The sequence below is a fragment of the Artemia franciscana genome, chromosome 8, assembly GCF_032884065.1.
Source record: "Artemia franciscana chromosome 8, ASM3288406v1, whole genome shotgun sequence".
Taxonomy (NCBI): domain Eukaryota; kingdom Metazoa; phylum Arthropoda; class Branchiopoda; order Anostraca; family Artemiidae; genus Artemia; species Artemia franciscana.
The window spans coordinates 4,364,812-4,941,527 of NC_088870.1; the positions used below are offsets into that span (position 1 = coordinate 4,364,812).

The 576,716-nt window shown below is 34.6% G+C and overlaps 2 protein-coding genes and 1 long non-coding RNA gene across 11 annotated transcripts; 2 read left to right on the forward strand and 1 right to left on the reverse strand.

Moving 5' to 3' along the window:
• Positions 1 to 12,713: 12,713 nt before the first annotated feature.
• Positions 12,714 to 281,427, forward strand: LOC136029892 (uncharacterized). Of its 6 annotated transcripts, none has more exons than XR_010618136.1 (10): positions 12,720 to 12,917; positions 58,692 to 58,763; positions 86,541 to 86,710; positions 126,860 to 126,960; positions 163,434 to 163,503; positions 198,371 to 198,518; positions 211,871 to 212,017; positions 234,333 to 234,391; positions 261,160 to 261,313; positions 279,375 to 281,427. It is a non-coding gene; the product is annotated as an uncharacterized LOC136029892 (long non-coding RNA). The 6 variants fall into 6 exon arrangements; XR_010618135.1 differs by lacking the exon at positions 279,375 to 281,427 and adding an exon at positions 273,138 to 275,186; XR_010618137.1 differs by lacking the exons at positions 234,333 to 234,391; positions 261,160 to 261,313; positions 279,375 to 281,427 and adding an exon at positions 205,173 to 205,351 and having other exon boundaries at positions 12,714 to 12,917; positions 211,871 to 213,015.
• Positions 281,428 to 384,098: 102,671 nt separating this feature from the next.
• On the reverse strand, positions 384,099 to 420,991 carry LOC136029893 (uncharacterized). Its single transcript, XM_065708377.1, has 3 exons — positions 420,859 to 420,991; positions 407,781 to 408,085; positions 384,099 to 384,901 (listed from the first exon to the last, which is right to left on the reverse strand). Exons 2-3 carry the CDS (start codon positions 407,857 to 407,859, stop codon positions 384,255 to 384,257), a joined length of 726 nt encoding a protein of 241 aa, XP_065564449.1. The 5' UTR covers positions 407,860 to 408,085; positions 420,859 to 420,991; the 3' UTR covers positions 384,099 to 384,254.
• Positions 420,992 to 493,208: 72,217 nt separating this feature from the next.
• On the forward strand, positions 493,209 to 567,167 carry LOC136029895 (ceramide synthase 6-like). 4 transcript variants are annotated; one of them, XM_065708378.1, is made up of 11 exons: positions 493,209 to 493,287; positions 505,740 to 505,989; positions 515,262 to 515,391; positions 518,174 to 518,286; positions 520,751 to 520,813; positions 534,527 to 534,638; positions 541,249 to 541,470; positions 546,045 to 546,163; positions 557,771 to 557,915; positions 563,700 to 563,797; positions 566,955 to 567,167. In XM_065708378.1, exons 2-11 carry the CDS (start codon positions 505,796 to 505,798, stop codon positions 566,959 to 566,961), a joined length of 1,203 nt encoding a protein of 400 aa, XP_065564450.1. In that variant the 5' UTR covers positions 493,209 to 493,287; positions 505,740 to 505,795; the 3' UTR covers positions 566,962 to 567,167. The 4 variants fall into 4 exon arrangements, with proteins under 4 accessions (XP_065564450.1, XP_065564452.1, XP_065564451.1 ...); XM_065708379.1 differs by having other exon boundaries at positions 493,212 to 493,283; XM_065708380.1 differs by lacking the exon at positions 520,751 to 520,813.
• The last annotated feature ends 9,549 nt before the right edge of the window (positions 567,168 to 576,716 follow it).

Genomic DNA, 576,716 nt, shown 5'->3' on the forward strand with positions numbered 1-576,716 from the left:
AATTGGTAAATAACGATCTCATTTTCGGATGTTGAGGGCCTACCAGAACGTACTTCTCTCTCTACTGATGCACGGCCATCTTTTTGGTGATTGTACCACTCATTTACCTGAGTGGTACCCATTGGTTCGTCTCTGATCATTTCCGTTCGGAAATTGCCAAGCTTTGGAAAAGATATAGTGAAGTAACATTGTCCCCGTTTTTCTGTCAGTTTTTTAAAAATCCGACGGCAATTAGTACACTTTTTCGCTCATCGGCGGTCTGCCGCAATAGAAAGTTTGTTTAGGCAGAAAAACAATCCAAGCGTGCTAATCGGGACCTTCTGCATAGGTGGGCCAAATCTTGCCTCCCTAGATTCATTTTTTACGCACATGAATTTTGGTTGGATACTTTTTCAACAAATCATGGTTGTGCAAAAGATAAACTGTTTTATCACGATGTTTCAAGAATTTAAGGGTTAATTTAGCTGTATTTGTTTCCAACCTTAAAATTTTGATTTTTAATGACGATAAAGAAAATTTGCAAATAAAATGCCTATTTTGGCATTTACTGACTATTTTGAAATTGATTACCAAATTTTGAAGTTACCAAATGGCTATTTTTATTGCATTCTGGAATGCTTTATTGAAAACCCCTCGTAATACTTTAGTGCAAAGAGCAGAGGGTTGAGGGAAGCTCATACTTAGGATAATTCGTTTTTTTAATTTGTTGTTAGTTTTATTCGAAAAAAACTAGTTTTTCGTACATAATTTCCAAAAAGGGCCAGCCCTCAGGCGGGACTGCGTAAAGAATTTCCGTTTTTCTGAAAATACTCCCTTGAAACAACAATGATCTCAACGGTGCTCGTTATGTCCTACATAGGGACTCCCTCTATTTGGTTGCTTTCTTTTCTCTCGGATTGTTGTATTTTATTATTGATCTTTAACATCATCATCTCTTTGATGACGTCCTGCTTTTCGCATGACCCCAGAAATAAGAACAAAACAAAATTTGGGCACCCTATCATTGTTCACCCTTAAAATAAAACCTAGCTATCTAAATCTTCCTGTAATTGTAGCCATAGAAAGTGAGATTGACCACATTTCTCAGACAGCTTATTGTTTGATATAAGGTCTTCCAAACATATACCTAAAACTGTCCTTGACCATTTTCCCCTAAAATCACCTAGCATATCTTCATCATTCTTTCGAAGTACTTACCGTTCTTAACCGCACTTAAATATTACCAAGGTTGTGCGTATGCATAGTTTTTGTAATTTAGTAGTTGATAATTATTCATTCAAATATCTTAGCTCAAAGACTTGTGATTTTGTTAGTTTGACGCAATATTACCAACAAAACAATCGACGAAAGTAAGTTCTTCCCTTTGTTTATATTATTTAATATAAAAAAAACTTCTAGTATATTTTACAGAGCATCGTGATTTTCTATTATTTAAAAAATTATTAAATAATATTAAAAATTATTAAAAATTATTAATTATTAAAAAATTATTAATTAATAAATAAAAATTATTTAAATTATTATTTAAATAATGTTATATTATTTTTCTATTATTATTTTGTCTAAAATTACTACAAAAGAAAGTGCAAAAATGTTGTACATTTTTATTATTATTATATTTATATTATATTATATTATTATATTTTATTATTATTATTACATTTTTATTATTATTATTATTATTATTATTATTATTATTTTTCATATTATTAGAAAAATAATCTAAAGTCACCCTCTCAGTTTTAAGTTGCCTGTGCAAGGTTTTTAGTTTGTTAACTTTGTTGCTATCCAACGATTTTTAACGTTTCAACATTTGATAGTAACTTTCCAATCACTCGATAGCTGAGATTTGGGTGTATCCATCTTCCGCCTTATATTTTTGGAATTTTCTTTTTTGTTTTCTTAGATTGAATAAAAAAAAATGAACTTTTGGAAATAGGATAATCATTCTCTGAGAAAAATTCTAAGTAACATCATATCATAATTCCTACCCGGTAAATGGATATATCTGAAACTAATGAATCAAACAATAAAATATCTTGTCATCTCCTTGTACCTGTAAACTTGTCATAACAGTGCATTTTTCATATCCATATAAACCTCAAGTCAAATTTTCTTTGAAAATTTGACCAGAGAGTATAGGTAACTTATATAAGTGACAACTGGTGCTGGTATTGAAAAAATTTATCAACGCTGTCTTGAGTTCGATGACACTTGGCATTTTTCAATCTTTGTAACAGTTTATTTTTTACCAGGAACCGAGGTCAGCCACTTATTATAACCACAATTCTGCCAATTACACTTACTACATTAACTGTTCTTATTTTTATATTAGAGTGCCAAGCGTCACCAAACTCTAGATGGTGTTGAAAGTTTTTTGTCCTAGCGCCAGTTTCCACTCTAAGTTACCCATACTCTTTGGTTCGGACGCTAGTTTGTAGTATCCTGTTGTTTTGATACAATTTAGAATCTTAGGGTTGTCTTACAATCTAACGTTCCACAGGGAGGATACCTAGGGCTATTGCTATCTAATGAAAACAGACCTGAAAGAATGTCCCAAACCCCAGATAGAATAGTGTTTTTTAAGGCACAGGCACTAAAATATACGTCCTTCATAATCGTTCCAGTTAAATGACCTCTTAGCAATAAATGACTTAAACTCTTTTTATAATAAGCAAAGTAAAAAAATAAATGAATGATCCGTCAAGAGACTATTTTACTTTATGTAATTGGTAAGTGGCTTTACCTTTAGAAAAAGCCTGTGTCTTGGAACTTTTTTTGGTGTACACTAACGCACCGAAGTTGTAAAGACAACTAACAAGTCCAGCTAGCTCAGATGGTGGATCATCAGATTCTCAACCTCAGGTTCACTGGCTTGGAGGGGGAGACGGCTTTAAATTTTATTTAGGGGATGAGACCATTGCTCTTCGATCCTCACAAATGAATATTCGCTATGCTTTTTATTATTTAATGCCTGTCCTCCACCAGTATTTGCTGCTATTATTCTCTACGATGCTCCAGCGCCAAGCTATTTAAGGTGGAATAGAAATAAAAAAAAGAAAAACAGATGCCGTATATGCAGTTTATCGGGGTTGCAGCCACTTTTCTTAATTTTAAAGCTAATATAGTTCCCGTGTCATTCAACCAAAGGGATGATAAATTTCTTATATAAGGCTTTCAGACAAGGCGGTTCTAATAGCGTACTTATTGTATTGTTCTGACTCTATCCTTAGGAGCTATGGTTATTAAATTTCTTTGTATTGGAGGTAATTATCTCTTCCTAAGTTGATAGCTACCCCTGCATCCCGGATTGGTAGCTACCGTTGTAACCTGGATTTTGGCTATGTCTGAAGAAATTAGCATAGTCCCGATTTACAATGAACTATATCGATCTTTTATGTAAATCCTTTACATCAAACTATCTTAAAATTATCTCCTTGAAAGCCTGAATGGCGCAGTAAAAACCGTGTTGGTATTCTACTTCGAAGGTCGCAGGTTCAATTCCTAACGCAGAGAATTTGTACACATTTGTCAAATTAAAGTCTAAACACAACTTTTACTAATAACTCCTTTACTAATGCCATTTATGAAGAACTACGTTGATCCCTTATGTAATTGATCTGACACTATTATCAGGGTTTATGGGGTTTTACATTTCTTATGGGGTTTCGTCTTTACTTTGGACGTGATCGTCTTTTACTAGGTTGCTAGCTACCACTGCAACCCGGATATAATGAACTATGTCGATCATTTATGTAATACTTTTGTTATTATTGGCTATAGTTCGTTTTTTAATATAATTTTAAGAATTAAATTAATTACTATGGGCTAGACCTCGTTCTTTACCATAATTACAAATTGGAAAAAACGTATGGCTTTTTTTTATTTGGAATATTAAGAGACAAGCTTAGGATAATGAGGCATCAAATTAAGCCTAATTGGTGTCATGGACTGTTCTTTACTAGGTTTCAGCCATCTCTACAGCTACGATACCCATGAAACTTATATAGTCACCATTATAATTAACCAGACCAATTCCTTGTATGTGTTTTTAGTGCATTAACGAATTTATTATGAAGTCTTATCTATAGTTTATATTTCATAAGTCTCTGATGTTACAATGGTAAGCATATCCACTTGTCACGCGGGGGGCTCGATTCCTGGTCGAGAGAACTTTAATGTATTGAACTAGCTGTTGGGGTGGCGCTTCGCGCCACCCAAACACATAGTCGGTGGGGCGCTTTACGCTCCCCAAGCCCCCCCGTGCGCGTAAGTCGTTACGCGCCATATTAGTTACGCGCCATTGTAGTTGTGTCCCTGTGTCCCACCTGTGAATAGAGATAGATATAAATATATGTTTTTAACTACGTAAAACATGCGAATACACAACATTCTTCGCTGTCCCATTGTCTGTGCATATAAATATATTGTCAGGTTTACTGACTCTTGAACATGTAACATACAATTGTCCATGGGAAAAACAATCCGTATTCAGATCTATACCTCATTATTCTAATGATGTGTCCCTGTGTCCCGGTCGTCATTTATATTCCCTGTGTCCCGGTCGTCATTTGTGTCCCGGTGTCCCAGTTTGTAATTTCTCTTTGAGTGTCCCGGTCGTCATTTATATTCCCTGTGTCCCGGTGTCCTGGTCGTCATTTGTGTCCCGGTGTCCCGGTCTGTAATTTCTATTCGAACAAACCCAATCATCATCGCTATCATTTTCAGTTTTGATATGTTTTGACTCTCGCTGTCCAGGTGGATTTTCATCTAACTGCGCGGTTTTGCGTTCTTTAGCCGCAAGCCTGTTTTCTTGCTGTTCTTGTGATTCCTCGGCATGCTTTCTTTTCTTACTTTCTCTATCAGCCGCAAGCCTGTTTTCTTGCTGTTCTTGTGATTCCTCGGCACGCTTTCTTTTCTTACTTTCTCTGTCAGCAGCAAGTTTTTTGGCATTGAGCAGCTTCCTCGGCTGTTACCATTGTAGGTTCTTCAGTCATTTTACAATTAAACATTTTTCCGTGAACGAATGTCTTAAATATCTTTAATGACGTCATCGTCATAACAAACATGACGACAACTAGCTTCATGACGTCAGTCGACACACAAACATGACGTCACTTGACACACACACACACACAGACAACTTATTTATATATATATACTAGCTGTTGGGGTGGCGCTTCGCGCCACCCCAACACCTAGTTGGTGGGGGCGCTTCGCGCCCCCCCCAAGCCCCCCCGCGCGCGTAAGTCGTTACGCGCCATATTAGTTACGCGCCATTGTAGTTGTGTCCCTATGTCCCACCTGTGAATATAGATATATATATATATATATATATATATATATATATATATATATATATATATATATATATATATATATATATATATATATATATATATATATATATATATGGTTTTAACTACGTAAAACTTGCGAATATACAACATTCTTTGCTGTCCCATTGTCTTTGCATATAAATAGATTGTCAGGTTTACCGACTCTTGAACATGCAACATATAATGGTCCATGGGAAAACAATCTGTATTCAGATCTATACCTCATGATTCTAATGATTACCCTTGAGCTTTGTTGATGGTGATTGCTAATCGACCATTCCCTGTCCCGGTGTCCCGGTCGTCATTTACATCCCCCTGTTTCCCCCGGTGTCCCCGTTGTAGTTGTGTCCCTGTGTCCCGGTCGTCATTTATATTCCCTGTGTCCCGGTCGTCATTTGTATCCCGGTGTCCCGGTCTGTATATACATTCGTTTTTTAGTTTTGTTTTTCTCCTTTATTTTTTTCCTTTTTTTTCTTTTTTAGCTTATTTAGATTTTTAGATTTTTTAGTTTTTTTATTAGTTTTTAGTTTTTTTTCTTTTTAGTTTTTTTGTCCCGGTCGTCATTTATATCCCCCTGTTTCCCCCGGTGTCCCCGTTGTAGTTGTGTCCCTGTGTCCTGGTCGTCATTTATATTCCGTGTGTCCTGGTCGTCATTTGTATCCCGGTGTACCGGTCTGTATATACATTCGATTTTTAGTTTTGTTTTTCTCCTTTATTTTTAGTTTTTTCAGTTTTTTTTTTAGTTTTTTATTGGTTTTTACCTTTATTTTAGCTTATTTTTCAGTTTTTTCCTTTTTTTTAGTTTTTTTTAGTTTTTAGTTTTTTTAGTTTTTTACCTTTTTTTAGTTTTTTTAGTTTTTTTAGTTTTTTAGCTTTTTTATTTTTTTTATTAGTTTTTAGTTTTTTTGTAGTTTTTGCCTTTTTTTAGTTTTTTTAGTTTTTTAGCTTTTTTATTAGTTTTTAGTTTTTTTTGTAGTTTTTGCCTTTTTTTAGTTTTTTTAGTTTTTTAGCTTTTTTATTTTTTTTATTAGTTTTTAGTTTTTTTTGTAGTTTTTGCCTTTTTTTAGTTTTTTCAGTTTTGACGTCACCTGATCCAGTTTTTTCAGGTGACGTCTCCTGATCCACGATCCACAGATCCACAGACAACTTATTTTTATATATATAGATAGTTTTTTTTTTTACTTATGTCCTGGTCGTCATTTATACTCCCTGTGTCCCGGTGCTTTGTTGATTGCTAATCGAACATTCCTTTTGTCCTGGTCGCTTTCTCTTTGAGTTTCGTCATTTATTTTTTTCTTTTTTAGTTCTTTTAGTTTTTACCTTTTTTAGTTTTTTTTAGTTTTTTAGATGAAAATTTTTTTTAGTTTTTTCCTTTTTTTCTTTTTAGTTTTTTATTGGTTTTTACCTTTATTTTAGCTTATTTTTCAGTTTTTTCCTTTTTTTTAGTTTTTTTTTATTTTTTATTTTTTTTAGATTTTTACCTTTTTTTAGTTTTTTTAGTTTTTTTAGTTTTTTATCTTTTTTACTTTTTTTATTAGTTTTTAGTTTTTTTTTGTAGTTTTTGCCTTTTTTTAGTTTTTTCAGTTTTTTTTTAGTTTTTTATTGGTTTTTACCTTTATTTTAGCTTATTTTTCAGTTTTTTCCTTTTTTTAGTTTTTTTTAGTTTTTAGTTTTTTTAGTTTTTTACCTTTTTTTAGTTTTTTTAGTTTTTTTAGTTTTTAGTTTTTTTGTAGTTTTTGCCTTTTTTTAGTTTTTTTAGTTTTTTAGCTTTTTTATTAGTTTTTAGTTTTTTTTTGTAGTTTTTGCCTTTTTTTAGTTTTTTTAGTTTTTTAGCTTTTTTATTTTTTTTATTAGTTTTTAGTTTTTTTAGTAGTTTTTGCCTTTTTTTAGTTTTTTCAGTTTTGACGTCACCTGATTCAGTTTTTTCAGGTGACGTCACCTGATCCATCCACAGACAGACAGACAACTTATTTTTATATATATAGAAGATATAGATACAGTTTCATTTCAGTTTTTTTTCTTTTATAGTTTTTTCTTTTCTTATTTTTTTCTTTTTTAGTTTTTCTTTTTTAAGTTTCTTCTTTTTATTGATAATAAACCTCAAAATTTTGGGTATCTGTTTTAAGGTTTTCGAATTACCTTAATCTTTTGTCAAAATATATTGAAACATTTGTGGAATTCCCAGTTTTTTTAGTTTTTTCTTTTTTTTTAGCTGTTTAGGTTTTTTTTAGTTTTTTTTCTTTTTAGTTTTTTACCTTTTTATTTTTTTTACATTTTTCCTTTTTAAGTTTTTTTCTTTTTTTAATTTTTTATTTAGTTTTTTTTTAGTTTTTTCTTTTTAGTTTTGTTTTTAGTTTTTTACCATTTTTGTTTTTTCGAATTACTTTAACCTATTGTCAAAATATTTCGAAATATTTATGCAATTTCCAGTTTTTACATTCTAGTTTGTTTTCTTTTATATATATAGAAGATATAATCTGGCGTAATGGACAGACAACTTATTTTTATATATATTGTCAAAATATATTGAAATATTTGTGCAATTCCCAGTTTGTTTAGTTTTTTCTTTTTTTTTAGTTTTTTAGCTTTTTTAGTTTTTTTTAGTTTTTTATCTTTTTATTTTTTTATGTTTTTTCTTTTTGGGTTTTTTCTTTTTTTTATTTTTTCAATTTTTATTTTTTTTTTTAGTTTTTTCTTTTTAGTTTTTTTTTAGTTTTTTACCATTTTTCTTTTTTCGAATTACTTTAATCTAGTTTTTACCTTTTTTAGTTTTTTTAGTTTTTTAGATGAAAATTTTTTTTAGTTTTTTCCTTTTTTTCTTTTTAGTTTTTTATTGGTTTTTACCTTTATTTTAGCTTATTTTTCAGTTTTTTCCTTTTTTTTAGTTTTTTTTATTTTTTATTTTTTTTAGTTTTTTACCTTTTTTTTAGTTTTTTTTAGTTTTTTTAGTTTTTTAGCTTTTTTACTTTTTTTATTAGTTTTTAGTTTTTTTTTGTAGTTTTTGCCTTTTTTTAGTTTTTTCAGTTTTTTTTTAGTTTTTTATTGGTTTTTACCTTTATTTTAGCTTATTTTTCAGTTTTTTCCTTTTTTTTAGTTTTTTTTAGTTTTTAGTTTTTTTAGTTTTTTACCTTTTTTTAGTTTTTTTAGTTTTTTTAGTTTTTTAACTTTTTTATTTTTTTTATTAGTTTTTAGTTTTTTTTGTAGTTTTTTCCTTTTTTTAGTTTTTTTAGTTTTTTCCTTTTTTTAGTTTTTTTTATTTTTTATTTTTTTTAGTTTTTTACCTTTTTTTAGTTTTTTTAGTTTTTTTAGTTTTTTAGCTTTTTTACTTTTTTTATTAGTTTTTAGTTTTTTTTTGTAGTTTTTGCCTTTTTTTAGTTTTTTCAGTTTTTTTTATAGTTTTTTATTGGTTTTTACCTTTATTTTAGCTTTTTTTTCAGTTTTTTCCTATTTTTTAGTTTTTTTTAGTTTTTAGTTTTTTTAGTTTTTTACCTTTTTTTTAGTTTTTTTAGTTTTTTTAGTTTTTTAGCTTTTTTATTTTTTTATTAGTTTTTAGTTTTTTTTGTAGTTTTTGCCTTTTTTTAGTTTTTTTAGTTTTTTAGCTTTTTTATTAGTTTTTAGTTTTTTTTGTAGTTTTTGCCTTTTTTTAGTTTTTTTAGTTTTTTAGCTTTTTTATTTTTTTTATTAGTTTTTAGTTTTTTTTGTAGTTTTTGCCTTTTTTTAGTTTTTTCAGTTTTGACGTCACCTGATCCAGTTTTTTCAGGTGACGTCACCTGATCCATCCACAGATCCACAGACAACTTATTTTTATATATATAGATAGATATATAGATTTAAAGCAATATCTTTCAAATTTGAAATTTAAAAAAGAAATTTTAGTTATAAGAGATCGTTATATATTATAGTCTTATTATGGAACGTGATCGTCTCTTACTAGGTTGCAAGCCACCGCTGCAACCCAGAGCGTAAAAAGTGGAGGGCTAGGGGTGGTAGCCTTTCTTATATGTACGACCATCTCTGTTCGTTTCAATTTTCAACTTCTTTTTTTAAGCTTCAGTTGAAAGCAATTAGTTTAATCTGTGGGGAATCCAGTACCATATTCAGTTATGCCAGTTATTCTTTACAGTTTTCTGTTTGTTTTAGTTTATATCTTTATACCCATAGGTTTTTTTCTTTTTAGGACTCAATTCTTCCTTTCCTTGACTGAATTCTTATATGCATTTTGCTCCTAACCTGCTACTAAACTGTGTGCACCTTCCTCCTATCTCCTAGCCTGCACTTTGAAATTTTGAACATCACTCTTTACTTTTCTCTCAAAACACATTGTTTTACCTCCATAATCAATTTAGTAAGCTTGAAAGCTGTGTCATAGATATATTCCCGCTACAGTTAAAACTAAAACTGAAGCCTTTTAAAATGAATTATTTTCGACTGCAATATTTTGAGCGAAAATAAGCCATGCTAGAAAGCATATAAGAAGGGCTCGTGCCACCCCTTCTTCCTCCCTCACTCCTACTCAAAAATTTTCTGTATTGTAGGCTTACGTCCATATGTTTCCTACAACCTGCCTGCCTTTTTTTTTTCAAAGTTACCCTTTCTTCCGAGGTAACGCCAATCCCTCGAAATAAACACCTATGTATTGTAATTCCTAGCATATAGCAATGACACATCGGAGCCAAATCGCAGGCTTCGGGGGGGATACCTCAAACTTCCCCTCTTGTAGATTGTTGTCACATTATTATCTTAATCTATATATATATAAATAAGTTGTCTGTCTGTTATGTCTGTTACACTTTGTCTGTTACGCCAGATTATATCTTCTATATATATAAAAGAAAACAAACTAGAATGTAAAAACTGGAAATTGCATAAATATTTCGAAATATTTTGACAATAGATTAAAGTAATTCGAAAAAAGAAAAATGGCAAAAAACTAAAAAAAACTAAAAAGAAAAAACTAAAAAAAAAAAAATAATAAAAAACTAAAAAAAGAAAAAAACCTAAAAAGAAAAAACGTAAAAAAATAAAAAAGATAAAAAACTAAAAAGAAAAAAACTTAAAAAAGCTAAAAAACTAAAAAAAGAAACAACTAAAAAAAACTGGGAATTGCACAAATATTTCAATATATTTTGACAATAGATTAAAGTAATTCGAAAACCTTAAAACAGATACCCCAAATTTTGAGGTTTAATATAAATTGTTGGATCTTTAGCATGCTTGGCACGTAAAGATTTTTCCAAGTGTCAATGTTAGAATGAACATTGACAATGTGAAGAAAACAAATCAATAAAAAGAAGAAACTAAAAAAAAGAAAAAACTAAAAAAAGAAAAAAAAACTAAAGAAGAAACTGTATCTATATATATAAAAATAAGTTGTATATATGCATGTTTGTTTGTTTGTGGGTTTGCATTTGACGTCATTATAAGTATATAAGGCTTTGTATATGACGTCATTATAAGATGACACTACAGACCGGGACACCGGGACACAAATGACGACCGGGGCACAGGGAATATAAATGACGACCGGGACACTCAAAGAGAAATTACAGACCGGGACACCGGGACTTAGGGAATATAAATGACGACCGGGACACTCAAAGAGAGATTACAGACTGGGATACCGGGACACAAATGACAACCGGGACACAGGGAATATAAATGACGACCAGAACACAGGGACACAACTACAACGGGGACGCCGGGGGCACAGGAGGATATATAAATGGCGACGGGGACAGAGGGAATGCTCGATTAGCAATCACCATCAACAAAGCTCAAGGGCAATCGTTAGAAAAATGCGGTATAGATCTGAATATGGATTGTTTTCCCATGGACAATTATTATGAAACCTGACAATCTATTTATATGGACAGACAATGGGACAGCAAAGAATGTTGTATATTTGCATGTTTTACGTAGTTAAATATATATATATATATATATATATATATATATATATATATATATATATATATATATATATATATATATATATATATATATATATATATATATGTATATATATATAAATATATATATATATATATATATATATATATATATATATATATATATATATATATATAAATATATATATATATATATATATATATATATATATATATATATATATATATATATATATATATATATATATATATATATATACATATTCACAGGTGGGACACGGGGACACAACTACAATGGCGCGTAACTAATATGGCGCGTAACGACTTACGCGCGCGGGGGGCTTGGAGGGCACGAAGCGCCCCCACCAACTAGGTGTTGGGGTGGGGGCGACCCCAACAGCTAGTATCTACTAATAATACCCTTACCATTTTTTTTTAATTTTACACTTCAAAGGAAAAACCATACTGCTTAAAATATGACTCCATATTGTTGTTAATAATGCAAACATTTTTTAGCAATGATTTTTACAACAGTCTTGACAAACTAGGCTTTGACCGAAATAAGGGGAGTTTGCTAGGTATTTCATAATAAAGCGAGTTCTTATGCAATACCGTGTTGGCAGCAAAACTTAGATACTTTTGTATCAGATTAACGACGCTTCTTAACTACTAAGGTCCCTGCGTCGGCCCTGCAGTGCATTGCTGCAGCATGATTCGATCTCTGGGTCCCGTATTACCAATCTAAGGTCAAACCCACTGCACCACCACAGGACTTTGGACACTTTTTCTTTGAAGGGAGAGGTCTTTCAAAAAATTTGCTCTATTAGTAACAAGGAATACATTCTAAGTTTTTGATATTGCAGGAAAAAGATAAATGTACGGTTGTTCCTTTAATTGAATTCTAAAGCTTATTATAATAATATCATTTTATTATCCATGCTGCTATAATTTCCAGTTTTTTTTAACTAAGGTATCAAGACATTTAAAACAGACAGGGGCTTGGGATTTTTTTAAAGGTTTCCATAATGAAAAATTTTTTATTTGTTAGTTTCAGTAAGATTGGTCTGGAAATTTAGAAAGAATGGGATCTTCAGGGGGCCGAGTCTCAAGGCCGTGAACTTTACGAGATGTCTAAAAAAAACTGTTGACCTGATTTCCCTCTGAACTAGATACTCGCTTTAGTCTCGGTTCTTATTTAACGAAACATTTTCCAGGCATAAGCACACAAATTTTCGCTGTATTTAGATGAATTAAAAAATTTTTTTTAGCAGTAACTATTTGAAAAAAAAATTAACTAAATTAGAAACCTATCTCTTCATTGAATTTTGCAATTGTTAAATCTCAATTGCAAAAGAGCAAATCTAGTTTGCAAAAGAGCATACTTGAAGTAAGAACCAGAATCCTAGTTAAATAGTCCCTTCTTAACAGCATCATCCCCTATGTAGTCCACATTTTTCACACAATTCCTTTTCTTTCAGAGCTTGCCGCTAGCTACACTTTGGGGTGTTGCGGCTGCTGAAAGGTGACCATTTCTCTTTTTCCTGGCACTCTGGAACTAGGAAGACTAAGGTTCATAAGAAACACTCCTCAGTTGCCTGGAAACCTGGGACCAGTAAGCATCTTCCTTTTAACACACATATCAGGATAGAAAATGGATCTCTGTTGGCAAGTAAGTTACTCAAAACAGGTAGCAGACACAGCTATATTGCAGAAAATACACTCAATTGTAACATAACTTGTTACGAATACAAATTCGTTAGTCAAACGTAGCCAGATATCAATACGATTCCGTGTTTTATTCCCTTCATTCCACCCTTTTTGATCATTTTATTTATGTATTTCAAGGCTGGTAAAGTCATATACAAAACTGATACAAATAAGCATAATATACAAGCATAATAATTAATCATTGGATATCTTATTAATACAAATAAATAAAAGGTAACTCGAGTCTTTAAACCCTTTAAAATAAAACCGCCTATTGCCACTATATATCTAGGAGATATGGATTTAAAGATCCACAGCAACAGCTCATCATTTCTACCATTTAACAAATCTCCCCACGTCATTAGACTTAAAAAGAAAATTTCCCAACCCCCCAGAATACCGCTTAGTTGGCAAATTCGCAATCTATTTAGAAAATTAAAACCGCTCTTTATTAAAAGTGGCATACAATTGACTCGCACCTGAATTCAAATTCTAATATATTTTATTGGTAAAATTAACTTGAAACAATATTCTTAACTGAAAATCTTTTGAAAATTTTTATCGAAAAATAAACTAATTGAAGCATTTGTGCCAGCACCCCAATTTCGAATCTATCCTTTATATTTATTATAAAGGACGTGCTTAATAATATTTATTCCTTATAATTTTTATAACGGATGTATTTTATTTTGATGTATTATAACTGATAAAAATTTTTAATTATAATATTTATGAAAACAGACTTAAATTTTTATTCAGGGTAAAGGATATGTTATCCCTGCAATGGATACAAAATAGTTGGTCATAAGTATTCAGATTTCAATACAACACTGTACTTTATCCCATCATATTACCGTTTGTAATCTATAACGTTAATTATAAAGAAATTTATTTCATAATATTTATTTATAACAACTTTTAGATGGATATATTTTACTTTAATATATTACAACAGAAAAAATATTTCGATTATATTATCTACCGTAATAGGCTCGTGTTAAATAATTATTTGTTGTGATTTGTTATAACTGGTACGTTATTCCCGTAATGAACTCACACATTTTACCCGTAAATGTCCAAATATCAACAAAATATCAAATTTCTCTACTTCATTTTTTTATTTTCTAAGTTTAATAATCTACCGAATCCTCCCGAAGATTTTGTCCCAGCCCTCAAAACCCTCTACCCCCCCCCTGTATACGGCCTTGAGCCCTATTTGTGATGCACGTACCAGATAGTCTCAATCTCTAATTTTCATACAGGACCTGTGGTATCTTATCACTAAGTGGTATCCTCAAACCACAGAGAGATAGAATTTACTTGTAAAAAACGGTGTAACTCAAGAATTAAATGATTGCGCAATCCTTTCCAAACACTTTTAAACTAGTAATAATAATCCCAAAATTCTCACCTAATTTTATAAAAACTGAGTAATAATGTTTATACGATTGATTATTTTACTTGCTTTAAGTTTTATTGTGCCTCATCCCACCAGCCCCTCCTCCCCTAATATCTGAATATAACCCCTTCCCTAAGGTATGAATATAGCCCTAAGCTAAGCATTGAGTTTTTTTCGGGGGGTGGGGGTAATGAATGGACTGTTGATGAAAATAAGTGCAACAGAATAAGAATGCCAAACAAAAAAAAATCAGCAAAATTAGTGTTAGAACTTAAAATTTAATGTCTAATGTTTAGGGTAGATCTAGCTATTAAAGGAAGAGGGGGAGGAATTGTTGACTGAGAGGCCACTAAACTGAAATTGAATACACAAATCAGTTTAAATTGAGGTTCTACCGTAAGAATGAAGTAAAATTTTGTTCCTATTGTAGCTAGTCTAGGAGGGCAGTCTTTGCCAAACATTACCGCATATTTTTTCTATCTTGAATCCTTGACGAAAAGTTGTTTTCATGAAAAGCTTGAAACTGTTCTTGGCAAAAAAAGGAAATTGGTTGATACAACGGTTTTTCTTGGAAGCCATGATATTCTTGGAAGCTATGGTAGTGGTGAAAAAAAAAAATCCTCTAGCATTTCACTTCAACTATTGAAACTATAAATATCGAGATGATAGATATGACAGAAAGATGATGAACTTGTGACCACAGAAATACAATGACGAATAGAGGTCAGATTCCCGCTACTTTTTGCTATTTATTTCATTTTTAAATTTTAAGATTACTTGAATCCAAGAAATCATAACTCAGGGTAACGGCAAAATCTTATAACAAAATTCTCCGAAATCTACCCTCTATTTTTTTCGTCACGGTTGTAATCCCCCCCACAGTCTTGAGTTTGGATGACACGGGATTCTGGCCGGGTGCTTAAAAGACAGAACACAGCTGACCAAACAGATGATTGTTCAGATGATAGCGATAAATGACAGATGCGTATTGCGCATAAGAAAACCCCCCTTTTATCTCCCCCTAAAATATTTGCAAGCAATTTTAGGAACAATTCAAACAAACTCCTAGTTTTAGAGATACTATAGCCACCCGTTTTGGTCAACTAAGATCCTTTCAGCTTTTAGAAGGAAACACGCAGTTTGAACAAAGAGAAACAGAGATTTAACTATAAAGAAATGTTGTGACTCAAAAACCGTTTTGGTCAACTAAGATCCTTTCATCTTTTAGAAAGAAACATGCAGTTTGAACAAAGAGAAACAGAGATTTTACTATAAAGAAATGTTGTGACTCAAAAACTTTTTTTTCCTTTTACTGGCTTAAAAGTTCATACAGAAACATCAGCTTTTTGTGGACTCTCTACTGCCTTAAAATCGAACACTTAATTTATGAGTGAATATAATACAGATCAAAATAATGTGATAAAGAGATAAGTGTGATTATAATTTGCAAGAAAAAAATGTGGTAGTTTAGGTTAAGTTTATGACGTGCGAAAATACATCACAAAAATAAGCCAATTAAATCAAATCAAACTTTTTAACATGAAGGTATACTAAAAAAATCTTACTTTTTCTCTCTGATTCATAGCCTAGGTTTGTTTCAATGCCTTTGGTATATATTTCGTAGATTAAAATTAGTAAAATTGAATTAAATAATAAAGAATTAAATTCAAGTATTAACTAAAAATTAAATTAAAATAAAAAATCAAATTAAAATTTAAAAGTTAAATCTTTATTGAACTTGGATCAGAATTTTAACAAAAGTATTTATTTAAAAAAATAAAGATTAAAAAATACTTTCCTAGGAAAATTTTCCAATATCAGCTGCGGGTAAGTACTTTTACAGATAGGGGTGATTTCTAGCATTTGTATTAAGGGGTGGGGGCAAGAGGGTTCCATATCTGAATAGTCAAGGGGAATAGGATATATAATATTTTTCTTAATGTTATTGGGGGGATCTGCCGCACCCCCAACGACATCCCTTTTACTGACAATTGTTCTTGATTTTCTTAGAGTTCTTGTTTCATGTTTAGAAGACAGATTTAGGTTAAGGGAAGAATCAAAACTTCTCACACGATCTTAGGTAGAATGCCTGTTATTGTATTCTGAACCAGCTCACTTTCTTGTTTACATTAGCAAGCCCTTGATTTATATTTTTAATCTAAATTCTGAGCAAGCAATTAATGCAAATTAGAGATCGTTAATGTCAGTATTTCTTAATTATGATGATAAATGTTATTCTTTTAGTTAGTGATTACGCAGGCTTAATGGTTACTTTGGGAAAATCTATCAGTAAATTAAAAGAAAACTAATGTTCATAAAGAGTGTGAATATGCATGCATGTAACGTGTTCTCTTACAGCTAAGATAATACTGTTCATGGTAATGGACGGTAGGAAAATACTGACCCTTGGCAAAAGAAGCCAAAACCGTAAAAGAAATTTTGGTAATAATATACTTAAAAAGTACACCTTTTCAATATAATTCTAAACATGTGTTAAAGTTCCCCCAGCAAACGTTAATAGAATGAAAAATCTGTATAATATCGTAATTCGTATTATAATTATGTGATATTGGAAGGTATATTCCTCCTCAGGAAAACACCCTCCGAAAAGAGTTTAGTTTGGATGATAGTTACATCAACAGATTAAACATGTCTGAGAGCCCTGATATAAATCATCGTAAAATGTTACGATTAAGAATTTAAAGTTTAATATCTTATGTTAAGTTGCGAAAGATATCCTTAGAACACAAGAAACATCTGAATCCAAACTGCTTTAGCAGGATAATACGAGGCAAAAGAAGGATAAGGGGGTGATTTATAACCAGTGAAAAAAAGAATGGAGATGCGAAAATTTTGGCTGACATCTCCGCTCAACTCCCCTCAATGTAAGAAGAATAAAATAAAAATTTCAAAAGCAAAAATAAATGAAAGTGAAGAATTACCTTCTTACTTTACCGATGGAAAGGTGAGAGAATAAAAAAAAGTTTTCTTTTAAGAGTTAACATATGTCCAGGATTTGAAATATCCGAGTTTTCATCAGGTTGCAAAACCTGATGAAGTAGAAAATTCAAAAAGTTAGGAGTAATCAGAGCTTTAATTAATCCTTAGTGTTATTATTGAATTAAGTTTTTTATTCAGTCACTTTTTACCGTTTTAGTGAGAGGGTGACCCGTAATTTTCACTACTTTATTTTTGTGGTTTTCCCCCTTGTTTTTGCATTGAGAACGGCTGAGGAAACAAAGCTGTACCTATAGGAGAAGGGGCAGCAGGCTTAGGGGGTCTGACCATCCTCCCGAAATATTTGTCTGACGCGTATAGGCGTAACAAAAATGAATATAAACAAATGTATGATGCATTTTAAAAATGTTTTTGTAACCTCCCTCCCTGAAAAGGACATTTTGTAACCACCCCAAGCCCACCACCAAAAAATATTGGATACAACCCTGAGTGGAGATGTCAGCTTACAAGTACATACATAGGATTCTGTTTTGAAGTAGGGGAGTTTGGGCTTTGACAAAAGTGAAAAAAAAAATATCAAGACTCTGGAAGGGCATAGACCCGAAATTTCCTGACACATGCCCAGAAATTTACCTCCTATGCGAACACACTTAATTGCTTCTAAAGTAAACTCCTCATTATCAAACGGTATATAATTCACCGTGTGGGTTGTTTCCAGTCCTCCAAGGAACCAGAGTACATATATTTACGAGAAACAGTAAGAAATACTTAGTAACCTAATTGGGTTATGATTGTGATTACCCTATAATAATAATCCTTACTGTATAAGAATTTAACTTTAATTAAATACTAATAGAGTTCAGAATTAATGAATAGTAATAATCTCTTGTCACCGACAGAATGTTTTTATGTTGATTTTAAGTTCTTTCATTCCATTTTGGATCTTCCACGAAGTTCGCTTTACTGTGGTTGTCCCGGCAATAAATTTTGCAGATAATCAAAAGACTACTGAAGAAGTTTTGACTGAAAAACTCATGTTCCATCTGACATTTAAGATCTATTAAATAAGTTATTACCATTTACCATTTAGAAAATCCATTTTCTAATGGTAATTAGTAATTTCTAATGGTTTACCATTTACCATGTTACCATTTAACAGTATTTACCATTTAGAAAATTGGCACTGTTCCAGTTCCGTCTGACATTTAAGATCTATTAAATAAGTTATTACCATTTACCATTTAGAAAATCCATTTTCTAATGGTAATTAGTAATTTCTAATGGTTTACCATTTACCATGTTACCATTTAACAGTATTTACCATTTAGAAAATTGGCACTGTTCCAGTTTTTGTTAATTGGAGTAATTTAGCATTTGATTGAATTTTTAAACTTATTCGCAGATTCATGTTCCATTTCTACTATAATTTTTCGTTTTTTCTATACGCCCACACCCTCTCCGCAAATTCATAACGAACTGTTAAAAAACAGTCTGCTCAATTTAAAAATGCTTCAAAATATTTCTGAGGAAAATGCACAAACATAAGCCCTCCTTAGCATACCTAGTAGCATATGTATAATGTATTGAAATTTTGTATACTTTACTTGTAAAGTATAACCACAGCAAGAACAGAGAGTTTACTTGAAAAATATGTTGTGACTTATCCGTTTATACTTTTCATTGGTTTAAACTTTCATATAAATGAAATAATGAGGGTTTGCATTATTTTTAATTGCTAAAAACTTCACGTAGCAATAATGGATAGAAACAAAAGCGGGTAAATACTAGCGGGTAAAGAAGCGGGTAAAATCGGTAACAAAGCGGGACTACCAAAAATGCGCAAAAAAATCTCTGGATAAAAAGATTTAAAACAGATTTTTAGAAAAGCATGTTTCTCCTTGTTAAAATGGCTCACGTACTGGATTCCTGTTCTAAAAGATCTTGGTTCCTAAGCTATGGTACCATATGCTCTGACAATTTGGTGCTCCACAGATTTAGCTCCACAAAGTCTAGCTTTTTTTATTCGATTGATGTTTGTTAACAACTTACACTATGGATCAGTGGTGTCAATATACTGCTATAGAGGGTGGGGTTGTAAAAACGTATTTCTTGTTATCTAGGTGGTAATTATTTTTCTTTCAATTGTTAAGTGAAAATACCATAAAAAGGTATTTTAAAAGTGAGAGCAACTAGCCCCCCTCCCAAGCCCAAACTTTCCCCAAAGACATCTGACCAAAATTTTCATATAGCCATTCGATTCAGCATAGTTGAAAGGTCCAAATACTGTACTATAACGGAAGACAAAATGCCCCACAGTACGGGGAAAGGGCTGTAAGTTGATCAATTTGCCAGTAGTTTATATACGGAATATTTGTGAATAAGAAGTATACGGATGTTTTTTTTTTTGCGTGGAAGGGGGTTTCTGTGAGGGAGAACTTTTCATGAGGAGAAAATCTTTTCTCCTTTTATAGGGGAAATTATACAAGGGGATAGGTAAGGAAATGTTTTGGTATGATGTAAAAAAAGGCAAGAGATTCAATAAAAAAATAAAATTTCAATGGATAGTTAGGAAAGACATTAAAACTCAAAACGAACAGGTTCTATTCGGTATATGAAGGGGGCTGTGCCTTCCTCAACCCTAGCTCTTCACACCAAATTTTGACTTTCAACTTAATGTCGGTCCTTACTTTGAATTTAAAAAAACTTGGTTTTATATTTAATTTCGTATGTGATACATTTTCAGTAATTGTATATACATTTAAGTATTTATTAGAGATTCAATTTACTATTCGTGGACAAATACATAAGAAGCCTGTCGAAATTAGAATCTAGCAAAGGCCACGTTTTAAAACAAATAAATAAAAGTAACTAAAAAAAAAATCATTTTTTCGAACTTTTGTCGGCTTTGGGACATTAAAACTTTTTTGCAATGGGTTCGGGACACTTTCTATTGTAAATTTAGTGGCAACCTTGACTACCGGTCACATTTTACTTTCTTTTCTGCAAGGGGCTCCAAATAAGGCAGAGTTTACAGAAAAGATCTTTGTTTACCACCAGCTTTTGTCTCCATGTCGAAAACGCTAAGTCACTTTTTATTGTCTTGCCAGGGTGTCATGGAAATGTCCAAATCATTTGAACATCCCCTTTTAGCTACGACTTATGGAGCGGGACAGTTTCCATTTTTGCCATGAAGCAGGAAACATGGGAACATAATTCAATTTGTAAAAAGGGACATTAAATACCAGAAATAATTACCGAAACATTTCCGGAGAATTACCGGAGATACCTGTAAATACTGGAGAATTTCGAAAGGACCCACTCCAATTTTTCTAAGCCCTTTGGTAAACAAAGGATCTAAAGCCGAACTTGCCAACCTTCGGTGGTGCTGGTTCACGAAAATCTGGAGAGGGGAAATCCATTTTTCACAGCCAGGGTGGGGAGGGGCAAACTTTTTGTTTTTCAATGAAAATACAAAAAAGCCATTCAGTTGAAAGGTTTATTCAACTGAAAGTAATGAGCAATATTAGAACTTGAAACGAGCAGAAATTATTCCTTTACATGAAAAGGACTGCCTTCTCGTCAATACTTCGCTCTTTACGCTAAAATTTGACTCTGTCACAACTCTGCTTTTTAAAGTAATAAAAAAAACTTTCAACTGAAACAATAATTTGGTTTCATCGATTTTTCTTCCCTTTTTTGGTGTTAGGTTCTTCCCTTTTTAAGAATATTTTAGATCTCTTTGAAATCATGCAAGTTCCTTGTATGATTCGCTTTAGCTTTGTAAACAAGGAAGTGTTTAAACTCTTTTGACTGATTTTTGTCAGAGGGTTAAATGTTACCCATGGGATTGGTTTTAAAAATGCAACTCCACCATTTGTTTGGTAATTTCTGTTTGTTTAAATTCGACTAAATTTTTCATTTTGAGTTTTGTTCAGTTTAAGTTTCTTTTGTTCTTCATTAACTTTTGTTTATCTAAGCTGAGTACAATACAAGCTTTATTTTAATTTATTTTTATTTTAAGTTTAACTTAAGGCTATAAATATTGATCTGAACAGAAAATATGATTTGATCCTTTTCAACCTACCAAAAGCTAAGAACCAGAGAAAATTTGCCTGATTTTTGAAAAAAGGCGGAAACACAGCCAAAACTTTAAGTGACCTTAATGAAAATCATATTCTCAGATTCAGCATGTCAGAGAACCCTTGTATAGGTTTCAAGCTCCCGTCGTAACAAATGTGGAACACAAATTTTGTTTTTATAAAATATATCTTTTTTTCTCTCAATAAAATATTTACGAAAATAGTTCATAGTAATTTTTTTCTTTTTATGCATGAGCTAATTTCCTTTCTTTTTAATGCTTAAGTTTGCTGTTTAATTTCTGTTAAAAATTTACTTTTGAAAATTTGATTTTGTTTTTAAAGGATAAATACTCGGCTTATAAAATTTTTCCCGAATGTATTTCAGAAACAGAAAGCGAGGTCGGAAGATTAACTTTGACGGGAGCTAATTAATGAACAAATGCCAACATGTTAAAATCTAAGCTAAATTGGATAACATTACTACTGTAAAAAAGGCTGTTAAACTGGAATGTCTTTTAACTCCAGTTAAATGACTTGTAGAGGCATCGCAATAGTGACGTCAATTCACGGAAATGTAAGGTGGGGGGGGGGGCAAATATGCTTTTTCAAAATTTATCAAAGCTATAATCTGTATATATATATATATATATATATATATATATATATATATATATATATATATATATATATATATATATAATATTCTATATATATAATATATATATATATATATATATATATATATATATATATATATATATATATATATATATATATATATATATATATATATATATATATATATATATATATATATATATATATATTGGGCGACAAGCTTGCTACTTGTTCCTGTAAAAACACCCAGCAACTGAAACGTCAATTCGACGCCCTATGCGCCAGCAATGGCTCTGGAGGATCCTTATCCTATGTATATATATATATATATATATATATATATATATATATATATATATATATATATATATATATATATATATATATATATATATATATATCTATCAGAAGCTATAATAAATACAAAAAGCTATTTTTCAATAAAAATTAAAAAGAAATATTTGTAATGAAATGCCAAAGAATTTTTTTTTTTAATCGGGGGAATAAAATTCCCCTATATGTCGTAACTGAACTCCAATTGGGAAAAGGGGTCAATTGTCCCATTTTTAGATATTTCAATTTTTGGATATTCAATTGTCCCATTTTTGGATATTGAAAAATACAAGTTTTGTTTCTCCAGTTTTGCATTTTAAAATAAAAAACAATCCCTGTCTTTCTTTCCCTGTATTTTTGTGAGTTTGCACCAATGTTAATATGGTACTAACAGACTAAAAATACAAGCGTAGTATGCACCACATTCTAATTCTTAATATAAAACATGAATGTCGGTAAAGCCAGTTTTTTTAATCGGCTAAACGTAAGTCCGACTATGTAGAGCTTGGATATGTCTCGATGCAAAGACTGAAAGCCGATTTTTCGTTTGCTGATGCACGAACCATCACCTGAAACTTCCATAGCTAAACGACAAGTCAAGAAAAGACTTGAAATTTAAATGCAAGTCAACGCAGCACTAGATTTTTACCCTAACTATTATGAACGAGTTTGATATTTCTTTCTTTTTTGTTATTTCAATCCTTTGCTAATGTAAATTAAATAAAAAAAAACAAGTTTTTTTAACTGAAAGTAAGGAGCAACATTTAAAACTTAAAACGAATAGAAATTATTACACATATGAGTGGGTTCACCCTCTCGTCAGTACCTTGATTTTTACGCTAAGGTTTTTTAGTACTTTCAAAAGAGGGATTTATTCCAATTAAATGGCCTTTGCGATTCAGGGGTCATTCTTAAGGAATTGGAGCAAAGTTTGAACTTTGCTTAAAGACTGAAGTAATGACTAGGGGACGAAACCACTCATTTTAAGTTTCAAAGTTGCCCCTTACTTTCAGTTGAACAAACTTTTTTTTATTTAATTTCTGATCGTTTTTTAAATAACGCTTGGAAATCCGACACCCCCTTCATGGAAAATTTTCTTCCCCCATGAAAGTTCCTCCATGGAAAGATCTTCTCATGTAACTACTCATGGGTAAGACTAAACTCGATGAAATTTATCTATTTAAAGTCAGTATAACAATCTAATTCTTTCCATGCATCTATTAGTATTAAAATGTCGTTTTTAGAGTTTCGGTAAGTTTTGAGCCGGTTTGCTCCTTACTTACAGTTCGGCACCACGAACTGTTTGAGATTGACTCCCAGTATACCCACCTAAGTATCAAATGCACATTGTAGAAACCAACTCCTCTGTGCATGCGCATGGGATTGAGGATGTCACTGTATCTACTTAAGAGAACATGACACCCTAAAATCATTTTGCGAGTCTCAGTGTTGGCCGACCGTCATAAAGACAACGGGGTCCATTAGTAAATAATCTTAGGGGACTGGTCATCATCTAGAGCAATTGAGAATCTATATTTTGATTACGAAATTAGATTGAAAAAAAAATGAAATTTAACGTCCCTTTTATTGGCAACCTTGTCAGTCAAAGTCGGTGGCAAAACAAAGAACAACCAATGCTGTTAAATCGCAGTGTTTTCTAGCAGGTATACCAGGACTATGTACTGTCCTTTCATGAATTTTAAATAGATAATTCTGCCCCGTTTCATCGAAAAAAAACAAAAAAAAAACAACATTCATGCTTTCTGATGATGCAAGTTTCATTAAAACTGAACATCTCCATTTCCGGCACAAAACGGAAGGAGTTAAAGATTTTTTTAAGTTTACCGGGAAAGTAGGTGTTGGCTTTTTGTTTTCTATACCTTATTCTGATCTTTCATCCAAGCTCTATAAATTACGGTAAGACCGTCCAATCAATAGTTATGCCAAAAAAAAGAGAAAAAATTATAATGGACGAGAGCTGGTGATCCTTTAAGGTATAGTATCGCCTTAAATATATCTTATTCGGCTAGTAATTAAATGGAAGAGTAAGTTTTTTAGCCTGAAATTCAAAAGCAGTGTTAAAGCGATCAGAAATAATCTTGCATTTAAGGGGGCTGTTACTCCCCTTAACTCGCCTCCCCTCCATGATCTGTAAACGAATACTGACAAATCCTTTACTTAGAATAAACTACTTCTTAACTACTTCCCTTGGGAGCTTCTCCTCCTCAGAATAAAACACTGTAAAATCCTGAAAAGAACTTCAAAGATTGAAAATACTTACTTATGTCATTCCTAAAAGGACTTCACTTTACTTTCTCCCTCCCCCAACCAAACTAATAGCATATACGCCAAATAATATACTCTCCGTGTATTTTTTTTTTTTGTTTCTTGATTTCGTCAATGTTGCTTCTTTGCCGTTAAACCTTTTTGAAGAAAGGATTGATATATGGCCAAATGCATGGAAAATATATAATTTGGTTTATATTTTTGCACATTAGGCAGTGGCGCGTAGAGTAGAGTGGAGCGTTTTTAGACTGCTACTAAGAGAGCGTTTTTAGGAATGCTACTAAGTAGTAAAGCACTACTAAGCTACTAAGTAGTAAGCTATTACTAAAAAGTAAGCACTTTAGAGGTTTTTTAAATTGTTTTCGGATTTTATAGGTTTCCTTTCTAAAGAGTAAACAAGGACCTTTTACATCAATAACCTTTGCCAAAGGTACAGTTTTTGTTGCAGTTGACATTTTTTCAACTTGCGTGGTATCAGGACACTTTAGGGTCTAAAAAGCTTTATATAAAAAGGAGGCTGTTTGCAGTGTATTTAAAAACAATCCCTTGTACTTAAGTATTATATGAAAAACACTGGAGAAGTGAAGTTTAGTTAATGCTATGAAATATACCTAAGTAAGATAAAGATATAATAGTTTATAAACAAATGTGGGGCATATTTTTGCACATTAGGGGTTGGGTCGTGATAAAGCATAGCGTATAATAAATATGTAACCTAAACAAACTTATTAAAACCTAACCAAACCGAATTATCAACTAAATAATTAATTAAAATATACCTATCCATGGTCAGACACTATATTCTATCACTATACATGGCAAACTAATCGGGAAGAAAACCAGGTAATGTTTCGAATGTTTCTCGTATGATACGTAAGCGCCCAATCCCTCGTTAGTTTCGACTGGCGCCCTTGTCTTACTAAAAACTGTGCCAGCACTTTTCTGGTTTGTAATTGCATAAGTATTTTGTTTTGGTTTTTCTGTGTCAATGGTATGTTCAGTTTCTTTCCTTTCTTGTTCGTAATTAAATAAAAAAAACAAGTTTTTTAAATGAAAGTAAGGAGCGACATTAAAACTTAAAAGGAACAGAAATTACTCCGTATATGAAAGGGGCTTTTCCTTCTCAAAGCCCCGCTCTTTACGCTAAAGTTTGACTCTTTCTCTTAACTCTACATTTTAAAACAGTAAAAAAACTTTAGCGTAAAGAGCGGGGCGTTGAGAAGGAAAAGCCCCTTTCATATAAGGAGTAATTTCTGTTCGTTTTAAGTTTTAATGTCGCTCCTTACTTTCATTTAAAAAACTTGTTTTTTTATTTAATTTCTGAACGTTTTGAATCAATGCATGTTTTGATTTTGGCTCTCCGCAGAGGGATAATTAAAACGAAATTTGCATATTTATTTTTTTTTGGCTAAATGGCTTTCTCATAGTTTTGATCGAATGATTTTGAGAAAAAAAGGAGCGGGGGAGGAAGCCTAATTGCCCTCCGATTTTCGGTTAGTTAAAAAGGCAACTAGAACTTTTAATTTTTTACGAATCTTTTTATAAGTAAAAGATATACGTAACTTATAAATTTGCTTACGTAAAGAACTTTTGTATTCTTATGTTTTTATTACATATATGAGGGGGTTTGCCCCCTCGTCAGTACCTCGCTCTTTACACTAAAGCTTAAATTTTGTCCCAATTCATTAAGAATGACCCCTGAATCACAAAAGCCGCAGAATAAATAGTTGAAATTACCAGAAATACTTTAGCTTAAAGAGCGAGGTATTAGGAGGAGGTGAGCCCCTAATATGGGTAATAATTTCTGTTCTTTTTAAGTTTTAATGCTGCTGCTTACTTCCAGCTGAAAAAAAACTTTTTCATTGTTTTTTTTTAAGTAATGCTAGTAAATCCTGCGCTCCTTTTATGGAAAATTTCTTCCCCCATGACAAATTCCTCGATGGAAAGTTGCCCCAGCATATCCCCCTCTTCTCAACCCCTGCCTCCAACCAAAAAATCCTCCTGAAAACGCCTGTACACTTCCCAATAACCATTACTATACGAAAGCACTTGTCAAAGTTTTGAACTTGTAACCCCTCCCACGGGGACAGTGGGGGAGTAAGTCGTCCCCAAAGACATAGTTATAAGGTTTTTCGACTACCTCTTAGTTCGTTTATTTTCCCGTTAGTTTTCACCTGTTTTCGATTTATAGTTGTGTTATCTCTTAGCAGTTCTTTCGTTTTTTGAGTTAAGGTTGTGGTATATATGTTTTATCGCTCGTATAGTTGTGTTATTTTCAAATTATACTCCATAATAGAGAGGCTCCGAACACCCAGCATTGTATATTAAGCTCTGAATTTGACGTTTTTTTCTAACGTGACCAGATTCGTCCTGCGCCCTGCGCCCTTTTCATTGAATTTTTCTTCCCCCATGACATATTTCTCCAAGGAAAGATGCTCCCACATAGCCCCCTCCCCTCGACCCTACCCCCAAAACCGAAAAATCCCCCTGAAAACGTTTGTACACTTCCCAATAACCATTATTATATGTAAACACTGGTCGAAGTTTGTAACTTGCAGCCCCTCCCCCAGGGACTGTGGGGGAGTAAATCATCCCCAAAGACATAGTTATTGTGGTTTTCGACTATGCTGAACAAAATGGCTATCTCAAAATTTTGATCCGTTGACTTTGGGGAAAAAATGAGCGTGGGAGGGGGCCTAGATGCCCTCCAATTTTTTTGGTCACTTAAAAAGGGCACTAGAACTTTTCATTTCCGTTACAATGAGCCCTCTTGCGACATTATAGGACCACTTGGTCGATACGATGACCCCTGGGGAAAAAAAACAAACAAACAAATAAACACGCACCCGTGATTTGTCTTCTGGCAAAAAATACAAAATTCCACATTTTTGTAGATAGGAGCTTGAAACTTCTACAGCAGGGTTCTCTGATACGCTGAATCTGATGGTGTCATTTTCGTTAAGATCCTACGACTTTTAGGGGGTGTTTCCCCCTATTTTACTAAATAAGGCAAATTTTCTCAGGCTCGTAACTTTTGATGGGTAAGACTAAACTTGATGAAACTTATATATTTAAAATCAGCATTGAAATGCAATTCTTTTGATGTAGCTATTGATATCAAAATTCAATTTTTTAGAGTTTTGGTTACTATTGAGCCGGATCGCTCCTTACTACAGTTCGTTACCACGAACTGTTTGACTTTTTCAAAATCCGTATATGCTGAAAAAATTCTACTCAAATAAGAGGAATTGCATTTTCAATTCCAACAGGCATATACCTGAAAAGTTGAAAAATTCTGAAGACCCAAAAATCTGAAGAGGGTTAACATCACTGAATATCATCACTGAAATACACTTGGGGCGGGGTTTAAGTGTCGAAAATGAATTTCATGGCTAGGTCTACAGGAATCAGAAATTAGCTCTCAAAAGAGTCAAGAGGGGAATAACAAAAGATGGATAAAAATCACGAGTAAAACATCTGTTTCTTCATTCATTTTCATTCGTAAGTGCCCAATCCCACGTTAGTTTTAACTGGTGCTCTTGTCTTACTAAAAACTGTGCCAGCACATTTCTGATTTATAATTACATAAGTATTTTGTTTTTGTTTTCTGTTTCGACGCATGTTCAGTTTGTTTCCTTTTTGTAAAATGACAACCCTGTCCAGGAATTTTGAACCTTGAAACATGGTTAAAAATCAGTATATGCCGAAAAAACGAAAGCAAGTAGTTAGGACTAGAAGTTTTGGGTTCGGGTTCAGCCAAGCCACCAGTTTTCTGGAATGACACTGAAAATATCCAGTTTTTGCTCATTTTAAACTCAAAATTCAAAAGTTTTAGCAGCTCCGTCTGGAATCACTCACCGAACTTTCTATCCTTTCTACTTCCATATACAGCTATAAGTCAATACCTGTGATTAATTAGGCAATTAATTGAGAAACACCTGGACCACCATCGTGATAAAATAGGGGAGGTTGATGTAAACCAATTAGCACCATTTGACAGGTGAGTTGCCTATCTCGATTGCAGAAAATGCTGTAAAAGCATTAGGGACTTGCAACTCTTATCAAAAGGTGAGATAAACTGGTTTACTTAACTCTTCATCAATAGTTTCACACCTGGCGGACAAATTGACCGGAAATTTCTTTTTCAAAATGCTAACATTGTAAGATGCTCAGACGCCAAATTGATAAAACATATTAAACAAACACCGGCGAAAATTCACAAAGAATATACATTCCTAAAATTTAGTCATAATGGGTTATGACTGTGAATCATATTCAGGAAAACACTTCTGTTTATTTTTTTTTTTTCACTTTCAGTAGAAGGAAAGCTGTAAACAAACAGGTGAATTACATGCAAAATAAGAAATTATATACTAGCTTGAAGTGAGTCTTGTGAATTAGGAATGTGTCTACTCCCATCCCCCTTCCTCAGGCTATCGATTCACAAAAAAAAGGGGAGGCTTTATTTTATTTAAAAAAAATTAAAAAGATATTACTGATAATATAGGGGGAAATTGTCCTTCTAACCCCTCTCCCCACCATTGGAACCCTTATTGCCCTACCCCTTTCATCTTTGTACATATCTGTGTAGTAACTTGCCAATTGCAGAAATTCTTTATAGCAGTTTTTATAAAAATTAAAGGACATGTCTTTTATTTTTATTTTATATTAGGTGGGTCTAAACAATATATTATGAGATAACTGATGATGAAACTATATTCTATGTTGTCAAATTGGGGGAGACACATCTCTATATTCTGAAAAATACCCTTTTTAAAATTTTTATTGAAAATTGGCCCATTTGGTATTTTAGTAGAAAAAATTAAAAAACAACAAAATTATCCCCACCCCATCCGTAGATAATGCAAATCAATATTTTGACACAAATTTGTCAAAACACATTTTGAGAACAAATTCACACAATTAAATTTCTTGAAACAGTTCATACTGTTTCACTACCTTAAAAAATTTAAATAAGCTGATAGGTATATACCTATGTTACCGTGCATGTTCGGTGTTCGTGAAAGTCGACATTCACGTTTGGATGTCCGAAATATCTTTTTTTTCTCCTTGGATTTAGTTAGCGTTACCAGTGAACCTCCTGAATTTAATGCAACGCTTGATTATGACAGATTAGGTCAGGTTAGGTTGGCTTAGGTTAGATTAAGGTAGGTTTTTAACCCATTTCTGATAGTTATAACCAAATTTAACATTTTAACCCAACTTTAACCTTTATCATCATAGCTTGCATAAGATTGAAAAAGCTGACTTGCAGAGCTAATTGAATCCAAGCAGAGAAAAAGAATTTTGGACATTCACCGGTGAATGTCGACATTAACCAGATTTCGGAGATTCACGGTAAAATCTACACAAAGTAAACAATAAGCACCCAAGTGTGCTATATAGGTAATGTGCTCATTGGCACCGTAGGGGGTGTAGGGGGCATAAAAATTTCCCCGCAGGGAATTTGGGACTATAAAGTCCCGAAGAAAGAAAGAGAGCATAAATAGTGAAAAACTATGGATAAAATGTGCGAAGCCCCATTGCCTGCCAATTTATTTTGACCCTTAATGAGGAAAATATAAGTTTTAATTTGTGACTGAGTGACCCCTTTCCAGTTTTCCACAAACATTTTTCTATATGATTTGGCCAAAGTAACAAAAAAAAAAAAATCAATTTCTCCATAGTAATGAATGGTAAGTAAATAACGATCCTTGTCAGTGATGGAAGCTTAAGAGCCAAACTATCGATAGTGATAAATCTAAGAATCAGATTTTTATGGTGATCCTAAATATATATTTGTTTATTAGTAATTAGTGCAGTTGTTAGAACACAAGAAAGTTCGTAGTATTAACGTATGCACAAAGAAATAACTTAATCAGCGGTAATTTCGGTGAAAATATGCCGTCAACTTTTGCCACTATAATCAAAATGTTTCCCCTGAACGGAATACAGGGAATTTTTGTATTTTCCCCTTGAACAGAAACGTTTTTTGTGCTTTATTATCATTTTTTTCCAGGGTTGATTGTATTTATCTAGTTGTCACTTTGAAAAATGTTTAATTTTTTACAGTTACGAAGGATAAAGGTGTCAAATATATTGTTTTTCGTATTCAAAATCAAATCAAAATATAGAATAAAAATTTTTCTTTGATTTTCATAATTTTAGTTTTAACTTTTTACTCAAAACAAACTAATTTGATAATGTGCTTCATTTTACAAACACTGAGTTTAAAGGTATTAAATATTTTGGAATTTTTACTTTTTTCATTTTCATATACTTTTACTTTAATTGACAAACTTTCTCCATTGTCTTTAGAAACATGTTTGTCTCTAAGCTTCATTAAATAAAAAACATTTTTTTTTCAGCTAAAAGTAAGGAGAAACATTAGAGCTTAAAACAAGCAGAAATTATAACGCATATAAGGGGTTTTCCGCCTTTTCAACACCTCGCTCTTCACGCCACAGTTTTTCGTACTTTACAAAAGTTACTTATTGTTCTAAATAAACGACTTTTGTGTTTCATCAAGAGTCGTTTTTAAAGAATTTGGATAAAATTTAAACTTTAGCGTAAAGAGCGGGGTGTTGTGGAGGGGGGGGGGTAAACCTCTCATATACGTAATAATTTTTGCTCGTCTTAAGTTTTAATGCTGCTCCTCACTTTCAGTTAAAAAACTTTTTTTGTATTTAATTTCTGATCGTTATTTAGATAACGCCAGGATATCTGGCTCCACCTCCGTGGAAAAACTCCACTGCCCACAGAAATATCATCTGGACAATTCAATCCTGGTGAAAATTTACCCCAGACAATTACTTTTAACATCTCTTCGCGTAAAAATCGAATCGGTAAAGAGAAAGTAAGACATATAAAGAAATTTCATATAGGGATTCTGGTAATTTCAGCCAGTATAAAATTTCCCCTGAATAACTTCGGCCCCTGCAAACTTCCCTCGCCATGGAAAATTCACCCCGTGTAAAATTCTTTCAGGAGGAAATTCATCCTCTACTCCCTACCGAAAAATGTGTACATACTTCCAAATAACAAATACTATACGTAAACAATGGGCAAATTTTATAACTTAAAAACCTTTCTCCGGACTTGTAGGGGGCTATTTTATCTCCAAAGAAATAGTTATCGGGCCTTTCAACTATATCGAACAAAATAGCTATCTCCAAATTTTGATTAGACGACTTTGGGGAAAAAGTAGCTTGGGAGGGGGCTTGTCTTCCAACTTTTTGGTCACTTAAAAAGAGCACTAAATCCTTTTATTTTCGTTAGAATGAGCCCTCTCCTGACGTTTTATGGCCCAGGGGGTCAGTACAATCATCCCTGGGGAAAAAAACAACAAATAAACACGCATCCGTGATCTTTTTTCTAGCAAAAATAATAAAATTCCACATTTTTGCTGATTTGTGCTTGAAACCTCTACAGTTGGGTTCTTTGATAGGCTGAATCTGATGATTTGATTTTACTTCAAATTTTGTTACTTCCAGAGGGTCTTTCCCCTTTTTCGAAAATCAGACAAATTTTTCTCGGCTCGTAGCTTTTCTGGGTAAGTATAAACTTAATAAACCTTATATTTTTGGAATAAACATAATAAGCCAATCCTTTTGATACATCAAAAGAATTGGTGTTGAGGGGGGAACCCCTTCATATACGTAATAATTTCTGTTCGTTTTAAGTTTTAATGTTGCTCCTTACTTTCAGGTGAAAAACTTGTTTCTCTATTTAATTTCTGAGTTTTTTTTTAACTAATGGTGGGAAATCCGGTGCCCTCTTCATTGGAAGTTTTCTTCCCCAATGAAAAATTCCTCAATGGAAAGATCTCCCTAGGTAACTTTTGAAGGGTAAGACTAAACTTGATTAAACTTATATATTTAAAATCAGCCTAAAAATCCGATTCTTTTGGTGTATTTATTGGTATAAAGATTTTGTTTTTAGAGTTTCGGTATTTATTGAGCCGGGTCGCTCGTTACTTACAGGTTGTTACCACGAACTGTTTGATTACCCATGAAAATCCAAACAGAGATCATTGGAATATTGACAACTTTTTCTGCATTACCAAAAGTATTGTATTCATAAAACTTCAACACCTTGCTCATTAGTGCTTTGAAATATCTTTTTTTTTCCAATCGCAAATTTTCTTTAAAAATTTGGAGAAAACCCAAACGTCATAGTAAAGAGCAAGGAACTAAGGAGGAGACAGCCCCCTTCATATAAAGAATAATACATTCAAATAGGTTTCAAATCAAATCTATTCCCTGCTTTCTTTTTTAAAATTCAATTTCTGTTTGTTTTCCAAATCATACCCAGGCCTAACCAGATTTAATTTGAGGTATCGATCACTTAAATCCCTGGTTAATTGCTTTTAAAATGTGTAAGTCAATAATTGTACGTTCATTAGTACCATCCTACGTTTAAATTTGCAATTTTAATTTTGGATAAAATTTGAATATACTTAAAAAATTGGTGATGAATAGTAATTTTGGTAAAAATTTCTTGTTAATGTTACTGCTAAAGAATTTTGGTTGGATGAAAAGAAGTATTATTGTTTGTATGGATTGAAATTCTGTGAGACCTTTGGTCTTCTACATAACTAAAGCCATCACAACCTCTACAATAGTATGTTCTTATCGATATACACATTACATATATCTGTTTAAATACATTAAAGTACTTCATATAAATAGAAAAAGACAAATATTACCATTTAAAATGGCTGAAAACTAAGTTTCTAGCAGCATTTGCCACCTCAAAGAAATTTCCTGGCGGGGTTGATGATGGCCTGCCTTGCCTTTTCCACCTCTGTGCTGGTAGATATGATACTGTAACATTTTAGCTGTAGAAAGGAACATTTTAATTAATTCCTACTCCCCATACCTCTTTACACATTTATCTGCCGCTTCATGAAGAGTAAGCAGTTTGTCCATTAAAATGTACCTTTCTAGGAATCTACCCTACCCCCAACTGAACAATGACTCACCCCTACCCCTTCATTATAGATGATATACAATTGCAGATCAGCAACCGTAGCCTAATTTAATTACAAATAAAGCGAATCAACTTAGTTAAATCAAGTACTGCCACCGTGTGGCAGTACTTCTTTTGCAACTGGGAAGCCTAAAATATAATTATTGATGCTTATAAATCAACTAGCTTTTCAAAATTTAAGTTAATTTCAATTTCGTCCTCTTTGTGGTAAAATTGTAGTTTGGTGCTCTAAAATGGTAGAAAATGAGACTTGTCTCCGGCCCAATTATTATTATTATTAATTTATTACCCGTCAAAAAAGGAAAAGACGGAGTATATAAAAGAAAAAGAAAGAAAAGCACAAAAATTTAAATACACTTCCACTACAAGTATTATAAAATAACACTAGTCCAGGGGTGGTTGGCTCTTAAAACATTGGTACTGAATTTGGAGATTCTTCTCTCTATGGCCATGGAAGGGTTGGTGACCTTATATTTCCTGGAGATGTCGCCATTGCTGTGCCACAAAGGGAGACGCAGGAGAAACTTAGCATATCTGTAAAATGCGATGCAAATGGCTTTCTTTTCGGTAGCTGTGAATATTTTCCAGAAGGGAACCAGAGCCAGTAGATGGGGGTAGTAAAAGCATTGTATAGCCGGGCAAGGAGAGGACGGTTGAAACGATACTTATTGGCAACAAGTAATCCGTAAGACGCTCGTAGACGGGAACAGAGGTCGTTTGTCAGTGCTGAGCATGTGTCCTTCAATGTAGAAGAAAGAGGAAGGCCAAGATAGGTAAGGGACTCCCAAGGCTTACTCAGAGTGTCGCCAATTTTAACGGAGAGGTTAATTGAAAGCTCATGTTTTGAACCATTGAAGAAAAGAAGTTCTGTTTTAGATTCGTTGAAGGAAAGTCCGATCTGCTTGTAAGCGGCTGCAAGTGAGTCGTAATTTTGTTGAGATAAAGATATCGAACGAGAAACATGAAGAATGTCATCAACAAAGTTCAGCAGCGAAAGATTAATCCCACGGAAAAGGCACGACGGCTTTATTAGTTGCTGTGCTTCGATAATAGCGTTATTAAACAGTGATGGAGAAGTTTTGCCACCTTGACGTACGCCTTTCTTGACACTCAACATTTCTTTAGAAGGAAAAGTGCCGGACGGAGAGGGGATCAGGATGACAGCCGAGAGCTTGTTGTACATACTGTAAACAGGGGAAAGGATAATCTGTATGGCTACTTAAAAATGAGCTATAAATTTAGGTTTGAATGAACTCCTTCCTAATTATCTTGCAGTCTTTGATACATTATCTTTTGATACATTTGATACATTTGATACTTTTGATACATTTGATACTTTTGATACATTATCTTGCAGTCTTTGATGTATCTTTGATACAATTACCCCAGGGAAAAAACAAAACAAATAATCATGCATCGACGGTGCTTCTTATAAAAAACAAAAACAAACGAAATTCCACATTTAGAAGATTTGAGCTTGAAACCTCTACGGTAGGGTTCTTTGATGTGGTATCTGACAAAAGTATTTTTCAATAAGATCACTTGCTTTTTTGGAGGTGTTTCCGCTTTTCTCAGAAATCGAAAAAAAAGTTTCAGATTTTTGGTTTTGGGTGGGTAACAATAAACTGAAAGAATTTTATGTATTTAGAATCAGCACAAAAAGCCAATACTGCCGGTGTAGCAATTGTCATGGGAATTCCATTTTTAGTTTTGGTTAATATTGGTCCAAGTCACTTCTTATTGCCTGTTTTTTTTTTTCTTTTTTTTCACAAACTATTTGATAAGATTCTCTTGTGACAAAACTTTTTTCCAACCTTTTCATTTTATTTCGTTGAATAGGATAATAAAAAAAGTGGGTGAATTTGATAGCTGGATAGTAAGTTTTTCTTTCGCTATTCTATTTTTTTAATGTCTGGATATATAGAGGATTTAAGTTCAAGGGGAAGAATTGTCCTGTTATGAAAAAGGAACATTTTACATGGCCGTTATAAAATTAAAACATGGTATCTATGCAGAAAGGATGATTTTTGAGTGTCTCTACTCCTTCTGTAAACTATCCTAAGGCGTAGGAAATTGTATAAAGAAAAGTTGGCGTCATTTATAACCTATCAAAGCAATAAATCTTTCTGTAATTTTGGTTTGAGTTTCATTTTCTTTTAAGATTAGATGCATAATAATTATAAATATATTATTGATTAAATAGATTGATTCCTTTGCCAGGAATCCTTGTCGATTAAAATTTACTGTATTTTGTTTCATTTTACATACAACTTAATTGCTCCTAATATTTGAGAATTTTTCCTAAAGGTATTTAAAAATAAACTTATTCTTACGAAAAAATATCCTGAAATATAATTAATATCACGCAACCACCACCACCATTTTGGCCTCTACCCCCCCCCCGTAAAATTTTCTGCCGGTACCCTTGAATATGCTCCGAAAAATTCGAGGAGGGCCAAGAATAAAAAAAAATTGGAGGGCCAAAAATAAACAAATATTTGATAATTTGAACATGAAATGTACTGAAATTTAAGAGCCTTTAGGAGTACGGGACCGAGGCCCCTTCGAAGTATGTCCCTAGCCTGTTTCTGTAGTAGGCTAAATCTATATTTGCAGGCTACATATAATAGGCTATATGTAGGTTGATATTTCAATATAGTCTATAGACTATATTTTTCTCTATAAACTGAAACATAATTACTGAAAATTATGAGTACGACTCCCGAAAGAGAGGAAATATCTAGTGATTTTACGAAAAAGTTAATTAGATGCTTTTATAAGAAAGTATTTATTTGTAAAATATATATAAAATTAAATAAATATTTCAATATAGTCTATAGATTACATTTTTCTCTATAAACTGAAACTTAATTACTGAAAATTATGAGTACGACTCCCGAAAAATGGAAATATCTAGTGATTTTACAAAAAAGACGCTTTTATAAGAAAGGCGATAAGAGTGAGTGTGGTAGTTACAGAAGCATTAGCTTGGTTTCCATAGAAAGCAATTTACTTAGCAATTTACTACATGATGATACCTATTAGAAAGGTGTTATAGACAAAATTAAAAAAAAAAATAAATGTATGATGTTAGGAAGTGGAGGGGTTTGCGTTGACCAAATTTCCACTTTTAAATTAAAAATTCTTGAATATTTAATAAAGCTCAAAAGCCTTTGATTTTTCGACCCACGGTCATTTTAACAACGTTAAATGCTAAATAATTATTAATAAATTATAATAATATAATAATAACATATTAAATATAAATTAATAATAATTATTAATAATTTATTCTCATCTCTGCTTGTTTAAGTTTTCCGAAGTAAAATTCGAAGTATTACTCTTTCTCTTGTGTCAAGTTCAGAAAGGAACATCTTGAAAAAAATGCACTGCTTCCTTTAGCACTCAGTAAATTGGATACCAGCTACAAATGTAGAAAGTATGATCTTAGGTCAAGAAAAGCAGAAAGCCATTAGAGTCACTAGACTTGAAAAATCCCCTCTAAAAAGCTTGTTTATGCAAAGAGGGGAAACAAACGATTTATTGCTGGTATCAGATCATGTCTGAGCGCTTTTAACTAGACTTTAATTTCCATAAACGTTGTATAAGTGTTTTCCTCTGTTCTGTTAAGCGTAAAGCTTTTTTAAAGGAGCTGTTCTAACCTTCTACTGTTTTCTCCTTAAGCTATCAAAACTTACTATAACTCTTCCGGCTTTTTAGAATGTAAAAACATTTGGCCCCACCTTTCTTACCATTTTAGTTTTTGTCTACATTGTATATAAAGGCAACTACTGCTTACCACGGTCACGGTACTCCTTACCACGGTCACGGTCACTGAGCGTGATAAGCAACAGCAACGGCTGGGATTATACAAAATGGAAAAGCAACTAAAAAAGGTTAAATTTCATTTGCATGATTACAAGATTTATATCCGTTTCGATATTTCTGAGGATATATATATATATATATATATATATATATATATATATATGTATATATATATATATATATATATATATATATATATATATATATATATATATATATATATATATAAATATATATATATAAATGTATAACATAAATATATATTTACACACACACATATATATATATATATATATATATATATATATATATATATATATATATATATATATATATATATAAATGTATAACATAAATTATAAAGTTATATATTAGCGCTAGGGTACAAAACAGAACTTGAGAACAAACCGGTTTCTTCGTTAGTTTCTTCGTTACTGTAACAACAAATTTGGGCTATATATTTGTACATTAGGGGTGTGTAGCAGGGTCTAAATGCGTTAAGTACAATTATTCTAAGTATATTTCTAAGTATATTCTAAGTATTATTCTTAAGTATAATTATTCTATTATAAGTAAGAACTGTTTTTTGACTTCAAACTGTCCAAATACTTTACCCCCCCCCCCTCATGTGTAAATATATAGCCCGAATTATAGATTTAACATCTATTCTGTCACTTTTCTTTGTCTTGTCTCACGCTAAGCTGAAAGTAAATAACAAAGAAACCCGTTTGTTCTCGAGTTTTACACAGCATAAACTTGAGTGAGTGACAAGTACCAAAATTCCTCCCCCAACCGAAATAAAAAAAACTCGAATAAAATTCTCAAGTTTAGAAAATCTTATTTCCCACAAGGGGAATGGGCATTTACCGTGGGGGGTATTTTCCACAGGGGTATTTTTCAGGGGGTATTCCCAAACGGATGGAGGGGTCATTTTCCAGGGGGTGTTTTTTGCAGGGGGGATTTTCAAGGGATATTTGTCGCAGGGGTATTTTGTTTTTTTTTTGGGGGGGGGGAGTGTGGGAGGAATGCCTACCTTCTAGCGCTAGGTAACTTAACGCTCTTTTTAGTAGCCTTCCCTAATCTACAGCACACCTATTTTTTAAGACTCTTCAAAATTTTGGGGATTCTAAAAAAAAACAGAATCCTGTCCAAGTTAGTCTCTGCCAATATTTTACCGAGCTATCCCAAGACATTTTGTGACTCTGCAAACTCAGCCACTTCGGGTATTTCAAATACACCCTTTTGACGACCTGGAAGTATATAGTATATCTTGATTTAGTTTGACATTCCCCTAAACCTTACCTGAAAATTTAAGCCTAACTCTCTCAGATCTTTCCGAGATCTTACAAAAATCTTTCCTAGACCTTAGCCATTCCTCACATATTGCAGACACCTAGAATGTAATGCAGAAGGTATGCAGAGGGTAAAAACAAATAATTAATTAATATTATTGATAATTTAGTTTAGAAAGACCCCACTAGACGTTATAATAGCATCCTCACCGTTGCGTATAACAAAAAAAAACGAGTAAAACACCATAAAAACAAGAAATTTCGGCTACCGTGAGATTTCGAGCTGCGTCTGCGCAATGTCAAAGTATCGGTAGGCCAGTGTGTAATTTACTTAGATTCCATGAGCTATTAAACAAAAAAATACATTGATATTTTTTCAACTAAAAGTAAGGAGCAACACTGAAACTTGAAACGAACAGAAATTATTACGTATATGAGAAAGGTCACCCCCTTGTCAATGCCTTGCTCTTTACGCCAAAGTTCGAACTTTGTCCCTATTCTTAAGAATGACTCTGAATCACAAAGGCAGTTTAACTAGAATAAATAACTCCCTTAAAAGTACTAAAAAAAACTTCAGCGTAAAGAACAAGGTATTAATGAGGGGTTGACCCCCTCATCTACGTAATAATTTCTGTTCGTCTTTATATTTGAAAATTCCTGCTTACTTTTAGCTGAAAAAACCTATTTTTTGCTTTGATTTCTGATCGTTTTTTAAATAATAATGGGAAATCCGGCTTCCATTCCATGGAAGTCCCTTCCCCATGAAAAATCCCTCCTGAAAACCACTGTATACTCCCCAATAATGAATACTATATTAAAACAATGGGCAAAGACCATAACTTACAGCCCTTACCCCAGTGACTGTAGAGGGTTAAGCCATCCTCAAAGATATAGTTATTAGATTTTTCGACTATGCTGAACAAAATATTATCTCAAAATTTTTTGTCAGGTGACTTTAGAAAAAAACTGAGTGTGGGAGTGGGGCTAGCTGCCTTCCAGTATTTTTGACCACTTAAATGAGCAATATATCTTTTTATTTCCTATCAAGTTAGCTCTTTCCCGATTTTCTACGGTCACTGGTTCAGTAAGATCACCCCCTGGAAAAAGCAACAGCAAATATACACGCATCCGTTATCTTTCTTCTGGCAAAAAAAAAAAAAAAAAATCAAAATTCAACATTTTTGTACATAAGAGCTTGAAACCTTTACAGCAGGGTTCTCTGGTATGCTGAATCTGATGAAGTGACTTTCATTGAGATCACTTAATGTCTTGGGGTGTTTTTCTCCTTTTTCAAAATTTGAAAATTTTCTCATCTGATGAATTTTACATATTTTGAATAAGTATCAAAACTTGATTCTTTTGATGTATCTATTGTTATCAAGATTCCGTTTCTTAAAGTTTCGGTTACTATTGAGCCTTGTCGTTCCTTATTTAAAGTTCGTTACCACGAACTGTTCGATTGACAGAACTTGAGTTAAAATGATTAAAGTTTAAACATAGACCATTAGGGTTCTTAAAAAATATATATATTTTAAAGATTTAAAGGACTGAGGTGAATTTTTCTATCGGACTGCTGGCGCAGTCACCTGGAAAATAGGATGAAAGATGAAGGTGCCACTGCATGGTGGTATATCCTCAATGATTATGAAGTTACATGCATATCTTTTTAACACGGTTGAATCGATCGACTATCTCAGACTTTTTTTTTCTTTTTTTGAACAGAAGCGAAAATGGTTTTGCCTTGTGGTGCTATCACTGTCTTTACTACTTATTATACCAAGAACACTGAAAATGAAGACTAATTTTACAAAATTCAAATTCTAAAGGCAAAGAGAGCCATATTCAGTTATGCAAATATTTACAGTGGCAGGTTTCAAGTATGGACAAAGAAATATAGGTAACTAATCAGTAAAAAATAAAAACAGATGGTACCCAACAACCTAAGATCGTTTGATCGCTTAGCTATCGTTTGAAGATGTAGTTGTCTTCAAGTTTCATCAGATTGTCAATATATGAAATTCTATGGATGAAAAATGTTGTTTCGTTATAAAATTTCATAATTCTGAACTAACCAAAAGAAAAATCTTTTGGTTCAGGTCACAATGAACCCATGCTGGTTCCACGGAGGAAAATATTTTCATTTTGATGTCCTTGCTACTTCAAAAGGGGCACTCTCACGGTACACTTTTTATTTCAGTTTGCCGCATGTTCATGGGTTTCAGGTTTTTTTTTTTATTATTCTAAAGAGACTAGTGAACTACAAATGACAAGCAAGCCGGACCTAAATAAAATATCTACCAAAGTCAATTCAGGTTAACAGACAATCTTTTCACTCAAAACAGTTTCTGCGAAAGCACGCTTTTTTTTAATTATCAGTTAGTGTGAGCCAAGGTTTGCTGGCTCTTGGATTTTGGTTACTACTGCAACCATCAAATATACCACTCTGCATTCCTACTACCACAGCCAAGTGTTTCTAAGTTTGTCAATCTCAGATGAATTCTATCTGCAACGGGTTTGTGGCAATAGTAGTCAACTTGGCTATTGTCTGCGTCATTCTGATTTGGGCCTCCTCAATCTTTTTTTGGTGATTATGTTTTCAATTTTATATAATATAGTAATGTCCATGGTTCCAATGTCCATGTCCAGTACTGTGGCAATCTCATATTTCTAGTTCCGATAATTAAGGTGGTTGTGATGACAGTCAGAGTTTAAAACACATTCAGACACTCGATCGAGATCCAATCGGCAAATACACAATTTAGAAAACTGCTGAATGACTAGTTAACGCACACCCAAGGTCGTATCCAGGTTTTTTTTCTAGGAGGAGGGGTTACAAAACTTTTTTTGGGGGGGGGGGGTTATAAAAAAAATTAAAGACGAATCAAAATTAATTTATATTCATTTTTGTTACTTTTTACGAGTCGGACAAGCATTCCGGGGGGAGGGTTCAAACACCCTAGGCCCCCCACCCCTGGATATGGCCTTGCGTACACCATAGAGCCATCTGAGGTCTTTCTTCATCTTCTATTACTTTCAAATGTCAATAATCTTAACAGCTGCCTTTGCTAACTTCTTTATTGAGTTCTAAATTAGGTATACAGCCTTATCAAATCCAAAATAAAAACGGCTAACCTAACTGAATTCCCTTGAACGAGGGAAAGGGCAAAGAATTAATAGAACTAATCAGCTAGGAAATATCCAAGAGGTATGTTTCTCATTGAAGTAGATCCATTGCTATAAAGTTAAAAAATTTAGGAATGTCTCAAATTTAAAGTCAGTGAGAAACTGCAATGATGAGGTTTTTTTTAAAGATTCAACAAATCAAGATGTACGAGTGTAAAAAAAAAGGCTTTTTAAATATTTTTTGTTGAGGGGATGTTGAACTAAATCAAAATACAGATTGTTCATTCAAGCTATCAAAAAGGCGTATTTGCAATGCCTCATGAATGGCTGAGAGCGTTAAGTTGAAACTTCAGGGAATATTCAGGAGAGTAGTGAATTAAATTAAAATACTCTAAGGCCGTTTATTTTGTCAAAAGGATCGTAAATGCAACATCACAGGAGTGGCTAAGGGTTTAAAGTTGAAACTCGTATTCTTCTTTGAATTCAGATAGTAATAAAAATAAAAGGATGGTTTTTTTAAGTTCAAATTTTATGTTTTACAGGAACAGGGTAACATGTAAAACGGAATACTCCGAAGAAACAGAATATTTATTTACGATAAAAGTCCACATTGTTCTTTAGTATGTTACTATTATTACTATTAAGCTTTCCAAAAGGAGTGACATCTATTTTCTGTTTTTTCCTCTTGTAAAATTCCAAATTGATAAATTTTTCAGTTTATGCTTAGTAATTAAATCTAACTTTTCTGCATAAATTGAAAAATGGTTTGGTAAACTTTATCAGATTTTTTTAATTATTGACTAAGTTTTTACTTTTTTCAGTAGTTTTTTTTTTTGCTGTGTTGACTGCAGTTTGAGCTTATTTGTTGCAAGGCCTTATCTCTTGAAGAGCGGCGGCCCTCGAGTTAAAGTTGCCTAGGAAATCAAAATAAAAAAAATTTGGCCTCTGGAAGTATACTAAGCATATTCATTTCTGAAAAATTAGTTTTATAATTTTTTTCTAAATTCATTTTCAAGATTATGAAGTTTTTGGGACAAAATTCCTTTTTCGTCAGTATTGTTACGCTGACCCGTGAAAAAAATAAGCAAAATGTAATACTTAAATCTGAAAAAACTACTAAATTAAAAATTCGTCTGCAAAAATTCAAAGTTTAACACTCGATTGATTCCCAAAGACAACCATACTTTCAAAGGAACGGAGCACATTGCACCTTTGCACTTGTTCTTTGCACCTTTTTAAGTTGTCTGGTGTAATACTTTTTTAGCTTTTTTGCTGATTTTTAATCCATTTTATTCAATTTAAATAGGCACCCGCCAAAACCTGCTTAACTGCGTATGGAGATTTTTTTTTCATTAAAAATTAAATTCCTGATTTTTGTTTGTAATTTATTAATGTATATATGGTTGCTAAAGTTTCCACGTAAGAAATTTATACAACAAGATTTTATTTTCATTGCCCATAGTACTGTAAATGCAGCAAAGAAACTGACATTTTTTTTTCCCTATTTGGCCTAGGTTGCAGCATACTGCGATGAATCAAACACATCGTGGTAACGACCTCTAGTAAGGAGCGATCCGGCTCAATAGTAAACGAAACTCTAAAAAACGGAATTTTGATGCTAAAAGATACATCAAAAGAATCGAATTTTTACGCTGATTCTAAATATATAAGTTTCAATTAATTTAGTCATTGTCATCAAAAGTTACGAGCCTGAGAAAATTTGCCCTATTTTGGAAAAAAGGGGGAAACATCCCCTAAAAGTCATAGAATCTTAACAAAAATAACACTATCGCATTCGGTATATCAGAGAACTCTAAAGCAAAAATTTCAAGCTCCTATCTAAAAAATGTGGAATTTTGTATTTTTTGCCAGAAGACAAATCACGGGTGTGTGTTTATTTGTTTGTTTGTTGTTTTTTTGTTTTGTTTTTTCCCAGGGGTCATCTTATCGACCAAGTGGTCCTAGAATGTCGCGAGAGGGGTCATTCTAACGGAAATGAAAAGTTCTAGTGCCCTTTTTAAGTAACCAAACAAATTGGAGGGCAAATAGGCCCCCTCCCATGCTCATTTTTTCCAAAAGTCAACAGATTAAAACTTTAAGATAGCCATTTTGTTCAGCATAGTCGAAAATCATCATAACTATGTCTTTGGGAATGACTTACTCCCCCACAATCCCTGAGGGAGGGGCTGCAAGTTACAAACTTTGACCAGTGTTTACATATAGTAATGGTTATTGGGAAGTGTGCAAATGTTTTCATGGGGATTTTTTGGTTTGGGGGTGGGGTTGAAGGGAGAGGGCTTTGTGGGAAGATCTTTCCTTTGAGGAATATGTCATGTGGGAAGAAAAATTCAATGAAAAGGGCGCAGGATTTTCTAGCATTACTATAAAAAAAAACAATGAAAAAATAAACATGAAAGTGTTTTTTCAAATGAAAGTAAAGAATAGCATTGAAATTTAAAACGAACAGAGATTATTACGCATATGAGGGATTCTAAAAATACTTTAGCATAAAGAGCGAGGTATTTAGGAGGAGATAAATACCTCGCTCTTTATGCTAAAATATTTTTAGTGATTTCAACTATTTATTCTACGGCCTTTTTGATTCAGGGGTCATTCTTAAAGAATTGGGACAAAACTTACGATTTAGTGTAAAGAGCGAGGTATTAAAGAGGGTACAAACCCCCTCGTACACATAATAAAATTATAAGAATATAAAAGTTTGTTACGTAAGTTAATTCTTAAGTTACGTATATTTTTTACCAATAAAAACGTTCGTTGAATATTAAAAGTTCTAGTAGCCTTTTTAAGTAACCAAAAAATTGGAGGGCAGCTAGGCCTCCTTCCCCTCCCCTTATTTCTCAAAATCATCTTATCAAAACTAAGAGAAAGCCATTTAGCCAAAAAAAATTAATATACTAATTTCATTTCAATAATTTATGTGCGGAGAGCCAAAATCAAACATGCATTAATTCAAAAACGTTCAGAAATTAAATGAAAAAAAAACTAGTTTTTTAAACTGAAAGTAAGGAGCGACATTAAAACTTAAAACGAACAGAAATTACTCCGTATATGAAATGGGTTGTCCTCTCCGCAGTCCCACGCTCTTTACGCTGAAGTTTTTAACTGTTTTAAATAGTAGAATTGTGGCAAAGAGTCAAACTTTAGCGTAAAGAGCGAGGGACTGCGGAGGGGACAACCCATTTTATATACGGAGTAATTTCTGTTCGTTTTAAGTTTTAATGTCGCTCCTTACTTTCAGTTAAAAAAACTATTTTTTTTATTTAATTTCTAGCAGTAGCAGTATTTGCTTTAGCAGATATAGCAAAAAAACTGAGATATTTTGCGGTTTTTTTTCCTCAGGCAGCGGTGTGCTGCAGTGAGCTGCTAGTAGTAGCAGTATTTGCCTTAGCAGATATAGCAAAAAACTGAGATATTTATGCGTTTTTCCCTCCGGCAGCGGTGTGCTGCAGTGACCTGCTTGCAGTAGCAATATTTGCTTTGGCGGATATAGCAAAAACTGAGATATTTTTGCTTTTTTCCCCTCTGGCAGTGGTGTGCTGCAGTAAGCTGCTAGCAGTAGCAGTATTTGCTTTAGCAGATGTAGCAAAAAATGAGGTGTTTTTGTGTTTTTTCCCTCGGGCAGCTCTGTGCCGCAGTAAGGTGCTATCAGTAGCAGTATTTGCTTTAGCAGATGTAGCAAAAACTGAGATGTTTTTGCGTTTTTTTTCCTCAAGCAGCGATGTGCTGCAGTTAGCTGCTAGCAGTAGCAGTATTCGCTTTAGCAGATATGGCAAAAAACTGAGATATTTTGCGTTTTTTCCCTCAAGCAGGGGTGTGCTATGGTCGAGCTGCTAACAGTAGCAGTATTTACTTTAACAGATGTAGCAATAAACTGATATGTTTTTGCGTTTTTTCCCTCAGGCAGCAGTGAGCTGCTAGCAGTAGCAGTATTTGCTTTAGCAGATTTTGCAAAAAATGAGATGTTTTTGCGCTTTTTTCCTCAGGCAGCGGTGTGCTGCAGTGAGCTGCTAGCAGTAGCAGCATTTGCTTTAGCAGATATAGCAAAAAACTGAGATTTTTTTGTATTTTTTCCCTCAGTCAGCGGTGTGCTGCAGTGAGCTGCTAGCAGTAGCAGTATTTGCTTTAGCAGATGTAGCAAAAAATGAGGTGTTTTTGTGTTTTTTCCCTCGGGCAGCTCTGTGCCGCAGTAAGGTGCTATCAGTAGCAGTATTTGCTTTAGCAGATGTAGCAAAAACTGAGATGTTTTTGCGTTTTTTTTCCTCAAGCAGCGATGTGCTGCAGTTAGCTGCTAGCAGTAGCAGTATTCGCTTTAGCAGATATGGCAAAAAACTGAGATATTTTGCGTTTTTTCCCTCAAGCAGGGGTGTGCTATGGTCGAGCTGCTAACAGTAGCAGTATTTACTTTAACAGATGTAGCAACAAACTGATATGTTTTTGCGTTTTTTCCCTCAGGCAGTGGTGTGCTGCAGTGAGCTGCTAGCAGTATCAGTATTTATTTAGTAGAAAGCCAATACGCTCCAGTATATTGTCCATGGTCAAACACTCATTTAAAAACAGCTTTTCATTTTTTAGGTTTAGGGGCTATAGCCCCCTCCCCCTCTTTTATTATTTTCATTGGTTAGAAAATATTTAAGGCTCGAAAATGATAGATTTTGTATAGGAGACACTGTGAATATATGAAGGGATTAACTGAAATGTACACACAAAAAATGACCATTAAAATATATGAATGATAAGGTTTTCTGCATTGAGAAAATAGGGTTAACTCGAAATAAATGATTTAAGACAGGAATAGAAAGAATTGCAGAAAATACTTGGAAAGGAGTGAAACAAAACTAATCTCTGCGTAGTTCATGACCACAGTGTAGACTACAGAGGCTGCATTGTGCTATCTATTCCTCTGCTTTTGTTGGGTAAAGTTTTGGAGAAGTAGCTCCGCCTATTGAACAGTTTAAATCTTTTTAAGACAACATTAGGTTCTACTGAATAAAAATTTAAATAAAATTAGGTGTATGGGGATTTTTTCATCCCACCCTAAATCAACCGTTTAAATGAAACTAAAAAGCGAAAGCAGCCGAGTATTTTAGTATTAGTTCAAACATTCTTGGGTCTTATTTGGAGATTAGAACGAAACATTTCTCAGGGTAGGGGAATCTGATACGAAAAAAGTGCCTTATAGGCCAGAATATTAGTAGGGGTCTCAATGAACCACGTTCAATGAAGAACCTTCGATATTCTAGCCCCCCTGCTTTTTGGCAGGCATGTGAAATCGGTATATACGAGGCTGTATCCAGGATTTTGTCCGGGAGGGGTATTTTGTCTGGGAAGGGGGTTACAAAAAAACTTTACAAAACGCATCAAAAATTTGTTCCAATGCATTTTTGTTACTTTTTTGTGATTCGAACAAAAATTTCGAAAGTGGTTTAACCCAGTACCCCTCCTGGATACGCCCTTGTGGTCTTGTTCGTAGATCTTTTTCTCTTTTTCTTTCAAAATCTAACTACAATACCAAAGCCAAATAAGAGTTGTAGATTACACTGCAATTTTCTTTCTTGACTGAAGCCTTTAAAGCTATGCGCTATTAATCTTTTTTTTTCTCTCAGAATACAGGATGTACAATTTCCTTGAGATTTCATCATGGCAACAGTAGGATTCCAAGAGCTCTGCTAATAATAAATAATTTGAACTGTGTTTTCTGGAGAAACACTAAAGGCTCGGGATTATTTTTCATTGAAATAACTGTTATGCTCGTAAATAGCATTGGGTATTTTCTAGAGCGATGTACCAAAAATGATAAATAACCCGACCTGCGTTTTCTAGAGATTAAATAAAAAAAAAGTTTTTTAACTGCAAGTAAGGAGTGACATTAAAACTTAAAACGAACAGAAATCACTCCGTATACGGGTATAGAAATTAACCCGTAAAGGGTTGTCTCCTCCGCAACGCCTCGCTCTTTACGCTAAAGTTTGACTCTGTCACAATTCTACTTTTTAAACAATAAAAAAAACTTTAGCGTAAAGAGCAAGGTATTACGGAGGAGACTACCTCTTTCATATACGGAGTAATTTCTGTTCGTTTCAAGTTTTAATGTCGCTCTTTACTTGCAGTTTAAAAAAAACTTCTTTTTTTAAATTTAATTTCTGAGCGTTTTTGAATTAATAAATGTTTTGATTTTGGCTCACCGCACATGAATAATTAAAAAGAAATTCGCATATTAATTGCTAGATGGTTAATTGCATTGCTAGATGGCTTTCTCATAGTTTTGATCACATGATTTTGATAAAAAAGGGGTGGGGGAGGAGGCCTAGTTGTCATCCACTTTTTGGCTACTTAAAAATGCAACTAGATTTATTTTTATTTTTGTACGAACGTTTTTGTTAGTAATAAACATACGTACCTTACGAATTAACTTAAAGAATTGGCAAACTTCTATATTGTGTATTTTTATTGCGTATATGAAGGGGTTTGCTCCCTCGTCAAAACCTCCCTATTTACAAAAATTGAATCTGAGCGAATGACGGTAAAATTTTTAAGGTCATGATTATGAAAACATGGTAAAATTTTCCAATTTGTGATTGTAGGGCAGAACAGTAGTTCATATAATCGTGCTGAAAAGCAAGATAAGTCATGGCTAGGTTCCAAAAAGAGCTAAAGCCAACCAGTGCTTATTCTTCTCTAACTGCTATAATATAAAAAAAACTTTGTTTTCTTAAAGAGTTAAAGAGACTGCGTCCCAAAGTCGAACCTTAAAACGTACAAGATTTATACATTGTTTAAGATTTATACAAAAAGTTTATACATTAATCAAGATTTATACAAGATTTTTATACATTGTATAAAATAGAAAAAAAAATAGATAGAATGACCGAAATGTTTCTTTTGCTCATAAGAAGATAATATTCTGTTATCTCTCAAATGATAAGCAGTCCAGGTGTTATCAAAATTATACACTTTTATTTTGATCTTGTGAAAAAAAACGCCCGATAAGGGACTTGAACCCTTGACCCGAGGATTAAAAGTCCCACGCTCTACCGACTGAGCTAACCACCTGCATGTGTGTAAATGTAACTTTTAAATAACTTTTAAAAAATTCAAATTAACATGGGCTCTTATGGAGAAATGGGTTAATTAAATGGCTAATGCGTGGAGTTATCGGATCGAGCTGAAATTTCGCGGATAAGCTCCTGGGTCGTAGGGGACCTTAACTTGTGAATTTCAGTCCGATCGGACAACGTTAAAGGGGGGGTTGAGGGGGGGGGGTCGAAACTTTCGGGGGGTTAAGATTTTCCTACGAAACTTTCAAGGGTACTTACTCGGAGAATTCCGCATCGAGTGAGTCTTCGTACACCCAGATCCGATGTCGGCTGTGACCTGTAGGCGTCGAGAAAAAAAAGAATATGAAAATTAAGTGGCTATGCGTGGTTTCTGGAAAACAGGGAAGGAGTTATCGGATCGAGCTGAATCTTACTGGGCCCTAGGGAACCTTAACTTGTGAATTTCAGCCCGATCGGACAACGTTAAAGGGGGGCTGGGGTTGGTGGGTCGAAACTTTCGGCCAAATTTTCCCCATGAAGGAAAAGTCGGAGGGGGATGAAATTTGGCAGGTTTCTTAGTTGGAGCTCGGGCTACGAAATGCATTCCTCCCCATCCCTCTGCGACCACTGGAACCGAAGATCGCTTAACATTGTCGTGGTTCGCCTCTTTATAGAGGCACGAGTATGCCTCCTTGATATTTTTAGCAGGTTGATAGGCAGGTAGCACCTTGTTTAAATTGCAATCTTGCAATGATTTTTAAACTGACTGAAGGATAAAAACTGCCCTTGGCCCCTTTACCACTTTTCTCCTCCAACAACTCTCCATGTCAGCTCATTTTCAGCAAAAATGTAGGCGTGCTTTTTATTACTTATTGGCCTGAAGCTCTTTGAACCAATAGAGCTTGAGATAGTTTTCAGAGCATATACGCCACTTCTGGCCTTTAGTAAAACTACTGAGGTCTGTTGGAAATTATGAAACAAGTATCTTGGGCAAAGTGGGCAGAGGGGTGGCATATTCTAAAGTGCGTGCCTGTTTCGTGCCCCACCGGCCATCCACACGAAAAAAAACAAATCAAGCCAATTTTATATTACCTCAAATAACAGCCGGGAAGCTTCCCCTTCAAACCTTTCTAAAGGAAGAAACACTATTTGTGCATCACTCAAAAGCAATCATATTTCTATGCGCAATTACTTAATAATTACATTCATAAATGTAATTACTCACAGAGACAAGTCAAGGTTCTGGCCACATAGGCCCAATTTCTCCAAGAAAATGGGGATGTTATTTGATGCAGATGTCAACGTAGGGTGTTCTAATATCGTAGATGCATCTTAAAATATTTTGGTGATTAAAATATATTTAAATAAACTTCATCGGAATGGAAGTAAATATGTTAATGATGCCAGCAGTTATGGCCGTCATTAGAGCTCGTTATCCACATGAGGCATTCCAGAAATGTATTTATGTATTAACTTTTTACAGTAAAGAGTATTATCGAAATAAATTTAATAAAAAAATAGCAGTAGATTACACACTTCATATATAACTTTTTTATAAACCTATGTCAGAACTGAGGTCTGTTTTCGTCCAGTCACAATTATCAACAAAATAGACCTCCAAAAAGGCACAATAAATTTTACGTGTGTGAATTATCACTCAGTGATCACCATTGTTATCTTCATATCACTCAATGATTATCACCAGTATTTCTACTTCTTCTTGTCAGATATGTTTATAGGCTATATCGAACAATGCAGATTCCCGTGGGACCATTAGCCCTGGTTGATCCCATTGCCTCTTTTTCTAGTGGAGTATATTCTTGTGTTGGTACTATATGTTTAATTTGCTTGAAATTTTCACTTATTATTTATGATCCTACTCACCCTTGGTTATTCTGCTTATATTGTATTTTCTTTTTCTTTGCTGGTGAAAGATAGTCATATAAGAGTAAGTCTTCTTTCAAGTTTATTCTTCTATTTTTATCAATAAAAGAAAGAGTTTTTCCCCTTTTTTATTAATAAAATTCAACTGCCAAATTTATTATTCAATTTTTTGTCTTTTTCTCTCTTTGCTGTTTTTTCTTCGAATCCGGACAATTACTCTCAACAATACAAATTTTCAACAATAAAATTTCAACAATAGTTTCAACAATAGAAATATCGCTCCTTACTTTTAGTTAGAAAAACTAATTTTTTTTTATTTAATAATATATATGCACTGATAATTGTCTAAATTGGTTATATGCATGCTTATGCTTACACAACCCTGTGGATCTTCAAAAATCAGGAAAAAAAAAAGCCGAAACAGTTTTTTAATAAGAAAAAAACCTCCAAGTGCAGCTATGCAGTTGTTGGAAGTGAGGAGAGCTAAACTTAAAAAGAGAAACGTTAGTGAAAATCGGCAAATAACAAGAAGCGTTAAAGAAACGATAGTGAAACGTTAAAAAAAGAGAAACGTTACTGAAAATCGGCAAATAACAAGAAGCGTTAGAGGAACGTTAGTGAAACGTTAAAAAAAGAGAAACGTTATTGAAAATCGGCAAATAACGAGAAACATTAGTGAAACGTTAAAAAAAGAGAAACGTTAGTGAAAATCGGCGAATAACGAGAAATGTTAGTGAAACATTAAAAAAAGAGAAAGGTTAGTGAAAATCGGCAAATAACGAGAAACGTTAGTGAAACATTAAAAAAGAGAAACGTTAGTGAAAATCGGCTTTTAGCGTATGGTTTTCACCACATATTTAAAAATGCGTAACTGACCTTTGAAGGTGTAGGCTTCTTTGGGGATCAATATAGTATCGATGTTTGAATTTGACGGACGAAAAGTGCTGCGAAATTTAGTTAGTTAGTTTTGTTGTAGCCTCAGTTGAACGTGGCAACACAGACAAAAAAAAAATAGTACTATCCTAAAAAAAATTACAACTTGAAACCCCGAAAAGAAAATTGTTAGAAAATCTTGGTTTCCTGGTACGAATAGACCTAAGTTGGGTTCAGAGGGCAGCGCCTTTTGACAGAGCCTTCAGTGCCAGTTCAGAGCCCTTTGATATTATCAGGGGCGATTCTCCAGAATCTTTATTGAGGTGGGGGGAATAACAGGGGTCTAAATCCGGATAGTCAAGGGGCGTGGGATATATAATATTTTTCTCCATGTTATTGGGGGAAGCTGCCCCCCTCATAAACTACACCTCTGTTTATTATGTCTTTGCATTTTAAGAGATCTGGCTTTTTGCAATGTCATAGTGAGATTGTGTCCCATTTGATGCCATAATCTGAAGTTAGCTTTTCTTCTATAATTGTGAATGTGCAATTATTGCTGTTTCTCATTTTTCATCACTTTCTCTTTTCTTTGATTGCTCATGACTTCTTGGCATTCTAACATTACAATTTTATTAATATTTTCTATTTCGATATAAATGACTGATGTCCAAGTAAGAATTATGTTCCATTCAATGTATCAGACTGGCCTTTGAACCATTATGGAAAATAATGACTTAGATAAGAATGAAAAAAGCACGTTCGTATGATCATACACTGATTAAGTGATTCGAACTTCCGATGTCTGTGTATTGATTTATTGCAAGAAAAGGATTTTGCCGTGAAATGTTTGGAAAACTTCCAGAATATATGACGTCGTTTTCTTTCATATAATTTGAACAAGAGAAAAAAAACAAAAAACAATTCATTCGTTGAACGCCATCAACGTGTACCCGAGGAGTTAATCTCCTGTATATCAGGTGTTGCCTGCCATCAGGTGGCGGAACTGTGCAGCACGCGTGGAGTTCCGAGATGAAAACGTAGTGTTACAATTTCTCTGGATTCAAGTTTGGAACTTTGGGAAAACTATATGTCAGGGACTCACGCAGGGGGAGGAGCCTCGAGATCCGACCTCCTCCCCCTAAGATCCCAAATTTGTCCAAATTTCTGTGTAATTTAAGTTTAAATTATTTAAAAAATGTATTTATCAACTGTCCTTCCCCTTAAAAAATACAATATACATGTTAAGGGTATGTGTTAATTACCATCAAAACTATATTAAGTAAATATATTATTATTTATCCCGGAGTGTTCGTCTTACCTTTGGGTATTTTGCAACTGAATATAAGGATCAAGGTCATCGCCTGGAAATTGTCTTAAGGGGAAATTATGAGAGGTACGTATGCATAGTGACCTAGGGGAATGGACCCAGTTGAATTCCTAAAGTTTCCACGATTTTTGAGGCACTCCAAATGCAAATTTCCCTATAATTTTTGTTTTTCCAATGATACCTCCCCCCAGTGGCGTAATTTCGTAAAAAACCTGGTGGGAGGGCTGAGTTGAAGCACGTTTTCCCAAATCAAGTAAAAATAACAGTTATAACTGGAAAATGAGTCATATACTACCATAAAGGCAAAGATATACTAAAAAAAACTTGCATGTTTCTCTTGATACTTGAATTATACAGGCTTATCTTAATTTTTACAATATTTTTTGCAGAGACTAAATTTCAGCTGGGGGCAAAACTGAGGCTTGGAGGGGCCAAACTTGGGTCTGGAGGGGGTAGTTTTTCCCCGAACCTATAGAAAATTACGCCCCTGTCCCCTCCCAAGAAAGTTCCTGGGTACAGATGTATATTAAAAATTAACATAAAAACGGTATTAAGTTAATATATTATTATTATTCATCTCGGGATATTTTTCTTATCCTCGGATTTTTGCAACTGAACTTTGGGATCAAGGACATTGTCAGAAAATTTTCTCATGGGTAATTATGTCAGGAACAAACGCAATAGAGCTCCTTACGAAATACTGAATTTTACATGATTTGTGGGCGCTTCTCATATCAGTTATCAAATAAGCTTTGTTTTTCTAATGTTGCCCCTCCCCCGAAAAATGTATCTGCATTGAACATTATCATTGAAACTATATTAAGTAATTATATAAATATTATTTACCTAAAGATGTTTTCCCTACCTTTTGATCTTTTGCAACTGGATATAGGGATCAACAGTACCGTCTGGAAATTTTCACTGAGGGAAATTTTCCAATGAAAAGGTGTGACGGTAACAAATTAAAGCGTTGTAAATATGTTGATAGCTAGTAGGTCTATTATTTTCATGGAAACAGATATAAGTACAACAAATTAAGGGGGATGAACTAAAATGAATTTAAAACATTGATTATTTAAATGGAACTTTCGACGTGTGTTTGTTGATTTATTGCAAGAAAAGGATTTTGCTGGAAAATGTTTGGAAAATATCCAAAGATTCTAGCGTCCTGTTCTTCCATATAATATTAAACGATAGAAAAAACAATGCGTTTGCTAAAACCAACATTTTTTTTGCGTTAATTTGTTTTATCTGTCTTGTCGTATGTAAAAAGCCAAAATTTAGCATAGTTTCTTTAACCATATGACCTGATTAAGTTTGCTGTATGCGTAATTTTTTGTTTAGGCTATATTCGTTTTGTTTCGTTTGAGGTTGTCACGTTTTCCTTCTTCTTTTTTTAACTGTTACTTCAATGTTATTTCAGACTTGGATGTGTTTTGGGCCCATCGAAACCCATGATAGAAACCATTTTATTTAATAAATCTAACATTTCATAAATCTTCTTTATGATATAAAGAAGACTGAATGCGGGAAGACTTTTTTTAACGTGTTAATTTTTTTCGATATCAAACAGTTCGTGACAACGAAATGTAGTAAGGAGCGACCCGGTTCAATAGTAACCAAAACTCTAAAAAATAGGATTTTGATACAGAAAAAGAATTTGATTTTAATGTTGATTTTAAATATATAAATTTCATTAAATTTAATCTTACCTATCAAAAGTTACGAGCCTGAGAAAATTTGCCGTATTTTGGAAAATAGGGAGAACACCCCTTAAACGTCATATTATCTTAACGAAAATCACACCATCACTTTCAGCTTATAAGAAAACCCTACATTAGAAGTGTCATGCTCCTATCTACACAAATGTGGAATTTTGTGTTTTTTGCCAGAAGACCGATCACGGGTGCGTGTTTATTTGTTCTTTTTATTTTTTTCCCCACGGGTGATCGTGTCGACCGAGTGGTCCTAGAATATTGCGAAAGGGCTCATTCTGACGAAAATTAAGTGACCAAAAAATTTGAAGGTACCTAGCCCCCCTCACATGCTTATTTTTCCCCAAAGTCACCGGATCAAAATTTGGAGATAGCCATTTTGTTCAGTATAGTTAAAAAACATAATAACTTTGTCTTTGGGGATGACTTGCTCCCCACAGTCCCCAGGGGAGGGGCTGCAAGCTACAAACTTTGACCATTGTTTACGTATAGAAATGGTTACTGGGAAGTGTACAAACATTTTCAGGGGGATTTTTCTACTTGGGGGAGGGGGTAGAGTGGGGGTGGTTTTTTCGGATGATCTTTCCATGGATAATTTATCTTGGAGGAAGAGAAATTCCATGAAGGGAGCACAGGATTATCTAGCATTCTTTATAAAAAAAATTGAAGAAATAAATATGCAAAAGTTTTTTTTTAAACTGGATGTAAGGAACATTATTAAAACTTAAAACGAATAAAAATTAATACGCATATGAGGAGGTTAGTCTCCTCCTAAATACCTCGCTCTTTCCGCTAAAGTAGTTTTGGTAATCTCAACTATTTATTCTACGACCTTTGTGATTCAGGAGACATTCTTAAAGAATTAGGATAAAATTCAAGCTTTAGTGTAAAGAGTGGCGTATTGACTAGTGGGTGAGCCTTCTGATATACGTAATAAAAATATTCGAATATAGAAGCTCGTTGCGTAAGTTAATTTGTACGTTACGTGTATATATATATATATATATATATATATATATATATATATATATATATATACATATATATATATATATATATATATATATATATATATATATATATATATATATATATATATATATGTTACTAATAAAATTGTTCATAAAAAAAATCAAAAGTTCTATTTGCCTTTTTAAGTAACCAAAAATTGGAGGGCAAATAGGCCTCCTACCCCACCCCTTTTTTCTCAAAATCGTCCGATCAAAACTATGAAAAAGCCATTTAGCCAAAAAAAATAATCAATATGCAAATTTCGCTTTAATTATTCATGTGCGGAGATCCAAAATCATAACAAGCATTGATTCAAAAACGTTAAGAAATTTAATAAAAAAAAAGTTTTTTCAACTGAAAGTAAGGAGCGACATTAAAACCTAAAACAAACAGAAATTACTCCATATATGAAAGGGGCTACACCCTCCTAAACGTCCTGCTCTTTACGCTAAAATTTGACCTTTTCTCAAAACTCTACTTTTTAAAAGAATAAAAAAATTATAGCGTAAAGTGTGGGGCGTTTAGGAGGGAACAGTCCCTTTCATATACGGAGAAATTTCTATTCGTTCTAAGTTTTAATGTCGCTCCTTGCTTTAAGTTGCAAAAACTTGTTTTTTTTATTTAATATACATTAAAGATACATTAAATAGTTAGTTATGTCTTTTGGAATTTTACTTGGTCACTATATGATCACTTTCGGCAAATTAGTAGAAAATGTTAACTGAACATCTACATTATTTTTTTTTTTATTTTAAGAATTCCATAGTATTTTTATATTCCTTAAATTCTCACAAAAAAAAGAGTTACTTGAGTTTTCAAACTTGAGTTCCATATTTTACATAAAAAACTAACGTTCCACCTTTCTCGGAAAATAGTTATGAAATTGCATCAAACCAACAGTAATAGAATATGAGGATAGAGGGAATTCGCTTCTAAGTAGCAAAAAGGGTTGCGTCGTAGAATTCTGGCGTTTTCTCCCATATTGTGATGCAAAAACTTTTTTTTATCTTGTATATAATTTACCCTACTTACTATTTTTGTATATATTCTGTTGTTATATAGTTCTGTTTCTTATTTTTGTTTCTGTCTTTGAACCGATAAAGAAATCTCAGTAGATGTTTATTAAGACAAAACAAATTGACATAAAATAGGGTCTAATCTTTATATATATGGCTATGCTGTTTGACCTATGTGATCGTATGGATGAGTAGGGTTAAGGCCTCATTCAAGTGCTAATCTATATTAATCACTAATGTAGGAAAACAGTCTTCCTTTTCTCCTTATGTCTTTTTTTAATGTGTTTGTGCTGTTGCATTGGTGATTTCTCTTTTCATAATATATATATATATATATATATATATATATATATATATATATATATATATATATATATATATATATATATATATATATATATATATATATATATAAAAGAGAAATCACCAATGCAACTGCACAAACACATTAAAAATAAGTATTACATAAGTATAAAAATAAGTTTTATATAAGTATTATATAAAACAAATTCTAATAAATCAAAAATCGTATCTAAGCTGTAACATCTCGAGTTAACTGTAGTCTTAAAGCAGTTTGTCCATATAGCTTTTTTATTATAAGTGTCTATTTTTAAGAACCTCTTACTAGATAAGAGGAAAGATTTCTTGATAACCGTTTCTTGATATATATATATATATATATATATATATATATATATATATATATATATATATATATATATATATATATATATATATATATATATATATATATATATTATATATATATATATATATATATCATTTCTACCCTAACCATGTATTTTTATAATTAATCGCTTTAATAAGAAAAAAAATTCCATTTTGACCGGCTACGAATAATAACTGGAGCAAGGAGGTAGTTGGGATTTTGTTGGGGGAAGATTTTTCTTTTCTGGGGGGGGGGGGGGTACAAAAAAATTCATAAACGAATCAAAAAATTGTTTTATTCTTTTTTGTTACTTTTTTTTGCAATTTAGACACAAATTTCGGGGGGGGGGGAACCCGGTAACCCCGCCCACTGGATACGGCCTTGGATTGGAGAGTACCATTTACCAATTAATAGCAACTTGTAACCTGTACCTGAAAGTTGTCCCAGTCAAATCGGATTATAATTTATAATTTTCACCAATATCTCGCCTTTTCCAAAGGTGATTTTCCCCCTTTCCTAGAGCAGTACCGATTTACTTTTGCTGATTACTTTTGATGATCAGCTTTAAACTAAATAAGCTGTCTTGGCTAAGTGGCTGGCGCGCGGGTTTGAGAATTATCTGTCCAAGGGTCACGGGTTTGATCCCAGGCGTAGCCAGTAATTGGGTTTGGGACGGGGGTCAGTTTCATGACTGTAAGCTCACCAGAGTGGACCCCGCTTTAAATGGGTACATGGATAGATCTAGGGAAGTTAAGCAGAAAGGGTGTGCGAAAGCACATGATGGCTGGTCTCCACCCCCCCCCCATTGCACTTCCTGGATGAAGGGCCACGAAACGGAGATCAGAACTGCCGGTTATGACCTTAAGGGTCTATTGCTCTCATACTTACTTTACTTACTTATTTAGTTACTTTTAAACTAAATAGAATTTAACTTTTCGTAATTAGCATAATAAGCAGATTTGTTTGAATTATCCATTTTTATTTGCTACTATTGACACACTTCACTTACCATTCACTATACTAAGAGGTCTTTAAGCGGTGGATGGGGGGCGGGGTAAGTTTTTAAAAAATGACATATTTGGCCACAGTTATTCTATTTTTTCTAAGATAACCCCTGATCTATCTTAAAGGAGGCTTCTCTACCCCGTTGCACACAGGTATGTTCAAGCCTTTATCTGTTTTGTTTTATGTGGAAGACTTCTTGAGACGACAAATAGTTTTTAAAAACTGTATCATTTACCATAGCTATATAAAATCTTACCTCAATTCTTTTTCTAGGTAGATTACTTAAAATGTCACGAAAATTTATGCAGAAAGCGAAATCAATTTTCTTCCTCGAAAAACTCCAAGGTAAGTGGATTAATTTAAAGAAAGAATTATACTCAAGGGTAATTAGATAGAGCTGTAAAAGAAATGTTCAAAAAGTCTTGGGAAAGTTTCCCTATTCCTCAAAAAGAAAGCCATCTAAAGTTAACATTTCCAGTGATGTGAAATATTCACTCATTTCAGTTTGTAATTACATGGATGTATATATAAATTATTTAAAGAGATATAAATTTTGAAATTACCCTAAACCTGGAATAAGTGGTTTGACTGCGGTTAATCAAAATAACTTGGAACAAGAAGAAGGGGGAAAATGAACTTGAAAATTGTCCCTTTAAATATTGTAGAATTTACGAGGTGAAGCAGTGTCATGGGGGCAGGAGGAATTGGATCCACAAACTTCGTCCTTTGTTCACAGAGTCAACGTTTTGTTGCATTTAAGCACCGAGGACACCAAAATAAAATTGTATACTGGCCCATGAACTCACCACAGGTTAGTTGATACCGGAAACCGTGATTCTCTAAGTTGTTTTTTTTTTTCTTTTTTTAAACATTACAGAGCTTTTGGGCAGTTTCAAATTGTTGGCACTGTTCCAACGTTGAAAATAAATAAGAAAAGCTAAATACTGAACTGTGACAATCAATTCATCCGAAAAAAAATTAAAAACTTGTAACATGTTGACTCCCAAAAGGCAAATACACCCTCAAAGGAAAGCTGGACTTTCTACTTTCTATTTCTTTTTCTTTTTCTTCTTTCTTCTTATTTTTCTTTTTCTTTCTATTCCTTTTTCTATTTGGTGCCGCCTTAAATACCTTTCTTGCCTTATTCTTTTGCTGATTTTTCGCCCATGTTTCAATAATGCGAATTTTGCATCCCCTAATGCCAAAACTGCTTAACTGCATATGAGGACTTTTTTTTATTAAGAATTGTTTTTTCCGTTTTTTATTGGTTCTCCAAGATATATGTGATTGGTTAAGTTTCTGTTTAAAATTCCATTCTCACTGTCTTGGAAATCACAGAACCTACCCAATGAAGGTATACTGGCCAACCCTTTTGTAAACTCGTGATTTTCCGTAATTTACCGCACTGTCGTTATGACGCACATTTCCTCATCAGTTTCGATGAATCGCTGCTCTCATGGTAAGAGGTCGTACTCACGCCTCTGAGATTATTACCACAAATTTTTGACTAAATTGTCCTTAAAGGTCAATAAATAAATAAAAAAGTTTTTTTTCAACAGAAAGTAAGGAGCAACAATAAAACTTGAAACGAACAGAAATTATTACATATATGAGTTGGTTCGACTTCTAGTCAATACCTTGCTCTTTACGTTAAAGTTCCAATTTTGTTCCAATTCTTTAAGAATAACCACTGGATCGCAAAGGCCATTTAATTAGAATAAATAGCTCTTTTGAAAGTACAAAAACCTTTAGCGTCACGAGCGAGGTATTGTCAAGGGAGTGAACCCCCTAATGTACGTAATAATTTCTGTTCGTTCGAAGTTTTAATTTTGCTCCTTACTGTCACTTGAAAAAGCTTGTTTTCTTAATTATTTTCTCGTCGTGTCACAAAACACTCTCGTGCCACAGGTGGCGACCCTGTCCCCTTTGCCTGTCAAATGGGCTTCCAAGACTGTATATGGTTCGCTATTTTTCATTAGTGGCCCATGTGATAGCCTACTCAAAAATATAATCTTTGAGATTCTCAGGTCTTTCAAAAGGCATTAAACAGAACTGCTAGTACCCATCCCAAGAATGGAACAAATAGCTCTTGCGACAGATAATAGGGGGAGGTAAGAAAATGTGAAGAATTACGGTTTAACGGACCACATTTGGTTGTATTTCTGTTTTACATAGTGTGCATAATATATTATGCATAAGAATAGTTCTATATTATGTATTTTTCCAAAAAATCGCCGCAACCTCACCAAAATTCAACTTTCTGTACCATTCAAAAAACTTTCAGATTCAGCAAGATCGTTGATTCTTCTTTATTTAAAAAATACATAAAATTATAATCAGATTTTTTTAATTCTTTAAGTTGATCAAAAATCCAAATATTAATGAAAAAACGCGTTTGTTTTTTTCCGATTTTTTTGGTTTTCGATGAAGCAGGGCCCAACTAGCCAGATGCCTACCACTTTCCATCCCATAAATGAAGAAATACATTAAAAATGTTTTTATATTTCAAAAATATTAAAATTTTATTAATATTAATATATAAAATAAATAATTTTTTTTTATTTACAATGTGTTTGAAAAATAGTCAATTTATTTTCAATTTATCATTGAATAGTCAATTTATTATTTCTCACTATTATCAATTTATTTTCAATTTATTAAATAGTCACTAATAATTTTTTTAAATAGGAAAATTTCTCTTTTTGGGGGCAGAGAGAGGGAGAGGGGGTATGAAGGATGGATCCATCCTTTGAGCCGTTAGCCTAGTATGCGCACGAAATTCTCCCTGAATAGCACTCTGTTTAATTTGAAGCCTATTCAGAACCTCAAATCCTCTTTAACTTTTGACTCAGAGCCAACTCACCCTCTGTCTACACTCCAGTACTATGAAAATGCTCTGCAATTGTCAGACCTACTGGCGGCATGGAAATGAAAGGATGTCTGTTTTTTTTTTTTTTTTTTTTTTTTTTTCATCCTAATTAGCTCCTCCAGCAAAACACGAGTCCAAGACCGTATCAAGAACTTTTTGGGGAAGGGGAGGTTTTTCGCAGGGAAGTTACAGAACACGATAAAAATTTATACATATGCATTTTGTTACTCTTTTAAGGGTCGGACAAAAATTTAGGGGGGGGGGTTCAAAACTAAGAATTCTCCCTCGGATAAGACTTTGCACGTGTCTATGTTCATAGGTCAATACTGTATTGCTGCCTCTTATTTCTACTCCAAAACAACATGGTAGAATATCATCGAATTAATCTCCTTGGAAATCCCTATCACCCCCTATTTTCGTATCACTCCTGTTTTCCAGGAAGATAATTTGATAAGAATGTCAAGCGTCTCCTGCATACGGAATATACAAGTCAATAAAATGTCTTAAAGATTTATAGTCGCATTTTCCATTTCCTTAGAATTAAAACTTTTTCGTTAAATTTGATTATATTTATACAAGAAGTGTAATTACCTACGATTTATGGATTTTAGTCTGTTGAAAGAAGGATTTTTGGATCACGTTTATGCTTTGAAACTGAAAGTTTTTAAATCTCTGACTTCATGAAATTTTATTGAAACATCGGGCACGAGGAAACGTGAGTCATGCTTCAGTTAACATTAGTCTATTCAAACTTAAACAAGAAAAATCAGTCTATCTGAAATAAAAAAAAGTACTAACTGTCTCTGTATCAGACTAGTCAAGATTTTTTTTTTTTTTTTTTTTTTTTTTTTTTTTTTTTTTTTTTTTTTTTTTTTTTTTTTTAAGAAAGAAAGGATTTATTCTTCAATAATAATTTGCTCCATTTAGAATACCGAAACTATAAGCTTTCAAAAAATAGCAAATTACAAAAAAAGGAATTTCAAATCTTTACATACCCACATTTCCTTTTTTGGAAAATTTCTCGTTGCCAGTGTTTTACCGTTTAAAATAAATTATTATCCCACATTGGGCCCCAGGGTCAAAGGGGGCCATTAAGACGCTGCTCACCATGAGGTCTTATCCAGGATTATTTCGGCGGGGGGGAACTACAAAAAAAAATTAGAAATGCGTCAAAAATTGTTACGTTCACTTTTGTTACGTTTTTACGAGTTGGACAAACATTCCGGTAGGGAGGTGGTCAAACCCCTTACCCCTCCTGGATACAGTATTGCTTACAATACCTAAATAACACAATTTGCCAACGAAATGTACCCTTTTATTTGTTTCTTGGGGTAAGAGGGGGGGGGGGGGTAGCGTAAGTACGTGCTGTTGAAACACATTTTTGTCGTGGGAAGGGAGTTTGGGGTTATCTGGAATGATACCATGAGGCACCAGTGCAAGCTATTAATTATCCATAATTTTGAATAGAATGTGTTCTTATTACTATATTCTCCCCTAAATTGCTTATTCTTTGGGGGGGATTGGTGTGGATTTGCCGATATTGACTCTCCGTCAGATGGTACAACTGATTTTCAGAAGTCCTTGGTTACCTTCTGAAATAACTTTGCAATTGTTGGAGAATAAATACTTTTTGGTCATTAATAATCTCATAAACAAATATCACTAAAAGGTTTTTCCCTAAATTGTAAACGCAAAATGAGCCTGAAGTTCATGAAATCAAATTTTACGTTTGCGTTGAAAGAATTTTGTTCACTTTTACGAGTCTAGTGGAGAATGAATGTGTGTTTTTTAGAAGTGCTTTTTCTGACAACAAAATTCACTCTGAAAAATTTTGTAATTTTTTGCTGAGGAATTTTTCTAAGATATTCAAAAGCTGTTCGTAGGATTAGAGTCTAGTAACGCTTAAGAAATATTGACGATAAGATAGCTTTTAATTATGCTTGAAATATGGTGTATCCAACTTTACAAAAGGAAGTATCTAAAAGGGAGGTTTATGTCTAGATCCAAAGACAACAAACATAATTTTGATGTTAAAAAGCTCAAAATTCTAAAATGTTTCAATAATTCGGAAATATATTTTTGTAAAAATAGAAACTCTTAACTATATTATTACGGACTAGGATACAAAACCAAGCGTACCTTGGTTAGGATAGCTTAGAAAAACCCTTTCACAAAAATGGTTTCTTAATTCCTTTTGCATTACTAAAGATGAAATGCTGCTAATAATATTTTACAGCTAAAATTTGCACAGAGAATAGTTGAACCAACAAATAGTATTAAAGAATCAAAAATTGTGTCACTTGGTAAACAGTGTGTAAATGGGAAGGGAGCAGGGGGACCCTAACCTCTTACATTTTAAAAATTACCTTGTGGACAAGCAGAGCCGTCTCTTAGGGGTGGGTGGGTTGCACCGGGCACTATGGAATGTGGGTGGCGCCTTAGATGGGGAATTACCCACTTTGAATAATTTTTTGCTTATATTTGTGCCGGGAGGGGCGCCGTAACTAATTTTTTCCCTGGCCCCCTCAGCCCTTGTGGACAAGGTTTATATTCCTTGGCTTAGGTATATCGGCTTAATATTGCATTTTGCATTCATTAAAAAAACAATCCTCCCTCTGTATTTTTGTGGATTGATGCCAATATTAGGATATTTTACTATCAAGTTATTATTGACAGTAATATTGAGGCAGTGGTCACTTTAGAGGTGATTTTAGATAGCTTACCAATATTGATTGGTCAGTTAACTTCTAGAGGACTACATTAAACTTTTGAAAAGGCAACTTATTTGAAATTGAGGTTCCTTGAGAGTAAAGACAAGTGTTAACACGTAGATCTTACGTGTCACGTAAGTTGATACGTAAGTTGAAATCTTAGTTGATACGTAATCTTAGTTGACACGTAAATATTAGATTAAAAAAAAAGTTTTTCTTAGCTCAGAGTAAGGAGCAACATTAAAACTAAAAACGAACAGAAACTATTCCGCATATGAAGGGTTACCTCCTCCTCAATACCTTGCTCATTATGCTAAAGCTGTTAGCACTTTAAAAAAAGCCTCCTTTTCTAATTAAACGGCCCCAGTGTTTCAGTAGCCGTTCTTCAAAAAGTCGGGATAAACAGTCAAACTCTAGCGTATAGAACAAGGTTGTGAGAAGGGGGTAACCCTTCATACATGGAATAATTTCTGTCCGTTTTTAGTTTTAATGTTGTTCTTACTTTTGGTGAATTATTTTCCTTTATTTATTTTCTGTTCGTTTTTCAAGTAATTCAGGTAAATCTGGCTCACTCTATGAAATATATCCCCCCCCTTACAGGAAGCTCCTCAGTGAGAAATTCTTCCAACATAAAGTACACATTCCCTCAAGTTCCAACCAGACAGTTCCATCATCGCTCAAAATCTCCCCTCCCTATAAATTTCTTGCGGACGATTCAGCCTGAAAAATTATCCTTAGCATACTTTCTTTTGAAAAGACTTTAATCTCTAGTTGGTTTTTGATCACACCAGAAATACCACCTTCCGCATAATTTTTTTTCCGGAAATCAAAACATGCGGAAAATAGCCCCCAGATATTTCCTCTGGAACATCTCCACATCTCCAAGGAGAATGTAAAACACTTCAAAACAATTTCGTAGAGAAAGTCTGTCAAATTCTCCCAGTTTAAAATGTTCCCTGGAAATCCCCCCCCATCCATTCGGATTTTTCCCTCCCCGAAGAAAAATCTCCGAATGGAGACCCATCCCATGCAAAAAATCCTCCCTGCGATAAATGTCTGTATACCTCCTAATAAAAAATACTATACGCAAACAATGGACAAATTCCATAAAACCAAAATCTGTGATCTGTCTTCAGACAAAAATAGCAAAATTTCACATTTTTGTATATAGGAGCTTCAAAGTTTTACAGTAAGGTTCTGGTACGCTGAATCTGACGGTGTAATTTTCATCAAGATTCCTTGAATTTTAGGGGATGTTTTCTCCCTATTTCCAAAAATTAGGCAAATTTTTTCAGGCTCGGAACTTTTGATTGGTAAGACTAAACTTGATGAATTGTACGTATTTGAAATCAGCATAAAAATGAAATTCCTTTGATGTATCTCTTCTTATAGAGGGGGGGGGGGCTATCCAACTAATACAGTTGTTTTTTCAAAGTTTTTTTTATACTTTACCAATGTTGATAGACAGGCTAAATTTTGGGGGCCCATGCAGATTCTAGCAAATGGGGAACTTCTGAAAACTGAGGTAAAACCATTAAGCCATTAAAACATGATATCCAAATATTAGATGCAGGCTAGATGATACGTCAAGTCCTTCTATGTCATCGGCATGCGCTGGGGGTGTTTTTTTTTTATTATTTCTTTGTTTAGGGGATTTTTTCAGCGGATTTTTGTTGAAAATTTTTTCTAGGAATAGTTGGGGAGGGGAAGGGTACTTTCAATTATCTCTAGAGAAGGTACATACCTCTCCTCTGTTTAGTTACGAACAGTTTAGTTACGGCGGATATTAAGCAGTTTTCATTACAAAAAGATTTGTAATAAATTATTTTTAAATAAATAGATTTGTAATAAAATTATTTGTAATAAAAACATCAAAACTGCCCCAATTAGATTTTAAAGAAATACACTCCCCCGCTAATTTTCATGGCTTGGCACAACAGTTGTTTGTTTTCATATTATGAACACAAAAACAAAAATAACTCTTTTTTGAAAACACATCCTTCATATATTACTGTGGCCTTGGTAACTCTCAACATCAATATCGTCATAATAGATTTAAAAAGTCGAAAATTAACATGAAGATTTGCATTAATTCCTATTGCAATCAAGATAATCTGACACATTTATGACTTTTTTTCTTGATTCTTCAAAATGAAACCAGGAAACTTTCTTATTATTTAAAATAGTATTAGTTATTAACGTGCAAGCGGAGATAATAAAGACGCCACGCCGCCATAGATTATAATACAGCGTAGATTTGAATTTGAATATTGAAAAATTATTCTCAACAGTTTGGTTAGCTGCTATTAGTCCTTTTGAAAAATACTAGCACTTGGTGCTACTATTTTACTGACTCAAATTTTTACTGGCTGTCTTAGAACATTGGAGGGGGTGTCCCCATCCACCAAAATCATACCCCTGGTTGTCAAAGATAAAAAGTTCAAATTGGGTATGTATTTCACCACAGCTAACTTTAAAATAAAAAATTCAAACAATAACCTTTCTCTATTTAAGCCGGGGATAGTTGGGGGGGAGGTAGTGGCCCCCAATAATACGGAGAAAAAACTACTATGTATCCCATGCCCATTGACTATCCGGATGTGGACCCCTTCTTGCCCCCCTCCCAAATAAAATCCAAATCCTCCTCAAATAAAAATGCTAGATATTTTCCCTTTATTTAAGCCTTTTGTTAAAGTAAAAAAAGTTAAAAGTGAGATAGAATTTAGGTTTGTCTTAAGTGTTCGGTAAATTGTTTCATATCTGAATCTGCAAAAAGGATTGAATTTGAATCTAAGAGAAGGAAATCTGAATAATACCTGCCCTTTCCTGTTTTAGCTAGGATTAGGAAGAAAGTAAAACAGTTCAAAACAGGGATGATACCTTTTTATTGACAGGGAATAGATATAAATTATTTAACTGGATATTTCGAACACATATAGCAGTGTTCATCATCATCAGCAGAGTTTTACTGCTGATGATGATGAACACTGTATATGTGTTCGAAATATCCAGTTAAATAATTTATATCTTTTCACTGTCAATAAAAAGGTATCATCCCTATTTTGAACTGTTTTACTTTCGTCATGGAAAGGCAGTGTGGTCTTCGAAGTTATCTAGGATTAGGAAGGCTATTCCTTGTGAGCTGAAACTAGCTTAAAAACTATTTTCTTCATAGAAAATGTTTTTGTAGTGACTATGGCTTCTGAACAAGATTCTGGCAAAAAATACAAAATTCCACATTTTTGTAGATAGGAACTTGAATTTGGGGGCCGGTTAATTCGGAGAAAATAGAAAAAATGAAGTATTTTTAACATACGAACGGGTGATGGGATTTGAATGAAATTTGATGTCCAGAAGGATATCGTGTCTCAGAGCTTTTATTTTAAATCCCGACCAGATCCGGTGACATCGGGGGGAGTTGGAGGGGGGAACCTAACATCTTGGAAAACGCATAGAGTGGAGGGATCGCGATGAAACTTGGTGGGAAAAATAAGCAGAAGTCCTAGATACATTATTGACATAACCGGAACCGATCTGCTCTGTTTGGGGGAGTTGGGGGGCGGTTAAGTCTGAACAATTAGAAAAAATGAGATATTTTCAACTTACGAAGGAGTGATCCGATCTTAATGAAATTTGAAGTTTGGAAGGGTATCGTGTCTCAGAGCTCTTATTTTAATCCCGACTGGATCTGGTGACATTGGGGGGAATCGAGGGGGGAACCTAAAATTTTGGAAAACACTTGGAGTGAAGGGATCGGGATGAAACTCGGTGAGAAAAATAAGCACAAGTCCTAGATACGTGATCCACGTAGCCGGAACAGATCCGCTCTCTTTGGGGAGTTGGGGGGGGGTTAATTCTGAACAAATTAGAAAAATGAGGTATTTCTAACTTACGAAGGAGTGATCGGATCTTAATGAAATTTGAAGTTTGGAAGGATATCGTGTCTCAGAGCTCTTATTTTGAATCCCGACTGGATCCGGTGACATTCGGAGGAATTGAGGAGGAGAACCTAAAATCTTGGAAAACGCATAGAGTGGAGGGATTGCGATGAAACTTGGTGGGAAAAATATGCAAAAGTCTCAGATATGTGATTGACATGACCGGGACGGATCCGCTCTCTTTGGGGAGTGGGGGAGAGGTTAATTCTGAAAAGTTAGAAAAATGAGGTATTTTTAACTTACGAAGGAGTGATCGGATCTTAATGAAATTTAATTTTTTGGAAGGATATCATGTCTTAGAGCTCTCATATTAAATCTTGACTTTATTTGGTGAAGGGGAAGTTGGGAAAGAGGGGCGGAACCTAAAATCTTGGAAAATGCTTAGAGTGGAGGGATCGGTATGATCTGGGGGGGGTTTAATTCTAAAAAATAGAAAAAAATGAGATATTTTTTACTTGAAATTTCATTTCATTTCATTTTTTTACTTGAAATTTATAAAATTTCATATTTAGAAGGACTTCGAAACTCAGATCTCTTTTTTTTCCCGACCGGATCCAGTGTCATTAGGGGTAAGGTAAAGGTAAAGGATACGGCATTAGACTTTACAGTCCGTACCGGCGGTGCTGATCTCCGTTTCTTGGCCCTTCAGCCAGGAAGTGCAATGGGGGGTTGGGGGCCAGCCATCCTGTGCTTTCGCACACCCTTCCTATTTACCTTCCCCAGATTTCTCCAGGTGCCCATTTAGAGCTGGGTCGACTCTGGGTAAGCTTACAGAGTCACGCCACTGACCCCCGTCCCAAACTGAAGAATTGGGTACACTGGGATTCGAACCCACGTCCTCTCAGACAAGGGATCCCGAATCCAGCGCACCAACCCACTCGGCCAGGACGCTTAACGCTTAAAGCGGAGAGATCAGGATGAAACTTCGTAGAAAGAATAAGCACAAGTCCAAGATAGGTGATTGACATAATCGGATCGGATCCGCTCTCTCTGGTGGAGTTGGGGGGGAGTAATTCGGAACAATTAGAACAAATGGGGTATTTGTAACTTACGAACGGGTGATCAGATCTTGATGAAATTTGATATCTAGAAGAATCTTGTGCTTTAAAACTCTCACTTTAAATCCCGACCAGATCCGGTGACATTGGGGGGAGTTGGAGGGGGAAGCCGGAATTCTTGGAAAACGTAAAAATCGAGGTATCTTACGAATGGGTGATCAGATCTCAATGAAACTTGATATATAGAAGAATCTTATGTCTCAGATGCTCCATTTTCAATTCAAATCGGATCTAGGGACATAGAGGGTTGGAGGGGGGAAACAGAAATCTTAGAAACCGAAAATCTTGGAAAACGCTTAGAGTGGAGATATCGGGATGAAACTTGATGGGAAGAATAAGCAGAAGTTATAGATACGAGATTGACATAATTGGTACGGATCTGTTCCCTTTCGGGGAGCTGAGGGTTGTTAATTTGGAAAAATTAGAAAAATTGAGGTATTTTTAACTTAAGAACGGGTGACCGGATCTTAATGAAATCTGATATTTAGAAGGAACTCGTGTGTCAGAGCTCTTGTATCAAATCTCGACCAGATCTGTTGACATTAAGGGAGTTGGAGGGGGAAACCAGAAATCTTGGAAAATGCTTATAAATGTCGTAGATACGTGACTGACGTAACTGGACTGTATCCGCTCTCTTTGGGGGAGTTAGATGGTGGGGTTTACTGCTTTGGCGAGTTTGATGCTTCTGGACGTGCTAGGACGATGAAAATTGGCAGGCGTGTCACGAAGCTGTACAAATTGACCTGATAAAGTCGTTTTCCCCGATTCGAACATCTGGGGGGCTGAAGGGAGAGGAAAAATTAGAAAATTGAGGTATTTGTAACTTGCGAGTGGGTGATCGGATCTTCATGAATTTTGATATTTAGAAGGTCACCTCGTGACTCAGAGCTCTTATTTTCAATCCTGACCGGCATTAAGCCTCTGATTTTCTTTTTAAAGCAATCTATTGATTCTTAAAATTTTGCTAGAGCTCATACTATATGAGCTCTTGGTTCTTCCGACCTCGTCACAAGTGCCATATGAGCTCTTAGCTCTTGTTTTTATACCCAGTTGAAATTTGCTCTTTCAAATTCTTAGCTATTTATTTAGCCTACTCATTTTAGGTTCAATAGAGAAAAAAAAGACTATGTTCAGATTTTAGGATAAATCAGTGGCACCAATGTACAAAAATGCAGAGGAGGGTAAGATCTTCTTGATTTGATTTTTTTTTTTTTTTTTAATGAAAATTCATAAAAGAAGTTATCCAAAACCTAGGGTGGATTTTCAGTTTTTATTCGGTTTGTTAATGAAGGAATTTTTTTCAAATCTAGGGGGTAATTTCCCTTCCCATTCCCCGATTGGTGCGCCTGTAGTCGATCTAAACTAAAAACTAAAAATTGCATGCCACAAAATTTTGAATGTCCAAAATTAATTGTGATGTTAAAATATAAACTCGAAGATGCATAAATCTTTTCTCGAAAATGGCACTATAATGTTTTGCTAATTGACATGCGATCATATTCTGTGTTGAAAGACGATCTAGATAGGTTGCAACTTTGGGAAAGTTTATTTCCCACTCCCAGGTCTTTTAATACTATTCAAAATTTGTCGGCTGATTGAAATTAGAAATTCTCGGAGTTTGTAAGCATTGAGCATAAGTAGGAGGATGTAAGAGCAGTTTCAAGAGGCAATTTGTTTTTTGGCAGATCAATTGATTCCGAGCTTTTAGGGAAAGACATCCCCGTTTGACAGCATTAAATCGAGTGCTTCGCTCTGTGATTATTGGTCATTTAATAAGATTGTTCGTAATAAGATAATTGTTCGTGTCCCGGTGTGAATACATGATCTCGATAGGTTACAACTTTGGGATAATTCCTTTAGGGCCTTAATTAACTTGTAAAATATATTTCATATGAGTGAAGTCAACCAGACGTCAAATATCCTAATGATTTTATTTTCTGAAAAAAAAACTAATAAAGTTGTTTTGTGAAGTTCGCACAAATTTCAAGTTTTATCTTCTGCAATTAATAGTCATTTAGGACACTGATGAATACCCAGAAGGTACAATACAGTTAAACAATGGAATGAGAAATAGTTTTGATTAGATTTCTTGGATCAATAGTTTTCCATTGTTGAAAGTGGCACTGAATGCCTCTTCCATTTTCAGATATAAAGGATGGGGGAATAGTCACTTCCAATGATAAATCGAAAATCAGGCACAGAAAATTATTTGCGCTATTCGTTTTTATTTCTTGACGAGAAATAAATTTATTTATTTTATTTTTTGACGAGTGAAAATAATTTTTGGGTGCAATCATCAAAAGTTGGTACAAATTTAAAAGTTTAACTTTTTGTAATTAAAAGTCATTTTGGACACTGATGAATATCCAGAAAATATAATACAGTTAAACAATGGAATGAGATATAGTTTAGTTAGATTTTATGTGATTTTCTTGGATCAATAGTTTTCCATTATTCAAAATTCTGGCGTTGACTGCCTCTTTCATTTTCAGATACAAAGGACGGGGGAATAATCACTTCTGTTGATAAATCGAAAATCAGGCACAAAAACTGAGACAAAACTTATTGACATAATGTCTTGCCACAGGAACCCTGTCTAGCATATTAATTTTCAAATTCGTTTTTATTTAGTGTCTCTATGATTTATTAATTGTGTTTGTTCACTTTTGTTTTTAACATTGCCATTTTTATTTTATCTTTTCTGGTAGCCTATTTACTTGCTCAGTCCCCTTTTTTGTTTGCTTTTTAATGTTTTTTTTCTAGGTTTTGTTTTGAATTTCGGCTCACACAAGCTATGCTTTTTAGTGAAAGCTAAGTAACTGTTTATGTTTTTTAAATAAATAAATTGATAGATAGAAAAAAACCAAGACATTTTTTTGTTTATTTATCTATGACCCAAATACATAAAAAAAAAATGTAAACATGGAGTAATGGGAAAAAAGGCATTTTAAATTGTAAGAAACTTTGTAGCATTGTAATTATGACACTTGGTATTAACCAAGTGACATATAGCAATCGCCAATTCTGTCGGTCTGTCTGTCTGTCGGTCCCGGTTTTGCTACTTTAGGCACTTACAGGTAAGCTAGGACGATGAAATTTGGCAAGCGTATCAGGGACCGGACCAGATTAAATTAGAAATAGTTGCTTTCCCGATTTGACCATCTGGGGGGGGGGGAGTGGGGGGCCGGTTAATTCGGAAAAAATAGAAAAAATGAAGTATTTTTAACTTATGAGCGGGTGATTGGACCTGAATGAAATTTTATGTTTGGAATGATATTGTGTCTCAGAGCTCTTATTTTAAATCCCGACCGGATCTGATGATATTGGGGGGAGTTGGAGGGGGGGAACCTAAAATCTTGGAAAACACTTAGAGTGGAGGGATCGGGATGAAAGTTGATGGGAAAAATAAGCGCAAGTCCCAGATACATCATTGACATAATCGGAACTGATTCGCTCTCTTTGGGGTAGTTGGGGGGGGGGAGTAATTCTTAAAAAATAGAAAAAATGAGGTTTTTTCAACTTACGAACGGGTGATCGTATCTCAATAAAATTTGATGTTTAGAAGGATATCGTGTCTTAGAGCTCTTATTTTAAATCCCGACCGGATCTGGTGACGGGGGCGGGGAGTTGGGAGGGGGAAACCTAAAACTTGAAAAACACTTAGAGTGGAGGGATCGGGACGAAACATGGTGGAAAAAATAAACACAAGTCCTAGATAGATGATTGACATAAACGGAACGGATCTGCTCTCTTTGGGGTAGTTGGGGGGGGGGCGGTGTATTTCTGAAAAATTAAAAAAATGAGGTATTTTTAACTTACGAACGGGTGATCGGATCTCAATGAAATTTGATATTTAGAAGGATATCGTGGCTCAGAGCTCTTATTTTAAACCCGACCGGATCTGGTGAAATTGGGGGGGGGGAGTTGGGAGAGGGAGACCTAAAACTTGGAAAACACTTAGAGTGGAGGGATCGGGATGAGACTTGGTGGGAAAAAAACATGAGTCCTAGATACATGATTGACATAACCAGAACGGATCCGCTCTCTTTGGGGTAGTTGGGGGGGGGGGTTAATTCTGAAAAATTAGAAAAAATGAGGTATTTTTAACTTACGAACGGGTGATTGGATCTCCATGAAATTTAATATTTAGAAGGATATCGTGTCTCAAAGCTCTTATTTTAAATCCTGACCGGATCTGGTGGCATTGGGGGAAGTTTGGGGTGGGGAAACCTAAAATGATGGAAAACGCTTAGATTGGAGGGATTGGGATGAAACTTGGTTGGAAAAATAAGCAGAAGTCTTGTATACGTGATTTACATAATTGGAACGGATCCGCTCAATTGGGGGGAGGGGTAATTCTGAAAAATAAGAAAAAATGACGTATTTTTAACTTACGAAGGAGTGATCGGATCTTAATGAAACTTCATATTTAGAAGGACCTCGTAACTCAGATATCTTATTTTAAATCTCAACCGGATCAAGCGTAATTGGGGGGGGGGGCAGTTGGGGGGACCGGAAATCTTAGAAAATACTTAAAGCGGTGAGATCAGGATGAAACTGGATGGGAAGAATAGAAACCTGTCTAAGATACGTGACTGACATAACTGGACCGGATCTGCTCTCTTTGGTGGAATTGGGGGGGGGGTAATTTTGAAAATTGAGGTATTTGTAACTTACGAAAGGATGACCAGATCTTAATGAAATTTGATATTTAGAAGGATCTTGTGCTTTAAAGTTGTAATTTCAAATTCCGACCAGATCCTGTGACATTCGGGGGAGTTGGAGGGGGAAACCGGAATTCTTGGAAAGCATGAAAATTGGGGTATTTTTATCTTACGAATAGATGATTGGATCGTAATGAAATTTGATTTTTAGAAGGAATTCATGTCTCAGAGCTCTTATTTCAAATCCCGACCAGATCTTTTGACATTGGGGGTGAGTTGAAGGGGGAAATCTTGGAAAAACACTTGGAGTGGAGGAGTCGGGATGAAGCTTGGTGGATAGAATAAACAAATGTCCTTGATACGTGATTGACAGAATCATACTGGATTCGCTCTCTTTGGGGGAGTTGGTGGGAGGGGTTCAGTGATTTGGCGAGTTCGGTGCTTCTGGACGTGCTAGGGCGATGAAAATTGGTAGGCGTGTCAGGGAGCTGCACAATTTGACTTGATAAAGTCGTTTTTCCAGATTCGACCATCTGGGGGGCAAAAGGGAGAGGAAAAATTAGAAAAAATTGGGGATTTATAACTTACGAGTGGGTGATCGGATCTTAATGAATTTTGATATCTAGAAGGACTTTGTGACTCAGAGCTCCTATTTTAAATCTTGACCGGCATTAAGCCTCTTATTTTCCTTTTTAAATCAATTTATTGATTCATAGAATTTTGTTAGAGCTCATACCATATGATTTCTTGGCTCTTAGCTCTTCTCGCCTCGTCACAAGTGCCATATGAGCTCTTAGCTCTTGTATAATGTTTTCTACATTGTAGTATTGATTCCTTTATGTGTGTTACTAAATATAATCAGTAATTCCGCTTTCTTACCGCGTGCGTAGTTTTCTCTGCTGAGTAGTTGAGTTATGTTACGTTAAATATTACCTTTCATACATAAACACGTCCTTTCGGAATAGGCTGAAGTGAAAATCCATAAAACAACCATATTCATCGTCTAAAATCATCAACATTATTATCAGCCAACGTTCAAATGGGGATAAGCCCATTTAATAGACAGTAAAAACAGATACAAAAGTCTGGAAATTGTCACTGCTTAACAATTGGACTTATCCCCCATTTGAACTTTTATTGTTTCTGCTGTCTAATAAATGAACCTATCCTTATTGGAACGTTTATTTCAATATATCCAGACTTTTGTATCTGTTTTCAATGCCTAATAAATGGACTTATTCCCATTTGAAATTTTCTTTTTTTACCAGTAAACTATTCAAAAATTAAAAGAAACGGAATAGAGATAAAGATTCAAGCTCTGATCAAGTGTGAAAGGCTTTCTTGGAAAAGTTTGTTAATCTATTTTCAAAATATAGCAACTTCTCATCCAGAAATCCAATTTTTACACCGCTTTATTGAAGGTAATTTTGTAGATCACATAAGCCTGCTGCCATGGCAAAAACAAATTCAAGAAATAAAGTTCTGCTGTTTTAGTCCATGTTGTCTGGTTTTTGGATTTCACTTCCTCACATTTTGGTTTATTCGTTTTTTCTCTTGGCTTTCCCTATTGTTTGGTTATACGCAAGTTGTCTCGTCCGCATTTTTGACATTTTCTTCTAATTTCTCGGATAGTTCAGAAGAAGAGAGGCGGTTGTCATCCTGAAATATTAATTTTTGCGTCCAGTTTGCGTCCAATTTTTGCTTTCTTCGGCATAAAAAAAAACCGTCTTAATTTCTTCAAATTTATTTTTGCATAATTTACATTTCTAAACAGAAAAGGAGAAAGTGGAAAGTAGAAAGGGTTTACTTATTCTACTTAACACTGGTTACGGTACAGTCAAAATCTGCCCCATTAGGTAGAATAACATAACGTAAAGCCTTAATTTATGTGAAAGGCCCTACGGCTTAGTGTGAAAGAACTATAACTGTGGGATTTGAGTTTTGTGAACAGGCCCTTGCCTCAATTTAGTGGTGATCAGCCATTGCACGACGTCATTTGAAGACAAGTCATTTGATCTTAATTTTATCTTCCAGTACAGTCGTTTTTATAGTTTGCAGAAATGCCACTGATTTCAGAATTATTTTCCAATGTTTCATGTTTCTAGCTTGAATAGTTCAGCCGTATATTCAGTATTCAGTTTATCCAGTATAGATAAGTTCACTGAATAAACCTTCAGTTTTTTTAAACTGAATATTTATTTAGTAAACATTTATTGAGTATGGATATGGGTATGTCATTATTAGTTTCTTTCTTCAAAGTAAGATTCATGGCGCCAACAATATTATGTGCGAGTTATGTGCCATTCGCCAATTACTAGTATTGAAGGCAATTATATAATTGTCATATGGGTAAATAGTTGGCTAATTATCAAGTAATTGGCCTTATGAGGTACATCGAATAGTATTGTAACATCTTGGTAAACTGCTTGTCACCCATCCATTTTTAGATCTGAGAAGGTGTTGATGCCCAGTTATGTAAAAATCAGATAAAAATTCAATGTTTAATTTTGAAAGAAACGCCCTTGGGAGGGGGGGGGCTGTAAATTGTTTAAAACAGGTGGGTTAGATGACAGATTCATTAAATCATGATAAAACTTATTAAAATCTTAATATTTTAGGGGAGGGATGTCATGAAGCCCTTTGCCTTGCTCTATGGCGCCTAATTAAATTATAATTTACCTTTTTATAATTTATTTGGTCAAGCGGTACCTATGTGTTAGTGAGTACACACTCGAGAATTAGGTTCTATAAAATCATACAACAACCAGTTTTTTGCTGTTTGTATACGGAGACAACTAGCTTCGGCTCAGTGGAAAACTATATTGTAGCTATATTTCAATAAATATTTAGTTGGTATTTTGGTTATGTTAGGCTACATCTTGCATGCAGCCATGCTATACTCGACCTCTACCCCCTCTCAATGTGCAAATATATAGCCCAAATTATATATATCCTATCTATATTCCAAGCGTCTCAGTTGTTTCAACCCCGTACCTGTAGATCCAAATTCTCAAGTGCGTACTGGCTAATAGATAATTACCGGTCTAGCTATGTCAAATCACTTTTATCACGAAAATCATATAAAAAATGGCATTCATACCCCATACAAGTTTTGTGGTATCAATTTCAATTGATGTATAAACTTATTTAAATAATTATAAAATTTAAGCTTTTAAGTTTTTGTTCGATCTTGTGACAGACCTTGTGGCATTCGGCGATCTTGTGGCATTTTTTGAAAAACATTAAAAAGTGTAATCCCAACTGCACTTGAAGATCTAACAAGCTTTAGCTAGTACATCCAAAATTAATTGGCAGAAATGGTGCCACATTAATGTGTGAAACAGAGATGGATTTTAAAATTTGTCTAAGTATTTTGGTTTATACTTATGTCGGGAAAATTATGCAATAATATTTGATAATGAATATGTTTGCCTCGCCAAAAAGAGATATAAAAACAGCTACAGCTTGATTTAGTTACATAGGTCAAAAAGGTTGTTCAATTTATTCACGTCCTTAGGAGTTATTTAAAGGAAAAACAATAATGGCAAATTAAAACGTCAGCCAATGTGGCACAATCTTTGCCAATTAATTTTGTATATACTAGCCAAAGCTTGTTAGATCTTAAAGTGCAGTTGGGATTACACTTTTTAATGATTTTTAAAAATGCCAATAGCTGTCTGTCACATGATCGAATAAAAAAATAGAACAGCTTAAATTTTATAATTAGTTAAATAAGTTTATGACATCAATTGAAATTGATGTCATAAAACTTGGATGTTGTATGAATGGCATACTTCATATGCTTTTCGTAATAAAAGTGTGTTGACATAGCTAGACCAGTACTTATCTGTTAGCCAGTACGCACTTGAGAATTTGGATCTACAGGTACGGGGTTGAAACAACCGAGACACTTGGAAGATAGATAGGATATAGATAATTTGGGCTATATATTTGCACATTAGGAGGGAATAGGAGTCGAATATAGCGTGGCTGCATGCAAAATGTAGCCTAACCTAACTAAAATACCAACTAAATATTTATTGAAATATAGCTACAATGTAGTTTTTCACTGAGCCGAAGCTAATTGCCTCCGTATACAAATAGCAATAAACCGGTTATTGTCTAATTTTATAGATCCTAATTCTTGAGTGTGTACTGGCTAACAGATAAGTACCGCTAGACCAGATAAACTATAAAAAGGTAAATTATAATTTAATTAGACACCATAGAGAAAGCAAAGGGCTTCATGACATCCCCCCCAAATATTAAAATTTTAACAAGATTTTATCATTATTTACTATGTCTTTCATGTCAGCACCCACCTTTCAGAAACATTTATTGTTACTGACAGGAATTACTCTTGAACAGCCTCAGTTTCAGCTTCAAAGAGAAATTGGCACTTCTCCAAACGTTTCTTAACTTATCAAAGGCGCTTCCTGCGCATGCTATACGCTGGAAACTTCATACTCGGGGCTTCCATCGATGCTCACTAGAATCCCTGGATATCTAAACATCTCTTCCTCTTCAATTTCCTTTGCTTTAACTGTCAGTGGCTCAGTAGATAGTTTATTCACAATATTGCAGATGAGTTTCGTCTTTTGCGTGCTTATTACCAAACCTATTCGTTCACCTACTTTCGAGGATCCATTTATGTAGTGCTGAAGCTCTCTCTTAAGTGAGAAAGGAGCGTTATATCGTCTGCGAAGTCTGCATCAAACAAAGTGCGATTTTGATTCAACTGGATGCCACCTAGGAAGTTGCACCTCCGCAGGATAAATCAATGAGCATTGTAAACAGTACTGGGGGCAGAATGCAACCCATGTCGAACGCCTGAGTTGACTTTGAACCACTCTGTCAAGCCCCCATCATCAGTTCAAATAGCACACATTTCTTCATTATATAACGCCATCATTATTCTGACAATTTTATCAGGGAAGCCATTGTAGCGCAATACTTTCACGGTGAATCTTCATTAAGTATTCTAAGACTATAGATCAAGTCACCACATGACCTACTTAGTTGGATGATTATGGCGTTAACATTTTTTTTTGGATGCGATTCAATAGTACTTGGCAGAGGACTTTGCTTCTTGCAGACGGTAGGGATTGCATCACCTCGCCAGGTGTTGCAATCAATAGTTCTACCCTTCTTAAATAGTTTCACTATATCCCTTTTCTTCCAATCTGTGGGAATATCCTCACTATCCCATATCTGCAATAACACTTGATGAAGCGGCTCAGCTGGAACACCAGTACCATATTTCAATAGTTCAGGATGTATACCATCGATGCCAGCTGCTTTTCAATTCTTTAGTTTACGTAGTACTGTCTTTACTTCATGTGAACTAATTGGCTCTGTACTCATGTCTAATTAAAAAAGGGGTGGACCATCTGGGCGTCTGTAAGATCTGCAGGAGGGGCAAAGCTAAATATTTCGTGGGAATACTCTTTCCATCTATTATCTATTTATTCTTTGCATTTTAGCAGTCGTCCCGATTTACTCTCAATCACAGTAGCAGGCTTTCTGAAATCTCCTGTGATCCCTTTTGTTATGTGATATCTCCTGCTATCACCTTTACTAGGAGCAGCTTAGACTTCGGCAGCTTTGGCCTCGAAGAACAGACGTCTATTTGCTCTAGTTGACCGTTTTACAGCCTTGTGGGCTTCTCTGTACTTATTCCTTAGATGGTCCTTATATTCAGAAGAGGCACTGAGGTCACAGGAGTCTAGTTGAATTTTCACCTCTTTCCTCACCGACAGAAATTTCCAAGAAGAATCATTTATCCACTGTTCCCTTTTCTTTTTAGCAAAACCAAGAGTCTCTTCATCCACACTTTGCACATTTTCCACGATCTTGGTCCATATTTCACCAGCAGATACTGTCCTCTTCTCGCAAACAAGGCTAGAAAACTTATTGGAGAGGAATAGACAACAGTTTTGTCGAAAGTCATTGTCCCTTAGCTTCTGCACATCAAATGTTCTAATAGTTCTTTTGTACTTCACAATGTTCTTTAGCTTCAGCTTGAAACAGGAGATCACTATTTGGTGATCAGAGAACAAATCAGCACCACGAAAGGAACACCCGTCCTCCAAACATGGTCTACATTGCTTCCTGATCAAGGGGCTGATCCTGATCAATTTGGCTTCTTGTCACTCCATCAGCAGAATTCGAAGTATACTTGTGAATTTCCCAGTGGGGAAACGACCAATAATTAGGCCACTCCTATTTAATAATAAGAGGGGGACCTCGATGAGCGACCTGAAAAACGTCATAGAGAATTGGGATTGAGAATATGTTAGGCCGTGATAAAGTCCCAATTACGACTGACCTCCTTAACTCCTATGCAGTAAATATGACGTACCCTTACTGTGGCAACTTGTGATAACGTTTGATTGAGTGGTTTGATTTGAATTAATCTATATCTTTTCTTTCATTTTCTTTTATATACCCCATCTGTTTTTCTTTGTATGATGGGAAACAGGATAACTACATACACATTTAAAGGTAAGAAAAGCTTTCAATACTAAGACAGTCTCAAGTTTGTTTGGTTTGTTCGGCAAGTCAATTATCTAGAAGCTATGTCAATTGGCTTACAGAGAGGATTCACGGAGGTTGGTTATGATCGACAGTAACAACACTTGAGTTCAAAAAACTCTATTACTTCCTTTTTTATATAGTGAGCTCCTAGCATTGATCAACCTTATGCTACATAGCAATTAAATAAAAACAAATTCTGTATTCAGCAATATTACAACTTAAATATTACAACTCCGCCTTTTTGTATCCAATTTTTTAGTGAACCAGCTTCTGCAGCCGCAGCCACTGTAGATAACTCGCTTAAGCCCTTATAAGCTGCTTAAGACTTTATCTTGTTGTTCATATTACACCGTAAAACACATCCTATTATATTATAGCTTAAGACTTAACGCTGCGTTAATTAATCTTACGGATCAAACTTTGCCCGTGACATAAGCAGTTCTAGTAGATCTGAGCTCCTGATAAAAATCAATTTTAGTTTATGCTACGTTGTGTAAAAGTCAGTGTGGTAACAAAACAGTGGTATCCTTGGTTGGAATCAACAATTTCTTAGGATAAATTAGGAAAATTTTCAAGAAAACCTCTCACCCTTAATCTAAGTATTCAATCCGCTGTTTAATTTTTAAATAGTTTACTTTTGAGGATTGTGAAGGTCTTAGTCATTCACTAATATGGTTTTGCGGGATTTTTTTATGTTTGCCTAATGTTGTTGGGACTTGTTTAGCTTAGATTAAATAAAAAAACAATTTTTTTAACTGCATGTAAGGAGCGACATTAAAAGTTAGAACGAACAGAAATTAATCCGTATATGAAAGGGTTTGTCCCCCACTCAGCGCCCCGCTTTTTACGCTAAAGTTTGACTCCTTCTCACAAACCTACTTTTAAAAAAATTATCTTAGCGTAAAGAGCGAGGCGTTGAGGACAAGCCAATAAAATGTGAAAAAAATTGTCTAAGTATGAAAAGGTATACTTAGCATACCGTAGATTAACTGCTTAGAGTAGAAAATTAAGTATCTAGTGTGAAAGACGTTAATTCTGAATTGTTTCTATGAGACATTAATCTATTCTTTTAATAATATATTTCAATTTAAAGTTATGAACGATATTAAATCTTAAAACGAACAGTGATTATTCTGAATAATCTGAAAAATGCCTTTCCTCTCAGTACCACACTCTTAACACTAAAATCTTAATATTGCTTGTGAAGTTCTGATTCGTCGCTCTTTGCTTTATATAAATTAAATAAAAAAAACAAGTTTTTTTCAATTAAAAGTAAGGAGCGACATTAAAACTTAAAACAAACATAAATTATTTCGTACATGAAAGGGGCTGTCCCTTCCTCAACGCCCCGCTCTTTGTGCTATAGTTTTTTATTGTTTTAAAAGGTATCAGTACCGCACTCTTTACACTAAAATCTTAATATTGCTTGTGAAGTTCTGATTCGTCGCTCTTTGCTTTATATGAATTAAATAAAAAAAACAAGCTTTTTTTAATTGAAAGTAAGGAGCGTCATTAAAACTTAAAACAAACAGAAATTATCTCGTACATGAAAGGGGCTGTCCCTTCCACAACGCCCCGCTCTTTACGCTAAAGTTTTTTATTGTTTTATATATGAATATATGAATAATTCACATATGAATAATTTTTGTTCGTTTTAAGTTTTAATGTCGCTCCTTACTTTAAGCGAAGAAAACTTGTCTTTTTTTATTTAATTTCTGAACATTTTTGAATTAATGCAAGTTTTGAATTTGGCTCACCGTACATTAATAATTAAAACACGATTTGCATATCAATTGTACTTTTTTTTCGGCTAAATGGCTTTCTCAAAGTTTTAATCGGACGATTTTGAGATAAAAGGGTGGGGAGAGGGCTTAGTTGCCCTCCAATTTTTTGGCTACTTAAAAAGGCCCTTTGAACTTTTAACTTTATTTACGAACGTTTTTATTAGTAATTAATATGCGTTACTTACGAATTAACTTACGTATCGAATTTCTATGCTCGTATAGTTTTATTATGTTTATGAGGGGATTCGCCCCCTCGGCAATACCTCGCTCTTTACGCTAAAGTTTGAATTGTGTTTCTGTTCTTTAATAATGACCCTGGATTACAAAGGCCATTTAATTAGGATATATAGCTCCTTTGAAATTACTAAAAATACTTCAGCGTAAAGAATGAGGTATTTAGGTGGGGATGAACCTCCTCGTATACGTAATAATTTCCGTTTGTTTTAAGTTTTAATGTTGCACCTTACTTTCTGTTGAAAAAACTTTTTAAACTTTTTAAAAACTTTAAAAACTTTAAAACTTTTTTTATTTAATTTCTCATTGTTTTTTAAATAATGCTGGAAAATCCAGCACCTCCTTCATAGAAATTCTCTTCCTCCATGATAAATTCCTGCATGGAGAGATCCTCCCGCGTAACACCCTCAAAAGTCATATTTTACAGCCCTTCCCCCGGGGCTCCGGGGGATTAAGTCGTCCTTAAAAATGTAGTTATTAGATTTTTCGACTATGCGAACATAATGGCTATTTCAAAATTTTGATCCGGTGACTTTCGGAAAAAAGCATGGGGAGCCTAGTTGCCCTCCAATCACATAAAAAGAGATACGAACCTGATACGCTGAATTTGATGGAGTGATTTTATTATATAAGTCTTAGGCGGTGTTTCTCTTTTTTTGAAAATAAGGCAAATTTTCGCTGGCTCGTAACTTCTGATGGATATGACTGAACTTGATGAAACTTATAAATATCTATTGGTATCAAAATTCCGTTTTTTAGAGTTTTGGTTACTATTGAGCCAGGTCGCTCCTTAATACAGTTCGTTACCACAAATTGTTTGATACAAAACTTTCTTTGAATTCAATAAGGAATTCATTGCCAAGTAGAACTTTTTTATTACTGCTTTATACAAACTCGGTGCTTTTGTGCATACATTCCAGTCATAATCTAAACAAATTTTTATCTAATTTCTTGAATTTATATTGAAATTGCACCTGTTCAGATTCTATACTGTCCCTCGCCCTTGTTTATGTTCTCTTTGAATTTAAACTTGAAAGTTTATTTTTCTTTGGAAGTCCACTTTCAAACATCAGATTACGTAAAGGAAAGAACTGTCACGTCTTACGTCTGTGTTTGAAAAGTGCATCTTGATTGCTTATAGAGACTCTCACCAGAAGATATTTCAGCACGAGGCAGTGAAGGATTATTTTTTAAGGCCCCTACCCTCTGCATAGGTATTATTGAAGCTATTAAGAATACTCAATTAAGTTATACAACTAATTTCTGATAAGGTTGTTAAAAACAGTGCTGAACTTAATGGTGTAGATTACATCAAAATCATACTCTTTTTGGGAGATAATTTCCTTTTTGTGTAATTACACATATATTTTCTAATCTTTTTTCCAGCGACAACTTCAAAATTTATTATATTGGAATCATGTTCAGACTTGGTATAGACAGTAAATTTTTTTACATATTGTTATGAAATCTACTTTTCAAGTGTTACAGTTTTTGTTAACTTAGACTACATGTTAAGGTTTTCCAAACTAAAAAAGATAGTTGGCGACGGGTTCCAAAACAATCAAGAGAGTACCTTGACAAAATGGAATTTATTACTTTGACCCAAATTCATCACTTTGCCCGGATCAATCTTAGTTTGAAATCATACAAGGTGTAAAAATTAGATCTTTTTTTTATGAATTAGAAGTGTTTAGTCGCTATTGATTGGTGTTGCTCTTTACTTATTGTTTATTATCATTAATAGATTAAAATATGCATTTTTGGAGACTCTGGGTGACTCCAGCTCTTGCGTTAAAATTATTTGGATGGCTCTAGTATCAAATATACGATTGAACATATAATTTGACCAGAAAGCATTTTTGTAACATTCATGAATCCCATATGGGAGGATTCACAGTGCTCCGTCCTACGACTCCTACGGAGCGTCCCTTACATCTTAGGATTTTAACCTCCAGATCAATATATATATATATATATATATATATATATATATATATATATATATATATATATATATATATATATATATATATATACATATATATATGTATATATATATATATATTTATATATATATATATATATATATATATATATATATATATATATATATATATATATATATATATATATATATATATATATATATATATATACTAGCTGTCAGGTTTACCGACTCTCGAACATGCAACATATAATTGTCCATGGGAAAAACAATCTGTATTCAGATCTATACCTCAGTATTCTAATGATTGCCCTTGAGCTTTGTTGATGGTGATTGCTAATCGAACATTCCCTGTGTCCCCGTCGTCATTTATATATCCCCCTGTGCCCCCAGGCGTCCCCGTTGTTGTTGTTTCCCTGTGTCCTGGTCGTCATTTGTGTCCCGGTGTCCCCGTCTGAAATTTCTCTTTGAGTGTCGCGGTAGTCATTTATATTCCCTGTGTCCCGGTGTCCCGGTGTCCCGGTCGTCATTTTTGTCCCGGTCGTCATTTGTGTTCCGTTGTCCCAGTCTGTAATTTCTCTTTGAGTGTCCTGGTCGTCATTTATATTCCCTGTGTCCCGGTCGTCATTTCTGTCCCGGTGCTTTGTTGATGGTGATTGCTAATCGAACATTCCTTGTTTGTCCCGGTCGCTTTCTCTTTGAGTGTCCCGGTCGTCATTTATATTCCCTATGTCCCGGTGTCCCGGTCGTCATTTGTGTCCCGATGTCCCAGTCTGTAATTTTGTGGTAATATACGGTGTAAAAATTCACCGTATCTGGTCGTATATATATATATATATATATATATATATATATATATATATATATATATATATATATATATGTATATATATATATATATATATATATATATATATATATATATATATATATATATATATATATATACGTATAGATAAGTATAATTTTATAGGCCAACAGAACTGTTTAAAAAACAACATCACAAATAGGTACATGTTTCTTACGGGTAAAGTTCAGAAAGCAAGTGCTACAAATGTAAAACAGAAAAACAAATCAAAGGAGAGATGCCCAAAAAGGAAATCAAAAGAAAATGGTGACAGGGGATGTTCAAAAATGAACGCCACCTGAGCAAATGAAAGTATGGGAACACACAAGACGAAAATCAGTAGGCAAAAAGGAAATGTGGATTTGATAAAAAAAAGAAGCATGACTCAGATAAAGATGAATAAAAATGAAAAAAACATGAACAAAAAGAAGTTTGATTTGAAAATGGGTGTTGGTAGGTGCCATATATGGGGTAAAGGAAGAAAAGTAAAAATATATTCAGAAAAGGAAAATTCTAAAGGAGAAACGGACAAGGTGATGACCAATAATGAAGGCTACTTTTGCAAAAAAGAAATTCTAGTGCACTGAGATAAAATGGTAAAACGAAAGTAAAGAGATTTGAGAAAAAAAAACAGACGTATACAAAAATTAAATTACAAGAGGAAATTGAAAGGGGACGTCAAAAATGAATACTCCATTCACCAAAAAACAAACGAAGATTCACAAACAGGCAAGATAGATCTGAAAAAAGTGAACGCCACGCAGGCACAAAATGACTACAACTGAAAAAAAAAAACTCACATAACGTGAAAAACCACCATAACCCCTGGAAAAAATCCCCTTTACTTCAACTTCCTTCTTCAACCTCGCTCCTCTTGTTCTGCTTCAACGAAAAACCCTTTTCCCAATAAATGTTCCAGTGAAAGATAAGGAATAATTTCCGTCCCTTACATTGTTGAAATGGTAAATAAATGAGCCCCCCCCCTCTTTAGTCACTTTATAATTGTTATATGTTTATTTTGCAAATTCTAAGCTTTCTTCTTATAGTTTTTTTTTTATAAACCATGGTGTGTTTTGCAGGGTTAAATCAAAATACTAAATTGTCTCTGTGTTTTTATTTGGCTTATTCCCTTTTAATAGCGCTAATTTAAACGTTTTTTACTTTTTTTTACCATCTTTTTGACATTTTGATATTTTTTTTCTGGACCTTTGTGTTTGATTGTTTTGTTTGTGTGATTTTTCACTCCAGAATATGAATTTGGCCCATTTTTCAGCCAGGTTTGTGATAGCCATTATTCAGAAATAAAATCCTACATTATCCTTAGTGAAGCTTTCCTATTTCTCCCAAAACAGACATTTTTCTAGGATTTTTAAGAAATGCTATAATTTCTTCATGCTTAATGAACCCCTCCAAAATAATTGTTCCAACATGTCTCTAAGAACGAAGTCGTTCCAGTTGTCTTTTCCTTAATTACTATAAGAAAAACATTCAAATAAAGCAGAGACGAAAGCCTTAATCCCTATTTTTTTTTCTAGGTTTCTCGTTAAGCGACAATCGATGAAAGACATTAACACGGAGCCATTCAGCTGATGGAATCTTTTATTTGACTATCGAAGGGCTGTAAAGAAGAGAAAATATGGATGGGATAATCTCATTCATTCTTGACTTCCTTTCGTCTTTGCGGTGGAGATCATTTTTGAATAAGGTAAGTTCAGAGATTGATTGGAAACATAAAATTGTCATTGTCATCATCGTTGTAGCATGTCTGATATTATTTTCCGTAGTGACGGTGGTAAGTTACTGGTTAACCATGTGACGATTGTTCGCTACTGCTTCTTAGGCTCAGATTGTTTTGATCTCTGTAAGTTTGAAGAGGGACTTAGACATAAAATTGGTGTTATAATCATAATTAGATTTGTGATGACTTTTAAAATTACTTTAGTGGTAATGATCATGAAATGGTTTAGACTATGTCCATAAGGTTGTTCATTGTTCATTTTCATTCCTACGAGGAAGATCCCTTTTGAATGTGGTATGATAGGAGCATAAAATTAGCTATTGTTAGCGTCACAATATCCATTATAAATTTATTATGGTAAGTTCAGAGATTGATTGGAAACATAAATTTGTTATTGTCATCATCGTTGTAGCATGATAAGTTTTTACACCTGATAATATTCTCCGTAGTGACGGTGGTAAGTTACTGGTTAACCATGTGACGATTGTTCGCTACTGCTTCTTAGGCTCAGATTGTTTTGAACTCTGTAAGTTTGGAGATGGACTTAGACATAAAATTGGTGTTATAATCATAATTAGATTTGTGATGACTTTTAAAATTACTTTAGTGGTAATGATTATGAAACGGTTTAGACTATGTCCATAAGGTTGTTCATTGTTCATTTTCATTCCTACGAGGAAGATCCTTTTTGAATGTGGTATGGTAGGAGCATAAAATTTAGCTATTGTTATCGTCACAATATCCGTTATAAACTTATTATGGTAAGTTCAGAGATTGATTGGAAACATAAATTTGTTATTGTCATCATTGTTGTAGCATGATAACTTTTTACATCTGATATTATTTTCCGTAGTAACGGTGGTAAGTTACTGGTTAACCATGTGACGATTGTTCGCTACTGCTTCTTAGGCTCAGATTGTTTTGAACTCTGTAAGTTTGGAGATGGACTTAGACATAAAATTGGTGTTATAATCATAATTAGATTTGTGATGACTTTTAAAATTACTTTAGTGGTAATGATCATGAAACGGTTTAGACTATGTCCATAAGGTTGTTTATTGTTCATTTTCATTCCTACGAGGAAGATCCCTTTTGAATGTGGTATGATAGGAGCATAAAATTAGCTATTGTTATCGTCACAATATCCATTATAAATCTATTATGGTAAGTTCAGAGATAGATTGGAAACATAAATTTGTTATTGTCATCATTGTTGTAGCATGATAACTTTTTACATCTGATATTATTTTCCGTAGTGACGGTGGTAAGTTACTGGTTAACCATGTGACGATTGTTCGCTACTGCTTCTTAGGCTCAGATTTTTTTGAACTCTGTAAGTTTGGAGATGGACTTAGACATAAAATTGGTGTTATAATCATAATTAGATTTGTGATGACTTTTAAAATTACTTTAGTGGTAATGATTATGAAACGGTTTAGACTATGTCCATAAGGTTGTTCATTGTTCATTTTCATTCCTACGAGGAAGATCCCTTTTGAATGTGGTATGATAGGAGCATAAAATTAGCTATTGTTAGCGTCACAATATCCATTATAAATTTATTATGGTAAGTTCAGAGATTGATTGGAAACATAAATTTGTTATTGTCATCATCGTTGTAGCATGATAAGTTTTTACACCTGATAATATTCTCCGTAGTGACGGTGGTAAGTTACTGGTTAACCATGTGACGATTGTTCGCTACTGCTTCTTAGGCTCAGATTGTTTTGAACTCTGTAAGTTTGAAGAGGGACTTAGACATAAAATTGGTGTTATAATCATAATTAGATTTGTGATGACTTTTAAAATTACTTTAGTGGTAATGATTATGAAACGGTTTAGACTATGCCCATAAGGTTGTCCACTGTTCATTTTTATCCCTACGAGGAAGATCCTTTTTGAATGTGGTATGATAGGAGCATAAAATTAGCTATTGTTATCGTCACAATATCCATTATAAATTTATTATGGTAAGTTCAGAGATAGATTGGAAACATAAATTTGTTATTGTCATCATTGTTGTAGCATGATAACTTTTTACATCTGATATTATTTTCCGTAGTAACGGTGGTAAGTTACTGGTTAACCATGTGACGATTGTTCGCTACTGCTTCTTAGGCTAAGATTGTTTTGAACTCTGTAAGTTTGGAGATGGACTTAGACATAAAATTGGTGTTATAATCATAATTAGATTTGTGATTACTTTTAAAATTACTTTAGTGGTAATGAATATGAAACGGTTTAGACTATGCCCATAAGGTTGTCCACTGTTCATTTTCATCCCTACTAGGAAGATCCTTTTTGAATGTGGTATGATAGGAGCATAAAATTAGCTATTGTTATCGTCACAATATCCATTATAAATCTATTTTGGTAAGTTCAGAGATTGATTGGAAACATAAAATTGTTATTGTCATCATCGCTGTAGCATGATAACTTTTTACACCTGATAATATTTTCCGTAATGACGGTGTTAAGTCACTGGTTAACCATGTGACGATCATTCGCTGTCGTTTCTTTGGCTCTGTCGTTTCTTTTGGCTCGGGTTTCAGATTGTTCTGAAACCCGTAAGTTTGGATATGGACTTCTAAGTCCTATATCTTCTATATCTATAGACTTCTATATCTAAAGATATAAAATTGGTGTTATGATTATAATTAGATTTGTGATGACTTTTAAAATTACTTTAGTGGCAATGATTATTAAACAGTTTAGATTATGTCCACGAGGTTGTTCATTGTTCATTTTCATTCCTACGGGGAAGATCTATTTTGAATGCGGAGCATAAAATCGGTTATTGTTATCATCAGAATATCCATAATAAATTTGAAATTACCTTTTTCTGCGGTGGTGGTGATAGGTGAATGGTTAAGGTGTAATGCTTAGCATTTGTAAATGGTTAAGCAGTGTTGTCATGTGATCACCGTTTATTACTTTGGTCTAGATTCTCCTTAATTAGGTAAGCTTGGGCATGGACTGGAACATCAAATTTGTATTCCTATCATGAACGGAAGCTTGACATTTCTTACAGTTTCTTTTTTGTCTTTTTTTTAAGTTTTTCAATCAATCTGCAAACTCTAAGAACAATTTTTCAAATTTTGATAACTTCTATGAAATAGATTCATTTAGCAAAATCATGAATGTTTCTTAGAACACTCATTTGGAATTTTATTATATTGGGTAGGTTGTATATGCCCTTTTTCTTACCATAAGTCCAGTTCTTGTCTTTTGTTACAAGCCAACAAAGTAGAAAAGGTCATGAACCACTGAGAAGAGAAATTTATACCAAGGGTTGTAATCTTTTTGGGCCCCTGACAAACTTGAAAGCAAAAGAAATCATCAAAAATTAAACCACGCCCATTGTTACTCTGTTTCATTTTTTAGTCATATAATGAGACAAATTTTATTTGACATATATCAGTAATTTTCATGATTTATTTATCGTTTGCTCCTACCTATTGTTTTATCTAAGGATTGGAAACAATGGGTTATTATGCTTTAAGAAGCACATAAGTCTGAGCCTGCAGTCCCTCTAAAAAATTATCAAGATGAGTTAATTTTTATTATATTCTGTTGTATTTTCAGTATAATTGGCAGTTTTTACAGTTTTACTAGCCCCCACCCTCCCAAATTTCCTCCCTTCAGGAGATATACTATTGCTTCCATACCTGGTCCAAGGTAGCAGGGTTACAGGTAGGTACAAAATGCAATAAAGAGGGTCTACGAAAGTATATCTGGGAATTAGGTCAATAGCTAAGGCAGAACTGGGAGTCATGGTAGTAGTAGTATCCTCTTTCATTCAAATAATCGATCATATGCGTCCAAGTAGCATTCAGTTGTTCAATTACAACTCAAGAAATCGGCCTTTACCTTGGTATTTTCAATGGAAATACCATTTCGAACATTCGTCTTCTCCTAACAGAGGGCATGAGACGTCACATATTAGCTTCATATGCTTCCATAGTCTCTGCTAAGCTTCATTTCAATCGTCGTTATCTTGCAACGCTGCACAACATTGTTGCTATCTCTCACATCCTCTACATTATTGTTATTTTGCAACGCTGCACAAATTGTTGCTATCTCTCACATCCTCTACATTATCGTTATCTTGCAACGCTGCATAACATTGTTGCTATCTCTCACATTCTCTACATTATCTTTATCTTGCAACGCTGCACAACATTGTTGCTATCTCTCACATCCTCTACATTATCGTTATCTTACAACGCTGCACAACATTGTTGCTATATCTCAAATCCTCTACATTATCGTTATCTTGCAACGCTGCACAACATTGTTGCTATCTCTCATATCCTCTACATTGCACGCTTCTGGAAGGTTCTTACTATTGCTGATAAATTGAAAATCCGCTCCACTTTCTTCAGTTTCGCAAAATACCTACTTAGATATCCAATTTGGACACACAATTCAAAGCTCATCAATGGTCTTTGCATAGCAGATCCTACTATAGCCCTTACTAAACTTACGGAAAAACACAATCAAAAGATTTCAAGACGTGCTTGGAGCCGACTATTTCGTCTCTTAGTTACGTTTTCGTAATTGTACAGTGATATTTTACTTTTTTTTCTTTGTAGTGTTCCGTCATTTATTTTTGTTTGAAGACGGGTTTCCAATAAATAATAACAATAATAATAATAACAATGATTGTTCAGTATATTCATTAGAACGTATCTTTTTTTCATTTTTCATTTCCTGAAGTTCAATTGAAACGAAAAACGTGTCTGCGAAAGTATCTTTGGGAATTTGCTCAAGAATTAATGCAGAACTGGAAGTTATGGTACGAATTATATTCTCTTTCAAACAAATAACCAATTATATGCATCCAAGTAGCACTTGTTCCCTTACAACTAAGATCCTGATGAAATGATTGTTGAGGATATTTCTTAGAACACATGTAAATGGATGAAGGATATTTAGTCATCTCTGGGAACATTTCCTTTTGAAATTATATACCAGAATTAAGAGCAATTATGTTCTAAAACGAATATTAAGAGAATCAATGGTAATCCACTTGAATGTTCCAAATCTCTCTTTTTGAAGAATGAGTCAGTTCTCAGCTGTCTACTAATCTATTAATCTACTAAGCTAATCTATTTGTCAAAGCTTTTCCACTCTATGATAACATAAAGATTTGACAAGCTGGGCCTGCTTAACTCGCGCTAAGTGTAAAATTAACCATATACAATTAGTCTATAATTCAGAAAACTTCCAAAAAATTATAACTCATGACACTAGCAGAAATTTACGTAAAGGAATAAAGAAGCTTGTACATTATTTTTTAAAGTGCTGGGGCTAGAAACAAATAGTATTAAATTAAAAAATAAAATGATTTAAAATAAATAGATTATTGAAAATAAAATTAAAAATAAAACAGCATAAAAATGATTATACTCACTGCATTACAAAAATTATGAGACTTTGAGACTTCGCTGAGACTATTTAATCGAAATTAAACTGGTAATCAAAAACTGACTAGTTAAATTCGTGTAAATGCCCGGATTAAGGTAACTTCTAACACAATTTAAACAGTTTTATTGCACATGGGTTACCAGGGTTCGCTGTTCGACATAATCTAATAATTTTGAATTTTAAACTACAAAGAACAGTGAAAATAAATTCGAATTTTGGACTTGGTTAAGTGGGAACTTATACAACCACATATCAGAGGTGAGTCTCTAGCGTTGCATATAATAAAAAGCTATAAGGCTTCAATGTATTCGCTTTTTTTCTGAAGTCACTTCACATGGAAGGGGTGGCTGTATAAACTTTGGAGGGGGCTCATTCGATGGAAATTAAAATTTATAGTGTCCATTGTAAGTTTCAAAAGTGATCGGAGGGCATCCAGCCCCCCTCTATCCCTCTTTTCCCAAAAGACATCTGATCAAAATTTTGAGTTAGTCAGTTTGTCCATAGGTCAAATAACTATACCTCCGGGGTTGACAAGACACCCCACAAGCCCTGGGGTAAGGTATTCAATGTTTCCAAATGTTAGTAAATGGGGACACGGGGCACGTTTGATCCTCGATCCTTAGAATGGCTTAGAGTATTAAGGCAAAAATTAAAGGAAATGTTGAGAAGGATAACGGAGATAGTCTAAACGCAAATTGTGCATGCTGGTTGTCAAAAGGGAATATCAGCAATATCTAAGGAATGGCTAAGGGTAGGCTATTAAGTTGACGCTTTAAGGGTATGTTAATGGGATGTTCACGAGGGATCGAAGGACAACCAGTTCCCTATTCCCTTTTTAGATACCCCATCATTTACGTCAAAGTAGTCAAAATATCTAATAGCTATGTCTCAGTGGATGCAACACCCCTCCCGAAACCCCTGGGGTAGTAGTTGTAAATTATATCTTGTCCTAGATAACTTCGAAGACCAAACTGCCTTTCCATGACGAAAGTAAAACAGTTCAAAATAGGGATGATACCTTTTTATTGACACTGAATAGATATAAAATTATTTAACTGGATATTTCGAACACATATACAGTGTTCATCATCAGCAGTAAAACTAAAAGACATGAATAAAAACAAACAAAATTTATACCTAATAAACTAATTACATATAGTTTATTGCTCTTATTTTTTTTCAATGCAACAGCGGAGGCAAATCTCTTTGACCTTTTCGGTTCCGGTTCTTTAGAATTATCTGACATATTACATGGACAGAGGTCATAGCTCTTAGGTGAGGTGATATGTACTTTATTTGACCTCAGTAAATTATCATAAATTGAGTTCAATCCAAATTCACCTGTATCTCTGTTTATGGAAATTCTGTTCAACAATCGAAATTAAAAAAATTCTATTCAAGAATAATTGAGCAACGCTGTTGCATTGAAAAAAATAAGAGCAATAAACTATGTAATTAGTTTATTAGGTATAAATTTTGTTTATTTTTATTCATGTCTTTTAGTTTTACTGCTGATGATGAACACTGTATATGTGTTCGAAATATCCAGTTAAATAATTTTATATCTATTCACTGTCAATAAAAAGGTATCATCCCTATTTTGAACTGTTTTACTTTTATATCTTGTCCGTTTTCTACATACAGAATGTATCACTAGAAAAAAAGGGGGATGTTTGCTTCTGGGCGCGTCTGAAAAGGCTAAACGTATTAAGGTAAAAGATCATGGAATGCTGAGGAGCATGTTAAATTGAATCGAAAGACACTATATGCATCCAATGTATCAAAAAGTGCATCCGTAAAAACAGACCGACTGAGGCATTAAGTATTGAAATTTTTGGGCTATGCTGAGGGGGACGTTAAAAAGTCGTTGGGGTAGCCAGAACTCCCATCCCTTTTTTAGCTGCTCTTCCTCAAAATATTCAATAATAATTTTGGAATGGCTCTCTTGTTCAAAGCAGGCCAAAGGTCAAATAACTGAGTCTTTGGAGACGACATAATGCACCATAGCCCCTAGGTCAAGGGTTGTAAGCTATATAAGTTGCCCATTGGTTAAACATAAGGTTGGTTATAAGGAAAAGGAGGCATGTCTGAGCCTGAGTCTCGAAAAATGGATACAGTATTGAGATGAAATTTGGGGGAATGTTGAGGGTATGATGAGCTAAATTAAAAGATGGTATGCGCATTCAAGTGATAAAAAAGGCGTATCTGCAATACTTTATAAATGGTTAAGGGTATTAACTTGAAACATTCAGAGCCACTACCACTGCAGCTTCTGTTGATAGTGACTGCTACTGAGACTACTTGCGACTGCAACTAAGATGACTTGCGATGGTGACTGTTGGCGACTTCGACTACTTGTGACTACAACTACTTGCAGCTCCGACTGCTAGTAACTACGACTGCAACTGCTTTTGACTGGGACTACTTTTTTTAAATACTTCTTCCGGAAACTGTGATAGCTCAAATGATTATATAGCTCTTAAGCCCAGATGTAGTTCAATACCCTATACACCATCACGATACACGATGCACGTGTAGATCCTACACGATAGAGATAAAAATATTGATTTTTTTTGCTACCTTTAAATTTTGCAAATTTCTCAAAGATCTTTGAGAAATTGTGAACGACTTGATACTGAAAATTTTAATTTCTACTAAAAAATGTAACCCTCTCGTAACAAATATTTTCAGCTGAGCTTTATACCTTTTTTAGTAGGAGTATACGCATAGGGGTAATTTTGGTGTTCACTCCCAGAGTGAAAATGAAAATTGGTACGCTCAGCAATTAATTGTTAAAAACGCAAAAATGTGTAAAAATGTGATCTATTCTTCCCTTAGTTATTGTTCTGGCTAAGGGTTTTTATTTTCTTCTTTTATTACATAAATTATGTATAGTATTTTTGGTTCTACAGGAATAGCTTCTGAAAAAAGACACTTCATAGTCATACAACTACATAAGAATCCCTAGTCCCTTCGTTCCACCTTCGAAACCCAATAAAAGTTTCGAAACCTCGCAATCCAAGCTATCGAATATTTCTTTCAAGGAGTTTCTTGACTTGAATATTTTTTTAATGTCTTTTTCACAGCCATAAGCTATAATTTACGGATGATTTCCCCTGTTACCAACGCTTGGCCTTATCCGACCTACACTTAATCTCAGATGCTTCTCGTTTAATCTACAATTTCCCTTCAGAGTTTCACAGTTCAGTGGAAGAACCATTTCCTCGAATCTCGTAATGGTAAATTGCTTTATGGAAGAAAGATGGAATGAAGTGCTGGTTTTCTTAGGAAAACATTTTGTTTTTCTCATCTGATCGATGATAGATTATATACACCATATTTTAGGAAAGTGAAATAATTCCAAAAGAAAACTTTTCGGTAAAAGACGGAGAAACTGTTATAAATAAAATATCACATACTCGGATATATGAAACCAAGGGTAGAACCAAATATTCATTTTATCTCGATATTTTCAGCAACTCGAAGAATGTGTATTTTTTTAAGTTCCTTTTCTTATTTTTTTTTATACCAACTCACTGCAACATTAAGTCGCCTGAAGCCACCATAGCTATGCTCTTCTGCCAATCTCTTCTTCAATCTGTAACCCATCCAAAGAAGTTTAAATTCCCTTCAAATCCTTCTTCATGGCCTCTTCCCATCTGATTCGGGGATGGTCTGCTTGTTGTTTGACACAAAGTGGTTGGCTAAAAAGAATAATCTTTGTTGATCTATCATACTTCATCCACGAAACGTACTATCCAGTGATGAATCTCCAACAATTTTATTGGGGGGGGCAAGAGGGGTCCATATCCACATAGTCAAGGGGCAGGGTTATATAATAATTTTTTCTCACATTAATGGGGGCGGCTCCCTCTGTTCCCCTCCCCAAACGATGCCCCTGGTCCTATCCAACCAAAACTTTCTTTCATTATAGCCCTAGGAAGTGGGATAGAATTCATATTTATACAGCTGGTTATTTAACATACGACCAACAAAGTAAAAGTGGTACCTGAAACTATCGGTGGACAAGTTCCTTTGGAAAACATTTAACGATTCTTTCTCTGATTTCAAGAGTGCCAATATTTCAGAAATATACTCAACCACTGTCATTACCGTAGCTGCCAGTAATCTAGTCTTGGTTCGGAGACTTGTCTTCCTATTCTTCCAAACTTTTTCAACATCAATAAAATGTCCAGAGCCATGGCTAATCTATTTTTTATCACTGCATCAACCAGCCTTACTAAAAGTACTACCTTTGTAACTGAAGTTATCAACTTAATCAATTTCTCGTAACCTAGCATCAGCTCTTCGACTTCACTTCTTCATACTCTAAACGACTCAGTCTTCTTAACATCAATTAATAAACCTATTCTTGCACACTGAACTCTCGAAGCCTCCAAAAATGTATTCACTTTGCTAACATTTTTATCTAGGACACTCAAACCATCTGCATAATCGAAGCATATGAGAGTTCTACCTTCTCATTCAGTTCAATACTCTCTCTTAGCCTTTGCTGCTTTCATTGGGATAAACTCTATCAAAATAATTCATATATATGGAGATTTATATTCACAGAATCAAACTAAATTGGGGCCACATGTAGATACTACCAAAATAATATCAGTTCTATATTTTACCATCATTTTTTATTCTGGCACAGATCCCATTGCAACGTTTGATATAGTTATAACTTGGAGGCTTATCGGGTTCCTGATTCAAAGTAGTATCTTTTTTTATACTCGAGTAGTAGACGCTCATTTATGAATGCTCAATTCAGGAGTAGATGCTACTACTCCTACACTGGCTTTGCTCCTAACAAAAAAGAAAGTTAAATACATGGTCATTACATGAATTCAAATTGCTTCTATCTTTTTACACCATAACTAAAAATTTCAACAGATTTGATATCATCCGTAAATACACACAGAGTCCATTAGAAACTCTCTGCTATTATAGAACACTTCTTCTGATAAAACTAACAGTTATAGATTATTGCATGGTTGCGCAGCAGCTGTTAGGACGGAGGCCAGAGGACTCTTTTATAAAGAGGGGAGGCACCTAAGGCTCTAAAAATTTACTTTTAAGTTCAAGCCAAATTTTCAAACTTTTTATTAAAGGTGCTTAAAATGAATTAAATCAACAGTAACGTGAATATGGGTTTACTTGACTGTTAACCTCTAGCTTCCTTTCATCCGGAATATATATCTATATATATATAAAAATAAGTTGTTTGTCTGTTGACTGACGTCATGTTTGTGTGTCGACTGACGTCATGTTTGTCGACTGACGAAATTACAGACCGGGACGCCGGGACACAAATGACGACCGGGACACCGGGACATAGGGAATATAAATGACGACCGGGATACTCAAAGAGAAATTACAGACTGGGACACCAGGACACAAATAACGACCGGGACATAGGGAATATAACAGGGGGGTATATAAATGACGACCGGGACACAGGGAATGTTCGATTAACAATCACCATCAACAAAGCTCAAGGGCAATCATTAAAATAATGAGGTATAGATCTGAATACGGATTGTTTTTCCCATGGACAATTATATGTTGCATGTTCAAGAGTCGGTAAACCTGACAATCTAGAAAAAATCTAAAAAACGAAAAAACCTAAAAAGAAAAAACTTAAAAAAAGGAAAAAAATAAAAAAGGTAAAAAACTAAAAAGAAAAAAAAGCTAAAAAACTAAAAAAGCTGCAAAACTAAAAAAAAAGAAAAACTAAAAAAGAAAAACTAAAAAAGAAACTATATCTATATATATAAAAATAAGTTGTATGTATGCATGTTTGTTTGTTTGTGGGTTTGCATATGGCGACATTATATGTATATAAGGCTTTGTATATGACGTCATTATAAGATGACACTACAGACCGGGACACCGGGACACAAATGATGACCGGGACACAGGGACACAACTACAACGGGGACGCCGGGGGGCACAGGGGGATATATAAACGACGACGGGGACACATGGAATGTTCGATTAGCAATCACCATAAACAAAGCTCAAGGGCAATCATTAGAATAATGAGGTATAGATCTGAATACAGATTGTTTTTCCCATAGACAATTATATGTTGCATGTTCAAGAGTCGGTAAACCTGACAATCTATTTATATGCACAGACAATGGGACAGCCAAGAATGTTGTTTATTCGCAACTTTTACGTAGTTAAAAACACACATATATATATATATATATATATATATATATATATATATATATATATATATATATATATATATATATATATATCATATATTCATATATATATATATATATATATATATATATATATATATATATATATATATATATATATATATATATATATATATATATATATATATATATATATATATATATATATATTCATATATTCATATATTCATATATATATATATATATATATATATATATATATATATATATATATATATATATATATATATATATATATATATACATATATATTCACAGGTGGGACACAGGGACACAACTACAATGGCGCTTTTTCAAGTTTTGTTTCAAACGAAAATGAGGAATGAAATCAAAACTTAAAACCCACAGAAGCCATCCTATGTTTGAAGGGACTGCCCCCCCTTATCAACCTCCTGTCTTTTGCAATAAACTTTGACCTTATATCCTAATGCTTGAAGAACAATTGCCTAAAGAGAGAGCGAATGAGGTAGAAAGTACTTCACATTGCCTCAAGAATGGAGTAGAGTTTTACTCCACTAAGGCTATGAAGGCGATTGGTAAGCAAAAAGCTTGCACCTACTACCCCCCCCCCGCATCTATATTTGTTGCCCTCAGATTTCTCTTCAGTAAAGCCCTTGTAAAACTCTAGCGTACTGGACAGAAGGTTAAGGAAGAGGTAGGACATCCCCCTCAAATATGGAATATTTTCTGTTCTTTTTTTGCTTCAATATCACCCTTTACTTTCATTTGAATAAACTAAATTATTTTATTTATTCAATGCTAGCAATCAATGTGCCCCCAAAACCATTTTTTGGCCGTGATCTAAAGTGGTAAAACAGTCAGTAGTCTTATACTACTGACTTATACTCCGCTTCCCGGAGAAGCGGGACTAACATAAATCCTTAGACTCTGATTACTTTTTTGCTCTCAGTAATGTATGGGCCAGGAGAAAATGGAAAGCATAAAAAGTTGGAAGATAGGGTTTAAAAACTATTAGCGTCACACACGATGTAGGGGGTGGCGGCTTCATTAAAACGTATAAAATATAAAAAAAAATTGGATATTTGATATGATTAATCTACAATAAAGCATTATTTAAACCTAAAAAATCTATGTGATTATTAGCTTGTATTTCTTACATTCAAGAACTATTTTCTGTCAAATCCAGCCTGGAGAAGGTAGGCTAGCTTGTGGAAATGTTGACAGACCAAGTTGAAATAAGCTGTTAGGTCTACTGTTTATCGAATTCTGCTTATTTTACCCTCCTTTGCATTTTGAAGTACGTAAAAAGGCTAAGATGCAGCAGTTTTGAGCCAAACGCTAGATGGTGCTGGTGATTCTTTTTTTTCAACTCTAGCTTCGGTTCCCACTCACAGCAAGTTTCCCATTCTCTTTAAATTTTTCTTTTTTTCGTAATACATGAGCCTTCAAACCTTTTACTTTGGTCCCATTCGACCAGTAACCTGGTCCTTGTTTATTTATATATAATAAATAAAGTTTATAAATATATAATAAAGTTTATAAAATAGTTTAAAAATATATAATAAAGTTGTGGGCGCAGTTGGGAGTAAGTATAAGCAAATTGAATCCGAAATTTCTATTTTTCCCGTTTCTCCATCTCCATCCTTGAAAAAGTAAGTAGACCGAATTGAATTAATTTGATTTGTTATAATATTTGCATTCAAAACTGTTCGTATTTATAGGATAATTAATAATTTTGCAGAGGTTAAACTAAGATAAGTCAGATTTAAACAAATGGAAAATTGCGCTAATAAATAAAAATTTCGCTAAAATTAGGCCTGAAAATCTTTGCAAGACAAGGGGGCTTAATCAAGGTTTTTCCCCGGGCTCAAAAGATATCAAAACCGCCACTGTAACCAAGAATGTATCCAGGATTTGTTTTCGGGGAGAAAAGCATATTTGTTTGATGGGAGGGCTACAAAAAAAATCCATATAAAACGCATCAAAAAGTAGATTAAATGCATTTTTTCTACTTTCTTAAGGGTCCAGAAAATTTTTTGAGTGGGGTTCAAACCCGGTAGTCTCCATCCTTTAGATAAGACCTTACAGCTCACATAAACAGGGCCGTATCCAGAATGTTTTTCGCGAGGGGGATTATAGAAAGGAATTTTTTTTGGGGGGGGGTGGGATAAAAAAATGAATAAAAATTGTTTATAATCATTTTTGTTACTATTTCAGGGGGGTTCAAACCCCCAACCCCCTGGATGTGGCCGTGTGCCTAAATTTAATACTTTATTCTTCTACCAGATGAATTTTGTCCACAAATAAAAGCTTGATTTAATAGTATTATAAAACAATAGCAAATGCTAGAACAAAGAGTCATCAATTTTACTAGCGGCATTACCCGCATGAAAATGATATTATATTTTCCGTTAGCCGCAACAACTCATAATTCTAGAAGATGGGTATGGGTAGAGTTTTATTTAGGCACGTTCGCAAAAGATCTGGAAACTGAAAGGTCATCTTTTATATAGTCATACAAAAAAAAATTGTTAAAAAATGAGCAGGTAAAACTTTTTGTAAGACACTGAAAAAAAAAAAGAATAAGGGGCTGAATATTCTGACGTTACATTCAGAAGCCTTTATCAACCAAGAAAACATTAATAAATTAGCTTAAAAAAGCAAATATAGATGCGATCAGATAAAAAGAAATAAAAACACTAAAAGATAACAAAAGAAAAACGGATGAAACTTTTCCTTTTCGTTCGTATACTTTTTACAAATTTTAGTAGCTTTTGCAATAGTTCCAGAGAGGTTACCATCAAGTATAGTGACCCAAACCAGACTTTAAAAAATATCCATAGTGTTTTCTGGTCCTCAAATTGATTAATCTCCTAAGCCTACCATTGGCCTTTATGAATGGGTTTATCTTATTTCTAGTTCCTAAGTTTAAAAAAAAATCATAAGACATAAAATTACTGCTAACAAAGTCTAATGAAAAGGTTTCGTGCCGGTTTGGTTGACAATTTAAAATGAGAAAACTTAAAAAGAAAAATTATTTCTTATAGTTTCACAGTTATAAGAGTGCTTCAACTTCATTGGTTTACGTTTGTAACAGATTTTTGCAAGCCAATCACACTTGAACCGTATGCCAGATAAGGAAATTGAAATTGAAATTGGAAATTGAAGATAAGGAAATCTCCTAAGCCTACCATTGGCCTTTATGAATGGGTTTAGCTTATTTCTAGTTCCTAAGTTTAAAAAAAAAATCAAAAGACATAAAATTACTGCTAACAAAGTCTAATGAAAAGGTTTCGTGCCGGTTTGGTGATAATTTAAAATGAGAAAACTTAAAAAGAAAAATTATTTCTTATAGTTTCACAGTTATAAGAGTACTTCAACTTCATTGGTTTACGTTTGTAACAGATTTTCGCAAGCCAATCACACTTGAATCGTATGCCAGATAAGGAAATTGAATAAGTCAAGGAAACACTCAACACTCAACACTCAACACTTTTTAACACCTGGTTTTCTTGAATCCCGTTGTGAAATACTAAACCAATAAAAAAGCGAAAATTTTTGGATGTCAGAGGTTTTTTAAAAAAATAGTGTCTCTGTTACTTTGAACTCATGTTTCTTTCACATATTGACTGTTGTTGGCTCTTACTATAAATTTATGTAGTAATTATATTAGTTAATTTATTAATCAATATAATATAATAATAATTAATATAATATTAATTATTATATTAATTAATTATATTATATTTATGTACATAAAATTATAAATAATGTGTACTCTATGTGCATAGGCCCAAGCCTTAAAGAACAAAGGGCATTAAAATCGAAGCTTGTTTGTCTCCTGTTCCTATCTTAGGTCTGTTCATACCTAAAAAAAGATTTTTTAAGATTATTCTTTTGGCTGTTTCCAAATGATAAAAGTTTTTACCGTAATTCCTTGTTTTTTCATTGTTGCCACGCTGAGCTGTGAAAATAAATAAGCGGTTTGGTAAAATAAATTTTTGTCAATTTTTGGCCGATTTTCCACCCTTGTTTCTAACTGCATATGGGAGTCATCTTCGTTAAAAATGAAATTCCTGATCTTTTTTTCTTTCCTAATTATTTACAACATGTGGTTGTGCAAGTCTCTGCTTAGGGAATTCAAAAACTCAGATCGTATCTTCAGAGTTCTTGGTACTTTCATTTCGAGATGAAAAAAAAAAACGTAAAGAAGAGAGAAACGAGGATAATATGAACCAGTGAAAAACGCAGATTACATTCCAAATGTTTCGGTCAAAATTTCCGCTTGACCATCCTCAGTGCGCAATATTTAAAAAAAAAAAAAAAAAAAAAAAAAAAAAAAAAAAAAAAAAAAAAAAAAAAACTACTGATAAAAATCCAAAGATAATACGAAAAACCAAAGCCTAACACAAATACAAAAACAAAAATATGAAGACCCTCTCAAAGTAAAGGTGAAAGGGTAACTGAAAGAAACTGCACCACTGAATGGCAATTCAATTTTTCAATTTATGCACAGCATTTGTAAATGCCAATCGCTTCCCAGGTAAGATGTTATCACAGATTCTGTTAGGTTGTAAAGTACGATTTTGTTAAATTATATAAAAACCATTAGAATTAATTAGTTCATTATAAATGCGGCTTAAATAGGTTTCTTCAGTGTCTCCGTTGAGAGCTACCTGTCGGTGAATGTGATTTTTTTTTTTTTTCATTTCAACTGTTTTATCTCTGGATTTTGGTGTGTCCCCATAGCTATGTCAACTGGGGACCTGTGCTCCGACAGCCTCTCCCCTAACTGCTGGCTGTTAAACCCAAAATAGAAACAATCACAAGAACAGGGAGCCCTATAAACACCACTGCCTACAATGGGGCTGGTTTTATCTTTGCCACTGTTAAAAAAGCTCTGTATTGTATTAAAATCTTTAAAGATGACATTTGGGTTATGTTTTTTTAGAATTCTTTGCAATTTATCGCTTAATTAGGGATAATAGGGTAAAACAGTGAAGAATTTCTTATCACCCACCAAATTGATGATATCTATTGGGGGTTGTGGAGCTGATGCATCGTGTTCTGCCTTTTTTGTATTTTTTCTATGATAGATTCCAGTAACTTTATGGTCCTTTAGATAATTCAGTTCTGGGACTACAGGAGCTTTTGAGCATATTCTTATTACACAATCGACCAAAGATTTTCATAATTTGACAGTCTTCTTATTTTAGTTTTTGTGGTTGTTTAAAGGTTTGGTTTTTTATAATATCTGGATTTTTATCAGTATTTATTTTTCAATATTGTGCACTGAGGACGGTAGGTCTTGACTGAAATATTCGCATTACAATCTGCGTTTTTCAATGGCTCGCATTATCCTCGTTTCTCTCCTCTTTACCATTTTTTTCGTCTCGTCATGATTAGCCAGTGTGGTCTCAGAAATTATTTATTACGAGTTACCCTGAAACATCTCATTTTTAATTAAATTATTTATTCAGAATCCAGGATTATGTTTCTGTAAATCTCAACCCTAAGGAATATATCTTTCAAATCTCTGAAATTTCTCTCAAATCCCTGAAATTTCTCTCAAATCTCTATAATTTCTTCAAATTTCTTAATATTCATTTTGGAGGATTGATCCTTATGTGGCAACTCCGTTTTCTATGGAAAAATTCATCCAGTTTATTTACCTTAGCAACACTTAAATGTAGCCTATATTTTCTTTTCTAAGACAGGCTTAGAAGATTGAAAGTTTAAAACTTTGAAAGATTGTGGAAGAAAAAACAAGAGAGCAAAAGACATAATATTAATCAAAAATGACATGAAACCCAATGAACTGCAGATTCTCAGGTTAGATGCTTAACAAATCAAATTTCCATTTCCCTTGACATATTTATTGCTAAAACTTAACAAGAGGTGACATGTGCAGTTTTTCATTTATCACTTTATCATCTAAGTAATAACTTCTCTAGAACTAGTTTGAACAAATACTTCAAAACCAAGCCATCATTAAATTAATATATAAACATAAATTTCCAATCTCTAACTGATAATTTTGAAGAAATGAGCTCCAGGTGGCAGCACTGTTTTCAAGTAAACAAATATTGTTTTCAGGACATTGTTTTCAATAGATAGATAGATAGATATATTTATTGACACGAAAAGCCCAATTGGGCCATGGTGACATACGCAAAAAAATACAGCAACAAACATAGACTGAAAAGACATTAAACTAATTTTTTAAGAAAACATCACGATACCTCATACCTACCCGAACGAACTTTCCAATATTATTTATAGTTAAGTAATACCTACTTCTCAAAATTTCCGAAATCCAGTCTCTCCAATCTAAATCCAATATATATGAGGTAGAATTAAAAGATTTAAAGTCTAAAATATAAAATTGTAGAAATAAACACAGTCAAATGCCTCACCAAGCTACTTCCTTTTCCTTATGATTTATTTTAATTCTACAACTGTACAATACATGATACTATTACCATTACTACTAACAACTCTTCCTCCATCCCAATCTGTTTAAAGCCTCCTTCTTTACAACCTCCCATTAAGTTCCCATTTCCTTGAAATCTTTCTTTATGACATCCTCCCATCCCAACTATGGACGACCTGCTTTCTGTTTAGCCCTAGACGGTTCACCGAAAAGGGCAGTCTTTGGCAATCTATCATCCTTCATCCATAGAATGTGCCCTAGCCATCTCAAGCTTTCTCTCATTATGACCTTAGATAGCGGGATTGAACCACACTTTTCATCCAGCCTACTGTTTGAAATACGGTAGGTCACCTGGGTATCCAGAAAAATCCGTAGGCAACTTCTCTGGAAATCATTAAGCAAATCTTCATCTGCTTTTTGGAGCGCCCAAGCTTCAGAGCTATACTTGACAACTGTCATCACTGTAACTCCCAGTATTCCAATCTTGGTTTGCAAACTCATCTTCCTATTCTTCCAATTTTTTTTTAACTCTGAAAAAAAAACCTGAGCCTTGGCTATTCTACTTTTAAAATCTTTACTGCTCCTGCTCCCACCATATTTACTAATAATACTACCAAGGTAAGTGAAGATGTCCTCCTGATCAATTAATTCGTTGCCCAACGTCAACATTTCATCATTACTTACTCCTAGCCTTAGTGACTTAGTCTTCTTAACATTTATTTTCGAACCTATTGTAGCACCCTGCACTTGCAAAACCTCTAAAAGTTCATTCATTTTGCTTACACTTACATCTAGGATTATTAAGTCGTCAGCATAATCTAAGTCCAGGATACCTTTTCCTCCCCATTTGATTTTGTGGTCTCCCATTGCCTTCCCTGTGCTTCTTAAGGCAGAGTCCATCAAAATGATCCATATAAAAGGTGATGATTTAATATGAAACCAGCTGCTGACCTTCCTGGCTAAGTGGTTGGCACGCTTATTTGAGAATTCTTTGTCCAAAGGGCACGGGTTTGATCCCTGGCGTAGCCAGTTATTTGGGTTGGGACAAGGTCAGTGGCATGACTCTGTAAGCTCAGGCAGAGTTGACCCAGCTTTAAATGGGTACCTGGAGAAATCTGGGGAGGCAACCAGGAAGGGTGTGCGAAAGTGCAGGGTGGTTGGCCACCAGCCCCTCGTTGCACTTCCCGGCTGAAGGGCCAGGAAACAGAGATCAGCCCCGCCGGTTTGGACCTTAAGGGTCTAGTCCCGCCATACTTAATTACTTTTTTTCGGCTTCTGACCTCATTTATTTTTTTTTTAGAGAGAGAGAGAATTTATTTTTAAGAAACACAAATAAAACAATACGAAAAAAGAAAAATGTGCAAAAAAGCCTCACATCTTGGTGCGGCCATTCTCAAAACTACAAAAACAAATCACTCAATGGACTCCCCTAAAAACAAACTAAAAAACAATTCAATTCAATTCATTTATTAACAAAAAACAAATGACACACTCTAAACTAACTACATCCGAAGAGAGCACTACCCGTAACGGATGACAGTAAAACGTCACCCGTAAAATGTCACCCGTAGGTGACAGTAAACGGGTGACAGTAAACAAGCAAAAACATTACCACTTGAGACCCTGTACTATACTAATCTAATAATATAACAACGCTATTATATACTATTTCCCTACTTTAACTATATATATATATATATATATATATATATATATATATATTATATATATATATATATATATATATATATATATATATATATATATATATATATATATATATATATATATATATATATATATATATATCAGAAATCATAAATACCAAGACAATGGTCCCTAGGTAACCCACGAAAAGTTGGCCTATTAGTCTCTTGAACTATATGAAAAGGAAGGGTCTCCCATACGGAAGGAAGAACATAGGGAATCGAAAATGCAGATTTTGTAGACCTTTTAATCGGCTTCCTGACTGTTGACGAATTCTTTGTCTCATATTTAGGCTCATTTCTCTCAAACACGCCAATCAAACGTTCAGGTGCATTTTTATGCAATATATCAAACATAAACAGAGGCTTATAAAAATTAGAAAGACCTGAAAGTGGTAAAATATTTTTTTTTTTTATAGCTAACTCTAACTGACATATGATTATCACAATTAACAAGAACCCGGATCACCGAATTTTGGAGAGCTTGTAATGCCTTCCAATGTGTTTGAAAAGTAGATAACCACACCGAACAACAATAAATTAACTAAGGGTGGACAATAAAAAATGTGTAAATCTAAGTATATTAATTGGGAAAAAACATTTCAAATTCCACAGAATCCATACGTTCTGAGCAATTTTAGCTGATATAAATCGTATGTACTCTGAGACGCTAAGAGTCTCATCCACTATTGCACCAAGATATCTCACAGACGGTACACGCTCAATACGGTAAGATCCGACATTTAATTCCTTTATCCAAGGTTAGTAATTTGGTGACCTAGAAAAAATTACCTAATCAGTTTTCTTTGAATTCAGCTTTAGGTGATTAATCTTCATCTGCTTTTCTATCCTTGACATGCTATTTTTTGTCATAGTTAGTAATTCACTTTTCTTGCTGCCACCGTGATATATGTATGATCTGAAAACAGCAATAAAGCTTGACTAGGGTCCTGTTGTCTTTGTGCCCTTCCAACCTCTATATACAGCCCACCAAATGGTATGTATAGGTCATTTACATATATTGCAAACAATAGTGGTCCCAAGCGGGGCCCATTTGGGACTCGACATCTTGCTTTGTTGTCTATTGACGGACCTCCAATTTCTCAACAAAGGATTTTATCTTTAAAATACGAGGCAAAAAGTCGTATTGCACTCCCGCAAATGCCTCCATTATCTAGTGTCTTAAATATATAGAAACACTGAACCAAATTTAAATTTACTATCAAGGCCATCATTTACTGTTGTAGTAAGGAAGTGGATAGCATCCTCTGTAGAATAACCTTTCAAAACCAAACTGAAAAAAAAAACATCCTTACTCAAAAAACTATCCACTTTCACCAATATCAATTTCTCCATCACTCTTGAAAAAATTAGTAGTAGTGAAATCAGTCTAGAGCTATTAAAATCTTTTGGGTCTCCCTTTTTAAATAATGGTACAATTTTACTCTTTTACAGGCACTAGGGAATGAACCTTCTTTAAAACAACCATTAACCAGATCAACAAGATTTTGCACAGAAAATGGCAAAATCGATCCCACCATCCTCAAAGATATATAATAAGATCATGTAGCACAGCTCTTTATTGAAGACACTATGTCAATCACTTCTTGATCAGTTACTTTTGTAAGCCAAATGCTCACATTACTTGAAAGACCAAGAAATTGATTAAAATTCCATCCTTAGGACAAATTACAATCAAATTTTTATTTTGCAACCTATATATTAGAAAAGTGAGAAGCCATTCCGTTGGCAAGTTGACCTGGGTCAACTTGTCAACTTGAATCAGCTGGGTCCAGCTTATTTAAATATAAGGGCTTACTAGCATTATTTCCAATGACAGACTTGATTGTCATTCTTTGCTGGATTATCCTGACAGTTTTTAAATTCCTTAAAATAATATTCCCTTTTAGTCTTCCTCAGGAGTTTATTGACAGCACTATTATAATTCTTATACACTCTACTCTCACTCTCACTACCACTCATCACACCCAACTAATAAAGGCTATATGTTTAATGTGTTTGTATGGTATACCGTAAAAGGATAAAGCCTTTGCTAGAGCTCTTCTAACAACAGAATCAAGCATTTGCTCATAACCCATAAAATTGAGGACCAAAGGATTTCGATAACTCATTCACATCTGAAGTACCTAAGCTAACTTAAGAGTGAAAATTTGGTCAACGTATCCTCTACTTTTTCTAAAACTGTCCTGTTCTTCTCTTAAAACTTTGTCTACAGCATCTCTCAGTAGAAAAAGTATCATATTACTAAGTAATTTGCTACCTACAGAGACCAGACTATCGCCTTGATAATTACCACACTTACTCTTATCACATTTCTTATTCAGTGATTTAATTAAGACTTCTATAAAATAGCTAAGTACTTTCCCTTTTTCAAAATCTTAAAGTTCAAGTTCAATCTTTCTCAAATCAAAATTCGTAATCTTCAGTACTTTATTTCTAACCTCACGGCCACCATTTTTAAGAAATCGATTTACCACACTATCAGCACCTCGAGCCTTATTATTTTTCAATTCTTTTAGTAATTAAATAAAAAAAAACTAGTTTTTTTTAACTGAGAGTAAGGAGCGACATTAAAACTTAAAACGAACAGAAATTACTCCGTATATGAAATGGGTTGTCCCCTCCGCAATCCCTCGCTCTTCACGCTAAAGCTTTTAATTGTTTTAAAAAGTAGAATTGTGGCAAAGAGTCAAACTTTAGTGTAAAGAGCGAGGGACTGCGGAGGGGACAACCCATTTCATATACGGAGTAATTTCTGTTCGTTTGAAGTTCTAACGTCGCTCCTTACTTTCAGTTAAAAAAACTAGTTTTTTTTTGTTTAATTTCTGAACGTTTTTGAATTAATGCATGTTTCATTTTGGCTCTCCGCACATAAATTATTAAAATTAAATTTGTATATTAATTCTTTTTTTGGCTAAATGGCTTTCTTTTAGTTTTGATCAGACGATTTTGAGAAATAAGGGGTTAGGAAGGAGGCCTTGTTGCCCTCCAATTTTTCGGTTACTTAAAAAGGCAACTAGAACTTTTAATTTTTAACGAACGTTTTTATTAGTAAAAAATATACGTAACTTAAGAATTAACTTATGTAACAAACTTTTATATTCTTATATTTTTATTATGTATACTAGGGGGTTTGTACCCTCGTTAATACCTCGCTCTTTACACTAAATCGTATGTTTTGTCCCAATTCTTTAAGAATGACCCCTGAATCAGAAAGGCCGTAGAATAAATAGTTGAAATTACTAAAAATACTTTAGCATAAAGAACGAGGTATTTATCTTCTCTTAAATACCTCGCTCTCTATGCTAAAGTATTTTAGAGCCCCTCATATGCGTAATAATCTCTGTTCGTTTTAAGTTTCAATGCTACTCCTTACTTTCAATTGAAAAAACGTTTTCATGTTTATTTTTTCATTGTTTATTTTATAGTAATGCTAGAAAATCCTACGCCCTTTTCATTAAATGTTTCTTCCCCCATGACATATTTCTCCAAGGAAAGATCCTCCCACATAGCCCCCCCCCCAACCCCTCCCCGCCAACCAAAAAATCCTCTTGAAAACGTTCGTACACTTCCCAATAACCATTACTATATGTAAGCACTGATCAAAGTTTGTAACTTGCAGCCCCTCCCCCAGGGATTGTGGGGGAGTAAGTCATTCCCAAAGACATAGTTATTAAGGTTTTTGACTATGTGGAACAAAACGGCTACCTCAAAATTTTGATCCGTTGGCTTTGGGAAAAAATGAGCGTGGGAGGGGGCCTAGGTGCCCTCCAATTTTTTTGGTCACTTAAAAAGGGCACTAAAACTTTTCATTTCCGTTAGAATGAGAACTCTTGCGACATTCTAGGACCACTTGGTCGATACGATGACCCCTGGGGAAAAGAAAAGAAAAAAAAACAACAAATAAACACGCACCCGTGATTTGTCTTCTGGCAAAAAAATACGAAATTCCATATTTTTTAGATAGGACCTTGAAATTTTTTTTCTATATGGTCCCCTGATACGCCAAATGCGATGTTCTGATTTTTGTTAAGATTCTAGGACTTTTAAGGGATGTTTCCCCCTATTTTCCAAAACAAGACAAATTTTCTCAGGCTCGTAACTTTTGATGACAAGGACTAAATTTGATGAAACTTATATATTTAGAATCAGCATTAAAATTCGATTCTTTTGATGTATCGTTTAGGATCAAAATTCCTTCTTTTAGAGTTTTGTTTACTATTGAGCCGGGTCGCTCCTTACTACAGTTCGTTACCACGAACTGTTTGATGCCGCTAATTCTTCCCCACAAAATAAATCTTTCTTCGCATCCAACGTATCACAAACGTTTTCATTTTCCTCTATATCTTTTCCTGCAACTCTATGTCGGTTTTGCACATTTTCAAAATGTCCTTCCCATCTCTCTTTAGCCCTTTCTTTATCAAGAATTGTGTCCCAATTCCTATCTATAACCGGGAAAAGTCCAGATTAACAACTCCCTCTCAATTTATTAACATGCCGATACAATATTTTACTATTATGCCGTCTAGCTGCATCTTCGAGATCTTCAGCAATTTTATCCATAGCCTTCGCTTCACATTCCAGTAATTCACATATCAAATCTTTCTCTACTTTCTTTACACTCCTTTTGCTTTAATAAGATCTATCACTCAGATAATTCTTGTACAAGCCCCGTCTCCTCTCAATAAATTTAAAGCTTTTTCTCTAATATTCCTAGCTGCGGTCTTAATTGTTTCCACCAAGACACCACCAACATGACAAATTGTTTTCCTAAAGTTAATCCATCCATCTTCCACATTGTCAAATTTTAAACTCTCCAGCTCAGTATTCAACTGTTCCTGGAAAATTTCTCTCAAACTCTCAACCTGGAGTCTACCAGCATCATAGCTTCCTAAGAAATAGTTATTCTTCCGAAATTTCAGCTTTAAATTAACCCTAGACACTACCAGATAGTGGTCTTTACTATTCACATCGATAACAGTACTCCTATATATGTCTGTATCTTGTATAATCCTGCCAATCTTCAGCTTGCAATAACAAGTAAGGTTTGCTGTCTTACCATACAAAATTGCAATAGTCTATAGTCATTGCTGTTTTCTTTTCCTACACCAGATTTATCTAGGTTAGGATACCATAATATTCGTGATTACCAAGTTGCGATTTTCTCGTGTAAATATTTGAATCGCCTTCTCATTCCTGCTTTTGAAAATCTTTTTACTTTTAATAGAGACCGTCATGATCATAATATAAGAAAAGCTGATAACTTAACTCATGAGTTTAGGAGTACTACTCGGGCATCTTCTGTGATTCGCCATTATGGTCCCCATGTTTGGAATATTTTGCCCGAGGGTGTGAAAAATGTGCCTAGTCTTCCGGCTTTCAAGTCAAGGGTAAAGAAGTATCTTTTATCTCGTGAATAATTTTGATGTAAGGCCCGTTCCAGGTTGTCATTCTATTCAAGGCATTTCCCTGATTTACTTGCTGTTAATTTTTTTTTCTGTTAATTTTTTTCTGTCTTCTTCTTGTCTTTTTCCTCTTTCTCTTTTTTTCCTTTCTTCCTTCATCAGTTGAGTTTCTTTTGTATTGAGTAGCGTGATATGAATGTGGTTTAATTAGCTGAGGGTGATAACCTCGCTTGCCCTTACAAGCTTATTGCCTTTCTTGGCAGGTGAATGGCGAATAGTGTAATAGTGTAAATAGCAAATTTTCTTTGGGTGCCTAAATTTTTATTCGACTAAATGAGTTTCAGGTGGCAATGCTGTTTTCAAAAAATGGGAAATTCAAATTAAAAATTCTTCGTTTTCATATCCTTAGTCACACTCAAATGTATCCTATATTTTCCTTCCTAAGACAGGCTTAGAAAATTAAAAGAAACTTTAAAAGACTGACAACGAAAAACAAGAGAAATAGATATTAATTAAAAACAACACGAAACAAAATGAACTGTAGCTTCATAGGTTTGATCTCTAAGTCCTCAAATTTATACTTTCTATGATTTATTTATTGCTGTAACTCAAGGTAGTATTCAGAGAAGGCGGGCTCGGGGGCTAATCCCTCCATAGAAATATTTGTCCGACTTGTAAAAAACGTAAAGAAACTGTATATAAACAATATTTCGGTGTATTTTCTATTATTTTTGTAATCTCCTTGAAGATAATAACCCCCCCTCAAAAAAAAATCCTGGATACGCCCTTACTGTGCCTTGACAAGACGTGACATACAGACTTAAGCATTTATGATTTTTCTGTCTTTACTATTAAATTTTATTTAAAAGTGGTCTTAATTAATAGTTCAAACGAGATCACAAAATAGAATAGTAAAGAAATGAAGTTTATTGATTTTGAAGAAATGAGGTTCAGTGACAGTTATGTTTTCAAGACATTGAAAATGCAAATGAGAGGCTTGATCAAGTTTATTTACCTTAGCAACACACAAATGTAGCCTACATTTTCCTTCCAAAGACAGAATTAGGAGCTTGATAGTTCAAGCTTTGAAAGTTTGAGAGAAAGAAATTAAAGAGTAAAGACATAAATTATTCAAATGTGACGCAACCAAATCCACGCAAGTACCTAGTGTAAGGGCGCATCCAAGATTTTTTTTTCAGGGAGAGGGTTACAATAGAAACTTTAAAAAACACCTCAAAAATTTGTTTATATGCATTTATGCTATGTTTTGTCATGAACAAAAAATTCGTGGAGGTCAAAACCCCACCCCATGGATACGGTATTGACCTTAGTTTAGATTTTATTAACAAATAAAAAAAAATAATTAAAAAATAATTCTATGATAGTAATTAAAATAATTAAATACCACAAATACTAGTAATTAAATATTGTAAATAATAAATAGAAAAATAATTCAAAGCTAAATTATTAACTAATTAGTAAACTGAAAATAATTTTGTTAATAATGCAAATTTGGTTAAAATTATGTGAAAATTCTTGGAGGCATGAGGAGGGTCTAATCAAGATTTTGTCCCAGGTGCAAGAGAGGCCAGAACCGCCACTGCCTTTGTAAAATGTAAGTGAGGTCCTTTTTTCCTTCCAAAGAAAGAGTTAGAAGCTTGATAGGTAAAAACAGGAAAGTTTTAGAGAGAACAACCAGAGAATAAAAGACATAAAAATAAATCAAAAGTGAAACGGACAAATGAGCCCAAATACTTCTAGCCAGATTTTTAACAAGCAAAATTTCTGTACCGAATGATTTATCTACTCAAACGACTTAAAATGACATGACATATGCAATTCATCATCCCTATCAATAAGTTTTCTATAAAAGTGCTTGAGACCACAGAGATCGTTGATTAATCTTATATAAAACTAAAGTTTGAGATCTCTGAATATTTTGAAGAATTAATGTTCATTTAGCATCCCTGACACCAAGGCATCGAAAACGCAGAGAAAAAACTCATCGATTTTATTTACCTTAGTAACACATAAATGAACCAAATATTTTCCCTCCTGTGACAGAATTAGAAGCTTGAAAATTGAAACTTGGAAAGTTTGAGAGAGAAAAAACGGGAGTAAAAGACATAGAAATTAATCAAAAACGACGCGAACCAAATGAACTGCAGTTTCTCAGGTCAGATGTTTAATCAATCAACTTATTTCTTATGATTGATTTATTGCTATTACTTAACAAGACATGACATGTGCACTTTATCACTAAGAAATTCTTTGGGAATTTATTATATGCTGATGATTTTTCGAATAGTATTTTTTTAGTTTATCTTTAATGCAAGCACCAGTTAGCATGCTTTAATAATAATAATAATAATAATAATAATAATAATAATAATAATAATTTATTTATAACCCACATCATAACAAGTTATGGCACTTGTGGAGTAACAAAAAGAAAAGAAATGAAATACACTGCAAGTAAAATACACTACAAATAGAAAAAACACTACGCTACAATGAGATTAACCGAACGACGGACCAAAGGATGATGAGGCGATAAACGATAAAAAGCTGATTCCGACAACCTTCCATGCGGGAGGGCCAATTTTGCACTTATATCAGGGACATCAAACTTACGAATTATCTTCCCATGACTGACCGTATTTCAAACAGTAGGTTGTACGAAAAGTTTGGTTCAATCCCGCTTTCTGGGGCTATAATGAAAGAAAGGTTGAGATGGCTAGGCCACGTTCTACGGATGAAGGATGACAGATTAACGAAGATTGTCCTTTTTGGCCAACCGTCTGGGGCTACACGGAAAGCAGGTCGTCCTTGTCTGGGTTGGGAGGATGTCATAAATAAAGATTTAAAGGAAATGGGAACTTCCTGGGAGGGTGTAAAGAGGGAGGCTTTAAATAGATTAGGTTGGAGGAGGAGCGTGCGTAGCTGTGTTGGCCTCAGGCGGCTTGGTGCTGCAGTGAGTTATTAGTAGTAGTAGTAGTAGCTATACCGAGGGGGAGATAAAGTAAAAATTTACAATATCTGAAATAAAAATTCCGAATCTGATTAACATCTTTTTTCTTTAGAAGGGGATAAAGAACAGAAAGATAAAGGACAGAATGATCACAGAATCTACCGAGTCTACCAAGTCTACCGAGTGCACGTCTATTATAATTCCCTCGATTAGCAACTATCTTAGAATAGTCCATTTGAATTTTCTTTTGGACATCACGAACAGTGCACTGCCGTACGCAAGAAATTGAATTCGTAAAAAAAATACCCAACCACCGAAAGGTGGAAACAAAGGGTAAAGAAAAGCCGCTACAAGCTAAGGGAGCATTAGAGGAAGTCGGACCATTAAAAACTAGAAATTCACATTTCTCAACATTAAGAGAAAAACCAATATCAGAAAATAGGCGTGAAACTTTTGAGACCATAAACGAGAGACCTTGCTTATTTTTACACAAAAGTAAAAGGTCATCTGCATAAGCAAGATAAGAAACATCTGAGAGTCCAATAAAATAATTTGATCTAATTTCATCTAAAATACCAGAAATGCAAATTTTGAATATACTAGGTGATAAAACCCCTCCCTGCTTGACACCTCGACATAAACTTTGGACTTAATTTAAAATAATATGAAAAAAACTTCGTTTTCTTAAAGAGTTAAAGAGGCTGCGTCCCAAAGTCGAACCTTAAAACGTACAGGAATTAGAAGAGGCAGTTGGGGGGCTGCCGCCCCCCAAACCCCCAGCTTTTAAAGACTCTTTTGTACAGGTTTTTTTTTGGGGGGGGACTTCATTGTTACTAATTACTAGTTTCGGCGCAATGGTTCTCCTGTCCTCTTGTGTTTAACATTTTTCGAAGTTATTCCATTATTCATTCATTTCAATTTTTTGTTAATTAAAAGAGGGCCTTTCCGAAGCCAAGAGCTGGGGGTTAGCAAAAAAACAAAAAACCTGTACAAAAGAGTCTTTAAAAGCTGGGGGTTTGGGGGGCGGCAGCCCCCCAACTGCCTCTTCTAATTCCTGTACGTTTTAAGGTTCGACTTTGGGACGCAGCCTCTTTAACTCTTTAAGAAAACGAAGTTTTTTTCATATTATTTCTGTACGTTTTTCTACAATCCATGGTGGATGTAATTTAATAATTCCTGTACTCCTCGTACAGGAATTAGGAGAGGAACTTGGGTGGCTGCCGCCCCCCCCCCGCTTTTAAATCATTGTATAAAATAGAAAAAAAATAGATAGAATGACCGAAATGTTTCTTTTGCTCATAAGAAGCTAATATTCTGTTATCTCTCAAATGATAAGCTGTCCAGGTGTTATCAAAAAATTTTCTGGAATGGAGCTGGATTTTTATGATGCTTGCAGTCATTCTCGCCGTGCCGAGCTGATTATTTTGATGTACTTGAATGTTGATATTCGTAACTTTTAAGAATTTCAAAAATTAACATGGGACTATTAGACTATTAGGACTATAAGAAGACTATTAGGAGAGGCAAACCCCCCGCTTTTAAAGACTCTTTTGTACAGGTTTAATTTTTTTTCATATTAATTCTGTACGTTTTTCTACAATCCATGGTGGATGTAATTTAATAGTTCCTGTACTCCTCGTACAGGAATTAGGAGAGGAACCCACCCCCGCTTTTAAATCATTGTATAAAATAGAAAAAAAATTAGATAGAATGACCGAAATGTTTCTTTTGCTCACAAGAAGCTAATATTCTGTTATCTCTCAAATGATAAGCTGTCCAGGTGTTATCAAAATTTTTTTGATGTTGTGAAAAAAAATCGCCCGTAAGGGACTTGAACCCTTGACCAGAGGATCAAAAGTCTCACGCTCTACCAACTGAGCTAATAACTTACATATGTGTAAATATAACTTCTCAATAGCTTTTAAAAATTTCAAATTAACATGGGCTCTTATGGAGAGAAGTCCGTTAATTTAAATAGCTAATGGGTGGTTTCTGGAAAACAGGGAAGGAGTTATCGGATCAAGCTGAAATTTCGCGGATAAGCTCCTGGGCCGTAGGGGACCTTAACTTGTGAATTTCAGCCCGATCGGACAACGCTAAAAGGGGTGGAGGGGGATTGGAGGGTCGAAACTTTCGGGGGTTAAGATTTTCCTACGAAACTTTCATGGGCACTTACTCGGAGAATTCCGCATCGAATGAGTCTTCGTACACCCAGATCCGATGTCGGATGTGACCTGTAGGCGTCTAGAAAAAAAAAGTGAATGAATTTTAAGTGGCTATGCGTGGTTTCTGGAAAACAGGGAAGGAGTTATCGGATCAAGCTGAAATTTCGCGGATAAGCTCCTGGGCCCTAGGGGACCTTAACTTGTGAATTTCAGCCCGATCGGACAACGTTAAAGGGGGGCTTGGGTTGACAGGTCGAAACTTTCGGCCAGATTTTCCCCATGAAGAAAAAGTTGGAGGGGGATGAAATTTTGCAGGTTTCTTAGTTGGAGCTCGGGCTACGAAATGCATCCCTCCCCATCCGTCTGCGACCACTGGAACCGAAGATCGCTTAACATTGTCGTGTGTCGCCTCTTTATAGAGGCACGAGTGTGCCTCCTTGAAACTTCGGTTATGGAAGTTAGGAGTTACCACAGGCTTATGATGATGTTCTCGGAAATACCAAATGTTTGCCGTAAAGTCTTAGCAAACCAATCATGGAACGAAAAAAGAGAAATTTGAGAATAAAGGAATTTAATTAAAAAAAAAAAAAAAAAAAAAAAAAAAAAAAAAAAAAAAAAAAAAAAAAAAAAAAAAAAAAAAACTCCATCATAAACTGAGAAGTGTTTCGCAGTAACCAAGCAGGCACACCAAATCTTAAAAGTGGGGGTGAAACGGTGAAAAATTTGCAGAAATAAAACTGAAAAGCAGTGGCACCATCAGCATAGGATGGTGCAGTTTTTTTGGGAGGTTTAGTTTTCTTTGGGAATACACAGATCGTTAATTATACGGGAGTTATTTATTTTGACGGTTCAACTAAACAGCACTGATGAAAATATGGTAGAGCCCTAAAAACTTACTATTGAAAAATCAAAAAGAAAATCTTATTAAATCATAGTTATAGGACAGTTCGTGGTAACGAACGACCCGGCTCCATAGTAACTGAAACTCTAAAAAGCGGAATTTTAATAACAATAGTTACATCAAAAGAATCGAATTTTTATGCTAATTTTAAATATATAAGTTTCATCTAGTTTAGTCCTACCCATCAAAAGTCACGAGTCTGAGAAAATTTGCCTTATTTTAGAGAATAGGGGGAAACACCCCCTAAAAATCATTGAATCTTAACAAAAATTACATAATCAAATTTAGCGTATCAGATAACTCTACTGTAGATGTTTCAAGCTCCTATCTACATTAATGTGGAATTTTGTATTTTTTGCCAGAAGACAGATCTCGGATGCGTGTTTATTTGTTGCTGTGTTTTTTGGTTTTTTTTCCAGGGGTGATTGTATCGATCCAGTGGTCCAACAGTTTCGAGAGGGCTCATTCTAATGGAAATTAAAAGTTCTAGTGCCCTTTTTAAGTGACCAAAAAATTGGAGGACACCTAGAACCCTCCCACGCTCATTTTTTTCCCAAAGTCACCAGATCAAGATTCTGAGATAGACATTTTGTTCAGCATAGTCGAAAAACCAAATTATTATGTCTTTCGGGACAAATTAACCCTCCACAGTTCCCGGGGAAGCGGCAGCAAGTTACAGATTTTGACCATTGTTTACATATAGTAAGGGTTACTCGGAAGTGTACAGACGTTTTCAGGGGGCATTTTTCGTATTGAGGGGGGGGGAGAGTCGTGGGAGGAGTATTCGTGGGAAGATCTTCTCATGGAGGAATTTATTATGAGGGAAGAGAGTTTCAATGAAGGGGGCACAAGATTTTCTAGCATTATTTGAAAAAATAACAATGAGAAAATAAAAAAAAAATTCAGCTGGATTTAAGGAGCAGCATTAAAACCTAAAAAGAACAGAAACTATTCCGTAAACAAGGGGTTTATCTCCTCCACAATGTCTCTTTCTTACACTGAAGTACTTTTAGCAATTTCAACTATTTATTCTACGGACTTTGTGATTCAGGGATCATTCTTAAAGAATTGAGACAAAATTCAAGCTTTAGTGTAAAGAGCGTGGTATTGACGAGGGGTTGAGCCCCCTCATATACGTAATAGAAATAGAGGAATATAGAAGTTCGTTACGTAAGTTAATTCGTAAGTTACGTATATTTACTACTAATAAAAACGTTCGTAAAAAAATAAAAAGTCGTAGTTGCCTTTTTAAGTAACCAAAAATTGGAGGGCAATCAAGCCTCCTCCCCCACCTCTTTTTTTATCAAAATCATGCAATCAAAACTATGAGAAAGCCATTTAGCCAAAAAAGAATTAATATGTAAATTGTGTTTTAATTATTCATGTGCGGTGAGCCAACATCAAAACATACATTAATCCAAAAGAAATTAAATAAAAAAAAAACAATTTTTTTTAACTGCAACTAAGAAGCAACATTAAAACTTAAAACGAACAGAAATTATTCTGTATATGAAAGGGGTTGTTCCCTCCTCAACGCGTCGCTCTTTGCGCCAACGTTTTTTATTGTTTAGAAAGTAGAGTTGTGAGAAAGAGTCAAACTTTAGCGTAAGGAGCCAGAAAAATTTGCTCAACTATTTTTTAATATGCTTTTTAATATTATCGTTAGAACAATCGATCTTCATATTTTCAACCAACTGTACTAGTAAAAGGCATAGGCCTTTGAACTTTTTTGTCATATCCATAGATTTATTACCAAAATAGATACCAAGTAATATCAACATTACCAGATAATATAGATCTTACATAAATAATATACATTTTTTTCTGCCATATCCATAGATTTATTACCAGAATAGATACCAGATAATGTAGATATCTTATAGTTAACACAGCTTCTTTTGTCAAATAAACAGATTTAATACCAGAATAAATACCATATATTTATAATATTATCGGATAACATAGATATTATTCGGAAAATATTGACTATTTTTTGTCGATAGATTGAGTTCATAGATTTATTACCTGAATAGATGCGAGATAGCATAGAAAAAGCATTGCAAATTGTGAGTAGGTGAAGAGCCCCTCGGCAATGAACAAAGATGGTGGTAATCAATCAGGTACCAGAGACATAGACCTGAATAGCCAGTTTTGTTTGCTTCAAACACCTTAGGAAACCTTTGTTTGTGATATATAAGAAAAAACACAAGGACCTCGCCAAAACATATGCTGTCTGTAGCAGACACAAATACATGACTTTGGTGAGGGGGGGCAGCTATTAAAAAAATATTTCATTTAATAGATTTATAGGAGGTGTCCATAAATTTACAAAAAATTAGAATATTGGAGGGGATCAAGCCTTTCCCCCTCCGCGTATGTCTCAGATCTTTATTCTATTTTAGATTAATATGTCTATAGTCAAATCAAAGTGATTACGTATGTGTATATTGTTAGTTTTGGAACTGAATTTGTTAAATATTATATTAATATATCAAAGATGCCTTTAACTTCAAAATCATGAACTTCTTTTTCTCTTTTGTTTCCATGCCCCAGATTTTAAAATTTTTTGTTTATTTTAGCAAAAGGAATATGACTGCCTGTCCGTTATTGTATATTTATGTTTCTAATGATAGGAGCCTTTGAGCTTGGCATTCTAGCCAAACGACGTGTCTTTAGAATATCAGTTTCCTGTTTAAAAGTACATTTCCAAAAAAACAACACCTCACAAAGCGTGAAAGCTTTTTACTGGAACGCGACTAGAGCTAATATTTGTTTTGGAATTATGTTTCTTTCATATTCTATGTTTTGAGCCGTTGAACTTTTTCTATTTTCTCCTTCAAATTTCATCGAATTATATTTATCAGAACACTGCCACATTCCAAGTTTTGAACCTCTAGTTCTGATTTTGAACCCTCCACCCATTTTTCGGATCCAATTTTTTAATTTTGATTATTTGCTTGTTACAAGTGTGAGAAATGCGTCTGCCTGTCAGTTTTTCTTCCATCGATAGTAACATTCACTCTTAGAATTCTAGTCAAATTTTCTTTTTAATTTCTTTTTAAATCCTGCTATCTCTCCTCTCAGCCTTTTAATCTCACCTCCTCTCAAATCCCTCTTTTTATCTTAAATTCCCTTCATTTGCATATACTCACGAACACGCTAGATTCACTCAAAAGCACACTTTGTCTCTAAATCATTTAAAAGAAAAATACTCATTTTCTACAAGCTTTTTCGCTTCCATTTTTTAACCATTCCCAAGTATTATCACACAACTCTATTTATAAGTCATAGTCAGAAGAGGTTTTCTTAGTGCGACCATTGGATGGTTTCCGTGTTGTGGTAATAATAAATAAATAAACTAGAACTACTAAATAACAATTTTCTCATTAATAGTAGAGTCTAGTAGTTTTACCATTATAAAAACTCCTCGTAATAGCCAAAAATACTTACTGAAGCACCTTAAGAAAAATATTTTTATTTTATCGATTAAAACAATGTCCAATTCCATAAATGCATCCGAGTCATGCAACCATTTTCCAAAAACTCCTAAATTCAGAGAATACAAAATTTTCCTTGACATTGTATTTAAAAGACCTTTTTTTTGTAATTTTCACGAGATAATGAAAGTTGACATCAGCTTTTATTGTTATTTCATTACCAACTTTTAAGATTTAATCAATTTATTCATATATCTTATATATATTTATATATATATATATATATATATATATATATATATATATATATATATATATATATATATATATATATATATATATATATATATACTATATTGTAATTATATATTTTATATTTTAAAATAATATTTTTAATTATTTTATATATTAAATATATAAAGTCAAATATCTTATATCATAAATATTAATATAAATTATTATATTATTTTGTTTAATATATTAATATATATATTATTTATTTATTTAATTTATATACCAACTTTTATTTATAGTTATACTATTTTATTATTTATTGTCGACTTTTATATGTTTACTATGTTTTGTATATGCTTACTAACTGGATCCACGTTCTCTTTTGTTGTTTTATTGTCTCTGTTGTTTTATGAGTCATCGATCTGAGCAAAACTGAGATAGGCAATGCAAATCAGATAAAGCAATCCAAGCGCTAAGTTGAAATCTCCCCAAGAATTGCAAAAAAAGATCCCCTCCGAACTACCAGTAGCTTCGAATCGACAGGTTACTGATCGCTGCAAACAACTGTGGGGCACCAACAGAAAAATTTCACTCTATTTTCCGATTTAGCTTTCTTCTGACACAGCTAAATTTTTCTGTTCAAAATATAGAAAAGCTGAATTTTATAAAGAGCAATAAAAACGTCAACAAATGATCATCCAAATCACCAAGCTGCTCAAAATCACGAAACCATGTAAAAGAAAAATAAATTTCGTTCTTAAATTCAGCGTACAAGACCGTATTGTAAAAATTTTTAAAACAATTAAAAAAAAAACTTTTTTATCTGAGACGCCCAAATTTTGGAACATAAAATAATCAATACAACCATTAAGAATGGAGATTTTGTTTTTAGACTCAATTCAGCATAATAATTAAGTTAACAAGATTTTTTTTTAAGTAAAACCTACTTTTTCCAATTTTATCTGTCATGATAGACGCAACAGATACAAACAGAAATATAATTTTCGCAGTTTTTTGTTTTTATGTTATTTTATGTTTCTAGCGGTGGGAATTTCGATGATTAGAATTCAATGCAAGACGAATCTGTTTCAAAATTCATTTCCTGTTTAAAATGAAACTTTTATATAAAATCAGTTTAATAGATAAAACATTTACTTAAACTTCATTAAATTTTCCACTGGTTTACAGTTCTTCCGCATTCCAACTTTCCGGATAAAAAGAAATGCAGCATAAATAGTATAACATATAAATTATGTGAATAACTATTTTTCATGAAAAGTTTCATTATAAAAACACTGAAATACGGGCTTAAGAAAAAAAAAGACAAATGAATGAAGCTAATATTTACATTTAGACAAATTCTCAACAATGCATGAATGACCAGTAGAGAGCACTATGAACCATAGCATCACAAGCTCTTTAGCTATTCACCATCTTTCTATTTTGGCCCCCATTTGATGAAGTTACTGCTCACTCAGGATTGACTACTCAAAACTTCCGAGCTATTCTTAAGTTTCGGCCAACGGATGGTGATGAATCTGATGCTTGGTATACCTGGTAAAGCATGAAAAATGTTTCTTTTTTCTGACTGAGTAAAATATTCTGAAATTGGGGAATACAGAGATGTGTGAAGAGATAATAAACTGAAATAGATGCTAGAGGTTGTCAACTCGAGCGTTTTTTTTTGTGGCAACTATGGATCCATATTTGATAGCAAATTTACGAGAGATATAGCTTCTCAGGACTTGACGTGTGTGAGAATGAGTTGAGCTATTTGTAAGGTTTGTATCGGTTATATATGCTGTTGACAGAGCCAGAGAGGAGCAAAGGCTCGCAGAGAGGACGAAGCTACTTTCACGCCTATTGAAATCGAGGAGCCACACTTCTACCAGCGTTAGATTAAGACTAAGCTTTAGGCATTGGTCTTACGAATTTTTCAAATTTTAAAAGTCCTTCGATAGCTCGACAGCTGTTAATGATGTGAGAAGGCATATAAAACAGGAGAAGCATTGATGCCATCGAAAATGAAGAAGACAGGCAATGTGGTCAAATATAGTTCTGAAGCGTGGGCACTCTGAAAAACGGAGGAAGACTTGCTATATGTTTGCTAGAGACATTGCCTACGGTTTGTTTTGGGTACCCAAGTGACTTGCCGTATTCCAAGCAGTAGGCTGTCCGAAAAGTGTGGTTCAATCCCGCTTTCTAGGACTATAATGAGAGAAAGGCTGAGATAACTAGAGCACATAATGTGGATGAAGGATGATAGATTACCAAAAAGTGTTCCCCAACCGTCTAGGGCTAAACGGAAAGCAAGTGATCCGTGGTTGAGGTGGGAGGATGTTGTAAAAGAGATTTAAGGGAAATGGAAACTTCTTGGGACGGTGTAAAGAGGGAGGCTTTAAATTTATTGGGATGGAGGAGGAGCATGTGTAGAAGTGTTGGCCTCAGGAAGCTTGGTGCTCCGGTGAATTCTTAGTATTAGTAGTAGTAATTTCGTATACTTCTAGGCAAAAGTTTCACAGTTTGTTCTACCGTGCGCAAACTCATTCTATTTAATCTTCAAAAGATAGCCAATGCCTGGTGAAACCAACAAAGACTTAAATTGGTGTTAAATCACTTCTACAGCTACAGTATTGTAGCGGTGTTTAGCTGCCTAATACCAACATGCTGGCGAAAGCTCCTTCAGCTTACCTTGTTTATGGCTTCTAATTCCGCCATCTCATAATATATCCCCATAGTTATGTGCTCATAAGTTTATTTCAGCCTAAAAATAATAAAGAGTTTACTTAGTGTCAAGAAAAAATGTATCAGCGAACAAAAGTCAAAATTGTTAAGAACTTGACACTTATATACTGTTTATAAAATGAGCCCTTGAGAGATTTTTATGAAACCTAAAGGGTATGGTTAATAGTCCAACTTAACCAAATTGCACCCCTGTTAAAAATTTGCCTGAAATTCCATTTCAACTTTAGGCTCAGTTTTAATCTAGTTATCTAAATACACCACACCAAACGTTGGATTATACGGTTCCCCGGGTCCACAGCTTAGATGCGAATACAGTTATGAAAACTCGATTTATTTTTGGGACACAGTGCGCAGTAGCGATGCTAGCAGCTAGAGACAGAAAACTGGCAGCACAGCTTAGATACGAATATTGGTATCTAAGCTGTGTATGTAACAAATCAAAATTGCGTTCCCGCCTATGGTGTTGTAGTACAATCTACGTGTCAGAGCGAGGGCTTGAAGGAGGCGGCAAGTTCAGAGCTCTGTACCAAAAGCTGCTCATGGGGAAGATAGGAGTTTTCATAACTGTATATTGGTATCTAAGCTGTGATTGGTATTTAAACTGTGCCCGGGTCATATTCGCTCTGCTTGCTCTGTTGCCGAGCAAACGAAATTTGCAGCCATTCAAATGATGTTCCTATTGGGTGCACCACTTGTCTGGTACCAAGAGAAAGAACCTTGATGATTCAGAAACAGTAAAGAAGCTTATTTTTCTGATAAGCTTAATAAGAATTTTTTTAAATAAGACCTTCTGAATTTGATTACTCTCCTCCAAAACAAAAATCATTTATTATCTCATCCTTTACTCTACTCCTACGCAGAGCTGTTCCTGGGATTTTTGGCGCCTGGGAAAAAATAATTACAGCGCCCCTCTCAACTCAAATATAAGCATCAACGGTACTTGTTAATTAAACGAAACATATTCAAGAAGGGAAGTTAGCTTAATCCTAATGAAATATAACCGTCATATAAACTTTAGTTTATATAGTGATATAATTTGGTTATATATATTTGCAAATTAAGGGGTTGGAGTGGGGGTAAAATATATATACCAAATTATACAAATGCAGTACATTGTCAATCAGATAGACCTGAGATGATTCAAAAAAGAGCTGTAAAAATTATGCTTGGACATAACTACTCAACATATGATAATGCACTAAACACCTCAACTTGAATTCACTTGATAGTCGTAGACATAAGTTGACATATTCATTTAGACTAAATTATTTGAATTCCCCAGCTCATCCTAGTCTGCTACCCAACCTTGAGAGCCACCCTACTGAAGGACCAGTCACTAGACTCCGACAAATAATCGAAAAAATAATTGTCCACGGTTAGTGACTCACCCAGCCTCTAGTACCGAGAGATATTGCAAATCAATTGTCCCTTATTTTATTTGGTATTTTAATAATTTTTAATAATGTTACCTTGACAAATATTTAATGTTCGATGCAGTTTATTTCAGCAATTTGCCTGTGAGTATTATTAATCTACCAACCATTTACATCCTAAATTATTCTGAAATATTCTATATAAACGGTCGTTATTTTCACGGTTCAATGTGGCAACACTGACAAAAACGTGGTAAACACCTTGGTAACAACGTGACAAACCTTGGTAACAAACGTGGTAAACAACTGACAAAAACGCCCTAAACACCTTATAATTTTGAATTACAAAAAGATAAATGTCGAAAAAATACGGTTTTCAGGTATGAAGAAACCTAAGGTAGGTGCGAGGGACAAAAATTTTTTGTTTTGATGTCCTTGGTACTCCATGGATAATTGTTAATAGATATTGTGGAATTGTTTATTTTCTTTTCAACTAATTCCGAGTTAGTAAATCTAGCAAACGGTAAATTGCCGAACTATCATGCCCTCTGGTCAGGGCCCTTTATTTCGCCTGAATTATTTTCTCTATTAGCGGATAATTTCTTTCACGTTATGATTTTCCCACTTAAGATCAATATCCCTCGAAACTTGGCCTTTTGCCATTTATTTTTAATTGATCTATTCGTCATGTCACCACTTAGCGTCGTAGTGAGTAGTCGGCAATTTCTTATCAATTTATTGGTTTTTAGATGTAGATTTAAATTGTGTCATTTAGTATAGCTACCGTGAATATATACATAATGTCTAGATATATAAATTTAAATGGTTACATTTAAATCTAAACCATTTAAAATGGTTCCATTTATATATCTAGATATATAAATTAAATGGTTAAATGGCAGCTACTAAAATTTGTAGCTGCAACACAGCAGATACATTTTTTATGGTAATAAAGTAGGTTTACCCGTAAGCATAGGGAGGGAAGAGTTAGGAAATTGCCCAATTCCTAAGAAAAATAATTAATTTTTTTTACAGATTTTGGTAAAAGTGATAGATTTATGACGTATTTTAAATTTTCTCCTTCTTACCTAGGGAGAGCTGCCAGTGCCCTTGGATGCACCTCACAAGACAATTGCCTTCAGTATATTGACTGCTTATATTTGCTGCACTAGAATAGTTCGTGATATTGAAATGTAAGTAATATTTTATTCGCACTAATAGTCATCGAGACAAAAAAAAGGAACTCTAGAAAGTTTGAATTTATGGAAGTTATTAAGTTTAAACTTACCCACCAAAACTTACGAGCCTGAGAAGATTTGTCTGATTTTCGAAAATGTAGGAGAACACTCCCAAAAAGGCGGATGATCTTAATGAAAACTTTACAATCAAATTCAGCATATCAGGATACCCAGTTGTAGATGTTTCATATCCATACATAAATAAAACTTAGAAATTGTATATTTTTTTTTTACACGGATGGGTGTTCATTCGTTTACTTTTTCCGTCAGAGTGATCGCATCTAACCAACGATCCTAGAATTTCAAGAGAAATCAGACTTGAAAGGAAATTGAAAGCTCTAGTGCATATTTTGAGCAGGACAAAAAATCGCCACGACGAAGCAATATTTTCTGCTTTTTTTGTGGCGCGAAACGACAATTTTGGCCTGAAGGGTTCCAAAAAGCCGTTGAATGAAAATTTCGAGATGGCCCTTCGACTGATAATATCAAAAAACTACATATTTATCCCGTTCAAAAAGGCTGATATGCAAATTTGTTTTAACCTGAAGGTGAAGGCAGGGCGTTCAGGCCTCAAAAGGCTTATGCCCAAATATCCTGTCTTCGTGAGCCTCTAGTGCTAATAACTCACTGTAACCCCAAGCCGTCTGTGGCCAAAACAGCTAAGTACGCTCCACCTCCATCTCAATCTATTCAAATGCCTCAGTGTTTACACCATCCCAGGAACTTTCTATTTCTCTCAAATTTTTCTTTACAACATCCTACGATCCCCAACCGCAGAAGATCTGCTTTCCGCTTAGCCTTAGACGGTTGGCCAGAAAGGACAGTCTTTGGCACTCTGCCATCCTTTCTCTGCAGACCATGCCCTAGCCTTCCTCTCATTATAGCCCCAGAAAGCAGGATTGGACCACAATTTTCGTACAGCCTACTATTTGATATATGATCGGTCAGTCCAGTACCAAAAACAATCCGTAGGCAATTTCTCCAGAAAGCGTGTAGCAAATGTGCCTCCGTTTTTCGGAGCGCCCATGCTTCAGAACCATATCTTACCACTCTTATGAATGTTGCTTCGAATCAGTGTTTAAATTCTAGGGATTCTCCACCCCCCCTATACTAGTGACTTTTGAGGTTTGTTAGGGGCAAACTTTTTCATTTAGGGATTTAGGGATTTTTACAAGTCTTCGGGATTTTTTAAGGAATTTCTAAGTTTTTTCTAAATATAGTGATTTTTCATGATATAGCACATAGATTCATTATTCAATCGAATAAATCACACAGGAAGGTAACTAATAAAACAAAATGGAAAATAGTGGTTCATTCCACCTCCCAATATGTGATAAATCAGCATTTATGCAAATATACCACCTATGAAACTTCCGATTTCGCACTATATCAGATATAGACCTTAAAGCGTTATCATCAAGAGGATAGGCGCACCTAGTGAATTGCAAAGTTGCAAATATTTCACAACATTTGTTTAGCTCAATTTTTCTTCATATTTAAGGTTTTTTACTCTATAATATATCAGTTCCAAATTAGATTTTCTTCTGTTAAAATCTTTGAAAGTGGATTCGATATGAATACACCCTCTATATCTGCAAATAGATCAGAAATGGAGTCATTAAAAACAAAGAAGATAGATGTACATTTAATATAATTTTCTGAATGAAAAAAAGAAATTATTGAGAAACAATAACACTTGGTGCTTTTCATAATAAGATTTGTAACATAACTAGATAGTTTAAATCAATTAAAGTTTGATGATAAAGTCGGTCGAAGTAAGGGGGAGACACTCCAATAATTCCCCAAATCCTCTTGTTTGTATTGAAATCCCTAATAAGCAAGAATAACTTCCTATTCTATGGAGGTTTCAAGCTCTAATCTGCAAAAATATTGAATTTTGCATTTTTTGCCAGAAGAAAGATCACGAATGTTATTTTCCCCAGTGATGATCTTATCGAACCAATAGTCCTAGAACATCAGGAGAAGGCTCGTTTGAACAGAAATTAGAATTTCTAGTATCCTTTGTTATGTGACCAAGAATTGGAGGACAACCAGCCCCCCTCACACGTCCCTTTTTTCTCAAAAATCGTTCGATCAAAATTTTGAGATAGCCATTTGTTCCGCATAGTTGAAAGGTTCCAAAACTATACGCACATATAAGCAGTATCAACCTATACTCTTTTTTTTATTTACTTACTAATTAAATGTTTTCACTTTAATAACATTAATAAATAAAAAAAAGTATTAAGATTTTAGAGAATAAATATGAGCTTATGCATATTAAACTGACAATGTATATTCGTTTGTATTTTTTTAGTTGAGCGTAGATTATGTTCAGGTCTTGATAAGGCATAGGGCCTGTGAGCCCTAATTCTACTCGTTATTTTATGTTCGTTTTGAGTTTGACTCGATTTTTATTGTAATTTCTGTTCGTTTTGGGTTCCATTTATTTATTGATTCTGATTTGTGGTAGTTTTACGCTTCGTAGAGTATTTGATTTTAGCTTTCCTCATTTTTGGTTTAATGGAGCTCTTTACTCTCTTTGAAAAACTTATTTTGTGGAAAAACAGTTTCTTAATTAATTGTCAGTGATAAATGGAAATATATTGGGATAAAAACATTTTTTTTGGATCTTTTTTTTATTGTAGAAACAATAACACCGATGTTTACTAAAATTTGTCAAGGGCGGGACACATTTTTTCCATAAAAATATAAAAAAGGTCATTTTCGAAATTGACACTAATGTCCAGTAATTACACTAGACCAACTAGAGTAAAAGAAAATAGTTCCCATAATTGGTGGAAAAAACTTGAGTTTTGAATGGACAAGGAAAAAAAATTTTAAAGCAAAAGTAAATTTCTCAATTATATTACCAATTACCAATTTTCACCGATCGGGGGATAAACTCCTGGGTAGGCTACTACAGGGAAATACAGGGAGGACACAAGGATTTTGTTTTATCCTCTGCATAAAGATGCGAAAAAGTATTTTTCAGAATTTCAAAGGTATTTTTCGCTTGAAAAAAACACCAATCTAAAGGTATTTTTCCACATCTATGGGGATAATTTTACATCTTTCCCATTCATGCGCCTGTAAAGAACATGGTAAAGAAGTCAAATAACTATTCATTACACGGATAAATAGAATTATAATTCTAGTGATTTTTGTTTTTGCTTCTTCAATAATCTAGTGACTTATGTGCTGATTTAATGATTTTTTTTCAAGAATCTAGTGATTTTTTCAACGGCTAGCAACCCCAAAAGAGCCTTCTAGGAGACAGTTCTAGGCTTTAACCCCCTCCCCCTGGTAAAATAAGATTTTCTAAATTTGATAAAAAAAAATCCAGACATTTTTATTAACATAAGCTCAACTCAATATAAAAAAGAAAACTCAAAACTAAAATAATGCTTAAAAAGCGACCGGTCGGATATCATTCATGCCAATCTTTCGTAACAATACAAAAAAAAATGAGGGGATTGCGAAAATAGTAATAGACAAAGAAAAAATAATGGCAAAAAAACAAATAAATAAAATATATTCCTATATATATAAATATATATATATATATATATATATATATATATATATATATATATATATATATATATATATATATATATATATATATATATATATATTTATATATATATATATATATATATATATGTATATATATATATATTTATATTTATATATATTTATATAATATATATAAAATATACATAATATATATATATATATGTATATATATATATATATGTGTGTGTGTATATATATATATATATATATATATATATATATATATATATATATATATATATATATATATATACAAAATATACTAAAAATATAATAAAATATATTAAACAAAATAAATAAAACATAATGAAATAAAATAATAATAGTTTCATAATAATATTTTATAATAAAATATAATAAAAATATACAAAAAATATATATTAATTATATATTTATATGGTCCAGAATCGGAGATCTGGCACAGGCATATATAAATCAAAACTGAACTTAACTAGTCGATAAATGCAAAGTTGAATAAAGAAAAAGTTGAGTTGAGTTGATAAATGCAAAGTCTTATTTTAGACTTTAAAAGAAGGTATTTTGGCAACAAGTGAAAGGTCTAGTAAAATAAGTCGTCTTGAACAATTGCTATTAAAGGTCAACATAATAAGGCTCTACTTGTGACTTGGAAAGAAGTCAGAAAAATGGGGAAACTTTTAGAGATTTTGGTATTATCCTCTAATCCTGGTTCTCGCACTTATCATCCTATTCACCCAAACGTTTTTCAACTTAAAAAAAAAAAAAAAAAAAAAAAAAAAAAAAAAAAAAAAAAAAAAAAAAAAAAAAAAAACAGAGCCTTGGTTATTCTACTTTTACCATCTTCACGAAACACACCATTTTTACTAATAAAGTTAGTAGAAACTGTCTTAGTGAATACTACCAAGGTTAGTGAAACTGTCTGCTTGATCGATCTTTTCGTTACCCAGCATCACCTTTTCATTTTCACTTATTCCTAGCCTTGGAGTCTTCTCATCATTAATTTTCAAGCCTATTCTAGCACCCTGAACTCGCAAAACCTTTAAGAGTTCGTTCATTTTGCTCTCACTTTCATCCCTGATGCTTAAATCATCAGCATAATCCAAGTCCAGGAAAGTTTTTCTTTCCCATTCGATTCCATTATGTCCCATTGCCATTCCTGTGCTTCTTAATACAAAGTCAATCAAAATGACCCAAATAAATGGGTAAAGAACACAACCCTGTTTAACTCCTGACTCAATACGAAACCACTTACTAGCCCCATTTCCCACCTTAATCGCGTAGTATTATTAATCTCGCACATAACACTAATCACTTGAATGTATTTGTCTTGTACACCATGCAAGGATAAGACCTTCGTTAAGGCCCAGCCAAAATCCAAACATTTTACTCCCTAGTCAAATCTTTTCTGAGGCGGCAACTCGGTCAAAGACAAAGGTATCATTTTTCTTCGTCGCTTTAACTAAACAAACATGAGAAGGTTGAACCTAAGGGGTTTCTCACTCAAAATTACGATTATTACATATTTATATATAATTATGCAATATATGATTATGACATTGTTGTATACAAATATATTTTTTTGTATTTATATTTATTAACCGGTAGTCTGGTGGCTACACGCTACTTATTCTCCAGACTCAGTTTAAACCGATTACAACTAACTAATACTTCACTGAATCGCTCAAGAACAATCCGAGTGGTCAGTTCCTTGGTCTAATTTATGCATTCTCACGTGCTCCGATTACAGCTGCATCCAGTCTTTTGAGGGGAATTTTTGGGTTTGGAACACAAGTATGTAAAATATTTGAAGGGGCTGTAGCCAGCAAGAATATATTATAGAGTTTCTAATTGTTGAATAGGAATTTTATTACTCTATTCCTTGATACCAAACAACAACAGTGCCAAGTATAGCAATCTAGAATACAAACCCAAAACAGATTTTATAATTATTTTGGAATTATAAAAAAAATAATTGTCGACTTTAAGATTTGATTAGATCAAAATATTCACCAGGTTTGTTTCTATCTCTTAAAATAAAAACCGCCGAAATCACTAATTCAGAAACGTCAGGCAAACTCCAAATGTTTAACATTGGAGGTATATGAAGATTTGTTGAGAGTCCGTCCTGCCTTGAGGCTATTCTATCAGCTAAATCGGACGCTTGCTCATTACATATAAAACTGAGGATTAAAAGTATCTGGTTACTCAGGTGCTTGGCAATTATTAACCAAAGAATGAAAAATTGGTCTACACATTCTCTAGCTTTTCTAAAACCGCACTGTTCTTCTCTTAAAACTTGGTCCACAGCATGTATAAGTCAAAAAAGTATAATCATACAAAGTAAATTGCTACCGACTTAGACCAGGCTAATGCCTCTATAATTACCACACTTACTTGGGTAATTATACTTGGGTTATCTTTCTATACATGGGTTTAATTAAGGTTTTCCTAAAATCGCTAGGTACTTTCAACAACTGTATTCAAAATCTTCACTAATTTATTTCTAACATCAGAGCCAACATATTTAAGAAACTCATTTACTACACTATCAGCACATGGGGCCTTATTTTTTTCATCCTGACTGCCCCCTCCTCAACCCCGGCTCTTTTCGGAAAAGCTTGATTCTTTGTCCAAATTCTTTGAGAATGACTTCAAACACAAGGGCCATTCAATTGAAATAAGAAGTATTCTTAAATAATTATAAAATTTAGTGTCCTGCTTGACACTTTGAAAACATTCAGACCCCAACCCCGGGGTTATCAGACCCCGACTGTTATCTTTTACTCTGTTATCTTTTTTAAGTTGAATTTATAAAACCAGATGGGAAACCCATATTCTGTTTAGAATTAAATTGTATATAGAATTCCATAGAATTACATACATAGAAACGAGAAGTGTCACACAAGGGGAAAGCAAGACATCAGAAGTGAATTTGACCAAAATCAAGAAACCATCCTTTTATCCATGATTCTTATTTGTTTCAAATAAACAGCATTGGTTTAACGAACAGCTATATGGCCCACATACATGTTTATGTTTCTGTTTCTTCTATATCTTTCGTTATGTTTCTGTTTATGTTTCATGTATGTTTCCTTACATGTTTATGTTTCTTCTGGCACCATTATACAGAAAGGATGGTTGTGGAAACCTGGGAGAGAGTGCACTCAATTGCACGTTAAAAGCTCCAGAGACCCAAAAATGATCAGAACCTTATGATAAAAGAACAACTTATCATTAATTTCAATACACCATGTGCCCGGATACTCCTGCGGCCCCCCATTGCATGGGATCGTTCAAGGTATTCAATTCAAGCAACACAGTTTAAAGATTAAAAATACATCACTGAGGATATCGCAAAGGATTTCCGTCATTACGTTCTATTTAGAAATACCAAAAATATTCACTTAAATTTTTTTTTTATATCTGTCCGTAATAATTTCTGTTTGTTTTAAGCTTCAATATTGCTCCTTACTTTTAGTTGAAAAGCTTTTTTTTATTTAATTCAATATAAAATCGATTTTTTAAGCAGAGTTTTTGCGTATATTCTTCCAAAATGTCGACAAAACTGTGTATGTGAAGATACCCTTTTTGTCCATAAATTTAAGATGCTAGATTATAACTTAGGGCGTTTCCACGTTTTGGAAATCCCATCTAGTGAAGGGAAAGCATTTTTAAACTGTCAAGTTCGGGAACGACAGATACAGCCGAGTTGGTACCAAAATTATTAATCACTTTAAAGCGGATTCTATAATGGAAAATTGATGGGTTTTTTGGCGATTGGAAAACAAGTCTGGTTTAGCAATAAATTTAAAATGGAGACACACTGCCTGGAAGTATTTTTGATTGCTTAATAAGAAAATATGTAAATAAAACTTGTCATAAGTAAATTTTTTGTGTAGTCGTAAAAGTTATCAGCAGTAAAGAGATTATGAGTAACTTCCTCCTCTCCATTACCTGGTGCAAATCTCTTTGTTCCACTTGTTCTGTCACGCACGGCTCACTTACTACCATTCTGCATCTCTTCACTTCACCCATCGCACACTTACAACAACAAAAAACTTTACATAATATGTGGCTCATAAACGCCACTTGTCGCATATACCCCTTTCTGTACATTTTTTTAATGTACAGCCCTTTGGAATAAGTAGGTGAAAATCAAAGGAAACTGGTTTCAAATTAAGGGGGATTAAAGGCAGGTTAGATTCACTGAACTGACAGAGTGGCGAACGTCCAGACGAGGACAGATACTGAACAATCACTGGTTAGCCGCTGGTGATCAATAAGATCCGAATGTGGAGCAGGAGATACAAGGGATATATGACCTGCACGAATGAAGGACACCTCCCACACGAGTTATTAGATCCCGTCGGGTCGTCAAAGAAGGGGAGGGCAGCATACACTAGGTTGGTCCGTGGAAAAAGAATCAATAAGTCTTAAAACTACCCTGAATGAGATATTGATTGTGGCTCAAGAACGGCCAAATTAGAAATATATTAAATAAAAAAAGTAGTTTTTTTCAACTGATACTAAGGAGTGACATTTAAACTTAAAATGAACAAAAGTTACTCCGTATATGAAAGGGACTGTTCCCTCCTCAACGCCCCGCTCTTTACGCTAAAGTTTGAACCTTTCTCTACTTTTACGCTCAATTTTGACTCTTTTTCCGACTCTACTTTTTCATACAAAGTAATTTCTGTTCGTTTTGAGTTTTAATGTCGCTCCTTGCTTTCAGTTTAAAAAAACTTGCTTTTTTTATTTAATTTCTGAATGTTTTCCAATTAATGCGACTTTTGATTTTGGCTCTTTGCACATGAATAATCAAAACGAAATTTGCATATTAATTTATCTTTTTTTGCAATATGGCTTTCTCATAGTTTTGATCAGACGATTTTGAGAAAAAAGGAGTGGGAGAGTATGCCTAGTTACTTTCCAATTACTTGTTACTTAAAAAGGCAACTAGAACTTTTATTTTTTACGAACGATTTTATAAGTAAAAATTGTCGTAACTTACGAATCAACATACGTAACGAACTTCTGTATTTGCATGTTTTTATTACGTATATGAAAGGATTCCCCCCCCCCGTCAATACCTCGCTCTTTACACAAAAGCTTAAATTTTGCCCTGATTTCTTAAGAATTATCCCTGAATCAAAAAGGCTGTAGAATAAATAGTTGAAAATAATAAAATCACTTTAGCGTAAAGGGCGAGGCATTAGGAGAAGGCGAGCCCCTCATTTTTGTAATAATTTCTGTTCGTTTTAAGTTTTAATGCTGCTCCTTACTTTCACTTGAAAAAACTTTTTCATATTTATTTTTTCATTGTTTATAAAAAAATGCTCAAAACTCCTGCGCCTCCTTCATGGAAATTATCTTCCCCCATGACAAATTTCTTCGTAGAAAGGTCCCCCCACATAACCCCCTTGCCTCAACCCCCCCCCCCACAAAAAAAACCTGAAAGCGTCTCTACTCTTCTCAGTAACCATTACTATATGTACACACTGGTCAAAGTTTATAACTTGCAGCCCCTCCCACGGGGACTGTGGAGGAATAAGTCACCCCCAAAGACATGGTCAATAATTTTTTCGACTATGCTGAATAAAATGGTTATCTCAGAATTCTGATCCGGTGACTTTGGGAAAAAATGAGAGTGCGAGGGGGCCTATGTGCCGTTTAATTTATTTGTTCACTTAAAAAGGGCACTAGATCTGTTAGTTTCCGTTAGAATGAGCCCTCTTTCGACATTCTAGGATCACTGGGTCGATACGATCACCCCTAAGAAAAAAAAACAAACAAACAAATAAACACGCATCCGTGATCTGCCTTGTGACAAAAAATATAAAATTCAACGTTTTTGTAGATGGGAACTTGAAAATTCTACTGTAGGTTTTTTTGATACGCTGAATCTGATGGTGTGATTTTGTTGAGATTCTATGACTTATAAGGGGTGTTTCACCCTATTTTCTAAAATAAGGCAAATTTTATCAGACTCGTAACATTTGATGGGTAAGACTAAACTTGATGAGACTTATATATTTTAAATTTGCATTAAAATGCAATTCTTTTGATGTAACTATTGGTATCAAAATTTAATTTTTTAGGATTTCGGTTAATATTATAATTTTTGGTTTAATAAAATAATATTATATCTTAAAAAAAACAGAAAGTCGAAGCGAAGCCTATTTCGCTGTAGCTGAGTATTTTTTTAGCTGAGGTTTGAAAAAACAGCCTTATATCTAAAAAAAACAGAAATTCGAAGCCTATTTAGCTCTAGCTGAGTATTTTTTGTAGCTGAGTTTTAAGAAAACAACCTTATATCTAAAAAAACAGAAAGTCGAAGCCTTTTTTGCTGTAGCTGAGTATTTTTTGTAGATGAAGCTAAAAAAACAAAAACTTATTTATAAAAAAAAAAAAAACAGAAAGTTAAAGCCTATTTCGCTCTAGCTGAGTTTTTTGTAGCTGAGATTTGAAAAAACTAACTTATATCTAAAAAATCAGAAAGTCGAAGCTTATTTCGCTGTAGCTGAGTATTTTTTGTAGCTGAGGTATAAAAAAAAACAGCCTTATATCCAAAAAACAGAAAGCCGATGCCTATTTTGCTGCAGCAAAGTATTTTTCGGAAACTGAAGTAACTTACAATTCCAAATTAACAAGAGATGTCAAAAAGGAAAATAGACTAATACTGAAGAAAGTGGCAACTCAAAAAGATGGTTGCCTAAAATTAGCTTCAGTCAAGAAATGGCCTTAGAAACTGTTTAAAATTTCCTTCGAGGAGTCTAGCGGTTTACGTAATTCGATTGGTAATTCGTAATTCGATGTAATTAGAGAAACTATACATTATGCAGAAATTATTGACATTATTAAACCCTTAAACATACCAGAAGCCCATTAACCCTAAAAATACCCTAAAAATTATCAAGCCCTAAAAATACGTAACTTATGCGGTGGAACCGGGATTTCTTTTAAACCTTGAGTTAAGATTGGAATTATTTTGTTTGAATATCTACTATTTTAGCTTACAGACTGTTCCTTAGAATATAATTTTAAGAAATAAAGTTTTTCTTACGGAAGTAAACAGCAAAATGTAGACTTAAACAAACAAAAATCGGGGCTTTGTAGATGACTTAGGATATATCTACGAAACCAGCTTAAGTAAATTGATTCATGGATTTTGATTTTGAATCAACTATACTGAAAACACAATATTTACCCCCTCCCCCCCACAAAAAAAGATGTCCACTATGCTTAGGTTTCTACCTGAACAGAAAAACATTTTTTACAAAATACAATCAGTTTTCTACACATGTAAACAATGCAGAACGGTCATGTAAACGGTCAAAATTTCAACGCTCTCTGTCTGGTTTTTGATGGGTAGCAAAGCTTAGAGACAGACACTGTTTGAAATTTGTAAAAAAAAACTGATTTGAAATTTTGAATTTCATAAAGCTTTCTGAAACTACAAATAAACTCTTCCTATGAAAATACTGAGGTTTTTGTTTGCTTGCAGCATAAGTCATTTTTCTCAACTCTAATACAATAAGTAATAAAAAACAAAAAAAAAGAGAAAAAGATCCAAACAAAAACCAGACTCACTACATTACCATTTCTATTACCCACCCATACTATAACCCCTGCCACCCCCTCTCCCCACCAACCTTCCTCCATGACACCCCACCTCCCTACCACTCTTTCTCCCTACTAACTCTATCATTATAAACTATCAAAAACAATATTCAAAATAGTCCTCTTCCTCCTCCCTACCAATAAAAATAAAATTGTTGTTATTTAATATTGTTTAATTGTTTAATTATTGTCATTATAATTGTCATTTAATAAGTGCTCATTTAGCAAACCTTTGTCTTATTAAATAAAAAAAGTTCAGCTGCCCTATGCTCCTCGGTAATGAGTTCGACTCAGAAGTTCCAAGAGTCTGGGCCGTGAAATCCAAATCTGGGCCGTGCTATGCTCCTATACTCAACCACCAAATTGTCACTAAACCTAGTCTCATAATCAATATTAGCACACTAAAAAAAAAGTTGGGCTTAGATTATTTGCACACTGGAACACAAAAACTGCAACTTGGTGATCGGGTAGTTCCCCAACATTAAGCAACCCAAACACCTAAAACAACCACGTGTGTTTTACTTCCTGGGAGCAGATAATTTCATAAGCAGCCACAAGAAAATTGAGGACTCATATATAAGAAATTTTGAAACTCTTTTGTCAACCATGATAAAACTATCTACAAGACCGTATCCAGGGATTAGGGGATTTGACCTCCCCCCTCTGAAATGTTTGTTCCACTCACAAAAACGTAATGAAAATGTATAAAAACACGCTTTTGATGCGTTTTTAGTTTTTTTCTTGTAAACAGTTCCCCCATTCCCCAATAAAAATCAAGGATGTGGCCTTGCCTATTTATACCTTTTGTTTTATAATTATAATTCTTTAAAAAGCTCAAGGAAGCTCAGTTTTTGGAAATTGCTAGTCTTTAGAATTCCATAGACATGGCGAAGTATAATGTGCCAACTTATTTGAGATTATTCTGTATGTATATCTGTACGTACGCGTAATTTGCGAAATAACAGTTTTTGTTCGTTTGAAGTTTCAGCTTCACTCTTTCAAACAGTTCGTGGTAACGAACTGTAGTAAGGAGCGACCCGGCTCAATAGTAACCAAAACTCTAAAAAATTGAATTTTGATATCAATAGCTACATCAAAAGAATTGCATTTTAATGCTGATTTTAAATATATAAGTTTCATCAAGTTTAGTCTTACCCATCAAAAGTTACGAGCCTGAGAAAATTTGCCTTATTTAGGAAAATAGAGGGAAACACCCCCTAAAAGTCGTAGGATCTTAACGAAAATGACACCATCAGATTCAGCGTATCAGAGAACCCTACTGTAGAAGTTTCAAGCTCCTATCTACAAAAATGTGGAATTTTGTATTTTTTGCCAGAAGACAAATCACGGGTGCGTGTTTATTTATTTATTTATTTTTTTTGGTTTTTTTTTTTTCCCAGGGGTCATCGTATCGACCAAGTGGTCCTAGAATGTTGCAAGAGGGCTCATTCTAACGGAGATGAAAAGTTCTAGTGCCCTTTTTAAGTGACCAAAAAATTGGAGGCCATCTAGGCCCCCTCCCACGCTCATTTTTTCCTCAAAGTCAACGGATCCAAATTTTGAGATAGCCATTTTGTTCAGCATAGTCGAAAACCATAAAAACTACGTCTTTGGGATGACTTACACAATCCCTGGGGGAGGGGCTGCAAGTTACAAACTTTGACCAGTGTTTACATATAGTAATGGTTATTGGGAAGTGTGCAGACGTTTTCAGGGGGATTTTATTTTGTTTGGGGGTGGGTCTGAGGAGAGGGGGCTATGTTGGAGGATCTTTCCTTGGAGGAATCTATCATGGGGGAAGAAAAATTCAATGATAAGGGCGCAGGATTCTCTAGCATTACTATAAGAAAACAATGAAAAATAAACATGAAAACGTTTTTTCAAATGAAAGGAAGAAGTAGCATTGAAAGTTAAAACGAACAGAGATTATTACGCATATGAGGGGTTCTAAAAATACTTTAGCACAAAGAGCGAGGTATTTAGGAGGAGATAAATACCTTGCTCTTTATGCTAAAGTATTTTTAGTAATTTCAACTATTTATTCTACGGCATTTCTGATTCAGGGGTCATTCTTAAAGAATTGGGACAAAACTTAGGATTTAGTGTAAAGAGCGAGGTATTAACGAGGGTACAAACCCCCTCGTATACATAATAAAAATATAAGGTTATGAAAGTTTGTTACGTAAGTTAATTCTTAAGTTCCGTATATTTTTTACTAATAAAAACGTTCGTTAAAAATTAAAAGTTCTAGTTGCCTTTTTAAGTAACCGAAAAATTGGAGGGCAACTAGGCCTCCTTCTCCACCCCTTATTTCACAATATCGTCTGATCAAAACTAAGAGAAAGCCATTTAGCCAAAAAAAGAATTAATATACAAATTTCATTTTAATAATTTATGTGCGGAGAGCCAAAACCAAACATGCATTAATTCAAAAACGTTCAGAAATTAAATAAAAAAAAAAATAATTTTTAGCTGAAAGTAAGGAGCGCCATTAAAACTTAAAACGAACAGAAATTAATCCGTATATGAAATGAGTTGTCCCCTCCGCAATCCCTCGCTCTTTACGCTAAAGTTTGACTCTTTGCCACAATTCTACTTTTTAAAACAATTAAAAGCTTTAGCGGAAAGAGCGAGGGATTGCGGAGGGGACAACTCATTTCATATACGGATTAATTTCTGTTCGTTTTAAGTTTTAATGTCGCTCCTTACTTTCAGCTAAAAAAATTATTTTTTTTATATTTAATACTTCCATAAGATCAAGTTTTCTTAATTAATGTAAAAAAGCCGATTTGGTCTCTCAGGAAATTATATCAGTTGCACTTTGGAACACACCTTTTGTAAACGGAATTTGGGAACGTCAATGTGTAGGTAAGATGGAAATTTATGGTTATCACTTGTCCAGAAAATGTGAATTGAAAGATGAAGTAAACCGAGTAAATGAAAATAAAAGGTAGTTAATGAAAGAGATTCCGCGTGCAGCAGAACCGAAATCGTGCGGAATAAAGACAGGGATAAATACAAAATTCTTTTCATATCGAGTCAATTGTTTCAACAGATTTTGGGGGAGGAGGGGGTCAAATAGGCAAGAATGCTCTTGTGCGGTTAGCAGAAACTACATAAACCATGTTTTTTTCACCTAATCTTGACCAAGTTATTCTCTTCTAAGCACATTCTTTATGTTTATTTGTTATTATAAATTTATAATGTTAATGTGAAATTTTGAAGCACGAATGATAGGCATGTTACTTCTAATTTGAAAAGAATCATGGATAACTGTACCAATATGAATCCCTGCCGCTCCAAAGACTTTTAGCTTAAAGATGCACTGGACATGTTTACCTTCTCTAGACAAGAATCATTGTAGGTTTAACATCCTTGCAATTTTGGGATTAATATAGTATAATATTTAATTTAATCGAAAATTTGCCTAAAAAGCCTGATAAGGGCGAAACATAAATGGGAAAAAATACCATACCTTAGATACCCTAGCTCTTCCAACACCATCCAGAGCGCATAGGGCACCAGTGAGACTCCGCCATTCTTCTTGAAGCTGGGCAGGAGCTAAGTCTGGCATAATAGCAGCGTTTATTGTCGCTCGGTCTTTTTCGTACAATAGAGTATTCATCGGCTTGCCTCTGCGTCTTGAGTCCCTTGGATCCCATTAGAACGTCATCTTCGGTTGTCTACTGTCCAGCATGCATAGTCCATGACCAAGAAAGCGCCAGCGTGTATACTTGATTACTTCTGTGACGGGTGGTTGCATGGTGTGGGTTCGTATTTGGTCGTTGGTGACTCGGTGGTACCAGCGGACGTGCAACAATCGTCGGAGACAGTAATTATCTAAGGCTAGCAGACGTTTCTTTAGAACAGAAAAAACAACAGAGCATTAACACTTGCAAAACAGCAACAGCCTTAATAAGTTGCATCCAATAAGAGACAAATCAAATATAAAAATCAACTAAAAATTTTAAACCGTGGGTGCTCTGCAATTTTCTTTGTGTTTTTTTCACCCGGCTTTGGAATTCCGATTTCTCGGTTAAAGACTGCACATTTGCCAATGAATCTAAAGTTAGGAGTTGATGTAGAGTTGATATTTGACAAAACCAAATATGGCGGAACAAATTTTTGCTTTATCAGTTTTATTAAAAATTTTCCAGAAAGGCACTACATACATAATATGAGGCAGCCCCAAGTGTTATAAAAATCGGTTAAAACGAGGTTTTTGGGAAATACTTAAACTACTGGAGGCATATATTCGAGAAGAAATGCGAGCGTTAGGAAGCCTGGAAGTAGGCCTATGGTGAATATTGGTAAGCTAGTTTCAAAACCCCTCATAATTTTTGTTCTTTGTTTCCTTATTTTATGCCAAATTCACGGATAACAAAATATATATAAAAAATGAAATTGATAAGTAGGGTAAGAAGTGATAAGAGATTCGGGGTGTCATTTCAAGAGAATTTGAGGGGGACAACATTTATTTTGAAAGTCTAGGGGGGCACGTTTTTTGTTTTTGATTTTTTAATTGTAACACTAAAACAAGGTTTTTCGAAAAAAATACCCAGAAAAGGAAGATAATTTTTACAAGTTACTGAGGGATATAGGGGGCAAATCCCCCTCCCCCGAAAGATTTCATTTTCTTGCTTGCTTGAACGAGGCTCTCCAATCAAAAGCAGAAAGATGGCTCAAAGGAACAAAGGCTTGGGAGAACAAATTCAGCTAGTCTCTTCTCAGATAGACTATAAAGTTCCACTCATTTCTTACACTTCTTTTTCTGGGTCACGAACAAGGGAAAAGTATCCTTTCTGGTCACTGACAAGAATTATAAACAGCTTTTTAAAAGGCTATATCATATTCATGTTCACCCGTCCGATCAGAGGTCCTTAATTTACATAATACCTGTAACGGTTTGACCTTAACCACTTTCTTGTAACAGATTGAAATTGGTGGCGAGGGGATAGAATAAACAGTACAAAACCAAAGTATCACTCCCCCAATACTTCCAATGCTCCAAACCTTCCAAATTAAGCATAAGAACTACAGTTGTAGGGGGATACTCCAAGGAACAAGGGATACCCCAAGGGGTTTTAGCTTTTCTTAGCTTTTCTTAGGCTACACGGAAAGCAGATCGTCCTCGTCTGGAGTAGGAGGTAGTCATAAATAAAGATTTAAATAAAACGGAAACTTCCTGGGAGGGTGTAAAGAGGTAGGCATTGATTAGGTTAGGCTGGAGGAGGAGCGTACGTATCTGTGTTGGCCTTAGGCGGCTCGGTGCTGTGGTGAGTTATAAGTAGTAGTAGTAGTAGTAGTAGTAGTTTTGTCGAGGGGTTACCCATTTTTCCACAATGTGTTGTTGCACAATGTGTGCCACATGTTCCACATACTTCTGCCATATGTGGTGCAGTTCTGGCACAGTCTCAACAGCGCTTGGCACAAATCTATTACGCTTGGTAGGACATTTCTCCCATGCTTGTGCTTTAACTTGGGTTTAAGAATAATTTAAAGCAGCTATTGCCATTGACAGTGCAAAAGTTGATGTTTATTTTGCTGACACCTGATTTTTTTTTTTTCTTTTTACAAATCGGCCCTTTTTTTAACCATCATTTGACAATTATATTTTTGTTTTTATTATTGACAGAAAAAGAGACTACTATCGTAACCTGTAATTTTTTTTCTATTTTTTAGAATATCAGAGACTCGGGAACCAATGCATTTGGTTCCTTATAAAAACTAACTACTTCTCTTTGCGAAGCTTTGAATAGTTTCTCTATGCAAAGTAAATTCTATTCCACTACCCACTTTACGTTTACCATTACTATCTACTATTTCACTTTACAAGTCTCTGAATATTTTTTACTATTACTTACTGAATATTCTTTACTATTACTTTTTACTATTTCCCTATTCCATTTAAAATTCACTGTTACACTATTTTGGTTTATAAATCTGTGAGTATAGTCATTCAGCCAAGTACGTGTTACTTCATTCCTCCAAACTAGATTCACTACTCCCCTTTATTATTTCTCCTCACAAAACTTCCAACACTCTCGAACCATTTTAATCATACAATTGTAATTGACGATTCGATAAATCACTTTACGTTCGCTATTAAATAAAAAAAACAAGTTTTTTTAAGCTGAAAGTAAGGAATAACATTAAAACATAAAATGAACAGAAATTATTGCGTATATGAGGGGGCTGCTTCTCCTAAGCACCTCGCTCTTTAAGCTGAAGTGTTTTGGTATTTTAAAAAAAGCTTCTTTTTCTTGTAATTAAACAAGCATCGCGTTTCAGGAGTCGTTCCGGCTTTTTCACTTTAGAAAGAAATGCATAGAACCCCTTGAGCAGGGAAGTTCTATTGTAGTTCTTCATTTCACTTTGTTATTTCATTTTAAAAAGCTCTAAATATAACCTTTATCAAGAAAGTTATATTCACCTTTTTTTGCTTTTCATTCGCTTTTCCAGTTTGTTATTTCACGTTAAAAAGCATTGAACTGAATCTGGATTGAAAACTAATAGTTTAGAGTTTTAATTCTATGCATGAAACGTATCACCATGAAATGCATTGTTCAGAATATACTCTTAGTATCAATTTATGTTTAGGGGTGACAAAGAAAGAGGAGGGGCCTGATAATTTACTAACAGGTACTTTAACCACAGCTAGTTTAAAAGGTATATGGATGAACATTTTGCATGAAAAATGATTTTAGTTTCTTGTTTATTCAACGAAAAAACTGTCTATGTATCTAGTGTAGTTTTTTTTTCTAGTATCAAGGACATAAAAATGTCCTTGAAACCTATAACTGTAATTTTCTAAGATTTTTCTTTCGGTGTTTCAAATTATGGATTATTTAGGGCAGCACCACATTTTTGTCAGAGCTGCCAAATTGAACCCTGAGAATAAATCAGCAAAACTAATTAGTTCAATTTGACAACACTTCTCGTCTGTGAAGATTTAAACATTAACAGCCTGTTAATTCCCAAAGATAACTACGTCTGCAAAGGAAAGCTATAAATTCATAAGCTGGTTAGTGTTTTACGTTTTTAGCTTAGTTTTTGATACCCAAACCATTTTTAAAATATGCACATGCATATTTTTTATTAAAAATTGAATCCTCGATTTTTCTTTATTTAAGATGTATGCATAGTTAAATAAGTTTCCTTTTAACCAATCAAACAATCAAATATCATTTTCTTTGTTCTTGGTACTCTAATATATTCGATAAGGTAAGTTAAAAAAAAAAAGTTTCAGTCCTTTCCCCAACAAAAAAAAAGGATAAGAAAAAGATCACATATCGTTTCTTTTAAACAGTTATATAAGTTATACTCCTACTGAATGGCGATTTGTATTCTTACCCTCCTGGGTCCTGGTATAGGTGGTTTCAGTGCAGCAGAAAGCCCAGTTCTAGGGATCAATTCCTGGTGGAACCTTAAATTTTACAGTTTTTATCCCAGCAGAGAAATTTTTTGTTGTTTCTGCCAGAGTAATTATTATACTGTCGAAAATTTTGAGATTTTATGTGAAATTTTGATTGATTAGTATTAACCTTTTTATTAGTTGATCCCCTACCCCCATCACACACAAAAAAATCTAGGCTCACAATCGGAGAAAGAAGGGGCAGAATTAAAATCGTATTTCATCCTTGAATTATACAAAAATGAATTCTGAGAACAGGCTTTAAATATCGACTCATCTTTAGGGGGTAATGCAAAAGGAGGAAGGGGTCTGGTTTTAAAAACAACTATTTAAAAAAAAATCCAATATAGAGGACATAGAGGATGAACTTCCTACGAAAATAACTTTGTTATGCTATCAATTCGATTTAGGAAACTGTCACTATAACTGATTCTTAATTTCTTTTAAGAACTTAAGTAGAGAAGATGTAATTAAGTCAAGTAAAAAACAGCTCTAAGGGATGCACATACCAGCACATATCCTGTTTCTGCACCCCCCTCAGTCAGGCACTTACTCAGGATTTTTTGGGGGGTTGGGAGGGCCAATGATTAATTTCTTTTGGATTATTTGCGTGAGAAATGCCGAGACATTTAAAAAAAATAGTGTTTTGGGAGGCCCCCCACTGTTTGGCCCCTCTAAATAAGATTTCAATTCTTGTTTAATCCCTGCATCATTAAAAAAATCATTATTAAGAATAGACTCTTTATATCGATTTCTTTTCCATAGAGAGATAGGATCTAATGTTTCCCATAAGGACTTTCCTTGCTTATGACCTTAATCTCGTAGTTAGAAGCTGAATGGCTTAAAGACTTGCACTTTCCTTCCACAATTTAGTAATTGCAACTGGAATACTAATAAGATAGAAAAACCAATTCTCACTTTTATCATTTATATACGGTTTTTTGGAAAATAGTTCGTAACCAGTGATGCCTTCTTTTTACATAGATGCAGATGTCCGGATTCAAACTATTCTAAGTGAAAATTTAAGCTTATATAATTAACTTGGATATCATATTTGCAGCAACTTGAGAGAAATAAAAATTGGAGGACACAATCAAAATTTCTATTCTGTTCATCAGGTCTATTCTTTATAAAATCAATTTTTTTCATTTTGACCAAAATTTCCCCATTTGAGTGGACCTGTCTACCGAGTAGTTTTCCGCTAGTGATTCATTCTTGGGGAACGAATTTAGATTATTGGCCGGAATTTAGAACGATATTAGATTATAGCGCCGAAGACCCTATGCTTGTCCCTGCCCAATGAATTAGAATAGAATTCCTTTCCACACTGTTCTTGTAGTTCAATTGTAGTGGTTCACAACCGATTTGTTGTTTTTATGAAATTTTAAATTATTGAAATTAAATTATGAAATTTTAAACTATTCACTATTCTAAGTGAAAATTTAATCGGATGTCCAAAACTAAACTATTATTAAACATAAAATTTATTATTTTTCAAGACTCTTCTTGATTGACTTTGCTACTTGTGCACAGACAAGCAAGGTTTACTTGTAACAAACGCTATGACTAAAAACAATTGTTCTTTTTATGGTTTAAAATTTCATAAAAAAAAAACAAATCGGTTGCGAACCACTACAATTAATAAAACTACAAGAACAGTATAGAAAAGAATTAATTGAGCTACTCTGCCTGTCTTTCCGGAAGTAGATGGGGATAGTAGATGGGGATATTAGGAGATTTCCGGAAGTAGTATGGATGGGGAAAGGGAGTTGGTAACTGAGGAGCTTATAGCCCACATAGGTGCCTTAGAAAATATACAAAGGTCATTGATCAGGGGTAGCGGCTATATTTTGCCAAAAGAATTGAAATATATGAAATCTATAACAAAGCACGCAAATAAATACACAAAAATGAAACTTTAGCAGGCCTAGTTCCCTCGTCTTTTCTTTCATGTCTGCCATAAATGTTTCAAGCAACCATTACTCGCTTAAGATTTAATGTTGAATGTCTTTTACCACAGTTTGCCAAGTACAAATTTAGTATTTTGAAACACAATCCTAAGACCAGTAAATATTAACATACTACAGAGGATTAATAGTAAAATAGTTGATGGCCACTGTACATAGAGAATGTGTCAAATACATATAACCGGTATTGGGAGTTAAAAATCTTGAAAAAAATTCACAGAACTTAGACACTTTAAGCACATGAAAGACACTTTCTTCGTGTTGGTCTCTCAAAATTTTGCAAATAGAGAGCATATTTTAAATTGTGTCAGTTCAAAGTGGCCAACAATTGTTGGCCTTAAACAAGAATCCTGGTCAACCAGGAGAACGAACAGAAAACAGAAAGCTTTTAATATTAATTTGGGATCATGTTTCCAGTAGAAACGAATAGTGATGATTGAACATGCACAAAAACAAAATAAAATATAGAGCAACAATCAAGGGTACGTCCAGATTATTTGTCCGGGGTGGGGGAGAGTTACAAAAAAACTTTGGTTACGTTTTTACTAGTAAAAAAAAAACTTCGGGGGATTGGTTCAAACCCGATAGCCCTTTATATGGCCCTGACAACAATCAATGCCTAAGATCAAGGATATGAAGTTAAATAGTTTAAATGAAATCCTTAATAGTAAGCTAAAAGCCAAACACAAAAAAAAATTAACTAACTTTCAACAGGAATAAAATTGCTACTCAAAAGGCGTTTTTTTTTTTTTTTTTTTTTAGACCTTTAATTAGATATAGATCTTCTTTTCCTTTAAGGTAACCTTTTTCAAGAAGCAAACAGCTAAGAAAGGACCAGTCCATCTTTGCCATATTACCAGATGAATTTAATCATTTCCTCGATGATATCTTCACCAAGCTTTCAAGATTACTCTGCTGCGGGCAGGGCCGGTTCTAAAAGGGGCAAAAGCGCCCCGGGCAACTCACCCAGTGGTGCAAATAAAGCTAAAACTGTAATCTTTATGGGCAAAAATTGTAATATTTACAGGATTAATGGTGCAGCAAGGGGCAGCAAGTTTTTATTTGCTCCCCCCTGAAAAAATCTAACTCCGGCTGTGGCCACAGGGTCTGAGCGTATGTAAATCAACAGCACCTGTTCCCTCTGTTGGGATCATATACTCTTCGGCTGTGCGTAAACGTTTAAGCCGTTTCGTTTTTTTTACAGTTACCCTCACCCTTGAAAAGAAAATTGTCCGCCTAGCCCCCTCCCAGGACAATTCTGAAATATTAGGTTGTCACATTTTTTAAATATCCAATAAGTCCAAAATAGTCTAAAGATCAGATATCAATAACTGCGGGGTTAAAACAATCCCCTAGAGCCCGAGGGCAAGTGTTGCAAGCTATAGCCCGGGGCATACAAGATTCCAGGTCGTATGAGGTTTGTAGAAGGCTCATTTGATTGAAGATTGGAAGTTTTAGTGCCCTTTTTCAGAGTCAAAAGTGATCGGAGGGTAGCTATCCCTCCCCCACACCCTCTTTTCCCAAGTACATTCGATTGAAATTTTGACATAGTTACTCTGTTCAAAATGATCCAAAGAACAGATAACAATAATAACCGTGGGGTCGACATAGCCCCTCAGAGACGAGGGCAAGTATTGTAAGCTACATCCTGCGGGCATATAAGGCTTTTGCAGAAAGGGTGGTCGTATAGACTTCGGAAGAGGCTCATTTGATTAGAAATAGGAAGCTCTAATGTCTTTTCAAGAGTCAAAAGTCATTAGAGGGCAACTAGTCCATCCCACACCCTTGATTTCCCAAATGCAATTGAATGAAATTCTGATATAACCATTTGGTTCAAAATCGTCCAAAGATCAAATAAAAATGCCTCCGGGTTCACCCCCCAGAGCTTGGAGGCAATAGTTCAAATGTCAAATAACTATGGTTCCAAATTTGATACTGTTATCATATAAGGCTTTTATATAAGGGATGGTAGTATTAACTTTAGATAGCACTATTTTGATTGGAAATTGAAAGTTCTAGTTTTTTTCTAAGAATGAAAACGATCAAAGGACAGGCAGCTCCCACCCACTTTTTCCCAAAGTAAAGGCCAAAAGGCTTCAATGTTTTGTGGTATTTTTTTCACAATGGCACTTTATGTAGAAGGGGTGTTTCAGAGCCAAAAGGGGTTTTCAGAGCCAAAAGGGCTCAGAAGGTAGCTAGCCCGCCCCCCTGTCCTTTTTCTCCAAATGCATCCGATCGAATTTGCATCCGCTCAACAATAACCGAAACTCTAAAACAAGAAATTTTGATATTAATAGATATGTAAAAGAAATTGGCTTGTTATGCTGATTTCAAATGCATAAGATTCATTAAGTTTAGTGTTACCGTCAGTAGCTAAAAGCCTGACAAAGTTTGCCTGATTTTAGAAAGGGGGGGGACCCCTTAAAAGTCAAAGGATCTTTGTGAAAATCGCATCATCAGTTTAAGCGTATATGGGAGCCCTATTGTAGAAGTTTTAAGCTTTCATCTGCAAAAATGTGGAATTTTGTATTTTTTGCCAGAAGAAAGACCACGGACTTGTGTTTATTTGTTTATTTATATGTTGTTTCCATGTTTTTCCTAAAGGTGACTGCGTTAAGCCAATAGTCCTAGAATATCGGGTATTAGCTCCTTCGAATGGTAATTAAAAGTTTAGTGCCCGTTTTAAGTGACCAAAAAGATTGGAGGGCAACTAGCCCCCCTTCCACCCCATTTTCTCCTGACAGTCGTCCGATCAAAGTTTTAAGGTAGTCATTTTGTTCAGAACAGTTGGAAGACCCAATAATTATGTCTTTGGAGATAAAAAAGACCCCCTGAGCCCCCTGGGAAAGCTGTTTAAGCTGTAAAATTTTCCAATTGGTTCGTATAGTGTTTAGTATTTATTGGGATATTTAGGATTTATTGGGACGTATAGTATTTGTTATTGGTAATTATGCATACACTTTTCGGGTAGAGGGGTGATGAATATACTAATAGGAGGTATTTTCCATGGGAAGAATTTTCCATGGAGAAGGAAGTTTCTGGGGGGGGTGAACTTTCCAGGGGAAATTATACACTAGAGGAATTTGCCAGAATTCGTATGCTTTCCTATTCCTTTCTATTCGTCTTACTTTCTCTTTGTCGACTCAATTTTATACGTGGAGATGTTAAGGGGAATTGGCCATGGGAAAAATTTTACGAGGTTGCAGATGTCTAGCATATCTTTCAGTAGGGGGGATTTTTCGCGGGAGAAATTCTCCGAGGGGGGGGGGTCCACAGAACAAAATCCTGAGAGAGATTTTTCTGCGAGAGTAAATCTCTACTAGGAGACGGAGTATTTGCGGGAAAGCTTTTCCGTGGTGGAGTTTCCTGCTTTATTTTAAGACAATCTTTTAAAATCAAAGTGCGATACAAAATTGATCCGTTTGTTCACCCTGATCCGTCCGCCAGAAATTTTTCGGTGGATATTTTCAGCTAGATTGGAATTGTCTGGGAAGAATTTTCCTGGTGGGGGGAGATGGGTTATTTTACGTGGCAATAACTTTCCGTGGATGAATTTTATGTGGGGAGAATGGATTTTTTATGGAGGAAGAGCCTGATTTCCCTGCATTATTTAAAACGATCAGATATTAAATAAAAAAAAAAGTTTTTTTCAGCTTAATTTAAGGAACAACATCAAAACTTAAAACGGACAGAAATTATTACCTATTTAAGGAGGGCTAGCCCCTCTTCAATACCTCACTTTTTACGCGAAAGTTTGACTTTTTGTCCCAATTCTTTAAGAACAAATCCTGAAACACAGAGCCGTTTAATTAGAATCATAAGCTTTTTTAGATGTTCTAAAAACACTTTAGCGTAAAGAGCGAGGTATTGAGGAGGGGTTAGCCCTTATCATATGCGTAATAGTTTCTGTTTGTTTTAAGTTTTGATGTTGCTCCTTAATTTCTGTTGAAAAGACTTAAGTTTGCATTTAATTATGTTACTAAGTAAAGAAGACAAATGCCCATTAACGAAGAGATACGCGATGATTTCAGCAACAAAAAACAATGGATACATATATTTACAATATTATATGGCAAAATTAGGGAGGCTGGGCCTAATTTGTAGGCCCAGCCTACAATGGGAGGCCAGCCCAATGGTAGCGACCACTATATTTGGAAACAGTGTTGATTGGGAAATCGAAGACCTGACAATCGAGGAATTGAAATATTCTGAACTAAAAAATACTCTCCATATCTTAAAATTCTTATTAAATCCATTATCTTAAAAATAGCCGTCCTGGCCGAGTGGGTTGGTGCGCTGGATTCGGGATACTTTGTCTGAGAGGACCCGGGTTCAAATCCCAGTGTACCCAATTCTTCGGTCTTGGACGGGGGTCAGTGGTATGACCCTGTAAGCTTAGCCAGAGTCGACCCAGCTCTAATTGGGTACCTGGCAAAATCTGGGGAAGGTAAACAGGAAGGGTGTGCGAAAGCACAGGATGGCTGGCCCCCAACCCCCCATTGCACTTCCTGGCTGAAGGGCCAAGAAACGGAGATCAGCACCGCCGGTAAGGACTGTTAAGTCTAACGTCGTATCCTTTACCTTTTTTTATATCTTAAAATTACTATCAAGCTAGTAGCCTTTTCTACGACCCCTAATAATATGGTACGAACAATAATTCATTACAAGTTGGCTGATTCATTTATCCATAACAGCTTATAAATAGCCCCTTCTAATAATACCGAATTCCAAAAATGCGGTTACGGCTGATAATTAGGGCTAGCGAATCTTTGTCACCAGCAATTATCGGCTAATAAATTAAATAGGTGAGGAACAGACACCTAATGCTGGTATTTGCGGTTTTACAGAGTTGGAATGCGTGCCTGTGGTGCAATTTGTTAAATACTCGTGGGTTTTCACGAGTTTTGTAACTAATTCAGTTTTGCTTCTACTTTATTTTAATTAAATTTTGATGTTATTAAGTGGCTTTCACACCAACTAAAATTAAGTGGCTTTCACACCATGTTCGTAATTTTCTATGCTAAAGCCTCTTTCGCACTGGCCTCTCATACTGAACTATGGAAGCTCTGCGTCACATTTTGCCATTGCAAAATCGAGTTCAGCAAACGCATGAGCGGTAAGATCGTTCCAAAAAATAATTTGTGTTTCAATTTCCAATTTACTCTTAGCCCTGCAGGTTTTTTACATCACTGGGCTATGAGAAACACCCAAAATATGCATGCATTCTATCCACCAGCCAACTGAAGTAGGATTGGATGTTTGTTCAACTGGTTGAAGAATTGGATCTATCATTAAACCGGAAATTTATCATAGAAAGTTGATATGAATTTAACTAAAAATTGTATAGTCAATGGAATGAAATTAAATTTAATATATTGGGAACTTCACAGAAGAAACCAGAAAAAAATATGTACAGCATATGCTTCCCACGTGGATCGGAAAGACTTCTAAGCAACGCAAATGCAAGACGACCTCAGGCGCATCACATCGCATTACCGCTTTAATGTGAAAGAGACTTGATTGATTAAGTTGCATTACGTTAAGATGTTCTCTTTGAAACAAGCGATGATACTTGTGAGTACCAACAAGCGATGGTGAATAAAATTTCCATCTCGGAATTTTGATCCGGTGACTTTGGGAAAAAACTAGCGAAGGAGGGAGCCTAGGTGCCCTCCAATTTTTTTGGTCACTTGAAAAAGGGCAATAGACCTTTTAATTTCCGTAAGAATGAGCCCTCTTGCGACATTTTAGGACCAGTGAGTTGCTACGATCATCCCTGAGAAAAAATAAAATAAAATAAACACGCATCCGTGATCTGTGTTCTGGCAAAAAATGCGAAATTCCATATTTTTGTAGATTGGAGCTTGAAACTTCAACATTAAGGTTGTCTGATACGCTGAATCTGATGTTGTGATTTTCGTTAAGATTGTATGACTTTTAGGGGGTTTTCCCCCCTATTTCGAAGTGGACGACTCATTGACGACTGTGAAAGGATATGGCATAGTATGAAAGCCCTATTATGGTGAGCAGAAACCAACTTGTTCTAGGTATTTGTGTTAAATCGGACTTACGACGCATCTTGACTAGGAAGGTAGTAAAGCCCTGCAGTTTAGACATAATTTTCCGAGTTACAATTCTTTTTTTTTGCATCTCCTATCTTTTGTTTTATAAATACTAATTTAATTTATCATAGCAATAGCTAGGATATGTATGAACAAATGGAAACCAAGTTATTGGATGATTGGAAATTTTCAAAAAAGGTTATTATTCTTGTTAAACAGCCTTTGTGTTTTAGTAGTCTTTCTTAAGGAATTGAGACAAAAGGTCAAAACTTCAGCGTAAATAGCAGTCTTGAGGAGGAGGCAATCCCTTTCATATAAGTAATAATTTCTATCAGTTTAAGTTTTGATGCTGCTCTTTATTTTCAGTTAAGGAGGAGTCAACCCCTTTCATATACGTAATAATTTCTATCAGTTTAAGTTTTGATGCTGCTCTTTACTTTCAGTTGAAAAAACGTTTGCATAGCAATGGCTGGGATATGTAAGAACAAATGGAAACCAAGTTATTGCAGGTTCTATCTGCAGAAACTGTTGGCGTGTCGAGAATATTAATTAGCAAATTAATTACATAAATTCGGTTGTCAAAATAGAAATTAAATATTGAAATATGTGTCAGTGGTGGATAACTTGTAGGAATATGGGCTGAAATTTGTGCAAATTTACTTATTCCACTGCTATGTGGATCTTACTTATTGACAAAGTTTCTCGAGTCACCTTTATTTCACAATTACTATCTGTAGTTACTTCGATACTTAATAATTTTGCTTGTTTTAGCAACGTCAAGGGTTAGTAGGCATAAACTGAAACCGATTTAGTCAGGGTTCTCTCACACAGTAACAGTTGGTAATAATACAAATGTTAACATAAAAAAAAAAACAGTTTCTTGTCATAATAGAATCCAAATTTTGTAATTCAGCCCCATCTTAATCAAAGTTTGTACGACCAACCGTTCAATAAAAACATTAAATTCCCTGGGGCATAACTTATAATCCCTGTCCATGAGCTTTGGGGGACTATGTCTACCCAAAGGATATTGTCGTATGATTTTTGACAACAAAAGACCATCCCAAAATTTCTATCAGATGAATTTCTAGAAAATGCGAGGTTAGGGGGGAGGTATCCACCCTCCGATCACTTGAATATTAAAAAGGCACTAGAATTTATGAGTACCAATTAAATAAGCCCCCTCCGAAGTTTACAAGATCACCCTTTCTATATAAACCTCATATTCTCTCAGGGCATAACTTGTAACCCTGGTCCTTTGGGCTGCGTGGAGGGGGGGGGGGGGTTGAAATCCTCAAAGACATAATTTCTGGACCTTTTAACTACGAAAAACAAAATTGGTATCTTAAAAATTTCATTGGATGTGTTTGGGGAAATGGTGGGGGTGGGAAAGGGGTTAGTTGCCTTCCAATCACTTTCGACAATCGATGGTGCTCTTTTCTAAATTTATATGACAACTCCTTCCATATTATGTGCCCTGGTCTAACACAAACAAACAAAAGAAAAAAATAGATAATACATTGTGCCCACATCGCTCTTTACTTAGGCAGCGCCATTGCGCTGCCTATGAAGCCTTATATGTCCCGGGAAAAGCCTTATGTCTCTGCGATAACAGTAATTGGTAGTTGTTTGGTGCAGGTTGCACATAAGGCTAATTTAGCACTTGAACGTTTGCGCAGTTTTACAGTAGGTAGTTCCCTAGCAGTTAACGCATCTAAAACAAATTACATTATATTTAGTAGAACAGGTAGGTTACTTAATGATAATAATAGCATTTTTTTTTTGGACATTTACCCATTAAACAAGTTTTTGAAATTAGGTATTTCGGGTTTTATTTAGATAATAATATTAGTTGGAAAAAGCATGGTAGTGTTATGGTGCTGAAATGGCTAGGGGTCTAGGAATTTTGAGACGTGTAAAAAAAACTTTTCCGTTCAAGATTTTAAAAATCATCTATTTTCCCCTTATTCATCGTTATATAGATTATGGTTGTGTTCATTGGGCTAGCAATTTCTTCTCTAATTACAAAAGGATCCAGATTTTGCAAAATAAAAGCATTCGATTGATTGCGGACATAAAAGAGCAGGTTGAATCCAAAACTACTGCTAGCTTTTCCCGGTGTAATGTTTTAAATGTTGGTCAGATTCGTGACTACCAGGCATCAATTTTTGTGTTCCAGAGCATGAAACATATATGCCCTGAGTATTTTCATGATTATTTTTCCATGAATCAGGAGTACCATAATTATGATACAAGAAATTCACAACTTTTAAGCCATGAACAAAGAAAAACAGTTCGATCATCTTATGTGGTTCGTAATCTGGGGCCTTCTGTTTGGAATAGTTTGCCGGCTGGCATCGGGGAGTCTGTCACTTTATATGGGTTTAAAAATAAATTGAAAACATTTTATTTAAGTAATAGATTTTGAAGGGCAGGAGGTTTTTGATGTCTTTTTTTTGCAGTTTAATGATGTGGGGTGGGGCTGAATACCGGTAAATGATATTTAATATGATTATTTTGTTGCATTTTGTTCATGTGTATGTGTTGTTGTTTTTTATATATAAGATAGGCTAGGTGGTTAATCATGAGATGTTATGTTTAGATATTTATTTATAAGATGTAAATCATAATATGAAAGTGCAGCACAAGTCCTTAGGACTTTCTTTTTGCTGCAATAATTTATTGGTGTTGTCATTTTTATTTATGTTTATATTGTGGATAAAATAAAACTTACCTACCTACCTACCTACCCAGGGTGTAACTTAAAACTCTGACCTTGAGGGCTGTGGCGGAGGAGGTTGTCATCCTCAAAGGCCTAATTTCTGGACCTTTCAACTACGCTGAACAACATGGATATCTCCAAGTTTTGACTGGAGGTAGTTTGGAGAAATGATAGGCGTTGGAGGGGGTTGATTGCTGATTTTTGACTATGAAAAAGGGCACTGTTCCCTTCAACTTCCAATCGAATGAGCCCTTTTCGAAGTTTCCGAGACAACTCCTTTCATATAAAGTGCCGGGATCTGAAAAAAAGAACACAAAAAAAATATAAATAATACATTGTGCCCTTTATTTATGCAGCGCATTTGCGGTGCCTATTGCGGTGCCTATTGCATTTGCGGTTCTCTGGAAATTCCAACTTAATACCCAAACTAATGCTTGAAATACGCTATTTTGACAATTTGCATACCTATAGCGTCTTTTGATTTGGTTCAAATTTCCTCTCAATGCTGTAAATGGAGTAGTCTGGTAGTAGTAATGGTTTTAGTTGTAGTAGTATTGGTAGCGTGCAAATATTGCCTTTTCGATCGTATCCCTTATTATTTCCTAAATATTCCGAATTAGTATACTCAGTTATTCCTGTGTTACAACCCTTTGACAATCTTTATGCACATAACGTGCTTGGATTTATTTCAACACTTTAGTTAAACTCGGGGCACAGCCATTGTCCATGGACTTGGGGGATTTTGTCTACCCTAAAGACATTGTTGTATGATTTTTGGACTATTGGTAACAAAATGGCTATCTCACAATTGCAATTGAATGCATTTTCGGAGAAGAGTATGTCCGGGGGGGGGGCTAGTTCCTCTCCCTGTTTGAATCAAACAGTTCGTAGTAACGAACTGTAGTAAGGAGCGACCCGGCTCAATAGTAACCAAGACTCTAAAAAATGGAATTTTGATATCAATAGCTACATCAAAAGGATCACATTTTAATTCTGATTTTAAATATATAAGTTTCATCAAGTTTAGTCTTACCCATCAAAAGTTACGAGCCTGAGAAAATTTGCATTATTTAAGAAAATAGGTGAAAACACCCCCTAAAAGTCGTAGAATCTTAACGAAAATGACACCATCAGATTCAGCGTATTAGAGAACCCTACTGTAGAAGTTTCAAGCTCCTATCTACACAAATGTGGAATTTTGTATTTTTTACCAGAAGACAAATCACGGGTGCGTGTTTATTTGTTTTTTTTTGTTTTTGTTTTTTTTTGGAGCGACATTAAAACTTAAAGCGAACAGAAATTACTCCGTATATGAAATGGGTTGTCCCCTCCGAAACCCCTCGCTCTTTGCGCTAAAGTTTGACTCTTTGCCACAATTCTACTTTTTATAACAATTAAAAGCTTTAGCGTAAAGAGCGAGGGATTGCGGAGGGGACAACCCATTTCATATACGGAGTAATTTCTGTTCGTTTTAAGTTTTAATGTCGCTCCTTACTTTCAGCTAAAAAAATTAGTTTTTTTTTATTTTCTTAAAAGAGAACTAGAACCATACATTGTCAATCAAATGAGCGTCTTCTAAAGTTCACACGACCATCCCATCCATAAAAACTTTATCTACCAATGGGGCATAACATGTAATCTTTACCCCCTCCCCCGACTCTGGGGGATTCTGTCCACCCCAAAGACCTTATTGTACGACCTTTAGACTATTTTTTAACAAATGGCTTTTCCAAAATTTAAATCAGATGCACCTGTGAAAATAGGACGTGAGGGGATGGTTGCCCTCCGATCATTTTGACTCATAAAAAGGGCACTAGAACGTCTGATTTTCAATTAAATGAGCCCATTCTGGAGTTTTTACGACTACCCTTTTTCACAAAAAACCTCATGTGCCCTGGGGGCATAACTTACAACCCTTGTGCTGTGGGCTCTGAGGGGAAGGGAGTTGTCATTCTCAAAGACATAATTTTCAGACATCTCATCTAGGCTGAACAAAATGGCAATCTAAAAATTTTGATTAGATGTGGTTTGGAATTGATGGGCATGGGAGGGGGGGGGTTACTGTCCTCTAATTATTTTTGACTACTAAAAAGGGCACTATCCCTTTGTGAAAAAAGGGCTATTGCACTGCCTATGATTCATAGGAGTCTGTTTAATCTATTTATTTGTTTTCTCTCCAAATTATTGCTTACATGATTTGCATGTCTACCCCTTTATTACAGGCAATTGATCCGTTTTGGGGCTTATTACCGTATATTCATTGTATGCTCGTTTTATTGTGAATAAATCTTACCATACCTTTAAATAATTTCAAAAGCTGTTGGAACGTTCGACAGTTTTTTTATACATTTTTTTAATATTTTTTTTGTATATATTATTACATATTATTACATCTTTTATTTTTTTTATTATTACATTGTACTATATATAATTTGATATATTATATTATATACTAGCTGTTGGGGTGGCACTTCGCGCCACCCCAACACCTAGTTGGTGGGGGCGCTTCGCGCCCCCCCAAGCCCCCCCGCGCGCGTAAGTCGTTACGCGCCATATTAGTTACGCGCCATTGTAGTTGTGTCCCTATGTCCCACCTGTGAATATAGATAGATATATATATATATATATATATATATATATATATATATATATATATATATATATATATATATATATATATATATATATATATATATATGTTTTTAACTACGTAAAACTTGCGAATATACAACATTCTTTGCTGTCCCATTGTCTGTGCATATAAATAGATTGTCAGGTTTACCGACTCTTGAACATGCAACATATAATGGTCCATGGGAAAACAATCCGTATTCAGATCTATACCTCATGATTCTAATGATTGCCATTGAGCTTTGTTGATGGTGATTGCTAATCGACCATTCCCTGAGTCGCCATCGTCATTTATATATCCCCCTGTGCACCCCGGCGTCCCCTTTGTAGTTATGTCCCTGTGTCCCGGTCGTCGTCATTTATACTCCCTGTGTCCCGGTGCTTTGTTGATTGCTAATCGAACATTCCTTTTGTCCCGGTCGCTTTCTCTTTGAGTGTCGTCATTTATTTAGATTGTCAGGTTTACCGACTCTTGAACATGCAACATATAATTGTCCATGGGAAAAACAATCCATATTCAGATCTATACCTCATGATTCTAATGATTGCCCTTGAGCTTTGTTGATGGTGATTGCTAATTGAACATTCCCTGTGTCCCGGTCGTCATTTATATTCCCAGTATCCCGGTCGTCATTTGTGTCCCAGTGTTCCCCTTTTAGTTCTTTTTTATTGGTTTTGACCTTTTTTTAGGTTTTTCAGTTTTTTTCTTTTAGTTTTTTTTGAAGTTTTTATCTTTTTAGTTTTTTTATTTTTATTTATATTTTTTTAGTTTTCTTTTTCTCCTTTATTTTTCAGTTTTTTTCCTTTTTTTAGTTTTTTTTTCTTTTTTAGTTCTTTTAGTTTTTACCTTTTTTAGTTTTTTTTAGTTTTTTAGATGAAAATTTTTTTTAGTTTTTTTCCTTTTTTCTTTTTAGTTTTTTATTGGTTTTTACCTTTTTTTAGCTTTTTTAGTTTTTTTTCGTTTTTTCTTTTTACTTTTTTTTTAGTTTTTATCTTTTTTATTTTTTTTATTTTTATTCTTAATTTTATTAGTTTTCTTTTTCTCTTCTATTTTTCAGTTTTTTCCTTTTTTTTAAGTTTTTTTTTAGTTGACGTCACCTGATCCACAGATCCACAGATCCACAGATCCACAGACAACTTATTTTTATATATATAGATAATATAATTATTCAATATTATTATATATAGTTATATATAATATATTAATTCTATATTAAATATTAATTATATGTTTATAATTTATATCTTAATCAATTATAAGAAATATATAATTTATTATATATTATTTATTAATTATTTATTAATTATAATAAAGATATATAATATATTATGTATAATCACATATTACATCATATTATATTGTAATTTGTATATTATATATAATTTATACTTTTTATATTGCAAAAGGATGATCCCCTCTCCCTCTGTTCACTCTGGGATTTCATCTACTTATGGTTTTCCTCTTCGTGTTTCTTTATATTTGCACGGATAGAAATATACTGACAGCCATCAATTCCATCATAAATACAGCCCGAGCTATAAAAAAGAAACAAAAATATTGCAAAATAAGTTTTACGAGCTGGTTTATTACAGGTTTACTGCAAAACTGAATTACCGTACCTTTCTAGGAAGGGGAGTAATCATAAAATATCTTATTCCAAACTTTTATATCCAAAAGTTAGTGTGGTCTTTTGAAGTTTCAGCCGTTTTTGAAAGAAGTTGAACATGTGTTGGCAGGAGTTTTTCTCGGCCAAAATTGTTTTTGGGGGTGGATCTCCATAACTTCACAGTATCAATATGGCCATGTGAAGTTTTACTTCACACAGTCATCTACTTCACAGTTTTACTTCACAATCGGCCGCGAAAAATGAACACTTAGAAAGTCTCAAAAGGATATTCTAGATGTTCACAAGAGGAATTGTCTAGGGATAGTTCTAGGTACCCTAAAGGGATAGGTACCCTAGGGATGGCTAGATATAGATAGTCTTAGGTACTCTTTCGGTGTAAAAAACATTAAGCTATACTAAAACGATAATTCCATCCACTTTCTTGGGCTATAATGAAATAACAAATAAGATGGATAAAATGTAACACTTCTTTCAAAAGTCCTAAGGCTACACGAAGTTCCATACAAGGTCTTATTGTGACTCGTTTGGAGCAAAATTTTTGCTACATCTGTTGCTCTTGTATAGTGTGTGTTGTTATAAAATATATTTCGGTCTTGTTTTTAATATTGTAACATTTAGTGCGAAAAAACCTGGTAAAGTTTGCCGAATTTGGTATTAATAAGTAAATACATGTAATAATGTAAGTATTGTTAAACAGTGCAGATGCCATGTATACTCAAAGTGTCAAACTCGTATTCCAATTAAAATGAATTTTATTTTATTCTAGTATCAAATATAAAAGACAAGAATTACGTTGTAAGGTTTCTGAGATGCAGAAGGAGGGGGGAGTGGAAGTGAACCATTTTTATTTGTTTTAATCACAGCCTATATAAAAGTTCATTAGACATACCACTTAAAACTAAATTATTTGTAACCTGAGAAATGTCCCTTTCTGCACCATATTTTCGAGTTTGCTTAATATCGAACAATGGAAATCACAAATTAGCCTAATTGTAAAAAAAAAATATTTGACATATTTACAATCATTATATTTACATGAATAAGCAAGTAAAGAATGTCTGCCTTTTAGATTTTGGTAAATAAATCTCTATTAATGGTAGTACAGGGAGGATATGAGGAGGACAAGTAGGCTTCTAAAAACAAGCATCTCCAAATTCGTATTCGGTGTTTCCCCATGCCATGCATACAGTGTTTCCTTAAGTGTGCACCATCTAAAATAAAAATAGTTCCTTGACAATCGGATAAACAAAAAAAAATAAAAAAAAAAAAATAAAAAAAAAAAAAATCGTCATTTCATTCAAACCATTATTCTGACTAATTCCTCACAAAATTACCAAAATAATTGTATTCTCGTTTGTTGATGAAATTTGATTAGACAAGAGTTTTCGAAATGATTTGTAACTTTTAAGCTTTAAACAGGAAGTGTTTCATTCGGTTTAAATTAATGTTTGACTTGCGCTGGTTTTCCTTATTTTCAAATCGTGCATGCCATTCTTTGTTTCATGGCAAGGAGATTTATGTACATTAGTTAAAAATAAATAATAAACAAAAAAGAGAAAAAAGGTAAACTCTACATGATGGGCTTGTTGTTATTTTGGAAAGCAGCTGAGTTAGGAGAAAGAAATTTCCAGGAATATATTCAGAGCCTAAAATTCCAAGCTACTTTCTCCGCTCCTTGTCTTTTTCTAAGGCTCAGAATATCATAATACAGGCACATCTATTGGGGGTGGCAGGTATATAATTGCCCCCCCCCTAAATTAAAAAAGAATGCTTTTTGATATTTTTATAAAATCATTTTTTTATTTTGACTTTAAAAAACCCTAAAATAAAAAAATTGGTCACTCCCTAATCTTGAAAACACGTTACGCTTACATTATATTTTCGTGATTTGACACCCCTCTTGTAACGTGGTTACAGCAGTAGCTACACTAGTAAAGAGCGAACTAAACAGCCAGGAGTGACTGAAAGTTATCAAATATATTTTGGAAAAACTGTCTAGTGAGGAAAAAAAATCCGTTTCAGGGTGTTTTAAGAATGATATCCGTTATAATAAGTTATCTGAATAGTGAAATTGTATTGCTAATGCAAAATAGGTACCTGTATCCGGCTTGACTTTGGAAAAAAATATTTCTTATGTTCATTTTGTTTTGAGTCTTCTTTTCTTTAACTCTACCTTTTGAAAATATAATTCTATTAATTTGAGGAGGATTTTCAACCATATTGGATATTTTTCAATAAAGTATTTCTTTTAGTTCGAGACCTAGTAAATTAGAATTCAGCAAAGGCGTAAGGCTCAAAACTTAGGCTTCACTTGTGCCGTAGAGCTTTTTGTAAGAGTTCCATTTTTAAACCTAAAGCTCTTTCAAAGTTCACCAAAAGTTACCCCCCTTTGAATGGGGAGAGTAGAAATGTAAACTTCTAAAGAACAACTAGGGTAAAATGTAGGTTCTTAATGTACTCCTGGAACCAACACTTTTACAAGATTTGCTATTTTTTATTTAAATAAGTAGCCTATATATTCGTTAATAAATAAAATAATAATTAAAAAAGATAATATAAAATAAAAAATAAAAAAATAAAATAAATCGAGAATAAATTTGTATAGCTTTTATTCGACTTTTTAAGCACCAAATTTACAGTTGGCTCCATCATAGGACCTACATCATAGATTGTGGGAGGCTCCATCAGATACTGTTAAAAGTTTCTTCATCATCCATCATGGGAGCCTCCTTCGTAGATTTTTTTTTAGATGGCAACTCTATCCAGAACACCCCAATTCAGGGCAAGATAATCATAGCCGCTTTATCAATTTGTATTTTATTCTAGGTGACCCTCTTAAATCTCCTGACCGGAGCGTGAATCACTGACAGAAATCCAAAACTTTTCTCCTTCCCTGGTAAGTATGTTCAATCCACTTACCTTTTCAACATCTTGCAGACTAAAGAACCGTATTAAATCTCAAGAAAAGAGACTTTTGCAAAGAACATCAATAGAAAAAAACCTCAAGTTGTTTTAAGTTTTTGGTCAAAAAATAATTGTAAGGAACTAACAAGTGGAAAGAACTTCAGTAGAGGGAAAAATTAGAACCTTTCTTTCAAGAAAATGGGAAATGGTTCTCTTTCTTATTTTGGTATCTCTTAAATGATGCAGTGTTTTGAAGAAAATCAATGTGAAAAGCAAGACTTAAAACTCAAGCATAAAGATGAAAGTAAAACAGTTCAAAATAGGGATGAAACCTTTTTATTGACAGTGAATAGATATAAAATTATTTAACTGGATATTTCGAACACATATACAGTGTTCATCATCAGCAATATTTACTGCTGATGATGAACACTGTATACGTGTTCGAAATATCCAGTTAATTAATTTTATATCTATTCACTGTCAATAAAAAGGTTTCATCCCTATTTTGAACTGTTTTACTTTCGTCATGGAAAGGCAGTGTGGTCTTCGAAGTTATCTAAGCATAAAGATTGGTTGAATGTGAAATGTCTGTTTTCACAGAATGATAAAAACTGATTTACATGAATAAAAACTGGTTTAAATTATTTGTTTTGTACTTGTTTTGTTTGGTGTCGGCAAGGGAATCAAGACTAAATATTTGTCCCCCAGCTTCACTATGACAAGACCAAAAACTGATGAAAGAAATAATGACCAAGCAGTGGCGCCAATTGGGTATGGGCAGGAGGGGGCGTTCCCCATAGATTTTTATCTTTTTAGATTTTTCGGTTTTACAAATTTTGGGAAATAATCCCCAAGAGCGATGAAACTGCCGCCATATAATTTAAAAAGAACATTTCTTCCCTAGACTTTCGTGAACTGGCTCTACTGAGACCAAACAAGTAACATTTTCAAACAGTTCGTGGTAACGAACTGTAGTAAGGAGCGACCCGGCTCAATAGTAACCAAAACTCTAAAAAATGGAATTTTGATACCAATAGCTACATCAAAAGAATCGCATTTTAATGCTGGTTTTAAATATATAAGTTTCATCAAGTTTAGTCTTACCCATAAAAAGTTACGAGCCTGAGAAAATTTGCGTTATTTTAGAAAATAGGGGGAAACGCCCCCTAAAAGTCATAGAATCTTAACGAAAATCACACCATCAGATTCAGCGTATCAGAGAACCCTACTGTAGAAGTTTCGAGCTCCTATCAACAAAAATGTGGAATTTTGCATTTTTTGCCAGAAGGCAGATCACGGATGCGTGTTTATTTGTTTTTTTGTTTTTTTTTGTTTTTTTTTCCCCAGGGGTGATCGTATCGACCCAGTTGTCCTAGAATGTTGCAAGAGGGCTCATTCTAACGGAAATGAAAAGTTCTAGTGCCCTTTTTAAGTGACCAAAAAAATTGGAGGACACTTAGGCCCCCTCCCACGCAAATTATTTTCCCAAAGTCAACGGATCAAAATTCTGAGATATCCATTTTATTCAGCGTAGTCGAAAAACCTTATAACTATGTCTTTGGGGACGACTTACTCCCCCACAGTCCCCGTGGGAGGGGCAACAAGTTACAAACTTTGACCTGTGCTTACATATAGTAATGGTTATTGGGAAGTATACAGGCGTTTTCAGGAGGATTTTTTTGGTTTGGAGGAGGGGTTAAGAAGAGGGGGATATGCTGGGGGAACTTTCCTTCGAGAATTTGTAATGGGAGAAGAAAATTTCCATGAAGGGAGAGCAGGATTTACTAGCATTATTTAAAAAAAAAACAATTAAAAAATAAAAGTGAAAAAGCTTTTTCAGCTGGAAGTAAGGAACAGCAATAAAACTTAAAACAAACAGAAATTATTACCCATATGAGGGGCTCACCTCCTTCTAATGCCTCGCTCTTTACGGTAAAGTATTTTCGGTAATTTCAACTACTTATTCTACGGCTTTTGTGATTCAGGGGGTCATTCTTAATGAATTGGGACAAAATTTAAGCTTTAGTGTAAAGAGCGAGGTACTGACGATGGGGCGAATCCCCTCATATATGTACTAAAAACATGAGAATACAAAAGTTCTTTACGTAAGCTAATTTATAAGTTACGTAAATCTTTTACCAATAAAAAGATTCGTAAAAAATTAAAAGTTCTAGTTGCCTTTTTAATTAACCAAAAAATCGGGGGACAACTAGGCTTCGTCCCCCGCTCTTTTTTTCTCAAAATCATTCGATCAAAATTATGAGAAAGCCATTGAGCCAAAAAAAAATATGCAAATTTTGTTTTGATTATTCCTCTGCGGAGAGCCAAAATCAAAACATGCATTGATTCAAAAACGTTCAGAAATTAAATAAAAAAAAAAAGTTTTTTCAACTGAAAGTAAGGAGTGACATCAAAACTTAAAACGCACAGAAATTACTTCGTATATGAAAGAGGCTGCTTCCTCATCAACGCCCCGCTCTTTACGCTAAAGTTTTTTACTGTTTTAAAAAGAAGAATTGAGAGAAAGAGTCAAACTATTATAAGACCGGATTTTAACGCTAATCTAACTATTTTTCTTGCTTTGCTTTGAGCATACGCATTTTTATCAATTATTTTTATCAAAAATAATAAAATATTACTTAATATTTATCTGAAACAGTCAAAAATAGGTAAATTCCCAGTAAAAACAATGGGTACTCTTCAGTCTTGCTATTCCTTCAAAAAAGTTTTGGCTCTCCGCTTTTCTTAGAAAGTGTTGAAAAGGACATCTGTTCTAGCCTAGTCCTAAACTAGTTGGGGCATAAGAATTTAAATATTTTTACTCCTGGATCCATACTTGGTCTATTCTTAACTGAAAACCATGGTTTTCTAAACCAAAAATTTGCGGTCGTCGAAATTATGATTTTTTTTTCAGGCATTGCCACATTTTTGTCAGTGTTGCCACGTTGAACCATTAAAAAAAGCAAAACTAATTACAGTAGTTAGATTTAACAACACTTTTGGTCCATAAGAATTCAGACATTAGAAATCTGCTGATTTCTAAAGACAGCTACTTCTTAAAAAGGAAGCTTGTTCTTGAATTGTTGGTGCCATGTTTTTTGCTCTTTTTTTGCCGATTTTTCATCCATATCTTTTTTCTTCTTGGGTAACCATAACTGCCAGAACTGCATGACCGTATATGAAATTCTTTTTCACAAAAAGTGATTTCTCGGTTTGTAATAAAGTTATAATTATTATAAAATCATTATTATTTATTATTATATTACATTATAAAAGTTATAACAATTGTTATATTAAAAATTTTTATATATTTATACAAACTTATTATATTATAAAAGTTATAGTAATTGTAAATATGCTGGTTACATAAGCTTCCGGTCAACCAATTCAAACAGTCAGATTTCATCTTCACTTTCTTTGATAATTCAAAAATGTTAATTTTTGTGCAAAAAAAGGATAATCATTTAATTTTTCACTGAAAACTGTAAGATTCTGAACAAACTAAAAAAGCGAAATAGCTCATCCAGACAGACCAAAGTAATTTATAAACTCTGATCCCAAAATATAAGGGGAAAAAGCTGAATAAGATCATTCATGAACATTAACTATTTAATCAGAATTTGTTCCAGAAAAGAATTTCCACATTAAATTATAAACAAGGATGTATATTTACACGATTAATCTATTAAAACAGTGACAGTATTTTCTAGACAATTTCCGGTTCAGTTAAAATTCCAATAAAAAGATAACAGCTGAATCATTTCTGTGGGTGTTGGGAGAGAATAAAGAGTTGATTATTAACAGCACGTGTTAAACGTGTTACACATGATGATTTTATTCCCAAAATTGATAGAAGAAGCATTTATGCATTTTCTAATGCCCGATTCACACTAGTAACTAAGAAAAAACAAGATTCATGAATGACCTTCGTTGTTAGTTGATTTTAACTTCCTGTTTTATGTTTTTCTTTCTAAAAAACAAAGAAAACTTTAAAAAGCGCATCGAAATTTGTTTATTTGTAATTTCATTACGTTTTTACGAGTCAGAAAAAAATAATGGGGGGTCAATATTCTTTCTCTAGATGCGGCCATTTCATTCTCACTGTCATTGGTACTTTAATACCAGCTATTTTAAAGGAGTTCTGTGGCTTTTGTTTGCTAATCAAAAGGAATACCCAACTTCTTACAATAGACTTCATGCCTCTGATCACTACTAATACTACTAATAATAACTCACTGCAGCACCAAGCCGCCTGAGACAAACACAGCTACGCACACTCCTCCTCCAACCTAATCTATTCAAGGCCTCCCTCTTTACAACCTCACAGGAAGTTTCCATTTCCTTTAAATCTTTATTTATGACATCCTCCCAACCCAGACAAGGACGACCCACTTTCTGTGTAGCTCCAAACGGTTTGCGAAAAAGGGCAATCTTTGGCAATCTGTCATCCACTGATTAGGCCGAAGAACTCATAGAGACTATTCCAAGTTGCAAGACTTATCCTTTTGTAGCTTCTAGAGTGGCTTGGAAAAGGAAGCTTAAATACTAAAGCTACATCTTCGGAGTGTAGGAAGCCTAAAAAAACACTCTTAATAAAAACGGCCAAAAAAGTCAAACAGCTCTAAAGCCATTTCAAGTTTTTGTTTTATTAATTAAAAAAAACAAGTTTTTTAACTGAAAGTAAGGAGCGACATTAAAACTTAAAACGAACAGAAATTACTTCGTATATGAAAGGGGCTGCTTCCTCATCAATGTCCCGCTCTTTACGTTAAAGTTTGACTCTTTCTCTCAACTCTTCTTTTTAAAACAGTAAAAAATTTTAGCGTAAAGAGCGGGGCATTGATGAGGAAGCAGCCCCTTTCATCTTACTTTCAGTTAAAAAACTTTTTTTTTTATGTAATTTCTGAACGTTTTTGAATCAATGCATGTTTTGATTTTGGCTCTCCGCAGAGGAATAATTAAAACGAAATTTGCATATGTTTTTTGGGGGGCTAAATGGCTTTCTCATAGTTTTGATCGAATGATTTTGAGAAAAAAAGGAGCGGGGGAGGAAGCCTAATTGCCCTCCGATTTTTTGGTTACTTAAAAAGGCAACTAGAACTTTTAAATTTTTATGAATGTTTTTATTAGTTAAAGATATACATAACTTATAAATTAGCTTACGTAACGAACTTTTGTATCCTTATGTTTTTATTACATATATGAGGGAGTTCACCCCCTCGTCACTTCATCGCTCTTTACACTAAAGCTTAGATTTTGTCCCAATTCATTAAGAATGACCCCTGAATCACAAAAGCCGTAGAATAAATAGTTGAAATTACTAAAAATACTTTAGCGTAAAGAGAGAGGTATTAGGAAGAGGTGAGCCTAATATGTGTAATAACTTCTGTTAGTTTTAAGTGTTAATGATGCTCCTTACTTCCAGTTGAAAAAACTTTTTCATATTTATTTTTTCATTGTTTTTTTTCAAATAATGCTAGAAAATCCTGCGCTCCCTTCATGGAAATTTTCTTCCCCCATGACATATTCCTCGATGGAAAGTTCCCCCAACATATACCCCTCTTCTCAACCGCTCCTCCAACTAAAAAATTCCCCTGAAAACGTTTGTACACTTCCCAATAACCATTACTATATGTAAGCACTGTTCAAAGTTTGTAACTTGTAGCCCCTCCCACGGGGACTGTGGGGGAGTAAGTCGTCCCCAAAGACATAGTTATAAGGTTTTTCGACTACGTTGAATAAAATGGCTATCTCAGAATTTTGATCCGTTGACTTTGGGAAAATAATTAGCGTTGGAGGGGGCCTAGGTGCCCTCCAATTTTTTGGTCACTTAAAAAGGGTACTAGAACTTTTCATTTTCGTTATAAAGAGCCCTTTGGCAACATTCTAGGACCACTTAGTCGTTACGATCACCCCTGGAAAAAAAACAAAAAAAAGCAAACAAACAAACAAATAAATACGCATCCGTGATCTGGCTTCTGGGAAAAAATATAAATTCCACATTTTTGTAGATGGGAGCTTGAAATTTCTTCAATAGGGTTCTCTGATACGCTGAATCTGATGGTGTGATTTTCGTTAGGATTATATGACTCTTAGGGGCTGTTTCCTCCCATTTTCTAAAATAAGGCAAATTTTCTCAGGCTCGTAACTTTTGATAAGTAAGACTAAACTTGATGAAACTTATATATTTAAAATCAGCATTAAAATGCGATTCTTTTGATGTAGCTATTGGTATGAAAATTCCATTTGTTAGAGTTTTGGTTGCTATTGAGCCGGGTCGCTCCTTACTACACTTCGTTTTGATTGTAAAATTATGTTCTCAGGATGGCTTTTAGATTTCCATAGCCTTCCTCTCTAGGAGTAGAAAAACTTTGGTGTATCCTATATATTGTACCTAAAGGTAATTTTCATTTATTCCAAACTATATTTAATTTTACCATTTTTACTTTTTTCTACTGTCAGTATCTGACAAGATAAGACACATAACATATATCATAGGCAGACCATTAAGCGCTGCATAAGTAACGAAACATGAGCCTCCAATGGATTATCTACTCTTTTATTTTTTAATCTCGTCACTTCGCATAAAGGAGTGGAGACTTTCAAGGTGTTTATTCGATATGAATTTAAAAGTTCTAGTGCTCTTTATAAGAGTGGATAATTATTGGATGGCAAAGTACCAATGACTTTATGGCCTTTAAAAAGTTTAGAGGCAGTAGTTCTACTTATGTTAGCAGTAATTTATGTTAGTTTCAAGGTTGACTTGATTATTAATTTAAAGATTAATTAATTATTAAAATTTTATTATTAATTATTAATTAATAATAGATTATTATTAATTTTGTTCCTGTCCCTTTTTGAATCCATTTATTCATCTATAACAGTATCTATTTTATGTTTGATGTGACTGTTGATTTTCTTTGTTTTGGATTTCACTTGACAGTATATTCTGTTATTTTTAAGTTTAAATTATGTAGATGTTTATTTTTATACACCTTATTTTTTGATATCACTCTTTATTTTTATTTCAAAAAACTTTTTTTTCTAAAGACGTTTTCAAAAATTAATTCTACAACAAAACAAACATTGTACAACAAATTCAAGGCAGTACAAATACAAGGCAACAAGTACAACAAATGCAGTAATCCCCAAAAAGGCTCCGTGGTCTGTAAAGGAGGAGTAGATACACGCAGTACTTAAAAAACTAACTTATAAATTATTATTTGGAGGGCACAGGGAAAAATTGACCGACTCCCATGGAGCCTAAACAACTAATAATAATAATAATAAATAATAATAATAATAATGATAATAATAATAATAATAATAATAGTAATAATAATAATAATAATAATAATAATAATAATAATAATAATAATAATAATAATAATAATAATAATAATAATAATAATAATAAAGGTAAACTCCGAAAAATACTACAATAAAAACAAATCCTACGGTAACCGAGCGTTTTTTTCTTACTTGTCTTTTGAAGGTACCCAAAGTAGGTAATCTAACCTGAAATCAGAAATTAAAATGTATCTTGGGTCTTTACTAGTATTAAATAAAAAACAAATGTTTTTTAACTGCAAGTAAGGAGCGACATTAAAACTTAAAATGAACAGAAATTATCCCGTATATGAAAGGGGTTGTCCCCTCCTCAACGCTTCGCTCTTTCCGCTAAAGTTTGACTCTTTGTCACAGTTCTACTTTTTAAAACAATAAAAAACTTTAGCGTAAAGATCAAGGCGTTGCGGATGGGACAACCCCTTTCATATACGGAATAATTTCTGTTCATTTTAAGTTTTAATGTCACCCCTTACTTGCAGTTAAAAAAAACTTGTTTTTCTTATTTAATTTCTGAGCGTTTTGGAATTAATGCATGTTTTGATTTTGGCTCACTGCACCTGAATTATTAAAATTAAATTTCGATTTTATTTTTGCTGAATGGCTTTCTCATAGTATTGATCGGACTATTATGATAAAAAACTAGGTTGGGGAGGAAGCCTAGTTGCCCATAAATTTTTTGTTTCTTAAAAAGGCAACTAGAACTTTTTAATTGTTCTACGAACATTTTTAATAGTAATTAATATATGCAACTTACGAATTAACTTACGTAACGAACTTATATATTTGTATATTTTTATTACGTATATGAGGGGGATCGCCCCCTCGTCAATACCTTGCTTTTTACACTAAAGCTTGAATTTTGTCCCATTTCTTTAAGAATGACCCCTGAATCACAAAAGCCTTAGAATATATTGTTGAGATTACTAAAAATATTTTAGCGTAAAGAGCGAGGTATCGTGGAGAAAATGAGCCCCCTTCTATGCGTAATAATTTCTGTTCGTTTTAGGTTTGAATGCTGCTCCTTACTTCGAGCTGAAAAAACTTTCTTTCTCATTGTTTTTGTTAATATTGTTAGAAAATCTTGCAGCCCCTTCATGGAAATTTGCTTCCCTCGTGATGAATTCCTCCATGGAAAGATACTTCCAAATAACCCCCTCTCCGAACCCCCCCCCCCCCAACGCAAAAAAGTCCCCCTGCAAACGTCTGTACACTTCCCAATAATAATTACTATATGTAAACAATTGTCAAAGTCTGTAACTTGCAGCCCCTCTTCCGGGGACTTTGGGGTTTAAATCGTCCCCAAAGACATAGTTATTAGGTTTTTCGACTATGCTGAACAAAACGGCTATCTCAAAATTTTGATCCGGTGACTTTGGGAAAGAATGAGCGTGGGAGGGGCCTAGGTGCCCTCCAATTTTTTCGGTCACTTAAAAAGGACACTAGAACTTTTAATTTCCGTTAGAATGAGCCCTCTCTCAACATTCTAGGACCACTGGGTCGATACGATCACCCCTTAAAAAAAAAACAAAAAATATCCATGATCTGTCTTCTGGCAAATACTACAAAATTTCCCGTTTTTGTAGACAGGAGTTTGAAATTTCAACAGTAGGGTTCTCTGATACGCTGAATCTGATGGTTTGATTTTCGGTAAGATTTTATGACTTTTAGGGATTGTTTCCCCCTATTCTCTAAAATAAGGTAAATTTTCTCAGGCTCTTACCTTTTGATTGGTAAAACTAAAATTTATGAATGTTATATATTTAAAATCAGCATTAAAATACGATTCTTTTGATGTAATTATTGGTATCAAAATTCCACTTTTTAGAATTTCTGTTACTATTGAGCCGGGTCGCTCCTTACTACAGTTCGTTAACACAAATTGTTTGATAGCTCTGGTGGTTATCTGCACCAGAAAAGCCGTTAAAAAACATATTTGAGAACAACTTTAAAAATGACATTTTGCTGTAACAGCAAAACCGTTTTTTATTATTGCTGACAAGTTCAGTAGATTATAATGTTTGAAGGTTCTTTTTTTCCAGTTTCACAGACTTCTAAACTCGATATTGATAATTAAAAAATAGAAATAACTACTCCATTTACTAATTACTTCCTAGACACAATTTTCTTTGAAGTTACAATTCATAATTGCTAATTTAGTCGATGTATCATCATATTGCATGTCTATTCAAATGATGATTAATTTCACAGCACATATTTATAATGTCAGTTGTATAATGTTGTTAACTAATTGTTCTTAGACCGTTGATAAATTTAAAGACAGTTATGGTACTTGGGTATGATTTTGAAGTTTGCAAGAGGTGATTACTGTGCGCTTTTATTGGCTGAAGCGGGAGGAGTAATGTCTAGCGAGGCTAAATTGCACTGAATATACATTTAGACAGTGCAATCATTCCCTATCTCAATCATTAGACAAAGCCAGACCGAGATGCAAGTGAACCGGAGAACACGGGTAGACAAGTCAGATTCCTCTTGAACCCGAAACTTGGCTTCACCAATGTAACACTAATTTTTAAAGAAAATAAATTACTAAAAATACTGTAGCGTAAAGAGCGAGGTATCTAGGAGGAGATGAACTCCCCATATGCGTAATAATCTCTGTCGGTTTTAAGTTTTGATGCTGGTCCTTACTTTCAGTTTAAAAAACTTTTCATATTTATTTTTCAGTGTTTTTTTTAAATAATACTAAAAATCCTGCACCCCCTTCATGGAATTTCTCTTCTCCCATGACAAATTCCCCCAAGGGAAGATCCTCCCACGCAGCCCATTCCCCTCAATCCCCTTCCTACCAAAAAATTCCCCTGAAAAGGTCTGTACATTTCCCAATAACCATTACTGTATGTAAACACTGGTCAAAGTTTGTAACTTGCAGCCTCTCCCCCGGGGACTGTGGGGGAGTAACTCATCCCCAAAGACATAGTTATTATGTTTTTTTTACTATATTGGACAAAATAGCTATCGCAAAATTTTGATCCGTTGACTTTGAGAAAAAAAGAGCATGGGAGGAGGGCTATATGCCCTCCAATTTTTTGGTTACTTAAAAAGGATACTAGAACTCTTAATTTTCGTTAGAATGACTCCTATCTTGACATTCTAGGACTACTTGGTCGATATGATCACCCCTGCGAAAAAAAACAACAAACAAACAAATAAACACTCGCCCGTGATCGGTCTTCTGGCAAAAAAATACAGAGTTCCACATTTTTGTAAATAGGAGCTTGAAAATTCTACAGTTTAGTTCTCTGATATGCTGAATGTGATGGTGTGATTTTCGTTAAAATCCTCTGACTTTTAGGGGGTATTTCCCCATATTTTCCAAAATAAGGAAAATTTTCTCAGGCTCGTAACTTTTGATCAGTCAGACTAAATTTGATGAAACTTATGTATCTAAAATTTAGCATAAAAATCCAATTCTTTTGATGTATCTATTAATATCAAAATTCAATTTTTTAGAGTTTCGTTTACTATTGAGCCGGGTGGCTCTTTACTTACCACGAACTGTTTCATGATGAAAAAAAAAAGACATACAATGTCCTATTCTCATATGGTAGAAAGTGCACACCAATTCCATTGGTTATTTTGATACCTATTTTTGCATGCCAATAATATTTTTCCTCATTTCTGGAGAGTCAAACAGTTCCAGCTTTTTGAATCCGCCTAAGCTATTGCCTTGGGATGACTGATACTGAGCGACCAATATGGATAAATGAAATGCAATTTCTGGAGAGATAAACAACTCCACCTTTTAAAACTATATTAGCCTTTAAAAAAAACAAAAAAACATTCAACCAGTGGAAAGACCAAAATGTTTTTACGTTATTACACTTTTTAAACATATACTCCCTGTTTCTCTGTCAATCACTAAGGACTCTGTCAATCACCTTAGGCTCGTTGTACCCTTTTCACTTCCCCTAACTCCACAGTGCAATGTCTAATGCAACGAATGTTTAAAACGGCCATGTGCAAACATTTTTTGATTACTATATCATTTTTTATATCGTTCTATATCATTCCATATCGTTCTGTACTATTTCTTTATATCTAGATATAAAATCTGTATGATTTCAAACAGCCATGCGGAAGAAATTTTTTGTAAAATAAACTTCAAATTCCTGCTAAAATGTCATATTTAGAGAATTAGAAAACTTTATATCTTTCAGCATTTGACATGTTCTGAATTCAAGAATTAAATTACCAAAATCCGTCCTCAGTTTAACACCAATGGTGTTAACATGACATTTAAGTGTAAATTTCATTCTTTACCTTTAACAATTTGATAGTTTTATGTGACATGTGACAGTTTGTTATGTGGCAATTTTAAGTTCTTCAAAATTAGATTTTTATCTTGCTTCCTCAAAATAAAACGCTTTATCGATTATTAAACGTGTTTCCCTGGGTTTATGTGGATTAGGAATATTCAGAATTTCCGCTTTTTTTCAGAATCTCTTATATTCCTGCTTTTCATGTGCGGAGATAGTAAAAAAATGGATCTTAGCTTGTGTAAACAGCGGTTTACTCATATGAGTGAAAATAAACATACAAATTTTTCAGTTTCAGCTCTCAGTAAAACTTGTGCTATGTCACATAACACTTTTTTTTTAACTGTCATTAATGTTTCTGTTAAATTCAAAAACTCTTGCCTAGAAAGATTTGATAAGATGGCTGTACAATAGGTCTGTTTTAGCTAATTAACCAGTTAAAACTTTTATTTTGAAAACAATTCTAATAGGAAATTTGAGGTTTCTGGTATGTTGCAAAAAAAAAATGTTATCGTGACATTTGACAATTTTATTTTATTTTTCAAAATGAGATTTGTCTCCCACTTCTTTTAAGAAAAACCTTTATCATATTCTTGCATCAATGAGCTGTTTTATCGGATTGTTAAAATTGTTAATTGTTAATTGTTATTGTTGATTGTTAATTGTTAGATTGTTAAGAATTTTCAATTTTTTATTTCCAAAATCCGTTATGTTCCTACTTCCAACGTTTATGTTCCAACGTTATGTTCACTTGCATAGATCGTCGAAAAATGGATATATGCTTGTACGAACAGCGGCTTATTTACAAGATTAAAAATAAACAAACAAATATTCAGTTTTTAACTAAACATAAAAGTTGTGCTATGTCTTATATTGCCTTTTGAACTATCTTGGCTGTTTTCGTGCAAATTATATATCTCCTGTGAAAAATGTTACAAAAAATGGCTTTGCAACAGGTCCGTTAGTATCTAATTAAACTGCTAAGACCTTGCATCTTTTGATTGAAACCATTTTAAAGAAAATTTAAAGGGTCTGCTTTGATCAAAAAAATTTTTTTGACACAAGACAGTTATTTAGGTGACCATTTTATTTTTTTACACAATGATATTAATATCTCAAATGCTTAAAAAATATTTTTGTCCATTGCTTCAATCTGTTTTCTTATGTTAATGTGAATTTTAAATACTTGGATTTTTTTTTAGAATCAATTATGTTCCTGTTTCTCACTGGCAGAAATTAAGGGGCGTATTTTGCTGTGGAACAGGGTTGACCCCTCCCCAGATCCCAGCTTGCCCTCCCAGCAGAAATTCAGTTTCTTGCAAAATCTTGTCACTGTACACTATAAAGGTACTATGAAGTACCTTTATAGTAATTTTATAGTACTAAATGGTATGTTTAAGGTATCAAATGGCTAATTTTTTAGTTTTTACTGCCATTTTAAATTGATTTGTGAGAATTTGATCCAGCTTTGCCCCCCCCCCCTCCCCTCGGAATTTTGATGAAACTATTCCACTGGTAGAAATAATCGAAAAATAGATCTTTCCTTGCATAAGCAATGGCTTATCTATAAGAGTAAAAATAAACAAACAAAATTCAGTTTTCAACTCCCTGCAAAAATTTTGTTATGCCGCATAAAGTCTTTTGAATTGTCATAGCTATCGTCTTTTCAATTCAATATCGCTCATCTGAAAAATTTTAGAAAGGATAGCTTTACGCTAAAATTATTTATGAGCCTTAATTTTTTTGGGGGGGGGGGAAATATGTGAGTCACGTCATTTTCATATAAATCACAATGACAATGATGTTGTCACAAAAATGTGGAAATATTGAAGATTTTATGCATGAAGAAGTTTTTAATAAATTCCTTAAATAGCAAAAACTGGTAATTGCTAAAATATGTCCATATGTTTTGATAAGGGAATGTAACGATTTAAAAACCTTAAAAAAGAAAAAAAAAGTTTGAAGCCTAGTAGAAATCGTTGTTAGAAATCAGACTTGCGATAATAATCAAATATCTTTGAAAAGATGAAAAGACATTAAATAGCGTAAAGAGCAAAAAACTGGTAATCACAAAAATATTTCTATATATTTTAACAAGGGATTACAAAAATTCAAAAACCTTAACAAAGAAAATCAAAAGTTTGAATCTTAGTAGATATCATTGTTAGATATCGGGCTCTCTGCTCTGTTTCATAGTCTAAAGTAGGACTATATCCCATGGGGGGGGGGGCTTACCAGATTTGAACCCTCCTTCTTAATATCTCTCTAGCTCTTATAATAGTGTTAACAATGCAAGTGTATAAAAAATCTTGTAAAAACAAAAATATTTCTCCGACTCTTAAATTTATGTTTCTAAAAATATATTTAAGACTGTTAGATAAATTCCATGGGAGGTAAACTCCTTCTTCTTCACTCTTTTAGTATATCACCTGAAAAATTCTCTTAGTACACCTTCCCCTGAACAAAAATCTTGGATATGGCCCTGGTTTAAAAATTTTAATAAGAATACTATCAAAGACCTTTGTGGCCCTATTGGGGAGATTTAAATGATTTTGACTGAAGTCAGAACTAGTCGTTTTTATTCAACAAAACTCGAAACTATGTGCAGAATCAAAAATATGTAGAACACAGCAGGCTAATGTAACTGGCAAATTTGGATTTTACTGGTTTTGACTTTTCGCAATAGACTGATAATACCACAATTATAAAGCACAAAAGATAGCGTGAACTTCCACATTTAAAATGCCGTAAAAAAAAGAAAAAAAAAAAGAGACAAAATATACTAATTTTGATGACGCAAGGGAAGTGGGCGAGCGTTTCCGAATCTCTTGCGCATGTTCAACAGCGTAGTCATCCGGGAGTTCTCCTGAGTTTTTGGCAAATGTTTCAGTCCAATATTGAAAACCAAGCTGGTCGGATTAAAACAAGAACTAACGATAATTTTGGATACATCCTATTATTTATATCTAAACCACTCAGTTAGGTATGCAATTTTTATTTGGTGGTAATAATTTAGTGTGATCAAAAGTAATCTAGAAAATAAAAGTTTGTTATAGGGCTAATATCAGTTAGGAAAAAAATGTGGCCCAGGGTAAATTCAGTTTTAAACGCTATTTTCAAATCACTGTCTTTGAACATAATTACTTATGTCATTGCTATATGTGGACTACTTCATTTAACCCCCCCTTCTGGTAGACAAATATATAGCCTGAGTTAAATATAATAATTTTATTTTCAATGGCACAACTCTTCTCACTAACTTACGGTAAATAAGCGGTGAGAAGAGTTGCGGTATCAAAATTACAATGAGTAGGCTAGGCTATATTTAATTAGGGCTATATTTTTGTCCATTAGGGAGTGGGAGGCGGAGGGGGGACTAAAATGAAGATGTCCTCATCTCGGAATGATACAAGTAAGTATTTTAGAATGTTCTAAAATAATTTCTAGAATTTTTTACTGTTTCTCTCTGGAGAGTGTGGGTATTAGCTGGGCCAGATATAACCCTATACTTTACACAAAAGTTTTTGTTGCTTCGGTAAGTTTTTGTTGTTATTGTCTTTATTAGGTATGGGGATAAACCATTCTATAATAATTGCTGATAAGAGCCTAAAAAAGAGTAAAAGTTAAGGTCTGGGCTACAGAAAATATACTTTTTTTTATTCTTCCTTCCTTGTTTCAGAATCCAGTAATATCTCGGATGGCGGGATCCTCGATTTTCTAATTAAGGTTGTGTCGATTTTTAATAAATAATAATAATAAAAGTAATGTCTCCGGTGTGCACAATATCTTCTTTTCTTAGGCTTACTTGACATATTTGGTAATTATTAGATCACGTAAACTTATCTGTATTAGCCAGGTTATTGCGACATAGCTGATGGACCCTGCATTTCTTGGAATCATAGCAAGGGATAAGATTAGGGCCAACATTTTTTTTGATAAATTCTGTAGCAAAACTATATATTCACACTATTTTTAGAATTTTTTTTTCTGTGAGATACATAGTCATCTGATGGCTGCCACGTGGATAATTAAGATAGCTGAAGTCCGACATTGAAGTCTAACTTTGCACTTTGGCTGATATGACAACCATGTACATGGTTTATTTTCATTGGTGAATTAATGCCGCATTTGCCAAAGGATTCCATTCAACTCCCTCGCTCAACTGAAATTTCCCGTTCGGCTAAATGGCTTTCTCCTTTGAACTGTCAAAAAATGTGTTTTCCGTCAAGTCTGTCTAAATGGCATTAATGCCATGAATATAAATTATAATGTAATTTTATATTATGCCATAAATTATAATTTTAAATTTTGCGCAATAGAAGTGCACTTTACCATCCAGTTGGAAATGCCACACTTGATGAGAACCAATTTTGGTAATTTTTGTGCAATATCCCTTTTCTTAACTAACGAAAATGACAAGGAAGGAGTAATAAGATTTGATTTCTCATTCAGCACTTTTGGCAAATATAATATTTGCTACCGTGGCAAATGCGTCCTAGACCTCCCCCTCCCTCTAAAATGCCTGGAAGTCTTCTTAGCCTGTATGCAAAAGCTGACTGACTTTGTTAATGTCCTTCTTTTTATACATGTTTATTATCAAGAATAGCTTTATAACGCCAATTCGGGGAAGAAATTGACAAAATTTTGCATATAGTCTAGTGCATAGCCTGTGACCAAGAACGTACTTGTTTGGTGGTAGTGGGATCAAACCCTGTCCCTCCCTGGGTGCGGGTTTGACCAAAGGGTATCGAAATAAAAATATTTTTATCCACTGGATCAACCTTAGATTTATTCATATATAAAAACTGTGATTTTCTAAGACTTTTCTTTTGATTTTTTGAAAAATATGAAGTTTTTAGGCTAGCACCATGTTTTCGTCAGTGTTGCCAGGTTGGACTGTGAAAAAAACAAACCTGAAGTAATTAGGTAAATTTGACAACGCTTTTTGATCATAAATTTCAAATACCATAATGTTCACTAATCACTAACAGACTAGTGGTTCCCGAAGACAACAACACCTTTAAAAGAAAGCTATGGGCCTACACTTCTTAAGTTGCTTGGTACCTTGTGTCTTGCGGTTTTTTCAAACATATTTTTTTCTTTAATTTGCAATATGCTACTACCAGAAACTCCAAAATTTGGACATTGAATCCAATATCAACGTTTATTATTAAACGTTATCATTTATAATTTATTTTAATATATTATTTATAATTGGAATATATTATTTATAATATTATTTATAATTGGATATAATTATAAAATATCAAAAGGAAGCCGGGCTTTCACTTAAAAGTATATGACCTGAGTATTTAGAATGCGGAAGTCATGTTTCTTTAACAACTGTCTTTCTTTAATACACGTGCAGTAAGTTCTCAAAAGAAATTGTTCCTTCAATTTTCCTTGTCCGTTGATCCGCGGTCAGCTTTTTCTATGAAGATTTTGTAAGTCATAGGAGAAATACAATAAATTTTTGCCAGAGAAGTTGAAATAAGACATTTTAGAGTGTAAAGCATATTTAATATATATATTAAATACAGATAATTTTTTAAGCATTAAAATGAGTTACTCTCAATTCCAAGTTTTAAACTTATGGCTTTTAAAGTTTGATACTCTCAATTTGGTTTGATTCCGGCACTAGAACTTCTTAGCCATGAATGAATGATTTTATTTAGTGACTTAACCCATACATAGCATTTCACTATCTAATCTACAAAATACAACACATGGATTATATCACAAACACAGCTACAAAATACAATCTACTAAATAGCACAAAGGGAAAAAATACACAGTATCTAGTCTCTTACTCCTTAGCCATCTTAAAACATTTACTTTGCTTTTTCATTTACTTATTTTTTTATTTTGCACATTATATAGAATGCATCAAACACCTTAAGAGGGGGGGATTTTTACAAAAAAGACATAATCTTAAAATTTCTAGATGAAGCTCAAACACAACTTCTTTCATGTCAGCTGTGTGCCTATGGTTATTTATGTGCCAAGAAAATGAAAAGTAAAAACTTGTTTTGTCCCTCGACCTATTTTTCTATTTATTCGAACTATTTAGGTCTATTCATACCTGAAACCGCGATCTTTCTAAGCTTTTTCTTTTCGTTGTTTCGAAATTATAAAGTTTTTGGGCAGTATCATGTTTTGTCAGTGTTTTCATGCTGTTTTCAGTGTTGTCAGTGTCTTCATGTAAATAAATAAGCAAAGCTGATTAGTTGGATCTGACAACACTTTTCGTTCGTAAAAATTCAAACATTAATTATCTGTTGATTCCCTAGGACACCTACGCCTTCTTAAACTATTTAGTTGCATATGTTTTTGCTTATTTTTTTTGACGTCCGTACTTCCAAAACTTGCATACCTGTTTGTGTCTTTATCAAACATTAATTTCCCGATTCTTCTTAATTTTTAAAGAAATATGTGGTTGGGTAAGTTTCTACTTTAATCAAACCATTCATGGTAATAAACTGTAAGTAAGGAGTGCTGTGGCTCAATAGTAACCGTTAATCTAAAAAGCAAAACTTCTATATCAATACAATCGAATCAAAAGAATCGAATTATTATGCTGATTCTCAATATATAAGCTTCATTAAGTTTAAGATTGCCCATCAAAGGGCACGAGCCTGAGAAAATTTGCCTGATTTTCGAAAAAGGGGGAAACACCCCCTGAAAGTCAAAAAGTCTCAATGAGAATCGCACCATCAGATTAAACATATCAGTGAACTCTGCTGTATAGGTTACAAGTTCCTATCGACAAAAACGTGGAATTTTGTACTTTTTGCCAAAAGAAAGGTCACAGATGTGTGTTTATTTTTTCTGTTTGTTTTTGTTTTTCCTATAAATGGTTGTGTCGACTCTAAGGTGCTAGAACATCAGGAGAGGGCTCGTTCGAACGGAAATTAAAGGTTCTAGTGCCCTGTTTAAGTAACCAAAAAGATTGGAAGGCAACTAGGGCCTCACCCCCTTTTTCTCAAAATCGTCTGATGAAAATTTTGAGATGGCTATTTTGTTCAGCATAATTGAAAAGCCAAATATCTATTCCTTTGGAATTAACATGAAAAAAAAAGCCTTGATATGGCTCGGTAGGGTTCCATTGCAACTGAACCACCTTGTAAATAAACCCCTGTAACCGAGCCCTTGTGCAACTGAATGCCCATACAACTGAATTACCGTGATACTAAACCCCTTTCACTCAAACCCCCTTGTAACTTAACCAAATTGCAGCTTAACCATCGTGCATCTGAAAACTCGTGTAACTGAATCCTCGTACAACTGAGCCTCGCTTAACTGAATCATTGTACAACTCAACCCCCGTACAACTCAACCCCCGTACAACTCAACCCTGTTTAACTCAACCCCCGTGCAAGAACCACCGTACAACTGAACCCGCTTGCAAACGAACCACTATGCAGCTGAACCGTCGTGTAACTAAACCCTCGTGCAACTGCACCACGTTACTCAGTTTTCCAGTATTCTACAAGTAGGAGGCAATAACATTTGGTAAAATACAAGTTTAAATCCTTAGATGTCCAACCTTGTTGGAATTGTTTTTTTTTTTAGTCATGATATAAATGTCTGTCAAGATGATTAAAAAAAAAATCTCAGTTTTGTTGTTACAAAAACAAAGAAAATCGGACGTCACAAACCATTAAAGCCAGATTTATTTCTCCTTTTTATGTCCGATAATGAGGTTCCCTTCATCCTATCGCTGTCTATGGGTCTAGGTATTTACCTTCCCCCTTCCAGAAAATACCTCTCGCGGAAAATACCTCTCGCGGAAAATACCTCCTCCCGGAAAATACTCCCCCGCTGGAAATACCCACTCATGAAAAATACCTCAATGGAAAATGCAAAAAAACTATCATTTTGGTGTGCTCATCGAAGTAACTCTTTTAGTGACAGTGACCTATGTTAATCTGCGGCTTAAATTTTAGTTTATTAGTATTGGAGGTGTTTTTTTTTTGTGTTTTTAGTTTTTTAATCTTTGTTTCTTCTGCGCTGAAGATGCCTCGCTTTATACGGGTAAAATACCCGCGTCGTTTTGATTTTCATCTTTTTTCTACTGGTCGTAGTCTTGTTTTGTTTGTTTCTTCATTGGGTTTTCTCTTTGTTCTTTGTCATGGCTGACCAGTTTGGCTTTAGGTCTTTCCCTTTTTGTGACAAGAAAACAGAGCTTTTTTATGAATCTTTTTGACAGGCTTTTATGTCATGATTTAAAAAACCAACCATTTCAACAAGGTTGAAAATATAAAGATTATAACATGTGTTATACTCAATAATATTGCCTCATATTTGTAGAATACTGAAAAACTGAGTAAGGTGGTTCAGTTGCACGGGGGTTCAGTTTCACGGAGGGTTCAGTTCACAGGGGGCACAGTTGCATGGGGTTCAGTCAAATGGGGACTCAATTACACGGGGCTCAGTCGAATGGGGTTGAGTTGCACGGGGGTTCAGTTGCACCATGGTTCAGTTGCACTGTGGTTCAGTTGCACGGGGGTTCAGTTGTATAGGGGTTCAGTTGCACGGGAGCTCAGTTGTAAGGTGGTTCAGTTGCAAGGCGGTTCAGATACAGGGGTTTTGTAATTGAATTACCGGCAATTAATATGTCTCGCATGCTACTACTACTACTGACAACTCACTGCAGTATCAAGCCGTCTGAAGCCAACACAGCTGCGTATGTTCCTTCTCCATCCCAATCTATTTAAAGCATCCCTGTTTACAACCACCCAAGAAGTTTCAATTTCCTTTAAATCGTTCCTTACGACATGTTCCCGCTCCATTCGGGGACAATCTGCTTTTCACTTGGCCCTAGAGGGTGGGCCGACAAGGACTATCTGTGGCGATCTGTTATCCTTCATCCGCATAATGTATCCTAGTCATCTCAACCTTTCTCTCATTATATCCCTAGAAAGCGGGATCGAACCACATTCATAAGAAATCATAGCATATTTAAAAAATCTGCATAATAAATTGCCAATGATTTATTGAAAGGCAGACTCTTAAATGCTGATATTAACCTTGAGAAGAATGACAAATAAATCACAACAACGGGCGTTTTCAATACTTGTCCCTGTTCGTGATTACTCGTTACGGTTATATACCTTGTTAAACAGGATGTAACTGAAAAGGAATCACAGCAGTAATAAGCCACTTTTTGCCGAGTCCCATTTCTTTCTTTTTTTATGCTTATTTCGTGATATCTAGAACTTTAGAAATCATGGATGAATATAAATAAAATTTCAGAAAAAATTGTAGCATAACAGTTTTTGAGTACGTTTTTCTCATAAATTGCTTGTTGTTGGGAACCAGGTAAGTTTCCACGGAGTAAAATATCAATTGCAAAAACAGAGCTATATAAAAAAATAGGCCCCTGTTTTTATTTATACTCCAAATTAAGTTTCGTGAGAAAAACTTGATTGCTTGTTGTTGAGACAAACTTGCTATTATTCTGCATTGTGACTCTACTGATACAGACAAGGCAATATCCAGGAGAGAGGGGATAGGGGGTTTGAATCTCCCCCCCCCCGAAAATGTTTGTCGGACTCTTAAAAACGTTACAAAATGTATATAAGCAAATTTTTGACGTGTTGTTTAAAGTTTTTTGTAACACCTCCCCTCCCCCGAAAAACTCCTTTTGTAACCCCCCCCCCAAAAAAAAATGCTGGATACGGCCCTGGATATAGATACTCTAAAGTATAAAAGATGGTTATTTTTGCCATGTGTTGCAATCAAGGGGCTACCCCCTCTCTGTCACCTGGTGTAAATCTCGGAGGCATTTTGTTTTTATGGGAGGAGCTTCGACCCAATTAGGTACGTCTGCTCATAGAAAAATATATCTCAAATTGCGACTTGCTCCGCGCGCAGCACACTCAACACGTATCGCAGTGCCTCTTCGCCCCACACGTGGCATATTTATGCCAAATGTGACTGTGCCATCTAGTGTACGTAATTTTTGATGCCCTTATGTTTTGTGTTTAGGTTATACACATACACAATTGTATGTGTTTTAGGTTATATCTAAATTTCCATTGGAGGTAATCGCCAGATAGATTTTCTACTGGGCGAGGAGCGGGGGGGAGTCTTTTGCGAATGAATTAGAGAATACAAGCAATATTTCATTAATCTACTTAATTCAATTTCATGCTCATATTTAAAGTGACAAAACAAAAGAATCCTGGTGCATTCTAGTTTAGAGACTGGGAGACCACGTGTATTTTTTCTTAAATATTTTTGACCAAGTGCAACAGAGATGCCGGCTTTGCCTTGAAGTTGAAGAAAAAAGAAAAGAGATAAGTCATTGTTTGTTCAGAGGCCTTTGGGTTAGTCATAAAATTAGCCAGACGTTGCATAATATCTCTAGCAATTAAGGTTAAACTTTTTAGTGGGATATTATCTTTACCAGCGTGTTCCATATGCTTTTGAAAGATAGCAAAAAAAAGGAGAAATGCCAGCATATATCTTTGATTAATGATTTGTCCGGGGCAAAACCATTAAGTCAGAAATTTAATATATTGGTAATTTTACAAAATTTTGCAAAATGGTGTTTTATTCTACTTATTAAATCAAATTATTTCAAACAAACATACCTACAGGGTTAACAGCCCGGCCCTCCTCCTTGGCTGTAAGCTATGCTTATTGGCCACTGTATATATTAAGGCTTTTTTGGCGTGATATTTAAAGTTTTTGTATAACACCTCCCCCTCCCCCGAAAAACTCCTTTTGTAACGCCCCCCCCCCAAAAAAAATGCTGAATACGGCCCTGGATATAGATACTCTAAAGTATAAAAGATGGTCATTTTTGCCATGTGTTACAATCAAGGGGCTACCCCTCCCTGTCACCTGGTGTAAATCTCGGAGGCACTTTGTTTTTATGGGAGGAGCTTCGACCCAATTAGGTACGTCTGCTCATAGAAAAATATATCTCCAATTGCGACTTGCTCCGCGCGCAGCACACTCAACACGTATTTCAGTGCCTCTTCGCCCCACACGTGGCATATTTATGCTATCTTTCATTATTTGAAAGATGATACTCTTTTACTTATAGCTGCCCCATCGTTAATCTACTTTTTGGAAAAATGAGAAAGGTATTGGTCAAGTTTATTGAGTGGGCAGATTTCATACTTTTGACATTAAATTATATCAAAACTAATTACATTCGTTTTTTTTGGACATTGAAACTAACTCAGAGCTAATAGTAAATGGAAATCAAATAAAAAGAGTAAATTTAACAAAGTACTTGGGTTTTAAGATGAATGAAAATCTATCATAGACAACACTGATGTTATGGCTTCAAAATTGTCAAGATCTCTGAGCATGCTTCACCAAGTTAAAACGAGGTTTTGAAGAAAATTCTTTGATTGCTTTGTTTGCTATCTTTTACCTCTATACATTTTCTGTGGTTGCTCTGTATGGGTAAATATGTTATAATCTTGTCATGAAAAATTCAGTAAATTGAAAATAAAGCTCTAAAATTTTTTTTAGAGGGCGGGTAAAACTACACTGCTTGCAGGGTCAGAAGGGCGAAAAATTACCATGAGAACCCACATTAAAATCGGTGCTCCCTCCAAATATTAATTCCGCATCCGCCCCTGAATAGTACATCAGCAGCTGTGATCAACCCGTAAAATTGATGTTTTGCCCGAAATAAGTAATATACGATTTTTTATTATGATCATTCATTTTTAGAAATGTAAAAATAAAATTTATCGAAAAATTTTTAATGGATAAATTTACTAAAATATTCTTCAGAATTCTGAAACTTCTTTTTCGTTGATAAGAATGCAAGAAAAGAAAAATATTGTCCAATAGGCCTACTTGTTATGTGAGATCCATAACAAGAACCTACAAAAAGGTTCTCTGACACGCTGAATCTGATGGTGTGATTTTCGTTAAAATCGTATGACTTTTAGGGGGTGTTCCCCCTATTTTCTAAAATTAAATTTTCTCACCCATCTTTAATTGTTAGTTTTTGACACAAGTAAAAGAAAAGAAAGTAAAAAAGAGTAAAATAAAAGTAAAAAAAGAAAATGACAGTAGAAAAAGAGAGGGTGGAAAAACAGAAGAAAGAAACTATTTCGGAGCACAAACAGAAAAACAACAGGCAGCTTAAACGAAACGTTCTTACCCATCTTTATTTGTCATCATGTTATTTTAAATCTAAAGCCCCCTTCCCTCAATTGGAGTTAAGATACTTTTCTGATAAATGAAAAAAAAGCACCACCACTATATGCAAAAACGACTCTTAAGTTGAAGATGTCTTTTTTTTTATTTTAATAAAAAAGAAAAATAAAATGGCTGTGGATTGTCAATTTAGTATACATAAACTAATATATTCCATAAAGTTTTATTAATTTTTTGTTTATTACAGTTAAAAGAGTTAAAACATTTTAAACGTATTTACAGTAAATAACCGAGTCAAACTCAAAACGAGCAAATTTAACATGAGTAGGGCTGACAACCCCCGTGCCTTCTCAAGACCAGAATATAATTTACACTTTACTGAAAACAAAATACATTTAAAATGTTTTCACTTTGTCTTTACTTGTTTAAAATGTGTTTTTACTAGACATATGAAGGGAGAAGTCACCCCCTTGAACTCCAATTATAGCGTTAGTGCCTGGTGCCCCTTTTAAGAGTATTAAATAAAAAAAAAAACTAATTTTTTAGCTGAAAGTAAGGAGCGACATTAAAACTTAAAACGAACAGAAAATACTCCGTATATGAAATGGGTTGTCCCCTCCGCAATCCCTCGCTCTTTACGCTAAAGCTTTTAATTGTTTTAATAAGTAGAATTGTGGCAAAGAGTCAAACTTTAGCGTAAAGAGCGAGGGATTGCGGAGGGGACAACCCATTTCATATACGGAGTAATTTCTGTTCGTTTTAAGTTTTAATGTCGCTCCTTACTTTCAGCTAAAAAAATTAGTTTTTTTTTATTTAATTTCTGAATGTTTTTGAATTAATGCATTTTTGGTTTTGGCTCTCCGCACATAAATTATCAAAATGAAATTTGTATATTAATTCTTTTTTTTGGCTAAATGGCTTTCTTTTAATTTTGATCAGACGATTTTGAGAAATAAGGGGTGAAGAAGGAGGCCTAGTTGCCCTCCAATTTTTCGACTACTTAAAAAGGCAACTAGAACTTTTAATTTTTAACGGACGTTTTTATTAGTAAAAAATATACGTAACTTAAGAATTCACTTACGTAACAAACTTTCATAATCTTATATTTTTATTATGTATACGAGGGGGTTTGTACCCTCGTTAATACCTCGCTCTTTACACTAAATCGTAAGTTTTGTCCCAATTCTTTAATACTGACCCCTGAATCAGAAAGGCCGTAGAATAAATAGTTGAAATTACTAAAAATACTTTAGCATAAAGAGCGAGGTATTTATCTCCTCCTAAATACCTCGCTCTTTATGCTAAAGTATTTTTAGAACTCCTCATATGTGTAATGATCTCTGTTCGTTTTAAGTTTCAATGCTACTCCTTCCTTTCATTTGAAAAAAACGTTGTCATGTTTATTTTTCATTGTTTTCGTATAGTAATGCTAGAAAATCCTACGCCCTTTTCATTGAATTTTTCTTCCCCCATGACCGATTCCTCCAAGGAAAGATCCTCCAACATAGCCCCCTACCCTCAGCCCCAACCCCAAACAAAATAAAATCCCCCTGAAAACGTATGTACACTTCCCAATAACCATTACTATATGTAAACACTGGTCAAAGTTTGTAACTTGCAGCCCCTCCCCCAGGGATTGTGGGGGAGTAAGTCATCCACAAAGACATAGTTATTATGGTTTTCGACTATGCTGAACAAAATGGCTATCTCAAAATTTTGATCTGTTGTCTTTGGGGGAAAAATGAGCCTGGGAGGGGGCCTAGATGCCCTCCAATTTTTGGTCACTTAAAAAGGGCACTAGAACTTTTCATTTCCGTAAGAATGAGTCCTCTTGCGACATTCCGGGACCACTGGGTCGATACGATGACCCCTGAAAAAAAAACAAATAAACAAATAAATACGCACCCGTGGTTTGTCTTCTGGCAAAAAATACAAAATTCCACATTTTTGTAGATAGGAGCTTGAAAATTCTACAGTAGTGTTCTCTGATACGCTAAATTTGATGGTGTCATTTTCGTTAAAATTCTACGACTTTTAGGGGGTGTTTCCCCCTATTTTCTTAAATAATGCAAATTTTCTCAGGCTCGTAACTTTTGATTGGTAAGACTAAACTTAATGAAACTTATATATTTAAAATCAGCATTAAATGCGATTCTTTTGATGTAGCTATTGATATCAAAATTCATTTTTTTAGAGTTTTGGTTACTATTGAGCCGGGTCGCTCCTTACTACAGTTCGTTACCACGAACTGTTTGAACAAGAGATTGGAGGGCAAGCAGCCCTTCTCTCAAGCCCTTTCATTTTGCAAACGCATCCCATGGAAATTTTGAGACAGCAATTTTGTTCAGTATAGTAGAACGGTCCAGCAACTATATCCTTAGGAATATTAGGCATGTCAATCCCCCACAATTATAGAATTGGCCCATTACGCTTTAAAAATAAGTGCTGCTTTAAAATAAATCAAAAAGCATTGTGTTAAATGGTTGCCAATAAATAACTTTTTCCTCAATACAAGTTTTTCAAAGAAAAGTAAAGAGCTCCATTAAGCCAAGAATGAGCAAAAATAAAGTAAAACAATCTTCCAAGCGTACAAATGCCGCAAATCACTATCAATAAATAAATGAAACTCGAAACGAACACAAATTACAATAAATAGCCGAGTCAACTTAAAACGAGCAAAAATTGGCGAGGTTTCGAATCCTAGTGTAGCCTACCCAATTATTTGATTTGGGACAGGGGTCAGTGGCGTGACTTTGTAAGCTCAGCCAGAGTCTACCTAGCTCTAAATGGGTATCTGAAGAAATCTGGGGAAGGTAAACAGGAAGGGTGTGCAAAAGCACAGGATGGCTGGCTCTCGCTCCCTCCCCCTCCCCATTGCACTTCCTGGCTGAAGGGCCTTGAGACGGAGATCAGCACCATCGATTTGGACCCTAAGGGTCTAGTGCCGCATCCTTTACCTTTTTTACCTTTTTGATAGTCGAAAGTGACTGGAGGGAAACTAGCCCCCTCCCACGCCCGCTATTTCCCCAAACACATCCGATCAAAATTTTGAGATAGCCATTCTGTTGAACGTAGTGGAAAGGTCCGGAAAGTGTTTCTTTGAGGATGAAAACCCCCACAGCCTTTAGGGCAAAGTTGTAATATATGCTTTGGGGATATATAGGGTCTTTATAGAAAGCATTGTCATGGAAACTTCAAAAATGGCTCATTCGATCGGTATTGTAAGTTATGTCCAGGGGGGTTTTAAGGTTTTTATGGAAGAGATGGTTGTATAAACTTCAAAGAAGGCTCATTTGGTTAAACATTGGAAGTTTTAGTTCCTTTTTAAGAGTCAAAATTGATTGAGGGCAGCTACCCCCCCCCCTCTGACTACCCCTCTTCAACAAACGAATCTGATTAAAATTGTGAGATACTGATTTTGCTCAAAATAGTGCAAAGAACTAAAACAATGCCTCTAGAGTTGACGCAAGTCATAGCCCGAGGTCATATAAGGTTTTAATGGAATGAGTGGTCACATAAACTTCAGATGGGGCTTATTTGATTTGAAATTGAAAGTTTTAGAGCCCTTTATAAGAGTCAAAGTAAATAGTCCAAATAGTCCAAAAAACATTTTTAATGTCTCTGTGGGTGACACAACCCCCCAGCGCCCTTGAAATAGGGTTGTAAATTATGTCATGATGCATATAAGGTTTTTATGGAATGGGCGGTCGTATAAACTTCAGATGGGGCTTATTTGGTTTGATTCTAGAAGTTATAGTGCTCTTTTTAAGAGTCAAAGTGATTTGACAGCGAGCAGCCTTCCCCCTCCATGCTCATCATTTCCCTTAACATCCCCAATGAAAATTGGAAGATAACAATTTTGTTCATTGTAGTTGAAGGTTTAGGAAATTATGTTTGTGATGAAGACAACCCCTCCCCCCTATATCTCTCAGGGAAAGGGTTGTAAATCATGCCCTGGGGACATTTAAGGTCTTATAGAAAGGGGTGTCGTATATGCTTTGGAGGGGACTCATTGGATTGGTAATCAGAAGTACTATTGATCTTTTTAGGAGTCAAAGTGATCAGAGTAAAAACTTTTTTGTGGAAAAAGTTTTTTTTAATGAATCATTAGAAAAGAGCAATAATACAAACTAACACGGATTCGATTTGAGGCAAAGTGCAAAATGTCCTTTTTCTCCAAAAGTGACCTTTTTAGACCCTAAAGTATCCCGGTGTCACCCAAGAAAAAAGTGTAAAAAAAGTACCGAAAATATTCGATTGACAACCGTGATAACTATGTTGTATGTCTAATCCAAGTGATAATTTGACTAATATATGCCACATAATGACACAAGCTAACTTTTAGCCTGCAGATCAGATAATCCGAGGGAACTTTTCGCTATTTTTGATTAAAGAGCAAAGAAAATCAAGAAATGAAATGTCTAGAGAAATGCGAATGAGTATGCTTGATTAATGATTCGTCTAGGGAAAAATCATTGAGATATGAAATCATGAAGATACCTCAAAGAAATTTTTTCCGGAAAAGTTTCCAAATCTTTGAGAATAGACAGGTCCAAATAATTCTCTCGTCATTTTTTAAACAGAATGATAATGGTTTCGTAATTTTACGTACAAAATTCTGGAGATCATGGATGAAGATTTATATATTTTGTCCTACAAACCCTACTTTATGAAATCTCATGTTTCTTCCCCAAATTTTGTCTAGTTTTATAATCTTCATCTATAATTGTTGTGAATGATAATCAGAGTTGAATTATAATTCACACAGGACTTGCCTCTAAGTAAATAAAACAAGAGTTTTCCAGCATTCGCTCGGGATAAAAGTATTGGGCTAGAGTATTTTTAAGGTAGCTCAAGGTGCCTTAGTCTTTCAATTAGCAACTGTACGGAAATTTGGACAAACATAGGGGCTTTGAGGTGGAGGCTCCAATATAGATAAAGTGGTTGCTATATTACAATTTTTGGCTGGTATGGAAAGTAAGTCTAAAAATAAAATGAGGCTTTTGGGAGTAGCCACGCCCGGTGAACTTTCATGACGCCAATGGGCATATGCATAATGCCAATCCAAAAGGCTATAAATTGCAAGTTCCATTATTTTGATTGGTTACAAGTCGAATTCAAAAAGGGTCTAGTCTGAATTTTTCTTTGGCCGAGGCAATGGGTCTCCATGAAAAGGGATAGCGGTAGGTGTACGGTATAACCTGCAACCTAAATGTCTCGCCTCCGAAACTCTGCAATGCGAGGATCAAGACGCAAACTTGCAGTGACTTTCTGGTGTCATCAGGAATTAAGATGTCCCGCAAGGTTGGAGGATGGTATGCTGTCAGTAGCCAGGCGCATCTAAAAAAGAAAACCATAGAAAATCAGTGGTGGGATTTCACTTGGGGTCGCCCACTTTCTACCGCCTGGTGCACATTACAGAGTGTCACCTGTGCCGCACAGTTCTGTGACTGCGTGTTACAGGCCACTATGTGTGCCACAGTCCCTGCAACGCTTGGTATACTTCTATCACGCTCACATGGTATACATGTTTTTGTAAGTCGGTGACTCTTCAGAATTTCTTGTAAATTTGCAGACAACACAAGACGTTTAAAGAGAAAAGAACGCACAGGAGGGGCAACACGCTAGAAGCCTTCAGTTGCTGAAATGAAACAAATGTTGCAGAAGTGAAAGAATTTCTAGGCTTAGTTAGTGATAGAATTAGTATAATTATTCTAGCTTTTTTATAGCCTATCACACTAAATCTTCAACCTTTGGTGATAATTAGCGGTAAAGATTAAGGATTTATACTGCCAATGGGCATTGTCGTTGTCCGGTATCCCTGTCAAAGGATTGTATCAAGTCACAAGGCAATCTCTGGATATGTAATGCTTGACTACCCTAACTCAAATCTCTACTCTCCAAATATGACCTGGATTTAGTTCTTTGTCTTCCTGCAGAATTAAAAATAGCCGGGCAACGGGTAGAGAGCCAGGTATCGGCTCTCTACCTTGTAGGAAGATTACATTTAGTCATGATCAAACAGTTCGTGGTAACGAACTGTAGTAAGGAGCGACCCGGCTCAATAGTAACCAAAACTCAAAAAAATTAAATTTTGATATCAATAGCTACATCAAAAGAATCGCATTTTAATGCTGATTTTAAATATATAAGTTTCATCAAGTTTAGTCTTACCCATCAAAAGTTACGAGCCTGAGAAAATTTGCCTTATTTAAGAAAATAGGGGGAAACACCCCCTAAAATTCGTAGAATCTTAACGAACCAATGACACCATTAGATTCAGCGTGTTAGAGAACTCTACTGTAGAAGTTTCAAGCTCCTATCTACAAAAATGTGGAATTTTGTATTTTTTGCCAGAAGACAAATCACGGGTGCGTGTTTATTTATTTGTTTTTTTTTTCCCCAGGGGTCATTGTATCGACCAAGTGGTCCTAGAATGTCGCAAGAGGGCTCATTCTAACGGAAATGAAAACTTCTAGTGCCCTTTTTAAGTGACCAAAAAAAATGGAGGGCATCTAGGCCGCCTCCCATGCTCATTTTTTTCCCAAAGTCAACGGATCAAAATTTTGAGATAGCTATTTTGTTCAACATAGTCGAAAACCATAATAACTATGTCTTTGGGGATGACTTACTCCCCCACAATCCCTGGGGGAGGGGCTGCAAGTTACAAACTTTCACCGGTGCTTACATATAGTAATGGTTATTGGGAAGTGTACAGACGTTTTCAGGGGGATTTTATTTTGTTTGGGGGTGGGGCTGAGGGGAGGGGGCTATGTTGGAGGATTTTTCCTTGGAGAAATCTGTCATGGGGGAAGAAAAATTCAATGAAAAGTGCGCAGGATTTTCTAGCATTACTATAAGAAAACAATGAAAAATAAATATGAAAACGTTTTTTCAAATGAAAGGAAGGAGTAGCATTTAAACTTAAAACGAACAGAGATTAAGACGCATATGAGGGATTCTAAAAATACTTTAGCATAAAGAGCGAGGTATTTAGGAGGAGATATATACCTCGCTCTTTATGCTAAAGTATTTTTAGTAATTTCAACTATTTATTCGACGGCCTTTCTGATTCAGGGGTCATTCTTAAAAAATTGGGACAAAACTTACGATTTAGTGTAAAAAGCGAGATATTAACGAGGGTACCAACCCCCTCGTATACATTATAAAAATATAAGATTATGAAAGTTTGTTACGTAAGTTAATTCTTAAGTTACGTATATTTTTTACTAATAAAAAAGTTCGTTAAAAATTAAAAGTTCTAGTTGCCTTTTTAAGTAGTCGAAAAATTGGAGGGAAACTAGGCCTCCTTCTCCACCCCTTATTTCTCAAAATCGTCTGATCAAAACCAAGAGAAAGCCATTTAGCCAAAAAAAGAATTAATATACAAATTTCATTTTAATAATTTATGTACGGAGAGCCAAAACCAAACATGCATTAACTCAAAAACGTTCACAAATTAAATAAAAAAAATAATATTTTTAGCTGAAAGTAAGGAGCGACATTAAAACTTAAAACGAACAGAAATTACTCCGTATATGAAATGGGTTGTCCCCTCCGCAATCCCTCGCTCTTTACGCTAAAGTTTGACTCTTTGCCACAATTCTACTTTTTAAAACAATTAAAAACTTTAACGTAAAGAGCGAGGGATTGCGGAGGGGACAACCCATTTCATATACGGAGTAATTTCTGTTCGTTTTAAGTTTTAATGTCGCTCCTTACTTTCAGATAAAAAAATTAGTTTTTTTTTATTTAATATAGAGTCTAGAACGGTAACATGTCCAGCTAGTAATTTCGTGCAACATGTCATCAAGTGCCATTAAATGCTGAGTGTTTTTTTTTTTGCTGAGATTTTTTGTAGTCTAGCAAACTTTTCAAGTTCTCACTTTTTTTTTAGATTCTTTAGTTTCTCATATTAATATACAAAATTTAAATAATTGTTAGAAAAGGGATAAACATACCCAAAAAGGGTCACGATCATGATTAAAACTGTGCAATGAAATTCAATACACATGAGAACCCCACAGCTATTATGTACATACTATGATATTTGTTTAAATAGTAATAACTTCAAGTAAATTTGCAAAAGAACGAGGTCTATCCTTTTGCGACTATTCACCTCTCATTCCTTTTGCTCCTTTTTCTTCATATTGTTTTTTTTTTTTTTGTAATTTAAATGATAAAACTAGTCTTATCTGCAAGTAGCACTCAGCTCATCTCAATAGAAATATTTTTTTTCAATTTCTTAAATGCATAATATTTGTTTTTGAAAAATTTTAGGAAATATTTTATGATTTAATCAGGCTATTGGCCGATTCTCCAGCCAAAAGGCTGAGGACATACCAGATATCCTTGTATATAGTTCCATAAGGACCTTGCTTTGAAGTTTCTAAAATCCTAGCATGTATTTTCCTTTAATTCTATTAATTAATTCTGATTAGTCCTATTTTTAATCCTTCTAAAATCCTAGTAAAATTCTTGTGCATGTATCTTCAATCAACTTTCCCCTTGTGATTGTAGTCTAGATACTTCTGGGACCAACTTTAGCCTACATGGTTCAATAGGTTCGTTTGTCGTCCCTGTTTGTTGTCGTTTGTACAGCTCAAGATCGCATCTCAAATTTTCACGCATCTGAGATAATTGGAAAAACCGTTTGCGGAGCATTTCTCAGAACTGCATTGTTCTCTTAATCTCCCTATTAGAACGGCTCATCACACGGTTTTTTGCAGTTATCACAACGGTTCTAAAAGTGGTTTGAAATGCGAGATACGACCTTAGGCGAGGGGTTGCCCATCCTCCAAAATGATATACACCAGATGGCACCTACTAAGCGTAGGTTACTATGCCAAGCGTTTTGGGGAATATGCCAAGTGTTTTTGGGAGTGTGCTAAGCGTTATCGGGACTGTGGCAAGTGTGGCAGAACTGTGAAGTAAGATTGGCTTTTTGAAATGTACACCAGGTGGCGGGGAATGTGCAACCCCTCGCCTTTAGGCGTCGAATCAAAGTTATCTTAAACTTTACTCATGACATTATAGGATATCTGAACCCTGCTAGAATAGATTCTTTATCAGATTAATGCTTCGTCGAAATCTTGAACAAATTAACCGTAAATCAAGTTTCAAAACCTATATTGACTATTTATTTCGACATCGAGACGATTTCATCAGGAATTTCCGTCTCATCGATTTTTTAATCGCTCTTATCAAATCCCTTATTGCGCGTGTAAAGTCACATCCATTATCTCGTTCGGTAAAAACCTAAGCTATTTCATATCAGCAGAACTCAATCTTCAGTATTTTAATTAAAACCTTCGGAGGAAATGTTGGGCCAAAAGATCACCACAAAAAGCCTTGTTGCGGTAGTCAGGCTGATGATATCGTGTCATAGAAAGTCCCTGCTTTCTAATCCAGGTCTTTTAATTGCTTTGTTTCCCTCGGTTTTATGAGACAGCTCTTGTGTGTTTATTGAGAGCTCTCTGATAAAAATCAATTACAACATTGAAAGATACAAAGGAAAAAAATCGTAGAAGAGAATGTAGATAGAATTTAGTTGACAGTCAAGTAAAGAGCTCTCCACTTCCAAAAGCCGTGTATGCCACTGTATACCATGTGTGGCGGAGATGTGCTGCAAGTGGTGCAGATAGGTGTTATAGATGGATAAAAAGCGTGGTACACGACGAGTGTGGCGGAGATGCGGAAAGAGGTGTGATAAATGGTGCGCTCCTTGTGGTGGGGGAACCTGATCTCCAAAATGTCCACGAGATAGCGGGGAGAGGGTAAATCTTTGCGGTCAAGCAGACACAAATCTGTGTCGGAAAAATAAACAATATTCTAGGATAGTCCTGATCACTTCAATGATGTGTATTCTTACGCAAAATGTCGAAATTTGTTTTATTATGATTGTTTTGTTTTTCCTATCTCTGGGGTAATCTCGATATCTCATAATTTGGGACAATTCTGATGTCGTGCGCATAGAAAGCTGCTGGTTCCTAATCACAGTATCATAAATGACTCCCCCTCTGTTTTATTAAAAAGTTTTGTGCGCTGTATAGAACCCTTACATCACTTTATCAGAAGTAAAAAAATAATAAAATACAGTATAGTACCAGTATTAAAATAATAAATGGCTGTTTTTTTTTTTTTTTTTTGATAGTGCCAGCAACTACTTGACGATGTATCGTAATTTTTAACATTTGCATAATAAGTGGCTGTTAATCGTTTACTCAAAAACCAACTGATAATTGTTTCTTTGCGTTTTTTTTAAACCTTATGGTGAGGTATTTTTAAATAGTTGTGATGCATAGTCATTCAATTTGAAAAGTGTTCCAAGGATGTCCGATCTAATAGGGTATTAACTTGTAAAAAACATGTTTTTAACTGCACGTAAGGAGCGACATTAAAACTTAAAACAAACAGAAATTATTCCACGAACTGTTTGATAACAGTATAGAATAAGAGCTCTAAGGAATAGTTGTGCCAACAGTTCTAAGGGGTATTCTTTCATAGTATAGAACTTACTTAGAACTATCATTCTGTAAAAGAAGTTTTTCAAATAAAGAGTATCTATTATGCAATCTCAAGTTGTTAATAAAATACTTAGATCTTTTTTAAGACAGAGGAAAAACAAATCAAGAAGGGAACTATCTGGAGAAATTCTAGTATCCATAAGTGTTCAAGGCAAATGATTGAGCTAAGAAATCGTAGAGATAGCTCAAGAAAATTTCGAATAATCAGGCAACCCCACTAAGAATTGTTAGGACCCCCCCCTCAGAAATCATAGAACCTGATTAAGGATTGCTTGAGGACCTCTCTTTCTGAAGAACTTCGTGCACGATGATCAATATGTTCAGCTGTAAAATCCTCTTTATTCTAAGCTCTAGGCCCCCAGAAATGGATCTGACATCCACACCTCTATCAAACTGAAGTTTCAGTTGTAAACATTTCTGTCATTTACATGTGTTGAAAATAAAAACAATATCTTGCTTGAAATCTATTGAAAGTCTTATTTTATTCTATATTATATATCAATCCATTTTATGTGGCCTAAGAATATTCTTCTTAGTATTCTTTCCACCAAATATTTTTCTTTTTTTTTAGAATTCCAGTTCCGAAGTTTGGAAGCTCTGAAATGGAGGAAATTTGTTGCAGTTCGTGGCACTTCTGAAGGGCGACGGTATTCAAGCCGGCAACAAAGACCATGGCTTCCTCTCCAAACATTCAATCACCACAGCAGTTAAAGTGAAATGTAAGCCTCTAGATATTATTTAAATAAAAAAAGTTTCTTCAACTGAAAGTAAGGAGCAACAAAAAGACTGAAAAGGAACAGAAATTATTGCGTATATGAAGGGGCTCCACCTCCTCAACACCTCTCTCTTTACGCTAAAGTTTTTTAGTACGTAAAAAAAGCTTCGTATTGTTCTAATTAAACGAACCCTTGTGTTTCAGGATTCGTTCTTAAAGAATTGGGATAAGATTCAGCTTTTAGCGTAATGAGTGAGATGTTGAGGAGGAGGCAACCTCCTTCATATACGTATTAATTTCTGTTCGTTTTAAATTTAAATCTTGCTCCTTACTTTCAGTTGAAAAGCTTATTTAAAAAAATTTAGTTGACTATCTCTTTTCAAATAATGCCAGGAAATCTGACTCCACATACACGGAAATATCCCTCCTTCCTACAGATATATTCTCTATTCAGTTCAATCTAGATGAAAATTTACTCCGGATAGTTAGCCTTAAGATCTCCACACGTAAAAATTGGGCGGGAAAGATAAAGCAAGACATAAGAAGAATTTCGTATAGAAATTCTGGGAAAATCTCCCAGTGTAAAATCTCCCCTGAAAAATTCACCATATGACACTTCCCTCCCCATGGAAAATCTTTCCGTGGCAGGGCAGGGAATTCGCCCTCCTTCTCCCCCGTCAAATGCATGGATACTTTCTAATAACAGTAAGCAATCAACATATTTTATAAAAGACCTTTTCCTAGGGACTGTGGATGGTCATGATATCTCCAAAGATATAGATATTCGGGCTTTTTACTATGCTGAATAAAATGGCTGTCGCAAAATTTCGATCGGATGATTGTGAGAAAAAATGGGTGTGGGAGGGGGTTTAGTTGTCCTCCAATCTTTTTGGTCACTTAAAAAAGGTAAAAAAAACCTTAAATTCCAGTTTGAATGACCCCTCTTCTAGTATTTTCGATTTCTGGTATTGCTCGTACTGTTTGATTACCAGGCGACAAAGATGATTTAAAGTAATCTCACTCTTAATCGAAGAGAAAAGAGCAACTATTTTTTTATATAATTCCATGATGAGAGATAGTTTTTTTTTATTGTTTTTTAATTAACTTTAATTTCATAGGTTTATGTCTTTAATGTATTTTTTATGCTTATTGCATTATTCCTCCATCACATGTCAGAAAAGGGAAGACAGATATCCCCGTTGAGCTGTTTAAAGTGTAAATTATCTGTATTGTCTTGGATCAAGGAGTAGCATTTGTATATGTATTAGTTTGATTTTATTTATTGAATTTTACATTTTAACCCTTTTTTCTTTTAATTGTTTATGTCTTAGATTATTTCTGTTTTTAGTGCTGAAGACGCCTAGTTTTATACATGTGAAAAATCCGTCATGACGTCGTTAAATATCCGTCGTGATTTCAATATTTGCTGTCGAAGCAGCTTTTTTCATGAGCTTACATAGGTTTGCTGAATCCACTAGATGGCATGGCTGTTTCCCACCCCTCGCAGACGGTAAAATCTGGCTGTTTGAATACGACACCTGATATTACCTTATAAGGGTTAATATTGGAAGTCGATAGCTTAAACCGCCTCTAGCGAAGCAAATCTTATTCCCTCCTTAAAGGAAAAAAATATTGTATTTACTAAGGAGTTCAAAATATTTCACCCCCTTTGGATCCATTTTAGGTCTATCCGTACCAAAAAACCGAGATTTTCGGCAGTATCACATTTTCGTCAATAAAACCATGTACAGCCATGTAAAAATAAGCAAATCTAATTACGGAAGTTTGAAAAAGTTATTTCTAAGTAAAAATGAAATTTAACGTTCTACTAGATTCCCAACAAAATAACTACACCTTCAAATAAAAGTTATTCCCTTTTAAGATGTTTGGTTCCAATGTGTTTTAGATTATCTTCACCATTTTTTTGACCAAACTTCTTTTTTGACCAAACAATCTTTGACCAAACATCTTCTTTTGACCAAATAATATTTTCCTATATTTGGCCCCTGTTACTACAAAAATGGCCTAACCGCGCTTGGAGGCCTTTTTCATCTGCCCTAATTTTTGCACGATATACAGGTTTTCAGTTCCAATTAAATAATCCGCTTTCATTTTCATTGTCTTTAGTACTTCCAAGGGGAATTTTGATCTATATCCCGCTTGAAATGAAAGCAAAACCCAAATTTATTCTTGCCGAAAAGGCATACTGGATTTGTAGCTAGTATCTCCTTGTCGTTATCCTTTGTTTTTCCTAAATTGGTGGTAGATCGGAAATCACTTTTCCAATAGAAGCAATCGCATTTGATTCAAACAAATCCAATAAGGGGGATAAAATCAAGGTAGATAACATGTACGAGAAAAAGCGACAGGGAAATTGTTAGGACTAAGAAAGAACACATCCTTTTGTCTGTATACAGGGGAATCCCCCAATATTGGACCAAAGGATCTCTTTTGAATAACTAAAAATTTCTAGCTTAAATCTAGCTTTTATTTCGATCCCTCCTCCTCTGTTTACCCCCTCCCCCTCAAGGAAGGAAGCTTGACATATTTTAGTTACGTCTAGTTTGTAGAATTATCGAAGTCATTAATATCTAGTTTTAATTGCCGAAAGAACTTCTACTCCGAATAGAATGAAGTTAGCTCTCTAAGAAGTAATAGGTACTTGTGTATTATTCAGAACACACTCAATAAGTGAAGTTAGGTTCTTTCGTGAAACGAACTACTATGCAGGTACATTTTAAGAGAAAGGCCGGTTTCATAGCCACAAATACAAAACTCAATTTAGTTTGCTACGTATAGCGATAGAATACAGTGTCTGAACATGGATTTTGAAATGAAGATTTGGGATTTGCCAAAGACTGAAAAAGAGGCAATTTTATTTTTCCAGGATAAGGGGTTGTCGCCCACAACAGAACAGTTCGTCAATGGACACAACGTGACTTTATACTCTTACGAGAAGGAACGCATAGTGATAGAAGATACCTAACCTAACTTCACTTATTGAGTGTGTTCTGAATAATGCACAAGTACCAATTAATATCATATACTGATTGTCAAACAAATACCGTAGCTGTAAAAACGGAACTTTGATAACAATAGATGCATCAAAAGAATCAGTTTTTTATGCTGATTCCACACATATAAAATTCATTAATTTTAACGTTACCCATCAAAAGTTCTGAGTCAATATATCTGATTTTTGAAAAAAGAGAGGAAACACCCCCAAAAAGTCAAGTATTGTTAATGAAAATTATACCATCAGGTTAAGCATATCAGAATGCTTAGCGTAGAGGTTTCAAGCCCCTATCTACTAAAATATGGAATTTTGTATATTTTGCCAGAAGAAAGATCACAGACGCGCATTTTTTTTTCCAGGGATGATGTCCTCGAACCAGTGGTAGATCAGGAAAGGGCCCATCCGAACGGGAACCAAAAGTTCCAGTGCCGTTTTTAAATGTCCAAAAAGATTGGAGGGCAACTAACCGCCCTGCCACGTCCCCTTTTCTCTTAAGACATTTGATCAAAATACTGACATAGTCACTTGACTCAGCATAGTGGAAAGGCCCAATAACTGTACCTTTGGGGATGACCTGATTCACTATAGTCCCTGGGGAAAGGGCTGTAAGTTACGAAATTGGACCATTATTCAAATATAGCATTTGTTATGGCCAAATATACGTTTTTTTGCGGGGGGATGGGAGATGTTCTGCAAGGGTGGATATCCCATGGGAAGGAAAGTTTTTTGGGATAATTTTCCAGGGAAAACTTTTCAAGGGGATTGAAGAGAAAGAGATTTCCTGGTGTGATTGTAAAGCGGTCAGAAATTAAATAAAAATAAACAAAAACAATAGAAGCTCAGTTTTTTCAGTTGAAAGTAAAGAGCAACATTAAAACTTAAATGAACGGAAATTATTCCGTATATGATGGGGGCTGTCCCTTCCTTAACCCTTGCTCTTTACGCTAAATTTGTGACTGTTGAATTTGAATGAGAACCAAGACTTTTGAATTGAATTGAATGAGAAAAGAACTTCAAGGCTTTTGTGTAAAGAGATTGAGTAAAAGGCAGCCTCCCTTATATGCAGATTAATTTTTCTTCGTTTTAAGTTCTAATTATTGCTTCTTACTTTCAATTGAAAATGTTTTTTTTCATGTAATTGAAATTTAAAAACGGTCGCAACTTATTTTGGGTCTTTGTGAAGATGTCTCCTATTTGAGATAGCATGCGATTGTTGAAGGCAAAACTTGTCATTGTTATCCTAAAATGATTCTCACATGCTAAATCATATTAGCCCGCTGTTTGTACTGCTTGATATTTTAGTGTCAACGCATTTGATTGATTTACTTGAAACCCCAGAACAGCGTAACTTGTTGTTGCTTTGGTTATATCAGACCTAGTGGTGGCAATTCGCGAAAATGGTGAGTAGGTAAGTTTTTCAATTATTTAAAATGAAAACACAAAAGGTATTTTTCAGAATCTGGACAAAGGGGGATTTTGATTTATTTTAAATATAAGAAACAAAAAAGATATTTTAAAACCTGTGAGAGGACAGCTGTCAAGGAACAAGGCCAATTAATTGCCTGACTAACCTCCTGAAATCACGTTTCATAAGATTTTTATGAAGCCCATCTGAAACACAATCAGCTCCAATCTCTTCTCGGAGTATTGTTTTCCATTTAAAAACCCCTTCCCCTCCCACACTCCCTAAAAACGCTCTTCTGACTTTCTGTCAAAAATTAGGTCGATTTACTCCTTGACTACCCCTCTAAACCCCCTGAACACGTTTCAAGAAGCCGCTTCTTTTGTTGAAGATTATTTCAATGAAGCCTTTCACAGATTAGGGCCAAGAATCGCAGGCTTGTGATTCATGTGAGGCTTGTGATTCATGCTCTGCGGGTTTATTTGTGTGGAAGCCGTGCGAAGCCAAACGTAGCCAGTAGAGAAATTTCAAGGACTTTGATTGATTTACCTGTCGAATACCCTTTTAAGTCCCAGATACACATTTCAAGAGGCTTTGTCTTTTGGTAACTCTCTGGTGAACGCTGATTGACGTCTTGAATACCCTTCTAAGCCGAAAAACGCATTTCAAGAAGCCGTAGCTTTTTGTAAACCGTGCGAAGCCAAACAGAGCCAAAAGAGAAATTTCAAGGACTTTGATTGATTTACCTCTCGAATCCCCTTTTAAGTCCCAGATACACAATTCAAGAGGCCTTATATTTTGGTAACTCTCTGATGAACGCTGATTGACGTCTTGAATATCCTTCTAAGCCGTAAAAACGCATTTCAAGAAGTCGTAGCTTTTTGTAAACCGTGCGAAGCCAAACAGAGCCAAAAGAGAAATTTCAAGGACTTTGATTGATTTACCTCTCGAATCCCCTTTTAAGTCCCAGATACACAATTCAAGAGGCCTTATGTTTTGGTAACTCACTGATGAACCCTGATTGACATCTTGAATGCCTTCTAAGCCGTAAAAACGCATTTCAATTAGAAGTAGCTTTTAGTTACTTCTTTATCAATAAGATAGTTAGCTCTTATCGTTTTAGGGTTTTAAATGTGTATTTTAACAATGCCCTCTTCCATCGACACTAGATGAGGTATAGTGAGGTTTATGGAGCATACTAAACAATATCGATATTAAGGGATAACTGGGAATAACAAGGGTTGACTCCTTGTCGTTCATAATATGCAAATACCTTAGAATCTATCCTACTAAACACAATAGTACATACTCAAAAGTTTTACCATGGGAGGGGGTAACTTCTACCTTGCGTTTTGTTTTTACCAGGACTTCAGTGCGAGTTATTTCTAATTACCCTCTTTTGACACTTCTCTCCCCCTACCTAATGGCGCCTGTGTCTAAAGAGAAAAAATAAAGTTGCTGCTTGTTAGTATGGTTAAAGTATGTTTGGTAACATGTAACAAGCTAAATTTTAATACGTGTCTTAGCGCAAGCGCAGCTTTCCTGGCGTCTCTGTCTTTAGACACACTCCTAATGATTTATGGAGCATCGTATATTTTTCGATTGTGAGATATCCCCTCTATCCTTAGAAGAGGTGCTAATTCACGAAAATAAAAGAGAGAAAGAGCAATTACTTCCAATTTTTAAGCGGAGATACAAATTGTGTTTGTAAAAATATAGGAGGGGCAATTTTTTTTCAATCTAAATAACCAAATTCATATTTCAAAATCTAAGTGGGGATGAAAGATAGGGGGAATTGCTACATAAAACATTCCTCTGCCCATTTGGCATCCCGACCCCTGGGGTTCATCTTCTGTTATTCCTATGTATTTTTGCCAGCCTGCATCTGTTTGAAGAAATGTATTTTTTGGAAATCAGTATAAGTTCCTATTCATTTAAAATTGTCTCCGTGTATTTTTTTATATCTTGAGATCCCCCCTCACATCACGTCACAAGGGGAACATCCTATGACATCACTTTTTCGTTGTTTCTTCTTCCTTTCTAATGCTGAGTTTACCGATTTCCAAAGTGACTTTCACACCACGTACGTAATTTCTATGAAAGCGTAGGCTTTCCAGGAAAAGCTTATTAATTCATTTTCAAAATGTATTAATTGCTTATCTAGAAAATCACTTGTGTTGCTGCTGCGCTGACTTTTCCATGCCTTACCATAAACTGGATTAACGCAAAATTCTTTGTAGAGCTCGAATCTAATTGGAACTGGCTACGTTGTGGACAAAATTTGCTCCACAAGATAACGGAAACTTATGCTAGTGTGAAAGATTCAACGGCTTACCCTAGTGTGAAAGCACCATAATTTCCTAAAAAAAAAGGCACTTCCAGAATATATGGTACACACTCGAATATTTGGATCGCAAAGGTGAGACAAAAACCGGTTTTCATGGTCTTTATACCATACAATTAGCTTTGGCTCAGTGGAAAACTACATTTTGATTAAATATTTACTTGGTATTTTGGTTAGGTTAGGTATTTGATATAATGCGTTCTGTGCGGCTCCCCTACCATAATTCTTTGTTGTAATTTTCATAATTTTGTTACTAAAGTATTGTATTTTCATCGTATTTTGTTATATTTCATTAGCATTCACCAAACTTCACTTCTCGAATGTGTACCATATAATAGGGAAGTACAAAAAAAAATCCTAAGAAATTTTGCATCTCTGAGGAAAGGCATTTAAAAATAATATAATTTGATCTTTTTAAGGATTTCAGCAAATACTTTTTGGAGTCTATTTTCGTACTTAATTAAAACACGGCTTAGTCATTTGTTCTTTTTAACTATAACCGGTTGGCAAAATGACTTTTGACGTCACAATTCTGTAAACATAGCGAGTTCGTGACAAAGGAAGAAACAAAGGATTTGTTCAAGCCTTAAAAATTACGACAGCAGAAAGGTTGGTTTTATATGCACTTAAAGAGAACGACATAAAGGCGTGAGATTCACTTCTTCTTTTGTATCCGAGACAACTTGAAAGAACGCCTTCGTTATGTCACAAGATCCTAAAATTCGTTTTGTGAGGTAAATCCTCCATTTTATGGAAAATATCACGATTTATTGTTCTGCTGAAAAATAGCTATCGAAGGCGTGGAATAAATAGATATCTTAAAATAAAGAAGAAGGCAAAATATCGCCAATTAATGATTAGCTATAGGCTAATTGTATTTTGGGGGAGGGAAATCTGGAGGGGGTTCTCTATTTTATGAAGAATTATTGTTGTACTGAAACTTGCAATCGTTGGTGTCGAATTAGGAGAGATCATGTATCTGAAGATAAAATAAATGTAAAAAGAATTCCAAATATTGCAAATTGGTAATTTTATTTATAGGTTAATTGTATGCGGGGGGAGAGAAATCGGGAGCACCAATCAGTGAAAGTTTAGGGGGGACAAAGATTTTTTCAATGAAGATACATAACAAATATTTTAGAAATCTACGGGGGGGGCTTTTTTGTTTTTTCGATGAGAACACCAGAAATAAATTATTTTTCCATCCCTAGAGGGTAGTTGTGTCCTCCCCCCGTAGTGACACCCCTAAAGAAAATCCACAAGATAGGTGTGAAGGATTTTCTTCACCTCTCAGAAAAATTCGGTTATACACTTCTGTAGATTTATGGCTGTTGGCATGATGACTTTGAAACATGCAACCTTTATATACAGCCCACATGTCCATTGTCATTATCGTTTTATCGTCGAGAAATATACATAATATAGCTCAACGTAGCTAATACTTAAGACCAGGGAGAGAAAGGACTACGGGAGATTTTTTTTTTAATTCCAGTATAAACCGAGGAATTGCTCACTCCGCCCCCTTGTGTAATTCTCGGAGCAGCACTTGTTTTTCTAAGGCGTGTCTCTTCCCACCACGGCGTGTCTCTTCCCACCACGGCATGTCTCTCCCCACCACGAAGGGCATACTTATACTGCTTGAGTGCGTGCTATCTGGTGTACATAGTGTTTTAAAGTGAGGAGCCCTTCAATGTAAACTGCTTGATGTGCCAGCAGATTTTAGTACACGAGAACCGCCACAGTCAAATTTAATGTATGCGGTTAAACTAAATCATTTATTTCGTCACGTATTCCTCAAACGGCCTTGAGGTACTTGGCTTAAAAAATTTTGCCATAAATTTAAGTTTCTATCCCTTTGAAATGTATTTTTTCCCCTTTAGATTAAAGTTACGTTACTACTGAAGGGAGTTTGGAAAGAAAATCGACTTAGTAGTTGAATATTTCCATTTTTAACTCCTTTTTTTTATTTTAACTTGTTTTTCTTAACTTACCTCTTGTATTTTTGTAATTTGTATTTTTGTCGCATAAATTCTGTGATTCATATTTTGACCGCCCCGAATGTTGAATTACTTCCAAATTTTAACAGTAGATACACTTCCGGTGGGAGTGCAATAATATACCATAAAAATGCCCCCTTCTTGTATACTCCCCCTTGTCTATGTAAAACAGCATAAACGGGCGATTGAGCACAGCAGAAGGTATAAAACAAAGCACTATTACATAAGAGTTGATAGCGCAACGGAAAGAGTTCTTGCCTGTGGCCGGGGCAAGCTGTATTCGAATCTTAGATAAGACAAGTTTTTTTTCCAGAGTAGACTAAAAACTTTTTAAAAGTAGAAGAAGACTAAAAATTTGAAAATAATACTTAGAGAATACTTTCTTATTAAAATTATTTTCAAAATGAATAAAGAGTAGACATTTCTTTTGACAATCTATGAATATGTGTGAAAACGAGGGGTGCAAAACGGGTTGATTTTTACATAACGGGTATTTTTAGCTTGTTTTCCTCAACTCCTTGACTTTTTTCGTTTCAATATATGTAACTTAGGTCATTTGATATATGTACAATGTAATACCCAATTTGTTTTGGGCCCTCGTTTTCACTTCTATCCATAGATTCTCAAGAAAAAAATGTCCTATTTTTTAGTGTATTTTCAAAACAAGTTTAAAAAAAATAAGTTTGTAATTTTCAAACATAGTGGTTTGTCTACTGAAAACTGAAAATATAAGTAAGAGGGCCGCCGCCCTCCTGGATGCACTTCTTGAAAAGTCGTGTTTCGGTTGTCTTTATCCAATGAAAGTTTAACGGAAGGATCTACGTGCTAAATTAGGCGAGGTGGTTCCAACTTTCAGAAACCACATACACCAGGTGGCTCTTTCCAAGCGTGGCGGAAGTACGCTAGACATGGTGGAAACCGTGCCGTGTGTGGTGGAACTGGGGTGCACCATAACGTTCGGAGATGTACACCAAGTGGCGTGATGCTCCCTCAAAATTAGGCTCTGGAAAGGTATTGGTAAGTTTTTACCATCCTCCTCCCCTGCTTATTTGGCCTGAAAATCCCTGTCCTTACGGATGATTGAATACACATGTCCCGTGTTTCCTTTGGAAAAGAGGAAAAGGTTTGCTGTCTTAGAGTCTACTTTTCACAGACCCTTGGACCAGGGGGATGCCAAGATTTTAAGAAATTTTAAGTCAAGCTTGACGTTCTTCGCCCAAAATTAAAACGGCTATAGACCCATTTTAACTTCAAGTTATATTTCACGCCTTACAAGAATTGAAGGAATGAAAGTAGGAATTCGAAAATACTTTCAACGATTTTATTTGAACTATAGATCAATTTTAGAAAGTGTCAATCTTGTAGAAGAGCAGTACCCTGAGTTCATGAGTGTTTGATATTTAGGGAAGGGATGGAAATAGGATTTCCTTCTCAGCCTCTTCAGTGAGCCGAAGATTCGTTCTTGAAGGTTTTACTGACGTGGAACAACTGGGTATTCCTTTCGAGAAGGCGAAGGCAATCTTATTATATTATTGGTTTATTTGAAAACCTGATCAGTGGCATCGGTGACAAGTCGGAGCAAAACAGAAAAAAGGAAGACGTAAAAATGTACGATACAGCAACACAATTATCCACATTAAGATATAATTTGCCCTCTACTAAGAATAATATGATCTGAACTGAGGGTATGCCCAGTTTCCACCCTCTGGTGCACACCTCAGAACGCCATGTGTGCCACATTGTTTCACCACACTCGGCACACTTTATGCCCTCGTTGGCACACTTCCGCCACGCTTGAAACACGACTCATGGTATACGTATTTCTGAAAATGGGCGCCTCCTCTATTTGGGCGGCATGAATTACCGTTTTTGTTAGTTTTAACTGAACCTGTACAAAGTAATGAAGCTAGGATTCTTTTATTGTTGGTATCATTTTTACTTTCCTCGTTTTTAGCTTCTTTTTGTTTCGTTGATGGGAGCTATTAAATATGTATTCCAAGTATTCAATTAGTTCTCATCTCTAATTCAGTGTCTTCGAAATCCCTCTCTCCATCATCTTCTTCCTTGTTTTTGGACACCGAAGGATGAAACATGTTCAGATGTCTAAGTTAGTCTTTCACTTCATATAATTATTTTCATTTCCCTTCTTTTTTTTTCTTATTTCTATATCCGAAAATAAATTATTTTCCATAAAAAAATCCTTTTAAGGAAAAAAAATTCCTTAAAAAAAGTACAAACAAACTGGTATGTGCGCGAAAGAGTGAGCTTGAATCCTTCTACCTGGTATAAAGTATGCTTTTCGAGCCTGAGCATTTCTTTTTGATGGTTGGTAAAAGTGTACTTTTGGCCTTCACAAGTCACTCCTACCTTCCTGTGCAGTGGCTTTTGCTTTATTCGGGCTTTACTCTGTATCTTATGAAAATCACCACAATTTGCGGGCGATTGCTCCAAAAGAAATTATAGTGGGCAACATGAGAGTTTTTAATAATTAACAGCATATGTGGTCCCCTTTCAGGGCACCGCAGAGGGCCTTTAATAAGTAAAGGAAATTATTGTATATTTTCAAAATGTCGCATAAAAAATTGATCATCTTACTGAGGGACATCAGAGCCTGCGTCCCTCCCTGAAATCTTAATCTATTTATATTTTGTTGGATTTTTTGTTCAGTATCAATAAAATAGCCGGAAGAAAAATATCTTGTTCTCCTATATTCTTGCTATGACTTATCTTAACAGAATTAAAGTCTTCGATAATTTTTCTGTCCATTTTATTATGGATGCTTCACAAAAGAATCCTATTCTATAAGCAGGATAATGGATCGATTATTCTCATCTAACAATCAACCTACTTTGAATGTTCCACGTTCCTATTCCATCCTACATAAAAGCGGCAAATATCATCCTTGCTTAAACCATAAAAGACGGTAAACACACAATCTGGTTGGCATTGAGCCAAAATCAGAGTTCTAATTTTTTCTCCCTAATTCTAAAGGTATTTTCTATCCCTTTTTATAGCGCTCCAACTAATCGCTTCAGTGCCTTCGGGACCAGTGCTTGATTATTTTGTTTCGAGGTGTTAAAAAAGACGGGAAGCGAAATGTTGGCCTTGTTTAGTCTGCAGGGCGTCAATTTTCTTCAAGGCGGTTGCAAGTGAGTGTTCAATGAAAGGTGATCGGATGGTTAGTTTTTTGCGTCGTGGATAATAAAGGAATCAGTAAAAGTTCAGGATTTCATAGAAAATATGGCTAACTAGTTAAAATGTTCGAGAAATTATCAGTATTATTTTTTCAAACTTGTTTTCAAAATAGACTAAAAAGTAGAAACTTTTTTCTCGAGAACGGGTTGGGCTTTACATAACGTAGATATCACATTTATCTAAATTCTAAGTTGTAAATTATTAATTAAAAACACCTGTATATGGGGTTTTGATAGTAGCTGGTATCAAATTTAAAGAGAAAAATTTGGGTTAAAAATTAGCAAAATATATGCTAAAAATATATGGGACCACACAACTTAAAAAGGTATAGGGAATCGACAGATTTTTTATGATTCAACTTTTACGGACGAAAAACGTTGTCAAATTTTACTAATTGGTTCCAATTATTTTTTTCACAGTCTGAAGTGACGAAAGTCTCAAAACGTGATATTATCCTAAAAACTAAATAAATTTGAAACCATCAAAAGAAACGTCTTAGAGAATCGCTGGACTATGGAAATTGCGCATGGGTTTACGGTTTTGGGTTGGGTTTGGGTTTTGGGTTGGGTTTGGGTTTTGGGGACTGTGTGTTTTTTGAATGGGGACACACATCTTGAAAAAGTTTTGTTTTCTCAATTTTCCGAATCTGTAGTCCAAGTGTGACGTTAAAATTACAGAAAAACATATCATTCCTAAATCTTGCCTTTTTTCAATTTGGCGTCACTATGGTATCACAAATGGTCCGTGACTCGATCTAAACTTTTCCAAGTCCTCCTTTAAAAGACTACTTTTTCTGTTCTTTAATTTCATTCCCTTTAAAATTTGACCGAGTCAATCATCGTAATTTCTGTTTTATTTTGATTTTGGTTATAATCAAGATGATGTAGTGTTAGTTTCAATTTCGCCTTCCTGCATTGATCGTTTTCTGTTGATTTTAATTTTAACTATCCCTGTTTAGTTTTCCCTGGAAAAAGATAGTTTTTTTATGGTCAAATATATTTAATATGTGGACAAACCGAAAAAAAACTGGAATTTGAAAAAAAATGTAAAATTATAAAAAAGCACTTAAAAAAACATTTGTACAATTTATAAAAAGGAGTAGAATGAAGGAAATGCTTGAATCATTTGTGGCTCTTTCATCAAACAGTTGAAGTTCATTTTGGCTAAATGATCCCGAGTTTTGTACTTTTGGCGTTTGTTTTGGAAAGGAGCGTTCTAGGATAAACGTTTAATCTGGCAACCTTGTTATCTATAGGAAATAATGACGAAACAGTTTTTTAGAAGAAGCGCAGAAAGTAAAACTAAAATAAAATTATCTCTGCTCATCCTAGAGTTACAGGATGATTTGGCAATCCAGGATAGAAAATTTGGCTGTTGTGATTTAATTTTTCATTACTTTTAGGAACCCATTATGACATGTGCCATGTTTACGTTATTGTTGAGGGCGTGGTCGCATATACACGAGTCTATAGCAGTGTTTATTGAATGATTTGTACGTTTTTCGTATATGAAAAAGCATCAAATTCTTCAGTAATTCTCCGATGTCAAGGTATGTGAAATTTCTATCATCTATATTATGTTTCGTTGCTGCAGACATTTATAAGATACTATTTAACACACACTATTTTCTAACACGGGCATTTATGACATATAACTACTATCTACAACAGCAACATATTAACGGTCAGTCTATAATGTCACACAATAATTTAGTGATCTAGGCCTATATCAGTAAAACTTTACCATATTTCGCCCAGCAACAAATTTTAAGGATGGAGGGTTGTATCAAAGGTCTTTTTTCAGAGCGAATGAGGGATAATAGAAAAAAAGCATGCGTTCAGACCAAAGTATCCCGAATCTTGCTTAAGAAATTTCCCCAGATCTACTTTCCAAATTATATCAAGAAATCCTAGGAATGTCCCTTAGAATGAATAGCGACGAAGACCACACTGCCTTTTCATATCAAACAAAAACAACTTGGAAACAATTGGGAAATTTTTTTCCTAGACAGTGGAATTCAATTCAATTATTATTTATTCCCTATGTCCAAGGACCGTCTTCAGCACAACACCAGAAAAAAATATATATATATACATACACAAACACACACAATTAACTAACCCATTTCAATTTTAAATAACTTTTTTATTTTATCGGTTATATGCATGAGATTTTAGTATCATAAAGTCAAGCCGATGGAAACTTATTTTCTATCATGTACGTATACCGTAAGTTGTATGTATACCCTATCACGTTATATAATGTACGTTTTTCGGTACTGAATGTCTCCATAATTAATTTCCAGGATCTTAAACAAATAAAAATATTAAGAAAATAAGAAATATTAAGAACTAAAAAAGACATCGAAAAGAAGGTCAGTGACTTTTGGCTCACCCTGTATATGAGAAACTACATCAAAATTTGACAATTAAAACTAAAAATGTTGTTAGAAAACTTTTTAAAACAGCCCCACCATCCTTATATTTTGATGTAAGTTTATATATATATATATATATATATATATATATATATATATATATATATATATATATATATATATATATATATATATATCATGAAAAGAGAAATCACCAATGCAACAGCACAAACATAAAAAAAAAAAAAAAAAAAAAAAAAAAAAAAAAAAAAAAAAAAAAAAAAAAGAGACAGAAGGTGAAAAGGAAGACTGTTTACATATATATATATATATATACATATACATATACACATACATATATATATATATATATATATACACGTACGTACGTATCTATACAAATCAAAATCTTTTCGCTCTGACGGCTTTAAAATAATCACAAATTTCATTGTTTTCTTTATTTTCCAAATCGAGAACTTCATGAAATTAATAATATCAAGGGCTTGAGAACTTTCAGAGATATAGTACACCGGGTGGCACATGCCAAGTGCGGTAAAAGTGTGCCAAGCATATCAGAACTTTACCAAGCACGGCAGAGACTGCATCATGTGTGGTGGCATATATATATATATATATATATAGTTCTGGTGTTTTGCTGAAGACTGTCCTTGGACATAGGGCCGAAATATCCATTGAATTGAATTCCACTGTATTAGAAAAAAGAAGTTTCCCATTGTTTCTAAGTTTTTTTTGTTAGAATGAATCCTAAGAAGAGATTAGCTCACAAATCCCTTCACCCTGACTTAAATTACGTGTTAGAAAATAAAGTTGGAACTTTACTGGCCTGTGCCTCTCGGTCTCCCAAAACCACTCATAAAATGAAAATTTCTAAGAAGAAAGATTTCGTTCTTAGAACATAAAAAAGTTTTCTTCTTTTTGATTGTGTTTCGTAATCTTTTTTCGACACGTGATATATTTTTTTTTGTCCTGTCGAGTTGATAGGAAAACAGACAACGGTCTGGTCTCTGACAAAAGGAAGAAAAATATCGATAGTTTTGTCAATAAAAGATTTGTTCTTTTAAAGTCAAAACGCTTAAGTATTATTGTGCAATTAACCCTGTTTCGATTCGATATTCGTTTGGCCTGGTTTTTGAAAGCCTATATTATTTCTAACCGAAAATTACTGAAAAAAAAAATCACTTCAGTTTGAGGCTTGTGTATGGATAGCCACCATTAGAACTGTAACGGGCATGAAACTTTATATTGATTAAATAATCCGCGAGAATATTTTGGAGAACATAATGCAGGTTTTGACACAAGGACGGAATTAAAACGAAATTGGATTACCACTAATTGAAGCTTGAACGTAATTTTAATAATGAAGGTTAGACAGAAAATGGTAGTGTACCTATTGCATTTTGAAATGATAAAAACTGATTCAAGCAAACTGCTCATGGTAAAAACTGCGAGTAAAGAACAAAATGTGTCTGTATAGTCACCTAAATAATAATAATAAACAAAAAATTGATAACAATAAAATAACTAAAAGAGTTTATTTTTATGACGATTCCATTAAATATTAAATTGCTGGTAAAGTTACAAGCTTGAAAAAATTCGCATATTTTGCGAAAGAAAGGGAGCACCCCTTAAAAGGGGGTAGATTTAATAAGAATTACAGTATCGCATTCAGCTTCCCCAAGAATCCTGTTCTGAAGCTTCCAAGTTTCTATGTGCAAGGACAAGAATTTTTTTTTCTGTAGAATGGGTGCTTGTTTATTCGTTATCTGTTTTGTTTTTCCCAGGGGCAATCACATCGAAACAGTGGTTGTAGGATATTGGGGGAGGGTTCTTTTTGACGGAAATTAGAAGTACTAGCTCTGTCTTGGAGTAGCAACAGAGATTGCCACGCAGGAAAGTGACCATTTCGGCCATTTTACGCTGTAAACCTAAGTTTTGGGCATGAGAAGGGCCAAAATGCCATCTAGTGAAAATATTTAGGTTATAAATTGGTTTCAAATTATTGACAATGTATACCTACAAACTGTATATCTTACCTCAGTAAAGTGTCAATTACAGAACTCACTTTTATGCTGAATGACTTCATTGCACACTAGCTTTTGGGGTAGGGTAGTAGGTCAGTTAGTCTTTTGTGGGGGGGATGCCCCTGCCCTAAAAAAGGATATTTTTAGGGCCAAATTTTCCCAGTTTCCGTAAGACGTTCTTCTGATCAATATGGAGAGAGGATTTAACCTCTAGGATTCCCGCATTTAGAATAACACTTTTGTACCAAGTATGGAATATGGATCCTAGGGAAAGCGAGGGAGGCTGGAATGGCTCCTCGATTATTGCAGGAATATCTTAAGCGTAAAGTAGAAACTATATTTGCATGATGTTTTAAGAAGACTATTTGTAAAAAATTTAGTGACTCAAAAAGTCGTCGATCTTTTAACTGCTGGCTTAAAATTTCATACAGAAGAACCAATCACAGTTGTAAACGTGGGGTCATTTGTTTCTCTAGAAATTGCATTTCCTTGTCAGTTTAGATTTGTCGTTCCAAATTCAGTGAGACGCCGAAACTCCTCAAAAACAGGCGAATTGCATGCGTATGCGTAACAAAATACTGGGGAAGTCGTAAAAATCTCAGGATTTGAGGGGAACCGGGTCCGAAGATACTCCGCAAGTGCCTACTCTATACCATGGATGGATACAGAATTAATGTTTGGGGAAGGAAATGCACCGATGAAATTTGGATCCCCCATTGGTATTTTTCGCCTCTCCTATTCAATAGTTAGCGCAACTTTTAACCTTTTTGTTGGGAGAGGGCACATGTCCCAATCACCCTTGGATCCGCCCCCTTGCTCCAACTCTCTTTAGAATTTGTGGTTTTAATATGAGCACGGTACTTCTGTATTAGGCCTATACGCCACTCACCCAAGTTTACGTTGTGTAAAACTCGAGAACAAACCGGTTTCTTCATTAGTTTCTTTTTGCTTAGCGTGAGACAAGACATAGACGACAGGATAGATGAGAGATATATAATTTGGGCTATATATTTGCACATTAGGGTTGGGGGTAGGGGTAAAGTATTTGGAGAGATTAAAGTTAGAAAACAATTCTTACTTTATAATATACAGAAGAATTGTACCTAACATATTTTGCATGCAGTCCCGCTATACTTTAATCCGCTCTCCCCTAATGTGCAAATATACTGCCCAAATTTGTTTCTAAAGTAATGAAGAAACTGACGAAGAAACCAGTTTATCCTTGAGTTTTATATAGCGTAAACTTGAGCGTATGGCGTATAATACACAAGTGCCATCGCATAAAATCATTCCTGGATTTGTCCCCGTGCTCTAACCCTCTTCAGAATTTGTGGTTTCAATATGAGCACGGTACTTGTGTATTATACGCCACTGACTCAAGTTTACGTTGTGTAAAACTCGAGAACAAACTGGTTTCTTCGTTAGTTTCTTTTAGCTTAGCTTGAGACAAGACATAGACGGCAGAATAGATGAGAAATATATAATTTGGGTTACATATTTTCACATTATGGATGGGGGTGGGGTAAAGTATTTGGACAGTTTGATGTTAGAAAAAAATTCTTACTTCATAATATACAAAATAATTGTACCTAACAGATTTTGCAGGTAGACCCGCTATACTTTAATCCCCTCCCCCCCCATAATGTGTAAATACACAGCCCAAATTTGTTTCTAAAGTAATGAAGAAACTAACGAAGAAACCGGTTTGTTCTCGAGCTATACATACCGTAAACTTCAGTGTGTGGCGTATGATACACAAGTACCATCTTATAAAATCATCCCTGGACCAGTCCCTGAGCTCAAACCCTTTTTAGAATTTTTGGTTTCAATATGACCACTTTCTACTTGGTTCGCTGGAGATCATGTAGATTGCTTTCAATCAAACTCATTTAAAAGGGCAGTAATTAAACCCATGCTACGCAATTCGCTAGTCCTTGATTATGACTTAATTCTTATTTATTTAAACAAAATCGGACCGATTTTGCGTACAACTACCCGCCTAGACGTATGGAGGGATAAAGGCTGTTTAATTCCTCCCCGTCATGATTCTACTCAGCTGGCGTATTAGTAATCTATAGTAGCCTGTTTTATTAGTTGTATTAGTAGTAGTATTAGTAGTCTATAGTAGCCTGTTTTATTAGTTGATAGTATGATAGTTATAAAACAAAAGAAATAAAGTGGGTGTATTTTTAATACTTTGTCTATTATTGAACTACGTGTTCGTTACTATAGAGATTGGTGGTTTGATTAAAGAAATAATATCTCAGCCTGTAAATCTCAGTAACATGTGGAGTTTTAGAAATATTCCAAATGACTCCATGAAGAGAAGACGATGTTACCAGCTAATTATCTTCAAAAAACACAAGAGCCAAGACTAAAGTTAATTGGCTGTATTTAATGGATCTAATTGTCACGTTGAAATTATTTATTGGAGATGAAGAAACGACGAAGCTGATGCTATGTATTTAGCTGAAAATAGCCTTAACATGAGCGCAAGAGGCATTACCGTCCCATTAAGGTTGACATGTGTACTTCAGTTCTGTTGGTTAATTTTTATGACGTAAATCTTCAAACCAACTACATTGATCCCTAAGTGTATATCAGAAAAGGAAACCGCCACTGTTCAGCGTTGCCAACGCAGTACTATTGTACCAGTTTTTGTGCAATAATAAGGCCATTGTACAATGCCGCACATTTGGAAATGTTTATGTACAATTGAATTTTCCGGTACATATTGGTTTTACTTGGTCTATTCCGAATTGAATATCTGTTCAAATTATAGTTTTTCAAAAAAAATATTTTTTTACGGCAAATTTTAGTTCAGACGGTTTAAATTTATCTCTTGGGGTAAAATTTTAGTCAGAAAACCGGTACAGTTTACTTCAAAGTGTTGGCAACACTGCATTGAGAACTAGGCATTGATAAAAAAAAAAAAAAAAAAAAAAAAAAAAAAAAAAAAAAAAAAAAAAAAAAAAAAAATTGTAAGAAATATTAAGCTAGTTAAAGGAATGAAAATTTTTGGGTCTTGAGTAAAATCTCTGTTAATAATACTTTATTATTGCACTATTGACAGTCTTTGCACTACTTATTTCTGCTATTTATATTTATTACCCATAAATATTACTGTTCATATCATATAATTAAGAGTATTTTCTCTGTCTCATTAAAGTTTACTTCAAAAGTTTAGTTTTTTACTTAATTTTTTTTCTCTTCTCTCTCCTTTTGAGCGTTTCGGACGGATTGGCAGAGGTTTTTGTCGAAATATCTGCTCTGTTTTTTCGTCAGTTTTTTTCCGCTGACTGAAAATCATCCTCGTTTTGGTTTCTCAATTATTTTCATGTTTTTCTTAAAATTTTTCATTTTCTTTTTGTCAAAACTTACCGTTTCTCTGTGACAAATAATTAAAGAAGTATTTAAGCATTTATCTTTGTATGAAACGGAAAAGTACCGGGATCGATTTGTATCCAGAAAACTGGTCAGACAGGTTTACTTGTTAGCTTGTCAGATTACAGTTTACTTCAAAAGTTTAGTTTTTTGCTAAATTTAATTTTTATTTTCTCTTCCCTCTCTTTTTGAGAGCTGTGGACAGTTTGGCGGAGGTCTTACTGTTTTACTGTAGTTTTTAAAACATTAGTTTTTTACTGTTTTAAAAAGTAGACTTAAGAGGAAGGGTCAAACTTTAACGTCAAGAGCGGGGCGTTGATGAGGAAGCAACCCCTTTCACATACGAAGTAATTTCTGTTCGTTTTAAGTTTTAATGTCGCTCCTTACTTTCCGTTAAAAAAACTTTTTTTTTTTTATTTAATTTTATATTGAATTGAAGTTTTTTCCCTCTCTTTTTTTCAGCTTTGTGGACGGCTTGGCGGAGGTCTTTGTCGAAATATCTACTCTCTCTTTTCGTCCTTTTTTTTCACTGACTGAATATCCTCCTCGTTCTGGTTTCTCAATTATTTTCATGTTTTTCTTCAAAGTTTCCATTTTTTTCTGTCAAGAACTCACTGTTTCTCTGTGACAAATATGTAAAGGGGTATTTAAATTGCCTTTGTATAAAACGAAAAAGCACCGGGCTCGATTTTGTATCCAGAAAACTGTTCAGACAGGTTTACATGTTAGCTGGTCAGAATACAGTTTACTTGAAAAGTTTAGTTTTTTTTAATATCACCAAAAACTACATAACTGCGTGTGCAGTTCTTTTTCAATAAAAATTGAATTTAAAAATTTTACTGTTTTTAAGATAAAATGGCGCGGAATCTCCCGCTTGACCTCTCAAGTACGGACGTCATTTTTAGAACCAATGTTAATGCATTGGCACTTCTCTGATCTACGTCCTACGCCCTAGTTGTTCGTTAATAACGCATTGCAGATAATAACGTTCTTAGATAACTTCGAAGACCACACTGCCTTTCCATGACGAAAGTAAAACAGTTCAAAATAGGAATGAAACCTTTTAATTGACAGTGAAACAGATATAAAATTATTTAACTGGATATTTCGAACACATATATAGTGTTCATCATCAGCAGTATAAGCAGTGAGTAGTTTTACTGCTGATGATATCATCAGCAGTATAAGCAGTGAGTAGTTTTACTGCTGATGATGAACACTGTATATGTGTTCGAATTATCCAGTTAAATAATTTTATATCTGTTTCACTGTCAATTAAAATGTTTCATCCCTATTTAGATCTATTTTACTTTAATAACGTTCTTTCAGCTTAGCGTGAGACAGGACAAAGAGAAGTGACAGAATAAATTGAAAATATATAATTTTGCCTATATATTTGCAAATTAGGGGTGGGGGTAAACTGTTAATGCATTGGTACTTCTCTGATCTACACCCTAGTTTTTCATTAATAAAGCATTGCAGAAGCATTTTTTTTTGTTTGTTTCCTTCAGCTTAGAGTGAGACAAGACAAAGAGAAGTGAAGAGAATAAATCGAAAATATATAATTTTGGCTCTATATTTGCAAACTAGAGGTGGGGGTAAACTATTGGATAGTGTGAAGTTAGAACACAATTCTTGCTACATGATAAGCAGAATAAATGTACCTACCACATAAGACTTGCAGGCCCGTTATACTTTACCCCTAACAACCCCCCTAATGTGCAAATATGTAGGCGAATCTTGTTTCTAAAATATATTTTTTTTATCTTACTTGGGTATATTTCATTAGGATTGACCGTCAGAAAAACATATTAGAAGAATATTAGGTAGCGAGCAGATCATACAAGTTCTCAATGATCTAGGGCTAGACTATATTTAATGCTTCAAAAGAAATGTCTTGTTTTTTTTTTAAAGGAACGATTTCTGTTGTATTTTTATGATTCAAAATTCGTCTAATGTTCTATCGAGTTACATCTTGAACAGTCTTAAAACCTCATTTTTCGCAAGTTATTTTAAAGTTAGGTCATTATGCACTTAACGTCCAGTTGAAACAGCCCCACGTTCTTTCGGGAACTTCCCTTTCAATAACGTATACCAATGTCAAATTTGCAATTACGCGTGACAGACAACATTTTTCGTGACAAATTTACGAAAGTGGGTTATTTTGTCAGTTTGAATAATCTATGTTTGGCCTTGTTGGCTTTAATGGTTCATTCAGACGTCAAAAGAAAAGAAAGAAAATTAGTTAACTTTATTAGTTTAGAATAGTTAAACATTATAGTTTAGAATGGTAAAAATGAAAAAAAAAATACTAAGGAATTATGCAAACGCCATTCATTGAAAAACTTAAAAGATCATTAAATAGTTAAAAAAGAATTAACGATTCCTGCACATAATTAAATAAAAAACAAGTTTTTTCAATTGAAAGTAAGGAACAACATTAGAATTTGAAACAAACAAAAGTTATTGTTTATATGAGAGGGTTCGCCCCTAGACCCCTGAATCACAAAGGCCGTTTAATTAGAATAACTGGCTCTTTTGAAAGTACTAAAAACTTAAGCTTAAAGAGCGAGTTATTGACTAGGGGGCAAACCCCCTCATATACGTACTAATTTCTGTTTGTTTTAAGTTATAATATTACTCCTTACTTTTAGTTGAAAAAACTTGTTTTTTATCTAATTTCTGATCGTTTCTTAAATAATGCTGGAAAATCCGATGCCCCCTTCATAGAAAATTCTTGTCCCCCATAAAAAATTCCTCCCTCGTAATCCCCTCCCCAACTGGAAAAAATCCCCCTGAAAACGTCTGTATACTTCCCAATAATCAATACTATATGTAAACATTGGGCAAAGTTCAAAACGTGTAGCCTATCCCCCGGGGACTGTGGGGGATTAAGTCATCCTCAAAGACATAGTTACCAGATTTTTTAACTATGCTGAACAAAATGGTTATGTCAAAATTTTGATCGGATAATTTTGGGAAAAAATGAGCGTGGGAGGGGGAATAGTTGCCCTTGAATTTTTTGATCACTTAAAATGGACACTAGAACTATTAATTTTCGTTTGAATGAGCCCTTTCACGATATTCTAGGACCGCTGGGTCGATACGATCTCCCCTGGGAAAAAAAGAAAATATATAAGCACACGTCCGTGATCTTTCTTCTGGCAAAAAACAAAAGAACAAAATTCCACATTTCCGTAGATTGAAGCTTGGAACCTCTACACTATAGTTCTCTGATACACTGAATATGATGTTGTGATTTTCATTAAGATTCGATGACTTTTAGGGGGTGTTTCCCCCAGGAGCGTCGTTTCGAGGTGGCAAGGGGGACAGTTGTCCCCCAATAATTCGGAGCAAAACTATTATGTAGCCCATGCCCATTGACTATCTAGATATGGACCCCTCTTGCCCCCGATAAAAATGCTTGAGCTACTCGTCTAGTTTCCCTCTTTTTTCGAAAATACGGCAAATTTTCTTAGACTCGTAATTTTTGATTGGTAAGACTAAATTTGATAAAACTTATATATTTAAAATCAGCATAAAAATCCGATTCTCTTGGTGTATATATTGGTATCAAAATTCCGTTTTTTTAGGGTTTTGGTTACTACTGAGCCGGGTAGCTCCTTACTTACTGTTCTTTATCATGAATTGTTATGATAAACGTTTGAGCAGTCTCCGTCTCAAATTTTTTTTCAACCAAAATGATTTTTTTTTCCAAAATTAGTTCAAAAACATTGCAAAATTAGTTCAGCGTCTTTATGGTAAAAGTAGAAAAACTTACATATATGAATGAACTAATGTGAAAAGACGCCGTATTTTTGTCTCCAAGCAGAATATTGATTCTGAAACTAAAATGTTGTACATCAAAAAAGGGTTTTACCTATAAACCCTTGCCTCTGAGTAAGCTATGACTTGAAGTTGATGTATTTTTTTATCTCAAAGTAAAATTTTTGGCGCCAAAATTAAAATACAGTGGGTTTTTCACTAAAAATATAAGTTAATTACAAAACCGATTTTCTGTTCATGCAGTGGTAAGAACAAATTCAGTTGTAACCTCTAAACGCAGAGAAAAAATTTCTTTATTTCCAAATAATAAATCACTTATTGGATAATAATTAAGCTGTTTTTGAAACAATAGCTGTATCAAAAATGCAGACATAATAATAATAGTTAATGGGTCTTTTTGCTTGTTCGCTGTAGTAACAGTTATAACGATACCAGTAATAGTAATTATAATAAGAATGATGCGGATAATAGAAGTGTCAGTATTGAAACAAAATTGAAGAACAGAGATGAAAAATACTCATATAGTTATGATAATAGTATTTAATGGATGGTAGTACTTGTTGGTACAATGAAGGCTGTAGTCATAGTTATATTGACACCAGTTATAGTAATTATAATGAGAATAGTGCAAATAATACAAGTGTCAGTATTGAAACAAAATTGAAGGACAGAGATGAAAAATACTCAGATAGTTATGATAAGAATATTTAATGAATGATAGTGCTTGTTGGTACAATGAAGACTGTAATTAAAGTTCTATTGACACCAGTAATAGTAATTATAATAAGAATAATGCAAATAATTCAAATATTAGACCAGACTACCGTCTGTTTATAAGCTATAAAATGAATTTGCGGTTATGTGAATGTCCAAACTGCTCTAAAAACACTAATTTTAAAAATAAGCTACCTTTTATTGCTAGAACATCTTTTTATTGCTTTTGAGATCGAAATTACTTTTTGAGATTAAATTAAGATTAACACCTAAAATGACTTCCATAAAAATTAACGGAACAGATATGAATTTGGCAACAATCGATTTTTCTTGTTTCAAATTTGAATTGTATCTCTCAATTTGTGTTCGTTTTCTAAAGAACTGGGAACAGATGAATTTAGGGCTTAATTTTAAAAAGAGGGAGCAAGCCAATGCTCCAGAGTAAAAAATGCGTCAGAGACATGAACAAAAGAATGTAAAGCACTATTATATTAAGAAAGTAATCTATCTTGTTCTCGTTGCTCAAACTACAATTTTTTGGTTTCGAATATCTAGTAATAAAGCTATTCAATACCTGAAGAAGGACATCAAGTAAAAACTATTATTTGTCAAAGGCACGCTGGAAATCCCATGCACACTAAAGTTTGTTTTGGTGGCTTAGGGAAGAGATGCAAGTTCGGAATTTGCCAGAAAAATAAAATATATAAATATATACCAAATTAAAAAGACAACTTTACAACAAATATATATATATATATTTCCTGGATGGGGGGGGGCATTTGTTTGTTCTAAATTGTTTTTGAATTTGTTGAAATTGGCCGCTAATTTTACGAAAATTGACCCACTATAGCCTATATAAAATTCTTGGTGAGTTTTTTCAAAAATAAATCCTGTCTAATATGCGATTAATTTTTCATTTTTTGCCAAATTCCTCTCTTGTGAATTATAGTAGAAAAGATATGAGCAAAGTATGCGTCACTAGACTATATAGTCCAAACTGGGGGTGGTGATCTCCGTCTCGTGGCCCTTCAGCCAGGAAGTACCAGACCAAGTCGCCAAAGATAATTACTCGTATCTCTTAGTCCCAGCCTGTTATCTCTGTGCACCCCCATCAAAGGGCAAATCTTCTACAGTTGCCCCTATTCTATACTTTCAAATTATTTTCTTTAACCTGTATATCTCACTCTGCTATGCTAACTCAGCCCTCCCCCACGACTCGAAAAAAGTTAAAATAAATAAAAACGTAAAAATAAATTCTGTAGGATATTCTACACCGCATATTCTGCCTATATTTGGGATTATAGGTAGGATATTCCAAAACTCCTTCTATTATTCATTATTTTTATTTGTCATACTTTCTGGGTACTTTTGTGTTATAGCGACCACACCAAGGAAGTGAAGTTACGTTAATCCAAAAGAAATATACCAAAATTTGATGAAAATATAATATTTTAGTAACAAAAAATGGAAACTCCAACAGAGAATTATAGAAAGCAGGCCGCCCAGAACGCATTATGTTAAATACCTAGCCAATGCTATATATTAAAAATATAACAAAAATATACCTGCATAGTAGTTTATCTCACTGAGACTAAGCTAATTATTTCCGAATGCAGACAGAGAAACACCCAATTGTGTACCGAGGAGGTTAATTTTCCGTGAGGGGAATGGGCCTAGAACCATGGTCATAAAAACAGTCGTAAGTTTAGGAACAGGGTAGGAGGACAAACTTCGGTGTACCTTCGAGGAATAGTGAGGAACCCCTCATAGCGGTTTTCAGTGACGCTATAATTTTAATCCAGATAAAACAGTATTCTAAAAAGCGGCTCTTCCAAAATTGAGTGTCACGACGTAGCAGCATAGATTAACTAATAATGCAGATGTACCAGTATGTAATTTAAGGAACCAAAATAAAAAACAATAATTGATTAGTAACGAATGCTAATGATGTTGGATCTATGAACGGATGGTTTCATGATATATTAAATAAAAAAAAACAAGTTTTTTAACTGAAAGTAAGGAGCGATATTAAAACTTAAGATGAACAGAAATTACTCCGTATATGAAAGGTGTTTTGTCACTCCTCAACGCTTCGCCATTTACGCTAAAGTTCGACTCTTTCTCTCAATTCTACTTTTTAAAAGAGTAAAACACTTTAGCGTAAAGAGCGCTTTAGCGTTAAGATTCTTTTATGGGGTGTTTTTCCCTAATTTCTAAAATAAGACTAATTTTCTCAGGCTCGTAACTTTTGATGGGTAAGTCTAAAATTAATGGAATTTATATATTCAAAATCAGTATTAAAAAGCGATCCTTTTGATGTAACTATTGTTATAAAAATTCCATTTTTAGTTTTTCAGTTACTATTGAGCCGGGTCGCTCCTTACTACAGTTCGTTACCACGAATTGTTTGATTATAGAATCATTATTTTATGAAATATGGCAATATTTCTCTAAAATATGGCTATATTAAACATTCTCCTCTTTTAAATAGCATTAATGTTTAATCATTAAATTTGGTGAACGGGTTTCACAAAAAATAGTGGGTAGGCCTACTATTATACCATCAGTAAAAATGCACAGTAATGATTGCTGATTTCATTGCCCATCGAACTATCAGGAACTGGGGCTGGAGTCCGGAGGTAGAACCGAAGAGGTCTTGGCGCTTCGGAGATGTTGAAAGCTCTTCGCTCTCCTAATAGCTACGTTGAATCTATACTCTCTGAAGAGCTACGATGAGGAGTTATTGGAGAAAGGAAGTCGAATGCACCTTCTGTAGGCAGCGTGAATTTGAGGAAAATTGCCAAAATAATACAATACCTCTTTGTTTTTGAACATGGATTTCAAAAGAAAGAAAATACCTGTTTGATGTATGTACGTCTATTTGATTATTGCATTTCATCTTTGTTTACCAAGGATTTCTGTTTCGATGTCTATTGAAGAAACTGTGTCATTTCCTTCTTAAAGAATAAGTTACTTATATCAGGTTACAAACCGGAAAAATTGTTCTAAAACCAACCGAGTGACAAAATTGCAAGGAAATGCATTTAATTAGTTTTGAGCACTTACGGGTATGTTTTATAATCTTTTTCTCATAGCAACCCGTTATCATGGTTGGAACAGTATCCGCAGCCTAGTAAAGAGCTATTGACCGAAGTATAGTTTTGAAATTGGTTTTTCATTTTTTAATTGAAAATGAGGTCGAAAATTGACTGAGATTTAATTGGCTTAAATATTTAAATGTAAAAAATTTAAGGTCATCCAAAAGCCATTGATGATCCTCCAGGATGAAGATCCTCGAAAGGCACTAACGACCCTCCAAAGTCATTGATGATCGTCGAGGATAAAGACCCTCATACGCTGAATACATAAATTCTCCCACATCAAATAATGAAACTACATTCAAATCTTATAAAAATCATCTTACAAGACTGATAAGATGGGCGAAGAAGATTCATTTTGAGAAACTATTTCTCGAAGCTGAATGGTCTTCAAAAAAGACCTGGACAATAATTAACGAGTGTCTCGACAAAAGCAAAAGTCAAGGGCTGCCCGAACCAATGAATCTATCGGACGGATCAACAGTGAATGGTAAGCAAAAGGTAGCCGAGGAAATGAACCAGTACTTTGCTAGGATTGGAGAGGCCACCGTAAACAGTAATTTGAATGACTGCTTGGATCTGGAATCTGGATTTTGCGACTTTCTACCACGTCCCGTCAATTCTTCGATATTCCTCTCTCCCGTAACTGAAGTGGAACTTAAGAATCTGATAAATATCATGAAGAACGGACATTCAGAAGGAACCGATTGCTCATTTACTTATCTACTGAAACAAACCATTGGATGCTATGCTCAAGTGCTGGTTCATCTGGTCAATCTATGCTTCAAACACGGATCTTTCCCTGAAGTGATGAAAACAGCTCGAGTTATTCCCCTACATAAAGGAGGAAACAAGCAAGATCCATCCAATTATCGACCTATTTCCATTATGTCCGCTTTTAGCAAAGTTATTGAAAAGTGTATATATAACAGGTTGTACAGTTTTTTGAAGAAAACCAATTTTTTCAGCCCATTTCAATTTGGATTCAGGTTTTCATACTCTACAGAACATGCAATATTAAAGCTAACACAGTTTTTGAATGATGCCATGGATAAAGGTCTGCTACCTGCAACAATATTTGTTGACATAAAAAAAGCTTTTGATACTATTTCTCATGAAATTCTACTATCTAAGCTACATAATTGCGGTGTCAGAGGACAAGCGAGTCTCCTAATTGAATCTTACCTCAAGGACAAAAAATAAATATTGGATGCAAATGGCTACATTTCAGATGAGGAAAAACCGCATAATGCTGTGGGGGTTCCTCAGGGGTCCATACTTGGACCACTGTTATTTCTTATCTATGTAAATAATCTCCCTCTAAGCCTAACCTGCTATAGGACTGATATGGATCACAGTTTACTGTTTGTTGATGACACAGCCAACTCTACCTGCGACATAGATCATCAATCTCTAAAATTAAATCTCGAATTATCACTGAGAAAGATGATTCACTGGTTCCATTGTAACAAATTGGTTGTCAACACTTCAAAGACTCTTTTTATGTTTTTTTTTTTCAAGAACTTCTACTGCAGTACAAGCGTTACAAGAGGTTGAAGTCACATTTGGAGTTTGAGTAATAAAAATAAATCGAGTGTAAACAACTCGGTTTTTGGAGTCATTGTTGATCAGAATTTAAGCTGGAAAGGTCATATCACTAGCCTAAGGCTTAAGTTAGGAAGGAACGTAGGTGTAATGCATTGTCTTAAATTTTTCCTTCCTTTTTATGCTTTAAAATCAATTTATTTTTCTCTTGTTCATTCTTATATCAATTACTGTTCGATTATTTATTTGAGTACATTTCAGTCACATATTTCTCCTATTGTGAAGTTACAAAATAAAGCAATGATAATCCTTTAGATGTTATTTTATTCCCCAGTTTCTCTTTCTGGTAAATCTCAAACTAAGAGTCTTTACAATTATTTCAATATCATTCCGGTTAGACAAATTTAGCTTTTCAATGTATACTTTTCCGTGTCCGTTGTCTAAAGGATCTGCAGCCAGATTTTTTAAAATCATTTTTTCAGGCCCTTCCTCAGTCCGACCATATAATACTCGTTGTCCTTTAAGCAAGCTTACTGTGCCTTTCATTGTCTCCGAACGGTCTATATTTTCGCCTAAAAATGTTATTACAAATTATTGGAACACGTATAAATCTTTTTTTGATCAGAGTCTATCGCTATTAACATTAAAAACTAAAATCAAAGCTCTGCTAATTAGTAAATATTAATTTGTGAGTAGCTCCCGGCCCTCCAGCTATCGGATAAATATTGATAATAATTTTAATAAATGTTTTTCGACATTTATTTTTTGGTGTGAGATAGAGTGAGAAGTGTGATCCGTTTGTTCTGGGTTTGTTTGTTTATACTGTTTGGATCCGGCTTTCGAACCAGTCTCCCTGCTGGGGATGTTATGTGACGAAAATTGACGTGTTCAATCTCCAGTGTTGGAACAACTGACGAAAATTGCCAGAGGGGTACGTAACTTGAGGGGAGTACGTAATGGTACGTAACGATATCAAACTTGAGGGGTACGTAAGGGACGAAGAGAAGGGGACAACGAATGTCATCACAGCTCGCTACTCTTCAGATTCAAAGGAATATGCTCTGCGCTGTGCTGTTGGAACAACTGACGAAAATTGCCAGACTACTTGAAATAGAATAATATTACAAGATGGCATTTGTTTATGCAAACATTTATTATAAAGTGACTTTTGAAATAACTGTTACTACTACTACTACTACTTCTAACCACTACCGGAAACTCATTGCACCACCATGCTTCTTTGTGTCAAGTTAAACCTCCACCGTAAACAACAAGGAAAATTACTTTTTTGTGTTAGAAGCACGAGGGGGTAATTTCGAAGGTAAGGAAAGGAGGCTCATTTGAAAGGAAATCGCCCCATGTGACCAACACACAATGAGTCACAAACGCTGAATAGTGTTTATGTTATCCGCATCATTTTCTAAAATTGTCCGTTTTGTGCCATGGAAGGAGACTGGTTATTCATTTGACTCGGACCCAGAAAAGGTACCGGAACTCATATTAGCTAGGCCATTAGGGTCAATACAACAGCAAACATTCCTCCCTAACTCCGATCTGTTTTGATCTCTTTCACGTATATATTTTAAATCGTTACATTTTCATGTCAATCCGTGAGCCTCTTGTTTTTCTTTTGACCCCATAGAAATTGCCTGAAGCACCATTTTTAGGAATCTATCATCCTTCATCCCTAAACTGAGGGATTGCTGTCTCTCAGAAAGCAAGTGCACTAGGTGGCGTGTGCCAAGCATGGCGGAACTGTGCCAAGTGTGACGAATTGTGCCAAGTGTGACAGAACTGTGCCAAAGTGTTACGGAACTGTATGGTACACAAGGTGGCCTAAGATGTACACCAGCTGGCAGGAGGTTAGCGCCCCTTGCTCTAAACTCGCTCTTAATCGCTTTGCGGAGCTTTCTGAGGATTAGGCAGTATGCTTCTGCATTGATAGTGGCCCTCCGTTGCATGAAGTTGACAAAAAAAACATGATTTTGCACTGGCAGAGATGATGTTCGGCCTTCAAATTTTCAGGGGAGTGTGTGTGGTTCCATTCCATGTTCTGTTGCCTCGATTTGAGCCTGATATGTGAAACCTATGTTTCATCTCCGGTTCGACCGGTTGCCACCCCAGTGACAAACGTTAAAAAGATGACGAAGACGTAAAAATTACAGTGAACTCTTGGTTATTGGACCAGCGGCAAGTTCTTATAAAGACTTTGAAATTAGTTGAAAGGTATGTTAAGTGTTTCAAACAACTTGTCGACAAATAGACTAAAGTATGCACTTTCTGAAAATAGATTTATTTTTTTGAAATAATTTTTGCTGCGCACTTATGTTCAAACGGACCTTAATTAAAAAACACGCCTCATATATATATATATATATATATATATATATATATATATATATATATATATATATATATATATATATATATATATATATACTAGCTGTTGGGGTGGTGCTTCGCGCCACCCCAACACCTAGTTGGTGGGGCGCTTCGCGCCCCCAAGCCCCCCCGCGCGCGTAAGTCGTTACGCGCCATATTAGTTACGCGCCATTGTAGTTGTGTCCCTGTGTCCCACCTGTGAATAGAGATAAATATATATATATATATATATATATATATATATATATATATATATATATGTTTTTAACTACGTAAAACATGCGAATATACAACATTCTTCGATGTCCCATTGTCTGTGCATATAAATAGATTGTCAGGTTTACTGACTTTTGAACATGCAACTTATAATTGTCCATGGGAAAAACAATCCGTATTCAGATCTATACCTCATTATTCTAATGATGTGTCCCGGTGTCCCGGTCGTCATTTGTGTCCCGGTCTGTAATTTCTATTCGAACAATCCCTGTGTCCTGGTCGTCATTTATATATCCCGCCTGTGCCCCCGGCGTCCCCGTTGTAGTTGTGTCCCTATGTCCCGGTCGTTATTTATATTCCCTGTGTCCCGGTCGTGATTTGTGTCCGGGTGTCCCAGTCTGTAATTTCTCTTTGAGGTTCCCGGTCGTCATTTATATTCCCTGTGTCCCGGTCGTCATTTGTGTCCCGGTGTCCCGGTATGTAATTTTATCAGTTGACAAACATGACGTCAGTCGACAAACAACTTCGTGACGCATACAGCTCAATCCTTATAATGACGTCAGTCGACAAACATGACGTCAGTCGACACACAAACATGACGTCACTCGACACACACACACACACAGACAACTTATATATATATATATATATATATATATATATATATATATATATATATATATATATATATATATATATATATATATATATATATATATATATATATATATATATATATATATATATATATATATATGTGTATTAAAATGCTCCTAGTTGTTATTTTCTCTTTTTTTATTCAGTTTAATAAATGAGCTTGAGTTAAGATGTTTTGGCAGTATTATCTTTAAAACACTATTTTTAGGTCACGTAATAACGTTGACTTGACTCCTGTGCTATTTCAGAAACCTCACCAATATTTTTCATGTAGAAAAGTGAAACCATTTGCTCATAATGAGAAAAATTAGTCACCTCTTTTCGAAGTTCTGAGCCCCTCCTGTTATTTTTCTATTGAGAGAAAGCTGTTTCCAGAAGTGTTTTTTGAAATTAAATGAACTTAATTATCTTTATCATACAGCGAAAAAATGAAAATTTAACGAAATAAACTGTTGCTTTAGTTACTAACTATGCTAGATATTGATTGGTATTGTATGGATTTTCGATTTTAGGGGAACTTTCAAGTGCCTTTTATGTTCTCAGAATTTTTAACAAACTTAAGTGAAGTGGAAAGGAATCTGATTTCTTTGCCTTTTGAAGTTTTTGTAATAGAAAGTCTTTGGATTTTAGTGATTTTTTATGATCCATCTATATGATAATAAAATTAAATTTCTATGCATGCGTATGTGGACTACATAAACAATAAACTGTATAAACTAGAAACTTGACAATTTGGCAAAACAGCCTTGGAACAGTGGGCAATGCTTGGCGATGAAGATTTTCAGAATAACCCTCAAAAGGAATAAGAGGAAACTGGGGAAATAGTGTCACGCGAGGGCCGAATTCCGGTCATAGGAGGTATGGAAACTAGGTGTGATTGGGAAGAAAATGCTTCAGCACATATACCTCAGCCTGACCTAGTTTTCTTGACCTAGTTTTCTAGTTTTGTGGACTATGAAACTAACTAAGCATAATACTGAAAACGTTACTGAGCAGAGCCTCGATCACAGGAAAGTTTCTTGGGTTGTGGGGAGGTGGATAATTAAAACTAATTTCATCTTATGATTTCGATAAGAAGTGTATAGAAATTCATGAAATTGAAGAATTAGGGAGAGGGGAGAAGATGTAGTTCACCACCCACCTAAAATACTAAAAACTTAAAAAGATAAATTTCCCATCCGAATCACTGTGGAAAATAATATTTGGCAGGTGTTTTCACTTTTTGTTTAGGTAGAACGCTTATGCTTCCAAGTACTCCAAGTATAAAAAATTCTTGGTTCTAAAGAAAATGTTTGTTCAAAAAAAAATATTCGATAGAAATCTAGATGATAGTCTTTTTGCCATCGTCAAAAGCAGTTGAGTTGGACCGGATTTCAGAGTGGACCCAGAACATAAGAAAATGGCTTGATAAGGTCTCTTGGATTATATATATATTTAACCCTCCCCCCCCCCAGAGGGTGCTGTGTATTGATGAACTTAGACAAACTTTGTGTTGTAAAAGTGAAACTTTAGGAAATAGATCTGTACCTCCAGTCTGACCTTTGGGAAGGGTATTGAGTCTCATATCTTTGATAAATCCTTATTTTTAATATGCCATAGAATCTTGAAAAATGTATCCAAATAAAAAAAATACCCCAATATGGATAAACATAAGTTATTGGAACTGTAATCTCAGTACTTGAAGTCAAAAAAAGTAGATTCAAGCCAAAATTAAGGAAAAAGCTTTTTCCAAAGTTAATCCAGGCTGTTATGCTAGTTAAGGCTTTGCTTGTCTTCTAAACAATTTGCTAACATAGGAAATGATTTAGGCTAAGAGCTTGAAAACACCCTCCCAGGGTATAATTTAGGCTTTGAATTTAAGTTTCATTGTAGTAACTCTACAAGTGAAAATCCATCAGCTTGAATTTTACCAATTTCTTTGTCTTTATTTTAGCTACATGTTTCCCACTAACATGAAAAATGCGATGAAAATCCTGGAACAGTTTTAAAATTGCCAAAGTTATCTTACACTTTGGAATTTTAGTTATTAGTACGCCAGTGCTTTTTTTCTATCTATCAAAGATTTGGCACATTTGTCATCTTTCTTGTTACTGACTAATTACTTTTGTATAAGAACCTGTCAGAAAGAAAAACTGTTATAAATACTCGTCTTAGAACACAATACTCAAAGTACTTTTACCCCTCCCATTTTGTTTTTTAATTTCAACACTTTCTTCCTCCTGTGATATAAGATATTGTATGATTACCACACTCACCGGCGGATTCAGGGGGGCCGGGGAAAAACCCCCTCCCCTAAGATTTTTCTCGTGCCCTCTTTTCCTGTTTTTTTTTTTGTTTCACTAGAACTTTTAGTTTCCGCCCGAATGAGCCCTCTCGCGAAATTTTAGAACCACCAGGTCGATACGATCACCCCTGGGGAAAAAAACAAACAAACACACATCCGTGATCTTTCTTCTGGGAAAAAATACTAAATGCCATATTTTGAAGATAGGAGCTCGAAACCCTTACAGTTAGGATAGGCTGAATCTGATGATGTGAATTTCATTAGGATTGTATGAGTTTTAGGGGGCATTTCCCCCTTTTTTCGAAAATTAGGCAAATATTCTCAGGCTCATAACTTTTGATGGGTAAACTTGATGAATCCTATATATTTAAAATCAGCATGAATATCCAGTTCTCATGATGCATACATTGGTAAAACAAAATTCCGTTTTTTGAGTCTCGGTTACTATTGAGCCGGGTCGCTCCTTAGTTACATTTCGTTACCATGAACTGTTTGACTAAATTTCATAACAATAAATGAATTGTTTACCTTTTATTCTAAGTCGTCGACATGGTCCTTTGATTGTTGCAACTTGTCAGCTCATGATTTACTTATTCTGGGCTCCAGGAAAAATCCACCAACAAACTCAAAATTAACAAAAATATTTTATAGAGTTTTGGCATAATTTAGCAAATGATTCCTGGCACAACACTGGCTAAAAATAAAGACTTTTCACCGTATGTTGAGAAAGGGATTCTTTTGTTTTAGTTTGTGCTTCTAAAGTTTGTTCTATATTATTCTGCAGACTTTAATCTTTTTTTTTTTTTTTTTTATTCTTCTTCCTCCACTGAAGACAGTTGAACTGTCGAACTTCTTTGTATTTTTTTTTTCTATTTCCTGCTGAGACAATGAAAGAGATCAAATTTTTTGATGGCCCCCAAGTGGCTTTAGATGCCAGGAATGCCAGAAAAGTGGCTTAATAGACCTGTTTTGTCTTGTGTGTTAATAGTTGTTTTTTTTATTTAAAAACTTGTCTATCTTTTTTGCGATTTACTTTGATTTTCTTCTTCATCCTACTTTTTCCATTTTTGTATAGTGTTTTTTTTTATATAAAAACTTGTCTTTCTTTTTTTTGCGATTTACTTTGATTTTCTTCTTCGTTCTACTTTTTCCTTTTTGTATATTTTAGCCCATAACGTCCAATTTCCTGCTGAAAAAAGAAAAAAAAGGCCTCCAAGTGGCTTTAGATGCCATGAATGCCAGAAAAGTGGCTTAATGGACCTGCTATTAAATTTAGTCTTGTTTGTTAATAGCTGCTTTGTTTTTATTTATAAACTTGTTCTTCTTTTTATATACCCTCGTTAACTATTCCTTAATTAATCTTCTTTTTCTTTTTATAGTTGGGTACCATGTGACAAACATCTGAATGAAATATGTTTATGCCCAGTGAGATAGTAAGGTAAGTACCTCATTCGTGAAAGAAACTAGAGAGTTTTCTTGCAAATATTTTGTGACTCAAAAGCTTGTCTTTCATTTTACTGGCTTAAAATTTCATCTAAAAGAGCCAATCAGGTTTTATGTCCTTCTTATTGGCCCAAAATTTGGCATGACAACAAGGCAGAAAGGCGGCGCTATTTGGACATACACTGTAAGGAAAAATGTCATTAGCTTAAGCAAATATTTTACCAAAATAAGCCATTGGGATTAAAGCACACTTATTTTTTGTCAGTGTAGGACAATTATCTGTCTTTTTCCTTTGTCGTACCGTAAATTGTTTGTCAGTGCAGGACAATTATTCTGTCTTTTTCCTTTGCCGTACTGTAAATTTTTTGTCAGTGTAGGACAATTATCTGTGTTTTTCCTTTGCCGTACGGCAAAGTTGTACGTTTAAAAATCGCACTTTCAAAAATGCCCAAAGTTTAGCTCCCTTTCGCCATTGAATGGATCTTAGAAAAGGAAACATGACAGAAAATGCTAGACTATCGAGAAAATAGAAATATATTTCCTGCTGTAAAATGAAATGAGTCCTACATATCTTCAGGTTAGTTTACAAAACAATATTTACATTTATGCGTCTAAAGTTACAAACAGTGTATTTAACCATATTTTCTATCATAATCATCACTTGAATTGTGCTAGAGACATAAGGTCAAACTTTATTCTGAAAACCTGAGAAATTAGTTTTTTCTTCACAAACACCATAACATCTTTTTCACTAATCGTCTACTGGCTGAAATTGAGACCCTTGAAGGTTGAAAGCCTTGAGCTTAAGTAGGAGGAGTTTCAAAACACAATTTGATACCAAACGCAAACACAAAGGGGAAACTAATTTTATTCCAGAATGTTTAAGTGAGCAATGTTTTTGTTCCCCTAAAATTATTCTTCTTTTTCCTAAAATCATCCCTCACTTTTATTTTAGGTAGTTACTGTTGTGCCACAAATTAAGCAATAATAATAATAAAAATTATATCTTCAAGATCTTGATAGAACTTTTTAAGTATAATCTAAAATACCTTTTTCAGTGAGACATAGTGGAAGGCATGGATAAAAGCTTTATAAATATTAAAAAAAAATGCACACTCATTGTCTTTTAAGTCACCTAGAGACGCTGGGTGTTAGAGAAATATGGAAATATAATTTTTTTCGTCAGAATCATCACTGAAGAAATACTTTTGTCAGGGATATGTAGTTAAACATTATTATGAGAATCTCTTTTACTGAGCAACGTTTCTATTTCCCTAGTATAACCCCGCAAGTTAGATTTATGAAAATTTGCTTGACCCTTTTTTTTGTGTTCTAGAGTATAATCTTTTACACTAATTTGGCTGAGACATGCTGTAAAACGTAGATATAAGTTTTAGGGAGTAAAATCAAGTTCTTCTTTTTTTTGAAATTTTATTTTGGAAATTCTGGAATTTTTATTCAAAACTATCTAAACGGGAGAGTTAAGCTACTGAGATACAATGCGTACTACAGGAATATATTGGGAAGTATGAATTTTTTCATCAAAATCATCACTTAAGGCTATCTAAGAAAAATTAGCTTTTTTTTTTTTTGAAAAAAGTTTTTCTTTGAAAAAAAGAACAGTCCCGAATTTTGTGTTTTAGGTAGATACCGATATGTCACAAGTAAAAAAACCGTATTTTTGAACCCTTTTTTGAATTCTTCGACATAGTCTAAGACACCATTTTGGGTGATACGTAGTGCAATGTTTCATAAAAAATCGAAAAAACTCGGTTTTACTTTTTCTAGAAACTTGAAATTTAATTCAAAACTGTCCGAACAGGAGAGAAGGGGTTATTTTCCGAGACACGCTGCCACTTGCCTTGTTTAACAAGAACACATTTGGAAAATATTTTTATGTATATTTAAATTAGGATATTACATTATTACATTAATTTCTGCGGTTTCAATTGGCTGCTGTCCAAAATACAAAGATACCATCTCCATATATGTATGCACGAGGGCGGTATAATGGTTGGAAACTTAAACAGCTATGTATATTTGTAAAAAATTCGAGAATACATTTTTAAAGAATAAGACCTCCACGTGGAGTTATGCAATATTTGGTAGTAGGGGGCAAAAAATTAAATACAAATATATATAAAAACCGAAATGCACCTAACAGCTCCTTTGAAGGTCTAGTTGTCTTTGGGAAATAACAAATGAAAATAACAAATAGCAAATGGAAATAACAAATGGAAAATGGAATAACAAATAGAAATTGTTAATGTTTGAATTTTTACAGACGGAAATCGTTGCAGATTTAACTACTTGGGCACTTTTTGTTTTCACGGTTCAAAGTGGCAACACTGACGAAGATGTGATACTGCCCCAAAAAATTCATAATTTTGGAAGATTCAGCAATTCTTTTAGTCCAAAGTTTAATATCATTTTAAGGTATATGTTCCCTCCGAAACAAGCGACTTCGCGACATCCCTGCAGCCATAACTTACACCCAAAGATGGGTTGTATCATTGGGTTCGTTTTCTTTCTCAGCTCTATGCATTTACTAAGCCAGAATTACGATAAGACTTAAACTTTTTCTCAGAAAAAGATCTAAATTTACTTAAAAAATAGGAACAATTTTCTCCGACAATTTTCAACTATTATTCAACTTATTTTAATCTAAAGAACCGTGTACACCGAGTTTCAGAAATGTAGTTCCGTCGATGGATAGAGGCGCCTTTTGTTGATGTAGCCGTAGGAGATCAGGAAAATCAGACACCAAAAACTCGAAATTATTTGTATTTTTTTCTATTTTTTCATTTAATTTTTTCTAGGGAATAAACCTTAAAAAAGACGCCAAAATCTACGTATCTCAATAATAAAGGAGGATGCAACAAAATGGATCAGGTTGATGAATTGATCAACTTCAATTGATCAATCAATTGATTTCAATCAATCAATCAATTTCGAATCAATTGATTAGGCTGATTTTTAAGATTTTGATTTTATAATTTCAAAAGAAGCAGAGAAAAGGCTTTTTCACTATTAGCCATGAAAATTTGATGTTGGAAGTTCAAGACTACAAAAATTTCTTTTAGTCAGAAGTTAAATAGCCTATCATTTAGGAAAAAATAAATAAAATCTATATGTCTCGATAATCAAGGAAGATACAACAAAATGGACAAGCCTAATCAATTGATCAGGCTGATTTTTAAGATTTTCATTTTATAATTTCAAAAGAAAAAAGAAAAATCTAGCTTTTTCCCTACTAGCCATGAAAATTTTTATTTCGGATGTTCAAAACTACAACAATTTCTTTTAGTGAGAAGTTAAATATCACTCAGGATAAATAAAAAGATCTGTATGCATCAGTAATCAAGGAAGATACAGCAAAATGGACAGGATCATATTGATCTTAAGAGTTTGATTAACCTAGGTTCGACAGAAAAAGTAGTTTATCGTCTATTGACTTACCATGTCAAAACTGTATAAATTAATTTAATTTATCATTGCTTTAAAATATATCAGTATATTATTGATGTTATACCTTGTTTAGGCATTTGTAATCCTTGAAACATACAATGGAATAGAAAATTCGATTTTTAAACCGTTACAAATGCCTATCGACTATTCATGAATGTTGCAGTCTTGGAAACCCTGTCCTGTTTCTAGCTATGCATAGTATCTATGCATATGTGATATATACATTGTAGAAACATGCTTAATAATCTACAATACACGGAAATTAGCATCACTTGATGAATGTGAAATGATTCTATCATGTTTTTTTTCATCCTACATATTTTACAATTATTTTGCTTTGACAAGTACCTTCAAAGTTCTTTGTTTTACCAGTTCTGGTTATTATCCAAAGATATACCCCCCCCCTCGATTCCCACAGCTATGCACACCATAATATTTGTACGGTCTTAATTTCAACAAGGCGTAACATACGGACTTTTCTATTAGAATTTTTGGCCACATTTATTGTCCGAAAAGACATTTTTGATGACTGAACTTCTTCCTCCATACGACTTCCGAATCAGTATTGAGTACCGGGTTTCAGTAATCAGTATCGGGTAGTGAGGGGACCTATGGGCCGAATAGGGCAGTTTAATCAAAAAACAGTCTTCTAGCATTTAGCTGCCCTAAATTTTTGTCTACAAAATACATCAATGTTTAAGGCATCAGTTTCTCTCTTGTTACGGATGCATCGAGGTGATTGGGGCTGCAACATATCTGATCGAATAGAAACATCTGATCTAATAATCATGGTTGTGGTGCCAAACAACAGAGCAACAGAAAACTTAAAAACGCGTTTTGAAAAAAAGGTCAAAGGAGACAAAACATATTCAAAGGCAATGGTAATTACTATTTCCCCGAATCTTGTAGAAGTTCGTTGCGAAAAGAAATTTATGGGAATTTGGGAAATAGTTTGAAACCCCTTTAAAATGATGTCGGATCAAAATAAAACCGCATCATTTAGAATCACCATAGCCGAAGTTCCAGAAGGGAGAATTAAGGTCCCCCATCTTGAGCAGGAAGGAAAATCCCTTTTTTACCATGGGAAACACTAATGTGTCCCTTTTCACTTCTTTTCTTCTTTTTTCTCGTCACAGCTATTGGGGCACCGAAACATCACAGAAGGGGCTAAATTTTATAGCGAGATCCTTTTGTAATTCATAAAAATAAATATTCAAACAAAATGTAATTTTTGATAAAGTGTTAATAAAAAACATAAATGAATCATTAACTTCACTTTTCATGACATCTAGCATACGGTCCGACATTATACTGCTATCAAAGCCTATTGAAAGAAAAAAACGAAATAAGTTGTGTCAAGAGATTTGGTAAAATTTAAAAATTCGATCCGCCCGGGCCTTCCCACCTCCAACCCCCCACTCCCTTGCTGCGTACGTGCATGGTTCTGTCATATTTTACGGTTAAATTTTTAATCAGTTAACTAAGTTCTGGAACGAACTTTTGAACGGAAAGTTTTTATACTGCTCAATGCTTAAACACGATAAATGGCTTAATATTATTCACACACAGTTTTCCTGGTAAATTGAATTGTTATGGTGAAACAAATATTGCTAACTTGTTTCTTCAAAGTGCTTTATCACATTTTCGGCTTATGGGTGATTTTGTAAGATTTAGTAGTAGGAAAAATATTTCACAGAATTCTGACTTACTTAACTTTAATTTTTTTTAAATCAGTATTTAAGTTCAAAGACTTTAAAGTATATTTTATTCATAAAGAATTTTTGTTGGTCTCGGAGCATATTAGAGTTCAAACAAAACAATTTTAAAGTATATTTAATACAAACCTTAAATTAAAAATTTTAAATATATTGACTGAATAGACCCCCCCCCCTAAACAAAATCTGAACTGAAATTCTATTGTTGCTTTTTGTTTGTAAGTGTGGAAGTATAGTCCACGGATATGGCAATATATTCAGGAGGGGAGATGTTTCTGAGTTTGTACCCCCTTTGTGTTTAAATATTGTCCGACGTTTCCATCTATTTTCACATGATTCATGTTGTAAATTCACGCGTACATACCTCTGTGTACGCAACCTCAAGAGAGGTTTTAATAATACTTCCTGAGTCAATTTACATTTATGGTTTGTAAAGAAGGAATAATTCATTATGCTGGAAAATATAATAGAATAAAGTAAATTTCATTCTCCTGAAAGGTGATTTTTCAGAAAATAGAGTTATAAAATTCAGTTTTTAAGGAGTCACTTCGGATTCAGGTCCGCCCCTTGGAAATCGGGAACGTTTTTAATGATTATTCCTGTTTTTTCTTTCATCTTTCTTGTTTGTTTTTCTTGTAAATTCACGTGTACGTGCCTCTGTCGCGACCCACCATGAAGCACAAATTTATCATGGGCCAAAACTATACCTGTACATAGGGGACATAGGGAATCCCCTCCCAAAGATTGTTTTGATGTATCCTCTGACATAACTTGGAACGCCAAAAAACTATGTATTTTGACTTCTTTCACCCTTGCGAAAAAATTTCTGATACTTTACCAAGGGTCCAACGTTTCTGCATATATAGGGGGGGGGGGCTCTTGGTGGTTTCTGACGCTCTCCTTCACTACCGGTCCTGTTTAATATCTTACATTTATTTTTGGCTAAAATGAAATTAATTGAGTTAGGTACCGTGATCTGTGTGAAAATTTTAATTAAATAGTTACTGTAATTTTCAAACAGTTCGTGGTAACGAAACTCTAAAAAACGGAATTTCGATGCTACAAGATATATCAAAAGAATCGGATTTTTATGCTGATTTTAAATATATAAGTTTCATCAAATTTAGTCTTTGTCATCAAAAGTTACGAGCCTGAGAAAATTTGCCTTATTTTGGAAAATAGGGGGTAACAGCCCCTAAAAGTCATAGGATCTTAACGAAAATCACACCATCGCATTCAGCGTATCAGAAAACCCGATAGAAAAAATTTCAAGGTCCAATCTACAAAAATGTGGAATTTCGTATTTTTTGCCAGAAGACAAATCACGGGTGCGTGTTTATTTGTTTGTTTGTTTGTTGTTTTTTTTCCCCAGGGGTCATCGTATCAACCAAGTGGTCCTAGAGTGTTGCAAGATGGCTCATTCTAACGGAAATGAAAAGTTCTAGTGCCCTTTTTAAGTGACCAAAAAAATTGGAGGGCATCTAGGCCCCCTCCCACGCTCATTTTTTTCCCAAAGTCAACGGATCAAAATTTTAAGATAGCCATTTTGTTCACCATAGTCGAAAACCACAATAACTATGTCTTTGGGGATGACTTACTCCCCCACAATCCCTGGGGGAGGGGCTGCAAGTTACAAACTTTGACCAGTGTTTACATATAGTAATGGTTATTGGGAAGTGTACAGACGTTTTCAGGGGGATTTTATTTTGTTTGGGGGTGGGGCTGAGGGGAGGGGGCTATGCTGGACGATTCAATGAATTCAATGAAAAGGGCGCAGGATTCTCTAGCATTACTATAAGAAAACAATGAAAAATAAACATGAAAACGTTTTTTTCAAATGAGAGGAAGAAGTAGCATTGAAACTTAAAACGAACAGAGATTATTACGCATATGAGGGATTCTAAAAATACTTTAGCATAAAGAGCGAGGTATTTAGGAGGAGATAAATACCTTGGTCTTTATGCTAAAGTATTTTTAGTAATTTCAACTCTTTATTCTACGGCCTTTCTGATTCAGGGGTCATTCTTAAAGAATTGGGACAAAACTTACGATTTAGTGTAAAGAGTGAGGTATTAACGAGGGTACAAACCCCCTCGTATACATAATAAAAATATAAGGTTATGGAAGTTTGTTACATAAGTTAATTCTTAAGTTACGTATATTTTTTACTAATAAAAACGTTCGTTAAAAATTAAAAGTTCTAGTTGCCTTTTTAAGTAACCGAAAAATTGGAGGCAACTAGGCCTCCTTCTCCACCCCTTATTTCTCAAAATCGTCTGATCAAAACTAAGAGAAAGCCATTTAGCCAAAAAAAGAATTAATATCCAAATTTCATTTTAATAATTTATGTGCGGAGAGCCAAAACCAAACATGCATTAATTCAAAAACGTTCAGAAATTAAATAAAAAAAACTAATCTTTTAACTGAAAGTAAGGAGCGACATTAAAACTTAAAACGAACAGAAATTACTCCGTATATAAAATGGGTCGTCCCCTCCACAATCCCTCGCTCTTTACGCTAAAGTTTGACTCTTTGCCACAATTCTACTTTTTAAAACAACTAAAAACTTTAGCTTAAAGAGCGTGGGACTGCGGAGGGGACAACCCATTTCATATACGGAGTAATTTCTGTTCGTTTTAAGTTTTAATGTCGCTCCTTACTTTCAGTTAAAAAAATTAGTTTTTTTTTATTTAATACATACAGTAATGGTTACTGGGAAGTGTATCGACGTTATCAGGGGGATTTTTTTGGTTTGGGTGTGGGGTTCAGGGGAGGGGCTATATGGGAGGATATTTCCTTGGAGGAATATTTCATGGGGGAAGAGAAATTCAATGAAAAGAGCGCAGGATTTTCTAGCACTACTATTAAAAAAAAAAAACAAAAAACAATTAAAATATAAACATGAAAAAGTTTTTTCAATTGAAAGTACGGAGAAGCATTAAAGCTTAAAACGAACAGAGATTATTGCGCATATGAGGGGTTCTAAAAATACTTTAGCATAAAGAGCGAGGTATTTAGGAGGAGATAAATACTTCGCTCTCTATGCTAAAAAAATTTGAAGTAATTTCAACTATTTATTCTACGGCCTTTCTGATTCAGGGCTCATTCTTAAATTATTCATTGGGACAAAACAAGATTTAGTGTGAAGAGCGAGGTATTAACGAGGGGACTAACCCCCTCATATATATAATCAAAAATATAAGAATATAAAAGTTTGTTACGTAAGTTAATTCTTAAGTTACGTATATTTTTTACTAATAAAAACGTTCGTTAAAAATTAAAAGATCTAGTTGCCTTTTTAAGTAACCGAAAAATTGGAGGGCAACTAGGCCTCCTTCCCCACCCCTTATTTCTCAAAATCGTCTAATCAAAACTAAGCCATTTAGCAAAAAAAAAGAATTAATATGCAAATTTAGTTTTTATAATTTATGTACGGAGAGCCAAAATCAGACATGCATTAATTCAAAAACTTTCAGAAATTAAATAAAAAAACAAGTTTTTGGAAATGAAAGTAAGGAGCGACATTAAAACTTAAAACGAACAGAAATTACTCCGTATATGAAAGGGGCTTTTCCTCCTCGACACCCCCCTCCTTGCGCTAAAGTTTGATTCTTTCTCGCACCTCTACTTTTTAAAACAATAAAAAACTTTAGCGCAAGGAGCGGGGTGTCGAGGAGGAAAAGCCCCTTTCATATACGGAGTAATTTCTGTTCGTTTTAAGTTTTAATGTCGCTCCTTACTTTCATTTCAAAAAACTTGTTTTTTTTTTTATTTAATAATAAATAATACCGGCAAAACTGCCACTACTACAAACAATTCACCGCAGCTCCAAGCCGCCTGAGGCCAACATTGCTACGCACGCTTCACCTCCATCCCAATCTATTCAAAGCCTCCCACTTCTTTGAAATCTTCCATTACGACGTCCCTCCACCCCAACTATGGACGACCTGCTTTCCGTTCGGTTAAGATCAGATCGAATAAGAAAATTCTATCTCCAGGCTTTATTTTATTCTTTTAAACCTTTTTTACACGTTGTATTTGATTTTCAAGATCCTTTCCTTGCTTTTCCTTTTTTTGTTATTTATCTGTTTTCTCTTATTACCTTTCCTTTTACTTAAGCTTTCTGTTATTTATCTAGGTAACAATTTCCGAAGGTTTATTTTAGGTAGTCTTTCTTTTCTGTAACTTTTCCCATTCTCCAACTTCTGGAAAAGAAAATGGTTTCAGTTTCTCTTACTTTATAACTTTTCCAAGGTTGAAATTCCTCCCTGAAAATCTTGAAAATTGAACTCCTTGAAAATCGTAGTAGTATTAGTTTTTAAGGAGTCCCTTTGGATCCATTCACTTCCTATGGAAATTGCGAACTTTTTATGATTATTTCTGGGTTTTTTCTTGCATTTTTCAAATAATTTGCTTTTTTGCGTTTTGAAAAAAAGAAGTTTTTTTTTTAACTGAGAGTAAGGAGCAATATTAAAACTCAAAATGAACAGAAATTACTCTGTATATGAATGGTTACCTCCTCCTCAATACATTGTTCTTTACGCTAAATCTGTTAACACTTTTAAAAAAAGCTTCCTATTCTAATTAAAGTATTAGTGTTTCAGTAACCGTTCTTAAAAACTTGGGACAAACAATCAAACTTTAGCGTAAAGAGGAAGGTATTGAGGAGTGGGCAAACCTACATATATGGAACAATTTTTATTCGTTTTGAGTTTTAATGTTGCTCCTTAATTTCATTAAAAAAAAAAAAAAAAAAAAAAACTTCTGTTCGTTTTTCAAATAATGCAGGTAAATCTGACTCACCCTCCATGAAATAAATCCCTTCCTCAAAAGGGAAACTCCTCCGTGAAAATTTCATCAAACATGAAGTAAACCCACCCCCCTTATTTCTCAAAATCGTCTAATCAAAACTAAGCCATTTAGCAAAAAAAAGAATTAATATGCAAATTTAGTTTTTATAATTTATGTACGGAGAGCCAAAATCAGACATGCATTAATTCAAAAACTTTCAGAAATTAAATAAAAAAACAAGTTTTTGGAAATGAAAGTAAGGAGCGACATTAAAACTTAAAACGAACAGAAATTACTCCGTATATGAAAGGGGCTTTTCCTCCTCGACACCCCCCTCCTTGCGCTAAAGTTTGATTCTTTCTCGCAACTCTACTTTTTAAAACAATAAAAAACTTTAGCGCAAGGAGCGGGGTGTCGAGGAGGAAAAGCCCCTTTCATATACGGAGTAATTTCTGTTCGTTTTAAGTTTTAATGTCGCTCCTTACTTTCATTTCAAAAAACTTGTTTTTTAATGTTTAATGTTGCTCCTTAATTTCATTAAAAAAAAAAAAAAAAAACAAACTTCTGTTCGTTTTTCAAATAATGCAGGTAAATCTGACTCACCCTCCATGAAATAAATCCCTTCCTCAAAAGGGAAACTCCTCCGTGAAAATTTCATCAAACATGAAGTAAACCCACCCCCCTTATTTCTCAAAATCGTCTAATCAAAACTAAGCCATTTAGCAAAAAAAAGAATTAATATGCAAATTTAGTTTTTATAATTTATGTACGGAGAGCCAAAATCAGACATGCATTAATTCAAAAACTTTCAGAAATTAAATAAAAAAACAAGTTTTTGGAAATGAAAGTAAGGACCTCCGTGAAAATTTCATCAAACATGAAGTAAACCCACCCCCCTTTCGCCGTCAAGTTCCCTTCAGACAGTTCCATCCTCGCTGAAAATCCCTCCTCCTCGTAAAATTTCTTGCGGGCGATTCAGCCTGAAAAATTATCCTTAGCATACTTTCATTTGAAAAAGACGTCAATCTCTAATCGGTTTCTTGATTACTTCGAAAATGCCCCCTACCATGGAAATTATTTTCCTGAAATCAAAACACACGGAAAATTGCCCACCGGGTATCTTTCTTTGTCACTTTTTTTGTCACTTAAAAAGGGCGCTAGAACTTTTAATCTCCGTTTTAACGCGCCCTCTCCTGATCTTCTAGGACCATTATTTCAATGTGACCACCCCTGGGAAAAAAAGACAAAAAAACAAACAAATAAGCAAACACGCATCCGTGATCTGTCTTCTGGCAAAAAGAGCAAAATTCCACATTTTTGTATACAGGAGCTTGAAACTTCTACAGTAGGGTTCTCCGGTACGCTGAATCCGATGGTGTGATTTTCATCAAAATTATTTTAGTTTAGTAGGGTTTTCCCCTCTAGTTCAAAGTAAGGCAAATTTTCTCTGGCTCGTAACTTTTAGTTGGTATCACTAAACTTGATGAATCTTATATATTTGGAATCAGCATAATAAGTTGATTCTTTTGATGTACCTATTGATATCAAACGTTTCGTATTTTAGCTTTGTCGACTTGATCGTATTCATTTTTTCTTCTTTTTTTTTATCGAAAGATAGTCTATGAACTATTAAAATAGCGCAACTTTGCGTTGACTAAACTTTAGATTGTATTTAGTTTGAGGGAGAAGTTTCAAATTTGCTGAAATTTTATGTTGACAACATTATCCCCCCCCCCCACCCCTTCCTAAACTTATTATACTGTTTTATATTTTTTATTTCTCATACGGTACATGCTCTAATGTAATTTCTAGTAATGGTACAAAAATAAAATGCCTTCTCTGACCCTCGCCCTCCTAGAAAAAAGTTCGTCTACTCACGTCTCCCCAGTCCTAGAGATTATTAAGAAAGGATATTAAGGACGTGGGTTCATTGGGGAGTAAAGAGTGTAGCTTCAAATAGATCGGACGGGAGGAGATGCTTGCAGAGATGGGCTGACCTCTTGCGGTTTGGTGCTGCAATGCGCTGTTAGTAACAGCAGTAGTTTATGTAGAAAGGGCTTAAATGATATGGTTGGGTCTCTCCGTTTCAGGTGGTTCAAAGTGAGTTCGTAGCAGAATTTTATTGGTTTTTAGCAATTGAATATGAAAATAAATGATAACGGAACAATTTGAAGAACCTTGAGTTCTCCTATTTAGAGATTTGGGTTGAGACTTCTTATGCCCTATTCTTTCGAGGAAACACCCCAAAGTTATTCTGTTTTTGTGTGTTTTTTTTTTGCAACTAATTGTCGTTAAATATTTGGCTGAAATAGCTAATTTTGAAGGTCTCTAGGCTCATCTACAATTTTTGTTTGATACGACCATTTTTTCTATTTCTAAAAACATTATTAAAAACATATAAATATGTTTTAAACGTATTTTTTCTGCCCTGTTTATGCGGCTAAAAGGGTTTCGCCAATATTTCCTTTGGAGATTTGAAATCTAATAAATTTGATGTCCTTTTGTAGTCTGTTGAAGTTCAAGGACATAAAAAGGGTAACTTCTGCTATACCAACGACACTTATGTTCTTGATCTGAGTAAAATTTGATTCTCTGTCTGTATTCGAAGATAATTATCTTAGTCTCAGTGATATAAACTACTATAGAGGTATATTCTAATTAAATGTTTAATATATACAGTTGGTTATAATAGGTATTTAATATAATGCATTCGTTTTCCATAATTCTCTGTTGTAGTTTCCATAATTTTCTCTCTAAAGTATTATATTTTCGTCATATTTTGGTATATTTGATTAGGATTAACCTAACTTCACTTTTTGAGTGGGGTTGGGAACGCTGACAAGTACCATTAAAAGACATATTATTTGGCCCTTTTACAATCTCAGTTTTTTTATTCCTATATTCACGGCACAAGGTACTTTAAGGCTTCGGATTTGCCGCTGTTCCTTTACCTCGTTCCGAAGCCTCGAGGTTGTAGATGGTTGTTGAACCTTTTTTTAAAGGAGTCAACCAAGGGATTTGCGGGAATACTATCCCCAGGAAGAACGTTCCAGATAGAAGTGCAATCCCGAATGAAGCTGTTCCTCAAGTACTCGGTTCTTGGCGTGTCTAACTTTAGATGGTTGGACCGAGCTGTGGGCCTTCGTGTCTGCCTTGACGGCTTGACAAAGGGGGGCACAAGGCGAAGGAGCTAGTTTTAGGCTGGCGAATTCATGTACTTGTAGAAAATAGTCATCTTTTATTTAGATTCAGGAGCGAGTCATGTGTATTGGCGCAGTCCACCCTATTCTGGATCTTCTGGAGTGGTGGCAATAGCGTTTTGGAGCATCAGCATATAACGGGCATCCATATTTAGCCGTGATTATTTTAAATTTATGAAGGGTAGTATCATATTTTCGTCAGTGTTGCCATGTTGAACCGTGAAAATAAACAACGAGAATTACCTGCCATATGTTTTTAGCTTATTTTTTGCTGACTTTGTGCCCATGTTTCTTTTCTTTTTTCATTTGGGGCACGCCACTACACAAAACTGCAAAACTGAATATCCAACTTTTTTTTCATTAAAAAATTCCCGATTTCTCCTAATTTTTGAAGATAGCCTACATGGATGTTTAAGTTTCCTCTCAACCAATTTTTAAAGGCTTGAATTTCGTCATTATTGCACTCGGTTCCCTTCAAAGTGCTTACAATAAATCCATGAACAAGCCTCTTAGTCATTTTTTTTACTATAACTTATTCATGACGTAACCTACAATAAAATTCAGAATCGTAAAATAAACAAACTAGCTCTAATAAAAACTGTCTGCTCAATTTGTCTAAAAGTCTGCTCAATTTGTCTAAAAGTCTGCTCAATTTGTCTAAAAGTCTGCTCAATTTGTCTAAAAGTCTGCTCAATTTGTCTAAAAGTCTGCTCAATTTGTCTAAAAGTCTGCTCAATTTGTCTAAAAGTCTGCTCAATTTGTGAGCTTGACTACACTTGTGAAAAAGCAGACGCATCATTGCGAAAACTTCGAAGGCGCCGTAACGATGACGATGCTTTTCGGCATTCAACAAACAAAAGAGAATTCTATCAAAGATGGTATTTAATATAAAACAAATGGAAACCAAGGGTGCCTTTTTATTTGAATTGCATTATACATCTAAAACGATGTCTCTCTAAAATCCTTTTTGAGTTCAAATCAACTCTGGCAGATGCTATGTGATGCTTTTTTTTGCCTTTTTTCACTTTTTTAGATTTAATGATGTATATTTTTTTAATCTCGAGATTAATATTAAATCTAAAATGTTTTTTTTTTTTAATATTGCTGTTGAGTTTAATCGAACGGTTATAATCATTTTAATTTTTTGTAATTTTATTTTTACTAAAATAAAGTAGAAAGCGCAGTTAATAAATTAATATAGTTAACAAATAAGTGATTAATTATTAAAAATTAATGAATTAAATTAAAAGGCTTAATAATAATTAAATAATTGTAATAATAAATTTAAAGGATTGAAAATTAGATTGTTAATCAATTAATAAATTAATAACAATTTCGTTAATAAATGAAAATTTTGTTAAAATTTGGCGTTAAGATTTTGTGGGAGACAGGGGAGCGCTAATAGATTTGGCTCGGACAAAAGAGATCAGAACTGCCACTACAGATGTATATTTAAGCCATTTGGGCTGATGTGGATGAATTAGTAAATTCTATAACGAGTAGAAATAAAGGCGGACGCTCAAGTCAAATTTAAAACGAACTGAAATTACTCCAAACAGTTGTTTAGACTATATCTAAAACGATGTCTCTCTGAAATCTTAGTTCAGTTTTCTAGTCAGGTGTAGATGCTACACAACGCTTTTTTCCATACAAAGAAAATTCTGTGACAATAGCTATTTAATATAAAACAAAAAGAGGTATAAGGTGCCCTTTTATGGCTTTTTAATATTACTGCTATTTTTTTGGCTGCTGGAATAAAAAAGGGGCTATGTGACACTTCCAAAGTGATATTAATAGCCCACTCTGTTGAAAGTAATCTGCTTGTTTGACTGACCCTATCTGCTCTCATATATTTTATTTGATTTTCAAGATTTTTTAAACTCTGTATTTTTTCTTCAAAAATGTATACGATTTTATTTTTATTTTTTTAAATACACTAACTGAATGAAATTGATAAATTGATATTTATGATAACTATATAAACTGATAGCTATAAATAAGTTAATTTAATAAATTAATATTTATTCATAATTCATACATTGGTAAGATAAATGGTAAGATTGTAAGATAAATGGTAAGATAAATGGTAAGATTGGTAAGATTGGTAAGATAAATTCATATTCATACATTGGTAAGATATGTGTTTGTGGCCAGGTGAAAACATTCTTTATTCAGTCATTTTTTTTGCCCTCCTGTATAATTTGTGTTCTCTAACATACTGCTTTTTGAATTTTCCCACCTGAACAGTGCTACGGTAATAATGTCGTAAGAGCTGACATCTATTCAAGGTGTTGGTATCTATTGCTGAAAAGTAGCCCAATATTGATGCTATTTAACCAGTATTACAGCATTGTTTCAAGTTCAGCTTAAATCTCAATTTAGCCCAATATTAGCTAAAATTAGCTCAATGTTGACGCTATTTAACCTGTCTTACAGGATTGTTTCAAGTTCAGATTAAATCTCAATGTAGCTCAATAGTAGGTAAAGGTAGCTCTGAAGCTATTTAACCAGTCTTCCAGCATAAGTTCAGCTTGAATCTCTGTGTAGTTCAATAGTAGCTAAAAGTAGCTCAATGTTGAGGCTATTTAACCAATCTTACAGCATTGTTTCATGTTCAGATTAGATCTCAATGTAGCTCAACAGTTGCTAAATATTAGCTAAATGTTGAAGCTATTTAACCAATCTTCAAGCATTGTTTCGACTGCAGCTTAAATCTCAATGTAGCTTAATAGTAGCTAAAATTAGCTCTGAAGCTATTTAACCAGTCTTCCAGCATAAGTTCAGCTTGAATCTCAGTGTAGTTCAATAGTAGCTAAAAGTAGCTCAATGTTGAGGCTATTTAACCAATCTTACAGCATTGTTTCATGTTCAGATTAAATCTCAATGTAGCTCAACAGTTACTAAATATTAGCTAAATGTTGAAGCTATTTAACCAATCTTCAAGCATTGTTTCGACTTCAGCTTAAATCTCAATGTAGCTTAATAGTAGCTAAAATTAGCTCAATTTGAGGCTATTTAACCAGTCTTACAGCATTGTTTCAATTTCAGATTAAATCTCAATGTAGCTCAATAGTAGCCAAAGGTAGCTCTGAAGCTATTTAACCAGTCTTCCAGCATAAGTTCAGCTTGAATCTCAGTGTAGTTCAATAGTAGCTAAAAGTAGCTCAATGTTGAGGCTATTTAACCAATCTTACAGCATTGTTTCATGTTCAGATTAAATCTCAATGTAGCTCAACAGTTGCTAAATATTAGCTAAATGTTGAAGCTATTTAACCAATCTTCAAGCATTGTTTCGACTTCAGTTTAAATCTCAATGTAGCTTAATAGTAGCTAAAATTAGCTCAATTTGAGGCTATTTAACCAGTCTTACAGCATTGTTTCAATTTCAGATTAAATCTCAATGTAGCTCAATAGTAGCCAAAGGTAGCTCTGAAGCTATTTAACCAGTCTTCCAGCATAAGTTCAGCTTGAATCTCAGTGTAGTTCATTAGTAGCTAAAAGTAGCTCAATGTTGAGGCTATTTAACCAATCTTACAGCATTGTTTCATGTTCAGATTAAATCTCAATGTAGCTCAACAGTTACTAAATATTAGCTAAATGTTGAAGCTATTTAACCAATCTTCAAGCATTGTTTCGACTTCAGTTTAAATCTCAATGTAGCTTAATAGTAGCTAAAATTAGCTCAATTTGAGGCTATTTAACCAGTCTTACAGCATTGTTTCAATTTCAGATTAAATCTCAATGTAGCTCAATAGTAGCCAAAGGTAGCTCTGAAGCTATTTAACCAGTCTTCCAGCATAAGTTCAGCTTGAATCTCAGTGTAGTTCAATAGTAGCTAAAAGTAGCTCAATGTTGAGGCTATTTAACCAATCTTACAGCATTGTTTCATGTTCAGATTAAATCTCAATGTAGCTCAACAGTTGCTAAATATTAGCTAAATGTTGAAGCTATTTAACCAATCTTCAAGCATTGTTTCGACTTCAGCTTAAATCTCAATGTAGCTTAATAGTAGCTAAAATTAGCTCAATTTGAGGCTATTTAACCAGTCTTACAGCATTGTTTCAAGTTCAGATTAAATCTCAATGTAGCTCAATAGTAGCCAAAGGTAGCTCTGAAGCTATTTAACCAGTCTTCCAGCATAAGTTCAGCTTGAATCTCAGTGTAGTTCAATAGTAGCTAAAAGTAGCTCAATGTTGAGGCTATTTAACCAATCTTACAGCATTGTTTCATGTTCAGATTAAATCTCAATGTAGCTCAATAGTTGCTAAATATTAGCTAAATGTTGAAGCTATTTAACCAATCTTCAAGCATTGTTTCGACTTCAGTTTAAATCTCAATGTAGCTTAATAGTAGCTAAAATTAGCTCAATTTGAGGCTATTTAACCAGTCTTACAGCATTGTTTCAATTTCAGATTAAATCTCAATGTAGCTCAATAGTAGCCAAAGGTAGCTCTGAAGCTGTTTAACCAGTCTTCCAGCATAAGTTCAGCTTGAATCTCAGTGTAGTTCAATAGTAGCTAAAAGTAGCTCAGTGTTGAGGCTATTTAACCAATCTTACAGCTTTGTTTCGACTTCAGCTTAAATCTCAATGTAGCTCAACAGTTACCAAATATTAGCTAAATGTTGAAGCTATTTAACCAGTCTTACAGCATTGTTTCAAGTTCAGATTAAATCTCAATGTAGCTTAATAGTAGCTAAAATTAGCTCAATTTGAGGCTATTTAACCAGTCTTACAGCATTGTTTCAATTTCAGATTAAATCTCAATGTAGCTCAATAGTAGCCAAAGGTAGCTCTGAAGCTATTTAACCAGTCTTCCAGCATAAGTTCAGCTTGAATCTCAGTGTAGTTCAATAGTAGCTAAAAGTAGCTCAATGTTGAGGCTATTTAACCAATCTTACAGCATTGTTTCATGTTCAGATTAAATCTCAATGTAGCTCAACAGTTGCTAAATATTAGCTAAATGTTGAAGCTATTTAACCAATCTTCAAGCATTGTTTCGACTTCAGCTTAAATCTCAATGTAGCTTAATAGTAGCTAAAATTAGCTCAATTTGAGGCTATTTAACCAATTTTACAGCATTGTTTCATGTTCATCTTAAATCTCAATGTAGCTTAATAGTAGCTAAAATTAGCTCAATGTTGAGGCTATTTAACCAGTCTTACAGCATTGTTTCAACTTAAGCTTAAATATCAATGTAGCTTAATAGTAGCTAAAATTACCTCAATTTGAGGCTATTTAACCAATTTTACAGCATTGTTTCATGTTCATCTTAAATCTCAATGTAGCTTAATAGTAGCTAAAATTAGCTCAATGTTGAGGCTATTTAACCAGTCTTACAGCATTGTTTCAATTTAAGCATAAATATCAATGTAGCTTAATAGTAGCTAAAATTACCTCAATGTTGAGGCTATTTAACCAGTCTTACAGCATTGTTTCAACTTAAGCTTAAATCTCAATGTAGCTTAATAGTAGCTAAAATTAGCTCAATGTTGAGGCTATTTAACCAGTCTTACAGCATTGTTTCAACTTAAGCTTAAATCTCAGTGTACTTTAATAGTAGCTAAAATTACCTCAATGTTCAGGCTATTTAACCAGTCTCTGCATTGTTTCCAGTTCAGTTTAATTAATTTATTAATTGATTTTTTAATCATTTGTTAATTAATCTTTAATCATTTGAGCCAGATGCTAAAAATGGCATTAGTAGCACTGGACCTGCGAGCCGCTGACCAGAAGTCAAATATACCGCTGGGGAATTTTCCCTGGGAGGTCGAAGACAGAAATAAATAAGATTATTCATTCTTTTCTCCGTTTCCTACATTTTTAAATGGTCAAGTTGTTTCTGGAAGGGCAGTAGGCATCATGCCTTGCCTTTCTTGGCGGTGCTCATGCCAAAAGTGAAGAGCTTGACCCTCTCTTACGCAAATATGATGGATAAATAAAAGCCTTTCCTTATTAGAAGTTCCTTTGGAATAGAACTCTACTTTCATATAACTTTACTTTCATAGACTCTGCATGTGGGTGTGGAAAATCAAAATAATGTATGTTTTAAAACATAATAAATGACGGTAGAGCGAATCTTATCATTTTAATTAGCTTTGTTGATTTTAATTATTTTTTATTTTATTTATTATATATTTATTTATTTTATATTTAATTGATAGTTTATTCATTAATTTAATAAGTTTTATTTAATTACACTACCTAATTACAATAGAGTTAAATTATGATAGAGCAAAATATCGGGAGGGAGAGGAGTCCTGTGTTTGAAACTCTCGTATCTCCCAAAATATTCCCCCGACTCGTAAATTGGCCGTTAAACTGCAGGTAAAAAGACTATTTCTCTTATAGAGTTAAAGACATTTCTCCGTATATTTCTCGGTATTTTGGTCTTATAAGAGGCTGAAAAAAAAACCTCAACTCCAACCCCGACACTTTTTTAACCCTCCCCCCTCAGAAGATAATAAATCGTGCATACGACCCTGCCTGAAGCGTTTGGACTTTCTCCGAATCTACAGGTCGTTATCTGTTATCTGTTCTACAATTATATATCTGACGTTATCCATACTCTAGATTATGCTTTTCGATAAGTTTTATCGCCATCTATTTGACCTCCATTTGTATTGAATGGAGTGCATCTGCATCAATCGAGAGATTTTTGGAACAACGTTTTTCGTGGTACCTTTGACACTTTAAAAAAATAAAATGAAATTTAATGGAAGACGTTGGTGAAAAAATAGTTTCATATCCTATATATTTAATTTTTAACTTAGACGTTATTCTAAATCAGATATTAATGTGTATGGTATACACTTTATTTTATATGAAACAAAAACCTAGATTTTTTTCCGCATAATAAAACTTTTAGATAGCCTAAGTTTTGATTTTGACTGAATTTCCAATTTTTGTATCGATGTAACAGTATTAAGATTAAGGTTGACTAAATTGAATAAATATAGTTGAATTTTAGAAACTTACATGTAAGACATATATTATGTCGTAAATGCGAAAATAAATTTTTTTTAAGTTCTTGACTTAAAGCAATTCTTGAAAACAGAAGAATCCTAGTTAATTATCATATACGAAGAATTTTCAGATTTAACCCTAAAGCGCAAAATAATATTCTCAATTATTCAACTATCTTTGAAGTTTTCCATCTTTCTAAAGAAGTCACCAGACGATGGAGCAAAAGGTGCACTGCTGTTTTATCCCCCTCCTTACCTTTTCATGTTCAATTACCGAAGACCCGCTCTTGGAAGGTTCTCAAACTCTGGTGTAGCTCACTATTATTAGATGCCCTTTATAAGATTTTGTTGCCATAAAAGTGAAAGTTTGCCAAAAAAGCTATTTTTTGGTAGAAAATTTGTCGGAACTAAAAAAAAAAAAGAAAAAAAAAAAAAAAAAGAAAAAAAAAAAAAAAAAAAAAAAAAAAAGAAGTCTGAAAAATGTACTGATCTGGAGAACTCAGTCTTTTGCTACTTAAAAGAGCGCCCAAATGGCTTAAATATACCCCATCTGTAGTGGCGGTTCTGACCTATTTTGACCGGAGCGAAATTTATTAGCGCCCCCTGTCTCCCATAAAACTTTTACGCTAAGTTTGAAACAAAATTTTCATTTATTAACGAAATTCTTTTTAATTTATTAATTGATTAACAATCTAGTTTTCAATTCTTTAAATTTATTATTAAAATTATTTAATTATTATTAAGTATTTTAGTTTAATTAATTAATTTTTATTAATTAATCATTTCTTTATTTATTAATTATATTAATTTATTAACTGTGCTTCCTACTTTATTATAGTAAAAATAAAATTGCAAAAAATTAAAATGATTATAACCGTTTGATTATTTATTTAAAATTTTGCGCCGCTAAAATTTCTGCGCCACGGGCAATTGCCCCCTCTTTCCCTCCCCTAAAACCACCCCTGCCCATCTGGCAACATTTATAAAAAAATTTGACTTGTCATATCGACCATTTTACGATATCATTAACAGGTCTCTTAAAGACTGGTACTTCTTTATTACTTTTTTCTTTTTATGGCGTCTTTGTGTTTACACATAAAACTGGCTTAGAAAATACGATTGCATGAATCCCATTGTTTACATTTTAAGTTTTATTCGTTGATTTTTTTAATGATATTCCGCGTTCTGTTGAAACTGCTGTAAGCTATTTGGTGATGTTTTAAAGTTCACATTTATTTATTTTTCTACCCACTTTTTATATTTATCTTGATAATCAAGACTTAACTTTCTACGAATTTTTAGAGACTATTGTGTTTATTTTTGTTCCGTGGATTTTTATTTTTTGCGTCTTGCGTCTCACTGTGTTAGGACAGAAACTGGCTTTAACTACAGGAGTGCATGAATCATTTGTTTGCTTCTATGGATTATGTTGCTCTTCTTTTATTAAGGCTCATACACTAATCTGTAGAGCCTTTCACACTAACACAACTTATGGATTTATAAAACGTTTTGTAATTCTATCGAGTACATTTTGTCCATAACTTTGATAAGTGCCTAAGTAATTTATATTTAAAATTTTGTATTCTAATATTTTATTTGGTACTTATTTATTATAGCGACCACAACCAAGAAGTTAAGTTAATCCTAGTGAAATCTGCCAAAACATAATGAAATATAAAACTTTACAAAATATGATAAAATATAATATCTTATTAGCAAACATTATGTAAACTACTACAGAGAATTATGGAAAGCAGGCCGCCCAGAACGCATTATATTAAATGTCTAACTAATTCTATATATTAAATATTTAATTAAGATATACCTGCATAGTAGTTTATCTCACTCATGCTGAGAGATTATAGGTATAACAATAGCTTTTCATAGAAAGTCTCTCACGTTGGATCACAACTTGAATCTCCATCTTCATTTTATATTTTTGATTTTGAATAGTTTGCTTGTGATGATTGCGATGCTTTCGGGTGATGAATGTGATGGTCTTAAGGATTTTTATGTTAGCCCAGAGTAAAAGGACTTTTTTAAGCATGAAATGTTATGCTTAATGTAACCTTACTTTAGCGTAGGAAATTATGTACCTAATGTGAAAGCCACTTTAGTCTTTTGTGTTTCGTTTTACCAATCATCGAATGTTTTCTGATGCTTTGAATTTTATATGGGTATTCATTCCCATGGATATTTCCGGATATTCTTTGACCTTTTTTCGATTTTTATTTCGTTTTTTGGACCAAGAATATTTCTATTATTACATATGCTGAAAAAATTTATGCAAAAATTCCTCAGAGTTGCTAGATAAAATAAACCGTGACAATCTTATAAAAATAAAAAAGATGATTTTCTAGAATATTGGACTTTTTTGGAATACTGCTAGTATTACTGTCAGCCTACTTCACCCCCAATCCGCCAGAGGGCAACACAGTTTCGTACGGTCCTCCTTCTCCTCAATATGTTCAAAACTTCACTCTTAACGCCCCAGCAATGAAGTTCCAATTTTCTATAAATTCTTAATGTATTTTAATAATGTTTTGAAAATAAATAACACCGGTACCACAAAACCTTTGTTCATCTTATCCACGCTCACCCTCACCAGCGGACATCTCAAAACTACTTCCATTTAAATGTTTCTCTGCAAGCTTCGTAACTAATAAGTGACTCCAGGCAAGTGGTAAGGGCTAAGTGATATTACATTTTTTTTAAGCGGGGAATTTAGTCATTTATCATAAATGAAACAAGGAATAAGCAAATGAAACAAGACAATAAAGAAATGCACAATCATGAAAGTTCAAAGACATTCCATAAGCCTCGGAATACAAGCTGTCTTGGGGAATCAACATTCATTTGACAAAGCAAAACAAGGAGAATTACAAAATAAAAAAAACGAAAGTTTGTAGGAGTGGAAGGAAACATCCAGGGAATTTTGTGTTCCCCCCTCCAGAAGAAAAAATAATATATAAAAGAATTATACACTCTTTTTTTACTTATATTCTAAAAAAAATCTCTGGTCTTTAAAAATGACGTTTAATATTCATCAAAGTTTGTTTGGCCCTTCGATACCATAAACCTGTCTCGTCCGTTATAAACTTATTTAGTTTGTGTGACCAAAGTATTCAGAATTGATTGGACGGTCTTCCCACAAGTTGTATAGCTTTGGTAAGAGACCTGAATAAACGACAGAAAACTAAGAACTAACGCCTACTATTTCGGAAATCTTGCAAAAACTATTTAACTTCCCCGTTTTGTGCCGGAGATTGAAATATTCAGATTTAATGAAATTTGCGTCATTAGAAAGCGTGGATTTGTTATTTTTGATTGAGCTGAGCATAATTATCTTTTTAAAATTTAGGAAAGCGCAGTCCCTAAAAATATTCTAGTATACCTGATTGGAAAACATTAAAAATCAGCTCAAAATAAGTATTTTTAAATAATTTGATAGTTTTGAAAGTTTTCTTTTGTGCTAACCACCTTGACTAAGATCTTTGCCGACAAAGGATGAATATTATTTTTGTTTATGTACACTGAAGAGACAGCGTTTTTCTTAAAAATTAGTAACAGATTTTTGTCGTTTTTTTTCAACTAGCCTCTTGTTAGCTTTTCGAAATGTTGAAGCATTTAAGATCTTTTGTCAATTTTTACGGAAAAAATTTCCAGATGTTTTCCTCTGATGCTGGAAAGAATTCACTAATGTTCCCTTTGTCCTTGACACTCTCAGCCGAAGATGAGAGTCGCAAAATGACATTTATGGTATCGAACGTCCTTAAGGATTTTGGTTTTCATTTTTGCTTCATCTTTATTCACTCTGTCTGTTTGTCGTCTGCCAAAAATAAATTTTCGTATATTTTAATCTTAATAATCGGGATTTCTTTCCGTTTTTGTTTCCCTATTCGGAGCTTGCTGAACTTCTTGTTCTCTAGCTGAACTATTCTTTCAAAATCACAAATATTTATTTTCGTATTTCCTGTTTTTCTTCCAACCTATTCCCTTTTATGACTACCTTTTCAATACTAAAGTAGCTTGTTATTCTTTTCATTTCTAAGCTTTGAAAATACGTTTTTTTGCCGAAATGAGTAAATTATTCTTTTATATGAAACACATTTTTGCCCACCATTATAGTCAAAAACAGAATGTTTATTCATTATATCTAGTTATTTGACGGCAAAGGATTTTCCTTTGAATGAGATTAGTTTTTTTTGAAGAGTTTGAAATTACCATAGTTTGAATGTCTACATGGTAAAAAGAACATATTGGGTAATTAGAAAATGGTATCTTTTATCTTCATCCCATTTTTTAAAGGGATCAGATGGCTTGTTGTGTTAATGCTTTTTTTAATACTATAAAATTAATTAAAATTTTTAAATTTGTGATATTTCTTGCCAATTTGGACCGGTTTTCTACCTGGGCTAGTGATAGGCTTGAAGAGGCAGTTTGAAATCTCTTTAGTCCAGGGGTCCAAACAAATAAATTTTCAAATGGGAATAAATCCATTCATTTAGACAGTGAAAAAACAAGGTACAAAAGTCCAGATTTTTCGATCACATATCGTCATCAGTATAATTACTAAAATAATGTAATTGTAACTAGCATTTTTATACACAACAAAAGTAATAATTTTTCAGGTCATTTAAAAAATAAGGGACATCCGAATTATTCACGAGATTCTTTTCAGAGAGAGTTCAGTGACAAAGTTCATTCCAATTTTTGATATAAATTTCTTCTTTAATCTTGCCCCGAAGTAAAACAAATTTCTAATGAGCCCCGTGTCTTCAAATTGCAAATGAAATGTTGTGTTTTGCAAACGAAATTGCAAACGAAACTTTCTGAAAATAATATAGTGAATAATTCGAAAATTCATTATATTCGGAATGACCTGAAAAGTTATTTATTTTGTTGGGTATAAATATGCTAGTTTCAATTATATTATTTGAGTAATTCTACTGATGACGGTTGATGTATGTTTGTTTGCTTGTCATTTCGCGCAAATTACCAGTCCTGTGTCAATTCTAAATTCTTGGTTCAACCTGCCTAAGACCCACAGCTTATATACCAATTCACTTACGAAAACTCTTGCCCATGAGAAGCTTTTGGTACAGAGTTCCGAACTTGGCACCTCCTCCAAGCCTGTGATCCGAAGCGTAGATCGTACTACAACACCATAGGCGGGAGTGCAATTTTGTTTTGTTGCATACACAGCTTAGATACCAATATCAGTTTCCTGTTACCAATTAGATACCAATACCAGTTTCCTGTCTCCAGGCGCTAGCATGGCTACCGCGCACTGTGTCCCAAAAATAAATCGAGTTTTCATAACTGTATATTGGTATCTAAGCTTTGCTAAGACCATAGGTAGGCATGCCTCGTTTAGTTCTCATTCCAGGCAATCTAATGGTCCTATGTCAATATTAAATTTTTGGTCAATCTGCCCGAGACTCTAGACAGGTGTGACATGCTAAAAGATAACAACCAAGTATTCGTCCAATAAGAGAGGCACACTTACTTCCGCCATTTACCCGTACCATTTAACCAAACACTTGGAAAACCATAAGTTCTATGACTATCTTAGCTCTATGACTATCTACCTTAGTTCTACCGCCCTAGGAATGACGCATGGACGGATAATAGATAGACATATCTATTAACAAATGAACTAACATCATTTTTATACAACCCGAATAAGGGGAGGGGGGTTAATGCCAGAAGTGGATTTAGAAAGTTAGATCGAAACCTCCGGAGCTCCGACCTCTGTACCTTGCTGCTCAAAACCTCTCTAGAACTGTAAACTGATAGGCAGTAGTAAAAGTAAGAAAGAGTTCGTAGATCACAGCAATTGAGCATGTAGAGTAAAGGGGGGGGGGTGCAACTGCTAAAAAAGAGTTGTCTAAGAAAGATCTAAAGAAAATATGGTACTTGTCTGTTAAGAGAACATCCTCAAGAAGTGAAGTTAGCTTTATCCTAATGAAATATACCAAAACATGATGATAATGTATTATTTCAGAAACAAAATTATGGGATCTATGACAAAGAATTATGGAAAGCAAGCCGCACAGAACGCATTATATTAAATACTTAACCTAACCATTGATCACCTCTTAATATTAAATATTTATTTAAAATATCCCTACATCCTAGTTTTTTCACTCAAAATAAGAAAATCAAACCGATTCAAACGGATTTTTGTCAGATCTTAGACATCGTAATTCTTGAGGATGTTCTGAAAACAGTTAAGCACTGAAAATATTTCAGAATTATTTGTACTTGCCCCTCCTGTCGTTTTGGTTTCATTTCTTTAATTTGCGAAATCAGACCATTTATGAATTTCCGTCAGCCAGGAAGAAATCTTAGAAGCGGCCATTAAAGCTCGAATTTCTTTTATCTTCTGTTTTTCTTTCGGAATTATTATTTCGAAAGCGCAAATATTTATCTTTGCTGACTGTTTTCCTTCGAACCTTTTGGTTTTTTACGATAACCCATTCAGCGCCATTAATGACTTGTTATTCTTGAATTTCTGTTCTCAGTGTTTGCTTGAACAAAGTTAAATTCAGTACCTCCATCATTCTCACTCTAAGTATTGCCTAGTAACACATTTTGGTTGATAATTTCTCCTTATATTTTAGTAATTCAAACTCAGCGAACGAACGGTAGTCATTTTGTCAGCAACTTCACTGCTGTTTCCTCTTTAAGAATAAGAATTAATGGACGGAGGACCTGAAGTGCAAGAGAATGATCAATAAGATTAGAAGATACGTAGGATATGAAATATTTTCTAAGGTGACTTTTTTTGCTGAACTTTCGTATCCTGTTAGGGATATTTACTTCCAGAGGAGCAAAAAGCCGGAAATTTATATGAAGTGGGTTTCTATATTATTTGAAAGGTGAGAAGGCATGATAGATCAATATTTAATCAGATACAATAAGCAGGAGGGATGTGTTTTCCAAAATATGAGGGGGGAAAATGAATTTTTCCCAAATCTGGGGATGCAAAAAAAAATGTTTATGTGCGTTGGGGGGGGGGTCAGGTGCTCACCCTTCTGCCAGATCTAAGCCACTAGAAATATAATATGATCAGAGGATATGCGATATCTTCTGAAGCTGTTTTTTCTGATAAATTTGTATGCTTTGTAATTTTATTTTAAATTGTATTTTTTTATGCTCTGCTTCTATAGGAGTAAAATACCGAACATTTGGGTGTCAGAAAACTTCTTCTTTGAGTGGGGAGGTGCGAGTGGGAGGATTGTTCCAGGTCGACATTTGAAATAGAAATGATCATCTTATTTAGTTGTAGCATCGAACGGTGAATCGATTGATATATTGATTTTTTGGCTATCTCTTTGTCAACGTATATCATCTTGCACAATCCCTCCACCCTCCAAGAGTCGCTTGTACACAATTTGGATTCTAAAATATATAAAATTCAGGATTACGCAGTAAGCACAAAGCTAGTCCAAATTGATCGAAGTTCAGCGCTCTTTGGAAGTTGAAGGGGGTGGAGATATATACTTCAGAAGGCTAAAGCTCAGGTTGAGAAGCATTGTCCTGAATGCGCATAGGACGACAAATTATAGCGCAAACTGTAACAAGCACGGATTGTTTTTTACGATTTAAGTTATACCACTTCTGTGTTAAGCAACAAAGTAGACAGCTTAAAAAAAGAAAAAGAAATATTTTCAATTATGTCCAACCCTTCCCTCTCAGAAAATAAGGCCCAATACTTTTTCCTGATTTGCATGAAACGTCCAAGGATTGTTGTATGAGTTAAGGGGAACTAAATGAGTTAAGGGGAGTCAAGGTAAGGGGAACATCAAATAAAATATGCTATGTTTTATACAGTACCACACTGGATATGAATAATTATCTTGAATTGCAGTAAAAAAATGTAAAATTTAGATTTAAAAATTTAGAAGAACTGTAAATCCAAGTTTCTATTTGCCCTTAATATTTCTTGGAAAGTGAGTTGCAATATACATTAGAATAGAATTTACGAATTTGCAGATTAGAATTGGCGAAATACAATAAAATACATTAGAGTGATTAGTGATATTTATTATAACAATCTTGCTGCTTTTATGGTAGGAAATGAATGCTGGCTGCTGGTTTCGTATTGAACCAGGAATTAAGCTGAGTTTTGTTCTATCCTCATTCACATTCATCACTTTAACGAACTTTGTCCCAAGGTACACGGCAAAGGCTATGGGAAAGCATGAAATCAAATGGGAAGGTAAAATTCATAGAATAAATAAATAATGACGTAAATTAATATTTTTTTTTGTACCTACTGCTAGCTATTAATACTAACAACGTGTCGTACAGTCAAGCCGCTTTAGGCCTATAGTCCTGCTCACGCTCCTCCTTCACCAAAATCTATTCAGAGGTCCACTCTGATACATTGTAATGAACTCTCCCTTTTTTCTTTTGTTAATTTAATTTTTCGTGTTTGCTTAGATTGTCAGGGGAATGCCATTGAATGACCCCGCTTACCTTTTCAAACAAAAAATAAGACATAAACTATAAATAATAAACAAAATCAATATTTTTGGAACCTAATGTGTGCTATGAAAAAAATATATAAATACAAATATATAAACATAAAATATTATTACCTTACTTATCATATGATCAATAAGTTAGTATGACCTAACTTGGTTACAGATAAGTCTCCAAATCAATATTAGAATATTGGAAGCTATAGTGATGACAGTGGTCACATATGGTTCTGAAGCATGGGTGCTCCGAAAAGCGGAGGAAAATTTACTAAATGTTTACCAGAGAAATTGCTTACGGATTGTTCCGAGTACCCGGCTGACTGACCGTATTTCAAACAGTAGACTGTAAAGAAAAAAGTGTAGTTCAATCCCGCCTTCTAGGGCTATAATGAAAAAAAGGTTGGGATGGCTTGGGCACTTTCTTCAGATGAAGGATGACAGATTGCCGAAGATTGTCCTTTTCAGCCAACCGTGAAGGGCAAAACGGAAAGCAGGTCGTCCGCCCTTGGGGTGAGACGATGTCACGAAGAAAGATTCAAGGGAAAGGAGAAACCCCCCGGGATAGTGTAAAGAGTGAGGCTTTGAATAGATTGGGATGGAGAAGGAGCGTGCGTAGCTGTGTTGACCTAAGGAGGCCTGGCGCTGCGATGAGTTATTAGTAGTAGTAAAAGTAAATTACTAATAAATGAAATAGTGAATGTTTACTAATAAGAAAATAAGCTTATTATTAATATATTATGTTTGATTTGTTAATAAGTGTATTTCTTTCTGTCTTCTTAAATCTTTACTTATAGTCTTCTCCCGCCCCTTTCGATGACGTCCAACTTTTCATTTAGCCCCTTATGTGCCAAAAAACGTATTTCGGCAACTTTCATCCATGAAATATATCCCAATTTTAACCATCCTTGTTTATATTTACTTAATTAAAATCCATTTGAACCTTGCTTGAAACTGAATTCTCAAGTCAACTTGATAGAAGTTCAGTCACTCCATGAAATGAATCACCATCTCAGCGTCAAGAAAGCTCACGTACCTAATGTCTTACCATGAACCCACATTTTAAGTTTTCAGAAATGAGATGGTTCTGACATTTCATCCTTAATGCTAACCCTTGTGAGATGTTTGGTTTCCTTTATAGAATCTGAAAGGTATGTTGGAAGAAACTTTTTTTATAAAGACTTCTGTGAATAAGACATACAAGCCAGAATTCACATAGTGATATCGTTGTGTCTTTTGGCTTTAAACAATTTACAGGTTTCCGCCATAACTTAGCTTAAAAAACCGAAGACAATGAAAATGAAATCTGACTGTGTGAATTGGTCAAGTGGAAAATTATACAACCATCAAGGCCGTATCCAAGAAGGGGGTGGGGTTTTTTTACCCCTCCCCCCCGCGAAATGTTTCTACCGAATCGTAAAAACGCAACAAAAATGAATACAAACAAATTTTTGATAGGTTTTATAAAGCTTTTTTTGTAAAAAAACCGAAAAGATCCTTTTGTAAGCCATTCCCCCTCCGAAAAAAAAAATCCAAGATACGACCCTGACAAACATATACATCTTAAAAAAATAAAGAAGCATCGGACATTGAATTTTTAATGAAAAAGACCTTAATATACAGCTTTTTGGCGGTTTTGGGTATCGAATTGCGAAAGGAAATGGAAGCGAAAAATTAGCAAAAAGTACGATGAAAGCATTTGGTACTAAACAGGATAATAAGGTGTTCTTACTTTTATTTGCTGCAAGACTCAATGCGAACGGCATCTAGAAGACTCCGTATGGTTGACTTCCATTTGTCAAGATCTCGTCCCAGCTTTTTAGCAAACCTGAGCTAGCAGCTCTGCCAAAATAAGATGCAACTTTGTTTTGAACTTGTTTTTGAGGATCAACAGATTGTTTATATTTGAATTTTTACGGACGAAAAGTGCTGTCCATTGTAAGTAACTGCTCTTGCTTATTTCTTTTCATGGTTAAACGTGACAACACTGACGAGAATCTAATGCTGCCTTTAAAATTTTGAAACAACGTAAAGGAAAATCGCGCTTTTTAGGTACAAATAAACTAAGTTGGGTACATGAGCCAGGGGATGGTTTTTATTTTTGTTCACTTGGTAATTTAAGGTCTAAAGCGTCCGGCATCAAAAAGAGTCCAAACAACACATCAACAGCAATTGCAGAGTTTTCATGAACTCTATTTACTTGTTCTTTGTTTCCGGACTTGTTCAAGTACAGTGTTTGATTGTCTGCTTAAAAATACCGGGCCCGGTGGTTCGATCCCCGCCACAACAAGGTTGGGCGACAAGCTCGCAACTTGTCCCTAAAATGCTCAGCCACTGCAACGTCGATTCGCCAGCAGTGGCTTTGGAGGATCGTTTTATTTTTTTTATTGTTTCCAGAGATCGTAACTCTCTCTCAGTCAAATTTTAGAGCATTAAATTGTTTACTATCAAATTGATTTGGCGTGCCAAAATAAATAAAAGTTTCGGTACTAACAGATTGACCAAACTGGTAATCTTTTGGCAAGATTATGAAGTCTGCTGATAAAATTGAAAAAATGAATTTTGTTGCAATATAAGAATTCTAGTGGGATTGCATGTGGCGGCAGTTCCATTTGAACGATCAGTATTTCATGTGGGGAATGAAAATCAGGCGCATATATGTGACTTTATTTCAGCGAGGACGGAAGGGTTTATTGAATCTTGACAAACGTGAGAAATAGGTGAATATATGAAAAATATAGGAAGGAAATGAAATTTTGGGGGAGTGGGCCCGACTCCCTGTGCAAGTGCCTGGATCCTTGTGAGTATCCTTCGCTGTGGGTAAATCTCTCTGTACATATGCCGTTTGATAGGTTTTTCAAATTCTTATCGATTATCTGTTTTCTTGCAACTAATGGCATTAAGCCAAAGTTCTAATATAAAAAGATGAGCCGAATCTATATTCATTTGGCAAGATTTATAAGTCTAAATTAAAAAAAAGTCAATTTGCTATTAATTGGTTATGAAGGGATTTAATAGTATGCTGCCGAGTTAATTAAATACTCCAACATAAACAGAAGCTTTGATGCAAATAGATAGACAGACTCAATGAACTTTTGGCAAGATTTCCAAATTTAAAAATCAAATTAAAAAAATTACTAACGCTAAAATTTCCCCATATGAAAAAACAGATTGATTAGGTCGACAATTGTTGAGCGAAATTTCTAAAAATCGAAAAAATTGGGCACAATGGTGGTAATCCATTGGGGTAGTAGTATTTAGTCTTAAAGTGGCAAATCTTGAGAATACTGACGGAAATATGATACTGTGTTAAAGCTTCATATTTTGAAACAACCAAAAGAAAAATATTTGAAAACTACGGTTTTCAGGTTGGAATAGAGCTAATATGAATCCAGGGGGTGGGGGGGGTATAGATATTTAATTTCGTTGTCTTTGGTGCACCAACCTATTGCCTTTCGTACTATTTTCGTCTGAACCTACCATAGTAAGCTGCAGCTAACCATGTTTGCTAATCATTGTCAGTGATAGTAGCTATAATGCAAGGGCATATAGATATTTTTGTTCGGAGGGGGGGTATTTTTTCGTGTGGTTACAGAAAATCGTTAGAAAAGGCATCGAAAGTTTGTTTATATGCATTTTTGTTACATTTTTACGACAAGTTTTTCTTTTTTTTTGGGTGGGGGCTTCAAATCCAGTAACCACCCCTCGGGATACGGCCTTGAACTACGGGTATATGCGCATAAAGTGAAAAGAAACTACAAGATAGCTTTCAATTTCCAATTGTTAAAGGATTTGCGCTTTATTTTTCTTTTAGTTTAGTGAACAATCCTTGAAGTTTTAAGCCATCCTTAGGGTTCCGTCTGACGCAAGTTTGACGAGTAAGCCTTGACGTTTAGCGACGTTATGACAACCTTGTAACCATGTAAGCTAGACTAGAGTTATGCTAGTCTGAAAGATTCTGTGATGTGGTATCAAAGCACCATAAGGCACATTGACTTTATGATTTGGCCTATACCGAAACTACAAAGAAAGGGTGTTAGTGCCTACATACGGAAATACGGACGAAAGAGCACGTTCAGCAAAATGAAACATCTGCAGCCAGTCTAGCATTACTGGAAAAATATGAAGGCAAAAATTACTGTCACCGTCAAAGGATTATCAGCATGATATCAAGTTGATACTGTAGAAATAAACTGACAAATAGTAATTATAATGAAGGCGGATCTAATGAAACTAATTTTTCCGGAATCAAATCGCCTGTTTACAAACAGGTGTATGCTAAAGATTTTGACTCAGGGATAGATTGGTAATTTCTAAATTGGTAATTAGAATTGGAATAACCAATTGGTAATTGGTTATTCTAAAGTACCAAGGACAGTGAAAATCAAATCTGATTTTTTAAAAATTGGTTAATTGGAAACTTATACAGCCATAAATGTCTTAAAATATTAATATATTTGATATAATATCCAGAGAAATTGCCTACGGATTGTTCTGGGTACCAGACCTGGCACGTACGCAGGGGGGGCTTCGGGCCCGCCCCCCATTTTTTGTCAAATGTTTAATTTCCCCATGGTTTCTTGGGATTTCTGGCAAAAATAGGATATTTATTAAGAATCTAGATACAGGTGTGAAGCTTTTTTTTGGATTTTACAGCATGCAATTATCCGGTCAAGTCATTACCCAATTATTAACTTATTTTCTGTCTAACTTTTTACCCTCTTTGAAGTAATTAGCGATTGAACTGTTATTTTTTTTAAAGAGAGTTTGCTTTCCACAGCAAAATAGAATTATCCTTGATATTAGGGCGTTTAGCGTTTATCTCCCCTTTTCAGGATAAAGTACAGCTTTTAGTGGATCAATTTTAGAAACTATAATTTTTCATTAAAATTGACGTTTTCGCAATAGAAGAACTAGGCCTATCCCCCACAGCACCCATATACTGTTAACCCTAAAAATTCCATTTCAGTGGGATATATTAGATTGATCACTGGTTCTAAATCGCTATGAACATAACCTGAGCCTAAAACGCACTTTTGAGGCTTTAGTCTTCTTCCCCCCATCCACTACAACACTACAGATTAAAGTTAATGTGTATTCTCTCATGCACGTGCTTTTTGCATTTATTTAGCTACTAAATAAAAAAAAGTGCTACTTTATATCTGCTGTTTCGAAGGTTTTGCCCCCCACCCAAAAAAATTCCTGCGTACGTGCCTGTACCGTCTTACTGAATTTCAAACTGTAGGTTGTACGAAAAATGTGGTTCAATCCCGATTTCTAGGGCTATAATGAAAGAAAGTTTGAGATATCTAGGCCACATTCTGCGGATGAAGGATGACAGATTACCGAAGATTGTCCTTTTTGGTCAATCGTCTGGGGCTACACGGAAAGCAGGTCGTCCTAGCTTGGGTTGGGAGGATGTCATAAATAAAGATTTAAAGGAAATGGGAACTTTCTGGGAGGCCTTGGATAGATTAAGCTGGAGGAGGAGCGTGCGTAGATGGAAGCCTGGAAGCCCCCCTCAGGCGGCTTGGTGCTGCAGTGAGTTATTAGTAGTAGTAGTAGTATTTGATATAAAAATATTATATCAAAAAGGGAAAATCGGGAATTCAATTTCTAATGAGAAATCCTCCATGCGCAGTCATGCAGTTTTTGATAGCAATAGGCGCCATCAGGATCGTATCCAGGATCTTTTCTGGGGGGGGTTACAAAATAATTTTTTTGGGGGAAGGGGAATACAAAAAAAATGTATTTGCTCATTTTTGTTACGTTTTTACGAGTTGTACAAACATTTTGAGGGGGGAGGTGGGTGGAGTTAAACCCCCTAACCCTCTTGGATATGGCCTTGGGTAATAAAAAATAATTAAAAAGAAACGTGGTTAAAAAATAAGATAGACATGCACTGTACCAAATAGCTTAAGAAACTGCAGGCTTCTCCTTTGAGGCTGTGATTTTCCTTAGAAATAAACAGATCGTTGATGTTTGAATTTTTGAGGACGAAAAGTGTTGTCAAGTTACACTTGCTAGTTTTGGTTAATTATCAACACGGTTCAATGGGGCAAAACTGTCAAAAGTGTGATTTTGCCCTTAAAACTTCATAATTTTCGTATCCTTGACCATCCTACTCTAGAATAAATTGAAATTAAGTATTTTTACATACAGGGGCTTGAAGTCACTGCGTAGAGGCTTTTGAACATATTAATTTTATCTTTAGTTTCCATCAAGATTGCACCGTCTTTTGTGTGTATTTCACCTATTTTGGAAAGTTTATTTTCAAAGCATTTGCATGGGAATAATTTATGATGGGTTTTATATTTAGAATATACGGAGCACCCGGGTTCGATCCCCGCTGCAGCAAGGTTGGGCTTGCTACTTGTCCCTGTAAAAACACTCAGCAACTGAAAAGTCGACCCGACGTCCTATGCGCCCTCAATGGCTCAGGAGGATCTTTGTCCTTTTTTTATCCTTATATTTAGAATCAACATAAAAGTGTATTTGGTCAGTGGGGTCAATTCACCGAAATTTGGTGAGCATGGCAAAATGTATTTTAGACTATCTAAGGGGGAAGGCAAATTGGTCATTTTCCAATATTTTCAGTAAATGTGCCAAAAGAGATTTTTGGTACTGATATAGGCTACCCCTGCATCTCAAGAAATGAAGTTAGGTTAATCCTAATAAAATATACCTAAGTGTAATAAAAATATAATACTTTAGAAACAAATTTGAGCTAGTCTGCATGCATAATGTGTTAGCTACAATTATTCTGTTATTATGAAGTAAGAATTGTTTTCTGACTTCCAAATACTTTACCCCCACCCCCCTAATTTGCTAATATATAGCCTAAATTATATATTTCCCATCTGTTCTGTCAATTGTCCTTGTCTTTTTTACGCTAAGTTGAAAGAAGCTAGCGAAAGAAACTGGCTTACAGTCCGTCAATGCATGACTTGAGATGCAGCGGGTATATCATACAAATACCAAATTTTTCTTATGAAAGATGCCCCCTGAAAAGGTATTATTCAAAATTGAGGGGAGGGGGAGCTAAAATTTAGGAGGCATGAACCAACCTCCCTACCCACATTGCACCACTGGATTTCTTTGACATATATTTTATTTTAAAACTTGAAATTATTGGGCTTGTTTTTCACTGACAAGAGATAAACTTTACGTACTGTTCGTTATCATGGATATTCTACTGTATTGTATTCATGGATTCATAAACAATTCATACCGTAGAGCCGAACATTTAGTAGGAATAGTGAGAAGATTTTACGGACGAGATGAAGGTGCCCGGTATCGGAAGTCCTACAACATTTTTCTGTTGCTGCTGTTCAAAGATTAAGACACAAAATTATTTAACTGAAAATGTCCTTTTTTGTTAATGATTAGGCTTCGAACTATTTGGAAATACAATTTGACTCCCTCCCCCACCCTTATCAGTTTTCTGTGTACGTCTATGTCAAACCAAATTTGAATCTTTGAGATTAAGTACTTCTTTATTAACTGTTTCTTTTTCATCATCATTTTGACCCTTTATTTCTTAGATATCATGAACTTGGAAGAGCTTACCTCGTTTCCAAACAAATTTTCTATTGACTAAGACATCGACTGAAAATGCTCTTTTTAGAGGATTTACTCTTCCAAAGTTGTCGGAAATAACCTTTACTCTCTCTCTCCCTGTAACATTTTGTGTCTGTGTATCTATATCCCATCAAATTTCTCGTTTCGAGAACAAGTAATTTGTTATTAACCTTTCCTTTTGATTATTAGTTTATTTTACCCCATTATATTTTACCTTTAAAAAAATCATCAGAATTTGTCCCTCATTTTCCGTCGACTAGGATGCATTTTCTCTTTTGTTAGCAAGCAGAGATAAGGTGAAATTCAATAATCACCACACAGCATATATTTTACTAGCAGAAGACTTCCTTTTCTCCTTCAACGTAAAGTTATCACTTAGGATACAGTACAACTTACAAATGGAAATATCAAGATGCATAAATTTTCAAGAATTATCAAACAGTTCGTGGTAACGAACTGTAGTAAGGAGCGACCCGGCTCATCAGTAAACGAAACTCTAAAAAATGGAATTTTGATGCTAAAATATACATCAAAAGAATCAGATTTTCATGCTGATTTTAAATATATAAGTTTCATCAAATTAAGTTACGAGCCTGAGAAAATTTGCCTTATTTTGGAAAATAGGGGGAAACACCCCCTAGAAGTCACAGAATCTTAACAAAATCACACCATCGCATTCGGCGTATCAGAGCTCCTATCTACAAAAATGTGGACTTTCGTTTTTTTCGCCAGAAAAGAAATCACGGGTGCGTGTTTATTTGTTTGTTTGTTTTTATTTCTTTCTTTTCCCCAGGGGTCATCGTATTGACCAAGTTGTCCTAGAATGTCGCAAGAGGGCTCATTCTAACGGAAATGAAAAGTTCTAGTGCCCTTTTTAAGTGACTAAAAAAATTGGAGGGCACCTAGGCCCCCTCCCACGCTCCTTTTTTCTCAAAAGTCAACAGATCAAAATTTTGAGCTAGCCATTTTGTTCCGCATAGTCAAAAACCATAATAACTATGTCTTTGGGAATGACTTACTCCCCCACAGTCCCTGGGGGAGGGGCTGCAAGTTACAAACTTCGACCAGTGTTTACATATAATAATGGTTATTGGGAAGTGTACAGTCGGTTTCAGGGGATTTTTTTTTGGTTTTGGGGGTGGGGTTGAGGGAAGGGGGCTATGTGGGAGGATCTTTCCATGGAGAAATATGTCATGGGGGAACAGAAATTCAATGAAAGGGCGCAGGATTTTCTAAAATTACTATTAAAAACAATGAAAAAATAAACATGGAAAAGTTTTTTTTCAATTGAAAGTAAAGAGTAGCATTGAAACTTAAAACGAACAGAGATTATTACGCATATGAGGGGTTCTAAAAATACTTTAGCTTAAAGAGCGAGGTATTTAGTAGGAGATAAATACCTCGCTCTTTGTGCTATAGTATTTTTAGTAATTTCAACTATTTATGCTACGGCCTTTCTGATTCAGGGGTTATTCTTAAAGAATTGGGACAAAACTTACAATTTAGTGTAAAGAACGAGGTATTAACGAGGGTACGAACCCTCGCATATACATAATAAAAATTAAAGAATATAAAAGTTTGTTACGTAAGATAATTCTTAAGTTACGTATATTTTTTACTAATAGAAAAATTCGTTAAAAATTAAAATTTATAGTTGCCTTTTTATGTAACCGAAAAATTGCAAGGCAACTAGGCCTCCTTCCCCATCCCTTATTTCTCAAAATCGTCTGATCAAAACTAAGAGAAACCCATTTAGCCAAAAAAAGAATTAATATGCAAATTTCATTTTAATAATTTATGTGTGGAGAGCCAAAATCAAACATGCATTAATTCAAAAACGTTCAGAAATTATATAAAAAAACTAGTTTTTTTTTAACTGAAAGTAAGGAGCGACATTAAAACTTAAAACGAACAGAAATTACTCCGTATATGAAATGGGTTGTCCCCTCCGCAATCCCTCGCTCTTTACGCTAAAGTTTGACTCTTTGCCACAATTCTGCTTTTTAATACAATTGAAAGCTTTAGCGTAAAGAGCGAGGGATTGCGGAGGGGACAACCCATTTCATATACGGAGTAATTTCTGTTCGTTTTAAGTTTTAATGTCGCTCCTTACTTTCAGTTAAAAAAAAAACTAGTTTTTTTTTATGTAATATTCTTTTGAAACGAAAGACATCCGTAATTGTATCATTGAGTGTCATAAAAGTTATAAAGTAGGCGGGGCCAAACAAAAGGTAAATACAGCAGAATACAGGAAATCAGATTTCAGTTCGTTTTAAAAAGTAATTGATAAAGTTAAAAGCTACCGATAAAACAAGCTTATAAATTTTAATCTTTTCGTTCTCTTTTTTTAGCAAAGTTTTCCGGTGGCTATGATTCATTTTCTCTTTTGTTAGCACATAAAGATAAGGTGAAATTTAATAATCGTAACACAGTATATAATTCACTAGTAGATGACTTTCTTCTCTCCTTCCACAGGAAGTTATCAACTGGGATATTGTTTACAAATGGGATTATCAAATTGCATAAATTTTCAGGAATAATATCCCAAGGAAGATCGTTCCAGATAGAAGTGCAACACCAGATGAAGCTGTTCCTCAAGCACTCGGTTCTTGACGTGTCCTCTTTTAGATCATTGGACCAAGCTGTGTGCCTAAGTATCTGCCTTGACGGCTGGGCAAAGGGGGTTGGGGGGCACAAGGCGAAGGCGTGGAAGGCGAATTTGTGTACTTGTAGAGAACAGCCATCGATGCTACATCAAACCTTTCATACAGAGGCTGGGGCGAGTCAAGTGTAGAGGTGCAGCCCGCCATATTCTGGATCTTCTTGAGTGGTGCCAACACTCCAGCGTTTTCGTATGAACATCGTTGTAAATTTTCATATTCTTTTCCAAATTTCCAGCAAGATTTTCCGGCAACTAGACTAGGATACATTTTCTCTTTTGGTAGCACGCCAAGATAAGGTAAAATCCAAAAATAATGATGCAGCGTATAATTTACTACCAGAAGGCTTCCTTCTCTCCTTGAAAGTTATCATTTAGGATACCGCTTACAAGTAGAATTATCAAGACGTATAAAGTTTCAAGAGTTATATAATTTCGTAACTTATTCGAAGTGACACATTAAATTCTGCTATTTCCCTGGAAGGAAAATTCACGGAAATGTCTTTCCAGAGGATTTCCTTTAGCTTGAAACTTTTCACGGAAAAGTTTTTTTGCATTCACTTCGATTTGTGTTGGATCTTACGTAGTCTTTGACGCGTGGGAAAAGGGTGTCCGGCTAATTCGCCACGGAAAATTCTCCCCTTGAGCGATTCTCCCCTCCACCTCAAAAATTCCCCTTCCCGTGGGCAATTCACCTCAGTAAATTTTTCTCTCCCCGTAGACAATTCACCCCGGTAAATCTCCCCCCCTCATATAATTACTACCTGGAAAATTTTCCTCTCATGTAAAATTGAGTAGCCGAAAGGAAATTATGCCGAATGAAAAGAATGAAGAAAACAAGGTATCATGGAATATTTTACATATATTCCAAAATGTAAGCAAATTATATGATGTAGAATATCTTATAGTACATATTTTTATATTTTTATTTCTTTTAATTCTTTTTTTTTGTGTTTTAAAATAAGAAAATAATTTGTGTCTTCATATCAAATAACTAATTTTGTCAATTTTGAATTTGCTTGGTTCTGACTTGGAGTTTGACTCGATGATGGTTAAGCTAAATTAAAAAAAAAAGAGAGAAAAAAAGAAAACATCCCTCAAAGGAGGGCATTGATGCAATTAATGGTATGTATAGTATTATTTTTACTAATTAACTATTTACATGACTATAGATTTAACTAACCAAATTTGTGCAAGTTTACAAATAAACTTAACTTCGCAACAAGTTTAAACCTTTTTAGCATTTTAAAAAGGAGTTGCTGACGCTGATACAACTTTTTTTTCTGTCAAAACTCAGCTTAGTGTCCATCAAGTCCAGTTTTTATGCATCATTCTGTAAAGTCATTTTTCGGGGAAATATTAGTCTTTCAAAATTTTTTTCTAAAATGAATATGGTTGTAAAATAAAATTTCATTGCAACTTTTTACGCTGAGTTTAAATATTTAATCACTATTTTTCGGCAATCTACAGATTTGTTGCAAAATATAATTAATAATTAATACAATTAAACTTTAAAGATCTAATTGTATAAAAACCTAAAATATCATTGGTTAAAATCTAAAAAAACTGATTGAATACAAACAAAAGTAAGAAAACTGAATGAAAAGCTTAAAAACTAATTGAATAAAAATCTAAAAAAAAAATAATTGAATTGAATTCTGATAAATTACTGAATAAAAACCTAAAAAAACTATTTGAATAGAAAACAAAAAAATTTATTTGAATAAAAACCTGAATAGAAGCCTAAAAAACTAATTGAATAAAAACATACAAAAAGACTATTTGAATAGAAAACTTAAAAATTTATTTGAATAAAAACCTAAAAACAACTTGAATAGAAGCCTAAAAAACTAACTGAATAAAAACCTAAAAGTCTTATTGTATATAAACCTAAAAACTAACAAAAAAAAAAAAAAAAAACAAACTAGAAACTTTTTATCCTGACTTAACAATCTAACGATATATCACTCTGCAAAATGAATAAATGTACATTTGTGTGCGGAGTTTATAAATTAAAAACAAAAAGAATAGTTGGTGTACCTATTATTTGTTTCCGGTGTATTTGATGGTAAGATCAATTTGGTTCCAGCGGTAAGACATGTAGGGGACTTGTAAGCAATAATCGGCTATTAGGCTACAATTATCTTCAGCGATGAGGGGTTTGCAACTTTTGCAAGTTGGTGTACCTAGTATTTATTTTAAGATCCTTGCAGATTAACAACTTTAGCGTTTAATCGAAGCGAGGAAACAAAACCGAAGTGTTGCCCGCGCAGCACTTCATTCGTCGAAGCCGAACAAAGGTTGCCGCAACACCTCACGTTGCCCATGCAACGTAGATCTAGTTTAGTTTAAATTGTGTTTGTTTATGTTGTGTAAACTATGTTACGTTTTTATGTTTATGTTGCTGGGAAAATGTTTGTTATTTAGTTTTTATTGTGTTTATTTATGTCACGTTTATGTTTAATGCTACTTATTTGTGCTAGACTTGAGACCCTTTATCCGTGTGGTAAGGGGTTCGAGTCCTGGTGTCGCAGTTTATTTCGTTTGAACGGGGGTCAGCGGCGCGGCTTTGTTAGCTCTGCTAGAGTTGACCTTGCTCAAAATGGGTGCCTGGAGAAATATGGGGAAGGTAAACAGGAAGGGTGCGCGATAGTACAGGATGGCTGACTCCCATCACCTCCTTGCACGTCCTGACTGAAGAGCCGAGAAATGGAGATCAGCACCCACGGCAGGGATTGTAAAATTCAATGCTGTATTTTTCCTTTTACCTTTTTTTATGCTATTCTTATGTTTATGTTTTGTTTATGTTGAGTTTGCTTATGTTTGTGTTGCTTCACGAGTGTATGTTATTTAGTTTATATCTTATTTGTTTATGTTATGTCTGTACATGTTGCTGGGCAGGTTTTTTTATGCTATTTAGTTTATATTGCAATATGAATCATAGAAATCTTTAGCTAACCTATCCTTACTATATATCCCTTTCTCATATGTGACTAAGAGTCACAAGTCACATATGTGAGGAGTCTAAGTATCTTTAGAAGGAAAGCTGAGGTTCTTAACCTCATTGAAATAAATTTTACATAAATCATTTGATACGTTTTACTTCGAAACACAACGTCACATAGTCGCAAAAGAATTTTTCTTCTTTTTTGCTCAGCGTAATATAATAATTTGTGAAAAAACATTTATTTTATACATTTTGTTTTTATGTTTTTCAAATTACATCAGTTGTTAAAAACTATGATGGTTTACTGTAATTTCAAATACTGCAAAATTTCAAATGAATAATCTAACTGTTAAAACCATTTTGTAATTTTAAATTTTATTTTTGTTAAAATAAAGAAAGGGCTGCAGTTAATATATGATAATAATTAACAAATTATCAAATAATTAAATTAATTTTTTATAATAATTAAATAATTAAAATAGTAAATTAAAAATAAATAAAAATAAATTACTAATTAATTAATTAATTGTAAATAATTTGGTTAATAAATGAAAATTATGTTAAAATTTGACCTTAATTTTTTTGAAGACAGGGGGAGGGTTTAATCATGATTTTACAAAAGACACTAGAGAGGCCGAAACCCCGCCAATGTGACTGTCTAGTTATCAGCACTTTTCTGAAATTGCTAAGTAAGTTATGGTAACGATGCCAAAGAAAACAATAAAAAAAAAATGTATGCCTTAATCCATTGACGGTCGTCAACTTCACCCTTTTTTCGTTTCCGACTTTCACAGAACATCCATACTGGTCTTCATTTCATCGCGTCAACATCCTATTTTCATAAAGAAGTTGCATTCTCATCACGGAGATAAATCTCTCTTAAATTCTAACGCTTCAAAAAAAGTAATTTAATATCTTGCTCTATCAAGTGGAGAAAGATCTCAGATTTCACCGGTTATGGAGATTCTATAATTGTAACTGTCAATCAAAATATTGTAACTTACAATAATCTTGTAACTGTCAATCAATGTTTCCACTTTTCTTTTCAAAGAATCTGAAATACCTCGGCGATTTTCGGTAGAAAATCGGTAGATGGCTCTCAGGGTTCGGTAGAATTTTCAATAGGACTGTTTTTCGTTTTGTGTTATGTTTTTGGAGGTGTTTGAGCGATTTGCGAATAAAGTACCACATTCTAAAACCTCAGAGAGCGATTCCGGAAAGAAAGGCGGGATTTTGTTGATCAATTTTTGTCAAAATTGACTGTGTTTCGAAGGGGAACTTAAGAAGCAGATAGAAGCTTGAAAAATAATGAAATGTATTTAATTTTGAAACTGAGTGTAGTCGTATTTCGTTCATTTTAAAGCTGTTTCCGGGGATTCAGAGTTTTCTGTAGATTTTTGGTAGTTTCGGGATCTTCTTTTTTTGTCGGGAGATAGGGAAGATAGGGATATGGAAGTGGTAGATCCCCCGAAAAATCAGTAGAAGTTGAAACACTGCTGTCATTGCTTAAATCTCCATCAATTGAATGTTAATGGATCTAGGGATGAGCAACTGTTTTCCTAGGAAATGCTTGTTGTAAAGGTGTGAAGGGTATAAAGCAAATTACGTTACTAATGGTTACCGTTCGGTTAAGTCGAATCTTGGAAACTACAGCCGGAAGTCTCTTGCCTCGATTTATCGCTCAGTGTTTTAAATACTTTTAGCCAGGGTTGCCACCCCTCTAGCGATATATCATTATTTCTAGTGATTTTTTATATTGCCTAAACAAAACAAACGCTAATCAGCACATAAATTACTAGATTATTGAAGAAAATAACTAAAACCACCAAAAAATCACTGAAATATGGTAAATTTTGCTCATGGAGCGACAACACCGCTTTTACTTACATCACCAGTGTGTTCACTGTATTATCAGCAAGACATACCGACAACATAAAAACGTGGAAATTTATACAAATCAAGTAAATAAGTATGCTGAGATTGCACTATACCGGCCTAAGCGTCTTAGATAAATCCTTGAAAAATTTGAAATTATCACATAGTAGTGTTGTTGTGTTTTTTACATAATCCTTGCGGTTTTACTAGTGTTGCTGGTGTAGAGCTCTTTTCATAAATTTAATGTACTAAAATTCGTCTGTTTTCCTTTTATTTTCAGATTTGATATAGGTGCTGTTAGGTTTTTTTGTTTATTCACTGATTGGTTACTTTGTTGTAAGTAGCGAAGAGTAAGTAACTTAGGAGAGTGAAAACTAGTGTCAATAAACACAATTAAAATGCCACTTAATGTTCGATGTTTCTTGGCATTTCATTTCAAGCCTCGAAATTGTGTTTCTTTTTTGGAAACTGAGATCAGACACTTATATCATTCCCGGATCAAAAAGTTTCATCTTACAGATCCATTCAAATAGTGGTGTAGAGTTATGTAAACATAAGGGTAAAACTGAACCTAATGAAAAGACGTTTTTCACTAGGTCTTATTTGAGTGCCTATTGATATTTCTGTATAATACTTAAACAGAAATATTATACGTTCCCACTGAAACTAGGGATTTTTTGATAGGCTTGAGTCTGTGACCTGTACCAAAAGGATTATATACTTACATCATTAGATTTATTAGACTCAGCTCTGTCCTATTGACTGAGTCAAGTCAGAGTCACTACTTATTGTCTGAATTATTGGGAGTTGCGTACCCGTTCGTGGTGCTCGAAACCTTGCTCAGCTTTCCTACTTGACTGGATCCAAATACCCACTTTGCCATCATTTCGGTTGAGGATGTGAGTAAGAAATACTAAAATTGCAGTCCATGGACTAGGGTGGGCCCGTAACATTTTAAATACAGCTATCTGAAAAATATTGAAAAGATACAAGTTTTTAAAGCTAGCCTTAAACAAAATGCAAATAAACAAAATAGTAATTAGACAAATGATTGTCTTTCATTGATGAAGAAGCCCGAAATCAGCCCTCCCGACAATTGTTTCTTGCTAGAAGTATGGAGTGTTTAGATACCCCTATTCTGAATACCCTACCGAAAACGTTATTTTTTGATAATGTATATAACAGGTTCAATTGCCTTATTTTCTGGTATCAACCTGTCAATTTCAAACTATTTCAGTTTTTACAACTTTCTTTTCTTTACTAATACTCAAGCTAATTCCCGTTTTTCAGGGGCGCCAGTTATGAAGGTTAAAAGACGTAAGAGCGTCAAGCCAGTGTTGCCATCCACTTGTTATGTAACAACTGTCTAACGTGAAATTGCAAATTGGAACCGCCTTTAATGAGCACGTCCGTACGTCTCTTATCTGTTGAGCCTGAATCGGTGCTCAGACCCGAGTTTTTGTCTGGTGAGCAAAGTTTCAGGTGCGTCAGCTTAGAGAGTAGTCTACATTTATATCCCCTTCGTCTTATAAGGAAGTTGATATGATTCAGGTAATATTGTGTTTCCGTATTCGGATTAATTTTTTAGAGCCCCCCCCCTCTGAATAAATAATCAAATGGTTGTAATTCAGAAACTTTCGAGCAGTGAGGCTTCTACGCTTGGTATGATATATGTACGAACAGGAACACCAATTGGGGGGGAGGGTGAGGGGAGGAAAACGTTTCTAAACCTTTTTACCCTCCCCCTGCCCATATTTTCCGTCACCCATCATATGTTTTCAAAACTGCTCTTATTTGTATTTCTATTGAAAAAATTGCCCCCCCCTATATTTTGCGAACACCTTTTTGTATTTTCATTTAAAATATTGAACAAATCTTTGCATCTCCTCTGCATTTTCTTAAATTGATGCCCCTACGGATGAAGTAGGTACAATTTTTTTTCGAGACGGAAATACGGCCGGTATGTTCAATCTGAGATACCTACATAAATAACTGGAATCCAGTCAAATGTGGATTTCGCGTTTTTTCTCTTTCAATAAGATATTTGATTGAGGTTAAGCTAGGCTAGACTACAGACACATGGATCAAACCGTTCGTGGTAACGAACTGTAAGTAAGGAGTGACCCGGCTCATTAGTAGCCAAAACTCTAACAAATGGAATTTTGATACCGATAGATACATCAAAAGAATCAGATTTTTATGCTAATTTCAAATATATAAATTTCAACAAGTTTAGTCTTACCCAGCATTTCTTAAAAAACGATTAGAAATTAAATAAATAAAAAAGATTTTTCAATTGAAAGTAAGGAGCAATATTAAAACTCAAAATGAACAGAAATTATTTCGTGTCTGAGGGGGTTCGCCCCCTTGTCAATACCTCGCTCTTTACGCTAAAGTTTTCTTAGTACCTTCAAAACAGCTATATATTTCAATTAAACGGTCTTTGTGATTTAGTGTCATTCTTAAAGAATTGGCACAAAATTTGAACTTTAGTGTAAAGAACGAGGTGTTGACTAGGGGCGAAACGCCTCATATACATAATAATTTCTGTTCGTTTTAAGTTTTAATGTTGCTCTTTAGTTTCAGTTGAAATCTTTTTTTTATTATTTAATGATACTCTAATGCCACAAGAGCGAGGAACACAAAGGAACAAAAAAAAAGACTCCGCACATTCAAAATTATTTCTAGCCCTTCCATCCCTTCACCTAAAAAAAATCTCTCCCGATGTGTTATTTCAAATTTAATTATAATTTGCTACCTTTTTTTATGTTTCATCGTCTACTAATCCCAATAGATAGATAAATAGATTGATTCACACGAAAATTGGGTCGTGGTGACATACACAAAACAAGCGAAAAAAAATACAGCAGCAAAACATAGACTGGAAAGACACTAAAACTAATTATTTAAGAAAATCATCACGATACCTCATACCTACCCGGACGAACTTTCCAATATTGTTTATATTTAAGTAACACCTACTTTTAAAATTTCCAAAATCCAATCTTTCCCCCCGACCTCCCTACCAAATATTTCCAAACACAACTCCCTCAACTCCCTTCAATACCCTAAAAAAATCATGCAAAGACTCATCCATCTCTCCACACATAGGGCAACTTTGAGGACCATCCCTCAATCTATTTCTCCCTAAATATTTCCTACGTTCTCCAAGAGGCATAAAATTCCCCCTTACATACATTACCCATTTCAAATCTTCCGAAGCCAATCCCATTTTTAGGTAAATTTCTTCAAGACGAATACTGACACGAACCACTCATTTGACCCGAATTACTAAAAATCAATCATTTATTTAAATCCTGTAATTCGGGATAAATATTGTAAAATGAAGTAATAAACCAGTTTCTCCACGCATGAAGAAAAGGATGTAATAATACTATTTTAAATAATTGTTTGTGGTGCAGCTAAATCCAGTCAATAGAGCTTGGCTTGTCCCCCCCCCCCTCCTCGGCATTCATGCGATAGCTGAAATTCTGTTACAGCATTATTTCTTGAGCATGCATCTTTACTATGTTGCAGCATCCGCTGCAACCATGACGAATAAGTTTCGTCATGACGAATAAGTAGTCATGACGAATAAGTAGTCATGACGAATAAGTAGTCTTGACAATTTCGTCATGACGAATAATTTCGTCATCACTTATTCGTCATGACGAATAAGTTTCGTCATGACGAATAAGATGAATAAGTACTCTAGATTGTTTTTGACCAATTTCTTGGGATTGAATTTAAAACAATGCTTGGTAACCCCCATGTACTTCTTAACAATAAAAAAATAAATTCAACAGACATTACAAAAATCTGGCAATTTGATTCAATTTTAGGAAATCCAATACAAGACGTTTTTAAAATTAAGATCCAGTTGAAGTCCGGTAATGGGGATTTCGCTTGACTGTAACGATTTTTGCTAAAGTGCATTGAATTTGTCTTGCCCTCCCCCTACATGGTATTCATGTAATAGCCAAATTACCGTTGCAGTATTAGTTCTTCACCCTAAATAAGCACTCCATGCTGTTTTTAAACGATTTAAACACGTAACGGTAATAAGGGTGCCGATTAATATAGGGGGGTGACAAGGATTTTTTTAATTATTTTGTAGAAGAAGATACATAAAGGCATTTTCCAAATATAGGAGGAGGGGGGTACTTTTCAATGAAAATATAAGAAATAATCAAAATTGAAGTGGGGCAATTTCCCCCTTCACAATTATTTGTTTATTCATCCCCCTTCCCAGCTCATTTCTAAAGATTAAAGCTCCAAAAGCGCCGATTTCTCTCCGTATTTGAAGCAAAATAAAGAAATAACAAAATATCTTAAGACCTATTCAAAATAAAATGTGTTAATGTGCATCAAGATGTCAAACGCAGAAATTATCAATAGGAAAACTAAGTAGATATTAGTAAAAATATACCATGAAAAAGTAAAGTGACATCGATTGCGGAAGCAGGAGAGCATGCGTCCTAGATTTTTGCCCCCCTCCCTCCCTCAATTTTCAAAACATCTTTTTTGGGTATTTTCATTGAAAATGGTCTGTTTTGGTGTTTTCATGGAACTACGATGAAACGACATATTCCCCTCTTTTGACTTAGAAAAATCAATTTACCCCGTAAAAAATAATAATAATAATAAATCGTTTAATTGGCGCCACTGCAAAAATAGCGTCACCAAAATTAGTAAAACTTTACAAATTAATAGTAAAAAAAGGGAAAAGGAGGAGGAGATCCACTTAGACAACATATGGAATGAAAAATTTTCTTTATTTTCCTCTACATTATAGAATGTAAAAAAAAAAAAATATGCTTCTGAACAATAACACAGATACAGTGCAACAGACATTAAAAAGAACTATCAGTTTGATTCCAGAATAGCCGCAGGTGTTCCATAATAAAATCTTTGGCACATGAAAACCGTGCGTCGAATTTCTGTTGTTAAATGTAGTGGTTATTTGCCAATCAATAAAAATAAAAATAACCTAGCATAAACATTAAATACTTCATCTCCATGGAGACCGTAAAATGGTTCGATAACTTTAAGTTGTTGGAGAATTTAAGATTCTAGATTGGGAATGTAAACAGTAAATTGGTGGGGAAAAATGGTAAATTTGTCACTTTCCCTTTTTCAAAAATCGTATGTGTAATTTTCAGTAGTTTATCTCTATCTTTACAATCAACAGATTTCAAAAACTCATTTACCACACTATGAGTACCTAAGGTCCAATTACGGTCAATCCGTTCAGTTCTGTCTTTAGCTCTTTGCGAAATAAGTCTTCCTTCATTTCCTGATTGTTGCAGATCTTCCACTTCTTTTTTATATCATTCCCTTCAACTTTACCATGGTTAAGCACATTTTCAAAACGTCTTTATCTGTCTTTAACCCTTTCCTCAGCGCTAATTAAGGCCCCAATCCTATCCTCGGAAATCTTATCCATAGCATCCCTTACACATTATTTTTTTTACGGTTTAATGCCTTCTCTACTTCCCTTACTTTTCTCTTATTCTCGTAAGATAATAACTTCTTGCACATACCCCTTCTCTCTTATACCAAACCTAAATCATCTTCTTTAATATTCCTAGCTTCGTCTCGAAATTTCCTCGTTGACTCATCTGCTACTACTTCGCAATATATTTTCCTAGAATATTAAATTCTAAACTCTTTTGTCTGATATCCAACTGTTCTTGGAAAATTTCTCTCAAATTCTCATCCTAGAGTCTATTAAGGTCATAAATACGCGGAAGGTTGCTATTCTTTCTACATTTCAGCTATAAATTACCTCCAGACATTACTAGAGTTTCGTCTTTGCTTTTAACATCAATATGGCTACTACGGCTATGTACCCCATCGACTTGCATCTGTCCTGCTAGTCTTCGGTGCGCAATAATACTGTGATTAGCGGTCTTACTATTATACACGTTCCGAAAATTGGAAAAAAATGCCGAATTCACCCCCTACATTTTAAGAAATAAATTTTACCCCCTCTCCTAAATTGTCGTGAATTGACCCCGCTGTCTATTATTACTCCATCTAAGTATGTTACTCCAATATTTTTTTGGGCCAAGTGATTAACAAATGTGCGAGTAGGACTAACCAAGCCTAGCTTCTGACTTTTTTTCAGACGAATTTGCGTAATGTACATTTTATGACCAATTATCGTGTTGATTACAACTATGTCACTGTATCTACAAAATTGTAGTAGTCTATTTCCATGGCTATTTTCCGTCCATACACCAAATTTACCTAGGCTGTGATACTATCTATCCTATATTATGCTTTGTAGGATACTAGCTAGGATAATTTTTACAGTGGAAAAGCTGTCAACTTTAAGTAATTACTTTTGCTTATTTTTTTTTTCACGATTCAACGTGTCAACACCGCCCAAAATGTGAAACGGCCCTAAAAACCTAATAATTTTGAAATTGACAAATTGCTGTTTTCAGGTATGAATAGACGTAAGATAGTCCAGGGGGGAGGGGGCAAAAATGTTTTCATTTTGATACCTTTGGTATGTTAAGGGGGAAAAAATCAAGATACATTCTTTGCTAAACCTTCTTCCGTTAATTAGGGCGTTCAAATTAGCCGTCTCATATTTTAAGCTTATGAAATATTGACATCATTCGTACTCAGGTGAAAGTTGAATAATCTTAGTCCAATATTCTCTTCAAGTTGAAAACAAATGGTTTCTGGATATTCTCAAGCGTTTTAACTAACACAGGAAATCCATTTCAAGTCTGGAAAATTTCAAGATCTCTTGAAGCTGTTTCTCTACCTCAGAAACGGAATTTCGCCGGTTGTCTTCAAGCTGTAGAGAGCTTGGAAACCAAAAAGAGTTCTTGCAAAAAGATAAACGGATCCTAATTTTTTCGTTGAACAATACATTTTAGAAAAGAGTCATGCGTTTTATTAAATTTTGAAGAAAAAAAAAACGGGAGGAAACACCACATTCTTTTTATAAACGGCAGAGCACAATCGTAACCCTTACCTAGGGGATTGATTATTAATTTCTCAGGTAGGGGGGCAGGTGTAGTGGGTCAAAATTCAGAAAAGGTACACTTTTAGGCCATGGTTTTTGAATTTCCCGGAGGATGGGTTACATGGGAGAATCTTTCGATGGGGGAATGGGCTTTTCCATGAAGGGAGAGTCAGATTTCCCAGTGTTAGCTAAAAACGATCAGAAATCCAATAAAAAACAAGTATTTTCAACTGAAGGTAAGGTGCAACATTAAAACCTAAAACGAACAAAAACTATTGTGTATATGAGGGGGTCGCCCCCTCGTCAATTTATCGCTCTTTACGCTAAAGTTTTTTAAGTACTTTTAAAAGGGCTATTTATTCTAAAAAAAAGCTCTAAAAAAAACTATTTGTTCTGTAAAAGAGCAAATATATATATTACTATACTACTATATAATACTATAGTACTTCAGCTTTAATTTTAACTACTATATAATAGTAGGAAGGAGCGACCCGGCTCAATAGTAAACGAAAGTCTAATAAACGTAATTTTGATACTAATTAAATAAAAAACTAGATTTTTTAACTGAAAGTAAGGAGCGACATTAAAACTTAAACGAACAGAAATTACTCCGTATATGAAATGGGTTGTCCCCTCCGCAATCCCTCGCTCTTTACGCTAAAGCTTTTAATTGTTTTAAAAAGTAGAATTGTGGCAAAGAGTCAAACTTTAGCGTAAAGAGCGAGGGATTGCGGAGGGGACAACCCATGTCATATACGGAGTTTCTGAACGTTTTTTAATTAATGCATGTTTGATTTTGGCTCTCCGCACATAAATTATTAAAATGAAATTTGTATATTTATTCTTTTTTTTTTGGCTAAATGGCTTTCTCTTAGTTTTCATCAGACAATTTTGAGAAATAAGGGGTGGGGAAGGAGGCCTTGTTGCCCTCCAATTTTTCGGCTACTTAAAAAGGCAACTAGAACTTTTAATTTTTAACGAACGTTTTTAATAGCAAAAAATATACGTAACTTAAGAATTAACTTACGTAACAAACTTTTATATTCTTATATTTTTATAATGTATACGAGGGAGTTTGTACCCTCGTTAATACCTCGCTCTTTACACTAAATCGTAAGTTTTGTCCCAATTCTTTAAGAATGACCCCTGAATCAGAAAGGCCGTAGAATAAATAGTTGAAATTACTAAAAATACTTTAGCATAAAGAGCGAGGTATCTATCTCCTCCGTAATACCTCGCTCTTTATGCTAAACTATTTTTAAAACCCCTCATATGCGTAACAATCTCTGTTCGTTTTAAGTTTCAATGCTACTCCTTACTTCCAATTGAAAAAAAAAACGTTTTCATGTTTATTTTTTCATTGTTTTTTATAGTAATGCTAGAAAATCCTGCGCCCTTTTCATTGAACACGCACCCGTGATTAGTCTTCTGGCAAAAAATACGGAATTCCACTTTTTGTACACAGGAGCTTGAAATTTTGCTTTAGGGTTCTCTGATACGCCGAATGCGATGGTGTGATTTTCGTTAAGATTCTATGACTTTTAGGGGGTGTTTCCGCCTATTTTCCAAAATAAGGCAAATTTCTCAGGCTCGTAACTTTTTATGATAAGAATAAACTTGATGAAACTTATATATTTAGAATCAGCATGAAAATCCGATTCTTTTGATGTACCTTTTAGCATCAAAATTCCGTTTTTTAGAGTTTCGTTTACTATTGAGCCAGGTCGCTCGTTACTACAGCTCGTTACCACGAACTGTTTGATAGGTACATCAAAAGAATCGGATTTTTATTCTGATTTTAAATTTACAAGTTTCATCAAATTTTGTCTTACCCGTCAAAAGATGTGAGTCTGAAAAAATTTACCTTATTTTGGAAAACAGGGGGATACACCCCCTGGAAGTCATAGAATGTTAAAGAAAATCACACTATCGCATGCAGCGTATCAGAGAACCTCACTGTAGAAATTTCAAGCTTCTATCTGCGAAAATGTAGAACTTGTATTTTTGGCCAGAAGACGCGATCACGGGTACGTGTTTTTTTTTTTTTTTTTCTTTCTTTTTCCCAGAGACGATTGTATCGACCCAGTGGTCCTAGAATGTCGTGAGAGGGCTTATTCTAACGTAAATGAAGAGTTCTATTGACCTTTTTAAGTGACCAAAAATTGGAGGGCACCTTGGCCCCCTCCCACGTTCATTTTTTGCCCAAAGTCAAAGGATCAAAATTTTGAGATTGTCATTTTGTTCAACATTGTCGAATAACATAATAAGATGTCTTTGGGGACGACTTCCTCCCACAGGGTCCCTGGGGGAGGGACTGCAAGTCACAAACTTTGACCAGTGTTTACATACAGTAATGGTTATTGGGAAGTGTACAGACGCTTTCAGGGGGATTTTTTTGTTGAGGAGGGGGGGGGGGGTTGAGAGGAGGAAGCTGCGTGGAACGATCTTTGTTTTGAGGAATTTGTCATGGGGGGAAAGAGATTCCATGAAGGGGGCGCAGGATTTTCTAGCATTATTAAAAAAATGAAAAAAATAGATATGAAAAAATTTTCAAACTGAAAGTAAGGAGCTGCATTAAAACCTAAACCGAAAAGAAATTATTACACATATGAGGGGTTCATCTCCTCCTAAATACCTTGCTCTTTATGCTAAAGTACTTTTAGTAATTTCAACTATTTATTCAACTAATTTATACGGCCTTTCTGGTTCAGGGGTCATACTTAAAGAATTGGGACAACATTTAAGCTTTAGTGTAAGGAGCGAGGTATTGACGAGGCGGCATACCCCCTCATATATGTAATAAAAATATACAAATATAGAAGTTCGTTACGTAAGTTAATTTGTAATTTACGTATATTTGTTACTAACGAAAACGTTCGTAAAAAAAAACTAAAAAGTTCTAGTTGCCTTTTCAAGTAAACAAAAATTGGAGGGCAACTAGGCCTCCTCCCCCACCCCTTTTTTTAATCAAAATCGTCTGAATAAAAATAGGACAAATCCATTCAGCCAAAAAAATTAATATGTAAATTTCGGTTTAATTATTCATGTGTGGTGAGCCACAATCAAAACATGTATTAATTTTAAAACGTTCAGAAACGTTTAACTGCGAGTAATGAGCGACATTAAAGCTTAAAACGAACTGAAATTTTTCCGTATATGAAAGGGTTGTTCCCTTCTCAACGTCCCACTCTTTACGCTAAATTTTGACTCTTTGTCACAACTCTACTTTTTATGTCATAAAAAACTTTAGCGTAAAGAGCGAGGCGATGAGGAGGGGACAACCGCTTTCATATACGGAATAATTTCTGTTCGTTTTAAGTTTTAATGTCGCTCCTTACTTGCAGTTAAAAAAAAACTTTTTTTTTTATTATTTCATCTCTATTAAAAGGGAAAGATGGCTGCAATTTGCTTACTGCCGGGTTTTTCCCTTGTAAAGGAAAAACTGAGTTTTGACAGTTTTTTTGACAAGATGTTTATTTGTATTTCTTATTTAATTTGGGTTTCTAGCTGTTAGCTTTGTGTTATTTTAAATTTCATGCGAAGTTTAGACTTTGGGAGATTTGAAAAGTTTTCCTTCTGTCCCAATCCCTATTTTCAATTATCAGTTAGTACGCCGAAACAGAACTGTTAACCAACGAAAATTCCTGGCTAACAATTCGCAGAGACATGCTAAGTGTGTGAGAATTTTGACAAAGAGACCGTCAAATGTAAGCGAAGATTTCAAGTATAAAAGCTAGTATCAGGGTTGTCACCTGTTTTTTCAATCACTTCTGATGATTGTTTATGTTGCCTAAACAGAAAAATCACTTAAATCTAGTGATTCTTTTTGTCACCGTGTGGGAACCCTGGCTAGTTTACAAGTGCAATTCAAAATTGAAATTAAAAGTTCGAATTTTCATAAGGAGCGTAATTTTCTGTCGTGTAGGGCCCTCCCATACATTGGTTTCCCCCTTGCAGACCCCAGTCCCCCCTTCTCCACAGCTACAATTCACTTTCTCAAATATCTTGTGAAAACTAAGATAAGGCTACATAATTAAAGCATCCACAGAAAAGAAAAGGTTCACTTTTCTTTACTATATCTTCACCTTTTTGGTTACTATATGGCTGATTTTTTCGTTTTCACTCTCATTTTCACTTGATTTGGAAAAATTGGCTCCAACTCTGCCCCCTCCCAGGATTTTGATGAAATAACACCACTGTTTCTATGCTTGATTCTTAAATGAGCCAATCATTTAATAAGTTTTATTTTTAGTCTTGGGATTAATCAACTTTTGCGCTAAACGTCCTTTAATAATTTCACCTATTAAGGTGATATTTCACCTATTTCACCAACACTGTTTCGAGTTTGTATAAATTGGAATTATCAAATGTTGGAAACACATTTTCTATTAGCGAAAACAGTTGCTAGTAAAATTGCTTCTAACAAGTTTTTGCTAAAACATCGTAACCGGGTCTTAGATCTAGCGTATCAGACTAAAAACTTCTTGGAATTTTCATCAAAATTGACCCTTTTAAACCTGCTTTAGGACATTTTAAAAATAATAGATGACAACCCTCTACGAGGTTGTATCCCAGTATTATCTAATAAAATTAGGGTGCTTTTTTGGAACAAGTCATCATTTTTCTGGGGACACGCTGATTAGTGAAAGCCATAGTGACGCATTTATTTTGTAACATTGATGCTTGTCTTCTTGGCTTGTATCGCAGCAACGGAGTTCTATATTTAAAAAATATGAAGGATAAATTGTTGCTACAAGTGAAGAATGTAACTTGATGAAAAATATTGCTTAATATGTCAAAGGAGATCTCTACAAGTAACCCAATTAAGCCTCGTTAATTATTTACAAGGTTGTAGCAAGGGTTTTGTTTCGGTTGGGCTCAGGCGTACCAAATTGCAGGGGGAGGGGTAATATTCTAGGTTTTTTATCCTCCGCTAGATTAAAAAAAAGTTTTTTGGTATTTCCACTTACAGATATTGCCCCCTTCACTATTGACTTTGAAACTATCTTTTCTTGTATCTTCATAAGAAAAAGTAAAAAGATGGAAGAAGTTTTCCCCATCTCTTTACTTTTTTTGTAATTAGGACCCATTGTATGACTGGCTCATTTTGAGGGGTATGCAATCCTACGTGCCAAACTGCATTTAGTTTTACGCTAATATCTCGGGTTTGGGGGGAAGAGATTCTGACTCCCATCAAGATCTCCCATTGCTGCACTATCTAGCTTTTATATTAAAATTTTATATTAATTTATATTAAATTTATATTATTTTATTTTATTTATATTAAAATTTATATTATATTGTAGCTTATTTGTGTCCAGCCTTTCGACAATTACAAAATAAAATAGATAAATGAAATAGAATTTAGAGAAATATGAAAAGAACATGACATTTTTGGGGAGAATGTCGGAAAACCTTATTTTCTTTAGGGGAAATTCTGAAGCCCCTAAAAATTCGGGAATAATGTAAGCACTGCGTATTGAATTCAAAACCTGCAACGTTTAAAATTCCAAGATAAAACAATACTAATTAATACATAACGCAATTGAAAGGCTAATGCCCCATAGGGGTATGGGAACTCCGGTTAAGTAATCCTCGTACATACACTTCTAATCAAGAAAGCATTTACAGCAACTGAATGCTCAAAATTATCATTTTCTTTTCATTGTTTTCTGCTTGTGATCATGTAATAAGTAATTTTAAGAACTGAGGGATATTCTGTGAAAAAAACTAATATTTTTATGATCGTAACTATTCGTAGATAAATCACCAATAAGAATTTTAGCATGAAACTTCCAAAGATTTCTAGTCAGAACTACCGCAACAAAAGTATTAAATAATACTTTAGGTTTAATAGTATTAATACCCTACCCCCAAAGACGAAAACTCCTTATAGTGTTTCGGAGGGAGAGAAATAATGACATCTCTCCCTCCAAGTACGAAAACTCCTTACAGGAATATTCTGTTTGTTTATTTGTTGGCTGAAAAAATATTTGTTGTTTATTTCTTGTCGGAGTGGGGTCCAAGTTTGAACCTTACTCCAAGTTTGAACCTTACTTTCGTAGGGGTTTCCTCCAAAATTTCTTTGTACCCCTCCCAAAACTAAATCTTTGCCAAGTCCCTCTTCATGCTTATGGTTTAGCTGTAGCAGCAGCAGGGGTAACTAAAGTAGTTGTTTGTGTTTACTCTTTACGTTGTTGTAATAAAAAGTAGAAATAGTATTGGTATTTGTGTTAATAGTGGCCACTGTAGTGTGTAACAAGTATATAGTGTTTACGTCTAGCATATTTGGTGTTCATTCATTGACCTCTTCAAACACACATACACCCAAAACTAAGTGAGAGAAGATACAATGAACGTGTTTGTCTCCCCGCCTGAACCTTGCTCGAACCTCATTGAGCAGGTGAGCAAAGTTTCAGGTGCGTGAGTTGAGCATAAAATACCACGAGTGTGAGGTATCAAAAGGCGAGCTGGTAGGACTCATTTGAGGTAAGTAATTTTGTGATTCCAGTTAACTGAAGCTAGTATCCAATAAATTTGTCTCTGTGGAAGAAATTGACATCCAGAGAATTTAACAGTGAACTTGATATCGAAAATTTTTGGCAATCAGGCTATTAGGTGAGCGAAACAAGCAGGTGAATGAAATCCAAGAGGTGCGAGGTGAACATTAAATATGACGAGTGCAAAAAAAAAGTTTGAGGTTAGTAATTTATTCATTCTATTTAACCACTCAGTTGACATCCTGAAGATGAAGCTGATGTTTAAAGTTTAGGGATCAAGCTTTTGGGTCAGTGAAATAGGCAGAGGTTACCCACATAGAACACATCAAGTGTAAGGTGGATCATAGGTGTGCTAGTTGGATTCATTTTAATTTTGTCATTCTTGTTTGCTGTGAAGTTTACACCTGGAATTTAGGCAAACCAACCTCAGATGTGTGATTTAAGCAAGTGGGAAAAGTTTTTAGTCTAAAAATTTGCCCCAGAATACGTAAAGAGTAAGGCATAAGTAGGTACGCCGGCGTGATTCATTTAAGGTAAGTAATTTCATCGTTATTGTTAACCACAAAGTTGATTCTATGACAAAATTTGACTTCCAGTGAAGTTGAGATTCAATCGACATCTGATGTTTAGGTGATCAAACTTCAGATGAGTCAAATAGTCACACAACATGAAAAATCAAATAGAACGAGCGTCAAGTGAATAATATCAACGGATATTTTGGATATCTGGGCTACGCTACATAGTTAACATCATGTCAGATTTTTGGACCTTAGTTAGATTTTGAGATAATTGTATATGTGACCTCGCCCTCTCCCCCTTTTAAAGTGACAAAATCACATAAATATATCATCTCCTTTCTTTCAAAATGAGTCAAACAGACAATTAAGATTATCCCTGTACCTATTTTCAAAGTTTAAAAAATAGATGTGTAAAATATTTTTTTTACAAAAGATATGCTCAAATATTGCAATTAAGCTAATTTAAAATGCAAAAATGTGTTTTATTTCTTATTAGCTCTTTTCGTCTTAGACAAACTTCTATAAATTAGGCTAAAAATTACAAAAGAGTATTTACAAATCGATGGAAGCCTGAATAAATTCATCAGGGCTAGACACTGTAGAATATATAGATATGTAGTATAGATATCTAAATATCTCTACTGCGGTCCTGGAGACCGAATCCAATAAAGTAGATAATCGCCTCTTTGACGTGACAACATACTGGACACGACTGCAAGGATGTTGAGCTACGGTAGGAACGAGTTGAAGTCAAATATGGATTTTGATGCTTTATGGTTCACTTTTACTTATTTAAATAAGTAAAGCATATCTTACTTATGTTAATTACTAATTTACACTTGTAGCTGTGGTTAGTGTGACTTATTTTTACTGTACATCCTAACTTTCATCTTCAAGGGTAACGCTATCAAGAGAGTTGACGCGCTTTCCTTTGTGAAGTACATTTGTCTTCAGACTCTTTGGCCGCACATTTCGATCCAGTCCGATTCTCTTGCGCGAGAAAACTGGATGTAGTTCTTAGCACTAGGAATTTATTGCCTCCATTATCACTTTGTACAAGTCTTACATTAAGCCTATTAAAGCCGCTCCATAGGATCCAAATTGGACCCCCAAGGTGAGCTGTATCACCAATTGCTTACCACCAAGTGTGAGATCTGGACTGTTTTCAACAAATGCATCCATCACCTTTCATCTGCAGAAAAACCTAGATCAGTACCAATGTTTGTCAAGACATAAAAGCAAAAACTGTATGGACACGATATCTGAAAGAGCAGACATCGCGCACTGAAGAACATTACTGCAAGAGGCTGCACCTCCTCCTGGAAGGAGGAGGGAGGAGTTATTCCAAGGGAGACACTGACTGTTGGTTTCTATGAAAGGAAGTTTAACAGACATAACGCTGCTGTCAGGCTAAAAGGGCGTATCTGATATTTTGGCTCTTTTGAGATGGTTGCCAAAAAAAAGTTTGCTCCTCTGTTCTCGGAGGGAAGATAACCTGGGCAAATTAGATCAGAAGGATTAAAGTGTGATTTTGCACTGGCCTTGTGATTCTTCTTTTTAAGCAGTTTTGTAAATGGTTTTGGCAATTATCTCAGAAGTGTGAAAGTGTCAGATACGGCCTTTAGGGTAACATTGAGATAATTTTAAGAAGAGAGCATTGGTAAAAGTTGTCTAGTTGCATGCCATATTCTCTATTTTAGCGCTATGGAGCTATAAATAATATTCTCAGAGGTGCTCTAGCGCTGCATAAGTAAAAAGCCATCTGCTTCCAATGAATTTTTCCCCTGGCTACTTGGTATGGAAATGGTGGTCGTAGGAGCTTTGGAGTTAGTTTATTTGCTTGGTATTTGAAAGTTGTTGTGTCATTTTTAATCGTGGACAGCAATTGGAGGGCAAACACATTCCTCTCATGCCCTTATTTGCTACCGTCTGTCCTCGTAATCCTCCAAGACGTCCGACCAAAGTTTTAAAAATTCTGTTTTGTTCAAAAAAGTAGACAAGTTCAATAGATATTTCTCTGTGGTTGCCGTTGCCCCCGTAGCCCTGGGGCAAGGGTATAAATGGTGTAAATCGTTAATTGTTTACACTTGGGTTTTATAATGGAGCAGGAAGGCTTGTTTGATGTTGAATGTGGGATTTGCTCAAAACTTTCAGGGATCATTCCTGGGTGAAAATAAAACAATATTTGCCGTGGGGGATTTAATGAGGGCGGGGCCTTAAATATGATATGATAACTCTGACATAGACACAAGTGGTCTTAGGGAACGGTTCCTCCTCCAAAAAAAAGACCCATAAGAGGGCTGAAAAGTTTTTCCACCAATAGGCTTAAATCCTTAAATCCTTGAGCTAAGATGACCTTAAGGCAGAGGTAAAATAGAAAAATATTGGTTCCCCATTCCCTTTTTCTGATTCCAAGCACATCAGTAAACCTCATGGTCTGTGATGAATGTTTTGAGGCAGTCATTTTGTTCAGAAGCGTCGAAAGGTGTAATAGTTAAAAAGTGTAATAAGCTCCAGGAGGGAAAATGAACTATAATTATCTACTCTAAACTACCCATTGTTCACAGATAGGTTTTAGTAGGAAAGGGGGCCGTGTTTGATCTTGGTTGCCTGATCAGCTAGGCGTTCTTAGAGATCGTTGGCTAGGCCAAGATTCCCAGAGTTGTCTAGGGTATACTCAGAAAATAACAGGCATACCCAAGTAAATCAAAAGGTGCTGTACATACCCGAGTTTCCAAGTTATCAAAATATGTCAGGAATAGCCTGGGAGATCGAGTCGAAACTTTTAGGGTGTGTTGACAGTGGTCAAGTGGACCTTGACTCTTGACTTGGGCGAGGGATGTAGAAAAAAAACACAAAGTGTAACCAGGTTTTTGAAATAGCATATCTGAAATATATTGGAATCTACTTTGGGGATGGAGTTGAAACTTTCACGTACTGCCGGGAAAGGGAGAGGGAAGTGGGGCAAGGAGACTTCAGGTTTTGTGCTCGGAAAGAGGGAAGGGCTTAAACGATTTTTTCGCAAAATCTATCGTACCGTTATATTGTAATCTCTTATGAGATTTATAATCTATCACAAAAAGCGAAGAATGAAAAAATAATTGATTTTTGTTTCAGTGGCTGAAGACTCTCCTCATTTCGATTCTTAGTTCTTTTCTATCTTTCTTAATTTTCTGTAGAATGTTGTGTGTAGCCAGCGAGGTCTCAGAACGCATTGACTTATAATATATGCACAGTTACGTAGCAGGTAAATAAAAAGGCCCCATAAATTGCCAGGTTATCAAAATGGCGCATCTACATTTTCTCGGGAACGGTTCGGCTTATCTAGTTGAAACTTTCAGGGAATGTTTTTTTGGCGGGGAGGGGGGTAAGTGAGTGATGAATGTTGAACTATGGCTCTGGGTGTAGGGTACAACTATATCAGAACACACTATGCATCCAGGTTCTCAAAATGCCATATCGGCAAAATCTTGAGAATAGCTCAGGGAATGGAGTTGAAGCTTTCAGATAATGTGGAGAAAGAAGGTAGAGAGGCAGGTGGACTTCAAATATTATGCTGGAGAGGGGAGTTATTTGTAAAATCCAAGAATATGATCCACCTAACGTTTCGGTATTATAAGCTTCTATGAAAATCAGACTTTATTTATGTCTAGTGAGGTAGATCGAGATATACTGTGTGTTACAAGTTTATTAAAATAATGTATGTGCATTTTCTCTGGATTCGATTGGAATATCAAGATTAAACTTTAATGCAGTTTTAGGAGACTAAGTGAACCTCAAGTTTTGACGTGACAACGGGCAGAAGAGGGGTCCAGAAGATTATATTTTTGCACTATAAGCTTCTATGGGACTCATCAAACAGCTGTGGTAACGAACTGTAAGTAAGGAGCGAAACGGCCCAATAGTAACCAAAACTCTAAAAAGGAATTTTATAACAATTAAACATTGAAAGTGTAGGATTTTAATGGCAATTCCAAATATACGCAATTCATTAAGTTTAATGTTACCCATTAAAATCTACAAGTCTGAGAAAATTTGGCTGATTTTCGAAAAAGGGGAGAAATACCCTCAAAAGGTCAAGCGATCTCAACGAAGATCACGTCGTCAGAATCAGCGGATCAAAGAACATTACTCTAAAGGTTTTCAGCTCCATAGATGTATAATATTGCACTTTTTCCCAGAAGAAAGATCACGGTTGCGCATTTATTTATTTATTTCTTGGGCGATCTTATCGAACTATTGATCCTAGAAGATTTAGAGTGGGTTCATTCAAACGGAAATTAGAAATTCTAGCGCCCTTTTAAGTTATTAATGATATTGGAGGGCAACTAGCCCCCCTCCCAGATCCCTTTTTTCTATTGACATCCGATCCAAATTTGAAGCTAGCCATTTAATTCAGTAAACTTGAAAGGTAGGGACGACATTACCCCCACAACCCGTGGGGAAAGGGCTGTAAGCTATGTAAAATTCCCGCCTTTCCTTAGGAGATATTAATTACGGACCTGGTCCGTATTGTATATCTTTTAAGAAGACTGTTACATGCTGTTAATGAAATGAAATGCTGTCATATGAAAATCAAGCAGTTCGTGGTAACGAATTGCAAGTAAGGAGCGACTCGGCTCAATGGTTACCGAAACTCTAAAAAACGGAATTTTTATATCAATAGATACATCAACAGAGCCAGCTTATCATACTGATTCCAAATATTTAAGGTTCATCAAGTTTAGTGTACCATCACCAAAAGTTACGTATAAAAAAGTTACGAGCCCGAGAAAATTTGCCTGAATTTTGAAGCAGGTATGGGGAACACCCCGTCAAATTCAAGGACTCTTGATGAAAGTCATACAATCAGATGTGTATCTTACCCAAGAACCCCACTGTAGAAGTTTCAAGCTCCTATATACAAAAATGTGGAATTTCGCTATTTTTGCCAGAAGACAGATGCGTCTTTATTTGTTCGTTTTATTGTTGTTGTTTTTTTCAGGGGTGATCGTATTGAAATAATGGTTCTAGAAGATCGGGAGAGGGCGCATTGGAACGCAAATTAACGTAAATTTCTAGTGCTCCTTTCAAGTGACAAAAAAGATTGGAGTTGATTAAAGTTGAAAAAGATTAAATTTGAAAGAGTAGTTGCATGCCCTAGGTCGGTTTTGTCATTTAAAAGGCACCAGAATTTGGACTGAACGAGTCCTTTTCCTCCTGCTTACAATCATGTTCTACATGAAGGGGCTAGGGGGAAAAAAAATAAATACTATACGTAACGACCATTTATTTCTGAAAGCTATCTCATCAAAATTTTTAGATAGCCATTTTGTTCAGTATAGTTGAAAGATCAAACAAATATGTGTTTAGGGGTAAATGACCCCCCACAGTCCGTGAAGAGAGGCCTGTAAGCTATGAAGTTTGCACATTGTTTATGTATATTATTTGTTATTGGGAAGTATACAGATATGTTTCGGCTGGGGGGATTTTATGCTCTTGACGGACGTCCATTGGGAGAATCTTCCTTTGGGAGGGAAGTTTTTGGTGGGGGGGGGAGGAAATTCTAGGGCAAATTTTACACTGGAGGGATTTAACAAAATTTCTCTTCGAAATTCTTGTCAATTGTCTTACATTATCTTTGCCAACTCAATTTTGCATGTGGAGATCTTCCGGGGGAATTATCCAGTGGCTATTGATTTCGTGTTCCAGTGGATATTGATTCCGTGTGTTTTGATTTCAGGAAAAAACATTCTACATAAGGGGCATTTCCGGAGTGATCGAGAAACCGATTAGAGATTAAAGTCTTTTTCAAATGAAAGTATGCTAAGGATAATTGTTCAGGTTGAATCGTCCGCAAGAAATTTTACGAGGAGGGGGGTTTTTAGCGAGGAGGGAACTGTCTAGAGGGAACTTCACATGGTGGGGGGGGGGGTTAGAATCGCGTTGGAGGAGCTTTACCTGGGGGGTATATTTCATGGATGCTGAGCCAGATTTACCTGCATTATTTGAAAAACGAACAAAAATGAAAAAAACGAGTTTTTTGACTGAAAGTAAGGAGCAACATTAAAATTCGAAACGAACGGAAATTATTCCGTATATGAAGGGTTGCCCCCTCCTCAATACCTTGCTCTATACGCTAAGGTTTGACTGATTGGCCAGCTTTAGCGCAAAGAGCAAGGTATTGAGGTAGGGGAATAATTTCTATTCGTTTTGAGTTTTAATGTTGCTCCTTACTTTCAGTAAGAAAAACTTGTTTTTTTATTTAATATGTTAAGAAACCAGGGACTGCTATGCTGGTGTCAGATGGTTTGGCATGGCTATATACTATCAGTTATAGCAATAACAGTAGCAAGTTTGTATGCTATATTAAGAATATATTTCTGAAGTTCTTCTGAAGGTTTTAACGTCTTTTGAAAGCTATCCAAGCGTAAGAAGGCCGAAATTCAGCAATTTACAAGAAACTCTAAAAATGGCTGTATCCAGGGGGGTTAGAGGGTTCTTCAGAAAAATGATCCCCTCCCGAAAATTAATTCTGGTTACAGTCCTGTATTGATTAGTATAAAATGCAATAAAAAATGTAGTTCAATAAAATATTCATCATGAAATGATATTGAATGAAAACAAATTCAATAAAACTTTATCTTAAAGTAAACAGGCAGTTAATTTGTTTTAATGGTTTTTTAACAGTCTCGTGCAATTTGTCTTGAGCCAACAATTTTGTTATGTCGAAAAATCAAGAAAAAAATGTACTTCAGCTATCTTTAGAAGTTGACTTATTTGAAAAAATATGGTAGGTAATGTTGCTAAAAAGCTGAATCATTGTTTAATAAGCAAATACACTTGTCCGCTTAAAGAGAGGTGCTTTGGCAGGAGGAAAAGTGGTTAACCAGGTATGTTCTCGGAAATTCTTTTTGGGAGGAATGTCGAATTCGATGACTGACATTTATATAAAAATTTAGTAGTAAATCCTAAGAGTTTTAAAATCATGGGAGAGGGTAACTTCTGGAATCATAAGACGCTTTTCGATGTCTTATAATTTAATAATTAGTAGTGATAGGGTTCCAGATTCCGCAACAGCCCTATCCCGCCACTCCACAACAGTCGTTTCCATCATTCTGACGACAGCCAGGAGGTACATGCTACGTCTTAGGGAATGTTTTCTAAGAGGTGCAGGTGTCTGTTACATCATTGGGTTGAAGGTGACGCAATCTTGCGTGACTTTGCTTCAGGATTTCTAAGATTGTTCTTTAAAAAACCTTCAGGGGGCCCGCTAAACCAAGATTTCCTTGGGTTTTACCTAATAGTTTCATTAAAAAAAATATATGCGCTACATAAGGATTTCCTTCTCGGCAATTGGTTTACTAATTTGTTCGCTCTGCATTATCCCTGGTTAAAAATACATTGCACTAGTTGCTGCCGATTTTGCGTCCTCCACATTACATGATTGGGGCTCTGGGAAGGATTTTAAAGAAAGTGTTTCACTTCACAACACGTTATCATGCGTCAACACACGTGATCCCTCGGCGAGCGGTTGGAATCACGACCAGGCGGAAAAGGTTTGAAAAGGGTAAGAAACACTTCATCACTCATCAGTCTCACCTCAAGCCGGAAGCGCAAAACATCGCTCTTGTCAAAAAAGAAAAAGAAAGTAAAATTGTTAGATCAAAAAGGATTTTTTCCCTAGAAATGGCATATCTATCACACAAACAGTCTAATCCCTCAGTCAACTCATCTCTAAATCTTTTCAGTGAAGAAAATGTTGATGTGAGTTTAAAACATGGTTACTATAAACAATTTTATCCGTAACAGCCGCTCTCTGGAAACGTACATCTTTGAATTTATTCCAGTGAAGAGTATTTAATAGGTTTGACTTCCATATTTATAGATTTACATTTAATTCTCAAAAAATCTTACAGTGAAAAACAAAGTGCAGCTTAGGGGGTATCCTAATAAAGTTGTGTACTACACAATTTAGTTAGACAAAATCAGTGTCGACATAACTGGGATGTTAGTGAGCACAAGCAACAATCTTTCAAATTATGCAAGTTATATACAGTTCATGTTGATGACTCCAATGTTGTATTGGCTTTTGAGAGGCATGGCTATTGGATATAAATATAAAACGGACAAAGAGGGGGTTACTCTGAAGAGAAGTTTATTGCAACCAAAGGTAACTCGAAAGGAACCTGGAAGGTCATTGGGGAGATGATATCGAAGAAAAGCAATGGTGAGCCTTTTTCGATAGAAATAGATGGTACTACAGGTACTACAATTAATGATCCTCAACAAGTGGCAGAACATTTTGCTGGTTATTTCTCGAAAATCGGTCAAACAGTGCAATAGAATAATAACCAGAGTCTTGAATCTTTTCGCTGTTACGAGCTTCGAGATGATGGAGGTGGTAGATTAGCCTTTGAGTTTGAGAAGTGTTCCAGTGAGGAACTACTTAAAAATTTTGGAAGTATTAGCTCCAATTCAACAGGGATAGACAGAATGAACCTCCGGACTTACAAATCAGTGTGGTTTATCTTCTTCCATGCATCCTTCATATCATTAACCTGTCGTTAGAAACTAGAATCTTTCATGTAGGTCTCAAGACAGCCAAGGTTATCCCTCTTCACAAGGGCGGTGCAAGTTCAGATGTTGGAAACTGGAGGCTAATTTCCATCCTTCCTTTTTTCTCAAAAATGCTTGAAAAAGTAGTTCATAAACGGCTTTACTAGGCTTCTTATTTGGGTCCGCTCTTATATTTGGTTTATGTGGATACTATGAGATTTTACCTCCGTGATTCAGGTCTTACATATTTTGCTGATGACACGGCCATTTCTTTTTGTGGTATTTCTGTTGATGATCTGATAAATAAAGTAAAAATAGGTTTAAATGATCGAAATGTGTTTACAGCTATGAGTATGTTGGCAATTAATGTAAAAAAGATCAATTTTATGGCTTTCAATCGAATTGGTACACCCGTAGATTTGAGCAGGGGAATATTATTATCTGGCAAGTCCCTTGAACAGACTGATTGGGGAGGTATCTAGGTTTTCACCTGGATTGTAACATGTCTTGGAAGTTTCACGGCGATATTGTGGTATCAAAAGTTGCAAGAGGCCTTTGAATCTTACGTCGTCTGAAGCACTTCGTACCTGCTCGGGTGTTGTTACTTCTTTATTATGCGATTATTAGACCCTATGTGTCTTACGGTTTTGTTTTATGGGCTAGCAATTTTATTTGGAATTCTAAGAGTGTTCAAATTTTACAAAATAAGGCATTCTACGTTAAAGAGAATATTAACACAGCACCAGGTCTTAAAAATTAAAATGTGATGGATCTGGGCCACGTTCGTGACTACCAGGCTGCGGTGTTTACTTACCAGTATCTGCATGAAGTGTGTCCGTCTGTGATCTTAGATTTTAATAGACAAAATAATCAGTTGCATGGTTATTATTAAAGGATTGCCAGTAATCTGGTGACTGAGTATAGGAGTGGTAGACGAACTGGATTTTTAATTAAACAATTGGGCCAGCCGGTGTGGAATTCACTCCCTGTTAGTGTTAAAGCGACTGAACACCAACATTTATTTAAAAAAGAGTAAAGAAATTTTGTTGGAGGGACGAGGAGTCACGATTTAGAGAATGAAGCATTTTTTGGAATATATTTTTTATATTAGTAATTATAGTTGAATGAATTTAAGTTGTTGTTTAAGTTAACTTGATTTATGGTTTAGTAATTTTTGTTTAATCGGCTGCCATCACAAGCCCTCCAGGGCTTTCTTGGAGCTGGTTGTATTTTTGTTGCTGAATATTTTTATAGTAATTAGTTAAAATAAAAAAATAAATAAAAAGCACTGACACTAGAAATATACTTATAGATGCGACAACTAAAGAATTAGACTTGGTTGGGAAAATAAATCACGAGATATTTAATATACCTCAATGGTTGCCCCCCTTCCAATATAAAAATTGATATAAAGCTATAAATTGCTCTGTCCAATTTTATTTTGCGAAAAATAGTTGGCACTGCACCCGATATAACAGTCTCTCCCACCTTGGCAATACTTCAAGTACGAATAGAACAAGTTATGAGTTCTGTTGCTTAGCAATTTAAAAATTAAGAGCTAGTGGAAATAATATCAAATTGCTCGTTCCTTATACAATCACGAATCAACGACATATTCCTACGAGTACACGTACCTGTTCTGATTCGTCATTTATTCGTAATTTATGGTGCCGTTGGATCATGACCAAATTCTCCACTTAGATTCGAAATGTTTGGACTTTCATCTCTTGCATGTAGAGTAAATGGAATTCCATTCTACAATTCATCCTTTGATAAGTCGGACAGGTCCTTATATGAATTGTCAATGCAATCCCTAGATCGAGATTCATAAATATTTGAAATTGTATAACCGAAGAAATATTTGCAAAAACTCATGGTATCATTCTATTGGATTTGTCCGGTACTCTAGATATGACTGTTGTCTGAACGGGGACACTACGTTTAGACTGTACCTTTACCGAACAATTGGAGGAGAGTGTTGCATTATTCTCGCTAAATCAACTTGAAACCTATTGGGAAATTACCCCTGATGGCAGTGTTCTATTAGACTTGTCACCATGAACATAAATCAAATAATCAGTGTATTCAATTTGGATCCTTACAGGTCCAAATACAAATCCTATTGCATACCATCAGATTTCCTTGAGCACATTCAGAGTGTTAACAATACCCTTATCATCACCCTGGCCTACCGCACCCGTTCTGCATTCTGCACATTAAAAAATTTCTTGAGCAAAGTGAAAAATCTATTTTTCAAAATCGGAAGCGAGTACAAGATTCATCAGGCAAAAGTTATGGTTTTCGTGCACTATTATATTTTTTTTCCAATGTTACAGATATATTTACAGTGAACTTCTTAGCATTTATGGTGTCAATCCTCGATTGAACGACTTTTAGTTGAAAATATCCCTTCATACCTGTATAATATAAGTCATAGTGCACTAAGAATGATTTTTTTTTAATGTTTGTAAATTTGTTTATTAATAAATCCTGTAGGTACAAAACTCTATGTCCTTTAGATTTCTTCTTCCATGTATAGGTAACCATCGTTAACGATAAGTGGCGGCAGCTTGTCAGGATTCAACTTGTATTTGTCTTGACATGCAAAGTCAGGGTCACATTTTCTACAATACAATGTAACTTCATTGTATTATATCTCTTTGTAAAGTCAATAATACTATTAGGATTCATATTATAAAATGCACATGTATCAATTTACTTATTTGAAGCAAAGTCGCACCCAATATTCTCATATGAAGAATCGCTTTCTGCAACAGCCAAATAAAAGTCTGTAGGTTTATAATCATAGTAGCCTTTATCTTCACAGCGATGTCGTAAAAACCAGACACTCTTATTATTCCAGCAATTGAAGCGTAGACCAGGTTTTTTTCCCCAAAACAATTTAAAACCACGACAATATCAGTCTCTAAAAAATAAACTGAAATCACGCATAGGGTTTTTTGCAATCATGCCAGGGTAAGTATTTTCCCATTGATCACACTTATCATGGTGACTGTCGGAATATGTAGCCTCTAATGCAATAGTCACAAATCTCTTCAAGACAGGAATTACAGTCTCTAACTTGCACTGCTTATCCTCTATGCAATTTACATGGATTGTATAATCTACACATTTCATAATAGTCATCAATAAAAGTACAATTCCCACAGGATGACCAGCTGTCCAATGTATGCAAACATAGAGGATATGTAAAACATTTTTTAGGTTGAGTGTCTCACTTCCTAAAAGAAACTGACTGGGAAGATAAAAGTCTTCTAGGAGTAGGAGGAGGAGTGACGTCACAAAATATGTTTAGACAGGATTTTTCATTGTATTTCTAGTCACCTTGCAAAATGCCCTTCTAGGCAGTGATTAAGAGCAAAACCACAGTATCATTTTGTTTTGTTTTAATTAATTTATTAATAAATTGAGTAAATGCATCTGGGCCACGACGTAGAAGTTTCATGCAATTGTCCAATATTGAAGACTCATTTCTCATTACATCGTTAAGCATTCTTTTAGAAAATATTTTCCTTTGAAGAGATAAATCTAGAAAATCATCATCTAGGGTTAAACATTTTTCCAAAGTCATTGGATTCTGTATAGTTTTTGTTTCTCAAATCTACTCATTTTTAATCCTAACACTCATTACTGATTATAGACTAACAGTAGATCTCGCTAGTAACAAACTTACTCCTTTTTTATAGATTTATCCATGGTTCAATTAATGTGTCCATAGGTAAACTATCATTGGCGTAAGTAACATTGTTTTTCGTCAATTCACTTTTAATTTCCTTGCAGTCAATGTCTGCTAGGGCCCATTTTATTTTACTTCCGATTTCTCTGTCTATTACCGCTAGGTGACAGTTACGGCATCTAGACAAGATTTGTTGCATGACGCTGCGGGGGTACATTTGTCTTTTTACCTTTCGTTGAATTGTAATAGTAGGAGATAGTGATAAGATCTGTCAACTGGTAATGTGTTACCAGCAGCAAGAAATTGGCCTTTGTCATCAACTAAAAGTTTTAGATTTGCGTTCTCTTTTGATACTAACTTCTCTGGAGATATTATTATTGCATATCCACCTCTATAAAACTTGAATTTTCTTGGTACTCTAGAGACATTTAAGTTCTTACTTTCATGGCAGCGCACGCATACATTTCCATTGGTGTTACCATTAGCACTTGTTTCATAATTTAAATATTTCTCTTTCTCAGAATTCAATGCTACTACAACTTTATAATGTACACACGACTTTTTCGAATATTTCATCTCCAGTTTTTTAAAATAAGGTGTATATGTTTATCCTTCCAAAGCAGAAATAACACTTAAGCAAATCTAGCAACTCATGCAAGATTGCGTCACTCTCAACTCCAATTACGTAACAGACACTTGCATCTATGACATAACTTGCACCTGTTGGCTGCCGTTGGAATGGCGGGATAGGACTGTTGTGGAATGGTGGGATAGGGATGTTGTGGAACATGGAACCCTGTCACTACTATAATTTGCTTTATATTAATCACTAATAAATCTTTTTTTAGCCTGAACAGGAACATCATAAATAAGACTTGAATATCCCTCGTTTTCTGAAATATACTATACTGTTATGAATATGGATATTACGATATAAATTTTAATTGATCTAGACAGTGGCATAAATCGAGAGGCTCCTCTACCTCTATAGTTAAAAAAAAAATACTTTTTTGCGACAGCCTATTTTCATTGAAAAATGCCTTTTTTGGAAATTTCATTGAAAAAAGTGACAAACTGACCCCCCCCCTAGATAGTGAAAAAAATATGTTGCCCCTCGCCACTGAATTTTCGTGAATTGACTTTGCAGGGTTTTGAACTAGGTATAGTCTAAATTTTAGCATTTCTAGCATTGGTCTGTATTTCTAGAGAATATCCATATGGATACATAAAGTTTAGTTAATCAAGTGTTTTCAAGCTTTTTAAAATGTAAGACTTGAAATTGGTCAAATTAGTCACTGAAAGTCTCCAACGTTCAGACTCAGTAAGTCTGAAAACTTCAAGAATTCAAGGATCCATGTTCAAAAATACCCTAAAAACAAGATTTTTCCCAGGATACTCCTGGTAAAAATTAAAAACTTGGAAGAAATTCATATTAGTAATTCAGACCCTCTTCTACTCTTTCTGTTGATAAATGTTTTGAAACTTAAGCTTAAAGAGCAAGGGTTTGAAAGGGGGAGCACCCCCTTTCATATGTACGATATTTTCTGCGTTTGATGTAGCTATTTTACCTTCCTTCTCTGAACTTATTTATTTTTCAATTCGGTTTAAACAGAGCAGGATGAAAAACTAAATACTAGAAACAAAATTAAAGAGTAAGAGCAAGAAAATAAAGAATAAAAGAGTAAAGAGCAAGAGTAAAGCAAAAAACCTTTACTTGCTGTATTATGGGCACTACTGTAAGAAAAATAAATCGGCCATTAATTGTGTTGCTTATATTCCAATAGTGGCAATCAGTTCACCGCCCTTGTTATTTTGATTGTAAAATGTTAAAATGAAACAACCTTTTTCTGATGGAAGCAAAGAACGAAGCTGAAACTTAAAATGAGTCATGTTTACAGATTGGCACAAATATCCTAATAAAATGAGCATTATGGCATACTTTTTAAAAATACCTGTAGTACTTGTTAATAATACGGAACACATCTAGAAGTGAAGTTAGGTTAATCATAATGAAATATAACCTTCATATAACCTTAGTTTATGTAATTGTGTTGCGAGAGCAACACTTTGGTTTTGTCCCGGTTTATTTTTTTTTTTTTTTCTATGCCGCCGATCTCAGCTTATTCCTGGAAACTGGTAAGGGTCTAACCTGTGCGGTTTTTACGGAAAGTGTGGACCTCAGGCCGGATTGATGAATATGACATTACATTTCGGAAAGCTCCGTAGAACTCTTGCCTGGGGCCAAAAAGGATGGTTTTTGCTTGTCCTCGAGCCAGAGCCTATGGTGTGCGAAGTGAAGTGGAGTTATATAGCCTATGTCAGAGAGGAGTATCTGAAGTTGTGCAGCCAAGCTTTCGTTTCATCAAACCATGTTTCTGCTTTCGAGTGGAAAGCTCCGTTCTAGCAGGCAAGCAGGCAGGCACCAGTTTCAAATTGAAGATGGACTAAAATCTATAAGTGTTAAATATATGCGGTAGTTCCCCGGCCCCACAGCCAATATATCTTCTTTGAGTGATAAATAGAAAAATTTACAGAAACAAAAAAGTACGATTTTCCCACGGGTCCAAAAGTGCTGCCATCTATTGTTTCTAGCCATTTCTGTTCGTGATTTCAGCTGACTTTACCATTCTTTTTTTTTCTACTTGGGATTGCAATAGAGAAATGGTATCAGATATACCTCTTAAACTTTAAAAGTTCTCTCATTGCTAAAGAAATTAGAGCTTATCCTTTGCTCCTTTCTAAGTGGCGGTGTTAGAAAGTTGGCCTCCGGCAAAAAAGTCAACTTTTGAACTAAGACAGATAGAATTTTTTTTTCAATGACAATCGATAGACCTTGATGAGCTGATCAAAGTATATGTCATCCATTTTTTGTTACAAAAATTCCTTCATGACATACACCAGTTTGAAAGTTTCAAGGGGTTGACAACTTCAGTGGTAAGGTACACACTTGAACCAAAAATAGGCCGATACCAATTGCAAGATATGCAGGGGACTTCCAAGCAACAGTCGATTATTAGCTTATAATCATCTTTGGCAATGAGGGGTTTGCAACTTTTGCTGATTGGTGTACCTATTATCTGTTTCTGGTGTAATTGATGGTAAGAACAACTTGGTTCCCGATTGTAAGACATGTAGGGGAGTTGTAAGTAATAATCGGCTGTTAGGCTACAATGACTTCAGCGACAAGGGGTTTGGAACTTTTGCTAGTTGGTGTACCCATTATTTGTTTCCGGTGAACTTGGATGTATATCCTGGGAGAGGGACTTGTAAGTAAGAATCGGTTGCTAGAGGAGGCTCACGAGGGGCTACAAATTTGTGCAAATTGGTACACATCTATGGAATCAGGGACCCATAAATATCCTGTAATGACTCGCCATCCAATAATAAGCGATCCTGGATGGCGAGTCATTACAGGAAATTTATGGGTCCCTGATGGTATTTTGATCCTGAAAAGTTACAGATAGCTTTATAATACCAACTAGATTACATAAGATAATGTTCCAAGTTTCCATCCGTCACGATGTCTACGATTGAAAAGGATAAAGTTCAACCGGCTGCAAAGTGACATTTAGGGGCCTAGTAAGTAATAATCGGCTGTTAGGCTACAATCATTTTCAGAGATGAGGAGTCTGCAACTTTTGCTTGTTGGTGTACCCATTATTTGTTTCCGGTTGAACTTGATGTCTATCTCGGGAGAGGGACTTGTAAGTAAAAATCGGTTCACTTTAGGCTAGAAATTTGTCCAAATTGGTGCACATTGTATTCGATCCCTGTAAATCTGTCGGTAAGAAAGTTCATATCGATGGTCTATCAATCACTGTAACCTAGAATTAAGATGTTACGCAACGGGTACAAACGATAATACAAAACAATGAGGTAGTTTCGTAATAAGAAATAGAATGTCATCTATGGTATTTTCATCCTGAAAAGCTCCGGATAGTTTTATAATTAATACCAACTAGATTATACAAGATATTGTTCCTAGTTTTCATCCGTTACGATGTCTACGATTGAAAAAGATAATGTTCAACTGGCTGCAAAGTCAATTTAGTCCTTTCTTTCAATATTCTTTTGTTGTTGTTTTTTCAACGCTGGGGTGTGATCATGTGATTACTGATTGCGTTCTTCTTTGAACATACTGTTTTAAAAGCTTCGATAGGCTGACAACTTCAGCATTTAACCGATAGCGAAGAAACAAAACCAAAGTGTTGCTCTCGCAACACTTTAATCGGCAAAGCCGGACAAAGGTTGCCGCAACACTTCACGTTGCCCAGGCAACGTAGGTCTAGTTTAAGCTAAATATTTGCACATTAGGGGGGTGAGGGTAAATTACTGAACAGAACCTCCTAACATAACCCCCATTCCCCCTATTGTGCAAAATTATAGCCCAAAATATACAAGTCCAGTGCATTTTATCATCCGTCTCTTGTTTTTGTAGCTATGAAACCGGTTTTCTGAGATGCGACCTAAGCGTGATTCTTGAGTGTGTTCCGCATTATTAACAAATGCTATACCTGTATAGCAGTGGCCCCCCTTATCTCAACAAAGACGTCGAACCCTTTGAGTAAATTGTCAAGGCACCCGACAATTGAATCCAGTAAGCGTACACTGTTATTCTCTCTGGATTTCCCGGCAGGATATTCCTATTCCCGGTAGGAATTTCACAAAATTAGGCAAGAGAAGATTTAAAATTGCTGAGCGCTATTGAATAACGCCTGATTGAAACTGATTATATTTTCAAAAATCAACATTTTTGTCGTTTCAAATCACTCTAAAAGAGTCAAACCAGTAAGATATTTAGCTTTCATTTAGGTGAACGCTCCTCCTGATTGCAAAAATGACTGATACTTGTTTAAAGACTAAAAATGTAAATGAGCAAAAATCACGTTATTCGGTAATACAGTTTGGACCAAAGGAAAAGCAGGACTTAGGGAAAAAACATTAGGTGGTATTAGGTGTCCCCCAAAAAATTCACTCCTGACAATGCCCACTGCTGAGATATTCCATCAGGAAGTCTCCGCCCCCCCCCAGAGGGAAATTCTCCCACGTGCAAAATTGAGCAGTCACAGAGAAAGTGGAAAATGGGTACCTCGAAAATTTGATCAGACATCCTAACTTCATTTTGTTAAATTACCAGACAATTGTTACATAACCGTGAATGGGGTAGCAAAATAACCAGACATCTTATTTTTTGATGAAATTTAACAAGCTTTTTTCGGTAACAAAATTGACAAAAACTAATGGAATCAAATAAGTTCATCATATTTTCTGAGCAAAAAATGCGAACAGTAGGCAACACGCTAGTGTTGCCCATAATGAAGAGCCACGAGGCTTCAATATATTATGATTTTTTTAGCAGAGGGACTTCGCATGGGAGGGGTGATCGTGTATAAGTTCGGAGTGGCTCAATCGATCGGAAATCGAAATTTCTAGTCCCTTTTTTAAGTATCAAAATAGATTGGAGTTCTCCAACCCCCCCCCCTGCATATTTATTGGACTTTTCAATTATGGTGGACCAAGTGGTTATTTCAAAATTTCATTCGGATGCCTGTGGGGGAAAAGAGTGCATGAGAAGGGGGATAGTAGCTCTCCAATCTGTTTGGTTGCTTGGAATGGCACTTAAACTTTTTTTTTTTAGAATGACCCTTCTCCAGATCTTCTAAGACCCTTCGTTCAATACGATCATCCTGTGGTAAAAAAAAACAACAAACAACACGCATCTGTTATTTATTTTTTTATTTTTTTTTTTTTTGGCAAAAAAATACAACATTACATATTTTTGTAGATGAGAGCTAGAAACCTCTACAGTAGGGTTTTCTGATCGTTTTGTAATCGGAAGAGGACAAAATGCCTTAAGGAGTGCATTTCAAAGCAAAAACACCCCAACTCTCATGAAGCCTTCTGATAAAATATAGAATTAGTTCTAAGAAAGGGAATGTGGTGTGAAATTAAGATATGATCCCTCTTGATTTCTACGAATATTTTTTGTATTCTAAACTAAATCATCACCCCAACCTCCCCTCGTGGTCATAAAAGCTTAAAAGATTCTCATTTGATCGGAAATTGGGAGTTCTAGTCTTCTTATTAAAGTCGAAAGAGGTAAGTGACCAAACAGCCCCTGCCCTTGAACAGTTGTTTGATATCTGGTTCTTTTGCTACCCTTTAGGACATCTATCCCTGCTATGCTACCCCTTATGAACATTTTACAGTACTTTTTTTGAACTTTTCCTGTGACTGCTCAATTTTATGTATGGGAGAATCTTCCACGAAGGGTTAATATCTGGGGAAATTTCCGGGAGGGGGGGGGACTGTGGGAAGCTCAGATTCCATAAATCCCAGGAAGTGAAGTCCTACCTTTACTGAATCGGACAAATTGCCTACTTATTTTGTCTTAGCGGCACCTAGGGAACGTTTATGAGTCCAAATTGAAAATCAGATATCTCTGCCAGCCAGAAAATGGAACAAAGCCGTCAGTGTTCACGTTCTCGAAAATGAAAACGTTCTCGTTCTCTTGTCTAAATGGGTTTTCTCACGCCGTCTACGCACATCTTATTGAGGCCGGAATGCATCTAAATAATTTGGATATTAACTCCTACTAGAAAGTATATCTATTGCAGTCCATCTGTTTGCTGCTGTTGTTGATGGGAGTGCGTATTTGATCTATATCAATCGCTGATAACGCATATTTCCCTATTTCTTTTACTAATACTTTTTACATTTCTTCAATGGGATTTGGTTTGATAGAAGACGTGATATGGAGAGAATGCTCAACTGTTTCCATTATTTGTTTCTTTCCTTCTATAATCGCTAAAACGTGTCTATCAACTGTGTTATTCCTATTCAAACAGTTTTTATCTAATCACTATCCACTTCGTCAACAACAATTAAAATGAAACAAATAAATAAATTACTGTACTATCTTTCTTAGTTCTTCTTACTACCTTTATACTTCTTTTATGTCTTTTTCTCTTTTTTACTGACATAGATATATTGAAAGACTGAGCCAAGATCTGTTTCTATGATAAATTGGCCTAGATTCTAGCTTTCTTAGCTTCTTCTAGTTGGGCTAGTTTCTTAGCCCACTTTGGGGATTATGAATTACCTTAACCACATCTTAAAAAAGGCACTAAATTTCTTAATCAGTTTATCCATGCCTTATTTCTTATTACATCATACTTGACCGATGCATAAAAATGTACTTAATATCGTAAACTTCGCATATATAACAATCAGGGCAGGGCTGGCTTTCCATTTATGGAGAAGTATATTGTTCTTATGTGGGCTTGTTCATAGTCTAAAAATTGTCCTAGCTGCTTTTCTACCATCATGAACCGGATCTGAGGGAAGGGGTCTAAAATCATACAACTAAAAAATGAACTAGGGAAATTTCTTAGAGAAAGCTCTAAATACATTTATAAATGCCATTCTGTATCTTCTAACGCAATTCTTCACTTGTCAATGGGCAATCTTCATACAGACCATGGACTCCAGTCCATTTAGCCACTTTATCCGTAGCCTACTATCATTACCAATAATACCAACAGCACTAACATGGCTTGTAACCCAGCATAAATATACAACAAACATCAATACCTCGGGAACCTGAAAATTTGCAAAACACTCAAAGATTCTGAACATATTAACAACTTTTTAATGTAAACTTAATTTATGTTTTTAATTTTTTGTTTTTAATTTAATTTTTTAATGTAAACTGTTTTTATTATAGCAACTAACTCAGCAGGAAAAAAAAATGTGACGACAATTTATATGCAGGGTCTTAAGTTCCTTTGCGAAAAACAACTGCACTTCCTGCCTCTTAATCATCTTTTGAACTCTCAACAAAAGTTGTGTTTATTGTTTCATTCCCAAGTCACAGACAATCACTGTCAGCCAACTGTTTATGCAAGTCTTCAGGTGAATATCGATTGTGACTGAACCCCGTGTATCGATACAAGTTAATTTGTCATCTACTACACATGGTAGAGTTGTATCTTCAAGAGTGATACCCTCCGAGCTCTTTACCTGAGAGGAGGAAATCAGAGCTGTTTTCAGGAATCTACTTACAGCAGACTCATCTCTGGGTGAAAAACCAGAATTAATATCACGAGGTTCCAAAATCTCTTAACGTAAATCCCTTACCTCATACATAATTTAATTGAGGAAATGCTTAATCGACAACTGGTGTATTGCAGTCCATTGTCCTTTTTCTGCTTATTCGATGCACTAGATGATACAATCTTAAGATGTGTGATGTTGAAAGTAAAGATGGTGGTTGCTGTGGGCTGAATACAAATAAGGGAAGAGGGGGTGTTTTGAACGACTCTAAGTGAGCTACTAAATTCTAGGGCAATTTTAGTTTTCTAATCGAAAACGACCTTCAAATTCAGAAAATATTACTGAGATTAATTCTTCATCTTTACCCGATCAACGACCTCGCTTAGGGTCATAGGGAAGAAGGTTTACTAAATGTTTAATTTTTTCATTTTGATCTCATTTTTGGTTTCGTTGAACGCTAATTAATACGAAATGTCAATTTAATCCAGAAAATAATTCCCAATCCTTTCAGAGGGAACACTATGACGTTGCCTATAGTAAAGGTCACTGTACTCTGAAGGGTTGTGTTGACCCGGAGTTTTTTTTGTTTGTGTTTCAAGCTATACCTCCGGGCATTTTTAGGTGAAGAGTGGTCATACGACCACTCAGCTTCAGACGTGGCTCATTTGATTGGTAATGAAAAATTCTAGTTATCTTTTTATGAGTCAAAAGTGATTGGAGGCTATCTACCCCCCACACCCTCTTTTCTCCAGATGCATCCAATCAAAACTTTGAGCTAGCCCTTTTGTTTGATATAGTTCAACAAATAGATAACAAAAACATCGGGGTAACATACCCCCTTTTGGGGGTATGAACTTTTTGTCCTGTGGGTTTGTTTTTGGGAAGGGTTTGAACTTTTTGTCCTGTGGGCATATAAGGTTTTTAATGAAGAGACGGTCTTACAAACTTTGAGGGGACTCAAATCAGGCGTATACTCAGGTATTTATTTTACTTTTTTTATTTTATTTTTTTTTGGGGGGGGGGTAAACCCCTTCAAATACCGGGTTCTTTGAGAAGTATCAGGAACTTATCTGAAAATAAAAAAATGCAAGATTTCCTGGGGTGCCCAGACACTCCCCCGTGTACTTGCCCGACTCAAATGATTAGAAATTCAAGCTTCTAGCATCCTTTTTAGTCAATAGAGTCAATAGTGACCCAATGGTAACCAGCCCCACCTTCCCACCAACCCTCTTTTCCCCAAATGGGACTGATCAAATTTATGCAATCATTTTGTTCAAGTTAGCCCAAACATCATATAACAATAACTCCAGGGATAACAAAAAACCTAAGAATGCGGGGGCAAGTGTTGTAAATTATGCCCCGGGATCATATAAGGTTTTATGGAAGGGTTGGTCGTACAAACTTTGGAGGGTGCTCATTTGGTTGTATATAAGAATTTGTAGTGCCTTTTTATGAGTCAAAACTATTTAGAGGGTAACTAATGCCCCCCCCCTCCCAAGACCCTTTTCCTCAAATACATCCGGTCCAAATTTTGATATAGCCAATTGGTTCAAAACGTCTAATAACAAAAACTCTGGGGTCAGCACGACCCCTCAAAACCTAGGCTCAAAGGTTTTAACTTATGTCCCTGTGCATATAAGATTTTTATTGAAGCGGTGGCCGTATAGACTTCGGAGGGGACTGAAATAATTCAAAATTGAATGTTATAATTCCCTTTTTAAGCGGCAAAAGTGATCTGATTCAATCCCCCACCAACCCTCTTTTCCCTAGATGTGTCCGATCAAAGCTTTTATATAACCATTTTGTTCAAGACAGACCAAACACCATATAGGCTAGTAACTAACACAGCCCCCAGAGCCCAGGGGCAAGTGTTGTAAATTATACCCCGGGGGCATACAAGGTTTTTATGGAAGGTATGGCCGTATAAACATCAGCGGGGGTTTATTCGGAAGTAAATCAGAATTTCTAGTGCCCTTTTTAAGATTCAAAAGTGATCGGAGGGCAAGTAGCCCGCCCCAAGCCCCTTTTCCCCAAATGCATCCGATCGAAATTTGAGATAGCCATTTTTTTAAAATAGTTTAAATATTAAGTAACAAAACATCGGGGTCAATACAACCCCTCAGAGCCCAAGGGCAAGTATTATAAATTATGCCACGGGGGCGTATAAGGTTCTTATGTGTTGAGTGATTGTAGGAACTTCAGATGTGGCTCACTTAGTTGGAAACTGAAAGTTCTAGTTAGCTTTTCAAGAGTCAAAATTGATCGGAGGGCAACTATCATCTACACCCTCTCTTCCCCAAATGCATCCGATCAATATTGTTTGCAATAGTCCAACGATCAGATAAAAAAAAACTTCAGTGTCAACATCACCCCTACATCCCGGGGGAAGGGTTATAACCTATACCCTGGGGGAATATGAGGTTATTATGGAAGCGGTAAACTTCGGAGGGGACTCAAATGACTAGAAATTTGAAAGTTCTAGTTCCCTTTTTAAGCGTCAAAAGTGATCTAATGGCAACTAGCCTCTCCCCACAAATCTTCTTTTCCTCGAATCTGTCTGATTGAGTTTTTGAGATATTCACTTTGTCCAAAATAGACCAAAGATCGTATAATAAACCCCCCGGGGTCTCAACAACCCTCAGAGCCTGGGGGCAAGTGCTGTAGATTATTCCCCGTGGGCTTATAAAATTTTTATGGAAGGGATTGTCGTATAAACTTAAGAGGGGGCTCATTCTAGTGCAGTAAAATTACTGTAAAATAAAAGGTCGGTAAAGAAAATTGGTAAAATAAGTTATAATTGACAAAATAAGGTACACCCTAGGAAATACATGGTAAATTTGATGTTTTAGGGTTGCCTTGTAGCCGCAAGACCAGCTGAGCATTTCCTATTAAGCATCTCTTACAGATTTTAATAAAAATTTTAATGATTCTGACTTTCCTGGGCTTAAAAAGGCTATTGCCCCTTTATCTAGAGTAAAATCATATTAATAATTTTTTTTCTACATTTAAACCTCAAAAAATTTAATCTAACAATCTTGCTCATTTAAATAGCTGTATTCAGCCACATACATATGTTATTTTTCATTTATTTATAAAAGAACCTAATACAAGTAAAAAATAGGTTATTAACACTCATAACTTTGATTTACTAAGCACTGGATCATAATAGTGGAACATCCAGTAACTTTCACAGTCATTAAGACTACCTTTATCAGGATTTGGTTGAAAATCTAGATTCTCTCCTTCAGACAAGATTCTGATTCATGTGACCGTGCCTGTTACAAAGCTCCCCCCCCCTGAAACTCCCGGATATGGCCCTGACGATTATATATTAGTGTCTACCTCCATCCTCCAATCATCTCTCTCTTAGAGCTAATTATGTATTTATGTGAAGATTCCTTCAAGACAACTGCTGAAACACGAGGGTCGTTAAACTAGAATACGAATTTTTTTTAGACACTGTATTCAGTAACAACTCATTCGGTAGCAATTGGTTTAAAAGAATCTCAGAATTGGTTTCTAAATCTTAGAAAAGAGCACTGGAACTTTCGATTTCCAAATGACTGAAACCCCTCCATGGCTTATTTGACCGCCCTTTCCATATGAAGTGCTTATGGGAAAAAAATGAACAAATATTAACACATTGAATCCTTATGGGTCTTTATCAATTTCTCTTCTAATGAAAATCCGGAATTATCCAAGGGGAAAATATGCCGAATTTTCTGTGGTGGTGGGGGGGGGGGTTAAATACCAGTCCCTGGGGGAAACCCAGTATGAACACAAGATTTCTCTGGGATGTGAAACTTAAAGTAAAAAATGAAGATATTGATTCTGCTTTGACCCTCCGCATTGTTGAAAGTCCGGATCATGAGTTGATGAGGCAGCTTTAATATTTGAAGCAAATGGCTTTTCACATTCTTTTAGAAAGGCAATTGTAAGTAATGACGCTGTCTGTAAGTAATTAAATAAAAACATTTTTTTTAACTGAAAGTAAGGAGCGACATTAAAACTTAAAACGAATAGAAATTATTCCGCATATGAAAGGAGCTGTCCCCTCCTCAACGCCTCGCTCTTTACGCTAAAGTTTTACTCTTTGTCAAAACTCGACTTTTTAAATCAACAAAAAATTTAGCGTAACGATCGAGGCGTGGAGGAGGGGACAGCCCCCTTCGCGCTTTTGTGCTCTAAAAATTGCAAGGTGTCCGTTAAATACTTCAGTAAAATATGTAAGATACCGGTAAAATATGTAAATTACTGGTAAAATAGGCAAAATATAAATTCTGTAAAATACTTAAGTTACATAAAATAGGTAAATTGCCAAATTTTACAGTGACCAATTTTACCAGTTACAACAGTAGCTCATTCTATTGAAAATTGAAAGTTCTAGTTTTCTTTTTAAGAGTCAAAAAGGAACCGGAGGGTAAATGGTCCCCCTCCCCTCTTCATCCAAAATTCATCCGAAAGAGTTTTTGACATAGTCATTTTGTTAAAATAAGTCCAAAAATCAAATACCAAAATTCACGGGTCAACACAGCCTCCAGAGCCTGGGGGCAAATGCTATATGGGGGTATACAAGGTTTTTATGCGAAATAGTAAAATAATTCAAAGATTTACTTAGGGGAGCAGGCTTCTTGGCCTCCCTGTATGGCCCTACCCCCTCCCGAATATAACAACAAAATTATTAACGACATTTTATTCCAAAAATTTTGGGAACCTTCCCCTATCCCTGTGTAGCCCGGCCCCCAACATACAAAAAAATTATTAACGATAATTTATTCCAAAACTTATGGGAGCTGACCCCTGGTTCTCCATGGCCTGATCCTCCTCCCCCTCCCAACAAAAAATGGTCAATTATAAATCATGTGAGTGGACCCCTGGGTCTACCTCCGTGGCCGAACCCCCTCCCCCCCAAAAAAAAACAACTTATTAAAAATATTTTTTTTCGACAATCATGGGAACTGACCCTTGATCCTCCCTCCTTAGTCTGACCCCCACGTAAAAACAACTTATTAACGATATTTTATTCAAAAAATTATTGGAAGTTACCTCTGGCCCTCCCTTCATGGACCAAACCCCTCCGCCAGAAATAACCTTATGAACAATATTCTATTCCAAATTAAGGGTGCAGACCCATTGCCCGACCCCTACACAAATCACTATCCCCGTAGTTTTGGGGGATTCCTCAAAAAATTTCCTAAAATAAAGCGGCAAAAACACCTGGGCCCAGAAGCGTCAAAGTGTCAATACAAATGAATAAATAAATCTTAAAATGAGTAAAACTTAAATTGATATCCAAATCAAGCCTAAAACGAACAGAAATATTTTACTATTGAAGAATAAATTAAACCTAAAATGAACGGAAATTAAATAAACAATCATAGCAAACAAATATACAATAGTTACTAGTATAAATAAAAATAAGTCTTAAAACGTGGGAAGCGAACAAAAATCACTATAGACGAAAGTTTGGGCTTTGTCTCCTTCTCTCATTGTAAAAGTCTAAAACCTACTGCATCATTGGCGCTTTACTGGAAATTATACAGGTCTTTAACAGTCTTGGAAAGTACAAACTCGTTTTGAGATTTATTTATTCATTTATATTAGTACCTGTTGTATGTTTTTTTCTATGATTGTTTATTTAATTTCTGTTCGTTTCACTTATTTTAAAATAGTTTATTTTAAAGGAGTTTAGTTTCATTTATTTTTTAATAGTAATTTATGGGCGTTTTGAGTTTGAGTTATTGTATGTTTTCGTTTCTTCCTTTACCTTTTTTTTTAAAAAAGTCGTTTTTGGAAAGTTCTTTAAAAATTAATCCATAGAAAAGGTGTTATTCTTTACGACTAATTTTGAGGGGTTTTGGATATGTTATGAGTGGTGAACAGTCTTGGAAAGTACAAACTCGTTTTGATAGTTATTTATTCATTTATGTTAGTCCCTCTTCTACGTTCTTCTTCGTTTTGAGTTTGATTTATTGTATGTTTCCATTTCTTCCTTTAATTATTTTTAGAAAATTCCTTTTTCCGAATTGTTCTTAATGAATCTTTACAAAAGGCTTACTTCTTTACGGCTGATTTCGAGTGATTTTGGGTGTGTTAATAAGTAATTTTTTCTGAACCTTTCAACATTTTCAAAAAACACTGATTTTCCTTCCTAGATTTTGTCCTTGCCCTCCTTTGGACAATCTATCCTCCATAGTTTTCACACCCAAGGAGCTAAGTAGTCTATCAAAAAGACCTAAAATTGCAATGGCTCAGACACACGTACTTATATCAGACATTATTACGGGTGTGGAGTCCGGTATTTTTAGCCATCATGATGAGGTTGAAAATCCAGACCTACTCAGAGGAGAAATAGTAAAGAGTGTTCTTGAATATAAGCCGTCATTGTCGCTTTCAACTAAATCAAAGGAAGAAATGAAAATCCTCCGAAATTTGAAAAGAACTAAAAATACATTAATTACAAGAGCAGACAAAGGAAACAAAGTTGTGATTATTGATTCTGCAGATTATCACAATGAAATAAATACGCTTTAATTGGATAAAAATACTTACAAAAAAATAAAAACCAATCCCACAGATAAATTCATTCAGCAGTTGAGAAAAGAATTAGAAATTTCAAAAGACTTATCACCCCTCAAATGCAAAGGCGCCATTTGAGGGAGGACAGGGGTTGGCAAATGCCCGCCCCGGATTGTTTGTGATCGATTCAACATGTTATTTGTTTGTTATCATGAGTTTGTCAGGAGCTCAAAAGCGGAAATTGACAGCCTTGAAGATGGAGAAAGAGGCAGAAAATCAGTCTTCTCTGAGTAGATGGATTAAGAAACCGTCACCGTGTGAACCGGTTCAGCAAGCAAGTGCAAATTTGTGTTTCTGTTCTTTTGGGTTTCAGTTTTCTGTGCCACTCACAGTTTCATAACGACGAAGACCACGCTGCCTTTCCATCACAAACACCAAAAACAAGAAGAACAATAGGGAATTTTTTAAGACAGTGGGAAACAAATTAGAATGAATATTTTATATTCATTCTATAAAAAATAAGGAAAAAAAAATAGTCTGGTCTACTCATTCAAAAAGTCTCAAGGAAGCTATTGTAATTTATTCATAAAAGAATCTGCTCGCGTCTGTTATTGACACTCATTTTACTGCTATAGGAAAATATTATTGGCTTTCAAAGAGGTTTCTTTGTCATTTTATATCAGCACCAACCAGACTCACACAAACGAAGTGGTCTGACGAAAGCGTTATCCACATCCCCCCTATCATTACGCTCGAATAATATTGGCGTCCTTGGTCCAGTGCCCCCACCCCTCCAAGATTTTTCTATATTCCCGCCCCTGAACTAGAGCCGGGTTTGAGTTGTGTAGTCACGACAAACAGTTCGCCACTTGGGCCAACGTTCTGAATCTGTTTAGCGGTCAGATTATCAATCCACTACTTAGACATTTTCGAAAAGAGTTGCTTCCGCAACATCTTCAGTTTCTGAATTATGAATATAAAGCAATCAGCGTCGAGAAGCAATCTTAGAGCCATACTAGAACACCGCTGCAAGAACGCAAATAAGCTTATAAGATAAATAATAAGCTTATAAATAAGAACTTATAAATAAGCTTATAAATAAGAACGCAAATAAAGTGACCAGGACGTGACTGAAGTTACAACAAATCCACAAAAATATATTTGAAAAAGGATAGGCTAAACTAAAAGGGGTATTACACAGGTTAGAAGTTCAACTAATGTTTATCACATTATTTAACTTCTAACCTAATTCTAGGTTAGAAGTATTAGGTTAGAAGTGTTGGAAGTATTATTTAACTTCTAACTAATTATTTATGTCACATATTTCTCCTATTGTTAAGTTACAAAATAAAGCAATGAGAATCCTTAAGATATGATTTTATTCTCCAGTTTCTCTTTCTGGTAAATCTCCAACTAAGAGTCTTTACAGTTATTTTAGTATCATTCCGGTTAGACAAATTTTAGCTATTCAATGTATACTTTTCCGTGTCCGTTATCTAAAGGACCTGCAACCACATTGTTTTAAATCATCTTTTTCAGGCCCTCCCTCAGTCCGACCTTATAATACTCATTGTCCTTTAAGTAAGCTTCCTGTGCCTTTCATTGCCTCCGAACGGTCTAGATTTTCGCCTAAAAATGTTATTACACATTATTTGAACACATATAAATCTTTTTTTGGTCAGAGTCTATTGCTATTAACATTTAAAACTAAAATCAAAGCTCTGCTAATTAGTAAATATTAATTTCTGAGTAGCTCCCGGCCCTTCAGCTATCGGATAAATATTGACGATAATTTTAAGAAATGTTTTTCGGCATTTATGTTTTTGGTGTGAGATAGAGTGAGAAGTTTGATGATATCCGTTTCTTCTGGGTTTGTTTGTTTATACTGTTTGTATTGTCGCCCGGCTTTCGAGTCAGTCTCCCTGCCGGGGATGTTGTGTGAATAGTTTTAAATATGTATAGTTAAAGAATAATAAAGAACTTGAACTTGTATACTTTCTTTTAGGTGTGTAATTCAGCATCTGAACAAACCATCGCCGATGGTTCGTCTTCTTCGAATGAAGTGACGGTCCCTCAGATCGAGCAAGCAGGAAACGAAACACCCTGAGGAACCACTACACCTGTCGTAGCTCTGTCGGAGCCTCAGTTTTGGCGAAATAATCCTCAAGATGAAGAGCATTGCTGGTCCAGTGGCCCTACGGACATTTCTTCGTCTTCTCTTGGTCAACCATCCCAACCGAAATTAGTACAGTACCCTGCACAAGTGACAGCAAACGGCAAGCCGAAACGGTCATTCAATGCTTCATATTATGGAAAGCACTCGTGGCTGGAGTACTCCGTCAAGGATGATTCTATTTACTGCTCCCGCTGGAGACACTTTAGCGGCACGTCTACTCCTCCCGTGCAGAGGTACGGGTCTAGATCTTTCATAGACGTCGGCGTGAGAAGATGGAAAGACATCTCTAACGTTCTCAAACAGAATACTAGAAGTGACCGCTACAAATACAGTGCAGTTTCATGAACGGAGTTCAAAACCATAAAAAGCAAGGAGATGCAACCAATCGCGTCTGTTTTAATGACAGACAGAAACAAGGAAATCAAGGAGAACAGAGAGCATGCAAAACCCTTATTAAAAGTAACTGCTCTATTGGGGCGACTTGACACTACCTTGATTGGGCACCACGAAACAGAATCCTCGACAAACAAGGGAAATTTCGTCGAGATGTGCAATCTTCTCGCAGAGTACTCTCCTACGCTCTTCAACAAGCTGCAGACACGGTACGGTCACTACACATCCCATGAATACCAGAACGATCTTATTTCGGTGATCGGTTCCAGGCTTCAGCGCACGATAGTGCAAGAATTAAAAAGCACCAAATACTTTGCCGTTTTGGTCGACCAAACGAAGGACAACACGAAGAAAGAGCAGCTCGCCATTCTTCTTAGGTACTTTGACGAAGGAAAAGTAAAAGAAAAACCGATCGGATGCTATCGCATGAAGAGCCTGGATGCTGAAAGTCTAGAAAATTTCATTCATGACACGGTGACAAGAATTGGACTCGATTGGAACAACTGTGTCCCACAGTGCTATGACGGAGCAAGCGTAATGAGCGGACCATTCTTGGTGTTCAAGCTCGTTTGAGATAAAAATAGCCACAGGCAATCTATATTCATTGCCACGTAGATAAGCTAAGTTTGGTCATTGCGAGCTGCATTGAATCTGTCGGCACTGTTGGCTCTTTTTTCTCACTGGTCCAGATTCTATACACATTCATTTCCAACAGCTACACTCGGAATCAGTTGTTCGTTGAGGCCCAGAAAGCTGCCGAACTGGCAGTTTGGGAGCTGGAAAGAAGTGTTGCCACACGATGGTCTTACTGGTATCGATCTATATCGAAGGTCAGACTCCGATATGGATGCATTTTAGCTGTAATGTCTGCTGTAAGTGAGGGAGCCGATGGCGGAGCACGGGCAGAGGCAGCTTGGCTTCATAAGAAGATGGAATCGTTCCTTGTTATCTTCTAATTGCACTACATATAAGCAATTATGCGAGCGATGTACTTATTGTCTAAGCAGTTCCACGCCACCGACTTGGTTATTTCCCAATCGCGCACTCTGATTCAGGCCTTAAGAAGCGAACTCACCGACCTGCGTTCAGACGGTTCATTCGTATCGCTTTTCGAGAAGGCTAAAGAGTTTGCGACAGAACTCGAAATTGACGTACCTGCTGTGAATGAACCCGTGACTAGACCCTCCTCTGTTAGTCACAAAGGACGACCTCGAAGAACTCAAAAGATTACCAAAATTATTGAAACAATTTATGACAACTTCGACGCAAGGAAAGAACTTCATCGAATCTGGCAATTGAACTACAACTTTGGCGGATGAAACGAAGCGACAGTACTTCGAGATTTTCGACTGTCTACTAACCAAATTTGACAGAAGGTTCAAAGATAACTTGCCAGTGCTGAGCACACTCGAAGCCTTGGATCCAATCCCGACCAAGTTTATGGACACAGAGTTGCTTAAGCGTTTCTCTCCTCTTTACGGTGAGCTTGATATTGACGACATGTTCTCGAATCTCAAGCTGGTATTGCCAAGCGTTTATTGCTCGATGAGGAGAAAAAGCCGGAAGACTTCCTAGACATTGTCTATCATCTTCAGGCCTTACCAGTGGCTTTCTCAGAAGTAATTAAAGTACTTCGTATTGCTGCCACACTTCCTGTGACAAGAGCGAGCAATGAGCGTATGTTTTCTAGCCTAGAAATAGTGAAAAACTACCTGAGCTCTACAACAGGAAATGATCTTCTCAGTCACCTCCTTTTGTTATTTGCAGAGAAGGATTTAGTAAAAAATTTGGACTACGACAAGCTTGTTGACGATTTTGCAAAGATGAAGCCTCGGCGGTTTCCCTTGTTACCTTGAGTGTTTTAATATTTTTTTTTCTCTTGTTATGTTTGTCCTTTTTGTAAATATATTTGATATTAAAGATTTCTAATGAAGGAAAACCGAGATTTTGGTTACAACCCTCAGCATAACAACGAAGATTACTTTCACCGACGTATTGTTTACTTAAATAAAAAAAAATTCTCACTGAGGAAGCCCAGCCTGTAGTCTGGTTGAATTTTCCACTTTGTCAGTTTGCCACTTTGGCCCGATGGAGTTCATGCCCACCCAAAGATTTGGTCCAAATGGCGCTTCTGCTCAAATGTACAGAAAATCTTATCCCAAAGGTTGTTCAGCCCCAAAATTTTATGGTCTACCCAAACTCCATAAGAAGGATACTCCGTTACGTCCTATCGTAGCGTGTTACAGTTGTACAGCTACAGGTGCAGGAAGGTTCTTAGCCACAATATTCAAGCCTCTTATAACCACACAGAAATATCGTATAAAAAATTCCATATATCTTGCTGACAAGCTGAAAAATCAAAGTAAAAGAAAAAACTATTTTATCTAGTTTTGATGCAGTTTCCATGTACACTTCATGCGATGTCCATAAATGTGAACAAGTCTTACAAAGAAAACTAGAGGAAAATTCTGCTTGTTCAGATTATAAAATCTTGAAAATTGACACAATAATGACACTTGTACGTCTTTACAACAAGTTCCCTTTGTATTTTGTGCTCCAAGAACTAAAAGACTTATTGGCATGTTTGAGCTCTTTCGATTCGAATCTTCAATTCCCAATAGAACTGGAAGATTCAGATATTTTAATTAAAAAAAAACTACTAGCCTTGAAGTTTCTATATATAGAAAGCCAACCCATATTGATCGGTATCTACATTTCTCGTCAAATCACCCTCCTTCTGTAAAAAGAGGGGTAGTAATTTCTTTAGTCGACAGGGTTCTAAAAGTATGTTTACATAATCATGTAAAATCCGAGTTAAATTACTTTAAAGATATTCTATTCTGCAATGGTTACCCAATCCCCCTTGTGGTGTTGGGAACCAGGAGTCTATGAGACCTACATATAGAGAATTAAATATAATGCCTGCAGCTGGATTACGTGATTTTTATACGTTGATTTTTATATATAAGTTTTACAGTGATAGCCTTACTGATTGTTTTACAGGAATATTTTGTGAGAGGTCTGATATTCACCACCACCTTACTCAGATACGAGGAAACACTGAGGTTCCTCGATTAGTTTCAAGTAGATCTTCTTTTTCACTTACTTACAGAGCTTCAAAGCTTTGGAGTAAACTGAGTATGGATATCAAGGAAATGGGTAGCTTTGGCTAGTTTAAGTCTGATTTACGTCTGGAGTTTTTCGGTAAGTATACTTTTGAAACAGACTAAATAAAATAAATTTTCCATAGGCTATCCATTTGTAATATTTATGTAATTTTTTGTTTGTTAGTTTTTGTTGTCTTGGGGTCATGCAAGGTAATGTATTGTTATGTTTTTTTATTGTTGTGGGTTTCGGTATATGGTCTCATTCTCCATATTCTCTCATTCTCCATATTCTCTCTTTTACTTTCCTTGGATTTAGCACAGACTCACGAGCTTCGCTTATGTTGTGCTATTGATTAAGAAATGTTTATTTCGATTAAAATTGTTCTACTACTACTACTACTACTACTACTACTACTGCTACTACTACTACTACTACTACTACTACTACTACTACTACTACTACTACTACTACTACTACTACTACTACTACTACTACTACTACTACTACTAATCAACCTCATTGAAAACACAATAGATAGACGATTGAAAAGGCACTACAGGAGAAATAGCCCCTCGATCCAGTTACACCGGCAATTAAGAACAATATTTTCACTACATTGCCATACATCTCGAAACATCGGAAAAAATTTTAAACACATAATCTCTCTGTTTCTGTCAAAACTGAACAAAAAGTTGAACATTTATTCAGCTCGGGAAAGGATAAATTGACCCTATACTATGCAGTGGTGTAATTTTGATTCAGCCCTGGCCCAGCATATACACGAAAATCCTGACCATTTAGTTCTTTTTGAAGAGGCAACTTTAACATCCACCGTAAATGGCCTACTGCAATCTTTTAAAACGGCAATTGTAATATATATATATACTAGCTGTTGGGGTGGCGCTTCGCGCCACCCCAACACCTAGTTGGTGGGGGCGCTTCGCACCCCCCCCCAAGCCCCCCCGCGCGCGTAAGTCGTTACGCGCCATAATAGTTACGCGCCATTGTAGTTGTGTCCCTATGTCCCACCTGTGAATATAGATAGATATATATATATATATATATATATATATATATATATATATATATATATATATATATATATATATATATATATATATATGGTTTTAACTACGTAAAACTTGCGAATATACAACATTCTTTGCTGTCCCATTGTCTTTGCATATAAATAGATTGTCAGGTTTACCGACTCTTGAACATGCAACATATAATGGTCCATGGGAAAACAATCTGTATTCAGATCTATACCTCATGATTCTAATGATTGCCCTTGAGCTTTGTTGATGGTGATTGCTAATCGACCATTCCCTGTCCCGGTGTCCCGGTCGTCATTTACATCCCCCTGTTTCCCCCGGTGTCCCCGTTGTAGTTGTGTCCCTGTGTCCCGGTCGTCATTTATATTCCCTGTGTCCCGGTCGTCATTTGTATCCCGGTGTCCCGGTCTGTATATGCATTCGTTTTTTAGTTTTGTTTTTCTCCTTTATTTTTTTCCTTTTTTTTCTTTTTTAGCTTATTTAGATTTTTAGATTTTTTAGTTTTTTTATTAGTTTTTAGTTTTTTTTCTTTTTAGTTTTTTTGTAGTTTTTAACTTCTTTTTAGTTTTGTTAATTTTTTTTTTACTTATGTCCTGGTCGTCATTTATACTCCCTGTGTCCCGGTGCTTTGTTGATTGCTAATCGAACATTCCTTTTGTCCTGGTCGCTTTCTCTTTGAGTGTCGTCATTTATTTTTTTCTTTTTTAGTTCTTTTAGTTTTTACCTTTTTTAGTTTTTTTTAGTTTTTTTGTAGTTTTTGCCTTTTTTTAGTTTTTTCAGTTTTTTTTTTAGTTTTTTATTGGTTTTTACCTTTATTTTAGCTTATTTTTCAGTTTTTTCCTTTTTTTTAGTTTTTTTTAGTTTTTAGTTTTTTTAGTTTTTTACCTTTTTTTAGTTTTTTTAGTTTTTTAGCTTTTTTATTTTTTTTATTAGTTTTTAGTTTTTTTTGTAGTTTTTGCCTTTTTTTAGTTTTTTTAGTTTTTTAGCTTTTTTATTAGTTTTTAGTTTTTTTTGTAGTTTTTGCCTTTTTTTAGTTTTTTTTAGTTTTTTAGCTTTTTTATTTTTTTTATTAGTTTTTAGTTTTTTTTGTAGTTTTTGCCTTTTTTTAGTTTTTTCAGTTTTGACGTCACCTGATCCAGTTTTTTCAGGTGACGTCACCTGATCCACGATCCACAGATCCACAGACAACTTATTTTTATATATATAGATAGTTTTTTTTTTTTACTTATGTCCTGGTCGTCATTTATACTCCCTGTGTCCCGGTGCTTTGTTGATTGCTAATCGAACATTCCTTTTGTCCTGGTCGCTTTCTCTTTGAGTGTCGTCATTTATTTTTTTCTTTTTTAGTTCTTTTAGTTTTTACCTTTTTTAGTTTTTTTTAGTTTTTTAGATGAAAATTTTTTTTAGTTTTTTCCTTTTTTTCTTTTTAGTTTTTTATTGGTTTTTACCTTTATTTTAGCTTATTTTTCAGTTTTTTCCTTTTTTTTAGTTTTTTTTTATTTTTTATTTTTTTTAGTTTTTTACCTTTTTTAGTTTTTTTAGTTTTTTAGTTTTTTAGCTTTTTTACTTTTTTTATTAGTTTTTAGTTTTTTTTGTAGTTTTTGCCTTTTTTTTAGTTTTTTCAGTTTTTTTTTTTAGTTTTTTATTGGTTTTTACCTTTATTTTAGCTTATTTTTCAGTTTTTTCCTTTTTTTTAGTTTTTTTTAGTTTTTAGTTTTTTTTAGTTTTTTACCTTTTTTTAGTTTTTTTAGTTTTTTTTAGTTTTTTAGCTTTTTTATTTTTTTTATTAGTTTTTAGTTTTTTTTGTAGTTGTTGCCTTTTTTTAGTTTTTTTAGTTTTTTAGCTTTTTTATTAGTTTTTAGTTTTTTTTTGTAGTTTTTGCCTTTTTTTAGTTTTTTTAGTTTTTTAGCTTTTTTATTTTTTTTATTAGTTTTTAGTTTTTTTTTTTAGTTTTTGCCTTTTTTTAGTTTTTTCAGTTTTGACGTCACCTGATCCAGTTTTTTCAGGTGACGTCACCTGATCCATCCATCCACAGACAGACAACTTATTTTTATATATATAGATATATATATATATATATATATATATATATATATATATATATATATACTAGCTGTTGGGGTGGCGCTTCGCGCCACCCCAACACCTAGTTGGTGGGGGCGCTTCGCGCCCCCCCCAAGCCCCCCCGCGCGCGTAAGTCGTTACGCGCCATAATAGTTACGCGCCATTGTAGTTGTGTCCCTATGTCCCACCTGTGAATATAGATATATATATATATATATGGTTTTAACTACGTAAAACTTGCGAATATACAACATTCTTTGCTGTCCCATTGTCTTTGCATATAAATAGATTGTCAGGTTATCCCCCTGTTTCCCCCGGTGTCCCCGTTGTAGTTGTGTCCCTGTGTCCCGGTCGTCATTTATATTCCCTGTGTCCCGGGTCCCGGTCATCATTTGTATCCTTAGTTTTTAGTTTTTTTTTCTTTTTAGTTTTTTTGTAGTTTTTACCTTCTTTTTAGTTTTGTTAATTTTTTTTTTTACTTGTGTCCTGGTCGTCATTTATACTCCCTGTGTCCCGGTGCTTTGTTGATTGCTAATCGAACATTCCTTTTGTCCTGGTCGCTTTCTCTTTGAGTGTCGTCATTTATTTTTTTCTTTTTTAGTTCTTTTAGTTTTTACCTTTTTTAGTTTTTTTTAGTTTTTTAGATGAAAATTTTTTTTAGTTTTTTCCTTTTTTTCTTTTTAGTTTTTTATTGGTTTTTACCTTTATTTTAGCTTATTTTTCAGTTTTTTCCTTTTTTTTAGTTTTTTTTTATTTTTTATTTTTTTTAGTTTTTTACCTTTTTTTAGTTTTTTTAGTTTTTTTAGTTTTTTAGCTTTTTTACTTTTTTTATTAGTTTTTAGTTTTTTTTTGTAGTTTTTGCCTTTTTTTAGTTTTTTCAGTTTTTTTTTTAGTTTTTTATTGGTTTTTACCTTTATAGTTTTTTTAGTTTTTTAGCTTTTTTATTTTTTTTATTAGTTTTTAGTTTTTTTTGTAGTTTTTGCCTTTTTTTAGTTTTTTCAGTTTTGACGTCACCTAATCCAGTTTTTTCAGGTGACGTCACCTGACACATCCATCCACACATCCATCCACACATCCACAGACAGACAACTTATTTTTATATATATAGATATATATATATATATATATATATATATATATATATATATATATATATATATAAATATATATATATATATATATATATATATATATATATATATATATATATATATATATATATATAAATAAGTTGTTTGTCTGTGTGTCTGTCTACTGAGGTCATGTTTGTGTGTCGACTGACGTCATGTATGTCAACTGACGTAGAAAACAGGCTTGCGGCTGATAGAGAAAGTAAGAACAGAAAGCGTGCCGAGGAACTACCAGAGCAACGCGAAACCAGACTTGCTGCTAAAAGAGAAAGTGAAAAAAGAAGGCTTGCCGAGGAATCACAAGAACAGCAAGAAAACAGGCTTGCGGCTGATAGAGAAAGTAAGAAAAGAAAGCGTGCCGAGGAATCACAACAACAGCGTGAAATTAGGCTTGCGTGTCAAAGAGAAATCACCAAAAGAAAGCGTGCCGAGGAATCACAAGAGCAACCTGAAAATTTTCGCCTAGCATTCAGGTACAGCCAAGTCGATGATTATAGCTTGAGTAGATCTATTCAAATCGGGACTATGTCTAAAATTTGTCCCTATTGCAAGCCCTTAAAATTTAATGGTGAAACAATGGGAATGTGTTGCGCCTCAGGAAAAGTTAAACTTCCTGTACTGGCTGCACCACCAGAGCCATTGAAGACTTTGCTTACTGAAACTACGTCAGAATCTAAGCGTATCAGAAAATATAACTCATGTTTCCAAATGACGTCGTTTGGTGCCCAAATCGAAAATCCAGATCAATTTATGCCTACTTTCAAAGTAAAAGGGCAAATTTATCATAGAGCAGGGTCCCTACTACCATTCTAAGGCGAGAATCATAGATTTTTACAATTGTACTTCATCAGTGATAGAAATTCTGAATTGAATGCACGTTGCGAAATTTCTCCCGACGTTGAAAGGACAATCGTTTCCCAATTGCAACATCTTTTCCACGAAAATAATAATTTAGTGCGTCTGTTCAAAACAGCCATCGATTTGATGCCTACTGATACGCATAAAATTGTTATTTCCGCTGGCAAAACGCCTCCTGGCCAACATGTGCGTAGATACAATGCTATAACTATTGACGAAGTGGCAATCGTTATGGTCGGTGATCAGTTTTTACCTCGAGATATTATTCTTCATAAGCGAAACGCTCAGTTGGTAAGAATTGCTGAAACTCTTCGATGCTACGATGCCCTACAATATCCTATCATTTTTTGGGATGGAGCCGACGGCTATCACTTTAATATTAAATTGATAAATCCAGCCACTAACAAAGAAATGGATAAGAAATGCAGTGCAACGCATTATTATTCCTATAGACTAATGATTCGGCAGGATGAAGACAATTACATTATAAAATGCCGTCAATTGTTTCACCAATACGTCGTTGATATGTATGCAAAAATTGAATCAGAACGTTTGCTATTTATCCGTCTGAGTCAGACCAAGCTCCGCTCTGAACAATACATTCATTTGCAAGATGCAGTTGTAAATGACGGTAATACCACAAACGTTGGAAGATTAACGATTTTACCTTCGTCTTATGCTGGCAGTCCCCGTCATATGCGTGAATATGCTCAAGATTCTATTGCGTATGTTCGTCTCTATGGTCGTCCAGATTTATTTATTACATTTACATGTAATTAATCTTGGGACGAGATACAGCAGCTTTTACTTCAAGGACAATCGGCGGTTCATAGACATGACATTACGGCCCGTGTCTTCCGGCAAAAGTTGAAATCACTGATAAACTACATAGTAAAACTTGAAGTGTTTGGGTCAGTGCGATGCTGGATGTACTCAGTGGAATGGCAAAAACGAGGATTGTCACACGCACATATACTAATCTGGATACAGTATAAAATTACTCCTAACGAAATTGATGATGTGATTTCCGCTGAAATACCTGATGAAAATGTCGATAAGGGGTTATATGATATTGTTGTAAAAAATATGATACATGGACCTTGCGGTGTACTGAACGAAAATTCACCATGCATGGCCAAAGGAAGGTGCACAAAGCAATATCCTCGACTTTTAGTACTCAACACAATTTCTGGAAATGATGGTTACCCACAATATAGAAGAAGATCTATTGAAGCTGGCGGTAAAACAGCAATAATAAAGAAGCGTAATGGTACCACCATCGAAGTAGATAACCAGTGGGTTGTTCCATATTCCCCATTATTATCAAAAACATTTAATGCACACATAAACGTTGAATACTGTAACTCCGTAAAGGCAATCAAATACATATGTAAATACGTTAACAAAGGCAGTGACATGACAGTTTTTGGCTTGCAGTCCGAAATCAAAGATATCGACGAAATCGTACAATATCAGGCTGGAAGATACATAAGCAGTAATGAAGCTGTTTGGCGAATTCTTTCATTTCCGATATATGAACGTAGTCCAGCTGTTGTTCAGTTAGCGGTACATTTACAGAATGGTCAACTGTTTATTTTTCGGAATCCAACGTGCAACAAAGAGCCCTGAATCCACCGGATACAAAGTTAACTGCTTTCTTTTCGCTATGCAAAAATGATTCTTTTGCAAAAAAACTGCTGTATACTGAAGTGCCTTCGTATTACACGTGGAATACTAAAAATAAAATATTTGAACGTCGAAAACAGGGTAAATCAGTCGACGGCCAGCCTACCATATTCAAAGATACCACGATAGGAAGACTCTACACCGTTCACCCCAATCAACATGAATGCTTCTTTCTACGCCTGCTTTTGGTGAATGTACCCGGTCCGACGTCCTTTGAGTATTTGAGAACTGTAAACGGTACTAAACATGACACTTACCGTAGTGCATGCCAAGCTCTGAATTTATTGGAGAATCACCAACACTGGGATAACTGCATCAATGACGCGTGCGAAACGTCAACTCCAAGTCAAATTCGTGCATTGTTTGGAATCATTCTAACAACTTGCTCTCCTTCAGCTCCTACAGAGTTATGTGGAAAATATAAATCGAAAATGTCCGAAGATATACTCCATCGAAAACGGTTAGAGACGTCAGATATGACTTTTGATTTTACATCAGAAATTTATAACTACACTTTAATTATTATAGAAGACTAGCTGTTGGGGTGGCGCTTCGGGCCACCCCAACACCTAGTTCGTGGGGGCGCTTCGCATCCCCCCAAGCCCCCCCGCGCGCGTAAGTCGTTACGCGCCATATTGGTTACGCGTCATTGTAGTTGTGTCCCTGTGTCCCACCTGTGAATATAGATCGATATAACTATATTTTTAACTACGTAAAACTTGCGAATATACAACATTCTTGGCTGTCCAATTGTCTGTGCATATAAATAGATTGTCAGGTTTACTGACTCTTGAACATGCAACATATAATTGTCCATGGGAAAAACAATCTGTGTTCAGATCTATACCTTATTATTCTAATGATTGCCCTTGAGCTTTGTTGATGATGATTGCTAATCGAACATTCCCTGTGTCCCCGTCGTCATTTATATATCCCCCTGTGCCCCCAGGCGTCCCTGTTGTTTTTGTTTCCCTGTGTCCCTGATTGCTAATCGAACATTCCTTGTGTCCCGGTCGCTTTCTCTTTGAGTGTCCCGGTCGTCATTTATATTCCCTATTGTGTCCCTGTGTCCCACCTGTAAATATATATATATATATATATATATATATATATATATATATATATATATATATATATATATATATATATATATATATATATATATATATTTAACTACGTAAAACTTGCGAATATACAACATTCTTGGCTGTCCCATTGTCTGTGCATATAAATAGATTGTCAGGTTTACCGACTCTTGAACATGCAACATTAATTTTCCATGGGTAAAACAATCTCTATTCAGATCTATACCTCATTATTCTAATGATTGCCCTTGAGTTTTGTTGATGGTGATTGCTAATCGGACATTCCCTGTGTCCCCGTCGTCATTTATATATGCCCCTGTGCCCCCCGGCGTCCCCGTTGTTGTTGTTTCCCTGCGTCCCGGTCGTCATTTGTGTGTCCTGGTCGTCATTTATATTCCCTGTGTCCCGGTCGTCATTTGTGTCCCGGTGCTTTGTTGATGGTGATTGCTAATCGAACATTCCTTGTGTCCTGGTCGCTTTCTCTTTGAGTGTCCCGGTCGTCATTTATATTCCCTATGTCCTGGTGTCCCGGTCGTCATTTGTGTCCCTATGTCCCGGTCTTTAATTCCTTCAGTCGACAAACATGACGTCAGTCGACACACAAACATGACGTCACTCGACACACACACACACAGGCAACTTATTTTTCTGGTCAAACATTTTCAGATCAATTGCTGGCAATTGGAAACGTAAAGCTCCCAGTAGACTCAATTTCAGGACGTATACAACTACCTGCTGAATTCTGTAATTTAGTGACGTCCAAAAATGAATTGGTTGAAAAAGTATTTCCGAATATTCTAAACAATTATAAAAATAACAAATGGCTAAGCGAAAGAGCGATTCTTGCACCCAAAAATATAGACGTCAACGAAATCAACAATATTGTTTTAACCAAGATGCGAGACCAGGCAGTCCTTTACAAGTTAGTCGACAAAGTTTTTGAACCAAATGAGGCGGTTAATTATCCATCTGAATTTTTAAATTCCGTGGATCTTTCAGGGTTTCCACCACACGTGCTACAACTAAAAATAGGCTTACCAATAATACTGTTAAGAAATATCAACCCACCAAAGCTTTGCAATGGCACGCGACTCGCCGTTAAAAAAAAAACAAAGGAAAACGTAATAGAGGCCACAATCTTGACAGGGCCTTTTGAGGGCGAGGCTGTTCTTATTCCTCGCACTCCCATGATTCCAACGGATCTGCCTTTTCAATTTAAAAGATTGCAATTCCCAATTCGATTAGCATTTGCAATCACCATCAACAAAGCTCAAGGTCAATCATTAGAAAAATGTGGTATAGATCTTAATACTGATTGTTTTTCCCATGGAAAATCGTACGTTGCATGTTCGAGGGTCGGTAAACCTGACAATCTATTTATATGCAGCGACAATTGGACAGCAAAGAATGTTGTATATTCGCAAGTTTTACGCAGTTAATTTGTATTGTATCTATCTATCTATCTATCTATATAAAAACGAGTTGTGTGTATGCATGTTTGTTTGTTTTTAAAAAGAGCGTTCGCATATGACGTCATTATAAGTACATAAGGCTTTGTATATGCACAGACAATGGGAAAGCCAAGAATGTTGTATATTCGCAAGTTTTACGTAGTTCAAAACACATATCTAAATCTATCTATATTCATAGGTGGTACACAGGGACACAACTACAATGGCGCGTAACTAATATGGCGCGTAACTACTTACGCGCGCGGGGGGGGGGGGGCTTGGGGGGCGCGAATATATATATATATATATATATATATATATATATATATATATATATATATATATATATATATATATATATATATATATATATATATATATATATATATATATATATATATATATATATATATATATGTAATTTAACCCCCAACATATGTAATGTAATGTAATCTAACACCCAGTCTAATTTAAGACAGCATATCCGCATATCTAACAAAAACCGAAATTGTAGACAGGCAAAATATGGTGCAAGGCAAAGGATATTTTTTCAATCTAATTGGTAAAGTTTCTTTCATTGATCTCTGGTAGTTTTTTTTTTTTTTAACTCATTGTCTTTTCTCATCTTGCACATTTTTTTTTTTTTTTTTTTTTTTTTTTTTATAGAATTACTTGGCGAGGTCCTTGTCGAAGTATTTGCTTGATTTTCGTCTTCAAATTTCGCCACTGGCTGACAAAATCCTCGTTTTTCACCTATTTGATTTTTTTCTTTCTTTAATACATCCTTTCCTTTCTTGGTTTCAAACGACATATGTATATGCATATATTTATTTTTGCAGTTACAAGCCAAAGACTTAATCCTTTTTGTTATAGTAGCTACAATACTATTTATTTGAAAGACGAAGTCTATTCAAAAAATGCTTTTCCCAGGCTAATCCCTGGTTGAAGTACCAAGAACTTCAAAATAAAAGTATTTCCCTTGGACCTTTCTTAGGTCTATTCTTAAATGAAAACGGCAATTTATAAGATTTTATTTTCGCTATTTCAAAATCGTGACGTTTCTAGGACAATAGCACGTTTTTTTCAGCGTTGTCACCACGAACCGTGAAAATTAGTAAGCAAAACTAATCAGTTGAATTTGACAACCCTTTTTGTTCGTACACCATCAAAAGAAAGCTGCGACTTTTTAAGCTGTTTTGTCCCATATCGTTTTAGCTTATTTTTTGTTGGTTTTATGCCCACTTTTTGTCAATTCGGCACGCGCTACAACCAAAATTTGTCTTACTACATTTGGAGGTCATTCCAAAAACCAAAAACTGTCTTAGTGCATTTGAAGGTCATTTGGAAGTCATTTTCACTTAAATTGAATTCTCGATTTGTAAAACACATTATATCTGTAAGTTTGCAATTAATCAGTTCAAACAATCAAGGTTTAATTTTACTGTCCTTGGTACATCAGGAACCCCCCCGTTGGAAGTATTTTCAGATATGTTTTTTATCAAGTTTAATTTCCTTTCACAAGAACCGAAGCATGACTTCTACCTTCAGCAGAATCACTACTAGAGCTTCTGGCAAAAACGGCTTCCTTTTGATAAAATCTCTACAATTGAGGCTTCTTTATTTTTATTACTTTCCTTACTTTGTCATTAACATATTTAATTGGTATCAATTAGTAGTTAGCACCAACGTATACTTGTGATTGTAAATGTAAAAATTTACCTACAGAAATTATACAAGGGGTTTTCCTAAGTAGAAATTTTTTTTTATTATCAAGGTCTTTGACCATGGCTACATCCCGAATATTATTGATGCCTTCTAAAGAAAATTACAGTTTAGGTTTTATAACTATCTAAGTTTAGATAGTTGTAAAAAATATAAAGATTTTGCGTCAGTTTTAGAGGCAATCTTGGGTTAAATTCTTAATCTTGGGATGTATTAACCGCATGTAGTGATCTTCATCCCAAAAAGGCTGGTAAATTCAACCCCTTATAAATTCATGATAATTTGAATAATATCTTAATTCTTTAGCAATAAATAGCAAAACTTTTTAGATCTTTGAATGCTTATCGTAGTAGCTGGGGGGGGGGGCACTTATAAAACAGTTTATGGTAATTTACAGTAGGAAAGGAGCGACTTGTGCTAATGCTAACCGAGACTCCAAAAAAAGAAGTCTTGGTAACAATGTGTCAAACAGTTCGTGGTAACGAAATGTTAGTAAATAGGTGAGTGTTGTCAATGGTGACCGAAGCTCTAAAAAAAGGATTTGACAACAATTAATAAATCAAAAGTATCTGCTTTTTAATATTGATTCTAAATACATAAAATTCATTAAGTTTAATATTACCCTTCAAAAGCTACGAGCATGAGAAAATTTGGCGGATTTTTCAAAAAGGGTGGAAAGACTCCGAAAAAGTCAAATGATGCGAATGAAAATCACTCAATTAGATTCACATTATCCGAGATCCCCACTGTAGAGGTTTTAAGCTCCTATCTACATAAGGGTGGATTTTATATTTTTTCCCAGGGGTGATTGTGTTGAACCGACGATCCTAGAAGATCGAACGGAATCGATTCAAACGGAAGTGAAAAGTTCTAGTGCCCATTTTCAATGAACAAAAAGAAATTGCGACGGGAAATTGGAGTTTTCTGCCATTTTGTGGCACCTAACTATTGTTTCGCCCCAAAGAGCACTAAGTTGCTATCGATGGAAAATTCTGAGATAGCCATTCGATTTAAAAGTGTCAAAACTGTGTATTGAGCCTCCCAGTTGCAGAGGGAGTACTGAAGCACGGTGGTGCATTTGTTTCTGAAATGCCACGCTGTATATACAAAATAAATGGTTAATGTAAAATGGGAGTACTGAAGCACGGTGGTGCATTTGTTTCTGAAATGCCACGCTGTATATACAAAATAAATGGTTAGTGTAAAATGGGAGTACTGAAGCACGGTGGTGCATTTGTTTCTGAAAAGCCACGCTGTATATAGAAAATAAATGGTTAATGTAAAATGGGAGTGCTGAAGCACGGTGGTGCATTTGTTTCTGAAATGCCACGCTGTATATACAGAATAAATGGTTAATGTAAAATGGGAGTACTGAAGCACGGTGGTGCATTTGTTTCTGAAATGCCACGCTGTATATCTATATATATAAAAATAAGTTGTGTGTCTGTGGATCAGGTGACGTCATGTTTCTGTGTCGACTGACGTCATGAAGTTAGTTGTCGTCATTTTTGCTAGAACGGTGACGTCATTAAAGATATTTAAGACATATATGTTCACGTAGAAATCTATTGATGTTTAAGTTTAAAATGACTGATGAACTTAAAATGGCAAAAGCCGATGAAGATGGTCAAAGAGTCTATGCCAAAAAACTTGCTGCTGATAGAGAAAGTCATAAAAGAAAGCGTGCCGAGGAGTCAAAAGAACAGCAAGGAAACAGGCTTGAGGCTAAAGAACGCAAAACCGCGCAGTTAGATGTATCCACCTGGACAGCGAGAGTCAAAACATATCAAAACTGAAAATGATAGCGATGATGATTGGGTTTGGGATTTTGACTTGGATAAGGTCATCAATACCTACCAGATTTTAGTTAAAAAAACAAAGGTTCGGCGATATGTATTTCATAGTGAAGCTGAAAAATAAAGAAGAAAAAGAAAACTGAAAAAAGAAAAAATGTAAAAAACTAAAAAATACTAAAAAGAAAAAACACTCAAAGAGAAATTACAGACCGGGACACAAATGACGACCGGAACAGAGGGAATATAAATAACGACCGGGACACTCAAAGAGAAATTACAGACTGGGATACCGGGACACAAATGACGACCGGGACACAGGAAATATAAATGACGACCAGGGCACAGGTATTTAAGAATATCGTTCAAAGACAAATTTTTATTGTAAGAAGACCGTTGAAAGAGAAATTTCTAATTGTAAAATGACTGAAGAACCTACAATGGCAACACCCGAGGAAGCTGCTCAAAACGAATGTATTCAAGCACGTGGAATACTAAAAATAAAGTATTTGAACGTCGAAAACAGGGTAAGTCAGTCGACAGCCAACCCACCATCTTCAAAGATACCACGATAGGAAGACTCTACACCGTTCACCCCAATCAACATGAATGCTTCTTTCTACGCCTGCTTTTGGTGAATGTACCCGGTCCGACATCCTTTGAGTATTTGAGAACTGTAAACGGTACTATACATGACACTTACCGTAGTGCATGCCAAGCTCTGAATTTATTGGAGAATGACCAAAACTGGGATAACTGCATCAATGACGCGTGCGAAACGTCAACCCCAAGTCAAATTCGTGCAATGTTTGGCATCATTTTAACAACTTGCTCTCCATCAGCTCCTACAGAGTTATGGGAAAAATATAAGTAAAAAATGTCCGAAGATATACTCCATCGAAAACAGTTAGAGACGTCAGATATGACTTTTGATTTTACATCAGAAATTTATAACTACACTTTAGTTATTATAGAAGATTTGTGCGTACGTATGGCAAACAAACCTCTTCAGGATTTGGGAATGCCTTCACCTAACCGTATCGCTGCTTTTTCGACATGTGTAGAATTGGATCGTGAACAAAGTTACAGTACGAGTGATCTATTGTCGTATGTACAAAATAATATTTCCAAGTTAACGTCGGAACAAAAAGACATTTATGATACGATAATGCATTGTGTCGATAACAACGTTGGAGAAATTTTCTTTTTGGATGCGCCAGGAGGTACTGGTAAAACGTTTGTGATAAAACTGATTCTGGCATCAATTCGATCAAAAAATGATATAGCGTTGGCAATTGCGTCGTCCGGAATAGCCGCAACATTGCTGCCTGGTGGAAGAATGCTCATTCCGCTTTGAAATTGCCTCTGAATTTTCATTCTACAGAAACTCCCACGTGCAATATTTCCAAATCATCTGGGATGGGTAAAGTATTGCAGCAATGCAAACTTATTATTTGGGATGAGTGCACAATGGCACACAAAAAATCGCTCGAGGCTCTGGATCAATGCTTGAAAGATTTGAGAGGGAAGTCGAAACCCTTTGGCAGCACATTAATATTGCTTGCGGGAGATCTCAGGCAAACATTACCTATAATACCTAGATCAACTCCTGCAGACGAAATGAATGCTTGCCTGAAAAATTCTAATTTATGGGCACACGTAAAAATATTAAAATTAACTACAAATATGCGTGTCCGATTGCAAAACAATGACTCTGGTCGAACATTTTCAGATCAATTGCTGGCAATTGGAAACGGAAAGCTCCCAGTAGACTCAATTTCAGGACGTATACAACTACCTGCTGATTTCTGTAATTTAGTGACGTCCAAAAATGAATTGATTGAAAAAGTATTTCCGAATATTCTAAACAATTATAAAAATAATAAATGGCTAAGTGAAAGAGCGATTCTCGCATCCAAAAATATAGACGTCTACGAAATCAACAATATTGTTTTGACCAAGATTCGAGACCAGGCAGTCCTTTACAAGTCAGTCGACACAGTTTTGAAACCAAATGAAGCGGTTAATTATCCATATGAATTTTTAAATTCCATAGATCTTTCAGGGTTTCAACCACACGTGCTACAACTAAAAATAGGCGTACCGATAATACTTTTAAGAAATATCAACCCACTAAAGCTTTGCAATGGCACGCGACTTGCCGTAAAAAAAAACAACGGAAAACCTAATAGAGACCACAATCTTGACAGGGCCTTTTGAGGGTGAGGCTGTTCTTATTCCTCGCATTCCCATGATTCCAACGGATCTGCCTTTTCAAATTAAAAGATTGCAATTCCCAATTCGATTAGCATTTGCAATCACCATTAACAAAGCTCAAGGTCAATCATTAGAAAAATGTGGTATAGATCTTAATACTGATTGTTTTTCCCATGGACAATTGTACGTTGCTTGTACAGAATAAATGGTTAATGTAAAATGGGAGTACTGAAGCACGGTGGTGCATTTGTTCCTGAAATGCCACGCTGTATATACAAAATAAATGGTTAATGTAAAATGGGAGTACTGAAGCACGGTGGTGCATTTGTTTCTGAAATGCCACGCTGTATATACAAAATAAATGGTTAATGTAAAATGGGAGTACTGAAGCACGGTGGTGCATTTGTTTCTGAAATGCCACGCTGTTTATGCAAAATAAATGGTTAATGTAAAATGGGAGTACTGAAGCACGGTGGTGCATTTGTTTCTGAAATGCCACGCTGTATATACAAAATAAATGGTTAATGTAAAATGGGAGTACTGAAGCACGGTGGTGCATTTGTTTCTGAAATGCCACGCTGTATATACAAAATAAATGATTAATGTGGATTTTATCTTAATACTTGATTTATTTAATTTGATTAACTTGCTTTTTCATGAAATGGTGTCCAGTGATGTATAATTGCGTACCAGCTGTTATGAAAGACGGACAGTGGGTCGTATTCTGGAGGGACGCCTATAAGAGTGTTTTCCAATAGCCAGATGAGTTCTCCATGAGCCTTCAAATAAATATAGAAAAGCGGTTGAAGGAGAAAGGTAGGATTTAATCTCTCATCTCTACCCGTACAGACTAAGTTTGAATGGAGGCGCTGCAGGGTGATACTTCCCTGCTGCAGAAAGACTTCCTGCAGAAACTTCCCTGCTGCAGATACTTTCCTGCTTCCCTTACTGCAGAAAATTGTTGCTGCAGAAAATGGAGATGCTGCGGGGTGATACCTGACATTTATTTTACAGCTTCATTTAGCGAAACTGGTCTGATTTATATTTCATAAAAGTATATGCAGTCATGTATAAATGCTAATTAGCTATTATGAAGGAGAGACGGTGAGTCATTTTGCTGTCCCCAAAATGACTAAAATCTTAAAAAAAACGGCTCCAACATAAGATCCATTGAGTTGGAATGAGAAGCATTTTTAAAGGACATGGAAACTTCAAGGTAAAACTAGTAGAACTAATAATGAAATATTGCATTAAAAAGTTTTAAATTATTTTTTTTTACATTAAATTTAAAACTAGTTAAATTCAAGGTTACAAACCGAAAGTCTCGAACCTGAGAAAATTTGCCTGATTTTCCAAAAAACAGCAAAATACTCCCAACAGGTCAAGTGATACCCTTAGGGCGAGGTTAAGGGTATCTAGATCAAACTTTCAGTAACATTTTATGGGAGATAATGAAGTGCAAGGTAAAATGTGGTGCAAGGTAGTCTAAATAGAGTATCTCTAATATCCCAGGAAGAGCTAAGGATATTAAACTGAAACTTTCATAAAATGTTCAGGGGGACGTTGAACTAAATCAAGCGAAACAATATGCATCCAGACTGTCAAAAGAGCATACTACAATGCCTCAAAGACTGCTAAAGGCACCAAGTTAAAACTTTCAGGGCATGCTGAGCAAAATCAAAAGAAGTTGTTTGGATCCCTCTTCAACATCCCAGGAATGCCTATCACTCCTGATAGGAAGTTAATCTTTTCAGGGAATTCTTAGGGAGATTTTGAATCAAATTGAAAGACATTGTGTGTATCCAGATTGTCAAAAGTTGGTATCTGCAACAACTCAGGAGCGGCTAAAGGTATAAAATAACGACTTAAGGCACCCATCCAGGAATTTGAGCGAAAAAATGTTGTTTTATTGATTCTTATTGTTAAATATTTTTTTTTATCCTGACCCGGCTAAAATTTTAATCATTGAAGACGACTTAATTAAAGTTTTAGAACAAAGGGAACCTCCAGTGGAAACAAGTCTGGTTGCATTGATTTTGTACGTTCTATTTTGAGTTTAGTTTTTTAAACTAGAAACGAGAACTCTTTTTAGTAAATGAGGGCAAAATACATTTATTTAAACAAACTGACTTTTAAAACAAATGTATTGCAGTCCAATGAAATGGCCGGTCAAAAATTGTCTATATTTAAGGTTGAAACGTATTGGGGTCAATATGGCTTGAATCCTACAAACAGAAGTAGTGATGCATGGATGGGTCTGATCATACAAATAGGGGGCGTACTATTGGGGTTGCTACCCCTTCAAGACATTAATACGTATACCTTGGCTTAAGTAAACTATAGTACACCTGTATGATATGTAACACTACAGAGTTGTATTATACTTAATTTTTTACCTATGCAAAGGTTTTCTTCAAAGCGTGTTTTTCGAAGCGTTTTGTTCTTCTTTTCCTTTGAGAATTTTTCTTCAAGACTTTTCACTCAGGCTATCGTTTAATCCGGTGACAAAGAAAGCTTTTGTCCGCTGTAGGAATCGAGCCCAAGACCAGAGATTTCCCCAACGGAACGGTGCCTTAGATGTCTGTACCAGCAAATTATTCCTATTGTTATGTCTCGGGAAATAAATTCCACGTGATAGGACGTTTATCGCACAGAGAATTCACTTCACTGTTTCTATATCGATAACCTCTAAATTGCTTTTTGCGTAACCTATGAATCGCGTGTTTTCTATCTACGGAAATATTTCCCATGGAAGGGACAAAATATTCTTGCATATTTTAAAAGAACTTTACGGGATTTGAGAGACTCTATTGCCTTATTCGGTGTTGTTTGTTCTTTAGTTGGCGCTCATTGAAAAACAGATTTTTTGTTAAATAAATAATTCTTGCATCATTTAAAAGAGCTTTACGTGGTTCAAGAAACTCTGTTCCGTGATTCCACGTGGTTTGTTCTTTACTTGGTGCTCATTAAAAGGTGAAAATTTTTCTTAAGTAAATAATTGTTGTATCTTCTAACTGAGCCAGACGGGGTTGGAGAAACTGTTGCCTGATTCAGTGTAGTTTACTCTTTACTTTGTTCTCATAAAAAACGAAGATTTTACGTTAAATAAGTAATTCTTGTATCTTTTCAAAGAGCTTAACGTTCTTTTAGAAGCTCTTTTGCCTGAATCCGTGTGGTTTTTCTTTACTTGGTGCTCATTACAGAATGAAGATTTTTTTATTGTATGAATACTTCTTGTATTTTTAAAAGAGCTTTACGGGGTTCGAGAGACTATGTTTCCGGATTCCGTGTGGTTTGTTTTTTACAGGGCACTCATTAAAAACGAAGATTTTTGTTAAATAATTAGTTCTTGTATCTTTTAGGAGACTCTTTCGGAGTTTGAGAGACTCTGCTTGTTTCTGTGTGGTTTTTTCTTTACTTGGTGATAATTAAAAAAAAGAAGATTTTTGTTAAATAAAATAATTGTTGTATCTTGAAATGTGCTTTACCAGCTTGAGAGACCCTGTTGCCTGATTGCAACGTCATAACACACATCTTATCTATGTGACGATACTTGTTGTAAAAATAATGTCGTAATAGACGGTGAAACCGAACGTAAAATAAAAAGAGCATTGATAGATAATATCACCAGGGAATATAAAGATGAACTGATAAAAAGCAACGGCAAGCATTACTAGTAACTTCGATAGTTTACCAACAGATAAAGTCAAAGAAAATAATGATAAAAATGATGAAATGTATGGCGAGATTACTAAAAGTTTTGTAAGACCCCAAGATAGAATAAGTGCCATGTCAAGAGAGAACATGACGACATGACGATATGCTATACCTCATTTTTTCAATAGAAGTGTTTCATTGCACTATTTTGTTGTGTTTCCATTATTGTTAGGCTACACTAACAGCTCCAACGTTTAGAATGTTTACTCAAAAGTCTGAGATGAAAGAAAAAGAAGTTTCAGAGACAAAGGTACTACTACCGGGCTCATATGGGACCTAATAGAGTCTGTGATAAGTTAACATGGGTTTTGACCAAGGTCTGAAAGTGATGGGTAGGATTTTTTCCCTAAGTCCACACAGAGCCAAGCAAACAGACGGTCAAACCCATAGGCACAGAGAGAGAGAGAGAGAGAGAGAGAGAGAGAGAGAGAGAGAGAGAGAGAGAGAGAGAGAGAGAGAGAGAGAGAAACATACAAACAAGCATTGCCGAAATTGTCCTTTTTAGCCAACCGTTAAGTGGTAAAGGGAAAGAAGATCGTCTTCACCTGGGGTGGGAGGATGTCATAAAGAATGATTTAAAGGAAATGCGAACTTCCTGGGAGGGTGTAAAGAGCGAGGCTTCGAATTGATTGGAATGGAGGAGGAGCCTGTGTAGCTGTGCTAGGCTCAGGCGGCCTAGTGCTGCGTTGAGTTGTTAATAATAGCTGTAGTAGTTAAGTTTAGTATGATCTTTACTTTTTTGAGAAATTCTGTCTTTCTTGAAGTCTTTCTTATTACTTGAGTATGATTGCCTACTGGAACCTATCGTTAGTAATACAAGTAAGAAAATCAAAAGCAAAGTAATCAAATTTGAACTCATGATAAATAAATTTTCATTTCAAAACTATTTTTGTGGCAAGTTTTAGGTAAACCAGTAAGAAAATTTGCTGAAGGATATATAGAATCGCATTCGTATTTCGTTGTATCAAAACAAAGAGGTGCATTCTTATGTTAAGTGACCGAAAAAGGCACTTATCTTGGAAAAATTTTAGATTCCATCTAATATTTTTGCAATATGCCGTTTCACAACGATGGTATTAACAAATAAAACATTGTTACTAAGAATAATTAGCTACGGGAACGCACTCTTATGAATACAAATTAAAGAAAAGCCGATCAAGTTCAATTTAGGAGAAAATGAGGTTACATTTTAAACCCATCTCCGTGGTAAGTCATTGGTAAACTGCTAAGACAAGTTGCTAAAGGCGTACACAATTGCATTGTAATTTTTTGCATCCAAAAAAATTGGTGAATTCTTTCGTCAGGGAACCGAAAATTTGCTTTTCATTGAAAGATTAACAATTAACCTGACATTTTTGATATTTGCTTTTTTAGAGCGACCATATAAAATAATAGATTATCACTAAGAATAAAAAGAAATAATAATTTCTTAGCATCACTAAATTACATTTTTTATACAGCTTGATGTTTGAAAAACAGTCAGTCAGACAGGTACCCAAAATAATGCGAAGGCAATTCCTCTGGAAAACATCTAGCAATTTTTTCTCCGTTTTTCGAAGCACACATGCTTCAGAATCATGCTTAACCACTGTCACAATTGCATTTTTATTTTTTGCATCCAACAAAAATTTGTGAATTCTTTCGTCAGGGAACCGAAAATTCGCTTTTCATTGAAAGATTGAGAATTAACCTAACATTTTCGATATCTGCTTTATTAGAGTGACAATATAAAATAATAGATTATCACTAAGAATAAAAAGAAATAATAGTTTATTAGTATCACTAAATCACATTTTTGTACAGCTTACTGTTTGAAAAACGGTCAGTCAGACAGGTACCCAAAAGAATGCGAAGGCAATTCCTCTGGAAAACATCTAGCAATTTTTCTCCGTTTTCGAAGCATCCATGCTTCAGAATCTCACTTAATCACTGTCAATACCGTAGCTTAGAATGTTCTAAACTTGGGTCATAAAATTATCTTCATGTTCTTCAAAACTTTTTTCTACTGTGTAAAAATCACCCATGGCCTTGACTATAAACGTAACCAGCAGATCTAAACACACTAAATGTATCAAAAATAGCATTTCAGCACTTTTGAGGTCGATGCTTATAAGTTTTAGGTTACTATTGCCAAATAGAATGTTGATCATATCACACCTTGCTGATAACTAGGTCATGTGACTATTTTCAAGACTGGCATAAATAGATAACCATAAGTTGGGCCTTTTATTCACTGAAAAATAATAATAACCTAATAAATAATAAATAATAACCGTGGATTGTCAGTTTAAAATACAGATTATGATATGTATTCCTTACGTTTTTATTTTTTTATTTATTGAAGTAAAAAAAGCGAAAACATTTAAAATCTAGTTTGTTTTCAGTAAAGTGCAAATTATGTTCTGATTTTGAGAAGGTATTGGGTTTGTCAGCCCTAATAATGTTAATTTTTTATCAGTTTGAGTTTGACTCGGTTATTTATTGTAATTTCTGTTCTATTTGAGTTTCATTTAATTATGGAAGGGGATTTGTGGTAGTTTAACGCTTTGAAGGTTATCTGACTTTATTTCTGATCATTTTTGGCTTAGTTGAGCTCTTTACTGTTCTTTGAAAAACTTGCTTTGCGGAAAAGCTTTTTTAAATTGTTTTCTGTAGGTTTCTTATTGACTTGTTCTTTTTAAGGGAAAAAATAATATTTTACATTCTTTCGGTTTTTTTGCTATGAGAATCCATAGTTTGGGCTATTTGTATGTTGAAGAAAATTTTTCACCAAAATGGCTGTCTTAAAATTTTGACTGGATTTATTTAGAAAATCAATGGGCTTAGGAGAAGGACTGCTTGTCCTCCAAACTCTTTTACTCTTATAAGGACACTATAGCATTTAATTTTGAATCGAATTAGCTCCTTTATTAGTTTCAATGATATTTCTAGCTATTGTAGAGTGACGCAGTCTATGATATTGCTTATACACCCTTTTGAAAACATGCATGCATATTGTTTTTCGTTTAACTGAAACTTGACCTAAACATTCCCTGTAAGTTTCACCTTAATATCCCTAGCGTCTTGAGTTACAGTAACTGTAGTGGCAGCATTAATAGTATACACATAGCACGTTCTGGCTAGTTCAAAATCCACCCAAATTTGATCTTAAAATTTATTTCAATAATATAAGCCGTTCTTGAGATATTTCTTTGTCAGCCTTTTGAAAATTCACCTACAAATAGTTTGTTTTGATTTCGTTCAACATCCACCTAAGTAATCCTTAATAAACCTTAATAATCTTAGCTTGCGTAGAAGCAATAATTGTTGTAGGAATAGTAGCAGCAGGTCCATAGCACCTTTGGTTTCTTCAACTTCCTCTTCAACACACACTGAAAGTTTCAACTTGATACCATCTACCGTTCCTGGTGCATTTCTGATACGTCCTCTTGACAAACCGTGTGGGTATAGTGTGATTCGATTTATTTCCATACAATTTCAATAAATTCCAAGATCTTCCCCCTTAATGCCCTCGGCTTTGATAGCAGCAGCAGTAGTAATAGCAGCAGAATTAATAGTAGTGAACTTAGCTTTAGTGGCGGTAACAGTAGTAGAAGTAGTAATAATATTAGCAGTAGTAGTAGTAGCATGAGTAGAAACAGTAGCATTAGGATGAAAATATTTTCTTTTGGTTAGTTCAATATCCCCAGAACAAGCCCTTTTTTGTTTCAACTTAACACACCAATCTGTTCCTAAGATATTGTGTTGACGCCGTTTTGACAACTTGCATGAAAGTGGCGTATTGTGATTTATTTTACCTTCCCCCTCAAAATACTTCGAAGATTTCATCCTCATACCCTTAGGCATAGTTGTAATAGTGGCCACAGTAGTATTGTTGATATTACTAGCAATAGTATTGAATGGCGGTAGTATTACTAGCAGCCGTACTGTATTTAAGTCAGTTAAACATCTCTCTCATCAAGTCCTGGAAGTTTCGGCTTAATACAATTAATCCTTACTATGACATTGCTGATATGTCCTGTTTGATAATCTGTTTGTTCATATACTTCTTGAAATTTTCATTTCATTTCTCTTAGCCATACAAGTAGTTGAAATAGAATTAGTAGTTGAAGTAGTTGAAGTAGTGGTAGTAGTATTAGTAGTAGAGTATGAATGTTACCTTTTGGTCAGATGATTTTCCCTTTAAGTATTCTCTGAAAGTTCCAACTTAATACCCAAGTCGATTCTTAAGATACACTCTTCCACACTAAGTTCCACTCAATATTGCAAATGAAGTAGTGTGGTATTGGTAGTGGTATGTGTAGTACTTGTGGTAGTTGTAGTAGCAGTGGTAGCATGTAAATATTGCTTTTTCGATAGTCTCCCTTAACATCTCCTGAAACTCCCAAATTAATATAATCTTTCATTTCTCATTTACGCCCAATTGACAATCCGTGCACATATAACCTGTTTTGATTTAGTTCAATACTCTACTCTAGTCAACATTCTCTGAAAGGCTCACCTTAATGCCCTTCGGATTTTTGGAAACCCTTTCTATGAGAACCTTATAAGCCCCCAGGTTACAACCCTTGCCCCGATTGCTGTGGTGAGGAGAATTGTCATCTTCGAAGATATAATTTACGGACCTTTCTGCTAAATTGAACAAAATGGCTACCTCAAAATTTTGATTGGATGTGTTTGGGGGAAAAATGGGCGTGAGAGGGGGGCTGGATGCCCTCCAATCACTGTCGACTATTAAAAAGGGGACTAGCCCTTTCATTTCCCAACCAAATGAGCCCCTTTCGAAGTTTCTACGACAAATCTTTCTATATGAAATAACCTGGTCTATAAAAAAAAAAAAAAAAAAAAAAAAAAAAAAAAAAAAAAAAAATTTGCCTATATCACTCTTCACTTGCGTAGCACTATTGCGCTGCCTATAATCATTTCTGACTCATGGTTCTCTTCAACCATGGTGCAATCACCATGGTGCATTCATCTTATGGTGCAATTTCAAACTACCAAGGAGAATGAAAATGTCATCTAATAGTTCAAATTGAGGCAGTAGAAACATACATTACATAGAACACAATATTAACACAAACTTACACAATATTTAGAAGATTAGAGAATAACGGAAAAATTTTTTTGATGAAAGAGGCCTCAGTACACAGTTCAGCTGTTTTCGGTAGTAACGGGCACCAAATTGAAAACAGGGGGGGGGAGGAAGGAAGAAGTACCGTTGAAAAGTCAGCAACAACCATATGATCTGAAACAGCTTAAGAAGGGGTGCCTCTCCCTGGAAGGTGCAGTTGTCCTTAGGAAACAGCATAATATTAATTATTCGAACAAATATTCCAGAATAATTGTTCAAATTAATCGTTCAGTATGAATATTCGAATTTTAGCAGACGATAGACATTTCCAAGGTACTTGTAAACCTACAACCACTCAAGAAGTTAAGTTAGGTTAATCCTAACAAGATATACCTAAGTATGATAAAACTGTAATACTTTAGAAACAAATTAGGGCTATATATTTGTACATTGGGGAGGGGTGGGGGTAAATTTTAGTAGGTCCGCATACCTTATGTGTTAGGTACAATTTTTCTTCATAATTATGAAGTAAGAATTGCTTTCTGACTTCAGACTGTCCAAATACTTTACCCCCACTACCCCTAATGTGCAAATATATAACCAAAACTATATACTTCCCATCTATTCTGTCACTTCTCTTTGTCTTTTCTCACGCTAAGGTGAAAGGAAAGGAAATAGTGAAAAAACCGGTTTGCAGTGCATCAATGCATGAACAACTTAAGCGTTAGTGAGTATATCATACAAGTACCGTTGCCAAATTTAAATGATTAGTTTTGCTTATTAATTTTCTAAGTTCGACATGGCAACAGAGACAAAATGTGGCGCTGCCCTAGGAATTAGTAATCTTTTAAACCACCAAAAGAAAAATGTTTGAAAATCGTGATTTTTAGGTATGAATAGACCTAAGACGGGTTCAAGGACCAAAAAAAAATTCATGGCTTTGGTGCTTTAAATCCAAAACGCCATTTTTGTGTCACATCTGATTTTATGGACCCCCACTATTTTTAGTCTTAAGCAATCCCAAATGATAATAACAAAATGAAGCTTTACAGCTTTTCAAGCTGAAATATTTTACTTTCTTAAAAATCGATCCTGCCCCCTCAATTATCTCTCTATAATGGAAAGTTAATCTCATTTCGCTTCACCTATTCTGAAACTCGATGACTTCGTTCGTTCCTAAATGATTATATTTTCCCTTCCGAAATGATCAAAGTACTTTCTAAGAAATCGGAAACACTTTTCGGAGAAATAGAAATATGCGATTTTATAATATTCCAACAAGCTCTTTGAACTAATCTATAGAAATGATGGTCTTTGGTGTAAATGGTATATAAATAACAGAAATAGCAGTAATATAGTTTAATATATTAAAGAATATAATAGATAAATGACAACCTATTCTTATCCATTTTTTTTTTAGTGTATAACCGGTAAAAGCTCTATTTCAATTACTCAGCCAGACGAATTACAGAGCCAGAAATATTCTGGCTCTGTAACGGACAATCAAGATAAAAACAAACTCCGAGTAACGTGTCATTTAAGAGTTTTTTTTTTAATATTCATGGTCTGAGATATAATTGAAATGGGACAGGGATTTATCTAATTTAACTTCTCCAACATGGAATTGTAGAAATTATTAATAAAAAAGATGGAATGACATGCCCATATAATTCATAATATAAGAATTTGAATCTTAGGAAACTCGTTATTTTAAACTATAACTTTCCAAGAAAACTAAATCTTTTGATTATTCCAAGGGAAATCGACCTTTACAGCAATAATTTTTTTTCTTCTCTGAGCAAGTGACTCGTTAATTTTTTCCCTTCTTTACAGGCCAAAGAGCCGTCGGGGGAATAGTAAAAAGTAATATTTTATGTGTGTTTTGTGATAAATAAATCTTATCTTATCTTAAGTCATATATGAATGAGGATATTATCAAAGTAAAAGTGCCTCTGAGTTCCACTCTTCGACATACCAGAAGCTTCACGGATGAGACATGCTATAGCTTCGACTCACCGATTAAGCGACACTGCGATCATTTATAGACCACATCATAACTTCCATAACTTGAATTTCTAAATCTGCCTTCGTAAATATTGTAAAAATAGTCATAATCGTAATATAGACTTTATTTTTATACATTTTTTTAAGCTGAAGCCTTAATTCAGCCTGACATTCTTTCAAGGTTTGTTATTCCTCGAAGGCTCCTCGAAGGCATTATTCTGCTATATCTTGACATTTCTACTAAGAGAAATTTGGAGATCGATTTTTTTCAAAATTTTATAACTTAATGATTATTTATAAACTATTTTCGAATTTATTATATTTCTAAATATAACATGAGAGTAGATTTGAAACGTATACTCAGGAAGAATAAATGCTGATAAGGAAATTAAGGCATGAACAATAATGCCACTTATATATAATGCAAGAGCAGAGTTATATATTATTTTTCTCCTTTTAGACCTTACTCTGGTTTTGAAATATTTTGAATAAACACGATAAAGATCCCCCTGAGCCATTAGTCAAACAGTTCGTGGTAACGAACTGTAGTAAGGAGTGACCCGGCTCAATAGTAACCGAAACCCGAAAAAATGGAATTTTGATACCAATTAAATAAAAAAAACTAGTTTTTTTAACTGAAAGTAAGGAGCGACATTAAAACTTAAAACGAACAGAAATTACTCCGTATATGAAATGGGTTGTCCCCTCCGCAGTCCCTTGCTCTTTACGCTAAAGCTTTTAATTGTTTTAAAAAGTAGAATTGTGGCAAAGAGTCAAACTTTAGCGTAAAGAGCGAGGGACTGCGGAGGGGACAACCCATTTCATATACGGAGTAATTTCTGTTCTTTTTATGTTTTAATGTCGCTCCTTACTTTCAGTTAAAAAAACTAGTTTTTTTATTTAATTTCTGAACGTTTTTGAATTAATGCATGTTTGATTTTGGCTCTCCGCACATAAATTATTGAAATGAAATTAGTATATTAATTTTTTTGGCTAAATGGCTTTCTCTTAGTTTTAATCAGACGATTTTGAGAAATAAGGGGTGGGGAAGGAGACCTAGCTGCCCTCCAATTTTTCGGTTACTTAAAAAGGCTACTAGAACTTTTAATTTTCAACGAACGTTTTTATTAGTAAAAAATATACGTAACTTAAGAATTAACTTACGTAATAAACTTTTATATTCTTATATTTTTATTATGTGTACGAGGGGTTTGTAACCTCGTTAATACCTCGCTCTTTACACTAAATCGTAAGTTTTGTCCCAATTCTTTAAGAATGACCCCTGAATCAAAAAGACCGTAGAATAAATAGTTGAAATTACTAAAAATATTTTAGCATAAAGAGCGAGGTATTTATATCCTCCTAAATACCTCGCTCTTTATGCTAAAGTATTGTTAGAACCCCTCATATGCGTAATAATCTCTGTTCGTTTTAAATTTCAATGCTATTCCTTACTTTCATTTGAAAAAACGTTTTCATGTTTATTTTTTCATTGTTTTTTTTATAGTAATGCTAGAAAATCCTGCGCCCTTTTCATTAATTTTTCTTCCCCCATGACATATTCCTCAAAGGAAAGATCCTCCCACAAAGCCCTCTCCCATCAACCCCACCCCCCAAACCAAAAAATCCCCATGAAAACGTCTGTACACTTCCCAATAACCATTACTATATGTAAACATTGGTCAAAGTTTGTAACTTGCAGCCCTTCCCCCGGGGATTGTGGGGGAGTAAGTCATTCCCAGAGACATAGTTATTATGGTTTTCGACTATGCGGAACAAAATGGCTATCTTAAAATTTTAATCTGTTGACTTTTGGAAAAAATTAGCGTGGGAGGGGGGCCTATTTGCCCTCCAATTTTTTATCACTTAAAAGGGGCTCTAGAACTTTTCATTTCCGTAAGAATGAGCCCTCTTGCGACACTCTAAGACCACCTGGTCGATACTATGACCCCTGGGGAAAAGAAAAAAAACAACAAACAAACAAATAAACACGCACCCGTGATTTGTCTTCTGGCAAAAAATATGAAATTCCACATTTTTTTAGAAAGGAGCTGGAAATTTTTGCTATAGAGTTCTCTGATATGCCGAATGCGATAGTGTGATTTTCGTTAAGATTCTATGACTTTTAGGGGATGTTTCCCCCTTTTTTCCAAAATAGGGCAAATTTTCTCAGGCTCGTAACTTTTGATGACAAAGACTAAATTAATTGAAACTTATATATTTAGAATCAGCGTGAAAATTCGATTCCTTTGATGCATCTTTTAGCATCCGTTTTTTAGAGTTCCGTTTACTATTGAGCCGGGTCGCCCCTTACTACAGTTCTTTACCACGAACTGTTTGAAAAGAAAATAATTCGGTATTTCGGGGCTTCTGACATTATTACTCCTTTGCGGAAGTTAGGCTCAAAATTGAAAAAGGATTATATTTTTTCTCCGGGCCCCTTCCACCTCTTAGTTCGTTTATTTTCCCGTTAGTTTTCACCTGTTTTCGCTTTATAGTTGTGTTATCTCTTAGCAGTTCTTTCGTTAGTTGAGTTATGGTTGTGGTATATATGTTTTATCGCTCGTATAGTTGTGTTATTTTCAAATTATACTCCATAATAGAGAGGCTCCGAACACCCAGCATTGTATATTAAGCTATGAATTTGACGTTTTTTTCTAACGTGACCAGATTCGTCCTGCGCCCTTTTCATTGAATTTTTCCCCCATGGCATATTTCTCCAAGGAAAGATCCTCCCACATAGCCCCCCCCCTCAACCCTACCCCCAAAACCCAAAAAAACCCTGAAAACGTCTGTACACTTCCCAATAACCATTATTATATGTAAACACTGGTTGAAGTTTGTAACTTGCAGCCCCTCCCCCAAGGACTGTGGGGGAGTAAGTCATCCCCAAATACATAGTTATTATGATATTCGACTATGCTGAACAAAATGGCTATCTCAAAATTTTGATCCGTTGACTTTGGGAAAAAAATGAGCGTGGGAGGGGGCCTAGATGCCCTCCAATTTTTTGGTCACTTAAAAAGGGCACTAGAAGTTTTCATTTCCGTTAGAATGAGCCCTCTTGCGACATTCTAGGACCACTTGGTCGATACGATGACCCCTGGGAAAAAAAAACAAACAAATAAACACGCACCCATGATTTGTCTTCTGGCAAAAAATGCAAAATTCCACATTTTTGTAGATAGGAGCTTGAAACTTCTACAGTAGGGTTCTCTGATACGCTGAATCTGATGGTGTCATTTTCGTTAAGATCCTACGACTTTTAGGTGGTGTTTCCCCCTATTTTTCTAAATAAGGCAAATTTTCTCAGGCTCGTAACTTGTGATGGCTAAGACTAAACTTGATGAAACTTATATATTTAAAATCTACATTAAAATGTGATTATTTTGATGTAGCTATTGATATCAAAATTCAATTTTTTAGAGTTTTGGTTACTATTGAGCCGGATCGCTCCTTACTACAGTTCGTTACCACGAACTTTTTGATAGTTACATCAAAAGGATCTCATTTTAATGCTGATCTTAAATATATAAGCTTCATCAATATTAAACTTACCCATTAAAAGTTACGAGTCTAAGCAAATTTGCCTCGTTTTAGAAAATAGGGGGAAACGCCCCCTAAAAGTCATATAATCTTAACAAAAATCACAGTTATTTACTGTTTAATAAAGTAGAATTGAGAGAAAGTGTAAAACTTTAGCGTAAAGAGCGGGACGTTGAAGGAGGAACAGCCCCTTTCATACACGGAGTAATTTCTGTTCGCTTTAAGTTTTAATGTCGCTCCTTACTTTCAGTTAAAAAAAAACTTGTTTTTTATTTTATTTAATACATATAGTAATGGCTATTGGGAAGTGTGCAGACGTTTTCAGGGGGATTTTTTTGGTTTGGGGGGAGGTGAAATTGATGGGGGGAGTTGCGTGGGATGATCTTTCCATGGATGAATTTGTCATAGGAGAAGAGAATTTCAATGAAGGGGGCGCAGGATTTTCTAGCATTATTAAAAAAAAACTATGAAAAAATAAATATAAAAGTTTTTTCAACTGAAAGTAAGGAGCATCATTAAAACTTAAAACGAACAGAAATTATTACGCATATGAGGGGGTTTACCTCCTCTTAATACCTCGCTCTTTACGCTAAAGTGTTTTTAGTAATTTCAACTATTTATTTTACTTCCTTTGTGATTCAGGGGTCAGTCTTAAGGAAGGGACAAAATTTAAACTTTAATGTAAAGAGCAAGATATTGACGAGGGGGTGAACCCCCTCATATACGCAATAAAAACATACGAATATGGAAGTTCGTTACGTAAGTTAATTTGAGGGTTACGTGTATTTTTTACTAATGAAAATGTTCGTTAGAAACTAAAAGTTTTAGTTTCCTTTTTAAGCAGTCAAAAAATTGGAGGGCTTCTAGGTCTACTCCCTCGCTCTTTGTTTTTCTCAAAATCTTCCGATTAAAACTATGAGAAAGCTATTTAGCCAAAAAAAAAAATTAATATGCAAATTTCGTTTTAGTTATTTATGTGCTGAGAGCCAAGATCAAAACATGCATTACTTCAAAAACGTTCAAATATTGGGAAACATTGTAGCCTAAATGGACCAGGCAAAGATGGGAACGGGAAGACAAGTACAGATCCTGGTGAAATATCTGAAGCCCGGACTAAACGCCCTGAGACAGTTCCCAACAGACTTGAGCCTTTAATAACCGCCAAAATCCCTGTAGCCTCTTTCCTGAAAGGGAAAAAGAAAAGCCACTGACTGAAACAAGCCACTTACAAGCTGAAGAGCAGCAGAGCGCCACGAAGTAATAGGATATCAACACTAATAACCAAAACTTCATGAGGTGCTTGCACAACAGCAAAGAATTGATTCTTTGCTTGTTTTCTGAAGAAGGAAGTAAAAGGACAATTGTCAAGATTTATAAGATTTGAGATGTATGGATACGATAGTCCTCCTCGGAACTTGGACAGCCTTGGATAAGCACCTGAGAGATGAACAATATTGCTTCCAATCATCACTTCCTACTTTGACCACGCCCCACGTATTTCGGTGCAGCATTGCAATGAATGGAGGCAGAATGTATCTTGTTTTTTTGTGGATCTCAAAAAGGCTTTTGACTCAAATAATTGAGAGTTGCTGTGGAAAATTCTTAGTTATTACATTATTCCAGCTGGACTTATTTCTTTTATTATTTTTCTACGTAAACACAGAATGCAGTGTTCCAATCCACGAAGATAAAAGGCATTTCCATATAGTGTCTGGAGTCAAACAAAGGGCATGTCCTCTCCTCTTTACTTTTTATTGTTGTTATTGATTATGTGCTTGGGCTTTGGCATTAAAATTTGTGGCAACAAACAACCAGTAAATCTTAATTTTGCCCAAGACATGTGCCTGATGGATTCAAACAAGGGAAGGATCGAGGATTTTCTCCATGAAGCGCAGCTTAGACACCAATATACAGTTATGAAAACTCGATTTATTTTTGGGACACAGCGCGCGGTAGCCATGCTAGTGGCTGGAGACAGGAAACTGGTATGGGTATCTAATTGGTAACAGGAAACTGGTGTTAGTATCTAAGCTGTGTATGCAACAAAACAAAATTGCGTTCCCATCTATGGTGTTGTAGTACGATCTAGAGGAGGCGCTAAGTTCAGAGCTCTGTACCAAAAGCTTCTCATGGGCAAGATAGTAGTTCTCATAACTGTGTATTGGTATCTAAGCTGTTCTATGAAGTCAAAAAAAGCTAGTCCTTTGGAACTGAATATCAACTTAGAAAAAAGTAGAAGCATGGCAAAGAGACAATATCCTATAGAGCTTAAAGTAGGGGATAAAACCACTGAGCCGAGGATGAAGCTTGGATACCCTGGAGTCCGACGAGTCGGATTGTGCAGTTTTAGATTGGAGAAGTCATTAGAGCTTTTCATTGGGTAAAGCCAGCATGGCGATCGAAAAGAAATTCTTTGAAACTGAACAACAGCCTGTTCAAAAGTATTATCCTCTTGGTGCTTGTTTATGGTGGAGTGTTTTAGAATCTAAAAAGAGGATCCTTGCTTTCCAGAAGGAAAGCAAGGATATCCTCTTCACAGGATATCCTCTTCACAGGATATCAAACATTAACTAGAGATATTGTTACCAACCTGATTGTTCAATTCATTTCATCCCAGCCCTTAGCTACAAACAGCCTACGCCAACGAGGATGGTGATACTTGGGATATGTCATTCATATGGCAGAAGGCAAACGGGCATTTTCTGTCTGAATTCACCTTTTTGAACGTGGAAAATTTTGAATCTGTATAATGCATAAAAACTTAACTTTTATTTTTGTAAATTTAAGAATGATATGTATCCTTCTTTTTTGGGGGGTGGGGGTTCAGTAACAAACAAGCCTTCTTATAGTAGGCTTCTTATAAGTCTTATAATAGAAGACTATTGTTAGTGCAATAAATAATGGGCGTCAACCTACGAAGAATTAGAAGGGGGATGAAAAAATGTATTTTTAAAGACCTAGGGGAGCAAAATAAGTTACACGGATGGCAGAAGAAAAAGGGGAAGACAGGACGAACCAGAAAAAGAAGAAAACCGAAAAATAGGTTTCGTCACACCAGTAAGTGGGACCTAAATTATATCCACTCTCTAGTCCAACCCCAGTGGGAACCACTTTTGGCCAATAGCGTGCATGAGAGATGAATTACGGGTCTGTCTGAATACCATGGATGGTTCTGGTGGCAAAGTTTAAGGTAAGTTTAATATACTAGTTGAAGTTCATATTTAATATGTGCATACTTTTTCCAAGATCCCAAGCCGAGTCCCTGCCCAGATTTTAAGGAAGATCCTAAGGCCTGACATGTATCTAAAGCATATATAAGCGTGGAGTGTTTCTAAAGCGTGTACCTACTCCATACCTCCCCTAGATTGATGCCTCTGAATAATGTTTCCTCCAAAAGTAAATGAGAAAATTTATAAATCGTTGGGTTCGACAGTGAGCACTACTTGTTTCCCGTGAGGTACTATTTGTACAAAAAACCTCATGTGAATTCTTTTCGTCTGAGCAGTTTATCTCTTTTAGTTTTTTTGAATGGGAGTTGTTTTGTTTCATTTGGAAACAGTACAATAAATAAAATTTGATTGCCTTACGGGAATTAATTTATATTTGTTCTTATACTTTTTTTCAATATAATAAACTTTTCTTCCTTTTTTATGAGAAAAGGATCAGCAATAAATAAATTTTCTTCATGAATCTTACTGTTTCTGCAGTAAAACTTACTGTTTTAAATTTGTACATGATTTTCAAGGTAATTTCTGGCACCCCAACAGTTGGGCTGTAGGTCCAAACTTTCATATTCTTTTACCATTTATTCGTAAAAGTGAATATTGCATGTCTCAACAAAATTCCCCTCCCCTTCTTTGTGTTCAAGCATAGGTGCAGTTCCGATGAAAACTTTTCCCAAACTACACCAAACGCTGAAGATGTAACTTCTAAGATGTGTCCAAAATCAGACATGTACAATAGATAAGAGCCTTTGGGGCCGCCTTCCTCCTAAAATATAAAGATTATTACGGTCTTTTGCCAAATTAAATAAAAAAAACAATTTTTTTTTTAAATGAAACCAAGGAGCAACATAAAAACTTAAAACGAACAGAAATTACTCCGTTTATGAAAGGGGCTTTTCCTCCTCGACGCCCCACTCTTTACGCTAAAGTTTGACTCTTTCTCATAACTCTATTTTTAAAACAGTAAGAAACTTTATCGTAAATAGCGACCGTTGAAGAGGAAAAGCCCCTTTCATATACGAAGTAATTTCTGTTCATTTTAAGTTCTAATGTTGCTCCTTACTTTCATTAAAAAAAACTTTTTTTTTTTATTTAATTTCTGGACGTTTTTGAATTAATGCATGTTTTTATCTTGGCTCTCCGCACATAAATAATTAAAACGAAATTTACACAATAATTAATTACAATTAATCGGAAGATTTTGAGAAAAAAGGAGCGAAGGAGGAGGCATAGTTGCCCTCCAATTTTTTGATTACTAAAAAAAGCAACTATAACTTCTAATTTCTTACAAACGTTTTCGTGGGTAAAAAATATACGTAACTTAGGAATTAATCTACGTAACGAACTTCTATATTCCTATGTTTTTATTGCGTGTATGAGGGGGTTCAACCCTCGTCGATACCTCGCTCTTTACCCTAAAGCTTAAATTTTGTCCCAATTCCTTAAGAGTGACCTCTGAATCACAAAGGTCGTAGAATAAATAGTTGAAATTACTAAAAATACTTTAGCGTAAAGAGTGAGGTATAACGAGGAGGTAAACCCCTCATATGCGTAATAATTTTTGTTTGTTTTAAGTTTTAATGCTGCTCCTTACTTTCAGTAGAAAAACTTTTCATAGTTATTTCTTCATTGTTGTTTTTTCAAATAATGCTAGAAAACCCTGCACCCCCTACATTGAAGTTCTGTTCCCCCATGACAGGTTTCTCCATCTAAATATCCTCCCACATTCCCCCCCTCAAATCTCCCCCAAAACAAAAAAAAATCCCCCTGAAAACGTCTGTACACTTCCCAGTAACCATTACTATATGTAAACACAGGTCGAAGTTTGTAACTTGCAGCCCCTCCCAAGGGGACTGCGGGGGAGTAAGTCGTCCCTAAAGACATAGCTATTAGGTTTTACGACTATGGTGAATAAAATGGCTATCTCAGAATTTTGATCTGGTGACTTTTGGGAAAAAATGAGCGTGGGAGGGGGCCTAGGTGCACTCCAATTTTTTTGGTAACTTAAAAAGGGCACTAGAACTTTTAATTTCCGTTAAAATGAGCCCTCTCTTGACATTCTAGGACAACTCAGTCGATCCGATCACCCATGGGAAAAAAAACACACAAAAAAAAAAAAACAAATAAACACGCATCCGTGATCTGTCTTCTGGCAAAAAATGCGAAATTTCACATTTTTGTAGATAGGAGCTTGAAACTTCTACAATATGGTTCTCTGATACGCTGAATCTGATGGTGTGATTCTTGCTAAGATTGTATGACTTTTATGGGGTGTTTCTCGTATTTTCTGAAATGAGGCAAATTTTCTCAGGTCAGGTTAGGTCAGGTTAGGTTATAATTTTCTCGTAACTTCTGATCGGTATAATTGATCTTGATGAAACTTATATATTTAAAATCAACATTAAAATGCGATTCTTTTGATGTAACTACTGGTATCAAAATTCCATTTTTTAGAGTTTTTGGGTACTATTGAGCCGGGTCGCTCCTTACTACAGTTCGTTACCACGAACTGTTTGAAAAGAAACTTTTTTGCCTAGCTAAATGAACTGGACATTTTTTATAAACTGGAAAAATGACAATAAGCAAAATAATGGTGTATCAATCCAAAGAAAGTCAAATTGCAGTCGAAATAAGACGAAATTTCCTACAATAAAACAGTAAGTTTTACTGCAATAAAATTTAAAAATTTCCTGCAGTAAAACTTACTGCAGTAAAATCTTACTGTTTTTGCAACATTTTCTATCTGAATAGTTGAAGCGTCTGTATGTATCTAACCTTCCTGAACGCGGAAAATTCTGAATCTGTAAAAAGCACAAAACTTAACTTTTTATTCTTGGAACTTTCATTGTTGCTTATTTTTGTAAATTAAAAAAAATGTATGTATCGTACTTTTTTCGGGAGGAGGGAAAGTCAGTAACAAACGAGCCTTCTTGAACCCTATTGTTAGTGCTGTAAATAGTGGGTGTCAACCTACAAAGAATTAAAGGGGGGAAGGCAAAATATGTTTGTAAATAAATAGGGGAAAAATTTATTGCAATATCTGTAATATAACAGTATATAACACATAGCCTAGTATATAATAAAGAGCATGATATATAGTATATAATATAGTATATAATAAATATATGTCACTCTTTAGAGTGACAGCTCTTTAGAGATGTCACTTGTGCTAATTTTTGCAAATATTTTTGATATGCTATATTTTTCTTTTGGTTCCAGAAAGTCAGTAATAAATAAGCCTTCTTTTTGAAATTAAATTCATTTTACGGATTCACCGGAACTACTTGACATAACGAACCTTCATTAGCTTGTTCAAACAATGGGATTCAAGACACAAATTAGATTTCTTCGAGCCTGTTTTGTCAACTTTGAATGAAGACAATTTTGAACATTTTATGACACCTTAAGAAATGACAATGAGAAATGTTAAGAAAAATAGACCAAGTTTCCAGAAAACTTTTCCACTTTTAGATGGAACACAGAAAGTGGAGATTGTCAGTCACAGAATGAATTTCCTATTTACCTTTGGACAGGCGATACAAGTTTAATGGGTCACAATGTGAGAAACTTTTTGGAAAAGAAAAGACTTTCTTTAATTGTTCCGATGTTAGAATAAGGGAAACATAAGTATAATATTTAAATAGTTTTTTTTAGTTTCAGAGTATTATGGACCAATAAATACAGAATGGAAATACAATAGTCTTATTCACTTCGAAAGGCTCAATGGCCAGGAATACATAGTGGTTAAAAAAAATACAATAAAAGCAATAGCCCAAAAAAAGACAATAATAGCCAAACAACGTAAGGGTTAAAAACAGGCCATACCTGAGGCCTGGGAGTCAAAACGCAGAGAAGACCACCGTAAACGATAAAATAAATACTCAGGGGGCATCAATTCCACAGAGGAAAAGGAAAAAAATAAAATAAATAAAAACAAAATTATATTCTGTTTGATTCGCCAGTTCTAGTTAAATTCGTGACTAAAGATATGGCGTATACTGTTTTCAAAGCTAAATCAAAGCTGGCGAAAAATGAGAAAAGCTATTCTTGAAGGTGCGAGATACAGATATGGTGTAAGGAACTTCTGGACTGATCGTGGGCGTATTTACAAACGTGAGGAAGGTGATATTCACCATTAGGCATCCATTCATTTGTTGTCACCCTACAGCTTTTAATAAAAGTTGATTATTTTGTTTATATGTATTACCATTTTTCGTTATTATTCAGTTGCTTTAGTACTTATGCTTTATTATTCTTATCTTTTTTTTCTTTCTTTCTTTTTTTTCTCTCTCACGGGAAAGAAAGTTAGTCTACTTATTTGTTTATGATAAATTATTTTTCTTTATTGAGTATATTTATGTCTAATCCGCTCCGTATTGAAGATCATTTGGAGGCTCAAATTGGACATAATGATTTGCCTATTATTGGTTCAAAGCCTCTTCGCGAAAGTTCTTACATATTGCTGTCGCAAGTTAGTTCAGACAACTCGCTGTGTGTTTGCTCGTAGAATCGCCACCTTACTACAGGATATTTAGATGTTCTGCAATTAATTGAGAAACCTTCTTCAAAATTTTATATTATGTGTATTTGTGAAACTTTTTTGAGTGCTGACCAATCTCTCTCGACTTATTATTTTCGAGAATGTAATTTTGAGGTGAGAAACCGATCAACTATGAACCGAGGAGGCCTGGGATTTTTGGTTAAGAAGAATGTGAGGTATATGGTGAGGGAGGATTTGGGTGTATGGATTGAAGGTAAGTTTGAAAGTTTTTGTTGAGAATTTAAAATTGAAAGAAAAAAAATTTAGTTGGTATGATGTATAAGCCGCCCAGTGCTCGCTTGGATGAGTTTGTCACAGGTTTTGATGAGTTGATTAGGCTGGTTTCATCTACAAGAATACATTTTTTTTTGTATGGGGGGTTTTAACTTTAATCTTTTAGAACTTTCAGATGATAATTTGGATTTTTTTTTAATTATATGGTTTCGAATGATCTTTACCCTTTAACTTGTGTACCTACCTGAATTTCTAGTCATTCTGCGACCCTAACTGATAACATTTTCATGGGACATATGTATTTGAGTCACAGTTATTCTGATGTTATCGTATATCCAGGTTCGGACTATCTTCCAGTAATTGCTTATGTGATGTGTCTCAGAAATGGACGTATCCAGTCAAAGAAAATACTCAAATGTGAACTAAAAACGTAGAATTTGAATAACTTTGCCATGGAGCTGAGTTGCATTAAGTGGTACTCTGTCTTTGAGATTTCAGATGATTCTTCTATAGTTTACGACCAATTCATGTCAATTTTTCAACCGATTTATGAGAAAACATATCCATTGCGACTTTTAAAGCTAAAGAAAAACGATCCCCGCAAGCCATGGATTACGGAGGAAATAATAGACATGATAAACAATAGAAACTGGTTATATGAGCAATGGGTTAATAGTCAAGATGATGCAGATTTTATAAAATTCAAGGGAGTGAGAACTAAGGTGGATAGTATGAGAAGGCTTCTTCTTTAGAAGAAGTACTTTGAGGAAACGTTTTCTGATAATAAGGGAGATACAAGCGCTACATGGCAAGTTATCAATGAGTTCATGGCAAATAAGAAAAATAGCCTTGCATTGATATAAACGGTAGTTCTGTGAGTGATAAAAATTTAGTTGTGAATCATTTTGGTCATTTTAATTCTCAAATTGGATTCTCTGTTCAAGAAGTGCAAGATGAGACAGGAAAAATGTTCTCAGTGAGGAATTCAAGGACTCTCGCGGTGACAGTGTTGAGTTCCAGCTTGAAAAGTGTACAAATCATGAAGGGATTAAGATAGTGGAAAGCATAAAATCAAATTCTTCTGGGGTAGATGGCGTGAATCTTAAAACGTTTAAAGCTGTGATGACGTATATATGTGATACGTATCCTACTTATTATCAACCTGTCTTTGGAAACAGGGACCTTTCCAGAAGCACTGAAGCAAGCTAAAGTTATTCCACTTTATAAAGGGGGTGCCAGGTCAGATACCGGTAATAGCAGACCGATTTTGATGCTGCCTCTATTTTCAAAAATTTCCAAAAAGTGATTCATCGTCGTCTATATGACCATCTCATGAAACATGGCCTACTCAGTGACACCCAATTCGGGTTTAGAAAAGTTCATTCAACTAGTCATGCTGGAATTTGTCTTGTTGATTTTGTAAATAATTGTTTTGAAAAAGGTGAGGTCCCCCTAACAGTATTTTTTAATTTTAAGGAAGCGTTTTACACCGTAGATTTTAGAATTGTATTGCAGAAATTAGAATGCTTGGGTATTAAAGGAGTGTATCTGAAGGGGTTTGAAAGTTAGTGGGAGGTCTATTAAAGTGATTATTGATGATGTGCTTTCTTCATCTTATCAAGTGTCGTGTGGTGTGCCACAGGGTTCGGTCCTTGGTGCGCTTCTTTATCTAGTCTATGTAGATAGCATAAGGTTCTATCTTCTGGATTGTTGCTTAACGTCATTTGCTGATGACACTACAGTTGCGTTTTCTAGTCGTTGTTTGGATAGCCTTGTATTGAAAGTGAATGGAGTTTTGAGAAATTTTCATGTTTTTATCATGTTTTGAGTTTGTTATCAGTAAATGTTGCCAAGACCAATTTTATTTTATATACTAGAGTAGGCAAGCCCAATGATATTAATGGTAAAATTTTGTTTCATAATAAACAAGTAGTTCAGGTTCAGGAAATACGCTATTTTGGTTTTTACATTGATTGTAATCTTTCGTGGAAACACCACAGTGATATTGTTGCACCAAAGGTTTGCCGCGGCCTTGGAGCAATTCAACGTTTCAATTTTTTTACCTCCGAGAGTTTCATTGCTTTTATACCACGCTCTGATTCACCCTTATATTTCGTATGGGTGCATGTTATGGGCAAGCAATTTTTATCTGAATTTTAAACGTGTTCAGATTCTTCAAAATAAAGCGATGCATCTTATTGGTGGATATGTTGAAGGCGAGCACAACACTGCAGCTTGCTTCAAAAAGTTACAAGTGCTGAATGTAGGTCAGCTACGGGAGTACCAAGTTGGAATTTTTACCTATCAAGATTGGAATAATATAAGTCCAGAAGTTTTTCGCGATCATTTTAGTGAAAATAGATCGTTGCATCATAATGAAACACGTCACGCCGGTGATTGCGTCATCCCACCCAGAAGTAGAACCAGAGCCGGCTTCCCTACAAGATTTTCAGGGCCTAAAGTGTGGAACTCTGTTCCGAGAGAATTCGGGTGGCTGAGAACCTAGGGCTATTAAAAAGTAAATTGAAAAGGTATTTATTAGGCCAAGTCATAGTTCTTTCTTTTTCTTTCTTTTTTTTTACCTGGAGATTGGTTATTATTATTGATGAGTCCATGAGAGATTGGTCGTTATTGGTTATCTTTTTTTTTGTTTTTTTTTGTTTTTTTTGTGTTATGTTTGTAGTGAATTATTGATCAGAATATGAGTTTTATGTACCCACCTAGTCGCAAGTGCTTTTTTACATCTTTCTGGGGGCCGGTACTGTGATATTAGTTAAATGTATTTGGGTTATAAATAAAGTGAACTGAACTGAAAATTAACTAACTTAATGGTCCTTGAAAACCATTTTAAAAGTCCCAAACGAATGATATTACTATACTGAAGAAGGTAGGGAATTCCAGACCTGTTGACAAGCAATGAGGGGATGGAAATATGACGCTACAGTAGGGGTAAAAAGAATGCGGATATTATGTGAAGAACGAAGGGTATGTGGTGCTGAATCAGAAATAAACATAGAAGATTTTGAAAAGATTTTTGAATGATGCTGATGAAAGACAATAGAACCAGAAGATAGAGTGTATATAGACTGTAGGTTTAAGAGAAGTTTTGGTGAGGAATTATTGGTTTTTATAACTAAACGATGGGCTTTATTATGCATGACAGAAGTTGACTGTAGTGTAGAAGGGGCAACAAGTAATATATGACTGGACATAGCAGGAAAAAAGAATTTTAACTTTAATTATGGTTATATGGTGTCTAAACGAAAGGTTATCATCAAGCAAGATACCAAGAAACTGGACCATCCAATTCTCTGGTCTACACAAGGAGCCTTGTGACACCTGAGGGTATATAAGCTGAGGGAAAGCTATACCAAATTCAGAGAAAATAAGAATTGTGCCTTACCAACATTCAAGGCCGAGTAATTCGCTTCAAACCATAAAATTACTCTCTCGAAAACTGCCTAAATGCTAGACCTTATATCACATTCCGTCGCTCCAGGGGTCACAAGGGGTCCCATCATTCCAGGGGATTCCATCAGTAAAAGCAACTAGACAATATTCATTAAAAGTTGTATTCAAAGACAAAGGAATATCTGGATGATACAGCTTGCAGCGTGGTAGAGGCCTGGTGTTTTTGACTGCCGAAATCAGAACAGATCCCTGAGGGATGCCATAATCTACTTCAAAAAGGCCCCGGAAAAAGGGATCAATTTAAGTAAGAGTACCAGAAAGATATGATTCAAACTAAGTTTCCAAAGGAGAAGCCGATGGGTAAAATAATCAAAAGCTTTTTGAATATACAAAAATACAGCTTACAGAATAAGACCATGATCTGTTACCGAATGAATGAAATTCAAGAGAGCTGCGCAAGCATGCTCTGTAAAGTCATTTGCTCGGAATCTAAACTGGAAATCATATAAAATTTCTTTTGCCTCCAGAAAACTAAGAAGTCTGGATAGCATAGCCTTTTCGAAAATTTTATTGAAGACATATGGGAGATAGATTGGCCTGTAATTAGTGGAATCACTCCGAGTACCACCTTTATACAGCATTATAACTAACTCATTTTAAGGATTCAGGGAAAATTCCCGTCTCGAAATACAGATTGACAAGCTGTGCCAGTGGTGACAGAATAGCTAGCAGAATGGCACAGACAACCTTTGTAGGGATTTTATCTGGTCCTGAAGAGGATGATCCTTTAAGAGCATTCACGATACGAGCTACCTAAAACTCAAAAACAGAATTCAAGATCATTGACTTTGAACATGGGAGTCCAAGAGAGGCAACAGTTTTACCATCCCCTCAAAGGACATTCCCCTCCAAGAGTTGATACCACCATTATCACGAAAAGAAGTTGTCATTTTATTTACAGTGGATGGTAGATACGCTCCGCGACCAAATCACTAGAACAAAGGTTGTAAACGTCACAGAAGAATTATGAAATCCACACAGGTAACGCTGAACTCATTTTTGCGCACACACGAGACTGAAAACAAAAAAGAAATGTCAAAACAATTGAATTTGATATAAGGAATAGTGGAGAGGAAAAAAATAAGGAAAAAAGTAAAATATAATAAAATAGTGATAAGAATGAGTGAGAAAAAGTAAGGAAAGATATGGAAAAATAGAGACAAACAAAAAATCGATGAATTGATTTGATGATCAAGGTTCTCAAGGTTCAAGGTTATTTTATTATAACCAATATATACAAAATATTAGGTAACTCAAGGCTGAGAGTATATCAACACACACACACACGCAGGAGCATAATCATATTATAATAAATTTAACAATAAATACATCAAAAGATATTATAACCAAGGAAGGAACAGGGCGAGATAATGAAAGGAAATTAAACAGCAAAAATCAAAGGGATGATCGCGTTAGACACACTAACAGAGATCTTAAACAGATCAAACAGAGGTATCCTCTACACGTGCCAAGTTTCCCCTTTCAAATTTTTCTGATCTTCAAGCCAAATGTTAATTGTTTTTGACATAACTGTGTTTTCAGCTAATTTCGCTAACGAAGCAGCAGAAGTGCGTAGGTTATATCCATACGCTAAAAGTTGCTAGGTCTCGAGGTAAATCGTAGCTGATACTTTTACTAGAGCCTTTGAGCTTTCCACATTTCTGCATAATATTATCTTTATCAGTAATGCTTGTCAACGTCAGTATAATTGGCTCCAACTTATTCCTAGCAGAAGACCTAGTAGAAGCCCCTCTGTATTTTAGAGGCAAGGTCAGAATACACCCATGTTTTTATTATTATTGTTATTTTTTATTAGTTAACTCTGATTTCAAAACATAATTTTCCTGCCAGAGCTGGAAATTTTCCTGGGGGAGAGCACCGATTCCTTGTTCCAGACTAGCCACCAACTGCAAAAGTTCTTGATGCTTCTGATCTAAATAACCCTTCGTAATAGCTGTCGTCTTCAAATTCCTTAATACTAACAACTAACTCCAGCAAATGTGTTAAATCTTCTCTAAAGAAACATCGAACGAAAACTAACTCACAGGAGCCCCTTTCTTTTAAGAAATAAAAATCCAGAGGGGCGTGCTTTTACACATTGTCAAGATTAAAAAAAGCCAGCCAACGCTTTGCTTACATTATTTGAAAAGCCAGCCAACCTGTTTACATTATTTGGCTGATTACAATCGACAAATATCCATACACATGTAGCACAGATGCAATTAGTATATCACCTGCTTAGTCGTGCGTTGAAATGTAGTTTAAATTAAGTCAACTCTTTTCTCTTATATGAATAAATAGATTGAATCTGGGAGCTACACCCAGATTGATTAATTTAATAAAACCCACTTATCGAGGAACTTATGAGAAAGTATTACGAGAAGAATCCATCATATATGAGCTAGAAGAAATATGAGGACAAAATGGGTTCTGAATACGCACCACAGAATGTTTTTAGAACGCATAGAAACAGAGAGTTCGTATACGTGAAAAATATCGTGCTTCGCGACGCAGTAACTATTCTTTTATTACTGGCTTCATGTTTCTCGCAGAAGAAGGAATTAGCTCTTAGAAACGTAGATCCATTTCACTATCCAGAAATTATATTTTTTTGCCAGTCTTGATTGGTTTCAACCCGGATTTTTAAACTTAAGGTAATTTTTCTCTCCAGAATTGAGTATTAATTTGAATACTATTACCAATACTACTACTAAAAACTAATTTTTCACCAAGCCGCCTTAAATAGTTGGCCGACAAGAACGATCTTGTGCTGTCTCTCATCTTTCATCCGCAAAAGATGTTTTAATTATCCTCTCTGAACTTTTCTCTCATTATCATGCACTACTGTTTGAGACACGGTCAGTTAGATGGGTACCCAACGCAATCTGGCGTCCACGCTTCAGAACCCTACTCGATCACTCGATCACTGTCATCACTGTAGCTTCAAATATTCTAATCTTCGTTTGCGGACTTTCAATTATCCCCAAACTTTTTCACCTTAATATTCTTAGCTTTAGTAGAAGTAGTAATAGTACCAGTAGTATTAGTAACAGCAGAATTAATAGTAGTATCCTTAGCTTTAGCAGCAGTAGTAGTAGTAGTATGAGTATAAGCAGTAGCATCAGGATGTAAATATTGTCCTTTGATTAGTTCAATGTCCCCCAAAACAAGCCCTATGAGTTTCAATTTCACTCACCAAACTGTTCCTAAGTTATTGCTAATGTGCCCTTCCAACGGCCTGCACGTAGACGACGTGTTGTGATTGAGTTTGCCTCTCCCCCTTGAGGTTTCCATGAAATTTAACCTCCATGCCCTTAGGCATAGTCAAGCAGGGCTCTAAACTGTGGGTGCTTAAAAGGCCAAGAAAACTCTTGAATTTAGAAAAGAGTGGAAATGAATAGACCAAGCTCTAAAAACTAAGGAGTATAATCTTTGCATATCCATGGCATAGAAGTAACGTTTAGAGAGAGACAGAGAGAGAGAGAGGAAGCGAGAGAGGGAGAGAGAGAGAGAGAGGGAGAGAGAGGGGGAGAGAGAGAGGGAGAGAGAGAGAGAGAGAACGGTTTATTAAACAACTTTCGTAGCTCTTTGCTTATTTGCAGTAGCAAAAACATAAATAATGAAAATTATTCATTGTTAAACATAGACGTAACTTTTCTAATAGTTATGTTTTAGTTTTGTAACAGTTAGTTTTCCTAACAGTTTTTTCTAATATAGTTCATTTGTTTCTAACAAAATGTTAGCATAGTTTCTAACAACATGTTAACATAGTCAAAAGTTTTTCTAACATAGTTTTCTAACACTTAGAACAAGATCCTTTTAATGGTCAAGCATGGCTGTAAATCGTGGGTGCTTGGAAGGCTTGAATTTAGAAAAGAGTAGAAAGGAATAGAACAAGCTCTAAGAACTAAGGAGTATAATCTGTGCATATCCAAGACATGGAAGGGACGTTTGATAGGGCTACATTTAATTCCACAGAAATCTCAATAGAAGAAGGTAAAATGGGTAAATCTATACTAAGGTGGTATTCCCATAAGCTTGGGAGCAAGAAATATTCATGCCATTAAAGAGAGTCAGATTTTGGTCTAGACTGTTGATCTAAAGGCCGATTAAGTCAACCCCATATGTCGAGCCTTGTAACAAATAGTCTGTTGAATCCTCTAGATCAGTGGTTCTCAACCGGGGTCCACATGGGACCCTAGGGGTCCATGTAACATTTCCGGGGGTCCACAGGCAAAACACAACAAATTGGGGGTCCACAATGATATTTTGGGGGTCCATGAAAAAACCAACTCATAACACTCTTTATTTTTGAAAATCTAATTTCTACTGTAATTTACAGTTCACTTTATATTGTGTTCACTGCCTGATACACCGTCAACACTTAGTTGCAAAGAAAATGAGTGCAAGTCTGCAGGATGCCCTTACTGTTGTAATAAAAGTAGTAAAACATATTAAGTGAAATTCTCTCCGAGACCACCTTTTTCGTGAATTCTGTAAGCAAAATTGAGAAAAGTTTGGGCAGCTTGTATCAAACAGTTCGTGGTAACGAACTGTAGAAAGGAGCGACCCGACTCAATAGTAATCAAAACTCTAAAAAATTGAATTTTGATACAAATATCTACATCAAAAGAATCACATTTTAATGCTGATTTTAAATATATAAGTTTCATCAAGTTTAGTCCTACCCATCAAAAGCTACGAGTCTGAGAAAATTTGCGTAATTTTAGAAAATAGGGGGAAACACCCCCTAAATGTCATAGAATTTCATGAAAATCACACCATCAGATTCAGCGCATCAGACAACCCTACTGTAGAAGTTTCAAGCTCCTATCTAGAAAAATATGGAATTTTGTATTTTTTGTCAGAAGGCAGATCACGGATGAGTGTTGGTTTGTTTGTTGTTGTTTTTTTTCCCGGGGTAATCGTAACGACCCGGTTGTCCTAGAATGTTGCGAGAGGGCTCATTCTAACGGAAATAAAAAGTTCTAGTGCCCTTCTTAAGTGACCAAAAAAATTGGAGGGCACCTAGTCCCTTTCCCACGCTGATTATTTTCCCAAAGTCAACGGAACAAAATTCTGAGATAGCCATTTTATTCAACGTAGTCTAAAAATCTCATAACTATGTCTTTGGGGACGACTTACTCCCCCACAGTCTCCGTGGGAGGGCCTACATTTTACAAACTTTGACCAGGGCTTACATATAGTAATGGTTATTGGAAAGTGTACAGGCGTATTCAGGAGGTTTTTTGGTTGAGGGGAGAGGTTGAGAAGAGGGGATATGCTGGGGGAACTATCAATCGAGGAATTTGTCATGGGGGAAGAAAATTTCCATGAAGGGAGCGCAGGATTTACTAGCATTATTTAAAAAAAAGAACAATGAAAAAATAAACATGAAAAAGTTTTTTCAGCTGGAAGTAAGGAACAGCGTTAAAATTTAAAACGAGCAGAAATTATTACCCATATAAGGGGCTCACCTCCTCCTGATACCTCGCTCTTTACGCTAAAGTATTTTTTTTAATTTCAACTATTTATTTTACGGCTTTTATGATTCAGGGGTCATTCTTAATGAATTGGGACAAAATTTAAGCTTTAGTGTAAAGTTTTCAACGTCTAAAATTAGGATTTATCCCTCTTTGAAATATTTTTTGTAAGTTAAATATTAAGAAAGCTATTCTATGTTATTAGAGTATGTGATTAAAAGTTTCATCTTAAGGTAAATATGGTTGTATCAAAGCTACAACATACTAAAAGTAAATAGTTGTACGGGCTTCACTTATGTTATCTTTGTTTAAAGCTATCTCACCCAAATTCCAAAAATAAATAAGCTTCTAAAATTAGAATTATTCCTATGTATAAACGTGTCTAGCAATAAACATACCCTCATGCTTTCTCAGAATGCTTTACAGATCTATAAACTTGGCTTCGGGATGGGGAAATATTTATGTGACTGTAAGATTTTGTTTAATAGCTAAATGTCACAATATATAACTAATAGCTATTTTTTCTGTCAATTTGAAAGCTACTGCGATTAAAAAACTATCTGTCAAAGAGATTTTGTGATTCAATAGTTTTTACTCCCGTTTATTACAGGGTAATAAACCCTGTGAAATTTTGGGTAATTTTGTCACTCAGGGTAAGAAACCCTGAGTGAAATTTTGAACAAATTGGATGTAAAAAGAACATAAGCAGCTGCTTTGACCGCAAGTGGCGTGGTGATAGATTGAGTTGTTAAACCTCGGAAACAATATTCTATCCATTTAATTACAAGGGCCGATGGGAAACTACACCCGTCAATTAAGTAAATCCTTAGGAAACGCTTTTGGATAATTCTTTAGGCGTTCTTGTTTAGTCCCACAATAGGAACAAGTGAGCAGATCTACTATAAAACATCTAACAAGGTCACTAAACGTCAGTCTTATCAACATATTAATAGGCTAGAATCTAAAGGCTAACCATTACAGGCTAGATTAAAATTAAAGGTTAAAAAAGCTAACTGAATCTAAAAAGAGCATTATAAGACCCTTCATTTAACTCTTGTCATTGGGTTGGATAAAAAAATGTTAAACAATCATTTATAATCTAAGAAATGATAAACTATTCATCCATTTACGGTGTCGTATCTAACCAAGGTCTTTGAAAATTGATTTTGTTGACACATTTTTCGGCTAAAATCCTATTTGAATTACACAAAGGCTTCCGAGAAGCACAAACGGCTCTCCTGACTAAGTAGTTAACAGCAAATTTAATCCAATCTACTGGATATAATGTTAGAAAGTAAATACATGGATTCACTATTTAATAGCACTTCTTTTCATTAGAAAACGTAAGATGAATGTCTTAGATGCAAGTGCCTTGTTCACATTGTAGATGTTTCCATTAATTGATTGAAACAAGACAATAAAATTGGTATTGCAAAAATTGCAAAATATAGTCAAAGTTAAGCCATTAGTCACAAAATTAGTCAAAATAGATGTCGGGAGAATGGAAATTCTTGTCAGCATTTCCTATATTGTAAACCAGTCTAACTGGAAAGAGTTACTCCACTAGCCTGCAACCACGTGAAGTGGAATTCTACCATCTGCCCCATCCTTGCACCAGGGTTGACAACCGTCAAACTTGTGTACTTTTTGTTCCACCTTTTTGATCACTGGAGGACGTACGATACAGAAAATTGCATAAGTAGTACAACCATAGGCATCACTGGAAATACATCTGGAAATGCATCACAGGAATACATCATTTGCATAGCCGTATTATCAATTAATTTGCATAACTGGTTTTCCTAGCAAGCAGATACGGTCATTGGACCTTCCCTAGCAACCAGATTGTACTGTAAAAGAGTCAACGACTACATAATTTGCATACTTCCATGAATATAAATTAGAGCATTTACTAGTTATGAAAACCAGTCCAATGAAAGTAAACTCCATCATAGCCGTTCCCAAGCCCATGTTGAGAAAGGCGGAGGGTTCCATGGGGAAGGGGGCCCGTCGGTTAAATAAATTCTCATGAAACGTCTATGAAGAAATGCATACTCCCAGAAATGTTTTGCCTGCTACGGTGTCCCCGGTTTCAAGTGACGCGATCCCAAATCCCTGGAATAGCGGCGAGATCGATAAATGTGCGAGCTATTCCCTTCGAAATCAACCTACAGAAGGATGAATTATGAGTTTATAGCTGAAATGTGAGATGGGCGGAGTGAAAATCAACAAGGCTAGTGACGGCTATGGAAATGAATCGTTACCAAGCAGACGTTCTTTTTCTACCAGAGACAAGATTAAACGGATGGTCTGAAGAAACCATACCAGTCCGTGACTCCGATAGCCCGTACTTATTCCTCAACTCGAGTGCGTATGATGGATCCGGTGGCCATGAAGTCTATCATTCTCTATCATTGCTGTCTACGTACCAACGAGAGTGGCAATGGATGCTGATAAGGACTCCTTCCACACTGGTCTGGAGACTATACTGCAGAAATGCCCCAAACGAGACTTCCTAATTCCAGCGGGTGATTCGAACTCCCATTTTGGCCCAAGAGACTCCAATGTTCGCGATATTGTTGGTCAGATCACATTCGGCCAGCGGTGCTCTAATGGGGATAGACTACTCTAGTTGTCAAGATGTTATAACCTTACCATTACCAAAACCATGTTCCAACACAGAACCTCTCAAAGGATAGCCTGTTGCTTAAATGATTGCTCCATAGCTGCCCAAATTGACCATATATTGATCCGTGAGTGTTGGCACTCGTCATCCATCGATCCTCAAGCTTAGAGAGGGGCGTCCGCGCGGCCTGGAAGCGATCATGCTCTTTTAGGGGTGAAAATACTCCTGAAGTTGAGCACGAGGAAGAGACAACCCCCAACAAGGAATTTAAAGATGGAGAAACAGAAAATCCAAACAGTGAAAGAAGACTTTAGCCTGAAGTTACAAAAACAGTTCGCAAGCATGATAGACTGTAATGAAGACCCTACGACTCGGTGGAAGCAATTCCTGAATACCACCGAAAAGGGGGCCGCTAAAGTTATTTTCTATGCTCATGCAGAGACGAGGAAAAATCATGTTTCAGAGAAAACTGCAAAGCTAATTGGGGCTAGGCTACAGGCATCAAACACATCAATCGCAGTAAAAAAGTTGCTATGCCAACAATTTAAAACCAGTTTACATCAAGACTGCCAACAATTTTGGGATGAGGTCACTTTAGAGATGGAAAAAGTAGCCAGAAACACTGACACGAGAAGGTTGCATAGAACACTCTAAAAAGTAACGGGGAAAAAGTCACCTATCCCTGGTTCCTTAAAAGACGCCCAACGAAGTGTGATCCCTGACGTACAAGGTAAACTTGATCACACGAAGAATCACTTTAAAGACTTCCTTAATCCAAATAAATATGGACAAGATACAACGGCGATGCTGCCACCAACAGCTGAAAGACCACCATAAGAAATCGACATGGCTCGATTTCAGCCTCGGAGGTACTAAAAGCGATTGAACGGATAAAAAACAATAATTTGCCTGAAGAAGATGTGTCTCCCTCCCAAGATCTACAAGGCCTCACCATAACGTTGTAGCGAAGCAACTAAAAACCCGCTTCAGTCTTATAAAGGAGAAGAAGACCTTCCAGGCTGATTAGAATTTGTCAGTGATAAACCCAATATTTCAAAAGGAGGAAAAATGTGACAGCCGGAAATACCGAAGGATATAACTCATGCACACGGCTACCAAAGTATTCGCGATGATTTTGCTTAGATAGTTCGAGGAAGCAAGGGACGAACGGACACATGAAAATCAGTGCGAGACTTTCCTCTGTCTTTCAAAGCCACTGTAAACAATGGCCATTTTTTTTAAATTGATTAAATCTAAAATTGAGAAAGGCTTCTCTTATTTTCATAATATATTGTTATAAACTATCGTGAGCTGTTCTGAATTTTAAGATAAAATCACTCAAACTAAAAAGATTTAATGAGAGAAAAAAAAGGTTTTTTTTCCTGCGAAGATTTATTGATGCATATTATGTCTTTAATATATCCTTCAATATGCCGGTTAAAGATAATGTCTATTAAGCTTTTTTTTGTAAAAGTGGCATAGGCGAATAAAATAAAAATAAAATTATGAATAGAAACATTGGATTAAAAAATTCAGATTTGGTCAACATTATTTTCGAGGGATGCTCGCTTAATACTTCTTTTGGTTTCGTTGTAAAAAAAGATGAGACTAAAAGAGGCAACATAAGTTATACATTGTATTACATTCAAAATAAATGTTCAAAAAAAGACAGGGCTAATCGTTTTATTACTAATACAGCGTTCCCATGAAACTACGCGGAGGCTTCACACCCATTTTCGCTGTACTTACAGGTAGAAAAGCCATTCTTAAATAAGGGATCACATTCCAATTTCGATAAATATTGGTGTTTTCTTCCCTTTTTTATGATTTTTTTCTTATTAAATTTTGAGAGTCTATTTTGTGCAAATTTTAAGAAAGTTTAATTTCTTTGAATATTAAAAAATATTGTTTTTAAAATCTTTAAAATAAAATAAAGCAATCAGAGTGACAGGGTCGTGTCCAGGATTTTTTAGACTACAAAATATTTTTCTGGGGGGAGGGCTTGCAAAAAAACTTATTTATATTCAAAAATTTATTTATATATATTTTTTTTTTGTTTCTACGAGTTGAACAAACATTTCAAGGGGGAGCTTCAAACTCCCTAACCCTTTCTCCCTGGATACAGCCTTGCCCAATAATAAAAATTTTTAATGCTCTAGAAAACGGTAATAAATATGAGTTAAAAAATATCGTCTTTAAGTATTCTTAAACACCCCCCTGTAGAATTTACGATGATTGTTGTATCTGAAACCCAATTGAACTGTTTTGCACCATTTTCACTATAAGGTCTCAAAGAGTGACTGCTATTATTTCTAACACTGAAAAAGTTTGGAGAGGATTCAGATAATTTATGGAGTCCTGTACTGTGGGTACGGGAAATAAAAATATATACTTGATATGATCCCATTCCAACGGCAGAAGAAGCCCCCCCCCCCCTCAGAAGTATCTTATGTAAATCTGGAATTTCCAATTTTTCGTTGAATTAAGGATAGCATATTTTTAAAACTGGGAGCCATTCCAATAAAGCCACATCTCCAAAAGATTCTCATATGCAAAAGCATGATTGCTCTCACGAAAGCTCGCGCGCACCGATATACATGTATATATGTATATACCAGTGCTGTCACTTACTTGAAGTACTTTTACTTGAAGTACTACTTAAGTAAAATTTTCCATTACTTGTACTTGTACTTAAGTAAAAACTCTAGGGTGTACTTATTACTTGATACTTAAGTAAGATTACGAAATACTTATTGCTTAAGATACTTTTAATGTGCTTGTTTTTCAAATGCTTTACCTTTGACACGAAAATTTTGTGTGTGTGTGGTTTGGCAATGTACAAGAAAACATCACCTTTAGATTTAGAGTAAACTCAGATATAGCTCCATGCCCTATTTTCGGATATGAAATAAGGTATTTGTTTTTGACGAAAAAAAATATAGTATGATTAACACTTGGTTTAATTTTTGTTTAATAGTTATAGAACAAAGAAAATTGAAATTATTCCACAGTTCACTGGTCGACAGTGAGCTAAAATCCCTTGTTTTGTGCTAAATATTACATACTGTAGTCAATTTGCGCTTATATTTCTGACATTAGTGTTTAAGTTTTGTCATCTCGTCAACTGAACCAGATTTCTACCATTTCATCATCTTCAGGACCATATTATTGGTAAAACTACTGAGGCTATGAATCTTTGCCCATCTTAATGTTTTCTGCAATAAACAAGTCTAGGCAATCTTAGCTGGATGGTATTTTGTCAAATTCTTTCCAGCAAATTCAGGTATTAAGACGAATCTGACTTCAGATTTGTCACTCCATTCATAAGTTATAGGCCCTACTAAATTAAAGGAAAACTCAACTTTCTTAAGACTTGAAACCCTCTCCCCCTTGCCCTATTTGAGATAGGGTTTGTTATACTAGAAGTTGATATGAGTCCTGATCTTAGGCATCTTTGGTCTAGTTTTCATTCTGATCCGATACTCCATTTGCAAGTCATACTAAATTAAACAGAAAACTTAAATTTTTCAGGAATTAAAACCCATTCCCCCTTGTTAAAATTGAGCTAGGGTCTTTATCTCAAAACTTGTTATGTGTCATTTTTATGTGTCTTTGGTTCAATTTTCATTCAGATCCATCACTCCAGTCGCAATTTACTCTGAATTATGAAAAACTGTTTTAGCAGGTAAAGCCCTCTCCCCCTTGTTTTATTTGAACTAGGGTCTTCATCTTTCAACTTGATGCGTCTCATGATCCTTGGCACCAAATCTGGCCATCAAAATTTTCATCAAAATCCAACCAGCGTTTCTCCCCCTATACATGATTACATGGACGGACGGACGGACAGACAGACGGACGGACGGATTTTGCAACGTCTTAGGTAGCCATGTTGGCTAATTGAATCCAAAAAAAGGAAAAAATGGCATATCATCATCCAGGTATCATCACCTGTTTGGATAGTGGAAAATATCCATCAAGATAGGTTTTTGAGATCTGTCTGTCTGTCCTCCCGTCTGTGCAATCGAATATAGCGGGAGAACCGCCAGTCATATTTGTATAGAAATTGGACTATTTGGATTTGAAATTGAGCTTAATTAGGGCGATAGGGATTTAAGTGTTAAAAAAAAATTCAAGTTTATTTAACTCACTGTAACTTGCATATGGAGATGAATTTCGATGAAAATTGAATAAAGATGCCTAGGAGTATGGTATGTATTGTGTTCTGGGATGGAGACCCAAGCCTAATTAAAAGTTGAGTTTTTCATTTAATTCAGTGTAACTTGTGAGAGATTGATGGATCTCAGTGAAGCTTTTGGTTTAGTTTAGTATAACTTGCGAATGGAGCAACGGATCCAAATGAAAGCTAGACCAAGGATCAGGGCTCATATCAAACTCTGATATCACAAGCCATATCTAAAATAGCGCTTGGGCGAGGGGGATTTCAAGTTTTAAGTAAGTCGAGTTTTCCTTCAGTTTAGTAGGGCCTATAACTACTTCCACCCATGGCTTGCCCAAAGCCTGGAAATAGCCCCTTTCCAAAATAAGTCATACTGAAGCCAACCTTCAACCAAATATTCCATCCCAAGAGAAAAATTACTTTATATAACACTTGGTATTTACCAAGTGACAAACATTGATCGCAAATTCTGTAGGTTTGTCGGTCTGTCAGTCCCAGTCTTGCTAGTTTAGGCACTTCCAGATAAGCTAGAACGATGAAATTTGGCAGGCGTATCAGGGACCAGACCAGATTAAATTTGAAATAGTTGTTTCCGCGACTCGACCATCTGGGGGGGGAATGGGAGGACGGTTAATTTTGAAAAATTGGATCGGATCCTAATTAAATTTGATATTTAGGAGGATATCATGTCTCAGAGTTCTTACATTAAATTCCGACCGGATCAGGTGACGTTGGAGGGGGGAACCTAAAATCTTAGAAAATGCTTAGAGTGGAAGGATAGGGATGAAACTTAGTGGGAGAAATAAGCACAAGTCCTAAATACGTGATTGACATAAACAGAACGAATTCACTCTCTTTTCGTGAGTTGGAGGAGAGTTAAATCTGGAAAATTAGAAAAAATGAGGTATTTTTACTTACGAAGGAGCGATCGAATCTTGAATTTCATCGGATGAAATTTCATATCAGAAGGAGCTCGTAACTCAGATCTCATGTTTTAAATCCCAACCGGATCCATTGTCATTGGGGGGATTTGGGGGGGGGGGACTGGAAATCTTGGAAAACGCTTAGAGTGGAGTGATCAGGATGAAACTTGGTGGGAAGAATACGCACAAGTCCTAGATACGTGATTGACATAGTCGAAATGGATTCGCTCTCTTTGGGGGAGTTGGAGGGGGTGTTAATTCGGAAAAATTACAAAATTTGAGGTATTTTTAACTTAAGAGTGGATGAACGTTCGCGAGGTATTTTGAATTTGATATTAAGAAGGAAGTCATGTCTCAGATCTCTTATTTTAAACCCAGACCAGTTCAGGTGACACTGGGTGAGAGTTGGAGGGATGAACCGTTAATCTTGGAAAACGTTTAGAGTGGAGAGATCGGGATGAAACTTGATGGGTAGAATGAGCAAATGTCGTAGATACGCGATTGACGAAACCGGACCGGATCCACTCTCTTTGGGGTAGTTACGGGGGTCCAGTGCTTTGGGGAGTTCGGTACATCTGGACGTGCTAGGACAATGAAAATTGGTATGCGTGTCAGGGACCTGCACATATTGACTTGATAAAGTTGATTTCCCCGATTCAACCATCTGGGGGGGGTTGATATATGTTTGTAGGGAGTTTTACCGACCATATGGATTGAAAACACACAGCATGCGGCCTGCTTGAGTGAAAACCAGCCAAAGAATATAGATGCTAAACATTTTCATAGCGTGTCCAAAATTTAACTTGAAAACTTGAGGCAGTTTTTTTGTAAAGGCGCCGAGGGTGAGACATGCCATCAATTGATTTTTGATTATTGAGCTTTAATTTCTCTTATTAAAAAAGTCTGCAACTGACTCACTTGGCTCCTTACTTTTAAATTTGATTTTTTTTTTTTGCAAGGGTTTTTACTTATTGAATCAGAGTACGAACTACTTTATTACGTTTTATCTGTTTTAAAGCAAATCCAAAGTTTATTTTTCTATTTTCAATATTGTTTCCACCATTCCGACATATTTCAGAATAACCCTGTATTTCTTTAAACGGGCAAGATTTGACTAAACACTAATCAGCAGAAGTTAAACTCTATGTGCACTGTATTAATCCTGTCATGTGATCTATCTGATCCAATCAGAAGTTTTTTGACTGCACTTAATTGTTTTGATAGTCTTTTCCTTTCAAGCCGTTGTGTTGAAAATTGGTCCAGATTATTTTTTTTTACTTCGTCGGGTGTCTACTAGCAAAACAAGGGAAAAATATTTTCAATATTTTTTTTTTATCGTTCCTAAATATTTCAGAAAAACCGTGTATTATTTCAAACGTGCCGGATTTGGAACACTAATCACCAGAAGTTCAACTCTATGTGTACTCTGTTAATCATGTTATGTGATCTGTCTGATCCAATCAGGAGTTTTTTGACTGCACTTAATTGTTTTGAAAGTCTTTTTCTTTCAAGCCGTTGTGTTAAAAATTGGTTCAGATTATTTTTTGGACTTCGTCGGGTGTGTACCAGCCAAACAAGGGAAAACAATACTCTCAATATTTTTTCCATCATTCCCATATGTTTCAGAATAACCCTGTATTTTTTCAAATGTGCCAGATTTGATTGAACACTAATCGGCAGAAGTTCAACTCTACGTACACTGTGTTATTCCTGTCATGTGATATGTCTGATCCAATCAAGAGTTTTTTGACTGCACTTAAATATTTTGATATAATTTTCCTTTCAAGCTGTTGTGTTGAAAATTGGTTAAGATTATTTTCTTGGACTTCATTGGGTGTGTACCAGCCAAACAAGGGAAACGGTTAAAAACTATAAAACAGAAATTCTGGTTCTTGATTAAGATTTCCAAGAGAGGAATGACAGAGGACATTTTATAGGCCAGGGAAGGGGCTAAGAACCCTTCAGAATGACTTTAAAAAAAGGTAGCATGGGCTTTATATCAGAAATATATATATATATATATATATATATATATATATATATATATATATATATATATATATATATATATATATATATATATATATATATATATATACCAGCTGTTGGGGTGGCGCTTCATGCCACCCCAACACCTAATTGGTGAGGATGCTTTGCACGTCCCAAGCCCCCCCGCGCGCGTAAGTCGTTACGCGCCATATTAGTTACGCGCCATTGTAGTTGTGTGTCCCACCTGTGAATATATATATATATATATATATATATATATATATATATATATATATATAATGAAAAGAGAAATCACCAATGCTACAGCACCAGCACAAACACAAAAAAAAAAAAAAAAAAAAAAAAAAAAAAAAAAAAAAAAAAAGGACACAGAAGGAGAAAAGGAAGACTGTTTTCCTAAATTAGTGATTAATATAGACCAGCACTTGAATGAGGCCTTAACCCTACTCATCCATACAATCACATAGGTCAAACAGCATAGCCACACACAATCAACCATAAAGAATAATCCATGGACAGGCAGTCATGTCGTCAATAAGTATAAGTCGTCATTTACCAAACAATAGAAAAAATAATATAGACAAATAATTCAGAGGCACCCACCCAACATAAGGGCTATATATATATATATATATATATATATATATATATATATATATATATATATATATATATATATATATATATATATATATATATATATATATGTTTTTAACTACATAATACTTGCGAATATACAACATTCTTCGCTGTCCCATTGTCTGTGCATATAAATAGATTGTCAGGTTTACCGACTCTTGAACATGCAACATATAATAGTCCATGGGAAAACAATCCGTATTCAGATCTATACCTCATGATTCTAATGATTGCCCTTGAGCTTTGTTGATGGTGATTGCTAATCGACCATTCCCTGTGTCACCGTCATCATTTATATATCCCCTTGAGCCCCCTGGCGTCCCCGTTGTAGTTGTGTCCCTGTGTCCCAGTCGTCATTTATATTCCCTGTGTCCCGGTCGTCATTTGTGTCCTGGTGTCCAGGTCTGTATATACATTCGTTTTTGAAATGGTCTTTTTTTAGTTTTTACCTTTTTTTTAGTTTTTTTTAGTTATACCTCATGATTCTAATGATTGCCCTTGAGCTTCGTTGATGGTGATTGCTAATCAAACATTCCCTGTGTCCCCGTCGTCTTTTATATATCCCCCTGTGCCCCCCGGCGTCCCCGTTCTAGTTGTGTTTTTGTGTCCCGGTCGTCATCTATATTCCGTGTCCCGGTCGTCATTTGTATCCCGGTGATCCCGGTCTGTATATACATTCGTTTTTGAAATGGTATATGATGAAATAAATTTGTGTATTTTTCCCCTTTTTTTCTTTTTAGTTTTTTTTTTTGGTTTTTAATTTTTTTAGTTTTTTTAGTCTTTTTTGTTTTTTATTTTTATTTTTTTTTTATTTTTAGTCTTTTTTTATTTTTTTTTTATTTTTGTTTTTCTCCTTTATTTTTCATTCTTTTTTCCTTTTTTTTCTTTTTTAGTTTTTTTAGTTTTTTAGCTTTTTTAGTTTTTTTATTAGTTTTTAGTTTTTTTTTTCTCTTAAGTTTTTTTTGTAGTTTTTACCTTTTTTTAGTTTTTTAGTTTTTTTTTACTTATGTCCTGGTCGTCATTTATACTCCCTGTGTCCCGGTCGTCATTTGTGTCCCGGTGCTTTGTTGATGGTGATTGCTAATCGAACATTCCTTGTGTCCCGGTCGCTTTCTCTTTGAGTGTCCCGGTCGTCATTTATATTCCCTACTAGCTGTTGGGGTGGCGCTTCGCGCCACCCCAACACCTAGTTGGTGGGGTGCTTCGCCCCCCCCCAAGCCCCCCGCGCGCGTAAGTCGTCACGCGCCATATTAGTTACGCGCTATTGTAGCTGTGTCCCTGTGTCCCACCTGTGAATAGAGATAGATATAAATATATATTTTTAACTACGTAAAACATGCGAATATACAACATTCTTCGTGGTCCCATTGTCTGTGCATATAAATAGCATTTATATTCCCTGTGTCCCGGTCGTCATTTGTGTCCTGGTGTCCCAGTTTGTAATTTCTCTTTGAGTGTCCCGGGCACGCTTTCTTTTCTTACTTTCTCTATCAGCTGCAAGCCTGTTTTCTTGCTGTTCTTGTGATTCCTCGGCACGCTTTCTTTTCTTACTTTCTCTATCAGCAGCGAGTTTTTTGGCATAGACTCTTTGAGCAGCTTCCTCGGCTGTTGCCATTGTAGGTTCTTTAGTCATTTTACAATTAAACATTTTTCCGTGAACGTATGTCTTAAATCCCATTAATGACGTCACCGTCATAACAAAAATGGCGACAACTAACTTCATGACGTCAGTCGACACAGAAAAATGACGTCACCTGACAGACACACAGACAGACAACTTATTTTTATATATATAGATGTACCGGTGTCCCGGTCGTCATTTGTGTCCCGATGTCCCGGTCTGTAATTTCGTCAGTCGAAAACATGACGTCAGTCGACACACACACACATACGGACAACTTATTTATATATATATATATATATATATATATATATATATATATATATATATATATGTATATATATATATATATATATATATATATATATATATATATATATATATATATATAAATACTCGAAGCAGTACTTGAATTACTTTAGTGCAATTTTGGCAAGTACTTGATATCTGATACTTAAGTAGAAATTTGGACTATTTGTTGCAGCACTGGTATATACACACATATATATGTATATACACATATACACACATGCATATACAAGTATATATATTATAATAGATATATATTTTATATATTTTGATAAATTCTTTAAGTCGCTACTTAGTGATCTCCGGTTTGTTGACAAATATAAGGTAGTTCATAGGTATTTATTTAGTTCAATCCGTTTAATTACAATATGCTATAACACATAGCATTAATCCAAGTGGCTGCACAAAGGAAGATATGAAAGCACTATTCTATATGTCAGTAAAATCTTTTTTATTTAGAATTTTCTAAAACAATATCAACAACACGATCTACTAAGCTAAATATGAATAGCATAGTATACTACATAGTATACTAATTAGGACGTGTCTCCTCTCCACCCACTGTAAGGTTTGGAATCCTTATAGAGTAAATATCATAATTTGTATTACCCTCCCTTTGAAACCAAGTATCGGCTGCTACATATTTAGGGTTTAAAGCAGTATCTGGCTTAAAGAGTTTGTGAGCTATAATATCACCTAAAAACAATTCATTTAATTCAAATTACTAGGAAGGGCCTGTTTCAGGCCCTTCCTAGTATATATATATATATATATACATATATTATAATATTTGTATTTTATATATTATAATAAATTTTTTAAGTCACTACTTAATGCTATCTGGTTTGTAAACAAATATAAGGTCAGTGTCCTTAGTTCAGTTCGTTTAATTACAATGTGATATAGCACATAGCTTTAATCCAAGTTGCTTCACAAAAGAAGATATGAAAGTACTATTCTATTTCCGAGTAAAATATTTTTTATTTAAAAGTTTCTTAAAAATATTAACAACACGATCCACTACACTAAATATGAATAGCATAGTATACTCCGTATGATTTAGGACGTGTCTCATCTCCACCCACTGAAAGGTTTGGAATCCTTATTGAGTAAATATCAAAACCTCTTTTAACCTCCCTTTTAAACCAATGATTGTATTTTTCAATTGTAGGGCTTAATTCAGGATCTGGCGGATATTTTTCATGAGCATAAATATCACCTGCAAATATTCCATATTTATTTCCGTTGTGTTTGTGTGATTCTATGGATTGTTCAAATTTTTTCCCAACATCGAAACGCGCCACAGCCCTTAAGTAAGGATAGTTAACCATATTAGGTACCCTAAACTTTGAATAATCCTCTGTAACCTCAGTACCTATGGTGTTTTTAAGGGCTTCATACAACTCAGGATAATCGGCTTTATAATATGATTCACCATTACATGGTAATAGATAAGGGTCTTTTTTATCTGTTGCAAATGCAAATATCTGCCCTGTCCTGAACCTTCTTATACTTTTTTCTATATATGTTTCTAAATCACCAATTGATAAAAATTTAGGGCCATTCTGTACAAAATCAGTAACACCTATAAGGTGAGTGACTTCGGGAAGGGAAGAACTGCAGTCTTTGATGCTGCCGTGCTCTTTGGAGCAAGAAAGTCCCCCGTCAATATCTGTAAAAAAAATATAAGCTATCATTATACTATATTCCAAACTATTCTCAACCATATGATAGGCACTTGTCTCGGTATGGTAGACTTAAAACTAGCTGTGCCATGCAGATTAGGACCATGCTCTATACCTGTATTAAATAAAAGAAAAGTTTTTTTTACTGAAAGTAAGGAGCGACATTAAAACATAAAACGAGCAGGAATTATTCCGTATATGAAAGGGGCTGTCCCCTCCTCAACAGCCTGCTCTTGTTTGATTCTTTCTCAGAACTCTACTTTTTAAAACAAGTACGGGCAATGAGGAGGGGGACAGCCCCTTTCCTATACGGAGCAATTTCTGTTTGTTTTAAGTTTTAGTGTCCCTCCTTACTTTCAGTTAAATTTTTTTTTATATATTTCATTTCTGAACGTTTTGAATTAATGCAGGTTTGATTTTGGCTCAATGTATATGAATAATTATAACGAAATTTACGTATTAATTTTTTTTGGCTAAAAGGCTTTCTCAAAGTTTTGATCGGACGGTTTTGAGAAAAAAAGCTTGGGGGAGAGCACCTAAATGCCCTCGAATGGTTTTGGTCACTTAAAATGGCCTCTAGAACTTTTAGTTTTATTTACAAACGTTTTTATTAGTAATAAATATAAATAACTTGCAAATTAACTTCCGTAACGAATTTACACATTTATATATTTTTCATTACGTATATGATGGGATTGGCTCCCTCGTCAATACCTCTCTTTATACACTAAAGTTCGAACTTGGTCCAATTCTTTAAGGAAGACCCCCTGAATCACAAAGGCCATTTAATTAGAATAAATGGCTATTTTGAAATTACCAAAAACACTATTGTAAAGAGTGAGGTATTGATAAGGGGACGAACCCCCTCATGTATGCAATAATTTCTGTTCATTTTAATTTTTAATGTTGCTCATTACTTTTAGTTGAAAAATCTTGTTGTTTTATTTAATTTCTCATTATCTTTTTTAATATTACTGGAAAATCCAGCACTACCCTCATAAAAATTCTTTTACTTCATGATAAGTCCTTCAAGGAAATATCCTCACACGCAATCCTCTCCCCTCGACCCCCCCCCACACCACCAGAAAAAAACCCTAAAAACGTCAGTATACTTCAAAATAACAAACCCAATATGTCAACAATGGAAAAAGCTCATAACTTGCAGCCCTTCCCCCAGACACTGTGGGGGCTAATGCGTCCTCAACGACATAGTTACTAGATTTTTTGACTATGCTGAACAAAATGGCTGTATAAAAATTTTGATCCGGTGACTTTGGGAAAAAACGAGCTGGGGAGGGGGCGTAATTTTAATGTTGTTCCTTATTTTAGTTGAACAAACTTGTTTTTAAATTAATTTCTCATTTTTTTTTAAATATTCCTCAATGAAAAGATCCTCTCATGTTCATAATTTGCAGCCCTTTCCCCGGGGACTGTGGGGGATTAAGTCGTCCTCAAAGATATATTTATTAGGTTTTAGACTATGCTTAACAAAATGGCTATCTCAAAGTTTTGATCTGGTGACTTCGGGAAAAATGAGCCTGGGAGTGGGCCTAGTTACCCTCCAATTTCTTTGTCATTTAAAAAGGGCATTAGAACTTCTAATTTCTGTTGGAATGAGGCCTCTTGTGACACTTTAGCACCACTGGGGTGATACGTTAACCCACGAAAAAAAAATGAATAAAGACGCATCCGTGATCTTTATTCTGACGAAAAATACGAAATTCCACATTTCTGCTGATAGGAGCTTGAAACTTGCACAGTAGGGTTCTCTGATACGCTGAATCTGGTGATGTGATTCTAATTAAGATTATATGACTTTTAGGGCGTCCTTCTCCTTTTTTTTCGAAAATAAGGCTTCTGATGTATCTTCAGTAACATCTGATAACGAAGATTAAAGTTGATGAAACTTTATATTTAAAATCAACATAAAAATGCGAGTCTCTTGATATATATATATATATTGATATCAAAATTCTGATTTTTAGAGTTTCAGTTATTATTGGGCCCGGTCGTTCCTAACTGCAGTTTGTTAGTGCGAACTATTTGATATAACCGTACGTGTACAGAGCACCTTTTAAAGTGGAGGAATTATGATTTGAGCATGTTTGTGGGGTGACTGGTTCTATATATGGAGATTTATTTTCATGTAGAAGCTGAAGATTCCAGGAGGATGTAACAGCTGAGGATTGTACAGTCTGAAACTAAACCATTGGAAAAAGATACTCATGGAAATTAATCCAGAATATGGGTATTTACACAGAGTTGAGGGTGTTGAATAATTTTACAAAAATAATTTTGATTCTTCGTCTTTTCGGAATTTTCATTTGTTCGAAGTACGCGCACACTCCAAAAAAAAATTATACCTAATTATTTTAATAGAATATACTATACTAATATACCTAATAATTATACCTCATAATACATATTGTGAAAATCCATTGTAATTCCTATTAACAGCTTAAAGGTTAAATTAAGCAATTTTTAAGTTTCTTAGAAAAAAGTCAACTAGTAGTCATTTGAATGTTAAATAAAAAAAAAATGAATAAAATTGAATATCCATTTTTCAGATATACCCATTTTTTACATAGCCTCTAGTGAAAATGTGACGGAAGAAACCAGTAGTATAAGGGATTGCACTTTGGACGAATCAATAGACCAAGATAATCCCCCATGGTCGCTTGTTGGGGTAAACGAAATCTTATTTGGATCATGTAATAGTTGCGTAACAGATTTCTTTGACACTGAGCGAAGATCGCACGATTTCCCATATAATTGCGTAATGATTCAAGACGGTCCTATGTACTAAAGGTTACTCTGGTGGTAAATGAACTCAGACTTGGATTGTACACTAAATGTGTAACATATTTCTTTGATCTTGAGCGAAGGTCAACAATTTCATATACATGATTAACAAATTTATTTTGAACTGCCGTATAGATTTTGAGACTCTTGGTACCTTTGCACCGTCAAGTAACTGATTTCTTTTACCTTGAGTGAAGGTAAACCATTTCACTAACGTTCTTTAACTGATTTAATTGAACACTGTGACCCTTGGCACCTTAGTATCATTCCATAACTGATTTCTTTGACTTTTAGGGAAGGCCAATGAATTTACTTACTTCTGTATCTGGTATATTTTGAGCTGTCATATGGGTACTCTGATACCTGGCTCCTTGCGACCACTCAACAATCTTATATACGTGTTTAATTGGATTATTTGGAACAGTTATATCGAAACTGTGTGTGTACACCTTGATTTTATTTGCACTTTTAACCAAATGATGAAACTTTTCTAGGAAATGACAGAAAGGAATTGCCCTTCATGACCAGCACCCTTCCTCCTGAGCTCAAGACCCTCCAAGACCCTTCTCCCTTCAAAAATATGACATGTGCCCCGTGTCCTCCACCGAAAAATCAACGGTATTTTATTCAAACTTACACAAAGTTACCCCTGCCCCCTCCTTTGAGTTCTCGACTCTTCATTGCCCTGCCAATCCAAACAAAATACTTATTAACAATATTATACTTGAAAACTTTTGGGAACTCACCCCTGGTCCTCCATGTCCTTCCAAAACAAATAGTTTATTCCAAAACCGATGGAAACTGACCTTGCCAAGTTATTTTTCGGTATTTCTCGATTGAACAGGCCTTGAACTTAATATTTGGACTTTTCTGAGTTTCGTTTCTTAATATTTCACAAGAATGTTGTCCTAAGTTATTGTTTGCTGTGTTACGTTTAGGTATGTTCTAGTGTGATTTGTCTGGAACTCATAACTTGGTCTTTTCCAAGTTTGATTTCTTAGACATTCAGTTGTTTGTTGTCTCACAGCTATGGGCTTGTATCTTTTTGTTTGATTTCTCTGTAAATGATGACCTGGTCTTATCCGAGTTTCGTTTCTAATCCTTTCAGGTGGATGTTGTCTGAAAGCTATGGCTTGCTGTATCAATTTTTGGTATTCAGTGGTTTGACAGATGAAAGTATGGTTTAACTGGGGAAACAGGTGAATTCTGTGGCCTGAAACTTATTTTAGATTTTTACATGTACTTTGGATTAAATTTGTGGTTTGCAATGTTAAGTTTTCCTATTTTGTGGTTTAACTTGGCTGAAACTAATGACTTAGTCTTTTCTGAGATTATTCTCTTCGGCTTTGCTGTCTTAAAGTTCCCGTTTGCTGTGTTAAGACTTAGTTTCTACTAAGTTTCTACTTTGTTTCTACTAAGTTTCTACTTAGTTTCTACTTAGTTACTTAGTTTCTACTTTGACGTGTCTGAAACTCATGGCTTGATCTTTTCTGAGTGTGTTTTCTTAACTTTTCATGTGCCTGTAGTCGAAAATTATGGTTTACTATTTTAAGTTTTGGTATCTGGTGGTTTGACTTGTCTGGACCGAATGGTTTGGTCTTTTCCAAATTAGATTTCTTAACCTGCTATGTGTATGTTGTGTGAATACTATGGCTTGCTATTTTAATTTTTGGTATTCTGTGTTGCTACCTGTATGGAACTGATGATTTCCCATCAGTCACAGTTTTCGTGAGAGCAACAAAAAAAAATGGAGAAAAATAGAATGCAATTTAGCAGGTGCTATTACGCAGGGGGATTAGTTTCTGTGGAAATATAAAATTCTGTCTAAATGGCTTTAATTTGTTAATTTTGCAATCTGAGATAACATCACTCGATTATCCCTCTTTTCCTTTCTCCATAGGTAACAATTAGCTATTCTGTCTCCTTGAAAGAATAAGCTTTGTTTTGTTTATTGTACATTTTTGACAGTACTGATTGTGCATTCGTAGAATAAACACCTATATCTTATTGTAAAACCGAAGACCAATTGCCTCAATAATCTGTACGTACATGCTATTTTTATTGAAGCATACAAATTATCAAAAAGATGAATAACTGTTACTATGAAACAAACACTGGATATTGTCATAATTATGGATATTCAAGAGTAATTCTCTGTTTATTTAATTCTTACAATTTAAAATACATTCGTGTATGAAAATACATTTCCCTTCTTTAAATTTCTGTTTTCATGCTTCTGACTAGTTTAATAATTTTATCGAAGTAGGGTTACATGTTTCTGATTTTTTGATAATTCGATTCGAATGTTTTTATCCTTTTATAAATTCTGTTCATATGCATCTTATTTTTTTGAGAAGTCAACTTGTATTCTACTTTATGAAAAATATATTCGTTCGTAGTATATTAGCTGTCAATACAAAAACATTACTGGAGGATCCTTAAGAAAAACCTTGTTCCATTGTATTAAAAAAATTGCCTGTCTCGAGTCTTTACAATAACATTTTCTTCTATAATGTTTCATTTCGCATCAACTGTTAAAACAAAAAATTACATGAATGTCATTAAGAAAAAAACCATTATATTGTCCTGACAAAGAAAAAATTGTTGTTACTAACCACTGTAACTACGTTTATTTCTATTATAGTTTGTTCCGTCTTACTTGAAGAGCCGTTGCTAAACAAAAATAAGTGATAAAAAAAACGTTTCATTGCCTTGAATAAAATCAGTTATGGTGCATTAAAAAAAAATTTCTAAAAATAAAAGAATTATAATAATATAGTGCAAAATAAAATTTTATTGAAACTACATCACATAAAGTATTACAATTTAGTTCATCATTGAATAGCATCAAAAGTTTAGACTCCACTACACAGAATAATTCCCCATGTTCTCTCTTGACAGGGCACTTATTCTCTTCTCTTAGCTCGCAACCAGTACAATAATCACTATTTTATTATGGAAAATACACCATTTTTATTACAGTTTCACTTACAAGCTCATTCTTTGTTTCCTTATTGGTGTTATTAAGTTCAACGATTGCACCTGTTTGGTAAGACATCAATAGCGCTGTTTAAGTTCGCATGTGCTTTGCTTTTCACCAAATTGTTTTTATATTCTTTGAATAACTTAGAAGACCGTGCTGCCTTTCCTTGACAAAAATATAAAAGTTCAAAATATAGACAAAACCTTTTAATCAACAGCGAAACAAATATAAAATTTTAACTGATTATTTCGGACACATATACAGTATGCTTCTGCAGCAGTAAAACCCAGTTTTATTCAAATTTTACTGCTGATAATGGACACTGTATATGCGTCCGAAACGCTCAGTTAAAATTTTATATTTGTTTCACTGTCGATTAAAAGATTTCATCCCTATTTTGAACTGTTATATATTATACTCGTTAAGCATATTACCTGCACTACACGGTAGCAAGTAGACAGCTGCTACACAGTTGCAGTAGCAAGAAGCTTTAAATCGTTGCCAGCTATTAGTTTTGGGCTTGCATTATATTTGAGCACTAACTTTTATGGCAATGTTATTCAAGCATATCCACTATTACGACGGTTCGACTTTTTGACACTAACGAAATCTAATTTTTCACTTTAATGACAGCACACCCATACGTTCTTCATGGTGTCTCGATTAATACTTGTTTCAAAGTTCAGATATTTGTCTTTATAAGTATTCAATGCTGCAATTACTCTATATTTTATACGTTCGTTCTTGAGGTAATTTTTTTCTTTTACGATAAAATATGTTTATCCTCCAGATGTAGCCTTAGGATTGATGAAAAACATTCAGTAGACGCAGCACTGTTTCTTACTCTTAGAGACACGGGTTCGCCTTTTGGTTCCCTATAAACACAGGGGAGGGAATAACTTGTGATATTATCTCACAGCTAAAAATAAATCAGTTAAGTCTGTTTAGACGGGATTTAGAATTTTCATATAAGCTGCTTCTACTGCTTTGTTAAACCATTTATATGGCAAACCATAACTTTCAGACAACACGCTTAGAAAAAACTAAGAAACAAAACTTGGAATTTAGCATATCATTGGTTCTAGAGAGGTAACACTAGAAAATTCCAAGGCTTAACATAGAAAACCATAGCTTCTAGATAACACACACATGAAAGCTTAAGAAAACAAGCTCAGGAAATGCTCAGTCATGGGTTACAGACATGTTAAATCACAAAATACCAAAATTAAACATAACAAACTATAATTTTAAGACGGCACACTTATAAAAGGCTAAGAAACCAAACTCTGAAAAAAGAATCATCAGTTCCAGACACGTCATACCACAAAATACCAAAAGTTAACAGAATAGAAAGGAAAACAGGATAGAAGGGAAAGGTCCCAAAGTTTTGAATATCGTACAGTTAATAGTTTTTTTTCAGCGGGGCTAGGGAAAACCAAAGGTCAACTCTCCGAAGTTTTGGATTAAAATAAAGCTAACCCTTTTTTTGGGAGGTGGGGGGGATATGTTCCATGGAAGGCCAGGAAATCAGGGAAAGGGTAGGTGCTACTACTTCATATAGCTGTTGAAATGTGAAATCGTTTATTATTTTTGGAGGACATGAAACACGGGCCATGGGAGTGGAGTATCACTTCACATATGTTTTGAAATTATATATCGTTGATAAAAAATTGTTGGTAGGTATGAAACCTTGAATGGCCAGAGGCACAGGAGAGGCACTGGCTATGGAGGACCATTCATTTCCTGTCATTTCCTGAAAAATTTTCATCTTTTGCTTCAAAATAAAAATAGAATGAAGTAGAACTCCCACAGTATCCACACAACAGCTCCGATTAAACCAGTAAAACACGTAAGCGAAATAGTTGAGTGGTACCTAGGTACCAGGAGTAACATTCTCCGTTAAAAAATCCAAAAGAAATCAGTTAAGGACGTAGATGAAATAGCTTACATTCACTAAAGGTAGAAGAAATCAGTTATGCAGGGATATCAAGGAACCGAAAGTTACAGTATCTCTCCGATATTCAAAATAAACTAGTGAAGTACGCATGACAAATCATTGACCTTAGCTGTAGGTCAAAGAAATCACCTACGTAATAAGTGTCAAGCTACCAAGAGTCAAAGTATCTATATGAATGTTTCAAACAAGCCAGTTAAGCACGTATTTGAAATCATTGAATTGATCAAGGTAAAAAAAACCAGTTACACAATGGTGCCCAGTTAAAAAAATTCCCGGTATCTAAACATAATTCAAAATAATTTATTTCAGCACGAACATGAAATCATTGACTCGCTCATGGTCAAAAGAATCAGTTACGCTATGGTGCCAATGCACCAAGAGTCAGAGTATCCATACGACATTTTAAAATAAACCAGTGAAACACGTATGTAAAGCATGTGACCTTCACTCAAGGTAAGAAAATCAGTTTTGCAAGGGTTATGTGAGCCAAGCAAGAGTTTATTGACCCCCTAGGTGGCCTTACGTACATATGACCGTCCTAATTCAGAACGTATATGTAAGCGAAATCGTAAGACCTTCACTCAAGGTCGAAGAAATATCCTGGAAACCGATGGCTAATTAAGAGTTCATTGACCCCTAAAGGTGACCCTCTGGAGTTACCTTGGTCGATGGCCCTGTTTAAAGTAAAACACCTTATGCTATTTAATTCGGAGTTTGTTTAACTTTCTTGATCCTTAATACTTATGAAACAAGTTTTGGCAGTACGATATCGCAATCATAGATAATCAGAATAGTTTAAATTAAGCTTCTACTTATAGAGCAATGGCTTAAAATAAATTTCCAGGGAGTCTAAATAAATTTTCAAAGGGAATACATAATACCAAGAGTCAAAGTTTATTACCTAGAACTAAATTTTGGTGAACAGTTTTAAAACTGAAAGGAATTGCATTTATTTTTTTGTATTTAAATAAAAAGGGGCGGAGCTTAAGAAAAAGTGCTAATTCACAGAAAACGTAAGGGGATATTCATTTAAAATGTCAAAACAGGTATGTTTGGTAAAAACTTTGTGGCTGACCAGTTCTTAGGGAAACATGCTAATTCGATACAAGTAATAAACTTAGATTCATTATTGTATATTTATTTTACAATATAGAAGGAATACATAATACCAAGAGTCTACGTTTGTTACCTACAATTAAATTTTGGGCAATATTTTCAAAACTAAAAGGAGTTGCATTCATGTTTTGTGTTTGAAAAAAAAGGGGTGGAGCTTCAGCAAGAGTGCTAATTCACTGAAAACGTAAGAGGATATTTATTTAAAATGTCAAAACAGGTATGTTTGGTAGAAATTTTGTGGCTGACCATTTCTTAGGGAAACATGCTTAAAAGATACAAGTACTAAAGTTAGATTCATTATTGTATCTCTATTTAAAAAAAACAACGGTCACTTTTTTGACAATGCACCCCCTTCTAATCATCCCAGATATAGGTCAAATGATATGCTACTCGTTATTTGAATCTTTGGTATGTCAAAGAATCTGTGTCGAATCTTAAAAAGTGGATAAGAATGGAAGAAAAAATGTTAAAACACGTTTTACCTTATAGAGTAAGAATTTAATTGTCTTATGGTTTTTTGTAGTTAGTTGTTTTACTCAGCTTAAGAGAATGTAGCATAGAACTTACTAAGCAGGTAGATAAAGAAAATAAAAACCTCAAGGAAAAGCAGTCTTTGACACTTATTGCAGTAATTATGTAAGAACAGATAATTATTACAAGAGTTATATAGTAATTATGATTACTATATACTTATGACAGGGATTATACAGTAATTATGATTACTGTGTACTTATTATTATTCAATAATTATGATAGACAATTATTATTGTAATTGTAAAAGTAATTTGATAAAAAAGATGAGCAGAAATGTAGAAATCGGACTTTGCTAAAATTTACTTTCCTAACAAGTATCACAATGCTGAGAAGTATCTAATTTTTAGAGTTAAATGTTTCACATAATATTTTAGTTTTTTCATTTGTTTTGTCTCTTGAAAATCCTAAAAAGAACTCAGGATAATGTTTCACATAATGTTTTAACTTTTTAATTTATTATGTCTCTTGAAAGTCCTGAAAAGAGCTCAGGAAAAGAAAAAACGCGGTATACTATCAGCACAATAATCGTGGAATAATTCACAAGGTTTTATATTATTTTGGGCTTTCTGGTAACGTCGATTGGTTTGTATTTTTACTGCCATAAGGATACGGAAGGATACAGAAGTGTATTTTCAGACATTGTTCTACAAATATAACCGTTTACAGTAGAATCAATCATTTAAACTTAAAGGAAAAATCCCATTAGGTATTTTCCTTATGACTCATAGCTATTGATGCCAGTCTTCTAAATTAAAAATTCAATATGACAACCATGCACGTAATAAGAAAAGAGGTTTCTCCCAAACAGAGGATCAAATAGCTTCTTCCGTCAGGAGCTGTGTATTCACTCCATTCAGCTCCATTCACTACAATCAAAAGATTATAAAGTCATAACAGTATTTTCCTAAGTCGTTAATATTTTTATGCGAAGCCCACGAAAGTTTCATCGTCTTTCGTTGATAAAAATTAGATTAAAGCAAGTTTTTCCATATGAAACAAAAGAGCTGAACAAAAGAGCATGAACAGACAACTGACTTAACCACTAGAAAACGTAAATCTTCATTTAGTCTTCGACTAGTCAAGAATTATCTATACTTCCAAAAATGAGCAATCTCAGTTTTGAACCCCTGTTGAAAAAGGATTATTTTCTGAATTATTTAAACACTGAATTCATTCACTAGTTACGAAATAAGGAAATACTGAAAGTAATTATTGAGCGACCGAAACATTTTCGTTCAAATTATATTTTTAATTTTCCAGGAGATATTACACGGCTACTGTTGATGATTTGTGGAGAAATTTTTGAATATTGCAGCTACGAAGTATTCGGTAGACCTTAACGGTCTAACTGTAAAGAATATAATGGACACTTGGAATAGGTCTATCCCAAGGAAATTCCCTGTAGTGAAGGTCCACAGAAATCCTGAAAATTATTCGGAGATTACTGTTAAACAGGTAAGTTTTAACTGAATTTGTCGAATGTTTGGAATTTAATACATGGGAATTTAAAATATATAGAAGCTTGATCAAACAGTTCGTGGTAACGAACTATAGTAAAGAGCAACACGGCTCAATAGTAACCAAAACCCTAAAAAATTTTGGATCAAGCGAATGATCCAACACATTTTGGATCAAGCGAAAACTTCTAAATACAAAAAAAAATTATGGCAAAAATGATATAAACCATAAGATATTCCTTTAAAAAAAAGGGGGGACTACATTATACAAGAAATGTCCCAAAAGATTCTGAATTACAGGCCCCAGCTTTTTATTAGCCCTTTTGCTGTAAGCTTATCTTGACTGGACAATAAAGGTAATAATGTCCTATATTTCAAGGTAATAGTGTGAATTAGACGATTAGCGCTAATAAGGTTGCAGTCAAATATTGTTCTATATCCTTGTTGCTCTCAGTATTAAAGAAATAGTTGTTTACAGGATTAGAATAGCTGTCAGTTCACGGGTAAATAGTGAGGCTTCAGTGGTCTTAAAAACAGCCATTGCAACTACTCTTTTCTTCTTTACCCTTATTCAAGAAGAAGTTAAATGACGATTCCCTCAAGGCGTTATTATAAACACCTGGGTTTTGTGCAATATTATAATGCACCAGTATACTATAGTACATTTGTAAGTTACGTAATAGAGATTGTTTGTTTACTTAAACAAAAAAAGTGTTGAAGATACATGTATATACTACTTAGTACTAAAGTACTTTTGAAGTTTAAAAACATCTCGAAGTTTGAAAAAAATATCTCAAAGAAAATAATGTTAAGGGAAAAAACATCTTGAAGCTAGAAAAACTTCTTGAACTTACAGTCTAAAAAGCACTCCATGGCTTGGACACGGCCAAATCTATCTTGCCGTGTGCACATCACACCTAAAGCATTTTCAGACATTTTTCTGTAAAAATAACTGTTTACACTAGAGTCAATCATTTAAACTTAAAGAAAAATTACCAATAGCGTTTCTTCTGAGAACTGCTAGCAATTAACGCCAATATAGCACACAATGACTGGCCTGTGGTACCATCTGGCATGCATTATCACACCTAGTGCATTTTCACTAGGTGTTATATTTGTAGAAGACATTTTTCTACAGATATAACCGTTTACAGTAGAATCAATCATTTAAAATTAAAGAAAATTTCCCAATAGCTTTTCTCCTGATGACTCATAGCTATTGACGCCAGTCTGACACTCAATGGATGTCATATGTCACCCTTTGGCGTTATTAATACACATAAATCCTTTTCATCCATTTCATGCATAAATAACCTTCTACACTAGAATTGATCATTAAACTTAAAGAAAAATTCTTCCGGTTCCATAGACCCTGGTTTTAGTTCCGATTCTGCTTGCTTCCACCCCAATCCAAACGCTTCTATTTCCCATTATACCCGCTCTAATGCCAGTTCCAAATCTGGCCCCAGTTCTGTCAGTTCCAGATCCCCTACTTCTGATCCCCCCCCGATGCCACAGTTCCGATTCCACCAATTTCACTCCAAATTCAACCGATTCAAGGATTTTGTATGCGACTCCCTATATGGTAATATATGGTTGACCATTGACTGTAGCTACTTTGCTGTATGTTTTTGAACAGTGTTTCTTGTTTATTTGAAGGATAAACAGTCACATCCTATTTTAAAAGCTGAAAATAAATATTTTAAGAAATTGTGTCTTCATGATAAAGGAATCGTAGTATTGAATCCTTACCAGAAGAATTATTTGATCTATTAAACAAGCAGTAATGGGGATCTTATTGTAAATGGTTGCTGGTGTTGTCATGACAGTAGGGAGTTAAATTCTTTTGGAGTGCCCAAGAATTTCATCATCAAAATGGAGGATATACAAGAGTAATATTTCCAGCGATGACAATGCTCAAAGAGAAAGCAAACTTTTAGTTAATAAGGATAGTCAACTTCTTGCTTTTACTATTAGTAAAACATTGTCCGTTGTTAGATGATATCGCTATCTTTATGAAATTAAAATTCAGAAAAAGACAGCAAGTAGAACAGCCTACTATAGCACCAACGTCATAATACATATCTTTTCCGGGTGCCAAAACTGCAATTGATATATACTAAGGTCGTAATAGACGGTTAAACTGCAAGAAAAATGAAAAATGCATAGACAGAAAATATAACACATAAATAAAAAGATGAATTGATCAAAGACAAAGTACCAGCAAACGTTACTATTACTTTCTTGGGTTAACCAGCAAATACAGTCCTTAAATGACTAAATGTAAGGCGAAATTGTTAGAAGTTGTGTATGACCGAATATGGAATAAGTACTGTGCAAAGAGAGAACATAATAAAGTGTTTGATGGAATAAATTGAAAATATTAATTTTCTATAATAATACATTGAAAAAAATATTTTATGGCATTACTATGTTATGTTACCATTATTTGTAGGATACACTAAAACGCTTAGAATATTCATTCCAATGTCGGAGATGCAAAAAAAAGGAATATTCAGAGACAGATGTGCTACTAGCGGACCATAGGGTATACTAAAGTATGAGATAGGTTAGCAGGATTTTTACCAAAGTGTGAGAGATATGGGCAGGATTTTTTCTCAAAAGTCCATACACAGAAAAAGGCAAACACACTCTAAGAGACACAAAACAAAGAGAGAGAGAGAGAGAGAGAGAGAGAGAGAGAGAGAGAGAGAGAGAGAGGGAGAGAGAGAGAGAAAGAGAGAGAGGAATAATGTCAGACGCACAGGAAAGGCTTTAGGGAGAAAAAAAATTACATACGACACACAAACACAGAGATAGACAAACACACAGTCAAATACACAGGTACGGTTAAAAACGTACAACAACACAAAGAATCAGAAACACAAACACAAAAGACAGGCTTAGCAACTGGCAAACACAGTCAACATACAGACACGAAGAGAGAGAGAGAGAGAGAGAGAGAGAGAGAGAGAGAGAGAGAGAAAGAGAGAGAGAGAGACCAAGGACATATATAAAAACTCAGAGTCAGGAACAAAAACACACAAGGCTAGACACAGAGGCAGGCAAACACACAGCCAGATACAGAGGCACAGTGATAGAGGAAACGACACAAACACACAAAGAAAGTCGTAGAGATATGCAAACACACACTCAGACAGACAGGCACGGTGAGAGAGACTAAAAACACAGAGAGAATCAAACGCAAAAACACACATAGTCACACAAGAGTAGTATAGTAAATGGGGATTCTGGACCACCTAACTCATCTATTCAATTTACATCATTTTAAGTCCATTTTGAATCATTTTTAATATCAATAATTGCATATTTGGACATTTTTTACCCGTACATTCAACATGAAAACAAATCCTTGGAAATTATGTTTGGTCTTATTTTTATACTTTTCACAATGTGAATACGGGTTTTAGACCCCACCTAGATCACCCCATCAATTTAACCCCTTTTCAATCTAATTCACGCCATTTTAATAGGTCTTTTGGAATAACAATTTGATTAATTTGTGAAAAAAGAGTTTAATTATATTCAATTTATTCTTTACTACCGATAAAAGGTAGTAAATTAATATTTATTGGATAGTTCAATATTAATTAATATCTAAATCATTTATTTTATCTTTATTTTTTTCTTGCAATAATCTTAAAAATTACACTTTTATCTATTTTTAACTTTATTTTCAAGATCAGTTGCTTTAGAATCAAAACGCTTAAGTGCAAATAGATCAATCATTTTACCTTTAAAATTAATAATGATAATCAATTTTCTTCAATATTTAGTTGTAACACATTTCATTCCTGTAATCGTGTATGTCATTCCAATGTCTAAATCTTCTTTCCTAATACTTCGACTATAATTATTTTCGAATCTTCTTTTGCTTAAAAAATTCTCAATTTATTAGGCGATGATTTTATTTGATGTAAATTCTAAATCATAATTTGTTTATTACCGTCCTATTTTTATACAACTTTAGAGATGTGTCCTTTGGCGCAACTGGTTAAAACGCTTGACCTGGAACCTAAGGGTTAAGGCTTCAAGCAGAGCAGTTGCAAATTTTTTTAAGTGATTCTATGTATCAAATGAAACAAGGAAAGGTTGTGTAAAATAACTTTGGCTATCTCCCCCAGAATTCTTGCTCGGTGAAAAAATTTTGAAAAGAAATCAAAACGCGCGTCAGAAACCTTTACGCAATCATGTCTACTTCGTTTAATAGAGCTCAATTTCACAAGCTGATTTAACTACTTCTCATTTGAAAAGAATTTTCAGGTGATTAAAAAGAACCTTTAGGTAATGACAGGTAATTTAGTTAGATGACATATGAGTAACATGTCGCGTGTATAGCTTTAGGAAAAAGATGGCTTGTATTTTGAAAGTTTTGGAGAATATAGTTCAGAAGGTAAGAAAGATTTTATTTATATCTTGAGCTTTACTGGCTTCACGCGATATTTATAACCATTTAATTTTGCTTCTTTTGTATATTTTTCAAGAGGAAAAGTGTAATCTTTTGCTTAATTAATTTTCTTATTTAACTATTTCCTTATTAAACAATTCACCTGATTTAGACATAGCAACCAATTCTAAATAGAATGAAGAAGGAGTTTTATACTCAGCCTTTCTTTTGGTATTCTTAGATATTTTTCAAGTATTTCAATCAGAACTGCCCCAAGACTAAAAGAAGCAAGGGGTAACATAGCAAAATTCAGATAAACCTGATGCACTAAATATAAGTTTGGATAGTAAGAAAGTATTACTTATATTTCCATAATATTCAAAATTTTTACGAAGAACAAGCAGTTCCTTTTCTAGTTATTCTTCCATTTATATTTGAAAGTAAACCTTATACAAAATTCTGAGGATCCATTTCCTTAAATCTTCTTTTTATATAATGAACAAACAAATTACATCGTTAAATTTTTTGGACTTGAGCAAAATGATTGGTAATTTGCTTATTTGAAGTCTTTAAGTCATTGATGATATCATTTCTGGGTTGGATTCCAAAAGAATCATAAAGTTCTATAAATGAATAATAGGGATCTTTGAAATAACAATTCCAATACACCACAGGTGATCCCATACAGTCATAGTTGATTAAACCACATTCTTTTTTCTTTATCTTACTTGGTAAGTTATCAAGAGAAAAAACACCGAAGATAAGGAATATAACTTAATTCACTCCATATTTATAATATTTGTCAACGGCACCTTGTGATTTTTGATTCTTTGACACGTTTACCGTTTCTTTAGAAGTGAGCATTCTTTGAATTGTGAACTCTCAGCTTCAGCATCTTTCCTGGGTGTTCCGCGATGTTTAGATACTTCAACTGCTTCTACTTGTATTTTCTTGGGTCTACCACGTTTTTTGGGAGCTTTAACAACCTCTCCCGATACAGATCCGACAATTTTGTGTATACCTGGTAATTTTAAACCCCGACCTTACGGTAGAGTCTCCGGTAATGTTAAAAGCTCACCTTTAGCTTTTGAAGAATCGGCGATTTTTATCAACAATTTTCTCTTAGCGGCTTTACTTCTTGCAGCTGCTATGAGAATGGAGCCAGCATTTTGAATTAGTTGATGATACAATAGAATTATATAGACATCTTTATTCTTTACTAGCCGTTGGGGTGACGCTTCGCAACCCCCCAAGCCCCCCCTGCGCGCGTAAGTCGTTACGTGCCATATTAGTTACGCGCCATTGTAGTTGTGTCCCTGTGTCCCACCTGTGAATATAGATAGATATATATATATATATATGTTTTTAACTACATAAAACTTGCGAATATACAACATTCTTCGATGTCCCATTGTCTGTGCATATAAATAGATTGTCAGGTTTACTGACTCTTGAACATGCAACATATAATTGTCCATGGGAAAAACAATCCGTATTCAGATCTATACCTCATGATTCTAATGATTGCCTTTGAGCTTTGTTGATGGTGATTGCTAATCGAACATTCCCTGTGTCGCCGTCGTCATTTACATATCCCCCTGTGCCCCCCGGTGTTCCCGTTGTAGTTGTGTCCTTGTGTCCCGGTCGTCATTTATATTCCCTGTGTCCCGGTCGTCATTTGTGTCCCGGTGTCCCGGTCTGTATATACATTCGTTTTTGAATTGGTATATGAGATGAAATAAATTTTTGTGTTTTTCTCCTTTTTTTCTTTTTATTTTTTTTTGGTTTTTACCTTTTTTTTTAGTTTTTTTAGTTTTTTTCTTTTTCATTTTAGTTTTTTTGTAGTTTTTACCTTTTCAGTTTTTTTTTATTTTATTTTTATTTTTATTTCTCCTTTATTTTTCAGTTTTTTTCCTTTTTTTATTTTCTTTTTTAGTTTTTAACTTTTTTAGTTTTTTATTAATTTTTAGTTTTTTTTTCTTTTTAGTTTTTTTTGTAGTTTTTACTTTTTTTTTAGATTTTTTTAGGTTTTTTTGGCTTGAATACATTCGTTTTTGAATTGGTACATGATGAAATAATTCAGACGTCATATGTTTCCCCGTTGTAGTTGTTTCCCTGTGTCCCGGTCGTCATTTGTGTCCCAGTGTCCCAGTCTGTAATTTCTCTTTGAGTGTCGCGGTCGTCATTTCTATTCCCTGTGTCCCGGTGTCCCGGTCGTCATTTGTGTTCCGGTGTCCTGGTCTGTAATTTCTCTTTGAGTGTCCTGGTCGTCATTTATATTCCCTGTGTCCCGGTCGTCATTTGTGTCCCGGTGCTTTGTTGATGGTGATTGCTAATCAGACATTCCTTGTGTCCCGGTCACTTTATCTTTGAGTGTCGCGGTCGTCATTTATGTTCACTATGTCCCGGTGTCCCGGTCGTCATTTGTGTCCCGATGTCCCGGTCTGTAATTTTGTCAGTCGACAAACATGACGTCACTCGACACACAGACACACAGACAACTTATTTTTATGTATATAGATAGATTTTTCCTTGCTCGATTTGTTCAAATTATTTAATTTTGAGCAATAGTTTAACAGTTTCTTTACCAGAAATACTTTTTTCTATTCGAATTTTGTGATTTTCTATTTTTTAAGAACATCTGTTTGTTTTGCTTTTTAAAGAGGGAATAAATGAATTGTGTATAAAGTAAATTCAGTTTTTCTTATTGATTTCAAATTTATCAAAAGAGATAAAATGATAATTTTGGATGATTTTAAAGAAGTAGTTTGAAGGATAATTCAATATCACATTCTTTATTTTTACTTTTATATTTTTCAATCTTAGTCATCTGTCCTTTATGATGTAAAAGTCTAACAGTTTCTCGTTCATTCACTTTTGTGTGCATTTTGTTTACATTTTGTTTTGTATAAAAACACGTTTTATTTTTAGTTTCTGAAATTCTGATAAATAAATTGCATACTTTTCCATTTATTAAAGAAGTTTTATTAGATAAAATTCCAAGGTAAAGACTTTTGTAATATCCTTTTCAAAAGATTTAATAGGCCTGATTTTTAATTCACCTTCCATTCATTTATTTTTAAATACTTCATCGGGATCTATAAAAGTATATTTATTATAACCTTTTCGAAATTGTCTAAACGCTCAGATAACTGCTTAAGCCCCTTCGAGTACACCAATTAAATTGGAAAATTAACTGTATTCGCACCATTTTTTGGGTGTGCAATATTTATGATTCTTCTGTTTTTCGCATTAATATCTTCTTTTATTGCTTTTAAGGTGTATTTTACTTATAGTCCTTAGTCATCAACTCTAGTCAATATATTGTCTCGTAATTTATAAATTTTAGTTAATCGATTAATTTCCTCACTTAAATACTGATTTGTAAGAATTTGTTGGTGAACAACTTCACCCTTGAAATCGTTTAAAATAATTCACATTTTGTAAATTTAGAACATTTTTCTCTGATTTTGGATCACCTTGATTAGGTAATCGTTTCAATTTTAAATCAAAATTACCATTATCATCCAGTAATCATGCTTTCGTTACTTGTATGCTTCCGATATTTACTTCCTAACCTTCTCAACTTGTTTGTTTAGCATAAATCACACAAATACAGACAAAGTGGCAGTCAAATAGACGCAGAGACTCAGGGGTGGAAAGAGAGACAAAAATACCCACACATAGTCAGACACTCAAAAACGCAATGACAAACAAAAGACCCAAGCAGAGACAGGCAAACAGACGCTCTCTCTCTCTCTCTCTCCCTCTCTCTCTCTCTCTCTCTCTCTCTCTCTCTCTCTCTCTCTCTCTCTCTCTCTCTCTCTCTCTCTCTCTTTCTCTCAAATTTTCTCTCACAATATCTTAGAATCAGTGGTGCTAGAGCAGATTTGGTGAAATCAGAACTGTGGAATTAGAAAGGGGGCAGAAGTGGGGGATCCAGAATTGACAGAAGCAGAGCCAGATTTGGAACTGGGATCGGAATGGGTCTAGTGGGAACTGGAACCATTTGAAGTGGGGTGGAAGCCAGCAGATTCAGAACTGGAACCAGGGTCTTTTGAACCACAGGAATTTGCCTTCAAGTTTAACGATTGACTCTAGTTTATACCCTTAATTTTGTAGAAATTGTCTGAAAAGGCTTAAGGTGAGCAGATTATACACTTTACACATCAGTACTGATGTATCAGTGCACAGATTATGTACGCCAAAATCTGGGGTCAGATTCGATGTGTCATGAGAAGAAAAGCTATTGGGAATTTTCCTTTGAGCTTAAGTGATCGACTCTACTATAAACGGTTAATTTTGTAGGAAAATTTCTGAAAAATGCTTTAGGTTTGATAATACACTAGTAGAGGGTGCTGTATGCCAGCCTTTTTGTGCCATGTTGGCGTCAATTGCAAGAAGTCATCAGAAGAAACGCTATTGGTAATTTTCTTTGAGTTTAAATGATCGATTCTAGTGTAAACAGTTATTTTTTAGGAAAATATCTGAAAATGCCTGAGGTGTGACAATACCCGCCAAAGGGTGCCACGTGTCAGCCATAGTGTTTCTCTTCGAGACTTTTTATTTTAGAAAGACTTTTTTTTAACTTCAAGACATATATTTAACTTCACGTTTTTTTTTTCTTTTTGATGTTTTTCATAATATTGAGACGTTTTTTTCTTTGTGACGTTTTCTTCTCTAAATTTTTTTTCTTCAAGACGTTTTTTCTTTATGACATTTCTTTTGCTTCGAGACATTGCCATATTTTTTTTTTTTTTTGGTTTCGAGCATCGCCAAGTGCTGAAAACCTCGTTGTGACCAAGATAGGCCCATGGTTGCACAAAGCCCCGATTCAACTGGTTGTTTCAGGGAGTTCTTGTTGTCCGATTGTAAGCCGTTGTAAACACTTTGTACACTTAAGAAGATATACTGGTACCCCTGCTGCACTGGTATCCCGGACCATTACTTTTCCTGAGGCCAAAATAATTTCGATGATTTAAAAAATATGAAAATCGGAACTTGGAATTTTACTACATTAAAAAAACAATTATCGTATTGACATTTTGACTGCCAAGATCAGACGATTCAATTTGGATTTACTCAGAAACTCATATTGGATATTCAGAAACTCATATCTCAAGGGTAGGAAGTATGAGAATAGTTAATATAGAATTTATTTACTCAGACAAAGGATGCGGTACATAGACAAGGAGTAGGGCTCATGATAAATTATGAAATCACTAAGGCTGGAAAGCTACTAATAATAGAATACTATAGGCTCATTTTATGACTAAGAAGCTCAGGATATCAGTTATAATAGTAGCATGGACCTGTAGAACTGAGTGGCGGAGCTACTGGTGACTCTGAGGAATTTTACTTACAGTTAAGGAGCAAATAAACAGGATCCAAGGTAGGAATGTTATATTTTTATCAGGATATGTTAACGCCCATGTCTGTAGAAATAGGGATAGATGGTGCCCTAGCCTAGGTAAATTTGTCGTTAGAAGGTAAATTTGTAAAGCCTAGGTAAATTTGTCGTTAAACATTTAAATTCTAAAGTAGAGAGTTCATAATTTGACAATATAGATGGTGTTCATAAGTTACTGATGGTGTATTAGGCAAAGAACTTAGGAACATAACTAAATAGTGAAACATTAGGGGAAAAGCTGGAGTTTTTCACTAAGAATTATCTGAATGATAGATCTTTTGAAACAAGAGTAAAATAAAGAAGATAGAGGAAGTATTAAAATATGAACTAAGGTAGTGTAAAGACGAGGCCATGGATGAAATTACCAAGGATCAGGAAGATGCAGCTAGACAACGCTTACAATGCTTACAATGATAGTAAAATACTGTACTGGCATGCTAATAAATTGAGAAAAAGTAGTCAGTCCAGACTAGTCCCAGTTAAAAATAGGAACGGCAAGACAATTATTGATAAGGAAAGAGTCAAAAAGAGACATTTTGATAATATACTAACCCGAGATAGAGTTGCAGGAAAAGACATAGAGGAAAATTAAAAAGTTTGTGATACCTTTGAATTGAAGGAAGATTTATTGTGTGAGAAAGAATTAGCGACAGCTCTAAAAGGATAATAAAATAATAAGGCCACAGATTCTGTTACTGTGGTAAGTGAGTTTCCTATATATGGCGGATCTGAAGTTAGAAATAAGCTACTGAATGCTATGAATGTGATTTTTCAAATCGGGGAAGTCCCTAGCGATTTTAGAAAATCCTAATTAAACCACTGCATAAGAAAGGTGATAACAAGGTGTGTGTTAATTATCTTGGCATTTTCCTGTTCTCTGTAGGTAACTTACTAAAATTACTTGTTAGTGTAATACTTTTTAGACTTAGAGATCCTTTACATAAGGTAATAAGAGCAAAACAGCGCTGTTCTAGAAAGGGTTGAGGATTTGTCGACAAAGTTTTAACTCGTATGATAGTAATTGAGAATTGCGTGATTTATCAAACACCTTTGGTCCTCAGTCTTATAGATTGTGAGCAAGTGTTCGATTCTGTTCATAGAATAGCTTTAGCTAAGGTTTTATCCTTGTATGGTATATGTTTGGTGTACCAGACAAATACAATAAAGTGATAAGTGCTATTTACGAGAATAACACTGCTGTGGTTAAGGTTGGAAATGAGGTTAGCAGCTGGTCTTGTATTATATTAGGAGCTAACCAAGATCGTGTTCAGTCCCCCTTTATAAGGATCATTTTGATGAACTTTGTCTTGAGGAGCACAGAAAAGGCAATGGGAGAAGACTGAATCAAATGGTGAGGAAAAACTTTCCCGGACATAGATTATGCTGATGATTTAAATATCGTAAATGAAAGTTTGAGCAAAATAAATGAGCTTTTAAAAATTGAGCTTAAAAAGAACAGGTTTAAAAATTAATGCTCAGAAGATTGAGTCGCTAAGGCTAGGAACAAGTGAAGATGAAATGTTACGTTGGTTAACGAAAAGACTGATTAGGTTAACAGCTTCATCTACCTTGGTAGTATTATTAGTGGGAGCACTGAAGATGTTAAAAGTGGAATGGCAAAGGCTCAGGGTGTTTTTTTTCACATTTGAAAAAAGTTTGGAAGAATAGGAAGATAAGTCTACAAACAAAGATTAGAATATTGGAAGGTACAGCAATGACAGTGATCAAATGTTGTCCAGAAGCATGGGGGCTCTGAAAAGTGGATAAACATTTTCTATAGATTTTCCAGAGAAATTGCCCACAGATTGTTCTGGGGACAAGCCTGACTGACCGTATTTCAAACAGTAGGCTGACGAAAAATGTGGTTCTATCCGGCTTCCTTGGGCTATGATGAGAAAAAGGTTGAGATGGTTTGAGCATGTTCTACGGATTAAGGATGACAGATTGCCGAAGGTTGTCCTTATTGGCCAACCGTGAAGGGCTATACTGAAAGCTTGTCGTCTGTGGTTGGTTTGGGAAGATGCTATAAAGAAATATTTTTGGGAAATGCAAACATCCTGAAAGGGTGTAAAGAGAGAGGCTTTGAATTGATGGGGATGGAAGAGGAGCGTGCATAGCTGTGGTGGTTGGCCATTTGGCTTAGTGTTGCAGTGAATTGTAAGTAGTACAGTAGCTGCTCGGGTAAAAATTTAAACTTACTCTCGTAGTCGTCAGAAGTTTCTCTGCCAGTTACATCTATAGCTGAAACAACTATTGCCAATATGACGATGATTTTCATTTATCCTGTATGTTTTCTCCCTAAATGTTGAGTTTAAGTTTATCCTCTTCTTCAAGAACTGATCAGAAGGTCCAATGCACTGATAGGGAAACGTCTTGCCTAGCTCTCAAAATAAATATGGCTGAAACAAGTCTTCGATACTGGAAGTCTTTATCTTCTCTGATCAAACAGTTCGTGGAGACAACTTGTAAAGTAGGAGTGACGCGGCTCAATAGTTACCGAAACTCTAAAAAACCAGAATATTTATATTAATACACATATCAAAAGAATCAACTTATTATGCTCATCAAAATTTATAAAGCTCATTAAGTTTAATGTTACACAAAAAAAAACTAATAGGAATCTGAGAAAATTTACCGAATTTTCTTATATAGGATGAAAGACCGCCTAAAAGCGAAAAAATATTAACAAGAGTCACACTATCAGACTCAACATATCCAAAAAATCTATTGTAGAAGTTTCAGCCTCCCATCTGTAAAAATATGGGATTTTGTTTTGTTTTGTTTTTTTTTGCCAAAATTTGTATATTTTTTTTTACTGTCATGGATGCATGTTCGTGTGGGTTATTTTCCAGGGGTGAACACATTGATCCAGAAAGCTTAGAATGTTGGGAAGAGGGGCATCAGAAGGGGAATTCAAACCTCTAGTGCCCTTTTTAAGTGATCTAAAAGATTGATGGTCAGCTAGACCCCTCCCATCCCCCTTTTGTTAGTTAAATCAAGATGGCCATTTTGTTGAGCGCAGTTTAAAAGCTAGCAACTATGTCTTTGGGGATAATATATCCCTTCCCCCCTAGCCCCTGGGAAAAGGTCTGCAATTCGTTAAATTTCCCTTTTGTTTAAGCATAGTATTTGTTATTGATAAATATTCAAACATGTTTTTTTTTGGGGGGATGAATTTTCTGTGGGGGGATTTCCCACAGGGACAGTTCTCCGTGGGGAGGGAATCTTCTGGGGGGGGGGAGAACTCTCTAGGAAGATTCTTACACTCGGAGATTTGACAGTATTCCTATAATAATAATCTTCTTATTGTTCTTACTTTTTCTTTGCTAACTTAACTTTGCATTTGGAGGTGTTTCAGTGGAATTATCTGGAGGCTATTTTCAGTTTATGAGCTTGAATCTTCAGACGTGATGTTTATAACATAACACTGCAGACGTGAAATTGCTTTCATCTTTGAAGAAAAAGGCAGTCCCCCATCTAGAAAGAATAAATTCTGCTCATTTTAGGATGTAATGTTACTCAAAATTTTCATAATAACAGCTTAAACCAGCAACATTTCCAGAAATCATGACGGATTAAATATTAATTTCACATTTGATGTTTTTAAAGTTTTTTCTTCATCCCGCCCCCAAAAATCTTGAATATGGCCGTGATAAGCATATACCAAACTTCTACCTGGAGTTCTCCGATTGTTTTGCAGTCAGGGAGGGAGGGAGTTTACTCAAAAGGAGCATCTTTATGCTAAAACATCGAAACTCTTCTTAGCCTTCAGATAAATATAGAATCAATTCTAAAGGAGATACAAGGAGAGGGTGGATGAAGAATTGATATACGACCCCCAGGGCCACGTGCAGGAATTTGATTTTTTTGGGGGAGGGGGGGTACAAAAACCTTTAAAAAAAAGTATCAAAAATGTGAAATTAATGTTTAATTCATCTCGATTTCTGGGAATATTTCTAGTCTACTCTGTTATTATGAAACTAAATGGTAATTTTAAACCCAAAAATGAGCAAAATCTGCATAGGAGGAGGATTGCCCTTTTCTCTTCCCCATCTCAGCCTCGTGGTCGCAGAAACTGCCAACTTTGCTCAGTCGATCAAAAAAAAATTTGTAGCGTTTTTCTTTAATTCGAAAGTGAATGAAGACCGGATTTCAGGGGGTATATATATGCGGGGGGGGGGGGGGGTATTATCAGGGGGTATTTTCTATGAGAAGGTATTTTCGATGGTGGAGGGGGTATTTTGAGGGAAATTTGGGGGGGGGAGTAGTGCCCATGGGTGGTCTGTGTTTTCCAGGGAGGTACTTTCCGGAAGGTATTTTCTGGGGGTGTATTTTATGGGGGGTGGGGGGGTTAAACACCAAGTGCTATTCAATTTAGCAGGTAAATGCTGGTAAATGAAAAGATAATGAAAAGCCTAGGAAAGATTCTGAGAGTTTATCTCCGGAAAATACCCCCCCCCCCAGAAAAATACCAAAAGACAAGAAAAAGGCTTACAGATTTTAACTACTTCTACTACTACTACTAGTACCGACAACTCAGCGCCCCACCAAGCCAACTGAGGCCAACACAGCTACTCGTGCTCCTCCTCCATCCCTATCTATTCAAAGCCAATCTCTTTACACCCTCCCAGGAAGTTCCTATTTCCTTTAAATCTTTCTTCATGACATCCTTCCATCACAGATGATGACGACCTGATTTCAGTTAATCCCTAGACGGTTGTCCAAAAAGGAAAATATTCGGCAATCTTCATCCTTCATCTGAAGAATGTGCAGTAGTCATCTCACCCTTTCTTCCATTATAGCCCTAGAAAGTGGGATTGAACCACATTTGTCATGCTGTCTACTATTTGAAGAACGGTCAGTCAGTCGGGTACACAGAATAATCCGTAGGCAATTTCCCTGGAAATAATCTAGCAAATCTTCATTCACTTTTTGGAGCGCCCATGCTTCAGAGAAATATTTGACCACTGTCATCACTGTAGCTTCCAATATTCTAATCTTAGTTTACAGACTCATCTTCCAATTCTCCGAAACTTTTTTTTTACTGTGAAAAAACACCCTGAGCTTTGGCTATTAAACTTTTAATATCTTCACTGCTCCCACCGTCTTTACTGATAATACTACCAAGGTAAGTGAAGCTACCCATCTGATCAATCTTTTGCGTACCCAATATCACCTTTTTATCTTCACTTTTTCCCAGCCTTAGTAGCTTGAATGAATGAATTTATTTAGTGATTCAAATTACAAAAAGTATTTCACTTTCTATTCTAAAGCTAAACACTATGGAAAAAAACATGAAAGCAACATAATTCATTTACCACACATAGATATAAAATACACGAAACATACTAATGATTCCTAAATTCCACGATTCTAAAAATCTTGGCGACCACACCAAGTTTAGATCAAATGGGAAGCTTACGCTACAAAAACTTAAATTTACTTGTAATGAAAATCTAGCTGGTATGTACAAGGGACAATCAGAATGACATGATCCATAGGCTCAGGCACTACTCAATTATTGGTCTAAGAGGGGAAATTGGGTAGACACATCCTCTACCTTTTCCAAAACTGCACTGCTCTTCTCTTTAAACTTTATCTGCAGCATCTCTCAGTCTAAGAAGTGCCATATTACTAAATTATTTGTTATCTACAGACACCAACCTAATATGATCTTCAGTAACCTATCTCTAACCTTAGAACCAACATATATAAGACATTCATTTATCGCACTATTAGTACCTGGAGCCTTATTATTTTTTAATCCTTTTAGAACTCTCGCCAATTCTTCGTTACAAGACAAATCTTCTTTCACATCCTAGGTATCACAAGCTTTTTCATTTTCCTCTATATCTTTTCCTGCAACACTATCTCGGTTTAGCACATTCTCAAAATATTCTGCCCATCCCTCTTTAACTCTTTCCTTATAACTAATTGTGACCCCGTTCCTATCTTCAACTGGGGCAAGTCTGGATTGACTACTCCCTCTCAGCTTATTAACATTCCAATACAATATTTTACTACTATGCAGTCCAGCTGCATCTTCCAAATCCTTGGCAATTTTATCAATGACCTCCTGCTTTCTCCTCTTCCTTTACATTCCTTTTGTATTCTTAGGATCTATTACAGAGATAATTCTTGTACAAGCCCCTTCTCATCTATATGGAACGTAAAGCTTTCACTAATATTCCTAGTCGCAGTCCTAACTTTCTTCCCTAGGTAGCAGCTTCACAATTGTTTTTCCATAATTATTACAACCATCTTCTACATTGTCAAATTTTAAACGCTTAAGTTTAGTATTAAACTTTTCCTGAAAGCTTCTCTCACATTCTCATCCTGGAGTATACCAACATCATTACTTACCAAGAGGTAGATATCCTTCATAGATTTCAGTTTTAAAATTAACCCTAGGCACCACTAGATGGTGATCTTTAGTTTTAACATCAATAACAGTATTTCTATATACCCTTGTATCTTGTATTGATCCTGCCAGTCTTTGGTTTACTATAATTTAATCGACAAGGTTTGCCGGCTTTCCATCATGTGAATGCCATATTAACTTTGGGGCCATTTTCTGAGACGAAGTTGTCTTCTAACAAAATGAAACTTTATTTTTGTTTGAAATCCTAAATATAACCTAGTCAAATTAATTAAAATTACAAATAGTCTTTTAATCCTCATTATAGTCTTTAATTCTCCATAGTCTTTTAAATGTCGTTTGCCTGAAAATTCTAGCCAAATGTTCTTTTCTAATCCAGCCTAAGAACAGTGACTATTCTCAACAGTTTGTTTCATTTTGACTTTTATTTATTAAGTTCAAATTTGTTTGGGCTGAGTGACCAAGACTTCTCAATCTTTTGTAATATTAGAGGCATATGAGGTTCTACAAACTTTCTTTTTCAACGTTTATCGTCTTATTGCAAGTTTTGCCTGTTTTTCCGTATTTTTTTCAGTTTCAACTATAAGTGGAAGAAGCAGTTTCCCCAACAAGTTTTCAGGTTCAAGTTTTTATTTCAACATTCACAAATAAATAAATAAAATACAACACTTTCGCGCTGGGGAAAATCTATGAGGGTTTGTATTCGCGCGAAAGTCCACATATCTACTTACCTGTAAAAACAAATCCAATTACAAATAATATAATAACAAATCACTATTTTTATGATTTTCTTTATTTTTTTTAACTACTTCTAATCAACAATTGTTTTGTAATACCAACTACTACCAATTCAAAAAAAAAAATCAAATATTAGTGATTTTGACGGATTTGTTTTGGGGTCTGGCTTATTCCCCATGGAAAATTCCCCCTGCATCTAAACCTTCCAGGAAGTTCCTTTCTGGAAAATTAACGAACGGGGAAATTCACCTAACATGTAAAATTCAGTAGCCACGAGATGGTCCCTCCTCTAAAAACACGGGGCTACAAAAAGGGCCGACTTTTTTGGATTGGTCTGAGTTTTGAAATATTGGGTTATGGGGACATTAATGCAGAAGGAAAATAAATAAAAACATAGCTTTACATCAAAAGGCTGTCCAAAAAAGGACTAGAAAAGAGCAAGAAAACTTTTCCATCCGCTTCAAATTAAAAGGGCCATCGCAGAAACTCAGGAGGGGGCTAATTCAATTGAACATTGAAAGCTTTAGGTCAAGTTTTGAATAACAGAAAGCTACTGGACAGTGATCAGCCTCTCCCTCGGTTTCTTTTCTGCTATCCAGCTCTCCTTTAACCCCTGTGAAATTAGAAATTTTTAGATATGCGACAGTTAAGGAGGGTGATTCTTCATTTGAGAAATCTTCATTTCCTCATTTAAAAACATTAAATAAGCAAATTGATATCCGTGAAATTTACAATATGAACGAAAAAATATCATTGACTTCACAAAGAGACACAATAAAAGTTAAATTGCATTGTGTTTCATGAGACATGACCCTGACTTTTCGCTACAATGTCAATACAAGTCGAATCCGAATATAATGCCACACTAGTTGATATCGATGACAATGATCATCTATATGCAGAAGAAGAAAACTAAAGCACCAAATCTGCTCAATAAAGCGAAAAAGACTGTTTTGTATATGCGTTTTTATTAATAAACAAATTTACGAACATTCTTAGAACACTTTATTCTTAGGTACTGAAATTAATATTATACAGGTAGGAAAGAGTATTTTTCTTTATCAAGTCATTCAACCGAGGGTTAGCAACGTAAACGCTGAGAAATTCATTGTAAGTATGGCCAGAGCATTGGAAAAAATATGAAAATGTGTGAAAGCCAAAGCTTTTGGTCGACAATTCTTGCACCCTCCTTTTGTTTTGAATAATAGACTTTTTGCTTTCAAAATAGGTCTTGACATAGGGACTGGAAAATCCATATGGTAAGCCAAGAGGATTGAAAAATTCAATGCATTTCGTTCTTTGAAAAATACATAGCCAGTGACCCGGCCTTATGTTTGATTGACTGCTATTAACAATGATAATAGTATAGCTAATACTTTAAATTTGCTCAAGGAAATCTGAGGGTACGCAATAGGGCTTGTATTTGGGCAAGTATAGATCCAAGTTTAAGGCATTGACTATTTGATTTGTGTTCATGGTGTGAAGTCTGTTAGAACTCTTTTGTTGGGGATGGTTTTCCAAGGGGTTTCAAATTGATTTAGCGGGATTAGTGCAACAATTTCCGTCAGCAGCTCGGCGATGCTGGACTCTACACGCACAGTGGCCGTTAATAAAATACTCACATCTTGAGTGTCAGACAAGTTCAATGTAATAATTTCTTATGACATCGAATCGGTTATTTCGTTTTTGAATATCTCTGAATTCCGATCTAGACTGCATTGGTAACTCATAGAAGGTTCTATAGGATTTATCAAAGGATAGATTGCAGAGTGGGTGTCCATTTGCTTGCAAACAAGTAAGGAGATTCAAAGCACTTCAAACTTGTATGGTAGGCCTGTCCATGATCCTATAACCCTGGCACTTTTTACAAATGCCAAAGCAAGTTTTGAAGTAATTTCGTCATTGATAAATGAAGAATCGGTGTAGGTGTGAGAGCCTGTTGCATATGTCTTTGATTGGTGATCGTATGAGGAACGAGCAGTCTGATATAATTTTCTGTCACTCCAAATTTTTCGATTGCCAAAGCAACAGAACTCATAACGTGTTGTTTTCGTACATGAAGTTTTAACGAGGTGAGAGAGATTTTTGCATCAAATGTATCAGCAACTACCTGTCGCAAAATGAAACTGGATCGAGCGAGTTACAATGCTCCATCATTAAAAACATCTTTATATGAAAATGCTAATGGTTTTGATCAATCGTTTTGCCAGTGCAGCCGTGATCCGACTATGACTATGATAGAGCATTGATCTGACTATGACTATGGTAAAGCATTGATCTGACTAAGGCTATGATAGAGAAATGTATTATATTTCTGCAATACCTTCTTTACATGTGGATTAACAAATTCACTATCATGATCTGTTTGAGTTTTCAATATAAATCTTCTCTAAGAATAGTTTCTAGAGATTCACCAACTTTATCGCCTCTCTTTGCTTGCAATGGAACGGTATATGCATAGCGACTAAAGATGCTTATTGCAAGTAAAAACATTTGCACGGTCTATTATGATGCCTTTGAATCTCGTCGAGAGCCAAAAAATCTGCATGGACTATTTGCAACGAGAAAAAACTTTAGTTTTTCGAACTAGTTATATTGAAAACACGGCGGCTTTTCTTGATGATTTGGATAAAATTATGCAAATTCACCATGAACGTCTTCATCGCTCTTACTTAGGGAAAATATTACGTGGTGGCGAGGTTGCCGCCCTCAGATCACTTTTACTCTTAAATAGACACTAGAACTGTTGATTTCCAATCCGATGAGATCCCCCCCCCGAAGTTGATATGACCACCCTTTCCATGAAAATCTCATAGACCCTCGGGACGTAACATACAATCCTTTCACTGAGGAGTCGGGGGGGGGGTGTTTCATCTTCAAAGACGTAATTTCATGACTTTTAAACTCCACCAAACATAGAAAGATGGGCGCGGGGGAGGGTTGGATTCTCTCCAATCACTTTCAATTATTGTAAAGGGGACTAGTCTTTTCAACATCCAATGGAATGAGCCTTTTTCGAAGTTTCTATGACACCTTCTATATAAAGTGCCCTGGTAAAAAAAAACTAATAATACATAGCACCAATGTTCCTCTTTACTTAGGCAACAAAATTGCCCTGTCTATGATTGGAATATCCAGGACTGTTTGTATCTGTTTTCACTGTCTAAAGGACTTATCCCTATTTGAACTTTTACTCGTTTGATTATATTATTAGATTTATCAGTGAAGCCTAATTGTCTCCTAGGTTAACACATGATTCTTCCTGTTCCCAAGCTTTAATTTTGCATCTGAATATATATCTGATCAAAATATATTAGTCAATAAATTAAAGGTTCTTCTTGCATAAGTATTTAGTTTTTTTCTGACTGACTGTTACTCCTTTCAAACCCTCGTTTGAACACAACTAATTAATATAATTTAGAACAGGCCGAATATAGCTGGTAATTGAATCCTATTGCAAATGGGGCTTGAAGTACCAAGGACAGTGAGAATGAATTATGGTGTTTAATTTGGTTAAGTAGAAACTTGCGCACTCGTATACATCTTGAAAAATTAGGAAAAATTGGGAGGCGAACTTTAAATGAAAAAGAGCTCTATTTGCAGTCCTGTAGTTTTTGGTAGTAGATGACCTCAGGTTGAAAAAAAGAAACGTGGGTGAAATATCAGCAACAGATAAGCTAAAAAGATAGGGCTCCAAACTATGAAGGTCCAGTTTTCCTTTGAACGTGGGGTTGTGTTTGGGAACCAGCGCATTGTTGATATTAAATTTATACCGAGAAAAAGTGTTGTCAAATTTAACTAATTAATTTGTTTATTTATTTTCACAGTTCGAAGTGACAAAAATCTGGCCCTGTGCTAAAAACTTCGTAATTTTTAAATAGCCAAAAGAATTTTTTTAAACCACTGTTTGCAGGTTTAAATAGACCTCACATGGGTCAAGATGGCAAAAACATTCTAATTTTAATGATCTTTGTGCTTCAACCTATTCTTTATATTCCCACTTTCTTTAAAAACTTCAGTAAACTTTTTCTTGTTCAGAAGTGAGTCGTCACAACCTGTTCAGTCTGTGCATTTTAAAAATGAGAATTTCTCCAAACAGATTTTTTCCAGATTCCTAGCAAAACTTTAGAATGTTTCTTGTGTTACGTTTAGACAGTGCCACATATTACGCTGTCTTACCTGGTATATGTCAAGTATGGACCGACAACGAGCTCAGAGGTACAGGCTGTAACCTAGAGTGAGGTCGCGGCGAGGGGGGGCTACCTTCCGGTAAGGATATGGGTTAAGAGGCTAATTTTTACCTGCATAGACGTCAACAAAAATGAGTAAGAGGACAAGTCATAGGCAGTGCAATAGCGTTGCCTAAGTAAAGAAAGATGCTGGCACAATGTATTATTTATTTTTATTCATACCAGGGTACTTTGTATAGAAGGAATTGCCGTAGAAACTTCGAAAGGGGTTTATTTGATTGGAAATTGAAAGTTCTAGTACTCAAATGAATAATCGAAAATGAACGGAGGACAACCAGCCCCACCCCTTGACCATCATTTCTTCAAACAAATCTAATCAAAATGTTGAGATAGCAACCTTGTTCCGCGTAGTTGAAAGGTTCACAATGATGCCTTTGAGCATGACAACCCCGAAAACCCTCAGGGCAAGCGCTATAAGATATGCTAGGTGCCTATTTTAGACATATAAGGCTCTTCTGGAAAATAAGACTGTATAAGTTTCGGATGGGGCTCATTCGATTGGAAATCAGAAGCTCTAGTGCCCCCTAGTGAACTACTAACACTAATACCACTGCTACTTTTACTAATTCTGCTATTGCTACTAAATTACCCCAACTACTTCAATAGCAACAAATTGTAAGGCATGGAGTGTTAAGATGAGAAGAGCGTCAAAAGGGGGTAAAAAGGGCACATCAGCAATATTATTAAAACAGCTTACCGAATCAAGGTGAAAGTTACGGGGCATCATGAGAGGGATGTTTAACTGAACAAAAGGCAACAGGTACATGCTACTATTACAATTAATACTACCGCTACTTCTAGTACTATTACTACTAATACAACACTAACACTGCTACTACCTCTCCTACTACCACCATAACTACTGTAATACCAGAACTACTAAGGATAAGTCTATGAAGGTAAAATTTGAGAGGGTAACATTGAACTGAATTAAAAGACACTATGTGCATTCAGATTGTCAAAAGAGCGTATCCTGAGAATTGATTTGTGTATTAAACTGGAATTCTCAGAGAATGCTTACAGGGAAAAATCAATTGACAAAAGGCATAATATACACACTACTACTAATATGGGGGGTAACTAATGGGAGAGGTAAACTGAATCATAACACGCCATTTGTCTGCAGTTTGTCAAAAAGGCATATCAGCAGTATTTTATGAATAGTTATGTTTATGTGCTCCTGCTCTTACAATGTTCTCCTGCTCTTACAATTTAAATCAATCAAAAGAGTGGAAGTGTATCAAGGTTGTCAAAGAGCTTAGATACAATTTTTTGTGAATGGTATTACGTTTTCAGGTCAACTTAAGGAGTATTCAAATGGATGAAAGTGTCAAAAATTGTTGAAAAGGTTTCACTGCTGCATTTACTAGTTCTAATGCTATTATTACTGTTAATTGTAAGGCTAAGAGCATTAAGATTAAAATTTCAAGCTATAAATATAAATTATCAAGCCAAACTATAAATTATTGCTAAAAAATCGAAAAGATATAAAATATTATGTTTATTTTCCATGAAACACACTATCAAACAGTTCGTGGTAACGAACTGTAGTAAGGAGCGACACGGCTCAATAGTAACCGAAACTCTAAAAAAAATGGAATTTTGACACCAATAGTTACATCAAAAGGATCGTATTTTAATGCTGATTTTAAATATATAAGTTTCATCAACATCAGTTATAACCATCAAAAGTTACGAGCCTGAGAAAATTTGCCTCATTTTAGAAAATAGGGGGAAACGCCCCCTAAAAGTCATACAATCTTAACGAAAATCATATCATCAGATTCAGCGTATCAGAAAACCTTGTTGTAGAAGTTTCAAGCTCCTATCTACAAAAAGGTGGAATTTCGCATTTTTTGCCAGAAGACGGATCACGGATGCATGTTTATTTGTTTGTTTTTTCCCCAGGGGTGATCGTACTGACTGAGTGGTTCTAGAATGTTAAGGTAGGGCTCATTCTAACGGAAATTAAAAGTTCTAGTCACCTTTTTAAGTGACCAAAAAAATTGGAGGGCACCTAGGCCCCCTCCCACGCTAATTTTTTCCCAAAAGTCACCGGATCAAAATTCTGAGACAGCCATTTTATTCACCATAGTCGAAAGACCTAATAAATATGTCTTTAGGGACGACTTACTCCCCCAAAGTCCCCGTGGGAGGGGCTACAAGTTACAAACTTTGACCTGTGTTAACATATAGTAATGGTTACTGGAAAGTGTACAGACGTTTTCAGAGGGATTTGTTTGGTTTAGGGGGGAGAGTTGAGGGGAGGAGTTACGTAGGAGGGTATTTCCATGGAGAAACTTCTCATGGGGGAAGAGAATTCCAATGAAGGGGGCGCAGGATTTTCTAGGATTATTTGAAAAAAAACAATGAAAAAATAAATATGAAAATTTTTTCTACTGAAAGTAAGGAGCAGCATTAAAACTTAAAACGGACAAAAATTATTACGCATATGAGGGGTTTACCTCTTTGTTTTACCTCACTATTTACGCTAAAGTATTTTTAGTAATTTCAACTCTAATTTTACGGCCTTTGTGATTCAGAGATCATTCTTAAGGAATTGGGACAAAATCTAGGCTTTAGTGTAAAGAGCGAGGTATCGACGATTGTTGAACCCCCTCAGATACACAATAAAAACATACGAATATAGAAGTTCGTTACGTAAGTTAATTCGTAAGTTACGTATATTTTTTACCAATGAAACCGTTTGTAAAAAATTAAAAGTTCTAGTTACTTTGTTAAGTAATCAAAAAATTGGAGAGCAGCTAGGCCCCCTACCTCGCACCTTTTTTCTCAACATCTTCCGATTAATTGCAATTAATTAATATGCAAATTTCGTTTTAATTATTTATGTGCGGAGAGCCAAGATCAAAACATGCATTAATTCAAAAACGCCCAGAAATTAAATAAAAAAACAAGTTTATTTAAATGAAAATAAGGAGCCACATTAAAACTTAAAACGAACAGATATTACTCTGTATATGAAAGGGGCTTTTCCTCCTCAACGCCCCGCTCTTTAAGATAAAGTTTCTTACTGTTTTAAAAATAGAGTTAAGAGAAAGAGTCAAACTTTAGCGTAAAGAGCGAGGCGTTGAGGAGAAAAAGCCCCTTTCATATACAGAGTAATTTCTGTTCGTTTTAAGTTTTTATGTGGCTCCTTACTTTCATTTAAAAAACTTGTTTTTTTAAAATTTAATATCAATAAAAAACAAACAGAAATTAATTTGAAATTTTTCTCCAAGAAAAAATTTTTCAAAGAAAAAGTACTGCACTAAAGCAAAAATGAGCAGAAACAAAATAAAATAATGCACCCAAATCGCTATCAAAACTACCCCAAATCGTCATCAATATAAAAATGATACCAAAAACGAAAAAAATTTACATTAAATAGCCGAGTCAAACTAAAAACGAGAAGAAATTATCATGAGTAAGCCCATCCACTTCCCACCACGCCTTCTTCAGGCCAGAACATAATTTACACTTTACCGAAAAAAATACAAATGAATGTGTATTGTCTGTTTAGTGCACATATGCTGATATTTGCTCCTAAAAGTCTTAGGAATTTTTGATTTATTTAAGTTTAAAAGTGCAAATATTCGAAATATACATTTTTTCAGTATAGTGCAAATTATGTTTTGGCCTTGAGAAGGCAGGGGGGGGTGTGATCCCTACTCATATTATTTTCTACTCGTTTTGAGTTTAACTCTGTTATTAACTGTAATTTCTGTCCCTTTTGGGTTTCATTTATTTATTTGTGGTGATTTAAGGTAGTTTTAAGCCTGGTAGATTATTTTATTTCTGCTCATTTTTAGTTTGATGGAGTTCTTTACTTTTCTTTTAAAAACTTATTCTGTCAAATATTTTTTTTTAATTAATCTAAGAAATTAACATGTTTATCAACTTGACTTACGATTTTACAATCAGTTCTAACACAATAGAAGATCGTCCTTTCCCTTTTCAATGTTCATGCACACTAAGTCAGTTTGATATTCTGTCTTTGTTTTGATGAAAGCACTTTTCTACCATTTCTAAGAAAGAGGCTATCTCTGCTTGACCCTAAAAATACTTACTGTATTATTCTAGAAATTCTTGATTTCCCTGGTATTGGTCACGTACACCCCAACCAGAGAAAGTATGTGTTTTTATTCTAGAGCGTTCGAACATTAGCGTTAACAAGTCATTTCGGTTCCGATTTCACTTGTTTTTTGGTTTTTTGTTGTTTTTTTTTTTCTTTTAACTTAAGATTTTTCATTTCATTACAATTGTGCGTGAGTTTCTGAGGAAAACACATCTCTCACTCAGACCATCTTGAAAGCAACTATTATTATAATTGAAATTACCTCGTATTCACAAATTTTCTTAGAACAACCCTCTAAGTAAACCTATTCGCCCCTTTCAAAAAAATTATGTCATGCCTACTACAAACTAATATCGAAGAAAGAAATCTTAATTTTGTACGTTCTATCTAGATTTCAACTGTTTTGAAAAAAAAAGAAACAACAGAAACAAATTTTCACAGCAGAAAAGTAAACCAAAGAGAGATTTCACCTCCTCACCACAATGCCTCCTTTGTAGGTTTGACCGCAAAAAAGTGCTTGAATGAGGGCTTGATTACAAAAATCAGGAAAAAAAACTTACCATTTCTATAATAAGTGTGAACAACTTTGCTTTGTATTTCTAGCTGGTATTTCAATTTTTGACAATGACATCAAATACCAAGCAAAAAAGAGAAAAAAAACTCAGTTTTAACTTATAAGAAAATACGCTAATTCTGCTCTCATTCGATAGAATCGAAAGAGCTTCACAGTGTTCAGGAACTACAATACTGGTTTCGCAGCCGTTTTTTTTTTTTTCCTCCTCGTGACCAGCGGTCTGTAGCTTCGAAGTGGTATAATAGAAGGAAACTCTTAAATTTTTCCTGGGCACGGCAATAGTGAAACGGGGCAGAAAAGTTCAAGTGATGTCACGAAAAAATTGCAGTAATTTTCTAGGAATAGAAACTCCGACCGTTTTTCCCTCATTTTGTGTTCACTTTTTGTGCTCTGTACACCAGAGAATCGAATTTTGAATAAATTCAAATTTCTTGGATATAATCCTCGAAAAGCCAATCTTGAATGCTAAATTCCAATTTTTTGGGTTGTTTTCCCGAATTTTGGATTCAATGTCTCTTGGTTTTTAATGAAATATAAATTATGAAAATTACGCAAGATGATATTAACTTTTTTTTAATAAAAGATTACTTCGTTAACTTTGAAATAATTTGTAATGTTGTCATGACGCATTGAATGTTTTGGATATCCTAATGATAACTTTTTTTTTTCTTCAATGAGGCACAAGTTTCTTACCTATGTAGATTGACAAATATTGATTTTTTAAGAACTGAATTTTACACAGGTTTTCTGGAAATAACATTTTTGAGAAATAATACCGTATATTCTTATTTCGAAACAGAATTTCCAACTTTTTTTAATCTTCAATTTTGATATTTATTATATTTTTGATGCTTAATGCTAGGGAAAAGCAAGCAAGTACACATGTTCTCTTCTATATCCGAAAATGAACCATACACTAAAAAATAAAACCTTAAACAATGAACCCACTCAACGAATGTTCATTAATCGTAGTAAATCTTACACAGCCTTATCACGGGTAAAAATGCAGATACAGAGTTTGACGATTATTCTGTACACATAATCTATTTCAGAAGCTCTCGAATTACAAGTCGACCTTACAAATACTAATGACCTTACAAATACGGGAGCATACAAATTTAGTACCTCTAAAATATACCTGCAACTGTTGCTCCGCAATTGTAACTCATGGGCGAGAAATGTTGCAACACTCCACGGGGCCTTGGAACCGGAGATTTACTTAGTCATCTCTTTCTACTTTTTAACGCAATCGCTTTATAAATTCCTATATAAACAGTTTCTTTATAAATATGAAAGTTTTTTTTAATAAGTATAAGCCTTTTCAATCAACATAAAAGACTTTTATAAATATAAATGTCTCTATAAAATACTCTTTATAAATATAAACCCTCTTTTATTGTTACTCGTTCTTGGGTTTTCTTCTCGTTGCTTCGATAAAAAACTGTGTCCATGAAGCTACGCTAAAGCTATTCCATCACGAGCAGCAAAAGGCAAACTTAAAATGGGTGAATTCAATTGCAATTAAATCTCTATGTCGTTGGGAGCACACTGGACCAAGGCTCTCCTCTATCTGCGTCCATGTCAATTATAATCACCCGTTTATTGATTAAAATGAATCTATACGAAAATATAAACGATGAAATTTATTTCATTTCGAGGCAAAAATTCAAACGAACTGACATGAAGATACACTTATAAACTCTCAATAAGAAGATATAAAACTTGTACTTGCTAAAGATGAGCCAGGGGGTAGAACTAATTCGATTTTGAATCAAGAGGAGCCGTCTGAAAGGAAAGCAGAAGAAATATGAAAACATGATAGAAGAAACCAGAAAAGATAGAAAAAGGATAAAATTAGCAAAATACTTAAATGACAATTATTGTAAACGTCCCCCAGCCCCTAAAGTCTAGCAAATCCATTCTTGTTTTCAAAAATAATTTAGAAAAATGTTCCGGTTGAAAAGTTAATTTATGCATATCTTAAGCCAAAAATTGATATCAAGAGGTTTTTCTGCAAATAAATTAACTTGGCAATTTAAAAAATTTAGTTTTCATTATAACGAACTTTTAAATAAATATCAAAAGAATTATCTAGAAATACTTAAAGAAATTTTCAACTAATTTCGGAGGTTGGAGAAATGTTGTCGCAGCGCCATTTATTTTGAATTGTTTCTAATTGAGCGGATTTTTTTAAAAATTAGCCACATGGTAAAGATGAATTCTATAATTGTTTAGTTCATTCAGATTTTTTGCAATGTGTTAATATTTGTGATTTGGAAAAATTTATAATATTTAGTTTATCTATTCTTGCTAAAAAGAGGGATATATTAACAGGATAAGCTTGTTTTGGTTACTTGGTTGTTTTACATTTGTTGTTTTTTTTTCTTTCATAGGCATGTATTTTGGGGGTGATACCTGAAACGGGAATGCCATGGATATTCTGTGGTAGCCATAACACTGTGCTGGGTAGAGAATTTAAAGTGGCGAAACCCTATATAGGCCAGTGTATTCTCCTGATGAGCCCTTGTGTTGGGTGTTGCCTCTGAATTATTTGTCTATATTATTTTTTCTATTGTTTGGTAAATGACGACTTATACTTATTGACGACATGACTGCCTGTCCATGGTGTATGGCTACGCTGTTTGACCTATGTGATTGTATGGATGAGTAGGGTTAAGGCCTCATTCAAGTGCTGGTCTATATTAATCACTAATTTAGGAAAACAGTCTTCCTTTTCTCCTTCTGTCTCTCTTTTTTTTCTGTGCTTGTGCTGTTGCATTGGTGATTTCTCTTTTCATGATATATCTATATATATATATATATATATATATATATATATATATATATATATATATATATATATATATATATATATATATATATATATATATATACATATATATATATATATATATATATATATATATATATATATATATATATATATATATATATATATATATATATATATATATATATGGACCTTAAATTAGACGTCAACAAGGACCTTAAATTAGAAATAGTGTCTTTGTAAAATGACTTTTTTTTATTGGACCTTTAAATTTTGCCTCGTCTTGTGTTTTGTCATTATGGAAAACATATCGCCCAACCTGTTTTTTTCTTTTAATCGTTCAGGTGGTGGGACAAAAACTCTTCTCATTTTCCCTTGTCTTTTGTCATTATGAGAGACATGTCGCCGAAAATTGTTCAGGAGGTGGGACAAAAACTTCTTTTTCTTTCAACAATTTATCTAGTCTAGGATTTTTATTTTCAAAGGTATGGTAGACATTGATGACTTAATCCATGTCAAAATCCCAGACCCAATCATCATCGCTACAATTTTCAATTTGTTTGGTTCGTTTTACCTGGGCTTCTCTTTCCGCATTACGAAACACGTATCGAAGAACCTTTGTTTTTTAACACAGGTATGGTAGTTATTGATGACCTTATCCATGTCAAAATCCCAGACCCAATCATCATCGCTATAATTTTCAATTTGTTTGGTTCGTTTTACCTGGGCTTGTCTTTCATCATTATGAAATACGTATTGTCGAACATTTGGTTTTTTTTTACACAAGTATGGCAGGCATTGATGACCTAATCCATGTCACAATCCCAGACCCAATCTGCATCGCTATCATTTTAATTTTTTTGTTCATTTTACCTGGGCTTGTCTTTCGTCATTATGAAATACGTATTATCGAACCTTTTTTTTTTTTAACAAAGGTATGGTAGGCATTGATAACCTTATCCATGTCAAAATCACAGACCCAATCATCATCGCTATCATTTTCATTTTTTTTTTACCAGGGCTTGTCTTTCGTCATTTTGAAATACGTATTGTTGAACCTTTGCTTTTTTTAACACAGGTATGGTTGGCATTGATGACCTTGTCTATGTCATAATCCCATACCCAATCATCATTGCCATCATTTCCAATTTTGACAAGTTTCGATTGTCGCTATCCAGGATGATTTTCATTGACTCGCTCATATGTTCGGTGTTGCATCTCTTCTAACCGCGTGTGTCTTTTCTCGTCATTGTCTTTTTTTACTTTCTCACATGCTCGGTGTCACATGTCTTCTAACTGCGTGCGTCTTTGCTCTTCAATTTCATTTTTGACACGCCGAAGCTGTTCTTCTAACCGCGTGTGCATATGTTCTTCATTTTCATTTTTGACTCGCTCATATGCTGTGTGTCGCATGTCTTCTAACCATGTTTTTCTTTTCTCTTCATTTTCATTTTTGACTCGCAACACTTTTCTGCTAACCACGTTTGTTTTTGCTCTTCATTTTCATTTTCGACTCGCTCACATGCTCGGTGTCGCACGTCTTCTAACCGCGTCAGTCTTTACTCTTCCTTTTCATTTTTGACACGCTCTAATATTCGTTTTGCACATCTTCTAGCCACCAGTGTCTTTGCTCTTCATTTTCATTTTTGATACCTTTTTGGATTTTGGTTACTTCAGACAACTTAACAATGGGCTTTGCCTTAGCTACCCGTATTGGTGTCGCAATTGATGGTCCAGGTTGTCGATTTTCACATCTTATCAGGTTTGAAACTTCAGGTGATGGCTCCAAAGAATCACCATTTATAGTAAAAGCAATTGCAAATGTTTGATTTTTGGGCCTTCCAATAGACATTATTTGAAATAAATAACTGATGCACTGGAAACTCAACAATCGTATTTATTCTATACATGACATCATATAAGAAAATGCTTATACGAGCTTATACTATATCCAAAAAACATAATTAAGGCTCTTAACGAATGTTATCAAACTTCTGACATATCCAGATCGTTTTTTTATGCGAGAATACCCCAAATTACCAATTTTCCCGAAAAAATATGGAGCCTTTTCTGAGAAAAAAAAATATATACATATATACATAAATATGCAATCATCGCTCAACACTAAATCATTATTTTATAATGCGAAGATTAAACAAGCAATTGCTAATCTACAGAATGAATTTGTAAATGTGCCAGTGGATAAAGCTAATAATAATTTTGCCATAATTTGTCAGAAGCTATATTGTGATATCTTAAAAAGGGAGTTATGCACAACTAATGTTTACGAAAAGGTAAATTTAGAGGATGAGAATTGAATTGAAAAGACTGAAGAAATACTTTTAAAAAATTTTAATATTAAAATAAATGACAATGATAAGAAGTTCCCTTTCCTATATTGGACTGTAAAATTTCATAAGAATCCCCCTAAACCACGGTTTATTGCTGGAGCAGCTAAATGTCCAACCCGCATTGCTGCTACTGACCTCTCTTTAATTTTAAAGGAAATTGTAAATAAACTTAAAACCTATTGTTCTGGTATTAAAAAGTTTTCGAATTTTAATCCATATTGGAGTGCTAATAATTCACTGCAGGTGATAGAATCTTTAACAATGGTTTCAGCAAAAAGAATTGAGTCTTTCGATTTTGCGACAATGTATACTATTTTATCATTTGATGTAGTGTTAGATAATTTGAAAACTGTTATCAAGAAATCTTTCCTCTTAACTAGTAAAAGGTTCTTAAAAATAGACACTTATAATAAAAAAGCTATATGGACAAATTTCTTTAATACCACAGTTAACTTGAGATGTTACAGCTTGGATATGATTTTTGAGTTATTAGAATTTGTTTTATACAATACTTATATAAGATTTGGTGGTGATTTGTACAAGCAAGTCGTGGGAATTCCCAAGGGGGGGGGGGAATGCTAGCCCATTTATAGCTGACTTGTTTTTAAGTCAACTAGAATATAAATATATGATGGATAAGAATAATCCAAATAATTTAAAACATATTTTGTCAAATAATAAAAGATATTTAGATAATATTTTGGTCTTAGATTGTAAGGTTTTCATTGATATTTCTAAATATATATCCATCAGAGCTTACTTTTCTAGTCATGGCGCTGGTCATGAAGATCATTTCTTAGATTTAAATGTTAATATTTGTGATAATAATACATTCAGTTTTAAAATGTATTATAAAACGGATGATTTCGAATTTGAAGTGATTAGTTTCCCATTCCCTGAAAATAATATACACTCAAATATCACATAATCTGCGTTTTTCTCACAGTTACTTCGTTATGCAAGGATTTGTAGTAATTATATTGATTTTAAAAATAGATGTAAAATCTTAAGCCAAAAATTTATATCAAGAGGTTTTTCTGCAAATAAAATAACTTGGCAATTTAAAAAAAAATAGTTTTCATTATAACAAACTTTTAAATAAATATCAAAAGAATTATCTGGAAATACTTAAAGAAATTTTCAACTAATTTCGGATGTTCGACAATTTTTTTTTTGCAATGTGTTAATATTTGTGATTTGCTAAATTCTATCATATTTAGTTTACCTATTGTTGCTAAAAGGAGGGATATATTAACAGGATGGGCTTGTTTTGGTGTTACTTGGTTGTTTTACATTTGCTGGTTTTTTTTTCATAGACATGTGTTTTGGGGGTGATACCTGACACGGGGATGCCATGGATATTCTGTGGTAGCCACAACACTTGGCTGGGTAGGGGGTTTGGGTGGCGAAACCCTGTGGGCCAGTGTGTTCTCCTGGTAAGCCCTTGTGTTGGGTTGTAGCCTCTGAATTATTTGTTTTTATTATTTTTTCTATTGTTTGGTAAATGACGACTTATACTTATTGACGACTTAACTGCCTGTCCATGGATTATTCTTTATGGCTGATTGTGTTTGGCTATGCTGTTTGACCTATGTGATTGTATGGATGAGTAGGGTTAAGCCCTCATTCAAGTGCTGGTCTATATTAATCACTAATTTAGGAAAACAGTCTTCCTTTTCTCCTTCTGTCTCTTTTTTTTATGTGTGTGTTTGTGCTGTTGCATTGGTAATTTCTCTTTTCATGATATATATATATATATATATATATATATATATATATATATATATATATATGTATGTTTTTAACTACGTAAAACTTGCGAATATACAACATTCTTCGCTGTCCCATTATCTGTCCCAGTCGTCATTTGTGTCCCGGTGTCCTAGTCTGTAATTTCTCTTTGAGTGTCCCGGTCGTCATTTATATTCCCTGTGTCCTGGTCTGTATATGCATTCGTTTTTGAATTGGTAGATGATGAAATAATTTTTTTCCTTTTTTTTTTAGATTTTTTAGTTTTTACCTATTTTTTAGCTTTTTATTTTTTTTCTTTTTTCTTTTAGTTTTTTTATAGTTTTACCCTTTTTAGTTTTTTTTATTTTTATTTTTTTAGTTTTCTTTTTCTCCTTTATTTTTCATTTTTTTCCCTTTTTAAGTTTGTTTTTTCTTTTTCAGTTTTTAGTTTTTTTATTAGTTTTTAGTTTTTTTTTTCTTTTTAGTTTCTTGCTGTTTTTACCATTTTTTAGTTTTTTTTTCTTTTTTAGTTTTTAATTTTACCTTTTTTTATTTTTTTTATTTTTTTATTTTTTTTTATTTTTTTTATTTTTTTTATTTTTTTTTATTTTTTTTATTTTTTTTATTTTTTTTATTTTTTTTATTTTTTTTAGTTTTTTTAGTTTTTACCTTTTTTAGTTTTTTAATTTTTTACACTTTTTTTTAGTTTTTTAGTTTTTTTTAGTTTTTTTTTGTAGTTTTTATCTTTTTTAGTTTTTTTTTTCTTCTTTTGTATTAATACTAAAGCCAGGGTTCGAACCTGGAACCTCTCGGACCTAGAACCTGGAACATAACGCTTTACCAACTGAGCTACTGTATTTGTATTTGTATCGGATTAACGACGCTTCTTGACTACTTAGGTCCCTGCGTCGGCCCTGTAGTGCATTCCTGCAGCATGGCTCGATCTCTGGGTCCCGTATTACCACGCTAAGGTCAAACCAACTGCGCCAACACAGGTAGTTATATAACTGAGCTACTTCGGCTTGAATACATTCGTTTTTGAATTGGTATGTGATGAAATAATTCAGACATCATATGCAGACAGTGACGTCACTCGAAAACACAGACAACTTATTTTATATATATAGACTAGCTGTTATATATATATAGACTGTATATATATATATATATATATATATATATATATATATATATATATATATATATATATATATATATATCTATATATATAAAAATAAGTTGTCTGTCTTTGGATGGATGGATGGATGTGTCAGGTGACGTCACCTGAAAAAACTGGATTAGGTGACGTCAAAACTGAAAAAACTAAAAAAAGGCAAAAACTACAAAAAAAAACTAAAAACTAATAAAAAAAATAAAAAAGCTAAAAAACTAAAAAAACTATAAAGGTAAAAACCAATAAAAAACTAAAAAAAAAACTGAAAAAACTAAAAAAAGGCAAAAACTACAAAAAAAAACTAAAAACTAATAAAAAAAGTAAAAAAGCTAAAAAACTAAAAAAACTAAAAAAACTAAAAAAAGGTAAAAAACTAAAAAAAATAAAAAATAAAAAAAAACTAAAAAAAAGGAAAAAACTGAAAAATAAGCTAAAATAAAGGTAAAAACCAATAAAAAACTAAAAAAAAAGGAAAAAACTAATAAATGACGACACTCAAAGAGAAAGCGACCAGGACAAAAGGAATGTTCGATTAGCAATCAACAAAGCACCGGGACACAGGGAGTATAAATGACGACCAGGACATAAGTAAAAAAAAAAAAACTATCTATATATATAAAAATAAGTTGTCTGTGGATCTGTGGATCGTGGATCAGGTGACGTCACCTGAAAAAACTGGATCAGGTGACGTCAAAACTGAAAAAACTAAAAAAAGGCAAAAACTACAAAAAAAACTAAAAACTAATAAAAAAAATAAAAAAGCTAAAAAACTAAAAAAACTAAAAAAAGGCAAAAACTACAAAAAAAACTAAAAACTAATAAAAAAGCTAAAAAACTAAAAAAACTAAAAAAAAGGCAAAAACTACAAAAAAACTAAAAACTAATAAAAAAAATAAAAAAGCTAAAAAACTAAAAAAACTAAAAAAAGGTAAAAAACTAAAAAATAAATAACGACCGGGACACAGGGACACAACTACAACGGGGACACCGGGGGAAACAGGGGGATATAAATGACGACCGGGACAAAAAAACTAAAAAGAAATAAAAACTAAAAACTAATAAAAAAAACTAAAAAATCTAAAAATCTAAATAAGCTAAAAAAGAAAAAAAAGGAAAAAAATAAAGGAGAAAAACAAAACTAAAAAACGAATGTATATACAGACCGGGACACCGGGATACAAATGATGACCGGGACCCGGGACACAGGGAATATAAATGACGACCGGGACACAGGGACACAACTACAACGGGGACACCGGGGGAAACAGGGGGATAACCTGACAATCTATTTATATGCAAAGACAATGGGACAGCAAAGAATGTTGTATATTCGCAAGTTTTACGTAGTTAAAACCATATATATATATATATATATCTATATTCACAGGTGGGACATAGGGACACAACTACAATGGCGCGTAACTATTATGGCGCGTAACGACTTACGCGCGCGGGGGGGCTTGGGGGGGGCGCGAAGCGCCCCCACCAACTAGGTGTTGGGGTGGCGCGAAGCGCCACCCCAACAGCTAGTATATATATATATATATATATATATATATATATATATATATATATATATATATATATATATACCCCAAGCCCCCCCGCGCGCGTAAGTCGTTACGCGCCATATTAGTTACACGCCATTGTAGTTGTGTCCCTGTGCCCCACCTATGAATATAGATAGATGCATATATATATATATATATATATATATATATATATATATATATATATATATATATATATATATATATAACAAAGAAAAACTTTTAACTATGCGAATATACAACATTCTTGGCTGTCCCATTGTCTGTCCATATAAATAGATTGTCAGGTTTACCGACTCTTGAAAATGCAACATATAATTGTCCATGGGAAAAACAATCTGTATTCAGATCTATACCTCATTATTCTAATGATTGCCCTTGAGCTTTGTTGATGGTGATTGCTAGTCGAACATTCCCGTGTCCCCGTCGTCATTTATATATCCCCCTGTGCCCCCCAGCGTCCCCGTTGTTACTGTTTCCCTGTGTCCCGGTCGTCATTTGTGTCCCGGTGTCCCAGTCTGTAATTTCTCTTTGAGTGTCTGGTCGTCATTTATATTCCGTGTCCCGGTCGTCATTTGTGTCCCGGAGCTTTGTTGATGGTGATTGCTAATCGAACATTCTTTGTGTCCCGGTCGCTTTCTCTTTGAGTGTCCCGGTCGTCATTTTTATTCCCTATGTCCCGGAATCCCGGTCGTCATTTGTGTCCGGATGTCCCAGTCTGTAATTTCGTCAGTCGACAAACATGACGTCAGTCGACACATAAACATGACGTCACTCGACCCACAGACACACAAACAATTTATTTATATATATATATATATATATATATATATATATATATATATATATATATATATATATATATATATACTAGCTGTTGGGGTGGCGCTTCGCGCCACCCCAACACCTAGTTGGTGGGGGCGCTTCGCGCCCCCCCCAAGCCCCCCCGCGCGCGTAAGTCGTTACGCGCCATAATAGTTACGCGCCATTGTAGTTGTGTCCCTATGTCCCACCTGTGAATATAGATATATATATATATATATATATATATATATATATATATATATATATATATATATATATATATATATATATATATATATATATATATATATATATATATATATATGGTTTTAACTACGTAAAACTTGCGAATATACAACATTCTTTGCTGTCCCATTGTCTTTGCATATAAATAGATTGTCAGGTTTACCGACTCTTGAACATGCAACATATAATGGTCCATGGGAAAACAATCTGTATTCAGATCTATACCTCATGATTCTAATGATTGCCCTTGAGCTTTGTTGATGGTGATTGCTAATCGACCATTCCCTGTCCCGGTGTCCCGGTCGTCATTTACATCCCCCTGTTTCCCCCGGTGTCCCCGTTGTAGTTGTGTCCCTGTGTCCCGGTCGTCATTTATATTCCCTGTGTCCCGGTCGTGCTGTGTCCCGGTCGTCATTTATATTCCCTGTGTCCCGGTCGTCATTTGTATCCCGGTGTACCGGTCTGTATATACATTCGTTTTTTAGTTTTGTTTTTCTCCTTTATTTTTTTCCTTTTTTTTTCTTTTTTAGTTTATTTAGATTTTTAGATTTTTTAGTTTTTTTATTAGTTTTTAGTTTTTTTTTCTTTTTAGTTTTTTTGTAGTTTTTACCTTCTTTTTAGTTTTGTTAATTTTTTTTTTTACTTATGTCCTGGTCGTCATTTATACTCCCTGTGTCCCGGTGCTTTGTTGATTGCTAATCGAACATTCCTTTTGTCCTGGTCGCTTTCTCTTTGAGTGTCGTCATTTATTTTTTTCTTTTTTAATTCTTTTAGTTTTTACCTTTTTTAGTTTTTTTTAGTTTTTTAGATGAAATTTTTTTTTAGTTTTTTCCTTTTTTTCTTTTTAGTTTTTTATTGGTTTTTACCTTTATGTTAGCTTATTTTTCAGTTTTTTCCTTTTTTTTAGTTTTTTTTTTATTTTTTATTTTTTTTAGTTTTTTACCTTTTTTTAGTTTTTTTAGTTTTTTTAGTTTTTTTAGTTTTTTAGCTTTTTTACTTTTTTTTATTAGTTTTTAGTTTTTTTGTAGTTTTTGCCTTTTTTTAGTTTTTTCATTTTTTTTTTTAGTTTTTTATTGGTTTTTACCTTTATTTTAGCTTATTTTTCAGTTTTTTTCCTTTTTTTTAGTTTTTTTTAGTTTTTAGTTTTTTTAGTTTTTTACCTTTTTTTAGTTTTTTTAGTTTTTTAGCTTTTTTATTTTTTTATTAGTTTTTAGTTTTTTTGTAGTTTTTGCCTTTTTTTTAGTTTTTTTAGTTTTTTAGCTTTTTTATTAGTTTTTAGTTTTTTTTGTAGTTTTTGCCTTTTTTTAGTTTTTTTAGTTTTTTAGCTTTTTTATTTTTTTTATTAGTTTTTAGTTTTTTTTGTAGTTTTTGCCTTTTTTTAGTTTTTTCAGTTTTGACGTCACCTGATCCAGTTTTTTGCCTTTTTTTAGTTTTTTTAGTTTTTTAGCTTTTTTATTTTTTTATTAGTTTTTAGTTTTTTTTGTAGTTTTTGCCTTTTTTAGTTTTTTTCAGTTTTGACGTCACCTGATCCAGTTTTTTCAGGTGACGTCACCTGATCCACACATCCACAGACAGACAGACAACTTATTTTTATATAGATAGATATCTTCTATATATATAAAAATAAGTTGTCTGTCTGTCTGTGGATGGATGGATGGATGTGTCAGGTGACGTCACCTGAAAAAACTGGATTAGGTGACGTCAAAACTGAAAAAACTAAAAAAAGGCAAAAACTACAAAAAAAACTAAAAACTAATAAAAAAAATAAAAAAGCTAAAAAACTAAAAAAACTATAAAGGTAAAAACCAATAAAAAACTAAAAAAAAAACTGAAAAAACTAAAAAAAGGCAAAAACTACAAAAAAAAACTAAAAACTAATAAAAAAAGTAAAAAAGCTAAAAAACTAAAAAAACTAAAAAAATTAAAAAAAGGTAAAAAACTAAAAAAAATAAAAAATAAAAAAAAACTAAAAAAAGGAAAAAACTGAAAAATAAGCTAAAATAAAGGTAAAAACCAATAAAAAACTAAAAAGAAAAAAAGGAAAAAACTAATAAATGACGACACTCAAAGAGAAAGCGACCAGGACAAAAGGAATGTTCGATTAGCAATCAACAAAGCACCGGGACACAGGGAGTATAAATGACGACCAGGACATAAGTAAAAAAAAAAAACTATCTATATATATAAAAATAAGTTGTCTGTGGATCTGTGGATCGTGGATCAGGTGACGTCACCTGAAAAAACTGGATCAGGTGACGTCAAAACTGAAAAAACTAAAAAAAGGCAAAAACTGCAAAAAAAACTAAAAACTAATAAAAAAAATAAAAAAGCTAAAAAACTAAAAAAACTAAAAAAAGGCAAAAAAAACTAAAAACTAATAAAAAAGCTAAAAAACTAAAAAAACTAAAAAAAAGGAAAAAACTACAAAAAAACTAAAAACTAATAAAAAAAATAAAAAAGCTAAAAAACTAAAAAAACTAAAAAACTAAAAAAAGGTAAAAAACTAAAAAAACTAAAAACTAAAAAAAACTAAAAAAGGTAAAAACTAAAAGAACTAAAAAAGAAAAAAATAAATGACGACACTCAAAGAGAAAGCGACCAGGACAAAAGGAATGTTCGATTAGCAATCAACAAAGCACCGGGACACAGGGAGTATAAATGACGACCAGGACACAAGTAAAAAAAAAAATTAACAAAACTAAAAAGAAGGTAAAAACTACAAAAAAACTAAAAAGAAAAAAAAACTAAAAACTAATAAAAAAACTAAAAAATCTAAAAATCTAAATAAACTAAAAAAGAAAAAAAAAGGAAAAAAATAAAGGAGAAAAACAAAACTAAAAAACGAATGTATATACAGACCGGTACACCGGGATACAAATGACGACCGGGACACAGGGAATATAAATGACGACCGGGACACAGGGACACAACTACAACGGGGACACCGGGGGAAACAGGGGGATATAAATGACGACCGGGACAAAAAAAACTAAAAAGAAAAAAAAACTAAAAACTAGTAAAAAAACTAAAAAATCTAAAAATCTAAATAAGCTAAAAAAGAAAAAAAAAGGAAAAAAATAAAGGAGAAAAACAAAACTAAAAAACGAATGTATATACAGACCGGGACACCGGGATACAAATGACGACCGGGACCCGGGACACAGGGAATATAAATGACGACCGGGACACAGGGACACAACTACAACGGGGACACCGGGGGAAACAGGGGGATGTAAATGACGACCGGGACACCGGGACAGGGAATGGTCGATTAGCAATCACCATCAACAAAGCTCAAGGGCAATCATTAGAATCATGAGGTATAGATCTGAATACAGATTGTTTTCCCATGGACCATTATATGTTGCATGTTCAAGAGTCGGTAAACCTGACAATCTATTTATATGCAAAGACAATGGGACAGCAAAGAATGTTGTATATTCGCAAGTTTTACGTAGTTAAAACCATATATATATATCTATCTATATTCACAGGTGGGACATAGGGACACAACTACAATGGCGCGTAACTATTATGGCGCGTAACGACTTACGCGCGCGGGGGGGCTTGGGGGGGGCGCGAAGCGCCCCCACCAACTAGGTGTTGGGGTGGCGCGAAGCGCCACCCCAACAGCTAGTATATATATATATATATATATATATATATATATATATATATATATATATATATATATATATATATATATATATATATATATATATATATATATATATATATATATATATATATATATATATATATATATATATATATATATATATATATATATAAATATATATAAATATATATATATATATATGGATAGATAAACTAGCTGTTGGGGTGGCGCTTTGCGCCACCCCAACACCTGAGATACTAAAAAAACTAAAAAAGCTAAAAACCTAAAAAAAGAAAAAAAACTAAAAAAAAGGTAAAAACTACGAAACTAAAAAAACTAAAAAAAGGTAAAAACTGCAAAAAAAAGAAAGAGAAACTAAAAAAAGGAAAAAAAAATGTTTGTCTGTCCGCATATGACGTCTGAATTATTTACAAAACTACAAAAATTAAAAGAAAAAAACTAAAAACTAATGAAAAAATTAAAAAGACTAAAAAAAAAGAAAATAAAAACTGAAAAAGAAAAAAAACTAAAAAAAGGAAAAAACTGAAAAATAAAGGAGAAAAAGAAAACAAAAAATAATAAAATCTATCTATATATCTATCTATATATATAAAAATAAGTTTTCTGTGGGTCTGTCGAGTGACGTCATGTCATCATGTCGTCATGAAGTTAGTTGTCGTCATGTTTGTTATGACGATGACGTCTTTAAAGGTATTTAAGAAAATCGTTCAAAGACAAATTTTTAGGAGACAAAGGAGATCGTGGACGGAAAAATGTTTAATTGTAAAATAACTGAAGAACCTACAATGGCAACAACCGAGGAAGCTGCTCAAAAGGCAAATTTTTAATTGTAAGAAGATCGTGGACGGAAAAATGTTTAATTGTAAAATGACTGAAGGACCTATAATGGCAACAGCCGAGGAAGCTGCTCAAAGAGTCTATGTCAAAAAACTTGCGGCTGATAGAGAAAGTAGGAAAAGAAAGCGTGCCGAGGAATCACAAAAACAGCAAGAAAAAAGGCTTGCGGCTGATAGAGAAAGTAAGAACAGAGAGCGTGCCGAGGAATCACATATATATATATATATATATATATATATATATATATATATATATATATATGTATATATATATATATATATATATATATATATATATATATATATATATATATTAGCCAGAGTCGACCCAGCTCTAAATGGGTACCTGGAGAAATCTGGGGAAGATAAACAGGAAGGGTGTGCGAAAGCACAGGATGGCTGGCCCCCAACCCCCCATTGCATTTCCTGGCTGAAGGGCCAAGAAACGGAGATCAGCACCGCCGGTACGGACTGTAAAGTCTAATGCAGTATCCTTTATATATATATATATATATATATATATATATATATATATATACATCACAGCAAAATGGGAGTCAAACCTGAGATACCTGGTGACTAGCAAGAACTTCTACCCCTGTAACAACAAACATCTTGGTAGGTCCAGGGGTGGGAGCTCTGGCTATTCCACCACAGAATCTTGGCGATTTTTATACGAATTCTTATAACCCTTATACATAATAAAGAGTATCGCACTACTTTAACACAAAATTAAAGGAACGAGCAAAATGGAAAAACAGGAGAACAGAAACTACGCGTGGAGCTGGTGCCAATAGAATGTTTGAAAAATGAAAAGCCATGCTATGATCTGGAAAGTGGGTTCGTCTTGGCTGCTTTCCATTTGCGCGGTTTTCTAAGCAGTTTTTTTTTAAATATTCTACGGATCGAACTGTTAAGTTGCTATGTTCAGCTCAAACGTAATATGGTCTGAATGGAAAAGAAAAAAATAACAAGCGATATAAAAGAGAGGGAGAAACACCCAAGGACCAGAATACTTTACCCAGTGTAAATATTTCGAATTTTCTGATTTCTACTTTCAAAAGCTTAGTAAACAGAATAATTATGCTTGAAGCTTTGAAGAAGTTTTAGAGTCTTTTTTAAAAATGGGAAAGAACCGCCGATTTTTATGATCGCTCAGAATTATCCTTTAAAACTACAAACGAAGAAGGGTTCTAAGGGCAATAAAGGCTTCTAAATGACAAAAATACAAATGTATTTTAGAAAGGATATATTCCCTGTCAAATTTAAAGTAAGAAGTTGTCCATGTTAAAAAATTGGGTACTCCTAGTGTATAGAGAGAGAGATAAAGAGATACAGAGAAAGAGGGAGGAAACAGAAATATCCTTAAAAACTATAAACGAAGAAGAGTTCCAAGGGCAATAAAGGATTCTAAATGACTAAAATACAAAATTTTAGAAAGGATATATTCCCTGTCAAATTTAAAGTAAGGGGTTGTCCATGTTAAAAAATTGGGTACTCCTAGTGTATAGAGAGAGAGATAAAGAGAGACAGAGAAAGAGGGAGGAAACAGAAATATCCTTTAAAAACTATAAACGAAGAAGAGTTCTAAGGGCAATAAAGGCTTCTAAATGACAAAAATACAAATGTATTTTAGAAAGGATATATTACCTGTCAAATTTAAAGTAAGGGGTTGTCCATGTTAAAAAATTGGGTACTCCTAGTGTATAGAGAGAGAGATAAAGAGATACAGAGAAAGAGGGAGGAAACAGAAATATCCTTAAAAACTATAAACGAAGAAGAGTTCTAAGGGCAATAAAGGCTTCTAAATGACAAAAATACAAAATTTTAGAAAGGATATATTCCCTATCAAATTTAAAGTAAGGGGTTGTCCATGTTACGGACTGTAAAGTCTAATGCAGTATCCTTTATATATATACTAGCTGTTGGGGTGGCGCTTCGCGCCACCCCAACACCTAGTTGGTGGGGGCGCTTCGCGCCCCCCCCCAAGCCCCCCCGCGCGCGTAAGTCGTTACGCGCCATAATAGTTACGCGCCATTGTAGTTGTGTCCCTATGTCCCACCTGTGAATATAGATATATATATATATATATGGTTTTAACTACGTAAAACTTGCGAATATACAACATTCTTTGCTGTCCCATTGTCTTTGCATATAAATAGATTGTCAGGTTATCCCCCTGTTTCCCCCGGTGTCCCCGTTGTAGTTGTGTCCCTGTGTCCCGGTCGTCATTTATATTCCCTGTGTCCCGGGTCCCGGTCATCATTTGTATCCCGGTGTCCCGGTCTGTATATACATTCGTTTTTTAGTTTTGTTTTTCTCCTTTATTTTTTTCCTTTTTTTTTCTTTTTTAGCTTATTTAGATTTTTAGATTTTTTAGTTTTTTTTATTAGTTTTTAGTTTTTATTTCTTTTTAGTTTTTTTGTCCCGGTCGTCATTTATATCCCCCTGTTTCCCCCGGTGTCCCCGTTGTAGTTGTGTCCCTGTGTCCCGGTCGTTATTTATATTCCCTGTGTCCCGGTCGTCATTTGTATCCCGGTGTACCGGTCTGTATATACATTCGTTTTTTAGTTTTGTTTTTCTCCTTTATTTTTTTCCTTTTTTTTTCTTTTTTAGTTTATTTAGATTTTTAGATTTTTTAGTTTTTTTATTAGTTTTTAGTTTTTTTTTCTTTTTAGTTTTTTTGTAGTTTTTACCTTCTTTTTAGTTTTGTTAATTTTTTTTTTTACTTGTGTCCTGGTCGTCATTTATACTCCCTGTGTCCCGGTGCTTTGTTGATTGCTAATCGAACATTCCTTTTGTCCTGGTCGCTTTCTCTTTGAGTGTCGTCATTTATTTTTTTCTTTTTTAGTTCTTTTAGTTTTTACCTTTTTTAGTTTTTTTTTAGTTTTTAGTTTTTTTAGTTTTTTACCTTTTTTTAGTTTTTTTAGTTTTTTAGCTTTTTTATTTTTTTTATTAGTTTTTAGTTTTTTTTGTAGTTTTTGCCTTTTTTTTTAGTTTTTTGTCCTGGTCGCTTTCTCTTTGAGTGTCGTCATTTATTAGTTTTTTCCTTTTTTTTTTTAGTTTTTTATTGGTTTTTACCTTTATTTTAGCTTATTTTTCAGTTTTTTCCTTTTTTTTAGTTTTTTTTTATTTTTTATTTTTTTTAGTTTTTTACCTTTTTTTAGTTTTTTTAGTTTTTTTAGTTTTTTAGCTTTTTTACTTTTTTTATTAGTTTTTAGTTTTTTTTGTAGTTTTTGCCTTTTTTTAGTTTTTTCAGTTTTTTTTTTAGTTTTTTATTGGTTTTTACCTTTATAGTTTTTTTAGTTTTTTAGCTTTTTTATTTTTTTTATTAGTTTTTAGTTTTTTTTGTAGTTTTTGCCTTTTTTTAGTTTTTTCAGTTTTGACGTCACCTAATCCAGTTTTTTCAGGTGACGTCACCTGACACATCCATCCACACATCCATCCACACATCCACAGACAGACAACTTATTTTTATATATATAGATATATATATATATATATACATCACAGCAAAATGGGAGTCAAACCTGAGATACCTGGTGACTAGCAAGAACTTCTACCCTTGTAACAACAAACATCTTGGTAGGTCCAGGGGTGGGAGCTCTGGCTATTCCACCACAGAATCTTGGCGATTTTTATACGAATTCTTATAACCCTTATACATAATAAAGAGTATCGCACTACTTTAACACAAAATTAAAGGAACGAGCAAAATGGAAAAACAGGAGAACAGAAACTACGCGTGGAGCTGGTGCCAATAGAATGTTTGAAAAATGAAAAGCCATGCTATGATCTGGAAAGTGGGTTCGTCTTGGCTGCTTTCCATTTGCGCGGTTTTCTAAGCAGTTTTTTTTTTAAATATTCTACGGATCGAACTGTTAAGTTGCTATGTTCAGCTCAAACGTAATATGGTCTGAATGGAAAAGAAAAAAAATAACAAGCGATATAAAAGAGAGGGAGAAACACCCAAGGACCAGAATACTTTACCCAGTGTAAATATTTCGAATTTTCTTATTTCTACTTTCAAAAGCTTAGTAAACAGAATAATTATGCTTGAAGCTTTGAAGAAGTCTTAGAGTCTTTTTTAAAAATGGGAAAGAACCGCACGATTTTTATGATCGCTCAGAATTATCCTTTAAACTACAAACGAAGAAGGGTTCTAAGGGCAATAAAGGCTTCTAAATGACAAAAATACAAATATATTTTAGAAAGGATATATTCCCTGTCAAATTTAAAGTAAGAAGTTGTCCATGTTAAAAAATTGGGTACTCCTAGTGTATAGAGAGAGAGATAAAGAGATACAGAGAAAGAGGGAGGAAACAGAAATATCCTTAAAAACTATAAACGAAGAAGAGTTCCAAGGGCAATAAAGGATTCTAAATGACTAAAATACAAAATTTTAGAAAGGATATATTCCCTGTCAAATTTAAAGTAAGGGGTTGTCCATGTTAAAAAATTGGGTACTCCTAGTGTATAGAGAGAGAGATAAAGAGAGACAGAGAAAGAGGGAGGAAACAGAAATATCCTTTAAAAACTATAAACGAAGAAGAGTTCTAAGGGCAATAAAGGCTTCTAAATGACAAAAATACAAATGTATTTTAGAAAGGATATATTACCTGTCAAATTTAAAGTAAGGGGTTGTCCATGTTAAAAAATTGGGTACTCCTAGTGTATAGAGAGAGAGATAAAGAGATACAGAGAAAGAGGGAGGAAACAGAAATATCCTTAAAAACTATAAACGAAGAAGAGTTCTAAGGGCAATAAAGGCTTCTAAATGACAAAAATACAAAATTTTAGAAAGGATATATTCCCTATCAAATTTAAAGTAAGGGGTTGTCCATGTTACGGACTGTAAAGTCTAATGCAGTATCCTTTATATATATATATATATATATATATATACATCACAGCAAAATGGGAGTCAAACCTGAGATACCTGGTGACTAGCAAGAACTTCTACCCCTGTAACAACAAACATCTTGGTAGGTCCAGGGGTGGGAGCTCTGGCTATTCCACCACAGAATCTTGGCGATTTTTATACGAATTCTTATAACCCTTATACATAATAAAGAGTATCGCACTGCTTTAAAACAAAATTAAAGGAACGAGCAAAATGGAAAAACAGGAGAACAGAAACTACGCGTGGAGCTGGTGCCAATAGAATGTTTGAAAAATGAAAAGCCATGCTATGATCTGGAAAGTGGGTTCGTCTTGGCTGCTTTCCATTTGCGCGGTTTTCTAAGCAGTTTTTTTTTAAATATTCTACGGATCGAACTGTTAAGTTGCTATGTTCAGCTCAAACGTAATATGGTCTGAATGGAAAAGAAAAAAAATAACAAGCGATATAAAAGAGAGGGAGAAACACCCAAGGACCAGAATACTTTACCCAGTGTAAATATTTCGAATTTTCTTATTTCTACTTTCAAAAGCTTAGTAAACAGAATAATTATGCTTGAAGCTTTGAAGAAGTCTTAGAGTCTTTTTTAAAAATGGGAAAGAACCGCACGATTTTTATGATCGCTCAGAATTATCCTTTAAAACTACAAACGAAGAAGGGTTCTAAGGGCAATAAAGGCTTCTAAATGACAAAAATACAAATATATTTTAGAAAGGATATATTCCCTGTCAAATTTAAAGTAAGAAGTTGTCCATGTTAAAAAATTGGGTACTCCTAGTGTATAGAGAGAGAGATAAAGAGATACAGAGAAAGAGGGAGGAAACAGAAATATCCTTAAAAACTATAAACGAAGAAGAGTTCCAAGGGCAATAAAGGATTCTAAATGACTAAAATACAAAATTTTAGAAAGGATATATTCCCTGTCAAATTTAAAGTAAGGGGTTGTCCATGTTAAAAAATTGGGTACTCCTAGTGTATAGAGAGAGAGATAAAGAGAGACAGAGAAAGAGGGAGGAAACAGAAATATCCTTTAAAAACTATAAACGAAGAAGAGTTCTAAGGGCAATAAAGGCTTCTAAATGACAAAAATACAAATGTATTTTAGAAAGGATATATTACCTGTCAAATTTAAAGTAAGGGGTTGTCCATGTTAAAAAATTGGGTACTCCTAGTGTATAGAGAGAGAGATAAAGAGATACAGAGAAAGAGGGAGGAAACAGAAATATCCTTAAAAACTATAAACGAAGAAGAGTTCTAAGGGCAATAAAGGCTTCTAAATGACAAAAATACAAAATTTTAGAAAGGATATATTCCCTGTCAAATTTAAAGTAAGGGGTTGTCCATGTTAAAAAATTGGGTACTCCTAGTGTATAGAGAGAGAGATAAAGAGAGACAGAGAAAGAGGGAGGAAACAGAAATATCCTTTAAAACTATAAACGAAGAATGGTTCTAAGGGCAATAAAGGCTTCTAAATGACAAAAATACAAATGTATTTTAGAAAGGATGTATTACCTGTCAAATTTAAAGTAAGGCATTGTCCATGTTAAAAAATTGGGTACTCCTAGTGTATAGAGAGAGAGAAGGAGAGAGAGATAAAGAGATACAGAGAAAGAGGGAGGAAACAGAAATATCCTTAAAAACTATAAACGAAGAAGAGTTCTAAGGGCAATAAAGGCTTCTAAATGACAAAAAAAAAAATTTAGAAAGGATATATTCCGTGTCAAATTTAAAGTAAGGGGTTGTCCATGTTAAAAAATTGGGTACTCCTAGTGTATAGAGAGAGAGATAAAGAGAGACAGAGAAAGAGGGAGAAAACAGAAATATCCTTTAAAAACTATAAATGAAGAAGAGTTCTAAGGGCAATAAAGGCTTCTAAATGACAAAAATACAAACGTATTTTAGAAAGGATATATTCCCTGTCAAATTTAAAGTAAGGGGTTGTCCATGTTAAAAAAATTGGGTACTCCTAGTGTATAGAGAGAGAGAAGGAGAGAGAGATAAAGAGAGACAGAGAAAGAGGGAGGAAACAGATATATCCTTTAAAAACTATAAACGAAGAAGGGTTCTAAGGGCAATAAAGGGTCTTAAATGACAAAAATACAAATGTATTTTAGAAAGGATATATTCCCTGTCAAATTTAAAGTAAGGGGTTGTCCATGTTAAAAAATTGGGTACTCCTAGTGTATAGAGAGAGAGAAGGAGAGAGAGATAAAGAGAGACAGAGAAAGAGGGAGGAAACAGAAATATCCTTTAAAAACTATAAACGAAGAAGGGTTCTAAGGGCAATAAAGGCTCTTAAGTGTATTTTAAAAATGATATATTCCCTGTCAAATTTAAATAAGGGGGATGTCCATACTCAAAGATAAGGTACGCCAAGAGTACAGATAGAGAGAAGGAGAGAGAGATAAAGAGATACAGAGAAAGAGGGAGGAAACAGAAATATCCTTAAAAACTATAAACGAAGAAGAGTTCTAAGGGCAATAAAGGCTTCTAAATGACAAAAATACAAAATTTTAGAAAGGATATATTCCCTGTCAAATTTAAAGTAAGGGGTTGTCCATGTTAAAAAATTGGGTACTCCTAGTGTATAGAGAGAGAGAAGGAGAGAGAGATAAAGAGAGACAGAGAAAGAGGGAGAAAACAGAAATATCGTTTAAAAACTATAAATGAAGAAGAGTTCTAAGGGCAATAAAGGCTTCTAAATGACAAAAATACAAATGTATTTTAGAAAGGATATATTCCTGTCAAATTTAAAGTAAGGGGTTGTCCATGTTAAAAAAATTGGGTACTCCTAGTGTATAGAGAGAGAAGGAGAGAGAGATAAAGAGAGACAGAGAAAGAGGGAGGAAACAGAAATATCCTTTAAAAACTATAAACGAAGAAGGGTTTTAAGGGCAATAAAGGGTCTTAAATGACAAAAATACAAATGTATTTTAGAAAGGATATATTCCCTGTCAAATTTAAAGTAAGGGGTTGTCCATGTTAAAAAATTGGGTACTCCTAGTGTATAGAGAGAGAGAAGGAGAGAGGGATAAAGAGAGATAGAGAAAGAGGGAGGAAACAGAAATATCCTTTAAAAACTATAAACGAAGAAGGGTTCTAAGGGCAATAAAGGCTCTTAAGTGTATTTTAAAAAGGATATATTCCCTGTCAAATTTAAATAAGGGGGATGTCCATACTCAAAGATAAGGTACGCCAAGAGTACAGATAGAGAGAAGGAGAGAGAGATAAAGAGAGACAGAGAAAGAGAGAGAAAATAGAAGGAAAAGAAAGAGAGAAACAAGGGGTGAAGAGAAAACAGTAAAACAAAAAGAAGGGGGAAAGAAAAAGGAAGAAGGATCAAAATAGAGATAGAAAATGGGAGAGAAAATGATAATATATTTAATCCTGCTGTCGAGTGTGCTAGTGAAATTAAAAAAACTGTTTGTTATTTTCTTTTCTTTGAGGTATTATACAGTCCTACCTTGACGGAAGTTTTTATAACCTGTGTATAAAAGACTATAAGAGCTCATAAATATTCCTATTTACAAAGGGTTTTATGTCAAAAGTAATGCTTCTATGAATCTTTAGAAAGCACTTAAGTCTGCTTTTAGTACCTTACTATGCTCAATAACTCATGAATTATTGCATAGTACACCTAGTACAGCTGAGGACGAAAAAGCAATAGAAACTTACAAGCAAGTATATATGATGTACTTAAATCCAACTCATTGGGCTATTTCCCTATGGGGAAAGGAGTCTTTATGTGCTGACACTAAAATATGGGAAATTTGGTCTAAAAGATACGAACAGATTATTGCTTTTAATCAGGAACGTTAACTGAGGGGGGGGAGTGTTTCAATTTTTCCCAGTGTTTTCATTAGAATATGAAAAATGCCTTTTTGGCACTTCTGTCAAAAAAAATCAGTTTTTTGTTATTTTCATTGGACCCTCGTGCCCTAGATTTAGAAAAACATATTTTGCCCCCTATGTTTTCAAGAATTGACGCCAATGCTTTCTGTTTCAGGGGTTCGTTTATGCAGAGGGGCTTAGGCGGCTGAGATTCAAGAACTCTGAAGGACCTCTGCGCAAGCGTAGATTAAATCAAAGGTATTATTCACGAAGAAATTTATCTAAGAATTATTTACGCCCACTTATTACACTTTTTTTCAATTTTTTGTTAGATGGAAATTTGTCAAAAATCCATAATTCCTTTCAACGGTGTGTCAATAAGCTTTATAACTAAAGGGAATCGCTGAAATCTACAAGGAGGTAAAAGATCCTAGACAGCTGAAACTTCAATCCTGAATAATTTACTATAATCATAAATTTTCGTATTAATTCATTCACAAATAATGCAGAAACCACTGCTGAAAACTCATTGCCTCGTGAAGATATAATCATTCCACCATCATTGGTTTGATATGATCATAAAATCGTGCAACTATCTGGACAAGACACAATCTTCCAAATTGCACATTGATTATAAGTTGATGGCCCCTCAATTACCGATCTATCACAAGCTAACAGACAAGTACAGTCAATGTTATAGACAAGTAAGTTTAAGTACAAGCTAACATATCGCAAAACAAATGTCAAAATACGCCGAAAACCATAAAATTTACCCTTACTGCATTACTGGCAAAACAACCAGCAGAATAATGAGTCTTATACCAGTTATTCAACACACATTTTTAGACAAATGGTCGAAACTGACAAGTTTTAACATATAAATAAACATATAAAATATAAATTTAACATTTAACCTATAACAGGTAAAATAAATTTAGTCTGTTCAGTTTTCTATTTAAACATCACAATCTGTTAAAACAAAATATTTGTAACCTTAATGTAAAGTAAACAATTTTAAACTGAAATGATGGTTCTTTTTTTTTTCATCTTCCAAAAATAAGTTGAACCGAGAAGTAACTTTGGGAAAATTTTGTCACAAATCGAAAGAAAATCTCATGAGCCATTAATAGGCCTGAGATCACAATACCTGGGGCATATCATTGGTTGAGATCTATTATATGTGATCCGTTTGTTCGTTTACATTAATACAATAAAGTGTAAAACAATTTTTTCTCCGATCCTCACAAGAGAGTATACACTTCGATTTTTCTTTATTTTTTATGCCTGTCAGCCATAGGTTCTTTAGCTAGTTCTAAATTAAAATACCGTCACGTACGAACACAGTACCAGTAATGCATGACGTGTAGAATTTGGTTACTTAGGCAATGTTCAATATTCAAGCGAATATTTCTTGATGAATCAGTGTTAAACTTTATTGCATCTTTAAACTTACAAATTAGTGTATATATAAAATTATTTAAAATCAATAAAAACCAAAACCAGTCCAAGTTAGCCAAAACTATAGTTCAAATGAAAGGAAGCCAAATTATAGCCCAATTTTTTTTTTAATATTTACATATTTTACTGTTCGGTTGCAATACCCAATAATCGATTAACAAAAAAAAAAAAAAGAATAAGTTATAACATTTCTAAAATAGTCTCAATCAATCTTGAAAATTTGCTTTCATTAAATGTGTTTTTACTAACAGAACCAGTAGTAAATTTACTATTTTACAAAATGAATGACCGAGGTACATTAAAGGAGATGCTGCTTAAACCTTAAAAGTAAATTCTGACACCGCTCACCACGAAGATCGCCCTTCATTCATTCTGCGGCCACGCATAGCTGTTGGTAAAGTAAAGTCTATTCTGGAATCCTGGCTTAATTCTTTCCGATACTAAATAAAAACAACAAGTTATTTCAACTAAAAGTAAAGAGCAACAAAACTTAAAACGAACGTCAATTACTACACATATCAAGGGGGTTGTCCCCACCTCAATACCGCGCTCTTTACGCTAGATTTTGACTTTTTGTTCCAATTATTTAAAAATGACTCTAAAACACAAGGACAGTTTAATTAGAATAACGAGATTTTTTCACAGTTCTAAAAAACTTAAACGTGAAGAGCAAGCTATTGAGGAGGGGAAAACAACATCATATACGGAATAATTTCTGTTCGTTTTAAATTTTCATGTTGCTCCTTACCCTCGGTTGAAAATCTTGTCGGTTTATTCAATTTTTGATCGTTTTTTAAATAATATTGGGAAATCCAGCTCCTCCTCCATAGACGACTCCCTTCCCCCACGATAAGTTTCTCCATGGAAAGACACTCCCTTGTAGCCCCACTCTTCCAGTAAATATCCAAATACTTCCTGATAGCCAATACTATATGTAAACAATGGACAAAGTACATAGATTGGTGCCCTTCCTCGGGGGCTGCAGGAATCCAGTCATCCTAAAAGACATAATTATTATATCTTTCAACTATTCTGAACGAAATAAATATCTCAGAATTTCGATCGGACAACTTTGGGGAAAAGGAGCGTGGGAGGGGGGCTAACTGTCATCCAATATTTTTGGTCATTTATGAAGGGCACTAGAGCTTTTGATTTTCGACCAAATGAGCCCTTTCCTGATTTTCTAGGATCACCGTTTCTATACGATCACCCCTGGGAAAAGAAATTAAACCACATTGGTCTGCCATAATATAAAAAAACAAACAATAAAATTGGGTCAGACGGAAAGACTGAAAAAAAAACGAATATTTCGAGAAAACAACGACCTCTCTTCTTCAGTGCGAACAAAAAATATGTTCAAGGAAATTGCCAAAAAAGACAAACAAAAAACCAACCGTAAACGCGGAAAGTCAATGTGGAACATACAAAACCAATAAAAAACAAAAAATAGAAGATTAATCAAATTCAATAAAAGCCAAAATTGGAAGAATTAAAACCAAATACCTATCAACCATAAAGCGAGTTGTTCACCAATATCCGCAATTTGCACAAAATCCGAAAATTTTAACTGCCATGGACAGATACTAGTGAAAACAGCAACTAACAAATAAAAAAAAAATCATTCACTCAAACAGACGAGCCAGCAATTAAATGAGTTGGAGAACTATGTCATCTGACTTCAGAGTTTAATAATTGCATTCCTTGCAGAAACCCTTTGAGATCCAAGTGGTTGATGACACAATTGATTTTGTGATTGCAAGGGGCGTAGCTACAATATTCTTATTGAGGGGGCAAGATGTGGTGCTTGAAGTAGGTACTATTCAAGCGGTAGGGAAGCAAAGTAACTATTGAACAAACACCCTTCTTGGTGAATGTAAAAAAAAAACGCAATACATTTTAAACAATAAACAAAATTTAAACAATCATAAATATAAGCGCTGGTCGCCGGCTTTTACTAAAATTGTCAGCAATGAGCTACCACAGACGGCAGTAGTCCGTCTGTACAATACAAGCTTCCGGGTGGGAGAAGGTGAATGTCACATACACCCGGCTTTTTTCAGCGGATTATCACTGATTACCTTGTAGATTCTCGGCAGATTACCACTGATGCTACAATACATATTCTCCCTCCATTTCCCCCCATGCCCAGCATAGGATGCTCAATCCCATAACTGAACCAAGCTCTATTCTAATAGCCCCGGATGCCGGGTTATTCATTTGCTAATTATTTTGAATGGATTTGACTCTAAGATTTAAAAACTTTTAAACTAAACTAACGTACTAAACTTTTAATATGCGTGATTTATTAAAATGCTACTTATTTTTTTTATTTTTTATTAAATTCATTTGTTTGTGGGTTCACTGATTTATATTAATAAATAGCATTGATATCAGCGGGCCACATAAAGCCGAAACAAAAATCATAGGCAGTGCTATTAGTGTTGAGAGATATTCGATATCGATATGTCGCACTAAATATCGATATAAAAAAGATATTATTTTGGCTTTTTATGGTATCTCCGCTGAACGTCCAACAGAAAAGATCCAGCATAGAAAATTATTTTGCAAATGGCCTAGAAGACGAATAATGTATTCAATCTATTGACTCGTGTATCCTGATACACAGTATGCACAGCTGTATCCATAAAATGGCATAACCTGTTTTCAAACTACATTTATTGAGGGTGGACTCTAAAATTTTGCTGAGAACCTCCGAAAGGTTTGGCTACATAAAATACATTCTAGTCTTATAGGCCTTGTTCAGATCAGACTCGTCACGATTGCCACATACCTCAGTCCGCGTTTCAAGATATTGTGTATTACCCCAGACGATCTTCCCCAATTTGAGAGTAAAATAGCGAGTGACATGGATTTGGCCTTACTCAAATATATATCAATAGATGCAAGAGCCGTGACAGTCCCTGTGATTCAGCCACTACAGAATCAAGCCAGTTTGTGGGGGTCACGTGACGGAAGTTTCAGTAGTCTATGCAAGGCAAGTTTGGTCATCAGCTGCATCTGCCACGGCTCTCCAGATTTTAGTTGCAAGAAAACTGATTCACTCAAGTCGTGGAAGTCTTGTAATATGGGTCTCGAGGATACTTCAATGAAGTTGTCATAAAATTAATGTCCATGTCCGCCACCAACGTCCTTTCTGGGAGTGGATTCCAAGTCTGATGAGTTGATCAAATAGTTTGTGGTAACAAACTGTAAGTAAGAAGCAACTCGGCCAAATAGCAACCAAACAAGGAATTTCGATAACAATATATACATCTAATGAATTGGCTTTTTATCCCGGCTCCAGATATATAAAGTTCATCGAGTTTCATGTAGCCATCAAAAGCTACGAGCCTGAGAAAATTTGTATGATTTTCAAGATAGGGCAGGAATGCCCCAAAAAGGTCAAAGACTACTGCTACTACTTTTGTAATTCTTGCCAGAAGAAAGATCACGGATGTGTATGTTTTTTTATATAAGGGTGATCATATTGAACCAATGGTCATGTAAGATCAGGAGAGGGCTTGCAGGAACAGAAATTATACATCTAGCTCCCCATTCTGTGACCAAAACGATTGGAGGGCAACTATATTACTCCCCCCCCCCCCCCACATCCCTTTTTCCCAGTCGTCTGATAAAAATTTTTAGATAGCGGTTTTGATCAGTATAGTTGAAATGTCAAGTAATCATGTCTCTGGGGATGAAATGACCCTGCATTTCCCCGGGGAAAGGGTTGTAAGTTATGGGATTTGTCTAGTGTTTACATATAGTATTTGTCATTGGGAAGTAAACAGACATTTTTTGGGGAGGGTGAATTTTTCCGGAATGAACTTTCAAAGGGAAAGTATATATGGGAGAATTTAACCAGAATTCTTGTAAGATTTTTTTTTTTTTTACTTACTTTCTCTTTACCAATTCCGGGCAAATTGATATATCGGGCAAATTGTCCAGAGTAAATTTTCAAACGAATTGAAATTGGCTGGGGGATTTTTCCGTGGGGGGGGGGGTGTTCGGAGGGAGAGATTCTCCTTGGTGGAATTTTAGGCAGGGGAATCTTTCCATTTAGAAATTGGGAGGAGATAATTTCCAGCAAAAATTTTCCACGGATGGAGGATTTTCGGTGTGAATTGAGAAACGATTAGAAATTAAAAGAAAAAAAAGTCTTTTTTTCAACCAAAAGTAGGCTAAAAATAATTTTTCAGACATAATTGTCCTCAAAAATTTTATGGGTGGAATTTCCAGCAGGAATGGAATTGTCTGGAGTATGGATCTTACACAGGAGGAGCTTTCCAAGTAGGGATTATCCACAGATAGAAAAGGCAGATTTTCCGGCATTACTTGAAAAACAATTAGAAATTGAATAAAAATCAAATTTTTTTTAACTAAACTAAAAGCAAGGAGCAACATTAAAACTTAAAACAAACAGAAATAACCCTGTGTAAGAGGGAGGGGATCTCCCTCCTCAAACCTCGCTCTTTATGCTAGTTTTAACTATTCGAACCAAAAATTTAAGAACGATTCCTGAAACACAAGAGCTTTTCAATTAGAGTAAGGAGATTTTTAAAATACAAACAGAAACTTAGGCGTGAAGAGGTTTTGAGGAGAGGCTATCCCCCTTATATACGGAATAATTTCTGTTCTTTTAAGTTTTATAGTTCCTCCTTACTTTCAGTTGAGAAATTTTTTATTTATTTAGTCAATGAAAGGCAGAACCAATTCTCAGGGAAAAATACTGTGATGTTGCTGATTTTGAATAGTCGAAAATAGCCAGCAGTTTATTTTTCTTTATGCTAAACCCGAGTAATTCCAAATCAGGACTTTCGTGATATTCATTCATGCAATTGAAGTTTTTTGTATTCTATTTAAATTTTGGAAAAAAGTATGCAAAATACTCTTTAATTAGAATTTTTGTCATTGAATTTCGGCAAAGCCTAAAGTTAAACGGAGCAAAAACCTGATCAGAAACATCGAAATCGACATATCGAATATCGAAAGTAAAATATCGATATATCGTTCAATCAAATTATCGCCCAACACTAAGAACACTAGCGCTGTATGAGTAAAGATCAAACAGTTCGTGGTAACGGACTGCAGTAAGGAGGAACCCGGCTCAATAGTAACCGAAACACTAAAAAAATGGAATTTTGATACCAATAGTTACATCAAAGAATCGCCTCTTATTGCTCATCTTAAATATACAAGTTTCGTCAAGTTTAGTCTTATCTATCAAAAGTTAGGAGCCTGAGAAAATATGCCTTATTTTAGAAAATAGGGGGGAAAACCCTCTAAAAGTCATACAATCTTAACGAAAATCACATTATCAGATTCAGCGTATCAGAAAACCCTAATGTAGAAGTTTCAAGCTCCTATCTATAAAAATGTGAAATTTTGCATTTTTTGCCAGAAGACAGATCACGGATGCGTGTTTATTTGTTTTTTTGTTTTTTTCCAGGGGTGATCGTATCGACTCAGTGGTCCTAGAATGTCGCGAGAGGATTCACTCTAACGAAAATTAAGTGTTCTAGTGCTCTTTTTAAGTGACCAAAACATTGGAGGGCACCTAGGCCCCCTCTCATGCTCATTTTTTCCCCAAAGTCACCGGATCAAAATTCTGAGACAGCCATTTCATTCACCATAGTCAAAAAACCTTTTAACTATGTCTTTGGGGCCGACGTACTCCCCCACAGTCCCCGTGGGAGGGGTGCAAGTTACAAACTTCGACTAGTGTTTACATATAGTAATGGTTATTGGGTAGTGTACAGACGTTTTCACAGGAATTTTTTTGGTTTGGGGGGGAGAAGTTTGAGGGGGGTTACGCGGGAGGACCTTTCCATGGAGGAATTTGTCATGAGAGAAGAGAATTTCAATAAAAGGGGCGCAGGATTTTCTAGCATTATTAAAAAAAATAATGAAAAATAAATATGAAAAGTTTTTTCAACTGAAAGTAAGGAGCAGCATTAAAACTTAAAACGAACAGAAATTATTACGCATATGGGGGGTTCACCTACTCGTAATACCTCGCTCCTTACGCTAAATTATTTTTAGTAATTTCAACTATTTATTCTACGGCCTTTGTGATTCAGGGGTCATTCTTAAGGAATCGGGACAAAATTTAAGCTTTAGTGTAAAGAGCGAGGTATTGACGAAGGGGTGAACCCCTCATATACGTAATAAAAACATACGAATATAGAAGTTCATTACGTAAGTCAATTCGTAAGTTATGTATATTTTTTACTAATGAAAACGTTCGTAAAAAATTAAAAGTTCTTGTTGCCTTTTTAAGTAGCCTAATCAAAAAATTGTAGGAAAACTAGGCCTCCTCCCCCACTACTTTTTTCTCAAAATCTTCCGATTAAAACAATGAGAAAACCATTTAGCCAAAAACAAAATTAATATGCAAATTTAGTTTTAATTATTCATGTGCGGAGAGTCAAAATCAAAACATGCATTAATTCAAAAACGTTCAGAAATTAAAAAAAAAAACAAGTTTTTTTAACTGAAAGTAAGGAGCGACTTTAAAACTTAAACGAACAGAAATTATTCCGTATATTAAAGGGGTTGTCCCCTCCTCAACACTTCGCTCTTTACGCTAAAATATTTTTATGGTTTTAAAAAGTAGAGTTGTGACAAAGAGTCAAACTTTAGCGTAAAGAGCGAGGTGTTGAGGAGGGGACAAACCCTTTACTCCACGGAATAATTTCTGTTCGTTTTAAGTTTTAATGTCGCTCCTTACTTTCCGTTAAAAAAAACTGTTTTTTTTTATTTAATACAAGATAAGTCAAAGTATTACCACAGATTGTGTAACGTTATATTGTGACATTTCCACATTTAAACAGCAATCGTATTTCAAATTTGAAAGTATTCAAAAAATAAAGTTAGAATTATTAACTTATCCGTTGGATACTGTTTGAGAAAGAATATCCAGAAAATCTGAGCACTTCTTGGCATCATTGCGGCAGAAACCTTAAATTAATTAGAAAGTGCCAGGGATGTTAATTGAAAGGGAAAATTTACTTATAGTTTGAAAACTACTCTCCCCTTAGTATCTTTGTAAAAAAAAAAATCTATAATAATTTTACAAACGTTTTTCTTGTGTTAATCAGGGAATAGTGGTATACTTTTCCGGAGGGGGGTTACACTGAATATCGTTTTTATGTCTATAATTACCTTCACAGGCAAAGCTCAGTTTTCTAGTGCTATCAGATAAAACTGATATCAGATAAAATTTATCTGTTATCAGATAAAACTGATAACAATAGAAAAAAGAAGATTGGTTGGAACCGCTTATACATGCACACAAATTTCTATATTGTGAGAAAAATGTTCATTTTTTTAAAATTCATTTCATTCTATTTTCAGCAGACATTTCGTACAGCATTTTTATGCAGAGATGAAAGCGCCCCCCACAAGTAGCGCTGGCGTTGTGTGAAATGTTACTAATTACAATAATAATTCTTAGCACATTTATGTCTTTTTGGAGCTTGTTAAAAGAAATGTTAAAAAAGCGAAAATAGCAAGGAGTCAGCATAGTATTCTACACAGAGGCAGTTCTACATTTATGGGTGAGTATGTGATTCCAAAACGCAAGGAATCAAACGTTATCAGTGCTTATTAGGCATTTCAATTAGAAACAAGAGAATTTGGGGCTATATTGGATTTTTAGTAATACTGGAAATAAAAATTAAAACAATTAAATAATTCCTGAGGCGGATCCCCCTTTACCAAGTTCCATGACCAAACTACAAACGATTTGACCTATCTAGTTATAGTACGAATAACATTATTAAAAGCACTAAGTCTTATTTTCTTTTTCAAAGATTTCTTTTTCATTCAGGAAATTATATTCACTGTATATCTACCTTCTTATTCTTCAGTGATTCCATTTCTGTCCTATTTGCAGATCTAAAGGGTTTATTCATTTCCGCTTTTAAAAGTTTAAAAAAAAGAGAATTTAATCTTGAAGTGATAGATTTTAGGAAGTAAAAATATCAGGGAAAAATTGACCAGTGCAAATAAGGCGAAACAGGAAGCATAGAACATTTTTCAATTTTGCCCTTAACTAGGTTCACCTCTCTAGCTGATGATAAGTTTTTAATGGTTTTATGTTCGGAAAAATATCAATGTGGAACATATTAGGAAGTTTAATGGACCCCTATTTCACCCCTTTTACTTATATTAAAAACGAGCATGGATTAGTTGAGAAAAAATTATCTGTTTAAAGTGAAGAGCAAATGTCACACATAAAACGAGCAACAGTTTTAAAGCTTCTTAATAAATTATAGTTGTGCTTTCCAAATTATTGAGGGAAAACTCCCCAACTTAAACCAACAACCTCAATGTTGGTATTTTGTAGAAGATGTTGAGTATTTTCGTTTGGCCTTAAAAACCCCATTTTTGATCTTTTCTTTCTTTATAGAAAAAAAAAATAATAAAAATACGCATCCGTCATCTTACTTCTGTCGCAAAATGCGAAATTCCACATTTTTGTATACAGAAGCTTGAAATCTCCACAACAGGGTTTTCTGATAAGCTGAATCTAATGTTTTTTTTTTTGACCACCTGATGTTTTTGGGCCATTTCCCCCCTTTTCCAAAACTTAGGCAAATTTTCTCAGGCTCGTGACTTTTGATGAATAACATTAAACTTGATGAATTTTATATATTTTACATAAGCAGCAAAATTCGATTCTTGTAATGTATCCATTGTTATCAGGATCTGTTTCTTAGAGTGCCTCATCGCTCCTTACTTACAGTTCATTGCCACGAACGTTTGACTGTGATGACGACTAGCTCAATAACCCTACTCTTGAGACTCTAGATAATGAGATAGCAGACAGTGCTGTCGGTGTGTCTTGAATTAGAAACACACCGGTTGAGCGCTACTCGGACGAAGATAAAGCTGCTTTAGCAAAGTGAAGCTAGAGAAATAAGCAGCCGAAACAGGAAAAGGAAACATGAACTTTGAGTGCTATAAATAGCCTTATAAATATTGAACTTCAAAATAAGATATAGGCGTTTCAAGCCAATTTGTAACCATTTCAATATTTTGATTTTGTAGCCCATTTATAAACTTAAAATCATAGAAGAACACGGATCAATGATAAATCTTGGCTTTTTTTGGCAAGTGTGACTTGAGTATGGATTAGGCATAAGTAAATCCAGCAATTCCCTGCTATTTGTTTTGGAGAAAAATGTTAAAACAGGAAAAAGTTATTTTACAAAGAGCAAATAAGAAAGCAAAAGACAAATAAAAGTAAGCCAGATTTGTCTCGGATCTACAAGCGAAGAGAAAAAAAAAGTCTATCTTTTTTCTTGGTCACTTTTTATTCAAGAAAATATCTCAGCATTTTGATTTTTCAAGAGATAGACAAGTGAATAAAACATAGGAATTCACAAAAAAGATAAGAGACTATTTTTCGGAACTAAATAAGAGAAATAATCCGAGAAAATAGAATAAGATAAATAAAAGCATTTTCAAAAAATACGCTTGAGAAAAGCAGACAAGATTAGGACCTTAATTTTCTGGTCATGTTATATTACTCAAGGTAAGACGATTTTACTTTTATTCCCTGGAGAGGCTTCAGACAAAATAAATAAGATACACGTCAAAGGAACGGGGTTCAGGAATGCGAGGATTAATCATAAAATGCATAATTAGTAAAAATAAGGTAAATGGAATCAGGTCTACCTTCCCTAAAATCTGCCACTGGAAAACCAGAAAGGCACAAATAGAGGTTGGCCTATGACTACTAATCTTAGTCACCATCCAGTCGCTGGCAGGATAGTTTGTGGAATACGCTGCTGAAGTAGGATGGATTGAAGTCAGACATGGCTGCCAAAGTTTTGCGCAAGGGAACAATCTCCTCGGACATCTGGCACAGGAAAAAATCCGTAGAGGAGTAATCCAAGGTGGGAGAAAGAAGTCCTCTTGTTAGTATCGGTTCTGATGATCAATCGTGAATTACCAATGATGATTTGAAGTATCGGGTGACTCTCCTACGTTGTTGGCTGACTAGACTTATGGGGGAAAATAATGATGGGCACCTTGACATGGCCAAGTGAAGGCTCTTCTACGAAGACAGACAAGCCCTATGGCAAATTACCACGCCCTAGGGACATCAGTTGCCCAGCGGCTATTTTGGTCTACAAGCAATGAGCCTTTGTTGTCTGAGCCTAGAACGATTTTTGAGAATCGTACCATAGCATTGATAATAACAATAACCAACGGCTATAACTCAAAAACCCATTGTTAGTCGCGAAACTATTGCAACGTACAGTCGCGATAGTTGATCGGTATAGTAACTATTATAGTAACTATCGGTATAGTAACGTACAGTCGCGATAGTTGATCGGTATAGTAAAACCCATTGTTAGTCGCGAAACTATTGCAACGGACAGTCGCGATAGTTGATCGGTATAGTAACTATTATAGTAACTATCGGTATAGTAACGTACAGTCGCGATAGTTGATCGGTATAGTAAAACCCATTGTTAGTCGCGAAACTATTGCAACGGACAGTCGCGATAGTTGATCGGTATAGTAACTATCGGTATAGTAACGTACAGTCGCGATAGTTGATCGGTATAGTAAAACCCATTGTTAGTCGCGAAACTATTGCAACGTACAGTCGCGATAGTTGATCGGTATAGTTGACTAGAAATTGTACAATAAACGCCGAAAGTTATGCTATACTAGTTCCTTATAATTTTAAGTTAAACTTTCTACTGATTTATTGTCTTCTAATACAGTAAACTAATTAATTATGAACAAAATAAGATAGACTATTTATTTTTCTAGTAGACATCAAGCTACAATTTTGACTTCAGGCCAACAAATAAGTACCCGGATAGTTTAATTTAATTGCTGAAACATTTTTGGTAACTTCTTTAATATTTGCAGGCAAAACCTTTAGAAACTTTTTAAAACACATAAAAAAAAATTTATATTCATTTTTTTTACGTTTTTCACGAGCCGGACAAACATTTCGGGGTGGGAGTTGAAGCCCCCCTAGCCCTCTCCCTTGATACGGCCTTGCCTATGCGCCATCAATGGCTCAAAAGAATCTTTATTCTTTTTGACGTTTAATTTAATGAATCAGACTGAATTCCTTCTAGTCAACTGTCCCGAACATAAGCGACCAAACAACCTCACCGTCAATATTGGCAATACCCTGATTAAGCCTTGTATCGCGGCCTCTTTGTCTTCATTGACGTTGAAGACGTCGTTCATCGACGTCATCACGAATTCACTACCGTACTTCAATTTCGTCTTCGGGCATCGCACGGATTCCTTGTTGACAACAGAATCGTTTTAACCGTCTCTTGCTTAACCGGTTTTAATATCACTGCAACCCCCACCTCTTAGCCCTGGCTCCCTTCTGGAAAGTTTTCTCGACAACGGCATTACAGACCCTTAGCCTGGAATCCCAAAGAAGAGCTAGAAAAATCATTAAATAATGTAAATAATTCTGATTGCTCGTGACTAGTGCAATTTTGTAAGGGTTTGTTGAAGTGCGTTTCATTTTTCACTTTTTCTTCTATAGTCCCTCTTTTGTATTTTTGTATTTTTTTTTACTGACGGGAAAATTTATTATTAAAAATAATGATTGTTATTATAGTTTAATTAAACGGTTTAAAAGGATTTTGTAATTTCCAATTACTGCCCTAGCACCAAATCTGTTTTACACTGATTTTGTACGGCATTTTTAGCTATTGAAAGTTGACCATTTCATACGCGTTGTTTTTAAAGTCAAAGATATAGTAAAAAAAAATAGTCCGCTTCTTTGCCTGCTTTCTCAAACCAGACTTTTTGCCGTAAGTTGTAGGAAATTTGTACGACTACAAATACTACTAACAACTCATTGCCGCACCTGGTGCCAACACAGGGGTGCCAACTGGTGCCACCTGGTACCAACACAGCTTTGCACACTCCTCCTCCATTCCAAGCTGTTCAAAGCTTCACTCTTTACTCTCTAACATGAAGTTCCAATTTCTTTTGAGTTCTTTCTTATGCCCCCCTGAACATATTCAGGCTCAACCTGATTTTTGTTGGCCCCAGACAGATGGCTAAAGCATGATCTTTATGTTCGTCTGTAAAACGAGGTCTAGCAATATTAACCTCTCTTTCATTATAGTGGGGTCAAAAACAGTTTAATAGTTTATTTCTTGACATATGATCATTCAAATGAGAGCCTAAAACCATTCTCAGACAGTATTTGCTGGAAAAAAAAACTAACACATCCTACCCAACTTTTCGAAGCAGACCCATTTTAGAGCCATACTTTCCCGCCGTAGTCATTTATGTTACCTCCGGTTGAAATTTATCTCCAGTGGTTTATGCATCCTGAAATATGGTTCGAGTTAGAAACAGCTTGGAAACGTCTATCCTCAACGGTTTCTCGTGCAAACAAAACAAAACAGACAAAACGGTAGAAGAGTTGAGGCTCATAGTCCCCATGTTGTCTTAGAGACAATGACGGTCGATTCCATACCTATTCACCCGTATTGTCAATTGGACTCATTATATTTCAGTAGAAAAGACTTCATATTGTTTTTTCATTGTTTTTTCAAATAAAGCTAGAAAATCCTGCGCCCCCTTCATTGAAATTCTCTTCCCCCATGAGAAGTCTCTCCATGGAAGTATCCTCCTACGTACCCCACCCCCCAATTCTTCCCCCTAAACCAAAAAATCTCCCTGAAAACGTCTGTATACTTCCCAGTAACCATTACTACATGTAAACTCAGTTCAAAGTTTTCAACTTGCAGCCCCTCCCACGGGGACTTCGGGGGAGTAACTCGTCCCTAAAGACATAGTTATTAGGCTTTTTGATTATGGTGAATAAAATGGCTATCTCAAAATTTTGATCTGGTGACTTTGGGAAAAAATGAGCGTGGGAGGGGGCCTAGGTGCCCTCTAATTTTTTGGTCACTTAAAAAGGACACTAGAACTTTTAATTTCCGTTAGAATGAGCCCTCTCGCATGATTCTAGGACCACTCAGTCGATACGATCACCCCTGGGGGAAAAAAACAACAAAAAAGCAAACAAAAAAACACGCATCTGTGATCTGTCTTCTGGCAAAAAATGCGAAATTCCACATTTTTGTAGATAGAAGCTTGAAACTTCTCCAATAAGGTTCTCTGATACGCTGAATCTGATGGTGGGATTTTCGTCAAGAGTGTATGACTTTTAGGGGGTGTTTCTCCCTATTTTCTAAAATGAGGCAAATTTTCTCGTAACCTTTGATGGGTATAACTGATTTTTATGAAACTTGTATATTTAAAATCAGCATTAAAATGCAATTCTTTTGATGAAACTATTGGTATCAAAATTCCATCTTTTAGAGTTTCGGTTACTATTGAGCCGGGTCGCTCCTTACTACAGTTCGTTACCACAAACTGTTTGATTATTTGAAATTCTCCCTCTTGAAAAGTCCTAACTCAGGCAATTTAGATTTTCATGGATTTTCTTGTCCCAATTATTCCATACCAGTGATCTTTATAGACCTTTTTTTTCATGGATTCAGGAACTTTCTCTTTCTTTCTAAACTTTAATTATATAAGGAATTACAAAATCCTGGATTGCAAAAAATGCCGTTGTAGACCATCACTTCTAATTTATTCAGCTTCCTTATAAGTTCTGCCGTAATCTACTCAAGAAAAACGTTCGAAATACGTTAGAAAAGCGTTTATTAATAGTGAAGAATATGGGTTTTAGCTAACTAAAGATGTTGTTGTAGTACGTGGATAGAACTTTCAGGGGTGGGTCTACAGCCCGAATCAGGGCCTAAAAAGGTATTTTCAGGCTCGTACTTCCTTCCATTCTGTACCTGCAAGGCTTGAAGGTTCTACGAACAGTCTATACAGAGGAAGGGACTATTTCCCCCCACAATACCAAATATACTAACAAAATACTTCAATTTTGCAATCTCCCCTTCAAAACACTTTGTAGGTCAGATTCATGAGAGTGTAATTGGTCTTCCCAATATGTGCAATATTTTCGAATCTGGAAGGATGGATAAAAAACATTTTTCTTTTTTAAATTGTTCTTAATTTGATAAAATTACACTGACTTTTAAAACTTACTTGTAAATTCACTCCTTAAAGTATCTACCAGTAAGGCTCCTCTGACAATGTTTCTACCAAATATTGTTCTGCCAGAAAATCTTGTGAATTACTAAATTCAGGTATTTTGAAAGGGTTTAAGACTTTTCTGCTATTTATGCTCGTAATGCCACTGAATATTGACATTTTGCTAGATCACAAAACTGTTCTGTTCCATGACAGAAATTTTCTGTTATGGGTCTGAAACCCAGGGCTAGCAAGTTAAAACATTTTCTTGGAAGGAGGATGGGGGAGGTAGGCAAACATGGTGTGTTTGACAAGAGTTTATCTTTGGGATAGTTTAGACTACTGTAAAAGAATTTGCCCCATGGCTGTTTTTGTTTACACTTTCTCAGGCAAAAAAAAAATAATAAAATTAAATACTTGTCCTTTTATAGATTGTCCACGGCTTCGACTAAAACATTTGTGTTCAATTTGGATTTTCTGAGAAAAAGTTTTTTAAGTACTCTAATAAAGGCTTACATTCTAATTAAACGGCCCTTGTGTTTCAGGAATCGTTCTTAAAGAATTGGAACAAAAGGTTTACTAACTTTAGTGTAAAGAGCAGGGTATTGAGGAGCGGGCAGCTTCTTTCATATGCGGAATAACTTCTTTTTGTTTTAAGTTTTAATGTTGCTTCTTACTTTCATTAGAAAAAACTTGCTTTTTTATTTAATTTCTGACCGTTTTCCAAAAAAATACCCAGAAATCAGCCTTTCCCAAATCTTGGAAAAAAAGCGAAAATTCCTCCATTGTAGTTGTAAGATTACATGGATGATGTAATATCAGTCTAGAATTAGGGTGAAAATGAACTTAGGGGTTTTCTAGATAACCTCAATATATATGACCAAAATCTACGGCTTACCTTAGAAATTGAAATTGCAAATAAATTACCGTTTCTGGATGTATTAATTATTCGTAGCATTGATAAACTGGATTTTACAATTAACAGGAAACACACACAAAACAACAGATATCTACGTTTTAAATCAAATCAGCCCCCACAAGTTAAGAGAGCTGTTGTTACCTCTCTTGTCGATCGTGCCCTAGACATTTGCTCTGAATTTCACATCACAGATGAACTAAACTTTATAAGAAACATATTTTTTGGGAACGGTTATCCTATTGTATTTATTAATAAAGGATTAGGCGAAGACTGGCAAGACGCTCCCGTAAAATCAAGGGGCTTTTACCATGCGAAGCTCCCGCCAAGCCCGCAAATTATTAATATAATTTACCTTCCATATATTCGAAAAGTCATCACACATTCAAAAAAATGTACACACATTTTTTTAAATAATTTGTATGTAGTATTTAAAAATCATGAACTTCCTAAACTCTGGTAAAGATATAACCCCAGTTACTCGCCAAAGAGGGTTTATCAGGTTAGGTTAGGTTAGATACAGAATCTTATACAGAATCTTCAGCAATCACATAAAACATGGCAGCGCAATACTCATGAAAACATTTGTCTACGTTGCAGAGCAACAAGTGCATACAGAATCTTCAGCAATCACATAAAACATGGCAGCTCAATACTCATGAAAACATTTGTCTACGTTGCAGAGCAACAAGTGCAGACAAAATCTTCAGCAATCACATAAAACACGGCAGCGCAACAATGAAAACATTTGTCTACGTTGAAGTGCATACAGAATCTTCAGCAATCACATAAAACATGGCAGCGCAATACTCATGAAAACATTTGTCTACGTTGCAGAGCAACGCAGGTAAACCTAACCATGTGACTTTGGCAACTACTATGTTGATAGAACCCATCAAAACTTAGAAAAACGCTTACACGAGCACAAACATGACACAATCAAAGCTTTAAATTCTCATACTACAAATATTTCTTTTGATTCCTCTTTAAGTAGTCACATTTTTGATAATCCTAGCCATAAAATGCTTTTTGAAGAAATTTCTCTTATTAGCAATGATTTAGGAATCAAGCAGATTGTTCGAGAGGCAACTCAAATTAGAATCAAAATAAATATTGATATTTCTTTAAATAGGGCTTTGGGAGAATATTCACATAATACCTTATACACAAGTTTAATTAAAAATGGTTTAGCAAATTATATAGAAAAACCAGTAGACAATACCACTCAACCTGTTATTGACAGACCTCCTAAGCTGGCTGCCAAAAGGCTTTAAGAGCTTATTTGAAATTTTTTCTTTTTTTATTCCGTTTGAATGAATTATCTTTTTCACTTGGCTTGATGTACCAGTCCTGGTTGAACTTTCCTGAAGTAATGAAAAGTTGAACTTTCCTGAAACCATTTTGAGAAAATATTTTAGTTTTGAAGATCGTATTTTAATGTGAATTCTTTTTGTTCTTCGTTTTTCTTTTTCATTTGTTTTGCTGAGCACGGTCCTTGGATATATGGTCGAAATATTCGTTTGAAGTTGCATTCCACTGTCTTATATAAAAAATTTCCCTATTGTTCTATTTGTTGTTTATGATGGAAAAGGAGTGTGGTCTTCGTCGCTATTGAGCCGGGTCGCTTCTTACTTACAGTTCGTTACCACGAACTGTTTGACAATGGCCAAAGTTCATAGCTTGTAGCCTTTCCCCTGGGGATGAAGGGGTTAAGTCATCCTCAAAGACTTTGTTATTGTATCTTTTGACTATCCTGAACAAAACGGCTAACTCAACATTTTCATTGAACGACTTTGGGGGGGGAGAGACGATGGAGGGGTGCTAGCTACCCTCCAATATTTTTGATCACTTAATATAACTTTTGATTTACGATCAAAAGAGCCCTCTCTTTAGGATTATTGGTTTGGTTCAATCACCCCTGGGAAAAACAAACAAAAAAAGAACAAGAAAAAAATAAAAATGCATCCAGGAACTTTCTTCTGGTAAAACAAATTCAAAATTCAAAATTTTTGTATATAGGAGCTCGATTTACGATCAAAAGAGACCTCTCTTTAGGATTATTGGTTTGGTTCAATCACCCCTGGGAAAAACAAACAAAAAAAGAACAAGAAAAAAATAAAAATGCATCCAGGAACTTTCTTCTGGTAAAACAAATTCAAAATTCAAAATTTTTGTATATAGGAGCTCGAAACTTCAACAGTAAAGTTCTCCAATATGCTGAATCTGATAATATTCATTAAGATTCCTTGACTTTTAGGAGGTGTTTTCTCATTTTTTCGAAAATCAGGCAAATTTTCTCAGGCTCGTAGCTTTTCACGGGTAGAACTAACCTCGATGATTCGTATATACCCGAAATTAGCGTAATAAGCCGATTCTTTTGGTGTATCTATTGATGTCAAAATTCCACGTTTCAGAGTCTCGGTTACTATTCACACGCGTTCCTCCTTATTTACAGTTCGATACCACGGGCTGTTTGATAAACACTTTACTTAGTGAAGCTAACAAAAATAAACAACGATCGTAAAGTATTTTATCAATATTTGTTTTGTATTTTTTTATAAGCTTTTTGGAAAAATCTTTAACCCCTTGAAAGGAAAGCCCTCACTGCAGAGAGATTTCCCCAATGCAAGAACAAGATTTCATTCAACAAAATAAATACACAGCTTAATATTGAGTAAATCTTTAATTTATGAATGTTAGAATAAAAAAGAAAAAACAAGGCGCATGAGCATTAATATTGAATGATCGTTCATACATTTTATTTAAGGGTGTAGAACTTTCATTATTTAGGTCTATACAATATGAAACAAAATCACGGAAACGTGATTCAATTCTAGCTGTCTTGACGTACTAATTCGAGAGCATGGGAAAAAATAATTTAAAAACAAAATTTCTTTTTCAATTGATTTTCAAAATATACGATCATTTATTCGGCTATTTTTTTCAAGTAATTTTTAGTTCAGAAATTAGCTAGTTTAGAAATCAAATCTTTAAATTACGACAGATAATAAATTCAGGCAAAGGCCTCCAATAATCACTTTAGATGGGAGTGAAGGGAGACATTAGGGACGCGAAGATAAGCACAGTTCTATTAGTAGAACGGCTAACTAGATAAGCGTATTTTCCAAGAGCGTAAAGGGGGCAACAAATTAATAGCCCTCACTATTCAACTGGGAGACACAGGGCTCATTATCTTGGATTCCCAACAGGTGCTTTCTGAGGAGAGATAATTGCCCGATTTGGGACAGGAGACTCAAATTAAGAGCTCGAACAGATTTTGAACAAACATTTTCAAAGTCAGATAAGAAAAACGAGGATTTCCTGGGCCAACATGTAGAAATAAGGTAGATTGAAATGAGAGATAAGTAGAAATAAATACAGAAGTAAAAAACGAAACTAAAAATATAAGATATAATAAAAACACAAAAATAAAAGGGAATATGGAAAAACAAGGTATCTAACAGTTCGTGGTAACGAACTGTAGTAAGGAGCGACCCGGCTCAATAGTAACCGAAACTCTAAAAAATGGAATTTTGATACCAATAGTTACATCAAAAAAATCGCATTTTCACACTGATTTTAAATATATAACTTTCATCAAGATTAGTCTTACCTATCAAAAGTTACGAGCCTGAGAAAATTTGCTTCATTTTAGAAAATAGGGGAAAACACAATTCATACAATCTTAACGAAAACACACCATCAGATTCAGCGTATCAGAGAACCTTATTGTAGAAGTTTCAAGCTCCTATCTACAAAAATGTGGAATTTCGCATTTTTTGCCAGAAGACAAATCACGGATGCGTGTTTATTTGTTTGTTTTTTTCCCCCAGGGGGGATCGTATCAACCCAGTGGTCCTAGAATCTCGCGAGAGGGCTCATTCTAACAGAAATTAAAACTTCTAGTGCCCTTTTTAAGGGACCGGAAAAATTGGAGGGCACCTAGGCCCCCTCCCACGCTCATTTTTCCCAAAATCACCAAATCAAAATTCTGAGATGGCCATTTTATTCACCATAGTCGAAAAACCTAATAACTATGTCTTTGGGGACGACTTACTCCCCCGCAGTCCCCGTGGGAGGGGTTGCAAGTTACAAATTTTGACCTGTGTTTATATTTAGTAGTGGTTGCTGGGAAGTGTACGGACGTTTTCAGGGGGATTTTTTTGGTTTGGGAGGGAGAGCTGAGGTGGGGGGTTACGTGGGAGGATCTTTCCATGGAAAAACTTCTCATGGGGGAAGAGACTTTCAATGAAGGGGGCGCAGGATTTTTTTGCATTATTTAAAAAAACAATGAAAAAATACATATGAAAAGTTTTTTCTACTGAAAGTGAGGAGCAGCATTAAAACTTAAAACGAGCAGAAATTATTGCGCATATGAGGGGTTTATCTCCTCGTAATGCCTCGCTCTTTACGCTAAAGTATTTTTAGTCATTTCAACTATTTATACTACGGCCTTTGTGATTCAAGGGACATTCTTAAGGAATTGGGACAGAATTTAAGCTTTAGTGTAAAGAGCGAGGTATCGACGAGGGGTGAACTCCCTCATATACGCAATAAAAACATACGAATATAGAAGTTTGTTACGTAAGTTAATTCGTAAATTACGTCTATTTTTTACTAATGAGAATGTTCGTAAAAGAAATTAAAAGTTCTAGTTGCCTTTTTAAGTAATCAACAAATTGGAGGGCAACTAGGCTTCCTCCCTCTCTCTTTTTTCTCAAAATCTTCCGATTAAAACTATGAGAAAGCCATTTAGCCAAAAAAAACTAATATGCAAATTTCGTTTTAATTATTTATGTGCGGAGAGCCAAGATCAAAACATGCATTAACTAAAAAATGTCCAAAAATTAAATAAAAAAAACAAGTTTTTTTTAAATGAAAGTAAGGAGCAATATTAAAACTTAAAACGAACAGAAATTACTCCGTATACAAAAGGGGCTTTTCCTCATCAACGCCCCGCTCTTTACGCTAAAGTTTTTTACTGTTTTAAGAAGTAGAGTTAAGAGAAATAGTCAAACTTACTTCGAAATTTGCATACTTTTTTAGTAACAAACTTACTTCGTATATAAAAGGGGCTGCTTCCTCATCAACGCCCCGCTCTTTACGCTAAAGTTTGACACTTTCTCTTAACTCTATTTTTTAAACAGCAAAACGCTAAAGTTTTACTTTTTCTCACATCTCTACTTTATAAAACAAAAAAAATTCAAATGACTGAAATGAATGAAAGAAAAGATCTTTAAAAGATATACGTAATAATTTATGTTCGTTTTCAGTTTTAATGTTACTCTACTTTCAGATCGAAAAAGCTTGCTTTTTTATATTTAGTAACAACCACAAGCCGAGACATACAATATCTTTGGTTTATTATCACGTAAAATCATAGTTTTGAAGCTGTTTAAGGTACAATTAAATGCTAAGATTGGCCGGAAAATAACACAAACAAATTATTGCTTACATCGGTCATTATTTTACAAAACTCGAATTTCAGCGAAAAGAGCGAGGTATTGACGAGGTGGCAAACGTCCTTATACCTAATATGAGGGGATTTCGTCCCCTCATCAATGCCTCGCTCTTTACGCTAAAGTTCGAATTTTGTTCTTCTTTAAGAATGACCCCTGAATCACACAGGCCGTTTAATTAGAATAAACAGCTCTTCTGAAATTACTAAAAATACTTTAGCATGAACAACGAGGTATTGACGAGGGGACGAATCCCCTCAAATACGCAATAATTTTTGGTTACTCCTTACTTTCAGTTGAATAAACTTGTTTTTTTAGTTTAATTTCTGATCTTTTTTAAATAATGCAGGGATCGATATCTGCACCCCCTATATAGAAATTATCTTACCCCATGAAATATTCCTCCATGGAAAAATCCTCCCACGTAACCCACTCTACCCGCCCCCGCCCCACCAGAAAAAATCCCCCCTGAAAATGTATTTATACTTACCAATAACCAATACTACATGTAAACAATGGGCAAAGTTCATAACTTGCAGCCCTTCCTCCGGGGAGTATGGGGATTAAGTCGTCCTCAAAAACATAGTTAATAAATATTTCGACTATGCTGAACAAAATATCTATTTCAAATTTTTTATTCGGTGACTTAGGAAAAAATGAGGGTGGGAGGGGGCCTAGTTGCCCTCCAGTTTTCGGTAACTTAAAAAGGGTACTAGAAGTTATAATTTCCGTTCAAATAAGCCCTCTCACAAAATTCTAGGACCAATGGATTGATACGATCATTCCTGGGAAAAAACAAACAAAAAACAAATAAACATGCATCGTTCTTCTGGCAAGAAATACAAAATTCCATATTTGTGCACATAGAAGCTCTAAACCTTTGCAGTAGGGTTCTCTAATACACTGAATCTGATGGTGTGAGTTTCATTAAGATTCTATGACTTTTAAGGGGTGTTTTCCCCTTTTGTCGAAAATAAGGCACATTTTTCAGGCTCGTAACTTTTGGACTAAACTTGATGAAACTTATATATTTAAATCAGCATAAAAATTTGATTCTTTTGATGTATCTATTGGTGTCAAAATTCCATTTTTTAGAGTTTCGGTTACTATTGAGCCGGGTCGCGCCTTACTTGCAGTTCGTTACCACGAAATGTTTGATTACCGAAAACCATATGCTAAGCTGTTCTCACAGGGAGGCTCAACAGGGCGAAATGGATCAGTAGCATCAAAGTGTAACTGAACATAAACTACACTCCTAGTCCAGCCTTTGAGACAAGCTTAGCGAACATTTTTTGGAAATTATCTCAGAAGTGTTAAAAGTCACATGCGACCTTTAGACATAACAACGATGATTTTTACAAGTATTAGCCATGATAAATCCTACGTTGGGCAATTTTATAGATATCGTTCTGATTTCAAGCTATTTTACTTTCACATTAGGCAATCGTTCAAGGGACGATGCCACCAAAAAAATATTTCCCATGAGGGTTGGGGGGGGGCAAATTTCCAGAGGGAAATATTATTGGTAAAAAAATTAAACGGCTAAATTATAGGAGTTTCCCAATAAAAGTGACTTGGTGTTAAAATCATCCAAGGACAAAGACGAGCATATACACTGGAGGGATTGGTCTCAAAATGAAGTTTTTACTGTGTTACTCTTCACCTGTTGTTGTTGATCCATGCAACTATGCAAGGGTTGAAACTCGTTAAAGTACTTGTTTTTTGTGGTAAAGGGACGGACACAAGTAGCTTTTTTCGACACCAATTTTAGCAGCTCAGTGGGCAAACGATAGCGGTAAGAAAATAGTGCCCTTTAAGCGAGATTTTCAAAACTAAACATCATGGCAACCAATAGTCTACTGCAGTTTATCAATAGTTGCATGATTGTTCTCAACTTATTATTTAGTTGTTTTATTTTTATCAAGTTCTTTTATTATTAGATTTTTAACTTTTTTAATTTTTATTTAATTAAAAAAAATTATTTAAAAGAAATATAATTAAATTTTAAATTCCATCATTATCTATATATATAAAAATAAGTTGTCTGTGGATGGATGGATGGATGTGTCAGGTGACGTCACCTGAAAAAACTGGATCAGGTGACGTCAAAACTGAAAAAACTAAAAAAAGGCAAAAACTACAAAAAAAACTAAAAACTAATAAAAAAAATAAAAAAGCTAAAAAACTAAAAAAACTATAAAGGTAAAAACCAATAAAAAACTAAAAAAAAACTGAAAAAACTAAAAAAAGGCAAAAACTACAAAAAAAACTAAAAACTAATAAAAAAAGTAAAAAAGCTAAAAAACTAAAAAAACTAAAAAAAAACTAAAAAAAGGTAAAAAACTAAAAAAAATAAAAAATAAAAAAAAAATAAAAAAAAGGAAAAAACTGAAAAATAAGCTAAAATAAAGGTAAAAACCAATAAAAAACTTAAAAAAAAAAGGAAAAAACTAATAAATGACGACACTCAAAGAGAAAGCGACCAGGACAAAAGGAATGTTCGATTAGCAATCAACAAAGCACAGGGACACAGGGAGTATAAATGACGACCAGGACATAAGTAAAAAAAAAACTATCTATATATATAAAAATAAGTTGTCAAACTAAAAAAAGGCAAAAACTACAAAAAAAACTAAAAACTAATAAAAAAGCTAAAAAACTAAAAAAACTAAAAAAAAGGCAAAAACTACAAAAAAAACTAAAAACTAATAAAAAAAATAAAAAAGCTAAAAAACTAAAAAAACTAAAAAAACTAAAAAAAGGTAAAAAACTAAAAAAACTAAAACCTAAAAAAAACTAAAAAAAAAGGAAAAAACTGAAAAATAAGCTAAAATAAAGGTAAAAACCAATAAAAAACTAAAAAAAAAACTGAAAAAACTAAAAAAAGGCAAAAACTACAAAAAAACTAAAAACTAATAAAAAAAGTAAAAAAGCTAAAAAACTAAAAAAACTAAAAAAACTAAAAAAAACTAAAAAAAAGGTAAAAAACTAAAAAAAATAAAAAATAAAAAAAAACTAAAAAAAAGGAAAAAACTGAAAAATAAGCTAACATAAAGGTAAAAACCAATAAAAACTAAAAAGAAAAAAAGGAAAAAACTAAAAAAAATTTTCATCTAAAAAACTAAAAAAAAACTAAAAAAGGTAAAAACTAAAAGAACTAAAAAAGAAAAAAATAAATGACGACACTCAAAGAGAAAGCGACCAGGACAAAAGGAATGTTCGATTAGCAATCAACAAAGCACCGGGACATAGGGAGCATAAATGACGACCAGGACATAAGTAAAAAAAAAATTAACAAAACTAAAAAGAAGGTAAAAACTACAAAAAAACTAAAAAGAAAAAAAAACTAAAAACTAATAAAAAAACTAAAAAATCTAAAAATCTAAATAAACTAAAAAAGAAAAAAAAAGGAAAAAAAAAAGGAGAAAAACAAAACTAAAAAACGAATGTATATACAGACCGGTACACCGGGATACAAATGACGACCGGGACACAGGGAATATAAATGACGACCGGGACACAGGGACACAACTACAACGGGGACACCGGGGGAAACAGGGGGATATAAATGACGACCGGGACAAAAAAACTAAAAAGAAAAAAAAACTAAAAACTAATAAAAAAACTAAAAAATCTAAAAATCTAAATAAGCTAAAAAAGAAAAAAAAAGGAAAAAAATAAAGGAGAAAAACAAAACTAAAAAACGAATGTATATACAGACCGGGACACCGGGATACAAATGACGACCGGGACACAGGGAATATAAATGACGACCGGGACACAGGGACACAACTACAACGGGGACACCGGAGGAAACAGGGGGATGTAAATGACGACCGGGACACCGGGACAGGGAATGGTCGATTAGCAATCACCATCAACAAAGCTCAAGGGCAATCATTAGAATCATGAGGTATAGATCTGAATACAGATTGTTTTCCCATGGACCATTATATGTTGCATGTTCAAGAGTCGGTAAACCTGACAATCTATTTATATGCAAAGACAATGGGACAGCAAAGAATGTTGTATATTCGCAAGTTTTACGTAGTTAAAACCATATATATATATATCTATCTATATTCACAGGTGGGACATAGGGACACAACTACAATGGCGCGTAACTATTATGGCGCGTAACGACTTACGCGCGCGGGGGGGCTTGGGGGGGGCGCGAAGCGCCCCCACCAACTAGGTGTTGGGATGGCGCGAAGCGCCACCCCAACAGCTAGTTATATTATAAAGTTCTTTTTTAATAAATATTTAATTATTATTATTATTTAGTTCTTTTGATTTTCTTTCCGAAGATTAAGGATTTCTTCTTTTAATAATCAGAATAAAACTCGGTGCCGTTTTTGTAAATCGGCATGGAAAACCAGAGAATTTTTCCATCTCAAATCGCTGACATTTTTTACCAATTCGGCACCGATTTAGTAAATCGGCACTGAAAAAAGCTGTATCCGGCCTTTAAAAGCAAAGGTGGCAGTTTTTTCCTATATCCAATCCTCTTTTTATATTAAGATTTTCTAATTCTTTTTATGTCGTTTCTCAGGGTTTCTTAAAACCTGATTTTAACAATCACAGTCTGATGATATTCCATGGAAAAAAAACAGAAAGTCTACTTTCAAAACATTTTGTTGGGTGGAACACTTTTCGTTCAATGTAATTGCTTAAAATTTCACGCAAAAATCAGGTTTATTTGTTCTTTTTACTAGCTCAAAATTCTAATTTGTCAAATTCAAAGGCAGTAGCCAACCACTATAGGTTGGTAGCCTACCAATATTGATGCGTAATAATAAGAATATAGTGAACTAGGTTTTGTCAAGTAATTTCCGAGGCAAAAAAGTGGACACGGAGAGGAGGGACTTGACCGATTTGTCAGTGTTGCGATTTAGAACGTAAAGAAAACGCAGAATTATAGAGGCAAATTGGACAATAGTCTACTTTTTGCTCGTTAAAATTCTAATATTAGCAATTTGTTCATAGCCAAAGATGGTTATAACTTCAAAGGAAAGCTGCATCTTCTTAAGCTGCTTGGTATCAAGTGGTGGTCCTCGCCTCTCTTGCGCTCGGGGCAAAATCTTAATTAGAACCCCCCCGTATCTCCCAAAAAATTTCAATTTCCAAAAAATTTCGAAAAATTTCAAATTTTAACAAAATTTCATTTATTAACAAAATTTTGCCAACTGCACCATCTAGTTCATTATAGTAAATTCAAAATTGAAAGAATACACAATGATTATAACCGTTAGATTATTTATTTGAAATTTTGTGCCCCTAAAATTTCCACACCCGGGGCAAGTGCTCTGTCTCCCTCCTAAAACTGTCTCAGTTGGTACCATACATTTTTCGCTTACTTTTGGCTAATTTACACCCAAATTTCTTTCGTTTCAATTTTTCCCCCAATACTACCAAAACTGCATATGGAGATCTTTTTCAATAAAAACTAAATTGCCAATTTTTCCTAATTTTTTAAAATGTATTTGGTTGTGTAAGTTTCTACTTGACTAAGTGAAACAACCAGATTTCTTTTTCACAGTCCTTGTACTTTAATAATATAATAATATTTAAAAATAAACCAATAGAATTAAAGCAAACTTTTTAACTCAGAGAAATATAGAACAGTAAACTATGTTTTTGTCTTTGCTTCCATTCTTTGACCTATCTCATGAATGAAAGGTTATATCATTAACGAGGGGGGAGGAATCTTGAGTTTAGCTAACTCACAACTAATCTAAATTAGGGTAGAATATACGCGTCAATCAAGGACCAATTTCCTAAATGAGATTTCTATTTTCCAATCTTTACAGGAAACGGGACAGTTCAGCATGGATGAGAGAGGAAGATGGAACCATAAGAAACGAATTAGCATTAATGTAAAATTGAAAAAAAAAATCCTAAAGAAGGCTAACTCATTTTCCAAGGAATGGCCAAAAGCAGTGAGAACTGGTAGAAATCCAATAGAGAGTGGAATTGAGCCAAATTCAGAGTTGAGTTCAGAGTTTATTTATTCGTCAGTACATTTACAGTAAACACTTTAACTTAGTATCCTTCATAAGAATCTATGGCCAGGAAAAACAGGCGAAAATTGAGCGATAGGTAATTTGTATTGTATGGATGACAAGTTATATAGCATAAAAAAATAATCACAAATGTAACCCAAAAACGTATTTACGCTTAAAACTGCATGAGAGACCAAACAAAAATCATGGTTAAATTTATGTCTGTAGGGAGTCAACAGGAGGTCTGGATGGGCCAACTGCCCCTTGTTCCATAAGCAATTTACATCCCTGAAATGTAGTAGTTTCCTACAAGACTTTCTTGTGGAGAAGAAAGTAAAGGGACAGTTTTAGCGACGGATCTGATATTGACGAGCGGATGATACAAATTTATGTGTCGCTGGAAGGTGTTACAACCGATCACTCGATCAAATGCCTCGGTCATTGATCATGATACCGGTTTTCAGAATATTACAGTTTTCACTGAATAATTTGTGATGGAGCACGAAGTAGGCTAAATGACTGAAATAGCGTTTAGCAGAAAAAGATTAACGGTAAGTTAAAAACAGCTAGGGAATAATATTGCTAGAACATATGTGACTGGAATAGTCGTCAAGAAAGAAGATATCCGTCAAAAGTGGACAAAACTATCCAGGTCAAAACTATCCTGAATGTCCCACCTTAAATCTAAAGAAACTGTCACGCCAATTAAGGTATAGGACTATATTAGGGGCTATTGCGAAGGAAACATGTTAAGAAAACATTTCCTACTTTGTGATGTGTAGAATTAGGCCTGCGATTGAAACCATAGTGAGGCTGCAATCAAAATCTATTAGTTACAATTAATCTGCGTAATATGACGTAAAAACTGTTTTCTTAACATGTTTCCGTCTTGATAGCACTTAATCTAAACCTTGACACTAAGTGATTTCAAGGAGACGCAAAATTTTAGAAGGAATTGGACTAAGAAAAAGGGACTAAAACTAGATCAAACTTATTGATACGATCGTAGATTTACAAGGGTTAACTGTTTTGTCTAAGTCTGAGGCGTCATGTGCAATGACGTTGAGGACACTCATCGAATTTTTATAGTAGGTATTTACAACTAGATGTCATCGACAAATTTAAACTGTCGGGAAATCCCTTAGCGAGGCCGTTAATCATAACTGAAATGGGAGTAGATCTAGGAGAGCACCTTGGGGAACTCTATTGTGAACAGAAAGAGGATAGGAATATTAATTTGGCATTCACTACTTGTAATCTGTTCAAATATAGCTCGTCTGCTAGATTCAAACTGCTGAAATCTGTTGTATGTAATTCAGTGTTAATTTTGTTTTTACCTAACAAAAAAAAAACCTTCCCCTACCCCCTGAAACACAGTTTTAATCTCTATCCACCCGCTCCTCGTTCACCCTTAAAAATTGCGACTTTCAGGTATTAACATATCTAAAATGGGTTCAAAACGCAAATTTTTTTCCGATTCCCGAAAAATTCTCGGTTTTCCCGATTTTAATTGTGTCGAAATTAAAAACAGTGCCACCACTAATAATAATCCGTCACACTAAGTGTCAAGTGCAGTACGAATGACTTGTATTTTCTTCTTCTTTATGGCCTTGAGACACCACTTGATCGTATGAAAAGTTTAGTAGAAAATAAGGCAATCATCATTTTATTACAGATGGTAAAAAGTTAACCCGTCCTTTTTAAATCAGATCTCCTTCGTAACAAATAATATCAGCTTAGCAACCGTAGTTTTTTTTTTGTCATAAAATCTAATTCGTTTGTAGGTGAAATCATGAAGTTACGAGCTTTCTTTTATAATCGTCCTCGAAAATTCCTAGCTAAAATGAATTGCACTAAATGTGGCAAATTTATTAACCATTTCATTTCCCTCTCTTGACAAAAATAAAATGTGAAAGCGAAATAAATAAAATGTGAATGTGATAAAAATATATAAATAAAAATAATAAATAAAAATAAAATGTGAATGTGAAAGCGAACCATGCAATAAGTTAAGCTAGCTTTCAGTGAAAGCATTGAGAAAAAGAAATGTATTGAGAAAAAGCTAGCATTGAGAAAAAGAAATGTATCGCTAATCAAATTCATACTTTTATAAACGATGTGCACTTTTTTTCGAATCAAACCTATTTGGGACTTACGATGGTATTTAAGTTTGAATCTTTCCCGTGAAAAAAAATAGGTAGAATACCGTTAGTTGTTCTTTACAGTTCCAGTTTTAATGTTTTGCAATTTTTAAATAACGCAGTAGTAATGCTTTCTACTGGGACGTAGTGAGGGTCTGGCCCCCATTTGGAAGAAATAATCTAACTTTCCCTAGCACAGGAGATGTTCGAAGGCTTTTTTCACCCCTGGGGGAAAAAACAAAACAACTTATCATAAGATATTCTTTTTCAGACGGGATGTATTGAGGGTCTGGCCCCTTTTAAGAAGAAATAATCAAGTTGTCCCTTACAGAGAGGATTTCTGTCGGAAGGTCTAAGCGCCTCATCCGGGAGTGAAAAAGTGAAGTAAAGTACTATTATATATTATTTATATTATTATATTATTATATTTATAATATATTATTTATATATATATTTATATATTTTATATATAAAATATATATATAAAATATATATATAATTTTATATATAAATATATATTATATTTATTATATTATATATTATATATTATATATTATATTATTATATATTTATATATTTATTATATATTATATTATAATATATATATATATTTATTATATATATTATATTTATATATTTATTTATATATATATTTATATATTTATATATATTATTATATTTATATATTTATATTATTATATTATTATATTTTTTATATTATATTATTTATATTATTTATATTTTTTTCACGCGGGACGTATTGAGGGTCTGGCCCCTTTTAAGAAGACACAATCAAATTGTTCCTTATAGAGAGGATATCTGTCAGAATGTCTAAGCGCCTTATTTGGGAGTGAAAAAGCGAAGTACAGTACTATTAGATATTATTTGTCATGCTTTAAGATAAATATGCTCACATAGCAAATATGCTTGCAGGAGCTCGATACCTCTGCAAATTCACTTCAAATTGGAATTTTATCAGTACGGTAAGCCAGTTTTAATTTTGTCGATGAATATTTCCTGGAAGCAGGGTCATATCCAGGGGGGGTTACTGGGTTTGACCCCCCCCCCAAATTTACTTATGAAAAAGTAACAAAAATGCCAGTAAAAAAATCTCGATGCATTTTTTGTGACCCCCCCCCCCTCAAAAAAAATAACCCATTCGAACAAAATACTAGATAGTCCGTTGCCTGGAAGTGTGGGGAAAGTGTTCATGTATGCTTCCCTCGAGCGAGAAAACGGTGGTGAACTATAACTATGTAGTTTGTGGTTAGCTGAGGGTAATTCAACCGTTAGCACCTCATATAAAATCCCTTTAGAAAATCTAATTTCTTTTTCAAAATCCCTTTTTTAAAACTTATTCTTTTATATCTGAATTACTTTTGTCCTTTCGTTTGTCTTTATCTTAGTTTCTACTGTGTCTTCAGAAACACACAGGGTGCCAGTGATAAGCATCCAATTTTCTCTAAAGTGGATCACTGAATAGATGCCCTCTCACTCCATGATGAGACTCGTCTAAAGGACTCTTCTACCACAAATTTACGTCCTTAGGAGCATGTTCTTTGGTCTCAATTAGTGATGGATGCCTTCCGTTTGCCAGTTGAGGCTAAGTTTGGGAAGTATGTGATCTCGCGTGGAAAAGGCTAGGTCCAAGGTATCCTCATCTTTATTGTCTCACAATGAAGGCAACATCTTGCTTGCCTGTGTGGATACAAATCGCATCGTTGCTCACTTGGTCTCTCCAACTGATCCTGGGGATTCGATGAAGATCATTAGTCACAAAGGTGATATGGCGCTTATCCTATTTTGCAGTTAACTGGTATTCCATAGAATAGCTCACAGCTAAGAAAATCTCGCTCTGGACAAGTCTGAGTTTATGTTTACTATTAATATAAACCTTTCGACAATGTTAGGAATAAGATATATTATATTAAACTACTACTACTAATAGCTTATCGCAGCATCAAGCCAGCTGAGGCCGCACAACTGCATGCACTCATCCCTATTTAATCTGTCTGGCATCACAAGCAAGGCTCTAAGACAAGCTCCTAAGTTAGGACTAATCATTATCCTGAGAATTTCAACACGGATTTAATATAAATATTTAAAATTATCTGTTACAATGAAACATAAAATAAAATGATATTGAATTTAAAAAAAAATGTTGCATGACTTCTTTTGAATTTTCGTAGCACAAACTGATGAAACTTGTTTAAACTTTGTCTGAGAGAAAATAGAAATTACCTTATCAAGAAGTAAAAAAGTGGATTTGATTTTTTCAGCGAGCATCATCTCTTTATCCTTCAGTGTCTCAAAATCTGCGGCACCCACTTCCATTAGCTCCTTGATTTCTTCAATCGTTGCTTTTTCCTCGGCTCCGTCACAGGTTATCTCATAAAACTCTAACAGCTTACTCATTGTGCTTTGAATTGAGGTAAGTGAACCTTTAATGATTCAATAGAGGTAAGAGTAAAGGAGAAGAAACCAGTGCGGAACTAGTTTGTTGACAAGCCCCGCCCTACTACCTTGAGAAATCCTTGGATCTTTTAATAAAAGAAATAATCAGCAAAAATAATATTGGATGAAAAACTACACCTTCATTCAGAAAACCCATTGTTTATAACCAAGTTTTAGATACAGATTTGAATCTATACTATTCTTTAATAATTTTTCTTTTAATATCTCTAAGTGAAATAATTTTTCATAACTTGGCATATTTTCTATTTCGAAATGTAGAAGAAATGAAATAAAGCGCTAATATTGAATCAGCAGATCGATACTTGGGCTACCCCGGCAATCGGTCAGCATTCTTTGGATGTATCTATTGGTATCAAAGTAAAAATTTTTGAGTTCCGGTTACTATGAGCCAGGTCACTCCTTACTTACAGTTCGTTAACACGAAACGTTTGATTACCGAAAACCATTTTCTAAGCTGTTCTCATAGGGAGGCTCAGCAGGGCAACATTGATCAGTAGCATCAAAGTGTAATTGAACATAAATTACACTCCTAATCCAGCCTTTGAGAAAAGCTTAGCGAACAATTTTTGGAAATTATCTCAGAAGTGTTAAAAGTCACATGCGACTTTTAGGCAAAACAACGATGATTTTTAAAAATATTAGCCATGATAAATGCTACGTTGTGCTACTTAACTAGTTTGCTGATTACCAGCAAAAGAAATAATCAGCACTCCAAAAACAATATTGGATGAAAAACTACACCTTTATTCAGAAAACACATTGATTATAAACAAATTTTAGATACAGATTTGAATTTAAGTATCTATACTATTCTTTAATGTTTTTTTTAATGTCTCTAAGTAAAATAATTTTTCATACCAAAGAGCGGGGCTTTGAGGAGGGAACAGCCCTTTCATATACGGAGTAATTTCTGTTCGTTTTAAGTTTTAATATCGCTCCTTACTTTCAGTAAAAAAAAAACTTGTTTTTCTTATTTAATGTATATGACAAGATTCCACGGATTTCTAGGCACTGAAATACCTCTCCTTCAAAACGGTTTATATTGTCAATGAAAACTCAATGAAAGTCAATGAAAACAGAGAGTGTAAAGCAAATATTTTGGTCAAGATCTCTGCTTAACCGTCCTCAGTATAGAATTAAGAGTGAAAAATAAAGTTGCTTTAATAAAGTTGAATTGGCTTTTCACTGTTGCTTCTTTTACTTCAAAAGGCATATTTTACTTAAGGGCTGTATGTATGGAGGGGAAGGCAGTTAGGGTTTTATACCCCCCCCACACCCATAATTTCTGTCCGATTTGCAAAAACGAAGCAAGAATTTCTGATGGGTTTTTTAAAGTGTTTAGTTTACAAGCTCTCCCAACGCCAAAAAAAATCCTAGATGCAGCCCTGATTGGCCTGTTGACTTTTACAGTTTTTTTTCTTAATTCTGGACTGAGGACGGTTGATTAGAGGACTCACCCGAAATATTCGCATTTTAATATTCTTCTTTTACTGGCTGTGATTATCCTTGTTTTTATCTTCGTTACGATTTAGCATTTTGTCATGAGCAGTAAGTATGAAGTGAGAAATCATTTAAACACACCAAGTCCTAAACACTGTAAAAAATGCTTAGTTTGATATGTTTTAGTCATATTTGTAATATTTGACTATTTTTTATCATATTAGCTTTTTTCCGCTTTTGATTATCAAAAGGGTACCTATGGTCAGGTATTAGTACAAGAAGACAACACAATATTAATATAAAAAGGCAAAAAAAATAAACACTACGATATAAAACTGCTTGGTCTCAACCGAAATATTTGTATTTTTCTCTCTATTTCCATTGGCTCTCGTTTTCTTTTCATTTATTCCGTTTTCCGGTTTAGTCATGCTTAGCCAATGTAGTCTCAGAAATTAATAGCGGCTTATGTTGAAACATTTAAGAACTGTCTAGCTGTTTTTAAAACGAAACAAAGTTATACTCTAATGTTTCTCTCCTTATTTCAGACTATGTCAAGTTGAAAAGAATAACACTCATTAGGTAGGGCTACACAGTTCACTGGCCAGTTCGTCCTAGCCAAGTGGATTGGTGCGCTGGATCTAGGATCCTTTGTCCGAGAGGACGAGGGTTCGGATCCTAGTGTACCCAATTATTTAGTTTGGGACGGGGGTCAGTGGTGAGACTCTGTAAGCTCAGCCAGAGTCGATCCAGCTCTATATGGGTACCTGGAAAAATGTGGGGAAGGTAACAGAAAGGGTGTGCAAAAGCACAGGATGATTGGCCCTCATCCTGTGCACTTCCTGGCTGAAGGGCCTTGAGACCGAGATCAGCATCACCGGTTCGGAACTAGTCTAGTGCCGCATCCCTTACCCTTTTTTTACACAGTTCACTTTGATTAGGGATTATGAGCAAGAGGAAACACCGAGAACAGAATTTTTAGAATACCACTTTGTTTGGCGATATTGTTTAGTTCTGTAAATTCATTTGGAACCGTTACCTTTGATGGGAAAGGATATTCCATCAATGTCATCTTTTGGAGGCTTAATACAAGGGCTCAACAAATAAAATTTTCTTTATTTTGATCAATTTTATGTTTATAATGTTATCTTAGTATATAAGAATTATTCATATGCTGTCAATATACTAATTATTATACAGTTATGCTAAACTGTTTTCTACTATTAAAAAAAAGAAAAAATAATAAAGAAAACCGAAAAAACGAGGGTGATCTTCAGACAGTTGAAGAAACAAAGAAGACAAAGTAGTTTTTTTAGCAACTGGGACAGCATAGTGGAGGTCCTAACTAAAATATATGGTTTTGTATTTTTGCTTCGTTTTTTTTTCTTTTTTTTTCTTCTTTTTTAGCTAGGCAAAGGTCATCCTCGTTTTCTTGGTTTTCTTTTTGTCTTTTTTCAAACGGCATGTTTGAAAAAGCCAATATGGTCTTGGAATTTATTTATTTCATTCGTAAGAATGAAAGTCATATGTTCACAATGAAAGACCAATCAAAGACCATGGGAAAATTTTGGGAACTGCATCTTAGACGATTTAACATGGGAAGATAGAGACTAAAACCTACAATCATCACTGACAGTGTAGCGTCTGGCGGTGTCATTAAAAAAACACAAATATACAAGAATATTTGAATAACTTATAAAAATCATATACAATCTTATAACATTAAAGCCAAAATTTCTTTCTATGTGATAATTAATATAACTTTTTTTAGAATCATGTAGGTATACACAAAGCAGGTCTAGATTAGCTTGGAGTAATCTTGGCAGGCAAAGCAGGCTAATTTACCTTTACAACCTACTATTAACAAAGTTCAGCTTTATTTACCCTCCCATAGATTTTAAAGCACCTCAGAAGACAAGTATCTACAGTTTCGGGGACAAACAAAACAAACATTGCCAAATGCTCCAAGGTGTTGGTTATTTTTCTTTTCGACAATTAGCCCCAGTTTAACCGTTTTAAAAGTTTTACACGCTATTTTAGCATGATACAAGCTAAAAAGAACATCTCACACTCATCTAAGACAATTCACCCAACTAATGAACCACCATTAGCACCTGACACCTACCCAATTCAAATTATTTGCAACCTGTCAAAACTTAAATAATAAAAAAAAGCAACAATTACAGTCTATTGTATGTTGTTGGTTGGAATTTTCCCCCTTTTTTAGATGTGCTATTTAATTCTGCACTTTGTTAGTGACAAGTAGCTTGATTTTTGCATAATGCATTGATATACAAAAAACAATCCAAATTTATTAATAGATAAATAGATATACACAAATATTTATTCACACTTTAAACAATAAATACATAAATATATATATATATATATATATATATATATATATATATATATATATATATATATATATATATATATATATATATATATATATATATATATATATATATATATATATATATATATATATATATATATATATATATATATATATATATATATATATAGACCATACTTTGAGTCCAAATTCATAGTCTCTTGCAGTTAAAACTAAAGAAGACTAGAAGCAGAATAGATCTTCGTTGCTTTCACATTGCTGTTGCAGAAATTAATACTATTACAGCCAGAGTTTTACTAGCAATTTCAATTTAAAAAGCATAAAAAGTAGGCCCATGCACATAAAAATATTGGGTTATGGGGGTTGGGTATGGGATCAAGCCCTCTGGAAATATCAGTGTTTCTCCAGTTGTCCTATAGATTCTTATGTTTGAAATATACTTCCCTTACTTTGATACCCCCCAAGACAAATTCCAATCATACATGCTAAATAGACTATTTAATTATTCCACTCGGAGGCACCAGATAGCGTAGATTCATCCAGTGGAGAAGTGCCCTTTCCATAATACTACTACTACTAACAACTCACTGCAGCACCAAACCGCCTGAGGCCAACACAGCTACGCACGCTCCTCCTCCAACCTAATCTATTTAAAGCCTCCCTCTTTACACCCTCCCAGGAAGTTCCCTTAAATTATGATGAATCCATGAACTTTAATTTTGTGAAAACCTCTATAAATACTTGAAAAACAATCGTTATTTACAAATTTTATAGATAAGAGCAACATCAAGAGAAGGGAAACATCCCAAACTTTCAGTAGAAAATTTAATATTTGAAAAAAAAATAAAGCTTAAATTATCCCTATTTTTTAGGAATTAGAGCTAAACATTATAATGCTTTAGAATTTGTTTCTTATAAGCTATTAATTTTTCATTTATCACAATAGTTAGAACTTAAAATTAAAAACAAGATGTCAAAATTAGCACATAAGCTACTATTTATTGAGTTTAAGATGGCGTTTTATGAAACCTTTTAAATAGTTGCAGTCCCACACATGCACTTTTTTTAATTGCATTACAAATGCTTCAAAAAGAGAAATTTTTTATAAACACTACTGATAGAATTATTGCCAAGAAACGAAACTGCCTATTTTCAAACTTCATTGCTACTATTTCCTTTACCCAAAAAATGATGCTGATTTGCCAATTCATCAAAACAATGAACTTAATTCTATCCACATTTCGAGCTTCAAATATTATTCTCTCAATCCAAGCTAGACATTTAAACTGCTTTTTACCATTATTACTCATTAAAAATGTATTACTTTCCAAAATTATTTGCTGCTATTTGCTACCTTATGAAATTTTGTAAAAAAAAAAGACTTGAGTAAAAAAAACAACAAAGATACTGCTTGTAATTTTGTCCTGCTTTCTACCATGCCACTTTTATATGTTGTTAATGACCCTTCCTTATTTACTAGTTTTATCTTTTTTTTTTTTTTTGTTTTTTTAATCTCATTGCCTATATTTGTATATACATGGTTTTTGACTATTTCGATAGTTTTATGTGTATAATTGGTTTTAAAACTATTTTTTGACGTTTATCTGTATTTTGTTTTGACTTCGAAATACAAATTCAGCATAGCAGGGCTTGTGATAGCTATTTTCTTAAGTAAAAATCTTATCTTATGATCCTTGAAGTATATTTTTGTCCTTGCAAAACCTCAAATTAAAACAAAAAAAATGGTTAAAACATTACCTTCGATTTTTTTCGATTCCATTTCCTTAGTGTCTGCCATAACTGCCGAAATTTTGATTAATCACTAGAAAAAAAGAAGTTAGCCAGTTTTGGCAAATCTATCAAAAAATCCTAGTGAATTTAAAATATGTACAGCTAAAATTCCCGAAATCCCACCCAAAAACTGAGAATTTTTACTTCAGTCTCAAAATTTTTAGTCAGTCTTGAAGATTTCTAGGTTACAACCGGTAGCTTAAACCTTGCTTTTTGACAAAATACACCAGAAAACAAAGGATGAGCAGCATCAGCCAAATGAAACCATGTCATAATGTAAAGAAAAAGAAAAGATCAATATTAAACACCATCTGGGTTAACAAAAAAATCAGCATAGGCAACATAACTGTACCTATAAATATGGGGATAGGGGCCCCATTTCTAAGGGCCTTAGAAAAGCCTCAAGACAGAAAAATGTTGTTCAAATATTACCATGGGTCCATATTTGTGCCTATCTATACCTGGCTTAACCTCACACCATATTTTCTCCTTTTTGTTTTTCTCTTGCTTTTAATGACAATTTTGTTACAATATGGGCTGGACTTTAACCTATACTATTTTTGTTTTATCAAAGACACAGTAGTGTACATTTACTAGGCAATACAAACATTATATTGCAAATATATATATATATATATTTATATATATTTATATATATATATATATATATATATATATATATATATATATATATATATATATATATATATATATATATATATATATATATATATATATATATATATATATATATATATATATATATATATATATATATATATATATATATATATATATATATATATATATATATATATATATATATATATATATATATATATATATATATATATATATATATATATATTTGGCAAATATAGCAAAAATAAAAGGATTGCAATCTCTTGACTGCATGTATACTGTAGATGAATTTCTGAAAGTTTCCCTTTTATAACACAAAGTTTGACTATGCACACCAAAGAACAGTGCCCTTTTGAGGGGGAAGAGGGATAGTCTTTCTGAAGGTAAAAATTTGGGCTCTGGATCCATTCCTCAAACATTCATCCACCAAACTCAACCATTTCAGAAGATAGCAAAAGGCCCATTACCATAAACAGCCCACTTAGAAGGGCTGCAACACATTTGCAAGGAAAGCAATTAGTATGAAAGAGTAAGGTGCATCAAGCAATACGGTCATCTTTTAGCTGGCATATTAATCAAAAAGAAGGAAAATACACCTATACAGCCCCAAAAGGGGGGGGGGATTCAATTATCACTGTGGTGACCATTATATTGGAAAAGACTCTGATTGCAGGATTAAATAAACAGCTTCTTTGTTATTACAGTAGCTCTTGCATACATCCTATCCTGGAAAGATCCTTGAAAGAGTGGTCAATGATGCAATACTGGAACATCTGAAAGTCAACAATATCCTATCCCCTAATCAGCATAGGTTTCAACCTGGAAAGTCAGTTGAAACAAACTTACTGGAAACATATGACATCATTACAGATTTGCTTGACAAAGGATTGCCAGTGGACCTACTTTTACTAGACTTTGCTAAGGCCTTTGATAAAGTCCCACACAAAAGGCTAAGAGAAAAGCTTACTGCTGCCCAGTTACACCCTAACCTGGTTGATTGGCTTATGGACTTCCTGTCAGGACGAACCCAGAGTGTCAGGCTATTTGGTGTTGGAGGTGAAAAGGTCTTTTCCGAGCCCTGTGATGTCATCAGTGGAGTACCGCAGGGAACTGTTCTTGGTCCTACACTGTTCAACATCTACATCAACGATATATTCAGCAAGGTGGAAAACAACTTGTCTCTCTATGCTGACGACTCAAAGCTATTTGGAGCAGTGAATGTAAAATCCCTGCAAACAGATGTCCAGAAAATCCAGCTGTGGGCAGACAAATGGCTCTTATCGTTCAATATAAGCAAGTGCAGCACGCTACACTTTGGATCCTCAAACCCATGCGCCCAATACCATATGCATGAACATGCCTCCAACTCCGATTCACCCATCAAGACCAGCACAGAGGAACGCGACCTTGGGGTCATCGTTGACAACCTTCTCAAGTTCCATGCCAACACCATCAAGAGCATGTCCCAGGCCAACACAAACTTAGGTCTGATCAAAAGAACAGTTACCAGTAGATCCCCACTAGTTTTCCTGAAACTTTACAAGGCACTAGTCAGACCCGTTTTGGATTTTGGCATGTGCGCTGCCTTCCCAACATACAAAGGAGATGTCTGGCTAATTGAGGGAGTCCAGAGGAGAGCAACCAAGGCCATCACAAACCTTGGAGACAAACCTTATCAAGATCGTTTACGGGTTCTCAACCTCCCTACCCTCGTGTACAGGTGCAACCATAGCGACATGATGATGACCCGCAAATTGCTGAATTCATCATATGCCAAGATCCTGCCCATCCACCCAGGCCCCCCACAGTGCACCAGAGGACACTCAAAGAAGCTGTTCAAGCAGTCAGTCAGAACCAGGGCCAGAAAAAGTTTCTTCACCAACAGAGTCGTCAACCCCTGGAATGAACTGTGCGAAGCAACAGTCTCAGCCCCCACCCCCAAAGCATTCAAGAAGGCACTGGATAAAGAGTGGGCCATGAAAGACTGGAAGTATGAGTGGGACATTCCGTCCTGATCATACCTGCTATGAGACATCACCGATTCAACTCAGGAGCATTCAACAGATCTACAGATCTTAATTTGCTCCGAAGTGCAAATTAAGGTAATTAAATTAAGGTAATAAATCAATATGATTTTATCTAAATCATGAATAAAAGCAGCAGTATTTTTCAATGTACAGTATCTTGAGATTAAAAGTCGAATAGTTCTTATTGATCATTCAGACAATGCTACCTTTACTGGATTCTGACTATGATATAGCATGTTATTATATTTCAATAAAAACTTTCTTAAATGTGGATTAACAAATGCACTGCATATATTTGTTTGAATTTTCCAATCTTGTTCAAGGATGGATTCAAGAGCTTTAGCAACTTCAACACCTCTTTTTTACTACAATAGAATAGCATATGCATAGCAACTAAAAACACTGATTGCAAGTAAAATATAGTTGTATGGACTATTGTAATGCCTTTGAACCTTGTCTAGAGTCAAAAGATCTGCTTGTAATATCTGTTTGTAATGCAATGGGAAAAAGACTTTAGTTTTTCAATAATGACTACTGCAAACTATGTGAGTGTAAATGAGACTTCTTTTGAAGTCCTATGACTCAAGCAAGTGTGGGTGGGGAGCTTAAACTCCCTGTTCACCAATGCTACCATAAACATGTTTGGTAGCTGATCCAAAACCTGATCCATTTTGATCATGGACATGTAGTGAAGTGTTCACTACCCTTTTGCATACTAAAACGTAATGCACTGATATTAAGACGCCTTTGCTTGGTATTTTTTAATGACAATTCATTATTGCCACTTGGCGCACTATTACCTTCCAGTGCTGGCTCCTTTTAAAGCAGGTTTATCTATGAATTGAATCAATGGTGCAAAAATGAGAATAAATAAATATATCCCCAATATAATTTGGGCTAAATATTTGGATAATGTTAGAAAATTTAGGTAAGGTTAAAATTGAAGTTGCTGCAAAGGTGATTACTGTATTTGCAAAAGGCATTGAGTGGTAAGTTCACTTTATCCATAGGTCAGAGATAGGTACTTAAATTACCTTAAATTGCAGCTTGGAGCAATATAAGGATTTTCCATCCCTTTGATGCTCCAGTGATGAAAAAAATTCGTTTGGTGTAGGTTGTTGTTGTTGATCTAGACTCTTTTGCAGAGGACTCTGCAGCTTCCCAATTGTAAATGAACTCCTGGCAGAGCCATTCCTTATCAAGATGGGACTTGAACGTGTTGGTTGAAGTTCCAGAAACTGTTTCCTCAGACAGTTAATTCCACAGATTGATGACTCTTTGGTTGAAGAGATTACTTCTATGTCTACTCTTGGAATTCTGCATGAGCAACTTCATTGAATGTCCTCTAGTACCACAATACAAGGGCTGTGCAAAGGGACCAGGAAGGGTGTTTTTAGAAAGGATTTTTTTGGTTAAAATCATATCACCCCTTTTCCTTTGGTACGTCAGTGTTGGCAGCTTCAAACAATGTAGTCTTTCTTTGTATGGAAATTTATCAATGCTGCTAACCATCTTAGTGGCATGCCACTGGACATCCTCAAGCAAATTCCTATCTCTTTTGAAAAAAGGGGCTGCCAACGACGTTCCAACCTCCAGACATGGTCGTACAAGCCCCTTATATAACTTCATAAAAGTTCTTGGATGTTGGCTGGAGATGGTTCTTTTTATGATACCAAGGGCTTTATTTGCAGAAGATGAAACAGACTTAGCATGGCTGCTAAACTTTAATTGGTGATCAACAATGACCTCAAGATCTCTGTCATCAGAAACAGCAGAAAGGAAGTTGTCTTGAAGGAAATACTTATGATGCTTGTTGTGTTTACCAAAATGGATGACATGGCATTTGTCAATAATAAAAGCAAGGAGCCAAATGTTAGCCTATCTTCCTAGATTGTCAAGATCTGTTTGAATTGATTGCTGGTCAGAGGGAGTAGCTGCTTTTCCAACTAGTTTTGAGTCATCAGCATAAAGGGTAATAAGATTTGAAAGAAGGCTGGGTAGATCATTGACATAGAAGTTGAAAAATGTTGATCCAAGAATACTGCCTTTGGGCATGCCACTTAAAACAGTTGTGGGAGAAGAGAAATGAGGAGATCCTTGTGAATCAAAAACTCTGACAACCTGAGATCTTTCAGAGAGGAAACCCATAATCCACTGTACAACACCTTCATTGACACCTGCAGCCTTCAGTTTGATTATGAGGAATTCATGACAAACTTTTTCAAAATGCTTAGGACAGATCAAGAAGAATCATGTTGACAGGAAACCCTTATCAAGCAGTGTAGTCACTAATTCATATGTTTGGATGAGGTTAGTGTCCACAGATCTACTAGATTTGAATCCATGTTGTGGTGTGGAGTGTACTGCTCCATATTTACCAAAATAAGCACAAGAGATAATTCAAAACCACACAATCAGCCAGCCTTTGTATAGGGTAAGAAACTTTGCCAGTTAATCTGCTCTTTAACACCTAGGTCATAATAAAGTTTCTATAATACTACCTAGAAAGTGGATTATTTCACCACTGAATGTGTCAAAATCTCCTTAACAAGTATGTGATTAGCTTGAAAATCTTAATTACATAAAACCAATTCTGGTATAACTGGCTCCCAGTATTATATGCAAGGTATATGTATAATGTCTTTATAAGTGAGCAATAATTGTGTAGGCTATTTGTATGTATTTTTTCTCAAAAGCAGCTCCATATTTTTTCAGAAAAATTGGCATCCTCGGATACTATAACCTAAAATAACAACCTAGATAGGTTAGGAGCTTGAGAAAATTTGTTAGGAGCCTTAATTTAGGAAAAAGGATTCATGTCAGACATCATTTTTGTATACATCAGTTTTGCAATACTGACATTGCAATATCAGAGTTACACAATTTCAAGTATACTGATACACAACAGTAGAGACATTTATCTTGGCTTGACATTTAAAGCTTGAACCTAAGCTTAGAAAATGTTGTCAAATCTTTGACAGAGGATCTTAAGGTTAAAACAATATATCCTAATCACAGACATAGTCAACCATGGGCAGATTTACACTACAAAAAAGCATTGTGAAATATAATAATTGTATTTAAATAGGCTAGGGTGTAGAGGCAACTTCTGTCTAAATTCAAATGTATGAAAAACAGATTTTTTTTTTTTTTTAAGATTGTAGTTAGTCAATACAACTGGCCTAACACTATCCATCAGCCAATCATAACAGTCTAGCCTATACACATAAGGTCTAATATTAAGAGCCTTTTGTATATCTGTTGGAAAGATACTTTTTAATCAGAATATATGGCCAACTTTGGGCATTTACAAAGTACTGGGGGTTCTTACATTACAGCCTAGGGCAAATAATCAGTAAAAGTCTAGTTTAGTGACTTCTTGTTATCTTGGAAAGGGGCTAGGTTAGGAAAATGAAACTTTCAGGGATGGGTCTAAAGGCTAAAGTTTGTCACAGGAAGGTATTTTGAAGTACATGCCTCTACTTCCTCTCCCTCTAGAGGGTCCTGACCTTTGAAGACCTTTAAAAATATGTGTGTTATACAAGTGAAACCTAGCAAAATAGATCTTCTGCTTGAATGAAGTACAAAAAAATTGTTTTCAGCTCTACAACTTTGCCTAGTCCCAATTTTTAAGGTTTTAAAGATATGCAAATACATTTCCTAAATTTTGAAGAAAAAAAACCTTGATATGGCTCAGAATTTTACTCAAATAACAGGAATTGCATTTTCAGAACTAAAGGCAGAGAAAAAGCAACTGGTAACTAGAAATTAAGGTAAAATGTTGTTTTGTCAAAATTTTAATAGCTACCATCAAGTAAGCAAATTTCAAGGCCCTCTAGAGGAAGAAGGAGTGGAGGTGGGTATTTCAAAATACCTTCCCAGGATAAACTTTTGCCTGTAGACCCATCCCTAAAAGTTTCATTTTCCTAGACCTAACTCCTTTCCAAGATAGCCAAAAGTCACTAAACTAGAATTTTACCCAAATAATCATCTCTAATAAGGAGAAGAAGGATAGGATAACCATGTAAAGGTAGCAAATATCATGTATGGAAAGAGCATTAAAGGTATAGGCCTATTGAGTGTTTTGTTTATCTTTTGGCATGTAAATTAATTAAGAAAAAAATATCATTTGATAAAACCAAAGGCTAGTTTTTATACCAAACTTTGGTATTTTATTGATCTTTATTATTTTTCAGCCCAATTATTTCTCATAATTTGCCTAGCCTAGTTGGTTCATAATTCAAAATAATGTCAATTTCGAAATAAAACTTACCAAATACTGGTTAAATTTATAGGCTAAATCTATATCTAGCTTCACTATGAGGAGGGGCTGGAAACCCACCTTACTTATTTGTATAGGCTGTGCAATTTATAAAAACTTCATCCAAAATGCTGGGAAAGAGCATCAGTTCCCTTTTAAAGATATAGAAAAGGTGTAATCGACAAAAATTATCATTTTACCTGATGGTTTTTCTTGGTCCTTCAAAACTGCCTTGATATGTCTTTCAGATTGTGTAACTGAGTTTAAATAACTGGATATGACAATTCTAAAAGAAATTTTAAGCGTTCTACTCAATTGAATATTCTGTTTAAAAAGGCCATCTATAAAAGTTAGTAAAAGATGCAATGCTAGCTATTTATTTTTGGATCACCACAATAACGAGCTCTGCCTCTCCGTGGTGACCCAGTGTATTTTATTTGTTATACGCATTATATTAATACATTGAATTGAAAAAAGATTGAATTGAATAACTGGATTATGTTCAACGCCCAATAAAATAAATACCTATGACGCTATTAGATAAAAAAAAATGTAGATCACTCCTGGCAAAGCCATTCCTTATCAAGGTGGGACTTGAACGTGTTAGTTGAAGTTCCAGAAACTGTTTCCTCACACAGTTAATTCCACAGACTGATGACTCTTTGGCTGAAGAAATTACTTCTATGTCTATTAGTGGAATCCTGCATGGCTAACTTCATTGAATGTTTTCTAGTACCACAATACAAGGGCTCTGCAAAAAGACCAGGAAGGCTGTTTTTAGAAAGGATTTTTTTGGTTAAAATCATATCATTCAATAAATTGAATTTGGTCATATCATTCAATTCAATAAATTGAATTGAACAACTGGATTATGCTCAACGCCCAATAAAATAAATACTTATGACGCTATTAGATAAAAAATGTAGATCATTCAAAGTTGATTTGATCACAAGAAGGATTTCCACCTTAGCGCACAAAAGACATTAGAGTTTTATCAGCATAAAGCTTTCCTATCAAGTGTCTTAAGCAAGACTGTGGGACAAAATATATTTTCAGAAAATGCTAAGTATGAGCTCAGGATTGATCTGTGTTCCCTGCTTATTAGCTTTAACAGAATTTAGCTTAAAAATGAAAAATTAAAACATAAGTTCGGTTTTTCCTTTTCTGAAGACACCAAAATGATCGCAATAAATTTATGGTTTCAAATTCTTTAATATGTAAATAAATGATGACCTTTTGTCAGTCGTTTGTCATGGTTTCAAATTCTTTAATATGTAAATAAATGATAACCTTTAGTCAGTCATTGAGAAACCAATGATGTAAAGAAAATTCTTATTTAAATCCTGAAAGTGCTCATTTCCAAGGCCAACATCAATTTTTTTTTTCTGAAGTCTTGTAACTCTATATAGTATTGCATCACTCCTCAATCCTCATGTCTCAAATATAATGTTTCAAATGTCTTGTCAAATATCTCAAATGTGATATCTCAAATGTTATGTCTCAAATATTATGACCTAGAGATTTGAAACGTTTTCCTTATGAGCAAGAAATAGCTCAGGAAAAAACGTGAAGAAAAATTAAATTGTCCTGTCTCTCAGTGAAAAATCTGAAAATTCATATTGAATTTTGAGTTCATATTGACTTCGTTCCTATGTGACTTTATGACACATATTGGCTTACCAAATGTGCCCATGACATCCATCCAAGAAAACATGAAATATAATGACACAGCTGATTTACTACCAGCCGAGACTTCATTTTTAAACCTAAGTCTTAGCTTTGACCTCAATCCACAAGATATTAATAGACAAAGATCTAATGTTAATCAAAGTAAATTTATTTTATCTCCTTTTCATACTAGATATCTAGATTACATACAGTGCTATATTACTGTTTGAAATCAGGTTCCCTACTTCTTAATAGATTTATTATTTCATTAGAAGCTACATCACTCCCTTCTATGCTGGGTCTGCTTCTCAACGAACGAAACTATCTAGCATATTTTATTTGATTGTCACCCATTGAATGTGGAGACTATTTCCCTTAAACGCCTCTACCTCATGGTTAATATTCTAAATACCTACACTGCAATTCTGAATTCTAACCTGCCCTGCCACTTGGAGGAAAGATTTTTAAAGCATCTATTGATATCTTAAAAAAGAGACGAATTGATTAGTGATTATTAATGCAAAAGTAATTTAATAATAAAAGCAGTTATTCATCATTTGGTTTGCAGAGTGCAGAAGAGAGTGGGAGTGAATGTTAAGAACCGTATTGTTACCGTCCAGCCTACTGGTCTTAAACTACTGAGGATAAATAGCTCAGGTAACTGTGCTTCTCACAACACATTAATAAAATAATTTGGGATTTTTGGTTTTTAATTTGTTTAATTTGTTTAATTTGTTTAAATTAATTTAAATTATTTAATTAATTCAAATTAATTAATTTAATTAATTTAAATTAATTTAAATTTTGTTTAAATTAATTTTTAATTTGTTTAATTTTAAAAAATAATTTGGGATTTTTGGTTTTTAACTGATAAGAAGACTTGGTAACAGTGGTGGATTATGGATTACTAGAAATTTGGTGATACCTTTTGGAGAGTCAAAGGAGTTAAAGAATTAATTGGTAGTTTATATACCCTGTATACAAAAATTTTTGAATCGGAACTGGAGAAAACTTTGGATTTTCTTGGTTCGGCTGTCGGAATTTTCAGAATTTTGAACTGACCGAAGAGCTGTCTAGATGCTTTCAAAGAAGAAGTACAAGAAAATAAATTGAAGTTCCTTCCCGGCAGGTAGGTAAGAATTTGGACTATGATATTGTTTTTTGAATAAATCTTTCATTGTTTGACAGGTCTTTTTTTTTTACTGATATTAAAAATAATTAAGGATAGGCAGTAGTCTACTGGCCTGACTGCTATTCTAAGCAGTTCAACAACCATGAGAACTGTAGGTCTAGGATAACAACCAGTAAGCTATGCAATTGAGCAAAATTATGTAAAGCTTAAAAACTCAAATGCAGTTGGTAAAGCTTTACTTTCATCACAAGGCTTCGAAAATGGGTGTTAATGCACATAGCAAGATTCTCATGATGGCATATTGTTTCTTTGTCATTATTATGGAAGTGCATCTGATTTTTAGCTTTCTAAAATTCACCTTCAATGAAACTAAAAATGCATATAGTCTACAGGGTTTTGAAGCTGAGGGAAATGTTTGGGTTGGACAATATGAATGAATAATGACATTATAACAATATGCCATCATCAGAATCTAGCTACATACAGTAATTAAAAAAAAAAAAAAAATCAGAAAAAACTTAAATATCCTCTGTTCAAAGTTTTAACCCACAAAAGCTTGCCCTTGACTAACCACAATTTCTGGCAAAAATAGGGTTACAATGAGGAAACATCATGACCATAACAAACAAGGCTTAACCAATCAGACCTTGCCTTTCTGCTTGTGGGGCTCATGGACTAATACACTTTGCTCTATAGGTAATGTTACCTGTAAGTAAAATTGGATGTTTCACTGCCTACCTTTTGTAATATTTAACTAATCACTCTAATTTTCTGGTTCAAATTTTGTTATAGGCCAATGTCACAACAGCTACTATTGTAATTGTTCAGAAACAGTTGGCTAAATTAAACTCAAAAGTGAAAGTGAGCTATCTTTGATATTAGTATTAATGGAAGCATGAGTGTTTTAATTATCTTTCAACTTCCTACTATACAGAAATTACCAGTGATGACTAGAATTAGTATTTAAAATGTAATTTCATTTGCATTGTACAACCCCAACTTTTCCCTTGACTTCAAAACCCTGCCCACTTTATGCATTTTTAGTTTGCCCCATGGAGGAGGAGGGTCAACCAGAAGTGGATAGGCTTCTAGAATTAGTATAAACTGCTATAGTATAGAAACTTTGTTGCATAGTTTCTAGTTTAGACAGCTTTTGATGAAAGTAAAGTTTTATCCATATAGTTACCAAATAGGAATTGAGAAAAATTGTGTATATCAATGAATACCTAAAAATCCAAGCTATGCATCAACATGGTTATCATTAAAACTATTTAAAATGAAACACTCATAATTAGGCTATTAGTTTATTGACTCACCTAGAAGAATCTCTTTTTGGAAATACTAATTTTACCCTATTTTGGTATATATATCCTTTCTGTGATTCAGTTTTATTTACATATTAGCCTAACAGAAAGATGATTATCTTCTGATTATAAAAATGTAGCTTTTGTTGCTTCCATATATCTGATTCCATAAACCAGAAATATTAAATATATTTTTTTATTTTTGATTGCTTGTCAAAACAAATACCACATTTTGAATTTATGATGACAAATTATTTGTAAAAATTTTGCTAAGAAGGCAGGATCTTGTGAACAGTGCTGTTCAAAAAAAGGGGGGCAACTGAATTACTGCCTGGGTGCTGCAGCTGGGGTATTGACTATTTTTTATCAGATTTCCCCTTTGATTTGACTTTTTTGCTTATATTTTAGTCAGAAGAGAGGCACTATAGGCTAACTAATTTTTCCCTGGGTACCACTAACCCTAAGAACTTCTCTGGTTAAATATATGACTGCTCATATTATTGACTTACCATTAACATACCACTCAATACCTTTTTTATGCTCTTCATGAATAAAATATTTGTTTGTATCACAAAATTCAAAATTAAGCACTTTTAGAGCTCTTAAAATTGTTGAATTTTCAATTAAAGTATGAGTTATTGGTCATTTTCCAACAAAATACTACTATGTTTTCTCAGTGTTGTTTTGTTTGTCATTTTTGACAGAATAATACTAGATTCTCATTGCCAAAATTATTTATATTAAGGTTAGGTTAGATTAGGTCAAAAAGTCTGTAGGATATATGATAAGGGGAGGGGCAAGACTTGCATGTTTCAGCAACCCTTATTACTGTTGGCTTACAGCAGTGCTTCCACTATCTCTAAATTTTGGGGCAAATCTCTAGACTTGTTTTAATTTTTGGGAAAGAACATTTAGATCCCTAAGTGCCCTCAAAAGTCAAGCAAGTCCTAATCTCTTCCCTAAAACCCATTTTTGTTCATTAACAAAACAAATTCTCTGCAACACCTGTGAAACTCTTCAAATTTTATTCTTGCATCTATATTTAAGTAAGTTAAGAAACTTTCTGACACTATAATTCATATGTCTTTCCAGCTTTCAAATATTGCTATCCCATGGACCACATTGGTCACTTCAAAATAGAATCTGTGCAATAAATGGAATAATGAATAAACAAAGCAACTTTGCAAATTTTTCATGAATCCAATTATGTACAGCTTCCAAAAATCAAATCACAACAATTTTGTAGGTATCCCTAATTGAAAGGAGACTATAATGTAAGTTCTGGAATTGCATTAGAAGGCAAGCAAACATAACATAGGATGGATTTAGTCAATTTTACAAATCCAATCAAAGTGAAAGGACCTGGAATTTTACTTTTCCTTAATCCATCTGAGAGCTTTAAGGTCTTCCAGACCTGTAGTGCTCTTGAGTTGATGACTGCCAGTCGAACCTCCACTGCTTCTTCTCCTACTCATTGTCAAGTTGGTTTTTGAAGGACTGGATGGAGGGAGCACTGACAGTTGATTTCAATGGTTTATGACTCTTCTTGAAAAGAATGCTTGGCGAGTTTTAGATTGGGAGCTTGACTTTGGTAGCTTCTTGGATTACTAGTTAGAAATAAATTAAAATAAGATAAACCCAACATAATTTTATGTATGTATATGTTACTGTGAATGTAAGCAAATTGGTGAATGTCAATATTCACCAGTGAATGTTTGAAATACCTTTTTTTTTCAGCTTGGATTTAGTCTGTATTGCCAGTCAACTTTTTCAATTTAATACAAGGTTTGATGATGACATGTTTGGTTAGATTAGTTTTGATTATGGGAGTTTAGTTTGGGTTAGGTTTAAGTTAAGTTTTTGACCCATTTCTGCTAGAACCAAATTTAACCTAAAATAACCTAATCTGACCTCAACTAACATTATCTAACATCTTTAACTTTTACCATCATATCAAACAGGAGCAACCTGGCTCAATAGTAACCAAAACTCGAAAAAATGGAATTTTGATACCAATAGTTACATCAAAAGAGTCGCATTTTAATGCTGATCTTGTATAAGACTGAAAAAGCTGACTTGCAAAGCTAATTGAATCTAAGAAGAGAAAAGGGAATTTTGGACATTCACTGGTGAATGTTGACATTGAGCAGCTTTTAGACATTTTTGGTAACATATACACTTTATTAAGGATGGTACTTCAGGTTGTGATTGTATAGGGGAAAGGACAACGCTAGGGCCAGAGAGTTTTTCTGGGTGGAAAGATTTTGGTACTGTACTCTCAACATTTGTTTTGTGAGGGACAAGTATTAATTAACTACTATTAATTAACTCCCATGTATTTCAGAAGCCAGATCTCAAGATATTTCTAATAGGTAGTTTCCCAACCAATTGTTGTTGGGAGCAGGAACTTTTGTTACTTGTGTCCAGGCAGGATTCATACAAAAGAAAGGCACTTATATGTCTTTGCATGGTGATGTTTATATTTATCTATTGAGGTATTTTCTATTTATTGATTCTTTAAAAATAGCTTGTTAAATCAAGAGTTTCTAAAGTAATCTGTTGCATGAAGTATCCTTTATGAAGTGGAAAAAGGAGAAAATTGAAATATTTGGGTTAAGGACTTGTGAACATGTCCTCTATTGACAAGCTCTATTTCAAAATGACCATTATAAATACTAAATAAGAAAAAACAAATTTTTCCAGCTGAAAGTAACAAGTAACATTACAACATACAGAAGTTGTTCTATATATGAGGATGGTTGACCCCTCCCAAATACCTTGCTCTTTGAGCAAAATTTTTTTCATTCTTAATTTTTTTTTTAACTCCAATTAAACTGTCATTGTGTTTCAGAAATTGTTCCTAGAGAATTGGGACAAAACATCAAACTTTAGTAAAGAGTAAGGTATTTATTAGGGGATAACCCCCCTCATATACAGAATAATTTCTGTTTGTTTTAAGTTTTGATGTTGCTCCTTACTTTGAGCTGAAAAACTTGTTTTTTTGTTTAATTTCTGGTAATTTTTTAAGTGATGCTAGGAAATCCAGCTCCCATCTGTTGAAAATTCCCCCTCCCCAAAAAATTCCTCCACAGAGAGTTCCTCCCATGTCAATTCTCCCCAGATAATTTCTTGCAGACAGTTCCACATGAAAAATTCTCCTTAGTGTACTGTCATTTGAAAAATACTTCCAATGTCTCAAAATTATGCAAGAAATCCGTCCACCCTGTTGAAAGTTGCTCCCCTGTGAAGAATTTTTCCTACAGAAAACTCCCCCAGGGAGAATTTCACCTGCTGAAAATACCCCCTCACCCCCAAGAAAAAAATCATCTGGGAAATTTCAACTCTGTTGAAAGTTGCCCCAGGACAATTCTCCCAGAACATCTCCAAATGTAAAATTGAGTTGGGTAAGAGAAAGTAAGACAAATAGAAAGAATCAGGAATTCTAAGGAATCAAACAGTTTGTGGTAACGAACTGTAGTAAGGAGCGATCCAGCTCAATAGTAACCAAAACTCTAAAAAATTGAATTTTGATATAAATAGCTACATCAAAAGAATTGCATTTTAATGCTGATTTTAAATATATAAGTTTCATCAAGTTTAGTCTTAGCCATCAAAAGTTACGAGCCTGAGAAAATTTGCCTTATTTAGGAAAATAGGGGGGAACACCCCCTAAAAGTCGTAGGATCTTAACGAAAATGACACCATCAGATTCAGCGTATCAGAGAACCCTACTGTAGAAGTTTCAAGCTCCTATCTACAAAAATGTGGAATTTTGCATTTTTTGCCAGAAGACAAATCATGGGTGCGTGTTTATTTGTTTGTTTTTTTTGTTGTTTTTTTCCCCGGGGTTATCGTATCGATCAAGTGGTCCTAGAATGTCGAAAGAGGGCTCATTCTAACGGAAATGAAAAGTTCTAGTGCCCTTTTTAAGTGACCGAAAAAATTGGAGGGCATCTAGGCCCCCTCCCACGCTCATTTTTTTCCCAAAGTCAACGGATCAAAATTTTGAGATAGCCATTTTGTTTGGCATAGTCGAAAATCTTAATAACTATGTTTTTGGGGATGACTTACTCCCCCACACTCCCCGGGGGAGGGGTTGCAAGTTACAAACTTCAACCAGTGTTTACATATAATAATGGTTATTGGGAAGTGTACAGACGTTTTTAGGGGGATTTTTTTTGGTTTTGGGGGTAGGGTTGAGGGAGGGGGCTATGTGGGAGGATCTTTCCTTGGAGAAATATGCCATGGGGGAAAAAATTCAATGAAAAGGGCGCAGGATTTTCTAGCATTACTATAAAAAAAAACAATGAAAAAATAAACATGAAAACGTTTTTTCAAATGAAAGTAAGGAATAGCATTGAAATTTAAAACAAACAGAGATTATTACGCATATGTAGGGTTCTAAAAATACTTTAGCATAAAGAGCGAGGTATTTAGGAGGAGATAAATACCTTGCTCTTTATGCTAAAATATTTTTAGTGATTTCAACTATTTATTCTACGGCCTATTTGATTCAGGGGTCATTCTTAAAGAATTGGAACAAAACTTACGATTTAGTGTAAAGAGCGAGGTATTAACGAGGGTACAAACCCCCTCGTACACATAATAAAAATATAAGAATATAAAAGTTTGTTACGTAAGTTAATTCTTAAGTTACATATATTTTTTACTAATAAAAACGTTCGTTGAATATTAAAAGTTCTAGTAGCCTTTTTAAGTAACCGAAAAATTGGAGGGCAGCTAGGCCTCCTTCCCCACCCCGTATTTCTCAAAATCGTCTGATCAAAACTAAGAGAAAGCCATTTAGCCAAAAAAAAAAAAATTAATATACTAATTTCATTTCAATAATTTATGTGCGGAGAGCCAAAATCAAACATGCATTAATTCAAAAACGTTCAGAAATTAAATAAAAAAAACTAGTTTTTTTAACTGAAAGTAAGGAGCGACATTAAAACTTAAAACGAACAGAAATTACTCCGTATATGAAATGGGTTGTCTCCTCCGCAGTCCCTCGCTCTTTACGCTAAAGTTTTTAATTGTTTTAAAAAGTAGAATTGTGGCAAAGAGTCAAACTGTAATTTGTAAGTCAAACTGCAAAGAGTAATTTCTGTTCGTTTTAAGTTTCAATGTCGCTTCTTACTTTCAGTTAAAAAAACTAGTTTTTTTATTTAATAAAAGGAATAAAGGAATTCTAGTCAATTCCTAAGTGTAAAATTTTTCCTGGAAAGGTCACCCCTAGAAAAGTCTCTCCCATAAAAAATCCCCTGTCATGCTGAAAAATATCTATATACTTCTAATAACACATACTAGACATAAATTATAGACAAATTTTGCAATTTACAAACCTTCCCTAGGGGCTCTGGGGGGTCTTGTTACCCCAAAAGGGATAGTTACTTGAACTTTTCAGCTGTGCTGAACAAAATGCCATCTCAAAATCTTGATTGGATGATTTAGGGGGAAAAGGAGATGAGAGGGGGGCTAGTTGCCCTTCAAATTTTTTGGCACTTGAAAAAGACACTAGAGCTTTTTATTTTCAGTTAAAGTAAACCCTCTTCTGATATTGTAGAACCATTGGTTCAATACTATCACCCCTGAAAAAAAAACATCAAATAAACATGCATCTGTGATCTTTGTCCTGGCAAAAAATACAAAATTACTCGTGTTTGCAGATGGGAGCTTGGAACTTCTACAGTATAGTTCTCTGATATGCTGAATCTGATGGTGTGATTCTCGTTAAAAATCCTTGACTTTCTGGGGATGTTTTTCCCTTTTTAGAAACTTAGCCAAATTTTTTTCAGGCTTGTAGCTTTTGATGGGTAACACTAAACTGAACAAATCGTACATATTTGGAATCAGCACAGAAGCTAGTTCTTTTGATATATCTGTTGAAATCCAACTTCTGTTTTTAGAGTTTCAGTTACCATTGAGCTGAGTTGCTCCTTATTTACAGTTTGTTTGATGAGGTTAGTATTTATAGATCTGGAATTTTCTCCTTTTGGCATTGACATTGTAGCTTTGTAATGCAATTAGTGTATTTCAAAAAGCATAGAGCTACACAGATCTAAGTTTGGATGGCTTTGCATCAATTTGGACATTCTAGAGGAAAACAAATATGAAATTATATCACAACACAAGTGGCATGCTTTGAAGGGTCTGAAGAAGGAAGACATAATCATGATCAGTGCCAGCTCTCATAACCAATCCTGGCCCTGGCTAATCATTCACTCAATTCTGGCTCTTATAACCAACTGAAAAATTTTGCATTTACTTATCTTTTGCTTTTTGGTTCCATATATTCATGCAAACAAGCTTTTTCCACACAATAATTTGATTTAGTTGAGATACTGCCTTATTGACAATAACCAGGAATTGTGTGAAATAAAAAACAACAGCCTAGATATTCAAACTTAAAAAGGGGATGCAAGAATTTTTTTTTACTGTCTGCCTTTGTCATACATTTATCAATAAGTAATTTCTTTACTAAGCATGAAATCAAGTTTTATTCATTGTACATAATTTAATAGAGGTTTGAAATTATAAAAAAAGATTACTAAATTACTAACTAGATTTGATTCTCAGAAAATTTTTAGTCATTTTACTGTTCATTCAATTTTGTCAACAAATATATCTATTGTATTTTATACTGAAATTTGTATCAACAAATATATCTTTGCTTAGCATGAAATCAAGTTTTTAATGTGCCATAGTTTAACGAAGTTTTAGAATTATGACAAAAGGCTACTAAATTTCTAAAAAGATTTGTTTCTCAGAAAACTTTTAATCACTTTGTTGTGCATATTTTGTGAATAAGTTTTACTGATACTTGATTCATGTTTGGTGAAAAAGGAATTCTTTTGCGTTAATAATTTGTCATACTTTTATCAATAAGTAAAATCCTTGCTAAGCATGAAATCACCATAAACCTTCAATTATTGTCGGTTCCAGCAAGATGCCACCACACTTTGGGACTTTATGGCCCTAGATATACAACTTAAATTAGTACAAAATGATGATTGGTATCATTTGGAGACTTAATTTAAGATGTTACAAACCAGTGTAAACAGCTACTTAATTATACCTGCTAATAAGGAACATAGCTAGCTTTAATCACCCCCTCTTTTCTTGCCCAAAAAATAAAATCTGTTTAAAGACTTGCATGGAAAATCGAAATGTGTTGCTCTAAGAATGCAATTTCTTGTTTTTGTCAGACCTGTCTACAGCTGCACACATAACTGTATTGTCTGCATGAAGCTTGACCTGGACATCTGAATTTATAAGCTTAAGATCCCTGGGCGCATGTCTGCACACAGAGGAGAGGTGGGGAAAGAATTGCCACCCAAAATTTGTCCAAACGATTCCATTTCCAGAATAATTTAAAAATAGGGACCTATAAGATTCATTTTTTTATGCTAGTGATATAGAGAACCGATTCGAAATAAGGCAAAGCTTGGCCTGGCAACATTATAGTCAATCCGTGAAAATTTAAGGGGGGGGAATAATATTTCGAAACCTGTGGGACAGTTTACTGTTTTTTTAGTGCTTTTGAATAAGAATACAAAAAGGTGTTTTCAATGAAAAAAAAAAAAAAAAAAAAAACAAGTGATTTCCAAATTCTAGGGAGGAAGAAAAAAATCTAACTATTCCCCAGTTCACGCCACTGCCTGATGATGTTCTTTCTGCTGGTTATGCACCTCCCCGGGATAAATCCTTGAATCTGTAAAGAACTGTGGCTTTTATCTGCACGCAGGTACAAGTCACTGTTCTTCTTGGATACATTCACTACCTAAGCCCTAACTTGATTGGTGTAATAAGGATCGAAGTGACCACGATTTTTCTTTCCTTCATTACGTAAGATTAACACAATAGGTATTATTGGTATATAATAATATAATATATTAGTAAAAGTTAGACAATTAGGGAAACACACCTTCCTGTCCTTCAGAACTAATAGCTATTTTGAAACTACAATGGATATTGTCTTAATACTAAGGGTTTCCTTATGGGAATAGTAGGACAGTGAGGAGGGGGGCGACCGGGAAAATCTATCTTGGGTGCCTTGGCTATTTCTATTTATGTTTGAGTTGGTAGGGGGTGCCGTAATTAATTTTGCCCCAGGTGCCACCAACCCTAGGAACGGCTCTGCTCAAAGCTTAAGGTATATGAGGAATAAGCATTGGAACTGTTTCTATTTTTCAAAAAAACAAACGAAAAAAAAAACAGATGAAAAAACAGAAACAGGGAAGGGGAGTGATCAGAATATTACTCCTTGTTGGTATGTATAAGAGAAGGGGTAAAGATACACTCATAAACATTGCCAGTTTGTCGTTAGAGGAGGTGGGGGTATTATCCCTCTGTAGTTAGATATAATTGTACGTTGATGTTGATATAACAGGAAAGAGCCAAGATCAAAACATGCATTAATTCAAAACGTCCAGAAATTAAACAAAAAAAACAAGTTTTTTTAAATGAAAGTTTTTTAAATGAAAGTAAGGAGCAACATTAAAACTTAAAACGAACAGAAATTACTCCGTATATGAAAGGGGCTTTTCCTCCTCAACGCCCCGCTCTTTACGCTAAAGTTTGACTCTTTCTCTTAACCCTACATTTTAAAACAGTAAAAAGCTTTAGCGTAAAGAGCGGGGCGTTGAGGAGGAAGAGCCCCTTTCATATACGGAGTAATTTCTGTTCGTTTTAAGTTTTAAGGTCGCTCCTTACTTTCATTTAAAAAAACTTGTTTTTTTTTATTTCTGGACGTTTTTGAATTAATTCATGTTTTGATCTTGGCTCTCTGCACATAAATAATTAAAACGAAATTTGCATATTAATTTTTTTGGGCTAAATGGCTTTCTCATAGTTTTAATCGGAAGATTTTGAGAAAAAAGGAGCGAGGGAGGAGGCCTAGTTGCCCTCCAATTCTTTGATTCCTTAAAAAGGCAACTATAACTTATAATTTTTTACGAACGTTTTCATAAGTAAAAAATATACGTAACTTTACGAATTAAATTACTTAGCGAACTTCTATATTCGTATGTTTTTATTGCGTATATGAGGGGGCTCACCCCTCGTCGATACTGTGAGGGAGTGTGAATAGCCCCTCAGTAGGCTATGGATTTGACATAAGAAAAAATGGCCTGGACTCTTAAAATCTCTCAATACTTATTGTCAATTATATCAGTTTATGAAGCAAGTCTCAAGCTTGGCATAAATTCTGAAGTACACTGAACTTCTAGTCGCAACTTAAAGATTTAGTGTTTGGTTTCGATGTCAAACTTTGTATAAATCGTGAAGTGTAGTGAATTTCGAGCCTTGACTTCTCGAAAGAATAAATAGTCGTTAATAAATAGAATAAATATATCTTTGTATGACTATCCAAAGAGAGAATGTTCCCTATTTATTTTACCAATAAATTAACAGTTTATTGGGCTTATCAAAATGATCAAGTCTTTTACTACCTTTTTTTTTATATCTTACAGAAGAAAATTTAGGAATTGATTTACATTCTAATAATTTTTAGTCTGGAGCAATACGCTTTAAAGGAAACATCCTTAGACTTCAATTAGTGTACTTTGAAAAACAAACGTTTCACTATGCAAATAAAGCTTATCTCGTTGTGTGTTTGCATAAAGATAAAATAAATTACTGTACTTCAGTTTTGGTCTGTAATTATTATTTGTTCGACAAGTTTGCCTTGCTGGAAATGATTATCAGTTTTCCTCTATTTGTGTTCAATAAAACTTTTTAGCGGGTATTTAAAATTTAATTTCTGGGAAGATAAAAAAAATGGCTTGAGGCCCAGGTCACAAAGGCCCATTGCCTCCACACCTGAAAAACCACTAGGCTTAATTTGTGATTGAAGGGGCTGACATCTTGGCTAGACGTTCGTCGTTCACCTGTTTTTATTCGACCTTGGACATCTCACTCTTTTGGCAAAGAAGAGACTCAATGCTCCTATTCGGGATTGATGGTTTCCGAAATTTCCAATACCTGCTATGGCTTCTGTGCCCATTTTTATATCAGAGGTTTTTAATCGTAGGATGTAAATAGTCGTGGTGGAATTAAATTTAATTAGTAATTCTTTTGTTTTATTATGTTCATCCTTAACATGTCTCTTGTGCTCTGACTTTCCAGTGCTCCAACTTTTCACCGCCGAATTGGAGCAGCTTCAAGAAATTGGGGTCGTTGTTTTGGTCAATAATATCTCAGTGGCGTTCCGGCCTCAGGTGCTACACCTGTCATTTTATTACCCTCCATCCCAGATTGCCCTGGGACCCACATCACGGTAATCTGGTTTCCATGAGATGCTAAACTATTTATAGCTCCATAGCAGTCTAATTCTATCTTCTCCGGTTTTTTTTAGTCTGCAGAGCACTTCAGCATCTTACCTGTAGCTTCCATTTGCGCAAGTCTCTTAGCTACCTTGTCTGTTCCGAACATTTCAGCTTCTAAAGCCGCAGAAAATTCTCCCAGATGATAACTAACTATCCACTTGTCTGATTCAGGATTCCTCGGTAATATTACCAGTTATATTCCTGATTTTCTATGAAATCATGAACCATCTTTATAATACTATTGCGTTACTTTAACAGAGCAGCTCAATCTCCTGCTCTATTTCATTCGTATCCTTCAAGATAATTTTGAACTACCTTTCACATCTTAGTAACGTTTTAGTTCCCTTTCCATATCTACTGCCTCTGAGCATTGTTTATTGTTTGTTTGCACCTTTTATTGTTTGTTCCTCAAGAAAATGTTTTACGGGTGGAAGTCCTAAGATAAGCTCCATGGCTGCCATAGCCGTTCAATGGCATACTGTGTTATTATTAGACATGTAAGTCTTTGCGCTCAGACTAAGCGCATCCTTTGGTTTGTAACATGAATCGAGTCGGCCCAAACCACTACTTCATATGACAACATCAGTATTATTATTGACTTATAAAAATACATAAAAATACATACATAAGTAAAAATACTTATAAAAATACATAAATACATTGGCTCCATCTTATTTGGAGCCAAGCCTTAATTCTTCCCCATCATGTGCTAGCATTGTAATTGGGAAGCATGTTTTAATTAAATACTAGCTCAGAAGAATGAATATCTTGCTCTTCTATTTATGATATAGTGCCAAATGAATCATTACTTTGTTTTTCAGCCAACCTAGGATCGTAGTTAGCTTAATGCTGGTCCATTTACTCTAGTCACGTATCAATGGCTCTGGCTATGCAAGGCGCATTCCGGAAGGTTTCTGAAAGATTTTGGACACCTGTCGTATGGTTACCACCAAATGTAACCTGGAATGATCTCAAATCAACTGAAGAGGTTAGATATGCAACTACCAGTGACATCTATTTGCCGATTTTGTATTCATTTGTGTTAATATTCATCAGAGCTATTGTTGAAAGGTATTTCCCTTTTTCTTTATTATTTCCTAGATTAAACCATCCTGAGTCAATGCAAAAACTTTAACATTGGGTTTCAGCATGTTATTGGCAAGGTGAGTTTGGCTCATCCGATTTTTGACAAAATGCATATTCCCTCAATTTGATTTAATATTTGTAATACACAGTTTGACAGACTGATTTTCAATTAAGGGATAGTTCTGGGAAATTTTTAAACTGAATATTTTATCTCTTTTATCTTTTGTTCCATTTTGAACAGTTTTTTTTCTTCACAAATATGCTATTTCATCTCACAGCCAGGGATTTTAAAGTGATGTGCTACGAAAGTATACCAATTCTACAAAACAAATATTAATTCACGGTCTTATAAATTTTGATAGTTAATAAAAAGTCTGTAGTTGAAATGACAACCCCTATGTGTATATACGTAGCTTGTATGGGTTCTATTCGGAAAATACGACACATCTTGTCTGAACAACTTTTTTTGTAAATTATCCAATCAAAATTCAGGTGTTAAAAAAGTTGCAAGTTGTGTTTGTAGTGATTTCAGCTTATTGAACATGACTGTAGAGTTTGAAATGTCTTTAAATTCTGATTGGAGAACTTTAGAAAACAACTTGATTGATATGTGCTCCGTTCTCCATGTTGAATCCAAATATGCGAAGCTTGTTGCGATTTATTATTTGAAATTTTTGAAGGCGTACCCTTATACCGCTAAAAGCAGCGTTATTACCACTTATGGATCATGATTTTCCGAAGTTCTTTGATATTTATTGCATGAAAAGGATAGCCATACGTGTTTATCAGATATCCAGTGCAGGGTCTTGAATGCAAGCCAAATTCTATTTGGCCTAGGCATATTTTTTTTTTCTAATTTTTAAGGGTTTGAACTGTTGAGTACGGAATCTTGAGAACAAATTCGGATGAATTTGTTCAAGGCTCTTTCACATTGACGCGATTAACTTTTACATTGAGCTGCTCGAGGCTTGCACCACACTTTTGATGGCAAAATGTAGAGCTTGCGCTGCGAAATATAACACTATGCAAGATTAGAACCAAGCTTTATTCTTAAATTAAATAAAAAAAACTAATTTTTTTAGCTGAAAGTAAGGAGCGACATTAAAACTTAAAACGAACAGAAATTACTCCGTATATGAAATGGGTTGTCCCCTCCGCAATCCCTCGCTCTTTACGCTAAAGCTTTTAATTGTTTTAAAAAGTAGAATTGTGGCAAAGAGTCAAACTTTAGCGTGTCATCCTACGACTTTTAGGGGGTGTTTCCGCCTATTTTCCTAAATAAGGCAAATTTTCTCAGGCTCGTAACTTTTGATGGGTAAGACTAAACTTGATGAAACTTATATATTTAAAATCAGCATTAAAATGCGATTCTTTTGATGTAGCTATTGATATCAAACTTCAATTTTTTAGAGTTTTGGTTACTATTGAGCCGGGTCGCTCCTTACTACAGTTCGTTACCACGAACTGTTTGATATTGCGTTAGCACATAAACATCAAGATTGTGTTTTTGGAATATTTATAATTTATCTGTTAATATGTTAAAAAATAACTACATGATTTCCTCTTGTACTGGCCAGTCACTACCTGAACTTAGTAGACTACCCATTGATGAATCTACTTATTTAGGGTGTGTATCTACTTTGGGATATCTAGGTGTGCTAGTTGATCAGAATATGAATTTGAAGGAACACATTGCTAAATTGCGGATAAAGTTGGGAAGGAATGTTGGAATATTACAGCATCTGAAATTTATTCTACCTTTCATGCAATTAGATCGGTATATTTTGCCATAGTTCATTTTAATCTGAGTTATTGTCCCCTGATTTTCCTGAATACGTTTAAAACTCATATAAAACCACATCAAATACGGCAAAATAAAGCACTGCTTATCCTACAAACTTTCATCTCATGCCCAATATCCTTACCATCAAAATCACCAATTAAAAGTATACATTCTTTCCTTAATATATTACCTTTGGAATTATGATTATCTTTTCTTATAATAATGTTTTGTATTAGGTATTTTCCCAAAATTCTAGCGAATAATTCTTATGCTTTGGAGCTATTTAACCGTTGTGAGCATGATTATAGAACGAGGGGATCTTCAAAGTATGTTGAACCCCGAGTGTGCACTGGAAGGTCGAGGTTCCCACTCAGGTACTGCATAACCAAGCTTTGGGAATTGCATAGGTCGGATCTTAATCTCGGTCTTTCTGTTGGTACACTACGGGGCAATTAAAAACTCTTTTATTAACCCTATGATTTTTCATTATTATTCTTATTATTAAATTTATGGTCATCCTACTGACTCATTCTCTTGAATGATACTTACTCTCGTCACTACTTTCGTTTTTTCTTCTTTTAGCTGCAAATGAGCCTTTTTTCTTGAAAAATGAACATTTTTCTGTGGCCGTTGTTTTTTCATCCATATCCAGTGTGATCAGTGAACTTGTATTGCGAAAGTTGTTCTGTCGAAGTTGAGTTGAAGGGCATCCGCATAATTAGTTTCTCTTAGATCATTTTGACTCTTAAAAAGGGCACTATAACTTTCAATTTAAAGCAAATGAGACCTATCTGAATTTACTACTACCAACCATTCCATAAAAACCTTATATGCCCCGGAACATAACTTAAAGCCCTTGCCCCAGGGCTCTGTGGGGTTGTGCCAACCCTGGAGGCATTGTTATATGTCCTTTAGACTATTTTAACAAAATTCCCATTGCAGAATTTTGATCAGATGCGTTTGGTGAAAAAGGGGCAGTTTGGGAGGCTAGTTGACCTCCGTCACTATTGATTCTTAAAAAAGAACTAGAACTTCCAGTTTTAATCAAGTGAACCACCTCTAAAGTTTATATAACCATCCTTTCCATAAGAACCTTAAATGCCCCAGGGGAATGATTTACAACCCTCGGTCTCTGCATCTTAATCAAAATTTGGACATAGCAATTTTGTTTATCGCATTTGAAGGGTCCGGAAATTATGTCTGTGAGGAAGGCACCCACTCTCCTACAGCTCTCAGGGCAAGGGTTGCAAGTTATGCCCTGGGTCATTAAAGGTTCTTATAGATAGGATGGTCGTATATACTTTAGAGGTGGCTCATTGGATTGGTGGTCAAAGTTTCTAGTTATTGTTTTAAGAGTCAAAGCGATCAGAGTGCAGCTACCCCCCCCCACATACAGGCACAAACATGTCGTGTTTTCCGAGATTAATTTAAAAAAAAAACTTTCTCACAAAACAAGTTTCTCAAAGAAAAGTAAAGAGCTCTATTAAGCCAAAAATGAGCAGAAATAAAAAATAATCTTCCAAGCGTAATAATACCACAAATTACCTTCAATAAATAAATGAAACTCAAAATGAACTGAAATTACAATAAATAGCCGAGTCAAACTCAAAACGAGCAGAAATTAACATAAGTAGAGCTGTTAGCCCCCGTGCCTTCTGAAGATCAGACCATAATTTTTGCTTTACCGAAAAAACATGCAAACAAATGACCGTGGATTGTCAGTTTAATTGAAATATTCTGATATTTAGTCCTTAAAGTTTTGATAATTTTTAATTTATAAAAGTGAAAAAAGTGAAAACATTTAAAACTTATTTTCTTTCCAGTTTCCAATTAAATGAAAAAACTATGGATGCAGGTTTTTTAAATGAAAACAAAATAACGCTTAATTTCTATCAGATTTCCTGTTTCTAAATTTGGAGAAAATTATATTTTCCTCTTTTATAAACAGTAGTCTTGAAAACTTACATTTTAATTTGAAAATAACAGTATATTCACATTGGAAACTTCCCCACTAATTAATTTACCACGCCCATTATTTGATTGAGTGTTAAACTGAGTGTCAAGAATAGTGTAATACAACATCGAATCTCTTCTTTTATTTGCATTAATTCATTTTTAACGTCCACTTTGATTTTATTTGATGCTTATCAATAAAAGAAGCGATTTAATGTTGTATTACACTTAAAATACTTTGTTGTCTCTTGAAAGTTGAAGTTGACAATAAATTGTGTTAAAAGTTGAAGCTTAGTTTCCCCGTGGCTTCACTTCACTATTTTTTTTATTTTTTTTTTATTTTGTGATTTGTTATGGTATGTTCTCCATTTGACTGCTGGCTTGGGGTGATGCTTGGTAAGTCATACTTTTTTTCTTTTTATTTATTTTATAAAAGAGTGTGATTGTGTGTAAATACAGTATTATATCATGTAATGTATTATTTTGTCTTTATTTATTATTGGTTGCCCGGTAATACGAGCTAGACTCTGATCCGGGCATACCCTTATTGTAGTTGTATTTAGTTTGTGAATAAAAAGAACCGGAAAGGAAAGAACCTGAACCTTAGAGAAGCTAACTCACAGTCCCTTGTGTCATTTAAAAAAAGAGCAAAAGGTAATTTATTAGGATTACAAAAGAATAGTTAATTTGTTTTTTATTATTTTTATTTTTCCTTCATTTTTTTTTTGTAATTGGGCCTGGGGCTAGGAGCAAGAGGGTATTTAGTTAATTTTATTGATTGATGAGAGTAAGATCGTGTCTGAGAGTAGGAGTGACGATCACACTGAGTATTTTTGTTTAAGAATCTAAATATTGTGGTTCTTGGCATCCAGTAGTGGACTGAGATGTTTTCAATTATGTGAGATTTATTTATTATCTGTTCTGTATAATAAACCCATTGAACAACAACAACGACATAAGGTATTGTTACTAATCAACTTACTGCCATGTTTCTCCGTACTTCCTGTAAGTTTCTTTTTGATTGTAATTTCAATATATAGCTTATTCTGTTAGATAACAATACACTTTCTCCCTGCTTCCTAACTCTAAACCTTAGGATAACCAAATTCTGCACTTAACACTGCAATAGTCAGATTCTTACTTCAGTAAATTCAATTCTTTTCTTAATTATTTAATTGCTTTCAGTGTAATTGCCTCCCAGCTCCCCTCTCTTCATTGCATTGATAAAACCCCAGGCTATGTACCTAAGTTTGTTATTTTACTTTTCGAATGGATATTATTTGGTATTATAAAAGTTCATGAGAATATGAAGTAAAAATAAGAAACAACATATATATATATATATATATATATATATATATATATATATATATATATATATATATATATATATATATATATATATATATATATATATATATATATATATTCACTACTAACTACTAACAACCCAGTGCAGCACCAAGCCGCCTGAGGCCAACACAGCTACGCACGCTCCTCCTCCAACCTAATCTATTTAAAGCCTCCCTCTTTACACCCTCCCAGGAAGTTCCCATTTCCTTTAAATATTTATTTATGACATCCTCTCAACCCAGACAAGGACGACCTGCTTTCCGTGTAGCCCCAGACGGTTGGCCAACAAGGACAATCTTCGGTAATCTGTTATCCTTCATCCGTAGAACGTGGCCTAGCCATCTCAACCTTTCTTTCATTATAGCCCCAGAAAGTGGGATTGAACCACACTTTTCGTACAACCTACTGTTTGAAATACGGTCAGTCAGCCGGGTACCCAGAACAATCCGTAGGCAATTTCTCTGGAAAACATCTAGTAAATTTTCATCTGCTTTTCGGAGTGCCCATGCTTCAGAGCCATATTTGACCACTGTCATCACTGTAGCTTCCAGTATTCTAATCTTGGTTTGTAGACTTATCTTTCTATTCTTCCAAACTTTTTTTAACTGTGAAAAAACACCCTGGGCCTTAGCTATTCTACTTTTAACATCTTCACTGCTCCCACCATCTTTACTAATAATACTACCAAGGTAACTGAAGCTCCCAACCTGATCAATCTTTTTGTTACCTAATGTCACCTGTTCATCTTCACTTATTCCTAGCCTTAGTGACTTAGTCTTCTTAACATTAATTTTCAAGCCTATTTTAGCACCCTGAACTCGTAAAACCTCTAAAAATTCATTCATTTTGCTCACACTTTCATCTAATATGCTTGAATCATCAGCTTAATCTAAGTCCAGGAGCGTTCTTCCTCCCCATTTGATTCCATGGTCTCCAATTGCCTTTCCTGTGCTCCTTAAGACGAAGTCCATCAAAATGATCCATATAAAGGGGGATAGAACACAACCCTGCTTAACTCCTGATTTAATACAAAACCAGTTGCTAACCTCATTTCCTACCTTAATGGCAACAGTATTATTCTCGTACATAGCTTGCTGATAATCGATAAAACTGAGGACCAAAGGTGTTTGACAACGAAGGGACTTCTCAATTATTAACCTAAGAGTGAAAACATGGTCGACACATCCTCTACCTTTTCTAAAACCGCATTGTTCTTCCCTTAAAACTTTGTCTACAGCATGTCTCAGTCTAAAAAGTATCATATTACTCAGTAATTTGCTACCTACAGAGACCAGACTAATGCCTCGATAATTACGACACTCACTCTTGTCACCTTTCTTATACAGTGGTTTAATTAAGGTTTTCCTAAAATCATTGGGTACTTCCCCTTTTTCAAAAATCATGTTCATAATCTTCAGTAGCTTATTCCTAACCTCAGAGCCACCATATTTAAGAAACTCATTAATCATACTATCAGCACCTGGGGCCTTATTATTTTTTAATCCTTTTAGTACTGTCGCTAATTCTTCCTCACTAAACAAATCTTCCTTCACATCCAACGTATCACAAACTTTTTCATTTTCATCTATATCTTTTCCTGCAACTGTATCTCGGTTTAGCACATTCTCAAAATGTTCCACCCATCTTTCTTTAACTTTTTCCTTATCACTAATTGTGGCCCCATTTCTATCTTTAACTGGGACTAGTCCGGATTGGCTACTCCCTTTCAATTTATTAACATGCCAGTATAATATTTTACTATTGTGCCGTCTAGCCGCATCTTCCAGATCCTCAGCAATTTTATCCATCGCCTCCACTTCACATCTCCTTAGTTCATATTTTAATGCTTTCTCCACTTTCTTTACATTCCTTTTGTTTTCATACGACCTATCACTCAGATAATTCTTATACAAACCCCTTCTACTCTCTATTAAACCTAAAGCTGTTTCACTAAAATTCCTAGTTGCAGTCTTAGCACTCTTCCCTAGGACACCATCAGCAACTTCACAAATTGTTTTTCTGAAATTATTCCATCCATCTTCCACATTGTCAAATTTTAAACTCTCAGATTTAGTACTCGAATGTTCCTGGAATTTTTTTCTCAAATTTTCATCCTGAAGTCTACTAACATCATAACTTTCCGGGAGGGATATATATATATATATATATATATATATATATATATATATATATATATATATATATATATATATATATATATATATATATATATATATATATATATATATACATATATATATATATATACATATATATATATAAATATATATATATATAAATATATATATATATAAATATATATATATATATATATATATATATATATATATATATATATATATATATATATATATATATATATATATATATATATATATATATATATCTTCTATATATATAAAAATAAGTTGTCTGTCTGTCTGTCTGTGGATCAGGTGACGTCATGTTTCTGTGTCGACTGACGTCATGTTAAAAAAACTAAAAAAGGAAACAAATAGAAAAATAAAGGAGAAAAACAAAACTAAAAAAATAAAAATAAAAAAAAACTAAAAAGAAAAAAGAAAAAAAAACTAAAAAAACTAAAAAAATGTAAAAACCAAAAAAAAAACTAAAAAGAAAAAAAGGGGAAAAATACAAAAATTTATTTCATCATTTACCATTTCAAAAACGAATGTATATACAGACTGGGACACCGGAATACAAATGACGACCGGGACACAGGGAATATAAATGACGACCGGGACACAGGGACACAACTACAACGGGGACGCCGGGGGGCACAGGGGGATATATAAATGACGATGGGGACACAGAGAATGTTCGATTAGCAATCACCATCAACAAAGCTCAAGGGCAATCATTAGAATCATGAGGTATAACTAAAAAAACTAAAAAAAAGGCAGAAAACTAAAACCTAAAAAAAAGACCAATTCAAAAACGAATGTATATACAGACTGGGACACCGGGACACGAATGACGACCGGGACACCGGGACACAAGGAATATCAATGACGCCCGGGACCCTCAAAGAGAATTCACAGACTGGGACACCGGGACATAAATGACGACCGGGACATAAATGACGACCGGAACACATGGAATATAAATGACGACCGGGACACCGGGGGGCACACGGGGATATATAAATGACGACGGCGACACAGGGAATCGTCGATTAGCAATCACCATCAACAAAGCTCAAGGGTAATCATTAGAATCATGAGGTATAGATCTGAATACGGATTGTTTTCCCATGGACCATTATATGTTGCATGTTCAAGAGTCGGTAAACCTGACAATCTATTTATATGCACAGACAATGGGACAGCAAAAAATGTTGTATATTCGCAAGTTTTACGTAGTTAAAAACATATATATATATATATATATCTATCTATATTCACAGGTCGGACATAGGGACACAACTACAATGGCGCGTAACTAATATGGCGCGTAACGACTTACGCGCGCGGGGGGGCTTGAGGGGGGGGCGAAGCGCCCCCACCAACTAGGTGTTGGGGTGGCGCGAAGCGCCACCCCAACAGCTAGTATATATATATATATATAAAATGAGCAGATTTTTGTATATAACCTAGATTTTAATCTAGGCTGTAGGAAGGAGGGGGTGGGTGGTGGGTGCAGTTAAACTGGATTCAGAAATCTCATTAATTAGAATTTTGTGAGCATAATGGATTAAGATTTGGCTATTATGGTGTTCATTTACGAAGAGGAGTGAACTGAATGGTTGCCTTAGCCAGTTTTAAAAGTGGCACTAAAATTGCCAACTTTTTTATTCGCTTTTAGTTTAATCACGTGCTATAAATCAGCGCAGTTAATATGCATCTTTAGGTATTTCTTTGCCCTTTTTGGCTATCTATCTGAAAACAAACGCAGAGCAGGATGTCCTGGAATGGCATGGTAAGAGGTTAAGAAAAGGAATATCATGGCAACTGAAGCTTTGGAAGTGCGGGGGGGGGGTAAAGATTGAAACTCTGAACAAATTGTGGCACAGGAGACGCGTGCGTTCTATTGATTGCCACAGGAGGCCTGGTGTTGCGATGAGTTGTCAATTGTAGCAGTAGTAGGTAATAAAAATAGGAAATAATGGCTTTTCTGTTTTTTTACTTGAATTATTTTTTTGTTTCAGGTTTATATTTTGTCCTATTGCCGTTGCTTTTGGATTAAAGGCACAAGTGAAAAGAAGTAGTTTACCTGATAATCCTGCACTAGAAAAAGCATATTTATCATCTCGAAAGGGGAAAGTCTCGAAGAAAGAGGTAATTTGAAACTAAGTCATCAGAATTCAATTTCAAACGCCAGTGTAACCTTAACCTTATGTTCTGACATGATGTTTTTTTTTCATGCTGCTGGAGAAAAATTCTAGTCTAAATAATGCCCAAATTACTATCGTTTGACCACTCTGACATTGTCAATCCTTGTCGGATTTAGAACTGTCAAAAATCTAATTATGTAATCTCCCGGTTTCAGAGCTCATACTATTGTGCGGTGGTGTATTTGTCCCAAAATATATTCAGCCTATTATAAATGAACATCAGACAGTTTATTCAGAGACATATAGTTATAGTTATATAGACATGTAGTTATATCAGAGACAGTTTATGCAGCAACATAAATAGCTACACAGCATGGCCTAGGTGTGCACCAGCTATTAGGGAAGTTTATGGGATTTTTTTCTTGAGGTTAATGGTTTACCTAAAGCCTTAAAGGTACATTTTTCTGCCCAAGTCTTATGATATTCCATGAGAGGCCGTTGAATATAAATATAAAAAGATGTATAATCGTGCGGTGGTGTATTTGTCCCAAAATATGTACAGCCTATACTAAATGAACAGCTATCAGCGACAGTTTATTCAGAAACATAAATAGCTACACAGTATGGCCTAGGTGTGCACCAGCTATTAGGGAAGTTTATTGGTTTTTTTTTCTTTCTTCAGGTCAATGGTTTACCCAAAGCCTTAAAAGGAACATTTTTCTGCCCAAGTCTTATGATATTCCATGAGAGGCTCGTGAATATAAATATAAAAAGATATAATATATATATATATATATATATATATATATATATATATATATATATATATATATATATATATATATATATATATATATATATATATATATATATATATATATATATATATATATATGTATGTGTGTGTGTGTGTGTGTGTGTATATATATATATATATATATATATATAAGGTAAATATTTATGGGAGGGTTTAACCCGTTCCTGACCTCTGGAGTGGAGAGTTAGTGACGGTTCTTCCATTAAAAAAAGTTTTACCTGATACTGTTTTTCTACGTGGACCTGATGGACTATATAGACTATATGATCGACCAGGCTATGACGCTAGTTGCACCCATGGAAAAACATAAAATCTAGTATATTCTGTCCCAAAATTGTTAGTTTCATTCAAAATTTGTACCTCCTCAAAAACGAAAGTAAAAAACTTAGCTGTGGGTCCATGGCTGCCTGACCTCCGTTCGTTTGGATGAAAGTGTATTTAGTAATTTTTTAATATGGGTCCGGAGGAAGTGCCAGCTCCCGTCTCGTTGCGAGACGGTGTTTTGGATGGGAAGCACTGTTTCTCAACATCGGAGCAACGCGAATAATTTGACTTACACCGTTGGAAAAAAAGCAACTTATTACGTCATATTCAGGAAGCTACTATTTATTGTTTCTAAAGCAGATACATGCAATTGAGTCCGTATGTTGGGAGAATTGTTAAACAAAACTTGAACTTGGGCATCAAGAGCAGGGGTTAAAGGGCCTGGTAGCTGCCATAATATGTATATTGCAATGGATACAGTATTAAAAACCACAAAACAGTATTAAAGCGAGTGCATCGCCATTTTATTGGAATAAAAGAATAGTGTCGTAAGAATATTTTCTGTCGGATTTAATAAGAATCCTCCATTACAAAGTTAACCTGTGTTAGTAGATTCGATTAATACTCTGCTTGGCAATACGTGGCCCGGGGTTTGATTCCCGCTGCCGCAAGGTGGGGCCACAGGCTTTCTATCTGTTCCCGTAAAATGACCTAAGTCTATGGTTTATAAGAAGTTAACAACTAGTTTCACTTATTAAGGTTTTGTTGACTGTTGTATAGTTTACCTAGTGATGGGTGGCTATAGGCATATGAAGAGCTCCTTTCAAAGGGGTAGAAAGTATCATGCCCATTTGAAGTTCAGCAAGTTTTGAGAAAACGGGATTTTCTTTAATGTGAAATATTGGTCAAGGACTAATTTAACCACAGACACAGATGGAAAAACAAATCAAAACAGTGCTGGAAAATCAAATGATTCAAAAATAGAGTTGGGATTTAAAGGACTTTTCAATGCGGCAATTTACGGGTATGTCAAGGTGTTGTGTGAGCTAGATGTCACTTATTGGATGCATCTTTAACTTAATTGCCTTCCAATTAGAGCAAGATTTGATTTACTTGATAACAAGAAAAGGGGTAAAGATACAGCTTTGTGCAGATTAGAATGATGATTTGATCCTTTGTTTGAGCTGGTTGAGCGGAAGCATGTTGGGATGGGGAACATTAAAATGCTGCTGCGGCAATCCCTATTCCAAGGAATATCATCTGCTTAACTTGTGAAGCACAAATTAATGAATAACTTGTGAAGCATATGCTTTAAAGATATGACACTTTATAATAAAACACCAGACATGCCTGTATTGTGGTATGTCACATCAACTTTGGTGTACCCTATTGGTTGATCTACTCCAGCGACAAATTCTAGGCAATACCGTTTTCTGGCGGACAGTAAAATGACAAAATCTTACCGGTTCTTACCAAAATCTTACCGTTTTGCTCCTCTTTAATAGCTCATTGGAAGATATCTTAAAAAGCATGTCACCACAATTCATATCAACAGTAGCTAAGTATCTTAGAACATGTGCTAGTGCTGCTATTGAAGATGCTATTCCAGTTCTGGTATATTGATGATTACACTAACATTTTATGTGATTTGTGATGTTTGCAACTTTTTTTTTTGGCGTCCAAACTCCGTTCTCTTATTTTATAGATGCAAGGTCTTTTGAAACAAGTCGATATGACAGAGAGACAAATCGAACGATGGATGAGGTTAAGAGTCTCACAAGATAGGCCATCAAAAATGGTCAAATTTACGGAAACTGCGTGAGTATGAAATTTGTCATTGGGGAAAGGAGGAGATGTTTGCCCACTAAAATTAAACTAAATGAGGCGACTGTAGCCAAAATTTCGTAAAATAGCAAACGAAATATGAAAAAACATGTGAAAATAATTTGACTAGAATTCAACTGACGAATATTAACATTAGTATTTATATCAATGGTGGATTCAGGATCTATGCAAAATACTGAAGTAGGTTATTCCAAAGTAAACTATAAAGACCCATTTGACAATCCAACAAATCACAGTAGGAAGGCAGATGTAGTAATGGCTGAAAGTGCCGCATATTGGCATTAACAATCCAGTCTCTTTAAACGAGTTCTCAGTTGTTCTTTTTGTCTCTCTGCAAGTGATATTTTTCAGTATTGCATAGAGAGTTTTCGTATAGATGGTAGAAAGGCTTTTTATTGTTGGAAAATTGCCGGAGCTAAATTTTTTTTTCTTTTATTTATATTGTTTTTTTTTAGGGAAAGAGAGAGATAATTTTTTAAACAAAATGACATAAAATACACAACAAATCCTACAAGTTAAAAGGCAGATCCATAAACACACGTGAAATCTATATCGCAATTTTTATCATATTTATAACAGAATTCCACTTAGTAGCTATTTAAAAAAAAAACTTCTTGGAATACAATCCGAACCTATCGTAGACAATGTAATTTCTAGCGTCACATAGTAATGAATGGAGCGATGTAAAATCAAGTGTATATGCGTGTCCTTAGACGAATGGACAGCTCTAGTGGCTTCAGTGAGAGAGGTGGGAGACTGCCTCCCTATATTCCGAAAAATTCCTTTTTTAGTTGCATTTATAAATACCCCTTTTTTGGTGTTTTGGTTTGAAAAAATATAGCCCCAAATTTTGAAAAATTTGAGGCTATAAAAAAAAGAAGGCTATAAAAATTCGAGTGGGATTGTCCCCCCTTCCAATATTTTCATGAATTGGCGGTGTTGTACTGCTCAGCTAGTTAAAGCTAGGAATGTGTAAATGTTTGCAATATGATCTTAGAACCATGAGAAAAGCTGCAAACAATACAAATATAGAAAAACTAAAAATCCATGAGCATTGATTTAAACTTTTAAAATCTAGAAAATTCTAAAAAACATTTGATTACCTCTTGAAATTAACTTGAAAACGCCTTTTTCGGTAGAAATCCGTCCGGATTTAGCAATCCGTGCGGAAATTCCTTCCGTTTCCGCGCTTGAAAAACCGTAGCTTTCCACAATGATTTGGTAAAATCAGGACGGATTCTTGGCATGGTTTTTAAATGAATAAAACCATGGCTATGGATCATCAAAAATTTCATGATCTTATCACACTGGTTCAAGGCTACCCCAGCTTGTGTGATACTGCTCACCCAGGCTATAAGAAAACCGAGAAAAATGGGGTCTTCATTTGACTCTCTATTCCTCGACAGCTTTCAGAAGAGGGTAAGTTCTTTATATACTTCTTGATGTTTTGATGATAGCTACAGGTGCTGCAGCTAATTCTAATCAGTTTTAGAATAAATTCAGAATTTTTCTTTTAGAACTTGTTTTCATCTTGAAAACTTAGGTCACGCTGATGTATATATTAGAAACTTAGCCTTAAAACGTAGCGTTTTTCTTCAAGGTGTAAATGAACCATTTGCTACTGCAAGTCACTGAAATTGTTGTCGTTTTTGTTTCACCAGGGTCGTCGTAGCAAACAGTTCAGTATTTATTAATCACGACCTGGCTTGCCCTCGGATATTCAATGGATATTCGGTTGGACTTAAGCTGTTTTTCCTTGATTTAAGGGTACGCCCTAAGTTAGCTTTTTTACATACAAGGAACATTAAAAAAGTTCCAAGTTCCATTGGGCAATAAAATCAAGTCAAAGGGGTAGTCGTTTCATGATGTAGGCCTCCCCCGTTACGATCAAAAATAAGTTAGACTTAGGGTAGTTTTGAAATTTGACACGTTGTTTTATAGTAACACTAATATTATCTGTAAAAACGTGTGAATTTTAGCTTGTGAGGCATATGCATTAATTATATGACACTTTATAATTAACAGATCGAAATCCCTATTCCATGGAATATCATCTACTTAGCTTGTGAAGCATAAATTACTGTATAACTTGTGAAGCATACGCTTTAATGATATGACACTTTATAATAACATACCAGACATGCCTGTATTGTGGTATGTCAGATCAACTTGAGTGTACCCTAATGGTCGATCTACACCAGCGACAAATTCTGGCGGACAGTAAAATGACAAAATCTTACCGTTTTACTCCTCTTTAATAACTCATGGGAAAGTATTAATATTAAATGGTAAAAATATTCTTCATCGAAAAAAAAAATAAAAAACTCGATGTGTATTAAATTGTAAGAGGACGGTGCGAACTTCTGGCTTTTATTTTCATTGAAAGCCTAGTTTGTTTTTTTAATTCTTGTACAGGAGAGCATGGTTATTTTTACAGTGGCATTACAAATGGAGAAAAATACAGTCCTGAAACAATGCTCGATGGGTTTGAGAGAAATTTGTAAGTTCTATCAGCAATTTAATTCAGGTTTGCTTTTGTATTGTGCTAGTGTAGTTTGACAGTTTCTAAATTTCCGAAGAGTTTGAGCCCCCTCCCCTCCCCAAACACAAACGCGAAGAGGGGGAGAGGGTGGCTTGGAGCCTAGATTCTGCTCGAAATTCTAAACTACGAATTTGTTAAGCGCTTCTTATTCAAACTATGAAATATTTTCCCCCCCCCCCAAAAAAAAAAAAACGTGCGGACGTGCCTGCATTTCCCACCATGCGAGAAATTACACAAAAACATTTGTTTTTTGGTCAGATAGTGTCTAAAAGATACATTACTATAGTGTTCTTAATTGATTAGTATTTAATTAGTTAATTAGTGTTTTTAATTGGGCACCATGACGTTCTACTTTTTATATATTATTTGGCATCGTTCATTTGAAATATCTGTTTAAATTCTCTATTGCTAAGTGACTTTGAGTCTTGCTTCTTCTTTTTAGGAGATGTTATTTTTTCCACTGATCCTAAACTTTTCGCTGTTGTTTAAGAAATGTATATAGATAAAAAAAAAAAAAAAAATTCTAGAGCTAAGTTCTGAACGTTTACTTTCATTGTCAATGTTGGAAGAGTAAAATTTGAGACTAAATTTTGTGTCGACAGTACTTCTCTTTTCTTCGAATTGTTTACTGCTCAAAATTGCTTACTTCTCGAAATGGATACCATTCGAAATTTTTAACTAAATATCAAAATCAGCGAAAGGTCTGCACAGAGAAATTAGAAATTAAAACTAGATGGTTTTATTTAAAAGCAGCAAACGAATTTGACAAAATTTAAACTATTGATACTGCCTAAAATTTGTAACTTAACATCAAAATCAGCGAAAGGTCTGCACAGGTAAATTAAAAATTAACATGCATTATTTAAGAGGCTCAAACCAATTCGATGAATTTTAAACCATGGAAACCGCTCGAAATTTATAACTTAACACCAAAATCAGCAAAAGGTATGCAGATAAATTAGAAATTAAAATTAAAGGGTATTATGTAAAAGCTACAAACTAATATAATAAAAATTTTAACTAAGGCAAATAAATTTTAATAAAATTTGTAACTTAACATCAAAATCAGCAAAAGGTCTGCACAGATGAATTAGAAATTAAAATTAGAGGGCATTATTTAAAAGCTACAAACTAATCTATTAAAATGTTAAATGTGGATACTGCTCAAGATTTATAACTTAACATCAAAGTCAGCGAAAGCCCTGCATAGATAAATAAGAACAGGCATTTTTAAAAGCTTCAAACTAATTTGATAAAATTTAAACCATGGATACCGACATAAACTTATAACTTATTTCAAAATCAGTAAAAAGTCTGCGCAAAGGAATTACAAATTAAAAGGCAATTTTTGAAAGCTTTTTTTGATTGCTCAAAATTTATAACTTAACATCAAAATCAGTGAAAGCTCTGCATAGATAAATTAAAAATTAACAGGCATTATATAAAAGCTTCAAGCTAATTTGATAAAATTCAAATCATGGAAACCTTTCCAAATTTATAACTTAACATCAAAATCAGTGAAAGGTCTGCACAGATAAATTAAAAATTAACAGACATTATTTAAAAGCTTCAAACTAATTCGATAAAATTTAAACCATGGAAACCGCTCAAAATTTATAACTTAACATCAAAATCAGCGAAAGGTCTGTACAGATAAATTAAAAATTAACAGGCATTATATAAAAGCTTCAAGCTAATTTGATAAAATTCAAATCATGGAAACCTTTCCAAATTTATAACTTAACATCAAAATCAGTGAAAGGTCTGCACAGATAAATTAAAATGAACAGACATTATTTAAAAGCTTTAAACTAATTCGATAAAATTTAAACCATGGAAACCGCTCAAAATTTATAACTTAACATCAAAATCAGTGAAAGATCTGCACAGATAAATTAAAAATCAACAGGCATTATTTAAAAGCTTCAAACTAATTTGATAAAATTCAAACCATGGAAATCGCTCAAAATTTATAACTTAACATCAAAATCAGTGAAAGATCTGCACAGATAAATACAAATTAACACGTATTATTTAAAAGCTTCAAACTAATTTGATAAAATTTAAACCATGGAAATCGTTCAAAATTTATAAACTTAACATCAAAATCATCGAAAGGTCTGCACATACAAATTAGAAACTAACAGGCTTTATTTTAAAGTTTCAAACTAATTTTGTAAAGTTTAAACTATTGATACTGCTCAAAATTTATAGCTTAACATCGAAATCAATGAAAGGCCTGCACAGATCAATTAAAAATTAACTGGCAATATCTAAAAGCTTCAAACTAATTTGATAAAATTTAAACCATGGAAATCGTTCAAAATTTATAAACTTAACATCAAAATCAGCGAAAGGTCTGCACATACAGATTAGAAACTAACAGGCTTTATTTTAAAGTTTCGAACTAATTTTGTAAAGTTTAAACTATCGATACTGCTAAAAATTTATAGCTTAACATCAAAATCAATGAAAGGTCTGCACAGATAAATTAAAAATGAACTGGCATTATCTAAAAGCTTCAAACTAATTTGACAAAATTTAAACCATGGAAATCGTTCAAGATTTATAAACTTAACATCAAAATCAGCGAAAGGTCTGCACATACAAATTAGAAACTAACAGGCTTTATTTTAAAGTTTCAAACTAATTTTGTAAAGTTTAAACTATCGATACTGCTCAAAATTTATAGCTTAACATCAAAATCAATGAAAGGCCTGCACAGATCAATTAAAAATTAACTGGCATTATCTAAAAGCTTCAAACTAATTTGATAAAATTTAAACCATGGAAATCGTTCAAAATTTATAAACTTAACATCAAAATCAGCGGAAGGTCTGCACATACAAATTAGAAACTAACAGGCTTTATTTTAAAGTTTCAAACTAACTTTGTAAAGTTTAAACTATCGATACTGCTCAAAATTTATATCTTAACATCAAAATCAATGAAAGGCCTGCACAGATCAATTAAAAATTAACTGGCATTATCTAAAAGCTTCAAACTAATTTGATAAAATTTATACCATGGAAATCGTCCAAAATTTATAAACTTAACACCAAAATCAGCGAAAGGTCTGCACATACAAATTAGAAACTATATTTTAAAGTTTCAAACCAATTTTGTAAAGTTTAAACTATCGATACTGCTCAAAATTTATAGCTTAACATCAAAATCAATGAAAGGTCTGCACAGATAAATTAAAAATGAACTGGCATTATCTAAAAGCTTCAAACTAATTTGACAAAATTTAAACCATGGAAATCGTTCAAAATTTTTAAACTTAACACCAAAATCAGCGAAAGGTCTGCTCATACAAATTAGAAACTAACAGGCTTTATTTTAAAGTTAAACTAATTGTGTAAAGTTTAAACTATTGATACTGCTCAAAATTTATAGCTTAACATCAAAATCAATGAAAGGCCTGCACAGATCAATTAAAAATTAACTGGCAATATCTAAAAGCTTCAAACTAATTTGATAAAATTTAAACCATGGAAATCGTTCAAAATTTATAAACTTAACATCAAATGAGCGAAAGGTCTGCACATACAAATTAGAAATTAACAGGCTTTATTTTAAAGTTACAAACTAATTTTATAAAATTTAAACTGTGGATGCTGCTCAAGATTTATAGCTTAACATCAAAATCAGAGAAAGGACTACCCAGATAAATTAGAAATTAGTTTTAGCAGGCATTATGTAAAAGCTACAAACTAATTTGATAGAATTTAAACTATGGAAAAAATCGAAATAATTAAAATTTTTCTTGCGATGTTTAGTCTAGCTGAACTGAGTAAACTATATGTATTTTATGTAAAAATACAGTGTTGGTAGTGCTGCGATGAATATTGGCTTCTAGCTTTTTGATCATTCTAAGAAGAATTATTGGTTGACCTAACTGTCGAACTACCTTAATGTTGTGATTGTCCAAAGAGCTGTGTTCTGTCCTGGAGTGAAAGGGGACTGGTTTCTCATTGTACGATTGTTGTGGTCACAAAATATGAGGAATTTTATATTGTACGGGTTGAAGCAAAATATCGTCAAGATGGGTGCATTTATGTACACAATTGAGATCTCTGTGCCCAGGCTGCTTTTTGTGTGTGTGCAAGTGATTTGATCCTAGCGTTGACGTTACTATCACAAACGTCATTGAGCAGTTTGTATCCTACACCGTGAACGTGTCCCGTTTGCTCTAAAACAAATAAATACAGGTGCTCATCCCCTCCCCTCCTCCCGAAAGGGCCTCTATTTTCTTCAATAGAGCCATCTTTTAAATTGTTTGCCAATTGAAAACATTTTACAAAGCGAACAAAAAGAAGAAAGTACTATTTTCTAGAAACTTTAGTTTCAAGTTAACATATACTTCAAATTGATTTTTTCGGGAAACTGTCAGATTTGTAAATACCTAACAAATTAATCAAAGTAAACAAAAAAGTAAAATAGTATGTTTTGACTTCTGCAATTGACTTGAGGTCGTTAAGGCTTTAACATGTTATATTAGACTATATTCAACTAGATTTCTTCGTTACGCATCTGTGGCAAATAGCCAACAGGATCTGATAATTATATGCATGCGAGGGAACGAGGATACTCTCAAACAGTTCTTGGTAGCAAACTGTAAATAAGGGAATGGCTCGTGCTAATAGCGATCGAAATAAAAAAAGTCTTTATAACAAACGGCATCAAAAGAATCAACCTTTCATGGTGATTCTATGATAGGTGATTCATGATATGATATAATAAGGTGATTCTATGAAAAACTCATTAATTTTAAAGTCGCTTACCAAAGGTTACAAGCCTGAAGAAATTCGCCTGATTTTCAAAAAAGGGGGAGAACATCCCTTAAAGGATGAGATATGCTTAGGACCTTCACCTTCACTTATTTTATCAAAGCAAAAGGGAGCATCAAAAAGAGCAGGGGACATTTTGCCTTCTGTTTGTTTTTCAATGGTTCCTTTTTCAACTTCTGTTCCTCTCAGCAGGATTTTAAAGGTCCAACTTAATACCTTTAGCCATTCCTTAGATATTGTTTATTGTATTCTTTTGACTGCATATAGTGTGATTTGATTTTGTTTTACATCCTCCTCAGCATTTTCTAAAGGTTTCACCTTAATACCCCTAGCCTTTTTGGAGACTCCAGATTCAACATCAAATTCAGCGCATCTGAGAACCTTATTGCTGAGGTTTCAAGCCCCTATCTAAAAAAAATTGCAAAATGTGTATCTTTTTTGAAAAGGATGGTTGCGGATGTTTATTCGTTTGTAGTTCTTGTTTTACAGGGGTATCAAATCGAACCAGTGGTCTTAGAATATCAGAAGAGGACTCATTTAAAAAGAAACTGGAATTTCTACTACCATTTGTTAATATCAACGAAATTTCTGCCACAGCAAAGTTGCCATTTTGTGTCATCCCAAAGAGGGATAAAAAGCTACCGAACAAAAATTCTGAGGTAGCCAATCGATTTAAAATTTTGAAAAACTGTAAATGCCGTGCGGTGGCGCAGCCGCTCCCAAAAATACATGTAGTTCCTATCAATTAATCGGTTGGTATAAATATATATATTCTAAACCTTCCTGTAACTAAGTTGATCCATTTGAGACTTGATAAAATATTTACAGAGATGTGTAATTGCGTAGCAGCTATAATGAGTTTCTCAGAGCCTGGAGATGAATATAGAAGGTTTTTTTTTCGGGGGGGGATCCCCCTTCCTTCCAGGGAGTTTTTTTTACTAAGGCCTGTAATGCGGGTGCTGCGGGGGGTAGCTCTTTTCTTATTCCAGTAGTTTTCTCTCTTTCGTGACATAAAATATTAAGATCATATGCGTACCGGCACAAAAGGGGAAAAGGTGGAGGAGGAATCATGTATGCCGCCAGCGTTGGGGTGGTGGGTGGGGATTAGTATTACCATGAGCTCCTTTTTTCCAGACTTCTTCTGGGATGATTATCATTCTTGAAGTATTGTTACGCAAATATTAAACTTAAATATAAAAATGGCGCGTTGAAGGAGGTAGTAGCTGCCTCCCTCATACTCTAAAGAGTCTTGGATCATATAGTTCGTACTAATAACTTGTAAGTAAAAAGCTATTCTTGTCAATAGAAATCAAAACTGTAAGAAGCTAAGTTTTGATATGCTACAGCGAAATCGATTATTTATGCTGATTTTCAATGTCCAATATGTACTAACTTTAAAGTTGCTCATGAAAAGCTTTTGCTAAAGTTGCTGATGAAAATTTTCGTAATTTTAGAGTTATGAATTAAAGTACCCCAAAAAGGGCGGGATCTTGATAAAAATAATGCAATGAAATTCAACATGTAAAAGAATCCTAAAGCCACTGTCTACAATTTTTTTTTCCAGGCGGTCTTTTTTTTTCATGGGTCGCCCATGTGAGCATCCAGAGTCAGTAGTTTTAGCTCATTCAAAGTAGGTTTGTTGGAATGAACGTGATCTAGTGCTCTTTTTAGGTAACAAAAAAGGTTACGCCACAGGAAACTGCCGCATCCTAAAATTTTGGTCCGAACAGGGCCAAAATGTTTCAGGATGAAAGTTCTTGGAACTGTTGAAGAGTTCTTGTATAGCCTCTCATTCTCAGAGGCCAGTGCATCAGTCGTCGCTAAACGTAAACGCTATCCATAAATAAAAACTTTTAATATACACTATTCCAGTAAAACTAACCACCAGAAAGTATTACATAGTTGTGCATTATTTATTAAGATCTCAGCCAGTAAATTCTCTCTTGAGGAGGGGGTTTCACAAGCCTCAACAATACGTTTTAGTCTTTCAAATATTCTATGAGAGGCGCTTGGATGAATTGAATGAATATTCAGATAATTACAGATTAGGTCTCTGACATTTTTTCATCAGAAATAATATATTTGTCCGGATAGGGTGAAGCTTGCAATGTGAATGCTAAGGAGGCGAATAATCCTCTTTTATTATGTTGATAGTAGTTCATTTTTCACACTCATTCTGAGTTTCAAAAAGCAAATACACTAAATGAGTGATTTTTCTCGAAGCTTTGCTCTGCAAAAGTTTAAATCTGATTTAAAGAGTCAGGTTTGGGGGACGGCAGCCCTCCTAACATTTAGGGAAACCTAGGTTCTTCAAAGAAAATAAACCGCTCTTTGTATTTAATCCTGCTTTCTAGGGCTATAACGAGAGAAAGATTGAGATCTTTACGGCAGTCCTCCTAACATTTAGGGAAACATAGGTTCTTCAAAGAAAATGAACCGCTCTTTGCATTTAATCGTGCTTTCTAGGGCCATAACGAGAGAAAGATTGAGATCTTTACGGCAGTCCTCCTAACATTTAGGGAAACATAGGTTCTTCAAAGAAAATAAACCGCTCTTTGCATTTAATCCTACTTTCTAGGGCCATAACGAGAGAAAGATTGAGATCTTTACGGCAGCCCTCCTAATATTTAGGAAAACCTAGGTTCTTCAGAGAAAATAAACCTTTCTTTGCATTTAATCCTGCTTTCTAGGGCTATAACGAGAGAAAGATTGAGATCTTTACCGCAGCCTTCCTAACATTTAGGGAAACCTAGGTTCTTCAAAGAAAATAAACCGTTTTTTGCATTTAAATTTGATTTTTGTCGTCGACGCTTTAAGAGCGATTACTCAAGTACAACGTCCATTGTAATGGGATAAAGAGTATATGCACAATAATTCAGAGATGGAACTCTTGATTTTTGAAATGAAAGTAAGCTGCTCTCTATGTAAAGTTTGACTGTCCCCAACGCTTTAAGAACGATTGCTCAAGCACAATGTCAATTGGAATAGGCTAAAAAAAATTTTTCACAACTGATGTGCATTTGTTTTAAATGTTAAAATTTTCAGTACAAACATTATAAAAGGCGATTGGTAAATAAAATACTTGCAATTATACGTTAATTGAATTTGTTGCACTTATAAATGCTTTCAGCATAATACTAAAACTTTAGCTTAAAGAATGGAGGGTTAAATCGGGACATCTACCTCGTATACGGTATAATTTCTGTTTTTTAATTTTAAATGTCAGCCTGTACTTTCATTTCAGAATACTTGTTTGTGAATGTAATTTTTTTATAATACATAGGAAAAGATTGTCGCAATGCGAGGGACATTATTATTCCCCCCCAGAACCAATATTAAAGGTGTAGACCAAACAATATTCCCGGGGATCAAGAGGGATTAGATGTCTATTTTTTCCCCCTTCCTTCCCCAAAGCAAGTACTCCATGAGGCTAAGTGAGCGTTAGGATATATGGGAATTAAATTGCTCCCTTTGATTCGCCCCTCGCCTAAAAAATTACCCACCGCCCCTCCTTCAAAATAGCTGATGTGCAGTGACGCATCATTGTATACATTTTCATGAGCTTCAATTTCATATGAAGCATATCAGTTTAGTTAAATGAAGCTTTAAAGTAATTGTCAGAAAATTGTTCTGCAATAAGAAAGGAGGTATTAGCCCGGAACATCCTTATTCAGGTATGGCTAAAGGATTGAAGATGAGATGTTACTTCTCTCTCCCCCCTGTCATATTCTTTTTATATTTATCTTTTTATATTTATCTTTTTATATTTTATATATTCTTTTTATGAAAGCTCATAGGGAGTTAGACGATTTGCAAATTGAAATGAACTCTTTTGGGCGTCTGGCACTCTCCCTCCTCTGCTTAATGACCCACCCGCTCATGCGTAATTATGCATCACTAAATAAAATTAAAAACAAAAATCAAGTGAATCTTCTTGGTTAAATTATGCATTAAGATTTTCCCTATATTAACTGCGTAACTTTCCAGGAGCGAATGCACCACCAGTTGGCATTACATCTACTGCAACTGGGAACCTCAATCTATTGTGTTTTAAATCGATCGGCAATCTCGGAATTTTCAATCGATAGTAACATGGTTCTCTTTGGGGCTAAACCGTAGTTTGGTGTCACCAAATGGCAGAAAACGTCCCTTTCCCATTTTACAATCTCTTTGGTCCCTTTAAAAAGGCCCTAGAACTTTCAGTTTCCTTTCTAATGAGCCCTCGCCCGATCTTCTAGGACCATCGGTTTGATACAATCACCCCGGAAAAGAAAACTTGCATTCGTTATCTTTCTTCTGGGAGAAAAAAAGGGGAAAATTCCGCATTCTCTAGATAGGAGATTGAAATTTCTATAACAGGGTTATCTGATATGCTGACCTAATGGTGTAACTTTCATTAAAATCGCTTGCCTTATGTGATAACTTACGTTATATTCCAAATAATTCTAAAATCAAGAATAGGACAAAGAAGCTCTTAATATTTCTTGATAACCACTGAGGGAGGAGAAATTGCTGAGTGATCTTTTAATAATGCCAAGGATCTTAGCTGCTACAGTATTGTATTGACACTCGCATGATGGTAAGAAGGCTAAACTTATTGACAGTATTATCGTAAATCCAAAACTACCGTGATCAATAAATGACACTATTGTATATAGGAGTGCTGCTAATGATGGTGAGAGTGAAGATCATCATCTAGAAGAATCTAGAATTAAGCTAAAGCTGGAATTTAGGAAGGGTTGCTACCTTCCGGGAAGTTATGACGTTGATAGACTCCAAGATGAGAATTTGAGAGGGATTTTTCCAAAAGCAGTAAGATACGGAACTGGGGAACTTAAAGATGAATATTTTTAGGAAGATAGTTTGCAAAGTAGCAGATGATGTTTTAAAGAAGAAAGTTAGAAAAGCGACTGAGAATATTAGCGAATACGCCTTAAGTTATGTTACAGAAGGGGTTTTATCTAAGAAGTTTTTGAGTGATAGATCTCGCGAAATTAAGAGTAAAGTAAGGGAAGTAGAGAAGGTATTAAGTTGTGAATTAAGGAGATGTAAATTTGCCGAATAAATTGGCCGAGGATCTGGAAGATGCAGCTAGACGGCATGTTAACAAATTGAAAGTAGTCAATCTGGACTTGTCCTATTTAAAAATTGGAACAGGGCATCAATTAGTGATAAGGAGGGTGTCGAGAAGAGATGGGCAAAACATTTTGAGAATATGTTAAACAGTGGCAGGAAATGATTTAAAAAAGAATAACAAACGTTCTGACAATTTTTGGAAAGATAGTATTAAAAGCATTGAAAAGTAAAATGACTTCATTTTCTGATAGCTTGGTAAATGAGTTATTGAAATATGATAGTGACTAAGTTAAAGGTAAATACTGGAGAGTGCGAATATGATTTTTAATAAATGAGTCGTTCTCTGGGTCAGAAAGATTAAAATATTTGTTGTTGAAGAGGGGGGGGGGGGTAAGAGACCCGTAAACTCGGCAAAATAGTTTTTGCCACTTATCATTTGAAGCTTACAACCGTAAGTATTTGGGCCAAGAGGAACCTAAAGGGGTTCCTGAGGAACCTGAAGAGGATTTTTATTCATTTTAAGTTTGACTTGATTATTCATTTTAATTTCTGTTCGTTTTATGATTAATTTATTCAACTAGAGTAGTATATGATCTATATATGTTTGATGTGGTTATTCATTTTAATGTCTGTTTATTTTTATGGATTAACTGCTATATGACTCAGTTTCTGGTCGTCTTATATTGGTTCTTTACTTTTCTTTGAAATTTTTTTTTTCTGGTATTTTTTTTTCATTTTTATTTAATTATTACTTAAGTTTTTTTTGCAGTGAAGATGCAGAAAGTAAAATAGCCAGGGCGCGGGATATTTTTTCGTAGCTGGAAAAAGTTTGAATGAACATAAAGATAAGACTTTGAACTAAGATAAAGATATTGGAAGCGATGGAAATGACAATGATTATAGCTCTGTAATACTGACGCTTTAGAAGGTTATGGAAGATGGAGGAGCATTTGTTAGGAATTGCACGAGAATAGTTTTAGGTACTCGTTTCACCATATTTAAAAAAAATAATACTACTAACACTACTAACAGCTCACCGCAACACCAGGCCGCCTGAGGCCAAGACAGCTACACACATTCCTCCTCCATCCCAATCTATTCAAAGTCTCCCTCTTTACACCCTCTCAGGAAGTTCTCATTTGCTTTAAACCTTTCTTTACGGAATCTGCGCACCTAACCGTGGATGACCTCCTTTATGTTTAACCCTAGACGGTTGGCCGAAAAAGACAATCTTCGGCAATCTGTCATCCTTCACCCGCAGAACGTACCCTAGCCATCTCAATCTTTCTCCCGTTATTGCCATAGAAAGCGGGATTGAGCCACAATTTTCGTATAGCCTACTGCTTGAAATGCAGTCAGACAGCTGGGTACCAAAAACAATCCGTATGCAGTTTTTGGAGCACCCATGCTTCAAAACCATATTTGACGATTGTCGTCGGCGTAGCTTCCAATATTATAATCTTGGTTTGTAGACTTATTTTCCTATTCTTCCAAACTCTTTTCAGCTGTGAAAAATCACCTTGAGCCTTGGCTATTCTACTTTTAACATTTTCACTGTTCCTGTTGTCTTTACTAATAATACTGCAAAGGTAAGTGAAGCTTTCCACTTGATCAATCTTTTCGTTACCGAGAATCACCTTTTCATCTACAGTTATTCCTAGCCTTAGTGATTTAGTCTTCTTAACATTAATTTTCAAACCTGTTCTAGCACCCTGAACTCAAAAAACCTCTAAATGCTCATTAATTTGGTCAGACTTTCATCTAGGATGCTTAAATCACCAGCATAATCTAAGTCCAGGGAAATGTTTCCTCCCTGTTTGATTCCGTGTTCTCCTGTTACCTTTTCTGTTCTCCTTACGACAAACTCCATCAAAATGATCCATATACAGGGGGATAGAACACAACTTAACTCCTGATTTAATGCGAAACCAGCTGCTAACCTCATTTACCACCTTAACCGTAGCAGTGTTATTCTCGTGGTGGCCTGCGTTTAACCCCTCTGCCGAAAATACCCCCACACCCTCGGAAAATATCCTCGCGGGAAATGACGCTTTCCAAATTTGAGAATTTTATTTGAGTTTTGTTTTTTTTTTCCGTAGGGGGAAAGAATTTTGGTACTTGTGTATTTTACGCTACTCACTCAAGTTTACGCTGTGTAATATTCGAAAACTAGCCGGTTTCTTCGTTAGTTTCTTCGTTACTTTAGAAACAAATTTGGGCTATAAATTTGCACATTAGAGGGGGGGATAAAGTATAGCAAAATGTGTTAGGTACAATTTGCATATTCTGAAGTAAGAATTGTTTTCTGACTTAAAACTTTTCAAATGCTTTACCCAAGTACCAAAATTCCTTACCCCCACGGAAAATAAAACAAAACTCAAATATAATTCTCAAATTCGGAAACCCTTATTTCCCACGGGAGAGGGGGTATTTTCCGTGAATCATATTTTCCGTGGGGGGCATTTTCCTATTTTCCTGATTACTAACCTAAGAGTGAAAATTTGGTCGACACATCCTCTACCTTTTCTATAACCGCACTGTTCTTCCCCTAAAACTTTGTGCGACATCTCTCAGTCTAAAAAGTATCATAATACTAAGTAACTTGCTACTTACAGAGACCAGGCTGATGCCCCAATAATTACCACACTCAGTATTATCATCTTTCTTTAACGGTGGTTTGATTAGGGTTTTTCTAAAGTCGCTAGGCAGTTCCCCTTTTTCAAAAATCATATTCATAGTCTTCAGTAACTTTCTTCTAACCTCAGAGCCACCATATTTAAGAAACACATTTACCACACCATCAGCACCTGGGGCCTTATTATTTTTTTTAATCCTTTTAGTACTGTCGCTAATTTTTCCTCACAAAAGAAAAAATCTTCCTTCATATCCAAGGTATCACAAACTTTCCATTTTTCTCTCTCTTGGGAGAAAATATTTTTTCATTCTCTCTATTGGGCTTTAATGAAAGAAATATTAAGAAGGTGGGGTCACGTTTTAATGATGAAGGATGATGGACAGCAAACAGCTATTTTTTCTGGTCATCCTTCTAGGGTTAGGTAAAAAGCAGGTCGTCCCCCTAAGTCAGATTGGAAGATGTCATTAAGTAGGATTTAAATAAGGTGTAAACTTAACGGTAGGTATTAAAGAATGAAGCCTGAAGAATATTCGGGTGGAGGAGGAGCGTGCGCAGCTTTTTCGCCCTCAAGTTAAACTAAGATTAAGACATTAGGAGAGTTCTCAATGACAATGTTTGGTATGGCTCTCAAATATGGGTGCTTTAAAAAAGTGAGGAACGTAGGATAGATATTTTCCAGAGAAATTGTCTGAGAATAGTTTTGGGGAGGCTCCTGCTTCTACTGGCCGTATGTCAATCAACAAGCTGTACGTAGAATGTGGTTGTAACCCACTTTCCAGGGCTAAAATGAAAAAAAAGGATAAGAGAATCACGTTACGTTTTGTGGATGACGGATTGCAAGAAATCATTCTTTCTGGTCGTTCATGTGCAGGGGCGGATCTATAGTGGATCCGCCGCTCTAGAGCAAAACGAAGATTTTGCTCTAGTTCCGCCTTTGCTCATGTGGGGTCACACGACAGTAAGGTCACCCTCAAATGGGATGGGAAGAGGTCGTAAAATAGGGTTTAAAGGAGGTCAGTATTTCATGGTAGGGATTAAATAGTGAAGCTGGTGGAAGAGAGGTGTACAAGGCTGTCTTTTTCTCAAATGGCTTGATGCAACAATGAGTATTAGTTGTTGTAGTTGTAGTTATTTTTTTATGACTATGAACTATTTTTTCTTTTGAAGGTGGCGTATGCTCTTCTACACCGTGGCGTTTGTTTATGGCTTATATTCCCTTTGGGACAAACCATGGTTCTCAAATATTCAACACTGCTGGATTGGATATCCCTTTGAACATGTAAGGTTTTTTTTATTCTTTTATTACTTTTTACTTTACCTTATTTCTATTTAACTTATGGAAATGCCTTTGGCTTTTGTAATGCTTCTTACTTATCTTAAATACTTTTTTCTGCTAAGTTTTGTTTGTGCCAAATAAGAGGAACCCTAGACTTTTTGGCTGTTTTGTGTTGCAGCATTAGGTGGAACAATTGCATATAACTTGAAACAACCTAATTTGTCTTACGATATCAATAATATCAGTGGTGTTAATTCACGAAAAGGTGGGTGGGGGGGGGGAATGTTTTTTTTTTTAATCTAGGAGAGGCCCAATTTTGTCGTGTTCTTCAGTTTTCTGAATGGAGGTACCAAAAAAGGAATTTTTCTCTGAAAATGCCAAAAAAGATGTTTTTCAAAATGTTCCTTTTGTTGCTTTTTTGTAAAAGCGGATTCTTTTTTTACCTCTTTTTGACAATTTATTGCTAGATATTATCCTCTTATATTTTTTTAACCTCTTTTTGACAATTTATTACCAGTCCTTTTTCACTCACTCTTCTTCTTATATAAGATTTTTAAATGATTTTTATGGCACTTGGTATTAACTTGGTCAATTCGGAAAAAATAGAAAAATTGAAGTATTTTTAACTTACGAACTGTTGATCAGATCTTAATGAAATTTGATGTTTGGAAGGATATCGTGTCTCAGAGCTATGGATCCGCTCTCTTTTGGGTGGTTCGGCGGGGGGATAATTTTGAAAAATTAAAAAAAATGAGGTATTTTTAACTTACAAATGAGTGATCGGATCTCAATGAAATTTGATATTTAGAAGGATATGGTGTGTTAGAGCTCTTATTTTAAATCCCAACCAGATCTGGTGACATTGGGGGGGGGGGGGGAGTTGGGAGGGGGAAACCTAAAACTTGGAAAACACCTAGAGTGGAGGGATCGGGATGAAACTTGGTGGGAATATCAAGCACAAGTCCTAGATACATGATTGACATAACCGGAACGTATCCGCTCTCTTTGGGGTAGTTGGGGGGGGGTAATTCTGAAAAATTAGAAAAAACGAGGTATTTTTAACTTACGAACGGGCGATCGGATCTCAATGAAATTTGATATTTAGAAGGATATCGTGTCTCAGAGCTCTTATTTTAAATCCTGACCGGATCTGGTGACATTGGGGGGGGAGTTGGGAGGGGGAAACCTAAAACTTGGAAACACTTAGAGTGGAGGGATCGGGACGAAACTTGGTGGGAAAAATAAGCACAAGTCCTAGATACATGATTGACATAACCGGAATGGATCCGCTCTCTTTTGGGTGGTTCGGGGGGGATAATTCTGAAAATTAAAAAAATGAGGTATTTTTAACTTACGAATGAGTGATCGGATCTCAATGAAATTTGATATTTAGAAGGACATGGTGTATTAGAGCTCTTATTTTAAATCCTGACCAGATCTGGTGACATTGGGGGGGGGAGTTGGGAGGGGGAAACCTAAAACTTGGAAAACACTTAGAGTGGAGGGATCGGGATGAAACTTGGTGGGAATATCAAACACAAGTCCTAGATACATGATTGACATAACTGGAATGTATCCGCTCTCTTTGGGGTAGTTGGGGGGGGGGGGTAATTCTGAAAAATTAGAAAAAACGAGGTATTTTTAACTTACGAACGGGCGATCGGATCTCAATGAAATTTGATATTTAGAAGGATATCGTGTATCAGAGCTCTTATTTTAAACCCAACCGGATCTGGTGACATTGGGGGGTTGGGGGGTTGGGAGGGGGAAACCTAAACTTGGAAAACACTTCGAGTGGAGGGATCGGGATGAAACTTGGTGGGAAAAATAAGCACAAGTCCTAGATACATGATTGACATAACCGGAACGGATCCGCTCTCTTTGGGGTAGTTGAGGGAGGGGTTAATTCTGAAAAATTAGAAAAAATGAGGTATTTTTAACTTACGAACGGGTGATCGGATCTCAATGAAATTTGATATTTAGAAGGAAATCGTATCTCAAAGCTCTTATTTTAAATCCTGACCGGATCAGGTGACATTGGGGGAAGTTTGGGGTGGGGAACCTAAAATCATGGAAAACGCTTAGATTGGAGGGATCGGGATGAAACTTGGTGGGAAAAATAAGAGCATAAGTCTTACATACGTGATTTACATAAGTGGAACGGATCCGCTCTATTGGGGGGGGGGCTAATTCTGAAAAATAAGATAAAATGACGTATTTTTAACTTACGAAGGAGTGATCGGATCTTCATGAAACTTCATATTTAGAAGGACCTCGTAACTCAGATCTCTTATTATAAATCTCAACCGGATCAAGCGTATTTGGGGGGGGGGAGTCAGTTTGGGGGACCGGAAATCTTAGAAAATACTTAAAGCGGCGAGATCAGGATAAAACTGGATGGGAAGAATAGAAACCTGTCTAAGATATGTGACTGACATAACCGGACCGGATCTGCTCTCTTTGGTTGAATTGGGGGGGGGGTAATTTTGAAAATTGAGGTATTTGTAACTTACGAAAGTGTGACAAGATCCTAATGAAATTTGATATTTAGAAGGATCTTGTGTTTGAAAGTTCTAATTTTAAATTCCTACCAGGTCCTGTGACATTGAGGGGAGTTGGAGGGGGAAACCGGAATTCTTGGAAAACGTGAAAATTGGGGTATTTTATCTTACGAATAGATGATCGGATCTTAATGAAATTTGATTTTTAGAAGGAATTCATGTCTCAGAGCTCTTATTTCAAATCCCAACCAGATTTTTTGACATTGGGGGAGCTGGAGGGGGAAATCTTGGAAAAACACTTGGAGTGGAGGAATCGGGATGAAGCTTGGTGGATAGAATAAACAAATGTCCTTGATACGTGATTGACAGAATCGTACTGGATTCGCTCTCTTTGGGGGAGTTGGGGGGAGGGGTTCAGTGATTTGGCGAGTTTGGTGCTTCTGGACGTGCTAGGACGATTAAAATTATTAGGCGTGTCAGGGAGCTGCACAATTTGACTTGATAAAGTCGTTTTGCCAGATTTGACCATCTGGGGCTAAAGGGAGAGGAAAAATTAGAAAAAATTAGGTATTTATAACTTACGAGTGGGTGATCGGATCTTAATGAATTTTGATATTTAGAAGGACATCGTGACTCAGAGCTCTTATTTTAAATCCTGACCGGCATTAAGCCTCTTGTTTTCCTTTTTAAATCAATCTATTGATTCATAGAATTTTGTTAGAGCTCATACCATATGATCTCTTGGCTCTTAGCTCTTCTCGCCTCGTCACAAGTGCCATATGAGCTCTTAGCTCTTGTTTATTTTGCTTTTCTTAAACTCTTTTAACGAATCATTTTTATTTGCTCTTACAACTGTAACTTGACGTTGAAATTGTTTTTGTCTTTTTCAATCTTTTTTTTATACTTTAATAATTTCTGCTTTTTACCGGTTTTTAATAACGTTTTTTCACTCAATCTTTCCTATTTAACGTTAAAGAGCTTTCAAAACTTTAATTTTTTTTTCTGACTAAAGAATTACGTTTGTTTTTGTTTGTGTATTTTGTGTTTTGTAAGTGTTATTTGAATATATGCTTATCGATACTGGAGAAATTAAATATACTAATCTTACTCAACTAGTCTTACTAAACTCAACCAATCTTACTAAACATACTAATTTGGGAGTTAAGCTTAGCGCGTTAAAGGGATGTCTAGGCATGTAGAAGATTGTAATTTAAGGGGTAATAGGATAATAAATATGCTGCTGAGAAGTAATCTAGGTCAGCTAGCTGACATGAGGACAGACAGAAGTGTTCTTGACAAAAGTAGCTTCTAGTCTACATTGGGGGTTTGAGGTTTGGAGTTTCTCTAAAGCAGCTAAGTTAGAAGCAGTTCAGCTAAGATCTTTTAAGTGAATTTTAAGCTTGAAGAATTCATTGAATTTTGTGGTACTGAAAGGAGATTTTGAGCTTTTACTTTAAGGAGTGTTAGATTGGTTAGAATGCTGAAATTTTGGGAGAAAATAATTAGGTTACCTAGCTTTCGGCTTCTTAAGTTAGCATTTTGAGAGTCTGAAGGACGGTAGACGTGATTCATGGCCAAATCGAATCAAAAAAATACTTCACCTTTGTGGCCTTTCGGAGATGTGGAATGAAAGAAAAGGCTCAATGGAAGAAAGCGTGTGAGAATGGAAGGAATTCCAGCGAACCCTAAATGACCAAGAAATCCAAGAGTGGCAAGCTCATAAGGACCAATCTATATCTTTGAGGTTTTACTCCCAAGCTAAAGAGTGTTGGGTAAGGAGGTTTATTTTACATTTGGTTTGAATAGAGATGATTTCAAGAATTTGTTGTTGGTAAGAGGGGATAGTTTGGATTTTGCTGTAGTAAAGTAGGCTGGTCCCTACTTTTGCCCTATGTGTGGATCTGTGAATGAGAATTTATTCCATTTTGTATCCACGTGTGAAGAGCTGTCAGAGTTGGGGAATGAATGTTTTGGAAGAGTGTTTGGGGGTGAATGCTGGTTAATCGAGCAGATGCCCGAGAGGAACGCATGTGCTGTTAAACGGTGTAAGTTTTTATGTTTAGGGATTAAACATAGGGAATCATCTTTGAGGGTATATCTTATTATGCTTTTTAGTAATTAAATTCTATTATGATTGTTGTTTGTTGGTTAGAATGTTAGACCTTGTTGTGTTTTTGGTTCGTATTATTTAAAGGTCTATTTTGTTCCTCAAGTTCTGTTTGTTGACTGTATTTTGTGTTGCTATGGCCCGTAGGCTTTTTGCAATAAATCTTATCTTATTATACTCGTGATCAGTGTTGGACTATGGCCAGGGTTGATCTTAGAGAAGGGTAATATGCCGAGGGGTCACCTTCTATTTTAAGACAAAGGTATATTCAGAATTAAAGACCAAAGATGTATAAACTATATGAGTTGCTTCTCAAAAAAATCTTTTTCGAGGGATGTGCTTACCGATACAGTCATATGTGAACTCTGAGGGACATTTCCCTCACTTTGTAATTGTAGTAAATTTTATTTTCGAGACAAATAAAAAAAATCAGGTTTGAAGAGCGTAATTTTTGTGTTTTCTTTATAAGAATTATCCTGAGTTGTTGTTGGAAAATCTTTTAGAAGAAAAGAAAAACCACGTGCATTTCAATAGCTAATAAAAGGAGGTAACGTCTTCTCTCTCCCCCCCCCGTATTCCAAAGAAAAGGGGGCATTTGCTAATGACAGTGGAAGAACTAGCAATCGAATTTTGTAACAAATATACTAGGCCACTTTTGGCTGTTTTTTAGCTATTCCTGCGATTAATTATTTTCTGCTGATATTTTTATATTTCTCGTATTTTTTGTTGGCCTTCAATCTTTTGTTGGAGAGAGTTTACTCTGCCCTGCTGTTCATCATCTCCGACGATTGAAATTTCTAAAAACAACTATTGATGAAAGAAATTATATATAACCGGAAAAATGTGAACACCATATTCTGTTAAAAATAAATAATATAATATCTAGTGAGACGTAATGAAACGTGGTAATTGCAATAACCATAAAAAATATCACAATGTAAAAATATAATATTTTAAGACTCGCTTGTTCGTTTTTATCTATATAGTTACTAAATAATAATATAGTTACTATTTCCTGATGTTATTTTATAATTCCTATCTCTATACTTAGCTATAGCTCTTTTATTGTAGACTCTTACTGACGATATTTGGTAGTATTAGATGACAATATTTGGTGGTATTTCTATTAATTCAAGTCTTGGGAGACCGAAAGTTACTTCAGAATTGAAAATTCCCATCAAGTTGTTCCTTATTTCGCCCCTAAACTAGGTTAGAGACAGATGAGAAATCAGAATCTTATTTTTCTGAATTGAAAGGTAATTTCCTATTAATTGAAGTTCAGGGAGGCCAAAAACGACATCGGAATAGGAAAATTCTATCACTTAATACCCCATTTTCACCCTAGGTGAGTTCAGAGGGAGGAAAATACCGTTTGTGGTATTATAATCATATAACACATAATTGAAAACGTATATAATTGAAAGGTTGTTTCCCATTAATTCAAGTCTCGTGAGACCGAAAATGATACCAGAATTGGAAAATTGCATTACTTAGTACCCCATTTCTGGCCTAATCGAGGTCAGAGGGGGGATGGAAAGTCAGAATCCTAGTTTGCGCAGTATTTCGTGGATTGAAAGTTCGTCTTTTATAATTCATTTCTAGGGAGACCGAAATATACGTCAGAATTGAAAATTCCCATCACTTTGTTCCTTATTTTCACCCTAAACGAGGTCAAAGGCGGATGAGAAATCAGAATCTTAATAGGTCCAGTATTCGCATACAAATTAATGCTAAAATGTTCAAACAATCTGCTTTATAAAATATTCAATATTTGCTTGGAATTGCTCTTACAGAAATACCCCTTTTTCAGAAAGAAGAGAGGGAAGGGGGGGGGATATTGAATTTGAATTCTATCTTGATTGAAAGGCTATTTGCTAGCCTTATGGTCAGTATGGACATTTTTTTCAAATAATTATACAGTTACTAGATAATAATATAATTACTTTTTTATTGTGTTGTTCTTATAATTACTATTTTATACTTAGCTATAGCTCTTTTATTGCAGACTCTCACTGACGATATTTGGTGTTATTACATGCTTGAACTCAGTTTTTACTGGGCATTAACGCTACAACATTTTCAAAATGTCCGACGGAAAGATTTTTGGGAAATGCTTGTTCATCACTTGGCAACAATATGTCTTCTTGTTTTTAGTTTAGTTGTTAATTTCACACGTGTTGGAACTCTTGTATTGGTCATTCACGATGTAGCTGATATATTTCTGGAGGTAAAGATCATTTATTTTCAATCTATATATATATATATATATATATATATATATATATATATATATATATATATATATATATATATATATATATATATATATATATATAATATATATATATATATATATATATATATATATATATATATATATATATATATATATATATATATATATATATATACGTTTATTTTATTTTTAAGAGGTAAAACCAATTAAACGCATGACTTGAACTTTCGCCATAAAGAGAAACATTGTCGGAGCCAAGGCTGTATCCAAGGGGAGAGTTACTGGGTTTGACCCCCTCTCTCTCACGAAATATTTTTCTGACTCGTAAAGACGTAACAAAATGTATATTAACACATTTTTGATGAGTTTTACAGTTGTTTTTTAAACCCCTTTTCTCCAAAAAAATAACCCTCCCGAAAAAAAAAAATCTGGAAAAGCCTTGGTTGGATCCTTTGATCCTCAGACCCAAAGGTTGTTTTTTAGGTCTTTCTCGAATTTCTGGTATTACTCGCTTGAACTCTATTGGCCATTGGTATTGCTCTGTCCAGTGGAAAACGTTTTGGCAAATACTTTTACATTACTATCAACAATTTGTAAACTCTTTAGGTAACCTTCATCTAGATCTTGACCTGTCAAGACGTCTCGTTTTTAAATAAAGGACACCTGTGATTTTTAAGTGAAGACACGAGGTCAGCCTTGTTGAACTTTTCTCTAGCAAGTACCAGTGCTAATCCTGGCTTAGGCAACCAGGTTTTAGTTGAAGATATAGTTTCTAATTCAAGGTCTGTGTCTCGTTTTTGTTCCTAAGCCTAGAATGTCCCATCCTTGCAATGATTGCTACAGAAAATGTGGAACTGGGTCATTCCAGTGTTATAAGTGTAATGCATGGTTGCACCCAGCTTATGCTGGCATCACAAAAAGTAGTCGACTAAAAAATCCTAAATGGTTATGCATACAGTGCCGATCAACAATGGTCGTAAATGACGAGATTAATACCAACAATAACCAACCTGAAGTGATCCAACCAGCCGAGGTTGGTCCTACCATATTTCTATTGAAGAAAATTCAACTAATTCCAAAGATAATCAACTGGAAGTGATTGTTCCAATTGGTATTGTTAATTCCCCATCCATACCTTGTGTTTCGAATAATGATAAAAATGATTCCCCTGGATCGACTGATTCTGCAAAAATTACCACCTACCATCAATCCCAAATTACCCCACAAATTTCTTCCTCCAGTATAGATGAATTGACGTGCAATGCAAAAAAGGCTAGTGTGTTTGAGCCCCATACCTGTGAAAAAGATGCAGAAATCGTCAATCTCAAGAAACGGATTATTAATCTCGAATTTCTTTATGATAGCTTGTCTGATCTTTATGAGCGCCAGAATAGTGATCTCTTCAAGGAAAAAGAAATCAAATTGTTAAAAGTAGGTTTTCAGCTCGCAATTGTTGAAGCTATACATTCTTTAAATTCCCCTACACCGCCCAGAGTTCCTCATTTAGCTGATACTTCCGCTCCAAATATTCATTACCAAAATTCTTCAGTTCATCAAGCAAGTGCTAGTGTACTTACTTCGTCAGAATTTTCTCAGGGGATTAAAAAGGTTACGCAACCTAAGCATACTGACCTCGCTTCAACCGAAGATAATTTATTGTTGAAATCCAGAGTTAACGACACATCTTTAAAAAGTGACAATGCAGTTGAACTGACAAGCGGAAATTCTTACACAATGCAATCAAACATTCAAAAAAATGTGCTTAATGATTTTATGTGTAATAAACCTAATGTGTGTTTTAACTTCTTAGATTTGGCGCCATTTGGGCCAAATCTTGGGGTGGGCATGAGCTCCATTTTGGGCCCCCCAACTTTTACATAAGAAAAAATGTGAGTTTTGGCAGCACATCGATCGAATATTCTAAGTAAAAACTCATTTTCTGCACCCGTGTGTTGCATGGAAATGTACTGTAACCCAATGTGGAACTCAGCCACACTGACCTCTAAGATTAATTATAACATCAAAGATCATAATCAACGAGGTTAAGTGATTAAACTGAAAGTGAAAAATTCAACCAGACTAAAGGCTGACCCTCCTCAGCAAGAAACTTTCTTATTTAAGTAAACAATACGTCGGTGAAAGTAATAGGCGTGCAGTAATTTCAAATCATTTGGACAGAATGGATTATGCTGGACATAATGGATTATTATGGCCGGCAAAGGGCACTTTGTGGTGGAAGCTTGGGCGCCCCTGAAAAATCTGGGGTGGGCATTTGCCCACCCCTGACCCCCCCCAAATGGCGCCTCTGGTGTAAATACCCCCATGTTGATATTTGTAAAAAAAATTTCAAGTGGAAGGTGCTTTGGCTGTACAAAAGCTCATATTGAATCGCCAATTAAAGGTCGTAGTAGGTTCCACGAAACTGGGCTGCCCAGAAGCCACCTTAATCCTGCTAAATTTACCAAGCATTTTAAGTCGTATAATTTTGCTCATGTATCGACAGACGTGGGGGATACGTTTAAAACACTGTGAATGTTTCCTTACTGCGAATATAAGACGGATTATATACCTTTTGAAGATACGATGTTTAATCAAATAGCAAATTAGTTTTTATTGTATATTCAATAAAACTATATTTATATATAAATAGTATTATCTTAAACAGCAATACATCTAAATAGCATTAATCAACCAGGAATTGATCAAAATAGTAAACGCTAACGTAGGTAAGGTGTACATCATGCGTACTTTCACATGAATGCTATAGCACTCAGTTATCCATAAAATAAACTACATTGTCTACGGAATGGTTTGGGTACCCGACTGACTGACCGTATCTCAGACTGTGAGCCATACGAAAAATGTGGTTCAATCTCGCTTTCTAGGGCTATAATGAGAGCTAAATTGCCAGCCAATCGAAAAGCGTGTCGTCCCAGAATGGAGAGGGAGGATTTCGTAAGGAAAAGATCTAAGTGATATCGGAACTTTTTGGGAGGGTGTGAAGAGAGAGGCTTTGAGAATACATTGGGATGGAAGACGAGCGTGCTTAGCTGGGTTGGTCTCAAGCGGTTTAATGCTGCAGTGATTTGTTAGTTGTATTAGTAGTAGTAAATCAAACATCAATTACTTTCTAAACTATTATCATCAAAATCCCAAGTAAAATATATAAACATATACGTAGACACTATAAACAAAGACATCAAGGGTATACACACCAGTGTTGTTTCTTCGGTTGCAACTTTGATTTTAAGCCTATTTGCTGGTCTTCCACAATTAAAATCTAATTTGAAAATATTAAAAACTTGGTTAGGTTGAAAACTATTATAAACCTGTTCCAAACAACTGAACCCAGTTGAAGTGTATTCCATTTTAAACCTGGACCAAACCGCTAATAAACGATATAGCATATTGATCCTCTAGAGTCATTGATAGCACACAGAGTTTTGAGAATTGTCGACGCTACAGTTACGGGATTTTCTTATAGGCAGTAAGCTTGTCGCCAAACATTGTTGCCGGTGGGGTCGAATCCCTGGCCTTGTGTTGCCAAGCAGAGATCCATACCCTTAAGTATTGCCAAATTGAAAGCCATTATAAGCCCTAAACCGCCAATTTAGGTTGAATTAGAAACAGTAACATTAAGTAATAAAAATTAAAAACAGCAATGGTCTAGATTTGACTACATTGAATATACTCCGAGGTGAGATATTTCAGTTTGACTTTGGAAAAGATGATAGTGAAAACCATTTTCAACTTCGTCAAAACAGTTAAACATGGTTAACGTGGAAACCAGTCTAACACCGTTATAACCGAAATTGAATATTTAATTTACTCAAGGCTGTATCCAGGAGGGTTAGGGGTTTAAACCCCGCCCCCTCCGAAACGTTTGTTCGACTCGCTAAAACGTAACAAAAATAAATATAAAAAATTGATGCATTTTTTCAAGTTTTTTGTAGTCCCTCCCCTCTCCCCTCTGAAAAAAACATCCTGAGTACGACCCTGAATTAACTTAACTTCGAGGGTTTGTACTTTTAGAATCTTATTTTCTTTGTTTAATGTATTTTAGTTTTAAAACTTCCAAATATGCTATTTTTTTTCTACAGGGGGCCAAATTGATGAGATACATACGCTATACTTACTGTATTAGTAAAATTACTGCCATATTTACTCTTTTGTTTGGTAGGTAGGTAATTTTATTAAAAAAACAATATGATAAACTTTCATTCATCAGCTAAAAAAAATAGGCCGCAATGGCCTGTAAGCATAGCTGACATCAAATACGTTTCTTTAAAATATTTCACTTATCATCAAAAAGAAAATAAATAAGATAAATAAACTACAAAAAAGAAAAAAAACACACAAAAAAAGAAAACAAAACAAAAACTAATGATCAATTTAACAAAATGGGGGGAGATACCCTTCTCTCAATTTAAAATACTCAACATTACTAATTGTTCAGAAGATGGGCCTTGAGGCGAAGTTAATTTCTAATGTTGTTATCTTTATTTATTTCAGTTTAGTTCTAAACCTTCCATATAGGTTTTTTTACTATTATTTTTTTTTTACAGGGGGCCAAATTGATGAGATACATACGCTATACGAAAGCCTGCGATATATTCTTTGCCATATTTACTCTAATCTGGATAGTTAGTCGTCTTGGCTATTTCCCGTTTTGGATTATTAGAAGGTAAGCTGTGTAATTAATCATATCAGGCCTTAAAATCTGTAAGTACAAGACTTAAACTAGCATACGTTTTGCCATAGTTGCTCTATTCTGGAAAGTAAGCCACTTAAGTTTTGAGTCGTCTTGATTTTTTTTTTTCTGAGTGTTTTTCTTTTTCGTTAAAGTTTTTCCAGTTCAGTGGTAATTTTGAAGTTTATTCTTTGAAATAATAGTTTCCTTAACTTTTCCAACTGCGTACGAATCAGCAGTGTAATTGACAAATGTCGCTACCGTGGCTTATTTACCTGACCTTAGTTGTAACATTTGTCCTTATTCTGCCAATCTTTTTTCCATCTGTATGGAAAAAAATTACCATTAATTTTAGAATAAAGAAACAATTTCCAACTTTTCCAGCTGCGTACGAATCAGAACTATAATTGACAACTATCCCTACCGTGGCTTATTTACCTGACCTTAGTTGTAACATTTGTCCTTATTCTGCCAATCTTTTTTCTATCTGTATGGAAAAAAAATTACCATTAATTTTAGAATACAGAAACAATTTCCAACTTTTCCAACTGCGTACGAATCAGAACTATAATTGACAACTGTCCCTACCGTGGCTTATTTACCTGACCTTAGTTGTAACATTTGTCCTTATTCTGCCAATCTTTTTGCTATCTGTATGGAAAAAAAAATTACCATTAATTTTAGAATAAAGAAACAATTTCCAACTTTTCCAACTGCGTACGAATCAGAACTATAATTGACAACTGTCCCTACCGTGGCTTATTTTCCTGACCTTACTTGTAACATTTGTCCCTCATCTACCAATCTTTTTCAATCTGTATGGAAAAAAATTACCATTAATTTTAGAATAAAGAAACAATTTCCAACTTTTCCAACTGCGTACGAATCAGAACTATAATTGACAACTGTCCCTACCGTGGCTTATTTACCTGACCTTAGTTGTAACATTTGTCCTTATTCTGCCAATCTTTTTTCTATCTGTATGGAAAAAAATTACCATTAATTTTAGAATAAAGAAACAATTTCCAACTTTTCCAACTGCTTACGAATCAGAACTATAATTGACAACTGTCCCTACCGTGGCTTATTTACCTGACCTAAGTTGTAACATTTGTCCTTATTCTGCCAATCTTTTTTCTATCTGTATGGAAAAAAAAATTACCATTAATTTTAGAATAAAGAAACAATTTCCAACTTTTCCAACTGTGTACGAATCAGAACTATAATTGACAACTGTCCCTACCGTGGCTTATTTTCCTTATCTTACTTGTAACATTTGTCCCTCATCTGCCAATCTTTTTCAATCTGTATGGAAAAAAATTACCATTAATTTTAGAATAAAGAAACAATTTCCAACTTTTCCAACTGCGTACGAATCAGAACTATAATTGACAACTGTCTCTACCGTGGCTTATTTACCTGACCTTAGTTGTAACATTTGTCCTTATTCTGCCAATCTTTTTTCTATCTGTATGGAAAAAAAATTACCATTAATTTTAGAATAAAGAAACAATTTCCAACTTTTCCAACTGCGTACGAATCAGAACTATAATTGACAACTGTCCCTACCGTGGCTTATTTACCTGACCTTACTTGTAACATTTGTCCCTCATCTGCTAATCTTTTTTCCATCTGTATGGAAAAAAAAATTACCATTAATTTTAGAATAAAGAAACAATTTCCAACTTTTCCAACTGCGTACGAATCAGAACTATAATTGACAACTGTCCCTACCGTGGCTTATTTTCCTGACCTTACTTGTAACATTTGTCCCTCATCTGCCAATCTTTTTCAATCTGTATGGAAAAAAATTACCATTAATTTTAGAATAAAGAAACAATTTCCAACTTTTCCAACTGCGTACGAATCAGAACTATAATTGACAACTGTCCCTACCGTGGCTTATTTACCTGACCTTAGTTGTAACATTTGTCCTTATTTTGCCAATCTTTTTTCTATCTGTATGGAAAAAAAATTACCATTAATTTTAGAATAAAGAAACAATTTCCAACTTTTCCAACTGCGTACGAATCAGAAGTATAATTGACAACTGTCCCTACCGTGGCTTATTTACCTGACCTTAGTTGTAACATTTGTCCTTATTCTGCCAATCTTTTTTCTATCTGTATGGAAAAAAAATTCAACTTCTCCAACTGCGTACGAATCAGAACTATAATTGACAACTGTCCCTACCGTGGCTTATTTTCCTGACCTTACTTGTAACATTTGTCCCTCATCTGCCAATCTTTTTCAATCTGTATGGAAAAAAATTACCATTAATTTTAGAATAAAGAAACAATTTCCAACTTTTCCAACTGCGTACGAATCAGAACTATAATTGACAACTGTCCCTACCGTGGCTTATTTTCCTGACCTTACTTGTAACATTTGTCCCTCATCTGCCAATCTTTTTCAATCTGTATAAAAAATTCACCCTTTATTATAGAACAAAGAAACAATTTATAAAACAATCTTATGGTTTCCCTTTTTTTACTATTTTAACTTGTTCCTTCGTTTTCTTTCCTTTTTTCGTTTTTATTCACTTTGCACCTTTACTTTTGTAATTTTTATGTTTTCGCTGAACCCACTATCCTTACTAAAGCTACATCTTGTTTAAGTAATATATCCACTCGGTTAATTTTGTCCTTACTTAGCATCCCTCTTCACGCTCATTTATTCGTGACTTACGTAATTTGGTCAGTTTAAAATCAACATCCGGACTCACGCACGCACAATGAACTCTCAAAGCCTCCAACAATTCATTCAGTTCGTTTAAACTTTAGCTTTTGACGGTTAAATCATACTAAGATTCAAATTAACACTTCGGGCACTCATAGAACGTATTATTACAATGAAAATGCAAAAAAAGGCATTTTTAATGAAAATACCTCAAAGGAAGGTGTTTATTGAAATCTAGGGTGGAATGCATGGGGGGGGGTCACACAGGACACTTATACCTTGCAAAAAAAGGTATGGGAAAATACGATTGTAGGGTATTTACATTGAAAAATGGCTTTTTCAGTATGGTCGTTGAAAAAATTGCAAAAATAACATAATTACTCCTCAGCCTAAATTTTGAAAAACATATTTTCCCTTTCTCGTAAATTTTAGCGAATCCCCCCCCCCATCTCTAGCATGGCATATAATGAATTGAAAAGCATAGCTGAAGTACAGAATAAATGGAATAGAACACCTTGGCATAAACTGAAGTGGTAACAAATAGCATAAATAAGAAAGCAATAATATGGATAAAATAGAAAAATGTACTAGAAATACAATAGCAACAATCAAACAATGATATTCATATATTCTTGAGTCTTTCCCAGTGTGAAAGTGCTTCATGGTAAACAGTTGGTTTCCTATTGAATCAATGATGTCCTTATAATTTTGTTTATAGTTATTTCGTCAGTACTTTCTGACTCTTGATTAACTACTTCCTTTTTCTGTAAAATCTCATTTATAATAAATAATTTCTTAGACCACATTGCTTTTCCATTAAAAATTAAAAAGAGAAAAATAAACTGGTATAATTTAAATAAAACGGTGGAAAGAAGACAAAAGTAAAAACAGCAGCACAACATTAAATAATAAAAATCCGAATATTTCGACTCCACTTCCGGGAGCCTTTATCAACAGAAAAAAAAGATAAAAGAAAAAAATTAAGTTAAATCATCTAAGTAAAAAGATGAAAAACAACACAAGAGAAAAAAAAACAAAAAAAAACAAATAAATAAAACTCACGTTTTAATAACTTCGGAAATGCTGCAAAACTGTAAACTTCTGAATAATCACAGAAAAGATAAACGACTATCTCTATTATACCAGATATTTCTCCTCTATAGGTTCAGATGACAAATAAATTTAATTTATATGCTTTTTCCTTAGATGATTAATTTAAATTTTTTTTCTTTCTTTTTTTTTCGTTGATAAAGGCTCTTGGACGTGGAGTCAAAATATTCGAATTTTTATTATTTACAGATGTGTTGCTGTTCTTTCTGTGTATAACTGTAGACAAATTTATAAGATAAGAACAGTACGTTTTTAAAAAATTTAGAGGATTTTCACTCTTAGGTTAATAATTGGCCTGAGTTATTAAACACATTTACTCCTCAGTTTTATAGATCATGAGCAATTGTTCGATTGTGTTGATAGAAGTGCTTTAGCGAAGTTCTTATCCTTGTAAGGTATACCAGATAAATACATTAAAGTGGTTAGTGCTATGTACGAGATTAACACTGGTGGGGTTAAGGTTGGAAATGAGGTTAGCAGCTGCTTTCGTATTAAATCTGGAGTTAAACACGGTTGTGTCGTATCTCCCTCTATGCGGATTATTTTGATAGACTTTGTCATAAGGAGCAAAGGAAAGGCAATGAGAGACCACGGAATCAAATGGGTAGAAAAATTAGATGGACTGCTGATGATTTAAGCATTCTAGATGAAAGTGCGAGCAAAATAAATGAATATTTAGAGGTTTTGCGAGTTCAGGCTGCTAGTATAGGTTTGAAAATTAATGTTAAGAAGACTAAGTCACTAACGCTTTGAATAAGTGAAGATGAAAAGGTGACGTTGGGTAAGGAAAAGATTGATCAGGTGTAAAGCTTCACTTACCTTGGTAGTAATTTTAGTAAAGATGGTTGGGCAGTGAAAGATATTGAAAGTAGAATAGCCAATGCTCAGGTTGGTTTTTCACAGTTAAAAAAAGTTTTAGAAGAATAGGAAAATAAGTCTGCAAACCAAGATTAGAATATTGGAAGTTACAGTGATGACAGCGGTCAAATATGGTTTTGAAGTATGGGAGCTCCAAAAAAAGGACGAAGATTTGCTAGATGTTTTCCAGAAAAATTGCCTACAGATTGTTTTTGGTACCTGGCTGACTGACCGCATTTCAAACAGTAGGCTATACGAAAATTGTGAATCAATCCCGCTTTCTAGAGCTATAACGAGAGAAAGGACCAAATTGCTAGGGTACATTCTGCGGGTGAAGGATGACAGATTGCCGAAGATTGTCTTTTTCCGCCAACCGTCTAGGATTAAACATAAAGGAGGTCGTCCACGGTTTGCGAGTTCAGGCTGCTAATATAGGTTTGAAAATTAATGTTAAGAAGACTAAGTCACTAACGCTTGGAATAAATGAAGACGAAAAGATTGATCACGTGTAAAGCTTCACTTACCTTGGTAGTATTTTTAGTAAAGATGGTTGGGGCAGTGAAGATGTTGAAAGTAGAATAGCCAATGCTCAGGTTGGTTTTTCACAGTTAAAAAAAAGTTTTAGAAGAATAGGAAAATAAGTCTGCAAACCAAGATTAGAATATTGGAAGTTACAGTGATGACAGCGGTCAAATATGGTTTTGAAGTATGGGAGCTCCAAAAAAAGGACGAAGATTTGCTAGATGTTTTCCAGAAAAATTGCCTACAGATTGTTTTTGGTACCTGGCTGACTGACCGCATTTCAAACAGTAGGCTATACGAAGATTGTGAATCAATCCCGCTTTCTAGAGCTATAACGAGAGAAAGGACCAAATTGCTAGGGTACATTCTGCGGGTGAAGGATGACATTGTCTTTTTCCGCCAACCGTCTAGGGTTAAACATAAAGGAGGTCGTCCACGGTTTGCGAGTTCAGGCTGCTAGTATAGGTTTGAAAATTAATGTTAAGAAGACTAAGTCACTAACGCTTTGAATAAGTGAAGATGAAAAGGTGACGTTGGGTAAGGAAAAGATTGATCAGGTGTAAAGCTTCACTTACCTTGGTAGTAATTTTAGTAAAGATGGTTGGGCAGTGAAAGATATTGAAAGTAGAATAGCCAATGCTCAGGTTGGTTTTTCACAGTTAAAAAAAAGTTTTAGAAGAATAGGAAAATAAGTCTGCTAACCAAGATTAGAATATTGGAAGTTACAGTGATGACAGTGGTCAAATATTGTTTTGAAGTATGGGAGATCCAAAAAAGGACGATGATTTGCTAGATGTTTTCCAGAAAAATTGCCTACATATTGTTTTTGGTACCTGGCTGACTGACTGCATTTCAAACAGTAGGCTTTACGAAAATTGTGAATCAATCCCGCTTTCTAGGGCTATGACGAGAGAAAGGACCAAATTGCTAGGGTACGTTCTGCGGGTGAAGGATGACAGATTGCCGAAGATTGTCTTTTTCCGCCAACCTTCTAGGGTTAAACATAAAGGAGGTCGTCCACGGTTTGCGAGTTCAGGCTGCTAATATAGGTTTGAAAATTAATGTTAAGAAGACTAAGTCACTAACGCTTGGAATAAATGAAGATGAAAAGGTGACAATGGGTAACGAAAAGATTGATCAGGTGTAAAGCTTCACTTACCTTGGTAGTATTTTTGGTAAAGATGGTTGGGGCAGTGAAGATGTTGAAAGTAGAATAGCCAATGCTCAGGTTGGTTTTTCACAGTTAAAAAAAAGTTTTAGAAGAATAGGAAAATAAGTCTGCAAACCAAGATTAGAATATTGGAAGCTACAGTGATGACAGTGGTCAAATATGGCCGCCCAAGCATGAACGCTCCGAAAAGCGGATGAAGATTTGTTATATGTTTTCCAGAGAAATTGCCTACGGATTGTTCTGGGTACCCGGCTGACTGACCGTATTTCAAACAGTAAGCTGTATGAAAAGTGTCGTTTAATCCCACTCTCTAGGGCTGTAATGAGAGAAAGGTTGAGGTGGCTAGGGCACGTTCTGAAGATAAAGGATGATAGATTGCCGAAGATTGTCCTTTTCGGCCAACCGTTTAAAGCTAAACGGAGAGCATGTCGTCCAATGGGGTGGGAGGATGTCAAAAGGAAAGATTTTAGGGAAATGGGAACTTCCTGGGAGGATGTAAAGAGGGAGGCTTTGAATAGATTGGGATTGAGGAGGAGGAACGGGCGTAGCTTTGTTGGTCTCAGGCGACTTGGTGCTGTGGTGAACTGTTAGTAGTAGTAGTTGTTGTTGTCGTTGTTTTGTTTCTCTGTTTTATTTTAAGAATACTTATTTTTTTCTCTTTAATTCATATTTATGATCTTCGGTATCATATCTCTAACGTCGTATCCATATTTCAAAACTCATTAACCGGGATATGCAACTTTCTAATTTTTCAACCTTTATAGTGCCTTTTCCAACTCTCCTATAGTAAATAAGTTTTCCTTTACTTCTAAATTATCAAAATTTTCTCAATATTCAGTTATTTTTTTTACAATATAATCACGGTTTAGCACAATTTCAGATTATTCATCCGCCTCTCCTCAAAACACGGTTTTATGCTGATTGATCCCCCATCTTTATCTATATCTGGAACTCTTTCAAAGTGACTACATCCCTCCGTTTCAAAGACAAAATTTTGCCGCTATTTTAAATATGTTATGTTGACTTATATTACATTTATTTCTTGTATATTATGTTTATTTTTTATTAGTGTCCTTCTTTATTGTATATATTTAAATATTTTACTATATTTGTTTGTATTATATTTATATAGCCTGTAATATTGTACTATTCTGCCATCTGTCTGAATCTTGTAGACCATCGTCAATTTCTTCCATAGTCTACATTTTATACTTTCTTCGTTCAAACATTAATGATTTCTCTACTTCCCTTACTTTCCATTTTTTCTTGTAACATAAAACATAACAAACTCCTTATGTAAAGCCCTTCTTTCTTTTACCCGACTTAACGTCTTTTGCTTAGTCTTTTCTTTTGCTTTTTTTAATGCAATGGGGTCTAATGGTCGGGCAACGGACTTGCAATCCGTTCCCGGGAACCAGAGAAGTAATCCCCTGGGTAAATATTTTGCAACAGAAACGTTAAAGAAGAGCCTCGGATCTGAACCCCCTACCTACGACGACAAACGCATGCCCCCGGACACGATTTTTAAAAGCAAACAACAACCTAAATTTGGTTTTTGGAATGTTCGCACGATATCCCAACTATGTAAGACCGAACAAGTACGCCAGGAGATGCGTAGATACCACCTGGACATCCTGGCACTGTCCGAAGTAAGATGGACTGGCTCCGGAGAGAAACAAATTGACGACCATTCTGCGATCCTCTACGGCGGCTCCAAAAGCAGGCATGAACAAGGAGTTGCACTCATCATGACGAGGGAAACCTCAAGATCTCTCTTCAAATGGACTCCCATATCACCAAGAGTTCTCGTAGCGCGTTCCACTAGACGATAAGCAAAACTTTCTGTTGCAGTCTGCTACGCCCTCACTAACATCGCAGAAGTCAAGACCAAAGAAGAATTCTACCACACTCTTCTGGCAGTGGTCAACAACATTCCGAAACATGACCTCATGTGTGTTCTCGGCGACTTAAACGCCATCGTTGGCAACGACAAGTCCTACTGCCCACAGGTACTCGGTAGGCACGGCATGGGCGTGCGTAACAAGAATGGAACGATGCTGATCGACTTTGCAATGGCCAATGATTTGGTGATAGGAGGCAGCCTCTTTCCTCATAAAGACGTCCACAAGTATTCATGGACCTCCCCTGGTGGCGCAATTAGAAACCAGATCGACCACTGTCTAGTTAGCCGGAAGTTCCGCTCCAGTATACAAGATGTGAGAGCATATAGAGGCGCGGACATTGGATCATACCACAACCTGCTAGTAACCAAATTCTCCCTGAATTTGAAGAGGAATTAGAAAAAAGGCACCCAGTTCAGAACCCCAATTTGACTCTGACAAGCTCCTAGACCGAACGACCAGGCACGAGTTCGTTACCGAACTTAGCAACAAGTTCGAAGCACTCTACATCAGTGACCAAGACGACCAGGAGATGATATGGGACCAGATAAAGAACCTCTACATTGAGTCAGCAAGCAAGACCCTTGAGCACCGCAAGAAACCGAAGGACCAGTGGCTATCGTACCGCACTTGGCAGCTCATAGAGGAGATAAAAGTCGCAAAACTTCAGATCCTTGCCTGCCACGATGCGAATCAGATCTACAAGACCGAGAATTACAGACGGATTGACAAAGCTGTCAAAAAGAGCGTGCGCCGAGACAAACGCCATTCCTACGAAGCAAAGGCCGCGAAAGCTGAAGAAGCTGCCAAGAACGGGGACAGCAGGCCGCTGTACAAGATAACGAACAAGATCATTGGGAAGAAGAGAGCCAGCGATGGTCCGGTGAGGAACAAAAGCGGCATACTGTTTACCGATCCCGAAGAGAAGAAGGAGGTGTGGGCCAACCACTTTGACAAAATCCTGAACAGACCACCCCCGGACAAACCAATCTCCATCCCCGAAGATCCTCAGGTCTCGCTAGACATCAACACCGAGCCCCCGACTGAAGACGAAATTCTGAAGGCAGTCAAAACTCTGAAAAACGGCAGATCACCAGGAGACGACCGCATCACGGTAGAAATGCTGAAATGCTCCACGGACACCTGTGTCACCTATTGGAAAGACTTATTTGGAACCATCTGGACAACAGCAAAATTACCTTCAGAATGGCGCCGCAGTACGCTCGTGAAGGTCTTCAAGAAGGGCGATGCCACGCTCTGTAACAACTGGCGAGGCATCAGCCTGCTCTCGATTCCTTGGCAAATTGTTGTCCCACGTTATCCTCTTCCGAATACAACGTCACCTAAATGATTACCTGCGTGATGAACAGCATGGCTTCCGCACAAACCTTTATTGCACGGACCTGATAATCACCCTGCGAATGCTCACGGAGAAGAGCTGCGAATGGCGCAATAAACTCAACATGATCTTCATATACTTCGAAAAGGCGTTCGACTCATTAGACCACAAGTCACTCTGGAAGCTCCTTCGCCACTTTGGTATCCCTGATGTCAATGTAAATCTCATCATGGCGATGTATGAAGATATAACCTGCTGTGTGAAGACAACAGGGGGAAATTCACGCAAATCCTCTCCGGGGTGAAACAAGGGTGCGTGCTATCCCCGCTACTGTTCGCGATCGTCATCGATTCGTACTGAGGAGCGTCGACTCTACTGGGCTACGCCTAAATGATCGCCTGCTGAGCGACTTAGATTTTGCTGACGATATTGCCAACCTCGAAACCTGCAAATCACGGCTTCAAGCGCTGCTCTCGAGCGTCCAACAAAAAGCAAAAGGTTTTGGACTCAATATCAACGCCAGTAAAACCAAAGGCATGGCAAATAGCTGTTCACCTATGAACATCAAATGTGGTGATAACGATGTGGAACAAGTGGTCCATTTCAAGTATCCTGGCAGCACCATCGAGAACACGGGATCCACAGCCAAAGAAGTCATCGTCCGAATTGGACAGGCTAGCAGCACCTTCAACAGACTCAACAAAGTTTGGAGATAAGTACTCTCCGGCTTAAGCTCCGCCTGTTCAACAGCAACTTCCTGCCTGTCCTCCTCTATGCATCTGAAACATGTCTTCTCAATCAAGAACAAGAGAGGAGAATTCAGTCGTTTGAAAAAATGTGCCTACGTAGACTTCTCGGCATCCATTGGACCCGGAAGGTAACGAACGAGCACATTTGAAATATCACAGGTCAACCGTCCCTCATCGAGACCATACGAAGGCGCAGATGGTGCTACCTCGGACATGTGCTGCGCATGGACGATTTCAGAATTCCCAAGTCTACTTTTTTTCTGGTTACCCGAAGGCACCCGCCACAGAGGAAGACCCAAAAATACACTCTGTCGTACCTACAACAACGACCTACGGCGCCTTCACGCCTCAATACAGCCGGAGTGGGAAGACATCGTCGCAGCCGCAAGTTTCAGAGACGACTTGGACACCCTGGGCGCCTCTGGAGGCACATGAGGATCTAATGTAAGGTAAGGTCTAATGGTCTTGCCGCGACTTAGTTCGGTGATTCCGAATAAGCCTTACTTTTAAGTTTTCTTCGGAAAAGATCTTCTGTTGCTTCATAAATTCTTCTTATAAACATACCTTTTAGTTCCGTGCGTTCATCTTCTAAATTCACCAGATTTTAAACCCCAGTTTCATATCAAACTGTTTTTGAAACTTCGCTTTCTTTTTCTCATCCTAAAGTCTGAGTCATTGGAAATCTCTTGACGAAACCCATCTGTTTTCTACCATATTTCATACCTTTTGCAAATACTCCTATTAGTCTGTCTATCTTTCATTTCTAAAAGATTTTCTGATGTTTTCTTCGCAAGCTAGTCCCCTAAACTCATTCCATCGCGTCTTCAATGTTAACAAATTTGAAACTCTAGTTTCATATCAAACTGTTTTTGGAGCTTTACTCGTATTTTCGTATCCTGAAGCTTACCAGCGTCGACATTACGTGACAAGCCGCTACCTTTCCGAAAAATTTCAGCTTTTATTAATTCTAGATCCAATTTTTCAGGTATTTCAATTATTGTTTAATTTTTTTTCTGTATCATAATTTCGTTTTTAATGGTGCTTTTGGCATGCTGTAGATCGTTTTTTGGTTCTATTAAATATATCAGCAGGTTATTCTTAATATATAAATATATTAAATTTAATAATTTGTTTTGTAATAAACTACTTTACTACTATTGTACTAAAAATTTAATCGTTTAGGTTTCTGATCTGTTCAAGTAATTACTTCATTGGTACCTAGCTTTTGTTGCTGCCTTGGGACTACGGCTAACTCTTTTATTTTTCTTCCAGTTCACTGTTTGAGGCTTACACTTTCATTCCTTTTTTTCCTGCCTATTACATATTCAATGGCCTTCTATGCACATTACTGCTTTTACATGTTATTTGGACATACTATATTTTAAGGATATTATGGAAAGTGTTTAACGGTAGTGAGGTAAGTTACCATTTACCATTTTTTTTCGCAGACAGGTTCCTTCTCCCTCGCCCTGACTAAGAAGATTGATCCTACGGTGAAGCTTAAAAGTAAGAAAAGTCCACTTTTAAGCTACAAATTATAGGAGGAGGATAATTTACGTGCTAAAAAATTCTCCTGGGGGGAGGGAAGACTCATGAAAAGTACAAAAATAGGTGAGCTATCTAAAAATAATATATAGAATTAATCATGCTAGATAACTTTAGAGATTAACAGTTTTTTAAAAGAATAAAAGTTTGTTTTTATTTTACTGATTTAGTTAAGTGTCTAATTTTTTTATTGAATTAAAAATTGCGAAATCTTTTAACAGTAATGAAGCTAGAGTCCATTTATTTTTTTCCATTTTACAACTAGGTGGTTCTTGATTAGTTGGGGTAAAAGGTGGTCCCGGATAGTTGGGACAAAACACAATTAGTTAAAAGTTAAAAAAATAAATGATACATCAAAGCAAAGAGAAGTATGATAAGTGGAAATAGATGGAGGATAAAGGTAAAGGGTTAGAACATAAAAGGGAATCCTGCAAAGGCATCGATTGATGCCGGTATGAAGAAGAGATAGCAAGAACAAATTAAGAAAGCAAGAACTCTGTGATCATTTTTATAATTTTCGAGTTGTTGAGTAGTAGTAGTAGTAATAGTCAATTGGTAGATTTTTGTTTTAGCATAAGGCTAGTGAAGAAACAAAAATGGAAGAATTTAGATTAAACATGGACAAAGTAAAATTCGAACATAACTAATCGTTGTTAAATAGAACAGCCAGTCGGCCAGTTCGTCAAAATAGCTATTTGAAAGTTATCGAATTATGTGGCCAAATAGAAATCAAACCAAGAGTTGAATAAGTGCGCAACAGGAATAACTAATTAATATAAAAACATAGAAAGTCAACAAGTAAGAACAGAAAATGAAGGCTTTGTCACATAGTGGATATTGTACTAATTCTAAGTATAATCTGTATTTAAATCTTTTACCAATTTTTATATGGCACCCGGTACCGTACAATCTGCTCCGGTATAATCTTTAATTATATGAAGTATAATTGATTTAAGTTAATGCAAATCATGATCTTCTATGTCTCTAATTGTATTAGAGCTAAGGTAAAGAGGAAAAATTATAATCTCTAATAAAAATTAATTCGTGTATAATCTTTATTTAAATCTTTTAATAATTTTTATTTGGTACCCGCTACTATACAATCTGCTCTGGTATAATCTTTATTAATTGAAGTATAGTTAATTTAATGTATTGCAAATCATGGTCTTCTAAGTCTCTAATTGTATTAGAGCCAAGATAAAGAGGAAAAATTATAATTTCTAATAAAAATTAATTTGTGCATAATCTTTATTTAAATCTTTTAATAATTTTTATTTGACAACCGCTACTATACAATCTGCTCCGGTATAATCTTTACTAATTGAAGTGTAATTAATTTAAGATAATGCAAATCATGATCTTCTAGTCTCTAATTGTATTAGAGCTAGGATAAAGAGGAAAAATTATAACTAATAAAAATTAATTTGAGTATAATCTTTATTTAGGCACATAATGTTATTGGATATTAAATTATTTTAAGTATAATCTCTATTTTAATCTCTTAATAGTTTTTATTTGGCACCCGCTACTGTACAATCTGTAACGGTATAATTTTAATTAATTTACTTACTTTGACTTAAGGCTCCCGCCGCATGGTATGTGGCGTCGAGAACATAGCAACTTTGCTCTCCCAGGTGGACCTATCTGCTACTATGAGTGGGGCCTCGACAGCAGCAATGTCGGCCATGTTGAAGAACGTCCGAAGACTGTCCTTCCATCTGGTCCGAAGTCCATTCCTTGGGCATAACCAACCATGGGATGGGGGTTCAAAGTCGTATATGATTCTAACAGTAGGTGTCGGTGGCATCCGAAGGAGATGTCCAAACCATCCTGAGAGTTCGCTGGGGAATTTGTGTTGAAAATGGAACTTGGTGAGCAAGGGTAAGGAGCCTTTGATTACTCACAAAATCACCCAATCGAAGCCCACTTGATTCGACAGAGTTGTCTCGTCTGGCAGGCGTCTATCGTGCCAAAGGTGGGGATTTGAGGGGCCATGTCTGAGGCGTGTAGAGGAGGATTGAGCTCATGAATGAGTTTTATATGTGCATCTTCGTGCGCCTAGATATATGGAGTGATCTCCAGATGGCATTGAGTCGTCCGGAAATAGAAGAAGCTTTCACGATTCGGCTGCCCTGTTCCGCACCCATGGAGCCACCATTGGAAATCATGGAGCCAAGGTAGGTGAAGTTAGTAGCAATAACTTCAACGTGAGCTCCTCAAACTTTGATGAATACGGGGGGGCATAACTGGGGCTGGGGGCTCGACTTCCATTATTTTGGTTTTGCCAATTTACAGTAAGCCCGACTTTTGCAGTTTCTTCCTGCAGGACATTCAGAGCGTCTATTAACTATTGCATGAAGTCAGTAACGAGTGCAAGGTCGTCTGCGAAGTTAACGTCATTCAGGACTCGATCTCCAAATTATAGGCCAAGGTCGGTTGTTCGAGTCATGACATGGTTAATGTTACAATTAAACAATTATAGGGTGACAGCACAACCTTGTCACTCACCAGTTTTGATGGTAAATGATTTGGTGGCTCTGCTTTCTATTCAGTTGGTTGTAGCTCTCAGTTCCCGTGTATAGCTTCTCAAGGACAAGGTAGTATTTGACTGGAGGTCCGAGGGAGCGGACTATAAGCTATAGAGATTTACGGTCGACTGAATAGAAGACAGCCTTAAAGTCCACAAAGGTTATATAATCTTTTCTACGGATTTATTTTGTCTTTTCCACCAACTGCCGCACTATAAAAATATTTTCAACATTAGATCTCTTGGGCATAAACCCGGTCTGTTGGATTCGCCTCTTTCTAAAAGAGGTTGGACACTCGAGGCAGGTACTATGCATTTCATTGCAACCGATTTTGGGTGGAGGGTTGCAAGCCCAACCGACCCTAGGTCTAGGTTTTGATTAGAGCTAGGTGAAACCTAGGTACTGAAATCCTTGGGATAGGCTCCTCCCACCTCATGAGGTTGAGGCCGCCCTTGTAAAGGAGGGTTTAGCTAGGGAAAATTCCATATCCAGAGGCACGTGGTAAGCAGATAAAATCTGCTTCATCCCGGACGAACTCTAGTCATCTCTTGCAGAGTTCATAGATATGGATGCTACGTTGAAGTATAATTAATTTAAATTAAGATAAATCATAATGTTTGTGTGTTTAATTGTATTAGAGCTAAGATAAAGAGCAAACATTATATTCTGTAATACAATTAATTTAGGTCTAATCTTTATTTAGTCACACTCATGCTCGATCATGAATGGTAAATTCTTATATTTCCAAATAACTCACCTGTTTTCTATTTTTTACCCCTCCCCCCCCATCAATGAAAAGATATGTTTTACGGTGGGGGGGACAATCATGAAAAGTCCGTTTTTGGGCTACAAATTATCAGCTGGGTAGGAAAGATGCAACTTCCAAGATTGATTTCGAAGGGGGGAGGGTGCAGGAGAAGTCAAAAAACGCAAAATTTGGGGATTTATTTTGAAAACCTGAGAAACAAGTCCTACTCGATAATTTCTATATTAGAGGCAAAAAGAGAAGGAGGTATTACTTTCCTAGTATTCCGGAATCAAAAGTGTGGTTTGATTTCATTGGTCTCTGACATATTTCTGTAAGCAAATCGCACTACTCCCTAAGGAAGCGTAACTTCCAGAAATTCAAATGATTTCGCATTTTTAACCTGATTGGTTCTAACCCAGTGTGACCCCGGTCTAAGCCAAGAGTGAAATTTTAAACCCGTAAAACGAACGAAGTTTTGAAGAAGTCTCCTTTTTATAAGAAGTCTGTCTGTTTTACTGTGGAAGATGTAAACAATTTTGTAAAAAACGAATATTTATTAATCTATTTAATTGTCGGTTGAAAATAAATTCTGATCCACTTTTTCTACTTGCGTAAAAGCTTATCGAAACAAAGGTAAGTCTTGACTCTGGTCTATATTCACCAACGTTCATAATTACTATAACGTTCAAGGTTCGTAGTTATTAAAAGATAGCTATCTAGACGAGATAAACTAAGTTACGCCTGGCAAATACTAAAAAAAAAAATTAGATTCATTAATTATGCAAAAATATACAAAATCTAGATAGTAAAGAAACTATTTTCACATTAAAGTAAGGATCAATAGATAGCGACGGTTGAACTTCGCTGAGGTAAGGATGCTGGGACTGTTTTGAAAAAGTGTTCATTTTAGTTTCATTGATTTTATCCTCGTGTAAGTTGTTTTTTCTTTTTTGTATTGCTGAGGACGGCCCTTGCACATAGGGCCGAAATATTCATTCTAATTTGTTTCCCACTGTCTTGAGGAATTCCCTATTGTTCTTCTTCGTTTTTGGTGTTTGTTAAGCAGCAACAGCAGAATTGTTCAGCTGGATTGTTAATGTGTTAGACCCTGTTAAATTTCGTTAACATTTTTTTGTGCTTAAATCACGTTTCAAGGATAAATTTTGACGTAAAGCTTTGATATGGTGTATGAATAATGCGAGTTTATTTAATTTTGAATTAAGTAGCCTTTTTTATTTTCTTTAATAATATACTTATGTAACTACGTGAGAGGAGTAAAGACAGAAGCATTGAATAGATTGGGGAGGAGGAGCAGCTTGTGCTACCGTGTCGGCCTCAGGACCTCAGTTGGCTTGGAATGGTGCTGGAGTGACTTGTTGTTGTTAGTAGTAATAGTATCCATGTAGTTTAAGCTTTTGTTTTAGGTTAACTATGACTACGTTAGTAGTTGTATTGTAAGGGAATTCGATATTTAAAATAATTTTGCGGGCCTCAATGTCAGCTGTCCGCCTGAAAAGAGAAAGGACGATGACAAAGGCAATTGAATAGGCGACGAAATTTTACATCCCCTTTGTCGGCAAGGTTTTCAATCAAAGCAGGTAGCACCACAGGGAATATCCAAATCTGTAGAATTGCAAAAATGAATTTTCTTTGAGCTGTTTTATTAGTGTTTTCCTAGCCAGTATGCTAGAACAGTTTTAGAGACTGCCCTTTCCGAAACTTGAAAAGAAAAACCTGCCCCTTTTAGTAGAAAAAACGAAATTCGCAATTTCTAATGATGTAAGTCTCATCTAAAACTGAGTATCTCTATCATCGACGCATAACGGAAAATTTTTTATTGTGAAAGGGTAATTCTTATTCTTTCATAGCTGGCAGCTATTTTGACAAAAAAAAATTATAGAATTGTCATTAGATTTTTTTTTGCAGAATTAAAAGTTTGACTCGCTTTATTTTCTCCTCACAGACAAGTTGTGGTCGGAGCTATACTTTGTTGGAGACCGGTAATTTTAGGGATAAAGCTTCGAGATAGTATATAAATTAAACGGGTTAATTTATTTTTTGATTATATTGTGTTTTTTTATTTTTAAAAGAAAAAAATAATATAATTGTTATAATTTTTTTTTCCAGAATTAAAAATTTGACTCGCTTTTTCGTTTCTTCACAGACAAGTGATAGTCGGAGCTACAGTTTATCGGGAACCGAAAATTCAGGCACAAAGCTTCGGGATAGTGTATAAACTACACGGATCATTTTAATTACGTAGTTTATTTTACATTTTTTTCCAAGAAAAACTGTAATAAAAATAAGAAAAAAATAATGTAATTGTCATAAGTTTTTTGCTGAATTGACAATTTGACTCATTTAAATTTTCCCTTCCCAGACAAGCGATAGTCGGAGCTCAACTAGTGAATTATCCGGAGATGAAATTAAAACAAATGGAACTACCTCAACGCCCGATAGGAGGCGGAAAGCAGTTAGGTAAATCCATTTCTACAATTTATTATAAATTATTTATTACATTTGTAATTATTGTACATAATTTAGCGTTTTTTTTTCTGTGTGAACAATTGCTCTTTAAGTTTGATTTAAGTTTCTATCTGTAAAAAAGTTATAATACTACTTTAGAAATGACAGGAGCCAAACGTGGCACACCGCTTCATTATTCAACAAGGTAGGCTACTTTAATTACAAAGGTTTTTAACTGTTATTTGGTTTGGGACGGGGGTCAGTGACGGGACTCTGTAAGCTCAGTAAGAGTCGACCCAGCTCTAAATGGGTACCTGGAGAAATCTGGGGAAGGTAAGCAGGAAAGATGTGCCAAAGCACAGGATGGCCATCCCCAACCCTTCATTGCACGTCCGGGATGAAAGGCCACGAAACAGAGATCAGCACCACTGGTTTGGACCTTAAGGGTCCATAGCCGTCATACTCACTTACTTTTTACTTTTTAACTATTATTGAAATCCTTAAAAAAGAACCGTTCGTGAAATAGCTTCAGAACTAATTTCGTGATATTGCTAAGAATATAAAAGTGTTAGATTTGCTCCTAGGTTTGAAGCGGGATGACAGCACCCCTTATTCTTTATCACGGGACACATCATGTAGTCTTAATATTTTCCCTTAAATAAGCATAGGTCCTTCGACTCTTAATTTATTATTTCATCCCAATAAATGTGCTGATGTTTAAAATTTCAATTTCTTTTTAGCAATAATAATAATGATTCATTTATAACTCACTTTTAAACAAAGCAAGTGGAGTAAATTACACGAAAAAGAAAGAAAAAGCAAATACATAGACACATAGACAACTTAACCTTTATCTCGGACAAAAACACACAGATAATATTATTGTTTAAGCCTAAGGACACAAAGGCATGTCTTGTTAAATTGGCATTAAGCAACTCAAACGATTGTAAGCAAAGCTCAAACAATAATGTACCATAATTCTCAATAACACGTGTATTGCGATATGAAGTGGGAATGTATAGCAAAATTTTCAATATCTGAAATAACCAATACGGATCTGGCGTAAATCTTTCTTATTCAATGATGAATACTTACCACTTAAAAACAAGACAGAATGGTCAAAATATGTACAACATATTTTAGCTAAAGCTAGGCGCGAATATTTTTCGCGGATAGGTACAATTTTCCAATATCCAATCTTCCACTTTTTTTTTACATCTCTCAGAACCTGAAGTCGCAGAAAAGGGAGTGTAGAACAATTACTAATCCCTAACCACGGTAAACTCAACATTACAAATTACCGAAGAAACACAGGACATATTATGAGCTGATGATTTGAGATTGAAAACTAAATATTCGTATTGATCAACATTCAGAAACTCAACAACATTCCAAAATATCATAGAAATACGTTGCACAGATAATGCCAACAAAGACTTGGCCTGGTTCAAAACTAGCTGGTCGTCCGCTTACGCAATATAAGACACATCAGATAAATTATAAAAATATGAAGGGCTTTTTCCTGATAACACATATTTAATGCAAGCATTAAATAGATAAGGTGATAGTACTTCACCCTGACGTACTTGAGATTGAACTGGTATATTACCGTAGAACGCTGTACCAGATTTATAACGAAGTAACGAATTAGTATACTAAAAATTAAGAACGTGTATGGCAGAAGGGTTTACTACAAACTCTGATAAAGAGTATCACACTTGTGCATGGCAAATAATGTCAAAAGTTTTAGACGAATCCAAAGCACGAATATATAATTCATTACCTTTAGACTGGGTATCATAAAGAATTAAAGTTAAAACTTTATACTATGTTGGCACTCTACATAAGGTTGAAACCCGAATTGGTTTGAGTCTTTCGCAGTTCGTTCAATGATATATGGGAGCAGAACTTATTAAAAAAAATCTTACTAATATTGCAAGCAACAGTGATGGGTCTATAAGAACTGTAATCGAAAAGGTCTTTTCCAAGTTTAAGAGTAGTAGTTACCGTCCTGCAAAGGAGGGAATCAGGCACCACCGACAAACATAAACAGAACTGAAAGGGTAACTGGAGCTGAGTGACTAGTGCTGGACAATCACAGCGTAAATATAATGCGCCAATCCCATGATAAAGGGATTGGCCAATCCCATTGGGATTGGCCAAATCCCATTGGTCAATCGCTAATGATAAGCGCTAATCCCATCAAAATCACTCGATTTACACTTAAGTTTAAGCATACAATTAAAAATACTTTTAGTTGATACAGCTATGATATGATGTTGCAAAACTTGAGTTGGCGAAAGTTTAGTAACTGAGAACTGAAAATGACAATGGAGACCATACTCAATCTTACTTAAAACGTTTTTATAATGCCTAATCCAAGACGTCCCTAATAAATCAAATTTAGACGCATTAATGACTTCCTTACATTGCATCGCACTTTTCGACAACTCAGCACCATTATAAAGAACCAAATGAAGATACCGCTTAAACTCTGCTTTTCTCTTACTTTTTATATCTGATACTTGGCCTCGCTAGGGCCGCCCACATGCAACCCAGGTGCAAAGCCCTAATTTAGGACAATTTTTGAAAGATTTAAGACCGGAGTCTTCTTTCCAAATCGGGCTTTGAGTTTTGAGTTTAACCCTGACAAGGGGTACAGCCACATTCTCAGCTTGTTTTATGTGCTCAACTAAGCGAATGTAATTAATATTCAGTTGCAATCTGGCTCGTGGCGAAAAACACTTTTGCACAGTAGATTAAAAAGGATCTTGAAACAGGATAACAGAGCTGTTAGGGAAGAAATATATAAATGCCAATTGGCTTTGCTCCACTCTCGTTTCATAAACCATTTTTTATAAGTAGTAACACAAGGATTATTAGATGTGTCAGGGGTTAATGTCACAGTAAGGGAGAGGGGAAGGTGGTCAAAATCACTTTTGTCTTCGTCAGCATAAACGACTAAACAGGTAACATCGGTGGAGCAAATAAAATGGTCAATATTGGTCACAATTTTTTCGATTCTGAACTTTTTTAATTTCTGCACATTGTCCTTCTTTATTCATTCTTACTTTTTATTTTGTTTATCTAGTGTTCAAGAACTTTTTGATGGAAAATAACTTTTTATTTAGTTCTTTTATTTCGAATTTAATTTATGTTTTTTTTGTAGGTCTTAAGTGTTCCTTTTCGAGTCTGCCTCAACAAGTCATTTTCTTGAAGTGATTTCTAAATTTATTTTAATTACTGCCTTCGATGGTAACCGCTTGTGAGTATGCTAAAACTATAGCATATATCAAATTTTGAATGTTTTTTAGTCAAATGATTGAGTGAAGTGTTTTTAATTTGGGATTATTTTTGCAAAAAATAAATGTCTTTAGTCTAATTCAGGGCTTCTTAAACTTTTTTCATTCACGACCCTATTTGTGATTCCTAGTTTCCTGGCGACCCCATATAAATGTAAAACAGAAAAATGACTAAATATCTTTTCATTTTTTATCTATTAGGTAATAATATACATGTATTTGTGAAAATATATATAACTAGAATTTGCTTAGAAACATACAAAAATCCAATATTGAAAATTGCTGATAAAGTCGCAAAATTATATTCTATATAATTAAAAAAAATTATGTGTCCTATTTTTCAATAAAATTGTTTTTTTGCAGTAGCATAAAGAAAAGTGAATTATGGGAACGTCTTATGTAAACTCGTATATATTTTAACGCCGGCGTTGAATGGTTAGTATTAAATTAAAATTAAAGGAAAAAATTTAATCAGATGGATGTGCCTATTCTTTTATTTTTTTTTATTATTCCATAACAAATTAAACCTTGGTGGAATTTTTGATGCTGCTGGACACAAGACCTCTTGAAAATTTTTGCGATAAGCACTCATATTTCTAATATGTATTAAAGCTAAGAAAGTAACTTAACATAAATATGTAGTGTTTAATGGCAGAGGACATTTAACAACCCACAATCAAAGATTGTGGGTTGATCAAGTTCCGATCCAGAATTCAGTTAAGGGCTGTTTTGGAAACTTTATTTTAAGTTTGAGTCACTTGAAAGCTTAACAGATTCCTCTTGAGCTACAAATGCCAAGCGATCAGTCTCACTTAAACCAGTAAAAACAGATTTTGAATCGAAGCTACCTTTTTAAAATCAATATTTAATATAAAATATGTACAGAACCGTGTTTCTAGGGCTTTTAAGTGATCTACAATAATTGTTGCAATAAACAGTTTTAGAATGAATTCTCTCGGTTATAAAATTTTCGATACTGGAAAAAATTTTGAACATTTTTTTTTCTACCATACTTCACCAAATGTTGATATTTTCTTTTATAAAACTCAATTTTATCCTTTGGAGTAAATATGTTCCACTTTTTGGAGATAAAACTTGAGATTGTTTAATTTTGCAAAGATATCTGACAAATAACTCACCTTGGATAGTGATAAGTTATTTCAACACATTTCTGTTTGGTTAAAAATATTTCAAATTCGTCCTTTAATAACAATAATATTCTTAAACTTCAACCTCTTCGCATCCATTTTACTTTGACATGTAATAATAAAGTTGTGTAGTTGTAATCCGTATCCTTGCAGAGATTTAAAAATAAACGGCTGTTAAGGGCATGGCTCTTAATAAAATCTACATCTTAACAGCATCCTGAAGCACATCGTTTAATTCTGGTGCTAAGATTTTTTTGCTGCAAGGGCCTCTTGGAGAATAAGGCAGTGACTAAAAGTTATATGATCATAAAGAGCAGCTTGAAAAAATGATTCAAAACCAATAATTTTGTCTGTCATTGCTGTTACACCATCTGTGCTTATTCAACATTAATTTTATCTTTCCAAACCTTCAATATTAAAAATTTAACAACTTTACAATTGAATTCTGTCTTTCCCTGTAGTATGGTCTTCGTAGGACGAAAAAATACTAATTGTTCCTCCACGAATCTTTATAAATGTACCTGACTAATACTAACGACTGAGCCAATTTAGCAATATAAGTTGTTTCGTTCAACTGCATTTAAAATTTAAATATTTTCAAATGAATTGAAAATTGAGCCAGTTTAGCAATATCAGTTGTTTTATTCAACTGAATTGAAAATTTTGAGCTTTCTTTAATTCTTGTAACAGGCTGTGCTAGCTGGTCCTTGTTGAAATTAGAAATCCTATTCAAGACAGTGTCGTTTGACAAAGAAATTTCTTTTTTTGACAAAGAAATTTGCATATTTGCTTTCATCTAATATTTCTACCATTTTTCTGCAAATAGCAGCAGGCAATACAAGATCTTCTCCAATGGGGAACGGCATTTTATTTTTAGAAATACGTTATGAAACTTCACATGACGCTTGTAAGTATTTTTCATTAATGGTCATAAATTTCTCTAAGGTTTTTTTTTGCTTTATTTAAAGATTTATACGGTCTTTCAAAATGTTATTTTGGTTTATTGACATAAAGAAATGCTTTTATAAGGAGTCTATAATTTATTTCTGATCAAACAAAGTGGTCTTTGATTACCGTTACAGTTTTAAATGTAAAGCAAAATTAAAGAAACGACGCATCATATTTTCTTTTTCGTACATTTTGTGCTTTTTCCAATAATTTTTCCTGCCGGAGCAGAGTTTGTAGCATTAATATCTGCGTCAGTACCATTCTTATATAAGTTGGCATTTACCGATGGCTAAAAATTATTATGATCCCAAAATCAAATAAATATATAAAATAACATATTGCATATAATTATTGAATAATTAGTGGATAAAAAGAAAAAAAAATGGAATCTCGTCCCGCCGAAACACTGACAATTTAATTCATTAGACGACCCAGTGTTGCCAGAAGGAACAAAAAAGAAGTCAGAGCCTTGAAAACCAATTTTTACAATGCCAAACGCAATCTCCGAGAACATCATCCCAAACCTATTAGAAGAATTGACGAACAAAGTCCTTTAGTTTGTCCTTTCTAGCCTTTTGAGAACATAGAAAGTACGGTTTCGCTGTGTAAGGTAAAAATTTCGATTCAAATGTTTTTATGAATGTCTGAAGAAAATTGTTTTTTTTTTCTGAAAAATCATTTCATGCCAAAAATAAGCCAGATTAAAATAAAATTAGGTATTATTTAAGCCAGCGGTTAAATTAAAAAGATGTATTACCATTCACCATCAGAATAAACCAGTCTGGAGAGAAGTAAGCCAATATGGCAATACTGCAAAGATAATCAATACTACGCTAGTTCACATTACAGTTAGCGTTATAGAATCATTGTCTTGCCGAACCCGTGTGCGTATATTCCAACATTTTTCATGTGCAGGTTCGTGAGATTAGCTCTGCAAGAATACACATCTAGATATTATAAAATCGTCTGTTTAAATATGTAACATTAAAATTTCTCGCGACCCCATAATTTTTTGACACGACCCCTTTTTGGGTGGCAACCCATCGTTTAAGAAGGCCTGGTCTAATTGTATACGAACAAATATTCACTACAAAAGTTTAAGGTAATATGAACGTGTATAATATATATATATATATATATATATATATATATATATATATATATATATATATATATATATATATATATATATATATATATATATATATATATATATATATATCATAAAATAAATGTCGGGCTCTTCCAAAAATCATTGGCTACGTCTACATCTGCGACTAATGTTGTACCAATAGAGCAAAATGTAAAAAAAAAGAATGTGTTATACATTGAAAAACGAAAAAAAAATATTAAGCTTTTTTGTTAACTCGAAAAACATGGGAAGTTTTTTGGTTGTTTGGATTTATTCTAGATAGCCCTAATGTAATTTTCAGTGTCCTTAAAACAAGACTTCCAATATTTCCTTATCAATTAATCGATGATCAAATTCCTATATTTTAAGACCTGGTAAATAACAAAATCTTGGAAAGCTGTTTTAGGTGAATCAAACTTTCAGAAATTAATGTATTTCGTCTACTTAGGCTACAGCATTCAAATGAATTTCTTATCTAATCTACACACAGTTTCCAAGTTCACTTTGGCACAGCAACGGATGGTGGATAGTGTTTTAAAACCAAAGTCTACACTGGTTAAGTGTAACTACTATGATTTAAATTTAAACAACTACAGTCTGTTATTTAAATGTAATAAAATGTAATGTTACAGACTGTTGTTGAATATTAAGCATTCAAATTTGGTACATCGAATTTTAGGAATCGGTGTCATTTATTGAAAATTTCTAAGTACTTGAAAGGCTGCACAAAAACAGGCACAAAAAAAGGGGGCACAAAAACTTTAACCCCATCAAAACCTGTTTATATTTATTTTCTTACGTTTTTACGTGTCAGACAAACATTTCGGGGGGCTCAAACACCCTAACAACCCCCTGGATACGGCCTTACCTTCAACTGCATTTTAGAATAGGCCTTATCCTATTCCCCTTCTGCCTCCACAGGCACCCAGCAGATCAAGAGGGAGGTGTTAGTCATTCCTCTAATTTGCTGATACGACGATGTCCTTTCATTAAGGACTGATTTATTAGTAAAACACTTAATGAACATAAAAATATATTTTACTACCTCTCTTAAAATGTAACGCTTGTTCGCGGGGGAGGTGGAGGGAACAGCTTACTCAGAGAACATGTAACCAATACCACCATAATAACTAAACATTCATTAATCACTAGACATTCACTAATAATAAATATTCATTCCAACAATAGTAATTCCACTGAGGCTGGAAGGGGCTGTGGAAACATGGCCTCCAAAAACAATTGTAATAAGAATAATTATCACCTAAAATTCCAGGTAAGTAAGTACAATAACGAACCGCTGTGACGCCAAGGAAACTTTTATAGTGGGAGTTTTTAATAGATTTTTGGACAAAAATTTTTAGCTAACTTTCAGAAAACAACTTTCAATGCTTGTAGTTTCCATCTATATTAACAGTAAAAATTCCTTCAGTGAGGCTTTGGGGTGAATTGTGAGAAGATAAAAATGTGTTTAACAAACGTTGACTATTAAACAATTAATCTAAAATTTACCATTTTTATTATTAATTAGTAATCAAATTTATGCAACTAGCGATGATAGCATGGGAATAGCATAAATTAATACACGTGGTGCTACTAAACCTAAAATGCAGGTTTATTTCTTTTTAACTCTTAATTCTCGAGCTTACCGTAATTTAAAAAATCAAGTTTAAGGCTCTGAAGTTAAAAATCCAGGAACGATGACAATTACTCGGTCGAGTTATTCGAGTTCTTATTTGTATACAGCCCAAATTTGTTTCTAAAGTAACGAAGAAACCGGTTTGTTCTCGAGTTTTACACATAGTAAACTTCTGTGAGTGGCGTTCAGTCGTGGTACGTTCCTCATAAATTTTCATCCTGAAATATCAATGCCATAAGTATCGGGTACACAGTTGCGTTTCCTAAGTTTCAGTGTTAAGCCAACAGTTAAAGTATAAGATGCATTTAGATCTCGCAGTAGGTGGCAGGCATTTACCCCCCCCCCCCGCGCGGCAAATGCCCCCTGAAAGATACCCCTCGATAAAAACACCAACCTGGTAAATACACCCCCCCCCATTGGAAAATAAGGCTTTCCAAATTTGAGAATTTTATTTGAGTTTGTTTCTTCAATAGGGGAAGGAATTCTGGTTCTTATGTATTATACGCCGCTTACTCAAGTTTACACTGCGTGAAATTCGAGGAAAATCGGTTCCTTCGTTAGTTTCTTTCAGCTTAGCACGAGACAAGACAAAGACAAGTGAAAGAATAGACGTGAAATATATAATAAAAGTATTTGGACGATTTGAAGTCAGAAAGCAATTCTTGCTTCATAATATACAGAATAATTGTGCCTAAAACATTTTGCATGCAGACCCGCTATACTTTACCCTCCCCCCCCCTAACATGCAAATATACAGCCCAAATTTGTTTCTGAAGTAACGAAGAAACCGTTGCTAAAGTAACGAAGTAAACTTCAGTGAGTGGCGTATAATACACAAGTACCGGAATATTTCATGGAGAGAGAGAGAGAGATGATGTTCCCAGCATCATTGGCAACGCTATAGCATTTCTCATATTAAAGGCCATACGGTTCCAATGTTTTATTATTATTTTTTTTTCAGAGGCACTTCATATGGAAGAGGTTGTCGTATGAACTTAAAGGGGGATCATTAGATGGGAAATCGAAAGTTCTAGTGCCCTTTTTAAGAGTCAAAAGTGATCAAAGGGTGATTAGCTCTCCACATACGCCTTCCCCCCAATACATCCGATAAAGAATTTTAGGTAGCTAGTTCAAAACTTATGGAGCAAAAACTCCAGGGTCAACACAACTCCCCAGGGTCTAGGGGTAGGTGTTGTAAGATATTCCCTGGGGGCAAATATGGCTCCAACTGAACGGATACTCGCATAAACTTCAGAGAGGGCTCATTCGTTTGTAAAGTGAAAGTTCTAGTTCACTTTTTAAGAGTCAAACGCGATCCGAAGGCAAATAGCCCCCTCCCAACGCCCTTTTTTCTCCGAATGCACCCGATAAAAATTTTGAGATAGCGATTTTGTTAAAAATAGTTTAAATTTCAGATAAGAAGAACTCCTGAGTCTCCGCAACCCCCCTCAGGGCCCGGGAGTAGGCATTTTAAGTTATGCTCTGGGAACATGTATAGTTCTCATTGAAGGAATGCTCGTATAAACTTCGAAGACGGCTCATTCGATTGGAAATTGAAACTTCTAGTTCAGTTTTATATTTTTTCCGGGTGTATTTTGGGAGAGGAGGAGAGGGGGGGGGGCTAGTTGCACTCTGATCTCAAGGGCTAGTTGCCCTCCAATCTCCGGAACTAGTTGCCCCTCCGTGGGGATTGGGGCCCCATCTCAACGCCCTTTTTCTCCAAATAAATTCGATAAAATTTTGAGATAGCCATTTTTTTAAAAATAGTTCGAAGTTTAGAAAAAAAAAACCTCCTGAGTCGAAGAAACCCCCCGGGGCCCGGGGACAGGCGTCGCAAGTTATGCTCTGGGGACAATGTATGGTTCTTATAGAAGGAATGCTCGGTAGCATTATAAAAGTTTTGAGATAGTGATTTTTAAAAAAATAGTTTAAAGTTTAGATAAGAAGGACTCCTTAGTCTCTGCATTCCCTCCCGCAGGGCCCGGGAGCAGGTATTTTAAGTTATGCTCTCGGAACATGTATAGTTCTTCTGGAAGGGATCCTCGAGTAAACTTTGGAGAGGGCTCATTTGATTGGAAATCTAAAGTTCTAGTTCAGTTTTTAAGAGTGAAAAAATATCGGAGGGCAACTGGCCCCCTCCCCCTCTCCCCCTTTCCCCAAATACACCCTGTAAAAATTTTGAGATAGGGTTCCAATGGAAGGGATACTTGTGTTATCTTCAGAAAGGTCCCCCTCGCCGTTTTTCCCTAGACCCATCCGATAAAAATTTTGAGACAGCCATTTTTCTAATAGTTCAAATTTCAGATAAGAAAAAAACCCGTTTTTGACGTAACCCCGAGGGCCACCCCCCCCCCTTAGAGACAAAAAAGATTCGATTGGAACTAGCCCCCTAGCCCTATTGTCCCAAACCACTCCGATACAAATTTTTAGATATCAATTTTTTAAAACAGTTCAAAGATCAGATAGCAAAACTCCAGAGCCGACGCAACCCTCCAGGGCCCAGGGGCAGGCGTTATAAGTTATTCTCAGGGGTATATATGGTTCTTAAGGCTCGAATATTATTCAGAGAAAATTTAAAATTCTAGCTCTCTTTTTAAGAGTCAAAAGAGAAATGAGGGGAACTAGTCCCCCTTCCCACGCCCTTTTTTCCCAAACACATCCCATACAAATTTTGAGATAGGCATTTGTTTTAAATAGTTCAAAGGTCAGATAATGACAATTCTTAAAAGTAACACTTTAAAGCGAAATATCTTTCGTAAAACTCATCTAATAACGGGTTTGAAGCAAAGTAGTGGTTCGCTTTGGATGCGTGAGCTAATTGGCTAAATATAGTTAGATTGCCTATGCATCGCCTTGGTCAACGTAGCGATAATCAGCGATGCAAGGGTAAAATGTGGCATAAATTATATAAATAAGATTATAAAATAATATTGACAAGAAACAAGTGACAAACCAAATGGAATTCAATTGGCAATCAGGAACTGGACACAAGCTAAAGGGATAAAAAAAATGACTTTATAATTAAACTTCAAATATAGATGGTGAATTTCTAGTCGAAAAACACTTCCCTGACTAGTTTAGGACTTTTGATAGATTAACCTACTGAAACTCTCTTATCCTGGACAATTTATATATTTTTGCTTGTACAGCCGAGCATTAGGACAATCTATAACAATGAGAAGTATCCAGGGTAACTTGAATGGGATGGCCAAAAAAACACACAATGGCCAATTTTACGATTGAGCTTTCGGCCAAAAAAATTGTGGGCAATCTCCCAATTCTCAAATAACACCCACCAGCTCTCCCAGAGAGAATAGGTCGGTTCCAATTGTGTCAATGACGCATCTATACTTTGTGCCTATTCTTCACATCAAGTTTCATCCCGATCTCTCCACTCTAATCGTTTTCCAAGATTTCCGGTTTTCAAGATTTCTGTTTCCCCCCTCCAACCCTCTATGTCCCTGGATCCGATTCGAATTGAAAAGGGTCATCTGAGAAATACGATCTTTTTATATATCAAGTTTCATTAAGATCTGATTACCCATTCGTAAGATAAGACACCTCAGTTTTCACGTTTTCCAAGATTTTCGGTTTCCCTCTCCAGCTCCCCCCAGTTATCGGATCAGGTTGGGATTTAAAAAAGAGCTCTGAATCACAAAGTCCTTTTAAATATCAAATTTCATTCAGATCGGATCACCCGTTCGTAAGTTACAAATACCTCATTTTTTCTAATTTTTCCGAATCACCCCCCCCCAACTCCCCCAAAGAGAGTGAATCCGTTCCGGTTATGTCAGTCACATATCTTAGACTTGTGCTTATTCTTCCCACCAAGATTTATCCTAATCTCTCCACTCTAAGTCATTTCCAAGATTTCGACCCCCCCCCCCAACGACACTAGATCTAATTGGGATTTAAAATAAGAGATTCCAATTATAAGGTCCTTCTAAATATGAAATTTCATCAAGATCCGATCACTTCTTCATAAATTAAAAATACCTCATTTTTCCTAATTTTTCAGAATTAACCCTCCCCCCAACTCTCCCAAAGACAGCAGATCCGTTCCAGTTATGTCAATCACGTATCCAGGGCTTGTGCTTATATTTCCTACCAAGTTTTATCCTGATCCTGTCACTCTAAGCGTTTTCCAATATTTTGGGTTTCCCCCTCCAACTCCCCCAAAAGTCACCAGATCCGGTCAGGATTGAAAATAAAAGCTCTGAGACATGGTTTCCTTCCAAAAATCCAATTTCGTTAAGATCCGATCAACCGTTCGTAAGTTAAATATACCTCATTTTTTCTATTTTTTCTGAATTAACCGTTCCCCCGCTCCCCCTCCCAGATGGTTGAATCGGGGAAACGACAATTTCTGATATCACATGACCTTGTCCCTGATACGCCTGCCAATTATCGTCGTCCTAGCTAACCTGGAAGTGCCTAAACTAGCAAAACCGGGACCGACAGACAGACAAAAAGACAGAATTTGCGATCGCTATATGTCACTTGGTTGATACCAAATGCCATAAAAAGAGATAAGCCGGGTAGAGGATTCAAACTCTATATTTGTATGCTGGATATCCGATTCATAGTTATGACTCTCAGATTAATCAGTATTTCTAAAATTGTTTCTAATTATCAATTTGATCTAACTTTCTTTTAGGTATGCAGGACCTAAATATTTTTTAGATGTGCCCAAAAACCTTAAACATTTTGTTTTAGTTTGTATGGGTAAAGGGAGGGCCGCTCCCAGGGCTTATGGCGCCAGGGG

What these genes read in the sequence shown, in the direction of transcription:
- LOC136029893 (XM_065708377.1), bottom strand. Translation starts at nt 407,859, where the DNA reads ATGAAAATCATCGTCATATTGGCAATAGTTGTTTCAGCTATAGATGTA. An exon ending in AACTTCTGACGACTACGAGA is followed by an intron (nt 384,902 to 407,780) that starts GTAAGTTTAAAT and finishes TTTTTTTTACAG; the next exon opens with ATATTGACGGGGGACTTTCT.
- LOC136029895 (XM_065708378.1), top strand. Translation starts at nt 505,796, where the DNA reads ATGGCTCTGGCTATGCAAGGCGCATTCCGGAAGGTTTCTGAAAGATTT. An exon ending in ATCAGAGCTATTGTTGAAAG is followed by an intron (nt 505,990 to 515,261) that starts GTATTTCCCTTT and finishes TTTTTGTTTCAG; the next exon opens with GTTTATATTTTGTCCTATTG. An exon ending in TTGGATATCCCTTTGAACAT is followed by an intron (nt 534,639 to 541,248) that starts GTAAGGTTTTTT and finishes CTTTTATTGCAG; the next exon opens with ACTCTCACTGACGATATTTG.